Source organism: Bacillus rossius, chromosome 5, assembly GCF_032445375.1.
Source record: "Bacillus rossius redtenbacheri isolate Brsri chromosome 5, Brsri_v3, whole genome shotgun sequence".
Classification (NCBI taxonomy): Eukaryota; Metazoa; Arthropoda; class Insecta; order Phasmatodea; family Bacillidae; genus Bacillus; species Bacillus rossius.
Window position 1 is genome coordinate 78,598,487 of NC_086333.1, and position 576,716 is coordinate 79,175,202.

Genomic DNA, 576,716 nt, shown 5'->3' on the forward strand with positions numbered 1-576,716 from the left:
GTGCTGGAGCGGGTAGTTGAGCTGATGCGCCCGGAATTTCGCCCGTATTTACGCCCGATGACGCGGCGTCCGGCAGAGGAGTTCGTCCAACAGGCGCGCGTCTTAGAGCAGGACCTACGAGCTGTCAGACTGACCAGGATCCACGCCACCCTGAGCACCAAGCAGGAAGACACGACGCCCGCCGACACCAAGGCGCTGGTGCCCTACACGGCGCCCACCCGAGACCAAGCTAGGCGCGACGAACCCGGACCGAGCGGCCACGCGCAGCTGACATGGCGGAGACGGACTACCGGCGGCAGCCCACCACCTCAGTGCCACACGTGTCCACCAGGCACGTTCCATTGGCACGAGAACTGCCCGGTGAGGAACAAGTTCCGGCCTGACTTCGCGGCGCAGCAGCCGTCGGGAAACGGACGGCAGGGGGCGGCGCGCTAAGACAGCCCACCTCCCCCGCCTCACCTAACAACAACAGACCTACGGCGGCGGGGCCTCTCCTGGGTCACGTGGGAGCGGCGGAGGCCGACCTGTTGCGCATTCCGGTGGTTGTCAACGGGCGCGCAGTCCACGCGCTTGTTGACACCGCCGCCAGCCACAACTGTGTGGCGGCACGCGTGATTGGCCGTGACAACTTCGAGTACCACCCGGGCCAACTCCAGCTGGCTACCACGGGGGACGCCTGCTACACCCAGGGCGTCGCGACGCTGGAGGTGGACGTGCGGGACCAACGGTCCGTCACGACGGCGCTGGTGGTGGAGCAGTTACGTGATGACGTCATTCTGGGGCTACCCTGGCTCTACGAGCAGCACGCAGCCATCGACATCCGGGCCGGCTGCGTCCACGTCGGCACCCAGGGGCGGCGGACCATCCACGGGCTGGGTAAGCCTACTCCACCAGCAGTAAACCAGGTCAGTCTCGACGAGTTCCAGCACGGAGTTCCCCCCGAGTTTCGTGCTACCATCCAGCAGGTCCTCGATCATCAGTGTAATGTGTTTGCGTCCGCGGACCCGCTGAAACGTACCACCATAGCTGAGCATGCCATCCCGACCCATCCTCACGAGCCAATGTTTATCCCACCCGGTAGCTACGGCCACGTTGGTAAACAGACCATCCTAGACCAGGTTCAGGACATGTTGCATGACGGGATAATTGAGCCTAGCGAAAGTCCGTATAATTTCCAGGTCGTGTTGGCAGAAAAAAAAGACGGGAAACTACGCTTCTGTGTCAATTTCAAACCTATCAATAGAGTGACAATTAATGCCCCACCCCCCCTGCTGAACATAGCCGACACACTTTCAGGCCTGGGTAACGCCAAGATATTTTCTTCCCTCGACCTAAAATCTGGGTATTGGCAGGTGCCGATACGTCCGGCGGACCGACCCAAGACGGCGTTCACAGCCCCAGACGGGCGGAGATTTCAGTTTTGCGCGATGCCATTCGGCCTACAGGACGCCCCCGCTACCTTCCAAGGGATGATGACACGGGTCTTAGACAACTACTCGGGCAAGTTTGCGGCCGCGTATCTGGACGACATAATTGTTTGGTCTCAGACGTGGGAAGAACATGCGCATCATTTAGCATTAGTCTTGGAACGCCTGGCGAGCCATGGTCTGACATGCAATCGCGAAAAATGCCACCTGGGGACCACAGAACTAGATTTCCTGGGCTTAGTGGTTAACGCGGACGGAAACCGACCCACGGAAAAACAGCTGAGTGTAATTATCAACAAGGAGCCCCCACGCACGCGCAAGCAAATGCAAAAGTTCTTGGGGCTAGCTAACTGGCTGCGAGCCTTCGTCCCAGAGTTCTCGGTAGTAGCGGCGCCGATGACAGAACAGCTGTCACCCAAACGTCCGTTCAGGTGGACCGTGGAAGCCCAGAACGCTTTTGACGAGCTAAAACGCAGATTTCAACAGTGCCACTTACTCGCGCGGCTGGACTCAGGCAGACCCCTGATCGTACAAACAGACGCGAGCGAGAAGGGCATCGGGGCCATCCTGTTACAACTCGGCGACGACGGCGAGCCTCGGGTGATTGAATATGCAAGCGCCAAGTTCGGCGACGTCGAGCAGCGGTATAGCGTGAACGAGCGTGAGTGTCTAGGCGTAGTTTGGGCCCTCAGACGCTACCGCCCACACCTGGAGGGGCAGAAATTCGTACTGAGAACTGACAGCCAATGTCTCAAATGGCTGGCCACGATGCAGGGGCGACGTTCGAAGCTGACGCGTTGGGCCATGCTTCTACAGGCCTTAGATTTCGAAGTCGAGCATGTACCGGGAAAACAGAACGAACTAGCGGACGAGCTGTCGCGAGATCCGGACGTCACCGTCACAGCCTGTGACGATGCGGAGTGGGAGGAGCTTTTGCCACCACCCAGCGGGCGCATACCCAGGACCCCGCGCACCCCGACAACCCAAGCCGCATTGTGTGCCCTAAACCTTAACGTCACACCGACATTACCGCCAGGCGCGGAGCTTGATGACTTAGACGCCTACGTGCGAGCGGCCCAACTCACGGACACAGACACACAGGAGATCGTGCGCCGTTGCGGGAGCGGAGAATGTGAAGGCTACCGTGTATTGGACGGGACACTGCAGGCGCGACCTAAGGGGACAGCTGGCCAATGGCGGACGTTCGCGCCAGCCGCCACCCGCCGGGAGGTGTTTGACATGTATCACGTGAACAGGCTAGCCGGACACCCCGGCGCAGACCAGACGCGACGCGATCTGCGGGAACAGTTCTACTGGCCAGGGGTAAACAAGTTTGTACGGGACTGCGTGAGGAGATGTAAACATTGCCAGAGGCACAAGGCGCGCCGCACCGACGGGACAGCCCAGCAGGTACCCAGGCAGCCCACCGAGCCATTCCATACAGTCGCCATAGACCTAATGGGACCATATCCCCGCACGCCCCTAGGGAAAAGATTTTTGTTGGTGGTGACAGACTGCTACACGCGTTGGGTGGAGGCCTACCCCCTGGCGAACATCCGCGCCGGCACCATTGCACGCAGCCTGGAAACGGAGTTTTTTCCTAGGTGGGGGTACCCCCGGGTCCTGTTGTCGGACAATGCCACCCAATTTGTCGGGCGCCGGTGGGCGCAGCTGGGGAGAAAATGGCGGGTAATCCTACACACCACCCCCGTGTACCACCCCCGCGCGAACCCCACGGAACGACGCAACCAAGAGGTGAAGGTTCAACTGCGGTTGAGGCTCGCGGATGACCACGCCCAATGGGACACGCACATCCCGGACGTTCTGTACTGCATCCGGCGACGGGTGAACGCGGCAACCGGCGAAACACCAGCCACCATGGTCCAGGGGCGGAACCTCACCCTCCCCGGGGAATATCACGTGCGGCAACAACAAACGGACCCGGACGTAGAGAGCCCCGAAGGACGCCTGAGGCGATTGGCCGAGACGCACGATAGGGCGCGACGTAACCAGGCAGCTTACCAAGCACAACGCACACCCGAGACGACCCGCCCGCCCCCTGAACTGAAACCAGGCCAGCTGGTTTACGCGAGGCTCCACCCCCTCTCCTCCGGCCGACGCAACTTCTGCGCCGGCCTGGCGCCAAAGTGGTTTGGCCCGGTGGCGGTGGTCAAGGCGGGGCCCACGGCGGTCGTGATAAAGTTACCCTCAGGCCGGGCCGCGAAATATCACCGGGACGATGTGCGCTGGGCACAGGAGGAGACGGAGGCGGCGGACGAGGCGGAGACGGGGCAGGAAGAGACGGAGGCGGCGGACGGGGCGGAAGAGACGGAAACGAGACGTGACGGAGCAGGGACGCGGCAGGAAGAGACGGAGGCGGCGGACGAGGCGGAGACGGGGCAGGAAGAGACGGAGGCGGCGGGCGGGGCGGAAGAGACGGGAACGAGACGTGACGGAGCAGGGACGCGGCAGAGAGAGACGGAGGCGGCGGACGAGACAGACGGGAGGGCGGCCGCACAGCTGGTCACGTCCACCCCAACAGACGGGGGCGGGTTCAGAGGCTTCCCGGACCTGGGGGCGGGACAGGCGACGCCCCTCGCAGTCACAGACGTCCGGCCGAGGCGGCTGTTCGAAGACTCGGGGAGTGACGTCTCGCCTTTCAGGGGATTTCTCAGGGACACGCCCGGAGTGACGGAGGGCCAGTCGACATCCCAACCACTGATAAGGTGGCCGGAGGAAGTAGAGAGTAGGCCGGGTTCGCCGGACGAGCCATTATGGCCGCTGCATTACTCGTTGGCAGACTCCACGTTCAGGGTGACAGTAACCGAACCGCAGGAAGACGAAACACCGCGGGAAGAGAGGGGAGACCGGGCGTCACAAGACCCAGTTCCGGCTCCGCGATACACGCTACGACCCCGAGGGATCGCGAGGAAGCACAGCTGTTGTTGATAAGGGGGCAACCACGCCCACAGGCGACCCAGCGGAAACGTCGACATGACCGGCTATTCGAGGGGGGGGCAATTGACGTCAGCCGGGGCTACGCCCCATGAGCCTAGTCAGTCTCCGTTTCCTCAACATTCCTCTCCCCTTCCCCGGCATTTGTACCGCCATGTACGTAGTCGTGTGTTTGAATTGCGCGCCACGAACTACCACAAGAGGGCGCTTAGAAGCAGTGCGGCGATCCCTAAAATTGCTATGTTAATATTAATTGTAAGCCTTTTTGTTGTTTTCATCCATCTTCGTCCCAGTGCTGTGTAGTTTACTTGTGTTTCTTTAATTTAAATAAGTTACCTTAAATAACTATAGACGTTGCCCGGGCGGACCCGAACAGGCACGGACTTGGACGAGGATAGGAATGCTTTTATATGAATTATCATTAAATAAGTAAATAGTAACAAACTTTCCATTGTCAGTAATTTTTATATATTTTTAATGTTTATCTGTAATTTACTCAACTTTCGCCGGGGCACGGAGTCGTAGAATACAGTAACGGTAATTGTGTTGGCGCGAAGGGCGCCATGTTGCCACCTGCGAGCGATGAGCTCACCCCAGTCGATCTTCATCACTGACCGAGAGCAGACGCGCCAGCACCCCGGGGACTTCAACCTTTGTTCTGCACTGACCAAGTAATTCTGTCTCGTTAAGTATTTCTGAATCTCTTTCGCTCGTCATCCTCGGGGCAGCTCTCGGTCAGCGGACTGTTTAATTAATTAATTGTCTCAGTCGAGTTTCTTTCATCACCGTGTAATAAGTAAACTTTGCAGCATGGCCACGTGTGTGGACCATGCCTTCACCTAAACCGATTCGTGCCTCAGGCTTTTTAACCGTGTAATGTGTAACGTGTAACGGGCGTGTAGAGAGACGTGTTAGTGAAATTAAATCTGGAGAATAAATATAAAGTGAGTACTTATTTAATCACGTGGTGAGTGAGTCTAGGAGTGTGGCGTGCCCGACGCCTAGAGCGGGCCAGGTCTGGGTAGCTAGGATAGAAAGGGCTGGTAACTCGTCCCCACTTGGGCTACGTCACGCCCTGAGTGAGAGACTCCGCCGGGTCCACGTGCCCTTCCACGTGGTGGCGCCCACAGTTAACATCTCGAAATCACCGGCAATGCGCGATCAGCCCTCAATATAATCACGAACAATTGGTTAAAAAGCCCGCCTCAACCTGTTTGATATTATAGAAGATTTTCTCGCATGGTGGTTGGCCGGTTCTTGCACGCTCGGCTCAGGCGGAACGTGACAATTTCTCGTGCGTGCAGCCGGCGTTCATTTATAAGACCTATCACGTCAAAAAGATAGATACAATAAATAATCTACGCAATTGGTTTGCTAATAAATTTTTCAAACGTCAGAAATGCATTAAATAAACCTTTTTATACACCAGAACCCTTCAGTCTCTCTCTCTCTCTCTCTCTCTCTCTCTCTCTCTCTCTCTCTCTCTTTTGTCAATTGGAAACTTTGTTCTCTCCAATGCTGGCAACCCTGTCGGTTCTTCTGAATGACACGTTTGCTTCATTCCTGAAGAATGTTAAAAGTGTTTTTAAAAAATTACGTTGTGTTTGATGCCATTTATACTGTTACGATCGCGCTTGGCTGCAGCGCTTGGCGTCGCTGCGCTCGTTCGGCCTGTCTGCGCCCCCTTCCACCCGCATCCTCTCCCTGGTATCTCGTGCCATACTATCTCGCAACATCCTGACCGTCGCAGCGCGCACCTGCCTCAGATCGAGTTACTTAAAGAGGCCGCACTGCGGAATAAAAGGACTCAGACATGTTTATCGGCGCGTTTTGTGGGAACCCGATGCTTGTTGCGTTTATCGGCGTTCTTTGAGCAGCCGCCGCGTCCTTCGAGGACTCACGACGCGTTTCTGGGCATTTCGACGGCGAAGGTCGCGCGATATCTCGGAGACATGCCCGATTGTTCTGGACGGGAACCCAAGGGCTATATAAGGAGGTTGGGCCGACCTTCGAGGAGTTCAGTGGGGAGTTCTCCCGCGGCGGAGTTTCCGGGCGATAGTGCCGCGGGTGCGGCAGAGTGGCGAAGTCCTTGGACGAAGGTTCCAGGGCACGCAGTGAGTGAGTTCAGTGGAGTCGGGAGTTTCCGGGCGATAGAGTCGCGGGCGCGGCGGAGTCCCGAGTGAAGTGGCGAGCGAGTCGTCGTGTGGGATCTCGGCGAAGGGTGTGACGGCGGCGGCGAAGTGTGGCGACGGAGTCCCGCGGCGGAGACCCACGAGGGGTGCTGCAGTGAGAGTTGCGCCGGAAGTGCGGCCCAGCGAGGTGTGTGAAACGAATGACTGGGGAATTGACATTTCTTTAGGTGTAATTAATTATCTGCCAATTTAGAAGATTATTTGTAAGTGACAAGTAGTGGTAATAAATAAAACTGTGTGTGTGATAAAAATCTTTAATTGGGCTATCCTTTACGAACCCGCAGGAAAATCGTAACAATACACATGACCTAGCCACCGAACTATGCTAGGTATTCACATGCTATGCATATTTACTCAACTATAGTTCTATTTTCCTAGACATACATAGTTTCATGAAATCATTATTCCTACCTCATGACATAATTTGGGAGACACTTATGATTTGGTATGTATAATTTTCGTTCACAAATAAGTTTAGAAATTTTTTACACATGTGGTTCAAATATAGAAAATTATAACTTTAGAAAAATTACAATCTAACTTAACGTGTTTCTTAATAATATTTAACATTTGAATTTTCTATAAATAATGTTTTTGTTTATTATGGTTTGGCACCGTGGAATCTTCTCATCCCGAAAGAGGTTGAATTACAAACAACCTTCCACCCCTCACACACACATATATACACACGCATATATATATATATATATATATATATATATATATATATATATATATATATGTATATATATATATATATTTCGTTTTGAGCGGATATGCCCTCGATCCCTATGAAAATAAGTCCACGACGCTTGCTGTTCGCCACAGGAATGTTTTCGTTGTGGCGGTTGGCAGCGCCGTTTGCCGGCGGACGGATGCAACCGGGTTGACCTTGTCCTTGACAGCTGCAGCGCTCGGCCCTGTATCGCTCCAGTTCGGTCGCCAGACGAGAGATGGCAGCATTGCCCAGCTGGTAGACAGAAAAAATAAAACAAGACACCACCGAGACTGTTATCAGCTGCGCGTGACGTGTGTTCAACGCGCAAGGTCGCCAACAGCTGTTGTTGACAGCGTGGGCGGTATCTCAACCTCTTCCCTCCTACAGTCTATTCCGGGCTTATCTGAAGGCTTGCAACCAACCGCAGGAACACACACTGCTCGTAACTGGCAAAAAAAGACCCAGTCAAGTTGGCAACATGTCAAGAGCAGTTCCTCGACCTATGCCGGGTTTATGAACTAAGATAGAGCATAGTTTTAATTTATGCTTCAACCAGCTTCAACCAGGTGTGATTTCTACGCAGAGTCTGACGAAACAAGAAAAAACATATTTATTGAATGTTTGAAAAGACTTCTACTTGGAATTAATACGTTATCCTCTTATTTTTCGTAATGTTATGCACGAATAAAATGTTTATTGTAGAAGAAAATATGTTTTAACAGCTACTACATAAAAAGTTATAGGAAAAGATATATATTTAATTAGTAATAACATATATGCACAATATATGTAATACACGTACACGTAGTAAAAATGGGTGCGTGTACTTATGTACGCGCGTGAGAAGTTATTCTTCTTTGGCATCATTAAAAAATAGTTTTTAATTGCATGCAAATAATTAATTACAATAAAAAAATAAAAGGGCTGGAAAAAGATAGTCAACACGGTCAATAAAGTTCAGATTAAATTTGAAAACTTAAATTAATAAAATTTAGAGAATAATAAATATATATGACATAATTTGTACTAAATATTATAAGATTCTTAATTTTAAATATTAATTATTGATTATTTAATATTTTAAGAGAAAATAAATAAATTTTATAATAAATTCATTAAGTTTATTCATTTTTTAAATATTTATTATTTTCTTAATTTAATATTCACTTTTCATTTTTATCAAAAAGTTTTCATTAAATTCTTTCATTTATTTTTATAAATATTTATTATTTATTCAATTTAGTAATACATATTAAAAATTAATATTTTAATTTGATGTTCATTTTAATTTTTATCAAAAAAATTGGTTGTCTGTAAAGTCGGTTTACGGACGATAGTTTAACGTGACGTCATAACAAAACTTCATCTTTATCTTAATTCACCATATTATAATCTTGTCCCAGTGGAGATACTAAATTACTTCTAAATTTTCGCAATAAAAAATATACTAATTTGTAATTATAGAGCCATGTTTGGGCACTACAAATACTATAATTCCGAAAATCTTGTACAAAAAAAAATTCACGTGATAACGTCTTATAAATCGATGAACGCCGGCTGCACGCATGAAAAAGCATGACTCATTTTCACGTTCCACCTGAGCCGAGCGTGCAAGAACCGGCCAACCACCGTGCGAGAAAATCTTCTATAATATCTAACAGGTTAAGGCGGGCCTTTTAACTAATTGTTCGTGATTATATTTAAAATAATTATTTAAATTAAATTTGCAAAAAAAACTAAATAATATTTGAAAATTAAAAAGTATGCAATTTTTCATCAATGTTTTCTTATGACGTTATCACGTAAAATTATAGTCCGTAAACCGACTTTACAGACAATAAATAAAAAAAAAAAAAAAAACATTGCACAACCGGATTCCTGGTGAGAGGCGAAAAGCTGTCTCCAGCTTTTTAATGTCGTTCGCGTTCCCTCCCCCAAATCCACAGGAATAACAACCTGTGCCGAAGAAACTGGTTGAGCGAGCCGGTCTGTTGCTGGGAGGGACAACCTCCTCCCCCCTCCCTCACAGGTGGCCGTGTTCCTGGCGGGTCACGAGCAAGTGTGGCGAAGGTCGGGCGTTCGATCCCAGAGCAGCCTGGAGTGGCTGCAACGAACACTCGCGCACGGGAAGCCTTCATTTCACAGACGAGAGAGCCACACCCGAAGTTCCCCGAAGTTCATGCTCGCGTTTTTTTCCCGTTCTATCTCATTGTATAAACCGGTGTGGCATTAAATTTTGCGGTCGATTAGGATAGGTTAGCTGCATTATAAATACTTTAAAACATTGTGGATGGTTGGTTATATTAGGTAAGTATAGCCATGGGCGTCGCAACCGGGGGGGACGGGGGGGGTACACTTCCCCTCCCAATAATAAAAGTCTTCAATTTCGTCCCCTCCAATAATATATTGAGTTTCGTAGTTATATTAAAAATATGATTTCTGTGGTATAACCCATATGTTGCGCATGGTGCATTTAGTCCAATCGTAGTAATGTGAGCACTGTGTTTTTACAAATTTGTTCTTTGAAAATATTTTTTATAAAAAATAAATTATATATTGTAACCAAATATAATTAGAATATTTAGGAAAGAAAAATGCCTAAAAACCACCTTTTTGCACCTTCAAACCCCAAATTTTCCCGGGGGAGGACCCCCGGACCCCCCGCTTATTTCCAGGGGATGGATATTCCTCAACAACTAAATCAATTGCAGTCCCCCCCCCCCCCCCCCAAAAAAAAAAAATATATCCTTGCGACGCCCATGAGTATAGCTACATTAAAAATACTGTAAAATCATTTTATGTTTGCTTAGTAAATAACTTTTTTATATGTAGCTATCCAGGGCTAGTAAACCTTTTACATGATCTCACAGTATCTTTAATGTAGCTATACTAACCAAATCAACAGTCCACAATGTTTTAAAGTATTTATAATGTAGCTAACCTAACCTAATTGACCATTAGTTATCATGAGTTACAATGAACAAAAAAAAAACCGAAGATGCACGATCGGGCGTTTGGCTCTCTCGTCTGTGAAAAGAAGGCTTACCGAACGCGCACCGCTTTACATGAACACGAACTTGAGCCACGGCATTTGTGAATCAAATACGTCAAAGGACCAGCAACCATAGAATAGTTAACGCGTTTGTGGAATAAATATTGTGTCAGCAAAAAAGTACAATTTTGTTTCATTTCAACTTAAACAGATATACATAGTTACCTATAGTATTTATTTTTGTTTCGAAAAAGTCAAGATGTAGCTGATTTTGTTTCGTCAATGTTGCTCAATGTGTGCATTGCCATTGCAAACATGGAATCGTAGATTAACAAAAAAATAAATAAATAATCTAAAAAGGTAACAGTTCTAAACACAAAAAAATATAATTGTTTTTAAACTTCAGTTTGTTAAGATAAAATCGAGCCACTAAATGAGAACACTGTTTCATTCTTATTACTGTTAAATTACACAGCTCGCTTTTTATTCGCTTCATACCGCACCTCCAACTGGTACACACGTGGGGTATAAAGTAGCACTCGTACGATAAATACCGTCCGAAATGTGTGTGTTGTGTTCATACTCAAATGTTACGGTATATACCTTCCGTCACACCATCTATGTTCGGATTAACTTAAAATGCCGTGTTCGTACTCACTTAGCATAGGGCCATTGCCAAGATTTTGTAAGGGAGGGGGTTCTACCATTATCTTAATTTTTTATTACCTGTAATATAAATATGGTGGTTTACTTGATACTAGCTGCAACTTAATACCGTGGATCTCCTTAATGGAATAGGGATAAATATCAACAAAACTAAGATGGTCAGATTCACAAGGAGAAGAAAGGTTGCTAAGCAAATATATAGTTGGAAGGGGCAAGAGATTCAGGAAGTAGGGGAATACAAGTTCCTGGGAGTAACCCTAGAGTGACCTAGGTTACCTAGGTTGGGGAAAGCAAGTGAGGCAGGTGGAAAAGAAGGGGAGGAGAGGACTGGGGACACGATGAAGAGTAAAGAAGAAGGCGTATTCGATGTTGGTGGAGCCAATCTGGGACCCATTCCTAGGAACTGTAAAGGGTGCAACGTAGAGCTGCTAGAAGGGCGATGGGAATGTGGAGGAGGAGGGAAGGGGCGAAGGGAAGGGTGAGACGCATAGGCCATCGGTGATGATGAAGGAGCTGGGGTGGGACACACTACACAGAAGGAGGAAAGTATAGGAAGACAATTGGCGAGGGTGGTTGGGGAACTCTGGGAGATAGGTGTAAAGAGGGAGGAGGGATCATGGGTGGAAGATTCAGAGAGAGTGGAGAAGAACAGAAAGAGGAAGACAAGTATTCCTGGTGAGGACGTGGCGGGAGTGGAATGGGATTGAGGGAAAGATACTGGATGTGAGAAGAGGAAAGGACTTGAGGAAGAGGCTTCAGAAATTGGTCGAGTTGGGAGGGGGGGGGGGGGAACTCCTTGCCAACGGGCGGAAGCCCAATTGCAAGTGTAACAATCAATAGCGCAGCCGAGACTGTCTTCTAAAGGGCAGGGATGACTAATCTCAGTACGTTACGATCAAGGCAAAGACTGTTTTCCACCATAAGTGGTTTTTCACTCCAAGAGAATATTGTTCAATATTTTTTGACTATTAATGTTTTGTTTTTCCTAAATTTGGTTCAGACACAGTAATTGGGGTACGTGTACCCGAATTCGGGTACGTCTAGCAAACACTGGTGGGGAATATTTACTGTTGCGCCGACTTTGTCACGGCGACAGCCAAGTCGCATATAGCGTTCGCGACTTCAACTGTAAGTCGCAGGGCCAGGCCACAACACGTGACCGCGAAAACGTCACGTCACCTCGCTCTCTCCACGAGCAGGCCTAGGCGTGTCGCTTATCGCTAAATATATAATGAATCATGGCAATCAAATAGTAACTAATTTGGTTTCTCTGAGCATAAATCATTTCAAATTGTTTATGAAATTTTGTGTCGATCATTGTCACACAGTAAATACTAATAATTTTTGAATAACTAGATAAAAATAACATTATAATACACCATTTTTAGTTTAAAAAAAATTAAAAAATCTCAATTCTCCCAGTGCCAAGCATGAAAACACATGGTTAAATAATTTATTTTGAAAATCTCTCTCACACACACACATTGCATTTGATGTCCTTCCATAATATGCCGTTGTGAAGCTTCGGGATTACGATTTCGCTTCAGCGAGAAGGTAGCGGCGACTTTGCCCTGTGACTTTCTTGTCGCTGGTCACGGCTTGTCACAGGGACATTAGTCGCTACTCCCTTCCAAGGTTAGTAGAGAGAGGTTGTCTCGATCCCATAAGAACAATGTAGACAGCCCGACACTCCGCTCTGACGTCATCTGCAGCCCCGCCGTTCCCAGCCGTAATACTACACCTGCTGACTGACGGCTTTCTCTTATCAGCTCGGCTCGTTTCACATGTCTGATACGCAATACTTATAGTATTTCATTTATGCTTTGTTGATTACTGTTAATTATAATCGTTTTGATATGCTTTTCAAATGACAAAATGCTGTGACTGAAAACAAGGATGAATTATTATTTCAACATATTTTTAAGTGACAGTAAAACTTTTCAAAATATCAATGATGAATCCATGAATTTTTAAAAATTAATATAATTAACATGTCACTAGTAAACAAAATGGTTTATTTGTATTTATTTCTCAGCAAGATTATAATGTTTAAAATAATTGCATATCAATTTCTTAGTGTTTAATAAAAGTAGCCATAGCTCATTAAAACGTTTTGGGAATGTTTACAATATAAATAAACTGAAGTTAGATTTAAAAATAAATTTCTAACATGAATAGAGCAGTTTTTCGTGTAATCGTTTCATCCTGTTTTGCATCATACTGGAGCGTTTTCTTCACTTTTACTTCGTCAAATGAAAGAACAACAATGCGTTCGAAGTCTAGCAACGAAGAACGTGCTACATTCAAAAATTCAAACATGTTTACTAGGATACCTTTTCTCATGTCAAATGAAGATGCCCATCGTTGAAGAGTTGAAAGTCCAGGTGATGGGAAGTTAAGTTTCTGTTTTAAAAATAAATAACATCGCTTACTGAAATAACGCAAAGTGAAAACGAAAGTAATGTCACTTTGATTTTTTGAAGAAAAAAAAACACTTGAAAGAATATTCCGCATGCGGAACTCTAACGAAGAACGTTTTTTTGTTTGTTTTTATGATTTACGTTTTCTTTTTTGAGTTTTTTCATGACTTCCAAATTTAAAACTGACTTTCTTTCGGCAAGAAACAAATTTTCTTTAAGAATTTGGATTTACTTCCTAAGCATTTCAACCGAGTCATTGTTAGAACAAGACTTTGAATGCTTTAACTGACTACAAGAACAGGTTTATTCCTCACTTACATTTACATTTGAATCTACGATTAATTTACAAAACAATTTTTTTTTTGTTTTCCCTGCATTTAACTCGGTCTTCTCGGCGCACACGACTTTCCAATGTTTCTACAGGTGTTGTAATTCCAAGTTTTAATGAAGGTAGAGCATTTTGTTTAAGACGTCTTTTAGCGCATGCATTTAACAACTCAGCTTTCAAGTCGCGCTCGTAATCATCATCTGTAAAGTGATCTGAACATATGTAAGTTGTTTTTGGATTCCACTCACCATCACGTCGGCATTTCTGAACCCACACTTTCAACAGATGATCATCACATGGGAATCGATGATATTTTATATGATTTGTTTCAGGTAAAGATTTTGTTTTTACAAACTATATGTACACACAGCCACTGTACACCGCGTACCTGGCATTTTATGTTTAAATACAACTTGTTAACAGCGTTTAGCCTAATAAAACAAATTCACTTTAAATTCGTGTTCTTAACGTTTTGCCTGCTAGTTATAATTAACGAAACACCCGTGCACTTATGATATAAGCAACACCAACATTTTATAACACACGCACTCTCAATTAAACTCCTCACAACAATAACTCCCCCTGAATTACGCTGTAGTTTGACACGTTATTACGAGCAGATGTGCTTGTAATCTAAGTAACTGATAGGAGCGGACGGGCTGGCAAGCCGAGCCGGGGCTGCAAGTGACGCGATGCGCAGAACGATGCGCAAGCGATCGAGGCAACCTCTCTCTAATAACCTTGACTCCCTTCACTACCGGCAGTCACGCACGAGGCTGGAGCTGTCGCCAGGCGCTGTCGTTATCTCCGCGCCGTCGTGACCATACCACAAACAGTTCACAAGTTTGTGAACACACACGGTTACAAGTGTTCCACAGGAGCACTCCACACAACTTGTAATGGCAGCGAATTCCCAGAAGTTTACAGATTACTTACTCGTTGGCTATCGACGATTGAAGTTAATAAACTTGTAACTGACACTTCTTGTCTACTACTAATTTCATACCTACCTCTAAAGGTAGGTAGATTACATTTACAAGTTTACTAATAGGCTAAACCTCCTAGAAAAATTGTTGCGGTCTCTTTTCCTTCTATTGAGATAAAAACCAAGTACCTACACATCATAAACAAATTCATGCTGCAACCAAACAACAAATTACGTTATACAGAGTTGTGGTTAATTCTGTCGCTGTTGAATAAATTATTTAAATTTAAAGATTTTTTTTATACTTTGTAGTTCATACACAAATTAAAGCATTTTTTTAAATAGTTTTTTAAAATATAATTCTATTTAGAAATCATTTATATACAGTAAATTTCTACGTACTTTGAATGCAAATTGAAAAATTTTTCAATTGTGTCGTAAGTTCTGTTTCAAGCGGCGTGATAATGAATTGTCATTCTTATTTTGAATGTAATGTGTGCAAATTTTCGTCAAGAAGTACCAAATATCTGCCTTAAAGGGTAGGAAAGGGGTTTGGGGATGGTTTTTCGACATTCTCTTTTTTTTCTGAATCAGTTGAAGACAGATATTTCTTCCTTAATTTAAACGCAAGGTGTGCTAAATTTCATCAAAAAGTGCACTAATTCTTTTTTAGGAAGGGGGAGGGGGGGGGGGGGGGGTTAATTTTCGATCGAAATCTCACCTAGACAGTGACCTTTCTCATGTTTAAAAGGTCAAGTATGCAACATTTCATCAAGATCGGATGAATGGTTTTTGGTTTAGGAACGTATACGGAACAACAAACAAACATTTATTTTTAAGTATAAAAGATTTTTTTTATCATTTTATAAATAATAATTAAACTATACAATGTATTACAATACTGTTTTTTTATATATTTTTTTCAAAAGAAATTATTACTTTGACGGTTTATTGAAACGACCAACGAAAAAACAAAGCGAGTAAAGAGAAAAGTGGACCCGTCTTCTATTTTATTCGCTTAAACAAAGCGAGCGGCGAGTTAAAGAGATAGCGTGATTGCGTTGAGTGAGTTTATTCGCAACGAATCAATTCGCTGGCGAATAGCTAGTAATCAAGAGCGTACACAGAATTTCATTTCATTTCGTTGGGGGGGGGGGGGGGGGGGGGGGAGAGGTGAAATAAAACCTGCTGGCATGCTGTTCTGCTTTTACATTCTTTCCTTTTGTTTGGTGGGAGTGATAGATAGATTTTTAAGGATTTCCCCCTTCCCCTGCATTCGCCGCTGCTTTCTCGCCTAACAAAATCGAGGCTTTACACAACGTGGTGTAATGGGGCCGGGATTGCGCGGGGTTGTGGAACGGGGAAGGTATTCGGTTCCGGAGATAGTTCCGGCCGGCGCCGATCGATAGCAGCAGTCTCGACGCCGCGAGACATGCGCGCGCAACGCCCGGTCCCCCGCCGCTGCAGTGGAGCTCAGGGTGTGCCGCGCAACAAGATGGCCGCCAACAATGCACCAGCGGCTCAACGCTGAGCCCCCTTCCCCCTCCCCTAACCAACCCAATACTCGGAGCGCGGTCTGGCTGGAGTTTTTTTTGACGTGACAAGGTCTAATAAATCGATGAACGCCGGCTGCACGCACGAAAAAGTGTCCCGTTACGCACATTGTCTCGTTACGCTGTGTCCCGTTACGCTCATTGTACGCTTGCGCCGCATCTATCTCTCTTCCACTCGATTGAAACAACCATCGATTTGATTTTTTCGAGGCACATTAAACTTGAAATACTCCCATTAGTTTCCTACTTTTCCTATCATCGTCCTATCCTTAACAGAATAACACAGATTGGAAGAAGTTAAATAGCAAACATATATAAAAGTTATAGTTAACAAAATCTATTCGTTAAAGTAATAAACATATTTGAATTAATGAGTGCAAATAAAAGTAAATTTATCAATTAAATTGTAGATTTCATTTCACTTCTTCTTTGTATCCATACAAAATAGTGATAATTCAATAAAATTATTCAATTTTATTCATAAAAGTATGCAATCATTTCATCAATGTTTTGTTATGACGTTGTCACGTTAAACTATCGTCCGTAAACCTACTTTACAGACAAGAGACAACCAATTTTTTTCAAATGCTTGCTTTGACGGCTTTAAGCCCGGCGCGTAAGGGTTCAGACAAAAGACAATGAACCGGCTTCCAGTCTTACCATCAACGGCTTACGTTTGCAGCCCTTTAAGATGAATTATACTTTGCCATAAACATGGGCATGGCTTGCATTACAGGTGTAGTGCAGTGCCGAACCTAGCTTTGAAGTCAAAATTCATGACCTATGTCTTTCACACAATCTGATGCAGTCCACATGAAATAATCATTGATTATACCCACGGCAGTTGCATCCTGGGTCTGTACATAATACAAGAAGACAACTGCGTAAAAATGCTTGGAAAAATAGATACTAATCATGCCTTGTCTGGTCAATAAGGGCAACAGTTTTCTGTAGGATTACCAGATGTGAAGCACAACAAAAGAGGAAATATATATATGTGTGTGACATATATATTTATATGTTATATATACACACACACACACACACACACACACACAACCCACACACGCGCGCACGTAGAACTTTATTACCCGTGACCCGATTAACCAGGCACGGTTAACTGGGTCTCAAAAATTAAACATATTTTTTTTTGTGTGGGTGGGTTAATTCGTTAAATTGCACGTCTCTATGCATATAAATTTGAAAATATAATTAATATTTTTCAATGAAACTGTGTCTTGTAGGTCATTCCAAATAATTTAATTCATACATATTTTTAAAAATTAATAATTAGTTCAGAAATACTTTTACATTTATTTTGTACAAATTACTTACGAAATTTTGTCGATGCTATAACCTAATTACATTTGGATTCGAATATCCGTGATTTTCGCTTATCCGTGCTGGCCTCCCCCCCACCCCCACATTTCACCGCTTAATTAAGGTTCTACTGTACACGACACAACCAATTGTTTGATGCGTTAAGTTATGTATTATTAAGCTAAAATATAAACACGCCTAGATAGTTGAATGCAATTCCGGGAAAAAAAATTAACAAAAACTAATTCTTTCGAGATTCTACGTATTATTTATTTGACTAATCTAATACGCCCTTTACTTTTACAACAGAAAATAAATCTAAATGAAAGGAATTCCGATTATTCAGCAGTCTCACTCGAGTTTAATCTCACTCGAGGTAAATGTATAAGTAGGTTTCCCTAAGAAGAGAAATATTAAAAAGAGTAAATGGATGACGTTATTTCACAAAACATTCTTTGAATGAAAATAAAAGAGCAGAAATTCTCTTTCATTCCTTTTATATAAAAAAAAGAGGACATATATACTGATTTTTTTAGAAAAACCACCCTGACAGTTAATAAGGATTTAAAAAGAGGATAGTAGGTATGTCACGGTAAAAGAGGGCGTCTGGTAACTCAAGATTTCAGTAAATAAGGACTTTCTCAATCTGTAAGACGATTATTAAATAACTTCGCGTTATTCTTTAATTTTCAGCATTTTAACTAAATATATATATATATATATATATATATATATATATATATATATATATATTGTTTTTATACTTTGCATTCTAATGACAAAATTTATGGTTTAGGTCTAAGCGATGAAATTGAAAACCTATATTTTAATTAGCGTTGTTTTTTTTTCTTTCGTTTTAAATGTGAGAGTTGGAGAAATTCAGGATAAAATCGATACTGCCTTTTCATTTTACTGTGTTCTGTGATTATAAACTAATTTAACCACCATATTTGAACAAACTTGCACCATGAAAATAATATCTAATATATACCAAAACCGAACTAAACTAATAAAAGAAACTATGTAGAGTTATAAGCCTCTAGAGTATGACCACTAGGAACACGTTTGTTTCTGACATCGAAAAAAAAAAAAAAAAAAAAAAAAAAAAAAAAAACTCGAAATGCAGGTTTGATTATTTTATTTGTTTTCTGTTATTTAGTACTAGAAAAGTCATTCCAAAAATATGTAAATAATAATGGCTTCCCTTATGTTTAAAAACAAAGAAGCCTTCGCATATTTAAATTCAACACGTGAGATAAGCTATTAGTTCTGGAAAATCATTAAATCATTAAAAACATAACAGCTGCTTTTAATCGGTATTACAGTTTACAACTAATTGGATTATTTTCGACTACGGGGCAAGGAATTTGTAGTTCCTTAACAACTGCGTTTCTGAATCCTCTGCTTTTTTCCTGATGTGTTGTGACTGATTCGCATTCCCGATCCCTCAAAAGAGAAACAAAATCTATTTATTCATATTCTTAGCTCAACTAACACTATTCTTAAATATAGTTTTATATGAATCTTTTAAGCAACACGTAGTAATATATATATTTAACTTGAAATTGTGTACAACAAAGATACAAGCTTAAATCAATGACAAAAAAAAACACTTCAATTGGTAAGGAATCCCACAATAAATTAGAGTTTTGAATCTTTAAGCATTAAAACTAATTAACATACTTTTTCCAAACAGATTCTAAACTATACAATTACCGTCATGAATTGGAATACCATACTCAGCTATTCATATTTGGCGCCAGTAGGTATTAATGATAAAGTTTCCGTTCTCCACCCGTGGCTGTTCTGTTTGGAGTACAATGTCCCCATTTAAATTATTTAAAATGCTTATATCTGATCATTTAACTTGTAGAAAATTGATACTAAAGATGAAATAAATATTAATTTATTTTTATGCTTTTGAATAACGAGAAAGTTTGTTTATATGAGAAGTATGTAGAATTTAAGAAGTATTTCACAACTTGCGGTCAATACTCGGACCCCTCTAGGAGCTGCAAGTTTGGCGTATCACTTTAGTGCGCAAGCCCGAACAGCCTGTCGTTCTCTTTCTGTCGTGGCATCTGGAGGTGAGTGAAGTTCTCGCTTACGTTGTGAATATCCGTTTAATATTGGTGTAAAACGAGTGCATCGGTGAGTAGATATTGTTTATTTTGGTCGCACGTACATTTTGGATTGCCGATATTACAATATTTGTTCATGTGCTCAACTATTTATATATTTTTGTGTCTACTGAAGTTGTGTTTCGACATCTTGGAACCGGTCGACGAGACCGCATGCTTTGTATGTATTTCGTGTAGTATTAGCAGGTTTAGTCGTAGTCAAAGTATTGATTTCGTGTTTGTAAATTTATAATTTTACTCCCATCATGAGAATCGTTTAATAATTAAGCTTTGGTGAAATGAAGTGCAGTATTTTTTGTACCGTATTGAGTTAGTGTTCGCCATGTCCTAACATGTCTACTTAACGTGTGTACGTAGGTTTATTTACTGCTTGTACATTTTAAAGCGTTTATAATTTGGGCGTAACAAGATTTTAATTCCGTATGTTCCGAGACGCCAGCACATTGATTTGTAGGCTTGCAACGTCATACGCTCACCTTCTGTAGGTGGAAATTAAATCAATGCGAACGAATGCTTTTCTGGGTTTGAGATTTAACGTTTCTGTAACAGTATTTGATAGAAGTAATTTATGTTAATACTATATATGCTCATGCACATTGAATACAGAATATATTGTCATTTTTGGTTTTCAGCCTATCACGCTACTTTAAAAGCCTACCACAATGGGAAAGGAGAAGATTCACATTAACATTGTCGTGATCGGACACGTAGACTCCGGCAAGTCCACGACCACAGGACATTTGATCTACAAATGCGGTGGTATCGACAAAAGAACCATTGAGAAGTTCGAGAAGGAAGCCCAGGAGGTAAGTTTGTGCAACGTTGTGAAAGTAGTGGCTGCCATAAGGTTAACCTATCATTAGTTGCATGCTGTTACTCCACGTGCATTTATTAACGTTGAAAAATATTGGGAGGTGTGGGTATTTAGTTTATTACATATTGATAATTTTCTAAAAAGCTTTAGCAAAGTGTTAACAAGCTATTTTGTTTAAAAAGATGTCATTGGTATACTACTTAATTATACACAGTTATTGTAGTAGATTGTAAGACTAAATAACTAAAATTTCCTTGGCTAAGTCTAAGGTAATTTTATGGAGTAAGTGCTCTTAAATTAATTAACATTTTGAAAATGTGATTTTTGATGTCTTTAATAAGATATCCAGAATTTTATTTTTTCAAGAGTGCATACTCTTGAAAATGATCTGAAATAATGTGTAATTATTTGGGTTGGTTATATTTGTCAGCCAAGTTGACCTATTAATATACCAGCCTAGATTATTTGAAAAGTACAAAACAAAGTACCACAGCAAACTAGTAAAAAAAAAAATTTGTTGAAAGGATAAATAAAAATCAATGTTTCTTACTGACAGTTCTAATTGTGATGTTTCAAGTAGTTATTGTTCTAATGGTAACTTAATATAGTGTGCTTAGGTTAGCTGCATTAAAAATATTATATATTGGTGGATCTAACCCAACTTTTGCAGAAAAATGAGTACACAATTCCATGATGTCAATGCTGCCAATGTAGCGGGAGTGATGTTACTGCTCCTAAATTCTTAGATGAGGAATTTTGCTCAAAATATGTTCTGTTAAGGAACTCACCTATGCTGAATTTATATTACTTTCCTTACCATAATGGGATTTCCTCAAGAAACGTGTTAAACAAGCCCTTTGCATAGTTATAACTAATTGAAAAACTAACCTTCCGTAGGAAATTGCTGTTAGTACATTACCTCATAAATTTTATTCATGTAACCAAGAAAATATATTCCCTTACCTTGTAAATAAAATATTCCTAACCTAACAAGCAAAATGTGTATTAAGCACTACTGCAAATCCCGAACTTTAAATTAAAAAAAAAGATCCACTTAAACTTTAAAAATTGTCAATATTACTTTTGTATGTATTGAATTAACTTTTGAAATTTCACCATTTAATACATTCAGTGGTTAGAAATGTTATGTTCACTGGCCCATTCAATATACAGCTTTTATTTCTCTCGTGGTTATTTCTTGTTACCAGATATTAAAATTTCTTACTATCTGAATAAGTATGTAGTTTTTTAATCATTTATGTATTAAGATAATTTACATTCCTAGAAATATTTTTATTTTCACAATGCTTTTCATTCTTTTGTTACTGATATTAACATTTCTTTGTTTCTACATTTATCGTTGGCCAACTTCCATTCTTTAAATGTCCCCATCTTTCTTTTAACCAGATAAAATCATAATGCATGGTATCAAGTGAGCTTTACTGAAAATTAACGTTGGAAGCATATATTAAAGAAATCACCAGCTGTTAATGAAATTAGTTTTCTTAACTTTAAAATCTATAACTGCTCACAACTTAATTTCAAAAAATATGAACATCTTGTTTCATTTGACTTTGAATGATCCACCAAAGTTGAAAATAAATTACTTTGTTAAAAATCTAGGATTTAAGTTTTAGGCCCAGCTAAAAATTGATTTTCTACAACCAGGAAATATCTAGAATATATAACATGTAGAACATGTCCTTTCAATAGTCACCAGTATTTGTACTTAAAACATTTAAAGTAGAATTATAACCCATGCCATACCATAAGTCTTATGTTCACCAAATTATTATGTTGCTCTTTTATAAGAAAAAAAAATGGAAGTATGCAAATGTGTGTTCTGACGTAATTCAGATGTGCACCCTCCTAAGTAATTTTTAAAATAATTTATTGCAAAAAATGGATCATGCATCACCTAGTTATTGATATTTGAGTGGTGGGAGTGATTAAAATATCATGATAGTGGCTCCTCAAGAATTACAAATTGGTAAAATAGTATAACTGTAAAGTTGGCACTAAAGATGAAATAAAAATTTATTTTTCTACTATTGAATAACAAGACACTTTTTATATGAGAAGTATGTGGAATTTAAGACGTGGCATTGCCGAATTGTCTGAAAGGTCGGAATTTTTTCAATTCATGTCTAAAAAACCGGGGAAAGTCAGGGAATTGGGAATTTCAAGCTTGCAGCAACCATATTAATGCATACCTAAGATTTATTTAAAATATTTGTTGCAGAAATTAATTCTTTTTTCATTAATGGATGCCAGTTTGTGTTGTAAGGGTTGGTTCATTAAAATTTTGGGATTTTAATGCATTTCAAGATGTTTCCTCTTTTTAATTTCCTATATTGAGATAGGTTTTTTGAGTATCTAGTAGAAAGTAGTAATTTTTTTGGAACATTGAACTCTTTAAATTAAATTTTGTTAATTGGTTCTTGTAATTTTATGTTGGATGGGGCAAAAGTGTGTATTGGTTTTTGAAAGGCAATTTAAAAATCTGAAAAACTTGCAGAAATGATATTTATTTTATTGGTTCAGTATACATCCCCTTTTTTTTTATATAGTCCTGAAGCAGTGATACATGGATGGTGATTTTGGAACTCTTGGACTGCTTTTCGGCACATAGGGGTATAGCTGTGATTTCCTTCCAAGTTTGCATCTTCACTTCCAAGGTGAGGATCCAAGGTGTGAGGATGATTAAATACCTTTTCCTTGAGGTTACCCCACAGGAAGAAGTCATGCTTAAATCTGGGGCCTGCACTGACTGCATTTAAGTGTTGGTGGTTTTTACCTGTGGGGTGACCTCAAGGAAAGGTTTTCAAAAATTGTCCTCTACCTTGTAAGAACTGAAGATGAGAATTTGGGAGGGAATTGCCGCTACAATCCTCGAAATGTGCCGAAAAGTGGTTTGTTATGAAATATCCAATGTATCGCTGCTGGTAGCCACCATCTTCCTAATGTGATCTTCAGAACTGGCCGGGGGAAAAATGGGGCTGTATTCTGATTCCAATGTAACTATAACATTATTTCTGCAAGTTGCTCAGTTTTTTTAATAGCCTTTCAAAACAGATACACCTTCTGCCCCATCCTGGACATGTGCAGTCACAGAATTACAGAGGAGTGCTTGCACCATGTCGGCTTTCTCCCAGCATGGAATTTTCACATGTCGTCTTGCCAAGTTCTGCAGTGTGTGAAAATGTAAATTGCATGTCATTTTCATTGTATCTTAAGTACAAATTATTTTATTTAGTTGGGAGAAATAATGGTTGTTTAAACTATTATAAATTAAATAATATAATTTGAATTTGAGATATTAAGTAAAACTGATATTAAAAAAAGTGTTTTAAAAATTTATATTTTATCAATCATTTTAATAATTTTTTATTTAACTTAGTCTGAGAAACAATAATGGAATTAAGTTTTATTTGCACCTTTTTCAAAATTATGTTCAGATGAATTCTAAGGTCTTCTGCATTTCAGAGCAATTAGTAACCACTGTTGTCAGATATGTACTACTGCCTTATTTAATACTGGAATTTTTATTTTTATTGTGTTCACCATTAGTAATTCATGGTTGCTACAGGACTAGAAAACTGGGAAATGTCAGGAAATTAAAATGATCAGGGAATTCCAGGAAATGTCAGGGAAAATTCTACGAATTCTGGAAATTTTAAAGTTGCTTATAATTCAAACAAAGCTTTGTTTTGATGCGCTCATACCGCTACCGAACGATTCCGCTAAAAGGCTGCTGCTTAAGGCACACGGCAACTGCAACTTCTTTTTTACTTGGTCTACTTTTGTCCGTTGCAATAGGCTGTTACAACCACCCACCATAACTTCTGGCCAATCCAGACACTCGTTTGTTCACCAGCGAACCCGGCCTTCATTTGTTCGTGTTTTGATCCTTTTTAATTTGCCCTTGAGACTTAGTGTTTTGTTCCGTTCCATGCAGTGAACTACAGAACGGGCATGGCGTCGTTTATCCTTTGAAGGCTATTTGCACGTGGAATAAGATGAGTACAAAGCTTATTACGTGAATTTAAAGGTGTTGTTTCATGTGAAGTTAGTTTTTGATGCGATCATAAGAAAATAAAGTGCATTTTGATAAAGAAGCAATACCAATTCTCATTTTGTAAACTACCAAGCTGATACGAAAACACGTGGCTTTTTTGTGTGGTTATGTTTTTACATTTTTTCTAACTATTTTTTTTATTACTTTTTTTTTCAACCGTTATAATCCGTGAGTTATGTTGCGTGACACTTATATTGTGTATAAAAAAATATGCATAACTGAACATGTTTTTCCCCAGAATCATTAGTTAACATTGTAAGAATGTAAGAGTATTGCATGTTGTAGTGCTGCTATTGTAATTCTCTAAGTAGGCCTGTTATATTGCTAGGTGTGAATTTGTAATAGTTTTTGTATTTGTGTAGTAATATTTTTTTAAGAATTCATAAACAATAATTTGTTAACCTAATCTGAAAATATTAATATGTACTTTTTTTTTAGCTTAGAGATGTCGAAGAAAACTACTTTTAATGAGAATTGGCTCAAGGAGTCACAGATTCAGCATATCAAACCCTCTGCTAAAACATAAATTCTGCGTACTGCACTTTGTGCTACAAAAGTATTCAACTCAGCAATATGGGCCGAAGAGCTCTCACCAGCCATGTCGAAGGGAAAAAAAAACACATTCGCAATTCTGCCGTCAAATAACACAATAAAAAAACCTTATTTTACCTCATGTTGAAATTTTTATATTACATTTAATCATATGCACGTTAATATTTATGGTATGTACTTCATAAGAAAGTCAGGGAATTTTTCTATTAAGTTTCTGGAAAACAGGGAAAAGTCAGGGAATTCTAAGATTCTATTTCTGTAGCAACCATGTAATTGAAATTAGTTATTTTGTTTAAATTTGTTGGATTATTTTCTTAAGAAGTAATTACTATATTTTGGTGGTAGTTTCATTTCTCTATATAAGCTCACCGGACAAAAATTAGTCTTCTGGAGAAATCATTACAAGCATTATTTAATACAGCGTAACTCAATCTCTGGATTCAATTATGAAGAGAGTACAAGTTAGCGCAGGTATATCGCATCAGGTTGTCACTCTCTGAGGTTTTGATCGCGGAGTTCTAAAACAATTGTGCGTTTTGCCTGCTGTTCCAACATGACTCATATTTTCAATGGGGTTCAAGTCTGGTGATTTTGCAGGCCAATCAAGATTTGTTAAGGGGGAGGGGGGGAGTGTGTCACGTGGAGTCCAGCCTGATCATCCAGAATGTTTAAATAAACATGCTGGTTCGTGTTAGTGGGCCCAATCCATAAAGACCGCATTACATTCCATCAGTCAACTACTGTCCAGGCAATAGCCTCTTGTGAGGTGACACTCAATGTTCATTGCATGCTCTGACATCGCAGTGTTTTCTCACAGGTTGGAATTGACCTTTATTCACTGACTGCAGTGATTCCTGGCGCGTTTTGGAAGTGATTTAGTTTCACAGGCTGGTGTCCCTCTTGTCAGGATATTTTTCCAACCACAATTCTGACTGTTCCGTGGCCACGTGTAGTACATCACTGCTTGTAGACATGCTGAACAGTCCTCTGAAACACCAAACAATCCAACAAACTTCATGCACTGTATGACCATGATTGCACAATATTGTCCCTTTTGCCGCTGTCACATCGTTAACATTGATCCGTGTTGACATACACTGTCTGCTTGAGACATCAATATTTCACTGGTCGCTGCTGCCTTATGCTCACGTAGAGACAGTGCACCTATGGTTGTGCCTTCTGTAGGCTTAGTGGCAATTCTGTGTGTGCACATGTTGGCAGCCTGATATTGACTACGTGGGTTTAGTATGTAGTACTGTGTTTCAAATACTTACTTATATAGTAATTTAACTTGAGATGGATTTAAACTAGTAAATAATAAATTCAACCATTACTGTAGCTTGTTTGCTTATACTTAACAACTTTTTTTTTTTTTTTCAATTAAATGATATTTTTGAAGGGATATTGGAATTGAGTAGTTACCTACCTGTAATGTAATAAACTAATTTTAAGATCAGTAATTTTTTTGGTAAGTAGTGCAATTTTGACCATACACAATTTTGTATTTTTTTCCTACACTGGAAATAACTAAAAAAAATTTAATGTTAAAACACTTAATTGGATGCAATAGTGAACCAACTACAAATATGGTCTAAAGCTGTTTGCTTAGTGGGATAGTGAAAAATATACTTATTTTATAGCTGCATAATTTGACTTTTTTTTCTGGCTGAATTTACAAGTTTCAATCTTTTGAAGCCACACACTCAAATTAAGTTTTGGATTTTGGTTTCAGATTGCTTTTAGGTAATTCTTTCTTACTTTCCCTTTTAATGTTGTGTATGGGAAAAATATTTGATTGTTGGTAAGAGCAATGGTTTGTGCTAAGTCCCAAGAGCTCACGGACGTTGCTGTTGGTCGCAGATGGGCAAGGGCTCCTTCAAGTACGCGTGGGTGCTGGACAAGCTGAAGGCGGAGCGTGAGCGTGGTATCACCATCGACATTGCGCTGTGGAAGTTTGAGACCAGCAAGTACTACGTCACGATCATAGACGCCCCGGGACACAGGGACTTCATCAAGAACATGATCACCGGGACGTCGCAGGTGAGCCCTCTCTGACGTGATGCACGGCATTTTGTAAAATAATTCAAAACATTAGTGTTTTGACACCTATAAATTTGAACTCCTTAGATATAACTATTTTATAAACCTGCTCTAACATTTCTAGTTAGAAAGTTTGCAGTTAAAATATTTTTAATGTACATTTCTTGTACGAGGTTGGTCTGTAGTCGAAGACTGTTAAGTGAAATAGATGCTGTAGAATTAATAGTTTGTAATTACCTGAGCATGTGCCACGGATCCAGGCAGCGTGCTCACACGGGCGGTGTTGCAGGCGGACTGCGCCGTGCTGATCGTGGCGGCGGGCACGGGAGAGTTTGAGGCGGGCATCTCGAAGAACGGGCAGACGAGAGAGCACGCCCTGCTGGCCTTCACCCTGGGAGTGAAGCAGCTCATCGTCGGAGTCAACAAGATGGACTCCACGGAGCCGCCCTACAGCGAGGTGAGTTCCCGAGCTCCCGCGGCCGGCTGTCTCGCTGAACATTCGGATAATATGTAGGATAGCTCAGATATTTAAGAGATGTTACAATGTGAAAGTGCAAAAAAGTAATTTTAAAATAATATTGATTTTTAAGTTGTTGGCAGTAACTTTTTTTTTATTTCCAGTGTTATGTTGATAGTTATAAAAAAGGTCATAATTTGTTGGAAATGTATAAAGGGGTGAAATTTGTTTTATTGAGAGAAACATTTACAAAGTGCTCCATAATTTATTGCTGAACAAATAACCTTGGGGTTTTCCTATTTATACAGTATTATACCTTATCTTCTAAAGGTTTGATTTCAGATTTTCAAGGGGCCATTGAAAAAAGTATATTGTTTACTGTCTTGACCAGAGCAGAATTGGTCTTAATTTTTTAAAACTTTGACATTATTAATGTATTTGATACCAAAAAAAAATTATTTGCAGATTGAACTAAAACTGTTTTAAGTAAGAGTATTGTAGAGTGACAAGCCCATAATTGAATAGTGTAAATGCATAGTGTGTGAATGTTGCAGTCTCGCTATGAGGAGATCAAGAAGGAAGTGAGCAACTACATCAAGAAGATCGGCTACAACCCGGCGGCAGTGGCGTTCGTGCCCATCTCGGGCTGGCACGGGGACAACATGCTGGAGCACTCGGACAAGATGTCGTGGTTCAAGGGCTGGAACGTGGAGCGCAAGGAGGGCAAGGCGGAGGGCAGGACCCTGATCGAGGCCCTGGACGCCATCCTGCCGCCCAGCCGCCCCACGGAGAAGCCCCTGCGCCTGCCCCTGCAGGACGTGTACAAGATCGGCGGCATCGGCACGGTGCCCGTGGGCCGGGTGGAGACGGGCGTGCTGAAGCCCGGCATGGTGGTGACCTTCGCGCCCGCCAACATCACCACGGAGGTGAAGTCGGTGGAGATGCACCACGAGGCGCTGACGGAGGCGGTCCCCGGGGACAACGTGGGCTTCAACGTGAAGAACGTGTCGGTGAAGGAGCTGCGTCGCGGCTACGTGGCGGGCGACTCGAAGAACAACCCGCCCCGGGGAGCCCAGGACTTCCTGGCGCAGGTGATAGTGCTGAACCACCCCGGCCAGATCTCGAACGGCTACACGCCCGTGCTGGACTGCCACACGGCCCACATCGCCTGCAAGTTCGCCGAGATCAAGGAGAAGTGCGACCGCCGTACCGGCAAGACCACGGAGGAGAACCCCAAGTCCATCAAGTCGGGCGACGCGGCCATCGTGAACCTGGTCCCCAGCAAGCCCATGTGCGTGGAGTCCTTCCAGGAGTTCCCCCCGCTCGGCCGGTTTGCCGTGCGCGACATGAGGCAGACCGTGGCTGTGGGAGTCATCAAGGTGAGTGGAGCAGAGCACTGCACTAGTTAAAACTTACATGATCGGGGTTCTTGCACAAAGAAATTCCAGAAAAGTGGAGGTAATTGGGGTGTGTTCATAACCTGAAAAACTGGGGGACACATGGTAACTCAACAAAATAAATTATTTTATTCTGTTTTTTGGGTTACCAGATTTTGTTAGTTAAATTAGTTTGCGGGCATTATCTTGTGCAATCCTGGGCCGACCTGTGTATTTGTAGATGTTATGAGCAAAAACATTTGCCTCTAATTTGTCCTGTGGTACTTAAAAAACTTTTTAAAATACACTTGAATTTGTGACGCTTGTTTTTGTGGTAATAGGTGGTTAAATTTGCTTTTCTTGGGTATGTGGAGAGGTATGTTATTTTAATAAGTTTATCTTGCCAAAGATGGTGTGGTGATTGCCATGCAGTTGAACTTAGTTTTTACATACCTGAGATTACCAACTATAAGCCTAAAAGCTTGCATTATCATTTTACTTGCATAACTAGGGGCCTGTTCTTTTCGCAATCGCGATTTAACGACGATAAACGCGAAATCACCGTTAAATACAGTTTTTACGCGAAATCGCCTTAACACAGCGTTTTTACACGAAATTTTGTATTAAAACGCGAAATTTAAATACTGCTTAAAAGACTTCTCGTCAATGGTAAACAAACACCGCAACATGGCCGCCAAACATTAATCATAAATGCACTAAAAAAAAACAAAAGCTTACACACGCTCACGTTATAATGTTAAACCCAAAAATATACTGTAAACATACGCAAAACTACGGCGTTTATTTTCCTTTCCGGCATAATGCTTGGATAGATAAGACAAACAGGCGAAGTTTTAAAGCGTACGCACACCGCTCGGGGCACTGAAGTCAGCTTGGAACAGCGACACCAGATAAATACAAAAGCAAGCAGATGATTGGGCGAACGGTGTTTGGAACAGCCTTACGTGAGTGGCCATATCACGTCAGCCGGGGGCGCTGGCATATAGTTGGAACAGCGTCGTAGTATCAAGCAGATTAAATCGCGCCAAAATGCGGAAAAATGTAAACAAACATTAATTTTCGAATGGTGTGACGATGATGATTAATTGGCCAACAGTTTTTATAGATTTTGTTGGGTCGTTACAACAACGCGGAAATACCATAACGCCGAATGTCAAAATTGACCACAAAGCCAAAATAACAACTGAATGAATTTGTGTGTGTTTCTTAATGTACCTTAATGCCGAAATACCACAATCAAACCTAACCTTACCTTACTTACCTTACTTTACTTACCTTGCCTTGCCTAGTCTAGTCTAGTCTAGTCTAACCTAACCCAATTTTGTGGCAGCCCTGTAATGACATTTTTCGGCGTTGTGGTACACAGCAGTTTTCTAGCTGTCATCGTGATCAATTTGGCATTTCGGCGTTGTGGTGCGTCCTCGATTTTGTTAAAGGAATTAATAGTTTTCCAGATTAGTTTATGGGAACGAACTAATAATCAGTGTCTAAATCAAAAGTATTGTCATATAAATATATGTAATCTATTTGTTTAGGGTATTCAGTAATGAGTAGGTTCAAGTAAAATTATTTAACTTAAATAATTTTAGATTTATTTACGGTAACACAAACTTTTTTTTTTTAAGTTTTTAGCACCGCTTTTGTTTTTTTAAGTGAATTTTAGCACCACTTTTGTGTTTTAAAGTGAATTTTAACACCGCTTTTGGTAATTTTTAATGACTAAATCTGAAAATTTTATTTACCACTTTCAGGGGGCCCTATGCATAACTTTCATCTGAATACATGTTATGCATGAAGTTGATTAAATGAGTTGTAAGTGCATTTTTATATAAATAGTGGATTTCTTGCCCTTTAGATGGTTAAATATACCTAATTCTTGTAAATATGGCATCTTTGTGCATGTTTGATGATGCTTGTTTTGCCCAAATATTTTGGAAAGGCAGTCGTGAATTGCTAATTTTTCCTGGTAATATTTTACTGCAATTTAATATATATGTGGTCTATAATCACTGGACAACACACACACTAGAAATAGCGCTTGGTGTTTGTTACGAGGTACTGCACTTGAGTAGCGCGGTGGTGTGACGTGCGGACTGGGCTGTTGCAGAGCGTGACCCCGAAGGACTTGAGCTCGGGCAAGGTGACGAAGGCCGCGGAGAAGGCCCAGAAGAAGAAATAACTAGCTGTCTTGTTTGGTCCACACTCGGCGGGAGGCACGCAGCTCTCTGCCTTGCCGACTGTCATCCTCCATCTTTGCTTTTTCAACGTGAGCTGCCTCTTCTTGTTTTCCAGTTGGCTGCTGAAACCCTGTTTCCATCGCAAAGAGTTTCGCAGGAAAGGCGGGCTTGTACACACGGATCAATTTTTAGCCCCGCCCGTTTTTTATTAATTTTATTACTTGCAAATATCGCAGAGCAGAGTTTATTGAAAAAAAATCGGGAATTGCGACGAAGATAACTTTTATTTGATATTTTGTGATGAAGTGGAAGAGGAAGGAAACATTTTTATTTTTCATTCCTTTGTTTTCCATGTTCCTCATAAGTGTTAACAGTTTCAGCTTCTGTACATATTTGTGGTAACAAAAGGGCCAATAAAGAAGCTTTGAATCATGACAACGTTTATCTTTTGTTGCCTTGTAAGACTGAGCAGGTGTTCCTGGAGGCAGTTGTGTGGCCAAACTCAGGGCTCGCTTCTTCACAGATATTGTCATTTTGTTGGATTTGTGTATATTGCAGTCCGGGTGCGACAGGTTGCAAGTGGGTATGTATTTATGGTCTTTATTTGGTTTAATTCGTGGACCTATCAAATTTTGTATTAAGTACTTGGCTTTACAGTTTATTGTATTATTTTCAGTAATAAAGTTTTGAACAGAACAGGTTGATTTGAATTAACTCCATGATTGCAAGTTTTATCCACAGTTTTGAACTTGCTTGTTAGAAGTTACTTGATACTGTCTTAAGTGGACGGTGCAGAAAATTGTGGGACGAATTAGTAATTGGAAAAAAAAAATATGCAGGACAGAACACAGTGTGTAAATAGACCTTGAATAACTACGACATATTAACTAGTGATTTTTCACAATTGGTTTTTTCAGTTTGTTTCGTTATACCTGGGTTTAGGGTACACTCAAATTGTTGGCACATCACAGCAATTCTGTGTGGAATCGAAAGTTTTTTAAATGGCATGGCCAAATCCGCAGCTATTTCTGTTGTACGGTAGAACCTCTATAAGAAACTTGGGACTGATTTTGGGTGCTTGTTAGAGCTTTCTTCATGTAAAGGTGGATTCAAGGTAATTTTCTAGATATAGTTCCAGTGAATAATTTAAAATCTAAGAGGTTTTTCATATCCTGGTGTATTTTCAAATCATTCTGCAAAATGGAATAGCAAATGTGACAACTACATTCTGCTATTTAAATCCATACAAAGTTTTAGCTTCGACAAGCAAATTGGTTCTCTTGTACCATGCCTAATATAAATGGGCAAAATATATAGCCAGTATAAACATGCTCTTAGTGCTTATTGCAGTTGGATTTTATTTATGACATTTAAGTAAATTTTGGAACCAATGCGTTAGTGAAAATTATATAAGCTGGTTTAGCTTATTTATCCACTAAATATCTATTGTATTAATATTTTTTGTAAAGCCTTAACCTATCCTGGTATAATAATGATGGTTTGAAATGGAACAAGGGATTATGCAGTCTTAGTTGCCTGGCCTTTGTTTTTTGAAAATTGAATACTACTCTTGACTTGAGGCCTTCAACAAAACTGTGATATGCCATGCTGTAAGATCATGACAAGCTACTGAGGGGAAGTAATGTGTGGTCAGCATGACCCTTACTGGCTGTGGAGGCTCAGACATCTGCTGACGTCACACCTTCCCTCTGTCTTGAGGGTGTTTGCTCAGGCCACAACAAGCTAGCTTGTGCCAAGTTACCTTGTGGGGCAGAACCTCCGTGAAGAGATGTTCAGGAGCAATAACATTTGAATATGCATTTCCCCTGCCTTCATGGCCAAGCTTTGCTCAAGGAGTGCTGCAAATATAAGTGTTTGATCACATTTAAGTTGTATTAATTGAAGTAAAATATATTTAAACCACTTTCTTTTAGTATTTTTATTCTGGTTTCATTAAATTTGTTTAACTTTATTTTAGAACTATTCACAGAAACACCCTAAAATCAAAGTAAATGTTTATAAAATAATTACCAACTACTTTTTAGTTAAACAATTTCAAACAAAAACGTCAGAAATAATTGCTAATAACATTTGTCATGTTCTCTAGGGATAGAACATATGACCTCACGCTGATATGGAATTAAATTGTACGTCAATTATGAGGAAAAATAGCTAATCAGGAGACTTAAAGACTAATGGTTTTAAACTACTTAAATCAATACAATTCTAATAAGCAAATATTAAATGAAAGATTTTACCTTTACTATAATTAGTCTATCCAATTTAACCCTTTCATTCCCAAATTATTGTAAATAGAAAAAATATTCTTAGGTAAAATACGGATAAATATATATCTAGAATTACAATTATATTAAAAAAATAATTTTAATAAAATATATATACATTTTGAGGATATGGCCATATGGCAACCATTGGGAAACAGAATTTAATTTATATTTATATTTGCATTCACAAGAGAGGTTAAAAATTTATGTTGCCATATGGTATCAATGGGAATGAAAGGGTTAAATATATCCTAGCTATGTGCCCAATAAAATACTGAAACAATTCTTACAGCCCCACTGGAGATATATCCTGTCAAAATGGAAATACATCTATCACTTGCTTAGCAAGACTAATTCGTTTCAAAAATTGATTGTGTTATTTGAAATAGTGTATTCTGAAGCATAGGTTTCCATAAACAATTAGGCTAATTTATTTAGTGTATTCCAAAATTGTGCAAGAAAATACACTTCATGTAACAAATGCATTGAATAACACTCGACTATAAATATGCCACACATTTAATCTATTCGCCTCCCATCATACTTAGGACAAATATGACACCCTGTAATGGGAGATACATGGTTACGTACTTTAGTCAGTCGGCTGGCTGATTGCATGCCCAGGTGTGACCTTCAACTCATGTTGCGTACCTTTCCAAACTCCTATACTGACAGTGAAACCGATATTACTGTCTAGATAATTACATTTTAATTGTTCAAGAATGTCTTATTTGCATATAACTACCTGGTTCACACCAATCTTGTTGGGCCAAGGATTATTTTTTTCATTCATTTAATAACCTTTTCCACATGAATCATCTGTTCCGGTATCTGTCAAATATATTCCCGCTAGTACAAACAGCAGTATCAGACTTATATAAACGTTTGGTAAGAGTCCTTATTTAGTATGAATGTGTGCACAGTTGACTTGCTTAAAACTATAGTGCGACCAACATAAGCGTGGCCTTCATGACAATCTGCGTGCTGTAATACTAGTTGTCTAAAATACTTGAACACGATGCATTATGAGTGATCAAGCACGTACAGTTACCGGCAGCTGAATGGGCAGATGTTGCAATTTTTTGAGTGAATTCCCTGCCACTGGCTAGACTTAGTTCACGGCCCGGTCTGTGGCCAGGCGACAATGGTGCGGCACGGCGGCGTGTGGTCCTTTACACTCCATAGCTGCAATTTAACTGGCCTTAGCTGATGTTTGTACAACAGCTGAAGCGTAGACAGACCTGCGCGTGCATCTCTTACCCCCTTGTTTGGCTAACTGTATCCCACAGCACGTCTGTTTACAGAAGTTGAAACAGACTTTGTGTCGTGTTCGACTTTTTTTTGCCTGCAGAGATTTCACGCTAACTGAAATTTACAGACGTGCTATTCAAGGCTGGGGCAGTGAAATTCACATTGCGCTAAATGAATCTGCTTTTGCGTGTACTTAAAATACTTAATTGAAGAGATATATCAATAAATTTTTAGTTGGTCGGACCTTTGTTTACTGCTTTTAATAAGCTCCACCTAGCGACGAGCATGGCTACTATATAGAAGAAATTGTGACATCGGGCCGCTCTAGCGATTAGTTTGTCATAATTATGTTTACAGAACGCAGAGTAAAAGTAGCTTCACTTAGGACTGTATGTATGTGACAAAACATTTTAAAGACTGTAAACTTTTGGTGTGCTATGAAATATGGTCAACTCTCTAACTGTACCATCAACATTTGGACCAATTGAAAGGTTAAAATTTGAATGTCCTGGACTTTCTATCATAGACACTAAATTAGAAAGTGACCGTGCAGTTAACTTTTAAACGCCATTGGCGATATTAAACTAACTACAATAGTCACATTGTGTTTGCAATTGGTGTTAACAAATTTACTAAATAAACTAAATTTTTCTGGAAAATACATGCTGGTTAACAATTGAAACATGGGTACTTTTCCCCCCTCACCTAGTCATTGCCAGACTCGAAACCTACCCACCATCACACTACCTGAAGATTAACAACTCACCCTCTCTCTTGCTGTCCACTGGGTTTCAGGGCACCATCGTTAGACATTTGCGATAATTTTTGTGGTTAATGTTTGGATTTGCATCAAACATTTTTACAATGCTTCTTGGTGCAATCAAAATTCCAAAGAAACACATCTCCTGAAATTTGTTTATATGTTGGATATTTGGCAATAGTGCCCACCATAAGCAATGTACTTTAATCTAAGAGATGTTCTATAACAGTTTATTTTCACCATAAAAGTGGATCTTTATTTATGTCACTAGCTTATCTTAGAGGTGGGTTGTTACAGTTTTCGGTATCTGTTCCAACCTGTTTACTGTATCAGTAATGTACTAGTTACAAGTAGCTGATACTTCTGTATCAGCTAGAGCATTAGCGATCCCAGGAAGCAACAAGGTATCAGCATTCTCGTTTCAGGTTACACATCCTCCGTGCCGTAATCACCAGCGGAAAAAAGTATCGGTGTTCTTTTTCCACGCCTTTCGTAATCTGCAGCCCCCCCTTCTCATCATCATACTTCATTCCCCCCTTTTCGACGTTAAAGGAGTATTTATCACTCTCTTCCAACCTCCCCTCCCTAGTTGGTCCGCCCAAGTAACCGTCATCTGCGATCGGGTTCTGCGCACATTGGCCGTGGTGGTGTTCCAGGCGAATTCTAAACTGATACTAAAGTACTTGATACTTGAATAGTGTACTCGTTTGCAGTACCTGATACAGGTGTGTATTAGTTACAATGTATAAGGTTGATACTCTGCGACCCACCTCTAGCTTATCCTAGCAAAAGGCAAATGATCCTTCAAATTAATAGCTCAGTTTACTTTGACGTACAATAAGATTGGATTTATATATGAGATTTAATTCCCAAAAAAAATTCCATTAGACGTGTATTTAAATAGCCTGGAATTGCAATGAACTAGAATGCTGTATTGTCTGACTCAAACAGTTTTTTTTAAAGACAAAATCCATTAAAATAAATATTCTACATGCAGCCCAGCCCACATGTTAAAACGCACTAATTGAAATTTTGACAAAAAGTTTTTTTATTCCCAAAAATTTCAATTTGATTGGTCAGTGTCAGGATTGCAAGTGTTCAGAGAATTTTTTTTTTTGCTGAAACAAGGCAACTATTTAGATATACAAGGATGTATACATATGAAACATTTGACACATGCTTGCAAACATATATTTGTTAAATTATTTATAGTATATAAATGTGTACAGCATTGTGAAATACTCAACACAATTTGATTCTCTTAAATTACAATTTTAATCTTCTGAATTTACACTATTAACAATGATTGAAAGCCATAGACACACTGGTGCTTGGCAACTGTGCTGATGCAACTGGCGGGACTTGCCAACTCATCGTTCAGCACCCTACCATAGCATGCACACTACCTACAACACTTCACACTGCTTCACTCTCGCCGCATGTTGGTTACCTCATTCGGTTTTGTCAATACAATAGGAGGGCTTTTCCTTAAAATTATGATGATTCTCTTGAATATTGTTTCCTCTTCAATTTTACTTTTCTATTTTATAAATTTTGCCTAACAGCAGTAAAAAGACAAATAAATGTGCCACAGACTATATAGACCCAGAAGTGCAAAAAAAAAAAAAAAAAAAAAAATAGTTTCAGTAAATTTGGTATGATTATAATTAATTCCAAACTTTAGGCAAAATAAGAGTCCACCTTGATGTTCGAAATTTTGCAAAAATGAAATTTTGAAATCTTGTCATATGATTTGTGGTGGTTTTCATTGACTTAATCGCAAGACTACTCCTGGAACACTATTTGTTTCCACCATTTTAATTTTAATATAAGTGTATATTTAGATGTCTATAGATATGTAGTTTTTTTCTCAAATGTTAACATACAATTCACAATTGTATTGTAATTAATACAATGAACTCAACTAAGATATCAAAGTAAAGTTAACAAAATCATCAATTAAAAACAAATTTTAAATTCATTTCAATTTAAAAATTATGAATAGAATTTTTTTTCAGCAAATTACTATGGCAAAAAATTAAGCCCATTTGTTCCTTATAATATTAGGAAGAAAGAACAAATGTATTTTAATTTACAGTTCCATAGAAAAATGGTTTTGAAATGGCTTCAAGATAATAATTTTAATACTAGTTTTTTATTAGTGAATTTTAATGCAAATACGTAGACTAAGTCTGTGAAACTGTAAAACAAGTACGTATAATGATTTTTTGACAGAGCAAAGTGAAGTCCTACAATCTATAGAGGTTTTGTACGTATGTCTGTACATAAGTAACTTTTGAACAGTTGATTGGATTTTCATAAATTTGATAGGTAGGCAGGTATGGCCATTGGAAGTTTTAAGTACGAGCAAAAACATTGGAGATTTTGATGTATTTAATAAACACATTTAGCTGTATAAATCACATGGACTGATTTCTAGCTTGGAATCCAAAGAGAGTAGTTTCCACGAAGATCACGCTACTGAATGCCTCAAAGTTAAGTAAAGAAAATGAGCGAATATAAGCACACTAAAATTTAATTTTTGATATGGAACAAAAAAATATTGTGTCCATAGAGAGCTGATAGTGCATGCCTCAAAAGTCAACTAAATAATATTATAACAAGCAATTAAATGTAACTGAATTATACAAACTACTTCTAAGAAAGTATTTGTTGCATCAACTTTTCAAAAAATTGCACAATTATCTAATTTCGTATTATTTGGTTGTTAGGTTGTTGTTTACATTGTAAATAATAGTTATGGGGTTATCATGTACATATTCACCAACAACGGACCAACGCGCGGTCTCAGTTTACTAGTTACATGAGTAGTGTGCTTAAGACTGTGATAACCATGACATTTAAGTTAAACTATACCTTTAACTCTATTTATGAAGTATTCCACACCCAGTAGAAGGGGCACTAGAAAATTGTCTAGCAACAGCCCATAAGTTAATAATTACCATCACTCATGAAACTTTTCATTGCTCAAAAATAACTATCAGCTAATATGTGATGAAAATAACAAATTGAAAGAGAACTATTTGAATAAATTAACAGGAAAATGCCAGTACCCCCACGCATTGAAGTGATATTTGCCCAAGCCAGCAAATTTAAGTCCTTGCTAATTCTTGTCATAGTGCTAAAAACATAAACAGTTCTTATTTTCCATTTAAGGAGAATACAAACACCAACTAAACCAGTAGGCATAAGTTTTTGTTTGGTATTATTTAAAAATTCATAATATATTCAAACACTAAACAATTTCCTTAATCTGATGATGACCCATGTTACACTCAGATGATTAAGTTCGACAAACACCAGTGTGTGCAAGACTTGCAATACTTTCTTTTAGTAGAGTCATAGCCATATTCAACAATGATCTTTACGTAGATAACTTAAAACCAAGTACACACATTATCAGGCCAATCAAAAAATAAAATAAAAGAGACATTTCCTGCGCACCGCAAGTTCAATAATCTTACACAAAACAAAGGTAATCAGCGGTTTGTACACTATCACATCCCACGTCAACTCCATCACTTCATAAACATCAAAAACAATTCTTTGGCTCCGAGCAACCGCTTTCACAAACAAAATCAGATCACACCAGGAAACATCTTGAGTGCTACGTTAAGACACGTACCTTGTTACATCACATGAACACAGCAATGGACAGATACAAAAGAAGACCAATATGAAATCAACATTAAAAATCATTAAACTGCATAGATGTTGAACATAAATCAATTATAACTAGCAACCTAACAAATAGAATTTACATCTAGTACAAGTTTATGGTACCAACATTTTCTTTGTATTTTCTATAAATCATAGCTACCACTATACAAATGTTCATTGTTGATTCATGCCAAAATGTTGGTAGCTCTGCTTGCCTACATCAGAAGGTGAGCTCCAGAAGTGTAATATTTTAACATACACGTACTTGCAGATTGATGAAATTGTACGACGAGACAACTTGGCTATCCACGACACTGTTCTACATTGCAAATCTGTTATTAACTATTACTTAACACAATTTCTTAAAACTATTAATATACTTAAGATTTTTATGAAGGGCATGAAAAGCAGAACAAAAAGCCAAACCAAAGTCAATTATCGGTAGTACATAATATGGTAAGTGTTACAGTCCAAACACAACCATACAAATATGGAAGATAACATTTTCTTTCCTTGCAATGGCAAACAGTAAACACAAAATGGTTTGTTGTTAAATTAGTATTTTTGGGAAATAAGAAGTTATCTTAAAATAGCTATCTTGAAACACACACAAAAAAATACAGTCTCTGATGGTGAAAACAAATGCAGGTATGCACATGAATAAAAAAAGTGAAATTAGTATATATAATGCAAGTAATAAGATGAAAACAAATTAAAATATTTTAACATTAATTTTTTCTAAATAAGTATAGTATTTACTATTAACTAAAGCCAGTTTGTAAAATATTTATCAAAATATGGATCTTCACATTTGTTTTGATTTGGCTTTGCAGTCATTCGATGAAGTAAACATGTAAATAATAAGAAAGTAAAAATATATACAGTATATATATATATATATATATATATATATATATATATATATATATATATATGCAAAAGATTTCTGATTGTTTATCTTCCAATGAAGGCAAGCAAGCATGTTAGAACCTCTTTCATCCAGCTAGCCACACTCACACGCATTTACTATAATATTCAACACTGGCTAGTTGTATAAATAGTGTTCAATCATTGTCCCATTTTCTAAAACCGCACATTCGAGTCAGCGTCCATAACGCAACTATCCGTCTTGCAAACCTTGCACAACAGAATACACACAGTTAACACAAAAAAAAGTCGTTGGCTTACAATATACCAGTACTATAAGCATACGCTAATGTACAGTCCAATATCCCGCCATAAATTATTTTTACAAATATAAAACACTTTTATCCTATAGCTCACCGCTTAACAATTGTGCGACGTTAAACAGTGTCGAGTCGTGATACATAAACAGCACACTTAGTTTCTGTAGTTCTTGCATAAAGTATCTGTAGCCGCAAGATAGCTGCATAGAGCCAATGAAATGCTTTCAACTTTGTAGAAGTTTTAAAATAATATGTAATTCATACCAAAGCTCATAAAAGTAGTAGATATGTCCAAGTGATTATAATTAATGAATGGGACACATCTCGCCGGCATTGAGGTCACTCGAGACAATGTGGGGTGACGAGAACGGAGCAACGATGGAAATAATGGGTGTGAAAAATCTTTAGTCGGATCTAGTCACAAAGCACATGCGCACCGCGAGAAACCCCCTTCGTGAGCGAGAACGTTCGATCGTGCGGTAGTGCGACCGACTCTCAATCGGTGGGGTTGTGCGTCTCATCTCGGCTGCCTTTGGACGATGGCTTCCTGAAAGGTTTCCCACCGCACATTGCACATGGTAAATGTTGTCACGCTGAAATAAAAGTTTTCTTTTGTTTGTGAACATCTTTGTAGAAAACTACCGACACTTGCTGCACACCATCTTCTCTAAGCCTTTGATGAAGCCACAGCTTGGTTTGACTGACGCTCGTAACTAAGCAGAGGACACTCATTAACCATGTCACATGTGTAGTTACCGTTATGACATTTCACCAGCATCTCAGAGGAGGGACATGTCAAGTCCCAGAGATTTCATTACATCCAAGATTCCATACGCCATGTTTCATTAACGCAACACAACGAATAACGCAACACAACGAATAACGAAACAAGACAAACAATGGTGCCTCTGCACTTGATGTATCGCAACGCGTACTGAGCAATCGCCACATAACCTACAATTCTTTTCCTCAGTAGTCCCTCACGAGGTACTGCCGCATCACGCATAACACAGTTTAGAATCACAGTGCAGCTGCTAAGCTCTCGCACAGAAAGACATCGAGGAACCTTACTGAATGATAAAGTCTGGTAACAAGTTAATTTCTTAATCAAATCAATACCAATCCTACAGAAACAAAACACATGCAACCAATTTGGTTGAAATATAACCCTCGCACCATACAAGTACTTGTTGCAGTAGCTTTAAATGAACTCTAGTATTAAAAATATGTCATCTAGGCATAACTGTTTCACTTGACAATGAAGTACTTGCTGGACATATCCATCGATATCTGTAACTTTTTTTTCCTTAAGGAATACTCTCAGGAGACACGCATGTCGCCAACACAAAATGCGCAAACCCGCCTCTGACTGGCTCAGGACTCGACAGGCGTACAAGGGAGGGTGCAGAGGGCGCAACCTGCTCCGGGTGTCGTCTGGAGGGGGCGACAAAACAACAACAATAACAACAACAAAATTGGGCTCACAATATTTTTCCAAATTATATTGTTCAAAACTTGTTCACTAAATAACTTTCAACAATTAGAGTTTGTTGTTGAATTTAAATCTTGTGATTCTGCACCAAATCTGTAATCTGACTTTAGCTTTACGATTATTGTTACCGTTATGTTTCAGTAGCACTATGCAAAATAAGTTTTTTTTTCGAACTAAAATTAATCACGAGTTATCTTAGGTAATTATGAGTCAAGCCCGGCTCTCTGAATGAGCCATCTTGTAGATTGAAAACCAAGAAGCGAACGGAATCTATTCTGATGATGTCATTTCCCAATTCGCAGAGAACAAATTAAGGGGCTAAAATTTTTTAAGTGTTAATATGGTTACGATGTTAAGTCAATAAACCATAACATAACAGTTGGAACAAAGGTGTCTTATTTTTACGTAATTCAGTAATTTCAACCGATGGAAAAGGGACGAGGCGACAACAGTTTCCCAGCCTGGTACCACCTGACCTCGCTACGCCACTGTGCCACGAAATATGAATCCTGTTTGCTAACTGCCGAGCTACTGGAACTACAGACAGCACAAGTAGAGACCTCGTAGGTTGTGTGTGGTGTTCGCTGTCGTGATTTAGTAAAGTCTCCGTCGCAGAACACAGTTGCCTTCAGGACATTTCCATCGAACAAGCAATGGCTGAATGACAACACAACAAAATCTCCAGGCAATGTGTAACATTACCTATCACCTGGGACAAGATTTTATGGTTTTATGTATTGGACAATTTCATTTTTTAAAAAGAATGTCTCAGTGTTATTGTTTTAATATACTGTCTTGATTTATAAATTTAAAAAAAAAAAAAGCGTATTTTTCAACAAATATTAAACTATTATAGTGGAATAAGTATTAAGAAATATTTTAGTCTCATTTTGATTGACACCTTGTGCACTTATACAGCAAAATCATTAGTAATGAAAATATAAATAAATATTAAAGTTTTTGCATGTCTGAAACACGTGCTGTCATTTATGTAAAAACATGTTACTAATGTAAGAAATGGAAGATCAAACAATATAATACATGTTAATTTTTTCCAATCCATTTAAGTTACATATTCATTCTGGTACAAAAATAATGCTTAACTAATTACATGTTTTACTCAACACTCCAGTGCTAAATGGTGTATAACCTCGCATTTTGGTGTTATGTCTTATGTGTTGTTGTTTTGACATGCTTTGCGGTGTTACTTCAGTTTTATCCCAATTCACCATATAATCTCGTCCCTACCTACCATGAGCAAACATTCCAGTTCACAATTTGGACATCTTACCATTACAGAGTTAAAGTATGCAATATTGTGCAGATAGAAACCAGAGCTGTGCAGGTTCACTCAAAGTCACTGACAAGTCCAATCATAAACATGCTACTAATTCTGCAATACAGATTCAACTGATGCGCTGTTGAGGATTTGCAAGCTAACAAATAATAAAAGAACAAAATTACAGAACATCACCAAACAAAAATTTTCTTTGTTTGTATATGTAGATACATTGAATACGCGTAAAATCGTCGGCAATTTATGCACTGGCAGAATGACAGATTCAGTCAACATCAGGAAGTTTGGCGATTCAAACTCACACAGCTCTTAAACAATCCCAGAACAACCTTACACAACTGCTGGTTCAAGACACCCGATGCTGAACGGATAACGATGAACAATACCCAAGCACCACACGATTACTGTAATAATAATATTTTTCATGTTTATTATTAATGCCATTTTGGTGATTCCACACTTGTCATAAGAACGTGTTTTGTTCATAGGTTAAGTTAGTTCTTCACGAACAGCTCAGCAACATACATAAATCAGCAAACGTACTGTTGACAGTGCAAAATAAAAGTTAATAAAAGTTCAGGGGGCTAACACACCATTCTGCACAAAGAGATTAAGTACAGCCTACATCTGGAAGCAGTCTTTACCACAATGACGTTAACACTTTCTCAACCAACAGCCATCAATGGCTGGTTGCAGGTTTACACAGCCAGTTGATTACAAAACCGTTGGCAATACACATTACCGAGCAAAGTAAACAATGTTACCAACAATTTGTACATACGTAGACACACACACACGCACATGAATGTACTGCAATGTCCACAATACATGCCTTCATTCGGTCTTGGAATTCACACCTCACACACTAGGCAGCCTGTCAGATTCACAGTGATATTTATTCATTACATTTTATTTAATTAATTTTATTTACTCACTGCTATTTCATCTATAGAAAAAAAACTGTTTTATTCCCTTTTCAATGAATTATCATCCACAGTAAATTTAGTACGGATAAGTAGACGAACTGACTCGGCAGTAATTAAACTGATTTACAAGAAGATTCAAGAACATCCAGAAGATAATTCTAAACTGATCCCTTCCTTAGATAGAATTTCAGAAGAAATATATTTTCTTTAAAAAAAAAAATCAGGTAAAATCCATTCTTTCAAACGAAGGAAGAGAGTATGTTCTGCCAATACATCACCGAAACTCCTTAGATGGCCACATATACAGTTCAGATTTTATTACACAGAAAGAGTGAAAAATGGCGTATCACACTTTTGGAAAAAAATATACCTATATATATTTATTATTTTTTTAATTTTTGCTATGAACTTCCTAGGGAGTATTATACAAATCCTTTTTATATACTTTCCACATCAGAGCTACAGAAGGACCTCCCACAGCTACTCTGATACTTGTTTTCTCCGCCCACTCTTAACACGGCAGGCCAAACACGCTGAGGGCAGTCCGCACGGGTGGACACGAGGAATAAGCGGGCGGAAGGGGAAGATGATACGTATCACTGGGGCGAGACCAAAGAAGTTGAAAAATATAACCTTGGGCGCAGCATATTTCTTCGAGAGCTATACCTGTTCAAGATATCTTGACCACATAGTGTTTAGCGACCAAGACGTAGATGACTAATATTTTTTTAGAATAGTTAAAAGCAAATATTGAAGCAGAACAACATAGGAAACTCAAGTCTTTCAACATGGCGACGCTGGCGACACCTGACTGCAGAAATCCTAGCGGCTTTGCCTGAAGAACACACGTGAATTTTGAATTTCCGTGTTATTACAAGGGGGGAACTCGGCCCAGAATAAGAAAAAATGTAAAAATTTATATAGAAATGGACGGGTTTGGATCCCGAATACTCACGATCATCAATCACGCAAAATATCACTTTAGTAAACACATAATTTGAATAAATTATAAAATATTGTGTTATTAATACGGTAATACTAAAATTATAACGTATTTTTAAAGTTGCTATTATTTCTTTGTGTGACTATTGAAGTTTATAAAATGTATTCCAGAACCTTTTTGCTATCACAGATTTATTTGGCACACAGATTTATATGTCCACCAGTGTTCATATAAGGGAATATGTATAGGTTACTGCCGCCACACACAGACAACTTTGGCACCAACGGGCCTAAAGAATTATAACCAATTTTAACTTCAAAAATGACTTTGAGCAGTTAGCAACATCGTAAGTATTGCAACCAAACTTAGAGCAAACTTTTCCAGCCGTAACAAATAACCAGAACAAGAGAAAACTTGGAATAAAAGTACATCAAAAAAGGCTAAATAACATTGTCTCAAATGCACTTACACGCAAGTGTCTATTTTTTTTTTGACAACTTTCCTAATGTTCTACTACAAAATTTGGTTAAAGTGTAACCAAGTATGCAGTTACCACTATCTGGCTCTGCAGTTCAGTTTTGAGTAGAAACAAGATTTATGGTTTTATTTTTAAGGCAAATTTTGATTGTAAAACAAGAGATTTCAGAGTTAAGGTTTTCATTTTCATTTAATATGAACTAAGTTTATTCATAACGCTAGCACAATTTTCAACAAATACGACACTTCTTTGTTCAACGATCCTTACTTCACGAAAACAGTGTCATTTTGATTGATACACGATACACTTTTACAATACAATGATTGATTTGTCATGTCTAAGTACTGGAAATAATAAAAATAAATCAACAAGTATGTGTGTATTTGTAAAATGTTCCACTGTCATAATGTAAAAATTAGTAACTAACAGTTGCAATACAAAAAAATAAACAAAATTTTTTCATTCAATATTCATTTCGGTACTAAGTCCATGCTAAATATTCATTGAATTTGATGTATTTTTAAAAGGTTTTTTTTTATCTGAGTTGAGGTTTGATTGATATGTTGATTATTTCATGATTTTTTTTGTTGAATTTTGGTGGCCTCTGCTTAAGTGTTTCTACTTATTTACACCATTTTTTCTCTATCTGTCTTGAAAAATGTAAAGCAAGGGTTCCACTATAATATAATTTTGAAGCGTAACAAATTTACCAACCTGATTAGCGAACATTCTCTGGTGTTCTGAATTTAAAACTCTTCTGTTACGTTCATGAACGAACTCCAGATGGTTCACTACATATGTAGTTGTAGGTATTATTACGTAACAAATTCAACATTTATAAGGAAATTGCCAAATAAATATAAACACATTTCTCCCTCAATGTTTAAATAAATAAATTTGATTAGCTCATCTACTTGGCAGGTCACCTTCGTACTTCACCTTTCTGAATGGGATTTTACCTGCGTTGCAGAGGCTCACAAACATGACTATCCTGAAGTGACACAACTTCATAGTTGTGAACCACAATGGTTTTGTTTTTTAAAACATGAAATTACTGTGTATTTCAGACCTCAAGCAGTATCACAAAATATAGTTAAGGAAAACTTTGAAAATGGGAATTCTTTACGATTGTTGCATTGTATCATAAAACAAACCCTCAAAACCATGACATTTTATAACTGCACACAAATATTCAACTTTTTAATGTAACAATTCTTGAGACAATCCTTGTTTGTATTTTTTTTTTTTTAAAAAAAGAAGACATACTAGTTATTTAAACATCAAATTATGCACTGCAAATAATAACTTAACAACCTTTTTGCCAACAAATATACAGTTTACACAAGCTTCAAACCTAACCTACGTCCAATACAAAATGAGGCCAGTGTATTTCTCTCTTTAAGCCATGCATAAAAACAGAGGAATCATTGTTAAGCAAGCTCATACAATATGACATCGAAGTGTTTAAAAGCACTAGGGAAAAAATTACTTCAAATTAAAACTTATGAAACATTTCCGTTTGTCCGTCAAAAGAAAAAAAAAAGTTAAATACACCTACAACTAACAAAGTCCCGATAGCACAGAGATATATATGTATATATGGCACACACGTTCAATTCCTAATCCCACGAAACTCCGTGCTTTTCAGCACTTTAACGCCTAGTCCATTCCAAGTGAATGTGCATGGTGTTCACTTGACTTCCTAACTTAGTTTACTCGCGAAGGCAACAACTGTTCTTTCTCCGTATTGTCTTGCAATCCCAGACGTTCGCACACCACAGCTATTTTCCTGACAAATACCTAGTTATTATCTCATGTTCTATGAAGAGAGAGAGAGGAAAGCTCGGGTGAAGTTTTTCCACTGGATTAGTGCACCAACACTGCTAGCTGAGAAATAAAAATGAATTTTATAATGAAAATAACCACCATAGTTCTTGAAAATAGAAGCGTAGGACTTCCATTTAATGCTTACACATATGTGTGATATAAAGTAGCACTCAGCTCACTCACATTTTTACTCAATCACTTGTCTTAGGCTTGGACAAAGCAAAAACCCTTTTGCCAGGTAAAATGGAAAATAACATTAATACTCATAAACACTGAAAATGACTGAATGTAAGTAAACTTATTAGGCTTCTGCGAATACAGTTTTTCTCATTTGAATCGAATTTAGAATGAAATATCACAATATTAACGAATATCAAATATTTTTCTAATACAATTTTTAACTTACAGTGAAATTTTTTGCTCCACATTTCACAGGAGTCCAAGTAAAATTGATCCAAAATACAGCCAAATAAAAAATAAAGGAATACACATGAAACCATAGCAAAAAGGTGTAAAATAAAATAAATTTAAAAAAAATTTGGCAATGCATTTTGTTAAACCAGTAAGTTTTAAGTTTTGATGTTGTTTTGATGATCTGGTTACATACATAAAATATAATTATTATCATTAATTTCAAATTACAATTATGGATTATTTATTAAATATTAAAAAAAAAGTGTGAATAATGTTGCAGGGAACAAATCTAAATTTCTCACATCTTAAGCCTTACTTTTTTTTTAATAACTAACAAATAATTGTAAACAAAATATTAAATTTGAAACATTGAATGGAATATAAAATTATTCACGAATATTGAATATTTTTTTTCACATATTCGCAGATCCCTAAAACTTATTTAAAGTGTCTAGTTAGCTTCAATGAAACACAATGCTGGATTAATTTTTACCAATAGAGGAATGGGTGGCAAAAACTGGTTAACGAAAATGCAAGAGAATAATATACTGGCTATATCAATTTGCAACATTTAAAATATATATATATTTTTTGAGCAGTACGTAATTATTTTTCCTGAATTTTAGACATAAACCAATTGCGATGAAGTATTAACTGCACTGTAGCTGTCGACGCAGCTTTCAGCGACGGGAATACCACACATGCTAAAGTATGAGAAGCTGAACCCAACCGGCAGCTCTCAAACTTGACAAAAAAAATTCAAATAAGTCGTCCACACACGTCAGACGAGACGTTCTCCGAGCGAGGCCGGTAGGTGCCATCTTCCCGCTGCGCAGCCCGAGGTACAGAATGCAGACACACGGTCGTAGCGTTCGCGGCTCTCCTGCCGCCCACCTCCGCAACCACGCGACGCATCGCTCCGTCGAGTTCCAGCGTCGCAAGCGGAAAAACTGACACAACTGTTGTGACGTATTCTTAGGTATCATGGGGACGCTCGGCCCTCCCCCGTGCAAGTATACAAGTACATATCAATCTGGTTCATGAGCACGAACCCCCCTTCAGACGAACCCGCTGCGTTTGAGACTGCCACCGGCTAGTTGCAATCGTAGCCGATTGGTTTAGCACCCTGCAATTTTTTTTGCAACTACTCAGTCTTCATAAAAATTTTCCAAAGGTAAGAAAAGAAGAAATATTTTTTTTTTCCCCCGACCGATCACCTGGAAACTGCAAGTAGGAAGGGGGGACACATCGCCCGACGGAGGAGGCGAAGGTCGTCGTCACTCACGGAAACAGAAAGGTGGATGTTGGTCCGTCGGTGGTGGTGGTGGTGGTGGTGGGGGGGGGGGGGGGGCTCAGCAGCAAGGGGGGTGCCCGGCGCCGGGAGGGGGGGAGGCCCCGGCGGGGCGCGGGCCCCATCACAACACCAGCCCCTGCAGCTCCTTCAGCAGCTCGTCCTCCTTCTTGATCTTGTCGAGCTGGTTGAGCTCCAGCTGGCGGCCGGCCGCGCGCTGCTCCTTCAGGCGTGAGATCTCCATCAGCTTCTGCAGCACCCGCCGTCGACACACATCATCACCAGACAACATTCCGCGGCTTCACTTCCGGGACAAATATCGGTATTACTGCATCTGTTCATTCATAAACAGTGCACAATTTCCAACAAACAGGCCAATTACTTGTTCAACGACGCTTCATTCACCAAAACAAGTGTAATTGTGACTTGACACATGCTCCAATTTTTCAAACACAATAATTTGTAATAAGCATGTCTCTACTACCGGGAACAATAATTAATCATCAGCAAGTATTATGTGCATTTGAAAAATGTTCCCATTGTCATAATGTAAAAAAACTAGTTACCAATAACAGCTGAAATAAAACTAAAATAAAAAACATCCTATTTACCTCAGATATTTTGGTACTAATTCCATGCTAAAAAAAATACATTCATTGAATTAATGATATATATTAAAAGATTAATTTGTTTAAATTTCAGCTTGATTAAATTCTTGTTTTTTGGTTGCATTTCGGTGTTATACGGTATACCGCATGTATTGACATGCTGTTCGGTGATATTTCGGCCGTATCGCAATTCACCATTATAATCTTGTCCCTACTGAAAGTACAAAGTTGCTGGAATCCTACCCAATTTTATTTTAATATCAAGAGATCAATGTTACATGCCACCAACTGCTACCCACCACCCATTATAGTTATATGGTTGCAAGAGAAAATTGGATCAGGGCCACAGCCATCCAAGACCTAATGCAGGCGACGAAGAAACTGTTGGGAGGGGCGGAAAGATACTGTGTTACGTCCAACGTGGCCCGTATTAAAACAGGGCATTTCCACTTCTATGCAACAAACATCCAAACCCAGTTTCTTCAGCTTTGTTAACTAGAGGTTTGAACGTACTGGAATAAATTATGATAAAAATAGGTATACCGTATTTACCCGATTGCAAGACGATTCGAATGCAAGACGAAGTCAACTTTTTAACCTTTATAAACCAGAAAATAGTATATAACAAGCTATAAATAAACATTTTACATAACATGAAAAAGATAATTTTCTGTACTTACATTGTTTTATGTTTTGAAAGATCCACTCGCCTTTCAACACTATCCATTTTAGGTTCCCGCAATTTACCGCATTTGTTTATTAACGAAAATAAACAATTTTGTTTACATAGAATAACATTGTTAAAACGTATACAACACTTTGGGTTACTAAAATTGTTACAGCGCTCGCAACATAGTGGAGATATCATGTACTACAAAATTCAGCATGAGAAATGACCTGGTTTACCAACTCCCAAGTCTAGGTTTCACGTCTTCTTTCGTGCATACTTTATCTATGGCGTGAGCGCAAATAAACAAAGCATGGCGACTAGTACCGTAGATGTTTTTTATAACCTTTTTGCGTACAAATTAGCTTGAAATTGTACTGTATTTTTCATTAAATGATTATAATGTTAATAGTTATTTATTGCCTGTACCCATAAAAGTAACCATAAAAGTAATTTCACATTGTATTAGCCTAAAAATGTGGGACAAACTACCATCAAAAATCAAGGTTTTCAAATGCAAGACGAATGTGAAATTTTTTACTGTTGCCGGAAGAAAAAATAATTGTCTTGCATTCAGGTAAATACGGTAGTTTAGTTATTGACAACATTTATTTTTTAGTAAAAAATGGCCATAGTTCACGAAGGAAAAAACTGTCCAGGGTGGTGTCTCAGTGTAACTCGGATGAGAAGCTAGCGGTGCACTCACGCTCCTGATCTTCTTGATCTTCTTGTTCTTCTCCGGGTCGTCCGTGAGCTCCGCCTCCGCGACGACGGGGGGCAGCTTCACGGTGGTGACGGCGGTCATGGCATCCCCGTTCGTGACCGCCACCCCGCTCGGCGCGGAGCCCTCCTGCTCCTTCTTCGCCTTCTTCGCCTCCCGCTTCTTCTTCAGCTTCAGCGCCGCCTTCGACGGGTTGCCTGCGCCACAAGCACAGTTCCAGCCTCGAGCACGTCTGCCCACGTTCGTGCGATTGTCACGAGCTGCAAACACCCTGCAACCGAGGCTGAATCACGTGGTAAAACTAAATAATATAAACTAGAGGTTGGTCTAAACCCAATATTCTTGAACCTTGAACATTTGAATCACAAAAAAAGTACCTTGAATCACCCTTCTGATCCAAATATATGTCTCATGTTCAAGATAAGAAAAATAATTACCTAAGGTGTTTAAACATTCAAACTTTTAAATGTTAGTTTCAATACCCAAGTTTCCCAAGCAATACATGAATATTTTGTTTACATAATTACATATTAAGAATGATGATAGGACAGATACAAGAAAAATACTATTTAGACCTTGTAAACTTAGGGGTTGTCAGTGTTAGATTTTCAGTTTACTACATTTCCTTCAATATTTTTCATGTAATCTTTTTCCTCGAATCTCAAATCTTTCATATAGTATAGACTATTGATTCAAGGTTTCAACATACCCATCCCTAATATAAACTAAAAACACCACCTTAAATTTATTGACCAAATATTATGCCTGTACGTAAACAGTTTTTTAGTTCAAATTGAATATGAATACCAATATCATAAAAATTGAGCAGGAATTAGAATACCACTAAAAAAAAAAAAAAAAAATCCCTCATATCGTAACAAATACTTAGTGAAAGAAAAAGTAAAAGTGTAATGGCTTTTGGGACAATAGATAAATAATACTAAAGTGAAAGGTTGGTTAGAATAAGTTAGCTAAAATGACTATAGGTAAAAATTTGTTGAAATATTCCATTTTCGAAAGGAAAATTTAAATGATTATTTTTCATGGTAATAAAAATAAATTATTATTTATACTAACATTTATGAATTATATTTTTAGTTGTTTTAACTAAAGTGTAGGAACACAGTAGCAGCTTGAAATGTTACGGGGGTGCGGAAAAGTACCACATTGGAAAACTATCATAATGGAAGAATTCCCTCTGGCCTCCTCGAAATAGGGGGGGAAATACCATAATGGAAAACAAATATCATAAGTTAAAAAACGAGGGGGAATTCTGAAAAGGCGCTATATTTTGAGGAATGGTAATAGGATTAAGTGCAAACATAAATAAGACTAGTAGACATTGCCAGTGTTGAATTTACTACATTTACTCAAATATTTCCCCCCCCCCCCCCCCCCCCTTGAATCTGGAATCTTGCAAGTACTGCACATTTGGTGGGGTTCGGTAAATATTTTCAGAAGGTCTAAACCAGGGCCAGGGTGATGTAGTCTCACCGTCGCTGTTGGGCTTGGCGTTGCTGGGCAGCTCGTCATCATCGTGCAGCTTGAAGTTGCTCTCCTTGCCGCGCGCGCACGGCGGCCGGTACGCCTGCTTCGACGCTGCAACCACGCACACACACAGTTCATCTCTCATGTCACACCTCAGACCTCCACTGGCACCAGCAACTCAACACACCTCAGCACCTATCTTATGCTGGAGTGATTGGTTGAGCAGCGGCATGCAATTACATGGCTTATCCCGGAACTAAATTTACACACTGAGTTGACATCTAGTGAATGGTCTCTTTTGGAACAAGCAATGAGCACTCTCAATTGTTTTTATATGGCTACTCTTAATATCAGCAATGAAAATGTGACAATTGCAGAAGTCATCCCAACAGTAAATGGTATCAAGTCAGAACTAACCTGTCTGACAGAACAGAATTCAGGGCTGAAGGGGATTCAAAAAGCCATGATTAATTCAATGTGCACTCGTTTCAAAAGCATTGAAACCAACAGTAAGTTCGCCATTGCAACACTTTTAGACCCCAGGTTCAAAAAAAAACTGTATTTACAGTAGCTGATGCATGTGCTGCTGCAACTAATGATTTGAAAGCAGAGATCAGAGGATATGAATGTCAACCACCCTCAAGCACTCCATGTACTGTATCTATAGTTGAACATGAATCCAAAAAATTGAAAGGTATGCATTCAATATACTCCAGTATAATAAATAAAACCAAGACACCAGCAGCAACAACTTACCTGTGTCCAGAAACTGAGGTTGAAATGTTTTTGGCAGAGCCACTTGTACCAATATAATCAGACACTTTACAATATTGGAAGACATCACCACATTCTAGGTTATGCAAAGCTGCACAGAAATATTCTGTGGCATCAGAGCGACTTTTTAGTGCTGCTGGCTTAATCTCTACCAAGAAACGAAGTACGCTTAATCCCGAGAAACTACGTCAGCTAGTGTTTCTGAATAAAAACATCAAGTGTCTTGAAACCTGGCAAGTGATAGTAGTGCTTGAAGTGTATGCAACACATTTTTTTACCAAGCCTAATAAGAAGCATTCAAAACGGTAATTATTTTGTCATGTTTATAACATTTAAAATAATAAGGATTTTATTTTTAATATTTTTATACCCTTGTGAACAAAATTGGGCAATGCTTAAACATGTGGGCTGACAAAAAAGTATTTGTGTGTGTTTTATTATTATTGTAAGATGCACGTTAGTAAGTGTTTTGATCGTTTGATCGTACTCTGTCATTATAATATGAAATTAAAAAAATACTTTATAAGTAAAATATCCTTTCATAACACAAACATTTCTTTGGTTAGTATCGGCATCGAGTATGGGCAGTATTGGCCCATAAGAATCGCTATCGGTGGAATCGATGAAAAGTGGTATCGGCCCAGCCCTAGAGAATACCAAACAATACTTAAACTAGTTAAAACCAAAAAAAATTCCCACTGGATCACATTACTCCAACAGCCGGGGGCGAGCGCGGGCGGTCACCTTGGGGCTGGCTGGGCTGGATGCCCTCGACGGGCCGGTAGCTGACGGCGTGCTCCTTGAAGACGCCCGCGGGGTAGGTCTGCCACAGCACCTCCCACAGCTGCTCCTGCTGGTTCCAGGGCCGCTCGTACAGCAGCGTGCCCGTGTAGTGCCAGATCTTGAACCTGCGGGCGTCCCACGGCCCTCTTCAACCCTTCCCCCCGCACGCGCCACCACACTGCCATTCAGCACGTTCTCACCATCAGAAACATCAGTATGGTTTCAAAAAAAACTGTACTAAAATAAAAACAGACAGTAACAAGAAACACTAAACAAAATAGAAATGTCAGCAGCTAGGCTTCTGTGAATACTACTTTCCAAACAAAAACTTAAATTAGAATATGTAGATAATTTATTAAAAGTTAAGTATAAGAACATAAATAAGTCACTGGAGAGAAAAAGGAAAGCAAAGATGGTGAAACACTTAAAACCACAGAACAAAACACTGTCAACTGAAACAGAGGGTTATAAATAAAGAAAATGGCTGACAAAACAAAACATTAATTTTAAATATGGTTTAATCTCATATGTTTTAATAAAGTTTGATGTTTATAGTTGTTTAGTGTCTTTATAAAGACCATTTTTTGTAAATATGTTTCACATGTATTGTTTGTACTTGAAACTGTCAGTAATTTTTTTTGTGCAGTGCTGGAGTTTGGATGTGGACAAAATTTTCTCCAAACTTTCTGTATCCAACAAAAGTCAGCCAAACTTAAGATTGCCGTCCAGACAAAACTCTGTGCTGGGCACCAAAAGAATTGGTGAATTTGTTAATTTCCATCATCAGGGAACAAAAGTATTTTACAGAACGTTATATGAACACCCTGATTTTCATTATTGTTATTTTATTGAAAACTACTAGTTGAATTTGAAATCCAGCTATACTTATTTTTAACTTTTAAGTATATTAACCTCTCCAGGCAACATCGAAAAGGAAATCCCCACCGCGCATCCTGATGTCCACTTAGAACCTTACAGGATATCATGAATAATTAACTAATAGATGATTTCCCCTTCCCCATCACACCACATATCCATTATCACCTTCTCTTTCCTCATTTCCTCTGCTCTCCACACTTACTGCCGGCACACGTTTCAGGCAGTTGACGGCCGTAACAAAATTAGTGGATGTCCGATGAAAACCTTTGTGGTGGAACAACAAATACAAGGGCGTCATTGAATTTTAAATTTTAGAAATTGCCCTTAAAACAAAGTAATGAAGGGAAAAAAACTAAAAAATAAACATAAAAGTGTCAGATTGTACCTTTCAGGAGTGTTCCAAAAATGTTTTCTTATAAAAGTAGATTATTTTAAAACTTGTCACATTATTTGCTCGATTAGAATTTTTTTTATTTTTTGTTGCCGGATTTATTAGATCTGTCACATGCTGCACCAGGCTGGTGGGGCTGCCACATACAGTCCAAGCAGTGTAGCAGCCATTTAAGATGCTCCATCCGTGCCTGCTACTGTCTGAGCATAAGACCTGTGTCATTCCTCTTCAGCCTCGCAACAGTAATGGTGGAAGCTGGTACCCCTCCTACCACCAACCGGCGGGCTCAAACACCCTCCTACAAAGTCTCCTACGCCCCAAGCCATTGGACCCTGTAGGAAGTCTCCGACACTCGGCGTTGAGTCGCTGGCTGTAGGGTCTACTCCTTTCCTGTAACCGACAATCGCGGCCTGACAAAAAGGAAACGGTAAGGAGAGCACAGGGAGATGGTCTACAGATATGTGAGAGATTTGGTATTGAAGACAGAGGGGCCATTAAAATGCAAACAGGTGTTGCACAATACATACTATGTGCCCATACTCACTTCTGGAGCAGAGACTTGGACTGTAGATAAGAGAGATCCTGGGAATATTTGAGCAACAGGTATGAAGTTTGTGAGGAGTATATTGGCAGTTACGAGGCGAGACAGGATCAGGAATGAGACGGTGCAAGCAAGCATGAGTACAGGACTTGAATGTGATCATGGAAAAAAAAAAATGAATGAGATGTTATGGCCATGTCCAGAGAAATGGGAAAAGAAAGCCTGCCTAGGAAAACGAAAGGAGTTGAAATACACAGAAAGAAGGCCTAGGAGGAGGTTTGAAGAGCAGATGGTTAAAGGAGTGCAGGAGAGAGGAGAAGACCGGAATAAAGTGAAGGATGACGAATGGTGGAGTGACAAGGAGACGGAGGCATTTAACTTTGTTGATCCCACCATTGGCATGAAGCAATTTATGATGATGATAGATAATGATGGATGATTGTTGGACTTGTAAATACGTATTGTGTGTAATTTAGTGTATAGTATTTGGAACATTTGAATTTTGAACTTCCCGCGCTGCTCGCTTAGCAGCGCCAAGTTTTTTCAAGTTGGCTGCCTGCCGAGGTGGGTAGCCCTGCAGCTTCCGGCAACGAAGCAACAGTCGTTGTTGAACCATCATGGCGGTGAGTCGTGCTATCGTGCACGGCTTGCTGCCAACCGAGTTGTTCGCGAGTGCATCATCATTAATTGTGTAGTTTTTTATTTGGATTTTACAGTCTTGTACGTCTCTAGACAAAACAATGATGGGTGTGTGATGTAAAAAAAATGACACGTGTAACAAGACATTCATCTTCGATTAACAACGTGTGTTCTGTGCCAGGTGAGGACTGATGCGAGCGCACCCGTTGCCGACGCGGAGCCGCGGCCAGGTGGTGGCCGTCATGAAGTGCTCGCCGTCGGGCGACCAGTGCAGCAGCGTCGTGTCGGGGGCGTCCATCTTGGCGATCAGCTTCTTGTTGGGCATGTCCCACAGCTCCACGTTGCCGCGGATGTTCCCGAAGCCCCCGAGCAGCAGGAGTGGGCGCGCGTCAAGGAGGAACACTACACGCAACTGCACGGCAGGGCCGCAACTAGGCGGGGGCAAGCGGGGCACACGCCCCGGGCGCAAAGCTGCGGGGGGAGGCGCCGAAATCGCTTGCATTGTAATTCCTACTGCAACTGGTAACCGGCAAAAAGTTTTTTTTTAACTTGCATGCCAGGAATGTCTAATCTGATTTACAATATAACGTCTCAACATATTTAATGAACAAGTCTAGTGATTATACGGACTACTTTATGGACATGGTGGGTTCATGCATGGAAGGTACAGTAGCACAGAAACTGTTACATGTAGGTATGGAAAATGCTTAAGTAGCACCATATTTCCGTGGGAGGGCCCCCGGACCCCCCCGCTTTATTGGTGTAGTATGTGCAAAAAAAGAGGGGGGGGGGGTGCAGGAATCCATTCATGCCCCGGGTGCCAGAGACTCTAGTTGCGGCCCTGCTCCACAGCCTGCCGTCATCACACCCTGCGCGCTTCCACAGACATCGTACACAAACATTACCTCGCTACTGCCGCATTAAAGAATACTCGACTGTCATACCAGACCAATCATTCAAAGAAAAGAAGAAAAAAAAGAGCACACTCACACAGACATATCCACAAAACCAGCCATGAAAGAATGCACACAAAGACGAAAGAAGAAAAAAAAATACTTGCTGGTCTATTAGATTGTTACAGATTTCGATTATCAACTTAATGCTACTACAGGTCTAGGTTTACTTACATTCTTCACGTACAATATGAACGGGAAAAAACCAGCTTCAACACACAACGGATTATGGTGACTGACAACTTATCAACGATAGATTGATTTATAAAGAGCGATAATAATTTCTACATAAGTATAACCTACTCCTTGTATATTTGATTTGTGATGAGCTGATTACAGACTATCACAAAAAAAAAATACATAAAAAAAAAAAACTACTTTTTTATCTTGATAAATATAGTGCCGCTTAAAATATCAACAAATTTAATGATATTATAAAACGTTAGCCTGTTTAATTCTAAACTCTTTCTTTGAAGACCAGTATCCAGTACACATGCACAACCGTACTCAGGATTTGAAAGCAAACCCAATACACCGGATGAAGGCTGTCTTTACAAAAGCTTACTCCATGGTCCTCCCTCCATTGCCAGACCAAATTCACATCATTTTCGTCCTAGTTCTATTAGCAGATATAGAAAACCTGAACACTGGGACTTTGCTGATTTTAGTATTTTAGTTTGAATTGACAGGGTGGCTACAGATACTCTGCCGAAAAATTCCCTGACATTTCCCCGAAATTTCCAACTGTTAAAATACTTTGTTGTGACATAACTTAAACATTTCCCCTAGAATTTCTTTCAATGCAAATTGTATCCAAACAGTAAATTACCAACCTCATTTATTATATTGCACTTTAAATTAAATGAAAACATTACTCAACAAAAGTTTGTGTTTCTTGCTGGTGATATGACTTCTTACGGCTCGTTTACCCATGTTACTTAGACTGAATTTTGTATGGCAAAAAGTACACATGGCAGAGTATTGATCCCCGGGCGATTCTCTTAGCCAGTTCTTGAAGTCTGGATCTAAAAGCCATGAATTTCGACATGGCAACTAAGTGGTGGTTAAGTTTGAAAAAAAAAATATTAAACCATAACTCAAATGCCTGACGTTTTTTAAAACTTATATTAGATTTTACGTGTTTCAAATAGTCTTCTACTGAATTAACATTAATGCATTACTATGGTCGACGTTCATAACACAGAAGCACTCTTGATGATGAGAAATCGCAGTTATCACTCGCAAAGGCATGTCGAATGGCAAACTTGCATGATGGCACTTCAAAACAGCTAATAAATAAATAAAACCAGTTGTTTATGTTCATACTTCAGACAAAAATTCCACGATGTTATTCACGGAAAACTACATCCAACTAGTCAACATGCACGCACACAAGGCACACGCGTGCATGGCTAAGACAATTGTTTTCGAACAATCGAACTGTCCGTCCGCCATTACGTTGATGTGCTCGACACACGCTGGACGCAGCTCGACGGGAAAACTAAAATGTACATCAAGTTCTGTCCCTGCCCGAACACGCCCGAATATTCACCTTCGGCCGACCTCGGGTTTATTTTTATATATATTTATATTTCTCTGTTTATTTCAATGTAGCTATACTAACCTAACTAACCGTCCATAGTGTTTTAAAGTGTTTTAAAGTAGCTAACCTAACCGACCACTTTTAAAATTTGAATTCATTTTTCCTGCTCAAAAATAAAACAAATCCCGAGGTTGGCCGAAGGTGAATATTCGGGCGTGTTCGGGCAGGGACAGAACTTGATGTACATCTTAGGCTTCTCCAGCTCGACACGGTCCGGCTGCGGCGCAGTCAAGAAGCTGGAGGATGTCGGCACGGTCCGGTGGGCCAGCATCAAATGCAAGCACGCACCCTGAATTTTCGCGGTTTTTTTTTTAAGGGAAAAAATGTGGGAGTAAAATGGGTAGATACAATTTTAATGTGGTTGAAATAAAATAAAATGCATTAAAATAGTGTATAAAAATGAGAAATCGCAAAAATACTTTACAACAAAAAATTTCCTGCACCTTGGCCAGAATTCCCTGACATTTCCCTGTTCTCCCTGACATACTAAATTTCCCTGACTTTTCCCGGTTTTCCCGGTTTTCCCGGTCTGTAGCCACCCTGATTGAATTCAAATACCAAAATCAAAATATCCTCAAATATGAATATTAGATTCAAACAGCAAGAGTGGGAAAAATATATTATGTTACGTTATTTATGATGTATTTAAAAAGTAACTTATTTTTTACAAACACTTTATATACTGCTTCATGAAATGGCAATATATTTTATACGTTAATGGTCATAAATATAAAAAAACTGTAAAAGAATTTTTTTTGCAGCAATGACTCGGCCTATGTGTCGATAGTTATACGTTACACATGGAGCTGTGAGGTTCCAGTTTTTATTGATTTGGTCCTGGTTCGGTTTTATACCAAGAACCCTAGTTCTCGGTTCTGCCTCATAGAGCAGAAAAAAAAAATCTTAGTGCCACAATAAATATGAATTGGTTAACTGGGTCATTAAATAGTACACAAAAATATTGTTTGAGTGGAGAAAAAACTTTTTTTTCATGGAAAACTTCTGAACAAACGTGTAAAAACATACAGAAATAACCTATACTATTATTTGTTTAAACTATACGTTTTCATGATTTTATATTTTAGTCCAAGAAATAATTGTTAATGGTATGAGACAATATGGTATTATGTGATTTACATATGTTTAGCCTCATCCCTTTGTGTACATTTACCTAACTTGTTACTACATCTAGAAATGTACACATTGTGGCCTACCCGCTTGGTCAAATTCCATTTAACCATTTATATAAAATATTCGAAATTGAATGAAATGCGAATAATAAATCATCATTCTTGATGTTTGAAAACTGAATACATGCACAGGACCACCGACCACACGGCAGGTGTTAAGTAAGGGCTGGCAGGTAAAAGGATATTGTTCCCGTGTGGGTTGTAGTGGATGGCGTTGCGCGGACCCGTGCCAAATTCGAACACGGGCTCGCACTTCAAGTTGAAGAGCGTGGCCTTGGCAGGGCTGAAGCCGTACACAACGCAGAACTCCGTGCTCTTGGGACTCCAGGCGACACAGTAGATGGGCCCCTCCTTACCTGCAACCAGTCGCCTGTAACTAGCACGCTCGCACACAGTTGGCACTTCTGAGTAAGTACTCCAACGTCCCGCGTACTAAAGAGCACCAGGAAAGTCGCCACAGAGGCAAAACACATTACGTACCAGGATGCTTGGATACTGTCTTGGTTTACAAAGAGGAAACTCACACAAATAGAGAATGTAGACTATATAGTTTAGTACTAAGCAAGCATCTGATTAATACAATCACAATCCTTTCTGATTTATGCTAATAAAGCTTTACAGTAGTTTCTTCCATTTAAATGAAACATTTGGAAGTTCTTTTTGAAATACGTTATCAATGTTTTAAAGCCAAATTTCAAAATAAAAACTGACACGGAAATTGTGAAAACTTCCGATTTATTGGTTAATTACAAACACAAATATGTTAAAAATCAAACAGGGATGATAATTTCGTGCAGCTGCAACTATTTCTCATTTTATGAGATTTTTATGATGTTAGTTTTGTAGAGGTTCTTATAGAATAAACTGGAATTTGGTAAAATAAAAAAAAATAAGAACACAAATTCGATAACCCAGAAAATATGAATCACAGTGTGAAACCTTTTTTTAGCGGGATTCTATTTTTCATGCTTACTATTAGATATTCATATTCACAATAATTTTATACTCGTATTCAAATTTGATTCAAACTAAAAAAAAATTGACATTTGCACAGCCCTAGCCGATCTGCTCGCAAGCGAAAAAGTGAACGGGAGAAAAATTAGAAGAGGGTTGGAAAGGGGAAAGAGACTATGTGTACATAAACTGATAAACACCAAAATTTAAGTCGTGCTGAAAGTTTTAATTTTTTTTCAGTAATCTCGTCATTAGTAAAATTCCCCAACAAGTACATCCCACGGGTGGCCGGTTGGCCACACTGGTCGACTCACCCAGCAACACCATGGCGGTCTCGCCGCGGCACGCCAGGGCGTGCAGCGACTGCTTGCCGTAGTAGGAGGAGCCGGACTTGTCCACGTCCGTGCTGGTGAGCAGGAGCACGGCCGAGCCCACACGGTTCCAGAACATGTCCACCTTGTCCGCCTGCGCAGCCGCGTAACCAACACCGTATCCTCAGGGTTCCCTCGCCCCCGCTCACTTCTGCCCGGATCAACTAACACGCGCAGTCAAACTGTGGACTTCATCCCTTGCCGTGCAAGTTGACACCAGCGTGTCCACGAGGAAAAATTATTTCGTACCAACTTAGGCAAGAAAAAAGTACTAGATTAAAAAAAAAAAAAAGTACTAAATTATAATTTGTTAATGGTTTTATTAAACAATTTAGGAAGTTATTATGACATTGCAATGCTCGAACTTAAATATCACACCACACACACATTCCATTGTTTTTAAAAACAATTACACTTAATTAATAAAACATATTGGAGTTACTATAATATTATATTAAAGAAAAATGTACTAGATCTGTACTAGACCACTAAAAAAAGTTATAAAAGTACTAGATCTAGTACGAAAGTACTAACTGTTGACACCCCGGCTGACACTGGTATTGACAAGCAGAATGGAATGATGCGTACCACTAAGTTTACTAAGAATTTAATTGCAACCATATGCTTTATTGCACAGTAAGGTGAAATAAATTTAACACACCAAATTCGTACCATAAAGCAGGGTGAACAGAAACAGTCTACTCAAATCACCTTCAATTCTTAAATAAAAATTTTAATGATACTGATAAATAATTAACAAAGTATAAAAATGATAGTTAAAAAATTTAATATATAAAAAAGAATAATTTAAGGAACAGTCTCTATTCATCCCAGTTTATGGTACAGTAAAACACTCTTAAGAATTAATGGAAAAACCAAACAAAATGTACTTCTTAAGTAGGAAAATTGATTTCAAACAGCAAATAAAGAGTTTTTTTTCCCGTGGTTTATATAGTTGTGACCATCAGTAAATGTACAGTATTAAATTCTACATGGAATTATATTAGGTAATTCATTGTTTGGTCCAGGAAAAAAAAAAAAACAATAAAACCTTACTTATACAATCCTGTTGTATGCAATTTAGGATTACAAACTTAGCAATTATAAAGTTAGTAAAATACAGTGCAGTAGAAAATGTGATTATTTGTTGCAGGAATATTTCAATAGGCATTCATTTGAAATTATTAAGTGCTTCACCATGCTTCACTAAGTTCTGCACCCATTTCACTATAATAAACAAAGATAATTATCCATTAAAATTGTTTGCGATGTTGGAACATTTTACATCATCTCGTACAGTAATAATTATGGTTTTCAATTTTGTATAGACTAGTGACATGTACTAATTTTCTGGAACCCAAAAATAAAAATTTGAATCACAAAGAGTACCTTGAATATACACATTAAATCTTAATTAGAAATATTAATATGCCATTTACTACAACAACTTTATGTAATAACTTGGTATTTGCAAATACACTAAATGATTTTCTGATTACAAATTTTGTCAGGAGTGCCAACTTCTGACAAAGTAAATTAATATGTGTAAAAATGTTTGGTAATAAGCTTCAAGGGTTTTACTAATGAAATTAAAGATATTTCGCTTTATTTGGCTGGAAAACAATTTTCATATTTCTTTTTTTTTTAATTTGGAGTTTTTGAACTCTATTAAGGTTGAGGTAAAAAAAAAAGTCTTATTTTTAACAGAAGCATTACACACCCGACCCATTTAAGTATACCTTGGACATTGGATGGGTAGATATGTGAGATAAACTTAGACAAATTCAAGATTCACAATGTACCTGGAAAAAGCTCTTGCTGGCAATAAACGCTCCAGCTTCAAACTTCGGATACTGGAACAGTTTGCCAAACGATGGCTGTCCTGACTTGCCTGCAAAATGAAGAGTTCACAGCTGTTTCTAGTGCTCCCCTCAACATGCACCGTAAGAGAGCATCATTGTTTGTGTATCTAACTAACCTAAACCAACAAAATACAAGAATGTTAAAAATGGGAAATGGGTAGAATTTGAGTTCATGGTACTCGACCATACAAAACCTCAAATTATTTTTCATAAAACTCATTACATATTAATATTGGACACGTGAAACGAACATACAATATCATTCTATTGTTACGTAAACATTTTACAGTGAAACATTGTATTTATGTACAATAAAAACATAGTATTTAGAAAATATAGCTCAAGAAAATTTCCTGCACTAAATTTAAAAAAAAATTATAACTTGACCTATAAATACACATGTTACACTTTAAATAAGTTTATCCTGTTAATAAGTCAAAATAATAAGTACCTTGAGACATGTAATGTAACATATTTCACTACAATTTGGAAAAGTGTTTTAGATTTTATGGTTTAATTTTTAAAACAGAAGAATTAGGTATTATTGTTTTTTTTTATTTATGAAAGCTATTTCGTAGTACAGTAGAACCCCTGTCATACACTTTTCAACGGAGGGCACAAAAATGGTGTATGATGCGGGAAAGTGTATGAAAAGGGAATGGCAATAGTAATTTTTTTTTTCAATCTAGCATACAAGCAAAATGTCAGATTAAACTTAAATACATAATGTGTAAATAATTGCATTATATCAAAGATATGAATTCATAATTATATATACATATAATAAAACCACCAGAAATGTAAAATACAGTCCATAATTAAGTAAAGCTGACATGAGAAACAGTGGCCTTACAAAATGTTATGAAGTCCTTTCTTGGAGGGCAGGAAAAGTCACCAAGCCTAAATTAGAAATTAAAGAAATTAGGCTATTGTAAAAAGAAAATCAGAAATTTATGCTTGTTTGTTTCTTTTTACAAACAACTTTATGCAACAGAACAATTTTCAATAATATTTTTAACTTGAGAAACGTAAAATACAAAACACTCCGATCGTAAGAAAACAATAACAAACGGGTATATTCAGTTCAAAGATTAATGAATGCACAAAATATGAGATCCGTGCCTTGGTAAAGCGCGTGCACCATTTTCATAATCATTGCTAGTTTGCGCCACTAGTCTAGCTTGGTGCTGGCCATAGATGCTACTAGCGAAGTGCACAGTCTTCCTGATACTATCAATATCTATGGTGGGATAAAGTTATTTTCTTACGTTTGAAAATGTAAACAATGAGCGTTTTTCAAAATAAAAGCATTAAAACGTAGTTTATCAAGAGGAATATAACAAAAAAATTTGTGAATTTTGGGCTTTTACGCTTCGTAAAAACGTATGAAACGGGAAATTAATGATTTTATAAGTGTATGTTCCGGGAAAGTAAACCATTGTAAACATAGTACTTTCGGCGGGACCAAAATTAATCGGCGTATGACACGGGAAAATGTATGAAACGGGAACGTATCATCGAGGTTCTACTGTATTTACTCCACCAGTCGTTTCTTCGCATTTACGTGCGCCATTACTATTTGAGACAGGAACTTTCGGAAAAATTGTAAACGGGACATTATATCACACATTTAATGGCGTAAATGAAGAGACCCCGGACAATTTAAATGCCCTATACGGAAAATCATACCACGCGGGACCGCCGTAAGCGAGTTTTACTGTATTTTCTTCCGTAAACAGTAAAACACAGTCGCGATACTTTCCGGCCAAATAACCTGATGCTGTTGAGGCTCGAAATTTTCCGAGCCTAACAATTTTTTAGAGCCGAGCTCGAGCTTGAATTACGGTAAGTACTCGGCTCGAGCTCGATTTTTTCGAGTACTCGCAGACCTCTAGTGACAATTAAATCTTGAAATTCTCACAACAAAATCGAAGGGGGAAGGAAGAATACAGAATCTGGACCTCGGGGATCAGTCGCGTCACCTGGCACGTAGCACAGCACGTGGTAGGGGGCGCCGCCCGGCGACAGGCTGTAGTTGGCCACCCTCTGGTTCTGGATGCGGTGCGCGGGCGCCTCCAAGTCGCCGTTCTCGTACAGCAGCACGTCGCTGTTCACCAGCCGCGCGCACACCTTCTCGTCCGAGCTCCACTGCGGCTCCCTGGACGCAAGCCACCCACGACGTGTCAAGTAGGGATGTGCGAATCCTTGATTTTCAGTTCGGTTCGAATCCGAGTCGAATCCCTGGCAATATTTGAGATATGAATCCGATTCCGAATATTAAGCACAGAATAATTAAAAATAACTGATTAATTTAAAAATAATGTGTGTTTTCTTTTTTCTAACTGTAACTACTGGCAATTATTTATTACATTGAGATTGAAATGTTTATAATTATGTAAACTTAATTAATAATAAACACTTTAAAATATGAAAACCAAAACATATTCGATTCTCCAACTCAATCATAATAAACTGCACGCCACAGGGATATCTCAGTTTTATAAACATTTCAGCAAACGAAACCATTTTTTCTCCAATAAAAAGCCAAGATGTTTTTTTTCTTGTAGGTATGTAATTGTTTTTAGTTTATAGTTTGCTATACGACGAAATTTGTATTTATAGTTTAAGCTCTCGAAATTCTTTTAATGTCACTGTGTTAATTATTTAATTTACATATCTTTCTTTGATACATCATATTATAAATACTTACGTAATAGTAGCCTAATTTTATTTTGCACTGCTAGTATTTTTGAGCCGTATTAAATTAATTTATAACTTTTGTGAATATTCATAATACTGTTCGAATCCATGTACGTACAACGATTCCGGGTTTGGGTGATTGTGGATTCGATTCATACCCGAAAATATCGAGTACTCGCACATCCCTAGTGTCAAGTGTCGATATTGGAGTGTATTTCAGGGAGCGTCAGTGCTGTGTTCAGACGAGCGCGGTGACGAACGTGTCTCGGACGTGTCCCTTGTCACCACGCTCGCGAGAGTTGTCCTGCACCAACAAGCCCACCATCGGCTTCCTTACCAGCCAATCTGTCGCTTGTGGATGAAATCTTTGACGAGCTCCCCGCTCTCCGCCTTGTAGATGTGCAGGTTTGGGCCGGGCGTGGGACTGGCCGTCGTCACTGGAACAAACCCCCTCCCATCATGATCCAGTCTCACCAGGCATCAGTGGTCTCGATACTGAACAACACAGTTATAAACTTAGTGGATACTCACAATGAAAAAAAAAACTTTATTCCCTGTGTATAACAAGATTTTTGATGACCATTTTAAAGACTTTGAATACTCCTTGGAGATTGTATAAATTATACTTAATACAGTGAAACTTGAGAGGACAGAAATTTACCTACTTTGTTAATAACGAGGTTTGTAATAATTAGTGATGGGTTGAATCCCAATCTCGAGTGCCTCAAATCCACCCCTCAAATCCGAATCTGGATTACATAAGTTAAAAAAGGAATAATGTACTAGAAATAAAATTTTTTAACAAACATAAAATGCTTCTTCATAGTTCTTGTTTCTGAGATTATTAGCTACATTTTAAATTGGTATTTCCTAATGAAAAATAAAATGATATGAAAAAAATCATGCAATTCTATTCATGTTAAATGAACTTGAAACAAGTACAGCGACCGGGCTAGAATTGTTTTAAACTTAAGTCCATTCCTTGTTTTCAGATTTTGGGGAAAAAAAAAAAAAAAATTGTAGTTGATAGTTTGCAAGCAGTATGGAGAGAAAAGGTTATGTACGCAATAAAAATCACAGAAGTATTGAAATTTTGAATAAAAGTGCAGAAGTATCATGGTTCCTCTTCGGAAAGTATACCGTTATGTGTATATAACTCCAAGCTGCGAAAATAATTTACAAAATAAAATAATACTAGACATAGTCTAGTTGGAGTAAGCATTTTCTTATTTATCAAATTTAGTTCTTAAATCGCAACATAGTACGACATACTGATTTTTCGATTGTCTGAAATTGTAATACGCAGTAAGTTTTAACAAAGTATTAAGCAACAGGTAAATGCACTGCGATTTATACTGTATAAAAAATACCGCACTTGCATAAATACTTAACGATTTTAGCTAGTAAGATTGAACCAAGTTAAGTTTAACTGTTTACACCCAAACACATCAAGAACGTACACAGACACAAAACAAGAGGTGATGTGCGGCAACCTGCGGCCTGGGTATCTTAGCGAGTCCCCTGTATCGATGCCAGACAGCCACAGACAGGCACAGACAGGCACAGACAGGCATGCAGACTGGGCGGCTCGCTACCGGCAGTGGTGCACTGGTCACTGACTTCGCTGTCCGCATTAGCAACTGATCTGAGCCACATACCAATATAATGAACGTTTGTTTATATTTGTGTCAGCTCTTCTAGCCTGCCTTTATTAACGACTGTAGTTCAGCTGTTCGGAAGAAAATTAGATCAAAATATTACCGCTTAATATGTACATGTATATTAAAAGTAAAAGTCCAAAAAAAAAAAAAAATTCATATTTCATATTTGATATTATAGAAGATTTTCTCGCGCGGTGGTTGGCCGGTTCTTGCACGCTCGGCTCAGGCGGAACGTGACAATTTTTCGTGCGTGCAGCCGGCGTTCATCGATTTATAAGACGTTATCACGTCAAACAATAGAAAGCTAGTCTTTCAGTAATCGCCATAGATGTGTAACATACAACCTATTATATCACAAACAATGTATTAACACGACACGTATGTTAATAAAACACTTATAACATTGTTTTGGGAACTCTGGGGGGAAGCCTCCAACAATCTTCAAAAAATACTAGCATGGGTGTGCTTTGGCAGTGAAAACGGTAATTATTCAACATAGAAATTACATGGGGCTCAACGATCAGAATGAACAATTCCACTTCAATATTCTATTAAAACCTTTACGATGGCTCACTTCTGCTGGAGGCCGACTCCCTAGTAAACTCCTAGTGGGAAGCTGCGAACAATATGAAACCTTTGGCAAATAATACGGGAAACAATTTCTAACAACCTACTTTAAAAAGGGAGCCATTAAAATGCCCAGCGCTCGAAACAATGTAGCACAACAACCCTATATAAACAAGCAGCGTCCAGACATAAACTACAAACTAAATTGTTGGCATTAAAAATTGCTTATAAGACTAAAGAGTTTCTTTTTACCAAGCGATTAAAAAAAGTTGCACATTTCATTTAATTAATTCATAAACAACTACTACTGAATATTCGCTCTATGACGATACAAATGTCTTATATTTACTTCAAGTGCAAGTGCATCTTTGACGTATAATAATACATATATATGTTGACCAAGAAGGCGTAGCAGAATCAAATTTAGTTTTGGAGAATACGCCATACTGAGTTCCAATCAAAATGGTGGCAGCCAGCAGTTCGTTCAATTGCTCTCACCTCTCTGTGATATTAAAAATGAATTTGTTATTGCAAAGAGAAAATATGATTCTTACGTGTTTTAAACATAAATCAAAGTGTAATTTTAGTGCTACTTTTTATCCACATTTTGTTTGATTTTTTTCTTGGTGAACAGTTTTAATGTCCTAGTGATGAAGAAACTGCTGTTTACAAACTTGGCCAATGTATGCTGTTTCCTAACCACAATAACATGAGTCAATAGTATTTTGGAAGATGAATTGGTAAAATTTTGCTGTGCAATCATTAATACTATATTTGAATACTTGTTTACAATAGTATTGAGGGTATCAATTTCTGGAGTAGCATCGCATGTTTTTATGACTAGAATACAAACTAACTTTGTATCATCAGTTACTAAATACATGCAAAAACTAATTACGGGCCACGATGGAACTTCAAATATCTGATATTTCGTAAAATACAAACAATTTTAACACTGAACATCCTGATTAGTGTTGCGGGGGATTTAGCAGTTTGTAATTTATTTATTTAAATTTAAATTTTTTGTTACATGCGCACCAACAGTCCAGGGACTTTAGTGGTGGGCACGACATATACAAAATATACACAAATACATAAAGAAACAAGAAACAAAGGACAAGACATAAGGAGGAATTTACTGTAATAAGTTGTACATTTGTTCCAACCCACCCTTTGGTAACATGCAGTATGAAATTCCTATATTTAAAATTGGAGAAAACCAAATTTGGCCTGTAGAGCTCGCCTACGTGCAGCCTGACCTGACTTTCCCTTTGGCCTCAAGGATAGTTCACAACATTAAGACAACCTCTTTCCTTCATCGTTGTTCTCTGTGTGTTATTCTCTTATCCTCTCTCGCTCAAGTTAATATGCGAATTTAGATTTCTTTGAAAATTTCACATCAAAAAGTTGAACCTAGCACCTTTTAATTAGATGATTTTTAATATTACAATTTTAATTAGAAAGAAGACAATGGATCGTTTTCAATGTGCGCCATTCATAGCACCATTTTAAAAGTTTAGAGGCTGCAATCTGCCAATGTCACCAAAACAAAGACTTCACGAAAAACTGCAACCTTTAATTATTGTGCTGATAATTCGTAATGGTGTTTGTCTGTAATAAGCATTTAAAATGAAAAAGTAAATAAAAAAAATATTCTGGTACAACAGCACAAAGTACATTGGAAAATGAAGTGCTGAAATGAGTTATTCACATTAATTGGTTTAAGATTAAAAGCAGTCATCTCAGTCAGAAATAACAACTAAAAAAGAGAAAGATAATCAGGAATCTGACATTAGGGCCAAATGGTTTATATCCTAATGACAGAATTTTAACTTTAAAATTTTTTGCAATGTTTCCTTCAAACCACAAAACCCACAACAGATTATGTAACCATGCCATTGCACAACACCTGTATTCGAGATGCACTACAACTACAGACTTGGCCCTTCAAGGAGTGTCGAAAGCACATGGGGGTAAGGTCGGTACCAAAAGGCTGCTCCCAGGTCATCAGGTATGTTCCTAGCGGCGAGAACTGAAGGCAGGAGACCTTCGGCCGCGCGATGTCTGCCACAACCCGCCAGGTCGACACGGAAGCTATCTTGATCCTACCGATCAAACACACAAGTCAAACGAAGCACGCTCCTTTCGGACAGCGTCAAGTACAAGAGCATGCACAGTACAGGAGCGACGTCAACTTTTAAAAAGTAGCGAAGTACAGACACAACTGTTTCTAGTATTGGTTTCGGCCAATATTCCCAACTTTCTGGATTTCCAATATAACAGTTTTCAACCTACCATTAAAAAAAGTACAATAAATTCCTTCATTCAGGTGTCACCCATATTTACTATTTACCTGTTTATAGTTCCCTAGGCATCTTTTAACTCCAATTTTTCTGAAATTTAATGCTTTACTTGAATGTTGTGTTCATTAATTAGTCAAAGGCATAATGTGTATCGTGCCATGCACAAATTTTGTGTGATAAAATAAAAAAAAATTTCATCTGCCAAAAATCCTTTTAATAAATAATTAAGGAACTGACATTTCTAAAAAAAAAAATATTGAATTTCTGAAGACTTGCACTGTGATTATTTACAAAAAGTTAAAGGATCTGTTAAATAAATGTATCGGTAATTGGATCGGTATCAGTTTTTATCCATATCACCCATCACTACAAAAAAAGGTAATTAATTTTTAGGTGAAAGTGACCTGTAAACACTATCAAACATTTATTTTCCATACTACAGTAAATTTACTCAATTTGTAGTTAAACAGTGAAATAACAAGCAGAAAAATGACTGGTTATCATGCAATTAGAAGGAATCAGCACACACAATACGCATCACCAATGTGCAGGCAAGAGCGGATACTTTCCTTCTCCAAGAATCACAAACCAAAGTCAACAAGTACAAAGAGAGTGACAGACTACTTCTGGAGAGAATTTGTTGAAATTATGTGCTTACTGTTACTAAAATGTAAAAAAATTAAATCTTTGCCAAATAATCTTAAATCGTAATTTCTGAAGAACCGTTCGTAAAAGTGTAACTGCGAAGGAAAATTTGTAACCGTAACATCCGGAGATTTGAGTGGTAAAATATAACCAAAAATTTCTCTGGAAAAATTTCCTTTTCTTCCAATACCTACATAGATTTTCATAATTTAAGATAAGTTGATATACTAAGGTACCTAGAATCTTTCTCGTTTGTTGCCTGTAAGTGCGTATAGTGTTGAGCAATTTTTACTTTTCATACCACTTGTAAAACTTTAAAAAACTTTGAAGTAAAAGAACTAGGTATAGAAAGATGTGATGAAAACTAATCATGTTTTCAAAATGCACGATTCCTAGAAAACTAAATTTGTCCTAGCCAATACAGTTTGAACAAGTATAACTACGTGTAACACAACCACGCAAAGATTTATATCTATTACTGAACATTGAAAACCACTTTCTACTGGCTATGAGTGTGTGACGTCATGGCCCTCGCTGGCTTACGGATTTACTGCTCGCAGTTATACTAGGCTTTAATTGACCGCGAGTGTTAAGAGTACGAAGTTGCTTGGCTCGTGGGTTCTAGCTGCGTCGAAGGTGAAGATTTCACTACCATCTTCACGGTGGCCTTCGATGCGGCTCGAACCCAGAAGCCAGGCACTTTCAGACAATGGCTGCCAAAGCCTGCAATCCTTATAAATATTAAAATAATTTATTATTTCTCAATAGGTACTATATTGCAAGTGTCACACTGCCCGAATTCCGAACTTTAGTTTTTTTACTTACGAGACACCATTCAGCCAGGCGAAATATTTTCCTTGAGGGTCAAAAGCCATCGCATTGCAATTCTTGCTGTCTTCGCGGGCGAACGCCGTGACCAGATCATAGTTGGGCGGGCCTAGGTTTATGGACACTCCTGTCGACCCTCGTACTAGAAGGGAAGAAGAAAAAACTGCAAGGGTACTGTGATCAACATGTACAACCACACTACAAATGAAAAATTCCTTACAAATACAAATTTTACAAAGTTCTTTTTACAAGAAATAATTTATCATTATCATTAAAATGCAATTGATCACAGAAAATATAGTACATGTTTCTTGGCTTATCCAAAATTTAAACAATCATTAAGTCCTGTCTTAAAAAATCTGATAATCATACTATGCATACGTTAACAGAGCTTGTCCTATACAATTGAAACAAGGATACACACGTTTTCCATGATTAAAGACTTAATGAGACCAGCAATTTAATTCCATTTCCCGAATACTAATTAATCACCAGACGTCTCTGTGACATATATCTGTTTATATGGCAGGTGTAGACCCTGGGTATGAGATACCACGAACAAGGGTACAATAGGGCTTCAAGATACACGAGATCTGTCACAGGGTGCAATCGGCATGGAATGTTCAGCAACATGGCATTGTGATCACACTCGCCAGTGCATGTTTTCGTGGTTAATCTTGAACGATAATACAGTAGTTTTATTCTTTCAAGTAATAACAGAGTGACGTCAGAACACAGAATACTAGCACATGACCAAGAAATATCATTTCAGCAATAAATATCACTGTGCACAAATAGAGGAATGATAAAAATTTACATCGCGAAACATATTGATTAGGTTTTTTATTTATATAAAATATAAACTAAATCAACAAATCACTAGCAAAAATAAAATAACAACAAAAAATAAGCACATAAGATAAACATTATTAACTTAAAGTATAAGATATTAAATATTGATTTAAAAAATATTTTAATATAATAAAAATATAACTATATTAATGCTAGAGTTTTAATGGTTTTAAATGTTAATTGTTTTATGATAGAATTAAAAAAATAATAGATACATTTACTAATAATAATTCAACACATTCACACGTATCCAGTCACACATTGCTGACACCACAGCTAAACCTGATCATCGGATTCTAGCCTTTCCATGTTTTCTTAACATGGAAAGGGCATTTTGGAAGTCTGATGAACTCTGGTAGTTCGTTTCATGTGCGTGCAGTAGTCAAAGGAAAAGAACTATCTTGTGTTGGGGAATGAGCAAAGAACAATTACGCTGAGAACGGGTACCTATACCATGACATGAACCGAGGTACTGAAACTTATCAGCAAGATAGGTCGGTGCCTGTGTTGTTAATGTTTTCTGTAGTAATAAAAGGCAATGGAATTGTCATCTTTGTTATGTGTAAGTCAAGAACACTGTGCAATGAGCACTACGCCAATGGCCTTGTGAGTGTTGTGAGAGCCAACAGCACCCTCATTGGTAACAAATCATGACCACTGGATATTGGTTGGATCAGAAGAGAATCTTCTTCGCCCACTGGCTCACACTCAAGTACGTTCCGGAGGTGATTCGATCAATCACCAATAGGACCATCAAGAAGGCAGGAGGGGGCTAGTCCCCGGGGTTCTGGACACCACACCTGTTGAGTTTCCTGACTTTTTTAATGCATGGGTTTACCCTGATAAGATGAAAATCACAAGCTTCTTGCTAATAGAATTTGAAACTTTTCAAGTTATACAATATGCACACATCACGTTTACAGTATTTAGATGTATTTTTTTTAATTGTAAGGTTTGAAAAGTTGCACATTAACTTACATAAAAGGGAACGACCCTAACAAATTGATTTGCTCCCGGGCCCTTGGCTCTGATTAGTAACTGATCGTCCATCAAAGCTACAACAACTTATGATTACTCTCTATAAATTAAATCATGGGTAGTCAGCCAGGTGAAAGACTAATAAATTACAAAATGAAACAAACAAAGCTGCATCATATTGATTTCATTTTAAAACACAGAGCATGTTCTGTTGTGAGTTTACGAACCTGCCATCGGCAAATGGGAGGTCATGGGTTCAATCCCTGCCACCTGACCGAGACAACGTAATTCATATGCATTCAAGGCAGATATGACAAGTTTGTATAAAAAAAATGGTACTTGGCTCCAAGCTGTTGGTCTGCTAAGCAGGTATCATGCAGTCTGTATCATGCATACAAGTTGATCCCTTGATCCTTATGGCATGATCCTGTATACATTGATCCTGTGAGACATAATGCTTGCTGTTTTAATTTAGAACATTGAAAGATCATGGACATAACAGAAACTTGTGATTATTATTATTATGATCGTAGGGTGAAATCAAAACAAAAAGTTTGCACAAGATCGGACACACTTAAAAAAACATTTAATCCTGGACAAACTTAACCCTGAAATGTTTCTTTCATATAGTTAAAAGTTTACAGTTTATAAAGGAACTGCATTAAAAATACTAAGAAATGAATTTGTAATCTGGAAATGTTTTAGTCTATCACAAAAACAAATTTTTTTTGAAACTTCCTTTCAGCATAACTTTATACGCTTTTGAAATTTTTTTCTCCTTTAACCACTTCAAAAAAAAAAAAAAAACAATAATTATTTTCCTGCATCACCACACCATAGCTTGGAAGTAGTCTTCTCAGAATGTCACTAGGTAATTATAATTTTAAATCCTCTGTATACTGTTCACAATTCACTGCAGCTCAAAATAATTACATCAGATTTTAACTAAGAGAAAGAAGTCCTTATCACTTCTGTAACATAAGAGTCAAAACACAGAACCTAAAATAAACACAACTTTTAAACACATGTTACTGCTAAGACCGATATTCAGCAAATGTATAGAAACCTAGCTTCTGGGATATAAATTGAATAATAAGTGAGAGATTATTGGTTGGATTGGACCGGCTACAATAATAATAAGAAAAATCTTCGTTAAAATTGTAATTTAAGTATTATTAACATAGCTGGCATAACCTAACCAACATTTCACTTTATTATTATTCATCTAACGTATTTATCCTAACATTCTTCAGAACTTGCTATAAACAGGTTATAGTGCAATTATCGATAGTGAGTTATCACATATTGACACAGAATGCTGTCATACTAGTAATTCATAGCCTAGGAAAGTGACAGGTAAGATACGGTCCGCCAGACAGATCCGGTGCCCAGACTGATGTAATCTGGCACTTGAGAGAGTTCTGAATGAAAACTTAACTTGCAGTGAAATGAAATCTACAATTTAATTGATAAATTTACTTTTATTTGCACTCATTAATTCAAATATGTGTATTACTTTAACGAAAAGATTATTTTAACTATAACTTTTATACATGTTTGCTATTTATTTTCTTCCAATCTGTGTTATTCTGTTAAGGATAGGATGATGATAGGAAAAGTAGGAAACGAATGGGAGTGTTTCAAGTTTAATGTGCCTCGAAAAAGTCAAATTGATGGTTGTTCCAATCGAGTGGAAGAGAGATAGATGTGGCGCAAGCGTACAATGAGCGTAACGGGACAGTGTAATGGGACAATTTGCATTACGGGACACTTTTTTGTGCGTGCAGCCGGCATTCATCGATTTACTAGACGTTGTTACGTCAAAAGATAACGGAATGGCAACAGAGCATTCACAACATAGCCGTCTCTACCAGAGACGGCAATGCAGTGGTACGAGAGCCAGACAGATGCGTAACACGTGGAGTTACACCCACCACCCGCATCTGCCCCCATCACATCATCACATGGGCCATCCCTCAGTTCACACAATCCGAGTCTGTCGCTTGTCGCGCAGCCTTTCAATATCACATATTCTTTGCTTTTCTGAAGTCAGAAACATTGAGACATTTCCCATTTGCCATAATGACAACTAAAAAAATGTAAAGTAAATTTGTCTGGATGGTTGTTTAGGTTAGGTTAGTTACTTTTAAAATACTGTAAATTCACTTTAATTTTTTACTACGTTAATTTTGTGGGATAATGAAAGAAACATAGTTGAAATAGTGTCTACTCTAGGGCATTACTTTTACACCCAAATTTTCGGAACTATTTAAAAGCCCTAGCCCTAACTTGGTCAAGCAATTGGTCAATTTAGACACTAAATGGGGATTTTACGTACTTAAGTCAGCTTTTCAAGGAGCCACAAATTTAAACATTAATTGAATCCCATCATTAAAGGTTGTAATGATATACTAACATCAATACATCACTTCACCTACAATAGTTTTGTTCCCAGAAACAATTAGGAATTTTCAAACACTGTATTCAAGGTGGATAGAGGAAGTGATCAACAACATGATTTTTAGAATATGAATTTAATTTTTCACTCCAAAGCCTCTACTCTAGAATTTTACAGCTAATGGTAAAGTGAATGGAAGAGAGAATTAATTCTAAGGCCGGTATTCCAAGAAATGCCACACCTGTGCCCTAACCATATCCCTAGTGCACCATAGGAAATGGCCAGTCCCTTATTTTTAGGCAACGGATTTTGGTGTCCCATCGGTTGCCGTTCTGTTGCCCTAATTCTGCCCATGCGCACAGCTAACTTTTTCGTTGATTTTGTCAAGATGACTGAACCGCATCTGGCGCCATTAACTCGTAAACAATAATTTTTGTGATCATTGGAGAGCACATCAAGCATGTTGATGTGCCAAATGAAACTTAATGATAGCGAAACTAACCTGTACACTTTGTATTCTTTGTACACTTTAATTCCCATGAAAACAATTAATCACAACTTTAAAAGAACTAGCGAAAATTAAAATTACACCATTTAACTTGCACGGTAGAGCTGCTATCTGTAGGATATGTATTGTAGCAAATGTAATGACAGTTGCCAAATGTCTGCTAGAATGCATTGAAATCAGTTTCTAGCCTCGTTCAGCGCACTTTATTAAAACGGTTGCTTTTTCGCTACCTAACAAAGATTGTGTTTCGTTTGGTCACGTTCTGGAATCGGTCTGCTAGTTAGGTTACAGTTGTTTCCCAACAAGGTAGTGCATATTCGCTATCTCAACCATGTGTGTTAGAATACCGCCTGTCCTTCAGGACTGCAGCCTGCCCAATCACAGGGCAGCTGAATCTTTCCACCCGCCAATCAAAAGCCTGGCCACCGAAAGGCTGTGCCACTTGTTTGCAAGGAAGCTTTCTCAACACAGGCTTTTGAAACCTACTTAATTTATTTTCATCCAAATGTAAAAATACTATAGAAGAATAAATTTTAATATTAATGGCTATAATCTTAATAAGCATACAATTTTTAAAAGAAACAAAAATAACATATAACTTAAAATCTGGTAAATGTAATATTATAATTTATTGACAGTTTGATAAAATTGAGTTCCTCTAATCATCCATGATAGTTTTCTCAACTGCATTCCAGTATTTTAAGTAGTCTTCCAGGAGTTTACCGCTTGAAAGTTTGGGTTCAGTTTACATACTACAGTTTAAATATTGTAATATGGTGTAAATAGTTCATTAGATTAGATTAACTACAATTAAACTCTGTAAAATCGTGTGAATGGTTGGTTTGGTTAGTGACAATTAAAATACTCCACACAGTTTTACAAGACAATCAAAGCACATTACCTGAAAGCTAAAACATTTTCTTGTATTTTACATGCTGCCGCATCTAAACTAACAAATTACCTTTATCTATGAAATATCATGACAAATAGCTCCTACTACTGTTCCTTGGTGAGGCCTGGGAAAAGCTGGTACAAGCTTGAGAGGAACGTGGTAGACGAACAAGGTGTGAGCATTTAAGAGGACTTTGAAGAAAGCGTAATTTTTATGCTTAAGTGCAAGCATTGATAGCCTATTTCAAAATACGGTTGAATGAGTGAACACCAGATAGTTTGGCAGATTGGCAATGGACTAAATGAACAAACAGCCTGAAACAGATGATCATCTAAATGCTTTGTAATTTATGTGGGCAAATAAAAATATTTCCAAAACATTGGAATCAAAATACCTTATTGCATATTAACTTTTAAAACGCTACTACGAAATAAAATACAGTTTAAGTGACGCACAGTACTGCAAAATCACAGATTTACAAGTAAACAACGACAAACCCATTGTGCAAATAGGTAACTCAAAACGAAATCGTTCAAAATTCATATACTGTACTGTAGTCTGTTCAATAAATTCATGTTTAGCAACGATGATTAAAAGGTATCACGGAACAAACTATTAAGTAACCCAAATTATGTTATTCAAGACTACCAATAATTTCTACGAAATACTAAATTTCACATGAATTTTAAAAACTTGCATATTTTTACCAATAAAATCTAATCAGATATTATTGTTAAAGGTACAAAAATATCACATGAGCACGTGTCAATACTGTTGCCGACAGTAGAATATTAGACACGTATGGAATAATGGATACGGGATTATATAAGCTACTAGGCTACAACCAATTACAAAACAATAATATTCAAGCGTTTTGTATATTAAGAATAATATTAATGTGCATAATCATACTCCAGCGACCATTGTGTAAGTAAATATATGGAAAAAGACATATGCTCACCCGCAACAACAGGAACGTTGGACGCCATCTTTTTTACATGGAGCAAGGGGTGATTACAGAGTATACAAAGATTGATTGATTGAATGATTATTTGTTTGATTGAATGATTGATTGATACACTTGCAGATGGGTTTCCACCTGTGTCAAGGAGTCCCCCCCCCCCCCCTTTCTCAACCCCAATTTCTAAAACCTCTTCCACAAGTCCTTTCCCTTCTCACATTCAGTATCTTTCCCTCAATCCCATTCCTCTTCAATCTCGTCCTCACCAAGAAAACTTGATTTCCTCTTTCGATTATTCTCACTCTCTCTGAATCTTCCACCCCTGATCAAGTCTTCCTCTATACGCCCCTTTGTTCAACCTTTCTCCAGCATCCCCCAGAAACCCTCGCCACTCATCAACTCCATATAAACTTCACATGTCTCTCTACTTTCCTCCTTCTGTGTGTCGTCGTCCCTCCGAAAGTCATAAAAGCCCGGCCTCCACCCGCTAGTATTAAACCCCGCTAACGGAACGCACCTCTAGCCCATGTCACGTGAGTCAAGCCAGCTGTCGACACCGGTGAGTGCCTTCACAGATTACGTCCATATGCCAACACCACCAAACAGTTGACGCCGACCACCGGTGCTCCCTCTGGTTCGCACAGGCCGTTATGTCACAACACTTACTCTTAAGTGCGCTGGACACGCCCGAGCGTGATGTCCGCAGAGTGTGTAAAAGTGCGCCGCGACAGACACCATTGCGACGTCAGCGACAGGCCAGGTGTGGCAATGCGCCTAATTCATTATATAATTATTCTGTCAAATTAAAACAACTAAATTAATAACAATTTAAAAGGGGATTCATATAAGGGAAATTATATCTAATTGTCTTATAAGCATATATTGTGTAACTTGTCCTTAAGTCCAAAACTGGCCGGGTCGGTTTTCCCGCGTTCCACATGGTTAGGCGCGAGGCCGCAGGGCGGTCTCGCGCTCAGTTACCGTCGGGAGCTCACAGGGGTCGGTCGCTCCGCGAACGTCGGGCCATCAACTTTCGCGCTTCATCTACATATCAGCAATAGTGTAAGTTTTATAAATCCTTTATCAGCTAGGCGCCGACGTCAGTGCCGGAGCGACTGATTTTAAGTAAAGTTCTGTTCCTCGGGAGACGGCCCGTGCCGGATGCTGAACCTACCCCGCAGACCAGATGTGGTGCAGGGGTTTTTTAGATTTATGCGGCCGGATTAGGTCCTGGACCGAAAATTGGACCAGGTACGCACGGAGAGATTATTAAAAAAGAGGTTTTAAGAAATGACTATATTTACCAGAAGTGAACTCGGTATGGACAAAGGATGATGTCTCTCCGTGGGACGTGCGTCCACCCCGGTCCACGAGTCGCGCTGTACTGGCGTCATGTCATGGCGCCCGGCCGAGGCTCGGTGGCCCTCGCGCCAGGGTTGACCTCATTACGTTAGTTTCTGATATGATATGTTAATAATAGAATTTAAGGGCGTTAAATTCTTACGTTAATTATTAAAGCTGAATCAAGGTCATTCGTCCCTTCTACAAATTGAAGTTATTATGTTAGAAATTATTTCATTTAAATTTTATGTCACACCAGCGACTGTTCGTCTCTTGCCAGATTGCTCTGGTGGGGGTAATAACGTAACACGAGGAATGAATAATTATGTAATATGGTCTAATTAACTAATTCAGGCAGAAGGCCGCTAGGGGAACACTCACACACATATCGACGTATCACACACGTGAGTGCCCGGGCACTCCTACGTCGCACTTTCGTCAACCGACTTTAAATTAATACGTAATACTGTTTAATAATCAGTGTTTGTTTTTATAACGTGGTTGGTTGAAATGACAGTCTGTTTATTTGGGTGGGGCCGGGTTCTACCTTGGTTGCTGGTGGCTCGCCTGACTCGGGTGGGCCATGGCTAGGGGCGCGTTCCGTTAGCGGGGTTGAATACTGGCGGTTGCAGGTCGGGCTTTAGGGTGGCCTTCGGTCGGACGACGTCACACGCAACAGATGGCGCTGGCGAGGCATAACGGCCTGAAGGAGCCGGGGAGACACTTGGGTCGACGTCAAAGCTATCTACAGTTCATCATGGGAGTGGCCGTTAATCCACCCAAACACTTTGTCGACCCACAAACCAATGTAGGGATCTTGTTTGCAAGTGCAACAATGTAACACCCATTTAATACGTAATTAATTATCAGTGCGAGTGTATGTAGTGCCAACATATTTTTTGTCCAGTGTAACTGTGTAACTTGTGTCCCCATCCACACTATGTGAGATGCGAGATTAAAAAACCAGCATCTAAATACCGTTTCTTTATTTCGCAAATGCCTCCTGAACAATTAGGAAACAGTCCTTGTCGTCGCCTGGCCGACTAGCCCCTGGATGATAGTATTTTGCCGGCTACTCAGTGTTCGGTAGAGAGGGGTTCGGGCCACGTGGCCAAGGGACTTAGTCACCAGGATAACAATTGATACACTCGAAGACAGTTTCCAGGTTCTTTATATACGGTAAATCAAACCCTTTACAAGGGGCTGCCGCGTTTCCACCTGTGACTGATTCTGTAGGGCGAAGACCAGTTCCGCGCACTGATACTGTATGGGAAAAATACGTGACGTCCCGTTCGTGATGAGCAATACCCGCGTCGCTAAGACTCGAACTCTATATGACTCGCCCCATAAGCTGAACGACTGACCAGACAACACGGTGCCCGAGGGGGCCTGTAAATTACCGTACAAACAATGGCGAAAACCAGTCCGCAAAAAGAACTCCGCGACTCGTAAACCACCGGAGAAAACACACTCGCGAGAGAAGTGACTGACTGCAAGCCACGACTGAATGACGAGGTGACACACTCGCCTAAATGACAACACGACTGTAAGGTAGGAATTACTTCCTCTCGGCAAGGCCTGAACTCCAGCGAGACACCGCGCCCGTTCTCACCGTCTTGGAGAGATCTCGCAGACACGTCCGCTGTCTCCAGCGCCCAGCTGCCGACTGCTTGCCTCACCGCCTCGCGCGACCGAGCGCCCGCGTCCCTCCCCTCCCTGCGAGCCCGCGGAACACGCTGATTGATCACAGACGGAAGCCACGGCTTTGGCGCCTGGTGAACAATCACAACTTATTGCACATGACACTTCAAATAATAAAATTAACACTTTACAGTAAAGGATGTTAATAAATATTTACAATAATTCGTCCCGTCCGGTTATTAAGTATTTACATTAATTTTCCACTGTCATGTGAACCTCTCTTCCCTCCCCTGCCCTAGCCGCACAGCACTATCGTCGCACACGCAACACAGGGCAGGAGAAGGCGTTGGCGTGGCATAACGGGCTGTGAGAGCTGGGTCGACGTCATCCTCTATACTTTTTAGGGCCAGTGTGTATTAGAAGCAGGGACTCCCTCCCACCATCAACAGCCATCGATCCTAGTGGAACACACAGGGGCAAAAACCCACGACCACCTCGGTTAATCCTCGAATTAACCTGACGCCCACCGGAGATTTCCTTTAGAGCCACTGAAATCCACTAGGACCGCCCCGGGTCTCGATCCCGAGATCGCGGATGACGGCAACAGTGTGAATAAACTGAAGAATTATAGTTCAGGATAGGCTGAGAATATTTACCTTAGTTCCTTTCTTGTTGTGACGCAACGATTCGGAGCTAATGAATTGACACTAAACTCGTACCGTATGTACATCGCGGTTTCGGCGCGAAATGGCTGGCTGCCCCACGCAGGGCTCCAACCTTGATGAGTTCACGATCGTGACTGCCCAGCTATGTTGCCGTCGTCCGGGGTCTCGGGCTCGTGTCCCGGTGCGGCTCCTAGTGGGAATGGCTGTTGTCGATGTAGTGTTTCCGGATGGGCGCCAGACTAGCTCTGTTTCTAGTCGATAGGTGGGTCGTGGGGTCGATTGCCCCTGCGTGGCCCACTAGGACCGTCGGCGGTGTTGCGTGGGATGTAAGGAATTACCTACTTGGTGGTGTTTGGAAGTCGTATGGCTACTTGATTAGGCGCTGAAGTAATGCAACAAATGACGTGCGTCGTTTATTCATGCGACTGTGGGTTTGGTGTAATTCCGTTGATTACACACCACGTCGTACAGAGGGTGACATCACACAATACATAAGTTACACAATTACACAAAGTTATTCTAAAAAGTTACGTAATGAAGGCGTGGCACAAGTTTACTGAAATGTTACGTGGTGGCGCGTCGGACAAGTTTACTCAAGGATGTTCTAGGTTTAAGGCGTCGCACAAAATTACTAAAATGTTACGTATTAGCGTGGCACTAGGCGGTTCTGAGCCTGGTTACACAAAAGAGGGGAGAGGGCGATTGGAGGCAGCCAATCCCGTATATCAATGTCTCGAGGCGGTGTTCGCGTCCACTGTAGTGGAGCGCGGACCACAGCGAAATGCGTCCAAGTTCCCTTACGGGGTGGTGTCAGCGCCGAGGCGACTGGTTTTAGTTCAAGTTCTCTGGTTCGGGAGGCGGCCCGTGCCGTATACTGAAACTACCCCGCAGACCAAGTGTGGTGCAGGGGTTTTTAATGTTTATGCGGCCGGATTAAGTCCTGGACCGAAAATTTGGACCGGGTATGCACGGAGAGATTAATAAAAAGAGTTTTCGAGGAAGTGACTATAATTACCAGAAGTGAGTTCAATGCAGACAATGGATGATGTCTCTCCGTGGGACGTGCGTCCGCCCCTGTCCACGAGTCGCGCTGTACTTGCGTGATGTCATGGCGTCCGGCCGAGGCTCGGTGTCCCTCGCGCCGGGGTTGACCTCTTTACGTTATTTTGCAATTTAACACGTTAATAAGAGATTTTAAGGGCGCTTAATTCCTACATTAATTATTAAGGCTAAATTAACATTACTCATCCCTTTTACAATTTAGAGTTAGTATGTTTACGAATCATATCTTTTAAACTATACGTCACACCAGAGACTGTTCGTATCTTGCCGGACTGCTCCGGTGGGGGTAATAACGACAATACAAGGGGTTAATAATTATGTCATATGAAATACTTAACTAATATATGTAGAAGGCCGCCAGGGGAACACTCACACACGTATCGACACATTTTCACACATGAGTGCCCGGGCACTCCTACGTCGCACTTTCATTAAGCGAACGTTTAACTTATACGTAATGTTGTTTATATTTTGTGTGCGTTTTATCAAAGTGGTCGACTGTAACGTCGGGCTGTTTATTGTGGGGCTGGGTTCTACCTTGTCTGCTGGTGGCTCGCCTGACTCGGGTGGGCCATGGCTAGGGGCGCGTTCCGTTAGCGGGGCCGAATACTGGCGGTTGCAGGTCGGGCTTTAGGGTGGCCTTCGGTCGGACGACGTCAATGTGGAGAAGGGAGGGCTCAAAGATGTTGTTAGTAGGTTCTTCAACAACAGGAGCAGCCACCAAGCTTAGTGAGCCATGCTGGGGCCGACGACCCACACCAACCCTTAGGTTAGACTTCCGATCTAACTTGGAGCCCTCCTGAACCAATCTCATATTAAAATTGTTACAAATTACTTCAGTATCATTAAGTTCAACCCGGTTATCAGTCACGGGAACACCGGGCGGTAGAAATTCGTTTGGGTGCTTGGTAAATGCCTAATTTATAACAATGCCTTAATAATTATCCGAATTTATTAGTTAAGTTTAAATTTTGTATCTGGAATGTGTTTAAAATATTTGGTAAGTCAGAAGTTGACGTCGTCTGGCCGACGACCACCCCAGAGCCCGATCTGCACCCGCCAGTATACGCTCCCGCTAACGGAACACCCCTGGCCATGGCCCACCCGAGTCAGGCGACCCGAACAGCAATTAAAGACAAAGCCGCGGAAACCTGAGTAGACAAGAGAAGAACCGTACCCATTCCTCCTGAAACATTAAATGAGGATTTTAGCGACAATAAAATCTCTTCCAGACACACCCGTTTGGAGTCTAGCGTAATGAGGTCACGCCTGGCGCGAGAGAGGCCGAGCCTCCCTCGGACGCCATGCCAGTTCGGCAGTTCAGCGCAGCTCATGGACCGGGGCGGACCTACGTCCCACGGAGAGGCAACATCCTTTGTCTACATTGAAAGTAACGTCCGGTAAATATAGTCACTAATTAACAAAACCCCCTTTATTACTTAACCTCTCCGTGAGTACCCGGTCCCTTTTTTCGGTCCAGGACCTAATCCGGCCGCATCAACTTAAGGACACCCCGCACCACACTTGGTCAACGGGGCTGATCTTCAGCATACGGCACGGGCCGTCTCCCGCAACGTACAGAACTTTATTTAAGGTCACGCGCACGGCGCTGACCACAAACCCGCAAGGGAACTTGGACAAACTTAATTGCGGTGCGTGTTTCACCACAGTGGGCACAACACCCGCGCCGAGACATTTGCATACGGGATTGGCCGTCTCCAATCGCCCGCCCCCTTAATTCAGTGTATTTTTGTATCCCGTATTTTGTACTGCTAACTTACGTTACCCGAGTAACGAGTGCCACGTAACTTGTGCGCGCCCCCTTAATCCAGTGTATTTTTGTATCCCGTGTTTTGTATTGCTAACTTACGTTACCCGAGTAACGAGTGCCACGTAACTTGTGCGCACCCCCTTAATTCAGTGTATTTTTGTATCCCGTATTTTGTATTGCTAACTTACGTTACCCGAGTAACGAGTGCCACGTAACCTGTACGCGCCCCCTTAATTCAGCGTATTTTGTGTCCCGCCTTTGTGTTACGAAATTACGTTACCTGCGTACCCAGTGAGACGTCTGAGACATAACAGCATCCGAGGCCACGTAACGCGGAACACAAACAATACGGCGCCACGGAATAACAAGTAACAACCCCCCGGGGACCTCTGTAGAGTGTTGTATTGTGTACGACTCGCTCCTCTGAATAAAAGGTACGACACCACCACCTCAACTCCACGTCTCTTATTTAAAATCATCTCACGCAACACCGCCGCCGGCCCTAGTGGGCCACGCAGGGGCACATACATCCACGACCCCAAATTCACGACTAGAAACGAGCTAGTCTGGCGCCCACCCGGACAACACAGATCAAGAACCGCCTTTTCCCACTAGGAGCCACACCGGGACTCGAGCCCGAGACCCCGGACGATGGCAAAGTGTAGCTAGTGGTTGCCAGACCTATTTAGATGACAATGCTAGTTACAGAGTTAAGTGAGCTGGAGAAGGTTCAGGATAGAACAAATTGTTGGTTTATGGATATTAAAGAAGTGATTGGTAAGAAGGGGAAATGCATAGACCATCTTAAATTTTTAAGGTTGAGGGCGTACGGTGTTATGGAGAAATTATCGGTACTAAATAGTGGGCGCCACCACGTGAGTGGGCACGTGGACCCGGCTGGAGACTCTAACCCAGGGCGTTACGTGGCCCGTGTGCGGCGAGATATTTGGCCCTCTAGATATTAAATGCGCCGCTCTCGACCCTACCTAAGCCCGCTCTCAGCGTCGGGCACGCTTCTACCACGCAGTGGGCTCTCAGGGCGTCCCACACGCCGCCGACCAGGTTGGGGTCCCACGTGGTCCATCCGAACACAGAGACACGTAACACAGTTAATTGGTTTATTTTACTCACGATTTATTTCCGTACACGTTCCTTCACTGGTATAACTGTGAAAATGCCCGAGGTACGAATCGGCTTAGAGGAGGCTGACCACACACGTGGTCGTCTCAAGGCAGCGACACGACCGCCCTCGGCTGGCGGGAGAGAACGACTGGGATGAGATCATGGTTTGCAGGTGGCAAGATGGCGCCCTTCGCGCCGAACACAATTACCGTTACAACACTCCACGATTCCGTGCCCCGGCGAAAGTTAAGTAAATAATAGATTACATTAATAATTATATAAAAATTACTGGCAATTTAAAATACATTAATGTTTACGTAGTTATTAAGAATTATTCTAAAACATTTCTACCCTCGCCCAAGTCCGTGCCTATTCGGGTCCGCCTGGGCAACGTCTATAGTTTTATAATTAATTGTAATATTTAAACTGGAGAAACACATGATTACACTGCAACAAGACACTGGGGCCAAAGAATAAAAGAAAAAAGGTTTCAATATTAATTAGCATACTTAGGGGTGCGGCGCACTGCATCTAGGCGCCCTCTTGCCGGGCTGGAGACACACGCACACATGCACGCACGAGCGGGAGGTTTGAATAGAGACGGTGGCTGGGCGGTGTCATATCGGGCTCAAAGGGGCCGCAGGCCCGGACGACGTCAAGGTGTTGGTGTAGCAAGTATTACTTGGTGGAAATATTAGTAAAAATGCTTGAAGTGATTAATTGAGAGTGGCTGGGGGCAGATGGGAACTAGGGTGCTCAGAGGTGCGTATAGAGGTCAGAGAGATTATGGTTGGAAGTTTTCTGATTGATTTGTGTTGGACAGAAAGATAGAGCACACCTTCTTAGTTTGACAGGAAAGGAGTGGAATTTACTAAGAAATGCTAGAGGTGACAGATGAAAGGGATTTGAGAAGACAACAAATACAGTGAAAGGATGAGAGTGTTAAAAGGGTTGACTGTCTTGGTGAGGGGTGGAAGGAAAAGTCAAATTTTTGAGTATAATTCAAATAAATTTATTGAATATTCATGAAATAAAGATGCCATCAATAAATACCTTACTGTATCTTTAGAGTTTTGAGAATTTGCTATAGGTTAACTGAGATGCTAAAGTTGACGCCGTCCCCGCTACCTCTGATTATTTAGACGTGATTTTGTTAGGTTCGTGTTCTCAGGGAAAGTTCGGCCTTGTGGCTAGAGGTAGGGGTCCACGCAGTAGGGCCCCCCGAGCTGTTGAGGCCACTCGGGATGCCTGAATAATAACACAAAACTTCTTCAGATAGTTGGTGAATTTAATACAGCACAGCCCAATACATGGTGCTGCCCGTTCTGGCCGTAACGGTTTGCCCGACGCGACTAGTCACACGCGCAGCTCACTTCCTCAGTGGCGGCTCACGATTCTTATGCGCGTGAGGGGCAGACTCGTATACGTGACGCGAAAGTTACAAAAGACACTCTGACATGGCACACGATATTTTGAAGCACAATACACTACACTAATACCTAGCTCTGGATAAACTGGGCTAGCAACACGTAGGCCCGTGTCTCCGGCGACTCTACGTGGTGTCTAGGTGTGTCCCAGGGACTGAATCGTTATTAAGTTTGGTGGCGCACTGCCGTACGACGGTGATACATAAGCCCTGACATGACGAATTACACTTAGGCGAACAACTATTCCACTAATACATTACACTTGATAAACTGGGCTAGCAGCACGTAGGCCCGTGTCTCCGGCGACTCTACGTGGTGTCTAGGTATGTCCCAGGGACTGAATCGTTATTAAATTTGATGGCACGTGTCGCCTGCTGGCTGCCCCGTGTGGGCCAAAACTAAGTAGCCTGTAGGCTAGGTTGGGCGTGAAGCGCCGACGTAAAACCACATACTCTCCCCACAGTACTTACGTATGACGTAGAACACTCATCTAGGAGCACTGATTGAATTAAGTTAAATACCTCATGGTAAATTTAGGCCGACCGCGGAACTGTACAAAAGGTTGAAAAGAAATTACACTATTGAAAACTACATGTCGGTAACTGCAAAGGTTGAAGGTTCCGCGTTGCGCGCAGGCTGCCGGCCTGGGTGAGCTCTTGAAGGACACTGCCTGTGTCGCCGCGCGCGACCCCCCTCCCCCTCCAGCCATCCCGCGGAAACGTGTGAATTTCGCGGGAAACTGAACCGGCCAGGTTCGGGACAAATCGCACGGTGAAACATGGTTTTGCAAAGACTGAATTATTAATTAATGAAAAATAATGTTTAATAAAATCCTGTGGAACAACATAATTATAACAATTTGTTGTAGTGCGGCGGAAGGATATGCCACACCCGGCCGGATCCTTCCGCCGGCGCAGCACTCGTTGCACGGCGATCGCCTCAACGCACGCACTTCACTTAGCTGCGCGCACGGGCGCGTTCGGTGCACACGCTTCTAGGAGACGTTGATGAGGCATAGCGGTCTATGCGACATAGAGGAGCATTGGCGGTCGGCGTCAAAGTTTACTTAGAATAAGGAAAACAACTTTATTTTCTCTTTTAAATAGTTCTAGTTGTCCACTCGACTCTCTAATACCGATTTATAAAAATAAAAACATTGTTATAATCAGGCTATAATTTACATTTGTTTCTATAGTTATAAATTAATTTTATTATTAAATTTAATATTTACACTGGCTTTGCTTTTATTTAAATTTTATGTTTCATAGTAGATATTTCCCTTTTTATTTATATTTTTCAGTTTATTTGCCGCTTATTTAATTCCAGTGGCGAATGTTTCAGAGAGAATGAAATATGATTATATCCTCTTTGCATTACTTTCCTGCGTCGTTGATCGGCGTGTTCTTTGTTCAACCAAGAGAAAGCCGTAGGTTGTTTGTATATTTTTTGTGATAGCTTTTGATGAAATTAATTTTTCTTTAAGTGAGTTGTTTGTTACGTATTCACGTGTCAGAAGTATTATTTTGCTAGGTGTGTTTTTTTCGTTCCAGGTCAAGTCTTAATTCGTCTGTCAACAGAAAAAATAAGGCAAGATTAATTGTAGGCTTGTTTGATTTGATGTAGTTTGCTGTGTTATTTATTTAAAAATCAAATAGTTTTACAATTTAATGTTTATAAGTAGTAATTACATCAGCCAAGAATATTGGTGCGTGGTAACTGATGTGTCGTAACGGTTAACGGAAGTTGTGGCGTCGTTTAGGCGGCACGTAGAAGCCATGTCGAATATTTGGACCACGTGCTGCGTTAGATTGATGCTAATTGAAGCAAAGTTTTGCTTTTCAAACCTCATTCCTTCAGTAAATTTACCTTTTTCATAAATGTTAAAATACAAGGAAAACCTTTTTATAGACATTGTGTTGCAGGTGTTGATTACTTGTGAATGTGCTAATTTGGGCGGGAAGTTGCAAATCGAGATTAGAGGCTACGTTTGCGATTACCCGTAATTTTCTTCTAGATTTGGAGCAATTATTATTTTAAAAAAATTCTGAAAATTATATTTTTTAAGTTCCTCTCCTTGTATTTGATGATACTGTTGAAGGGCACTGTGATATTTAAAGTTGTTTTCTTATAGTTTTGAATAGATGGTTTGGTTAGGTACATGCAAAATACTGGTTTCGTTGGTTACATTAAAATACTTTTTTTCTGGTTATTTGTCAGAATTTTTAGTTTTAAACATTTGAAATATTTCAGATGTTATTGTAGGACACAGTTTTTAGGAAGTGTATATAGATCCTGATACCAATATAATAATATTGGCTGTATCCGAATACTGGCCTAATGGATCCCTTAGCTAAGGGATCCACTAAAAGTGCATCGTAGTGGACGCGGCCATCGTTGTGTTGAATCCGAATTCTCACAAGGGATGCCGATGCATCCCTTCACGCATCCACTAATTCGAGATTTCTAGGGATGCGACACTCGCATCCACTAACGCGTCCCTACATCCATTAGCTTCGGAATCGGGTTTTATTTTGTTTGTGTATAATATTACTTCAGATTTTCAGCATAATATTTGTTTAAAACATTATAAGCGAAAGTGATAACTTAAACAGAGACAAATGAAGACGTTAATAAATATAATAAAAATACGAATTTAAACTTAAAGGATAATTCAAAACTCTTAAGTATTTTTAAAGTTTACAATTTATAAAATGTATTTTATTTGGATCGCTAACATCTATAACATACACGTTACATTATTTTTTAATTGGTAGGTATTTATTATTTACGTTTTGCTGAATATTCGTAGATATTCCTACACAAAATGGCTGCGTGAACATTAGTACGACTGACAGTCAACAGGTGGTGCTAGTAGTAAAAGTATTCGGATACTATCCATCCATTAGAAATGCGTCCTCTACATTGTGGCTGCATTTGCTAAGGGATGTAGGGATGTGTGTGCTAAGGACGCATTCCTTTGTATTCGGATACAGCCATTGATGATTTACCAACATGGTGCCCCTGACTTTATTACCACCTTACATTCTTCTGTGACTAACTCAGGAATGTGGGTGTTTTGGGCAGGGAACATTCTTATAGTACATGATACCGTAAATGTATTCTGTATACTAATGTTCTTTTCTCAACTTTTTTTTTTGAAAACGAAGCATATTAATATTCCTAATCCAAAACGCCTTTTCCGGCACTTTTACCATACAAACGTAGATGTAATTTCTTCAGCATAGTCTTGTTGTCGACTTTGGTAAATATTTACTTGGGCGGTATTTCCGAAAAAAAATGTTAAAAATCTGAAAATACCTTTATTTTATGCTCTTCAACTTCCTCTTTTCATTAAAATCGGCGGAGATTAGAAATTCCAAATACTTTAGGAGATATCGAATTTTTAAATTTCTTCATATGTAGTTGAGCGGTATTTGCGAAAAAAAATGTTAAAAATCCGAAAATACCTTTATTATATGCTCTTCAAATTCCTCTTTTCATTAAAAGCGGTGGAGATTAGAAATTCCAAATACTTTAGGAGATATTGAATTTTTAAATTTCAGCACAAAACCAGTGCATTCCTGTGGCGTGCGTGCACCATTGTTTCTTGTTTACGTACGAGTATCTATTTTTTTTTTATTGGATAATGATGTCATGTGATTGTTCGTGATAGGCCAGAATTCAAATGAACTAATACGTGATTATTTAGTTCAATTATTGTTTAAAACGGTGTATAATTACCGCCTCCAACTTAGGTGAGTTTTTAACATTTCTAATTTTAAAGTCTTATTTGTTATTTTGATATTGTTGCGCAAGTAATAAGTAACAAAAAAATTTACGTGAGTTGTAACTGTACATCCTTTGTTACGGGTTTGTTAGGTAAGGTCAGTTACATTATAAATAATTTAAAACTAAAGAATAATTAAAATTAATTCACATTATTTTTAATATCACCTTAGTTTGAAAGTATTTATAATGTAACTGACCTGACCTAATCGACCATTTTAGTTTACTGTTCACCGTCTGTCCGGGTTTGTTTGGTCAGGTCAGTTACATTATAAATATTTTAAAACTAAACAGCCATTAAAATTAATTCACAAAATAATTTTTAATGTCGGCTTAGTTTGAAAGTATTAATAATGTAACTGACCTGACCTAATCAACCATTTTATTAATTACGCATTCACGATTCACGTATTCACGAACACCCGGCAAAATAACAAAAATGGCGCCGCTCGAATGGTTCCACAGGTCTTGTATTGCAAAATTAAAAAATTCGATATCTCCTAAAGTATTTGGAATTTCTTATCTCCGCCGCTTTTAATGAAAAGAGGAAGTTGAAGAGCATATGATAAAGGTATTTCCGGATTTTTAACATTTATTTTCGCAAATACCGCTCAACTACATATGATGAAATTTAAAAATTCGATATCTCCTAAAGTATTTGGAATTTCTTACCTCCGCCGCTTTGAATGAAAAGAGGAAGTTGAAGAGCATAAAATAAAGGTATTTTCGGATTTTTAACATTTTTTTTCGGAAATACAGCCCAAGTAAATATTTACCTCGACTTTGATATCTCTACCATATGGCTACGTAAACGTATATATATATTTATGTTGACCAACCTTCACCAGAACTTTTGCTTTGTTTTTTCCCTTCATTGATTTCAAAACTAACTCTGAAAAAAAAAAAGCATTTCTTTACATTACCTGCTTTTTTGATTCACCTAACCATACAAACAATTTTTACCTAAAATCGCAAATTAAATGCTCAACACACCTCTCATCTAACTCTTTAAAAGAAATGCATTTAAAACACTTCATATCACAAACATTTTAAAAGCCATTAAAAACCACTTTCCTTTCTTGGCTTTATAGCAATAATTGTCTACTGTCAATATTTCCTGTGGTTATTTCCACTTTTATCCAACAAATTTGTTTTACCTACTTATTATTGTGTAAATATTTTATCACTTCATTAAAATCTTTAATTCTACTTATTTACTGAGGTAAATATGTAGTGTACGGGTTGGCGCCAAAAAAAATCGTACAAATCTGAAATAACTTTCATTATATGCTCTTTTACGTCCTCTTTTCATAACTGCATGCGGAGATAAGAAATTCCAATTACTTTTGGAGATATTGCCGTTCTTATTTTGCAATACAAGACCTATGTAATCATTCGAACGTAGCCATTTTATATTTTTCCGTGTGCGCCTGAATGCCTAAATAACAGAAATTTTCAGTTAGGTAAGCTTAGTTACATTATAAATACTTAAAATTAAACGCAAATTAAAAATAATATCAATTTATTTTACTAGTTGTATAGTTTTAAGTATTTATGATGTAACTGACCTGAACTAACAAAACGGGACAAAGGTAGATTAGGTCAGGTCAGCTACATTATAAATACTTTGAAACTGAACGGACATTAAAAATAATAAAATTAATTTTAATGGTTGTTTAGTTTTAAAGTATTTATAATGTAGCTGACCTAACCTAACAAACCGGAACAAAGGATTAACAGTAGGAACGAACGAAAAAATTTGAAACCTTAAAAACTCACCTAAGTTAAAGGCGGCCTATTGGTTCATTTGAATATTGAACTATCACGTGACAACATTATCCAAAAAAAAAAAATAATAAATTGATACTCGTAAACAAAAAACAATGGTGATAGCCGTGTGAATGTGCAGGTATAGTGATTAAAATTTAAAAATTTGATATCTCCAAAAGTAATTGGAATTTCTTATCTCCGCAGGCTGTAATGAAAAGAGGATGTAAAAGAGCATATAATAAAAGTTATTTCAGATTTTTATAAAAAAAAATTTTACAATAATTGAAATTTAAAAATTCTATATCTCCAAAAGTAATTGGAATTTCTTATCTCCGCAGGCGGTTATGAAAAGAGGACGTAAAAGAGCATATAATGAAAGTTATTTCAGATTTGTACAATTTTTTTTGGCGCTAACCCGTACACTACATATTTACCTTTACTTATTCTTCATTCCACAATAGCTCCATATCTCATACTATCATTCGTCTTTTTTTTCTTCACGGCGCTACTTTGGATTTCGCCATTGCTGATATTACTTACTATATATTGCTTTGTTCAGCAATACAGTTTATGATTGGCCAACTTCCATAATGTCATCATACATTTCTCTACTTTATTTCTGGTATTGTATTTTGAACTTGACCCAGGTTTTTTTTAAATATTTATTTCTAACATTTTAATTATACAGTTTGGTTATAACTTGTAAGGAATAGTTACCTTATTGTCTCCAAAATAAATAATTTATTGAAATTAGTTTTACTTAATAGTCATCAGTGCACGACTTGGGGAAAAGTTGGAAGTTGGACAACATTCTGCGTGTGTACTATTCTCCAATTAAGAGCTATCTGCTTCGATACGTTCAGCTTCTATGCCTGTGTGCTATTCACATCTGTCGGGAACTTTGTACAATGAGTCTGTGCTGTGTCGACTGTCTGCTGACTGATTTGGAATCTGTTTGGTATTGGTTAACCTGCATGTCCTGTGACTGCTGATCTTCAGCATTTTAGCAGACCTGAGCCATTATGGTGGGTTTTGATTAATTTTAAGTCTGTCTGTGGTATTGATGGATAGAGCATGCTATTGGTAGTCTAGTGAAATGAGTTATTAACCAATCAGATGACGGCATCAGTTGGTGAATTATTTAATAGGTTTAATTTGTGAATTTTGTAATAGAGAAAAATTCCTTAATATTTTGCAGAATGACCACAACGTAACGCAACAGCAATTCTTGTGTTGTGAACATACAGTTTTTACCCGCATGTCAATAAAAAATAAATTATTTTATATAAAATGTATCTTGCTGTTCAATACGCACCAAATGTAGGACAGTCATCAATGTTTGCAGGTTTATTTAATAAAAATATGTTTTAGAATAATTTGTTAAATGAAAATATAACATTCAGTTGTAAAAATCACTGAGTAAACATATTTAAGATATTTCACAGATAAATTTAGTAAACAAAACTTTAAAAACACAAGTTTAATATAATTATGAATGCACCAGCTTAACAGTCTTTACAAAACAAAATTCTGACATATTTCATTAACGCCGTACTAGTGATGTGGATGAAATGGAAAATATTTCTGATTGAAAATTCTGACATGTCCCCTATTTTTGTCGGCTGACATCAAAGATTTGTTGAGATTGATTGGTGAGAAATTTTCGTGTGAACACAGTTGCACTATTGAGAGTCCAGCATTACTTTTTTTTAATTTGAACATTATTCAGGGTGTCTACTGACCCTGGAAAACCTGGAAAAATCAGGGAATATTGTAATCAGGGAATAATCAGGGAAAAATCAGAGAATTTTGTTAAAAATCAGGGAATTTTTGTTTGGTAGGTTGTAGTTGTCAATACGTTTTTTGTTTATTGATCTGCTTGCATTGACGTAGCATCAAGTGTATCGCGTCCCATTATTTTATTTTTGGATGGAAAATAACGAACAGTTCCCACGTCCATTTTCTTTTATTTACCATCGAATTCGGAAGTGGCGTTATCACGTGATACAAACTGGTTCAAGCTGGTCTGTTATCCTGCTGATGTACGTACTGCAGCATGTGCTTCCCACGTTCGGATTATACCGACAGGTGCATTTAATTTTAAGTATCTATGGATGCCCTCAACGTAAACTGGGCATTTTTGTTAGCTTTGAAAATACATATCACAGACACTTTTGGTGAAGATTCGCCATCGTTGCTAGAAATTGGTAGCTGTGGACTTCATACGGTCCATGGTGCTTTCAAAACTGGAATTTCTGCTATACAATTGGATGTTGTTAGTTTTTTCAGGCACAGTTACTATTTGTTTATGCATGTACCTGCAAGGAGGGCAGATTACATTAGAATAACTGGATCAGAGCTTTTTTCCAAGAAATTTTGTGCAATCAGATGGAATACTGCAGTTGCTGAGCGTGCCATGAAAACTTTACCCCACCTAAAGAAATTTGTTAGTGAAGTTTCTATTTCATCTGTGTCTTTCAGTGTAGTGAAAAGTGCTCTTGAAGATAATCTTCTAGAAGTAAAATTGACATTCTTCTACTCTGGCATCAGAGCTGGAATTGTTTCTCACAATGTTCCAAAGTGAAGCACCCATGGCACCTTTTCTCTATGATTCACTGGTAGACATTTTATTAGCTTTGACAGGAAAGTTTTTAAAACCAGAGGTACTGAAGAGCTTTAGGGAGAAATGCAATGTATCTCAATTGGATGTAGATAACCAGGAAAATCTATTGACTGCTAACAATATCAAGTTGGGTTATGCAATATGCCATGCCATCAAGAAAGAGAAAGTACCATTAAAGTCTGTCCTGTTACTGAAAAATGATGTTAGGACTTGTCTAAACGTTATGGTAAAAAAACTCAAGACAAAAGTCCCCTGAAGTTCAAACTTACCAAGGGAATTTCCTGCTTATGTCCGTCTGTGGCTTTAAATTCGGGTGTGAGGAAACAGCGTGTGAATTACAGTTTAGAATGTTGTCTTCAAAACAAGTGGCTATAAGGACAAGAAGCTGGTAACATTGAGTGATCATATCAGTTGGTATGTTCCTCGCAAGATTCTGAAGCACTGTTCTCGTCTTTTTCTTGAGAAGACTGGCGCTTTGATCACTTGTGGATGCTCATCCTTAAGGCACATACAGTAGCTGCCAAAACAGGCCTTCTAAAGTTTGTGAGTATGATGTTGGTACTTTCCAATGGAAATGCATCATTGGAAAGAGGATTTTCAGTGAATTCTAATCTGCTGACTGAAAACTTGCAGGAAGAAATACTGAACGCACTAAGACAGATGTACGACTTTGTTCAACGTTCTGGAGGTGTAGAGCATGTTGATATCACCAAGTCCATGTTACAGTATGTAAGAAATGCTAGTTGTAAGGAAGCCCTGCAAACAAAACAAAAAGAAAAGGAAGCTACAGACAAGAAGAAGGCAGAAAAAGAAGAGTTGAAGAGGAGATCAAGGCATTGCAGTTGAAGAAGGCTCGAGTGTTGGATTTGGCTCGTTCTGAAGCAAGTGCAATAGACGCAAAAGTTGAGTCACTACGAAATTGATGGGAGCTTCCTTTTACTTATGTTTTTGCTAAAGTAAGTGTGTGAAATATTTGTAGCAGCATGTTTTATTTGCCATCAATTGAGTCACTTTGGCCACGTTTGGAAGAAGGTATTTTTTTTTAATAATTTAAGTGAGTTGAAATATTTTGAAACCCGTCAATGTACTGTTATGCAGTTTTTTCAGTTTTGTGGAATGTCGTAATTGTGTTACAGAAAACCTGGAAAAATTCAGTTTTAGACCTGGAAAACCTGGAAAAATCAGGGAATTTCATTTACTAGATCTAGTAGACACCCTGATTATTGTATCATGAGCAGTGAATAAGATTAATAGATACTTTAAAATAAGCAGGATTTTGGAGTATTTTTTAATGTGTTACTGTTTCTTAAATTTGTAATGGTAATTTCCTAAGTTAACAGAGTTACCTGCAATGGAAAAAAAATTCCGAAAATGTTATTTTTGAGTACTATAGGCAGTCCTTCATTTTACTCTAAAACAGCGTTGTCTAATTCTTACTGAATTCTGAGAAACTCGTAGGTGGACATGACCAGATAGTGAAGAAAAATTTTAGTTTTAAAGCTATTAAAGATGAGAAAATATTATTGATTGTAAAATTAATAACACTGTAACAAATATATTACAGGGAACGTAATATCTTAACATCAATAGGTATTTAAGTTTCCAATTTGCTGAAAAAAAACAATTCTCCCAGACTTCATATAATTTTCCATTAACAAGTTTCCTAAAACAACACACAATCTATGTCAAATGCAGAGGGTTTTTGACGTACTAAATTAAAAGAGCAAGCAGCATGTACAACAGGATCATGCCATAAGGTCAAATGGACAGGATCTGCATATAACTATAAAAGTACAACTATTGGTGAACACTCACCTATGTCAGAGACGGATACATCTTATTTGATGTGGGCAGAAAATCTATACGTTCAATGTACTTAATAAATTCGCCAAACATACCAAGGGACATTCTGTCTCGCATCACGTCAAACTCCCATAAACACCACCTGTGCTTACATCAGAATATACAACAGTACAAAACCATTCAATTCTCTAAGAACAATTATAAATTTTTGATCCCAGCAACTTGAAGCTTTCATTCAGCAATCAGCACACCAAATAACATGTGAAAACGGGAATTAAATGTGACTATTCTTGCCTCTAACCCACTGCATGAGTCTAAATATATTTCTTAAAATATAAACAACTAAAATCTTCAATAATTGAAATTATTGTAAAATTTTAAATTAATTCTAATGAATATCACCTAAGGTAACCTCTTTTTATAATTGCAATTCTGTACATAACTATAAAACTACATTCATTATTAATAAATTACCACACTTGACACAACTACTAGCAAAACAAAACAAAAAAAACACCAAGTTAAAATGGTGCTAATGAAGTACGTATTTGAATCATTTGAACTGTAAACCTTTTGTAGATGATTGAAATCTGACATCTTGCATGCCTGTTGCAACACATTTACCACCGTGGTTAGTTAGAACTGATATATAACATTTCAAATGTCTGTTTTAGATTAAATATAGGTAAGAGACATGCAAAATTCGCGGGTTCATTTCGCGATGGGCTAGCATCAAAACAATAATACCTTCGTACTGCTTCTGCGATTGGCCCCTCATTTTATCCCGGGAACTGTGAGCCAATGGGCAACACTAAACCAAGAAAGTGCCGAATTACGGACAGCCCCTAGTTGAGACGTCTCACGCGTCAGTGGCCAATGAACAGGTGTCATTTCCGCGAGTATGTAAAGGACTGAGGTCTATCCTAAGAGGTCAATGAATCCGCGAATTTTGCAGGTCTCTAAATGTAGGCTATTATCTAGATGTTTTGTTTTTCGAAAGACCTGAAGCGTATCACTGTGGTTAATCGGGGTCACGTAGAATCGTTAGTGTATCCCAAGCTGAACATTGGGGGTCACGTAGAATCGCTGGTGTGTCCCGCCGGGAGACGTGACGGCGCGGCGGGGGGTTGCAGATGGCGGACGACTTTGACGCGGAGGACGCGGTGGACGACTTGGACGACGTGGAGGAGGACGAGAACATGGAGGAGCTGGACGCGCAGGAGGAGGAGGAGGGGGGCGAGGGCCTGGAGCTGGTGGCGCCCGGCGAGGCGGGGGGCGGAGTGCCCAAGGCGAAGCGCATCACCACGCGCTACATGACCAAGTACGAGCGGGCGCGGGTGCTGGGGACGCGGGCGCTGCAGATCGCCATGTGCGCGCCCGTCATGGTGGAGCTGGAGGGCGAGACGGACCCGCTGCAGATCGCCATGAAGGAGCTGAAGCAGCGCAAGATCCCCATCATCATCCGGCGCTACCTGCCCGACAACAGCTACGAGGACTGGGGCATCGACGAGCTCATCATCGTGGACCACTGAGGCCGGCCCCGTCTTCTCCGCCCTTCCCGTCCATTCATGTGGGCTTGTAAGATATACACGGTACTGAAACATGCTTAATCTAACATAATAATATACATACTTGTCATGAACACCATTAAACTGGACTTTGTCATATGAATATCTCATGGACTTGGTGGGTTTTCCTTGTACGCCCACGATATGTATTAATGTTTTATTATTATCCGCTCACGTAATCACAAGAGGGGTTCCTACCCCCTCCCCTCAAAAAAAAAACTATCATTGCAGAATCATAAAACACTGTTTTCATGATGATGTTAGTTTTTAAATAAGAATCGAAATATATATTAGCTTGGAGTATGAATCAACAAAATTTTGTACTCGGCCCATCCATAATTATAACTTATTTTCATTACTTAGTATTTTACTTCAATTAAGTTGCCTGTATGAATACCAAATTTTGTTTGGGTATTGTACTGTGCAGAAATGTTTTTAATCATCTAGACCAACATAAAGTAATGGTTCGTCATAAATAAAAAATTAATCTTCATTTTTTTTCCCTTCCAGAAACCATAGCATTTTATGTAGTTTCCGCAGTGTATAAACTTTTGAATCTAAATTGACTTTCTTTGGTAACATAATATCACCCTGTTTGGATGTGTTAATAAATACTGGCAATATCAATGTATGCTCATAATATTAATATTTTTTGCAGTAACAATTTATGTATATTATGTGGTAAAGTCTTGAAGTATGATTTCTTGGCTATGTAAACATGTAAAGCTGTTTAGTAGGTTATTTACTGTATATTTGTGTATGTCACCAAGAATTTTGTGTATTTATTTTGACAAACAAATTTTAATTATTAAAATATTTTCGTTTCAGTTATATAATCTTTTCTTGCAGCTCCATGTAATCATTCATTGTTGAAATCAACTTAGCATTGCCATTGAAGGTTTTTTTTCTTTCTGAAATTGATTTTTTTATTGCTCCAATTTGGATGTTGATATTAGTGCTCACAGATATATTCAGTGATGTGCACTGGTTTTTGTGACATTGAGGCTGTTTGTGGAGTGGGTGCGGAAGTATGTGCGTGGAATATGTATTGCATTATAAATAGGTAGGTGCCAGATGGATCTGTTCACACTGTCGGGCTTTCTCAAAAGGATTGTAAAGATACTGTCAGATGAGGTCCTAATGCAGTTTGCCCCCTCCTCCCAAAAGGCTCATGGCTCACTTTAATTTAATGCACATAACTTTATTGTTTAAGGTGTCACCGCACACACACACACACACACGCTGAATAAACACTTAAAAAAAAACTATTTGGACTAAAAGAATGGTCATTTGCTATTAGAATGTCCGCATGTGGACAGTGTGAATACTGTCTATGAGCAATTAGAACAGTGTCTTTAATCTTACGAATGTCAGTACAGGGGTGATATGGATCTCTTACATTGTCCATTCTGGGACAATCTTTTTTGTACTCTTCATGTTGATGTCGATTGATTGTAGATTTGAAAATATAGCTGTGCCTTTTTTGAAGTGAGAAATTTTTAAAGTGACATCGTAGCTATGATATTCAAATGTGTTATGGCATTATTATATGTGTTAGATTGCATGATGATTTTTTTCTAAAAGAATTGCTGCTGTATTACTGTATATACTCAAATGGAGGAAGAGGTTTTTATTTATGAAAACTGCTCTCAAAAACTTAGGTTGGCCTGGAATCATGCACCAAGAATAATCCAAGTTGACTTTAACATTAAAAAAATCAAACTAGGGTAAATTTATTTGACCATCCATAAAATGACTTCAAAATAATTTCTTAAGTTGAATTACCATGCATCTTGATTTTTATTTAGAGTATTGCAGTAAAATCAATTTTTGAATGCATGTAATTTTTTTCTCTCTCATATACTGAGAAAAGATGTAGACAGAATTTTTTTTGTTACAAGATAACCAACGTACATAGGAAAACAAATATGGCCACTGAATCAGGATGTGTTTAATTAATTCTAACAGCCTACAAATTAAAAAAAGAAGTGAAGCATGCTAAGGAACACACCCTTTGAATATTTATTCCTCAGGTTGGTGTGCTTGTTCTAGCTTCAAAATATACTCCTTCATAAATTAAATGTTAACCTCATTTGTATGACAGATAAATGCAAAACAGAATTCAATATTGTACCATTATCTGCCTGTTACTTTTTTTTTCTGTCGAAAAAATGAAACACTTGCATCTCGGGTTCCAAAACAAAAAAAGAAACTCTTGATAGTGTTACAATATCAAAAGTGTACATTATGCCAAAGAACAGGGTGGTAGTATAGGTTCTGCGAGAATATTGTGGGGTTGCAAAGAATGTATAAAAATGAGCAGCTGAATGAAAATGATTTAGTGAAAGTGATTATGTAGATAAACGACAAATTATTTTTCAGAGGACAAGACTTTAAAATTAGGTATCAACCTCATACCGAAGTTGGCCTTATTCAGGTTGATGCTGTATGTGTGTTGTAATGGGGTTAGTTTTTGAATGCAAATCCAAGCTGGAAGAAAGTGTTCCACGTGGAGTGTTGTTCCGATTTGAAGAAGGCCGTGTGCGGCGGAGACGCGCCTGGGTCCCAGTGCTGTTCCCGGGACACCTGCAGCGACGCGTGCCGTGAGAAAGGAACATCAGAAGGCACCTAGTGTGTTCAACTGGGTGTCTTCGGTTCTTCCTGCCTCACGGTGCCCGTGGTCCTTGCTGCGCGCCGATGCACGGACAGTTCGTGGAGCACGCACTGCAGTTGGTCACGGACGTTTAGATATTGGTGTGGACTCTGTTCTTTTACTATCCATTACGGTGCGTAATAAACAGTATCTTGAAAAATTCTTTTCTCAAAGTTATGTACAGCCTTGTTCTCATAGCAAATTCTCATAATGCCTAGAACATTTCTGGTTGACAAATTGAGTTACGAATTGTAGTGCAGTGAAATTTCTTAAATCTGCGAGTTGTGGCCCACAGACGTGTTTGATTTACGATTTTGCCGGGTCAACTCTATTGGACGAAATATACAGACGAGTGTTGGTCTTCAGAAAATTGTTATGGAAATGTAACCCGCTATAAAATCTGAAACACTAGACTGAAATGAAACTACAGTAGAGATAAACTCAAGAGCTAACTAAAAATGCAGGCAGCGCAGTAATGCAGTCTGGTAGCCAAAATCGAAACACCCAGAAGCCACTCAAAACAATCTGAACTCATAACTGTGAGACCTATTTTTTTTGTCTGTCTCTCTCTCTCTAATATGAAAAGTTTGGCAGAAAATGGCTTTATCGAACCTGTCCTGGAACCGAGGACTCCAAAAGTGCGTGTGCCTCATTGATTCAATTCCTTTTTGCTAGATGCGTCATCTGCGTTGGACTGTAGCCTCTTCACGGTGTGCCGCGTGGTAAGGAACATCTGAAAGCATCTAGTTGTTATGTACCTAGTTGGTTCAGCTGTTCCTGCCAGGCTCCACGGCCATTCTCGACGGACGACAGCATCGCTGCTTCCAGTACTGCACATCTGTTGTAACTGTGGTGCGCATGATGGTGTACGTGTGTAATTGTAATGTGTCTGGGAAAATTCTGATGACGGATTGTGGTAATCAGCAGATATTGAGTACTTCCCTGATATGCAGTGTTTGTAACTGCTGAGTTTTTTATCATCCCGCTGGCTTGCAATGTTTTGTGTTAGTCTGCTGATTAATAATGTACAGTGAAACATAGAATTCAGTCTTAGTCTATGCCTACATTCAAGGAAATTTGTCCCATTACATGTATGTTTATAGTACAAAAATACATATAATCCTTGTTACGTTATTAGCTGTCAAAGTTTTATTTTTTATGTTACAATGTAGTTTTTATAAGGAGAAATAAATGAAGTACAGAACAATTCTTTCAGAAAAAATTATTTAATTTCACCTAGTATTTCATTATTCTCAAAATGGTGAGGAAGTTTCTTGACTGCAGAATATATTAGTAATTTTGTCAAACTACTTGAACTATATATTCTAATGATAATTGTAAACACCATCCAGCTTATGCAGCTAACAAATTTTTTCTGAATGTATTTTACACAAACATATTTTTTTCTAGCCTAGATATAGCTGCAGCTAGCCCATGTGAACATACATTTGAAGTAGATGTCTATTGCTTTTAGTGTTCTCGTGTAAAGACCTAATGTAAAGTGTAAAGACTTAATGAGTTAGTATTTCCACGTTAAAGTTGTTTTATCATGTTATATTTACTTTTTAATTTGGAAGAAAGCACAGTTAACAAAAGTGTTTTCACATTATTTTAATTTGACATACAGTTTATGAAAAAATGAAGTATTCCTGGGAAGGAAATGGGTGTGCTAGAAGTAAAACTAAACAATTGAATGATAAAAGAAAATATTCATTTATTAATTCATCGATAAAAATTAACAATTGTACACAATAACGTACAAAAGCAATTGGAAGTGTCTGTAGTAGTGATGAAACGAATATCCGGTAACTATCCGAGATGTGGCGTAGCCAACCTAAATTTACAGTCGGGCAGAATACCGGATAATAAGCAAATATCCGGCCGTATACCGGATTAAAAAAATATATAAAACTTGGTTTCTTTATTTAATCTACATAGCAAATATAATCACCATATTTTCATTTTACAACAAAAATAAATAGTACTCGTACTGCTCTAAGGGCAAATTACGGTTAATGAATATCAATTTCTCTGCATTAAGAGGCAACAAACAGTTTCGCTTTTCTTCATGGACACAGCCAGCTTCAGAAAAAAGTCTTTCACTATACACGCTGCTGTAGGTTGCTTGGCAATTTATAGCAGGATATACTTGTTCTAGGAGTCTGGTGAATCATTCTTTCTACTATGGATGATGGCTCATTGTCTAGTGCAATCATTTCTGCTATTGATTAATGGTACCTCTTGGCTTTTGCGTCATTAACGTCCCAAAGCAATTTACTTTCGAATGGTTTTTATAGTCAAATTGCTTTTTTGCAGATCCTGAAGACGAACTTGTCTCTGGGATGGCTAAAGGCATTGTAGTGGCACAACAGCAGCTGGATCTGTATTCAGTGCACGGAATTCATCTAGATGTTTTGTTTTTATGTGATTTTTCATGGTAGTAGTACCTAGAAAAAATGGGATACCAATAACAAAACTGCTACAAACGTGCCTTAAGGAAAGTAATAAAAAAATCAAAAATTTGGAGTAAATGATTTTTTATTATCTGGGTGAGTCAAAAGTTTATTCAAAAACTATGTTTTATATGAAAGCATTTAAAATTCACACCAATAACGATAAGAAAATATTCTTGAATTATACTTTTTTATATTTTGTGGTTACCTGACATGAAGTAATTAAAAACAAAAGAAAAAGATAAGCTTGTTTTTTTTCTACTACCTGTTTTTTTTTTTCCTTCATCGCCACGAGAAATTTTAACATTGCGTAACAAACAGCAAACTTCAATTGTCACTGTTTATTTCTAATTATTCCCATAAAGGCGAACTTTTATTTACAGATGTCATTTTTTCGTCACTAAATCTGTTTAGAATTAAATTAAAAAATAGTTTTAAAATGTTTTTTTTTATTTAGACTGTCAGGTTTGGTAAAAGTTTTGATGAAAATGGTATCATTGCAACTTGTTTGTTGTGCAATTTTGTATATCTTATCAGACAGCCCAGCAAAGACAGGAAAGAAAATGTTTTAGTAATGAAAATCTCGGGGAAATTGGCTGAAGGAAGTGTGACATCTATTATTTTAAGTTGAGGATATTTGCAATATTTAATTAAAATTACCTATAAGAAATTTGGGGACAACAGTTTTTTTTTTCTTTTCATGTAGAATTTTATTGTTATTTAAATGAGAACTTGATATCCATACAAAAGACTGCCACACAAGACTGACTACACAGCAAAGACAACCTACTTCCAAAACTCAACTTCATATTTAAAAAGAGAAACTAAAATTAACCCATGTAATGATACAAACCTTTTACTGAAAAGCTCAGAGATTGAAGTAAGTTATTCTGTGTAAGAACAGACACTGATGATAACAGGCCATTTTCTTTAATTTGACCAAAATAATTTCAATAAAATTTTAGTTTCACTTTGAATTTCACTATCTGTATCACTTTAATTCACATTGAATGGTTCCGTTTTGTCTTTCACAGGCTAATTGAAATCAAGCTCTGAACTTTATTGATTGTTTCACAGTGTGGAAATAATTTTGAATTTATTCATTTTGCAAAAAAAATCTGTTTATAGTTTAAAAATAAGAGAAGTGTCAAGGTTGTACTATTTTAAAATCATTTCACAGTATGTATATTCAAAGTTACGCGATTAAAAATATTTTGCCGCATAGGTTACGCAAATAAATTCTTTTCACCGAAAGTATTCTGTTCAATTTTATATATATTATATATAGGTTGGTTTTAATAGTAGGGTTATTTATTTGGTACAGTCATTAATTCCTATCAACTGTTCACGGCTTGATATTGTGACATCAGGTATACTTGCTTTAGTCGCACCTTTTTTTTATTTTTCTATCAAATTAAAAAATTTGTACGTTTTTGGAACCCAGCGATAGAAAAATATGATAATGTACAGGCTAGTGTTTCTACCAACGAACAACCCAACCATATGCCCCTTCAGGAGGATAGAGAGAGCACTATTAACAAATCCTTAAACTGTACCCGTTTGGTAATATTTCTAAGGGTCTGTTAACATTAATTTGCAGTTGCACAATATATGTATAGCAGAGTTAAGATTCTACTAAGTACATGTAGTTAAAATTATTTGGTTCATTTAACCTGTACATTAAATGGGAGAAAGAGAGTCAAATTATTCCTTATAAATGTTAATACTTTTATGTTCATTGGGTGTTGTATACTTCAATCATTTAACAGAAAAAGCAGAATTCTTAACATAGTATTTCAGAATTTTCCCAACAACATGTTTTCAAGATATTTGAAAAGATGCTTAGTTATGTGCAATGTTCGTAGTGTGTTCATGTTTCAAATATACTTCATAAGTTAATATTGGTTTTACATTAAGTTATTTTTTGATTTTGTAATTATATTTTATGGTGACTATTCTTAAATGAAAAGGATTTTTCTGTAGTATTTGTTTTGAATATGTATAAATTAATAATTTATTACATTCCTCGTATTGAATTTGTTGGTTACTGCGCAGAATAATACGACATCGAGAAATGGTTGTTAAAAATGTAATATTATTCATGTGTGTGTGGCCCTCAGATTATTTGGAAAAAGTATATCACTTGCCTTCGAAAAGAGCGAACTTGGTCGTCGCTGCTGTAAAAGATCTGCAATAGACCTGGCAGTTGTGTTTAGCACTTGCTAAATGTGGTGAGGAGGTTAGTTTGAGGATTGCTGGAAAAAAATTTGATTAAGACAAATCATTGAAATGAGACCACAATTTTTTTCTTCTTTTTAATATCTTTTAGCAAACTGTTAAAATATACTGGTTCTAACATTAAGTTCACTCCACATTTCATATTAAAATGATATGCAGTATGAAATACACCAAAATAACAGACAATATGCTATTGAGAATTTTTCTCAGTAACTTTTCTACATTTATGCATTTTACATGGATACATTAACAACTCTTTGGGTTTTAGCAGGAGACAGTGCACTTAACTATCACCACTAAGTGTTGGCGATTATCATTTCACATTGCCCCTAGTAGAGAAATTGCATCTTCAGTAAACCCTTATTCAGTTCATAACTTTGAAAGTGGAAAGTGTGTGTTTGCAAATTTCTGACAGGTAATAATGATTTATATATAATATATATAAAGTCATTTCATAACAGTTATGGCAGTTAATTGGTGTTTTGTTAGATGTCATATTGTCAAGTGAAATTAAATTCATACATTTTAATTTCTGTAGTTAAATACAGAACAAGCTATTAGGTGTGTGTTGGGGATGGTTTTGGTTCTGAAAATGCCACCAAAAATACTGAGAACTTAAAAACCAGAATACATTTATTGTAAAAAAAAAATTCTTTATTTTCTTTTGTACTTAACATGTTGATTTTTTTAATCATGGTTATGATTTAAGGGTTATTTCTGAAATCTTAACGAGTACTTCCCTTGCATTTATTGTTCTGTACCTAGTATTTTCTACAGATAATTAGTGTAACATAATTGGATTGTAAAAAGTGGCGCAAGTAATGATGTCCACATCTAATGAACAACATTTTAAGGGAAATGATTTAATTTTCCTTATGTAATCATATCAAATGGACTTAAGTGCTCTTTTGGTGAAACAATTGTTGGTCGAATATACTTTTCTTGGGTATCTTTCCTTTTCAGAATATGTCTACTGTTAAAATAAATTTATTTTTGATTTTGAAAACTTTTCTACTTTGTGCTAGAGATGACAGAACACATTAGTGAGCCTCATGGTCCTAAATGTTTATTATGACCCCCTCTCTATTACGACGTTCCCGGTAACCATGAGGTGTTGTAACAATGGGGTTTTACGTATTAGTTTTCTGTGCAACCATCAGAGTTAAATTAAACAAATTCTGTGTTAGTTGTTTGTGTGGCAGTTTGTTTGAGGTCAGTGCATCGGATTACTAGTTAATGATTGTAATTAGTTGCTCCAGTTTTGTCCTTTTACATTTAAATTAGGGATGGGGCGACCGAATCCAATATTCGCCGAATCCGCCGAATCCTAGGGATTCGAAGGTTCGGCGGGTCTGATATAGGATTCGTCAAAGGATTCGGTTTTTACTATTTACGGGAAAAAAATACAGTAAAACTCGCTTACGAGGTCCCGCATGGTAGGTTTTTCCGTATAAAGCGTTTAATTTGCCCGAGGTCTCGTCATTTACGCCATTAAATGTGTGATATAATGTCCGTTAAAATGTTTTCTGAAACTTCTTGTCTCAAATAATGGCACACGTAAATATGAAGAAAAGACAAATGAACAACATACGAAGAAATATGGATGATGTACCATAACTACAGTACAAACCCAATAGTTATTTTAAGATAATTACCATAAAAAGAACTAAAGATTCTTTGTAGAATACCATAATTACTACAGAAGCATGATAGCTACCATATTTGCACTATAGTTACCGCAACAACTGAGATGTATATTTACCGTGATAGTAATGTATTATTTATTTATGACATATTAAATTAAAGAACATTGTTTAAAAAAAAGATGATGTTATTCTTTGATATGTACGGTTGGCACATGTTGCTAAGAAATAATGCGATCTGAAAGAATGCAGTACTACTACGAAAAGTGAAAATGGTACTCGTGGATTTTTAGGTTATGGCAGTCTCTTTCGTTTTTCAGTAATATCGGCCGAAAATTAACGAGCGTACTGTATCGGAAGTCGGCAGAAATGCCGATTCAACTAAATATTGGCAAAATCGGCTTCTTCAATACAGCTCTACATTTAATGACATGAGTAAACATACTTCAGACTTCAGGATATTGAAAAAGACTTTAATTTCCATGTAGGTTTATTGTGTGTATGTTTTTTTTGCAAGTGTAAATTGAATGAAGTAAAATGTTTTTATTTTTATTACTTTCAATTGATTAAACTTTAATGACCAGTTACAGATATGTATTTATGACACTAATTTTGAGGTTAAGCAATTTTACTAAAGCATTCCAGCCACGCAGGTTGCCAGCGAGAGACGCTTCTCTTCTGCTGGAAACACTATCTCCAATCGTAGAGCTAATTTAACTCATGAACGTGCAGAACAAATTATTGTTCTGAATGATAGATTAAAGAACAGAATTTAATACTGTGTGACAATCTCTCTCAGAATTATTGTGCTGAAAAGTGGAAATGTTGAAACAATGTGAATGTACTTTTCAAACAACATGATTTTTGGTGCTAAGTTTGTTGAAGCTCAGTAAGGACTCCAGAAAAATTGACAAGGGTGATATTTTTCCAAAGATATGTTACATTTACACAAACATATACTTGGTTATGTTAGTTGGATGATATCAGTTACTAATGAACCAATGGAAACAGGTAAGATTCAATGAAAAAAAAAGTTATTTTTTTTCTAGCAGTGCAAAATGTAAACACACTCTGTAAATAGTTACCCAAAATTAATAAGCCCACTTCATTTTAATACTTTATTCAAACATGATATTAAGTTTAAGATAAAAATAATTTCCCAAAAGTGTAACTGTACCACAAAAGCTCGAGCTCGGCTCGAAGTAAAATTCTTAGGCTCGCAGTCCTCTAGCTTATTTATAGAAAAAATCCTAACCGCTAATCTGTACTAAAACTGAAATTTCTCAAGAAAAAATTGTTGTCTTTATATACACTTATACCAGAAATGTACCAATCTACATGTGATAAAGTCAAGGGACTTTTAGTGCAATCAGAATACATCTCACTTACATTAGATATGTGGACATCATCTATTAAAAGATTCGGGTTTGGGTTCGAGATTCGGCAATTCCAGTCGAGGATTCGAGTTAGGATTCGGATTCGAGGAAATCAGGATTCGCCCCATCCCTAATTTAAATATATCAATAAAAATAATTATCAAGGCTACCATTGTTGCTTGTGACTTGTTTGTGATTGACATAACAAATCTTATCTTTCAAACTTTCATTTCATACATCCTAACTCTAGTGATGACATTGATTTGATTTTTATTAAAATTTAAATTGGTTTACACCCGATGCACATATACATTCGTGTTGTTTTTGTTGTGTTTATTTATGCCATGCTGAATAGTTTGCCTTTCGTAATTTTTCTCTACGGAATATGTTTTATATGTTTTAAATGTATAATAAAAAATTGTGGTTTGCAGTGAAAGGTAGCTTGACATGGGGTAATAAGAGGTGTGTATCAGCTACATTTAGTTATTTGTGCAAGATGTACCTCAAGTCTCCCTCGGCTGACAAAACAACCCTCCCTTGACTTGTGTGAAAACACGGCCCGTGCACAATAGCACAATGTGGTATCTGCAGCATGGTGTAATCCCCACTTACTGTTGTTACATGTAGGATACGCTGTGGTATAGCCTCAGTAAGCAATTTGTCTGTGGTTGCACGAATATCCCAGAATCTCAGAACTCTGAATTCTTTTTAGTAATATATATAAAAACACACTTTCTAAACAATCTCGTTTAGTTAGAATTGTTGTATAAAATAATATTCAAGTGCTAGTACATTTCTTGTAACTTGTAACCAATTATGTGACACATCATAAGCGATGGTGGTGGCAAAGTTTTTGAAAGGGTAAAAATGCTATGCAATTTAAAACTTGTATCTTTAAATTTGCTGAACAAGCTTTGACTGTTAGTTTTTGTTTGGTGGCTCGATAAGGCTCCACTGTGAATGTGCCATAGGGGATATAAGGCCCCTAATAGACTGAGCATGTTAAACATGGCGGATTCATGCTGTCAGACGGCGCAAAGTAAACAAGCTATTTACCAGCCTGTATACAAGTTATATGTGACTGTTAATTATGCAATAAGCATGGATATCACTAGGGACTTATTTCGGGTGGTGAGAGGGCATATGAATTCGAATAAATAAGAAAGGAGCTTTATAGCTTGCGTAAATATACTGCCTACTAATCAATAATCTGAAATAGAATATTGTAACAATTAGAAATACATAATTTAGGAAATTATATAATACAATATCAAATGCTAACCATGAACAACCATGTTACTTATTCGTTATTCCTAATGAATATGTGGACTATGTGACTACATTACAATTGATAGTAGGACATGTAACTTATATAAAAAATTGCCATTGGATTTACTGGCTATGCAGTTGATTACTTGTGGTTATTTGCAAAGCACATTGCATCATTGTGAAAGTATGGTGACCAAACTTTAAAATGAACTGGGCTGGATGCATCCACCAACAATTTTCTTTTCTACAGTTTTCTCAGTCGAGTTCACATTGCAGTGTTTTGATCGTCCGTGTATTTTTTACATCTCGGCGGGTCACCCCGGGACATGTGTCTGTCAAGTTTTCTAAACTCTTCTATTACAGGCCTAACTTAACGTCTTACAAATAATCCAGGAAAGTTGGGAATTTTGTAGCTCTAGATTGGCAGACACCATGATTATAATCTGTGAATATCTTTAAAAAAAAAATGGTGATAAAGAATAGCAAATGCAAGGGAAGTATGTATCTTGTTAGGATTTCATAAAGAACCCTTAAATTATGATACTGATGATAAAATGGGGGGGGGGGGGGGGGGGGGGGGATGTGGTCAACATAGTGTGTGAGACCATGCCTTAATGTATAAAACATTCATGTATGTCGAGTGATGTGTGTGATGGCTACTTACAGTTTAGCAGCTCAAGATGTGCTAAGGCATGTCAGTAATAGTTGATGGTGTTAGCAAAGGCGTAAGTTATGATGAGTTTTATATTTTTCAAAATGGATCCTGTTCCAAGGTTTGCAGAATTTTGTTTCACGATACAAGATGATAGCTCATCTACAGGTAGTTGGTTAACATAAAGACTTTTTTATTTATAATTTTCATGTATATATTGTACACTAAATTAACATATATTTAAATAAAACTATCTTCGTGTGTGCAAAGCATCACATAAAAACTTTATCTTTAACAGCGAACTAGTTAGGTTACTTAAACTATTTAAAAGTTGATTACACTTAATGTGTAGATTGAATTGTCTTTGGTAAGTTGTAATAAATGCTCATGAATTTGATAAAACTTCATTTTCTATCCATAAACATGAGAAGTTTAAGAACTTGAAATGTCAAATCACTGAGGGTAAATGTCATTCGCAGTTCCTTGTCCTAGTCTTATAAAGGGATTAGTGTGAGTTAATTGATTTGTGGACATTTCAGTTAGCTTGTTAGTTTTCTTTGCTGGAATATCTGACAAAAAAAAATCTTGATTTCCTTCAGAATGGTTAAAATATGTAGCTTTGATTTCCACTGCTAACATAGTATTTCTTTTTTTAACTAAACACCCTTTTAATATCAAATTCAGCTATAGACATGGCAATAGTGCCTCTGGAATTGTATTCCCCTAGTTTAGTTGCCAAAAATGTTGCAAGCTAAGTTTTGTTATGTGTATGCATTTTATAGCCCATAGCAGATTTAATACAGACAAATGCAGCTAAGGAATAGGTGATCATGTAGATGTTCTTAGTCGCCCATTGGTTAAGTTCTGGTTATTTGCTATGAAGTCCTTTAAGAACACATTTATTTTCAGACTAGATGAGATCCAATGCGTCAGTAAAATGTGTTCTGGTGTGGATTGTACTGGCAATAAGGCATATGTATATAAAGAGTACTCAATAGTCAAAAGAGAAATGTAAAATTACATTTGAAATGAACACAGACTGGTGTTCAGCCCATTAGTCTTTACAGATTCTGTGTGTTATATATGTTTACAGGCGTATTTTCTTTTGCAAATCTGTAAGTGTTGGTTGGAGTCTAGTGTCAACTCGCATGATAGAGAAGGCACAGTGTTGGTGCTCATATTGTGTCATTAGGAGTTTATTTCCAGGTTGTGGTTGCATCTGGTGTCTGTAAAATAATAGTGTTTAATGTGTCTTGATCATTAACTTTTAATGGATTATTTCTGTGCATTCAATAGACTGTGTCGTTGATGCTACTAAACGCATTCTGCCAAACAAAAAAAAACTTAACTGAATCATATTTGTGTCATTAAGTTGCTGTCAGAGATAACACTTTGATAGAACTTTATAAACAACATTTAAAAGGAGATTGCTATGTACATGATTAATTGCTAAATATGTTAACACACGTTTTCAGGAATATCATAACAGGCATCGCAAGTTGCTCTGAAATACAAAATGTTTTTCTTTTCTTTTAGACTTGACTCACATGTAAATGTTTTACAAATGCTAGAGAATTACTCGATAATTGAATGTTGAGTCTGTTATATATAAAATGCACTAATGTGCAAGGCACAACATGCATTTTATCCTTGAATGCACCCAGGTGCATGTATTTCACACAGTTCATGTAAATGTCTTCTCACAAAAATTAAAAGAAATAGTCTCAACCATTCTCAAATAACAGTGAACAAACATTAAGTCATTGAGTTAGAAAAAAAAAGGTTCTTAAAAATGCTCGTCTAATAACTTGCACACTGAAGTGTTAACAACTCACACAAAACTAATACTTCGCTTTTCCTCAAAAATTGTCACCAATTATTTCTTGTGTCTCTGAGGTTTTCAGCACTGTCATCAAGTGTGTAGCACGTATCCGAACAAAGACATGCGTGTATCATGGATCGTCACACGGAGCAGTCGTCGCTGTCTGCTGCATAGTCCGCATAGTCTTCATCTTCCACGTCGAAGTCCGTGACTTTGAAACTTGGGCTTTTCCAGGTTCCATTAACCATGACGGCTTTCACCGCAGGGTGGTTGTTGTTGGTAACAATGTTGTCTAGGTTGGGGGAGAGGACGTCTTCGCCTTCCGTGTCATCTTCGTACATCCTGCAACAAATAACTGTTGTGTTTTCAACCGAGCATAATGCTTGTGACTTGTGAGCCTGCAGTTAAAAACTGTAGCTGCCCGTGACAATAATTGCAAAAAATAATTTTTTATGCATGTTTATGAAGGCTAAACTGTCTTTATAAGAGGACTCTAACCCAGTTGTTCTCATACTTTCTTTTTAAGTTGGGGTGCATTTTAAATGCTACAAATAATTGTTGGCATGCCAGTTCTATTTTTTGAGAAATATATTATAATAATTAATTTGAATATTACAGATATATACTGATACAGTACCATACCAAACCGAATCACTGTTGGGGCAAAACCTGAGGAAGTGTTCACATAACACATAATTATACATAATAATGATGTAACATAAGAGCAGTATATCAGTAATGAAGAGGTACAGTAGGGTATTTATTTTTTTCATCTAGACCCACATTTCTCTGGAATACCACAGGGCGCGCTCCAGCCTGTAACAAAGCTATATCTGTCGTAATTGTTCCCAAGAAAAACAGGCTCAAATGCAACAACTCAGTTCTTACAGCTTTTAAAACAGCCAACCAGGGCCCCATGAGCTGTGTGTGTGTACAGGAGTGAAGACCACAGATAGGGGAAAAAGGGGGGGGGGGGGGGGGGGGGGGGGGGGGGGGCGCTTTACACTTGCATGGTTGTCAGTTTTCCATATGTGACGTCATGTCTGAACGATTAACCGAAGTAACTGAGCAGTTGTGTCCGGCAAGACCTCCAGTATTTGAACTGAGTCCTGGACCTCAGTTCCCTCCGGCCAGCTGACAATTCAGTCCCGATAGTTGCATCTGTGAACTCTCAGATCCCTTCCCGAACTGCGGGATCTGGAATGAAATTTAAAAAAAGCTACCTGTTACGATGTTATGGTGGAAAAGGTAAAAGTAATTGAACCACATGGAAATCGTTAAGTGGTAAAAAAAACTGCAACAGTGTCTCAACCTTCCGGAGAACTGATGCAACTAATGGAAGAACCGGTGGACCTCGATGAAAGACTGAGCTATGGATACAAATGCTCCGTTCAGTTTACTTTTCCAATCACGATTCAGTTAAACTGCTGTCAGAATTAATTGCACTTCAGAAGAAAGAAAGAATTGATTTAATGTCCTTATGTATACATGGCAGACAAGTTAAAATGATTTAAAAATTTGGATCCTGGCCCGAAAGAAAGATGTTTCAAGAAAACTAAAATAGTGCAATGTAAAACTTGTAGCAGGTTGAATAATTCTTACATATTTTGTTCAGCTGCAGTGAAGTTTGAAGTCTGCATGCAAAGCATTTTGATGTCAATAGTGATGATCATTTACAAGGCAGACAATGCAGCATTGACATGGGCAGTGGAGCAAATGTGACCATTACTAACAAGGTCCTAAGAGAAAGAAGAGAAGTTTGGGCACTTGCTACAAAAAAATGGGGGAAAAGCATGAGATGGTGCAGGAATTGAAATGTTTCGAAGATGAATATCAGTCTTGAAATATATGAGTAAGAAGACCTCACATTAGCCAAAGGCGGGTACTGATCAGGTTTGAAGTAAAGTTGTTGCAAACGAAACCAATACTAGTAGTTAGTGCAATATGATAAAAATAGAGCCCACAATACGTCTGGATGTATAAGAAAGCATCATGTGTGTAAATAAGGCAAAAATGCACAACTGTGACAAACTTCTGTGGTGAGCTGCTAAGCTTAAAGCTTAAAAGCCTAGGCAGCCAGTTTTTGAGTAGTCAGTAAATTTTTTTTAATGATCAGGTTACTGAAAAATATTAGACTTATTTTAATTTGTACCAGTTCTGTATACATATTCATTCTTCCGCCTTTTACAACTAAATTATTATATGAGGCATTGTTCATGTCCTGGGGTTATGCTAACCCTTAAAATTTTACTATAATAATTTGAATACCTACATAAAAACATTTGCAAACACGCAACTTTATTGAAATGTGAGAAATACTGAATCTTGCCACTATTAGAGTGACATGCTACAAGTCCACTTGTTTTATTCATGCAATTTATTAAATACTGTCAAATTAATGATATGGATATTGTCAGCTGGGAGGTAAGTACTTGCTCAATTATAATATGTTTTAGTAATACAATCAGTATATATACTAGACCATTTAATGAGAGCACACATTAACAGGCTAAATAAATACTTGCATTATTAAATAAATACATTAATTAATCACATTATTTTTTGTGTACAATTTTTTAAGGGAAAATGTATTAAATATACTTAAAATATATATAAAATATAAATGTAGTTTTAGTGTTATATAGAAATTTAAATACATTGCTCATTATTTAATGTAAAAACTGAAGCCAGAAAGAGTTTAATTTCTAACAGAAGCATTGATGGAGTCAGTAGAGGTAACATTAAATAATACACGCTATACACATAACTTTACCAATATATTAATGTGCACACTGCTGGTTTATGTGCCTTTGTATCAAGTATGTAGATATTTTTTTTCCTCTATGGACATACGCCAGTGAAAAGAGCATATCGGGAGGTCGGAGTTAAATTCACGCTCTTTCAGGAGGGAAGAGGGTCTATGGTGCTACACAATAGTAAAATAACAGTTTGTTTAGTTATAAATTTCAAACAATACAATTTATTACATGGCATGTAACAGTAAAAGCAGCGTAAGCTAATGTTATGATGATGAAATGTGTCCATTTCTTAATGAGTTTCTTTCAAAGTGTTCAAAACAGTTACCAATTTATAAATTAATACCTACTTCAGAAATTTGTAGTTATATATATTTTCTATTTTACTTTATTTTTACCTGTCTATACACCATTGGCCACTGAAGAAAAAAATAAAATTTTACAATGCAGTTACTTAGAGTATAAGAGATTATATTTTTAAAAAAAATCTGTTTCACATGTGAAACTGTCCTCAAAACCAATTAGAAAACTTTCTGATTATTCTGACAACTACTCTGCACCCATAAAATGGGAGAGCATTTTATATAGCAGCATGCAAAATAACAATCATATCTTTTTTGTTTAAAGGAAATAAAAATTGTAATTTTCAATTTTTTGTTAAATATACTACAATCAGAACACAACAATTAAATAGGCAGCCTAATTAGTGTTAGACAAACAAAACATGTATGGCCATGACTTTTCAAAAATGCAGTGGGTAGTTCAGTTTTTTAAAGTTTGTAAATGCTTGTACAAGTTATTGTTAGCATATATCAGAAATTTTTATTTAGTTTGAAATTAATTTTTGTTCCAATTAAGAGAAAAATTTATAAAGTTAAAATATTCTTATGCAGAGTTAAGTATTGAATAAACTAGTGGCAGACAACTTCCACTATTTTGCGGATGCTTATTCTGTCAGTGTATTGGTTGATTCTCAGGTGTATTACTGATTATTATGTTAACGTACCCGAAGTAGCGAGCACAATATTCATGATGCACATTCTATGCAACAAAAGATGCAAGCCAAACGAAGCCAAGCAAGGCAGCACTCGCACACACAACGGGACTGGCACACACAGAACGGCGAAGGTGGTACTTACTGGCCCGCTCCAAGGGGCTACATGTCATCCACCAGCCTGTGAACAGCACGCACCAATCACAACCACCCACACCACGAACCACTCATCTCAGTGTCTGCAGCAGGGGGGAGGGGGGGGGGGGGGTGGCTAGGTCTCCTCGCAAGTGGTCTGAATTTACTTCAATTAGCTATACAAAAGTTTTTACAAAATGTATTTCTAAATGTCTGTTAGAAACACTGATAGTTATGGAGTAAATACAATCATTATGTCATTAACTAAATTAAAGTTTTAGTTCAAAGGTTCTCAAGTAATGATTATTGTTTTGTTTAGTATTATTGCTCTTACAAAAAAAGTTTTAGCACTACTATAAATATTTTGTAGTAGAAAGCCGGAACACTGATAATGATCAACTCAAGGTCCAACTCAAATATTCAGAGCTACGGAAACCCTTTAAAAAGAAAAAAAGGAGCAGTGAAACTACCAAAAGGTAGGTATGTTATGAAGAGTACTTTATTTGGTGCAACTAAAAACAAGTTTTATAACTTTGTCAGGTATTCCAAGACACAAAAATAAGGTTTTAGGCACTGAATATGCTAGACCTATAACTTAACTTAATTCCTAATGCAAATTGCTGCTCCCAAACCCTTGGATAAAAGTCACTGCCGGTGCCTTAATTTTATGGAACATATTTTGGTGTCCCATTCATTACAAATCTGAGCCCAAATTACTGTGCACACCCAGAGCTCACTTTTTGGTGATTTTTTTTTTTATTTGTCCGTGTGGGATAGCTGATATATATCATACAGGTATACATATAAGCTTTTGTGAACATCGCGATCAAGCATATCAGTGAGCAACTGAAACTTTGGAGTGAAACTATCCTGGAATACATTTTGTACACTTAAATGGACATAACAAGAAATAATCTTAATATTACTTGAGAAAATTAGCTTTACAACTTAGAAACCCAAAGTTACTACACAACTGCTGTGTCTGAAGTAGAGTTGTAAAGTGCACATTACCTGGGATAAAACATATGGATGTGAGCACATTTAAAATCCATCCCTGGGAAATTTTTAAAACCTTTTTAGGGCAAGTCCTCAACGAAGAGGTTCCCAGAAATTGTCCGTTAAACAAAATGTTCATCCATAAAATCACATTTACTCATGGAGAACATTGTTAATGTCCCAGGTTATGTTCCTAGAACTTCCAAAGATGCCTAACATTTGATGTAAAAACTTTATGGCCGGAATTACAACGGTTGTCGCTACCCCCCTACGCTCCCCGTGCATCTTCCTGCCTCGGCGCCGTTGTGTATCGCTAAGTGGCCCCACAAAGTAGCGAGAATGGATGCTGCCCTACTGGACTGTTCGGGAGTCGGGTCGGCCCAGGATGACGCGACTCGTCACAACTGCTCTCGTCGGTTCGAGAAGGGCGTCTAAGACTACTTAAGCAGCGACGCTGGCCTCTGCGGCAGTTACGGTGACAGAGTTCCATGGTGAGTTCTGCGAGGAGTGAGGCGAAGTGTGCCGCGTGAGTTCAGCGACAGTGTGGTGAGAGTTCCGAAGTGGATTCCGAGTAAAGGGAAGTGCGACATCGGCGAAGACGGTGAGGGATTCCCCCCTGAGAGTGGTGCAACGCGGAGGTCGATTGGATCATGAGAGTGCGGCGACTGAGTGGCGCGAGACTGTGTGTGTGGACAGGCGCGAGGTAATAGGCGAACCACTGTCAAGCCTAGCTCCAGTGAGGAGTGCGAACTGTGGAACTTGGCAGACATTGAGTGACTTCCGAATAAACAATTTTAAGTACAATTATTTATTATTAATGTAAATATTAGTAATTAATAAAACTGTAATAAGACTCATTTGGACTATCCCTTACGAACCCAATTCTTCCCACATTGGTTGTAACTTTATATATAGAAATAGTTTACTTTTTTATGTCCTCTATGATGTGAAAAATATATATAAAAAAATTGTATTGTTATTAATTTTAGTATTAAAAAGGTATAACTTCTATCACACGTGCATTACACCCAGATTTATTCTGTCTTTATTTAATTTTTTTTTTTGTTTTGATCATCAATCAGAATTAAAAGACTTTCCATCAGCTGTAAACCAGGTAATGAGGTTTTTCGTAAACAAGAAAATGTAGAGTCGAGTCATGTCAAGTAAAGTGCTTGTTCCACGTTACGCAACTGTGTCTAGCCTCGCGCAAGGCTCGTTTAATAAACCAGCTGGTGATCTGTAACCTTAATGGGAAGCTGTTCGGACACATTCAGGAATAAAACTCGCGAGTTAGGTTACAACTGTGGCCCAGCAGAATGTGCTAATCCAAATGTCTTTGCATACCAAAATGTGTTTCTTGAAACATAATTTTCTCATGTAATTTTATCACTGATGACAATGTAAGGTTATTATTTTACAATTTAAAAAAAAGCATAACCTGAACATCCACATCTGCTGGTGAAAGTCAACGCTGCTTGATCCTGATCTAAGCCAATTGTGTATAGTAATAATTATAATAATACACTTTATGACTTTAAGTGTTCCCATTTCACATTTCCGTTAGAGACAGTGTGTCAGTCGAATCTAGGGTCCTATCCCATCTCTTAACTTCTTGTCGGATCATTTTGAAGGCTTCATGTCTACCTGTATGGTACCAATTAGTGAAATATTTAATTTTAGCATGAGGAATATTTATGTACCTCAGAGCAAAACAAGCCTTAAGGTGGACTCTAAATGATCTGTTGCATATGTCAAAAAGCAAAGCAATTCACATTGCTCCACACATCCATCGAATACTTTATTTTATTTTGATGCTACCCACAGACTAGAAGGCTTAAATAGTGGTGAAAATTTCTCTTGTAGAAGAAGAATATATGATGATCATGCTAGATAGGCACTTATAAATCATTAAACTCAAATTTTTATTGCAGTTCCGTGTGTTGTTCAATTTTTGTGTCAAACACCAAACTCAAAAATGTGTCCAAATGTAAGTTAGATACATTTAATGGAAGTAATTAAATAAACTTCAAAACCGTGTAGATAATAAAGGTTGCAGGCAATACATTGCTAACATTTTGGAGGTTATAATTTACTCTGCTGTCCATCGAAAGTTAAGGCTTGGGAAGATTTTGCCGGATGAAATTATTACTGCGAGTCCAGCTTTAGTGCAAATATTTATTTGATTGCAGGTTATGCGTTTAAAGTTACTTTATTATTGAACAATAACTTAATAACTCACTTAAAAATTGTTCTGAATATATTGGCAAGACCAGCCAATGTCTGAAAAATTTATCTAAACTAATATAAGTCCAGTTCCGTACCTGTGGCTGCACAAGGAATTAACCATGAGTAGAAACCGGAAAAATTCGCAAATTCATTTCGCGATAGGCTAAAATACAATTAGTTATACCTGTGCTGCCTCTGCTATTGGCTTACAACTCAACTGAATGACTGGGCCAATGAGAAACACCCGACCAAAGCTTTATCAAATCTCAGGCTGCTACGTTGGGACGTCTCACAAGACAGCAGCCAATGAGTGGGTGGCATTTGACCGAGTGTATGTAGAACTATGGAGTTCATCCTGCAGGTCATTGAACCCGCCAATTTTTCCCGTCCCTAACCATAAGTTCCTTCTTGCTGGTCATACGCATGTGGAAGATGATGGAAAACATGAGCTGCACCTGAACACTAGTCTAACGGGATCTACTAGAAGTGCATCGCGGTGGACGCGGCCTTCTTTGCGTTGCTTCATAATCCTCGAAAGGGATGCAGCTGCATCCTTACATGCATTAGCTTCGGAATCTTGTTTTATTTTGTTTGTAAATAACATTACTTAAGTTTACCGGAACAAGATTTGTTTAAAACATTGATTTTTCAAATAGACCTAATGTTAATAAAATAATGTTAATGTTAATAAAATAATTTACATGGTTATTTAATGCTCATTTTCAGTATTTTTAACATTTCAAAATTAATAATTTTTTTACTTTGTTCGCTAACATTTTTAAAATTGGTCTTTGTTATTTATTTACGTTTTGCTGAATATTCTTAGAAATCTCAACTCAAAATGGCTACGTGCACGTTGGTACGACCAACTGCCAACAGGTGGTGCTAGCAGTTAAAGTATTCGGATACTATCCATCCATTAGAAATGTGTCCTTTACATTGTGGCTGCATTTGCTAAGAAATGCATCCCTATGTATTCTAATACAGCTAGTGTCTAGAGCAGTTTCTTTAACTTGCGTGTAAAGTTGCCCAATTGTGACAGGTTCATGTGGTTCTGCGGAAAATGTATTACGTGGAACTTCAAGCTTGCATGAGGCACACGCACACTAAACTTACTGCCAAGAACTAAGCTAGTCATTAGCAGCTTGGTGCTACCATATTTCTCGACTACCAAGGTAGGTCATACTTTCCTAGTGATTTGTGTAGCCTGTAGCAAGGGAGAATATATATTTTTTTGTAAGAAGCTATTGTTAATGTACAATGAGCCTGCGTATTGCTATAGAGTGACTCACTCATCCTAAGTTTGCAGTGGCACTTAACTGGGCATTTACTCTTTACAATGTACAGTTCTGCCGTAAGTGTTGTCCTTGTTTGTGTGTGCTCTGTTGCCAGATATACACCACAGAGCACAATACGTTTAGACACAACTTTAAAGTATTTTATCTTTGAAAGATTTGTGCAATGGGAGTGCATGACTTGATCTAAGCTTTTGGACATACGCCATTGCTAAGCACATTTATGTCTGTAGAAGAAAACTACAAAAAACACAAATTAAGCAAAAAATTGCTGTTGTCAACAGGATATAAACACCACATAATATTCCATAACAGCAATATGGTCAACAAACAAAAAAAAAAAAAAAAAAAAATGGACTAACAGAACGAAAAAAAAAAAAAAAAAAAAACAAACACAAATGATGACGACAAAAATATTGAACCCAAAAAAATTCAGCACAACAGTTGAAACGAGACAAAAACACAACAAAACTTTTGTGTTTTTTGTAGTTTTCTTCTACAGACATACATGTGCTTAGCAATGGCGTATGTCCAAAAGCTTACATCAAGTTTAAAGTATTTACAGAAATTTTTAAATGTACACTAAACACTGTATTTTATAAAGGAAAATATGGATTGAGAATTTTTGAAATTTCTTTTTATTGTTGCATTTCCGTGAGAGCATCATCTGATTAATTTAAATTTTTACTTCAAAGGAGACAAAACTAAAAGTTACAAATTTGAGCATAGGACATAATTTAATGGAATGCCTTGTTATTGATATTTACCTACAGCTACAAATAGTTTCTCCTGTGAAATAATTATTTGTGTTTAGTATAATCAGGAAAGTCATAAAATAGGTTTTAAAAATATCAAAACATATAACTATAAATAGTATACAAAACAACATATTTAATGTTAGGGGTAGTATCAGTCTGGCAACAATGGGGGTTGTTCACTGTATTGCAATCTTAGCATGAGGCAGACCACACAAGTTACACATTACTAACTGCTAAAGCTTTCTTTTGGCGATGGAGATAAATAGAGTTTACTACTTTGCTGGAAGAGAAATATACCAACTGTTTCTTTTTCTATCCAGCACAGTTCCAAATTCAAAACAAATCCCCCCTTCCATGCTTATAAAAGTTACAGGCATCAATGTTCCCCTCGTCCGTGCTAGGATGCAGCCTCCCTCTCAGTCACGGCGGTCTAGTCCTAGCCTCTCACTCAACATGTTCCCAGAAAATGACACTGTGGACTACCAAGTTTGTGCTGCTACTTCCATGCCCAAGACCAACTGATTAATATCTGATACGAGGACAAAAAAATAATTTTGCACATGAGTCCATGCACGAAAGAGGGGAAACTTTGCTTTTTAGGTATAGAGAGAAATTATTTTCATTTTCGATCAAAATGAATGATAATTATTAGAGACCTGTAAAGTTCGCGATTTCAAATCCCTAAAGGATAGACTCCACGATTCTCTACGCACTCGTACAAATTACATCTGCTGATTGGTTACCGACTCGTAACACTTGTTGACTGGAATGATCGTGATTCGCTAATTCTTCTGTTAAAGATTTTTCATTGGCCCAGAGTCCTTCAGATAAACTGTGGCCCAATCACTGAAGCAAAATAATGTCAAAAGTATTTGGACTCTATCCTATCGCGAAACGAATCCGTTAATTTTACAGGTCTCTAATAATTATAAACTCGATTGCACAAAACAATAACTCTTTTCCACACGAATAAATATTTTCTAGATACTTTAAATAAAATAAAAGAAATATGGCAGCGTCAAATATCAGCCGTTACGAAAACTAGGGTGCAGACAAACTCAAGCAGTGTTACGAGAACTCCGTAGTATCACTTGCGTTACTTCTACCTCTCCCCTTCCGGCTGTTACAACTAGCATATAGCATGCTCGGCTATGTACCTATCCCCCCCACCTTTTCTTGCCATCTTCCCATTCGACCGCTAGTGCATGCGTTGGAGTGGCGTCACCGCTGATGCACTGTCCTGCTCTACCGGTTCCCCCACCACATACCTAGCTATTCCCCTCGTGTGATCGGAATTTACGTAACGCTCAAAAATTGTTGCTCCCTCAGCAAAGAAATTTCACTTCAAAAAATTATTTTAAAATTTTCAAACTGAAAAGTTCCTCATTTCAAGCATGCTAAAAAAAATGTAATTTAATTTTTATTTTTATTTTCTAGCAACAGAACTGGAAATAGACTATTCTGGCTGTGCAGTCAAATTTAAGTGTAACACAACATGCCAGAGTTAGTTTAACAACTATAGTTCTAAATGCCGTACAGTTTGTTCTAAACATTGCCATATTTTTTTCATAGTACATTATCTATTTTGGTGATATTTTTTTTATCATACAGTTTATTAGATTAAAGTTATAATTTTTTCTTTATTTTTAACTATACATTTCATTTTCACTTAACAAGCAAATAAAAAATAACTTGGTGCCAATTGCTTGCTTGCGAAAAGTTAGGCACAACTTTGTGTTCTTTTTTTGATGAGAGGTCACAGTATATGTATGTGCTTCCAGAATTACATTTTGCTGGGCATGTATTTATCCACTTAGCTTAATAAATAATTAAACTTTGTCTAGTTGAGAAACACATACTAGGACTAACAACCATGTAAAGTAGGGCTGTAGCGGTTTGTGGAGGGGAGGTGAGACATTGGTGACAAAGTAAGGGTAACAGGAGGGGGACATTGGTGACAAGGGAGGGACATTGGTGACAAAGTAAGGGTGACAAGAGGGGGGGACATTGGTGACAAAGTAAGGGTGACAAGAGGGGGGGACATTGGTGACAAAGTAAGGGTGATAGGAGGGGGGGGGGACATTGGTTACAAAGTAAGGGTAACAGGAGGGGGGACATTGGTGACAAAGTAAGGGTGATAGGAAGGGGGGACATTGGTGACAAAGTAAGGGTGATAGGAGGGGGGGGACATTGGTTACAAAGTAAGGGTAACAGGAGGGGGGAAATTGGTGACAAAGTAAGGGTGACAGGAGGGGGGACATTGGTGACAAAGTAAGGGTGATAGGAAGGGGGACATTGGTGACAAAGTAAGGGTAACAGGAGGGGGACATTGGTGACAAAGTAAGGGTGACAAGAGGGGGGGACATTGGTGACAAAGTAAGGGTGATAGGAGGGGGGGGACATTGGTTACAAAGTAAGGGTAACAGGAGGGGGGACATTGGTGACAAAGTAAGGGTGATAGGAAGGGGGGACATTGGTGACAAAGTAAGGGTGATAGGAGGGGGGGGGACATTGGTTACAAAGTAAGGGTAACAGGAGGGGGGAAATTGGTGACAAAGTAAGGGTGATAGGAAGGGGGACATTGGTGACAAAGTAAGGGTAACAGGAGGGGGACATTGGTGACAAAGTAAGGGTGACAAGAGGGGGGGACATTGGTGACAAAGTAAGGGTGATAGGAGGGGGGGGACATTGGTTACAAAGTAAGGGTAACAGGAGGGGGGACATTGGTGACAATGTAAGGGTGATAGGAAGGGGGACATTGGTGACAAAGTAAGGGTAACAGGAGGGGGACATTGGTGACAAAGTAAGGGTGACAAGGGGGGACATTGGTGACGAAGTAAGGGTGACAGGAGGGGGGACATTGGTAACAAAGGGGACATTGGTGACAAAGGGGACATTGGTGACAAAGTAAGGGTGACAGGAGGGGGGGACATTGGTGACAAAGGGTGACAGGAGGGGGGGACATTGGTAACTAACAAAGGGGACATTGGTGACAAAGGGTGACAGGAGGGGGGACATTGGTAACAAAGTATGGGTGACAAGAGGGGGGACATTGGTGACAAAGTAAGAGTGACGAATGCGACAAGCTGCAAGACCCAAGTCCCACACCCACAGCAGGCGACATGGGGTTGGCTCGGTTACACAACGCACCAAGGGAACCCAGAGTCCGGGACATGAGGGCGACAACCAACACCGCACAACACCGCAACCTGCGAGCATCGCGTCCCCAGGAGCCAGCTGTCCGCAGCAGCGCCCTGCCCTCCCTATCGTGTACTAGCGCTCGTCGCGCTCGCTAGCTGTACACTACGTTTCCATTCCTTGGGACCTGTGCTACCATATTGAGAAGCACCCAATCAGGAGTCGCTGTGTGAGATCAGTATCTCTCTCTTTAAACAGGTTTATTCTGTTGTAAGAAGATAGAGAACCTCTGAAACTACAAATTCATTAACATTGAGGAAGAAAAATTAAAACATGTTTTCTTTAATTTCAATAGCTAGTGTTTTGTGAAAACTTTAGAGGGTAAAATCTGAGTTATTATAACCAAATACAATAGAGATTTATATTAGACAGCTCTATGCCAACAACACAGGTGAGTGTGTGAAAAATAATCTAATGGCAAGAAATTTGACTACACAATATTTGATAGATAAAGCGTTAAATTATATATTATCTGGTGTTAAATTACTAACTTTTTTTGTAAGAAATTTGAAGCACTGGAGATTTATTTCCCCCCCCCCCCCCCTTCTCTTACCAACCATACTTAAATTTGTATAATTTTTAAGTAAGTTTCTCTAAGAGATAAGAAAGTTATTTTCGTTGTCATAATGTTAATACCATAAGTCTTAAACAGCTATATTATTCATACTAGGCATACCATCTGCCATCTATCGAACTGATGTGAAAACGCCAGGTTTTCATACAAAAATCTTGGAGCTGTCTGGTATTAGTCTCTTAGTGTATAACTAGCAATGAGCTTGAACCTGGTAAATGTGGATGACGATTTTAAATAAGTGCTCTTATTTATGCACCTCTTCCATGTCGCATTATAATTAATTCTATGAGCTCATTTCAACGTAGAAGTTACAGTCCAGGTTATAGGTATGCTTCCTTCACAGGTTTTAACCAAAGAAGCTTGACAGATTCATGTTAGCCTGAACTCTTGCACAGTGTGATTCAATTCACAGAGAAGAGTATCTTCTTTATTAACTAACCTGTACATTTCATTTTTGTAGCTGGATGCATTGGGATTAAAAATTATGGGAATAAAAAAATTGTTCTTGTCGATATCAAACAGTTCAAAAGAAACCAATTTACAATCAAACATTCTTCGCTTGGTGGTTTTATATTTCTGGAAACTTTGTAAGTTAGCTGCCATTCAGGGCATTCTTTACATTTAATTCGCAGCATTAGCCAAAACCATGGGTAGTTGTATAAACAGGCCGGTCTGAACACCTCGGAAACAGAAATCAAAATAGAAGTTTCCTGTAATTTTTTTTCTTTATTTCTCATTTTTAGGCACCTTTGAACTAAAAAAATTTTTTACAAAAACTCTTACACAAGTAAAATACAAATTTAGATTTGTCGTAGTCTTGGGGCGTGAGATGAATAGTAGTAGCCCCAGAGTTGACAAAATCCTGCTTATGCATTTTTACAAACTTACAAGATTTCTTATTTTATTGTACGTCACTACACGTGGTTATTTAAAAAAGTACAAAGATGTAGTTATTCTGACGGGTGAGTACGTAACACCACGGAGGACATGGAGACGCTCGGTGCGGACAGCTGGCCGGGGCGTGCGGACAGCTGGCCGGGGCGTGCGGGGGACGCGGCGGTACTTAACTGAGCGACGGGACTACCGCGGCGGGGCGGCGGGGGCCATCAGGTGCAGGGCGGAGAGAACGCAGACGAGGAAAGAGATGAGAAGCAAAGGTGGGACGTTGGGGACCCGGGAGAGGAGCGCCCAGAACAGGGCCCCGCGCGACGGGCGTCTCGGCGGGCGCCCGCTGCAACGCAAACAAGGCCACTGCTAGACTGCCCGCCAGCTACAGAGCAACGCAACACAACCTTTCAAGGAAAAAATAAATCTGTGGTGAGCAGCAGATAAAAGCAATTTATGATTGCAATGCTGTGATAAAAAAAAAGGGAAAAAACTGCACTTTTGTGCATTCTCTATCTTTATTCGAGCTGCACTGTATTTAGTTTCCTAAATTCTACGAGTTCCTTCGTGTCATACATTCGTTGGTACATGTTGTTTGGCAAATACTGGTTGCAAAGAGAAATCCCCGCAAAAGACACTCAAAAATTGTTTATCTAAAATATGTTTCACACAAGAAAAAAAAAGGTGAGCACTCGCGACATTCTACATGCATGCGCAGTATGGAAGTGGGGTAAGCCACTGTTGCACAGATGTTACTGCATTTGGTAGTAAAATTCACTAAATGATGCACGCAATTTCAATATTACCAGTGAAGCAAATGAAAGTCATTATTCATACTTTTTTTTCAATGCGTCTCTGAATACAGAAAATACCAATTGGGTTAAAAAAAATAAAAAAAAAAGATTTTTTTTTGTTGCTGTTGTTCCTTGTCCTGAGATCAGCCCAGAGCGCTCACACTTGCTGGCCAGGATCATCAGTCCGTATAGTCACGCACGCAAGTGAGCCTTCCTGCCGACCCATCTGCCATCGTGTCTAGTGCATGCGTGTGTGCGTGGACGGCAAGCGTGGTGGGATGTGCCAGTCACGTACAGGCGTGCAGTGCATGATCAAACAAATGGTATTTCAGTGGACAGAGCTCTTACCAGTTCATGTAGTTGTTGCATGACAGAAATGTTTGCGCTCCCACTTCTCTATTGTGTGTGTGGCGGACAGAATAAGTTAAAATGTACCTATGAGAGGTGATCGTCATCATCTGGTGTGATCCTAGTTCAGCAATTATGACCGGGAATTTTTTTGTGGATATTTCTTAGGAAAGTGAACAGAAGGTGGAAAAATTGAATCAAAAGATTACTGAGGTCCGCTTGCATGGTGAGGCGAGTAAAATCTAAGCTAAAATTTGCAGATTAATCAAATGCATAAATTCAACAAACATACGGTGTGCAGAGCTTCAGAAACAAAACCACACAATTTTAAAACTGTTAAAGGTATCCGAAGGTGTCTGTTTACGAAAATTTTTGAAGAATATACTGAGGGCAGATGAGTAGTTCTGTTTGCGAATTTCATTTTTTAACTATTTTTATAAGAATGAAAATGGGTAAAATGTGTGTTTTCAGAATATTTTCAGGCATGAAACATCTGCTCCAGAATCTTGAAAGCACTCAAGGGACTTGCATCACACGTTTATTTTCATTTCCCCGCCATCTAATGTTACGGCTATCACTGAAAACTTACAGTTTCCCTATGCACAATGAAGAGACTGCGCATCAGTCCAGAGCCTTGCGCTTAGAGGAGATATACAGCGTTAGAAGCACTAATCTCTCCTCACTAGTACCAATATACTCCTGACAAAAGCCACCTCTAATTCCTCAAGTCATAATTGTACAATTGTACATGCAGATAATCCCATTATTAATTTATTCTCTTTTAGTGTTATAAAATCTATAAATATATTTATTCTCCATCAAATTTTGTCGTTTTTGATTTTATGAATCTTTATAAGTTTGATTTAATGACTGGTGTTTTTGTGTAAGTGTCCGTTGTATTTTTGTGTCCTTTGTGTATTTAAATTTAACATTGTTTTGTTCCTTGTGTGTTTCGCACACCCTTGCAGTTTCTTCAAGGAGTGTTGGTGTGCCTGTGACAGTTGTAAATAAATAATGTTAAAATATATTTTTTTCCTATAATATACTTCAGGATAAAGAAATAGATTTAAAAGTTGTAACCAACAAAATGTCCACTACAAAAGGAGAACACTGTCGGAAGAAAGAACTGCTGGAGGTTACCGTTACAACGGTTGTCGTAAGCATGGTGACTAGACTCTATGATATGTTGGGAGACTGCATGCTAGCTGTGATTGTGGCAGGTGGGAGTACGTGTGGACCGCGAGTGTGGAAGGTTGGCAGGTCTCACGCCTCGCAAGCATTGCACAACTCACATGTCGTCCTGCTGGTCTGCTCCGCCCTCCTCCGCCACCAGCAGCTCGTACTCCTCCGCCGCGAACCGGTCCCAATCGGACAGCTGCAACACACACACCCCCCTGCCTGCAGTCCCCACGACACTTGTTCAGGTAGATGAAGATGTTCCTGCTGTTAGCACAAGTTTAATACTCAACATGCTCAGACACACACTGATACAAAACTGATAATATTTACAAGTACCAAGAAAACTTATTCAAACAAATTGTGATAAGTAACTCTCCTTAATACAAAGCACAAATTATCCCGTACTGGTCTGAATATTGGAGTTTTGCTAATTTTAGCATTTAAAAATCACATGTCAGCATAAAATTGTGCAACCTCAAAAGAATTAGAAAAGGTCACAATGATATACACGTGCACCATTGGAATTTACAGTAGACTCCTGATTATCCGGTTTGCGGGTTAACTGTACCCTATTTCACTTCCTTAAAACATAAAAATAATTTTTGACACTATGTTTGTGATTAATTCACGAAACAGAGCATTTTACCTATGCTGTGATTCAAGATGAAAAATGCTGTCAAACATAGTGCATACATAGCTGGTGAGTGTTAGTATGCATCATGAACTTCGACACTGCTTTAGTAAATTATGAGCGCACAGCTGTAAGCCAAGTGCGCTTGTGTTCCATGTGCCCTTGTGAACCGCACTCTGGTCATTTTAATGGCATTGGTTTATGTCATAGAACAATACCTGTTGACAGTTCTCCGAATAAGCATCACAAATGCTTTAATGCAAATTTTTGGCCTCAGATGGATACTATACGTACATGTGAACATATGTGCAAGTGCTCAGGGTTGTCACGAGGGAGTGACAAGAGGGACTTGGGTTTTTCCCAACAGGTCGACAACTTCAGTCTACTGTTAATAGAATTGATTAAGGAACCTCACAAGTCATGCGATACCCACAGATCACATTTCCAGCTATGGCCACAGTTATGTTTACTGGCTTTAAGTTTTTTTGAAGTGAAAACTTCTATAAAAAGGTTTGGATAGGGAGTAAATTCATGTTAAGTCGTCATCGACATGGTCACATTACGTGTTAATTTTTTTATATTTCAAGGATAAAACTTAATTTATTCTATTTTTAAAGATACAAGTTTTTAATTTTATCTTTATTTTCCCAGGAAATTTGAAGGTTACTGTGTGGTAAATATTGCGAGTATTGGATATTTTTTAGTAGGTAGTTAAGTTGAGGTTACGTTTTTTCTTTTGTTTATTTATTTACGATGTGCATTTCTTCAAATGTCAGGTTATTGATTTACTAGAGATAATGTTGATTATTTGTAGATTTAAGTTAATAATTTTTTTATTCTTTCAATGAAAAAAAAACTTCATTTCTTCTAGTTTAAAAGATATTATTGGTAGGGGCAAAAACTTATGGGTTCGCATCACCGACATGCTGGTGATATACATAATACCAAAATCATTTTCTTGCGTACATTTGACGTAGAAATGATTTAATATTACACATTTAAAAACAAAATTTTAAGTTTTCACTTCTGTCGACAGTCCCCATGACTGACTTTATATTTTTTAAAAATTGTAGGGTTTAAAAAGTCGTACAGTAAATAACTAAGATACTTATTTGCCGCCAGAGCCCTGGTTTCTCCTGATGGCCTTGCAAATATCCACGCACACGCCTGAACAACGGTACGAGTCCCGGTGACGCGTGCGCGGCGTCGGCTCACCTCCTGCCCGTCCGTGTCATGGTCGCGCTGGGACGCGAACGGGTCGCGCTGCTCGTGGTCCAGGTACTTCTCCAGGTTGAAGAAGGTGTCGAAGAAGATGGGCGTCATCTTGCAGCGCTTCAGGTCGCTCAGCGATATCTTGCCCGGGACCACGGGGCGGATCATGTCCAGCATCTGCCGACAGCCACGTCGTTGTCAGGGGCGGGGTTCACAAGGGTCACAACCCCTGCTTTCCAGGATCAATTCTGACACCCAATGACTAGGGACCGGAAAAATTTGCGGGTTCAATGACCTCCAGGATGAACTCCATAGTTCTGTGTACACTCTGTCAAATGCCACCCACTCATTGGCTGCTGTATTGTGAGACGTCCCAACGAAGCAGCCTGTGATTCGATAAATCTTTGGTCGGGTGTTTCTCATTGGCCCAGCGTCATCCAGGTGAGTTGTGAGCCAATGGCAGAGGCAGCACTGAGGTATAACTATTTGTATTTTAGCCTATCGCGAAATGAATTCGCGAATATTTCCGGTCTCTACCAATGACATTCTCACTAATTGACACCAGCAACAAGGTTAACTAGTGTAAGGTGACTCAGCACCCCTCCCTGTGAACATTTTTTTTATTGTAAGCTTGCCTTATTTTTTTTCTGGACAGTTGATATGTTGTAGATACATATTATTTGTTTGTAATTACTTACATTATTAGAAAGATGAATTTTTTTAAAAGTCATACTTCTTTAAGTGCGTTATAGAAAAATTGATGTGAATTTTTACAATGCGCCTGCACACCGTGCAACAAAATTTTCACAGGAAAATGGCGGACCCAGGACGTGTCTGAACATAAACCCTTATATAGTTACTTTAATAAAAATTAGCGGACATACCAAACGTATTGTTATGCCAAATGAAACTTTATGGTAGTGAAACTACCCTAGAATATATTTGGTAAACTACAATAGTCACAGTAAAGAGTAATTTTAAGTTTAAAAACACCCAAGCCTACTGATATTACAATAATTATAATACATATTTTCCTTACAATCTTCTGTGAGGACATGTAGTGCAGCGGTTATACTTATAATGTGTGGTTAGTTAATTAAAGGACCGTGGTTCAAAATTCAGCAGTGGAAATTTTTTTTTTTTTTTTTTAAATTACAGATTAATGGATTATATAAATTAGGCTTTAAGCAAATATATAGGAATACATTTTGTTTATCGTATTACTATAATTTAATCAAATAAATAGCTCAGTCCACTGAACTGATTATTTCATACTAGATAAGCTCAAAGAAATATTGAATTAATTATGTTTGTTGGGAAATAAATTTCCATGAATTCATATACTATACGTAATATAAATAAAACTTTATAATAGTAGTACTTGATAATTTTAGTCATCTAATGTGTGCAGAAAATATGTAGCATTATCATTTTAATGAATTTGAACAAGGTGGGCAGTATCTGAATAAAATTCTTAGTCAAAAATCAGGTCGAACCTGGTTTTAGTATTTTTCCAAGTCATTTTATTTTTTATCGGAGAAGTTTCATTTTATAGCATAACCTTTCGCTCTGCAAACATCATGTTTCGATAGCTGATGTAGCTGCTTCGGCAGCGAATTCTAGCGGAAGGATGCGGAACCACGTGTGAGTCACGTTCAGAAACTTAGTGACTGATATTGAATACTGGTCCATCTACTTAAAGGCATTTATTTACTGTGAATATTAGAGACTACACTTTAGTGAAAGTTGTTATCAATAAAGTTTTTAAATAAAGAATGGAATCAAACATCAGGTGTGCATCCCATAGCATGTAGACCACAAATATAGTTAGTTATTCACATGGTCATGTTACAAGTTAGTCTGAGTCTCACTTAATTATCAAGAAAACAAGGACTACCTCATCTCTATTTTTTTACTCTATGAATATAGGATTTTTACTTACCTACTGAGATTGTCCAAGCTAATCAGACACAGATAAGATAGTTTCTTAAAGTCATTTCAGTCAAATCCTGAATTTTTATTTCACAAACTCTAGTTTTTTTTTTGTTTGTAACATCTAAAAATTAAAATTTTTAAACTGGTAAATAATACATACTTCCATTTTTTAATATTGCTCAAAAAATTATTATAAATAACTAGAGACCTGCAAAATTCGCGGATTCATTCGGTGATAGGCTAGAATTCAAACACATATTCCTGTTAGATAATTTTGCTATTGGCTTACTGTTCATCTGGACGAATCTCAACCAGTTATAAACCCTCAACCAACGAAGGATCGAATCACAGACGAACCAGCTGAGACGACTTACAAGTCGGCAGCCAACGAACTTGCGTTATTTGCCCGAGTGTACTGGGGTATGTGCAGTCTATGCTGAAGGCCATCGAAACCATGAATTTTGCAGGTCTCTATCAATAACACGTGTTCACTCTTCCGCAAGACGTCGGCGCAACTGGGCGGTCACCTGGCACAAGCAGTCCTCGAAGGGCAGCGTCTCGATGCCGATGGCCTCCATCCTCTGGAGCTGCTCCTCGTAGAAGTACTCCAGCTCGTACATGGACAGGTAGCCGTCCCCGTCCAGGTCCATGCACCTGCGGCCCGACACAACCCCATCACCCCTTCCCCTTCCAGAACAGCACTGCCGCCGCCGCCGCCGATTCATCACGTTGCCATCCGGGGCAGTAGGCCTGGGCGAGGCCAGAAACCGAAGTTTCTACAACTCGCCGAGTGCATGGTAATCCAGGTGCACCCCACACTTGTGAAGAATCATTTGAATCGACGGCGGGGGTGCGTGTCTTGTGGGATAGGTTTGGCACACGGGCCTGTGTGTGTGCTGGTAGGTTGTGTAATGCTACACAAGTTACGTGTACCTAATTCGGCGGGGGAGTGAAGCTCCCCACCAGTTAGATCGGCAAACTGGCGTGATGTAGTGTCGTGTTGGTGTGCATTAGAGGCTTGTCTGTGACTGCCAACGCAAAAAAAAAAAAAACAACAAAGGCAGCGTGTCCTCAGTCCGCTGGCTGCCCCAAGTCGTCGCTCCGCCCCGACTGGGTGCAATGTGCCAGTGCACACGTGACGTGATTGCAGTACAATGTACCAGCAGGGATTTACAACAACACAGTGAAACTTCCATCAACAATCACTTGTTTAACCGTCAGTTTATGTAATCCAGCATTGCCTAAATACAAGTTTATCAACAAACGACACTTTTTAAAATAGTTTTAGTAGTTCATACGTATGCACAGTACTACTCATAAGTATTTAGTAAACTTGAATACAATATGTATGAAGCATTTATACTTATAAAGGATTTCATTTTCATCCCAAGCTTGCAGTGAAACATGATAATGTGCACACATATTACAACATTTCTGTCAACCGTCTAATCAGGTTGTCTGTCAAGCCGTGGTCCAGGCAGTGACGGTTAATCAAAGTTTTACTGTAAATCAGTTAGCACAGTTTTTTTCCCCCAACCTTGTAACGAGTTTGGGAAAGCTATAATTCTTGTAATATCATCGAGTGTGAAAGTAGCTTGCGAACAAATCAACTCTAAAAGTTAGGCATTAATACAGGAAAATAGAAACAGAAATAAAAAAAGAAAATTAAAAGAGAATTGACACTCTTTTGTAAAGGCTCATTTACACGAAGGAACAAAAAAGGGGGTGTGTGGCCGCCACCCGCATCAGAAGTGAAACTTCAGCGAGAGAGGGACAGGAAGTTGATAGAGTACACAAATATTTGAAATATGTGCACAAGTGTGCAAGCTTACAGGCGAATATGAAGGTGCACGAGTGTCTAAGGGGGACGCACCACAACGACGAAATGCCAAATTGACCACAACGCAGACAGCTAGAAAACTGCTGGTTCCACAACGCCAAATTACCACAATGCCGAAATACACTAACACCGAAAAATGTCATTGCAGAACTGCCACAAAGGTTAGGTTAGGTTAGACTAGTTTAGGTTAGGCTAGGCTAGGTTAAGTTAGGTTAGGTTAGGTTATATTACGCTAGGTTAGGTTTGATTGTGGATTGATTTCGGCGTTGTGGTACACAGCAGTTTTCTAGCTGTCGGCGTTGTGATCAATTTTGACATTCTGCGTTATGGTATTTCTGCATTGTGGTAACAACCCGTGTCTAAGTATGTATGTGCGCAAGTATATCATTGAGCACGGCAAGTAATTTGATGGATAGTATAAATTACACAAATGTGCGTTGCACAGTTTGTAACCCTCTGATGACATTGCCTCGCCTTACAAACAAACCGTAAGCACGGGTGGACGTTGCCACTAACGGACAGTAGGCTAACGTGGCGAGGAGCGAGGGACACCCACCGGAACCAGTATTCTATGGCAGTGGGGTGCTGCTTGTCCTCCTCGGACAGCAGGAACCACACGAACTCCGTGTAGCTCATCTTGTCGGGGTGCTGGCGCGAGCCGCGCGTCACCGCCCCTGAGAAGATGCGGTCAATGATGCGCGTGGACAGAGCTGCAAACACACCGCACCGCCCCCTAGAGCATGGTGTTCCGACCGCCAGCCGTGGCGGACTCCATCACTTCATCGCTGCATACAATATTGTTAGGGACCGGAAAAATTTGTGGGTTCAATGACCTCCAGGATGCGTACACTCGGTCAAATGCCACCCACTCATTGGCTGCTGTCTTGTGAGACATTCCAACGTAGCAGCCTGTGATTTGATAAACCTTTGGTCGGGTGTTTCTCATTGGCCCAGCGTCATCCAGGTGAGTTGTGAGCCAATAGCAGAGGCAGCACTGAGGTATAACGATTTGTATTTTAGCCTATCGTGAAATGAACCCGCAAATTTTTCCAGTCTCTAAATATTGTGTGCAAATATTCCATATAAATTATCAACAAAATCTTTATTAAACACTAGAGTAAAAAAAAATTATTTATTTTTACTTTAGAAGTTCTGAAATATATGAAACCCAGATGTATGAAAAATATGTATTGAGCAGCCAATTCAAGCAATTTATTATTAGTATGCTATGGTCAAAAATTATTGGGGAAAAGCTGCACTCAAGTGCGTTGTACCAGGTTTAGTTTCCTGAATACTATGTATTTTACGTGCAGCATTCCTTTCATTTTTTGGTACTTATTGGTTAGGTACATCTCGTTTGGACTGCTTTACACATTTGTAAAAGTAAATATGTAAAAAATTAAAAACTGTTAAAAAAAAGTACCCATAAAGTTACAGTGGGAAAGTTCTCTGCACAAAATCTTGCAAACGGGAGAAGAAACTGTTATAATTTGCAGGAGTGAAGACGCATCCAGCCACTCACATCCCAGCAATGCATCAAGAGGCTCTTCCGTGGGAGTATGTCTACAATAAAATTCAATAACGATTTGTGTTTGGTCATTTGTGTAGTGCAGATTGTACCTCAGCTATCGCCACAGGCAGATGACTACATCGTAACTGGGGCGAACCACATGAGGTGAAGCCGCGATAGGTCACCGTTGCCTTCTGCATCAACAAGGCAAATGGACAACATAGCACCCAGTCATGGATTTAGGAAGGAAATGAGAAATCCCTGAGGTGGCTGGGACTCGAACCCAGGACACATGGCTAGAGACACCTGTATTTTGCGAATACATTTTGTGTCAAGGTATTTCACAAAATACTGTAGCTTTTCTCCTGTGGGTTATTGGCTGAGGTCGTTGAGAGGTGTCGTCCCGCTCTTGACCAATGAGAACATGGTCACCGTACTACTGCACCCTCGCAATTTGCCATGACTCTTAGAAAAAGCTACAGTGTTTCGTGAAATACCTTGACATGAAATGAAATCTTGCGAAATACAGGTGTCCCTACACATGGCTTATCAGCCAGGAGTTGTAGCCTCAGAGCCAACAGGTCTGACATTCAAACACAAGCACTGCAACTGAGGGACAGGGAGACACGTCTCCCCCACTAATTAGATGTTTCACTTTGAACCACACCTCCCCTCCCGTCTCTCCACACACAGACACACAGACACACACACACACACACACACACACACACACACAATAGTTCACCCAAAAACTTTATTTAACTAAACTATATCTAAAGTTGGATAAACGTCCTAATTTAACAAAATGTGTGGTGTAAATGATGATACATGTTAAAATTTAAAAAGTGTCTGTGTACGATAAGCTTTTTAGGCAAATAAAGAAGAGGCGAGATCTAGAGGTAAGATCTAGCCACAGCGCTATCAGCAAGGGAGGGACAGTGTAAGCGAGTGACATGAGTTTGTCTAAGCACGTCGTCACCGCGACTTCAGCCGGTCACGTTGATTTTTGGGAAAAAATATCAAAATAATAAAATCAAAATAATAATTAAAAATTATAATTCAAAAATAAATAAATAATAATAAATTCAAAATAATAATTTATTTTTTATTTATAATTACAGATAAGTTTCTAAGATAAGCAAGTATAGTTTAAATTAAAATAATAATTAACTTTAAAATTCAATTCAATTTAAAGTTTCAGCTGAATTTTTATGTTAATGGAAAGGAATCGTTAATCAAAAGACGATGGCGTAGATAAATCAAAATTATGGTAAGTTAAAATATTAACCACTTTTATTATAGTAGTTTAAAAGCTTCAAACAAAAAAGTCTGATAATTTGTTAGTAACAACTTTAAATAGTTGACATCCTCCAATAAAATTGATAATCTAAAATATGCAACCTCTCGTCACCAAAGGAATCTAAAAGACTTTTATTTCCGAAATTTTCAGCAACCGGCCAACATGAAGACCATTTTCAATGGTTTGTTGCAAAAAAAAAAAAAAAAAAAAAAAATTTCCGTTTAAATACTAGTTTATTGCATTAGTTCCATATACTATAAACAAATTGATACCATAAGGGCAAATTCAACACCTTTTTTTTGTCGCCAGAAAAACATAAATCACTAAATGACTTGTACAGTTTAGCGAGATTATCGCATGAAACACAAAATGCAAAAAAAAATTAAAAAAAAAAAAAAAAAATTGGTTGTCTCTAAAGTCGGCTTACGGACGATAGTTTAACGTGACGTCATAACAAAACATTGATGAAATGATTCCATACTTTTATGAATAAATTTGAATAATTTTTATTGAATTATCACTATTTTGTATGGATACAAAGAAGGAACGAAATGAAATCTACAATTTAATTGATAAATTTACTTTTTTTCGCACTCATTAATTCAAATATGTTTATTACTTTAACGAAGAGATATTTTAACTATAACTTTTATACATGTTTGTTTTTTAACTTCTTCCAATCTGTGTTATTGTGTTAAGGATGGGACGATGATAGGAAAAGTAGGAGACGAATGGGAGTGTTTCAAGTTTGATGTGCCTCGAAAAAGTCAAATCGATGGTCGTTCCAATCGAGTGGAAGAGAGATAGATGCGGCGAAAGCGTACAACGAGCGTAACGGGACACAGCATAACGGGACAATGTGCGTAACGGGAACACTTTCGTGCGTGCAGCCGGCGTTGATCGATTTATTAGACGTTGTCACGTCAAAAATGAGAAGGAACCAACGAACTCGAGGGCAGGGGGTCGACCGGGCTCACCGTGGTCGCTGTGGCGCTGCAGGTCCGCCCGGTCGATGAAGAGGTCGTGGTCGCGGTCCAGCTCCCAGAACTTGCAGTAGATGACGTAGAAGTGCTCGTAGCTGAAGTAGGCCGTCACCTGGTTGATGTCCTCCTCCTGCTCCAAGAGCTGCACCACGCGCATCAGGTTGGAGCGCCTCACCTCCGGCACCGTGACGCGCCCGCTCCACGACCGGTTCACGCAGTAGAAGATGCGCGCAATCACCTGCGCACGCGCACGCACGCTCGTCTCGACCTCGCTAGACTGTGCACCAGGTGGCTAGGTCGAGGCTACATCTCGAGAACAATACTGGGAGACTGCCCTTTCGAGGCCCATTCTTCGGGAACAAAATGTTGAGTGGATATGTAAGGACAGGTACATCAAGTTCCAGATCAAAATCTCTGGAACCGTAACTGATATCGCTGAGACCCCCATGTCGAGCTTTCGATGGCAACTGCAAGATGACGCTCCGCATCGCGAAACAACGGTGTTCCTGATGTTCTCGTGGCAGGAGATACTCTTCAGTATGGGGGTAGTGAATCTGGGAAGGAAATTTTCCACACGTGGAAAAATTAAAATAACCTATACCTGCATACCCGGGAACTTTAGCCCACCAGCCACGTGTCCTGACCACTTGATCAAACAATTAGAAGTTTTTACACCCCCACTCTGTCCTATTTAAAGAAAAACTCAGGAATTTGAGTTAGGCATCAGGATTTCCAATATTACATATAGAAAAAACTAAACTACTACCTAAGGTACTGCCGTAGTAATGAAGTGGCATGAGTCAGTTAAATGATGCAAATAACTGTATCTGCTTCAACTTACAGTTGATTGCACCATCGCATTAAAATAAAAATTTCTGGCTTTTTTTTAAACACCTATTTATAATTATTAATAATGCCCCTTCTGCTGCACATCAATCAATCATCATTGACGTTAGCCTTGAATCTCTGTGTCAATCACACAAACTCTTGAAACTGTTAACAAACAAGTAAGCCAATCATTTAGCCAAATCTTAATTTTTGTTGGAAATTTTTATTTCATAAATTTCATACCAGAGTGATTGCATTACACCTTATTTCCTAGCATTCATTCCAAAAGATGAAAAACAGAGGGGTAATTTTCCTCCGTTCATTGGCTTCCGACTGGTGAGAGATATCAACATGGTAACCTGTGGTTTGGGTATTCTTTAGTTAAGGAGTTTCTCATTGGCCAAGAGTATTCCCTATAAACTGCATGCCAATATTGGAAGCAGCACAGAGGTTCAAAAGTCACTTCATATGTGAATCTAAGTTACTGTTCAGGCTCCAGTCACAACTTGCGGAGGTCTAAACCAGGGTCGGCAGAGCACAGCTCGCAAGCTGATCTTTGTATAGGATTTTACGGCTCTACAATTCACTGTCCTACCACGGCACAAAAAAAAAGCCGAACAATATCAAAAGGCACAATCACAACTCACGTTGCCAGTCTCAGCTAAGCTTTCGAAAATGATGCTCTGTCCACGTGCATCATCGATCGCATCTTCTCTGGGGCTGTGACGCGCGGCTCGCGCCAGCACCCCGACAAGATGAGCTACACGGAGTTCGTGTGGTTCCTGCTGTCCGAGGAGGACAAGCAGCACCCCACTGCCATAGAGTACTGGTTCCGGTGGGTGTCCCTCGCTCCTCGCCACGCTAGCCTACTGTCTGTTACCCTACTGTCCGTTAACCAACTAAGTAATAAATTTTACAAAGCCCAGGTGCTTTTATTATTTTAATAATTAATTACAATAATTTAGGTTTTCTTGTTTTATCAGTAGAGCTCCTCTAATGACTACTATAATTTTTTTTTTACATTGACATGTTTTTTTCTTTCTTAAGTACATGCCTTTATTTTAAGACTTGACATTTGTAAATAAAATAATTTTATTTTATCTCTTTTCTTCATCTTAAAATTCCACGTAGACACAGAGAAAATGCAAGTTGCAGTCTTTATAAAAAAATTGGAGAATCCGTTTACTCAATGTTTGGCTCCTCTCACTCGGGTGTCACGTGCGAGAACAGGGAGCGGCGGAAGCGGAGAGCTCACCGTGTGCACGTATCGCGAGTGGAACTCCGTGGCCTCCTTGAGGAAGGTGAGGCCCGGGTGGGTGTCCACCACGTCCTGCACCAGCGGCATCAGGTCGTCCGGCAGCAGGTGGTCGCGCTGGCCCCTGGTCAGCACGCGCACGAACCTGGACGCCTGGTCGTGGCACGAGCCCAGCACCCTGCCCGCACACACGCGCACGTCTCCGTCTCCGCGCTGCTGCCCCGTCTCTCACACACAGGGGCGCAAAGGGGAGGGGGGGGGCAATATACCTTTTTATAAAGAATCATCCATCCCCCCTATTGAAGCGGGGGGGTCCGGGGCTCCGGGGGTCTTCCCCCGGGAAAATTTGTATTTCAAGGTGGAAAATGGTGCTGTTTAAGCAGTTTTATTACCTATCTAAAAATTGATTACACAGCACTTTCTTTGCCCCCGTTTGCCCCCATTTCAAGGTTTCAGAGGGGGGGCAAAATGCCCTTGCCCCCCCCCCCCCTGTTGTTTCGCCCCTGCGTCACACATCAGCTACAGCTCCGGGATCCAGGGAGACTCCGTAGGGAGGAGGGGCTGTCACACAAGGGAAGGACGCAGTTGCACAACATTACGTTAAGTGAGTCGGAAATAGGCTTGGGAGTATTTACAAATCTGTTGGTCTCAAATGCTGGACTTTTAATAGTTTGGTATAACAACTTTTGATGAAACGTGGATTTGAGTATTTTTAAGTTGTAAATATACCCTGCAAAATGAAATTAAAAATTAAAACGTGGACTCAGATCAGACTATCGCCCCTAGCACCTCCACTCTGGAACCATGCTTGTTACAAAGTAGTGTCTCAGTTTTTTTATTTATTTTATTTTAAACTTTCCGTTCTAGCCTCACTGACAGACACTCAACCAGGGTATTTAGCAAAACCCACGAATAAGATCACCCTGCTTCTCCAGGTCTCTTATCATTTTTTCTTTGAGCAAAACATGCACTATTTCTACAGAAAAAAAAATTTTTTTTTGAGCTTCTTTCGATGACAAAGTTGTGACAAACATTTTTACACAGTAACAAAAAAGTCTGGATAGTATGACATGTACAAAATTATGTTTCGCACATTGTGAAGAACAGCAGCACCACAGTTTGAATTCAGTTTCATGGGCCATAAAGTAAGAGTTAGTGACAGAAAATGAAACACTGGTTAACCATATTATTTGTAATATTTTGTACCCATGTAATCCTTGATTCTTCCAGGAATTTAAAATTACCTGACTATTCCAGGGTTTTCCTGAGGCAAGACACCCTTTTTAGGATTCTAAACTTCAAGAAATAATAAATAAATGTGACAAATAGGTATTCATTCTTGAACTTCTAAAGCAATATGGAGATGTATCAAGCACTTTATCAAGGAATTTGGACAATTTCTATTAATTTCGGAGAAAATGGACAGTGTAATTAATGTTCGACACAGAGCCAAGAAAAAGGAAAAGAAAATACCCACTCTCTACCTACCACCTTCACACTGGGTAATGGGAATGAGGGAAAGGAAAAGAAGAGAAAAAAAAAAGGGGGGGGGGGGGGAACTTGCACCTTTTACCCGCACTAGTCTTGTAGATACTGTTAAATGCTGCGAAATGGTCCCCAACAACGAATCAAGCCTTGCTGAGGTTAACCAATTGCAATCTCCAACACACTGGGATAATAATCCAGGCCTCTTAAGTCTTAACCCAATAGTTTGGCCTCCTTACCACTGGACAAATTAAATGGGACACAGAAGTGTTATAAATTAAAATAATCATTTATAAAGTGTAATTTATGATTTTGATTCCCATTATACAGACATTAAAATTAAGGCTTGGTCTCACGGGGTACTTTTATTTAAGGTCTACTTCAAAAATTTCAACTCGATACCTCCCTTCCGATATTTGTTCTGTTAAAAATATTTTCAACATATGTCCACTTAGTGTAATATCATGAGCGTATGAACGCACGCGCCTCTTCACAGTTATCAAAACTTGTGCGACTCCCACCCATGACATTACATGCGAGGGAGGTATTGGATTTAATTTGTAAAATCATCCCCTAAAAAAAGTAATGAAAGATGGCGTAGCGTCTGTGACGATAAACACATATAATTAAAGAAAATTCTAATGATGGCAAAGAATTGCTGTATAACTTCCTGGAAACTGGTACCAATATAGTTTAATACAAACTTTCTCCAGAAGTCCAGGAAGGTGCTGGCCTCGACGTATCCCAGCTTCTCCCCTCCAGCCGCGGTGAAGAGTGGGATCTTCCAGTACAGCGGGCACTCACAGGCCTGCCAACAGACACCATTGTCGCTGCTACCAACTCGCAAGCCCACACACATCCACGAGAAATGTATCCTGAAAATAAAGTGGTTTTTTATTATAGCCACAATCCATGTATAATCCTCCATTACCTGTATTATTATTTTTATTTGGTCTTAACAACAACAATCCAAATTAATACTATAAATCAAAAATTTACAAACTACATTTTACATTTATAGACCATCTAAGGATTTATAGGAGCTAGAAGGAACATTTCAGACACAAAATTCACAAGTGACTGCTTAAATCACAAAATATATTGCGACTATTTGATTGAAAATACTGGTTTCAAAGTTCCGACATCCAATAGATGCTTTCATCCTTGTTATGTACTATGAGTAAAAATAATGATATTCTATTATAGATAAGTAATTAATTTTAACAGAATTAGTATTTTTCCAATAGTATAAAAAGAAGCTAGTCTTCATACTTTTAAGGCTTATATTAACCTACCTTAGTCTCTAATCTGTTCCTATAAATTATAAATGTTAATACAACAATGTATTTGCTTATATCATATTTTATTTTATATTACATTTCTATATCCTATGATATATTATCAATGAATTTTTCTCTCTATTGTCCTAAATATTCTCTTATCTGTTAATATACATGCTTTACCTATTACTTAATGTTGAAAGTCCTTATTGTCCTTTTCTATGTTTTTTTTTAATTTTTTTAATTTTAATTTTTGTGAAGTTTGTTATTTGTTTGTTATTATTTTTGTATTTGTTTTTATTTATGTATGGTGTCTACCACTTTGGCCATCTACTGTTGGCAGACTTGTCACAACCCTAAGTAAATAAATAAAATAATTTTAAAGCTAACATGTGATTAAGCTCAATAATTTATCTTAAGAAATGGTACTCAAACTTAAATAAATCACATTAACATAAAAAAATGGATAGTGATCTACAATTTAATGATACATTTCACATGACGGCCCTGACGTGCATGGATGTAGCAATGGAACATCCCAGCATATTCTGAAGTGGTTTAAAAAAAAAAATATTTAACACCAAAATCAGGATGGCCGGACCGGAATTCGAACCAGGGGCCCTGGAACGCAAGTCCAGTGTCTAAACACAGCGCCACCTTGATCCATACTTCAAGTTTCGTTACATCTGATCAGTGGCGGCTCTAGACTTCACGAGGCCCTGGCAACAGCCACTAGACTCCAGGCCTGCTCTCAAGCATGTGACGTCATCAAGAGCTGCTGCTAGGCAGTGCTGCATGAACCTTTTGCTATGTTTCACAGTCAACTTCTCATCCTTCTGTCCCACTGATCAGGCAGCACATATCGCATTGGAGCAGTTTGTCAATTATAACCAAACTGATTATGAGAAGTGATTTAACACCTGGATGACTAATGCCGTAATTTATCGAAGAGGAAATCATCGACACTCATAATCTCATCTTGTCTGTACTAGTTTCAGTTCAATATCATAAGAGCAGATTTTAAATGTTTAATAGTTTTGAAACCAAACTTTTTAAAGATTCGAAAAACACCTGACTTTTAAGCTAATCATGAAACCCACATGATGGCTTTTACTTTGGTGAAAGGAAATATGGTTTTATAACCACATAGCAAGTTCATGGTTTGTTTCTTACCTACTGCTCGGTAGATTTGTATATATGTTTTTTCATTTCATTAAACCAAAATTACCCTGCAAACACCCCTAAAGGGTGGAATTAAAAAAAATGTAAAAATTAAGTTGGTAATTATTGTATATTTAATGTTTGTAACCAATTACCAAAATTTTGCTTGATTAGCTGCATGGCTATAATTAATTACTGTAACAACATATTATCCTTCTTTCATTATTTAAGGGTTGGAATTTCATAATTACATACCTAATGTCTGTGCTTAAGATAGCAAAAGTTCCTACTAACAATTCAATTTCCTTAGAAATCCATTCAGTACTATTTAGGTCATGCAAAAAAAAAAGTGACGAACAGAAATTTTTTTTTTTAAACTTTAGGTTGTTAATAAATACCTAATGTAAAAAAAAATTCCTAAACCTTTTAGCATTATTTTATTATTTTTATGCAATATACATACTTATTCCTACAAACAGTTTTACTATCAGTTTAGATTAAAAAAATGCAACACATATTTAGAATGTTAGAGAATGCCACCTCTTGGAATCTTATAATCTCCTGATATCACAATGGCACACACAGTAATATTTTGACCAATTAAACAACTTCAGGTTCTGATATTCTCAGGCTATATTCACTGGTCAGTAGTAATATTCCAATAGTAGTGCCAAGAGGTTAGGATCAGAGAGGAGGTGAACATCACAAACTTTTAAGTGGCTAGCGAGTGTTTTGTCGATGACACAAGCGAATAAAAACACGTTCACTCACTCACCAGAGAGTCACACAGGGGTTTTTACCAAACAGTGTCTAATATCTCGGCATGGTGCGCGGTAAGCCTGTCTCACTCTATGCCTACTTTCACTCTACGAAAAGGACACACATTGGTCCATCCCAACGACCCGCCATGATCCAAAATATATAAGCACTGATTCGGCATAGACATGCGATGCAAAACTATCGCACAAGAACAAACTTAACGATAATAGGCTAGTGATTTTACCTAAAAATCTATAAAAAAAAATATAAAAAAATCAGCTAACGTGAATTGTGAACAATAACATGATATGTATTTTGTTAAAGTTATAAAATTTAACAATTGTATTCTGATGTGGTGACTATGTTGATGAGCTAGTTAAACACATACTGCCAATGGCGGACTCTGGAAGAAGAATAAGTGAGGGGGTGTTGGGTGGGGGGGAGGTGTTTGCTGGGCTGTTTTCCAAAATGAGTTACTCCTGCTCTTGAAGTGCGCCAGAACCAAGGTTAGTAGAGGGAGGTTGCCTCGGTCCCGTAAGCGCTGTGTAGCCAGCCGGCCGAGGGTGGGTGACGTCACTAGCAGTCCCGCAGCTGCCGGCCTGCCCGTTATCTGTCTGCCGCGTCCGGCCACAGCAGCAAGTGTCGCGTCTTCAATTAAACTCATAGATCGAACACGTTGTTAACACTATTACAACGACCCTTCCATAATTGTTCCATTATATTTATACTCGGTCTAATACTGATATGGCTGCCATTATTATAAATATTATCCCCCCCCCCCAAAAAAAACGCAATAAAGTAAGTTAACACGCGAAAAACAGATTCCATTATTATGATAAGCACAAAAATTATTATGTACATAGAAAACCATTCCACATCACTGATGATTGTGAGTACCTTGCAAGAAATACACAAAAAAAAAAAAAAAACAAGCATATGTGGAAACAATAAAATATCTCGGTACTCACCAAGCATTGCAACCGTTGCATATTTGGTTAGCTCATTGATCGTCCGTAGTTTCCGATGTCGGATTATTTCTTTACTCTTGGAAAATAAAAAAATAAAATAAAAAAAAATCATTTAGCATTAAGTTTTTGAGAGATTGCTTTAACACACGTGTAACTTAAAAAAATTGTTTAGTTGATAATGCACCATATAAATAAAAATTCGGTCATCCTGATCAAAACTAGACCTAATAAAATATTCCGAATGTCACTTTAGAAGTCAGCTATTTAATGCAGCATACAAATTCAGGTCTTAAATGCCTAAGTACTTCATGTAACAATTCTTTTGTATTTTTTAATTTTTTTCCTCCCGTCGTCTGACATGGCACTAGAAGTTCTCTTGGTAGATTTTCGGGATTCTTCTGAAAGACACTTCATTCTTATGAATTTTCTTTGAAGAACAAAGGCTCTGATAATTTTCTTTGGAATATTATTTAAGGAAGGAGCAATCTTATCCACCAATTTCGTCACGACGCCTGGGCCTTTTAGAAGTTCTTTACCATGATAATTTTGGAATTCACACTCAAGCTGCTTTGCTTGACGTAACCATAGTTCAGACGGTATACACAATCCCCCATAAGACAGATGATTGACCCACGATGATTCAGTTGGTATTAGAGTATTCGCCTCATTGCTACTTTCTAAGTAGGAGAACTCTGATTTGAGTTTTTTTGCCACCCAACCACAAAGGTATTCAAAAGCATTTTCTTCTAAATCGGTAGAAAATTTAAATTCTGTTTGTGTTGTAATGATATCATCCGCAGTTACGTTTCCTTCAGACTTGCCTTCTTCTTTAAGAAAATTTGTTTTTGATTTTTCAGTTTCACTTACTGAATCAAAAAGACCGCTAAGTTTAAGCACTTTGCTTGCCACAAATTCCGTGTCATCTGAAGCAGCGGTCGTATTTGTGTTCGTCCGTAGCACACCTTGGTTTTTTCCTAAAATTATCATCCTCAGGCGGTATAGTGCATCTAAAGGCGTGGGATGATCGTTTAATCCTCCACGGGTGCGAATCTGCGAAAACAAATTTTCAATAATGTCTTGATTAATACGATGGGTCAATATGTAACTAATACTATGTGTCAGTTTTAGATCTCTGTAAAGAAGCTGTAATGATTTCGTAGACACAATGACACCTTTCTGGAAAAGTTGCATAGTTTTTTTCCCGCAGCAACACAATTTACTTATTGTTTCAATCATTTTGTTTAAAATTTCGTCTTGAGCAGTTAATTCTTGGCCGTATGCTTTTCGGGATGGTTCGCCAATATTACGGGGTATATAACAGTTCATGGTGTCAAACCATTGGTCACACAGGAGAATAAAGTCTGCAGTTGCTTGTGCCACATTCTTGTCCATTCCGGGCATTTTAGTTTTCAAAGCGATAGCAGTGGTTCGTGACAATAATTCACTTGCTTTCCTTACATTCTGCCGCTGCGTTTTTTCCACCGATATATGTGTCTTTGTTAGTTTGTGGCATATTTTGAGATCTGAGGATTCTTCTGCATTTATAAGGGCTTCGACTGGTCCTTTATTAATGTGTATGTTACCAGGTAAATTGAACCCTGTATCCAAAAACCAATTCCTGATGAGTTTCAAAAGATGTGGCGGATCAGCAAACACATAAATTTTCTCGGTTTCTGCACTAGGGTGGTTAAAAAATGTCTTGTCTGTACTTATTCCCATTTCCTTCCATAGGCCTACATTTCCTCCCCCAAGATCACTTACTATGGCTTTCACCACGTATCCTGCACCACGAAGCTTATCAATAATTGACAGAAGAATATCTTTCGTCATTTTTGTGTCAAAATTTATGTAAAGTGGCTGCTTCCATTTAGAAAACAAGCCTCTAGCCATTACAACTTGCATGTATGAAAAAGGTCCGACAACTTCATCTTTTTTCACATCGTATTCCAGAGTTCTCTTTACTTTAACTTCGTCAAATTGCAGGACTGCTATGCGTTCTTTATCAATCAGTTTTGATCCGGCAACTTCAAGATACTGAAACATGTGCTGAAGTAGGCCCTCACGCATTTCCAAAGATGATGCCCACCTCTGAAGCGTGGATATACCTGGCAAAGGGATATTCATTTTTTTCTTCAGAAAAAGATAGCAACGTTTACTTAGGTACCTTAATGTGAACGCCAAAGATATTTCTTCATTAGTCCACCTCACATGTTTCCTTATTCCAAGAAGCAACCCTATTTGATTTTTCGTAAACAATGACGACAGCACTTGGAAACATTTTTTTGATTCTTTAGAATCTTTTACATTCTTTCTCTTCAGGTTATTATTTTCTTTCTTTAATTTTTTAATATTTTTGGCGTCTGAGAGAAGTTTATTTTCTAATAGTAATATTTTATGTTTCAGAATTTCATTTTCTTTTTTTAGATTTTCTTCTTTATTTTCTACCTTATTTCTAGCACTGAGGCTGCTAGATTCAATTACACTTATTTCTTGCGGTTCTTTTATCAGCTCTGTTGCAATTTTTTTGTTTTGTCTTGAATTGTACCGAGAATTACGTTCTACAGAATTTGTATCCTCCCGGTGAATATGATCCTTAGACAACAATTTTACAGATGGTACAGCAGATTTCTTCAAAACTTTCTTCGGTTCAGTTTTTAACAGTTCAGCCTGTAGATCTCTTTCATAGTCCTCGACCATAAAATGATCTGAACAAACATAAGACGTATCAGGATTGAATTTATCTTGTCGTTTGCAGCGTTGCACCCATTGGCTTTTGAACACAATTTCTTTTGGAAATCTGTGGTATATGACGTTTTTTGATTTTTCACAACGATTTTTACAAACAGCTACAGCACACCCAGTCCCGGGCATTTTACCACACAGCAAACTAGTATTGAAGCTGCATTAATGTTATAAAATATTCGTTCAAACGCCGAACACTGCACAAGTTGACGTTTATCAGGCTAGGAAATAAAACTCTAAACACACACGCGAGGTACACATAAAGTAGCTGAATTCGTCGTGCACATGAAGATGAAACTAGAAGTACGCGTGTCATGAGATCGCCTCTATGACAGTGTGTCCAGTTTTGTCGGGACGGAAAGATAAATTTGTGAAAGCGCGCGCGTCTTGACTGGGGGACGGGACGGGAGCAAGGACGAGGCGGTGGACTGCACGTGACGTCACTTCGCTGCCTGCGCAGAAAGATGCGCGCGCGTCTGAGGCAACCTCCCCTTCTACTATCCTTGCGCCAGAACAGCCCGGGTATATACACTGGAGGGTAGCTCGGCCTGGCGGCGAGCAGGGCTGTCGCCTCTCAACGGGAGACGAGGACGGCTCGTCCGACTAATGGCGGCGATCCATTCTCGTTACTTGGCGAGGGGAGGAGGGGGAGGGTCGCGACGGCCAATTGAGCCCGAGGGGGCGTGGGCAGCTGTCCGCTGACCCGGGGCGGATCTCGAGTCAGCTGCTAGACGGGTCGTTACCACAACGCCGACAGCTAGAAAACTGCTGTGGACCACCACGCCGAAATAACAACTGAATGAATTTGTGTGTGTGTTTCTTAATAGAACCTTAACGCCGAAATACCACAATCAAACCTAACCTTACATAACCTAACCTAGCGTAATATAACCTAACCTAACTTAACCTAGCATATCCTAGCCTAACCTAACCTAGTCTAACCTAACCTAGTCTAACCTAACTTAGTCTAACCTAACCTAACCTTTGTGGCAGTCCTGCAATGACATTTTTCGGCGTTGTGGTATTTCGGCGTTGTGGTGCGTCCCCCTGCTAGACGCGGGAGAGCAGCGCCCCTACCCGACCCTGCTCGCCGTCTCTACTGCGGGGTGTGGCCGAGGCACCAGACAACCCTGCAGCAGCCGCGCCTGGCCGCTGACATGCGTGGCGGCATATAGACGCGCGAGTCAGCCTGCGGACTGCAGTCCCAGAGACACTCAGCGGTGCCGGCGCTACTGACTGCCGCCTTCAGGCCCAGCTTCGCTCTGCACCAGCTCCACCAAGACTCCTCGTGACATCATCACATTCGACAAGCCAGAGACTGGCCTTGGAAATTTTTACAAATTCGTAGTCTCAAATACCGTACTGAACCTTAAAGAGGATAGGAAAGAATCGGACCGACTTGACAGACTTTAATGGGATTTGTTTCATCAGCTACATATTTTCATTACGGAGTCTTGAACAGTTGTATATAGGTATGGTTTTTATTAAACTGCAAACAGATTTTCATGAAATAAAGGCTAGAAACCAATATATAAAAATTGGCTGTAAAATTATTAAAATCACATTAAAAAAATCTCTATATTAACAAAATTGTAACTTTAAATGAAATGACAACTTTTGTAACTACGTTCCATGAAAGAAAACGTTAAAATATGGATTTAATTATTTAAGTATACATACATATACTCTTAAAATAAATAAACAATAATTTGAACTATCAACCACCCCCGTTTCTCTCTCTCTCTCTCTCTCTCTCTCTCTCTCTCTCTCTCTCTGGACCCACACCTGTCATTCGCCTAGCAGGGTTATTGCAGTTACATGCCATAAGTTTGGTTTTAGGGCAATTCACTACCTATAAAAGTAAATTTTGTTCCCAAATAAATGCTAAAAATTATGTGACATTTTTATGAATACAAGCATGTATACATATGATTTATTTTAATTTTTTACTGACTATCGCGTTGAAGTCGCTCCCTACAAGTTGATTGGATATAATGCGGTAATGCATATCACTTATCGCATCGGAGACACGTGACTGGTTCCAACTCTCAGATCTCGGATCGGTAACTTTTACCTCGTCCATCTTGGGTTTTGCAAAAAAAAAAAAAAAAATAATAATAATTCTTGTGATTCCTATTTCGAAATATGTATCATGATTGTTGTCACGACAAAGTATAAATAACATATTTCCAAGCTTTTCCACGCTGTAACTGTATGGTAATAGTAAATAGTCTCCAGCATGGTAACTGCCCATACACTCGGTCCTGATTGCTGACTTCAGCAAGGGGGTGAAGATAGTACCAGTGATTTCTACAGCCAGAAAATTAAATAATACGTATATACGGCAAGTTTAGGCCAATAAGAGAAATATATATATATATATATATATATATATATATATATATATATACACACACACACACACACACACACACACAATGATATTTTATAATCCGCCACAAGGAGAGACAGCAACTGAAAGACGCCAAATTGGTTTGTATTTTATAGAATAATTACCTGTATGTCTATTAATTTTGAAATTTTGCCTTCGTTAATGCATAGAGTATATTTAAGTGTATTACCTGGAGTTCACAGTGAATGGCTGTTACAAAATATTTCCCTCTGTAAAATCAGTATATTTTTTTTAATGACTACAACAGTAATAACACTGCCAGTAGATACTACATAAATTATTTTGAATATCTTATGATTTGACGAAAGAAATATTTTAATATTATAAGTTAAAAAGAGGGTTTAAGTCCCGAAAAAATTTGTTGGAAACAATATGGATTCTTTCTGCTCCTGATGTGGCCCCAGAATTTGCAGGGCCTATGACCACTTACTTTTGCGGACATTTTGGAGAGGGGCTTTATCATACACCTCTCCGCACCACACACAGGTAAGGCAGACATTTTGAAAAATAAAATCTTTTCAGCGCCGTTTGTAAGTCAACCCGGACCTCAAATTTCGACGATGGTCATTCTAAATTATTTGTGTGTTTAGAATGTAAAAAAAAAAAATTAAAAAAAAAAAACGATCAGTGTAGCGTAATTAAGTTCAAATAATTATGTTTAGGTTATGTAGGGAATGGTATTCTACAGTTTAATGACCACCGTTTTACATTACTTAGCGATGCAGCAATGGAAGGGCCGGCGCGATTGAATCTCGAGAGAACGTACTTGCCGACATTAGCGCGGCATGTCGAATAGCTGTTAGTGACGTGCTGCCGACACAACAATGGACCACAGCGCCGGTGAAACAATGGGTGACGGGTGTGGGCGCAGCAGCGAGCTGGGAGAGGTTGGCAGCAGTGTCGTCGGAGCCGGCACACGCTGGCCACGTGCTTCTGAGACGCGCGACCATGGAGTCGGCTCGGGGTAGATAGCGCACGCGAGCTGCACGGCGACAGTTGTGTGGTCCCGAAATTAGATCGGGCATCTAATCCACAAATACTCACAAAAAAAATTAATAATAAACCTACGGAGGGTAAACAGGCGTCTTTTTTTTTTTTTTTTGGAATGGGCGTCGTTTTTTAACAATGTGTCGTAACTCCGTCTCAGACGCGACAGGAAATGTAGACAGTAGCTTTCATCTTGCTTTGAACGTCACACATGTGCAAACTTGCATCAAAAGTGCTAAAATTATGCTACAAGAAGACCTTGAAGATAGCCGCAACAAGTCGTGCCGAAACGTCAGTCACATCACCGTCAACATGGACGCGGCTTCCACGCAGATGCCAAGAAGAAGAAGTAGTTCATAATAATTGGTGTTTAGGATTATTTATTTCTTTGGGAAGTACTTCAAATCGTAATAATACTGTTCACAGGCAATATTTTATGACTACATAGTAAAATAAGAATCATAAACCTTATTATAGTTAGAGTAGGGGCAGGAAATTTTCGCAAAAAATCTGAACGCTTAATAGACTGCAAAAAGGTGTACCCGCACCAGTGGTTTCTTACTTGTGATTGGCGGCCGTCTGCGAGAGAAGGCATTGCCATATTTGACCAAACCACTCAGGACGCGTTTGCTTCCGCACTGAGTTACTGCGATTGGTTATAAAACGATCGACATAAATCGGGGGGAAAAAAAACTCACTCAATCACGAAACACAGATTGTACTACAGTGTTTTAACGTTCAACTGGTCTCGGAATCTTTTCGCGAAATATGCATGCCCCTAAGTTAGAGCCATGATCATTTCACTTTAGGCTAGACTCAACTCCCTTATCGTGATAAAGCCTTTTTGGAGTGCTCATTGGTCGATAACAACTTCTTTGCGAGTAACACGTGATTGGGAAACCACTTCTCCTCCTTGTTTACAACCTTGTTTAAAGCCAAGGGCGTGGTAAGAGCGCCGTAGAAAAAATCATTAACGCGAAGAAAATGTATACCTATGCACGAGGAATGTCCGTAATGTAAGTACCGTTCGGACATTAACGTGAGGAAAAGGTTTTATGGGCAGTTTAAGTTTACTACATATCTACTTCAAATTTTTCACATAGTCAAAACTCACTTCCAAGCACTTTTCGTACTGGTGCACGAGTTTCTTTAACCCCTCTGCATAGAATTACCCCCGCCTGGAAATTAAACGAGTTGACAATCGTAATTTTGTAATTTTTGCTGTAATTGTTGACCCACATTTTTAATAAATCAAGCCATTTTCGTTTCAAATTGACGCCTTTTTCGTTAAAAAAAAAAACGGTAGCCATCATTTTTCGACTCTAGTACGGAGATCGCTTGAATTTTTTCCGGAGATAATTATTTGACAGAGAAAATTGCCATTTTCTGTCAAATACTATCCCAGAAACTCTATTATCAAATACAGTATGTTCATAAAAGAATGTCCCAGTTATAACAATTAATAGTATCAACTGTAAGCATTGTAGGGAGTTGGTTCAAGGTAGAGACCGGAAAAATTCGCGGGTTCATTTCGCGATAGGCTAAAATACAAATATTTATACCTCAGTGCTGCCTCTGCTTTTGGGTCACAACTCACCTGGATGACTCTGGGCCAATGAGAAACACCCGACCAAAGCTTTATCGAATCACAGGCTGCTATGCTGGAACATCTACATCTCACAAGACAGCAGCCAATGAGTGGGTGGCATTTGACCGAATGTACGTAGAGCTGTGGAGTTCATCCTAGAGGATGATTAGATAAATGGATGCGCGAGTACTGCTTTGTTGTTTTCTCGCTTAAGCGCGAAATAATGGCTCTTTCCCAAATCAGTATACGGTGAACTGTAAACTTTATTTGGCGACAGGATGGAGCCCCTCCCTATTAGAATATCTTCGTACGAGAGTGGTTGAACGTCGAAGTCCCTGACCGTTGGATTGGTCGTAATGGTCGAGACGACAAAGGTCTTTTTTCGCTGGCCTCCACGTTCACCTGACATAACTCCGTGCAATATTTTTTTTTGACGTGATAGCGTCTTATAAATCGATGAACGTCGGCTGCACGCACGAAATTTTGTCACGTTCCGCCTGAGCCGAGCGTGCAAGAACCGGTCAACCACCGCGCGAGAAAATCTTTAATAATATCAAACAGGTTAAGGCGGGCTTTTTAACTAATTTTTCGTGATTATATTTAAACAAATTATTTTTATTAAATTTGCAAGAACTGTAAATAATATTTAAAAATTAAAAAAGTATGCAATTTTTCATCAATGTTTTCTTATAACGTTATCACCAAAAATTATAGTCCGTAAACCGACTTTACAGACAACCCCCACCCCCCTTTTTTCCCCCTCCTCTGGCACTTTATAAATGATCGTGTCTACGTCCCGCCGTTACCTAATTATTTACCAGAGTTGAGACACAGAATTGAAGAGGTTATTTATTGCTTCCATTACTCCGGACGTGTTAACCGAAGTGTGGGAAAAAATTGGACTTCAGGTTGATGCGCAAATTAAATACTTAAAAAAAAAAAAAAAGGCTAGGTTAGTTGACCTTCAATTTGATGTATGATTTGTTGTAAATAGCCTAAAATAAAATAAAAAATTAATACACCATTGAGGGGCATTCTTTTATGGACAGCCTGTATATATTTGACAGTGTGACAGGACCTGCAGTGTAGGAGTGGTAGGAGAGTAGGAGGGTAGGAGGGTAGGAGGGTAAGAGGGTAGGAGGGTAGGAGAGTAGGAGGGGAAGGAGGGGTAGAAGGGTAGGAGAGTGGGAGGGGTAGGAGGGGGTAGGAGAGGTTTTTTTTTCCTAACCTAAGTTAAAACTATGTGTGTAAGGGAGGGGTCTAGGTAGGGAAGACTCTAAGTGCGTCTCAGGGCAAGCCCTATACGCTCTAAACATGCGGGTTTTTAACCATGCTGAGAAGGTCACGTGCATCATGTGCTAGGAGGGGATTGGCCAGCCATGGCAGTCGTTTTCGCCATGACTAACTCCCCTCACTCTTAATTCTAGACTAAAACTAGATAAGTTGGGCCCAGGTAAAACCTCCATAGACAGAGGGAAAACCCTGGGCACATACATGCGGGATGCAAAGGTCATGCATTATTACAAGCAGGTGGATTACAGGAATAGAAGGATGGTCCTGGAAGAAGAGTGGGGCGTGGTAGAAGTTCTACTATGCAAGGGGTGGGGCACTTAGACTTTTAGTCCGCATCGGTTTGGTCAGGTCTGGTCTTTTGGGGGCGGCTTATGCCGTTTCCCGTCGTGCTGCCAGTTAGCACTCATTGTGGCTGTGTAATATGATCGTGTAAGTGGGGCGGTCGCGAACAGTGGCGTCGGACTAGACTCCAGAGTGGTGACAGAGCTTCAAGTCGACCTGTCGCCAGTAAAAGGCTGTCGGTCAGTTAAAGAAATTGCCACCATCTGCCATTGAAAAGTCCTAGCTGCAGTACTACGCTGTGTGAGCTGCGGTCGCGAGCAGGGCATCGAGCCAGACTCCAGAATGGTGACATAGCTTCAGGTCGACCTGTTGCCAGCAAAAGGCAGTCGGTCAGTTAGAGAAATTGCCACCTTCTGTCATTGAATAGGAGGGTAGGAGAGTAGGAGAGTAGGAGGGGAAGGAGGGGTAGAAGGGTAGGAGAGTGGGAGGGGAAGGAGGGGGTAGGAGAGGTGGATCGAGGGGAGGGGGGAGTTTAGGGGGTAGGATGGGTATTTTTTTTTCCTAACCTAAGTTAAAACTAAGTGTGTAAGGGAGGGGTCTAGGTAGGGAAGACTCTAAGTGCGTCTCAGGGCAAGCCCTATACGCTCTAAACATGCGGGTTTTTAAGGATATGAGGTGGTAGGGGGTAGGGGATATGGGGCTAGGTTGGGAGGGGTATGAGAGGTAGGGGTAGGGGTGATTTGGGATGGGAGGGGGTAGGAGAGGCGTGATCGAGGGGAGGGGGGAGTTTAGGGGGTAGGATGGGTAGAATGGATAAGAGGTGGTAGGGGCTAGGTTTGAAGAGGTATGAGGAGTAGAGGTAGAAGTAGTGGTGGGATGGGAGGGGGTAGGAGGGCGGCAGGAAAGGAGAGATCGAGGGGAGGGGGTAGGATGGGTAGAATGTATATGAGGTGGTAGGGGCTAGGTTGGGAGGGGTATGAGGGGTAGTGGTAGGGGAGGGATGGGAGGGGGTTGGAGAGGAGAGATCGTGGGGAGGGGGGAGTTTAGGGGGTAGGATGGGTAGAATGGATATGAGGTGGTAGGGGCTAGGTTGGGAGGGGTATGAGGGGTAGTGGTAGGGGAGGGATGGGAGGGGGTTGGAGAGGAGAGATCGTGGGGAGGGGGGAGTTTAGGGGGTAGGATGGGTAGAATGTATATGAGGTGGTAGGGGCTAGGTTGGGAGGGGTAGGGGTGGGGTACCTTGGCGACGAGGCCGAACTGGTCGCGCGGCGCCTGCTGGCTCGGGAACTGCTGGAACACGGCGGACACGCGCTCCAGCGACGCCTCCAGCAGCGCCTCCGAGCACGGCTTGCCCTGCGGGAAGTGGAACCTGCAACAATGGCGCGTGCCCGAATCACAATCTCCACAAGTCAACCTGTATTCACAATACAAACACTGCATTTCAGCCAATGGTTTGGGCGTCTAACCAATATGGCTGCCAGACATTACCCGAAGAAAAAAAAATAGTGAGCGAGTCTTTCAGCACTCGCCAGAGATGTGTAACGTCTAACCTCGGTAACGAGCAAATTCAGGTGATCCAATGTTGCAAATAAAATTATAATACGAAAATAGGACGCCAAATTTAATTTAGAATTCTTTAAAAATAAAGCCGAGCGTGATAATGTTTACGAAAATGATTCATTTTAGGGATAACGATAAAAATGGTACATATTTTTCGAACCTATATATATATGATTTTGTTTAACAAGATGGCACTACTGATATCTCAGAGCTAGCCGAACAACAGGAATTCCCAACGCGTTGCACGTAACTGCCTCAACGCTGAACCTGCGACATTTCGCCCTAGACCGGCATTATCATCGCCTGCATTTTTGAGGTTATACTTCTTTAGGCGCGAAAAGTGTAACGTTCTAGAATCCAAGATGGCGGATGTAACGAAAATTGAAACAATTAAATTAATTAATTAATATTTTTTCGGTATTTTTGGTCAAAAATGAAAGAATTTCAAGATTACGGCGAAGGTCATGGCCTTGGTGACTTAGGGAACAAAACGTTTTTAGTAATTTGCAATATTTTAAAGGCAAAAGTCTTTTGAAGCATTCTGAATTTTTCATTTTTTATTTTTTGTGGAATAAAAACGAAACATTTTCCTTAAAAACGGGAAACTTTCCCTTGAAATTGGGATTTTTTTTTTTAATTTGGAGGAATTTGGATTAATTTTAAGACTAAAAATGGCCTCCATGACGACAGAAGTCGGTCGGTCATTGACCACATTCCGACTCCACCGCCAGTAACCCTTTTTATATACTACTGCGGCGATAAATTTTAAGTATTTTTCAAACTTTAAGTTGCAGTCCGATAGATACATTGAAACAAAATTAACCTGTACAATTTAAAACAAATATTAACACTAAGTATATGTATGTATATATCTTTTTTTTTCTTCTTAAACAATAGAAATCCGTCTGTAAATACTTCCTACAAACAAACCTTAACCTTATTGAACTGAGTAAACACTTAAAATTTCCAGTAAAAATTTAATCAAAAAATTAATTTTTTTCCAACATGCATCGAATATATATAGGCTAACAATTTCTTGTGTCTCTACAGTATGACGAACACTGCGCTATCTCTACCAACGTTAACTAAGGCTTGTGAAAATTGTAATACGTATTACGAAGGGACATAAATATTTCCGTTCCTATAAACTTCCAATCAACATCCACGAAATTACTCGTACAAAATGTCGTATACCAAAACATAAGATGTTCAGGCGTCATAAAAAAAGCTTCACGCGGTTACCATGTAACTTTATTATAATTAGGGACCGGGAAAATTCGCGGGTTCAATGACCTCCAGGATGAACTCCATAGTTCAACATACACTCGGTCAAATGCCACCCACTCATTGGCTGCTGTCTTGTGAGACATCCCAACGTAGCAGCCTGTGATTTGATAAAGCTTTGGTCGGATGTTTCTCATTGGCCCAGAGTCATTCAGGTGAGTTGTAATAGTTGCAATAGCAGAGGCAACACTGAGGTATAACTATTTGTATTTTAGCCTATCGCGAAATGAATTCGCGAATTTTTCCGGTCTCTAATTATTATTATTGGTCTTGACTTTTCGGTGCCAGAGGTATTTCTAAGAGACGAAAACTCTCTTCCTCGCAATTGGCAGTCGTCTGCAACTGAAACATAGCTATGCTTCGCTTCCGCGCTGGATGGCTGTGACTATAGAGACCGGAAAAATTCGCGAATTCATTTTGCGATAGGCTAAAATACAAATAGTTATACCTCAGTGCTGCCTCTGCTATTGGCCCACAACTCACCTGGATGACTCTGGGCCAATGAGAAACACCCGACCAAAGCTTTATCGAATCACAGGCTGCTACGTTGGGACGTCTCACAAGACAGCAGCCAATGAGTGGGTGATATTTGACCGAGTGTACGTATAACTATGGAGTTCATCCTGGAGGTCATTGAACCCGCTAATTTTTCCGGTCCCTAGCTGTGACTGGTGTGCCGACAGTGTGTGCGTGCCTGAGAGGAACTCAGCCAATCACGACACGGACGATGCTGGCGCGAGGAACGTGGGGCGAGTGAGCGTGTGATTGTGTACACTGCACAGTCCCTCCCGACCGTGCAATCATACCGCCGCGCCCAAGACGGAGCAGTTCTCACGCAGCTCGCGGCGGCGGAACGAGTGTACCAGGCTCGTCTCCCACGCGGCGTCGGGCGTGCGCGTGTGAACACAGCCGCACCGCGCACGGCCAGTCCAGCTACCAGCTGAAGTCGGGAAGCCTTCATTTCACAGACGAGAGTGACACACCCGAGGTTCATGCTCGCTTTTTTTTCCCGTTCTATCTCATTGTATAAACCGGTGTGGCATTAAATTTTGCGGTCGATTAGGATAGGTTAGCTACATTATAAATACTTTAAAACATTGTGGATGGTTGGTTATATTAGGTAAGTATAGCTACATTAAAAATACTGTAAAATCATTTTATGGTTGCTTAGCAAATAACTTTTTAATATGTAACTATCCAGCCAGGGCTAGGAAACTGTTTACATGATTTCACAGTATCTTTAATGTAGCTATCCTAACCAAATCAACCGTCCACAATGTTTTAAAGTATTTATAATGTAGCTAACCTAACCTTTTACAATGAACTAAAAAAACCGAAGATGCACGATCGGTCGTTTGGCTCTCTCGTCTGTGAAAAGAAGCTTCCCGCTGAAGTCTTCCCCGCGCACGATCAGTCTTGTGATTGCTGTTGCTGTTGGATGCAAGGGCGTATATCCCCCGGGTTGGGGGGGGGGGGGTCAAAGGGGCCCGGGCCCTTCACTGGAATTAAGAAGTCCTTCACTGAGGGAATCCGCATTCGCTTTCAAAATGGTGAATGTGAAAACGGGGTTGATAGATGTAAACGTTAAAACTATGTTTCATGGAAAACTTCCTGTACATTTTAAGTTTTCTGCGTTATTGTATTCAAATAGGCTATAATATGCTGCAGTATACATCCTGCATATTTAAAATTTAAAAAAAAAGCCAGTCATGGGGACTGTCAACAGAAGTGAAAACTTAAAACAATGTTTTTAAATGTGTAATATCTAATATGACATCATTTCTACGTCAAATGTACGTAAGAAAATTATTTTGGTATTATATCAGTAAGATGTCAGCATGACATAATTTATCCTTAGATAATTTTTTAGTAACAACAGATGTCAGTGGTATGTCAAAATTACATAAAAATTCATTACCTAGCTATGACTTACCAGTGATGTCAGACCTAGGTCATGTATTCACGTGGTCAAATTAACTTCACTTACTGCTACTACAGCATGTCGGTGATGCGAACTCACAAGATTTTACCCATCCAAAAAAGAGTCCAACACGCACACGATACAGTCGAGTATATACAATGTATTAGTGTCTATATGCGTATACATGTACACAGGCCGCTGCGATTCGCCAGTCTGGCGCAACACGTCACTAGCATGTCGGTGACGCGAACCCATAAGTTTTTCCCCTACCAAAAATCGCTCAACGCGCTTAAAAAAGTTTTCACTTAAAAAAAAAGTAACCGTTGAAATAATTTCATCTGCACGTATTCGCATTGACGTGCACGGTTTCCAATAGAACAGACTTGTAACATTCGTCCAATCTGAGTAAACCCAAGTATACCCAAGCATTATAAATAATCTGGACACTCAAGCCCCCCCCCCCTTCCCAGGGGCCCGTGCTTACCGTTGGCCCTCCCTCTATGTCTCAAGAATTTGACTGCGGGTTCCATTATTGCCTCACCGTCCTCCGGATGAACTGCAGGGCAGCCGCAGAAGCAGAACAACGACAACGTGTTTGAAACACCATGAAACCGCAAAATTGTACGGTCCCTATGCAATGTTATTTCCTTTCAAAATCTCTTTAATGTTCGAGATGCCTTATCGAAGCAATTTCTGCAATATTAAACGATAGAGATATTTTTATGGTATAAAAACTGCTGGAACCAATGACATATCTCTCCTCCTTAAATAGTTTATATTTCCTAGTCGTTGACAGGTCATACAACAGACTTGTAAATATTGTTTACGCTCTTTGCACTCGTCTTTGAGGCTTATCGCAGTTCTCGTCTGTGGAGAGAGTTGGCACCCGTCTCACAGAGAGGAAGAGTAGTCAGAGGTCACAGTTTCAACCCAGTGCAGTTAGACAAGTGCTCTGACTTTAGTGCTGTGTATTCCAACAAGCGAAACTTCCGTTTTGAACCAACGAACTTCATGAAGACACGGCGATATCCAAGTTTTGTAACTTCAATAACGTCACCGCAACTTTTCCCTGGGCGCACAGTTGACAATTCGGGGGTGTCTGAGCCCACTAGGGCGCAGTCCCTAGCCAGAGCGAAGAGAGACTACTTAGGCACGAGGCAGAGTGGCGCTGTTGGAGCAGATACGCGACCGGTGTCCTGGCAGAATTCACATCAAGTGAACTAATTACTTCGAAGGTAAGCCATGCCAAGGGCTCCTCTACCACCTGGAATTAGAAAACCCTCTCATAGGAACGCCGTTGTAACTGTGGAATGGGTATGATAAACGTATCAACAACAACAAAAATTATCAAAATTGCATGTTATAAATTTTACGCTCATTGTATGCAGACACGCCTAGTGTTTTTGAACTTAAAGGTTTACACTGCGTACATTTCAGATTAATGTTGTATGTTATGTCACGTTAGTTAAGACACGTTTTTGCCACGGATTTATTGGGTAGCAAAGTATACTTGAAGCTCATATGCAGCTGATTCACGTAGATGATTGGGCTCTTGACGTAAAAATGTGAATTTGCTATCGACCACTGAGCGTTCTGAAAAGGCTTGATTAAATGTTTAGGTAATAAGTCTAGACTGGAGTGAAATGTGTCTGCGAAATAAAGTGGCTCTAGTTATAGGCATTCTTAAGAATTAATGTATTTTGCAACCAATTGCTATCGGTTAATGAAGTCAGTTTTTTGATACGCCACGGAGTAGTCTGAACCAACAACAATCCAGCAGAAATTGAACTGACCAATCACATTCAAGTCATTCAAGACAACGATGTACTTTCCCAAGACAACGACCAATGAACAAACGAGAATGGCTAGAGAAAAAACCCCGGGAAAAACGAACTATTGAATACTTGTCGGTTTTTATACGTTTATAACTCTCGTACGTAAGAAGGACTTATACTGCTCGCATGCAAGTGTGACGTAACATCTAACCTTTACGTCCAGTCTGTAGCTCGGCACTCCAAACTAACACACAGTCGGACGACAGGTATGCATTAGCAGTATTATTGCAGTTTTAAGTCATTTACAAAAAATGAATTCACTATAAACGCCAATGACTTTACAGGGGAAAATATTTCTAGCAATGGTTAGGTTTTATTAGCATGTACCAGCAATGAATAACACGAAGTTGGATTATTTACTTAATTATATTACTACCATTAATTTTAAAATACAAGCTACAAATACCTTGTAATCAATTGAACAGAATGTTTTTTTTTTAATATTTCAGGAGTGAACATAAGATTATTTACATATAAAATAAATTACATTGTATGTTTAATACTCGAAAGCAAATGTTAAAAGTAGCAAACAGTCCTTGCTTCATCGGTCTTCATGAACTACCCGTGATGGTAAGTAACATCATGTCACTGTCTTTGTGTAAGATTATGTAGAACATGGAGGCTTACTCTCTGTATGTTCGGTAAATATTTTCCCCTGGCGCTGATAAGATAATTGTGGCGGTCAAAGTAGCAGATAAGCGTGTTGCGAGGAAATGTGACCGAAAGGTCTGTTTTACTTTTCACATCCCTAGCAAGAGGCGCGGTGGTAGAGCAATAGCGGCTCCAGGAAGACCTATCTGGCAGGGCTTTCACACACAGGAGGATGCAGTTAATAATCATGACTAGGGACACCTGTATTTCGCGATTTCATTTCATGTCATGGTATTTCACAAAACACTGTAGCTTTTTCTAAGACTCATGGCAAGTTGTGAGGGTGCAGCAGTACGGTGACCACATTCTCATTGGCCCCGTCAAGAGCAGGGCGACACCTCTCACCGACCTCAGCCAATAACCACAGGAGAAAAGCTACAGTATATTGTGAAATACCTTGACACGAAATGTATTCGCGAAATACAGGTGTCCCTAATCATGACTTTGCCCTTGGGATATTCACAAAATATATGGTCTCAATTACTGAAATTTAGTATTTTCGTACAAAATTTGTTTGAAAGAAGAGTTTAGCACATTAACGAAAGTATTTAAGTTAACATTAATATTCCCTACAAATAAATAAGTAAAATTTGGGCTCGGAAGTGGGCTGTCGCCCCCCCTGCGCCCTTCCCCTGGAGCCGCGCTTGTGGTCGAGGGGTAAGAACACTCGCCTCCCACCAAGGCGACCGGGGTTCGAATCACGGCGAGGTAAGAACACGGGTCGTGGGTTGTGGGTTTCCTCGGGGTACTCCCGCTGCTCCGCACCTCACACACTCCGGGGACGCACCACAACGCCGAAATATCACAACGCCGAAATACCAAATTGACCACAACGCCGAAATACACTAACGCCGAAAAATGTCATTGCAGGACTGCCACAAAGGTTAGGTTAGGTTAGACTAGGTTAGGTTAGACTAAGTTAGGTTAGACTAGGTTAGGTTAGACTAGGTTAGGTTAGGTTAGGCTAGGCTAGGATAGGCTAGGTTAAGTTAGGTTATATTACGCTAGGTTAGGTTAGGTTAGGTAAGGTTTGGTTTGATTGTGGTATTTCGGCGTTAAGGTACATTTAAGAAACACACACAAATTCATTCATTTGTTATTTCGGCGTTGTGGTACACAGCAGTTTTCTAGCTGTCGGCGTTGTGGTCAATTTTGACATTCGGCGTTATGGTATTTCGGCGTTGTGGTAACGACCCACACACTCCACAAGCTGTTCCCTCCATGCAGACCCCGCCGGCGGGAAACTACATGTAGACCTTCATCTATTCATATTCCTAGCATATATGCTACCATCGCATGAATTCGCAACTGAAAGTGTGCAGAAAGTACAGCCTAATTGCTTCCTCGTTAAAATGAAAACTCTCTACACAACTGCTTTTCTGCGGTTGTAAAGGGAGACTTAACTTTAGTTTCCGCTGAGTCACGGGAACATCAGCTATCTTCTATTCGTCTTCCTTATAATAAGAAGTTGTTAGGGAAAGCTGCATTGGTTGTTTGTTCCGTCTGATAACTATTTTTTGTGTCCTTGATCGGCCTTGTATCGCTTTTTTTCCTGTATAGATAACTCTTTGATATCTTCGAGATTACACAGCCATCTTTTTTGTCTGCGTTATCGCACGGTCTTTCTTTCTATTGACCCGCAATCATTGTGTGACGCGCTCCGGGGGGGAAGGGGGGGGTGGACTTCCAGAGCCAATGGTAATCCTCTCAACATGTCACACAGTTAAGACACTGAAAGCATTCAGGAGCGATACTGCTCGCTTCACTCGCCAACAAGATGGCCGAGCATATTTCGCGAAAAGATTCCGAGATCAGTTGAACGTTAAAACACTGTAGCATCATCTGTGTTTCGTGATTGAGTGAGTTTTTTTCCCCCCCGATTTATGTCGATCGTTTTATAACCAATCACAGTAACTCAGTGCGGAAGCAAACGCGTCCTGAGTGGCTTGGTCAAATATGGCAATGACATCTCTCGAAGACGGCCGCCAATCACAAGTAAGAACTCGTGGGTGCGGGTACACCTTTTTGCAGTCGATTAAGGTTCAGATTTTTTCGCGAAAATTTCCTGCCCCTAGCGATCAGTGGCCCAATCAGCAGCCAGCCAGGTGGGCGGACACGACCAGCGCGGGACCTCCCACGGCGTGGAGCAGCCAATCAGACGCCACGGTCGCGCTGACGATCACTCGCAAAGCAATCAGGCACCCCCATTTCGCTTCTGCGAGGTCATTTGTTCTGTTTCCCGGACTATGCTGTTGTTTTGTTCGATATGTAAGGGCAGGGCGGATTGATTCATTGGCCTATCAAACACACTACATAGTCCTCTGTAAACTCAGGCAAATAAATGTTCCCTGGCTGTTGAATTGAAGGACATATTAACAGGGTATCGTGTGATTCTATGCTTCTTGGGTTAAGTGTCTCTCATAACTCATTCCGCTAGGTAAACTGTGAGAATTGGCATCTGCAGAACACACTGATTAGCACACATAGTGCTGAGAGCATCAGAAAAAAATCGACACGGTTTGAAAACTATCTAGATATTACGATAAATAATTAAGAATACGCTGAGGTCAGATTGATTAGACCTAATTTCTGATTAATTGTTTAAAACTGTATTTTTAGAAATGTGAAAAAATATAATAGGCGTGTGTTCAGATTAATTATTTTAAACCATTTAACGTCCGGTACAGATTTTTCGGTGCATTCAAGGGCCTTGCTAAAAAAAAAAAAAAAAAACCGGTAGTATATATTCATTACTAGAGACCTGCAAAATTCGCGGATTCATTCGGTGATAGGCTAGAATTCAAACACATATACCTCTTAGATAATATTTCTATTGGCTTACTGTTCATCTGGACGAATCTCAACCAGTTATAAACCCTCAACCAAAGAAGGATCGAATAACAGACAAACCAGCTGAGACGACTTACAAGTTGGCAGCCAATGAACTTGCGTTATATGCCCGAGTGTACAGGGGGTATGTAAAGTCTATCCTGAAGGCCATTGAAACCGCGAATTTTGCAGGTCTCTATACATACTCCGCCATATAATGTTAAGGTTACCACAAGACACAGTATTGCGCTCAGAGGCGATGCCGCGCTGGAAGCACTAGTTGCTGGACAGGCACTCACCTGGGAATGTGCACATTCCTGTTGGCCTTGACGTGTCTCTGGAGAGTGGTGCTGGGCGGCAGGCGCCCGGGACCCTGGTTCTCCTTGTCGCGGGAGTACGTCTGCAACACAGGAGCGCCGCCGTCAACCCCGGCACTCGCCCTCCACAACCAACACCACCACCACTGCTCGACAACCACCGCTGCTCGACAACCACCGCTGCTCGACAACCACCACTGCTCGACAACCACCGCTGCTCGACAACCACCACTGCTCGACAACCACCGCTGCTCGACAACCACCGCTGCTCGACAACCACCACTGCTCGACAACCACCGCTGCTCGACAACCACCGCTGCTCGACAACCACCGCTGCTCGACAACCACCGCTGCTCGACAACCACCACTGCTCGACAACCACCGCTGCTCGACAACCACCACTGCTCGACAACCATAGGTAGAGACCGGAAAAATTCGCGGATTCATTTCGCGATAGGCTAAAATACAAATAGTTATACCTCAGTGCTGCCTCTGCCATTGGCTCACAACTCACCTGGATGACTCTGGGCCAATGAGAAAAACTCAACTAAAGCAGCATCAAATCACAGGCTGCTACGTTGGGACTTCTCACAAGACAGCAGCCAATGAGTGGGTAACATTTGACTGAGTGTACGAAGAAATATGGAATTCATGCTAGAGGTCATTGAACCCGCGAATTTTTCCAGTCCCTAACCATAGGCGTAATTCGGGGGTAGCAAAGGATCGCACTTGCCACCCCAGAATTGTCCAACCCAGTATTTGGCCACCCCATTTTGAAGTAAAATTATCAATCATTTACAAACAATTGTAAAATAAAATGTTACCAAGTCAAAAGAGAAATAACTTATAACATATAACTTATAACTAGAGACCCGAAAAATTCGCGGGTTCAATGACCTTCAGGATAGACTCCAATATCCTCTTCACACTCGGGTAAATGCCAACTGTTCATTGGCTGCTGACTTGTGAGTCGTCTCGACTGGGTGGCCTGTGATTCGACACTTCTATGAGTGAGGGTCTCTAATTGGCCCTCAGCCCTCCAGATTACCAGTGAACCAATGACAGAAGCAGCACTAAGGTATAATAATTTTAATTTTAGCATAACACGAAATGAATCCGCGAATTTTTCAGGTCTCTACTAATAACATGTCACTTATAACATAAAAATAGCTTGTGCTGACGACATTGAGTAAAGTTCAAGAAAGCTTTGTTTTTGGTTTGATGTTTGCTTAATTTTTACTTTCATGATAAAAGATTAGACAGAGCACTCAATCTTCAATCAATTACAAACGGGCATACTCTTGAGTTGTGTGTAAATGATATCTACTTCACACATGATTTGGCTATTAATTAAAGTAATTAACAATTAATATTTTGAGGTAACTATATAATGTTAGCAATTATTTTGTGATTTGTGGTGAAAATAGTCTGAAAAAGCTTAAAACACTAACAATTTAAACCTAGTTTTTTTTCTAATTTCCCGGGGGATGACAATTTACCCCCCCCCCCCCCCTTATTCCCTTCCCCTCCCCCCGAGGTGCAGTCCCACTCGCAGTCCACAATGATCTTAGATCAGCGCTCGCAACACAATGGCGCGACAATGGCGCGACAGACTAGGTGGTCCAACCACGATTAAAACCAGATTGTAAACCGAGATCACGCTTGGACTCAGACGGTGCAAATGGCCATTAGCAGAGACCTGAAAAATTCGCGGGTTCAATGACCTACAGGATGAACTCCATATTTCTACGTACACTCGGTCAAATGCCACCCACTCATTGGCTGCTGTCTTGTGAGACATCCCAACGTAGCAGCCTGTGATTCGATAAAGCTTTGGTTGGGTGTTTCTCATTGACCCAGAGTCGTCCAGGTGAGTTGTGAGCCAATAGCAGAGGCAGCACTGAGGTATAACTATATGAATTTTAGGCTGTCGTGAAATGAATCCGCAAATTTTTCCGGTCTCTAGTTATAAGCCGTGACGCGATTCAGATATTTTTTCCCCCCTCGTTTTGGGACACGGTTAAGCAAGGACTGTCTGTTGTCCATCGGCAAAGAGTCGTGTAGGGGCGCGTAACATTGTTCAAGGAGCAAGCTCAAAACTTGACAGAAACTGGCAGCTGTTTCAGGATGGTCTGCTGTTCTATTAACGTCTGGTTGACAATGGGGCCACGGGAGACGGGAACATACAGACCGATTTCAGGGAAATCAGGGAAGTAATCGACAGTGGGCACGGCCTACTGTCAGGAACCATCACAGGAAGCACCATGGAAAACCCAAGTCAGGATGGGTGTCCAAAGTTTTACCGTTGCTTTTGGAATTTTGCGAATACTACGCCAACAGACAGGGACTCCCGAGACGACAGGAACTGCCGAGATAGGCAGACACACCTGTATTTCACGAAAACCTTTTTTTGTCCAGATAGCTATCCTAACACAGTGCCTTTATCTTCATTATTGCGGTTGATAAGAGTAATGTTTAACATGAAGTGGCTATTAGCAGTTACTAGAGACCGGAAATATTCGCGAATTCATTTCGCCATAGGCTAAAATACAAATAGTAATACCTCAATGCTGCCTCTGCTATTAGCTCACAACTCACCTGGAAGACTCTGGGCCAATGAGAAACACCCAACCAAAGCTTTGTCGAAACACAGGCTGCTACGTTGGGATGTCTCACAATACAGCAGCCAATGAGTGGGTGACATTTGACCGAGTGTACGCAGAACTATGGAGTTCATCCTGCAGGTCATTGAACCCGCGAATTTTTCCGGTCTCTAGCAGTTACACATTTAAGACAAGATATAGTACATTGAGTATGAGGAGGATTTACAGTTGATAATGCAACATTAAATCAATTTTCACTTTACATTTCTTAATACCATTTGTAATTCTACCAATAGTTAATAATTGGGCGGCAGGCATTTTTCGCGAAACATTCTGAACCCCTATTAGACTACAACAAGTTACACACGCATCCACGGTTTCTTCCTTGTGATTGGCGGCCGTCTGCGAGAGAAGTCGCTGCCTTGTTTGACCGAGCCAATCAGGACGCGTTTGCTTCCGCACTGAATCACTGTGATTGGTGTTCTGACAGTAGATACGTAGCTGAAAGAAACACACCCAATCACGAAACACAGACGATACTACAGTGTTTTAACATTCAGCTCGGCTCGGGTGAAACAAGGCAACGGCTCTTCTCTCGGACGGTCGCCAATCACGCGAGGAAGTTTCCGTCTGTTGTGGGTATACCTTGTTGCAGTCTAATGGGTATTCTATTCTTTCCGCGAAAAATGCCTGCCCCTGCCAATCACGACGCACGGACGGCGCCTCTGAAGCTGGCCTGGAAGTATCTCCGCGAGACCCCTACAGCCAGGAAGTCGGCGAGCGCCGGGCGCCGTCGAATAACCCGAGCCAGATGGCGACTCAGAAATAGCCTGCTGCCCCCCCTCTTCCCATGCAATCCCCCTCCTCACTCCCCAACACCCAACCCCACTGCCGTCTACTCGTCAATGTCGGTCCCTTCTCCACTGCAGGCGGCACCGACACGCGCCTGGCTATAGTGCGCCTATCGCCCACCGGGGCACACACGCGGTGCGCACAGCTTCAAGAAAAAACAACGCGAATTCAAAACAACTTGAGATATCCGAGTGGGGTCTGCTTACGGAAAGCATTTAAGAGTTCGCTGAAGGCCGATAAGTACTTTTGATTGCGGCTAAAGTTTTAACTGTACTTTTATAAGAGTTAAAATGGCTAGAGCGCATGTTTTCAGAGTAATTTTTAGGCGTAAAACAACCGGAACAGATTCTTGAAAGCACTTAAGGGACTTGCATTACACCTTTATCTTCATTTCTCGGGCATATGCTGTTACTGCCACCGCTGAAATTTCACAGCAATCCAGTGACGACGAAAATACTGCGCGCCAGTTCAGAGCCTTGCGCTTAGAGGCGATACCGCGCTAGAAATACCAGAGAGCGTCGCGCTTATCATCCCGCCTCACTAACACACGTATACATCCCTGACGAGGCGGGCTCCTTAACTACGGCGAATTCATTTCGCGATAGGCTAAAATACTAATAGTTATACCTCAGTGCTGCCTCTGCTATTGGCTTACAACTCACCTGAATGCCTCTGGGCCAATGAGAAACACCCGACCAAAGCTTTATCAAATCACAGGCTGCTGCGTTGGGACGTCTCACAAGACAGCAGCCAATGAGTGGGTGGCATTTGACCGAGTGTACGTAGAACTATGGAGTTCATCCTGCAGGTCATTGAACCCGCGAATTTTTCCGGTCCCTACTTCTTACTGAGATCTCAGTTGGTACCCCTGAGTTTGAAGCTGTTTTTGGAAAGGAACCCTCTGAATTTTGGTTGCAGTTTGTCTGCACCCAGCCAGTAGCCTCTCTATGACTTGCGATGTCACAAGATGTTACGTCCACGTGTTAACAACAGGTAGGGTTAGGTGTTTTCTCTCAATGTTCTTAATGTTTTCGCAATGTAGAAATTTAAACATGAAACGTCTCGTGACCAAACACACGTTGGTTTGGACTACCTCGTGGTGTGTCAAAACATGGCGGTGGTCTGGTTGGAGTGTAGCGTGAATGTGCAATGTTGCCGGGTCTCCTGCGGCAAGGGGCCGAAATGAATTACTCAGTTTATAAGAAGGAAGCCCTTGCATGTGTCTGGGGGTGTGAAAAATTCGCGGACTTTTTGGAAGCAGGTGAATTTTTATTGCGTACTGGCAACCAAGCTTTGACTTGGCTGTGACGGAGGTATGACGCGCAACGAGACGAGATGACTTATAAGTAGAGACCTGAAAAATTCACGGGTTCATTTCGTGTTATGCTAAAATTCAAATAATTATACCTTAGTGCTGCTTCTGTCATTGGTTCTGAGGGCCAATTAGACACCCTCACTCATAGAAGTGTCGAATCACAGGCCACCCAGTCGAGAAGACTCACAAGTCAGCAGCCAATGAACAGTTGACATTTTCTCGAGTGTGTGGAAGATATTGGAGTCTATCCTGGAGGTCATTGAACAAGCGAATTTTTCCGGTCTCTACTTATAAGCTGAATGATAAAGTTCTAATGAAGACGCACTATTTAAGCAAAGCTAGTGATAGATTTTCTAGTAAATTGGCTTTGAAATATAAAGGCCCTTATAGAATAGTGCGGTTTCTGACTCCTGCTACATTGTTATTGAAAGATATTGTGAAGGATGTTTATGTTAAAGCTCGTGTTGATAACACGAAGTTACACCAGGAAGAGTCGCATTAAGGTTTAACGTCTTGTCACGTCATCTCCCGTGGTGGCGTGTCACGTGACCAGGACACCGCGAAGACCGCTACCGGCCAAGGCTCGCTAACCAGAGAGAAGCACTCGAGATCACAACCGTTAGTTCCGGGGCCAGGGGAGAAAGTCAACAAACGGTCCCGGCACATTATCATCTCGCTGTTCCCCCATCGCCCAGAACACACGGGCCGGAACAATTAATGTCCTCCGACTAAACGGCCAGCGACGCGACTGAAGTGTTACACGGCGCAGGGGTCGACCAGACATGTCGATAGCGGAGACACGGCCTCAGCCATTCAATTAGTGGCATGTGTTTTCATCTATATAAAAAAAATCATCTGAACGCTCATTGGAATGCAGTAAGGTTTCTTGGTTGTGATTGGCCACTGCCTAACGGCTGCGAGTGGTGTGGGGTAGAACCACACACGCGGTGTGCTGGAAGGAGGAACGGCTCACGCCGCAGGTAGACAAGAAGACAAGGCGTGTTCGCGCGAGGTGCGGACAGGAAGCCGCCTCATAGCGACTTCCGGCCGGCGGTAAGTCACGAGACGCGCGAGTGCAACAGCCTTCCCCCCCAACCCCCTCCCGGGGCGCTGGCCTCGGGCCGTGACTCAGCTGCTCTGAGCGGCGGCGCGGGTCGCAACAACCCCGGCCTTCATCACACATTCCATAACTAGAGCCGCGACTGTCTCTTGAGCACACATGCATCTGCCTCACGCTGGTTGCTCGACTACCAAGCTCTTGCAAAAGGCCCCGAACCGGCTAGCAACAAGAACAAAAGCGAACGTTGAAAGAGCAAACGGATCTTGACGTGACGCCAAACGAATCCGCCAAGTCTCCCGGTCTCCATGCGCGACTCGAGCCAGACGAGATGAAGACAAGGGATCGTCCGCCGTGTCGGGCGACAGTGTCGTGTTGTTGCCGGCGGCTGCGGCCGGCCTCTCCTCCTCCTGGAGATGACGTCAGCACACGTGGGCCGCACGTGCGGCGGGGGAGGGGTCGCCGACACCGCAGCACCACAGTACCCTGCACCTAGCACCCCAGCACCACAGTACCCTGCACCTAGAACCATTTTTCAGCTCTACGGCGTGTATCCGGCAGCAGAGCACACCGAGGCAAGTGCGGCGCTAATGGCATACACGGCGCACTGCGAAGAGAAGGTAGACGCGCCCTGCGACGGGAAGATGGCGCAGACGGCGAGCGCGTGACGACAGATACCTTATCCCGCGATAACAGCGGCTTGTTGCCTCGCGGGGCACAAGGTCGACACCCGGGAACACGGCCCCGCCGCCAGACAAGGGCTGCAGAGTGATTACGGGCAAGAGGTTTCCGCGAGAAAGAAACTCTGAACGCTCATTGCTAGGGACCGGAAAAATTCCCGGTTTCAATGACCTCTTAGGATAGACTCCACGTTCCTCCATGTACTTATGCACATTAAACTTGCTGATTGGCTACTAATCCGTGACACCTGTCAACTGGCATGCTTGTGATTCGCTGTTTTTTTTTTTTTTTGTATTCTTCATTGGCTTTGGGTCATTCAGGTAAACTGTGGTCCGATCATTGAAGCAGCATGAAAATGAACTAGTTTGGATTCTAGCCTATCGCGAAATGAATCAGCGCATTTTTCCGGTCTCTACTCATTACTAGGGACCGGAAAAATTCGCGGGTTCAATGACCTGCAGGATGAACTCCATAGTTGTACGTACACTCGGTCAAATCCCACCCACTCATTGGCTGCTGTCTTGTGAGACGTCCCAACGTAGCAGCCTGTGATTTGATAAAGCTTTGGTCGGGTGTTTCTCATTGGCCCAGAGTCATTCAGGTGAGTTGTAAGCCAATAGCAGAGGCAGCATTGAGGTATAACTATTTGTTTTTTTAGCCTATCGCGAAATAAATTCGCAAATTTTTCCGGTCTCTAGTCATTACTAGGGGCAGGTATTTATCGTGAAAAAAAATCTGAACGCCTATTAGACTGTAACAAGGTATATCCGCACCAGCTGTTTCTTCCTTGTGATTGGCGGCCGTCTGCGAGAGAAGTAGTTGCCTTGTTTGACCGAGCCACTAAGGACGAAATTTCTTTCGCTCTGAATTATTACTGTGATTGGTGATGTAACAGTAGACATGCACCTGAAATAAACTCACCCGATCACGAAACAAAGACGATACTACAGTGTTTTAACTTTCAGCTACTCGCGGAATGCTTTCGCGAAATATGCATGTCTATACTCTTTACCTCCACGGTTTTCTGTCTACTCGGCCAACGGCTGCCGGCTGGTGAGACGTCACAACTTGGTAACCTGTGATTCGCTAATTATTTGGTTGTTTCTCACTGCCCAGTATTCCCTACAAACAGAATGCAAATAGCGGAAGAATCTTAGAGCTATAAACAGATGAATTTTATCCTATCGCAAAATGAATCCCTAAATATTAACGGTACCTAGTAATAAGTAGGGCCATGCATTTTTCGCGAAAAAATTTCGAGGGTAGCTGAAATTTAAAGCACTATAGTATTTTCTGTGGTTCATGATTGTGAGAGTGTCATTCCGGTACATGAACATTGTTACAACACCAATTACGAATTACAGTAATTCACTGCGGAAGCAAACTATTCCTGAATTGCTTTGTCAAAAAAGGCAACGACTTCTCTCGCAGACGGCCGCCAATCACAAGGAAGAAACCGCTGGTGCGGGTACCTTTACCTTGTTGCTGTCTAATAGGCGTTCAGAATTTTTTTTATCGCGAAAAATGCCTGCATCTAGCCATGATTATTTCACTCCAGGCTAGAATCATCTCGCTTATACGTGGTAAAGACTTTTTGGAATGCTCACTGGTCGATAACAATGCCACATCCTTTGGCGGGTCACAATGATTGGGTAACCACTTCTCCTGTTTTACAACTGGCTCTGGGTCTTCAAGGGGCGTGTCGGGAACAATGCAGCCTAATCACCAACGTGAAGCAGATGCATATGTGCTTCAAGTATACTTTCCTGCCCAATGAAACAAAGGCGTGTCGTAACACGCAGCCAGGCTCGAAACATTTTCGCGGCAAAAAAAGCACATGCCTAGAGACACTGATATTTAGGGGATTCCTTTGGCCGTAAAGTAGACTGCAAGCATGTATATATAGAGACCGGAAAATTTCGCGGGTTCATTTCATGATATGCTATAATCCAAACAACTGTATCTTTATATTGCTTCTGTGATTGACTCACAGTTTATCTGAAGGACTTTGAACCAGTGAAAAACCTTCAACCAATAAAAGTATCGAACCGCAAGCGTCCCATTTGACAGGTGTCACGAGCCAATAGCCAATGAGCAGGTGGCATTTGCCCGAGTGTGTGTAGAGGATTGTGGAGTCTAACCTAGAGGTCATTGAAAACGCGAATTTTTCCAGTATCTAGGTATGTATATATTTTCACATTACTTTGATAATTAGATCACAATTCACTCGACAATCCTCTCTACGACTTTGGACTACTCAACTACCAGCCAGCAATACCGTGGCTAAACCACATCGACCCATTCAAAAGAAGAATTTCTGCAGTAATAAATCAGCCACTATAGTCTGTCTCATGCCTAGACTGCAGTACAGAACAGATGGTGCCCACCGATACCAACCAGCTTGTGAACAATAATTATTTTTTGTTACACCATCATTAGTTACAATTAGGGACACCTGTATTTCGCGATTTCATTTCATGTCAAGGTATTTCACTAAACACTGTAGCTTTTTCTAAGAGTCATGGCAAGTTGTGAGGGTGCAGCAGTACGGTGACCACATTCTCATTGGCCCCGTCAAGAGCGGGACGACACCTCTCACCGACCTCAGCCAATAACCACAGGAGAAAAGCTACAGTATTTTGAGAAAAAACCTTGACACGAAATGTATTCGCGAAATACAAGTGTCCTAGTTATAATTAGGGGCATCCAGATTTCACGAAAAGATTTCGAGACAAGATGAAAGTTACAACACTGTAGCATCGTCTGTGTTTCGTGATTGGTTGAGTTTCTCCCAGGTACATATAGATAGAGACAGGAAAAATTCGCGAATTCATTTCGCGATAGGGTAAAATACAAATCGTTATACCTTAACGCTGCCTCTGCTATTGGCTCACAACTCACCTGGATGACTCTGGGCCAATGAGAAACACCCGAACAAAGCTTTATCGAATCACAGGCTGCTACGTTTGGGACGCCTCACAAGACAGCAGCAAATGAGTGGGTAGCATTTGACCGAGTGTACGTAGAACTATGGAGTTCATCCTGCAGGTCATTGAACCCGCGAATTTTTCCGGTCCCCAGTTATAGCTTCAAACAGATGTAGCGCCAGCAGCTGCTCGCTGCTATATGAAAGTCGTTGACCGTGTATTCGATGACACCTCGTACACGGTACTGCGGACTCGAGCCCGACACGGAATGAATCCGCGGAAGGTTGGCGCGACTGAGCGTGGCCCTGGCCGTGGGCGAGGCTGGTCGCCGCCGACAGCCGTGGGCTGGGCTCCGCCCCACGCTCCGCCCCACGCTCCGCCCCACGTCGCGATGCGTGTGCTACAGTCGGCATCACGCTCGGACTGTAGTGCGCCGTCGCCACATCTACCGCCCGGCTTCTGGACATTACGTTCTTATTTTGTTTACTCCCGTTTGTGCATCGTTTCCACATCTACCGCCCGGCTTCTGAACATTACGTTCTTATTTTGTTTACCCCCGTTTGTGCGCCGTTGCCACGTCTACCACCCGGCTTCTGAACATTACGTTCTTATTTTGTTTACCCTCGTTTGTGCGCCGGTGCCACATCTACCGCCTGGCTTCTGAACATTACGTTCTTATTTTGTTTACTCCCGTTTGTGCATCGTTTCCACATCTACCGCCCGGCTTCTGAACATTACGTTCTTATTTTGTTTACCCCCGTTTGTACGCCGTTGCCACGTCTACCACCCGGCTTCTGAACATTACGTTCTTATTTTGTTTACACCCGTTTGTGCGCCGTTGCCACGTCCAACGCCTGGCTTCTAAAATTTACGTTATTATTTTGTTTACCCTCGTTTGAGCACCGTTGCCACATCTACCACTGGGCTTCTGAAAATTACGTTCTTATTTTGTTTACCATCGATTGTGCACCGTTGCCACATCTACCGCCTGGCTTCTGAACATTAAGTTCTTAATTTTTTTACCATCGTTTATCACAATATATTTTTTAAATATTTTTTCTATCTGTAAGGTTTCTTGATTTTGTCTAGGACCATAAAATAGTGTCTACTAACAGAATTATTAGAGTTGTCATTCTGACAGAAAAAATAATTAAATGCTATTCACCAATTATTAGAGACCCAGAAATTTCGCGGATTCGTCTGGCCTCAGGGTAGAATTCAAAGTAATGGGTGTTGCGCAAAACATGCTTGTTTTCCCATTGGTTTAGTTCTTGGCGAGAACATTTCTATCCTCGCTTACTTCTCTCCTAGCTGGGCATCGTTGGCTCAAAGGGGCGTGTCAAAATAACTGCGGTCCAATCATGAACACAGTGCGAGAGTGTGAAAGTTTGCATTCTGACTTGCGAATAAATGAATGCGCTTAATTTCCGTATCCCTGCCAATGATTACTTCACAGGATAAACTATTTGTAACCATCGGTAACTATTAACAACAAGGCATTAAATGAACGCATTTGTTACGCTGAAAAGAGCAAACAATATTAAATTTTATACCAAAATTAATTGAAACCAACATGGCGCATTTCAATTACGTCTGTTTATAAATTTAAAATATATATATAATCAGCTGATGGCCTTGATGAAATAAAACAGGAAAATTATTTCCACAATTCGCACTCCTAACTTTACTTTACAAATTACCAATTTTCATATACATAAAAAAAAACATTTTTCTCGTTACACTACAAAGTTTCTAAAACCTTTAAGCTTTATTGCATTCATCTGGCTACAGAACACACCTAAACAAGGACAGCGCTAATTACAGGAATCTTACATTAGAGAGAGAGAGAGAGAGAGAGAGAGAGATAATTAATGCACGCTGCAATCAAAGGATGAGACGTGCTAATAGGTAGAGGCAGGAAAAATTCGCGAATTCATTCGGTGATAGGCTAGAATTCAAACACATATACCTCTTTGATAATTTTGCTATTGGCTTACTGTTCATCTAGACGAATCTCAACCAGTTATAAACCCTCAACCAAAGAAGGATCGAATGACAGACAAACCAGCTGAGACGACTTACAAGTCGGCAACCAATGAACTTGCGTTTTTTGCCCGAGTGTACAGGAGTATGTGCAGTATATCCTGAAGGCCATCGAAAACGCGAATTATGCAGGTCTCTACCAATGAGAAACACCCAACCAAAGCTTTATCGAATCACAGGTTGCTACGTTGGGATGTCTCACAAGACAGCAGCCAATGAGTGGGTGGCATTTGACCGAGTGTACGCAGAACTATGGAGTTCATCCAGGAGGTCATTGAACCCGCGAATTTTTCCGGTACCTATAACCATTGCTAGTTTGCACCGATTTTTTTTTTGGTAAGGTGGGGGGGGGGGGGGGGGGGGAGGAATTACTTGCACGGCTTATACGGCAACAATTTTTAATCGAGAAACTTTACACTATCTAAATAATATTTGCTAGCTTAGCCAGTTAATTGCTTCAATTACCCACATTTTCAAATGACTTGCTAAGTTAACAAAGTAAATTTTTACAGTACGACTAGTAAAATTTACCCGATTAAAAAAAAATTTCCTCAGAAATCTTCCAATTAATTATTTTCGCTAAAATTATAGCATGTCTGAATTCATTTCGAATTTTTTAATAATAGAAGAGTTATTTATTATTGTGTAGCAAACATTTTTAGTCACAGAATCTAATAATTTGGTGCATTATGGCGATTTTAAAACTTTTGAAGAAAAAAATTCATTTACTCAAAAACTACAAATTTTTATGATTTTTTTTTTTAATTCAAGCCGTAATTTACTTGCCTATCTACTGTTCACGGCTTTACGTGGAGTTATTGGTAGGGGCATACATATTACGCGAAAAGATTCCGAGTCCAGTTGAACGTTAAAACACTGTAGCATCATCTGTGTTTCGTGATTGGGTGTTTTTTTTTCCCCCGATTTATGTCGATCGTTTTATAACCAATCACAGTAACTCAGTGCGGAAGTAAACGCGTCCTGAGTGGTTTGGTCAAATATGGCAATGACTTCGCTCGCAGACGGCCGCCAATCACAAGTAAGAAAGAACTCGTTGGTGTGGGTACACCTTTTTGCAGTCTATTAAGCGTTCATATTTTTTCGCGAAAATTTCCTGCCCTAGTTATGGGTAGGGACCGGAAAAATTCGCGTGTTCAATGACCTGCAGGATGAACTCCATAGTTCTACATACACTCGGTCAAATGCCACCCACTCATTGGCTGCTGTCTTGTGAGACGTCCCATCGTAGCAGCCTGTGATTTGATATAGCTTTGGTCGGGTGTTTCTCATTGGCCCAGCGTCATCCAGGTGAGGTGTGAGCCAATAGCAGAGGCAGCACTGAGGTATAACTATTTGTATTTTAGCCTATTGTGAAATGAATTCGCGAATTTTTCCGTTCCCTAGTTATGGGACAGCCATATGCTTATATACATAATTACACACACACAGCTTCTTCCTTATAATTAACGGCCGTCTGCAAGAAAAGCCATTGCCTTATTTCGCCGGGCCATTCAGGACCGTTCGCTTCCGCACCAAATAACTGTAATTCTGTGACGACAGTAGACATGTAATTACCTGAAAGAAACTGAACCGATCACGAAACACAGACGATGCTACAGCGTTCTAACACGCAGCTCGTCTCTAAAGATTTTAGAAAGAAAGAAAAGTCGCACAAATTAGTAGGCACAATCAATTTTCGCGAAAAAATATCTGAACGCTTAATAGACTGCAAAAAGGTGTACCCGCACCAGTGGTTTCTTACTTGTGATTGGCGGTCGTCTGCGAGAGCCATTGCCGTGTTTGACCGAACCACTCAGGACGTGTTTGCTTCCGCACTGAATTTCTGTGATTGGTTATAAATCGATCGACATAAATCAGAAGAAAAAAAACACCGAATCACGAAACAGACGATGCTACAGTGTTTTAACTTTCAACTGGTCTCGGAATATTTCCGCGAAATACGCATGCCCCTACAAATTAGTTACAGAAATTTTCCAAGCCCTACCAATTAAATTGCAATGCGCCAGACGTCCCCAGGGACAGCTCGAGGTTACGTAACATCACCTTCGGAAACAGAACACGGCTGTTTCATTTGCATTCAGTAATTACTGCAGCGCATAACTTTTTAACTAAAAAAAAAAAAAACTTTCCAGCTGATAGCTACATCGGGAGGGTCTAGTTTTAAATGGGATTTTCCGCGGTGATCAATATATTCCGATAAATAAGGACGGGAAAAATTCACGAATTCTAATTCCTATATGCACACCTCTAAGATGCTTCCGCTATTGGCACATACATTATAGGTAGAGACCTGAAAAATTCGCGCATTCATTTCACGACAGGCTAGAATCCAAAGAGTTTGCATTTTTGCTGCTTCGGTGATTGGACCACAGTATATCTGAAGGACTTTGGGCCTATGAAACAATGTAAACAAAAGAAGTAGCGAATCACGAGCATCCCAGCTAACAGGTGCTACGAGTCAGTAACCAATGAGCAGATGCAATTATCCCGAGTGCATAGAGGATCATGGAGTCCATCCTAGAGGTCATTGAAATCACGAATTGTTCTGGTCTCTACTTATAGGGAATACTTCTGGCCAATGAGAAACCCTCAACTAAATAATCATTGAATCACAGGCAACCCAGCAGAAACGTCTCACCAGTCGGCAGCCAATGAGCATGTGACATTTGCCCAAGTGTAAAGAGGACTGTGGAGTCTATCCTGGAGGTCAGTGAGAACGCGAATTTTTCCGGTCTCTACCGATAACTAGAGCCACGGAAATTTCGCGGATTCATTTAGTCGTAAGCTAGAATGCAAACCTCCACACTGTCGCACTGTGTTCATGATTGGACCGCAGTTATCTGGACACGCCCCTCTACGACCGTGAGCCAATGATGTCCAGCTAGGAAAGAAGTAAGCGAATCAGGTAGTGCCAAATAACAAGGCTAAAAATGTTCTCGCTAAGAAATCAACCAATGGGAAAGTAAACATGGGTCGAGCACACCTATAACTTTGAATTCTATCCTGAGGCCAGAGGAATCCGCGAAATTTCCGGGACTCTACCGATAACGTAATCATCTAAGTAAAAACAATGTTATAGAACGACAGCTGAATGTAACCCAATAAAGTTAATATTTTTCTTTAATTGTTTGAACTAGAACGACACTGTTGTGAGTCAGTCACTACCACTGTTACCTAACGAAGTGAAAAGTTGATGATTACGCAACTGTAGACCCGAACAGTAGCTGTTTCCTGTGACTGTGACGACTTTTCAAGTCGATAGTTGATAGTTTTTTTTTCTCCGTTTGTTTAAGGGGGTATTTTCCTAATTTTTTTCCTAATAAAATTAAGTTTTCCCAAAACACTGAAATACTCATTTCTATGGTTTTGGGAAAAGATAATTTTTTATTTATTTAATTAATGATACACAGTTCATATAATGATTTTATGCTGTGAGCACATACTAGGACTGATAAAAAAAATTCCTTATAGTTCATAAAAATTAAATACTGAATTATTAGTAGTAAAACAATAAAAAATTAAAAAGGCTACGTTTATGTTATGAATTTGTTTAAAATCATGTGCAAAAACACGAAATAATAGAAGCAATACAGTTTAAGACACATCCCCTTAAGCCACACTTCAATACACAGCGCTACTTAGGCGCAATTGAGTGACGTGGATGTTTCAACTGCATTATGAACAAGCGAAGAACGCTTCATGAAGTTATATGGTTCTTTAAAGCAAACGAGTTCTGATCATCATTATCTGACCTTTCCTCCTCAACGGTATTGCCCAAGCAAGGTAAATGCTCACCATTAATAACCTCCCCCTGTATATTTCTTATTTTCCCTAAGCTGGATAAACCCCTTCGTATAAAAACCCGTTAACATGAAACCTACAAGTAAGTAAAGTGACATGGAATATATATATATATATATATATATATATATATATATATATATATATAGCGGGCAAATAAATTTCGGGAAATGGTTTCGAGACTGACTAATTGTATGTTAAAACACTGTAGAATCGTCTGTGTTTCGTGATTGGTCCGGTTTCTTTCAGGCGCCTGTTCACTGTCGGCGCACCAATCACAGCCCCTCAATGCGAAAGCAAACGCGGTCTGAATGGCCCGGCAAAATAAGCGATGGATTCTCTTGCAGACGGTCGTCAATCACAAAGAAGAAACCGCTGGTGTGGGCATACCTTTATTGCAGTCTAACGAGAGTTCAGGTTTTTTTTTATTGCGAGAAATACGTGCACAATATCACTATATCTATCGCGCATAAAGGTACCTTACGAGAGCATATAAGTCCTAGAGCACGTTCAATGGGCATTCCTCAGATCCAATGGCAAGCAGCAAACGATGATAGGACTGAATTATTGAGATGTAACCTCTTCCATGCTCCTCTAAAGTCAGCACACAAAAACAAATGACAAGGGACTGGAAAAACTCCTGGATTCACTGACCTCCAGGATAGACTCCACAGTCCTCTGCACACTCGGGCAAATGACACCTGCTCATTGGTTGGCGACTGGTGAGACGTCTCAACTGGCTAACTTGTGATTCGATACTTCCACGTTTGAGGGTTTCTCATTGGACAGGAGTGCTCGTTAGCTGTGAGCCAATAGTAGAAGCAACACAAAGGTATATGACTGAGCAGAAGTTGGCTCCATCCACCGCACGGGACAGACAGCTTGGGACAACAACAGCATAAGTCATTCAGCGCAACTACGGCAATTTACAACCGAGTTTTTATATTTTTACAATACAAAGTGCAAACATAACGATAGAGCAGTTACATGGCGACCTTCATACATGTGTGCACTATCAATAAAAATTAAATTTAGAGTGCGAACCATCGTACAGTTGGTCCCAGGCGCCCTGAAGGCCTCCAAAGTGTTTCTTTCATGAATAGAGACCTGTAAAATTCGCGGATTTATTTCGCGATATGATAGAGTCCAAATAATTTTGACATTATTTTGCTTCAGTGATTGGGCCACAGTTTATCCGAAGTACTCTGAGCCAATGAAAAATCTTTAAAAAAAGAATTAGCGAATCACGATCATTCCAGTCAACAGGTGTTAGTCGGTAACCAATCAGCAGATGTAATTTGCACGAGTGCATAGAGGATCATGGAGTCTATCCTTTAGGAATTTGAAATCGCGAATTTAACAGGTCTATATTCATTAAGTATTGCACAAACATTTTTTTCCTGGCCACTTTGGCCATTGGTACTGATAGAGCTGGTACATAGGCTTTTGTTGTCCCAAGCTTTCTGTCCCGTGCGACCGGATACAGCCGGAGTATAGAACCAAATTCAGCTCAGTAAGGTGTGAGTATTTTGGATGTTAGCATATCGTGACATTAATATGCGAAAATACCCGGTCTCTCAACACGACACCTGCGCTAACTGGTAGATGCCAATGAAGCAGTGTCTGCGCTAAACTGTGCCGTGCCCTGAGGCATTTCCTTCCGAGGGGCCCTCATATTTTGGAGAAGAGGCCGGAAAAATTCGCGAATTAATTTCGCGATAGGCTAAAATACAAATAGTTATACCTCAGTGCTGCCTCTGCTATTGGCTCACAACTCACCTGGGTGACTCTGGGCCAATGAGAAACACCCGACCAAAACTTTATCAAATCACAGGCTGCTACGTTGGGATGTCTCACAAGACAGCAGCCAATGAGTGGGTGGCATTTGACCGAGTGTACGTAGAACTATAGAGTTCATCCTGGAGGTCATTGAACCCGCGGATTTTTCCGGTCCCTACCTACCGGGGGTCTTGGAAGGAGGGGGAAAAAAAGGTGGGATCAGGGATCTTCCCCTGGGAATAATTAAACTTAACTCAATAAAACCTTTTTAACCCAACTAGGGACCTAAATCTCGAAAATGTTTTTATTTTATTTTCTAATAAAATTTTAATGAGAAATATAACAAATGCATAGCGGCGTGTATTTTACGCGAAATGATTTCGAGACCAGCGTTGTATTAAAACACTGTAACAACGTCTGCGTATCGTGATTGGTTGTGCTTTAGATTCTGGACACAAATTACAGCCAGTCAGTGTGGACACCAAAATATTCTGACTGGCCCGTTTAAAAAGGACAATCGCTTCTCTTTTCTCTTGCAGACGGCAGCTAATTATCACTGGAAAACACATCTTATTGTAGTCTAATGGGCAGTAAGATCATTTTGCGTTAAAGACATGACCCTTTGGTATACATATCTAAATGTTATCCTAACCCGAAATGCATCCGTAGGGGCTGAAATTTTTCACGAAAAAAAAAATAAACTGGATATCCACTAGACTGCAACAAGGTATACCCACAACAGCGGTTTCTTCATTGTAATTGGCGACCGTCTGAGAAAAGAGCCGTTGCCTTATTTCACCGGGCCACTACGGGACGCGTTTGCTAACGTAATGAGCTATTGTGATTGGTGTTCTGACAGTAGACACGTAATTGAAAGAATTTTTTATTGTTGTTGTTAATAGCACAGAGGCTAACATAATTACATAAAAATGAAACATTGGTTTCATACATCAAATACTGACAACATTATAACATCGTATACATAGGTACAAATTCACCTTGGTATACATATATACACCATCCGACTTATAAGTTGGTATTCAAGTCATTGCTGTCTTTTGCATAACAAATAGTTTCGTGTTTCCTGAACATTTTTAAATGTGGACATTCTCTAATGTAAACTGGCAAATTGTTGTATTCCTGGAGACCTTTAGCATAGATTTACTGTTGAGCTGAAGCATTCCTCCTATATTGCAAATGGAACTTATTGCAATTACGTGTGGCATAATAATGTACATTTGAATTTTTTTCCAAACTATTGCTTAAATATTTTGGCAAGACTCCAATATTAATCTTAAATATAAAAAAATACACCCAATCACAGACGATACTACAGTGTTCTGAATTTCAACTAGTCTCGCAATCTTTTCGCATGCCCCAATGCATCCGGCTGGTAAGCGGAGGCGATGTTAGATGTACCTTGTTGTAGGAGCGGGGCAGTCGCTGCGGGGGAGGGCTGTACGGGAACCTGGGGCCGTCGGCCTCCGAGCCGTGCTCCTGCCGGCGCTGCGCGAACACGCGGCACGCGTAGCACCACAGCCGCTCCTTCGCCATGGCATGGCGTCCCGCCCCCGGGGGGCGGCGGGGGCCGGCGCCGCTACACACCGCGGCACCGCGCCTCGCTCATGCCGGTCCGACCCGCGCGTCGCTACTGCCGCCGGCACCGCCGCGCGCAACATGGCCGCCCGCCGCCCGGCGCCGCCAACCTCGGCGTGCCGCGCCGCCACATTTCCCCCGCGCCGCCCGTGCATAGAGCAGCGACCACGTAGACGCGCGTCGCTACTGCCGCGCGCAACATGGCCGCCCGCCGCCCGGCGCCGCCAACCTCGGCGTGCCGCGCCGCCACATTTCCCCCGCGCCGCCCGTGCATAGAGCAGCGACCACGTAGACGCGCGTCGCTACTGCCGCGCGCAACATGGCCGCCCGCCGCCCGGCGCCGCCAACCTCGGCGTGCCGCGCCGCCACATTTCCCCCGCGCCGCCCGTGCATAGAGCAGCGACCACGTAGACGCGCGTCGCTACTGCCGCGCGCAACATGGCCGCCCGCCGCCCGGCGCCGCCAACCTCGGCGTGCCGCGCCGCCACATTTCCCCCGCGCCGCCCGTGCATAGAGCAGCGACCACGTAGACGCGCGTCGCTACTGCCGCGCGCAACATGGCCGCCCGCCGCCCGGCGCCGCCAACCTCGGCGAGCCGCGCCGCCACATTTCCCCCGCGCCGCCCGTGCATAGAGCAGCGACCACGTAGACGCGCGTCGCTACTGCCGCGCGCAACATGGCCGCCCGCCGCCCGGCGCCGCCAACCTCGGCGAGCCGCGCCGCCACATTTCCCCCGCGCCGCCCGTGCATAGAGCAGCGACCACGTAGACGCGCGTCGCTACTGCCGCGCGCAACATGGCCGCCCGCCGCCCGGCGCCGCCAACCTCGGCGTGCCGCGCCGCCACATTTCCCCCGCGCCGCCCGTGCATAGAGCAGCGACCACGTAGACGCGCGTCGCTACTGCCGCGCGCAACATGGCCGCCCGCCGCCCGGCGCCGCCAACCTCGGCGAGCCGCGCCGCCACATTTCCCCCGCGCCGCCCGTGCATAGAGCAGCGACCACGTAGACGCGCGTCGCTACTGCCGCGCGCAACATGGCCGCCCGCCGCCCGGCGCCGCCAACCTCGGCGTGCCGCGCCGCCACATTTCCCCCGCGCCGCCCGTGCATAGAGCAGCGACCACGTAGACGCGCGTCGCTACTGCCGCGCGCAACATGGCCGCCCGCCGCCCGGCGCCGCCAACCTCGGCGTGCCGCGCCGCCACATTTCCCCCGCGCCGCCCGTGCATTAAGCAGCGACCACGTAGACGCGCGTCGCTACTGCCGCGCGCAACATGGCCGCCCGCCGCCCGGCGCCGCCAACCTCGGCGTGCCGCGCCGCCACATTTCCCCCGCGCCGCCCGTGCATAGAGCAGCGACCACGTAGACGCGCGTCGCTACTGCCGCGCGCAACATGGCCGCCCGCCGCCCGGCGCCGCCAACCTCGGCGAGCCGCGCCGCCCGTGCATAGAGCAGCGACCACGTAGACGCGCGTCGCTACTGCCGCGCGCAACATGGCCGCCCGCCGCCCGGCGCCGCCAACCTCGGCGTGCCGCGCCGCCACATTTCCCCCGCGCCGCCCGTGCATAGAGCAGCGACCACGTAGACGCGCGTCGCTACTGCCGCGCGCAACATGGCCGCCCGCCGCCCGGCGCCGCCAACCTCGGCGTGCCGCGCCGCCACATTTCCCCCGCGCCGCCCGTGCATAGAGCAGCGACCACGTAGACGCGCGTCGCTACTGCCGCGCGCAACATGGCCGCCCGCCGCCCGGCGCCGCCAACCTCGGCGTGCCGCGCCGCCACATTTCCCCCGCGCCGCCCGTGCATAGAGCAGCGACCACGTAGACGCGCGTCGCTACTGCCGCGCGCAACATGGCCGCCCGCCGCCCGGCGCCGCCAACCTCGGCGAGCCGCGCCGCCCGTGCATAGAGCAGCGACCACGTAGACGCGCGTCGCTACTGCCGCGCGCAACATGGCCGCCCGCCGCCCGGCGCCGCCAACCTCGGCGTGCCGCGCCGCCACTTTTCCCCCGCGCCGCCCGTGCATAGAGCAGCGACCACGTAGACGCGCGTCGCTACTGCCGCGCGCAACATGGCCGCCCGCCGCCCGGCGCCGCCAACCTCGGCGTGCCGCGCCGCCACATTTCCCCCGCGCCGCCCGTGCATAGAGCAGCGACCACGTAGACGCGCGTCTCTCAGGCCCGTTCTACGACGGAACATTACACTGTGGCGTTTGCGGCTTCAACAATGGACGGAAACGTAACAAACGGCAACCAATAAGTAGGGACATGCGTATTTCGCGAAAAGATTCAGTGACTAGCTGAAAGTTAAATCACTGTACCATCATCTTTGTTTCGTGATTGGGTGAGTTTATTTTTGGTTCATTTTCGTGATTGGGTGAGTTTATTTTTGGTTCATGTCTATTGTTAGAACACCAATCACAGATTACTTTAACTCGTCCTGAGTGGCTCGGTCAAACAAGGCAACTACTCTCGCAGACGGCCGCCAATCACAAGGAAGAAACCGCTGGTGCGGGTATACCTTGTTGCAGTCTAATAGGCGTTCAGATTTTTTCCACGGAAAATACCTGCCTCTAATAAGATTGCATTTAAAACATATTATGCTTCGAAATTTACATATATAACAAAAATAAACCATACAGTAATGATAGAACACTATATAGTTTTGTACTTGAAACAATGCCCGTGAGGAACCCTCGACCAAAGCATTCAGTGTAGACTCGCACACAACCCAGCTGTCCGACTGTACAGAGAACTGTGCAGTATATCCTGAAGCTGATTGAACCCGTGAATGTGTACCATTAGACACGGTGGTCAGATTGTCAGGCCTCGGAGCACCAGGCTGGTGTCTGCAGCTCTGGCGCGAGAAACCCCCGTCTCACTCGACTGGCCAATGAGAAAAGTGCCGCGTGATAGGCCTTGAAGACAAATTACGACAATTTAACAATACTCCTACCATCATACGAGTGACATTTGTTTATTTAAGCATATGCGTCCTTCAAACCGATAGCGTAGGATGCGTATGGCGTACATGTCACATTAAAAAAATACATTAAATAATTAAATATAATGATCATAATTTCAAATGTAAAAAAGACAAATATAAACCACTGATATTTAGAGACCTGAAAAATTCGCGGATGCATTTCGTGAAATGCTACAATTCAAATAATTATACCTTAGTGCTGCTTCTGCCATTGGTTCACTGTTAATCTGGAGTAATGAGGGCCAATTAGAGACCCTCACTCGTAGAAGTGTCGAATCACAGGCTGACCAGTGGAGACGACTCACAAGTCAGCAGCCAATGAACAGTTGGCATTTGCCCGAGTGTGTAGAGGATAGTGGAGTCTACCCTGGAGGTCATTTAACCCGCGAATTTTTCCGGTCTCTTCTGATATTACATTCTTTTTTTTTTGTACAATAGTACAAAAAACACATTAAATACTGTCAAAACACATCAAATTTATTTTTAAGCCCAGTAGCTATATTTGTTGAAGTGTAAAAGCATGCATATCCCTGAAACTTCACAAAAGTGAATACACAGGCTATACACGAGGGTCGCAGACGCAGATAGGCACTAGAAGGGAAGTCTGGTTGTACCTCGAAGTTATAGGGTAACCTGTATGCGGTGCTATAGTGACCACGACTGTGGTCAGGATTTCATTTTTGCATTTTTCTTCTTGGCATTTAATATCATAGATTATGTTTAACCTGCAAAAAAAACTATAAAAATATATATATTACTAATAATAATAATAATCTAAGTCGCACAACGTGAATGTAGCGAAAAAAAATTTCCGCTTAAGCATATGAGTAAAGGAAATTAGTTACGCGGGATTTTTCAGGCCGATTGAAACCGACGAGGGATTTATCCACAGAAACCTGTTACCTCCAGGCTAGACTGCAGAGTGCTCTGTACACTCGGGGAAATGTCATTGCTCATTGGCTGCCGACTGGAGAGATGTCTCAACTTGGTTGGCCAATAGTAGGTATTCCCTACTAACTATGTGCCAATAGCGGAAGCAGCTTGGATATTTACTTACTCGAATGTTATGGTATCACTAGGGACCGGAATAATTCGCGAGTTCATTTCGCGATAGGCTAAAATACAAATAGTTATACCTCAATGCAGCCTCTGTTATTGGCTCACAACACACCTGAATGAGTCTGGGCCAATGAGAAACACCCGACCAAAGCTTTATCAAATCACAGGCTGCTACGTTGGGATGTCTCACAAGACAGCAGCCAATGAGTGGGTGGCATTTGACCGAGTGTATGTAGAACTATGGAGTTCATCCTGCAGGTCATTGAACCCGCGAATTTTTCCAGTCCCTACCAATCACAGTAACTCATTGCGGAAGCAAACGCGTCCTGAGTGGTTCGGTCAAACAAGGCAACGACTTCTCTCGCAGACGACCGCCAATCACAAGTAAGAAACCGCTGGTGCGGACACCTTTTTGCAGTCTATTAAGCGTTCAGATATTTTTTCGCGAAAAATACCTGCCCCTACCAATAACTCTAGGAAATGGCTACACTGTTATTGGTGAAATACCTCGACACGAAATGTATTCGCGAAATACAGGTGTCCCTAACTATTGTGCATCGGCAGGTTGGAAAACATGGAGCACACGACCTACTGCTGCAGTTACCGTTATTTCCTCCAACTGTGCTCCCAGCTCGAGAATACAGTTCACGTGGCACAGGGTGTCCACAAGGAAATAAATAATATTTCGTACCAACTTAGGCGAGAAAAAGTACTAGATTTGAAAGAAAAGGACTAAATTATAATTTGTTATTTTTAACAATTTAGGAAGTCATCATGCCATTGCAACGCTCTAACTTAAATATCACACCACACACACATTCATTCCTTAGTTTTTTTTAAAAATAATCACGCTTAATAATAAAACATATTGGAGTTACTGTAATATTATTATATTAATGAAAAAAAGTACTAGATCTGAGCGTAAATGTACTAGACCACTAAAAAGCTTATAAAAGCACTAGATCTAGTACGAAAGCACTAACTGTGGACACCCTGCTCCCAGCTCGAGAACACAGCTCACATGGCAGGAGGGTGAGCAAGGCGCGCGCAGACTGCTGATAAGCCCGGCGCAGATACCGGTTATCATTTCGTCGTTACGTCACAGCGCGTGCTGCACCTAAGCCGTGTACTCGGCTGGGAATACGAGCGGTTTCGTAATCAACCTTAAGAATATGCATATCATGACCGCAAACTGCATGTTTGTACTTTATAGATATTACTAGAGACATGAAAAATTCGCGAATTCATTTCGCGATAGGCTAAAATACAAATAGTTATACATCAGTGCTGCCTCTGCTATTGGCTTACAACTCACCTGAATGCCTCTGGGCCAATGAGAAACACCCGACCAAAGCTTTAGCTGTGATTGGTAAACGAGTACCTGAAATAAACCCAGTTCGACCACGAAACAGGCAGTTCTACAAAGTTTCAACACTCAGCTGGTCTGGAAATCTTTTCGCGTGAATTACACGACCCTAACGGATTCGTTTCGCGATAGGATAAAATTCAAATGTGTATACCTCAAACTTAAGTCCGCTATTGGTAGGGACTGGCAAAATTCAGGGGTTCAATGACCTGCAGGATGCACTCCATAGTTCTACATACACTCGGTCAAATGTTACTTACTCATTGGCTGCTGTCTTGTGAGACATCCCAACGTAGCAGCCTGTGATTTGATAAAGCTTTGGTCGGGTGTTTCTCATTGGCCCAGAGTCATTCAGGTGAGTTGTAAGCCAACAGCAGAGGCAGCACTGAGGTTTAAATGAATTCGCTAATTTTTCCGGTCTCTAGCTATTGGCTCACTGTTTACATAGCAAATACGTCTGGCCAATGAGAAGCCCTCGACTAGAGACTTAACAAATCATGTAGGGACCGGAACAATTCGCGGGTTCAATGACCTGTAGGATGAACTCCATAGTTCTGAGTACACTCGGTCAAATGTCACCCACTCATTGGCTGCTGTCTTGTGAGACATCCCAACGTAGCAGCCTGTGATTTGATAAAGCTTTGGTCGGGTGTTTCTCATTGGCCCAGAGTCATTCAGGTGAGTTGTAAGCCAACAGCAGAGGCAGCACTGAGGTTTAAATGAATTCGCGAATTTTTCCGGTCTCTAGCTATTGGCTCACTGTTTACATAGCAAATACGTCTGGCCAATGAGAAGCCCTCGACTAGAGACTTAACAAATCATGTAGCGACCGGAACAATTCGCGGGTTCAATGACCTGCAGGATGAACTCCATAGTTCTGAGTACACTCGGTCAAATGTCACCCACTCATTGGCTGTTGTCTTGTGAGACATCCCAACGTAGCAGCCTGTGATTCGATAAAGCTTTGGTCGGGTGTTTCTTATTGTCCCAGAGCCATCCAGGTGAGTTGCGAGCCAATAGCAGAGGCAGCACTGAGGTATAACTATTTGTATTTAGGCTATCGCGAAATGGATTCGCGAATTTTTCCGGTCTCTAATCATAGGCTGTATGTCAGTGGTCGGTGTGCCGACAGAAGACGCGTGCCTGAAAGGAACCAGCGAAGACACGACTCCACGGCGCGACTGCGGCCTCTAACCGGGCCACGTGACCAGGCAGGATGATGGGGGAGGCGAGGTGGGGGTCGGCTGCCGCGTGGTCACGAATGTGAGCGGCGAGCAGACATGTGCTCTGTCCGCGCGGCGCCCCCAAGGCGATCTACCGTCTCGCCCCCGCACCGTGTGTCTGGTCACTAGTCTGTCTCTCGCCTGGTGCAGAGTCCCTACCTGGCGATCGCTTGCCCGACCAGTTTAGATTATATTTTTGACGTGACAACGTCTAATAAATCGATGAACGCCGGCTGCACGCCAGAAAAAAGTTTCCCGTTACGCACATTGTCCCGTTACGCTCATTGTACGCTTGCGCCGCATCTATCTCTCTTCCACTCGATTGGAACAACCATCGATTTGACTTTTTCGAGGCACATTAAACTTGAAACACTCCCATTCGTTTCCTACTTTTCCTATCATCGTCCTATCCTTAAAAGAATAACACAGATTGGAAGAAGTCAAATAGCAAACATGTATAAAAGTTATAGTGAAAATAATCTCTCCGTTAAAGTAATAAACATATTGGAATCAATGAGTGCGAATAAAAGAAAATTAATCAATTAAATTGTAGATTTCATTTCACTCCTTCTTTGTATCCATACAAAATAGTTATAATTCAATAAATATGATTCATTTTTTTTTCATAAAAGTACGCAATCATTTAATCAATGTTTGGTTATGACGTTGTCACGTTTAACTATCGTCCGTAAACCGACTTCACAGACAACCAGTTTTTATTTAAGAACATAAAGTATTCTCACAGTTTCAATAATTCGAACAAAAAACAATTCAATGCCAAACAAAATTATTATTTCACACGACCAAATATTTGTAGCAGTCGGTCACTATTATTAACACGGCATTAAATTAAATCATGTGCTATGCTCAAAAGAACGGGGAAAAAATTAAAAGTATTAAAAAGTGTATACAAAAAAAGATGGCAACTTTCATTTGCAAATCCTAAAAAAATAAAATAAAAAAAAAATAAAAAAAATAAAAAAAAAAATAAAAAAATTATCAGACTAGGAGAAGCACCTGGCGTATGTATATGTATTTATGTATTGAACAGAAAAGAGGCAGCGACGGTATGACAGTATCGAATGGCCACTGCATTAACCATTTGCTTTAGAGACAGGCAGCCAACTTCAAACATTTCAACTTCCTGCCTAGAGCCAAACTTGTTTTACCGGGAAAAATGGCCTCAACTAATTCCAACCAATAGAAACGAGTCTTAACTTCTCGTCAACACTGTTGCAGCTTTGGTAAACTGAGTGAACTTACGTTCGTGCGATCGGCGAAACTAGGTTCGAGGGTCACAATGGCACAACTGGCGATAAGACGTCCTCTATCTTCCTCCCTGACTCAAACCACGCACCCAGACTAGAGCTAAACGCTTTCCGTGACAGCAGGACGAAAGTTACAAGTGCGTATATCACTAGAGACAGGAAAAATACGCAGGTTCGCTTACCTACAGGATAGACTCAACAATCCTATTTCTACTCGGGCAAATGTCACTTATTCATTAGCTGCTGACTCATAAGACTTCTCAACTGGGTAACTTTTGATTAGGTACCTCATTAGTTGAAGGCTTCTCATTGGTCCAAATACCTCCAGATTAACTGTTAACCAAAAGCACAAGCATTTAAAATATATACGTATTTTATTTTAGCCTATCACGAAATGAATCCGCGAATTTTTCCGGTCTCTATATATCACTAATAGTGTAATAGAATTCGTTAGAAACCTTTCAAGTTGTTCGATACGCGCAGATCGTCTTCACAGTTATGGCCGGAAATGTTTTCGGTCTTAGGATATTTTTTTTCACACTTGAAAAAAAAAGGGGGGGGGGGAATTGGGTTTAAAAGTTGCACATTAAATAACAGTTAAGGGGTCCGGCAAAATGTTTTTGTCCCGAGCCCTTGGGTTAGCCCGATAACCCTGACGGATTGCAAACATTTGAGGGTCCAACGACATCCAGGTTAGACTCCAAAGTCGTCTGTATACTCGGCCAAATGTCTCAGGTTCATTGGCTGCCGACTGGTGAGACGTCTCAACTGAGTATGCCATTATTCGATAATTATTTGACCGAGGGTTTCTTATTGGCCAGAAGTATTCCGTATAAACTGTGGGCCAAGAGCGGAATTAGCTTTGAAGTAGTCATATTTGAATTTTATCCTATTGCGAAATTAATCCGGTCTCTCGATTAGTGAATGATTTCTACAAATTACTCCTTGAGGAAATTAAAATCCGGATCAGTGGAAAATATTTTTGAAGTGACGTCTAATAAATCGATGAACGCCGGGTGCACGCACGAAAAGGTGTCCCGTAACGCACATTGTCCCGTTTACGCTGTGTCCCGTTACGCTCATTGTACGCTTGCGCCGCATCTATCTCTCTTCCACTCAATTAGAACAACCATCGATTTTACTTTTTCGAGGCACATTAAACTTGAAACACTCCCATTCGTTTCCTACTTTTCCTATCATCGTCCTATCCTTAACAGAATAACACAGATTGGGAGAAGTTAAATAGCAAACATGTATAAAGGTTATAGTTAAAATAATCTCTTCGTTAAAGTAATAAACATATTTGAATTAATGAGTGCAAATAAAAGTAAATTTATCAATTAATTTGTAGATTTCATTTCACTCCTTCTTTGTATCCATACAAAATAGTGATAATTCAAAAAAAAATGATTCTATTTTATTCATAAAAGTATGCAATCATTTCATCAATGTTTTGTTATGACGTTGTCACGTTAAACTATCGTCCGTAAACCGACTTTACAGACAACCAATTTTTTTTATCCTGACCTAATTCAAACTAAGTGTATTTTGTAGGAGGGTCTCGGTTAGGGACCTAGGTCGTCTCAGGCCGAAGCCTATACGTCTAGTCATGCTGGGAATTAGCCGTGCAGGGAAGAACGGTATCTGAAAGACGGAGAATTAAAGAAAAAAAAAGCATGGCTTCCCCGAACTTGCAGTCTTTACGAAGCTGACCTTAGAGGTTAGAGAGAAGTAAACAGCCCGTCCAGAAGTGCGCCGATCTCGTATCGCGGTTAAAATAATTAAACGCCCACCTTGTCCCACCGCCCGCCTTCTCGACCTCGAGCAGCGCCAGGCGCGCGCCTGGCGGCCGAGCGGCGAGACAGCTAGTTGCGCATCTCGCCGACAGGTCGCGACACTGCGCGCTCAGCGGCGCTGCCACGCGTGCGATAACTCTCGTGAGCTACCGAGACTTTACGTGCACGAGGATTACGGCAAAGTGCGTCAATCTCCGTCTACAATCCACGTGACTTACAAAAAAAAAATGACTTCTGAATCTTTAACATAGATTCACTAAGTGTAAAGGTAAGGCCAATTATTGTCTGTAAAGACGGTTTACGGACGATAGTTTAACGCGACAACGTCATAACAAAACATTGATGAAATAATTGCATACTTTTATGAATAAAATGATAATTTCGAAAATTTTCTTGTATTTTATCAAGAGCATTATCTGATAATGTTCAATTTTTATTTCTGTGGAGACGTAACATAAAGACGCCATCTTAGATCCAAACATTTTAGTTAACGATATATTTATCCTTTAATATTAAAATTTTCGCTCTGATTGCACATATATTATCATTTAGTGTAATGCCATGTTGTTTATAGTAAACTACTGCTTCAAAAGTTTATTAATTTAACGAAGAGATTATATTTACTATAACTTTTATACATGTTTGCTATTTAACTTCTTCCAATCTGTGTTATTCTGTTAAGGATAGGACGATGATAGGAAAAGTAGGAAACGAATGGGAGTGTTTCAAGTTTAATATGCCTCGAAAAAGTCAAATCGATGGTTATTCCAATCGAGTGGAAGAGAGATAGATGCGGCGCAAGCGTACAATGGGCGTAACGGGACACAGCGTAACGGGACACTTTTTCGTGCGTGCAGCCGGCGTTCATCAATTTATTAGACGTTGTCACGTCAAAAAAAAAAAGCATTATAAACTCACTTACGGATATCATTGCTATTTGAGTTGCTGGAATCATAATATATTGTGTTACAGATTTATAAATTGAATTTAATACAACGAAAGACAGATCAACTAGGCAGAAAAATTTGAATGCTTGTTAAGCCGGGATTACAATAGTTCGTCGCTTCCTACCGTTATCCGTCCGTCAATCACGTGACCTGCAGCCAATAAGATGGCCCGAAACATTTCATCCGTCTGGCCGTCAAAAAGTTTGGAAACATTTTTGACAGACGGACGTATGCAATTATTAACCTCAAAAATTCTGCAAGGTTTTTGCGTGTCTAATTTTATTATATTAGAAGGTTTTGAATTTTGCTTAATTGTTTAGCTGCTTTAATTAGTTATAGGTAGAGACCGGAAAATTTCGCGAATTCATTTCGCGATAGGCTAAAATACAAATAGTTATACCTGAGTGCTGCCTCTGCTATTGACTTACAACTCACCTGAATGACTCTGGGCCAATGAGAAACACCCGACCAAAACTTTATCAAATCACAGGCTGCTACGTTGGGATGTCTCACAAGACAGCAGCCAATGAGTGGGTGACATTTGACCGAGTGTACGTAGAACTATGGAGTTCATCCTGCAGGTCATTGAACCCGGGAATTTTTCCTGTCCCTAGTTATAGGTGCTTAGCTTACATGATTGTCAAACTAAGCTAATTATAAACAAGATAAATTTGCTCTAATGTTAAAGTATTCTCAACAGTTGGCATATATATATATATATATATATATATATATATATATATATACACATATATATATATATATATATATATATACACACACACACACACACACACACATACACATACAGCAGAGGTTGATGGACTATTTCATATCTGGCCTTATATTTAAAACTTAATTGTTTGTGTGTATGTGTGTGTGTGTGTATAGATATATATTTTAACGCTGCCAACTGTTGAGAATACTTTAACATTAGAGCAAATTTATCTTGTTTATAATTAGCTTAGATTGACAATCATGTAAGCTATGCACCTATAACTAATTAAAGCAGCTAAACAATTAAGCAAAATTCAAAACCTTTTAATATAATAAAATTAGACACGCAAAAACCTTGCAGATTTTTTGAGGTTAATAATTGCATACGTCCGTCTGTCAAAAATGTATCCAAACTTTTGACGGCCAGGCGGATGACATTTTTCGGGCCATCTTATTGGCTGCAGGTCACGTGATTGACGGACGGATAACGTTAGGAAGCGACGAACTATTGTAATCCCAGCTTAACAAGCATTCAAATTTTCCTTATTTGTGCAAAGTTTCTTTACTTGTTTCTTTTACGATTGACAAGATAATTTTTTCCCGCGCTAGGCCGGTCAATAAAAACGCGGTTGCTGCAATGCATGTACCACGTCACTCTATTGAAACAAAAAGTCCCGTAAAAATACTTTTTTTTTTCCTAAACAACGGAATCAGAATAAGCTACAGTGCTTTCACAAATATTTTGGCATCTTGGCACGTGACATTTTTAGTGTTTGCAGCTTCCGATTGGTGAAATAAAGGTGACGCGACGGTTAGGATTTCCAGCCTGTTTGAGAACTGGATGTATTGCCTTCCCACCTCCATACGGCGGGAGGCAATGGGAAACCACCGCACAATAACCCTGCCAAGCCAATGGAAGGTGTGTCATGGCTTCCAAACAGCGGCTTTTCCTAGAACCACTAGGCTCATAAATGTGCAACAGGACTCATAACTAGAGACCCGTGAATTTCGCGGATTCATTTCGTGTTATGCTAAAATTCAAACAATTATACCTTAGTGCTGCTTCTGTCATTAGTTCTCTGTTAATCTGGATGACTGAGGGCCAATTAGAGATCCTCACTCATAGAAATGTCGAATCACAGGCCACCCAGTCGAGACGACTCACAAGTCAACAGCCAATGAACAGTTGGCATTTGCCCGAGTTTGTAGAGGATAGTGGAGTCTATCCTGGAGGTCATTGAATCCGCGAAATTCACGGGTCTCTACTCATAACCATCACGAGTTTCTGCGCAATCGTATTCGAACAATTATGCTACATCATTCACGTTAATATATGGCAACAAAAAAAAAAGAATGCCAACAGTTATATATTTTATAGTCACCTAAATCATTGACTCACGAGTTTTTTTGACACGCTCTAGGAGGCTAACCAGAAGACAATTTTTTGACGTGACGTCTAATAAATCGATGAACGCCGGCTGCACGCACGAAAAAGTGTCCCGTTACGCACATTGTCCTGTTACGCTAATTGTACGCTTGCGCCCCATCTATCTATCTCATCCACTCGATTGGAACAACCATCGCTTTGACTTTTTCGAGGCACATTAAACTTGAAACACTCCCATTCGTTTCCTACTTTTCCTATCATCGTCCTATCCTTAACAGAATAACACAGATTGGAAGAAGTTAAATAACAAACATGCTGTATAAAAGTTATAGTTGAAATAATCTCTTCGTTAAAGTAATAAACATATTTGAATTAATGAGTACGAATAAAAGTAAATTTATCAATTAAATTGTAGATTTCATTTCACCCCTTTTTTGTATCCATACAAAATAGTGATAATTCAATAAAAATGATTCAATAATTTTATTCATAAAAGTATGCAATCATTTCATCAATGTTTTGTTATGACGTTGTCACGTTAAACTATCGTCCGTAAACCGACTTTACAGACAACCAATTTTTTTCGTTACTTTCACACCTCTACAGCTGGATCAGCGACGACGCGTGGCGGGCAGAAGCGCGGCACCGAGCCCCAAGGCCATGCAACGGCGCGCCTCATTGGCGGGGAACAATGCCAGGAAGCGTGCTTCTTCCCACTCCCCCCCGGGTCAATCACTGGCCTCGGTAGCCGTCCGTCGCCCTCCGACACTACCAATCATGTTGGACGACACCGCGGGGGAGAGACTCTTCATTGCCGAGACTGAGATCTAGTTTTTTTGAAGTAGTTTTGGGCCCACTCGCTAGGTAGCAGCATTCATAATATATCTACATTGACTATGAGAATTAATGCTGGCTTATCAGTAGGGCCATGAAAATTTCGCTAAAAGATCCCGAGAGTAGCTGGAAGTTAAAACACTGTAGCATCGTCTGTGTTTCGTGATTGGGTGAGTTACTTTGAGGTGCATGTCGATTGTTACAACAACCAATCAGACTAATTCAGTGTGGAAGCAAACTCGTCCTGAGTGGCTCGTTCAAACAAGGCAACGACTTCTCTCGCGGACGGCCGCCAATCACAAGGAAGAAACCGCTGGTGTGGGTATACCTTGTTGCAGTCTAGTAGGCGTTCAGATTTTTTCGCGAAAATTTCCTGCCCCTACTCATCAAACACAATAACTTGTGAAAATTAATTCTCTTTATTTTAGTTGCCACCTATTTTGTGGTGGCGCATACCAGAAATTTTGCAATTTCAACTCATAACGGGAGGCGGGCATTAAAAAAAAAAATAGAAAAAAAAATAGGTTGTATGTAAAATCGGTTTACGGACGATAGTTTAACGTGACAACGTCATAACAAGGAGCAGGCATTTTTCGCGAAAAGATCTGAACACTTATTAGACTGCAACAAGGTATGCCCGCACCTGTGGTTACTTCCTTGTGATTGGCGGTCGTCTGCGAGAGACGTCGTTGCCTTGTTTGACCGAGCCACTCAGGACACGTTTGTTTCCGCACTGAATCACTGTGATTGGTGTTGTTACAATCGATATGTACCTGGGAGAAATTCACCCAATTACGAAACACAGTCGGTGACTGCTACAGTGTTTTAACTTACATCTAGTCTCGAAATCTTTTCGCGAAATCTGCATGCCCCTAGTCATAACAAAACATTGATGAAATGATTGTATACTTTTATGAATAAAATTGAATCATTTTTATTGAATTATCACTATTTTGTATGGATACAAAGAATGAGTGAAATGAAATTTACAATTTAATTGATAAATTTACTTTTAATTGCACTCATTAATTAAATTATGTTTATTACTTTAACGAAGAGATTATTTTAACTATAACTTTTGTACATGTTTGCTATTTAACTTCTTCCAATCTGTGTTATTCTGTTAAGGATAGGACGAAGATAGGAAAAGTAGGAAACGAATGGGAGTGTTTCAAGTTTAATGTGCCTCGAAAAAGTCAAATCGATGGTTGTTCCAATCGAGTGGAAGAGAGATAGATGCGGCGCAAGCGTATAATGAGTGTAACGGGACACAGCGTAACGGAACAATGTGCGTAACGGGACACTTTTTCGTGCGTGCAGCCGGCGTTCATCGATTTATGAGATGTTGTCACATCAAAAAATATAAAAAATAAATTTAAATAATTATTTTGGACTAAGCCACTGCTAGTTTGTACAACCCAAAGAACAACATTTGGTTCCTCCGTCTGTCTCTGTGTTGTCCAAAGTTTTTGTTTGTATTTACTGTTTTTTTGTTGCAACTGTCTCGTCGTCAGTCCACAGAGTTTGTCTGTGCTGTGTCATTGTTGTGAAAAAAATTCCTCCCACAGAATTCTGTGCTGAATCTACATTGGCTGATTTCAACCATGTATATTTCTGTATTTTATTTTCATAGAGCCCCGTTTGTGACTCGGGATTATTTTTTCAGTTTACAATAACAATTCTGCATCTTCATGCAATAGTTGAAAATGACTGGATATTCAGCCAAGTCATATTTGCCAGAAAGAGGATGTAGAAAGCGACGTTGCATTATGAAGTCCTATTTTGATAAAGCGGAATTTGAAATTCGCTGGCATATGTCAGGCCACTAGGTTCGCTGCAGTTCAAATTCGCTAATTATTCAAACTATATTTCTGCTGTACGTTATTACAGGTGAAACCCCTTTCGGAATTTCACCTCAAATATTAATTTTTAATAAACATTAAACGTAACTATATATATTTTTTCCTAACCTAACTAAAACTAAGTGTGTTTGGGAAGGTTACGGGTTAGGGAGAGAGACTAAGTGAGTCTCAGGCCGAAGCCCATACGCTCTAAGCATGCAGGGTGTTAGCCATGCAGGAGGGGTAGCATGCATCATGTGCTAGGAGGGGGATATGCCAGCCATGGCAGCGATTGGCGCCATGACTAACTCCCCTCACTGATTATTCTAGATTAAAACTAGATAAGTTAAGCCCAGGTAAAAACCTGCATAGACACAGGGAAAACCCTACTAAGCAAGGGGCTGGAACTTGGACATTTCTGTCAGCATATGTTTTTGGGCGTTACTGGTTATAACGCAGATCCCATCGCATTTTTAAAGAAAAAATCAGAAAGCACAAAGAAGTTGCATTTAAGGAATTTTTTTTAAATTCAGAACGCTCCATTTTCGTTAACAATGACCACTTTAAGGGCAAACAAACGTCACCTTTGCCAGGCAACCGGATAGTTGATGTTCCCAACATGCAACATGGTGGTTATGATGGGAAGCTTATGATGTACATTCTGTATTGCACAGACCCGAACAAGCCCGAATATTTACCTTCAGCCAACTTCGTCAGTTTTTTTTATTACTTTACAAAATGTGGATGGTTGGTTATGTTAGGTTAGTATAGCTACATTAAAAATACTGTAAAATCTTTTTAATGGTTGTTTAGGAATTTCTAATTTAATATGTAGCTATCGTGACCTAACAAACCATTCACACAATCTCCCAATTTTTTTAAACATAATTAACCTCTTATCTCCACAAAATGTGTTAATTAAAGGAAATTTTGTAGCACTAAATAAAAGTATTGCCGATTTTTTTCATTTTTTTTAAGGAAGGGGACTAGTCAAGATTATTACCCCTTTTTTTTTTTTTTTCCTAGCCTAAGATAATTCTAAGTGTGTAGGGGAGGGTCCAGGTTAGGGGAGGACCTAAGTGTGTCTCAGGCCGAAGCCTATACACTCTACCATGCGGGTTTTTAACCATGCAGGACAAGGGCGCGTGCATCGTGTGCTATTGGGGTTTACTGGCCAGCCATGGCTGCAATTGGCGCCATGACTGACGCCCCATTGGTCGCCTAGCTTAAAAGCTAGCTAATGTGACCCAGGGTCAACATCAATAATCAGTTCGTTTACGTATCCATAAATTCAAACTATGCCTTCAACCTAAAATCCTCCTCGTGTTAATATTTTGAGTCTACAAAAAAAATTTCCCGACGTTGGCCGAAGGTAGATATTCGGGCTTGTTCGGGTCTTTGCAATACAGAATGTACATCATAGGCTTCCCGGTTATGATATCCATTCATCGTCACTAAAGCTAGCTCTGGCATCTAGCGGTCGGTCTGGGCGGCGCGCAGACTGCAGCGCTCCTGCCGACACCTCGCGAAACTACCAGCCAGTCTACAGCCATTGAATATATATAACTTATAGAAGTCGCGAGGGGATAGGATTTATTATTCCAATTTTCGGATCCAAAACTGTGGTAGTTGTTAGCTCCGCCGCTAGACAGCTCTTCTTTCCACAAGAGGGTACTCGTAGTTACCAGCTTCCACGCCAGAGCGCTGTAGCGTCGCTTTTTTCAAGGTCATGCGCGTAATTCTCTGTCTCACTCTATCGAGAGGCGGTGCCTTTTGTTGAAATCCGAGCGCTTAGATACGGACGGGCGCAACTGAATTGGAGGAGTACGGCCACCGAAAAAAAAAGTGCGGTTAAAAGATGCCAACATCAAAATTTAAGTTTTAATTATAAGAAAACTACAGAAATTTCTTAAACGTAATAACGTAAATAAAAAAATAAAAAAATACTGACATTCGTAGTTCAGAATTTATAAAATGTTGTGTTAACGGAGTGGCGCATTGAGTAAAATGGCTAAACATAATTTGGAATAATTCTTGACAACGTTGAATGATTTTGGTAGCTATGAAACAACTATGGCTGCGATGACTGTTCAAACGCGTGCACGTAATGTTATTAGTAACTGAAACTAATGGTATGATGTCATACTTTGTGGCTATGCAGTTTATAATTTTTTTAACATAAGATGAAGCATTTTTACATAATGTTTTGGTTGTTTCGTAATTCAAAATAAATAATCTTAAACGTTATAAGGTGAATATTGCCAACATAGATCTGAAAAGTTAACGATTTACTATGTTAAGTTGCTTATAAATAACGCACATTTCCCGGATCTCCAAAGAAAATAAGAGTTTTTGTTATAGCATTTAGTTGCCACTCTTTATATTCCTTGTTTTGAGGTTAGATACACAAGTTATGCTCGTAAAAACGATGCGCAAGTATTTTGAATACAAATATATTTTCTTTTAATAACCGAAAGGTTAATATTATTTCCATGAAATATAATACAATTATTTAAACACAGACAACATATAAGAGCTATTTTTTGTTTATTATTCCATCTGGCGTGATAAATATTATATTTTAAAAACAGTTTGTGGATTTTTAATATAAAATAAATATTTATTTATGACATCAATTTAAGTTGTTCAAAAAATTCACTTTGGTATGAATTTAACCAAATTCATGTTATTCAGGGCAGAAAATTAGAAACTACCAAAAAAGATTATCTACATTGCTGTTTTGTGTAAATCTGTGCACGGACTTAGTAGGTGATATATTTATAATTCCTCATTTTAGCAACCCATTTTAACACAAGAGAAAAAGGATTTTATACTAACAATTATTATGTTAAACCATTAATTAGCAGGAAACATGTATGAATAATCTATTTAAATTTGCATTTGAACAGTGAATATTATTTTGCAATAATAAATATATTTTATCATCGTATATTACGGATGAAAAGTTTGTATTTCCATCTAATCAGAATAATTATGACACAGTTAATTAAATTGCTTTACAAGTTTTTATTCACATGAAAATCATTAAAAATTGGTTGGGAAGTTATATAAATATACAAAAACAAATCATTATACATACAATTTTATATCTTAGTGGATTTAAATTAATGGTGTCCCAGTGTCTACTGCGAAGAAAAAAATCTTGCGAAAGGTTTCCTCGTAATTGAAATTCGTCAAAAAAAATCTCTCATTTTTGGTGACATTTCTGACAAGTGGTACGATGAAATTTCAGACTGGTAAATGAATGTTGTGAAGCAATAAACAAAATATCACATTCGTGAACTATAAATGTATAGTTGTTTTTATAGTAAAAGTATATCTAATAACCCGTGGCTTTGCTCACGTAATTTCCGGGTATTGCTGATATTCTACCATTTTAAGAAAAGTATGTATTAAATTCCAAAGATTTTTGAAGAATTATACACAAAGAACTGTCACGTATAGAACATATTTAATAAATAAAAATATTTTTACGATTTATTTTTAGTTGGTTTAGCGTAAGCCTATTTTAACTTTTATTTAAAATTAAGTACCTACCTTATTTTCTATCTCCCGGTTTAGTGACTTTGAGAATATATTTTTCCTTGATGAAATCTTAACTCTTTTCCATCTGACGAAGAAGCCAATTAAAATATAAACTAAGAATCGCGCACTTATTGTATGTTAAGACTGCCATCGTTTTAAATTACTGTAATTTTTTTAGTTATAGACATGCTTAGGATAATAACATAATATGCTTTATTACGCATACATTTCAGTATTCATGAAACCAATGCATTTTTATTTGAAATGTAGAGCAGTTACCAAATTTCTTATCTCGCATATTGATTTTTTGGTATGGCTAGTATTACTTAAACTAAATTTTTGAATTTTCACTGATGTACTCTTTTCCCTTTTCTATGTGATTTAGAAAATATAGCAATATACGTAAACCAATTAAACCAAAATCATCCTTAATTTTTATTTCCGAAAAAAAGTTAAATACAAAAAAATTTAATATGCGTATTTTATTATTGAATTTATATATATCTTGCCACTGACTTAGTGGGTTCCATTTTTTTATTTTTAAAAATAATATCTACCCCTTTTACTACTTAATAGATTACGTTGAATAAGAGAAGGTTGTTTAAGGTATGTTGATTTTCCTTGCCAATATCTAAAAGTAAATTTGTACAAACGCGAAATATAGTTTAAATAAGTATTTTACTTTTAAAATAAAACCATATTTTGAACGGAACACTGACTATTGGCCCAATACAGTTTTAATAGCTAATTTTCACTTCACTCGGGTACAGAATCCCATCATTCAGTGATTTCCGTGGCTAGCTTCTTTTGGGATTTCATCATTCTCAAACGACGGTAAGGGAAGCTCCTCTTCAAGGTCGCCTAACGATACTGATAAGACCTGCCGGGTAATTTGAATCGTTGGTCTTGGATTTTCGAAGGGGGTTTGGGGAGGGGGGGGGGGGGGTGAAGGATGATGTCACGACTGGGCTGGTTAACCTAGTTCTGCCAAATACCACCAGGGGCGTATACGGCCGATACCCAGCGATGAAAGCGATCGCAGCGGCGGAGCTTGGAACTACAACAATTCTTCTGAGAAACCGGACAGAAAATTTAACCTGGGCTCGCGACTTCTATACATTATATATATTCAATGCTACAGCCCAGTTCCACTCCTCACTCGACGCTTCTCTTCTGATCCCACGTCTATTTCAGAGCCGAATTATTTTTAGGAAAGTCTGGCTGCTCGCTACGAGGCGGCGACGCACCCTGCTCGAGCAGCAGTTGGGGTTTGAAGGACCGTTAGAAACACGTCCCTTATCATTACGGAACACCAGTTAAGGTTCGGTCTCTGTGTTGATTTCTTTGCCGTGACACGTCTAATAAATCGATGGGAAAAAAGTGTCCCGTTACGCTCATTGTACGCTTGCGCCGCATCTATCTCTCTTCCACTCGATTGGAACAACCATCGATTTGACTTTTTCGAGGCCCATCAAACTTGAAACACTCCCATTCGTTTCCTACTTTTCCTATCATCGTCCTATCCTTAACAGAAAAACACAGATTGGAAGAAGTTAAATAGCAAACATGTATAAAAGTTATAGTTAAAATAATCTCTTCGTTAGAGTAATAAACATATTTGAATTAATGAGTGCAAATAAAAGTAAATTCATCAATTAAATTGTAGATTTCATTTCACTCCTTTGTATCCATACAAAATAGTGATAATTCAATAAAAATGATTCAATTTTATTTATAAAAGTATGCAATCATTTCATCATTGTTTTGTCATGACGTCACGTTAAACTATCGTCCGTAAACCGACTTTACAGACAATCAATTTTTTTGACGTGAATACGTCTTTAAAATTGCTTACATAGTGGGAGGCAATTAAAAAAAACTAATGATAACAAAATCGGGGGCTACAGTTTGGTGTTGCAGCTACTTATCTATCATCTCCATACAGAATTAAATTACACCACTGAACAGCTAAAGGATCAAAGAAGTTACGCTGAGGACTGTGACGCATCACACGCGGTGGAGGGGGAAGCGCCGCCCTTTTGAGGTCATTTTGCTGCGTTTCGATATTTCCATTTATTCGTGTAACTTTTGACTCGGAGAAGCTACGACGTTCCTTTGAGTTTCAATCGTCAGTTCTCGTCAAAACCTATCGAGTACATATATAAAACATTACTGTAAAATAGTTACAGTGATTATATATGGTGATTAAAAAAATAGCGTATTTTATATTTGCATAGAAAATATGACCTGTTACGTACACGCATTCACGTACAACACACGACCGTGTCCATGAGACACTTCGCTTTTTCATCATTACTTTTATTTAAGGACTATTTCTAAAAAATTTAACTCAATACATCCTTTTCATTTGTGGCAGAACAATAAATGCAAGGGAGGCATGGAAATTAAATTTTATAAATAACTAATACAAATAATAATGACGAAATTATCTTTGAAAGATTTGTGCAATGGGAGTGCATGACTTGTTGTACGCTTTTGGACATACGCCATTGATAAGCTTAGCAATGGCGTATGTCCAAAAGCGTACATCAAGTCAATAATCACGAAAGAACAAAAAACAAATCAACACGGCGTATGAAACCAAATCTTAAGTAAAAATTGTTGAAGCTCTGGATTGCAGCAAGTAGAAAGGCGGAGCAAAGTACCTGAGCTATGTTGTGAGGGGAGGGGGAGAATCAAGGGGGAGGGGGAATGGAGGGTTGGAGGGGAAGGCTCTTTTATCACTGTGTGTGTTAGCTGCAGTCCAGTTGCTGCGTTATCTGCGAACAAGGTGATAGTAAGTCGATGACTCTGCCTGTCGCTACATACACCAACATGATCAAATCCCCGGGATCGCCTTACTTGATTCTCGAAAATGTTTATTAACTTGAAAAACTAAATTAATTATGCTCTCCAGACTATATCCATGAATTGAAAACATATTTTGCAAACAATTCATTTTTAAAAGAATTTTAATTCACATATTACATAATTAATAGATTTATTTACATTCATTAAAAAAAATTATGTTACCAAAATTCGACGCACTAGCTCGTGACTTCAAAAGAAGGCTATTTAATACAATTTATTTAAACATAAATATATCTTTTACATTTTTACATTCGAAATAACATTAAGTGAAAAATTGTTTTTCACATAGTCTCGATTCGATTTTTTAAAAATCTTCCGAACCGCGACGAAAAATCACGTCTTACTAATATATAGTTTTCTACACTGGGAATAAAAAGATGAAAAAAATTAAATATTTTTACTTGTAGACATAGATGAATCTACTTTTAAAATTAGAGTAACTACGCTACAAACCAATTTTTCACCTTCTTGCTGAAGAAAAAGTGATAGCCAAACTCCCTTCCCAATTCTGTAAAGAACAAAATAATGTCGGAAAGAAAATATGATCGCACCAACGCGACGACACATTATCAACTTCGTATTCTCGGTCTCACATAGTATTTAGTTACACAATATAATTTACAAACACGGCATATTACTACTTCCAGGCACTTATTACATATTTAGCGTTTGATTTTCCTGCATGCCATTTTTGACGTGACAACGTCTAATAAATCGATGAACGCCGGCTGCACGCACGAAAAAGGATGACTCATTGTCCCGGTACGTTCATTGTCCCGTTACGCTCGTACGCTTGCGCCACATCTATCTCTCTCCCACTTGATTGGAACAACCATCGATTTGACTTTTTCGAGACCATTAAACTTGAAACACTCCCATTCGTTTCCTACTTTTCCTATCATCGTCCTATCCTTAACAGAATAACACAGATTGGAAGAAATTAAATAGCAAACCTGTATAAAAGTTATAGTTAAAATAATCTCTTCGTTAAAGTAATAAACATATTTGAATTAATGAGTGCAAATAAAAGAAAATTTATCAATTATATTGCAGATTTCATTTCACTCCTTCATTGTATCCATACAAAATAATGATAATTCAATAAAAATGATTCAATTTTATTCATAAAAGTATGCAATAATTTCATCAATGTTTTGTTATGACGTTGTAACGTTAATCTATCGTCCGTATACCGACTTTACAGACAAACAATTTTTAAAACGACTTTAATGTTGTACAATACAGATGAATATTTGTACTCAAATGAAATGTAATCCCGTTCCGTTACTTACAGACGGTTTACGCGTAGTGCAGATTTCTCAGCCGTTGCTTGCAGCAGCGGACCACAGGTGGATTCAGACTTGAGGCTTATTCAGTCACGTTGGAAGTCCACCCGAGTTCACATAAGATCGAAGGAGTCCGGGTGGCATGGATGAACTGCGTGGCTGTTATGCTCGATGTGTCAGTGAAGCGTACAGCTGGAATTAATTTCTAGCCTAAGTTCGTTACTTGATGAGGTATTCAGGCTGTCAAAGAAGGTTCAGAAGATGGCTGCATTGAATGTTCGATGAGAACTACTTTCAAAAAGCGTTGGTAAGTAGCGGCGACTGGCGAAACGATAGTTTAATGTGACGTCATAACAAAACATTGATGAAATGATTGCATACTTTTATGAATAAAATTCAATCATTTTTATTGAATTATCACTATTTTGTATGGATACAAAAAAGTGAAATTAAATCTACAATTTAATTGATAAATTTACTTCTATTTGCACTCATTAATTCAAATATGTTTATTACTTTAATGAAGAGATTATTTTAACTATAATTTTTATACATGTTTCCTATTTAACTTCTTCCAATCTGTGTTATTCTGTTAAGGATAGGACGATGATAGGAAAAGTAGGAAACGAATGGGAGTGAATCAAGTTTAATGTGCCTCGAAAAAGTCTAATCGATGGTTGTTCCAATCGAGTGGAAGAGAGATAGATGCGGCGCAAGCGTACAATGAGCGTAAAGGGACAATGTGTGTAACGGGACAATATGCGTAACGGGACACTTTTTCGTGCGTGCAGCTGGCGTTCATCGATTTATTAGACGTTGTCACGTCAAAAAAAGATCTGTTTTGAGGGAAGATTTTAAGACATTTCATAGAAAAATAAATTAATTGAAAAGCGGCTCGTATTCAATATGGCGTTGGCTACAGCTTCAGTCCAGAGAAACGCTTCTTAAAATCAATATTTCCTTCTGACTTGGAATGCCTGTTTTACAGCACTGGCTTCTTGGGACTAGATGTTCTTCTCTGCGGCCGGTTGTCCGGAGGCCGGCCAGAAAGTCCGAGACGTGGTCGATAGGCGGCGACACCAGGAAGCCCCAGAAGTCTCCAAGACCCCGGCGACTCCGCCGTCAAGAACAGGGAGGGATGGCAAACATTACACGCTTTAGTTGTTTCAAAAGTTTTCAAGGGGGACGCACTACAACGCCGAAATACCACAACGCCGAAATGCCAAATTGACCACAACGCAAACAGCTAGAAAACTGCTGTGTACCACAACGCCGAAAAAATGTCATTGCAAAACTGCCACAAAAGTTAGGTTAGGTTAGGCTAGGCTAGGTTAAGTTAGGTTAGGTTATATTACGCTAGGTTAGGTTTAGTTAAGGTTAGGTTTGATTGTGGTATTTCGGCATTTAAGAAACACACACAAATTCATTCAGTTATTTCGGCGTTGTGGTACACAGCAGTTTTATAGCTGTCGGCGTTGGTCAATTTTGATATTCGGCGTTATGGTATTTCGGCGCTGTGGTATAACGACCCGTTTTCAAGGCATGGTCCTCACATTCGATTACGGGCCCTGAACCCAGGATTGGAGACGCCACCCCCCCCCCCCCCCCCCCCAATTTTACAGTCACGTGCTACATTATAATTGCATGGTTATTTCTTACCTAAACATTTTGGACGTGATAACGTCTTATAAATCGATGAACGCTGGCTGCACGCACGATAAAGCAACACTCATTGTCACGTTCCGCCTGAGCCGAGCGTGCAAGAACCGGCCAACCACCGTGCGAGAAAATCTTCTATAATATCAAACAGGTTAAGGCGGGCATTTTAAAACTAATTGTTCGTGATTATATTTAAACAAATTATTTAAATTAAATTTTCAAAAAACTGTAAATAATATTTGAAAATTAAAAAGTATGTAAATTTTCATCAATGTTTTCTTATGACGTTATCACGTAAAATTATCGTCCGTAAACCGACTTTACAGACAACCCCCTTTATTTAGAATGTTATTTAACATGAAAATACTGGGTATAATTATGGTTACTATTTTATAAGACCAAACTAAACTTTATTTAAAAAATTATTTACAGCGAGTATGTTTATTTATTTCACACACTGAGATAAAAAATAAACAGGGCTGGGCCCTGGACCCAGGGGACCACTTAGCCCCCCCCCCCCCCCTTGTGGGGGGCCATGTTTCAAGGACATATAGATTTTCCAACTTATAATACTTAAATTTTGCCTTCCTTAAGGCAGACATTTCACATTCAGGGATTATTACAGACCATAATATACTGTCTAGTATTACTACAATAAATTGTAGTCATTATCAATATGGGTAGTTCCTTTACCGAAATTCGTTTTTAAACGGTTTTTTTTTAAGAAGAGTGAAAATGACTAAAACGTGCGTTTGCAGGAAAACTTTTAGGCATGAAACTCCCGGTACAGATTCTTGAAAACACTCACGGAACTGGCACTACACCTTCACCTTGATTTCTCCGACGTGTATAATGTCATGGTTACCGTTCATATCTCACAGTTGCCCCATGAAACAACCTTGTGCTTAGAGGCGATACCGCGCAAGAGTAACCTGCGAGCTTCGCCCTGGTCATCCCACCTCACTATCACAAATATACTCATGACAAAGCGGGATCCTTGATGACCGTGGCTCGCTTGAAAATAGTTTAACTCTACTAAACATTACCGCACCAACATTGGGAAACGTCTGAAGTTTTGGCAGATAGGCGAAGCAAAAACAGCGTGAAATCTGAACAACGTACACAGCAGCTAGCACAGTTAATAATGATAATAAATATTAGTAAATAAATAAGAAACTAAGATAAACCACACGTCGAGTCAAATATCGACGATCTTACAGCACAAACATTCAAACAAAAATCAAAAAGTTGAAAATTTGTGCTTGTCTTGTAGCTACTGCCGTCTACCAGCTTGTTATTTATGTCGAATCGTGTGGTTTCCGTTTAAGTCCCAATATAAATAACACGTTCAAGATTACAAGAATGCTTCAAGCACACGTGTCAAGTGTCGTGGAATGCTAGCGGACACGTCCAAGTTTAAGGTAAGCTAACTGTCTAATCTGAAGTAGCTTGGCTTCTCGGTTGTAGCCGTGTCCTTGGCGAATAATTCACAGACGTTTCGGTCGACATTGCAGTCGCCATCATCAGGGAGCAGTTACCTACTGAGGTTCTTACCAGTTTCCCTGCCTTTATATACTCTCGCCTGAGGGAAAGGTGCTTCCTGATTGGCTGCTGCTGTGGGCCAATCAGAACCTTCCTTTCTTCTGGTTGGCCGGGCTATTTTGCCAATCAGGGGCGATCTGTCTGATGTTGGATGTGGAGCTATGTTTTGAGAATTTCTAAAGAGTGGGTTCCATATTTTGCTTACAATATCTGTCTGCGAGCATTATCCGTCTAATCATCGAAAAATAATTTAACTACAGCAAGTATACATCTAGAAAATGCGGGAAGGCCATAGCTAATACAGAAAATTATTTTTTGTAGATTTTTGTGACCCCCAAGATATTAAGACTATATTATGTGTCGTAATCTTGAAAGCCGGAATAAATTAAGAATTATTAATTCGAATAGCGAACAGTTACAGAAAATAATAATAATTTTTAAACAGGTAATTGATTTTAAAAAAGAATCGAAAGCATCTTGTCAACAGCTGATACCACAGAAGTGTCCATGAAAAAAAAAAAACTGACGACACAAGGAAAACATAAGAAAAACAAAAACCACTTCCGGCACATTTTGTCCGTGCGGAAAGAGCAGACGGGATTCCGGGACCTGCCACGTGATCAATAAAACAGGCTGGTGCGTTTCTTCCTTGTAAGGAGGCGGCACGAATATATGGCGGCCGTCTGGGGAAATATCACATCCAAACAGACTGCTACCGGCAGCCTCGCTTAGTCTCTTTATATGACTGACCGAGGTTTTCGCTCGCGTAAATAACAACCTATACACAGGAATTTATTATTTATTTGCACACACCCGTCTGGATAGAGTCAAGAATATATTAATACTTAAACCCCTCCCCCCATCACAATCGATTCGTAACTTTAAGGGCAGGTCACAATAAAAACTGTAATTTAGAACATCAAAATACTTTCAGAAACATCAAAAATAAGCTTTTAAGACATGTGATTATTTTTTTAACACAGCGTGCCAAATTAATCAGTATATCAATTTTATTTTGTTTAATGTATATATATTTAACCAAATGAGTTTTTTTACTATTGTTTAATGTTACTGCTGAACAAGAGTGTTTTCAGTTGCATCTGATTAAAAAATGCAACACAAACAGCATTGACTAACATTGTTAATAGAGGAAACATTTGCTCTCCTGGAGCATTTTTAATTTAAAAAAAGAACGTACTTAGATGGTTTTAAATTAATAAAGTTAAGAAGAATTTCAAGAACCCTTTAATGATTTAAGTCTCTATTGAAATATATATATAATAATTAATTGATTAATTTTTTACTTAGAGTTTACTATGATAAAACTATTATTATTAGGAAAAAATCAGCTTATTCACCACTAACAAAAGAAAAGAGAGTTCAAGGAGCAGTGAAACATAAAGCGCAAGTGTGAAAGTTGCTTAGCTGCCAAAGTCCAAAACAAAATAACAAAAATTACAAAAAAAAAAGTTTTTTCTTGTGACTTCTATAACATGTTAATTAAGGATTTTTGAAGGACCCGTGGTGAAAATTTAGGGGCATTTCAAGGCCTTGAAAAAATATAAATTAAATTAAGGACTTTTTAATGAAATAAAGTAGGCATGCCTCTGTGTATAAATGTTAAGGCGCCCGACTAATCAGTTGTGTATAAGTTGGTAACATCATATGGCCTAGAAAAGAATTAAAGGTGTAATGCAAGTCCCTTAAGGCCCCCGCCTACCTGGACACGCATAAGGAACGCAGAGCTTCAGGAAAATCAACGCGATTTAAAAACTACTCGAGATATCCGAGTGGGGTCTGCTTACGAAAAGCATTTAAGAGTTCGCTGAGGGCCGAAAAGTACTTTCGATTTCGGATTAAGTTTTTAAACTGTATTTTTAGAAGAGTCAAAATGGCTAAAACGCGTGTTTTCAGAGTAATTTTTAGACGTGAAACAACCGGTACAGATTCTTGAAAGAACTTAAGGGACTTGAATTACACCTTTATTTTCATTTCTTCACCATATAATTTAACGGTCACCGCTCAACTTTCACAGTTGTCCTGTGACGACGAGAAGACTGCGCGCCAGTCCAGAGGAGACACCGCGCTAGAAGCACCAGCGAGCGTCGCGCTTATCATCCCGCCTCACAAACACACATACATCCCTGATTAGGCGGACCCCTTAAATGCTTTCAAGAATCTGTACCGATTGTTTTATAGCTAAAATTACTCTGAAAAACGCTTTTTAGACATTTCAACTCGTCTAAAAATAGTATAAAATATTAATACGGAAAAAAAACTACTAATCGGCCCACAGCGAATACTTAAATGCTTATTGTAAACAGAAACCACACAAACATCTAAAGTATTTTTGAAATCGCTGGGATTTCCCCGAAGCTCTGCGCAACATTCAAGTGCTCGGGTAGGCTGAGCCTTTAAAAACTCCATCAGAAAGACTAGATCTGGAACGGATACGCGCGGGAAGTATGTATCTCAGCGAAAACAACAGCGCGTACAACCAAACACGTGGGCGCATGACATCACACGGCTAAGCGAGCGACCTTCATGAGAGGCTGTATGCCCACGGGGCCACGCACTGAACGCACACGGCTCCGCGAGCGACCTTGAGGAGCGGCAGTCTGTCCACGGGCCAGGCACGTGTCGCACATATCTCCGCGAAGTAGGGAAGAACATACCACCACCTTACGGCAACGTCCGCAACGTTTCAAATTATCGAAGGAAAAAAAAAACCATAGGTATGGATCCCGCCGGGAATGATTTCGAATTATTTTTTTTTTTATTTGATTGCTGGTCACATTGGGTCTTATTAGAATCCCGAATACCGGGCAAAAATTTATGAATATGTAAAAACTCGGCCTGTTTGTGCCGGAGGACAGTAACAGTTCTCAGTTCCCGAAACGTCGCAAATGTTTCGTCTTGGGAAATCCTGCTGTTTTCGTCTCTGTGTTATCGCAGTGTTGTCCACACACTAGAAAACGTTTTTTTTTTTGTACGTTACAAGGAAAATTTTTGAAAATCCAGTTGCCGATGACATCTCTTGTAAAACTACCAGGCATAACTTTGTAAAATTGAAAATTATACAAAGCTCTGCCTTGCAGATTTACAAGTAATATTTTTGGCAAATGAGTTTCCAAAGAATTTCTTCGTAAATGTTATAAACAATATTTTACAGTGCATTAACTGTTTAGTATCAGTGTTGGGTTCGTCTGTCAATGCCGTTTTTTTTGTCTCTATTCTCTTTTCTTGTTGCAACTGTCTCGTCGTCAGCCCGCTGTGCTCGTCCGAGTTGTAAATAATTTTTGTTCCGATTAGTTCCTTCCTTGTAATTCTCTGTCCTCTTAAGTACGTTTAACTTATGACATCAGCTGATTTTGTTTTTTATTCTGTGTATTTGCGCATTCGTCATTTTGGTCCGTTATTGTGTTTTTTTTTTGACGTGACGTCTAATAAATCGATGGACGCCATCTGCACGCACGAAAAAGTGTCCCGTAACGCACATCGTCCCGTTACGCTGTTTCCCGTTACGCTCATTGTACGCTTGCGCCGCATCTATCTCTCTTCCACTTGATTGGAACAACCATCGATTTGACTTTTTCGAGGCACATTAAACTTGAAACACTCCCATTCGTTTCCTACTTTTCCTATCATCGTCCTATCCTTAACAGATTAACACAGATTGGAAGAAGTTAAATAGCAAACATGTATAAAAGTCATAGTTAAAATAATCCCTTCGTTAAAGTAATGAACATATTTGAATTAATGAATGCAAATAAAAGTAAATTTATCAATTAAATTGTAGATTTCATTTCACTCCTTCTTTGTATCCATACAAAATAGTGATAATTCAATAAAAAATATTCAATTTTATTCATAAAAGTATGCAATCATTTCATCAATATTTTGTTATGACGTTGTCACGTTAAACTATCGTCCGTAAACCGACTTAACAGACAACCAATTTTTTTCTTCAGGAGGTTCAGTACAGCAGCAATTGCGTGTATTCGAAAATAACTTTAGAATCCATGTTCCCCATCTCAAGAAGCACTGGAAGAAGCCACCAGGACTGGCACTCGGCGCGCCGTGGAGGGGTCGAGGCCCCTTCTAGTCGGGGAGGGGGGGGGAGGTGGGGGGGCTGTACAAACCACGCACAGTGGCCAGTGACGTCAGCTGGCGGGCGACCAACTGGAGCACAGCCTCGCAACACGCGCCTGCAACATGGCGCTAGCTTCCCGGCTATACCGCGAGAAGGCGCCGGCCGCACGGAGCAAGGAACACAGACTCGCGCCCCGAGCTATAACTGACGCCCTCATTGCATTTTTGAAATCAGCGAATCGTGCGGTATTCATCGGCAACGTAAGCAAATGTTGGCCAACTTGATTTTTTTTTGATGTGATAACGTCTTATAAATAGAGACCGGAAAAATTCGCGGGTTCAATGACCTTTAGGATGAACTCCATAGTTCTACGTACACTCGGACAAATGTCACCCACTCATTGGCTGCTGTCTTGTGAGACGTCCCAAACGTAGCAGCCTGTGATTCGATAAAGCTTTGGATGGGTGTTTCTCATTGGCCCAGCGTCATCAAGGTGAGTTGTGAGCAAATAGCAAAGGCAGCACTGAGGCAAAACTATTTATATGTTAGCCTATCGCGAAATGAATTCGCGAAAATTTTCGGTCTCTACTTATAAATCGATGAACGCCGGCTGCACGCACGAAAAAGCAAAAAAAAAAAAAAAAAAAAAGCAAAAAAAAACTCATTGCACTACACACCACAAAATTAGTGACTACCTAAATAGAGTGAATTTTTATTGGTTTGTTTGCCTGATAATAGCTTATACATTACTTCTCCTGATAAATTAATGTAGTTATGTCAGCAATGTATTATGAAGACTACTATCTAGCGGACGGGCCCATAACTACTTCAAAAAGCTAGGTCTCAGTCTCGGTAATTAGAGTTTGTCCCCCGTGGACTTACCCGCGGAATGTCTCCGTGTCCCGGCGCTGTGTTCACTGGCCAGGGCACTGAGAGGGGGGGGGGGGCAGTGGCTGGGATGCAGTGGGCGGCTGGAAGCGGGTCAAAGAGGTCGCTGACCCTGGAGGGGCGCCGCCTGTGTCCCAGGCCCTCACGGGCTGGCTGTCTCCTACAACCAGGCCAATCACTTGGCGACCAAGTTGTTTAGGCCCGCACACCTCACGAATAGGGACCGGAAAAATTCTCGGGTTGAATGACCTCCAGGATGAACTCCATAGTTCTGCGTACACTCGGTCAAATATCACCCACTCATTGGCTGTTGTCTTGTGAGACGTCCCAACGTAGCAGCCTGTGATTCGATAAAGCTTTGGTTGGGTGTTTCTCATTGGCCCAGCGTCATCCAGGTGAGTTGTGAGCCAATAGCACAGGCAGCACTGAGGTATAACTATTTTTTTTTATTTTAGCCTATCGTGAAATGGTTTCGGGAATTTTTCCGGTCTCTACTCATGAAGACATCAAAACTCCACCAGGCAACTGATCCCGCGTTAGGGTTTAATCCTGGTTAGGAGAAAAATATGGTTCTTTAACATGCCCGACACTGTTACCAGTGCCCAACATGGGTTCTGAGAACCGGGAACTAGATTCGCCATTTCCAATCGCGGCATGTTACTGGTGAGCGCACGGCTAGGTCGAGAGGTTGAGGAGACCCATCCCAACTTCGGCCCCACCGACTCCGCCGTAAACCCCCAGACCACCTGCAGAGATGGCCCCCTCTGTGGAATCTGAGAAGCACCGTCACGGAACCATACCTCTAACATCCCTGGGACCCCTCGGTCTCCCAGTTGCACTCGGCGACCAGTAAATAATTCGCGTTTTCTCAGTTACCTCTACGACGGACTCTGCAGTCATCTCTGCACGCACGCTCTCTGGTGGAGTGAAAGAAAACCGCTGGCACGGACATAACACATTGCATTCTAGACAGCGTTCGTGGTATTTCCCCCCTTCCCCCTTTCCCACCTCCGCGCGAAAAAAAAAAGCCCCTCGCTAGACATTGTTCGATATGAACGGTCGCATCCTTTGGCGGGTTACACGTGATTACTAAAGACTGGAAAAATTCGCGAGTTCAGTGACCTTCAGGATAGACTTCACTATCCTCTGCCTACTTGGAAAAACGGCGCCTGTTCATTGGGTGCGGAATTTTGAGGCGTCTCAAGTGGGTAACTTGTGATTGTATACTTCTTTGACTGATGGTCTCTAATTGGCCAAGAGTCCTAGTGAACCAATAGCAGAAGTAGCACAACGGTATAATTATTTGAATTTTAGCATATCACAAAATGAACCCGCAAATTTTTCCGGTCTCTAGTGATTACAGAGACCCGGACATCTCGCAAATTCAAAGACTTGTGTCTGCTCTACCAGCGTTTGTTCGCTTTTCACCCCAGCCACTGGTCATTGCCGAAGCCCTAATACCCTCCCGATCAAATCAAAGTGAGTGATCCCTAACAGTTCTGTTTTAAATAATAATCTCAGGAATTAATCCGAAACGAACTGGAATGTTACTCCCCACCCCACCCTATTAGAGCGCATATGTGGGAGGGGAACGAGAGAACGCCGGCCGTATGGTCGGAATAATCTGGCTGATGATTTTTTCGGTTAAACTGAGTCTCTTAACACCTTCCTGGCAAAGGATGGGGGGGGGGGGGGGGAGAGTAACACCTTGACAGCTCTGTCGTAATATTACTTGCTCTGTAATTAATTAAAATGATATGTAATCCACTCCCAATCTACCCTTATAGGACGTACATATGGGAGGATTTGATGTAAGCTTTTGAACATACGCCATTGCTAAGCACATGTAAAATGTATGTCTGTAGGCAACCCCTTACTTAGTCGCACCTGTGTTTTCGTACCATGTGCGTCTCTGCCTGAGGACGGGATCAGATAACAGTTCCCGAAACGTCGCTTGTTTCTGTTTTGGAAAACTATTTTGTTTGTTTCGTCTTTTTCGTTTTGTCGTGTTTTTGTCTCGTTTCAACTGTTGTGCTGAATTATTTTTGTGTTCAATATTTTTGTGCTGTCATCATTTGTGGTTCTTTCTTTCTCTTAGTCCATTTTTCTTTGTTTTTTCTTTGTTTGTTGACCATATTCATGTTATGGAATATTATGTGGTGTTTATATCCTGTTGACTACAGCAATTTTTTTGCTTAATTTGTGTTTTTGTCTTTTGGTTTTTTTTTATAGTTTTCTTCTACAGATATACATGTGCTTAGCAATGGCTAGAGACCCGGAAATTTCGCGGATTCATTTAGTTGCAAGCTAGAATGCAAACCTTCACACTCTCGCACTGTGTACATGATTGGACCGCAGTTATCTGGACACGCCCCTCTACGACCGTGAGCCAATGATGCCCAGCTAGGAGAGAAGTAAGCGAATCAGGTAGTGGCAACTAACAAGGATAAAATTTTTCTCGCTAAGAAATCAACCAATGGGAAAGTAAACATTGGTCGAGCACACCTATAACTTTGAATTCTATCCTGAGGCCAGAATAATCCGCGAAATTTCGGAGTTTCTAGCAATGGCGTATGTCCAAAAGCTTACATCAAGTCATGCACTCCCATCGCACAAATCTTTCAGAGATGATATTATATGGGAGGATGCCGACCACAAGGTTGGAACAGAGCTGGCCGATGTCTCCTCTCCTCGCCGGGCATGGTCGTGGCAGAGGAAGACCGCCGAGCCAGGCCTAATGGGTCACGAGCCCGCCTCCCCCCTGCGACGACACATGCATCCTGCTGGGCCGCGCTATTTCCAGTGGCGCTGACCGCCTGCCAACTGCGAGCTGCTCCCCCCCACTGCTGGCGCGCCTAGCCGCCGGGACGGTCCGCGCACATTCTACGTTCACGTACAGTGGCTAGAGACCTGCAAATTTCGCGGTTTCGGTGGCCTTCAGGATAGACTGCACATACCCCTCATGTACACTCGGGCAAATAACGCAAGTTCATTGGCTGCCGACTTGGAAGTCGTCTCAGCTCGGTTTGTCTGTCATTCGATCCTTCTTTGGTTGAGGGTTTGTAACTAGAGCCACGGAATTTTCGTGCATTCGTTTAGTCGCAAGCTAGAACGCAAACCTCCACACTGTCGCACTGTGTTCATGATTGGACCGCAGTTATCTGCACACGCCCCTCTACGACCGTGAGCCAATGATGCCCAGCTAGGAGAGAAGTAGGCGAATCAGGTAGTGCCAAATAACAAGGATAAAAATGTTCTCGCTAAGAAATCAACCAATGGGAAAGTAAACATGGGTCGAGCACACCTATAACTTTGAATTCTATCCTGAGCCCAGAGGAATCCGCGAAATTTCCGGGACTCTATTTATAACTAGAGACCGGAAAAATTCGCGGATTCATTTCGTGATAGGCTGAAATTCAAACATGTGTACAATTCTGCTTGTTCTGCTATTGGCTCGCAGTTTAACTGGAGCTCTCTTGGCCAATGAGAGACTACAGACCAAAGAAGCGTCGAGTCACAAGCTACCCAGTGGAGACGCCTCACAATTTAGTACCCAATGAACACGCGTGTTTACTTGAGAAATGCAGAGGATAATGGAGGCTATCCTAGAGGTCATTGAATCCGCGAATTTTCCTAGTTCCTATTTATAACTGGTTGAGATTCGTCCAGATGAACAGTAAGCCAATATCAAAATCATCTAAGAGGTATATGTGTTTGAATTCTAGCCTATCACCGAATGAATCCGCGAATTTTCCAGGTCTCTCTAACAACGGCTCTTCGGAAGAGAAATCAAGAGGGGTGAAGAAGGACTTGCTCGCCTTCCTTAGACGCTCAAGGTCAAGCCGGCGATGTTATTGATCGAGGTTCAGCCGCGATATTCACACCCAGTGGACATCCGTAGCGCGTCTCATCATTACATTGCGGTGCGCATTTAAATGGGCATTTACTCTCTCTCTCTTTCCAATGCAGGATTACAGCCACCAGCTCTGTCCTTGTTTCGATGTGCTCTGTTGCCGTATCTACACAGATGAGCGCAGTGGCGGATCCAAGGGGGGGCACCAGGGGCGAGTGCCCCCCCCCCCCAAAAACCAATTGTCTGCTACATTAATATTGCCGACAAAAAGATTGTTTCTGAAACCAATAACATATTTTAATATAATTAATGAATTTCTTGTAGAATCATAAAATCTGGTGGTTGGATGTTATGTGTAGTGTGAGTAGATTAAATACAAATTTAGTAATTTTAAGACATTTTTTTCTCTGGCTATTCTGATCTCCTAGAGTGCCCCCCTTCGAGGTGAACCTCTGGATCCGCCACTGGATGAGCGAAACCGTCTTAGAACCACACTCTGTTCGCGGGGTTCCGGGGCACTGGGGCAGCGCGGCGGGACAAGCACCGCCGACCTGACTCGCAGAACCGATCCACAGAACGTGTCAGAAAACACATTCACCTGCCAGCCCTGCACGAGGATTTTTTTTAAAAAGGGGGGGGGGGTTGCTTGTAAAGTCGGTTTACGGACGATACTTTATAGGGACTGGAAAAATTCGCGGTTTCAATGACCTCTAGGATAGACTCCACGTTCCTCCATGTAATTATGCAAATTACACTTGCTGATTGGCTACTAATCCGTGACACCTGTCAACTTGCATGCTTGTGATTCGCTGTTCTTTTTTTTTTTTTTTTTTTGGTTGAGTATTCTTCATTGGCTTAGGGTCATTCAGGTAAACTGTGGTCCGATCACTGAAGCAGCATGAAGTTGGAAGTTTGGATTCTAGCCTATCGTGAAATGAATCCACGAAATTTTCCGGTCTCTAATAATTTTACGTGATAACACCATAAGAAAACATTGATGAAAAATTGCATACCTTTTTTAAATTTCAAATATTATTACAGTTTTTTTTTGCAAAATTTAATTTAAATAATTTGTTTAAATATAACCACGAACAATTAGTTTATAAAACCCAACTTAACCTGTTTGATATTATAGAAGTTTTTCTCGCACTGTGGTTGGCCGGTTATTGCACGCTCAGCTCAGGCGGAACGTGACACTTTTTCGTGCGTGCGTGCAACTAATTTCAATGCAGTCTAGCGGACTTTTGGCAAACCGTCGATACATTCGCTATGCTATAAGTCCTGAAGATAGCAGCACTGTCGGGTGTATTAAATGGTGAAATTTTAATTTTTCTCGATTACTTTTTTAAATTTGAAATTATTTGTTTTTTTATGACTATTAAAGAGTACAAAATGTATTCCCCGATAGTTTCGCTATCATTAGAGACCGGAAAAATTCGCGAGTTCAATGACCTCTAGGATGGACTCCATGATCCTCTATGCACTCGGGAGAATTGCATCTGCTCATTGGTTACCGACTCGCGGCACCTGTTAACTGGGATGCTCGTTATTAGATACTTCTTTTGTTTACATTTTTTCAGTGGCCCAAAGTCCTTCAGATATACTGTGGCCCAATCACCGAAGCAGCAAAAATGCTAACTTTTTGGATTCTAGCCTACCGTGAAATGAACGCGCGAATTTTTCAGGTCTCTAGCTATCATTAAAGTTTCATTCGGCACACCAACACTCTTGTTGCATCCCCCTTTCCCCCCCCCCCTATATGATCACAAAAATTGACTACATACGAGTTAATGGCGCCAGATGCGGTTCAGTCGTATGGACGAAATCAAACGCAGAAGTGAGCTGTACGCATGCGCGTAATTTGGGCAACAGAACTCCAACGGATAGGACACCAGTATCTGTTACCCAAAAATAAGGTACTGGCCGTGTCCTATCGGGGACTGGGAATACGGTTAGGGAACAGGTGCAGCATGTCCAACACCTGAAGCCTTATTTTTATGTCTGGGAATTCCGGCCTAAGGCCCTTTCTACAATGGCACGTAACCAAGCACGGCTCCAGAAGGGAGGCGGTGGGGGCGATAGCTCCTCCTGAGACCAATTTTATTGATTAGTGTATTTTCATGTTTACTTAAATATTTAATTTCATATGTTAAACTTTTATCTCATCAAAAGTTTCATGGAGCTACTAAGGTTCCGTATTTGAAACCTGTAATTTGTAAATAATATTCCAATATCTGACCACTTTCATTTTTTTGCAACTACGACCTTTCTTTGTGCGATAGCCCCTCCCGAAAAGTCATCCTGAAGCCGCCATTGCAACCGGAGATGGAACACTTCACCATCGCATCTACTGCTTCTACAATGCACGGAAACCTAACAAATATTAATTTAAATAAAAATATATAATGCTTCGAAATCAACACGGGAAGAATTTACATATACAATATAAATAAACCACAAAGAAATAATAGAACACTATGTACTTATTCTTGTACTTGAAACTATTTTTAACGTATTTGGAACACAAACAAACATGGCTACCACCGCAGCCAAGTACTCGGCTTCTATTGGTCGCACGGAGCGAGGTAAACGGAGGATCTCAGCACTGCCGAGCTGACCGTACGTATCCGTTGTAGAACCTCTGCTCCGGGATATTTAAATAAATAAGAATAAATGGCCTGAACCGAAATAAAAATGTATTATTTCATGTAAAAACAGTTCCTTTCGTAAGTTAGTTTATTATATATTCTTGTTGAGTTCTGTTGGTTGTATGAGCCACGTGATGAGCCAGTCGGCGTATTCTCTCTACTTGTACACCTCTACACATACAAGGCAGTGCCATTGAGCCTAAGGTCCTGGAGCTTCCCTGTTGTGTCCCCCCCCCCCCCCCCCACAAGGTTAACCTAACCGACTGAGGTGGATATGGCAGAACACCAAGCACAAATTTCACCTACACAGTCAAAGCATGTAACTTCTTATCAACTTATTTAACGTAAACAATGATTAAGGTTAGGAAATGTTACCATATTAGTCGACGACACAAAATTTTGTTCTATAAATTTAATTAAAATATATGTAAATAAATCAGCAATAGATTTAAATGTTTGAAACAAGAACATTATATATATATATATATATATATATATAATGCTATGGGTAGGGACCGGAAAAATTCGCGGGTTTAATGACCTGCAGGATGAACTCCATAGTTCTACGTACACTCGGTCAAACGCCACCCACTCATTGGCTGCTGTCTTGTGAGACGTCCCAAACGTAGCAGCCTGTGATTTGATAAAGCTTTGGTCAGGTGTTTCTCATTGGCCCAGAGTCATTCAGGTGAGTTGTAAGCCAATAGCAGAGGCAGCACTGAGGTATAACTATTTGTATTTTAGCATATCGCGAAATGAATTCGCGAATTTTTCCGGTCTCTAGCTATGGGCGAAACAAAATGATGTTTTATGAAGAAAAAAAATTGTTTGAACAACAAGCACAATGAACTATTTCGAGGTTGCTTGCCCTAGACATCACTGATCCGAACCACGGCTCCCTAGTATCACGGGTTATATAACATAATCCACACCACATGTTGGATCGTGTTAGTGTAATGCGCTGTGTTTCGGTAGGGCGTGGAGGAAACTGCAGTCTCTACGAGTTCTCGTGATAGTCCGCAGGCGACGTATCGATACGCGCAGGCGATGTATCGATACGCTCAGGTGACGTCTCGATACGCGCTGCGCTACTTCCTGAGCAGGTAGGGGGGGGGGGGGCGCCATTGAATAGGAAGTCAAGACAGTCAGCTATTCACCGTATACTCTTCTACCTCAAATGATTGAAAGGATTGTTCATTACATGACGTACTTATTTCAGGGCGAATCACGTTCTTCCTATACTGCGAAACTATGTGTTTCCTAATTGGTTAAGTAATTGCACAACGAACTACTAGTTCAGCAGATAAGAACCAGTAAGCAGAGCTAGGATTACTTCACGGATTCATTATTGGTCAACAAAGCACTCTTGAAATACATATTCATCTGCTTTGCATTGATGATTGGACTACAGTGCTCTTGGAAAATAGCCAGTTGTGTAAACGTGACCCACCCAAAGAATGCTGCCTTGTTATCGACCAATGAAAAAGTACAGAATATTCATAGGAAAGTTGAGTTTAACCTGGAGTGAAACAAATTCGCAAAATAATCGTGGCTGTACAATTAATAAAAATACTAATTGCAATTATGGACAAAGTATACCTATTGAAGCTTATCAAACAGATTTTCTGGCGGTATACCGTATGCCCATAAAAGAATGCCCCAGTTATAAAATTTAATTGTACCAACTGTAATAATTGTGAAGTGTTGGTTAAAAGTCACAATTAAAGTTAACGCAAACAGTTTCTGATAAGCGCATGCGCGAGGACTTCTTTGTTGTTTTGTCGCTTGCAGCGCAAAATAATTGGCTCTTTCCCAAAATAGTAGAGGGTGAATTTAAAAAAACTTTATTTGGCAACAGGATGGATCCCCTCCCCATTGGAATCTCTTTGTACGAGAGTGGTTGAACGTCCAAGTCACTGACCGTTGTATTTGACGAAATGGCAGAGATGACAGAGCTCTTTTTCGCTGGCCTCCGCGTTCACCTGGCATAACGCCATGCGATTCTTTTTCTTTATTCATTTTTTTCTTTTATAAAAGATCGTGTCTACGTTCAACCGCTACCTAATGATTTGCCAGAGTTGAGACACAGAGTTGAATAGGTTATTGCATCCATTACTCCAGACGTATTAACCAAAGGTTGGGGGGGGGGGGGGGGGGGGGGTGAATTGGACTTTTAGACTGTTGGATAAGTGCCGTACAACTAAACTGAACTAAACTGAACTAAAATTAAGTTAGTTTACCTTCAATTTGATGCATGATTGTAGAGACCTGCAAAATTCGCGGTTTCGATGGCCTTCAGTATAGACTGCACATAACCCTGTACACTCGGGCAAATAACGCAAGTTCATTGGCTGCCGACTTGTAAGTCGTCACAGCTGGTTTGTCTGTGATTCGATCCTTCTTTGGTTGAGGGTTTATAACTGGTTGAGATTCGTCCAGATGAACAGTAAGCCAATAGCAAAATTATCCAAGAGGTATATGTGTTTGAATTCTAGCCTATCACCGAATGAATCCGCGAATTTTGCAGGTCTCTACCGATTGGTTGTAAATAGTCCAGATTAAACAGATGCTGGGAGGAGGCGGGACACGGGACAGAGCGGGCGAGGCCTACCTGGGGCTTGGCCGCGGCGGAGGCGCCCAGGCTGCGCCGCTTGTCCAGCAGCTCCGTGGGGCACTTCTCGAAGATGAGCACGCGCTCCGCCACGGAGCCGCGCGTCAGGAACGGCCGCACGGGGTTGGCCCCCGCCCCCTGCAGGTGCTGGCGCTGCAGGCTGGTCAGCTCCGGGCGCGGCACGGTGCGGCCCGCCTCCGGCTCCTTCCTGCGCGTCCTGGCGGGGGTCTTCCTGCCGCGCTCGTCCGCGATGATGACCCCGGTCTTGAGCGCGTCGATGAGGCGTCGCTCCTCGCGCGCCACCTCGTCCAGGCACTCGGCGCTGTTGCGCGCCGCCTTGCCGCCCGCCAGCCGGTTCTTGAGCGGCCACGTGGCCGTGGGCTGCGGGATGCGCGACGGCTGGCGCGCGAGCTGGATGGAGGGCGGCGGCGAGCGGCGCCGGGCCGCCAGGCGCGCCTTGTCCTCCGACACGAAGGTGCTGACGAGGCGCTCCAGGTTGTCGGCGTCCAAGGTCAGGTCGAGGGGCGCGCGGGGCTTGAGCGCCGGGGCGAAGCGCTCCGCGGCTGCGGCGCCGCCGTGGCACTTGAGGATCTCGGCGGGCGCGAGGCCGCGCGCCTTCCACGTCTGGTAGATGGCCTCGGCGTGGTCCGAGATCTGCTGCGCGATGGCGGCGATGTCGTCCTCGGGCCGCGCGCGCCGGCCCCCGGCGGCCGCCGCCATGGGCTTGAGCTGCGGGTGGTGGCGCAGCAGGTAGCGCGCGGCGGCGGGCGACAGCGGCGGCTCGGGGTCCAGCACCAGCTCCGCCAGGTGCGGGCGGTCGCGCAGCGGCACCACGGTCACCGGGATGGCGTAGCCGAAGTGCACGGCGCGGCAGTCGACGCGCTGGGCGCGGCCCTCGTTGACGAGGCAGGCGTTGAGGTCGGGGCAGTGCACGGCGCGCGCGGGCCGCGGGTCCACCACGGCGGGCAGGTAGCGCGTCACGGAGGCCGCCAGACGCTGCTGCGGCGGGGCGGCGCTCATGGCGCCATGGCCGGTCTCCGGGGGCCCGCGTCTGTCCCGCCGCAAGCCGCCTGCGGACAGAAATAACACCCCTCACACCCCTCCGGCCTGCCCCGCTCACACACACACCGCCACCTTCCTAGCTATACCAACTGTACAAGTAGGGACACCTGTATTTCGCGAATACATTTCGTGTCTAGGTACATCGCAAAACACCGTAGTTTTTTTTTTCTTGTAGTTGTTGGCTGTGGTCGGCGAGAGGTGTTTTTTCCCGCACTTGACGGGGCCAATGGGAATGTGGATACCGTACTGCTGCACGCACACGATTCGCCATTACTCTAAGAAAAAGCTACAGTGTTTTTGAGACATACCTTGACACTAAATGTATTCGCGAAATACAGGTGTCCCCATGTATAATCAGAAGTAGAAGAAATCTTTATTATTACTGTAGACTAGGGGCACGGAAATTTCGTGATTTTCAATGACGTCTACGATAGACTCCACAGTCCTCTGTATACTCGGGCAAATATCTCCAGTTTCATTGGCTGCCGACTGGTGAAACGGGTAACTTATGATTCGATACTTCTTTAGTTGCCGAATTCTCACGGGTCATGAGTATTCCCTATGAACTGTGTGCAAACAGCGAAATTAGCATATCGCAAAATATTTCCAGTCCCTATTTGTGGAACAATATTTATTTCCATCATTTAACACCACAGAGTAAGTAGTTGATTTTTGTATCACTGTGTGTATTATCAGGACTCTGTGTCAACCAGTTTTAATATTGCAGGAAAAAGGACGGAAGAGGAGTGATTAATGTCGATTGCACTTTAGGTCCATATCACATCGATATTGGATTTTTCACAATACGCATAGGAATATGATGCATTGTTTGGCAACATATATTGGCGCAAAGGTTTAACGATAAATCAACTTTTTTCAATAATGTTCGTATCTAAAAATTCCAACAGTTGAATTAGAAATGTTTCCATTTCCAAAATAAGAGTTAAAAATATATTAAAGGACAAAGTAAAAAATTAATCACAGGAAAAAAAACACACAAACCTGGTTACGAGCAAAAATGATTTTTTTCAATAGAGATTGGAAAATGGCAAAATTTTGCATACAAATTTAAAAACACGATTGAGTTAAGTCCATAACGAGCACAATTTTTGAATTTTGAATTTTTTTTTTTGCCATTTCCCCGAAGTACACGTGTTATTTACGTGCAGATAGCGAAAGGGAAATTTTCCGGAATAATTTTGCGGCAGAGCAAAACATTCAGCCATAACATTTGCACGTTCGTGCTATTACTTCAATTTGGGTCACAATTTGTATGACTCTAACTGTGAGATCTTTGAGCCAATCAATGACAGACCTACAACAGATACAGCCACGATTGTTACGTGGAGTCATCAGGTAGGAAAGTAAACTTGAAGCACATATACATCTACTGGACTGCAGAGCTCTTGACGATCCTGAGCCAGTTATAAACAAATAGATCCTGGAAAAAATTCGAAAGTTCAATGACATACAGAATAGACTCAATAATTCTCTGGATACTCGGGCAAATTTCACGTGTTCATTGGCTGCTGATTTGTAAGACTTCTCAACTGAGTAACTTTTGATTCCGTACTTCATTAATTGAAGGCTTCTTATTAGCTGAAATACCTCCAGATTAACTGTTAGCCAATAGTAGAAGCAGTTAAAAGATATAAGTATTTAAAACGTTGCGTATCGCGAAATAAATAAAATAATTTTTCCGGTCTCTATAAAACAAGGAGAAGAAATGTTTACATCATCAAGTGTAACCCACCAAAGGATATGACCTTGTTACCGACCAATGAACTCTCTAAAATGGCTTGATTACACACACAAGGCAAGTTAAGTCTGTCCTTGAGTGAAGTAATCGTGGTCTTTGTATGGGAAAGATTTTCATTTTCCAAGGTTGGGTGTCGATACAAGCTGGATGCGTAGCGCACAGCACGTGCGCAAGTGCACGTGCCGTGTCGCCAACATGGCGGAGGTCCTGAAACACGCTGTGGGCGAGGAGACTTGGCAACGTCGCCAGCGCCAGTGCACCTGTTCCCGACGGACAGTTGGCAACATCGCTCGACCTCCACGTCCAGACACAAGACAGGCCGTGTCACAGGGAGGGAGAAAAATTCCAGTTCTTAGTGCAGGCATTTCTTCCTAAATTTAGAATTAAAAAAACATTCACGGGTGCAAAGGCCTGAAGGTTTGAATTCGAATTCCTCTTGCACTCGAGTTGGTCAACGTCAAAGGTAGGTAGGAACCTTAAAAATTTGCGGATTCATTTCGCGATAGAATAAAATTCAATTATGTCTACCTTTAGTCTTAAGATGCTTTCACTATTGGCAAACAGTTTATAGGGAATACTATGAACCAATGAGAAACCTTAAACTAAAAATAGGTGCCGGATCACAGGCTGCACAGTCGAAACGTCTCACTAGTCGGCAGCCAATGAACAGGAGACATTTGCCCGAGTGTACACAGGACTGTGGAGTCTACCCTGGAGGTCAGAGTAAACGTGAATTTCTCCGGTCTCCAGCGGTAGAGGCGTACATTTTTTCGCGAAAATAGTTCGAGACCAGCTGTGTGTTAAAACACTGTATGTAGTCTCGTCTGTGTTTCGTGTTTGATGAAAGTTTCTTTCAAGTGCGTTAACGTCGGTTGCATCCATTTGGTGCAGAAATGAACGCGTCCTGAATGCTTCCCTTCAAACAAGGCAAAAGGCTTCTCTTATTGACGGCCGCCAGTTAGAAAAGGGAGGGGGAATTACCTGCCGCTGCCAATGTTTATTTGACGCGTTTGCGTCCGCGAACCAGATGCGAATCAGGCCACAATAGTTAGAGACCGGAAAAATTCGCGGGTTCAATGACCTCCAGGATGGACTCCAATATCCTCTGCACACTCGGGTAAATGCCAACTGTTCATTGGCTGCTGACTTGTGAGTCGTCTCGACTGGGTGGCCTGTGATTCGACACTTCTTTGAGCGAGGGTCTCTAATTGGCCCTCATTACTCCAGATTAACAGTGAACCAATTGCAGAAGCAGCACTAAGGTATAATTATTTGAATAGTAGCACAACACGAAATGAACCCGCGAATTTTTCAGGTATCTAACAACAGTGTTTTCACATATACAGCGAAAACCAGTGCCAAACCAAACAGTTTCGTCGTCGCCGAACTGGGCAGCTAACATTGTGGCTCGGCTGGCTAACGAGGTCGACGACAACGAAGGAACGCAGCGCGACTGTAGGCGTGGCGCTCACGAGAATAACCCTGTGTTGTGGTTGGCGGCGGCGGGCGGACAAGATGGAGTCCTGGGGGCGGAGCGGGAGGCAGGGAGTATTGCAGGGCGCGAATCTGCCCGTCATCCCTGTGTTCATGCAGGTTCTACCTGGGCTCAACTCATCTATTGGGACCGGAAAATATTCGCGGGTTCAAAGACCTCCAGGATTAACTCCCATAGTTCTACGTACACTCGGTCAAATACCACCCACTCATTGGCTGCTGTCTTGTGAGACGTCCCAACGTAGCAGCCTGTGATTCGATAAAGCTTCGGTCGGGTGTTTCTCATTGGCCCAGCGTCATCCAGGTGAGTTGTGAGCCAACAGCAGAGGCAGCACTGAGGTATAACTATTTGGATTTTAGCCTATCGCGAAAATGAATTCGCGAATTTTTCCGGTCTCTACGCTATCGCGAATATTTCCGGGCGATGTTCGTGACATCCCCCGCGCGGGGGAGATGCAATCGATATGCGGCGAGGAGGGCGGCCTCGATATCGGGCAACCTGCACCCCTCGCGCCGTGGATGGGGCCGTCCCGAGGGTCCCAGTTCACGACCCACGACTGTTCCTCGGATACCTCTGGGTTCAGTGACGTCTAGGACATACTCCACACAGAGACGCGGCCAAGGGTCCGGATCATCCCTTCCGGAATTTAAAAAGAAAAACAATTGGTTGTCTGTAAAGTCGGTTTACGGACGATAGTTTAACGTGACAACGTCATAACAAAACATCGATGAAATGATTGCATACTTTTATGAATAAAATTGAGTCATTTTTATTGGATTATCACTATTTTGTATGGATACAAAGAAGGAGTGAAATGAAATCTACAATTTAATTGATAAATTTACTTTTATTTGCACTCATTAATTCAAATATGTTTATTACTTTAACGAAGAGGTTATTTTAACAATAACTTTTATACATGTTTGCTATTTAACTTTTTTTCCAATCTGTGTTATTCTGTTAAGGATAGGCCGATGATAGGAAAAGTAGGAAACGAATGGGAGTGTTTCAAGTTTAATGTGCCTCGAAAAAGTCAAATCGATGGTTGTTTCAATCGAGTGGAAGAGAGATAGATGTGGCGCAAGCGTACAATGAGCGTAACGGGACAATGTGCGTTACGGGACACTTTTTCGTGCGTGCAGCCGGTGTTCATCGATTTATTAGACGTTGTCACGTCAATAACAGTAATTTAGCTACATAAGGTTACAAAGATATCATTTTGGAAATATTATTGTAATCCAACTTTATTGGACACAACATAATTGAAGGTGGATGTTGGATGCGATCGTCCAATCAGAATCGTGCCTAGCGAAAACGGAAGTGTCGTCCATTTCCGTCTCAAAGATTCTTTAAAATGGCGAAGGGCACGCGGCCGATTAAAGAGGTTACAAAAGCTAAATAACTTAAAAATAATGCTAATGGAATGTCTAATGCAAAAAACATTTTTATGCGAAAAAATTAAATAACGTTTCTTTAACTTTGAAAAGACTCTGAAAATTTATATCATTATATAACGAATATTATTGTGAGTTAAATTTATTCGTGTACATAACATATAAAAATGCACAAATATAATAACAATTTAAAGCACTGATATGGATTATTTAATTTCAAAATCAAGAAAATTCTGAAAAGTTTGAAATGGCTCAGACCGAAAATAAATGTTGATAGTGTGACATGATTTAATGCGGATTTGAGGTTATCTGTCCAATGGAGAAAATTGGAAGCAATATTTTCCGTCCAATACTTCCCCTCCAACTCTCTTGTCAAATGTACCGGAGACAAATAGTTAGGGACCGGAAAAATTCGCGGGTTCAATGAACTGCAGGACTAAATCCATAGTTCTACATACACTAGGTCAAATGCCACCCACTCATTGGCTGCTGTCTTGTGAGACATCCCAACGTAGTAGCCTGTGATTTGATAAAGCTTTGGTCGGGTGTTTCTCATTGGCCCGGAGTCATTCAGGTGAGTTGTAAGCCAATAGCAGAGGCAGCACTGAGGTATAACTATTTGTATTTTAGCCTATCGCGAAATGAATTCGCGAAATTTTCCGGTCTCTACTAATAGTACAGGTCCGTCAGGGTGCACGTGTCAAGCGCAGTGCAGTCCAATCAGCGTGAAGCAGTTGTCAATGCGCTTCAAGTCTAAACTACGCCCGAAGAATCCGCGAAATAACCCTGCACAGAAAAATATTTCCTTTACTTTTAAAAATTAAAGAATACTTCGGAAACCACTCACCAAGGTACAGTTTGAAATACTAGGATAAAGATATTGTCACTTTGTACAACACATCGCATATATGAAATACTTTTTTTTCGAGATGATACTATGTATTCATTACGAAATTTAAACGAATCATCTTATGTTTTAATTGATGTTTTATTTGAGCATAACCTATTTTTAAACCGTGGACAATATAATCGAATATTCAACAATTTGACTGTATTTTGTTCTGTTATGCTTACCAATTTGCGCAGTTAATACTAAAGCTATTCAGGAAACGGTTTACAAATAGCCTAACTTTAACTATTGGAGGTACTGAGACAACACAAAGCATGTATGTCCGGCTAAGAATACGAACCCAGTATTACTGCGAACACCGTTTTGTAGTGATACATTAGTTTTAGTGTAAATGTGGAAATGTCTGTAATTTTACATGCATATTTCTGTTCCATTTACAAAAAAAAAATACAGTGTAGCTGCACTTACTTCACGTTTTTTAATGTTTACCAATCTTCTCACATCACTGTGGTCTGTACACTTACGTTCAGTAAAACGAGTATTCTTAATTTTCAGTGATAGTAAAAGTAACGGTACTATTCGCGTAAAAATAGAACGTTCATTAGACTGCAATAAGGCAACTGCCAGGCAATTCAGGACTTATCTGCTTCCACACTGAAGGGCTGTGGTTTGTGTGCCGTCAGTAGCCTATTAGAAACTCAACCTATCACATAACTGGCAATGCTACAGTACGTTCCGCAAAAAAAAAATACTTTCACTTATGTTGTTAAAGTTTTAGGAAGATGAGTGCAGAACTTGAAGGCATAGCGATTTGCATCAATTCTTTTCGAAGGCGATGACTATAACAAAAATACAAATTAATTAATAAAACGGCAAATAATTAAAAATAAGAACCAACAGTCGAAAATTATAAACATAAATAATTTTAAAACAATTTCTCTATGAAGGTGCTCAAGAAATAAAGTCAACGAGCATGTCGTAACAGCAGGTAACAAAAGTACAAACATAAAGAAAATAATAAACAAAAATATAGATATAGTAGATATAGAATTTTTTTTAGAAATATTTTTGTCGTCACTCTTCAGTATTGTAAGTAATCATTACTAGTTTATTACTCTCTATAACTGTCCCATACGTTTGTGTTTTAAGGTATGCGGAAAACACACATGCATGATAAAATGTATTTTAAGGCATCGTATGAAAAAAAAATCATCAAACTTATATACTTACATATGTTATTGTAGAGCCATACGTACATGTGAAAAATAGTGAATATACAGATATTATTAATTTTTATAAAGGCATTTTCGAAGTTGATCTTCAGCACTTATGCAATTTTTATACATACAAAGTTTTAAATATTAATGAGGCAGTTCCCCTCCAATGGTATAAATCATTTCAAGCTAACATTGTTTCATTCCCACCTCTTGTAGAAATGATTGTACGGTATTCAGCCTGAAAGCGAGTTGAAACAATTTCGAGGTTTGGATCAGCATGTGTTGTATCTAACGTCCAGTAGCACTCTGAAGTGATGATTCTATTATACCAACCGTCCAGCTCAAAACACTTACAAGGCATATTAAGCTAAGAATTCGATTGAGGATAGGCCGATGATAGGAAAAGTAGGAAACGAATGGGAGTGTTTCAAGTTTAATGTGCCTCGAAAAAGTCAAATCGATGGTTGTTTCAATCGAGTGGAAGAGAGATAGATGTGGCGCAAGCGTACAATGAGCGTAACGGGACAATGTGCGTTACGGGACACTTTTTCGTGCGTGCAGCCGGTGTTCATCGATTTATTAGACGTTGTCACGTCAATAACAGTAATTTAGCTACATAAGGTTACAAAGATATCATTTTGGAAATATTATTGTAATCCAACTTTATTGGACACAACATAATTGAAGGTGGATGTTGGATGCGATCGTCCAATCAGAATCGTGCCTAGCGAAAACGGAAGTGTCGTCCATTTCCGTCTCAAAGATTCTTTAAAATGGCGAAGGGCACGCGGCCGATTAAAGAGGTTACAAAAGCTAAATAACTTAAAAATAATGCTAATGGAATGTCTAATGCAAAAAACATTTTTATGCGAAAAAATTAAATAACGTTTCTTTAACTTTGAAAAGACTCTGAAAATTTATATCATTATATAACGAATATTATTGTGAGTTAAATTTATTCGTGTACATAACATATAAAAATGCACAAATATAATAACAATTTAAAGCACTGATATGGATTATTTAATTTCAAAATCAAGAAAATTCTGAAAAGTTTGAAATGGCTCAGACCGAAAATAAATGTTGATAGTGTGACATGATTTAATGCGGATTTGAGGTTATCTGTCCAATGGAGAAAATTGGAAGCAATATTTTCCGTCCAATACTTCCCCTCCAACTCTCTTGTCAAATGTACCGGAGACAAATAGTTAGGGACCGGAAAAATTCGCGGGTTCAATGAACTGCAGGACTAAATCCATAGTTCTACATACACTAGGTCAAATGCCACCCACTCATTGGCTGCTGTCTTGTGAGACATCCCAACGTAGTAGCCTGTGATTTGATAAAGCTTTGGTCGGGTGTTTCTCATTGGCCCGGAGTCATTCAGGTGAGTTGTAAGCCAATAGCAGAGGCAGCACTGAGGTATAACTATTTGTATTTTAGCCTATCGCGAAATGAATTCGCGAAATTTTCCGGTCTCTACTAATAGTACAGGTCCGTCAGGGTGCACGTGTCAAGCGCAGTGCAGTCCAATCAGCGTGAAGCAGTTGTCAATGCGCTTCAAGTCTAAACTACGCCCGAAGAATCCGCGAAATAACCCTGCACAGAAAAATATTTCCTTTACTTTTAAAAATTAAAGAATACTTCGGAAACCACTCACCAAGGTACAGTTTGAAATACTAGGATAAAGATATTGTCACTTTGTACAACACATCGCATATATGAAATACTTTTTTTTCGAGATGATACTATGTATTCATTACGAAATTTAAACGAATCATCTTATGTTTTAATTGATGTTTTATTTGAGCATAACCTATTTTTAAACCGTGGACAATATAATCGAATATTCAACAATTTGACTGTATTTTGTTCTGTTATGCTTACCAATTTGCGCAGTTAATACTAAAGCTATTCAGGAAACGGTTTACAAATAGCCTAACTTTAACTATTGGAGGTACTGAGACAACACAAAGCATGTATGTCCGGCTAAGAATACGAACCCAGTATTACTGCGAACACCGTTTTGTAGTGATACATTAGTTTTAGTGTAAATGTGGAAATGTCTGTAATTTTACATGCATATTTCTGTTCCATTTACAAAAAAAAAATACAGTGTAGCTGCACTTACTTCACGTTTTTTAATGTTTACCAATCTTCTCACATCACTGTGGTCTGTACACTTACGTTCAGTAAAACGAGTATTCTTAATTTTCAGTGATAGTAAAAGTAACGGTACTATTCGCGTAAAAATAGAACGTTCATTAGACTGCAATAAGGCAACTGCCAGGCAATTCAGGACTTATCTGCTTCCACACTGAAGGGCTGTGGTTTGTGTGCCGTCAGTAGCCTATTAGAAACTCAACCTATCACATAACTGGCAATGCTACAGTACGTTCCGCAAAAAAAAAATACTTTCACTTATGTTGTTAAAGTTTTAGGAAGATGAGTGCAGAACTTGAAGGCATAGCGATTTGCATCAATTCTTTTCGAAGGCGATGACTATAACAAAAATACAAATTAATTAATAAAACGGCAAATAATTAAAAATAAGAACCAACAGTCGAAAATTATAAACATAAATAATTTTAAAACAATTTCTCTATGAAGGTGCTCAAGAAATAAAGTCAACGAGCATGTCGTAACAGCAGGTAACAAAAGTACAAACATAAAGAAAATAATAAACAAAAATATAGATATAGTAGATATAGAATTTTTTTTAGAAATATTTTTGTCGTCACTCTTCAGTATTGTAAGTAATCATTACTAGTTTATTACTCTCTATAACTGTCCCATACGTTTGTGTTTTAAGGTATGCGGAAAACACACATGCATGATAAAATGTATTTTAAGGCATCGTATGAAAAAAAAATCATCAAACTTATATACTTACATATGTTATTGTAGAGCCATACGTACATGTGAAAAATAGTGAATATACAGATATTATTAATTTTTATAAAGGCATTTTCGAAGTTGATCTTCAGCACTTATGCAATTTTTATACATACAAAGTTTTAAATATTAATGAGGCAGTTCCCCTCCAATGGTATAAATCATTTCAAGCTAACATTGTTTCATTCCCACCTCTTGTAGAAATGATTGTACGGTATTCAGCCTGAAAGCGAGTTGAAACAATTTCGAGGTTTGGATCAGCATGTGTTGTATCTAACGTCCAGTAGCACTCTGAAGTGATGATTCTATTATACCAACCGTCCAGCTCAAAACACTTACAAGGCATATTAAGCTAAGAATTCGATTGAGCATGGTGGCCAGTACCTTCTTATCTCCTCAACTCAACTCATACTGCTGCTTAATGAACTGTTCCTGAATAACCTAGTATCACCGATGAAATTCCCGACAAAATGGTGAATTGTTGGTTGGAGCGCTTCCGTGAGATGCCATCTTCTTTGAATTCGAAGCCCGACAGAATCTTCACACTCGAGAGCTGGATGATGTCCACCACTGGTTCGAGGCCTCCCAGAGCATATCGGTACTGACAATTAAGGCACCCGCCTAGTGTAAATGAGGCTGGATAGAGTGCGACGCTCGCTGGTGCTTCGAAGCGCAGTACGGCCTCTAAGCGCAAGGCTCTGAACAGGCGCGCATTATAAGGCGAACAAATAAAAATAAAGATGTAATGTAAGTCCCTCGAGTGTTTTCAATAATCTGTACCGAGTACAGACCATGCATATTTCGCAAAAATATTCCGCGACTAGCTGAAAGTTAGTATCGACTTGAGTCTCGTGGTTGGTAGAGTTTATTTCAGTTCCATGTCGATTGTTACGACAGCAACAACGGTGGTTGGGTGCGGGAGCAAACGCGTTCCGAGTGGCCCGGTCAAATAAGGCAAAGACCTCTCTCGCAGACGGCCGCCAATCACAAGTAAGAGACAGCTGGTGCGGGTACACCTTGCTGCAGTCTGGTGAGGGGTTCAGGTTTATTCGAGAAGAATGCCTGCCCCATCTCAATCCACCCTTGAGGATGTCACGTGGCATCAGGATGTCCCTCGACAGCCCAGTGCCTCTGCAGGAACACGGGTCCTGGGGCCGCAGGCGATGCAGACCCCCGCTGAAGGCAGCGAGGAGGCGGTTCGCGTGGCGGTGCGCGTGAGGCCCGCCGCCACGGGGAGCCCCTGCGTGCTGGTGGACCAGCACCGCCGCCCCGGGGAGGTGCGCGTCGTCGGCCCTCGCCCCAAGAACTTCACTTTCGACCTGGCGCTCGGGCCCGGCTGCAGCCAGCGCGACGTCTTCGAGGAGGTGGCGCGCCCCATCGTGGACCGCGTGCTGAGCGGCACCAACGGCACGGTGCTCGCCTACGGCCAGACCGGCTCCGGCAAGACCTACACCATGGACGGCATCCCGGGCGACCGCGACCTGTGGGGCGTCAACCTCAACGCCTTCGAGCACCTGTTCCGGACCATCGACCAGGCGCTGGCCGAGGACAACGGGTGAGCCACTCTGTGGATGTCTGACCACCGGACGCATTGAAAAGACCAGTTCTGGCAAGACCTACACCGTGGACATATCTCCTGTGCAAGCATAATGTACGCCTGCATGACTTGTTCGATGCCCCATTGGGCGAGGATTATCTCAGCCAAGTAACAAAAAAATACTTCAGTGACCTCCACAGAATGATCCGTACAAAGAGTATTCCAAACCATACTTTATTTTATATCAGTTCTGTGTGTAGCAGTAACTGTTTGCAGTGCCTAGTTTTGTCCTTAACCATACGATTTTTTTAAGAGCACTATAGTAGATGGATTTTAAGAATAAGCAAAACGGTCCTGGATGAATAACATAAAGTAGTGTGTCCCCTGATGGATAAGTGATAACATTTTATCTAGTGGATGAGTGTACAATAAAATTGAGTATGGATAGAAATTACAGAGCATATTCATGTTGCTGGTTATTCAGAATCCTCGAAAGGTACTGGACAAGAAAACAATTTTTTGTGGACAGTTGTTCAGCGCCATCGATCAGGAATTGTGTGGATAATATAATGTACATATTTTGTGTATATATATTGTTTATCTAGGTATTGGGCCAAAGAGGATAACACGAAAATATCAAGAGTCGAGTAAATACTCAGCACTATCGATTAAGTATTGGATAGGTGCCCAAATTTATCCTTCTAGCATTGGTTGAGGAAGATGCCACTCATTATATTTTGAGGAGCGCTCAGTTACTCTCCTGTATAAACTGACAGCAGGGAATAAATCCATAATTTAGAGCTACATTTTTATATCGGTTAAGAGGCATATAATTTGTATCACATATACAGTTCAATGATACTTTTAGAAGAAATATATGTTTTGCTTGTTACCGATCTATAACGTCTATGGCGATGATGCACAGTGCAGGAAGAAACACTGACTTCTCCCTACAGGACCACATTCAAAGTGTTCGCGTCCTACATGGAGATCTACAACGAGAAAGTGTACGACCTCCTCGGCGACGACTCGAGGGCGCCGCTGCGCGTCATGGAGGACTCTGCACACGGCGTGTGTGTCAAGGACCGGACGGCGTACGTGGTGAAGTCCGTGGATGACCTCCGACAGGTGGCAGCGGCAGGGGTCAAGCGGCGGGTCGTCGCGACCACGCTGATGAACGACCGGAGCTCCCGTTCTCACGCCATCTTGCAGGTCAGCTGGTCTGCAGTTACCAGCTGTTTGTCTGTGGTTCCTAGCCGATGGTCATTGCAGAAGCTCTAATACCTTCCCGATCAAAAAGAGGGATTGATCCCTAACAGTTTTGTTTAAATTATTATTGCTCTGGATTGTATAAACGAACTGGAAATTTCTCCCACCCTACCCTGATACGGCGCATATGTGGGAGGGGACTGTGAGAATGCCGGCCATAGGTCGGAACAATCTGTTTGTCTGTGGCTAGCGAGCAAGCAGAAGGAGATAAAAGGAACTGGATCCACGCTAAAACTCACACAACCCTAACAAAACCCTATCTCAAATATTTCCCTCCATCTTCTTTGCATTCCGTTATGCATTATCACCCATGTGATTTACAGTTTTCAACGGATGGACATGAAAAGAATCTGTTTCAAGATGTACTTTATGATGATGATGTCGAGATGATATCCCTGGTTCCTCGTGAGGCAAGGTTCTATCCTCAAGTTATCTGGTGAAATGTCGGTATAAAGATACTACTCCACTGAAAAACGATAAAGGACATTTTTAAGCCTAATTGTATATAACAGAGAGGTATAAATATATATATTTTTTAAATGGTCCGATGTCACAAACAACACATTGAAATAAGCATCAACTATTAAAAAAAAAGTTTTTAATAGACACAGATAGGTGGGTGATATTTTATATTTTTCTGATTGTTGCTTACATGCACTTTAAGCAATGATTAAGTAAGTGTGTTATACCTAAGTGTAAATTAGTTTTCCAAAGGTCTCCTAAGAAAAGTGAAACAAGAGCGGATGTGCAGGTGAGGGTGAAGCGGCGGGAGAACAACGTGACGAGGAACGGAGTGCTGAACCTCGTGGACCTGGCAGGGTCGGAGCGCCAGCGCCGCACGGGCGCCGTGGGCCGCCAGCTGTACGAGTCGTCCAAGATCAACTGGTCGCTGACGACGCTCGGCAAGGTGATATCGGCCCTGCTGGAGGGCAGCGCGCACGTGCCGTACCGCGAGTCCAAGCTGACGCAGGTGCTGCGGGACTCCTTGGGCGGCAGCGCCGTCACCACGGTAGTGGCGCACGTGTCGCCGCTGGCGGCGGACCGCGAGGAGACCCTGTGGACCCTGGGCTACGTGGACCGTGCCAAGAGGGTGCGCAACTGCGTGCGGGTGAACGAGAGCCCGCGAGACCTGGCCATCGAGCGCTGCCTCGCCGAGGTCGAGGCGCTGAGGAGCGAGCTGCTGCAGCGAGGCGTGTCGCTCGACGTCCAGCCATCGGCGAAGGTGACCCTCGCCGTACTGCTCACAGCAGCTGTCCAGTCTAATACCAAGCGAGTTTCCTTCACCAGAAAGAAGCCATTTATAAGTAAAGTGCAACCTACTCCAATAAACAGACAAATATTTCCACAACTAAAGATTATCCACAATTTGTACTGACCCTATCCTTTCATGACATTCTCCACCAACAAGCTACCAAAAAAAATATATTTCTTCTACTGTGTGATTGGTCTATCGTTAATCCTACACTTCTTAATAAACTTCGATCAAATATTGTAAACTTTTGACACGCGCCACTTGCAGATGTTCAAGACAGAGAGAAAGAGCGTGTTAACCGATGGGCGGTTGACGACTTCTCGAGCACACGCTGGACTTCGAGTTGGTCTCTAGCACATGCAGGACTGTGAGGTGGTCTCTAGCACACGCAGGACTGTGAGGTAGTCTCTAGCACACGCAGGACTGTGAGGTGGTCTCTAGCACACACAGGACTGTGAAGTGGTCTCTAGCACACGCAGGACTGTGAATTGGTCTCTAGCACACGCAGGACTGTTAGGTGGTCTCTAGCACACGCAGTACTGTGAGGTGGTCTCTGGCACATGCAGGACTGTGAGGTGGTCTCTGGCACACGCAGGACTGTGAGGTGGTCTCTGGCACACGCAGGACTGTGAGGTGGTCTCTGGCACACGCAGGACTGTGAGGTGGTCTCTAGCGAACGCAGGACTGTGAGGTGGTCTCTAGCACATGCATGACTGTGAGGTGGTCTCTAGCACACGCAGTACTGTGAGGTGGTCTCTGGCACATGCAGGACTGTGAGGTGGTCTCTGGCACACGCAGGACTGTGAGGTGGTCTCTAGCGAACGCAGGACTGTGAGGTGGTCTCTAGCACACGCATGACTGTGAGGTGGTCTCTAGCACACGCAGTACTGTGAGGTGGTCTCTGGCACATGCAGGACTGTGAGGTGGTCTCTAGCACACGCAGGACTGTGAGGTGGTCTCTAGCACACGCAGGACTGTGAGGTGGTCTCTGGCACAAGCAGGACTGTGAGGTGGTCTCTGGCACACGCAGGACTGTGAGGTGGTCTCTAGCACACGCAGGACTCTGAGGTGGTCTCTGGCACAAGCAGGACTGTGAGGTGGTCTCTGGCACACGCAGGACTGTGAGGTGGTCTCTAGCACACGCAGGACTCTGAGGTGGTCTCTGGCACACACAGGACTGTGAGGTGGTCTCTGGCACACGCAGGACTGTGAGGTGGTCTCTAGCGCACGCAGGACTGTGTGGCGGCACAGGGCGAGGACCCGGAGGAGCTGCGACGGCTGCAGCTGGCGGTGGCCGAGCAGAGGCTGCAGGCGGAGGCGGGCGATCTGGAGCGCGGGTTGCTGCGGGAGCGACTGCGGGCGCTGCAGCAGGGCGTGGTGACGGCGGACGGCGAGAACCTGGTGGACCGGTGCGCGCGCCAGGAGCTCCAGCTGCAGGAGGTGACCGCAGCGGTGGAGGCGGCGCGACGCGACAAGGCAGAGGCGGAGGAGCAGCTCCGACTGCTGGAAGCAGAGGTGGCCGGCCTGGAGAGCCCTCGCCGCTACCTCGAGGAGGAAGCCCGCACGAAGGACCGAGAGATCGCCAAGGTTAGTTGTGCTTCACACTACTTGAAGAAATGTTTTACGCCACCCACTTTCTTTTCTAAATCCCATTTTCACATGCCGAGTTGGTTATTTCATTTTATTTTTTTATTTTTTTCCAGTTAATTTGTATCCATACCTCTGTTGTATTTTTTGTTTCATCACAAATTTTACCACAAGATACTTGCTAAATATCTTTTACGAGGTGTAAAATATTATGCAAGTACTCAAATTTACGTTGTTTTTTTTTTTTTTACAAATTTCTAGCTTTATAGTACGATGTAAGATCAAAAAATACGATGAATAATTTTATTACGAACAAAGTAACAAAGCTTACATCAAATTTTAATCTTATCTACTTCAAAATACTCTCCTTGGCTAGCAATGCACACATATCGACAAATTGATTGCATGATTGGAATAATTTCTGCATGTGGACAGACAGGCAGAAAAATCACAGATAAGAAGCGAATTGTGGCATGGCATTTTGTCATGATGAAGGTGGAAGCCATTAATCCATTTTTATGGTCTCCGTTTCGCAAACCGATCGTAATGTTAATGCATTGTTCTAAATCAATTATTTGAGATTCGGAAAATTCACGCATTCATTAAGACGCAAGTTACAATACAAACCTACACACTCTTACTCTGTGGACATGATTGGATCGCAGTTATTTGGACACGCCCCTCTACGATCGTGAGCCAACAATGCCCAGATAGGAGAGAAGTAAGCGAATCAGGTAGTGCCAATTAACAAGGATAAATATATTTCTGATAAGAAATCAAATAATGGGAAAGTAAACACCTATGAGTTTGAATTCTACCCTGAGGCCAGACGATTTCGCGAAATGTCCGGGTATCTCTCCCCGATGGGCGTCAGACACGGTAAACATAACTTCACTCGTCCGCTCTGGAAGCCAACTGACAAGTCACAACTTGTTCAAGTATGACACTGACTATCTTAATGGATCAGACTAAAGGTGTTATTACTTCAAACAATGTAGCATAGTAGTATATAAATGTATGTCAGAGCCCCTGGAGTCGGAGTGAGGAGCTGGAGTCGATGTCAACCATCTTGGGTTATGATGTCACGGTGGCCATATTAGATGATGGTCACCTTGAACGTTGACCTTGACCTTCAAAATCTGTCCAAAATTGCCACACAATTACTCAAAATTTGCAAAAAAATCGCTATAATTCGCCAAAATTTCCAGTTTTCAGGAAAACATTACGCTTGAAAATCTCAAAACATTAGAAAACACAATTACCTGTTTCGAGGGAAAAATTCTCGATTTGAGGGAAAATGTCTGTTTTAGTCCCCAAAAAATGTCAGAGGCCACATGTCCTCAAAGAGGCTGAAATTCCTCATCTACAAGCCTTCAATAAACCTCTTAGAACATTTGACCTAGACCATTAGGATGCCATGGTAACCATTTTGAATTGTGACGTCACCATTGCAATCATGATTATGGTCGCCATCTTGAAAATCTGTAATTATTATCGGAAAAAATAGGGAAAAATTTTAAATTAATAAAAATGTGATTAAAAAATTGAATACAACATTCCATCATATTGAATTATGACATTACATCCATCATCTTGAAATTCCGTAATTATTATCATAATAATTTGGGGAAAAAATTAAATACCATTTTATAAAAATTTAATTTGAAAAAACGCACATCATGGAGTTTGCAGTTCGAACCTGGTGAGAGAAAAAGATGGCGTTGGATTGTTCCTCGATGGGAGCCACTGACAGACTGAGAAGGGTGTCGTGTGCCGACGGCAGGAGGAGGTAGAAACTGCTGAAGACACTTCGGCCCAGGCCTGGGCGGAGGGTACCATCTCTGTGGGTCTGACTCTGATAAGGAAGGGTGTCGTGTGCCGACGGCAGGAGGAGGTGTTGCTGAAGAGACTCGCGGCCAAGCTGGACAGCCTGAGGCGGAAGAAGTGCCGCGAGGAGAACCGCCTGAGGTACGAGATGGAGCAGACAGAGAAGCAGGTGCGGTGGTGCGACCTCATCATCGGGGCCTGCATCCCGGACTGCTACCTGGACCTCATCTACGACAGCATGAGCTGGGACCAGGCGACAGAGGAGTGGATCTTGCCCCACGCGAACCTCTGCGGCAGGCCGGGCAGCAGGTGACTAGCGACTTGGCTGGCTATCTCCTAGGGGTTGAAACACATGCGTGAAGTGACACAGTCGCTCTTCCTACTACCAAACCCCATCTTCGACTTACCAGGTTAAATTGGGTAAGGTTACATTTAATAATGTTCGCTGGCTTTCACGGCCATTTCCTGAAGTAGCTTGGCTTCTGGGTTGTAGCCGTGTCCTTGGCGGATAATTCACCTACGTTTCGGTCGACATTGCAGTCGCCATCATCAGCGAGCAGTTACCTACTGACTGCTCCCTGACGATGGCGACTGCACGCTGGATGTCGTGTCCGAGCGCGTGGTGTCATGTGGTCACGTGGTCGCAGGGGTGCGCCGAGCGGCCGGCTGCTGGGACGACGAGCCACGACCCTGGACGCGGCGTGCAGCCCGCGGCGGACCAGCGCGGCGTCACGCGGCGTCTACAGGTCCTACCAGCGGGCTCCCCCGCACCCCTCTCCGCCGCTCAGACTGCCCCACCTCCCGGACCAGTGAAGCACTCCGCTCCTCCTACTCATCCGCGGGGCAGATGTACTCCTCGCCGGCTCATTAAACAACCAGAGCACTCCAACTGTCTTGTCACTGCAGCTACTGCATCCTGGGAGGGATGTGTGTACTGCCCGTACAGGACACTTTACGTTTACAATTATCAAACCCAGCCCACAGTCAAGCTTTTGCAAGCGAAAGCGCCCCCCCCCCCCCCCTCAGTGAGGGACCACAATTCCCCCCCCCCCCTTTTTTTTCCCTACCGGATCTACGCCCATGAATAACTGGGTTAGGATTCTTACCAGGGGAATTTATGCTCTGTGTTAGCCCCTTACCTCCAACAGTAAAGTCATTTGCAAACCGTTCCCTGAATAGTTCCCGCGCACATTGACAAGCTTAATATAAAAAATATATATCTATAAAGTCCAATTGTTGAATATTAGATTCATATTTTCCATGATTAATTAAAGTGAAACATAAAAAATAATAAAAAACAAATTATGCGCCAATTTCGTAAGAATGAAAACTTCCAACAACGTATGCCAAAAATACCACTGCCATGTCATGTACAAATTTTCAATATTTTTCTTGTAGTACCTATTCCAAATTATTTCTTGGCAGCTGGTTTCCAAAAGAATAATTTTTGTAAAAGTACTGAAAATGTGTTTCTGTGTGGAGCGAAAGTGGCAGGTGCCGACTATTGGCACACTGTCGCAAGTTAAAGTGAATATGAGGACTTTTCAAGGAAGTACGTGTCAATTCGTCATACAGAGAACCACCTACAATGACACTAGCAACTTGTAGCAAAGACTGTATTCCATCTGCAAGAGTAGTATTACTAAAGTAATACAGCAAAGAAGGTTTCGTGTTTTTCACTAACGTAAACAGTATAAAAAAGGGAAAGAATTGACTGAGAACCCCCAAAGCTGCACTAGTGTTTCACTGGATAGAATTTGCTAAGCAAGTGCGAATTGAAGGAGATGTTAAACTTCTAAACGATGAAAGGATCCTCGGACCACACAAACTATCGAGTTCAGGCTACACACAGCGTGGCTGCAGCGGGGGATTTGTTTGAAGAAATACTTGTTTGGGTGCGTTGCGTGAAAATTATGACAGCGAAATTTCACGATGCACGTGCACCACGCAACAAAAATTAACACGATGAAAAAAAGGGGTGACATACAAAATAAAAATTTATGTATGTGCTTTTAACTCATATATTTTACTCGTTGATTTTGAAAAACTGGACCATATAATTAAAATATATTAATTTACTGTAAATATTAGTGATTTAGACACGTGTTTATATTAATATTGAATACTGAATTTATTTTTTTAATTAAATTCAGTTGAATTTGCAATTTACCAACCTATTTATAATATCACTCCAGTCCTTTTATTATTTTATTTCTATTGTTTGCGTGCAAAATTAAAGTTAGTTTTTTTTTATTATGCCAAATAGTTATAACTTCTAACGCGCGTGCCTAAGTAGCTACACACACTTTTTTTTTAAATTAAATCTCTTTCATGGAAGAGTAGCCATACATAGAGACCGGAAAAAGTTGACGAATTCATTCCGCGATACGTTAAAATTAAAACACTTGTATCTTCGAACTGATTCTGCTATTTGGTAACAGTTAATCTGGTGGTATTTGGACCAATGAGAAGCCTTCAACTAACGTAGTATCGAATCAAACGTTACCCAGTTGAGAAGTCATACGAGTCAGCAGCCAAAGAACGGGTATCACCGAGGATCGCCGATTCAATCCTGTATGTAGGTCACTGAACCTAAGTATTTTTCCGGTCTCTAGCCACGCAATAATAATTTCAAAAGAATTAACAGTAGTTTGTGAGGAATAGTTACAAAATTTCCTCTAGCTACGGCTTCTTGGTTCTTGTTTTATTTTATTTTCACTCCTGTAGGGAGCAGTCACGCTGAATAAACTATTCCTAGGGGCAGGCCATTTTCGCGAAAAAATTCTGAACGCTTAATAGACTGCAAAGAAAAAGTGTACCCGCACCAGCGGTTTCTTACCTGTGATTGGCCGCCGTCTGCGAGAGAAGTCATTGCTAGAGAACGGAAAAATTCCCGGATTCATTCGGCGATAGGCTAGAAGTCAAATACATATATATTTTAGATTATTTTGCTATTGGTAGAGACCCGGAAATTTCGTGGATTCTTCTGGCCTCAGGATAGAATTCAAAGTTATAGGTGTGCTCGACCCATGTTTACTTTCCTATTGGTTGATTTCTTAGCGAGAACATTTTTATCCTTGTTAATTGCCACTACCTGATTCGCTTACTTCTCTCCTAGCTGGACATCGTTGGCTCACGGTCGTAGAGGGGCGTGTCCAGATAACTGCGGTCCAATCATGTACACAGTGCGAGAGTGTGAAGGTTTGCATTCTAACTTGCGACTAAATGAATCCGCGAAATTTCCGGGTCTCTAGCTATTGGCTTACTGTTCATATGTACGAATATCAACCAATTATAACCCCTCAACCAGGGGCGCAACAACAGGGGGGGAAGGGTATTTTGCCCCCCCCCCCTCTGAAACCTTGAAGTGGGGGCAAACGGGGGCAAATGAAGTGCTGTGTAATCAATTTTTAGATAATAAAACTGCTTAAATAGCACCATTTTCCACCTTGAAATACAAATTTTCCCGGGGGAGAACCCCCGGGCCCCCCGCTTCAATAGGGGGGATCGATGATTCTTTATAAAAAGGTATATTGCCCCCCCCTTTGGAAATTTAGTTCTTGCGCCCCTGCCCTCAACCAAAGAAGGATCGAATCAGACAAACCAGCTGAGACGACTCACAAGTCAGCAGCCAATGAACTGGCGTTATTTGCCCAAGTGTACAGGGGACTGTGCACTCTATCCTGAAGGCTATTGAAACCGCGAATTTTTCCGGTCCTTAGCCATTGATAGGGCCATGCATATTTCGCGAAAAGATTCTGAGACTAGTTATAAGTTAAAACACTGTAGCATCGTCTGTGTTTCGTGATTGGGTGAGTTTATTCCAGGCGCATGTCCAATGTCACAGCACCAATCACAGAAATTCAGTGCGGAAGCAAACGCGTCCTGAGTGGCCCGGTCAAAAAAGGCCACGACTCCTCTCGCAAATGGACGCCAATCACAAGGAAGAAACCTCTGGCGTGGGTACATCTTTTTTCAGTCTAATAGTCGTTCAGATTTATTCACGAAAAATGCCTGCCCATATTCATTGCCATATTTGACCGAAATACTTAGGACGCGTTTGCTTACGCACTGAATTGCTGTGATTGGTTATGAAACGAATGACATTATTCGAAAAAAATATTACCCAATCACGAAACACAGATGATGCTACAGTGTTTTAACTTTCAACTGGTCTCGGAATCTTTTCGCGCAATATGCATACCCGTAAATATCCCACGTCCTCTCGAGCAGCAACGAAGTACATGACCAAGCCTTCTTGCAACTCTCATTGGGCAATACAAGGTTGCATCCTTTAGGTGACTGTAAATACTGACGGTTGAAGCTGACCTAGCAGTGAGTGTCATGCTCAGACTGGCAGTGCGAAGTGTTGGACGCACACGGAAGCGTTAGTTGGGTTGATGTGTTAAGTAATGGGAAGCCTTCATTTCACAGACGAGAGAGCCACACCCGAAGTTCCCCGAAGTTCATGCTCGCTTTTTCTTTTTCCCGTTCTATCTCATTGTATAAACCGGTATGACATTAAATTTTGCGGACGATTAGGATAGGTTAGCTACATTATAAATACTTTAAAACATTGTGGATGGTTGGTTATATTAGGTAAGTAGGTATAACTACATTAAAAATACTTTAAAATAATATTATGGTTGCTTAGCAAATAACTTTTTAATATGTAGCTATCCAGGACCAGGAAACCGTTTACATGATTTCACAGTATCTTTTATGTAGCTATCCTAACCAAATCAACCGTCCACAATGTTTTAAAGTATTTATAATGTAGCTAACCTAACCTTTTGCAATGAACAAAAAAAAAACCGAAGATGCACGATCGAGCGTTTGGCTCTCTCGTCTGTGAAAAAAAGGCTTCCCGTATGTAATAGGCTCCAAACAATTTATTCCCCTTCCTGATTTAAGTATAGGCTGGCTGGCAGTCTGGCGGGAAACGAAACAAAGTCGCCCCCCAAACCCAATGCGGACATAAAGTCCAAGTGCCCAAACCCCCGCCTGGTAGGCTCTTTCTACTCCAACTGTTCTTCCTGAACCATCCCTCTGCTTCCCGTAGCCAACCTGCTTGCATAACGCATGAATTTTGCATCCCGCATGTAAGGGCCCAAGGTTTTCCCTGTGTCTATGCAGGGTTTACAGGGGCCTAACTTATCTAATTTCAGTCTAGAATCGTCAGTGAGGGGCGTTAGTCATGGCGCCAATCGCTGCCATGGCTGGCCAATTCCCCTCCTAGCACATGATGCATGCTACCTTCCTGCATGGCTCAAACCCAACATGAGTAGAGCGTATATGCTTCGGCCTGAGACGCACTTAGTCTCCTCCCTAACCCGGACCCCTCCCAAACACACTTAGTTTTTAGTTAGGTTAGGAAAAAAATTCCTTTGGCGAGTTACAGGTGTTTGGGTAGCACTTCATTTCCTTGTTTGTCCCTGGCTCAGGGGCGTGTCAAGAGCAGTGCAGTCAACAACATCCACGCGAAGCAGATGCATATGTGCTTCACGTCTACTTTGCTCTACCCAACGAATCCGCTAAATCGTTGTGTATCTATAGAGACCGAAAAAATTCACGAATTCATTTCGCGATAGGCTAAAATACAATTAGTTATACCTCAATGCTGCCTCTGCTATTGGATTACAACTCACCTGAATGACTCAGGGCCAATGAGAAAAACCCGACCAAAGCTTTATCAAATCACAGGCTGCTACGTTGGGATATCTCACAAGACAGCAGCCAATGAGTGGGTGGCATTGGAGTTCATCCTGCATGTCATTGAACCCCTGATTTTTTCCGGTCCCTATGTATCTATTAACCTATTCTAGAGAATCCCCAGTCCTTAATAGTGCAGCAACATCGTTCTCATTGGCCTAGAGGCTAGCAAAACGGGACAACGCTGTCTCTGACTGTAACCGAGCAAAGAAAGAAACTTTACAAACAAAAATGCCAGGATTCTGTTTAAACAGAGTGTTTCGTGAATTTTAGCTGAGAATTTTCAACGGTGCGCCGGACAGGGCCGGATTTACTGCCTGTGGGCCCCCAGGCTGAGTCTGTGGTGCGGGCCCTCTCTAGGGGGAAGTATTGAGTATCCCCTTCCAGTGCCTCTTGCCTGGGTCTGGGTGGGTAGTTTAATTTAATTGACCTACAAAACTCATATTTTTTTTATCAATTTTCTATTTTGAAAACATTTGTTTATTATTAAAGTAGACAATTTAACCAAACAGTATTTAGAGGTTAAGGAATTAAGTGACACCAAAACCAATGAAAATAATAGAAAATTATTTATGCAGAAGAGTTTAGTTCGGGGCAATTAATCCACACAAAACAACTGGACACTATGTCGACGCCTATTTTAAGAATATAAGAAGATCCACATCGTGTCGTGTGGTGCGGGCCCATAGGCTACAGCCTGGATAGCCTGCGCGTACATACGGCCCTGGCGCCGGACGTGCTAGAGCGTGTATAGGGATGTCAAGCCTAGCCTGGCCTGTCCACGGCCACTCCGCTTCTGTCGTCTCGACTGCTCTGTGCCTGACCCAGATGCCTGCCGCACCACACACACACACACACACACACACACACAGAGTCCGCGCCGTTCTATCTCACGTACCTGTCCACCTTGGTTCTATCCTAACCACACCAATTACACTAATTTCCTTGCGCTGGGCCAATTACGCTGAACAATGCAGTCTCCAAGTCGGAGCCGCGTAGGTCGAAATTAACCTTTAACGATGGCTTTCTGAGCCACAACCGGTGTTACACGTGGTTTAGTCGCGATCAGGAGCCGAGCTAGCGGGGGACCCGCGGCCCGTTGCAAAACATGGCAGTAAAACGATCGAATTAAGAGCGAATCACTGGGAAAAAATAATTTGTTACCCCAAAGGCTGTGCGGCCCTGCCAAGACATTTTACATTCAAGGTAAATATCTAGCTTCGCGGCTTTTCAACAGAAAAAAAATGTAAACATATTCTAATATTGTTAACACTACAGACGGTCATTTATTTTTAACATGAAAAGAATGTTTCGAAAAAAAAACGCACTAGTTTCTGAGAAGGTTCCCGTTTATAGGTCACATAAGCAGCCCTAGCAATGACTAGGTCAATATTTTTTTTTTTTTTTTTAGCGAAAAGAATTCCAGACCATTACTGTGTGTTAAAACTTTGAAGCCTTGTGTGTGTGTCTCGTGGTTGGCTGGATTAAATTCTAGGTGCATGTCTCTTGTCAGCTCGCCAATCACAGCCATTCGGCGCGGGAAGCCCGCCTACCTGGGACACATACGGTGTGCAGAGCTTCAGGAAAAACAACGCGATTTCAAAACTACTCAAGATATCGGAGTGGGGCCTATTTACGAATAGCATTTAAGAGTTCGCTGAGGACCGAAAAGTAGTTTTAATTTCGGATTAAGTTTTTAAACTGTATTTTTAGAAGCATTAAAATGCCTAAAACGCGTGTTTTCAGAGTAATTTTTAGGCATAAAAGAATCAGTACAGATACTTGAAACCACTTAAGGGGCTTGCATAACACCTTTATCTTCATTTCTTCGCCATATAATGTTATGGTCACCGCTCAAATTTCACAGTTATCCTGTGACGACGAGACGAATGCGCGCCAGTTCAGAGACTTGCGCTTAGAGGCTATACCGCGCTGGAAGCACCAGCGAGCGTCGCACTTATCATCCCGCCTCACTAACACACATACACCTCTGACGAGGCGGGCCCCTTATTGGCCCGGCCCGAACAGGGCGGTGTCTTCTGCAGGCGGCCGCCGATCACAAGGGAACAGTCGCTAGCGCGGGGCATACCTGGAGACAGGAAAAATTCGCGAATTCATTTCGCGATAGGCTAAAATACAAATAATTATACCTCAGTGCTGCCTCTGCTATTGGCTCGCAACTCACCTGGATGACTCTGGGCCAATGAGAAACACCCGACCAAAGCTTTATCGAATCACAGCCTGCTACGTTGGGATTTCTCACAAGACAGCAGCCAATGAGTGGGTGGCATTTGACCGAGTGTATGTAGAACTATGGAGTTCATCCTGGAGGTCATTGAACCCACGAATTTTTCCTGTCTCTACCGATGTCCGAATCTACTGTAGTCACCAGAGCGCACGTAGTTAATATAGAGCGCTAAAATATATTTTTCTCTCTCGATTGTTTATGTTCATTATTTTCATGCTTTGTAAATATGTACGGAGCTAAATTTCGAATATTTAGCTAACGTGTGAAATTTCTGGGAGTTCAGTAATTTTTTAATTTTATTTTGTAAGGCAAAGGTAAATGCTATTACTATACATTACTCCTCCTAATAAATTAATGTAGTTATGTCAGCAATATATTATGAAAACTACTATCTAGCGGACTTAAAAAAACTATGTCTCAGTCTCGGTAATTAGTAGAGTCCCGGAAATTTCACGGATTCCTCTGGCCTCAGGATAGAATTCAAAGTTATAGGTGTGATCGACCCATGTTTACTTTCCCATTGGTTGATTTCTTAGCGAGAACATATGTATCCTTCTTACTTGGCACTACCTGATTCGCTTACTTCTCTCCTAGCTGGGCATCATTGGCTCACGGTCGTAGAGGGGCGTGTCCAAACAACTGCGGTCCAATCATGAACACAGTGCCACAGTGTGGAGGTTTGCATTCTAGCTTGCGACTAAATGAATCCGCGTAATTTCCGTGACTCTAGTAACTAGAGTTTCTCCCCCGTGAGCAGTGCGGACGAGGCGGCTCGAGTGAAGCATGCCGCCGTAATAGCGCGCCGCGCCGTGGAATGCGCGCGCAGGGCGGATGTCGAAACACGCCGCTCATCTGGGCAGGGGGGGGGGAGGAGGGAGAGTAAACAAACATCATGGAGAAGGGGGGGGGGGGGAGGTAGCCGCGCGGCATGCCGGGAACGGCGGGCTGGTCAGTGCCGCCCACAAAAACAAGGAATATAAAGAGCGGCAACTCAGTGCTATAAACTAACGCTCATATTCTCTTTGGAAATCCCGGGAACTCTTGTGCGGGATTTAGAGGCAACCTAACAACCAGAAAAATCGTTAATATTTCGAAAGTAAATGTTGGCAACCTTGATTTTTTTGTGTGTGTTTGTGTGTGTGGTCGTTCGTTGCTGGTAATATTAACCGTATCATGTACAAGATGGAATCCCCCCCCCCCCCCGTCAACACGGAGCAGCTATGTTAAAGTTCAACACCAACACGTCGACAACCACAAAGGGGTTAACGGCCTGGCGGTGTTTTTGTTCCCTGTGCCGGCTCGTGATCGCAGTCGCCATGGGCTCATTAGGAAAGGTCACGTATTTTTAGCCCGGCTTGTTTCCACGCTGGGTTCAGGAGGGTTGGAAGTGATGGAAGAGGGGTGAGGGGGTGAGAAGCCTGGTGCGAACCGCCCGCCCTCGGCTGAGCCAGCGTGACGTCACGAGGGCTCGTTATTAAAGTCTCCGCCTGTGGTTTACTGCGTCAACGACGGCACGTGCTGATGTCAGTATTTTTTTTAGGAGGTGGATTGGGGGGAGGGGGGGGGGGCGGGGCGCCTCTGTTGCAGATGGTTAGGGACCGGAAAAATTCGCGGATTCAATGACCTGCAGGATAAACTCCATAGTTCTACATACACTCAGTGAAATGCCACCCACTCATTGGCTGCTGTCTTGTGAGACGTCACAACGTAGCAGCCTGTCATTCGATAAAGTTTTGGTCGGGTGTTTCTCAATGGCCCAGCGTCATCCAGGTGAAATTTGAGCCAATAGCAGAGGCAGCACTGAGGTATAACTATTTGTATTTTAGCCTATCGCGGAATGAATTCGCGAATTTTTCCGGTCCCTACGCAATATGCCACTTCGTTAATACACCATTCCATGAATTCTGAACTAAGAATGCTCGTAATTTTTTTTTTTTTTTTTTTTTTTTTTTTAAAGAAATGTCTCGTGTTTTTTCCTCATGTTTAGAGACCTGCAAAATTCGCGGATTCATTGATTTCTAGGATAGACTCCACAGTCCTTTAAATACTCGCGGAAATGACACCTGTTCATTGGCTACTGACGCGTGAGACGTCTCAACTAGGCTGTCCGCAATTCGGCACTTTCTTGGTTTAGTGTTTCCCATTGCCTCACAGTTCCCCGGATAAAATGTGGGCCAATCGCAGAAGCGGTACGAAGGTATAGTTGTTTTGATGCTAGCCTATCGCGAAATGAATCCGCGAATTTTGCACGTCTCTACTCATGTTTAAAACTTAATTTGTTGATGTTGGCACTGCTCGAGCGCACAGATATTCCGGCCGTGCAGTTGCGCCCCCTGCGCCAGCTGCCCGACGCGCAGTTGCGAGCTCCAGGCCGGCGGTGACGTCACTGGTATTCCTCTCGGCTCTCCCACCCCGCCCCTCACCCCTGACCACTCCTTAACAGCGGCTCATCGAGACCCTTCTGACTTCTGACCGCCTTCGGCACACGTGAACAAGGGGGAGGGGGAAGCCTTCTTTTCACAGACGAGAGAGCCAAACAACCGATCGTGCATCTACCGTTGTTTTTTTGGTTCATTGTAAATAAATATACAACTCATGATAACTAATGGTTAGAGACCTGTAAAATTCGCGGATTCATTTCGCAATAGGATAAAGCCCAAATACTTTTGACATTATTTTGCTTCAGTGATTGGGCCACAGTTTATCTGAAGGACTCTGGGCCAATGAAAAATCTTTAACAGAAGAATTAGCGAATCACGATCATTCCAGTCAACAGGTAATACGAGTCGGTAACCAATCAGCAGATGTAATTTGCACGAGTGCATAGAGAATCGTGGAGTCTATCCTTTAGGGATTTGAAATCGCGAATTTTACAGGTCTCTACTAATGGTCAATTAGGTTAGGTTAGCTACATTATAAATACTTTAAAACATTGTGGACGGTTGATTTGGTTAGGATAGCTACATTAAAGATACTGTGAAATCATGTAAACGGTTTCCCCCAAATAAATACACCTTTTGTGGTACGGATAAAAAAAGCGAGCATGAACTTCGGGGAACTTCGGGTGCGGCTCTCTCGTCTGTGAAATGAAGGCTTCCCCACCAGGGGGAGGGGGAGAGACAGAGAGACAGGGAGGTGTTGTCAATGTCACGAGAGAGCTGCGCAGTAGTCGCATAGTAGCGCCACAGTAGCGCCACAGTAGTGCCACAGTAGCGCAAAATGGCCTCAGGCAACACCTATTAATGGAATAAAAAAACGCGTGGTAAAGAATTCGAGATCGTCTTTCATACACTCCAGTGATGGAGAAATTAGGGAATCGTCAAGCCACATTAAAAAAAAATACTTTACAATGGTGTGCACAGTCGATATTGTTAGTAGCGTGAACGGTTAGTTAGGTTAGGTTAGCTACATTAAAAAATACTATAAAATTATAAGGGCGTTTGGTTAAGTTCAAGTTAGCTACATCTGAAACCGGTAATTCTTAACCAACCATTAAAATTATTTTACAGTATTTATTTTTTTAATAAACTAACTTAACCAACTATTCTCACGTAATCAGTAAAGCCACGGAATTTTCGCGCATTAATTTAGTCGCAAGCTAGAATGCAAACCTCCACACTGTCGCACTGTGTTCATGATTGGACCGCAGTTATCTGGACACGCCCCTCTACGACCGTGAGCCAATGATGCCCAGCTATGAGAGAAGTAAGCGAATCAGGTAGTGCCAAATAACAAGGATAAAAAAGTTCTCGCTTAGAAATCAACCAATGGGAAAGTAAACATGGGTCGAGCACACCTATAACTTGAAATTCTATCCTGAGGCCAGAGGAATCCGCGAAATTTCCGGGACTCTAGTAATCAGTAATCACAAATTTGCAATATTTACACCAAACCTTAAAACGGTAAACTACTATCATTTTGGAGGTTTTTTTTTAATTACCGAATTACCGAATTTTTTGTGAATAAATCTGTACGCCTATAAGACTGCAAAAAGTTATACGCACACCAGCTGTTTCTTCCCCGTGATTGGCGGACGTCTGCGAGAGAAGTCGTTGCCTTATTTGACCGAGCCATTCAGGACGTGTTTGCTTCCGCACTGAATCACTGTGATTGGTGTTGTCTTGATTGATATGTTCCTGGGAGAAACTCACCCAATCACGAGACACAGACGACGCTACAGTGTTTTAACTTTCAGCTAGTCTCGGAATCTTTTCGCGAAATATGCATGCCCCTACCGATGTTTTAACCAATCAACACAAAACCTCTAACCAAATACCCAGTGAATGGAATTTAAAATTCAAATCGTCGAAGTGTTTATTTAAGATAAACAGAGAGAGAGAGCGAGCGAGAGAGAAAGAGAAAACCGTAGAGTAAACAACGAACACGCACGAACGCGGCCTCGGAATGGAACGCTATGAATCTGAAGGTTTATCGTCTACGCAAGATTTACTCTTAAATAGTGTGCTGTTACTAGTTTCAGAATGCACAGAAAGTAATGACTTATTTTAATGATATTATTATTTATAAAAACTTATTATATTGACAGTTATTATTATTATTATGAAATTTTATTATTTAATTTGTATATTGTTCGCCCGCAAAAGTTATTAAAAATATATTCTTATTAATTGGGTATATCTACGAGAGCTATGCTCTATGTAATGGGGAAGACATATATGGACCGGCAATTAGATATACCCCTCTAAGGACCAATTGAACAAAACGTATAAACTGTGTTATTATGCGTGTCATATACGAAGGATGTGGCATTGTTGGAAATTCTGTTTTTAAATTTAATTCAGTTTTGTGTTTGCAACTTTGTTAATACCTTTTGTTTACAAGATGTGATTTTGTAAATTTCGTTAACGGCATTCCGCCCCGGCCAATCAGAGGCCAAGTTTCAAGTAAAAGGCGTCTGGAACGTTTCTATTTGAGAAAGAGTTATGTAAGAGATGGCGTCCCAGTGAGATGCAAGGGCGCGGAGCCTGTCAAAAATTCAAAAGAAAAAAAAGATATTAGCTATTTCAGACCATCCACAACAAAGGATGAGTTTTTTTCGTCGTGTTGTTAAATGTTTACTAGTTTGTTAGGGCATATTCTGACGAATATGTACCCAGGAGTGATTAGTTTATGTAAGTAAAAACCCTCCATACCATGTGAAACAGCGCCATACTAAAGTTGTTATAGCGACGTACTAATTGAAAGAACATTGAGTTTAAATTATATTATCAACATTTTAAAAGACTTTAAATAACCAAAAACAGTAAAGATTATTGTAATTGTAAACTATCTAATTTATCAATTTTAACCCAGAGGTGAAACGAGAGAGATAGTTTTGTGTTCTACCGATCGTAAAACTGAGCTAAAGCCTAGGTACACGAACTCTACAATGAACTGAAATTGTTATTTAAATACTTGATTTTGTGGATTGCTAACTCGTTGATCACGCAAAAGTGCAACATAATATTACGTATTTTTGAATGGACCTAAATGAACTGTTGTATCGTAATCATGTGTGCGACGTAAATATCCAGATGATTAACGAACATGATAGTCATTCCACAACCCAGTTCAGTAATTTATTGATAATAAATTTTATTTAAATATTTTATTTAAAATTTTTGCAATTAATCAAGTTTCAACGTATGTTAATTTTCCTTAACAATTTCCCGAGATATGAATGAATCTGTCATATTAACCTATGTTTTGTGTTGTGTCTAATACTCATTTGTGTTAAGTGGGTTAGGCCCTTGTGCAGCAATAGGCGCCGATGTAATAAATTGCCACACATGTAATTAAATATTACACATAATTACCAGAACCTGAATAATATCTGTGTTGTTTGACCTACCCTTATACACTATTACAAATTATATATATATATATATATATATATATATCAATATCGGCAGAAAGTAATAGTAACCAACAGTCAAACCTATCTAGCATAATAATATTAGAAAGTAGCTGAGTGGGGGAAGAGCACAGCACAATAGTTTTAATTTAGTTAAGTTAGCTTTAATCGCTGCCATGGCTGGCCAATCCCCTCCTAGCTAACGATGCATGCGACCCTCTCCCTGCGTGGCTAAACCCCAGAATGACCAGGCGTATAGACGCACCTAGGTCCCTCCCTAATCCAGACTCCTACAAATACACTTTGTTTTAGTTGGGTTAGGAAAAAAATAAACTAATTGCAGCCTCGCCGAAGAGACTGAAGATCACGGTCGCCATAGATGACGGTATATAGAGACCTACAGGATTCTAGGGGCATGCAGATTTCGCGAAAAGATTTGGAGACTAGCTGAAAGTTAAAACATTGTAGCATTGTCTGTGTTCCGTTATTGGGTGAGTTTCTTCCAAGTACATGTCGATTGTAACATCACCAATCACAGTAATTCAGTGCGGAAGCAAACACGTCTTGAATGGCTCGGCCAAATAAGGCAACGACTTCTCTCGCAGACGGACGCCAATCACAAGGAAGAAACCGCTGATGCGGGTATACCTTGTTGCGGTCTAATAGGTGTGCAGATCTTTTCGCGAAAAATGCCTGCCCCTACTTATAGCAGATAAATATTAATGTTGGATGGACTTAAATACCCTTGGCACGTAACTTAACCACGGCGACATAACTTAGGACAGGAAAAATTCGCGAAGTCATTTTGCGATAGGATAAAGTTTAAATATCTATACCTCTAAGCTTATTCCGCTATTGACATGGCACACAGCTTAATAGAAAATTATTCTGGGCAACGAGAAACCCTCAACTATAGAAGTACCGAATCACCAGGTTGAGACGTCTCACCAGTCGGCAGCCAATGAACAGGAGACATTTGCCCGAGTGTACAGAGGACTGGGGAGTCTATCCTGGAGGTAAATGAAAACGCGAATTTTTTTTTCCGGTCCTTACAAACATCGACATAAAGCAGATGTACAAGTATTATTTGTTATTAAATATATCCGCAAAATATTTGTGGCTCTAGATAAACAGGATTTATAAATTTTAACGATTTTGATATTTTTGGTTACCACTTTTTGTTTGAAGGTTCGCTCTATTTATTTCAGCCTGACGGAACACCGTGTGTCGCTCTGTCTGCAGATTAATCAGTTGGCGTCTGTCCGGGTGATATTTATACACTTCGTCGGAAGTCTCGATTGAGATACGACTCTTCGCAGACGTGGGGCATGTTCCTACAGACGGAAGCTGCTTTTTTCAATCTCACAAGCGTGGAAACGCTTGACTTTGCAAGATGTCTTACGATCATTTCGGTAAGAGTATAAAGTGAAAAGGAGTGTAGCTACGTTTTACGGCGTTTTTGGCAACATTTATATTAGTAACAGCTAGAGTCCTGAAAAATTCGCGCATTCATTTCACGATAGACTAGAATCCAAAAAGTTTGCATTTTTGCTGCTTCGGTGATTGGGCTAGAGTATATCTGAAGGACTTTGGGCCAATGAAAAAAATGTAAACAAAGGAAGTAGCGAATCACGAGAAACCCAGTTAACAGGAGTCACGAGTCAGTAACCAATGAGCAGATGTAATTCGCCCGAGTGCATAGAGGATCATGGAGTCAATGACCTGTAGGATGAACTCCATAGTTCTACGTACACTCGGTCAAATATCACCCCCTTATTGGCTGCTGTCTTGTCAGACGTCCCAACGTAGCAGCCTGTGATTCGATAAAGCTTTGGTCGGGTGTTTCTCATTGGCCCAGCGTCATCCAGGTGAGTTGTGAACCAATAGCAGATGCAGCACTGAGGTATAACTATTTGTATTTTAGCCTATCGCGAAATGGATTCGCGACTTTTTCCGGTCTCTAGTGATCGGTGTTGTTACAATCTATATGTACCTAGGAGAAACTCAACCGATCACGAAACACAGACGATGCTACAGTGTTGTAACTTTCATGTAGTCTCGAAATATTTTCGCGACATCTGCGTGCCCCTACCTGCGTGAAGCCACGGATGTTGCCGCTCCCCACAAACACACGTGGCTGTGTCGCGGCGGGATTCGCGTCAGGGCACGAGAACAGGCTGCGCGAACAGCCGGCTCCAGCACAAAGACGCCCGCCACGTCACGCATCTCTAACGTCAATTACAACAGTTGACACGAGGACCTACAATAAGGGGGAACCCCCCTCAAGTAAGAAGCTGTCACCGGAAAAAAAACCGGTTTTATTTCCGGCATGAAAACATTGTTTATCAGTGCGTACATGACACTGTGAACTTTAGCCTGACATTAAATGAATCCGCGATATTTCCGGGTCTCCAAGTCTTTAGCAGGGACCCCGAAAAATTCGAGAACAATCTAATTAAACTAGTGGTTCACCGTTTATAACTTTATAGGCAGAGACCTGTAAAATTCGCGATTTCAAATCACTAAAGGATAGACTCCATGATCCTCTATGCACTCGTGCAAATTACATCTGTTGATTGGCTACCGACTCGTAACACCTGTTGACTGGAATGATCGTGATTCGCTAATTATTCTGTTAAAGATTTTTCATTGGCTCAGAATCCTTCAGATAAACTGTGGCCCAATAACTGAAGCAAAATAATTTCAAAAGTATTTGGACTCTATCCTATCGCGAAATGAATCCGCGAATTTTACAGGTCTCTATGGTAAAATGAGAAGCTACAAATTTGAGACGTTTCACCTGTCGGCAGCCAATGAGCAGGTGATATTTGCCCGAGTGTACAGAGGACTGTGGAGTCTATCCTGGAGTTCATTGAATTCTTCCGTGCCCTACGTATACATGATGGAGGTATACCTTGCCGGGCACTGAATCAGGGAGATGGTCGAGGCTCTAGTTAGGCTACTTATTGGTAGGGGCAGGCATTTTTCGCGAAAAGATCTGAACACATATTAGACTGTAACAAGGTATACCCGCACCTGTGGTTAATTCCTTATGATTGGCGGCCGTCTGCGAGAGTAGTCGTTGCCTTGTTTGACCGAGCCACTCAAGACGCGTTTGCTTACGCACTGAGTCACTAGAGACCTGCCAAATTTGCGGTTTCAATGGCCTTCAGGATAGACTGCACATACCCCTGTACACTCGGACAAATAACGCAAGTTCATTGGCTGCCGACTTTTTAAGTCGTCTCAGCTGGTTTGTCTGTGATTCGATCCTTCTTTGGTTGAGGGTTTATAACTGGTTGAGATTCGTCCAGATGAACAGTAAGCCAATAGCAAAATTATCTAAGAGGTATATGTGTTTGTATTCTAATCTATCACCGAATGAGTCCGCGAATTTTGCAGGTCTCTAAAATCACCTGTGATCGGTGTTGTTACAATCTATATCAACCTGGGAGAAATTCACCCAATCACGAAACACAGACGGTGCTGCAGTGTTTTAACTTTCATCTAGTCTTGAAATCTTTTCGCGAAATCTGCATGCCCCTGCCTATTGTAAATACGAGGTAAGACCGGCTTGTTTGAAGAGGAAGTACTCGGCGGTTTGGAGCGTGCTGTGAAGTGTGTGTAGTTGCTTCCCTGCTCGCCCAGACTGGGGGAGGCGTGTTGGCGCGGTTCCACACCTCCCCCCCCCCCCCAGGCACCGTGCCAGAGCCGCGTGCCAGCACTCCCCCCCCCCCCCCCAGGCACGGGCACGCCCGCGCAGTCGACCCTAACACCGCGTGCCCTGGTTCTCACCTCCACGCGTGACCGTGCCACGTGGAAGCTCAGTTGCCGACTGCACCACTTGTAACAACTGCAAGTTAGAGCTTCGTGAAATTGCAAATGGTTAAGAGACCGGGAAAAAATTCGCGAATTCATTTCGCGATAGGCAAAAATACAAATAGTTATACCTCAGCGCTGCCTCTGCCATTGGCTCGCAACTCACCTGGATGACGCTGGGCCGATGAGAAACACCCGACCTAAGGCTTTATCGAATCGCAGGCTGCTACGTTGGGACGTCTCACAAGACAGCAGCCAATGAGTGGGTGGCATTTGACCGAGTGTACGTAGAACTATGGAGTTCATCCTGGAGGTTTTTGAACCCGCGAATATTTCCGGTCTCTATTCATAAGCGAAGACAGAATAAAACAATTATAGCAACTCAGCTACATAAGGTTGCAGAGAGGTTATTTAGTGGGCTACAGTAACGACACTGGCTCGCTCTACTCACGCCTCTAGCGCCAGACACCGAACTGGCGCGCAGTCTTCGAGTCGGTGCCGCTCCTCTGCGTGACTTACAGCGGTAACCCTACATGTTTTTATCGTGGAACATTTAAGATGAAGGCTTCCATCACTTCACGTTACCACTTTAAAATTTGTCGTATCTAAAAACACCAGCATTAGACTTTTCACTGTTCAAACAAAATTGGTAGTCTGTAAAGTCGGTTTACGGACGATAGTTTAACGTCACAACGTCATAACAAAACATTGATGAAATGATAGTTTACTTTTATGAATAAAATTGAATCATTTTTATTTTAATAATAAAAGAATAAATACTTGGAATTATACTAGTAATCAGATTATTAAAATGCACGAATAATTAAACTTTATTGGCCGAAATTGTTGTTGTAATAAGCAATGAAAACCACATTAACTTTTCACATCACTTTATAAACAGTCGAGTGGAAGAGAGACAGATGCGGCGCAGACATATGAGCGTAACGGGACACAGCGTAACGGAACAATGTGCGTAACGGGGCACTTTTTCGTGCGTGCAGCCGGCGTTCATCGATTTATTAGACGTTGTAACGTCAAATAAAAAACAAACACGTTTAAACGAAACCACGGAACTACGCTTGTACAGATAAGTGAAGTGGTTTTTTTTAAGTGCTGTTTGTGATCAGACAACTTGTTTTAACAAAATGTCGAGGGGTTTTGTAAGCTGCGCGCCCTGAGGACAGGCAAGCCCGCCGCGCGCTCCGGTACTGCGGGTGGCCGGCTTCGCAGGCGCCGAGTCGCGCGCTATCATGTTCCATGTTCTCTCTCTCTGTCACTGTCTCTGTTCTCCACTTTCAGTTCCATCTTCTGCTCTTCAAGAGCCCGCATGGGATGCCTACAGTCCGGTGATAAGGTCGACATTCCTCACGTTATCGCGGACACACTCGGCCTCAAGAGCCAGATGAAGTCGTTCGGGAAAGTGCGTTTTACATAGGAATTCACAGCGGTTGCCGTACACATATCATTAATAATAAAAAAAAGAGTATATATTTTTTTTACATTTCAAGCTAGATTTTTTTCTCCGACATTTACTGGTAACGGAGAAATTCATATACTTGGGTAACTGTCACTTGTTCTCTGACTGCCGAGTGGTTAAGACATCTCAACTTGGTAGCCTGAGGTTCGAATTCCTTAGTTGAGGGTTTCTCATTGGCTGTACACTGTGCGCCAATAGCCGAGTTTTATCCTTACGCGAAATGAACCCGTGAATTTCCCCGGTCCCTAGTGGTAAGCTGTTCAATGGCTGACTCTTTGATGAAACTCCATCATCCTTCTTTGCCTTGGACTACACGTCTATCAGGGGGGGGGGGGGGGGAAGACGAACATACGTTATGGTGAAACAAACCGCGAAATCATAGAATATCTAACCATAGAAATCTCACCCAAACTTGTTTAAAATAAATTTTTTTTCAAGTGTAACATCTTTAGAGCCGTTCAAAGTACGTCTAAGCTATTACTCATCAGTAGGGACCGGAAAAATTAGCGGGTTCAATGACCTCCAGGATGAACTCCATAGTTCTACGTACACTCGGTCAAATGCCACCCACTCATTGGCTGCTGTCTTGTGAGACATCCCAACGTAGCAGCCTGTGATTCGATATAGCCTTTGAATATATATATACATTATAGAAGTCGCCAGCCCAGGTTAAAATTTCTAATACGGTTTTGAGGTAGTTGGTTAATTCACCGCCGCAATCGCCACCATCTCTAGGGCATCGACTTGTGGTGGTCCCTAGCGGACAAGTGTCGAACTCTTCAAAAACCCCTTCCCCCTCCCGCTGAACGACCTTGAGCTGCAGTGAATGAAGGATGAGGGGTACGGGGAATGACAGCGGGCGACAGTGCTGCGCTCTAACGTGTAAATAACAACTAAGACGACACAGAGCGTTACGGCAGCGCACTGCAGCGGTGAAGTTCCCAAGCTGCTCATCATACGCTTCTGAAAAACGTAGAGTAAATCCTATCCACTCGCGACTTCTATACAGTATATATATTCAAAGATATAGCTTTGGTCGGGTGTTTCTCATCGGCCCAGAGTCATCCAGGTGAGTTGTGAGCCAATAGCAGAGGCAGCACTGAGGTATGACTATTTGTATTTTAGCCTATCGCGAAATGAAATTCGCGAATTTTTTCCGGTCTCTACGTCATCGGGAGGCTGGCGATCCCTGGAGCGCCGGTCCGCTGCTGCGGGTGTGTGGTTGTGTGTGGTTGTGTGGTTGCTGGCAGCGCTTCCTGCCGGCGGGGAGACGCCCCCCAGTGTGGAGGTCGCCTCTGGCCGCGGCGCTATCCCCTGGGACCGGCCCCCGCACTGCTTCTCTGCCCGGTCCGCAACCATTTACCCCCTCTCCCTGTTCTCTCACTCTCTAAGTCGGTGGTCGTCTCTCGGGGCGTGCGCATCTCTCTCGCGGGCTGTTGGCTGGGAGTTCCCTGCGACCTATTGGGTAACCGAAGGCTGGCAGTGCGTGTTGGTTTTGTGTGCGTGCTGGGGGCGGCCTAGCAGCGCCAACTGCTACCGACCGCGTCCCGCGGGTGGCGGATACGGGAGCCCAGCCCGAGAGTTGCAATCTCGCTGGGGTGGCTGCGAATAACCAATAGCAGTCCGCGGACCAATGGCCGGCCTGTGGAGTCGTTATTACGGCTGTCGGTGTGAAAGGTAGCCTGAATGCAGCTCGGCGCGTGGCAGGAAGCAGCTTTGTCGGCGAAGGCCCGCAGGGGAGCTCGATGTGCTGCAAAAATGCGAAGTGTAGACGAACTGCGGGCTGGAACTTGCGGAGCTGTGAACTGCTGCGCGCGCAACGGAATTGAAATGCATCGGAACTCTGAAGGAAGACATCAGGAACCTTCAGCTGGGGCTGCTGTAGGTGTGGCAGCAGTAGCCTCGAGCGGCGCGACCTTAAACCGTCTCGGGGATTTTGGGTGGCGAGGTTGGTTCCCTCCCCCCACCCTGGCTTGAAAAGTACTGCTGTTGACCTGAAGAAGGAAGATGAAGATGGCGCAACGTCAGGCTGCCTTTCGCTCCGAGAGCCAGCAGTTCGAGCCGGTTTACTGGCTCGTCTGCCCGCTTCTGTCTTAACTGTGGCTGCCTGGGCAGCTGTGGCTGGGCTGACGTGAAGTCGCCCGCCCCTGGGGGCGCATGCGCCCCTGGCTAATAATAACCCAGGAGCTCCCAACTTTAAATGCGGGCCGCAAGGCCCAAGCACCCAACTCCACCAAGGTTGATTTTCAGCCCCTCCAACTCTTCTTACCTGGACCCTTCTTCCTCTTGTCCAGTAGTTACCTGCTTGCTTAATGCATGTTAATTGATTCCCGCATGAACCGGCCCAGGGTTTTCCCTGTGTCTATGCAGGTTTTACCTGGGTCACACTTAGCTAGCTTTTAAGCTAGGCGACCAATGGGGCGTCAGTCATGGCGCCAATCGCAGCCATGGCTGGCCAGTAAACCCCAATAAGCACATGATGCACGCGCCCTTGTCCTGCATGGTTAAAAACCCGCATGGTAGAGTGTATAGGCTTCGGCCTGAGACACACTTAGGTCCTCCCCTAACCTGGACCCTCCCCTACACACTTAGAATTAACTTAGGCTAGGAAAAAAAAAAAATCTCTCTCTCTCTCGCGCCAATGAACGACGGGAAGCCTTCTTTTCACAGACGAGAGAGCCAAACGCGCGATCGTGCATCTTCAGGTTTTTTTTTTTGGTTCATTGTAAATAAATATGGCGGTGTTGATAAAAGGATACTGATGGTCAATTAGGTTAGGTTAGCTACATTATGAATACTTTAAAACATTGGGGACGGTTGATTTGGTTAGGATAGCTACATTAAAAGATACGGAGAAAAAAAAAAGCACGAACTTCGGGGAACTTCGGGTTTTGGCATTCTCGTCTGCGAAAAGAAGGCTTCCCATGAACGACTTCTGCCGCCAGAGCTGTCCTTGTTTCGGTGTTCTCTGTGGACGGGCTTACGCCGTAGAGCTCAGCAGTTGTAGACACGACTTTCAAAGGTTTTCTTTTTGCGTATCTGAAACATTTACAACGAGAATATTGGAAATATTGGAAATACTTTTTCTTGTTTCATTTCCACAAGAGCATCATCTGAATGCATTAAATATTTTTACTTCTAATTAAACGTAACTGAAAAGACGCCATCTTGGTTTAAACTCCTTTTTTATTTCAACAAATTATTCTATATAATTTAATATTAAATTTTTTGCTTTAATTCCTTATGTTAGGTAATAATAATAGGGACCGAATGCTTTAGGCAGTTTATCCGGTAAAATAATAATCGAAGTTTAGAATTTAATTATTATTTTCTTTCCAAATAACTACCAATGCAATAATACAGTCAATCGAAAATATTTAAAAGTTTTACAAAACTAAACAAAAGGTAAAATATTTAAAAAAATATTTATAGGTACATATTAATAACAATAATGAAAAAAATAAGATTTTCAAAGTTAAAAATCCGGGTAGTGTCAATAAATTAACAGTGGGGGCCATTTTCTCTGCACTGGAAAGGCAGAAAAAGTACTGATCACGCTTAAAGTGATTTAAAGCCATTTAACTACAAAAGTTCATGATTTGTGAACGTGTCTGATTACGAATAGTTTTTAAGAGCCACTAAACTTGTCTTTCGTCTTCAGGACTCCACCTACCCGTGCAACACACACGGTGTGCAGAACTTATTCAAGGAAGAAAGAAAAAACCAACACTATTTGGAAGCTGCTCAAGATATCCCTGTGGGTCTGTTTACAAAAAAGCATTTGAGTACATGCTGTGGGCGAATGAGTTCTTCTGTTTCCCGAATTCGTGGCCGGCGAAAAAGAGCTCTGTCGTCTCTACCATTACGACCAATACAACGGTCAGTGACTTGTACGTTCAACCACTCTCGTACAAAGAGATTCCAATGGGGAAGGGCTCCATCATGTTGCAAAATAAAGTTTACAGGTTCACGCTCCACTAATTGGGGAAAGATCCGATCTTTCGCATTGCAAGCGAGAAAACAACAAAGAAAAACTCGCACATGCGCTTATATAAAACTGTTTGAGCTACTCTTTGATTGCGACCTTGAGCCAACACTTTACAACGCTCAGTAAATTTCATAAATATGGGACATTATTTTATGGACGTAATGTATAAGTAGAGACCTGCAAAATTCGCGGATTCATTCGGTGATAGGGTAGAATTCAAACACATATACCTCTTAGATAATTTTGCTATTGGTTTGCGATAGGATAGAGTCCAAATACTTTTGACATTATTTTGCTTCAGTGATTGGGCCACAGTTTATCTGAAGGACTCTGGGCCAATGAAAAATCTTTAAAACAGAAGAATTAGCGAATCACGATCATTCCAGTCAACAGGTGTTAAGAGTCGGTAACCAATCAGCAGATGTAATTTGCACGAGTGCATAGAGGATCATGGAGTCTATCCTTTAGGGATTTGAAATCGCGAATTTTACAGGTCTCTAGCTATTGGCCTACTGTTCATCTTGGCGAATCTCAACCAATTATAAACCCTCAACCAAAGAAGGATCGAATCGCAGACAAACCAGCTGAGACAACTTACAAGTCAACAACCAATGAACTTGCGTTATTTGCTAAGTGTACAGGAGAATGTGCAGTCTATCCTGAAGGCCATCGAAACCGCGAATTTTGCTGGTCTCTATGTATAAGGAACTCTTATGCAAATTTTCATGTTTCTAGACACTGGTTCTGTGCTTTGTCTGTCATGTAAGTCAGTGTTGAAGTTTTATTAAGTAGATTACAGAGCATTGCTTTGGCAACTGGTTCCGAGCGAATCTTTTGTAAAGGTGTGTGAGAGTTTTCAACCGCAATGCGGCCGTTATCGAACCCGGCCGGAAGGGGTGATGAGTTTTGTCAGAAGGGGGGGAGGAGGGGGATTGGTGGTCGCTTCTTCGCCGGCCAATCACCGGCGAGATTACGGCCTTACCCGCGGGGCTGTTAACCCAATTAGCTGCCAAAATGGGCAGGAATCGACGGCGCGGCACCATCGGCGCTTTGAGACCATCGAGGTATGGATCTCAGTCGCAGCTCTGTAGTCCGGCAGCTCGGACCCCGGCCCTGCCGGATTATCGTACTCCAATACAGTTTCACTAAAAAGCCTTTAATTTACAGTTAAATAAATTATCAAAGGAAGTTGTAATAAGCTCCTACACACATTTTTTTTCGCCCCGTAAAAGTAACAGAAATTTTCACGTAAAATTAAAAATATTTGCAAATTTGTACATTTACATGAGAACAACTGTACCATTATAAATTCGTGTTTGCAGTAATACTGGGTTCGGATTCTTGCCCGGGAATTTATGCTTTGTGCTGTGCCAGTACCTATACATTAGTTAAAGTAATTTGTAAACTTTTCCCTGACTAGCTTTGCAGGGTTAACCGCGCATATTTATAAGAATAATAAAACAAAATAAATACAATATTTTTTTTTAATATTCGATTTTCTTTTCAATGGGTTGACAATTTTATGCTTGCATAGCATAACGTACATCAAAAATTTAAATCTTACGCCAATTTTTGTAAGCGCACAAGAAATATTCAATATTGTTTTTCCAAAAACATATATGCAAAAATAACCATAGGAATGCATTGTACAAATTTACAATTTTTTCCCTTGTAGTAAAAGTAAAAAAAATTTTTTTTCGTAAGTAGATACTTTTTCTTGACTTCTTGACCATTCCTTCAAATTCCTTTCTTTTTCACTTTCTTGACCAATTCCTTCAATTTGTTTTTAATTTTTTGCTTTCTTGACCATTCCTTCAATTTTTAATTCTTTTTTTTTCTTTTTTTAACATTCCTTCAATTTCCCTACTTTTTCACTTTCTTAACTATTCCTTCTATTTTTTAAATTTTTTTTTTAACTTTTATGACCATTCCTTCGATTTCCCTACTTTTTCACTTTCTTGACCATTCCTTCAATTCTTTATTTTTTTATTTTTTTACTTTCTTGACCATTCCTTAAACTTCCATCTCGACCGTCGCTTCTCCGGCCTGCTCGCTGCTGCGCGGACAGCGGACAGCGGACGGCGGACAGCGGACAGCGGACAGCGAACGGGAAGCGCGCGGCGTGGGCGGGGTCAGGGGCTCCCACGCCGGCCAATCACGGCCCACGCCCGCACAGCCGTCAGCGCCTCGAGGTCGCCCGCGGCCGCCACCAGGGCCCGTGTCTGCTCTCTTGCACACGCACTTCACAACCAACAATCCGCCTTCGGCATTTCAGATCACATCTTCTTCCAAGAAACAATGTCGTATTTCGACTTTCGCTTTTGATCTATTTTGTATAAACACACACCTACGTGCTATACACAGGGACCGGAAAAATTAGCGGGTTCAATGACCTCCAGGATGAACTCCATAGTTCTACATACACTCGGTCAAATGCCACCCACTCATTGGCTGCTGTCTTGTGAGACGTCCCGACGTAGCAGCCTGTGATTCGATAAAGCTTTGGTCGGGTGTTTCTCATTAGCCCAGCGTCATCCAGGTGAGTTGTGAGCCAATAGCAGAGGCAGCCCTGAGGTATAACTATTTGTATTTTAGCCTATCGCGAAATGAATTCGCGAATATTTCCGGTCTCTAGTTATATATCAATAATATACTTGAACGTTCAAATTGATGAATTTAGTACCAGTAAATGAACGAAGATAACGATAAATTTACGAAGATCCCTGAAAAATTTGCGATTAAATTCCTTCGTGAATTAAGGTGAAGATTTTTAACCGGAGACAGTGTAGGCACCGGAAACATTCGCAGGTTATGGAGACGCATAAATGTCGTGGAGTATTTTGGTCAGCAGTCAGACTGCAAACATCTAGATACCTTAGCATTGCTTTTTTGATAGGTAGGGGCAGGCATATTACGCGAAAAGATCTGAACACCCATTGGACTGCAATACTGTATGCCTGCGCCACTTGTTTCTTCCTTGCAGTTGTCGGCCGTCTGCAAGAGAAGATATGGCTAGAGACAGGAAAAATTCGCGGATTCATTTCTTGATAGGCTGAAATTCAAACATGTGTACAATTCTACTGGTTCTGCTATCGGCTCGCGGTTTAACTGGAGCTCTCTGGGCCAATGAGAGACTATCGACCAAAGAAGCGTCGAATCACATGCTACCCAGTGGAGACGCCTCACAATTTAGTACCCAATGAACACGCGTGTTTACTTGAGAAATGCAGAGGATAATGGAGGCTATCCTAGAGGTCATTGAATCCGCGAATTTTTCCGGTCCCTAGATATGGCCTTGTTTGACCGAGCCACTCAGGATGCGCTTGCTCCCGCACTGCATTGCTGTGATTGGTGATCTAACAGTAGACATTCACTTGAAAGAAACTCAGCCAGTCACGAAACACAGAACATGCTACAGTGTTTTGACTCTCGGCTAACCTCAAAATCCTTTCGCGAAAAAGACATGCTTCAGCATAGCTTCAAGAAAAAGAACACGCGATTTGAAAACAGTTACAGATATCCGAGTGGAGTCTGCTTACGAAAACCATTCCAGAGTACGTAGAGACCGTATCATTAGTTCTTTTTTTCCGGATTTCGTTTTAAAACTGTAGTTTTAGGAGAGTGAAAGTTGCTAAAACACATGTTTAGAGACCTGCAAAATTCGCGGATTCATTCGGTGATAGGCTAGAATTCAAACACATATACCTCTTAGATAATTTTGCTATTGGCTTACTGTTCATCTGGACGAATCTGAACCAGTTATAAACCCTCAACCAAAGAAGGATCGAATCACAGACAAACCAGCTGAGACGACTTATAAGTCGTCAGCCAATGAACTTGCGTTATTTGCCCGAGTGTACACGGGTATGTGCAGTCTATACTGAAGACCATCGAAACCGCGAATTTTGCAGGTCTCTACACATGTTTTTAGAACACTCCCGGTACAGATTCTTTAAAGCACTCAACAGACTTGCAATACACCTTCACATTCATTTCTCCACCTGCTAATATTATTGTTAACTCTCGACGACGAGAAGACTGCTTTTCAATCCACAGCTTTGCGCTTAGAGGCGATACCGCGCTAGAAGCACCAGCGAGCTTCACCCTTATCATCCCGCCTCACTGACACAAATACACCCCTGACTAGACGAACCCTTTAATGAAGGCCCGGATCATAATTGTTGATATGGGGGAACAAATCAAGTAATAGTTCACTTCTGACATTCTCGAAACATAGGGACGGGAAAAATTCGCATTTTCAATGGCCTCCAGGATAGACTCCACAGTCCTCTGTATACTCGAGCTAATGTCACCTGTTCATTGGCTGCCGACTGGTGTGAAGTCTCAAATTGATGGCCTGTGATTTGACCTTCTTTAGTTGCGGGTTTCTCATTGGCCAGACGTACTTCCTATGAACTGTAAGCCAAAAGCGAAAGCAGCTTCAGGTGTACACGTTTGAATTATATCCTATCACGAAACGAATCCGTGAATTTTTCCGGTGCCTACTTTTAGGTACACGTCGAACGTAGGCACACAAATCACTGTCACTCAGGGCGAAAGCAAACGAGTCCTGAATGACGCGGACAAATAGGGCTTTACTTGCGAACGGCCGCCAATCAGAAGGCAGAAGAAACTGCTGGCCCGGGCACACTTTGAGGTCTAATGAGCGTTGAGATTATGGTACACGGTACAACAAGACTCTACAGTGGTACGAGTACCACGAAACTGGTACGCCCGACAATCCTGAACCTGTCTCAAGGCCGCCTCTGAATAAAAAAACAAACACGTAGAATAAGAAGAGAGACGAGGTGGCCCGCGAAGAGACGGGATGGTTAGAAACAGGCACAATGACGTAGGGCCTAAGTCCCTGGAAACAAAGTAGTTCCCTTAAAAGGCGCGGTCGCCGGCAAGTATAGATGGCAGCACTCGCAACTAGTCCCATCTCACGGCGCCGGCGCCCCTCCACTTCGTGTTCCACAGAGCGAGTAGTTCAGCTGCGAGTTCATACGTTAGAGCTGAAGAACTTTTTATTGAAAGTAATAGGTAGAGACCTGTAAAATTCGCGATATCAAATCCCTAAAGTATAGACTCCAAGATCCTCTATGCACTCGTGCAAATTACATCTGCTGATTGGTTACCGACTCGTAACACCTGTTGACTGGAATTATGTTGATTCGCTAATTCTTCTGTTAAAGATTTTACATTGGCCTAGATTCCTTCTGATAAACTGTGGCCCAATCACTGAAGCAAAATAATGTCAAAAGTATTTGGACTCTATCCTATCGCGAAATGAATCCGCGAATTTTTCAGGTCTCTAGTAATAGGTAAATAACTTAACGTTCTTTAAATGACGCACCTGTGTTTTCGTACCATGTGCGTCTCTACCTGAGGACGGGAGCAGATAGCAGTTCCCGAAACGTCGCTTGTTTCTGTTTTAGAAAACTGTTGTGTTTGTTTCGTCTTTTCGTTTTCTCGTGTTTTTGTCTCGTTTTGACTGTTGTACTGAATTTTTTTGGGTTTAATATTTTTGTGCTGTCATAATTTGTAGGTTTTTTTTTTCGTTATAATCTGTTTTTGGAAAACTATTATGTTTGTTTAGTCTTTTCGTTTGCTGTGTTTTTTGTCTCGTTTCAACTGTTGTACTGAATATTTTGGGTTCGGTATTTTTGTGCTGTCATCATTTGTGGGATTTTTTTCTTTCTGTTAGTCCACATTTCTTTGTTTTCTTTGTTTGTTGACCATATTCCTGTTGTGGAGTATTGTGTGGTGTTTATATCCTGACAACAGCAATTTTTTGCTTAATTTGTGTTTTTCTTTTAGTAGTTTTCTTCTACAAACATACATGTGCTTAGCAATGGCTAGGGACCGGAAAAATTCGCGGGTTCAATGACCTGTAGGATGAACTCCATAGTTCTACGTACACTCGGTCAAATGTCACCCACTCATTGGCTGCTGTCTTGTAAGACGTCCCAACGTAGCAGCCTGTGATTCGATAAAGCTTTGGTCGTGTGTTTCTCATTGGCCCAGAGTCATCCAGGTGAGTTGTGAGCCAATAGCAGAGTCAGCACTGAGGTATAACTATTTGTATTTTAGCCTATCGCGAAATGAATTCGCGAATTTTTCCGGTCTCTAGCAATGGCGTATATGTCCAAAAGCTTACATCAAGTCATGCACTCCCATTGCACAAATCTTTCAAAGATAATATCAAAACAACAGAGTCTGGGCTGTGATAAAAGCCGTTTCTTAATAAAACGGAAAACACCCCTGCAAAAAAAGTTCCCATTTGACAGGAAATTTCCTGCTCAAATTTACCAAAAAATATGTCTTAATTTTTTGTGTACATTCCCGGGATAATTAACTATTTTGACGTGACAACGTCTAATAAATCGATAAACGCCGGCTGCACGCACGAAAAAGTGTCCCGTAACGCACATTGTCCCGTTACGCTGTGTCCCGTTACGCTCATTGTACGCTTTGCCCCGCATCTATCTCTCTTCCACTCGATTGGAACAACCATCGATTTGACTTTTTCGAGGCACATTAAACTTGAAACACTCCCATTCCTTTCCTACTTTTCCTATCATCGTCCTATCCTTAACAGAATAACACATATTGGAAGAAGTTAAATAGCACACATGTATAAAAGTTATTGTTAAAATAATCTCTTCGTTAAAGTTAAAGTAATATCATATTTGAATTAATGAGTACAAATAAAAGTAAATTCATCAATTAAATTGTAGATTTCATTTCACTCCTTCTTTGTATCCATACACACAAAATAGTGATAATTCAATAAAAATGATTCAATTTTATTCATAAAAGTATGCAATCATTTCATCAATGTTTTGTTATGACGTTGTCACGTTAAACTATCGTCCGTAAACCACTTAACAGACAACCAATTTTTTTTTTATTAAACGAATGAAACTGCAAAAATACCCGGTAAAGATGGCTGGACACGGGAGTCGGAAGCTGAATTGGTCATTTCGTTTTATTGACGTTGCCACACGGAGCGAGGCTGTTGGAGTCCACGCCGAGGTCGACCGTAATGGATACGGGAAACGGTTTGGTTCTGCTTATCTCAGTCTAGCGTCTAGACACTCGGCAGTAATACCATCCCCCTGAGAGGCGGGTCAAGCGTTCAAATGTTGGCAGCAGAAAATACCTTCGATCACGCAGACAAAGGCTGGAAGTATATGCGTCAAAAAAAATTTTATGCCTCTTTACAAGGTAAATTTAGTTATATTATTAACATAAAAATTGTTCTTGAGACTATACTATACTATATATAGAGACCGGAAAAATTCGCGAATTCAATTCGCGATAGGCTAAAATACAAATAGTTATACCTCAGTGCTGCCTCTGCTATTGGCTCACAACTCACCTCGATGTCTCTGGGCCAATGAGAAACACCCAACCTAAGACTTTATCGAATCACAGGCTGCTACGTTGGGATGTCTCACAAGACAGCAGCCATTGAGTGGGTCACATTTGACCGAGTGTACGTAGAACTATGGAGTTCATCCTACAGGTCATTTAACCTGCGAATTTTTCCGGTCCCTAGTAATGAGTCTCCGCAGAGCAGCAACTTACATTATTTTTTACACTTTCAAGAATACAGCTAACGTGTTGGAAGAAATCTGCTACATCAAGTTAGGAAGTCAATATTTCACGTTTTGTTTTGCCTGGGCATCAATCCAGAAGAAGAAAAAAATTGGTTGTCTGTAAAGTCGGTTTACGGACGATAGTTTAACGTGACGTCATAACAAAACATTGATGAAATGATTGCATACTTTTATGAATAAAATTGAATCATTTTTATTGAATTATCACTATTTCGTATGGATACAAAGAAGGAGTGAAATGAAATCTACAATTTAATTGATCAATTTACTTTTATTTGAACTCATTAATTCAAATATGTTTATTACTTTAACGAAGAGATTATTTTAACTATAACTTTTATACATGTTTGCTATTTAACTTCTTCCAATCTTTGTTATTCTGTTAAGGATAGGACGATGATAGGAAAAGTAGGAAACGAATGGGAGTGTTTCAAGTTTAATGTGTCTCGAAAAAGTCAAATCGATGGTTGTTCCAATCGACTGGAAGAGAGATAGATGCGGCGCAAGCGAACAATGAGCGTAACGGGACACTGCGTAACGGGACAATGTGCGTAACTGGACACTTTTTCGCGCGTGCAGCCAGCGTTCAAAGATATTATTAAACGTTGTCACGTCAAAAAATATTCACCGTAACAAAAAAAAGCACAAAAGAAAAACTATTCGAACACTTTACACCAGACACTTGATCATCCGAAGAATATTACACAGAAACTAAGGTGAAACTAAGTCTCAAGATGGTTTACCCTGAAAATGAAACTATTGTGTATCGTTAGAGTCCCGGAAATTTCGCGGATTCCTCTGGCCTCAGGATAGAATTCAAAGTTATAGGTGTGCTCGACCCATGTTTACTTTCCCATTGGTTGATTTCTTAGCGAGAACATTTTTATCCTTGTTATTTGGCACTACCTGATTCGCTTACTTCTCTCCTAGCTGGACATCGTTGGCTCACGGTCGTAGAGGGGCGTGTCCAGATAACTGCGGTCCAATCATGAACACAGTGAGACAGTGTGGAAGTTTGCATTCTAGCTTGCGACTAAATGAATGCGCGAAAATTCCGTGGCTCTATTTATCGTAAAAGATTTGCTTCAGCAGCTAAGTTACAAGGTAGGATGAACGAGGATGAAAATACATAATGTAGTTTCTGCATACTTCCGTATTTTTCACAAAAATTAAGAAAACAAAATTGTATTGGATGATTGTCAGAGGTGCCCAGTGTGGTTTTATGTAAAATGCATAGGAAAAAGAAATAATATAAAATACATCGGTAATTTTTGGAATTGTTCATAAGGAAATAAAAAAATTTAAGCAATAAACATTAACATTAAGATGGTGGAGTAATTAAGATTAAGGTGTGATGAAAAACCCTTGAGTGATTACATAATTTTTTACCGGGAGTCCATGTCTAAAATTTACTCTAAAAACAAGCGTTTTAGCCATCTTCAGTTTTCTGAAAATACAGTTTAAAAACAAAATACGGAAACCGAACTACTTACTCATTTTCCCTTAGCGATTTCTTAAATGCTTTTTTCGTAAATAGACATCTATTGGTATGGACACCTGTATTTCGCGAATACATTTCGTGTCAAGGTAATTCACAAAATACTGTAGCTTTTCTCCTGTGGTTATTGGCTGAGGTCGGTGAGAGGTGTCGTCCCGCTCTTGACGGGGCCAATGAGAATGTGGTCACCGTACTGCTGCACCCTCACAACTTACCATGACTAGCGACCCGCAAAATTCGCGGTTTCGATGGCCTTCAGGATAGACTGCACATACCCCTGTACACTCGGGCAAATAACGCAAGTTCATTGGCTGCCGAATTGTAAGTCGTCTCAGCTGATTTGTCTATGATTCGATCCTTCTTTGGTTGAGGGTTTATAACTGGTTGAGATTCGTCCAGATGAACAGTAAGACATTAGCAAAATTATCTAAGAGGTATATGTGTTTTAATTCTAGCCTATCACCGAATGAATCCGAGAATTTTGCAGGTCTCTAGCCATGCCTCTTAGAAAAAGCTACAGTCTTTTGTGAAATACCTTGACATGAAATGAAATCGCGAAATACAAGTGTTCCTACCTATTGGTAGGGGCCAGGCATTTTTCGCGAAAAAAAATCTGATCACCTATTAGACTGCAACAAGTTATACATGAACCACCTGTTTCTTCCTTGTGATTGGCGGCCGTCTGCGACAGAAGTCGTCCACTTATTTGACCAAGCCACTCAGCTAGCGTTTGATTCCGAACTGAGTTACTGTAATTGGTAGACACCTGCAAAATTCGCGGATTCATTTTGCGATAGGCTAGAATCCAAATACGTTTGCACCTTTTGCTGTTTCAGTAATTTGGCCACGGTTTACCTGAAGGACTCTGAGCCAGTGAAAAACTTTCATCGATAGAAGTATCGAATCACTGAACATCCCAGTTAACACGACTTATACGTAGGGACCGGAAAAATTCGCGGGTTCAATTACCTCCAGGTTGAACTCCATAGTTCTACTTACACTCGGTAAAATATCACCCACTCATTGGCTGCTGTCTTGTGAGACGTCCCAACGTAGAAGCCTGCGATTCGATAAAGCTTTGGTCGGGTTTTTCTCCTTGGCCCAGAGTCATTTAGGTGAATTGTAAGCCAATAGCAGAGGCAGCACTGAGGTATAACTATTTGTATTTTAGCCAATCGCGAAATGAATTCGCGAATTTTTCCGGTCTCTAGCCATGAGTATTCCCTATTAATAGGGACCGGAAAAATTCGCGAGTTCAATGACCTCTAGGATGAACTCCATAGTTCTGCGTACACTCGGTCAAATATCACCCAATCATTGGCTGCTGTCTTGTGAGACGTCCCAACGTAGCAGCCTGTGATTCGATAAACCTTTGGTTGGGTGTTTCTCATTGGCCCAAAGTCATCCAGGTGAGTTGTGAGCCAATAGCAGAGGCAGCACTGAGGTATAACTATTTGTATTTTAGCCTATCGCGAAATGAATTCGCGAATTTTTCCGGTCTCTACCTATTAAATGTGATCCAATAGTGTAATTAGCTTAGGCCCGTTCTACAATGGCACGCAGACGGAGACGCATCCGCACGCATTAGCTCGGCAGTGCTGGTCTCTTCCGTGCGACCAATAGAAGTCGAGCGCTTGTTCCAAATACGTTGTTAAATATTGTTTCGAGCACAAGAATATCTAGTGTTATAATACTACTTAGTCGTTTATTTTTATTATTATATATGTACATTCTGTCGGTGCTATGATCTCAAATAATTATATATATTTTTAAAATTAAATTATTATGTCCTAACCTTGAAATGCCGTGACATTGACTGCCATTTGCTACGTTTCCGTGCATCGTAGAAGCAGCAGGCGCGACAGTGATATGTTACGGGTAGAGACCGGAAAAATTCGCGAATTCATTTCGCCAATGAGTGGGTGACATTTGACCGAGTGTACGCAGAACTATGGAGTTCATCCTGGAGGTCATCGAACCCGCGAATTTTTTCGATCTCTAGTTACGGGATATCCGTCTCCATTGTAGAACGGGCCTTAGAGGAGGTACATATTAATGTCATCACGTGGCGAGATATATCGCCACTGCGCATCTCTCGCAGGATGTAAATGCGACTCACCAGTTTCTCACTCAACACCTCTAATGGTTATCTAATCTCTAGTTAAGCCAGTGTAATCGTACACACATCTTAAACTTCAGACAGTCGAGAAAAAGCGCGCGGGGCAGGAGGGGAAGGGGACAGAAGCAATAGCTCCTCCCGTAACAGAACATTATTGTTGGTTATATTTATGTCTACTTTTATACTTAAAATTCTCGTGCTAAGCATTTCTTTCATCAAAATTTGTATGAAACTATTAAAGGTAAGACACCGTGAATTTGTAAATATTCCAAGACCAATCTCTGATTCATTTAACGTCGTGTTTTTCAACAGCAATCCATAATTTCGTAAAGTCTTTATGAAGCCGTCCTTGACACGAGGTGGCTAACATTTTTTTTATCTTCCTGTTTGACAATTCAAACGTATGTAAAATCAAGAAATTGTTAGAATTTCCAGTTTACAAGTGAGATGTGTCCTCTGACAAAAAAATATATATTTTTTTAATTCTTTGCTTAAGTATTTTAACTACGCTTGTATTTGCATAGCTTGTGACTTCCTTTGATATGACATTCCATTTTTTGAACGTAGGCCAGACTTTCCAAACACTCGGCGTACTGTTCTGTATGTGTGCGGAACTTTGGCAATATCTTTGACCAGTTTTATTTGCATCCAATTTCTCTCTGATTCTTCAAAAACGGGACGCAATTGTCCCACCTATTTCGGAAAGGCCACAACTGGACCACATTTTTTTTTTTTTTTTTGCTAGGCCGAATTTTCCTGGGCGCAATTAATTGTATTGCACCCAAGAATTTAATCCATGTCAGAACAACTCTTTCCTTTCCTTATCTGTGTGCTCCCTAGAGCCTAATGACTAGGGATCGGAAAAATTCGCGGGTTCAATGACCTGTAGGATGAACTCCATAGTTCTACATTCACTCGGTCAAATGCCACCCACTCATTGGCTGCTGTCTTGTAAGACATCCCATCAAAGTAGCAGCCTGTTATTTGATAAAGCTTTGGTCGGATGTTTCTCATGGGCCCAGAGTCATTCAGGAGAGTTGTAAGCCAATAGCAGAGGCAGCACTGAGGTATAACTAGCCTATTTGTATTTTAGCCTATCGCGAAATGAATTCGCGAATTTTTCCGGTCTCTACATATATATGAAATTGTAGCTACTGAACATTTTTCATCTTGCGTAGTTTATAAACAAGGCAAAAGTCCGCCATGACACACGGTTTTAACATGTCTAATAACCAGACAGCTTCAGTGCGCAGTGTCTATGGCAGCGGTTCCCAAAGGTGTTCCGCAGCATAGTCACGTGGTTCCGTGAGTCAGGACGAATGTCATACAAGGCAGGCACAATTACTGTCAAATAACTTCCTTTGAAGGAGCTGGGGTTCCGCCAAAAAGAAAAGTCGACCATGGTGTCCCCTGGCCGAAAAAAAAAATGGTTGTCTGTAAAGTCGGTTTACGGACGATAGTTTAACGTGACGTCATAACAAAACATTGATGAAATGATTGCATACTTTTATGAATAAAATTGAATCATTTTTATTGAATTATCACTATTTTGTATGGATACAAAGAAGGAGTGAAATGAAATCTACAATTTAATTGATCAATATACTTTTATTTGCACTCATTAATTCAAATATGTTTAATATATTAACGAAGAGATTATTTTAACTATAACTTTGATACATGTTTGCTACTTAACTTCTTCCAATCTGTGTTATTCTGTTCGATGATAGGAAAAGTAGGAAACGAATGGGAGTGTTTCAAGTTTAATGTGCCTCGAAAAAGTCAAATCAATGGTTGTTCCAATCGAGTGGAAGATAGATGCGGCGCAAGCGTACAATGAGCGTAACGGGACACAGCGCAACGGGACACTTTTTCGTGCGTGCAGCCGGTGTTCAACGATTTATAAGACGTTGTCATGTCAAAAACGTTTGTACTTTTACAAAAGATTCCTTTGGACACCAATTGCCAAGAAATAGTTTGTAATATTACAAGAAATATATTGTAACTTTGTAGAACACTAGGCTATGGTTATTTTTGCATATACGATATACGATTTTCGATAAAATAGTGAGTGTTTCTTACAAAAATTGGCGCACAATTTCACATGTTTAATTGATGTTTCATTCAAGCATAATTTTTCAAACCACGGAAAAGATAATCGAATATTCAACAATTTGACTTTGTTTTGTTTTAGTATGCTTATTAATTTACGCAGTTAATACTGGAAAGCTATTCAGGGAACGGTTTACAAATAACTTTAACTATTGGTACAGACCTGAAAAATTCGCGGATTCACATTGTGAAACGCTACAATTTAAATAATTATACCTTAGTGCTGCTTCCGACATTGTTTCACTGTTAATCTGGAGTAATGAGGGCCAATTAGAGACCCTCACTCATAGAAGTGTCGAATCACAGGCCACCCAGTCGAGACGACTCACAAGTCAGCAGCCAATGAACAGTTGGCATTTGCCCGAGTGTGTAGAGGATAGTGGAGTCTATCCTGGAGGTCACTGAACCCGCGAATTTTGCCGGTCTCTAACTATTGGACGTACTGGGGTAACACAAAGCATAAATTCCCGGGTAAGAATCCGAACACAGTATTGCTGCGAACACTATACAGTTGTTTTCACGTAAATGTAAAATTTTACAAATATCTGTAATTTTACACGAATATTTCTGTTTAACTTACAAAATATAATTACAGTATAGTTTGACTGGCGAACGACACATGTTACGAACCTGTCTGGTCCATTAAGAACGCACTTTACCATTTTTTTTTAGAATGCACACGATAAGACTGAAAATAAATAATTCGTGCTGAGACTGGAATTATTTCTTCCAGCCGTGGTTTGCCTGAAACAAAAATAATTGAGCTCCGTGAACAATTTACATCGTAAATTTGTGGTTCATCCCGTCGCTTATATTGCACCGATGTATTTCCCAGAGGCGTTTCGTGTAAATGTCACTTCGTGAACTTCAGGCACATATCTACACAGTTTCCCTCCCCCCCCCCCCCTCATTTTTAACGGTTGTTTTCGCGGCTACGTAAAAAGGAGCGAAATGTCAACAACTCCGCAAAGGTCTGCCTCACGTCGCATCGGCCTGGCCACAGCTCGCTGTTTCGAAATATTGGAGATAAAAAAACCGTAAGGTTATTTTGTTTAAATTAAAGGGTTTAAAACAAAGTCACCGGTAGAGATCATAATTTTTTTTGCACCGAAATTAATAATCACAAAAATATTCGAATTCTTCTCGCAGTTGACAGCTGCCAAGAAGTACAGTAAACTCCCTATTATCCGCTGGCGGATGATCCGCGGTGCGCATTATCCGCGCATGCTAAGAAAAAATACAGCAAATATGTAAATCTGTATTTTATCACAAGTGAGCAAATTTTAACTCTCCTGACGAGTGTATTGTGTGCAGTATACAGTAAAACGTCACAGGCCTCTCGGAACTCACACAGTAGGTTGGCATGCGTAATTATTCAGAAAAATACAAAAATTTTAGCATAATTAAAAAAAAATTACTGTTAATTGTAACGTTTACTGTACATACATTGTTAGATTTTTAAGTTGAAATTAATGTTTCCTTTTTTGTTTCCCATTTTCGGCTCTTTGCGGATTGTCCGCGATTTTCACTATCCGCGGTGGCCCTGCCACTTAATTTCGCGGTTAATCGGGAGTGTACTGTATTTTTGAACGCGGCGTCAAGTGTTCAAAGAACCACACACGCTACGGTATCAGAAACAGATTCGTTCCCACTGGCCACTGCAGGCGCGAGGCCAACTCCCCTCGCAGGAACGACAGAAACAAATGTTGCGAAGCTTAAGACAAGTGAATTTATTTTTTATTTGTTACATTCCTGTCCACAATTGCGTAACATCTGAGGTGAGTACAACGCGGAAAAAGAGACATTCTTAGAGGGAACCACACATAACTTAGAAACACACAACTTAGAAGTCATACCTCAGAAACAAGTAACTTAAAACACGCAACGCAGAACCACACAACTTAGAAACGTCATAACTCAGAAACACACAACTTAGAACTGACATAACTTAGAAACACATAACTTAGAAACACGCAACGCAGAACCACACAACTTAGAAACGTCATAACTTAGAACAGGCATAACTTAGAAGATTCTATCTTGTGTGTTTCTAAATTATGTATTTCTAAGTTGTGTGTTTCTAAGTTGTGACAGCACCCCATTCTTGGAGATCCGGATTTTTCGTGGATTTCGTTTGGTGTCAGGCTTACCAACTTTCGCTTTTACATTGGCTAATTTCTTAGCGAGAACTTTTTTTCCCTTCAAATTAACCGGTAATAATACCGAATTTTCAACGAAGGATTCACCTCAAATAAACAAAAGAGTTTTTCGTAATTATTGACAACTGGATCTTCGTAGAAATTACAACGTATTTTGACTTCACAGATTTATTTTACAGTGTTTTGATGGTATGTCAAAATTATTTTTCTGGATTCATGTTTGAAGTACGTGAACTTAGAACCCATAAGTAGGGCCATGCAGATTTCGCGAAAAGATTTCGAGACTAGATGAAAGTTAAAACACTTTAGCATCGCTTGTGTTTCGTGATTGGGTGAGTTTCTCCCAGGAACATATCAATCGTGACAACACCAATCACAGTGATTCAGTGCGGAAGCAAACGCGTCCTGAGTGGCCCGGTCAAATAAGGCAACGACTTCTCTCGCAGACGGCCGCCAATCACAAGGAAGAAACCACAGGTGTGAGTGTGCCTTGTTTCAGTCTAATAAGTGTTCAGATCTTTTCGCGAAAAATACCTGCCCCTAACCATAAGTTTACGAAGATCCCTGGATAATTTGTAACCAACGTTTCTCTCTCATTTAAGGTTAAAATGTTTAACAGTACACCTCGACACCACGAGAAATTCCTCGCGTCTCTTCGTCCGCGGGGCCTGGACCTTTGCTCGCACAACATGCACTACAGAGCGACTCACTGCACTACAGAGCGACTCACTATTAGTTCGCAGTACAGAGTAGGTACATGGCGCGCACTGTTGCCACATTAATTACGTCTATTAGTTGCCTCACACTAATTAATCATATAACTAGAGACCGGAAAAAATCGCGAATTCATTTCGCGATAGGCTAAAATACAAATAGTTATACCTCAGTGCTGCCTCTGCTATTGGCTCACAACTCACCTGGATGACTCTGGGCCAATGAGAAACACCCGACCAAAGCTTTATCGAATCACAGGCTGCTACGTTGGGATGTCTCACAAGACAGCAGCCAATAAGTGTGTGGCATTTGACTGAGTGTATGTAGAACTATGGAGTTCATCCTGCAGGTCATTGAACCCGCGAATTTTTCCAGTCCCTACGTATGGCTTATGCACACTATTTGGACGCCATTGAAAATTACATTAAGTTTTAGAATTTTATTAATACGAATGCTTCTCGATCGTTTTAAGACCATAAAATAGTTTATGTTGATAGTATCGTTACACTTGTAGTCATTCTGAAAACACCTACCAACTAACTAAACATCAATAATTTCACACGAGAAACTATTTGTGTCTCAATTAAATGGTTTTGTTTGAGGCTTAGCAGCCGGTTACCATTTATTTCAGGCATTCCATTCAGTCACGTACTAAGCTCGAACAAAGCCAAAATTTTAATATTAATTTGTAAAAAAAAAAATGTTGGCAAAGACATTTGAAACCAAGGTGGTAACTTTCTCTCTCGTAAGAAGTAAAAATTATTATATTATGCCTTTGACGAAACAGCAAGAATATCCATTTTATCCCCCCCTCCATCCCTCATTTAACATTTTCTTTTTACAGCATTTAATAATTCATAATTTTTTCCTCAAAAAAATGTTTTACTACCTTACAAAAAAAATTGTCATTTTTCTTAAACATAATTCATGCTCTATTGCTCTATAGCTAGATACACGGACATTTCGGGGAAGCCTACGATGTACATTCTATATTGCACAGACCCGAATACTCACGTTGGCAAGCCTTCTTTTCACAGACGAGAGAGCCAAACCCGAAGTTCCCCGAAGTTCATGCTCGCTTTTTTGTTTACATGATTTCACAGTATCTTTAATGTAGCTATCCTAACCAAATCAACCGTCCACAATGTTTTAAAGTATTTATAATGCAGATGACCTAACCTAATTGACCATTAGTTATCATGAATTGTATATTTATTCATTTAGGCCTACAATGAACAAAAAAAAAAACAACCGAAGATGCACGATCGGGCGTTTGGCTCTCTCGTCTGTTGAAAGAAGGCTTGCCAACGTGAGTATTCGGGTCTGTGCAATACAGAATGTACATCGTAGGCTTCCCGACATTTCGCGAATATGTCTGGTCTCAAGGTAGAATTCAAGGTGTGTATGACTTTGAATTCTACCCTGAATTGTTCGTGTTCCCACTTCTACCCAGCCACGTAAACTCCCGGGATCAGAGCGCTTGTTTCGCTTCTGTGCCTTTGCCTTCTCCTCGCGCGACAGGGCATGAGGAGGGGGGGGGGGGGGGGGCAGAAAACAGGTCTGTGGGGCAGGGGAGCGGAGACGCCAGGAGGCGGTCTGACCGGCACACAATGGTCGCACGTGAGGTGACTGAGGCAACAGCAGGTCCACAAGGTGAATGCGGATAGAGCCATTGCCATTCCACGGTACGCATCCACTCCCCGCATTGGGCGCCAATGAAAAACAACAACAACAAGTGCGTTGCGTAGCCAAAACAGCTCAGCTCTCGATGTACGGTATTTGGTAGCAGTAATTACGTGAATGGAACGGGAAGTCGATTGGAACGGAAATGTGTAAACACGGTGCTGCCATCTGTGAAAGTCTCTGAAATCACGAAAATATGGCGGACACGCGTGATTCATCTTCATAGGCTATATTAACTTTCGCGAACTACTAGGCGTATTGGTATACTTACTATCCTTTAATACCTTATGCTTAGGGACCGGAAAAATTCGCGGGTTCAATGACCTGCAGGATGAACTCCATAGCATTGCAATGTAGAGATAGCGCAGCATTCATCATGCTGCAGAGACACAAGAAATTGTTAGCCTACATATATTCCACGCCATGTTGAATCAGCTCAATAAGGTTAAGTTTGGTTTTTAGGAAGCATTTACAGACTGATTTCGGTCGTTTAATCAATAAACAAATATACAGACATAAACTTAGTGGCATAATATGTTTTTTAAAATGTTTCAAGTTAATTTTGCTTTAATGTATCTATTGTGCTACAAGTTTTAGTTTCAAAAAGTCTTAAAAGATATCGTCGCGTTCGTAATGCTTTAGAAAACTAATAAAACGTTTACTAAATTTGACGCCATGTTTGTTCCAACAAAATTTTCCTAGTTAATAAATTATAGCTATTTTTAAAGTTGCTTTTATATTTTCTTATCACTACTCAAGTCTACAAAATTTATTCCAGGATAGTTTCACTACCATAAAGTTTACATTGATAGGTACACCAATTGCGATTTTCGCGACAGATAATATATACCGGTGCATGTTGCCACAAGTGAGTCCGCCATCTTGGCGACTTCGACTCGTGGCTTAAGTATAACAGTTTCTGCATGTGTGCTCATCGGACTTTCAACATGTTAAATTTCCGTTTATGAACCGCGCGCTTATTTCATCGCATTTCTGGTACATAATAAAATTTCACCACCCAAACGCTCAAAAAAGAAGTATAACCTCAAAAAATTGGTTGTCCGTAAAGTCGGTTTAAGGACGATAGTTTAACGTGACGTCATAACAAAACATTGATAAATTATTGCATAGGCCTACTTTTATGAATAAAATTGAATCATTTTTATTTTAATAATAAAAGAATAAATACTTGAAATTATACTAGTAATCAGATTTTTAAAATGCAAGAATAATTAACCTTTATTGCCGAAATTGTTGTAATAAGCAATGAAAACCACATTAGCTTTTCACTTCACTTTATAAACAGTCGACGAAACAGTTCACGTGTAGATGACTTGTAATTAATCTTAAAAACTGGCGTTTAGCTATAAAGTTTAAATAAAATTATGAACAAGTTTTCATATAAATAAACTGTAATCAAATCTCTATCATCAATTATATGAATCACCATAATTTTTTAGTCAATTGTAACATAACCTATTATTACTGCACTCGCCGACAGCGTAACGGAACAATGAGCGTAACGGGACACAGCGTAATGGAACAATGATCGTAACGGGACACAGCGTAACGGAACAATGCGTGTAACGGGACAAAGCGTAACGGAACAGTGAGCGTAATGGGACACAGCGTAACGGAACAATGTGCGTAACGGGACACTTTTTCGTGCGTGCAGCCGGCGTTCATCGATTTATTAGACGTTGTCACGTCAAAAACGCAGGCGATGATTACCCCGGTCTAGGGGGAGATACCGCTGGTGTAGCGTCGAGGCAGTTACGAGCGACGCGTTCGGTTCTTCTGTTTCCTTTGCACCACCCAAAATAACATGCTGCCTTCCCAAGGCCTAGAAAAGGGGGGGGGGGGGGGTGGGGGGGGGAATGTCTCCTTCCTGCGTCCGCCGAACAGCACGTTCACTCTTGAAGCCTGCTACCCCGTGCCGGGGCGAGCAGCCCACGTCCGTCCCTACCCGGACAGCCAGTTGCAATCATTCTGTTTGAACCCCAGCTGACTTTGACTTCACCATGGATAGTCGCGTAGACACGGTAGAGACGCAAAACTAAAATTAAACACTTGATTAGTACGGCCATGCAGATTTCGCGAAAAGATTTAGAGGCCAGCTGAAAGTGAAAACACTGTAGCGTCGTTGTTTCGTGATTGGGTGAGTTTCTTCCAGGTACATGTCGATTGTAACAACACCAATCACAGTGATTCAGTGCGGAAGCAAACGCGTATTGAATGGCTCGGCCAAATAAGGCAACTACTTCTCTCGCAGACGGCCGCCAATCACAAGGAAGAAACCGCTGGTGCGGGTATACTTTGTTGCAGTCTAATAGGTGTGCAGATCTTTTCGCGAAATATGCCTGCCCCTGTTGATTAGGTGTAGAGACCGGAATAATTCGCGAGTTCATTTCGCGATAGGCTAAAATACAAATAGATATACCTCAGTGCTGCCTCTGCTATTGGCTCAAACTCACCTGGATGACGCTGGGCCAATGAGAAACACCCGACCAAAGCTTTATCGAATCACAGGCTGCTACGTTGGGACGTCTCACAAGACAGCAGCCAATGAGTGGGTGGCATTTGACCGAGTGTACGCAGAACTATGGAGTTCATCCTGCGGGTCATTGAACCCGCGAATTTTTCCTGTCCCTAATAATAACACACGTAATACTGCCACTTCTGGTGTTTCACTCTTCACCCCGACTCTACGAAGAAGACTGGTCACACCTTAACCAGGGAACCTACGTAAAAAAAATACTGGTACCGAGTTCACACTTTGTTGAACGTGACCTTACAAGAATCAACTCGGAATGTTAACACTTGTTTGTGCTACAAGAGGTATCACTCGCAAGTATTCCTTGTACGCGTCAACACACCTCCCTGAGGGCGAAACGCCCGGCGGGGGTTTCACGAAGATTCAGCTCTATGGAACTAACGAGAAGTGTTCGTTTATATCAGGTTCAGGGCCGCACGCAAAAGGAAGGCAAGGTCTACGAGATGTGATCAAAAAATACGGTGAATAGTTTTATTACGAACAAAGTAATAAGTAGGGACCGGAAATATTCGCGGGTTCAATGACCTCCAGGATGAACTCCATAGTTCTACGTACACTTGGTCAAATATCACCCACTCGTTGGCTGCTGTCTTGTGAGACGTCCCAACGTAGCAGTCTGTGATTAGATAAAGCTTTGGTCGGGTGTTTCTCATTGGCCCAGAGGTATTCAGGTGAGTTGTGAGCCAGCAGCAGAGGCAGCACTGAGGTATAACTATTTGTATTTTAGCCTATCGCGAAATTAATTCGCGAATTTTTCCGGTCTCTAGGTATGTGTCCACTGTCGCACAGGAACCGCAGACATTCCACGCGGAAGCGAACGAGTCCTGAATGGACCGGCCGAGTAAGGCAATGACTTCTTTTGGGGCCGGCCGCCAATCACGAGGAAGAAACAGCTGGCGAGGCAAGCCTCCCTGCAATAATAAGCGTTTGGATATATTTCGCGTAAAATACCTGTCCCTGAATAAGAGTGAAAATAAGCTATATGTTGTAGTTCAGGAAGTCTTTTCGCAAAACATTCTCCCGATAAGCCACCGGGTCCCAAGTTGAAAAAATAATTGTTTCAAATATGGACAAAGAGTATTGGAACCTGTCAAACAGCTAGATTTTCCACGGTAAATTATTATAATTATCCCTATACTTACGTGTGGAATATATACCACGGCACGTGGAGTAAAATGCTTGTTCGTAACTGTGGTTTTTTTTCTTCCGGTGGTTTTCTACTGGCCGAGAACTTGGAAACAGTTTATCCAAATTCCAGAAGCAACAGTTCCCTGCCGTAAAGTCGTCGAACACGTCTAAATATTTTGCTGTTCGGAAGCTTCTCGGCTGCGGCGTCGCAGTCCGGTCGGAAAGTTACGACAGCGCCGTCCGGGGCTCGTAGCTCTGCCGTCCCTAGGCCAGCCCCACGATACCCATTTCCTTAGCAGTTATCATACCCATTTCCTTAGCTGTTCTCATACCCATTTCCTTAGCTGTTCTCATACCCATTTCCTTAGCTGTTCTCATACCCATTTCCTTAGCTGTTTTCATACCCATTTCCTTAGCTGTTCTCATACCCATTTCCTTAGCTGTTCTCATACCCATTTCCTTAGCTGTTCTCATACCCATTTCCTTAGCTGTTTTCATACCCATTTCCTTAGCTGTTCTCATACCCATTTCCTTAGCTGTTCTCATACCCATTTCCTTAGCTGTTCTCATACCCATTTCCTTAGCTGTTTTCATACCCATTTCCTTAGCTGTTCTCATACCCATTTCCTTAGCTGTTCTCATACCCATTTACTTAGCTGTTCTTATACCCATTTCCTTAGCTGTTCTCATACCCATTTCCTTAGCTGTTTTCATACCCATTTCCTTAGCTGTTCTCATACCCATTTCCTTAGCTGTTCTCATACCCATTTCCTTAGCTGTTCTCATACCCATTTCCTTAGCTGTTCTCATACCCATTTCCTTAGCTGTTCTCATACCCATTACCCATTTACTTAGCTGTTCTCATACCCATTTCCTTAGCTGTTCTCATACCCATTTCCTTAGCTGTTCTCATATCCATTTCCTTAGCTGTTCTCATACCCATTTCCTTAGCTGTTTTCATACCCATTTCCTTAGCTGTTCTCATACCCATTTCCTTAGCTGTTCTCATACCCATTTCCTTAGCTGTTCTCATACCCATTTCCTTAGCTGTTCTCATACCCATTTCCTTAGCTGTTCTCATACCCATTTCCTTAGCTGTTTTCATACCCATTTCCTTAGCTGTTCTCATACCCATTTCCTTAGCTGTTCTCATACCCATTTCCTTAGCTGTTCTCATACCCATTTCCTTAGCTGTTCTCATACCCATTACCCATTTCCTTAGCTGTTCTCATACCCATTTCCTTAGCTGTTCTCATATCCATTTCCTTAGCTGTTCTAATACCCATTTCCTTAGCTGTTCTCATACCCATTTCCTTAGCTGTTCTCATACCCATTTCCTTAGCTGTTCTCATACCCATTTCTTTAGCTGTTCTCATACCCATTACCCATTTCCTTAGCTGTTCTCATACCCATTTCCTTAGCTGTTCTCATATCCATTTCCTTAGCTGTTCTCATACCCATTTCCTTAGCTGTTCTCATACCCATTTCCTTAGCTGTTCTCATACCCATTACCCATTTCCTTAGCTGTTCTCATACCCATTTCCTTAGCTGTTCTCATATCCATTTCCTTAGCTGTTCTCATACCCATTTCCTTAGCTGTTCTCATACCCATTTCCTTAGCTGTTCTCATACCCATTTCCTTAGCTGTTCTCATACCCATTTCCTTAGCTGTTCTCATACCCATTTCCTTAGCTGTTCTCATACCCATTTCCTTAGCTGTTCTCATACCCATTTCCTTAGCTGTTTTCATGCCCATTTCCTTAGCTGTTCTCATACCCATTTCCTTAGCTGTTCTCATACCCATTTCCTTAGCTGTTCTCATACCCATTTCCTTAGCTGTTCTCATACCCATTCCCCATTTCCTTAGCTGTTCTCATACCCATTTCCTTAGCTGTTCTCATATCCATTTCCTTAGCTGTTCTCATACCCATTTCCTTAGCTGTTGTAACCCTTCTTCCTCCTTAATTGGAAGAGGGGTTGCGTCCCCGACTCACTCTGGGCGCGAAGGGAAAAAATAAATATTAAAACCAGGCATAAAAAGCTAAACAATATAAATTCCCCACACCACTGCCCAGGGGTCAGGCCAAAAAATTCAAAGGATATAATAGTAGAGTAACCATTAAACAAACAAGAGGCAAGACTTTGGACGTATGTTATTAAAAAATAGAAATTTGCAAAAATAATTTTTACTATACATAACCATACAAGCTTAGTTACAAAAGCTGACGTTAATAATGGCAGCATCTTATCCCCATTTGCGATACTAACAATAACCTTTAAAAAATCGTAAAAATATAAATACTGATAACAACAAGTATAAAAATATATAAGGGCGTGAGGCGTGGCCACTATAAAATATCAAAATTTACTGACTGCCCTAATACCAAAAATCAAACAAGACAATCAATACAAATATATAAAAAATCTACAAAAATAATACTGAAGTACAAACAATTTATTTAAATAAAGTTCTTAAACTCTCAATCAACGGTTTAGTCTCTCTTCAGATGTTCGTTGCTAAAGACTTGCCAAAAAAAAAAACAAAGTTAATATCCTAGGCGTGCGCTGGCTTCCTGACCTTCCTCACCAACTCCAGAGTCTAATGCCACGCCGGGCCATAGGTACGAATTCACAAAGACGTGAACGATGATCAAAAAAAAATTATCTTATTTTTAAGGGAAATGTAGCAAAAACTCTTCACGTAACATAACCATGTTACCACAGAAGTATTTATCATCAGCTTCAAACAAAGTCTTACTTCTTTATTAACTTGCCAATGATTTTATAAAAACGTAGAATGGCCGCACCAACCAACATCAGGCTGCGCATGTAGTCCAATACCGATCGCATACATTTAATAATACTGCACAAGCTGATATATTAGCTAAATGCCAACTTTACGTATGCAAATTCCGATGACAAAGTCTCAAAAACAAATTGCAAAATGTTCGTTTCTTCCAAACTTATACTTTTATTGCAACTACAGGCAAACGGGCGACCTTTTTAAAAAATCCCACACTGGAACAACGTGTGAAACAAATGGGCCTCTTCACCAAACTGGCTAATAAAAAGTTCCGTCCAAATAAAATTTAGTATGGGAAAATACACAGTTCACTAGGTTTGCCAAAAACCAGTGCAGCACCACGAGGGTAAAAATCAAAATCGCGGCCTCTCTTTACCTTGATTTCTTCTGTACCACAGGGCAATCCATTTGCCCTGTCACCCATCGTGGAGCCTCCATCCCAATACTCTTCGTCGCCCGTTGCCGTCCGGCACACCAGTCCGCGCCGTCACATGGCTCTCACCCTCGACGGTCGCTCGGCACCAACTCCCAGCTGATTTTTTCTTCCCGGCAAGCCGAATGTCTGACGTCATCAGCCAACCGCCGGGCGCTCGCCAAGTGGTATTTACGTGAAACACAATCGATGTTCTTAAACTCATAATCGATAGCTACCAAACGGCGTATAACTAATTAACAGAAATAAATATAATTAAAAAAATGTACAGATAAATTAACATTAATTAAAAAAGGCGTAAAAATACGTGAAATAAAAAACCATATAAAACTAGAGACCAGCAACAAAAATAAATTACAAGTAAAAATGTGGCCCTGCCGGCCACAACCTCCGCCTTGAACAAAAAAAAAATTTAAACAGCAAAGAAAATTTTAAAAATAACCACAACTACAAATTATAAAAAAAAAAACATACCAGAGTAAGTTCCAAATAAAATAAAAATAAAAATATTTAGCCATATTCACCCTAAAAGGGTCATCCACATTCATTTTAGGAACTCCGCCTTACAAACATTTTCAAATGACTAACATGGGCCTTTTTTACCTTATTATTTCTTTCAACTTCTTCCAACAAGACAGTAACCGGCCCTAAAATCTTTACAATCTTATACGGTCCATCATACTTATTCTCTAACTTAGAGCTCTGATACCCTACTTTGTCACTCAAAACAAATTGCCTGCATAGCACTTCATCACCAATTTTAAATACATTATCCACTCGCCCCTTATTATAAAACTTACTCATTTTCTTTCTAACCTTTTGCAGATTTTCGGCTGCTTCTTCCCACATTTTTTCCAACAAACGGGGGCTTCGGGTTTCCAAAAGGGCTGGACGCAAACCCCAACAATTTAGTAAAGGATGGGGTACATTTCTTCCCAAAAAAATTTCCGATGGTGTGAATTTAGTACCACTGTGTATGGTCATGTTAAAAGCTAAATTTAATACGTGGATAACACTGTCCCACTTCCGTTGGTTACGTTGATGAAAAATCGTGAGGGCCACTTTGACATTTTTATTCACCCTTTCAACCAAATTAGGGTTGGGATAATAGGGGCTGGTAGTAATATGTTTTATACCCCAATCTAAACACATCACTTCAAAACACTTACTCTTAAAATATGTAGCATTATCTGATACTACTTGCTCCGGGCTACCAAACAAACCCCACACTTTAGTTTCTAAAGCCTTAATAATATTCTCGCTTTTCATATTACGCAAAGGCAAAAAAAAACAAAATTTAGAAAAACCATCTACCGCTATAAGTAAGCAATTATTCCCCCCTAATGATCTAGGTAGGGGCCCAAAAATGTCCAAATAAACCCTTTCCCAAGGTCTAGTCAGAGCTTCAACAGAGTATTTACCTATCTTACTATGTCTAGATTGCTTAGCGCGCTGGCAATCTTCACAGCTTAAAACATGATCTTTTACGTCTTTTTTCAAACCTGGCCAAAAAAATTCTTTAGAGATTTTATCTATAGTTTTTTCGATTCCGCCATGCGCGCCTATATTAGAATCATGGTAATACCGCATTATCATTTTCCTTACCCCCTTAGGAACAAAAACTTTATGTTCTCCATCTTTCATCCAACACAAAAGCCCGTCTTTCATTCCTAAGTCTATAGTAGTATCCTGTCCCAAACGCGTTATTAAATCTTTAGTCTCAGGATCCTCTTTTTGTATTTCGCGCAAATCAATAAATCCTTGAGGGAATTCCCTCAGGATGTTACATTCTTCCTTGTCTTCAGTTCTCATTTCGTCTTTACACTGAAACTCATGTTCATCAAACATGCGCGATAAGGCATCGGCCACTACATTATCCTGTCCTTTCATATGTTTGAGGTCAAAACGAAAACGCGTCAACCGCATGATCCACCGCCCTATTTTCCCTAGTTGCCGCGGGTGGGAAAAAAGCCATGTCAAAGCCTGGTTGTCAGTCCATAATTCAAATTTCTCATGTTCAAGAAAACTCTCAAATCTCTCCAACGCAAATATGCACGCTAATGCTTCCTTCTCATATACACTGTATTTTAACTCGTGCTTATTTAGGGATTTACTAGCATACATAACCGGTTTTAAACCTCCCTCACGTTCTTGCAACAAAACCGCCCCCAGACCTACTCCCGAAGCGTCCACTTGCACAATAAATTTTTGCTCAAAATCCGGAAGTATTAAAATGGGGGGTTGAGCTATGGCTTTCTTTAAATTCCTAAAGGCCTGTTCTTCCTCTTCCCCCCATACAAACTTAACATCTTTCCTTTTCAAATTATTTAAAGGCGCGCATAGGTTAGCGTAATTCGGTATAAAACGGGAAAAATAACCAAGCATTCCTAAAAAGCGCATCACTCCCTTAACATTACGGGGGGCCGGGAAATTAACTATGGGGTTTATCTTATCTTGGTCCATGACCAATTCACCTTCTCGGATTATGTATCCTAAAAATTTTATCTCGCTACGGGCCCAAACTATTTTTTCCGGATTTACGGTAAAGCCGGCTCCCTTTAGTTTCTCAAGTACTTTTCTTATATGTTCTATATGTTCTTCAAAACTATTTGAAAAAACACAAATATCATCCAAGAAACTTATTACAAATTTATACTGATATTCTTGTAATATGTGCCCTAAAATTCGTGACAAACATTGGGCCCCAAAATTCACCCCAAAAGGCACTCTAGTCCATTCAAAGTGCCCCCAAGGAGTGACAAACCCGGTAAATTTCTGACTACTTGCTTCTAATTCACATTGATGAAACGCCGAGTTCAAATCAAGCACCGTAAAAAACTTGGCTTTTCCCAAATATTGCAAAACAATTTCAACTTTAGGCATGGGAAACGGATCTAGTTTTACCCTGTCATTAAGGAGGCGATAGTCAAGGACCAAACGATATTTGCCCTTATTTTTCTTATCTACTAAAAAGGCAGGTGAGGCAAAATTGGATTTAGAAGGGACTATTACCTTATTATCAAGTAAATCATTAATAATTTCTCGAAAGGCTTTCATTTTAGGCGGGGCACATTGATACGGCACACATTTAATAGGGGTTTCATCTACCAGCACGATCTTGTATGGCATTAGCGTACATTTGCCAATTTTAGTAGTGATAACATCCTTATATTCCTCGCTTAATTGCTGTATCTGCAATTTTTCCTTCTCATCCAACCTTTGCTCTAACCCTTCGATACCACCACAAACCACCTTTCTTTTTTTTTTATTCTCCCACAATTTTATCTTAATTTTATCATTAAAATCGAACCTCATTACTTTCTCGCCGCACACTATTATAGCCTTACTATCATTTAAAAAATCCATTCCCAAAACTACTTCATGGATCAAATCGGGCATTACCCAGAATTCACGTGTCCAAGATAAATGTTCCAATTTAAAATGTAAAAATACTTTTACCTTTACCTGAACCTTTTGCCCGTCCGCCATGGCCACATTAATGCCTTGACTACTTACGATCTTAGTTTTCAAAAATTTATGATCGCGCACCAAATTACTCAAAAATTTCTGCTGGATGAAACTACAACTAGCCCCCGTATCAAGTAAAGCTTCTATCTCACGATCATACAACCAAACTTTGACACATAAACCTCTTTTTGCCTGAATGACCGCCAAACTATGCTTATTGTTAAATCGATATTTCTTAACTTCCTTACGGAAATTACATTTCCCGCTATTATGACCATCTTTATTACAAAAACCACAAACTAATTTTTTCTTGCGATTACATTTTTTTATCAAATGGTCCATGCTGCTACACCTAAAACATGTCTTGTGTCTTTCCTGCTCCGGTTTCTTTTTAAAGCAAAATTTTTCTAAATGACCATATTTGCCACAAAAACCACAAACAAATTTATTAACCTCCGAAACCGAGCAATCCTTAGCAAAATGCCCTACCTTATTACACTTAAAACAAGTCTTATCAATTATTTCATTACCCGGCGTTTTAAAACAAACCGGTTTAAAATTGATTTTGCCTTTACACTTATCGAATTCACATTTAGCGTAAAAAATATTATCTACCTGGATAGCCCAAGTGTTGAGTTCCTCCACACTATTAGGTCTGCCAATAAATGCGCATTCGTGTCTGATGGCAGGATTTAGATTTTCCAAAATAATAGCTACAAAACGGTGATCATCTAACTGCAGACCAAATACATTAACGTGATTTCTAATATCCTGTATAAATTCTAAGGTGCTTTCATTTTCCCGTTGAAAACGGAAAATCAATTCCTTAATTAGATCGTCCTTCACCCTCTTAGGGCACAAATATTCCCACAAATTCTCTTTCACTACCGACCATCCAACAGACTTATTTATACCTGACGTAATCACGTCTCTAGCGATCCCGCTACATTTAGTCGAAATACACCTTAACAATTCTTGCTCATTTTGTAAACAACAATTAGTTTTCAAACTATCTACTCCCAAGCAAAACTTTATTAAATCTCTTGGCCCACCGGAACATAAAGATGGCAACCTATCCAGTTCTTTGAAAAGTAATTTACTTTGCATAGCAGTATTCAATGAATTTACTTGGCTGATCTCCGAATTCTCCACATTTTCCTCAACAGGTTTTTTCCTCCCTTCTTTAATGTGGGTACTTAATTTCCTGCGTAAGGTATCAATGTCATCCTCCAGACCACTCTCTACTCCCGCTGCTTGCAAATTAGCGTAAACCTGTTCTTTGGGAAGTTTATAAATCCAAGAAACTGCCATTATTAAAAAAATCAAAAAGGTCAGCAAAATCGCAAAAGTCCAAAGTCTCTGCCTAGCAGAGTGGCGCAGGTTGTAACCCTTCTTCCTCCTTAATTGGAAGAGGGGTTGCGTCCCCGACTCACTCTGGGCGCGAAGGGAAAAAATAAATATTAAAACCAGGCATAAAAAGCTAAACAATATAAATTCCCCACACCACTGCCCAGGGGTCAGGCCAAAAAATTCAAAGGATATAATAGTAGAGTAACCATTAAACAAACAAGAGGCAAGACTTTGGACGTATGTTATTAAAAAATAGAAATTTGCAAAAATAATTTTTACTATACATAACCATACAAGCTTAGTTACAAAAGCTGACGTTAATAATGGCAGCATCTTATCCCCATTTGCGATACTAACAATAACCTTTAAAAAATCGTAAAAATATAAATACTGATAACAACAAGTATAAAAATATATAAGGGCGTGAGGCGTGGCCACTATAAAATATCAAAATTTACTGACTGCCCTAATACCAAAAATCAAACAAGACAATCAATACAAATATATAAAAAATCTACAAAAATAATACTGAAGTACAAACAATTTATTTAAATAAAGTTCTTAAACTCTCAATCAACGGTTTAGTCTCTCTTCAGATGTTCGTTGCTAAAGACTTGCCAAAAAAAAAAACAAAGTTAATATCCTAGGCGTGCGCTGGCTTCCTGACCTTCCTCACCAACTCCAGAGTCTAATGCCACGCCGGGCCATAGGTACGAATTCACAAAGACGTGAACGATGATCAAAAAAAAATTATCTTATTTTTAAGGGAAATGTAGCAAAAACTCTTCACGTAACATAACCATGTTACCACAGAAGTATTTATCATCAGCTTCAAACAAAGTCTTACTTCTTTATTAACTTGCCAATGATTTTATAAAAACGTAGAATGGCCGCACCAACCAACATCAGGCTGCGCATGTAGTCCAATACCGATCGCATACATTTAATAATACTGCACAAGCTGATATATTAGCTAAATGCCAACTTTACGTATGCAAATTCCGATGACAAAGTCTCAAAAACAAATTGCAAAATGTTCGTTTCTTCCAAACTTATACTTTTATTGCAACTACAGGCAAACGGGCGACCTTTTTAAAAAATCCCACACTGGAACAACGTGTGAAACAAATGGGCCTCTTCACCAAACTGGCTAATAAAAAGTTCCGTCCAAATAAAATTTAGTATGGGAAAATACACAGTTCACTAGGTTTGCCAAAAACCAGTGCAGCACCACGAGGGTAAAAATCAAAATCGCGGCCTCTCTTTACCTTGATTTCTTCTGTACCACAGGGCAATCCATTTGCCCTGTCACCCATCGTGGAGCCTCCATCCCAATACTCTTCGTCGCCCGTTGCCGTCCGGCACACCAGTCCGCGCCGTCACATGGCTCTCACCCTCGACGGTCGCTCGGCACCAACTCCCAGCTGATTTTTTCTTCCCGGCAAGCCGAATGTCTGACGTCATCAGCCAACCGCCGGGCGCTCGCCAAGTGGTATTTACGTGAAACACAATCGATGTTCTTAAACTCATAATCGATAGCTACCAAACGGCGTATAACTAATTAACAGAAATAAATATAATTAAAAAAATGTACAGATAAATTAACATTAATTAAAAAAGGCGTAAAAATACGTGAAATAAAAAACCATATAAAACTAGAGACCAGCAACAAAAATAAATTACAAGTAAAAATGTGGCCCTGCCGGCCACACTGTTCTCATACCCATTTCCTTAGCTGTTTTCATGCCCATTTCCTTAGCTGTTCTCATACCCATTTCCTTAGCTGTTCTCATACCCATTTCCTTAGCTGTTTTATACTATTTCCTTAGCTGTTTTCATACCATTTCCGTAGCAGTTTTCATACCCATTTTCTGTTAGCACGCCTGCTCTCGTGAAGGTAACATTCCAGTGCCCTTCCAAGGGGTCTGGTTCTGGGTATTAAAAGTATTTATACCCGAAGTCTTAGCCAAAACCGTAATAGAACGTGTTCTATTTTTCTTACTCCCACGAGACGAAGTAGTCAAGATGGCGGACCCGCGTGAAGCAACATACGCCCGTTCATATAGTCTCTTTCGTACACATTAGGAGACGTAACAAACGTAATGGTATGCCAAATGAAACTATATGATGGTAAAACTACTCTGGAATATATTAGGTTGACCAAAATAAAAATAGAAAGAAGTGATCGCAAGTTAAAAAATACGTAATAACACAACATTACAGTGTTAATAACTAGCTCCCCCCCCCCCCCCCAAAAAAAAAAACCAATCACCCCATTTTCCTGGGACGAGTTCGAGTTACGAGCGAAATTTTCGTTCTGGAGTAATGAGCATGATACTATTTAACACTCAATATCGGACACTCGGCCTGTTAGCATGGAGAAACATAGAAAAACATGGACACTAGCCCTGCCCTGAGAGAGTTGTATAGAACTTTGCTTGAAAAGTAGAGGGAAATTACTTAATTACTAATGACTAGGATAAATGGCATGGTATGTGTAGGAATTCTGAACAAAAAAAACTTACTGTAATTTGTTTTTAACTATTCATAAAATCGTTGACAATGCTTAATGGAAACAGTAATACCTGAAAAATAAAAATCACTTCTGATGATAACTGTCTCTAATGGTCTCGCTTACGTCGACAAATTATATAAAGGAAATGTATAAAACAACATGTTATTACGTCACGCGTGAGTGCGTAAACCATGTTCAATATCAGTGTCAAAATATTGCTAAAGGCAAGCTGTGCATGCAGAAGAACGTATTTATCTCTCAATTCAGACCTACCTTTAAGAAAACGGAATTGTGATGATAGCCTTTATCAGAAAAATGACAATTTAATACACTGTGATCATGTTGCCAAGAAGGCGTGTGTGTTACGTGTGTTACGAACACGAAAACACAACCCAACACACGGCCCAACCACTTTGGTTGAGTACAATAGTAACACTACTTTAACTCTAACACTATAGAAAAATTAAAACGACGGTGGCTAAATACCTTCACTGCTCCTATAGTTAAGGCCGGATCCAAAATGATGGTCAGGGAGGCCAATTTTTTTAAAAATATAATTTCAGTACATTTAGTATTTAAATATTTAGTACATTTTATTTGCAGCTCAAAAACGCCCTGTTATCTATTATAGCACTGCAGAAAATAATAATAAAATGTAAGGTTTTCGTTGTTTTTTTTTTTTTTTTTTTTTTTACTATTGCACGCACATCCTTGCGTGGCTGAACAGTGATTTTCCGTTTAATATCTAAACCAGTGAGCCCTGCGGGAAAACCTGTAAATGCGGTCTCTCGGGTCGTTACCACAACGCCGAAATACCATAACGCCGAATGTCAAAATTGACCACTACGCCGACAGCTAGAAAACTGCTGTGTACCACAACGCCGAAATAACAACTGAATGAATTTGTGTGTGTTTCTTAAATGTACCTTAACGCCGGAATACCACAATCAAACCTAACCTTACCTAACCTAACCTATAGCGTAATATAACCTAACCTAACTTAACCTAGCCTATACTAGCCTAGCCTAACCTAGCCTAACCTAACCTTTGTGGCAGTTATGCAATGACAATTTTCGGCGTTAGTGTATTTCGGCGTTGTAGTAATTCGGCGTTGTGGTCAATTTCACAATTTGGCTTTCGGCGTTGTGGTATTTCGGCGTTGTGGTGCGCCACGCGCTCTCTCTAGTCTCCGGCATGCTAAGGTTCGCCACATTCTATATAACACGTCACTGATCGATCCGGCCGCATTCAGATTTTTTTTTTGTGTGGATTCGGGCGTTTGTTGCCAAGACGCGGCATTGCGCTGCCCGAGTTTTTAGTTCGTTCAATTGTTTTTTTTTTTGTTTTTTTTTTTTTTTTTTAAATAGTTCCGAACCACGGATGCATCAGGAATAAAATCGTATGTAGCACTAATGTGTATAATTGATTGCTACAGAGCAGATTATAAATACATTTTCTTAAATATCTTTGAAATAATTAAGGTTTATTCAGTGACCATATTTCAACTGTTTCAAATTTCGATAATCCGGCAGGGCAGTGGTCCCGAATGAGCCGTATGCAAGAGCTGCGTTTATTACAGTAATGACGTAATAAAAAACAAAAATTGGTTGTCTGTAAAGTCGGTTTACGGACGATAGTTTAACGTGACGTCATAACAAAACATTGATGAAATGATTGCATACTTTTATGAATAAAATTGAATCATTTTTATTGAGTTATAACTATTTTGTATGGATACAAAGGAGTGAAATGATATCTACAATTTAATTGATAAATTTACTTTTATTTGCACTTATTAATTAAAATATGTTTATTACTTTAACGCAGAGATTATTTTAACTATAACTTTTATACATGTTTGCTATTTAACTTCTTCCAATCTGTGTTATTCTGTTAAGGATAGGACGATGACAGGAAAAGTAGGAAACGAATGGGAGTGTTTGAAGTTTAATGTGCCTCGAAAACGTCAAATCGATGGTTGTTCCAATCGAGTGGAAGAGAGATAGATGCGGCGCAAGCGTACAATGAGCGTAACGGAACACAGCGTAACGGGACAATGTGCGTTTCGGGACACTTTTTCGTGCGTGCAGCCGGCGTTCATCGATTTATTAGACGTCACGTCAAAAATGACGAGATATCAGTGCAGACTGCGTGAGAAGCCGTCACTACGGCTACTGCCGTAGCCCCATTGTGGCGAAGAATAGGTACGTGGGCGATTAAAGAGGTTATAAAAGTGAAATAAATATAATAATGATAAAACGAATGTCGTGTGCGAAATAATTTTTATGCGTAAAAAAAGAAATCGTGTTTCTATAACTTTAAAAATCACTGTACATTTATTTTTATTATGTAGCGAAGATTATTGTGAGTTAAATTGATATATGTTTAAAAGATTCATAAATTCAAAATAGTATAAGTTCAATATTCCCGTTATTATTTGTAATGCGTTATTTAATTTCAATATGAGATTAAAAATTGACAAGTTTGGAATAGCTCATACCAAAAATAGACCTTGATAGTGAGACATGATTTGAAAAATATTTTTGAGGTTCGTTATCTGTCCAAAATTTATTTGATGTAGAAAATTAGGAGCCATTTTCCGTCCAATACTACCCCTCAAGCTCTATTGTCAAATGCAGTTGGAGACAAGTATTTGACACTTTCACGGGGCCTTTAGCGTCAGTAGTAAGGTAAGATTATTGACGTGACGTCTAATAAATCGATGAACGCCGGCTGCACGCACGAAAAAGGATTACACATTGTCCCGTTACGCACATTGTCCCGTTATGCTGTGTCCCGTTACGCTCATTATACACTTGCGCCCCATCTATCTCTCTTCCACTCGATTGGAACAACCATCGATTTGACTTTTTCGAGGCACATTAAACTTGAAACACTCCCATTCGTTTCCTTCTTTTCCTAAAATAGTCCTATCCTTAACAGAATAACACAGATTGGAAGAAGTTAAATAGCAAACATGTATAAAAGTTATAGTTAAAATAATCTCTTCGTTAAAGTAATAAACATATTTGAATTAATGAGTGCAAATAAAAGTAAATTTATCAATTAAATTGTAGATTTCATTTCACTCATTCTTTGTATCCATACAAAATAGTGATAATTCAATAAAAATGATTCAATTTTATTCATAAAAGTATGCAATCATTTCATCAATGTTTTGTTATGACGTTGTCACGTTAAACTATCGTCCGTAAACCGACTTTACAGACAATCAATTTTTTTAATACACGTGTTTCGAATTTTAAATTATTGTTTCAACTCCCTCGCTAATGAAAAAGGCCGGCCGACGCGGCGGGGTACCGACTCCCACGCGCGGCTGCTGATTGGCGAACCGGCCGCTCCCCGCGCGCGGAGCCCCGCACAAGTCCGCGCCGCCCTCCCCCGCGGCGAACCCGCTCCCAGCATCCGCGCTCGGCCCCGCCGCCCATCGATCCGAGGCCATCTCCCCGCGCTAGTTCATCCGCGCGACGGGAGATGTCGCCGACGGAAATAGCTCCACCCCGACCTGACGTGCACGAACGCTTCTTTGCGATTGGGCGTACACTAAGACGAGCGTATTTAATTTTATCTGGCAGAGAAGATAAGTAAAATTATTACGATTCTGTACGTAAAAATATTTTTGTGATCAGTAAAGAAAAATATATATATGTATTTTTTTTTTTCACATTAAAACATACTAAATAGGCTACGATTAACTGTTGTCAAGTAAAACGAGTAGGTCTACCTACCGCAGAAGTAATGAAGTCAAAATGCACATCGATATGCATCTTGAGTTTTTTTTTTAAATATACTTAAACTTAAGTTACACCAAAACCACGATGTGACGTAAGATCTTAGATAGTTTCGTTTAGGTTCGTTCACTTACAAGCAGGAGCATACGCATGTGTAGGATGAACTCGTCCTCCCCATTCCTACAAACTCACGAAATCTTAAAAAATCGATCATCCCATCCAACAAATGAAAAGAATGTTAAACCAAATAATGGGCAAAGGGTCCTTCCTATCGCCTCACCAATAATGATATTATACGTACGCTCACGACAGCGACTAATGATAGTTATGCAACTGATAATATGAGATGTCTCGTGAAACAAACAACACATGACATCACGAACCAGCAGATAGGGAATGCTTGGAACATCCGCCCACGTGAGGATGGTTTACGTTTCGCGGGGCACGGAACACGGGAGACGGGTTGTCCAAGTTCCCAGTTCCACGCGACGCTGTTCCGTCACAATTACAACTAATTAGCGCCGCGAAGTGACAGCGACGTACCTCCAACTCCGGATGAGCTCAGCGTGTCTGCCGGGGTCCACGGGCAGACATCTGCGCGCGCCCAGATCGCGAGATCACGCACTCACGCGCACCAGCGACGCCCGCGCGCGCGCGGAACGAACACACGGGCACGTTCGTTCCGCCGCGGGACGTACGCGCTCACACGTGCAGGGTCAACACGTCGGTGGCAGACTGCCTCTCGGCCGCCAGCGACGTCGCAGCGCGCAGGTCGCGCGCGCCCGGACCGCCAGCGCGATCCTGCGGCCGCAGCGGGAACTACCTCAAGCGCGCCCGGCCTCCAACTGGCGGTACGCGAGCCATATTCGGCTCGTTCAAATTAGATTTGTCACGGCTCTAGTGACTTGTATCTCCTTGCAGTAATTATAATAAAAACTAATTATTTTCTTCTTCTGTCCATCCCGTAATTTATTGACGATCAGTAAATTACGATTTATCAAAAGAACTGTTATAATCATCTGATCTGCTGATATAAAGAATGTCACATGCGATTTTTATAGTTATCTGCTTACTACTTAACAGAACCACAATTATTTTCAAGAAATTACTATTTGTAAATTTATTAATTATGGCATGGATTTAAAACAATTTGTTTTTTTACTTATTACAACTTGACCTTTGACATGCGCTTAATTAACGGCTAGTTGCTATCAAATATTGTAGGACGACAAACAGTGCCGCAAATAGGGGGGGGGGGGGGGGGGGGGGGGCATACGGCCCGGACGCAAAGCTGTGGGGGCGCCGAAATCGCTTGCATTGTAATTGCTACTACAACTGGTAACTGGTAAAAAGGTTTTTAACTTGCATGCCAGGAATGTCTAATCTGATTTACAATATAACGTCTCAACATATTTAATGAACAAGTCTAGTGATTATACGGACTACTTTATGGACATAGTGGGTTCATGCATGGAAGTTACAGTAACACAGAAACTGTTACATGTAGGTATGGAAAATGCTTAAATAGCACCATTTATCCGTGGGAGGGCCCCCGGACCGCAAAAAAAAATCGCCCGCTTTATTGGTGTGGTATGTGCAAAAAACGAGGGGTTGGGGGGCGCAGGAATCCATGCATGCCCTGGGTGCCAGAGACTCTAGTTGCGGCCCTGACGACAAATAAACATTATTTCAAATACTTTATTTTCTCGCGAAGACGATTTATATAAGACTTGAAGAATAAATAGTTTAGCAAAACATGTAGCTGTTTTAGGCGAACATGAGACCCAAACTATTCAGCTACGTTTTCATTAGCCAAATCAACTTCAGAACGAATTTCTTTCGCATATAAGTCAGAAACGAGGGAAATGCTGTAAACATGAATGACGCTATAAAATCTTAGCTATTCGATTTTCTCACGATAGATCGCTACTTCTAAGCCTGCATGTGTATACTTATTTTACTCCAATATTCATTACTTAAGGGTGTTCAAGGGAGTCGGACATGTCATTAAAGGCAATGTTATGTGAGATATTAGTCATATATATGTAACAAGTATGTGTTAAGAGCATGTTTAATAACATTTCGAAACCAAAACTACTTCTATTAAACTTTTTAATTTAAGTTTTAATGTCCAAAATACATTCATACATATCGATATACTTATATTTCTTTTTAGTAATGTTTAAAGATATATTTATTGTAAATTTTTTCAACATTATCCTCTGAAGATTTAATTTGGTTAGAGCCAGAAGATTATTTTTTTTATTCTATTAAGAATTATGGTCATTTGAACAGAAAAAAAAATGGTTGCAGTTTACTTAGAAAATGAAATTATAATAGGGGTATAATTGAATCATATTACCAGAGGATACAGCCATGTCTGTTCACTTTACGCTGATACATGATTTGTATATATACGATGAAAAATACAGCTGTGGTGTAAGAATACATGGAGACGTGTGTCGCTCTCGCGCGAGTAACCGACTTCGTGTTTCGTTCCTGCGCAACCTTCGTCCCCGCGTGTCCGTCCACTGGCGCTCGTGGTGGCATTGCTTGGAACTACGTCCGGGAGCTCCCACCAGCCGCACCGCGCTACTGCGCGTTCGTCAAACACTACTATCGCGCGCATTCTGTGTTTTCTTTAGTGAAGTGCATTTGTTAGTCGTTGAAAATATTCTTCCGTGCGCCATGCCGAGGTCTAAACCACCTCCGAGCGGCTCTCACAAAAAAAAAAAAAAAAAAAAGCAAGAAAGCAAGGATCAAAAGGAATTTTTGGCTGGAGAAAAAAAGCTAAGGATACCGAATCTGAAAAACTTTCACATATTTTCATTGCGTGTATTTAGTTGTGTCTATTGGTATATCCTTTGACAATGTGTAGTTTTAAATGTATGTGTGCATTCCCACACACTATACTCATTATTTTTTATTTTCAGAAATATATAATCACCTACATCCAGCCCACAGTGGGGCTGTACACAATTTCTCTTTCAGTCGCCTCTACTTGGACCCTTGTGTCCTATTCCTTTGGTACCGCCCTCATGAAGTGATATCGGGACCTTGTCTCCGGGTTTGAACCTTTCGGCAGAAATTAACTTTTATCTACCTTTAAAATTCTAGCAGGAAAATGTCATAAACAATTATTAGATTTGTGACCTTGTAAACAGCGTCATGTAATGGTGGACTGTATCTGCTTTCGTGTGATTCTTCAGATGTTAAAGATTATTCATTCATTTTGCTTTCAAAAATTGCTTGCTTTAATTTTAAGTATACAGTGTAATTTCTTAAGTTTTAATTTCACAAGGAAGGTTATTTATGATCGTATTATATTTTTTGTGTTTGGAGTTATTTTAGGTATTGAGTTGATCGGGAGATTGAAATGTATTCAAAGTTTATAGTATTTCTTTTATTCTTAATTAACTGCACATATTATTTAAGTAAATGTAGGTGTGGGTTTTAAGTATAGTAAAAGGTTTCAATAACTATGACTTAATAAGTTTTTATTAAATAAAAATATAAATTAAGTATGAGACTTGTTTTATTGACGAAATGTAACATTGCAAAACCCAGCAGGTCTTTTAGTTTTTTAAGGTATACTAATATGTTTTATGTTATACAGAAGATTTGCTGATCATGTCAATCAAGGTCATGTTAATTAATATTTGCTTTACATTTTTACTTAAAATGTGAATTTACACTATTTACTAAATTTTTCGTATTTGGTTAGGAGAATGTTTATGGATAAATATTTTACAACATACAATTTAAATGAATTTTTTTTTATGTGAAACGGCCCTCGTGTCGAAATGTGCCGAAATACCTAATTTCCGGCACATATGGATTTGTGTTATATTAGCGATGTTATAAAAGCTATGTGTCGTTTCTGCAATGTTGGTGCATTTGCTAGTGAAAGAATAGACGACAGGCAGGTGTGCACCGCGACTAGCCGGCGCTAAGACATTCTGAGGCCTACTGCATGTATTGTTATGATGGGCAGTTGAACCAGTGAACTCTGGGGACACACACGGGGAGACAGTAATTTCATCCATATTTTGTAACAACCAATGTATTTGTGTATGAAAAGTGTTTTGTCTCTCCATTTTCTCCCTCTGTGATTGGAGGAGTTGCGCCATCTTCCTCAATTTTAAATTTAAATTAATATACTAATCATTTTAATTGGTTGTGCTAAAAAAATAACTGAAATAATTTTTTTCACATATTTAAAAATTGCGTTCTCTGTTTTGCAAATATTGTTTGATGTTTTTCTGCGATCTAATTATTTCAGGTTTCATTGCCAGTGGCCATTGTACTTTGTTGATGGTGTTTCCAGGATTTGGTATTTTATATGTTATTTTTGATGAATACTACCAGACAGCAAACAAGACAAAACACTAAGATGTGTTCATTATATTTGTTATTAATTTATACACTGATGATAAGAGTATTTTGTTTTATGATTAAAATTTGATATAGATTATATTTTTAGTTTTTTTTTTGTCTATTCAGTTGGAATGAATTTTGTGTGTTTAATTTTTTGATGAACGTTAACAGTCTTATGATTTATTTTGAGAATTATTTTACTGGCTCTCGTCCTTGAATACTTAACCATCAGTTCTCCTAGCTTGGATTAAGCTCTCAGTTATTCTTGAAATGTCATTTTAAAAATAAATAATACTTAGTTCTTTATCTGAATTCTGGTCAAATGAGTAACTTTCCGAGTGAATTGGTAATAATCATTACGATTTAAAAGGCACTTGAATTTAAGAATAGTTCTACTGAAGTAGTTCTAATATTTATCTATACGACTGTAACACTGCTTGGTCTGAATCGTTATTAGTTTAAAAAAAATTGTGTTGTACAATTAGGGATATCATATAATTTGACAAAGTACTTATAGTTAAGAAAATAAATTAATATTAAATTGCTAAAAACAGAAACACTCATTAAAAATCGTGCCAAAATCGTTTACATGAATCAGCCTACATAAATTTCGGGGAATACCTATATATTTTTCTAGTTTTCATTTGCTAGAAATAATATATATATATATATATATATATATATATATATATAATTTCGATTTTGTTTATTACTTTAGTCAGAGGAGACGTCAGACGATTTCCATAGTTTCAACAACGTGTGTATACACATAGTCTACATACATACATACATATACATACTTCAACAGAAAAATCGTAAATTTACAGAAATTTACCTAATTGTTATAATAATTTGTCAGTATATTCACGGAAATTTCAAGATAAATATTTACCAATATTTTCCATAATATAACAGGATTTTTTTTAAACAGCATACCTAAACCATAGTCGATCATCATTATATACTTTATCAACTTATATATATAATTTATAGACATGGGGCTTGTAGCTGATTATTTAGTGGGAAAATGCACGAGTTTGTGTGTTTTTCCATGATGAGGCTTCTACAACAATGGTACAATGGCCGATTGCCATCACGATGCTGCTATAACAATGGACGATGGCCTGGCTTGGTGGTGAATTTAGACGATTTTTTTATTGCGACGTCAAGAATAAGAAAAAATTCAACTTTTTGGAATTTTTCCGCCGGTCACGGGACGAGATCTATTTCGTGTGAAAATTTCGAGTTTCTAGCGTTTCGGGAAGTGGGTTAGAATGTTTATAGGTCAGTTCAGTGAGTCGCACAAGGGGTTGGGTTGTAAATATATTTGGATTAAAAAATTAATGCATATAGGCCATACAAATTTTAAAGTATTAGCGTCACACCGCTCACCGAGTCTCAAACCAACGCAGGTTCTGCTCATCGCCGGAATTCGGTTACGTCTTCTGCTTTGTTTCAGAACAAAAGGGATAACAGTAAAAATATTTCCATTGTATAAATATTTGTCAACAAAATCTGAATCAAATCATAGCTACCTTATGCTTGCAGGTTCCGTGATGTGTGTAATGTAGACAGTGCTAAGAGTTTTCTGTTGAGATAAATCAAGAAAGTGTTAATAATTTGATAAAGAAATAACATAATGGTGATCTGAGTAATTTAAGTATTGAATCAATTTTATTTCTTCTTATATAATGGAACGGTTTTATCTACCATGTCTTTTCAGATAAATACGCCAGTCTTAAAAGAAATAGGCACTGCATATGCATTGTGTCTTTGAGTTATAAAATGCAATACCTTATACCAAAATATTTTAGAACTATAAAATTTGTTTCCGCAATCATTGTTCAATCTAGAAACTGTGCCGTTAATTAGTAATTTCGACACGATATATTTTAAATTTTTATTATGATTTTAAATTTTTTTGTGTGGAAATTTTATTTGCTCTACTTCAGTGTGATTTTACTTTGTTAGTCTGGTGTACTCCTCTGAGTTAAACTTTGTCTCAGTGCTCTGAAGCCCCTTTCCCATCGGCGTATCGGATATTTTGCTGGCCTAATCCCTGACTGGCAGACAGCTTACCATTTCCCCCGCCTTCAGTCACGCCTCAAGCCTGTAATATCATTTCTCTTCGTGACCCTAACTGCATAGGCAAGCCTGTAGCCTGCAGGCGACCAGTTCTCAGAGACGAGCTGAGATTGGCCTTTTTCATCACGTATTAGTGTTAAGTTCGCTCCTCTGCAGGCACGACGAGACGTAGATTCCCAGCAGCGTTGCATTTTACCCTCACCCCCCCCCCCTTCACAGTTCCAAGTAAGACCAATGACCGGTCGTAACCCCCTGGTCAACCGTGACCGTCCTCAAGGTCTTCTCGCAAAAAACGAGTGCGCCAAAACTGATCGCAAGAGCTACCTAGCGACCAAGTCGCGAACTTCTCCGCTAGCCTACCCTCTAGGGCGCCAGAGAGCAGCACCTGCTTTCCCTTGAGTTATATGGACGCCGTGGGCGAGTCGATTGTTTTCAACTCAGACCCCTCCGACAGAGTTCTCTACTGTCGCCCAGTGATGCCAACGTCAAAACTCCTGCCAGAGTTTTTTTTTTCGCCCGCATTCGGGCAAGTTCGGAATCTTTCGGCGGCCCAGACCCCCCTCCACCTGTAAGAGCCGGCGCCTCCTTTTTAATTACGAGACGCGGTTTGCCGCGACACAGATCAGCGCGCGTCACGTTTGCAGACAGATCTCCAGCGAGCTCAGAAGACTCTGGAAGACTTCATCCGACCGCTAGCGACTATGTAATCGTCCTAGATAAGGGATGCTATCCCTCAACTAAATTCAAGTAGATTAGTCTGTCTGCATAGTGTTAGTAATTTTTTTGTTTTGAAATTTTCCCTTTAAATTTTTTTTAACTATGAAGAAATCATCCGCGCCCAGCCGCGCAAATCGCGAGCTACGGACCATGGCTGACTCCGCGATGGCAGCTTGAAGGCAACTCCCCTGTTTTGGTGAGTGATAATTCGCGACCTCCCCTACCTCCCCTCAGATTTTTCCGGGCATTTCTTGCCCCATGTACTGTCTGTATTCAAGTCCTAATCAGTCTTGATTTGGCTTGTTACAGTCAGGGGTTCGACCTCCCAGCGATGCACTTATTCAGCTAGATTCGAGCTCCAGCAACTACTGGTGGACGAATTGTCCATCAGTATGTTTTTCGCCAGTCCGAGATCCACCCATTAGAAGAAGCGGCTTTCTTCCATTCTACAGTTCGGCATTTTTAACTCCACACCTGGAAGACTCGGGTGATATGGTTTCTATTTCTATTCACCCCCTTTTTAAAGACAAACCAGCGATAAGTGACTATCCACTTAATCCACTGATATGGTAAACTAATCAGCGACAAATTTAATGTAGTAGAACCTTGCAAGTTGTAATAATGTATCAATACAATGTACTTTGTTTTAAATAATCGCGGGCCGGCCCCTTTTCGTTTTTCTTTTGTTTTTTTTTTAAATCTTTGAAACTTGTTAAAACCTTTTGTATGTAAAGTAATGGAAACAAGATAATTCATCAGGGCAAATAAAACAGGGAAACTATAGATCAAGTTAATTGTGTAGTTTTTATTTATTGATTTTAACGATCCACCAACTTCCCCCTTGCTTGTTACAGGAAGTTCCTAAATTTTGTTTGTTCACCACCTCGTGCCGCCTCTGGTAAATCAATTTATTTAACTTATTTTTTTTTATCCAGCAAGTTTCCAAGGCTCGTTTTAATTAATTCAAAATAATTCAATTTTGAGGCACGAGGGGCGTAACAACTTGGTAGCAGAGCATGGTTTCCGGTTTTATATGCATACCTGAATAATATAAGCAAAAAAAAATTTTTAATTAATTTTTTTTGATGATAGCAATTTTGTAATAATATTGTAAACTCATCGCTGGTACACCCTGTAGTTATATTGAGTTAAAATTTTAAAATTTATCTTGAGTTAAATTTCCGCGTGGACTTAGGCTAGCGCGTAGCGCGCGAGACGTCCTTCAGCCAGCCAGCTGTCCTCTCTCCACCGCGCGTCCACAGACGTGCTGTTGACAAGGCCGTAGACATCCCCTCCTCCCCTACACCCCGGGCGACCGGCGGTGTTATCTTATCTCGTTCGTGTCTGAGGCTCGCGCGGACACACACACACACACACACCTTGTTCCCGCAAGTCCCGGAGGTCGCTTACCTCAGAGAGACGCCAACAGACGTACCAACTCATTCGTCTGCCGGCAGCAATAGTTAGTTTTTTTTATTAGCTAATCGTGTGTTTAGAAGTTAAATATTTAAAAAAAAACTTTTGTATTCTGGGCACATACTTCCGACCCGTCGGAGCAACTAAGATATTATTAAGCTAAGTTAAATTAAGAGAGTCTTGTGTAGAATTTAAGGTACTGTTTCAACCATAGTTTTAAGTCTTTGTTGGTAATTTCCTTTGACCAATCAACGTAAATTTTTGTATATGTTTTGCTGTCCTCGTAAGACTGGACCAAGGTCCACCTACGAAAGGGACACAATGCTCACGCCGGAGTATCTCCTCCGTGACGAGCTGGAGTACGAACTCCGATTTCGAGGTTTGTCAAGCCTCGGTGACGTGGCCACGCTCCGGAAAAGATTCCGAGCTGCGTGTGCCGAAGAAATTCAACCACAAGTCACTAATCTCGCTGACTTGGACTCTTTGGAGGAATTTAACTGTGTTTGTAGTAAATTTCAGGAACTCCACAGTTACACTAATTCTGTACGAGACGAGACAAATAGAAACAACATCTTACGTGCGCTAACTCGCTTGAGTCATATTGGCACGAGATTTACCAACCTCACAATAGTAGCCACCAATAAATTAAATGGGATCTACCAAAAGGAGATCGAGAAATGTAGGCAACAGATTCCTGGTCTAAATTTGCAATTGCGGAGCAAACTAGCCGCAATCGACCAAAGAATACTTGAACCCGTAGAGGCAGTGGCAGGAGAAGTAACTGACAGTCAAGTACAGGAACCCCCAAAACAAATGCACACTGGAGGCAGCCCAGTCCCTACCCCACCTCTTTTACCCTCCCCACCGCCCTCACCCCCCGTGACATCACGTCGCCGGGCATTGACTTCGACATTCACACCATCTCATTTTCCATCTGCGACTGTCATGGCGACTGGTACTCACCCGAGCACCAATGTCACCTTCGCCTATCCTATGCATTCGCTCTCAGCTCATCCTGTTTACATGCCCCAACCCATATACCTACCCTCCACCTCACCCGCCATTTTCAACCCCTATCATGAATTCCGGTCAGCCTTCTCATCCCTCCATACCTCTCCGGAAGCCCTTCCCACCTCCTCGGCCAGTGGAAGGTCAGTTTCGCCACTGACAGCCTTTCCTTCCACCCTGGCAGCTACGCTACCACCACCAGCCCCTGTGCACCCTGGTGGCAGGATAGAATCACAACTTCCTTACCCCAGCCCCGCCACCACATACCTGCCATTGGGCCCGCAGGTATACCAACTTCAAAACCAATCTCAACCTCCACCAGTCACACCTCAAGCCTCTAATCTAGCTCCGAACCCAGTACCTGTGGTTCCTACCTTCAATCAGACAACTGGAGGTAGTTTTTATGCTAAGATACCAAATCCCGTTGAAAGACTGCTGGCTAATTTGAAGGAAACCACAGGGTTGGAGCCCAGGAGCCTAATCGACTTCCTAAAGAATTTGTTCAAAATCAAACAAAAGGCAAACCTTCCAGACAGGGAACTCCTAGAAGTTATTTTCCCCTTTACACAACCACCCTTGAGCGAGCGAGTGACGCTCGCCATTGAGCAAAATTATTCTTTTGACCAATTTCATGAGGACGTTATAAATTATTTTATTCCAGCCCGTTTGATGACCAACATCAGACTGGAGTGGTACAATAGGCTACAGCAAAGGAATGAGGCCCTACCTAACTTCATAGCAGACATCAAACTAGCTGCGAAAATTCTTCGGTTGCGAGTACCTGAGAGTGAGATAGTCTCAAACATCCTTGATGGAATTAATCCGCAGGAACGATCGAGGGCAGTTTTCCAGTCTCGACCGCAAAACTTTGCCGAGCTAGACCGCCTGTGTATCTCGAACACGAACGTGGAATACGCTGACCACCAGCGAAATCGAGAATCAAATTCCTACACTCACAACAACGCACGGGCGGAAACAGAAAACAAACAACAATTTCCCAATAAACATTTTTCGCAACAAAAGCACAAATCAGAACACGTCGCTAGGCCCCAGTACAAAGACGAGAGCATACCAGTTTGTAGGTACTGCAAAAAGTCTGGGCACTACATTGAGCAGTGTCGTGCAAGAAACTATCGGCCAAATTCTAACTATTCTCAGAATCCAAAAAACATGTAAACCGCTGGCCAGAAAGAATTTTTTCTGAGCCAGCCACCCAAACAACCATTAGGAATTTTTCCCTTCACCAAGGCCCTAATAAAAATTACGAACAAAAACTTCAACAAAACACCGCTTCCCCACACAGAGGAAAAAACAAAAGAAGAAAACAGAAACAAAGGCGAGCTAAGAAAAACAAAGCCCGCCAAAACAAGCAAACGGAAAACTGTAACACGTTTAGGCCTATGTGCAGACAATGTAATTGTCCGCGAACCACGGACAAAAGAACATGTCATAATATTCTAGCTAATATACCCACAGTTTTTCCCTACGCCAACACAATAATTGGAAAACAAGAAGTTCCAGGCCTAATAGATACCGGATCCGTGCGATCATTCGTGTCAGGCCAGCTATTCAAGAAATTACAACAAGACCGTATGACTCAAAAGGTAGAGCCAATAAAAATAAAGTGTTTTACAGCTGCTGAACAGCCTTTGAAGGTAAATCGTATTGTTATTGTTAAAGTAAAAATCGATTTGTTTTCTTGGTCTTTCCCATTCTTAGTAGCAGATGATTTGGCCACAGATTTAATTTTTGGTTCCGATTTTATTGCAAAAACAGGCATGATAATTGATTTGAAAGCACGAAGAGTTCACTTTAAATTTAACAACCAAGTTTTTGTTTCTTTTGTGTCACCTGACGCAAAATGTCAGAGCAAAGTAAATGCCATTCACACAGAGGCTAAAGGTGATAATAACATTTCACTAACCCATCTTAACTTTGAACAGAAACAAGAAATAGAGAAGTTATGCCGTAACTTTCCCGACGTTTTGAGTGAAAAATTAGGGCGTACCCATCTCACCCAATATGAAATTAAGCTTTTGGACAAAACCCCAGTTAGGTGTCACCCTTACCAATTATTAGGACCTAAAATGCAGATAATGCGGGATCACATACAAAATTTATTGGACAAAGATGTTATCGAACCTTCCACTTCCAGTTTCGCCTCCCCGGCATTTTTAGTACCCAAGGACCAAGGCCAAGGTCACCGCATTGTGGTCGATTTCCGCCGCGTAAATCGGCAAATTGAAGTAGAGATGACGCCATTACCAGACCTAAATTCGGCATGTCACTGGTTTAGTAAAGCCAAATTTTTCAGTGTCTTTGACCTAAATTCGGCCTATCATCAAATACCACTAACACCAGAGTCAAAACACGTCACAAGTTTCTGCGTTCCGTGGAATCTGTATCAATACAATGTAGTACCCTTTGGCCTTCTAGACCAAATTTTCGGCGATCTGAAATTCAAATTTGTTTTTAATTATCTTGATGATGTCGTTGTTTATTCAGAATCTTTCGAAGAGCATATGGCTCATTTGCAAGAAGTCCTTAAGCGACTATGTAAATCCGGCCTCACTGTTAATACAAAGAAGGTGAAATTTGCAGTGCAGGAAATTTCTTTCCTCGGACACCTGATTTCAAGTCGAGGAGTAACCATTGACCCTAATCGCACACAAGCGATAAAGGATTTCCAATCCCCTAAAGATGCTAAGGGCATTTCCAGGTTTATTGGCATGGCAAATTTTTACGCCAAATTCATACCTAATTTTGCTGAGCATGCAGCACCACTGAATGCTCTACGTAAGAAAAATTCCGTTTTCAATTGGGGTCCAGAACAGGACAAAGCTTTTGATTTTCTAAAACATGCAATAGCTAGCCCTCCAGTACTTAGAATGGCTGATTTCAGTAAACCTTTCATTTTGCAAACCGATGCATCCAGTGTGGCCATTGGGGCCGTGTTGTCACAAGAATTCGATGGCTGCAGGCAACCTATAGCTTTCGCCTCCCGCACCCTAACACACCAGGAGAGGAAAGCCTCCTCGGTATACGAACTTGAGTGCCTTGCCGTAGTTTTCGGCATAGATAAGTTCCGGCCCTATTTGGAACACAAAGAATTCCTACTAGAAACCGACAACCAGGCCCTTGCTTGGCTTCTAGCCCATCCGAAGCAACTAGGTAAATTAGGTCGGTGGATTGTAAAAATTGCTTCTCTCAAATTCAGCATCCAACATATTCGTGGTTCACAGAACATCGTGGCAGATACTCTTTCTCGAATGTTCGAGAATCCTTCCAACTCCGAGATTCAGGAAAACAATCCTATGGCCTGCCACGCATTGCTCACAGATTTTCCGCTAGCCTTTTCGGATTTACGATCCCATCAAAATTCGGACCCGCAACTGTCTGACATAATTGCGCAAATAAACTCAGGTTCACCCCCAAAATACCACAAACTATCTAAGGGAATTCTTTATTTAAGAACTCAGCAATGTAAGAATTTTAAAATAGCCTTACCTCAAAATCTCAGGGACATGATTTTTCAATATTATCACTCATCACCTTTAGGCGCACATTTAGGCATTTTCAAAACTATTGAAAACATCCGCAAGCATTTCATCTGGGACGGAATGCATAAAGACATAACCCAGAGGGTCAAATTATGCAAGTTGTGCAATTTGAGCAAACCTGCCCAGAAAACACAATTCGGATTTTTGAGTTCCGATGTGGCCGAAAGGCCCATGCAAAAACTTTTCATTGATTTTGTGGGACCCTTCCCAAGGTCAAAAGACGGAAATTCGATGCTTCTAGTATGCGTAGATGCATTCTCAAAATTTGTGTGGCTAATCCCTGTTAGAAGAGCCACGGCCGAAATCACCATTCGAGCCCTCCAAAATTATATTTTCAAAATATCCGGGGTACCTTCCATTATTGTTTCCGATAATGCCACAAACTTTAAATCGACTCAGTTCAAAAACATGTGTTTTTCACACGGGACTCAGCATGTGACCACGACTCCCTACTACCCCCAGACTTCACATGCGGAGCGTTTCAACCGAAACCTCCGGTCTGCCTTAATAGCATTCCATGCGAACTCGCAGGATAGGTGGGATTCCAATCTCGTGTGGTTGCAAATGGCTTTCAATTCCGCCAGACATGAAAGTCACAAAACAACACCGTTTGAACTCATGTTTACATACCAGCCCAACACCCCACTCTCTAATCAATGGACTTTAAAAGAGTTACTGCCAGACGACCCCAGGAACATTAAGGAAGTCTGGAGTAGAGCTCGTAAAAACCTGAACTTGGCCCACGAGGCAAGCAGGCAAAAATATAACAAAAAACGCTATCCCAATCCCTACAGAGTAGGAGATTTAGTGTTGTGCAGAGCACACACACTCAGCAAGGCGATCGACAAGAGGTCAGCCAAGCTTTCATATCGTTGGAATGGCCCCTGGCAGATCCAGCGATACCTCACGCCAGTCACGGTCGCGTTAGCCGACCCCAGCTCCGGCGAATATCGCGCGCGCGCACACATTTCTCAGTTGAAGAAAGTACACCCCAACCTAAAATGAGGGCACTCTTCACTGTGTTTCTTTATACAAGGAACAGCGTTCCTACTACGGCATGCCATACTCAACCAACGTGTTGATGTAAAAAAAAAAAAAAAAAAAACCTAGGTCATAATCATAAGTAAAATAAAAAATTCATGGTACTAGTTTATAAGAAATTTAAGTTAAGAAGTGTTACACTAAGTTGTCTAGTTTAAAGGGGCGCCCCTAATTCAATAAGTTATCTGTAAGTTTTAGCCTTTATTTAAACACGTAAGAATTGTTAGCCATTGTAAGTAGTTTACTACAGTAGATCCTGGTACAGGGTAAGTTTCTGGAACCCAGGTTTTTGGTGGCTCAAGGGGGCCACCCTGACTCCGTCTTTCAGGGGGGAAGTATGTGCCGTTAATTAGTAATTTCGACACGATATATTTTAAATTTTTATTATGATTTTAAATTTTTTTGTGTGGAAATTTTATTTGCTCTACTTCAGTGTGATTTTACTTTGTTAGTCTGGTGTACTCCTCTGAGTTAAACTTTGTCTCAGTGCTCTGAAGCCCCTTTCCCATCGGCGTATCGGATATTTTGCTGGCCTAATCCCTGACTGGCAGACAGCTTACCATTTCCCCCGCCTTCAGTCACGCCTCAAGCCTGTAATATCATTTCTCTTCGTGACCCTAACTGCATAGGCAAGCCTGTAGCCTGCAGGCGACCAGTTCTCAGAGACGAGCTGAGATTGGCCTTTTTCATCACGTATTAGTGTTAAGTTCGCTCCTCTGCAGGCACGACGGGACGTAGATTCCCAGCAGCGTTGCATTTTACCCTCACCCCCCCCTTCTCAGTTCCAAGTAAGACCAATGACCGGTCGTAACCCCCTGGTCAACCGTGACCGTCCTCAAGGTCTTCTCGCAAAAAACGAGTGCGCCAAAACTGATCGCAAGAGCTACCTAGCGACCAAGTCGCGAACTTCTCCGCTAGCCTACCCTCTAGGGCGCCAGAGAGCAGCACCTGCTTTCCCTTGAGTTATATGGACGCCGTGGGCGAGTCGATTGTTTTCAACTCAGACCCCTCCGACAGAGTTCTCTACTGTCGCCCAGTGATGCCAACGTCAAAACTCCTGCCAGAGTTTTTTTTTTCGCCCGCATTCGGGCAAGTTCGGAATCTTTCGGCGGCCCAGACCCCCCTCCACCTGTAAGAGCCGGCGCCTCCTTTTTAATTACGAGACGCGGTTTGCCGCGACACAGATCAGCGCGCGTCACGTTTGCAGACAGATCTCCAGCGAGCTCAGAAGACTCTGGAAGACTTCATCCGACCGCTAGCGACTATGTAATCGTCCTAGATAAGGGATGCTATCCCTCAACTAAATTCAAGTAGATTAGTCTGTCTGCATAGTGTTAGTAATTTTTTTGTTTTGAAATTTTCCCTTTAAATTTTTTTTAACTATGAAGAAATCATCCGCGCCCAGCCGCGCAAATCGCGAGCTACGGACCATGGCTGACTCCGCGATGGCAGCTTGAAGGCAACTCCCCTGTTTTGGTGAGTGATAATTCGCGACCTCCCCTACCTCCCCTCAGATTTTTCCGGGCATTTCTTGCCCCATGTACTGTCTGTATTCAAGTCCTAATCAGTCTTGATTTGGCTTGTTACAGTCAGGGGTTCGACCTCCCAGCGATGCACTTATTCAGCTAGATTCGAGCTCCAGCAACTACTGGTGGACGAATTGTCCATCAGTATGTTTTTCGCCAGTCCGAGATCCACCCATTAGAAGAAGCGGCTTTCTTCCATTCTACAGTTCGGCATTTTTAACTCCACACCTGGAAGACTCGGGTGATATGGTTTCTATTTCTATTCACCCCCTTTTTAAAGACAAACCAGCGATAAGTGACTATCCACTTAATCCACTGATATGGTAAACTAATCAGCGACAAATTTAATGTAGTAGAACCTTGCAAGTTGTAATAATGTATCAATACAATGTACTTTGTTTTAAATAATCGCGGGCCGGCCCCTTTTCGTTTTTTTTTTTTTTTTTTTTTTTAAATCTTTGAAACTTGTTAAAACCTTTTGTATGTAAAGTAATGGAAACAAGATAATTCATCAGGGCAAATAAAACAGGGAAACTATAGATCAAGTTAATCGTGTAGTTTTTATTTATTGATTTTAACGATCCACCAACTTCCCCCTTGCTTGTTACAGGAAGTTCCTAAATTTTGTTTGTTCACCACCTCGTGCCGCCTCTGGTAAATCAATTTATTTAACTTATTTTTTTTTATCCAGCAAGTTTCCAAGGCTCGTTTTAATTAATTCAAAATAATTCAATTTTGAGGCACGAGGGGCGTAACAAAACATATTGATATACTTTAACGTTGAATACAGACAAAAAGCTAAGAGAGTTTACACCTATATAAGTATAGCTGAGTACATGTGATAGATATATATAAGTATCGGCATGTGTATGAAGCAACAAGAAAGATAATCGAGAAAGGATATTAAATGGCAGCCATATTATTCGCTGTGAAAGTACGCCGTTGCTTAGCATGAACACGCGAAGCTATGCTCCGTGCTGGCACAAAAAGCCTGGCGGACACCAGGCGAATACGACCCGGCGAGGAGTGAGTTCTGGTTGTGATATCCCAGCTGTTTCTTCCGCCCCCTCCATCCTACCTTTGAATATATATACTGTAAAGAAGCACCAGCCAAGGTTAAAATTTCTAATACGGTTTGAGGTAGTTGGTTAATTCACCGCCGCAATCGCCACCATCTCTAGGGCATCGACTTGTGGTGGTCCCTAGCGGACAAGTGTCGAACTCTTCAAACACCCCTTTCCCCTCCCGTTGAACGACCTTGAGCTGCAGTGAATGATGGGTGGGGGGTGCGGGGGAATGACAGCGGGCGACAGTGCTGCGCTCTAACGTGTAAATAACAACCTAAGACGATACAGGGCGTTACGGCAGCGCACTGCAGCGGTGAAGTTCCCAAGCTGCACATCATACGCTCCTGAAAAACGTAAGAGTAAATCCTATCCACTCGCGACTTCTATACAGTATATATATTCAAAGATCCTACCTGCTGCCAGCCTACAAACGGTTAGCTAAACCCCCGCTTGGAGCGACAGGGGCGACATTCTTACGCGCATCGACCTCCCGCTGTTCAGGAGCCGAGTGACACAACCTCCCACTTCGAAGGCCCTCAGGCGACTGAGCGCTCAGCGGTGAGACCCAGACTCTTATACAGTGCTATTAGGGTGTTTAGAGATCAGTTTTTATGCTATTTTGAGTGATGTATCAGTTTGAAGTCATTCGGAAGTGGGGACGTTTTTTTGGACCACTGGAACACCCTTAAGGAACCGAGCAGACAATGAAAGCTGGTATCTGAATACATATTAGGTCTCCCATAGATTTAACCGATAAGATCGAAGATCCAGAGATCCCCAGATATCCCAATACAATATTGAACTTCCCACCTATCTTCTCTATCCCATTCCTTTTCAGAGTTTACTATGGTGGTGTCAGAACCTCGAACCACTACAGTACGGGGTCAAGACTGATTTTAGAATCCATACATACATACACACTTACACACACATATATGTATATATATAAATAATATGTTATGGGTAATGCCAGCCAGCGTTCGGCAGACCTAGGTGTACACGGGTAAACGTCGAACTCAAATTTATTTGAGTGAATATTCGGACTATAGTCAACAAACTTGGATAATTCTAAGTTAAGTTAACCCGGGATGAACTTAGGTTGACTTATTTTAGCATTATTCGTAACACACATATACACTGTATTAATGATACATTAAATAAATTATTAATTTCCGATCAGTCTGCAATCTAATTCGAGACCTCCGGCACTGACTGAGTGGTAGGGGGAGGAGAGTGAGGGGGGGGGGGAGGGCCGGGTAGTGGTAGGAGAGGGGGGGGGGGGGGGGGGGCTGAGCATACTCAGAGCGAGAAATCTCGCTCCTACATTCTTCGCAGGACGGCTCTGTTGAGCCACAGCGATGAAGAAAAGAAATCCTCGGGAACCAGGCACTCGTTAATAAGTATTTTCCTTTGTTTATCGCGAGGGGCGTTATTACTAATGAATTATAAATAAAATTTCGTGCCCGGGGCCACACTACAAAATATTAGAGACCGGAATAATTCGTCGTCCATTGTAGTCCGGCCTCCACTAGGTACCGGTCGGCCGGGCAAGCGCGCATCGCCTCCCACTACCTGAATGAAGGCTGTGATCAGACAGGAGGGATCTCGCAGCCCGCCCTCTGCGCGCTCCTTTGTTCCCGCACGCCAGACCTGAGCGCCAGCGTCAGAATAACAATAACAAAAAAAAATTGTAAAGAGGGGTTAAGCCCGAGAATTGGGCAAGGCCCAATGTGCAGGGCGTTAAATGGATGCAAAAAATATGTATTGGACAGGTAAAACCTACTTAATGGCCCCCCGCCCACCCGGAGACACGTACGGTGTGCAGAAGAGCTCCAGAAAAGAAACTACGCTATTTGGAAACAGCTCGCGATACCAGACAATCATCTGCTCACGAAGAGCACTTGAGAATGCGCTGAGGGTGGATGAGTAATTCTGAGTCAGAAGAACCAGTGGGTGTCGCACTTATCATCCCGCCTCGCTGATGACACACCTATGACTGGTCGGGGCCCCTGGAACTTCATAAATGCAAAAACCAAAACATTTCTGAGTTCAATTCAAAATCATTTGCATGGACGTGGGGCAGTTTGCAGAAGTTGATTTAACATCAACGTAAATATTACACAGTTACGAATGCGACAGACCAGACCGCAATGCCAGGTTCGGAGCTGGCTGGCAGCCCCGCACGGTCACTGACGTCACGCGCCATCAATTGACGTAAGGAATTACAAGCGTGCCTGGCCGGATGCCCACCCGTACCCCCCCCCCCCCCCCCCCCCGTCCTTCCGCTCCCCGCGGATTGTCATGGCTCGGCGCTGCTATCTACCGTTGAGCGGCCTTGGAAATTCCGCGGCTACGTCGACTAGTTTGCAGAGTGAAAATTGAAAACTATATTAACTAAACGGCTCCGATAAAAGCGACAAAAATACTTCAATGACTAGTGAATGTTATTAAAATAACTGTGAAGTATCCCTTTAACTTTGTGGATTACAAGCAACGCTTTTGCGAATTTTTCCGTTTTCCACGCGACTCCTGTTTCCAATTCACGAAATCATTGCAATGTCCGAGAGGTGAAGACGTTGCACGTCAGTAGTTGTGACCTGGGTCACTCTTGCCCGCTAGCCGTTGGGCGAAATGCGTCAGCGAGGCGGGATGATAAGCGCGATGCTCGCTGGTGCTTCTAGCGCGGTGTCTCCTCTGGACTGGCGCGCAGTCTTCTCGTCGTGCACAGGATAACTGTGAGATCTGAGCGGTGACCGTAACATTATATGGCCGATAAATGAAGATAAAGGTGTAATGCAAGTCCCTTAAGTGCTTTTAATAATCTGTATCTGTGGTTTTACGCCTAAAAAATTACTCTGAAAATATGCGTTTTAGCAATTTTAAGTGTTCTAAAAATACAGTTTGAAAACTTAATCCGAAATCAAAAAGTACTTTTTTGGCCCTCAGCGAACTCTTAAACGCTTTTCGTAAGCAGACCCCAACTCGGATATCTCGAGTAGTTTTGAAATCGCGTTGTTTTTTTCTCCTGAAGCTCTGCGCACCGCGTGTGTGTGTGTGTGTGTGTGTGTGTGTCCGGGTGGGCGGGGGCCTTAAAAGGAAGAACGTAGCGCGGAGTCGCGAGAGTGTGTGACGGCTCGCGTCAAATGGGCCACGTTGGAGCGAGTCCGCACGCGCTGAATCAGTTAGTTTCAGTTGCGCTGCTGAGACGGGGGGAGACGTTCCACAGGTGAGTGAATCTTTGCGGTCACGCCACAGCGCGTTTAAGCTAACGGGAAGCCTACGATTCACTCGTCTTTCTGAACATACCCGAATACTCACGTTGGCAAGCCTTTTTTTTTCACAGACGAGAGAGCCAAGCCCGAAGTTCCCCGAAGTTCATGCTCTCTTTTTTTTTTTTTTTTTTTCGTTCTATCTCATTGTATAAACCGGTGTGGCATTAAATTTTGCGGTCGATTAGGATAGGTTAGCTACATTATAAATACTTTAAAACATTGTGGATGGTTGGTATAGCTGCATTAAAAATACTGCAAAATCATTTTATGGTTGCTTAGCAAATAACTTTTTAATATGTAGCTATCCAGGGCTAGGAAACCGTTTACATGATTTCACAGTATCTTTAATGTAGCTATCCTAACCAAATCAACCGTCTACAATGTTTTAAAGTAGGTATTTATAATGTAGCTAACCTAACCTAATTGACCATTAGTTATCATGAGTTACAATGAACAAAAAAAAAAAACCGAAGATGCACGATCGGGCGTTTGGCTCTCTCGTTTGTTGAAAGAAGGCTTGCCAACGTGAGTATTCGGGTATGTCCAGAAGGATGAGTGAATCGTAGGCTTCCCACAGTGCGTTTAAGCTAACACTAACGCGTTCCAATCATTCTCTCTCTTTTTTTTTTCTGACGTGAAAACTTCTTTAGCCGCGTTGAGCTTTTTTTTTTTGTAGGGGGCAAAACTTAAAGGGTTCCGACATGCTAGTGACGTGTTGCGCCAGACTGGCGAATCGCAGCGGCCTGTGTACATGTATACTCATATATACACTAATACATCGTATATACTCGACTGTATCATGTGCGTGTTGGACTCTGTTTGTATGGGTAAAATCTTGTGAGCTCGCATCACCGACATGCTGTAGTAGCAGTAAGTGAAGTTAAAATTGATTGCGTTGAGCGATTTTCTTTTGTTCAGTTATTTACGAAGTGAATGTTTATTTTATTTGTGAGTTAAGTTCATAGATTTTTTAATGTTAAAACTTAATTTATTCTAATTCGAAGTTATTTTTGGTACGTGCAAAACTTACGGGTTCGCGTCACCGACATGCTAGTGACGTTTATATATATACATACACACACACACAGATATGGATATATAGAACGCTCCACACTCGACGGCCAAAGACGAAAATTACTCGCTAACGCGTGAAAAAATAGAAAAAGAGAACAAACGGTTTCGTCTCACTCGCACTCTCTAGTAAAGACAGATAGGTCCGAGCATAGCCGAAGACCCTTCGTTTGTGTTCAGTTCACACGTACGCTCGCATGCACACTAGCCCCACTTTTACAATTACGCTTTACTACTTTCTCTCCAATATTTCTCGCTCATGTTTGCAAATACGAAGATGGACCTGAGAACCTTTTTTTATGTATTTTTTAAATTCTCCGCAACATTTGTTTGAAACGTTTTTCGCTTAAACGCCTAAATTAGGAGAAAAACTGAGTCGAACCAATTTTTAACAACCCTTTTCTCTAAAAACTTCACGTCCGATTAAAAATAATAATAATAACACCATTCGATTCAGCATCCTCAAATTACCCTTATTTCAAGTTTTCAGGTCTGCTGGTGAAAAGTGCTTACTTTGCCTCTTGTTGACTGGCCTACGCTCGCGTAATGGAGGAGCCTTAAATTCCAACGACCCTCCGCGGTGCATTGCTGAACAAACTGCAAGTCTCTCGCGCAGTTTCGCTGTGGGAATAGCGCCTTACAAATTAAAATTTCCTTCTGGTTTAGAGACACTGAACTATTTTTAAGTTTACTATAACAAAAATTAAAGTAAATACATACTCAGTATTAAATAATACAACAAACATGTGTATAAAACTAATTATTTAATTTGGTAAAATAATCGAGATGAATTTTAATTAATAATGAAAAGCAATAAATAATTTATTAAATGTTATTATTTATAATGTAATAATTTATAATATGCACAAATTAAACGTACATACAGTAACATACACTTGAAAAAGTTTATAAACACTATTTCTATCACTAATATTCACAATAAATTAAGATTTTTTTTTATTTTCGTACACGTGAGGTCCACCGTCTTCCTGTGAAAATTTTCTTTGCAGGTGCGCAAGAATCGTAAAAATTCACTCACTTTTTTTTCATAACGCGCCTAAAGAATAACAACTTCAAAAGATCAAGCACCATTTGACTAGTTCCCCCCCCCCCCTTTTTTTCCATTTAAGAGTAACTCAAAATCACTTTTTTTATGACCAAACTTCGTCAATACTAGCGATAACTACACTACTAAAAATTAAAAAAAAAATAGTTGTCTGTAAAGTTGGTTTACGATAGTTTAACGTGACAACGTCATAACAAAACATTGATGAAATGATTGCATACTTTTATTAATAAAATTGAATAATTTTTATTTTAATAATAAAAGAATAAATACTTGAAATTATACTAGTAATCAGATTTTTAAAATGCAAGAATAATTAACCTTTATTGCCGAAATTGTTGTTGTAATAAGCAATGAAAACCACATTAACTTTTCACTTCACTTTATAAACAGTCGACGTAACAGTTCACGTGTAGATGTAAGTTGTGTGCTGCCGCTGTCTTTCTTCTCCTCGGAAGCATAGGCCAATCGAGTGGAAGAGCGATAGATGCGGCGCAAGCGTACAATGAGCGTAATGGTACACAGCGTAACGGAACACTTTTTCGTTCGTGCAGCCGGCGCGGCGTTCGTCGATTTATTAGACGTTGTCACGTCAAAAATAGTTTAGACTGTATCGGTACGAAGCCGCAAATTTTTTAACGTGAGTACGTCGTGTAAATGGGAAGTTCAAAACTAGGCAAGGTGACGTCCGCCATTTTGGCTTTCAGAGTCTGCACCGGTGAATATCACAAGCTGTCCTTTCTTTAATCGCCGTTTCTTGCAATTACGATCGTATATATTCGCTGTGTGCCCCGACATTGTAATTTTTGGTACAATTTATTTCGTAATTTATTTTCTCACAGTTTTACCAATAAATTTTATTTTTAACCTTTCAAGCGTGGTTTGTGTTCTAATAACTCTTTATGCTGCTGGCCCCTAGTTGTGGTAGCCACTGTAATAAAACCTCCTTGCTCTATAGTATATGGTGTTCAACTCTCTCTAATTATTAGTGTGTTCTCACGGGGTTCTTGGCGCCTACCCTCTTCGCAGTAAATATCAGGAACGCTGCTACTGGATGGTCTGCCCAGACTGATAGTCCAGCTAGCACGTCACTGCCCTGTGTTACTGACCAGAGAGTAATTATAAAAAGAAAATTTGGTATTGTTGTGTGACTAGTAGAAATTTGCATATAAATGAAATAATAATAACTGAAAAACATATGATTTTAATGGGTTCTTGAATATGGGTGTGAAGTTACTGTTAACCTGTGATTAAGCGAGAACAACCAAGGTGTCAAACCTAGGTGTCGGTAATTGGATGCAAATGACGTCACTGGAACACATTGAATACCATGCCGGGTCTAGCTATACGTTGTCGGAGGCTTGAGGCTCTCTTCACAGGACCTCCAGGTGGTCTGCTGCTACACTGGAACACTGGATGCTGTAAGCTGTAATTAGCGAACTACAGAAGGTCTGAGGTAGCCGGGTATCTGCTGAAGACTCGACTTCCCTCTCGTCCTAGAAAGTCTGGTTTAATCTGGATCGGTCTCACCAATCGTCGTGGCCGATCGCACCTGGCGCTGACCTCAGTTGTCTGGAACCACTACGGGACGAAAACGGGACCGACGCGGAAGTTGGCACTCGAAGTCGCCGATACTCCCTATCTAGGACTTATTTAGTCCAGATACAATTCTCTCAACTCGTAGAGCGGAGAATTCTAAGTAGGACACGATCGCGGATGACGCGAATCTTCTATTTCTCGGGCGGCAACCAAGGCTTTGGTTCGCCCCAGCCCGAGAAACGTCTTCCCGCTGCAAGATGGCGATGGCGTCTCCCTTCTTCCTCCTTATAACTATTTACTTTTAGTCCCTAGCAACCAAGGAGCTATAGCTATCAGCAAACCGAATAGACTGCATAGTGAAATAAAAACTTGGATGTTAGAGTGTAAGAGTATCGAACTAAGACCAAATGAATAAAGTTTCCAAAGAATAATTCTTAGAAGACCCTGAAGTTGAAAGTGTGTTGTCTATGACAATAAGATGTGTTATATCTGTTATAACTTGGTTGTCCTCTTTACAATCAAAACAATTAAATACATAATATTCGCTCATGAAATATACAATTAATGTTATAATAATAAAAATAATAATCATATAACTGTAAACAGTTGTACTGGTTACAGTGTAGTTCTTTATTTTTATGTGCAAAATTTATTTTATCTCGTTCAGTTTGGCTAACGCGTGTGTCAAATATCAGCTGTCAAATTATATGAGGCAACCGGACACGATCGTTCTAGAAACTTGCCTAATACTCGTGCAGACTTATAAGTATACCAAATCTGTTTATAATGGCGCATGAAAAGCCATGAATCGCTCTCTCTCTCTCTCTCTCTCTCTCTCTATGTCAAGCCCGGTTTATTTTTATAATGTTTAAAAATCCATCGTTATATTTTATTTTAACTTTGAGACTGGTATCCCGATTTATATAAGACGTGGTATTGAAGTCTAAAAAGCGAATTTTGCCGAATGTGATGTTTATGCTACAGGCCTTACCTAACCTACCGCTAACCACATAAAAACAACAAAAAAATCCGCCTCTTTCGTTTTTTTTCGTAACGGTTTTCCCCGTAAAAAAACTCTTCTCTCGTCCAGATCACATTCTAAAACAAATCGTGAGGCAAATATTTTACTGAACCATCATACGAAAGCTTTTTTGAACATATTAACCTAAATAAGTGTATATACAACGATATTTAACTAAATGAAATACAAAATGACTTTCATTGTATTTTAGCGCGAACATCAAATACTTTTCCTAATTTATATCTATAGAAGTATTGGTTTTAACGTTTAATTATTTATTTCTAGTTAAGTTAGTTTTTTAGCACTTATAATTTATATATATATTTGCCCTTTTAGCTAAGTAAATTTTTATGTTAAGTTATAATTTTTTTTATATGTAGCGATTTATCTGGAAACATGCTAAGAAAAGGAAGTAACTGTTAAGTTGGCAATACCTCACGTGATCCGAAAGCTACGAAAACTTTGTGGTTTGTTACAAATCGTGTTGTAGGGTATTTAGTATGCTTAAAAATATTATTTACATAAAATTTTAGCTTGAGATTTTTAATACTCATATATTACTTGGCTACCTGAGTTATAGGCACGAGTTATTATAAAAGAAGGGGGGTTTGAACTATTTTCGTGCCGTGTGCGCTGACGTCAATTTGGTCACGTGTGTTCACGTGTGCTTCCGGAGAAGCCTAAGATATACATCAAGTTCCGTCCCTGCCCGAACACGCCCGAATATTCACCTTCGGCCAACCTCGGGATTTGTTTTATTTTTGCGCAGGAAAAATGAATTCAAATATTAAAAGTGGTCGGTTAGGTTAGCTACATTAAAACACTTTAAAACACTATGGACGGTTAGTTAGGTTAGTATAGCTACATTAAAATAAACAGAGAAATATAAATGAACCCGACGTTGGCCGAAGGTGAATATTCGGGCGTGTTCGGGCAGGGACAGAACTTGATGTACATCTTAGGCTACAAGAGTCTAGAGGCAGCACCGCTACTTCCTGCAACTGGCTGCAAATGCCGCACCGCTCACGCTCGTTCCGCAACGGGAAGCCTTTTCACTGACGAGAGAGCAAAACGTCCGATCGTGCATTTTCGTTTTTTTTTTTTTTTTTTTTGTTCATCGTAAATAAATATGGAGGTGTTGATAAAAGGAAAGACCATAAACAAGGCAATGGTATTTATTTGTAATTGTTTTTAGAGGAAAATACCTAATTGAAGAAACTTACTTCGTGGATTTATATATTTTTCATACCGTATAAATTCTAGGAAGTCTTTGTCTTCCACAAATATTCTCGGGGCGCCCCACATTCCCTTGCAATTTTACGCAACTTGTAATTTTCAAGTGAGGACATGATAACTAATAGTCAATTAGGTTAGGTTAGCTACATTATAAATACTTTAAAACATTGTGGACGGTTGATTTGGTTAGGATTGCTACATTAAAGATACTGTGAAATCATGCAAACGGTTTCCTAGCGCTGGATAGCTACATATTAAAAAGTTATTCGCTAAGAAACCATAAAATGATTTTACAGTATTTTTAATGTAACCAACCATACACTAAACAGTCTATGGTGGCTTTTTTTTATACTGGAGAGAAAAAACGCGCGCGTAAAAATAAAAAAATAAAAACATCCAGGGGGTAGGCGCTCCCGATCGGCCAACATCGGAAAGGCTCGGCATTTGCAGCCAGTTGCAGGAAGTAGCGGTGCTGCCGCTAGACTCTTGTCTTAGGCTTGCCGTGCTTTCGTACGTTGGCGTGTTGGTGGGGCGGGAGGGCGGAGGGTGAAGTTGACAGATAGCCAATGGCCGCCGTGGATGACGCGTTCGCTGCTTCGCGATTATAAGTGTGCGTTACGTTTCGGGATGGCAAACTGGACGGTTTTTTTTTACCCCGAAGTGACGAGCCTTCAGAATCGGCGAGAGCGTTGACTTGCGTCCTACAGAACTGGGTGCAGTTGGTGCTACATCAGTGTTCTTGCTGCCCTGGCAAGCAAACACCCGGAAGAAGAAAACTTCTAGAAGCCACGGACTCGAAAGTAAGTGTTGGCCGGCCATTTCATATACAACCCCCCCCCCCTAGTGCTTTGCCTGATCGTGTCTGTTCCGAAGTATTTGTGATTTCACAAGTACACTGAAGAGAAAATCGACACGGTTTTTTTGTCTTGGTTTCGCTACGCCGTCGTGGAGTGTATTTAAAATTCCCCCCGGAAATGGACTTGAACGTAATGATCAGCAAAGAAAAGCCGCCATTTTCCGGACCTGTTTAACGGTATTTTTTTTAAATAAACATTTTCTTTTGCACACGCGAAAGTTCAAATGACTTGATTTAAAAAAAAAAAATCATGTATTTGTCTCCGCCTGGGCGTAATTAATTAATTCTTAATGTCTAGTATTTTAACAGGTTGCCGTAATGCTTGGTGTTTTTTTTTTATATTTTCTGTAGTCATATTTTAGACGCAAGTTTATAATGTGTTTAAGTCTTATTAAAAAGTGTGTGTTTCAGAACTATTCAAGGCCATTTGCATTTTTTTTGCTGTAAGAGAAGTTATTTGTTTTATAGTAAATGTTAAAAATATAATTTTGAATTTTTTAAAATGCTGTTGCTTATCCGTACACCCAATTTTGTCTGCTGAGATTTTTTAACATAAATATCGATTTCACGTATAGGTTTGCTGGCACCCTAGAAGACTCTAGAGATAATTTTTTTATTTGTGCGGCAGTTAGAAAAAAATCGGTTGATGTGTGCGACGCCATTGCGTAATGTAGATTCCCTCAAAGCGCTGCAGATTTTAGCACTGCCTCAGAGAAAGGGCAATGGTAAAAGAAGGTTTTCTTTACATTATCCTTGAGTTAAATACGAATAAATTAAATTTAAATAACGTCCTATGTACTAAGCATGATTTGCCTACACATTCTGGATGCAAGCCATACAAATATCCTGCTTCCGTCAACAAAAAACGTATTTGGAATGATTAAATGTGCTGAGACACTTCGCGTGTCTCATGTGATTATGTTTAGTGTTTATTATGTTTAATTATAATTTTAACGTAATTTTTTGAAGTAATGTTTTAATATTTATTTTTATATACGTCTTTACTAGTTTTAGTTAATATTTAATCAAGTACTGTGGTTTACCGTGCGGCCATTGACCCCCTGCTGAATGGACTTGTCCACCCATGAGAGAGGGGGAAATTAGCGGAGGGAGTTGGCTGACGTCACGGCAGTGTGACGTATGCGGCGAGCGAACTTTTTTGGACACTTGGCAGTCGAAGTCGAGAGAAGCTTGCGGGCGGGTCAGTTGTGAATATGAGATCCCAGGGTAACCCCGTGCTCGGGGGTTGGGACGCGACCCACACTTCGGTATGAACGGTTAACTATGGATACTGCTTCGCGGATTTATCGTTGCCGCGGCCCGCATCAGCTGCATTATATTTTGGATAACCTGTAATTTACGGCAACGTAGTTCGCATCAACGATTTTTAACTTTTTCGCAAGTCGCGAGTGTAATTCCACCACGCCCCGAAGTGCGTCGACCGGCGCCATTTGACTGTGCAACATGGTCGTCTACGCCCAGTCTACAGCCCGGGTACCCGAGGCGCTACAGTTTGGTAAATGTCTACGGCACGGCGAGCACCAATGTAAGTAAAACTTTAATTTTATTAATGGTGAAAGAAGAGGTTGTTTTTGGGACGGTAGCCAAGATTTCGTGTGGACTCTCCCTCCCCTCCCTCGCGCGGTGATGGACAGACTTACTCATGCGATGGCAAGGTTGTTTGTGCCGCAGCTAACGTGATCGCTACGGCCGGGCGTCACGTATAGCATTTGTAAATTTTATGTCGTTTTTCACAAATTTTTTTTTTTTACTTGTCTGTATTCTAATTTAGCGGGAATAAATTTAAATGTTTGCATATAATGTAATTGTTTTGGACGCTGCAATAACCTACTGCACACCCAATCAAACTTGTAATTTAGTTTTGCGTCTCTACTGCGTTTACGCAAGTGACCTTGGTAAAGTCAAGGTTAGCGGGGTTAAAAATAATGCTTGTAACTCGCGGTGCAGGTAGAGATGGACGTGGGATGTTTGCCCCCGCACGGGGTAATTTCTTACACCCCACAGTGCATTACTCAATAACGTTCTATTACTGAAGCAGTTTTAGATGAAAATTTGGATCAGAGGTAGGCCGTAATCTGGATTTAAGTAAAGGCTATGATATCGTTACGAAATTTCACTCCTAAGGGGCAAGTAATTATAAACATAAAGGGGCGTGGTCATAATTATTTCATAACATTCAATTCCTTTTAGGCTATCTTGGAAATTTGCTATTTTGTGAATCAAGGCGTAGGTACTCTTCATCTCTTTATAAGACAAGAATTCATTGAATTACAAATATGACATTTCATTTACAAAGATAACCCATGTTAGCCCAGGCCACAAAAAAAAAGTTACAACACTCATTACTCGCCAGACATGTGTAACATCTAACCTTGGTTAACGAGCCAATTCATATGTTCTCACGTTGAAAATAAACTTATAATATGAAACAATTACTCAAAATTTAATTCTTTAATTTTATGCCGAGTGTGGTAAAAATGTAAAAGCCATTTCCCCGTTTTAAAACTTGACTATAATTACTGTTAACAAGATGATAATAACCTTACCTAACTGAAACGAACCTAATCCCAACCACCCAACCCAGTTTATGTTAGGTAAATATATATTTTTTATATTCCTACAGTTTTTCTCAAAGTCAATACATCTGATGCGCTTCGGGTGGTTTCGTAACAGCTACGATGCTGTTATTCCGCACGGTGTGAGCAAGTGTGTAGTGGATTCATTGTGGTATTCAATTCCGTGCGAAAATTTACTCACATACCACCAAGGACGGGGAGAAAAAAATTATTAAAAATAGCGCAACTACAGAAAGCACAGTAGTTTTCCTGAAAAAAAAAAAGACCATTACGTAAGACATAAGTAATAAAAACATGCAAATTAATGTCAATCGAAAAAAAAAAAATCTGACTTGCGTCAAAAAACAGAATAAAAATAAATGTATGTTTAATTGTAGGTTATTGTGTCAATCTTGGTAATAAACATAAAAACATATTCATACGTGGGTCCGACCTATTTTCAAGATTTATGAGACTTCCCGGCAGAAAAAACGCCCTGATTACGCATTTCCGATCATTTCACTGCCGTTCCATTCACGAGACTACTTCTACCGAATGCCGTATACCGAGAGCTGAAATGTTTACACATCAAATTCGAAAGCAAAAAAATTGGTTGTCTGTAAAGTCGGTTTACGGACGATAGTTTAACGTGACGTCATAACAAAACATTGATGAAATGATTGCATACTTTTATGAATAAAATTGAATCATTTTTATTGAATTATCACTATTTTGTATGGATACAAAGAAGGAGTGAAATTAAATCCACAATTTAATTGATAAATTTACTTTTATTTGCACTCATTAATTCAAATATGTTTATTACTTTAACAAAAAGATTATTTTAACTATAACTTTTATACATGTTTGCTATTTAACTTCTTCCAATCTGTGTTATTCTGTTAAGAATAGGACGATGTTAGGAAAAGTAGGAAACGAATGGGAGTGTTTCAAGTTTAATGTGCCTCGATAAATCAAATCGATGGTTGTTCCAATAGAGTGGAAGAGAGATAGATGCGGCGCAAGCGTACAATGAGCGTAACGGGACACTTTTTCGTGCGTGCAGCCGGCGTTCATCGATTTATTAGACGTCACGTCAAAAAAAATTAGCCTACTGTAAATGTTTACGTTAGCATTATTGAATTCCGTAACAAGACGAACATAAATGTTTTACTTTACTCGGTACAAGACGAATATATATATATATATATAAATAAGTATATTTTTTTTTTTACTTTTCCCGGATTCTATATGGCGAGGATAAAGCGAGTATCAGGTGTTATCATAGATACAGACGTGCATATATGATGCTGAGAGCAACAGAACGCCGCATAAATGAACATAAATCAAACGCAGTCAATTATGGGTACCACAGCGAATTATTAATTAAATTAAAATAAAATAAAAATAAAATTAAAATTAAAATAAAATTAAAATTAATATAAAATAAAAATTAAATAAAAATTAAAATAAAATAAAAATTTAAAGTAAAATAAAATTAAAATTAAAATAAAACATTTTTATTTAAAAAAAAATTTGCAGCAACGCTGTCGCCAAACTACAGGCGTAGAGAGAGTGAGTGAGTGAATCCCATGCATGAGTGGTGGGGGTAAGTACCTGCGTACGCAGAGCATGTTCGCGAAGCATGACCTCACGAGAAGCAATGCAGTGGAAGCATTTAGCTGGGGGCTTTGTTCTACGAGGACGCATGGCACGCAGCGTGTCCGGCGACACGTCTGGACGCATGTACGCACTCGTGAAACGCAAAGACCCCCGAACAGCTAAAACATGCGAGTAGCCGCGCTTCCGTGTAACCATCGCCGAGCGATTCATGCGCTCTACGCTTGTCACGCCCATGCAAGGTCCTGGTGCATGTGTGAGTGTGTGAATATCGACTGCATGAATGCTCAACTTTTTAAAGAAAGATTCACATAGTTGATTACGCGACGCGCGACGTCACACGATGCGAGTGCGCTGACGCACGTTGTCTTGCGTATTTTTTAGTTAAATATACGTAAAAAGGAAGAAATTTAAGTGTTGTATATGTTTTTTTTTTTTTTTTTTTTTACATTTTCGGTGGTACCCAACGTTGTCGGTTTAGACTTACGTTTAAATATTCTTTTTTAAAAAAATAAAGTTAAGTACAATTCAAAGGGAATATTATGTATATTATGCTTAACTACACTAATAGTTAACTTAAAAAATATGTCTTATTTTACTTATTTGAAAAATTGGGTTGTTTACCCTCTCTAGAAGACGGACTACGGACTGACTTAAATTTTTTTTTGTTTGGTAAAATAAAAATGATTTAAAATTCTTGGTAGTGTAGTACTGTAGCAGGAAATATATCCTTTAAAATGTGTCCTACACTCGGGTATCCTGCGAAACTTCGCGTCACACTCGATGCAGAAGGGGTGAAGTGTCGTGAAATTCTCTCAACGAGTATGTCGACGAAACAAGCGGTGAAAGGGTGTGAAAAAAAAAATAATAATTGCGCTGTCATGGCGCGGGATTGAATAGATTCCGGTGGGTGGTCCAATTTATCTCCCCTCGATGGTATTCATCCATTTCGGTCTCCGTCTCGTGTCTCAACGTCTCGCGACGCGTCTTGATACTTCTCCGACAGGCTGTATCCTTAGAAGCGGAGTCTGTAGGCATGGTCCTCTGGCATATCTTCACCTCCGACCAGCAGCCGTCGTCCTAGCTGTTTCACTGTGGACACACTTATTATAAAAAAAAATGGAAGTAAAACCGTTTGATGTGTAATACTTCAGCTCGCCTTACACGGCATTTTGTGGGAATAATTTACTGAACGTAAAGAAAAATACGTACCCACGGTACTGCTTTCTGTGGCTGGCGGCGCGAACTGAAAGTTCACAAAGCCAAAGGTAAACTTCATTTCATTAACTGTTTGATGAATTTTTAACAAGATAGGGGCGGTATTTTTTATGAAATTCCTTGTAGAAAATCAGGTTCTTAGCCGTGATTTATTATTTATTTTTTTTCTTTTATAGGAACCTTTTTATTATACAGTTTAATCTTTTCGTTCTGAAAATCGAATGATTGAATAGTGAGGTAGCTGCTCCTGCAACGAATTCTAGCGGCGGGTGCGGAAACTACGTGTGATCAGCGTCAATGAATGTAGTTGGAAAAAATAAATTGGCGTGAATTTATCAGGCTCGACATTATTTTGAAGAATTCTACGTTAAATTTCGTTTACGAGTTTAGATTTATATAGTGTTTTTGCAACATGTGAACACATGAATTTGCTTGTTACCAAGGTTAGATGTTACACATTTCTGAGGAGAACTGAAAAAAACTCTCTCCCCTTTTTTTTTTTTTTTAGATTTAATCTTTTACTATTACACCAACAATTCTCTCGTGATTAATGGCTTTCTAGAAGTGTTATGGATTTAGTTTATAGCATATTTTATTTCGATTAGTCTAACCATTACTGCAAGGGGTTTAAAAATTACTGGGTAGAATTTAAAATATATATATATATATATAACTCCATTAGTAGGTACACTATCAAATTCGTTCAAATTGTTTGTAAATCTTATAATTTTTTATTTAAAACTTTTGTCTGAAAATTAAAAAAAAATACGAACCATTGTTCCAGGGTGGTTAAAAAATAAAGTTGTAGAATTTTAAAAAAAGTCATAAATTACTTACCGTGTACACTGTTAAATCCGTTCTGTTTAATTGTAAAACCTTAAATTATCTACAGTTTTCGTCTGAAATATTTTTTATGTGACCAATCAATGTTACTAGGTGTAGAATAAACAAGGGTTGGAGAAAAAAAAATCGTAACTCCCTTCGTAGACACAACATTGAATTCGTTCAGATATTTTGTAGAGAACAGTTAAAAAAAAAAAGTTGAATACAAAGTTAGGCATAGAACTGTGGAGTGTACATTTTCTCTTTCTTTACTACCTGATGACTGACTTATTTAATTTGGTTACGTTTGTATAAAACTGCTGATAAAAAATTTATTTATATGTTTCTGTGAAAGTGTAACTCGTTGGAAAATTTTCCGATTTAGCAGAAGCTTTTCCGGTGAGTTACAGTAAAAATATTTCCACAAATAATTTTTTTTTAACTGTTATCTCTAGTTGTAAGTCAGATGGAGGCGATGTCCTCCGAAAGTAGATCTACGATAGAACAAACGGGGCGGGGGCACCTTCAGGCACAGACACACATCGCTAAGGGGCTCCGAGCACGAATCAGGTTATAGGATTGAACATTACATCACAGCTGGATACCTCCCCCTCCCCCCCCCCCCCCCTTGCTCGACCCTGACACGAGCCACTCTCTCCGGAGAATGATCGAATTACATCGAAGCTTTGAGTATATATACTGTATAGAAGTCGCGAGTGGATAGGATTTACTCTACGTTTTTCAGGAGCGTATGATGATAAGCTTGGGAACTACCACCGCTGCAGGGCGCTGCCGTAACGCCCTGTATCGTCTTAGGTTGTTGTTTACACGTTAGAGCGCAGCACTGTCGCCCGCTGTCATTCCCCGTACCCCCCACCCACTGCAGCTCAAGGTCGTTCAACGGGAGGGGGAAGGGGTGTATGAAGAGTTCGACACTTGTCCGCTAGGGACCACCACAAGTCGATGCCCTAGAGATGGTGGCGATTGCGGCGGTGAATTAACCAACTACCTCAAAACCGTATTAGAAAATTTTTAACCTGGGCTGGCGACTTCTATACAGTATATATATTCAAAGGTCGAAGCTGCTGAGATCTATGGAACAGGTGGAGGGGTGAAGGTGAATGAAGGTGTTGGAGGGGGGGGGGGGGTAAGGGAGCGTGAGAGGGTGCACGATGAAGTTATAAAGAAATCATAAACGATGCAACGCGGGTCCGTAGCGATGTGACCTTCGGCATGAACCTTCTTGTCCCGACGAGGCCCGACGAGGTACTATCTCCCCTCTTCCCATAGGCCGAGCCCACTCCACGATGAATAAAAGCATAACGACAAGTTGTTTCGGGCCGAAGCCCGGCCTAGCCTCAACAACCTCCACCTCCTGGGACTGAACCTGTCAGGGTGTTCCCAGGAGCACTAACTTTTCTTCTTTTCCTCCGGATGTCACCGGATGTACGATGGCATCTGGATGTTTGGCCTTTTGATGTTAACATATGCCGTGATTCGGATGGTTTTATACCATTTCTTTAGCCTCAACCAGAAAACAACTTAAACCTTTCTGTTTGAGCCGCCGTGCCCGCAGCCAGAATATAGCTTTGTCCAGTTGGTTATGAATCCTTGGCAATTGCATCAATGCTTTGTTAAAACACGACGGCTGTTGGTAAAAACACTACTGTCACTCCGCGTGGGGAGTAACATGACGACAATGATTTCCCTTCAAGCCGGGGTGGGGGGGTTCAGGGCATTAAGGCAACCTTGCTCACGGGCTACTTGGTCTCTTGTCTCACCACGCAGTCGCATGAATGAGCCGTCACCACGTGGCGCCCCTAATGCCACCTCTCGGTTGCCCGTGTGAACGAATAAGCCTCAAGAGGGGAAGTAGTTCGACCACGGCCATCACCAGCCTATTGGAACAAACGTTCCACTTTAAAAATAGCACACGTGCAGAAATTCTGAGCGTATCTGGTTTTGTACTTTAAAATGCAGCATCCACATCAACAACAAAAAATGAGACAAAACAATTTGCTCTCACACCTTATCACCCGCAAACCTTCCCTCGTGACATCCTGTTGAAGTAAGGCACCGGAAGTGGCGTGTGGGCAGCCGAGTCGCAGGAACATGCGCACGAAGCAAGGAACAATGTTGTTAGGAACACTAACCGCATTACGTTTAATGTAAATTTATTTATTTTTTCACTGCGTAACAACCAAAAACATTACTACCATAAAAATGATTTATCTTTTGTTACCTACAAATATTACAATCATGCATAGCAGCAAATTTATTAGTGCTGAAAATTTTAACGTCAGTTTCTATTGCAGAAAAAAAATTATTGCACATGAGCACATGCTTATTTAATTGATAAAAAAATAATTTAATTTCAGCATAAATTATCCCAAAGTATATAATATTTTGCCGTTCTAATCAAAACGCCACTACGTTAATACACAATTCCATAAATTCTTACCTAAGGATGTTCGTAAATATTATTATTTTTTATTTATGTTATTACTTTTAAGAATTGTTTTATGTTTCCCTCAAATTCGAAACTTAAATTTCGATGTTGGTATTTCTCAACCGCGCAGTTCCTTTGGTGGTCATGTTCCGCCCGTGCAGTTGCGTTGTGTATGTTGTGTTTGTGTTTATTATTTTGTTTTTGTTGTTAGTGTTGTGTGTTTTGTGTTGTTTTTGTTTTTCATGTGTTGTTTTTGTTTTTCATGTGTTGTTTAGTTTGTGTGTGTTATTTTGTGTGTGTTGTTTTGTGTGTGTTGTTTTGTGTGTGTTTTGTGTGTTGTGTGTAGTGTGGTGAGGATAAGGTGCAGTGAGTTTTGATGTGTTTGTGTTTTATGTTGTATGTTTGGTGTTTTATCTTATGTTTTTGTGTTATGCGTTTTGTGTGTTGTGTGTTCTAGGTGTTGTTGTGGTGAGTGTTTTGTGTGTTGTGTGTGAGTTTTGTGGTGAAAGGAATGTGGTGTGATGTGTGCGGAGTGTGATGTGATATTGTGGTGTGCGGAGTGTGGTGTAATATTGTGTTGTTTGGTGTGATGTGGTGTGTGGTGTTTGTTGTAGTGTGTATTGTTTGGTGTGTGATGTTTGTTGTGGTATTAGATGTGGTGTTGGTGTTTGATGTGTTGTGTGGTAAGGTATGTGGTGTCTCGTGTGTGTTTTGCGTTTTATGTTTTGTGTTGTGAATTTGGTGTCTTTTGTGTTTGGTGGTTTATGTTTTTATGTTATGCGTTTTGTGTTTTGTGTGTCTTGTGTGTTTTAGGTGTAGTTGTGGTGTGTGTTTTGTGTGTTGTGGTGAGTTTTGTGGTGAATGGAAAGTGGTGTGATGTGTGCGGAGTGTGGTGTGATATTATGGTGTGTGGAGTGTGGTGTGATATTGTGTTTGGTGTTTTTTTTGTGTTTCGTGTTGTGTGTTTTGCATTTTATATGTTTTGAGTTGTGTGTTTTATGTTTTGTGTTGTGTTTTTGTGTTTTGTGTTGTGTGTTTTATGTTTTGTGTTGTGTTGTGTTTTGTGTTGTGTTTTGTGTTGTTTTGTGTTTGGTGTTGTAAGTTTTTTGTGTTTTGTGGTTTTTTTGTGTTATTGAGTTTTGTGTGTTGTGTGTGAGTTTTGTAGTGAATGAAATGTAGTGTGATTTTGTGTGCGGAGTGTGGTGTGATATTGTAGTATGCGGAATGTGGTGTGATATTGTGCTGTGGTGTGTGTTGTGTGGTGTGATGTGATGTTTGTTGAGGTGTGTGTTGTTAGATGTGGTGTGGGTGTTTGAAGTATGGTATGGTGTGTAAAGTATGTCGTGTTTTGTATGTTTTTATGTTGTGTGATGTATGGTATTTTTGTTAGATGTGGTGTGTGATGTGTGTGATGTGTGTGGTGTGGTAAGGAATGTGGTGTGTGTTGTGTATGGCGTGGTAAGGTATGTGCTGTCTTGTGTGTGGTATGGTATGTGGTATGGTATGTGGTGTCTTGTGTGTGGTTTGTGGTATGGTATGTGGTGTCTTGTGTGTGGTTTGTGGTGTGTGGTCTGTGGTCTGTGGTGTGTGGTCTGTGGTGTGTGGTTTGTGCGTTTTATGTTGTGCGTTTTGTGTTGTGTGGTGAGTGGTGTGTGTTGTGTGGTGTGTGGTGTGTGGTGTGTGGTGTGTGGTGTGTGGTGTGTGGTGTGTTTTGTGTTTTGTGTTTTGTGTTTTGTGTTTTGTGTTTTGTGTTGTGTGTTGTGTGTTTTGTATGGTGTGTTTTGTGTGGTGTGTTTTGTGTGGTGTGTTTTGTGTGGTGTGTTTTGTGTGGTGTGTGTCTTATGTATTAGTGTCTTATGTGTTTGTGTCTTATGTGTTTGTGTCTTATGTGTTTGTGTCTTATGTGTTTGTGTCTTATGTGTTTGTGTCTTATGTGTTTGATGTGTTTTGTGTTTGATGTGTTTTGTGTTTGATGTGTTTTGTGTTTGATGTGTTTTGTGTTTGATGTGTTTTGTGTTGTATGTGTTTTGTGTTGTATGTGTTTTGTGTGTTGGTGTTTTGTGTGTTGGTGTTTTGTGTGTTGGTGTTTTGTGTGTTGGTGTTTTGTGTGTTGGTGTTTTGTGTGTTGGTGTTTTGTGTGTTGGTGTTTTGTGTGTTGGTGTTTTGTGTGTTGGTGTTTTGTGTGTTGGTGTTTTGTGTGTTGGTGTTTTGTGTGTTGGTGTTTTGTGTGTTGGTGTTTTGTGTAGTGTGCTGGGGTGTAAGTAGTGAATTTGGTGTGTGGTGTGGTGAGTGTTTTGTGGTGTGATTTGGTGTGTGGTTTGTGGACTGATGTTTGATGTGGTGTATGGTGTTTGCTGTGCTGTTGGATGTGGTGTGTGATTTGTTTTGTGGGTGTTTTTTGTGTTTCGTGTTGTGTGTTTTGCGTTTCGTGTTGTGTGTTTTGTGTGGTGTGTTTTACATTTTAGTGTTTTGTGTGTTGGTGTTTTGTGTGTTGGTGTTTTGTGTGTTGGTGTTTTGTGTGTTGGTGTTTTGTGTGTTGGTGTTTTGTGTTGTCTGTTGTGTAGTGTGCTGGGGTGTAAGTAGTGAATTTGGTGTGTGGTGTGGTGAGTGTTTTGTGGTGTGATTTGGTGTGTGGTGTGTGGACTGATGTTTGATGTGGTGTGTGGTGTTTGCTGTGCTGCTGGATGTGGTGTGTGATGTGGTGTGTGATTTGTTTTGTGGGTGTTTTTTGTGTTTCGTGTTGTGTGTTTTGCGTTTCGTGTTGTGTGTTTTGTGTGGTGTGTTTTACATTTTAGTGTTTTATCTGTTGTGTGATTTATCTGTTGTGTGATTTATATGTTGTGTGATTTGTGTGTTGTTTGTTTTTTGTGTTGTGTGTTTTTGTGTTGTGTTTTTTATGTGTTGTGTGTGGTGTTTGCTGTGCTGTGGATGTGGTGTGTGATTTGTTTTGTGGGTGTGTTTTGTGTTCCGTGTTGTGTGTTTTGCGTTCCGTGTTGTGTGTTTTGCGTTTCGTGTTGTGTGTTTTGTGTGGTGTGTTTTACATTTTAGTATTTTGTGTGTTGTGTGTTTAATGTGTTGTGTGTTTTTGTGAAGTTTATTTTTGCTGTGTGATTTAAGTGTCGTGTGTTTTATGTGCTATGTGTTTTATCTGTTGTGTGTTTTATGTGGTGTGTGTTTTATGTGGTGTGTGTTTTATGTGTTGTATTTTATGTGTTTGGTGTTTTATGTGTTCTATGTTGTATGTGTTTTAAGTTGAATGTGTTTTATTTTTTATGTGTTTTGTGTTTTGGTGTTTTTAATGTTGTGTAATGCGTTTTGTGTTGTCTGTTTAGTGTGGTGGGTTTATGAAGTAAGTTTTGGTGTGTGGTGTGGTGAATGTTTTGTTTTGTGATGTGGTGTGTGGTGTGTGGACTTATGTGTGATGTGGTGTGTGGTGTTTTCTGCGGTAATAGATTTGGTGTGTATTTGTGTTGAGTATTGAATGGTGTGTGTTTGGTGTTTCATGTTGTGTGTTTTGTGTTGTGTTTAGCATTTTATGAGTTTTGTGTGATGTGTTTTATGTTTTGTGTGTTTTTTGTGTTGTGTTTTTTGTGTTGTGTTTTTTGTGTTGTGTGTTTCATGTTTTTGTGTTGTATGTGTTTTTGAGTTGTATGTGTTTTTAGTTGTATGTGTTTTGTGGGTTGGTGTTTCTAGTGTTGTGTAATGTTTTGTGTTTTATGTTTTTTTTTGTGTTTGTGTTTTATGTATTTGTGATTAAATGTGTTTTGTGATTATGAGTTTTTGTTTTTGCTGTGTGTATTGTGTTTTATGTGTTTTGGTTTTTAGTTTTATGTGTTTTGAGTTTTATGTGTTTGTGTTCTAAGTGTTTGTTTTTATGTGTTACTGTTTTATGTGTTTGTATTTTATGTGTTATATGTCTTTATGTATTTTGTGATTTATGTATTTGTTTTATAAGTGTTTTGTGTTGTATCTGTTTGGTGTTTCGTGTTGTGTTTTTGTTTGTGTTTGTTTCAATTTTATGTGTTTGAGTGTAGTGTTTTTTTATATTTTGTGTGTTTTTGGGTGGTGTTTTATGTGTTTAATGCATTGTGTGTTTTGTGTTGTGTTTTGTATATGTTTAATGTTTTTGTGGGTTGGTGTTTTTAGTGTTGTGTACTGTGTTTTGTGTTTTATGTTTTTGTGTTATGTGTTTGTGATTTATGTGTTTTGTGTTTAATGTGCTGTGTGTTTTGTGTTTTTGTTTTATGTGTTTTGAGTTTATGTGTTTGTGTTTTATGCATTACTGTTTTATGTGTTAATGTTTATGTGTTTGTGTAATATGTTTTTTTGTGATTTCTGTATTTGTTTTATATGTGTTTTGTTATATATGTGTTTTGTTTTGTATCTGTTTGATGAGTACATGTTTTTTGGATGTGTTTTATGTGTTGTGTGTGTTGTTTAAATTTTTGTGTAATGTGTTTTGTGTGGTCTGTTGTGTAGTGTGGTGGGGTGTATGTAGTGAATTTGGTGTGTGGTGTGGTGAGTGTTTTGTGGTGAGGAAGTGCATGGTGTGTGGGCTGATGTATGATGTGGTGTGTGGTGTTTTCTGTGGTGTGTGTGTTGCATTATATGTGTTTTGTATTGTTTGTTTTATGTGTTGTGTATTTTATGTGTTTTTGTTTAATTGTTTTGTGTTTTGTGTTTAATGTTTTGGTGTTTTTAGTTTTGTGTTGCTTTTTGTGTTTTGTGTGTTTTTGTTTTATGTGTTTGTGTTTTATGTGTTTTGTATTGTATGTGTTTTGTATTGTATGTGTTTTGTATTGTATGCATTTAGTGTTGTATGTGTTTTATGTTTTATGTGTTGATGTTTTAGTTTTGTGTAATGATGTTTTGTGTTTTATGTGTTAGTGTTTTATGTGTTAGTGTTTTATGTGTTATATGTTTTAAGTGTTATATGTTTTAAGTGTTATATGTTTTATGTGTTATATGTTTTATGTTGTAAGTGTTTTGTGTGGTAAGTGTTTTGTGTGGTAAGTGTTTTGTGTGGTAAGTGTTTTGTGTTGTATGTGTTTTATGTTGTATGTGTATGCGTTTGGGGTTTTTAGTGTTGTGTAATGTAGTTTTGTGTTTTATGTGTTAGTGTTTTATGTGTTAGTGTTTTATGTGTTAATGTTTTATGTGTTAATGTTTTATGTGTTAATGTTTTATGTGTTAATGTTTTATGTGTTTGTGTTTTATGTTGTTTGTTTAATGTGTTATATGTTTTATGTGTTTTGTGATTTATGTATTTGTTTTGTGTTGTTTGTGTTATGTGTTGTATATTTTTTATGTTATTATGTGTTTATTTTTACGTGTTTATTGGTATGTGTTTATTTCTATGAGTTTTGTGTGTTGGTGTTTTTTAGTTTTGTGTAATGTGTTTTGTGTTGTTGGTTGTGTAGTGTGGTGGGGTGGATGTAGTGAATTTGGTGTGTGGTGTGATGAGTGTTTTGTGGTGTAATGTGGTGTGTAGTGTGTAGAATGATGTGTTAAGTGTGTGGTGTTTGCTGTGTTGTTGGATGTGGAGTGTGATTTGGTGTGTGTTTTGATTTGTGTGTTTTGTGTTATGTGTGTATGTTTTGTGTTGTATGTTTTAAGTGTTGTGTTTTTTGCAATTTATGTTTTTTATGTGTTGTTTGTTTTATGTTTTGTATGTTTTATGTGTTATGTGATTAAGTGTTCTGTGTTTTATGTTTTGTGTTTTATGTTTTGTGTGTTTTATGTATTGTGTTTTATGTATTGTGTTTTATGTATTGTGTTTTATGTTTTGTGTGTTTTATGTTTTGTGTGTTTTATGTTTTGTGTGTTTTATGTTTTGTGTGTTTTATGTTTTGTGTGTTTTATGTTTTGTGTGTTTTATGTTTTGTGTTATATGTGTTGTGTGTTTTATAAGTTGTGTTTTTATGTGTTGTATGTTTTATGTGTTGTGTGTTTAATGTGTGTTGTGTTTATTGTGATTAATTGTTTGTGATTTATTTGTTTTGTTATTTAGGTGTTTTGTTATTTATGTGTTTTGTTATTTGTGTTTTGTGTTGTATGTGTTTTGTTTTGTATGTGTTTTGATTTGTATGTGTTTTGTGTTGTATGTATTTTGTGTTGAATGTGTTTTGTGTTGTATGTGTTTTGTGTTGAATGTGTTTTGTAATTTATGTGTTTTGTGTTGTATGTGTTTTGTGATTATGTGTTTTGTGATTATGTGTTTTGTGACTATGTGATTGTGATTTATGTGTTTGTGTTTTAGGTGTTTTGTGTTGTATGTGTTTTGTGTTTTATATGTTGTGTTTTATGGGTTAGGTGTTGTGCATTTTATGTTGTGTGTTTTATGTTGTGTGTTTTATGTGTTGCATGTTTTATGCATTGTGTGTAATATGTGTTGTATGTTGATGTTTTAAGTGTTATGTTGATTTGGGTTTTTTGTGGTCTGATGTGTAGTTGTGTAGGGGTGTATGTAGTGAATTTGGTGTTTGGTGTGGTGATTGTTTCGTGGTGTGATGTGGTGTTGGATGATGTGTGTGATGTATGTGTGTTTGTTTTGTGGTGTGTGTTTGGTGTTTAGTGTTGTGTGTTTTGTATTTTATGTGTTTATGTGGTGTTCTTATGTGTTGTGAAATATGCGTTGTGTTTTTTATGTTTTTTGTAGGTTGATGTTTTAAGTGTTGGGTAATGTGTTATGTGTTTTTTGTGTTTTTGTTTTATGTTTTTGTGATTTAATGTGTTTTGTTATTTATGTGCTGTGTGTTTTTGGTTTATGTGTTTTTGTTTTATGTGTTTTGAATTTTATGTGTTTGTGTTCTATGTTTTTGTGTTTTATGTGGTATGTGTTTTATGTTGTATGTGTTTTATGTAGTTTGTGTGTTGCTGTTTTTAGTGTTGTAATGCATTTTGTGTTGTCTTTTGCTTAGTGTGGTGGGGTGTATTTAGTGACTTAGGTGTGTGCGGGTGAGTGTTTTGTGGTGTGATGTGTGTGGTGTGTGGACGGATGTATGATGTGGTGTGTGGTTTTTTCTGTGGTTTTTGATTTGTTGTGTGTTTTTTGTTTCGTGATGTGTGTTTTTTGTTTCGTGATGTGTGTTTTGCATTTTGTGTGTTGTGTGTTTTATGTGTTTTGTTTTATGTGTTGTGTGTTTTATGTGTTGTGTTTTATGTGTTGTATGTTTAGTTTTTAGTGTTGTGTTGTTTATGTATTTATTTTTCTGTTGTGTAGTGTGGTGGGGTGTATGTAATGAATTTAGGGTGTGGTGAGTTTTGTGGTGTGTGGATTTTGTATGATGTGGTGTATTTTGTGGTGTATGGTGTTGGATTTGGTGTATTTTATGGTGTATGGTGTTGGATGTGGGGTGTGATGTGGGTTGTTTTGTTTTGTGTGTTTTGTGGTATGTGTTTCGTATTGTGTGTTTTGAGTTTCGTGTAGTGTGTTTTGTGTTGTGTGATTTTGTATGTGTTTTGTGTATGTGTTTTTGTGTTGAGTGTTTATGTGTTGTGTGTTTATGTGTTGTGTGTTTATGTGTTGTGTGTTTATGTGTTGTGTGTTTATGTGTTGTGTGTTTTTTATGTGTTGTGTGTTTTATGTGTTTGTGTTCTATATTTTGTGGTTTTTGTTTTATGTTGTATATGTTTTTCTATGTGTTTTATGTTGTTTGTGTGTTGGTGTTTTTAGTGTTGTAATGCATTATGTGTTGTCTTTTGCGTAGTGTGGTGGGGTGTATTTAGTGAATTCGGTGTGTGCGGGTGAGTGTTTTGTGGTGTTATGTGTGTGGTGTGTGGACTGATGTATGATGTGGTGTGTGGTTTTTGCTGTGGTGTTTGATTTTTTTTGTGTTGTGTGTTTTGTGATGTGTTGTGTGTTTTATGTGTTGTGTGTTTTATGTGTTGTGTGTTTTATGTGTTGTGTGTTTTATGTGTTGTGTGTTTTAAGTGTTGTGTGTTTTATGTGTTGTGTTTTTAATGTATTGTCATGATTTATGTTGTGTTATTTATGTGTTTGGTGTATTATGTGTTGTGTGTTTTATGTGTCTTTGTTTAATTATTCTGTGTTTTATGTGTTTTATGTAATATGTGTTGGTGTTTTTATTGTGTGATGCGTTTTTTATGTGTTTGTGTTTTTAATTTAGTGTAATGTGTTTTTTAGTTTGTGTTTAATGATTTTGTGTTTTATGTGTTTGTGTTTTATGTGTTTGTGATTTATGTTTTTTTGTGATTTTTTTGTATGTTTTATGTGTTGTATATGTTTTGTGTTGTATGTGCTTTGTGTTGTACATGTTTTGTGTTGTACATGTTTTGTGTTGTACATGTTTTGTGTTGTATGTGATTTGTGTGTATGTGTTATGTGTTGTATGTGTTATGTGTTGTATGTGTTATGTGTTGTATGTGTTATGTGTTGTATGTGTTATGTGTTGTATGTGTTTTATGTTGTATGTGTTTTATGTTGTATGTGTTTTATGTTGTATGTGTTTTATGTTGTATGTGTTTTGTGTGTTGGTGTATTTAATGTTGTGTAATGCATTTATGTTGTCTTTTGCGTAGTGTGGTGGGGAGTATTTAGTGAATTTGGTGTGTGGTGCTCTGAGTGTTTTGTGGTATGATGTGGTCTGTGGTGTAAGGACTGATGCTTGGTATGGTGTGTGGTTTTTGCTGTGGTGTTGGATATGGTGTGTAATGTGCTGGAGTTTTGGTTTGTGTGTTTTGTGTTACGTGTGTGTGTTATGTGTGTTTTTTGTTTAATTGTTCTATGTTTTACTGTGTTTTATGTATTATGTGTTGGTGTTTTTAGTGTTGTGTAATGTGTTTTATGTTTATGCTGTTTTGTTATTTTTGTGTTTCTATGTGTTTGTGTATTATGAATTGTGTATTATGTGTTTGTGTATTATGTGTTATTTCTTTTATGTGTTTGTGTAATATGTTTTTTGTGATTTCTGTATTTGTTTTATATGTGTTTTGTTATATATGTGTTTTGTTTTGTATCTGTTTGATGAGTACATGTTTTTTGGATGTGTTTTATGTGTTGTGTGTGTTGTTTAAATTTTTGTGTAATGTGTTTTGTGTGGTCTGTTGTGTAGTGTGGTGGGGTGTATGTAGTGAATTTGGTGTGTGGTGTGGTGAGTGTTTTGTGGTGAGGAAGTGCATGGTGTGTGGGCTGATGTATGATGTGGTGTGTGGTGTTTTCTGTGGTGTGTGTGTTGCATTATATGTGTTTTGTATTGTTTGTTTTATGTGTTGTGTATTTTATGTGTTTTTGTTTAATTGTTTTGTGTTTTGTGTTTAATGTTTTGGTGTTTTTAGTTTTGTGTTGCTTTTTGTGTTTTGTGTGTTTTTGTTTTATGTGTTTGTGTTTTATGTGTTTTGTATTGTATGTGTTTTGTATTGTATGTGTTTTGTATTGTATGCATTTAGTGTTGTATGTGTTTTATGTTTTGATGTTTTAGTTTTGTGTAATGATGTTTTGTGTTTTATGTGTTAGTGTTTTATGTGTTAGTGTTTTATGTGTTAGTGTTTTATGTGTTAATGTTTTATGTGTTTGTGTTTAATGTTGTTTGTTTAATGTGTTATATGTTTTATGTGTTTTGTGATTTATGTATTTGTTTTGTGTTGTTTGTGTTATGTGTTGTATATTTTTTATGTTATTATGTGTTTATTTTTACGTGTTTATTGGTATGTGTTTATTTCTATGAGTTTTGTGTGTTGGTGTTTTTTAGTTTTGTGTAATGTGTTTTGTGTTGTTGGTTGTGTAGTGTGGTGGGGTGGATGTAGTGAATTTGGTGTGTGGTGTGATGAGTGTTTTGTGGTGTAATGTGGTGTGTAGTGTGTAGAATGATGTGTTAAGTGTGTGGTGTTTGCTGTGTTGTTGGATGTGGAGTGTGATTTGGTGTGTGTTTTGATTTGTGTGTTTTGTGTTATGTGTGTATGTTTTGTGTTGTATGTTTTAAGTGTTGTGTTTTTTGCAATTTATGTTTTTTATGTGTTTGTTTTATGTTTTGTATGTTTTATGTGTTATGTGATTAAGTGTTCTGTGTTTTATGTTTTGTGTTTTATGTTTTGTGTGTTTTATGTATTGTGTTTTATGTATTGTGTTTTATGTTTTGTGTGTTTTATGTTTTGTGTGTTTTATGTTTTGTGTTATATGTGTTGTGTGTTTTATAAGTTGTGTTTTTATGTGTTGTATGTTTTATGTGTTGTGTGTTTAATGTGTGTTGTGTTTATTGTGATTAATTGTTTGTGATTTATTTGTTTTGTTATTTAGGTGTTTTGTTATTTATGCGTTTTGTTATTTGTGTTTTGTGTTGTATGTGTTTTGTGTTGAATGTGTTTTGTAATTTATGTGTTTTGTGTTGTATGTGTTTTGTGATTATGTGTTTTGTGATTATGTGTTTTGTGACTATGTGATTGTGATTTATGTGTTTGTGTTTTAGGTGTTTTGTGTTGTATGTGTTTTGTGTTTTATATGTTGTGTTTTATGGGTTAGGTGTTGTGCATTTTATGTTGTGTGTTTTATGTTGTGTGTTTTATGTGTTGCATGTTTTATGCATTGTGTGTAATATGTGTTGTATGTTGATGTTTTAAGTGTTATGTTGATTTGGGTTTTTTTTGGTCTGATGTGTAGTTGTGTAGGGGTGTATGTAGTGAATTTGGTGTTTGGTGTGGTGATTGTTTCGTGGTGTGATGTGGTGTTGGATGATGTGTGTGATGTATGTGTGTTTGTTTTGTGTTTTGTGGTGTGTGTTTGGTGTTTAGTGTTGTGTGTTTTGTATTTTATGTGTTTATGTGGTGTTCTTATGTGTTGTGAAATATGCGTTGTGTTTTTTATGTTTTTTGTAGGTTGATGTTTTAAGTGTTGGGTAATGTGTTATGTGTTTTTTGTGTTTTTGTTTTATGTTTTTGTGATTTAATGTGTTTTGTTATTTATGTGCTGTGTGTTTTTGGTTTATGTGTTTTTGTTTTATGTGTTTTGAATTTTATGTGTTTGTGTTCTATGTTTTTGTGTTTTATGTGGTATGTGTTTTATGTTGTATGTGTTTTATGTAGTTTGTGTGTTGCTGTTTTTAGTGTTGTAATGCATTTTGTGTTGTCTTTTGCTTAGTGTGGTGGGGTGTATTTAGTGACTTAGGTGTGTGCGGGTGAGTGTTTTGTGGTGTGATGTGTGTGGTGTGTGGACTGATGTATGATGTGGTGTGTGGTTTTTTCTGTGGTTTTTGATTTGTTGTGTGTTTTTTGTTTCGTGATGTGTGTTTTGCATTTTGTGTGTTGTGTGTTTTATGTGTTTTGTTTTATGTGTTGTGTGTTTTATGTGTTGTGTTTTATGTGTTGTATGTTTAGTTTTTAGTGTTGTGTTGTTTATGTATTTATTTTTCTGTTGTGTAGTGTGGTGGGGTGTATGTAATGAATTTAGGGTGTGGTGAGTTTTGTGGTGTGTGGATTTTGTATGATGTGGTGTATTTTGTGGTGTATGGTGTTGGATTTGGTGTATTTTATGGTGTATGGTGTTGGATGTGGGGTGTGATGTGGGTTGTTTTGTTTTGTGTGTTTTGTGGTATGTGTTTCGTATTGTGTGTTTTGAGTTTCGTGTAGTGTGTTTTGTGTTGTGTGATTTTGTATGTGTTTTGTGTATGTGTTTTTGTGTTGTGTGTTTATGTGTTGTGTGTTTATGTGTTGTGTGTTTTATGTGTTGTGTGTTTTATGTGTTTGTGTTCTATATTTTGTGGTTTATGTTTTATGTTGTATATGTTTTTCTATGTGTTTTATGTTGTTTGTGTGTTGGTGTTTTTAGTGTTGTAATGCATTATGTGTTGTCTTTTGCGTAGTGTGGTGGGGTGTATTTAGTGAATTAGGTGTGTGCGGGTGAGTGTTTTGTGGTGTTATGTGTGTGGTGTGTGGACTGATGTATGATGTGGTGTGTGGTTTTTGCTGTGGTGTTTGATTTTTTTTTTGTGTTGTGTGTTTTGTGATGTGTTGTGTGTTTTATGTGTTGTGTGTTTTATGTGTTGTGTGTTTTATGGGTTGTGTGTTATGTGTGTTGTGTGTTATGTGTGTTGTGTGTTTTGTGTTGTGTGTTGTATGTGTTGTGTGTTTTGTGTGTTGTGTGTTTTATGTGTTGTGTGTTTTTGTGTTGTGTTTTTATGTGGTATATGTGTTGTGTGTTTTAAGTGTCACGTATTTTAAGTTATGTGTGTTTTAAGTGTTGTGTGTTTTATGTGTTGTGTTTTTAATGTATTGTCATGATTTATGTTGTGTTATTTATGTGTTTGGTGTATTATGTGTTGTGTGTTTTATGTGTCTTTGTTTAATTATTCTGTGTTTTATGTAATATGTGTTGGTGTTTTTATTGTTGTGTGATGCGTTTTTTATGTGTTTGTGTTTTTAATTTAGTGTAATGTGTTTTTTAGTTTGTGTTTAATGATTTTGTGTTTTATGTGTTTGTGTTTTATGTGTTTGTGATTTATGTTTTTTTGTGATTTTTTTGTATGTTTTATGTGTTGTATATGTTTTGTGTTGTATGTGCTTTGTGTTGTACATGTTTTGTGTTGTACATGTTTTGTGTTGTATGTGATTTGTGTGTATGTGATTTGTGTTGTATGTGTTATGTGTTGTATGTGTTATGTGTTGTATGTGTTATGTGTTGTATGTGTTATGTGTTGTATGTGTTATGTGTTGTATGTGTTATGTGTTGTATGTGTTATGTGTTGTATGTGTTATGTGTTGTATGTGTTTTATGTTGTATGTGTTTTATGTTGTATGTGTTTTATGTTGTATGTGTTTTATGTTGTATGTGTTTTGTGTGTTGGTGTATTTAATGTTGTGTAATGCATTTATGTTGTCTTTTGCGTAGTGTGGTGGGGAGTATTTAGTGAATTTGGTGTGTGGTGCTCTGAGTGTTTTGTGGTATGATGTGGTCTGTGGTGTAAGGACTGATGCTTGGTATGGTGTGTGGTTTTTGCTGTGGTGTTGGTTATGGTGTGTAATGTGCTGGAGTTTTGGTTTGTGTGTTTTGTGTTACGTGTGTGTGTTTTGTGTGTTTTTTGTTTAATTGTTCTATGTTTTACTGTGTTTTATGTATTATGTGTTGGTGTTTTTAGTGTTGTTTTATGTGTTTTATGTTTATGCTGTTTTGTTATTTTTGTGTTTCTATGTGTTTGTGTATTATGAATTGTGTATTATGTGTTTGTGTATTATGTGTTATTTGTTTTATGTGTTTGTGTTGTATGTGTTTTGTGTAGTATTTTTATGTTGTGTGAGTTTTATGTGTTTTGTGTGTTTGTGTTTTTATTTTTGTGTAATGTGTTTTGTGTTGTCTGTTGTGTCTTGTGTAGTGTGTAGTGAATTTGGTGTGTGGTGTGTTGAGTGTTTAAGGTGTGATGTGTGTAGTGTGTGGACTGATGTGTAAAGTGTGTGGTGTTTGCTGTGGTGTTTGATGTGGTGTGTGTGTTTTGGTTTGTGTGTTTTGAGTTACATGTTTGTGTTTTGTGTTTGTTTTCTGGTGTGTGTTTTGCATTTTGTGTTTTATGTGCTGTGTGTTTTAAGTTTTTTAAATGTTATGTGTTTTAAGTGTTGTTTGTTTAAGTGTCTTTTTTAACTGTTCTGTGATTTGTGTTGTATGTGCTTTATGTTTTAGTTTTGTGTAATGCGTTTTGTGTTTTGTGTGTTTGGTTTTTTATGTGTTTAGTTTTATGTGTTTGTGATTTATGTGTTTGTGTTTTATGTTTATATGTTTTATGTGTTAAATTTTGTTATGTGTTTTGTGTTATAATTGTTTTGTGTTGTAATTGTTTTGTGTTGTATGTGTTTTATGTTGTATGTGTTTTATGTTGTATGTGTTTTGTGTGTTGGTGGTTTTAGTGTTGTGTAATGGGTTCTGTGTTTTCTGTTGTGTAGTGTGGTGGGGTATATGTAGTGAATTTGGTGTGTGGTGTGGTGTGGTGAGTGTTTTGTGTTGGGATGTGGTTTGTGGACTGATGCTTGGTATGGTGTGTGGTGTTTGCTGTGCTGTTGGATGTGGTGTTTGATGTGGCGTGTGTTTGGTGTTATGTGTTTTGTGTTTCGTGTTGTGTGTTTAGTGTTGTGTGTTTTACATTTTAGTGTTTTGTGTGTTATGTGTTATATGTGTTGTGTGTTGTTTGTGTTGTGTGTTTTAGGTGTTGTTGTGATGTGCGTTTTGTGTGTGTTGTGATGAATGGAATGTGGTGTGATGTGTGTTGTGTGGTGTGAATTTGTAGTGTGCGGAGTGTGGTGTGATATTGTGTTGTGAGGTGTGTATTTTGTGGTGTGTATTTTGTTTTCGTGTATATTGTTTTTGCATTTTATATGTTTTGTGTTGTGTGTTTAATGTGTTTGGTGTTTTTTGTGTTTCGTGATTTGTTTTATGTATAATGAGTTTTCTGTTGTGATTTTGAGTTTTGTGTTGCGTGTGTTTTTTGTTGTTTTGTGTGTGTTATTGTGATGGGTTTTGCATTTTGTGTTTTATGTGTTGTGTGTTTTATGTGTTGTGTGATTTATGTGTTGTGTGTTTTGATTTGTGTTTTATGTATTGTGTGTGTTATGTGTTGTGTGTATTATGTGTTGTGTGTATTGTGCTGTATGTAGTATGTGTTTTATGTGTTTTGTTATTTATGTGTGTTGTATGTGTTTTGTGTTGTGTGGTGTGTTTAGTGTTGTGTTTTTGTGGTTTTTTTCTGAAGTGTTTTATTTTGGATTTGTGTTATGTGTTTTAAGTGTTGTTTGTTTTATGTGTTGTATGTTTTATGAGTTGCATGTTTTATGTGTTGTTTTTTATGTGTTGTGTGTTGGTGTTTTTAGTGTTATGTTGATATGAGTATTGTTTTGTCTGATGTGTAGTGTGTGGGGTGTATGTAGTGAATTTGGTGTGGGGTGTGGTGAGTGTTTGGTGTTGTGATGTGGTGTGGGGACTGATGTATAATGTGATGTTTGGTCTTTGCTGTGGTGTTGGATGTGGCGTGTGTTTGGCGTTTTGTGTTGTTTGTTTTGTGTTATGTGTTTTGTAAATTGTGTTTGTATGTTTTGTGTGTTATTTGTGTTGTGTTTTATGTGTGTTTTGTGTGTTTTTGTTTAATTGTTCTGTTTTTATGTTATACTGTGTTTTATGTATTATGTGTTGGTGTTTCTAGTGTTGTGTATTGTGTTTATTGTCTTTTGTTTTTATTGTCTTTAATGTTTTTTGTGTGTTTGTGATTTGTGTTTTGTGTTGTATTTGGTTTGTGTTGTATGTTTTTTATGTTGTATGTGTTTATATGTATGTTTTATGTGTTTTGTGTGTTTTTGTTTTTATTATTGTGTGTTGTGTTTCACGTTGACGTTGTGTAGTGTGGTGGGGAGTGTGGTGAATTTGGTGTGTGGTGTGGTGAGTGTTTTGTGGTGTAATGTGGTGTGTAGTGTGTGAACTGATGTGTTGAGTGTGTGGTGTTTGCTGTGGTGTTGAATGTGGTGTATGATGTGGTGTGTGTTTTGGTTTGTGGGTTTTGTGTTATTTTTGTATGTTTTGTGTTTGTTTTCTGGTGTGTGTTTTGCATTTTATGTGTTTTATGTTTGTGTGTTGGTGTTTTTAGTGTTGTAATGTGTTGTGTGTTATGTGTTTTGTGTGTTAAGTGTTTTGTGTGTTTTGTGTTGTGTGTTGTGTGTTTTATGTTTTGTGTTTTTTTTTGTGTTGTGTGTTTTTTGTTGTGTGTTTTATGTGTTGTGTGTTTTTGTGCTGTGTTTTATGTGGTATATGTGTTGTGTGTTTTAAGTGTTGTCTGTTTTAAGTTTTGTGTGTTTAATGTATTGTGTTGATTTATGTTGTGTTATTTATGTGTTTGGTGTATTATGTGTTGTGTGTTTTATGTGTCTTATTTAATTATTCTGTGTTTTATGTGTTTTATGTAATATGTGTTGTTTTTATTGTTGTGTAATGCGTTTATGTGTTTTATGTGTTTGTATTTTTAATTTTGTGTAATATGTTTTTTATGTTTGTGTTTAATGATATTGTGTTTTATGTGTTTGTGTTTTATGTGTTTGTGATTTATGTGTTTGTGATTTATGTGTTTGTGATTTATGTGTTTGTGATTTATGTGTTTGTGATTTATGTGTTTGTGATTTATGTGTTTTGTGATTTATGTTATTTTGTGATTTGTTTTTTGTGTTGTATGTGTTTTATTTTGTATGTTTTATGTGTTTTATATGTTTTGTGTTGTATGTGCTTTGTGTTGTATGTGCTTTGTGTTGTACATGTTTTGTGTTGTACATGTTTTGTGTTGTACATGTTTTGTGTTGTACATGTTTTGTGTTGTACATGTTTTGTGTTGTATGTGTTTTGTGTTGTATGTGTTTTATGTTGTATGTGTTTTATGTTGTATGTGTTTTATGTTGTATGTGTTTTATGTTGTATGTGTTTTATGTTGTATGTGTTTTATGTTGTATGTGTTTTATGTTGTATGTGTTTTATGTTGTATGTGTTTATGTTGTATGTGTTTATGTTGTATGTGTTTATGTTGTATGTGTTTATGTTGTATGTGTTTTATTTTGTATGTGTTTTATTTTGTATGTGTTTTATGTTGTATGTGTTTTATGTTGTATGTGTTTTATGTTGTATGTGTTTTATGTTGTATGTGTTTTATGTTGTATGTGTTTTATGTTGTATGTGTTTTATGTTGTATGTGTTTTATGTTGTATGTGTTTTATGTTGTATGTGTTTTATGTTGTATGTGTTTTATGTTGTATGTGTTTTATGTTGTATGTGTTTTATGTTGTATGTGTTTTATGTTGTATGTGTTTTATGTTGTATGTGTTTTATGTTGTATGTGTTTTATGTTGTATGTGTTTTATGTTGTATGTGTTTTATGTTGTATGTGTTTTATGTTGTATGTGTTTTATGTTGTATGTGTTTTATGTTGTATGTGTTTTATGTTGTATGTGTTTTATGTTGTATGTGTTTTATGTTGTATGTGTTTTATGTTGTATGTGTTTTATGTTGTATGTGTTTTATGTTGTATGTGTTTTATGTTGTATGTGTTTTATGTTGTATGTGTTTTATGTTGTATGTGTTTTATGTTGTATGTGTTTTATGTTGTATGTGTTTTATGTTGTATGTGTTTTATGTTGTATGTGTTTTATGTTGTATGTGTTTTATGTTGTATGTGTTTTATGTTGTATGTGTTTTATGTTGTATGTGTTTTATGTTGTATGTGTTTTATGTTGTATGTGTTTTATGTTGTATGTGTTTTATGTTGTATGTGTTTTATGTTGTATGTGTTTTATGTTGTATGTGTTTTGTGTGTTGGTGTATTTAATGTTGTGTAATGCATTTTGTATTGTCTTTTGCGTAGTGTGGTGGGAAGTATTTAGTGAATTTGGTGTGTGGTGCTCTGAGTGTTTAGTTGTATGATGTGGTCTGTGGTGTGTGGACTGATGCTTGGTATGGTGTGTGGTTTTTGCTGTGGTGTTGGATGTGGTGTGTAATGTGGTGGAGTTTTGGTTTGTGTGTTTTGTATTACGTGTGTGTGTTTTGTGTGTTTTTTGTTTAATTGTTCTATGTTTTACTGTGTTTTATGTATTATGTGTTGGTGTTTTTAGTGTTAAGTAATGCGTTTTATGTTTATGTTGTTTTGTTACTTTTGTGTTTTTATGTGTTTGTGTTTGTTTTATGTGTTTTTGTTTTTGGTGTAATTTGTTTTATGTGTTTGTGTTTTGTGTTGTATGTGTTTGTGATTTATGTCTTTTGTGTTGTATTTGTTTTGTGTTGTATTTTTATGTTGTGTGAGTTTTATGTGTTTTGTGTGTTTGTGTTTTTATTTTTGTGTAATGTGTTTTGTGTTGTCTGTTGTGTCGTGTGGTGTGTGTAGTGAATTTGGTGTTTGGTGTGTTGAGTGTTTAAGGTGTGATGTAGTGTGTAGTGTGTGGACTGATGTGTTAAGTGTGTGGTGTTTGCTGTGGTGTTTGATGTGGTGTGTGTTTTGGTTTGTGTGTTTTGCGTTACATGTGTGTGTTTTGTGTTTGTTTTCTGGTGTGTGTTTTGCATTTTATGTGTTTTATGTGCTGTGTGTTTTATGTTTTTATGTGCTGTGTGTTTTATGTTTTTTATGTGTTAAGTTTTATGTGTTGTGTTTTATGTGTTGTGTGTTTAAGTGTTTTTTGTTTAACTGTTCTGAGATTTGTGTTGTATGTGCTTTATGTTTTAGTTTTGTGTAATGCGTTGTGTTTTGTGTGATTGGTTTTTTATGTGTTTAGTTTTATGTGTTTGTGATTTATATGTTTGTGTTTTATGTTTATATGTTTTATGTGTTAAATTTTTTTATGTGATATGTGTTGTATATGTTTTGTGTTGTATGTGTTTTGTGTTGTAATTGTTTTGTGTTGTAATTGTTTTGTGTTGTAATTGTTTTGTGTTGTAATTGTTTTGTGTTGTAATTGTTTTGTGTTGTATGTGTTTTATGTTGTATGTGTTTTGTGTGTTGGTGGTTTTAGTGTTATGTAATGTGTATTGTGTTTTCTGTTGTGTAGTGTGGTGGGTTATATGTAGTGAATTTGGTGTGTGGTGTGGTGAGCGCTTTGTGTTGGGAGGTGGTTTGTGGACTGATGCTTGGTATGGTGTGTGGTGTTTGCTGTGCTGTTGGATGTGGTGTGTGATGTGGCGTGTGTTTGGTGTTATGTGTTTTGTGTTTCAAGTTGTGTGTTTAGTGGTGTGTGTTTTAGATTTTAGTGTTTTGTGTGTTGTTGTGATGTGCGTTTTGTGTGTGTTGTGGTGAATGGAATGTGGTATGATGTGTGTTGTGTGAATTTGTAGTGTGCGGAGTGTGGTGTGATATTGTGTTGTGAGGTGTGTATTTTGTGGTGTGTATTTTGTTTTCGTGTATATTGTTTTTGCATTTTATGTTTTGTGTTGTGTGTTTTATGTGTTTGGTGTTTTTTGTGTTTCGTGATTTGTTTTATGTATGAGTTTTCTGTTGTGGTTTTGAGTTTTGTGTTGCGTGTGTTTTTTGTTCTGTTGTGTGTGGTTTGTGGTGTGTATTTTGTGATGTGTTTTGCATTTTGTGTTTTATGTATTGTGTGTTTTATGTATTGTGTGTTTTATGTGTTGTGTGTTTTATGTGTTGTGTGTTTTATGTGTTGTGTGTTTTATGTGTTGTGTGTTTTATGTGTTGTGTGTTTCGATTTGTTTTTTTATGTATTGTGTGTATTATGTATTGTGTGTATTATGTGTTGTGTGTATTATGTGTTGTGTGTATTATGTGCTGTGTGTATTATGTGTTTTATTTTTATGTGTTTTATGTTTAATGTGTTTTATGTTTAATGTGTATTATGTTTAATGTGTTTTATGTTTAATGTTTTTTTGTTTAATGTGTTTTATGTTTAATGTGTTTTATGTTTAATGTGTTTTATGTTTAATGTGTTTTATGTTAAAAGTGTTTTATGTTAAAAGTGTTTTATGTTAAAAGTGTTTTATGTTTAATGTGTTTTATATGTGTTTGTTTTATATGTGTTTGTTTTATATGTGTTTGTTTTATATGTGTTTGTATTATATGTGTTTGTATTATATGTGTTTGTATTATATGTGTTTTATGTGTTTTGTTATTTATGTGTGTTGTATGTGTTTTGTGTTGTGTGGTGTGTTTAGTGTTGTGTTTTTGTGGTGTGTTTTTTCTGAAGTGTTTTGTATTTTGGATTTGTGTTATGTGTTTTAAGTGTTGTTAGTTTTATGTGTTGTGTGTTTTATGAGTTGCATGTTTTATGTGTTGTGTGTTGGTGTTTTTAGTGTTATGTTGATATGAGTATTGTTTTGTCTGATGTGTAGTGTGTGGGGTGTATGTAGTGAATTTGGTGTGGGGTGTGGTGAGTGTTTGGTGTTGTGATGTGGTGTGGGGACTGATGTATAATGTGATGTGTGGTCTTTGCTGTGGTTTTGGATGTGGTGTGTGTTTGTTTTGTGTATTGTGGCGTGTGTTTGGCGTTTTGTGTTGTTTGTTTTGTGTTATGTGTTCTGTGAATCGTGTTTGTATGTTTTATGTGTTATTTGAGTTGTGTTTTATGTGTGTTTTGTGTGTTTTTAATTGTTCTGTTTTTTATGTTTTACTGTGTTTTATGTATTATGTGTTGGTGTTTCTAGTGTTGTGTATTGTGTTTTGTGTTTATTGTCTTTTGTTTTTATTGTCTTTAATGTTTTTTGTGTGTTATGTGTTTGTGTTTAATGTATTATATGTTTTTATGTGTTTGTGATTTATGTGTTTTGTGTTGTATTTGGTTTGTATTGTATGTTTTTTATGTTGTATGTGTTTATTTGTATGTGTTTTGTGTGTTTTTGTTTTTATTATTGTGTGTTGTGTTTCACGTTGTCGTTCTGTAGTGTGGTGGGGAGTGTGGTGAATTTGGTGTGTGGTGTGGTGAGTGTTTTGTGGTCTAATGTGGTGTGTAGTGTGTGACTGATGTGTTGAGTGTTGGGTGTTTGCTGTGGTGTTGGATGTGGTGTTTTATATGGTGTGTGTTTTGGTTTGTGGGTTTTGTGTTATTTTTGTGTGTTTTGTGTTTGTTTTTTGGTGTGTGTTTTGCATTTTATGTGTTATATGTTGTTTGTGTGTTGGTGTTTTTAGTGTTGTAATGTGTTGTGTGTTATGGGTTTTGTGTGTTTTGTGTTGTGTGTTTTATGTTTTGTGTGTTTTGTGTGGTGTGTGTTTTGTGTGGTGTGTGTTTTGTGTGGTGTGTGTTTTGTCGGTTTTTGTGTTGTGTGTTTTATGTGTTGTGTGTTTTTGTGCTGTGTTTTTATGTGGTATATGTGTTGTGTGTTTTTAGTGTTGTGTTTTTTAAGTTTTGTGTGTTTTAAGTTTTGATTGTGTTTAAAGTATTGTGTGTTTTGTGTGTTGTGTGTTTAATGTATTGTGTTGATTTATGTTGTGTTATTTATGTGTTTGGTGTATTATGTGTTGTGTGTACTATGTGTTTTTGTTTAATTGTTCTGTGTTTTGTGTTTTATGTAATATGTGTTGGTGTTTTTATTGTTGTGTGATGCATTTTTGTGTGTTATGTGTTTGTATTTTTAATTTTGTGTAATATGATTTTTTATGTTTGTGTTTAATGATTTTGTGTAATGTGTTTGTGTTTTATGTGTTTGTGATTTATGTGTTTGTGATCTATGTGTTTTGTGATTTATGTTATTTTGTGATTTGTTTTTTGTGTTGTATGTTTTTTTTGTATTTTTTATGTTTTGTATATGTTTTGTGTTGTATGTGCTTTGTGTTGTATGTGCTTTGTGTTGTATGTGCTTTGTGTTGTATGTGCTTTGTGTTGTACGTGCTTTGTGTTGTACATGTTTTGTGTTGTACGTGTTTTGTGTTGTACATGTTTTGTGTTGTATGTGATTTGTGTTGTATGTGATTTGTGTTGTATGTGTTATGTGTTGTATGTGTTATGTGTTGTATGTGTTATGTGTTGTATGTGTTATGTGTTGTATGTGTTTTATGTTGTATGTGTTTTATGTTGTATGTGTTTTATGTTGTATGTGTTTTATGTTGTATGTGTTTTGTGTGTTGGTGTATTTAATGTTGTGTAATGCATTTTGTGTTGTCTTTTGCGTAGTGTGGTGGGGAGTATTTAGTGAATTTGGTGTGTGGTGCTCTGAGTGTTTTGTGGTATGATGTGGTCTGTGGTGTGTGGACTGATGCTTGGTATGGTGTGTGGTTTTTGCTGTAGTGTTGGATGTGGTGTGTAATGTGGTGGAGTTTTGGTTTGTGTGTTTTGTGTTACGTGTGTGTGTTTTGTGTGTTTTTTGTTTAATTGTTCTATGTTTTACTGTGTTTTATGTATTATGTGTTGGTGTTTTTAGTGTTGTTTTATGTGTTTTATGTTTATGCTGTTTTGTTATTTTTGTGCTTTTATGTGTTTGTGTTTGTTTTATATGTTGTGTTTTATGTGTAATTTGTTTTATGTGTTTGTGTTTTGTGTTGTATGTGTTTGTGATTTATGTCTTTTGTGTTGTATGTGTTTTGTGTTGTATTTTTATGTGTGTGTTTTTTATGTGTTTTGTGTGTTTGTGTTTTATGTTTTCATGTGTTGTGTGTTTAAGTGTTTTTTGTTTAACTGTTCTGTGATTTGTGTTGTATGTGCTTTATGTTTTAGTTTTGTGTAATGTGTTTTGTGTTGTCTGTTGTGTCGTGTGGTGTGTGTAGTGAATTTGGTGTGTGGTGTGTTGAGTGTTTAAGGTGTGATGTTGTGTGTAGTGTGTGGACTGATGTGTTAAGTGTGTGGTGTTTGCTGTGGTGTTTGATGTGGTGTGTGTGTTTTGGTTTGTGTGTTTTGCGTTACATGTGTGTGTTTTGTGTTTGTTTTCTGGTGTGTGTTTTGCATTTTATGTGTTTTATGTGCTGTGTGTTTTATGTTTTCATGTGTTGTGTGTTTAAGTGTTTTTTGTTTAACTGTTCTGTGATTTGTGTTGTATGTGCTTTATGTTTTAGTTTTGTGTAATGCGTTTTGTGTTTTGTGTGTTTGGTTTTTTATGTGTTTAGTTTTATGTGTTTGTGATTTATGTGTTTGTGTTTTATGTTTATATGTTTTATGTGTTAAATTTTTTATGTGATATGTGTTGTATATGTTTTGTGTTATAATTGTTTTGTGTTGTAATTGTTTTGTGTTGTATGTGTTTTATGTTGTATGTGTTTTATGTTGTATGTGTTTTATGTTGTATGTGTTTTGTGTGTTGGTGGTTTTAGTGTTGTGTAATGGGTTCTGTGTTTTCTGTTGTGTAGTGTGGTGGGGTATATGTAGTGAATTTGGTGTGTGGTGTGGTGTGGTGAGTGTTTTGTGTTGGGATGTGGTTTGTGGACTGATGCTTGGTATGGTGTGTGGTGTTTGCTGTGCTGTTGGATGTGGTGTTTGATGTGGCGTGTGTTTGGTGTTATGTGTTTTGTGTTTCGTGTTGTGTGTTTAGTGTTGTGTGTTTTACATTTTAGTGTTTTGTGTGTTATGTGTTATATGTGTTGTGTGTTGTTTGTGTTGTGTGTTTTAGGTGTTGTTGTGATGTGCGTTTTGTGTGTGTTGTGATGAATGGAATGTGGTGTGATGTGTGTTGTGTGGTGTGAATTTGTAGTGTGCGGAGTGTGGTGTGATATTGTGTTGTGAGGTGTGTATTTTGTGGTGTGTATTTTGTTTTCGTGTATATTGTTTTTGCATTTTATATGTTTTGTGTTGTGTGTTTAATGTGTTTGGTGTTTTTTGTGTTTCGTGATTTGTTTTATGTATAATGAGTTTTCTGTTGTGATTTTGAGTTTTGTGTTGCGTGTGTTTTTTGTTGTTTTGTGTGTGTTTTTTGTTCTGTTGTGTGTGGTTTGTGGTGTGTATTTTGTGATGTGTTTTGCATTTTCGTTTTATGTGTTGTGTGTTTTATGTGTTGTGTGTTCGATTTGTGTTTTTATGTATTGTGTGTATTATGTATTGTGTGTATTATGTATTGTGTGTATTATGTGTTGTGTGTATTATGTGTTGTGTGTATTATGTGTTGTGTATATTATGTGTTGTGTGTATTGTGTGTTGTGTGTATTGTGTTGTATGTTTTATGTGTTTTATGTTTTATGTGTTTTATGTTTTATGTGTTTATGTTTAATGTGTTTATGTTTAATGTGTTTATGTTTAATGTGTTTATGTTTAATGTGTTTTATGTTTAATGTGTTTTATGTTTAATGTGTTTTATGTTTAATGTGTTTTATGTTTAATGTGTTTTATGTTTAATGTGTTTTATGTTTAATGTGTTTTATGTTTAATGTGTTTTATGTTTAATGTGTTTTATGTTTAAAGTGTTTTACATGTGTTTGTTTTATATGTGTTTGTATTATATGTGTTTTATATGTTTTGTTATTTATGTGTGTTGTATGTATTTTGTGTTGTGTGGTGTGTTTAGTGTTGTGTTTTTGTGGTGTGTTTTTTTCTGAAGTGTTTTGTATTTTGGATTTGTGTTATGTGTTTTAAGTGTTGTTAGTTTTATGTGTTGTGTGTTTTATGAGTTGCATGTTTTATGTGTTGTGTTTTTATGTGTTGTGTGTTGGTGTTTTTAGTGTTATGTTGATATGAGTATTGTTTTGTCTGATGTGTAGTGTGTGGGGTGTATGTAGTGAATTTGGTGTGGGGTGTGGTGAGTGTTTGGTGTTGTGATGTGGTGTGGGGACTGATGTATAATGTGATGTTTGGTCTTTGCTGTGGTGTTGGATGTGGTGTTGGATGTGGTGTGTGTTTGTTTTGTGTTGTGGCGTGTGTTTGGCGTTTTGTGTTGTTTGTTTTGTGTTATGTGTTTTGTGAATTGTGTTTGTATGTTTTGTGTGTTATTTGTGTTGTGTTTTATGTGTGTTTTGAGTGTTTTTTGTTTAATTGTTCTTTTTTTTATGTTTTACTGTGTTTTATGTATTATGTGTTGGTGTTTCTAGTGTTGTGTATTGTGTTTTGTGTTTATTGTCTTTTGTTTTTATTGTCTTTAATGTTTTTTGTGTGTTATGTGTTTGTGTTTAATGTATTATATGTTTTTGTGTTTGTGATTTATGTGTTTTGTGTTGTATTTGGTTTGTATTGTATGTTTTTTATGTTGTATGTGTTTATTTGTATGTGTTTTATGTGTTTTGTGTGTTTTTGTTTTTATTATTGTGTGTTGTGTTTCACGTTGTCGTTGTGTAGTGTGGTGGGGAGTGTGGTGAATTTGGTGTGTGGTGTGGTGAGTGTTTTGTGGTGTAATGTGGTGTGTAGTGTGTGACTGATGTGTTGAGTGTTGGGTGTTTGCTGTGGTGTTAGATGTGGTGTTTTATATGGTGTGTGTTTTGGTTTGTGAGTTTTGTGTTATTTTTGTGTGTTTTGTGTTTGTTTTCTGGTGTGTGTTTTGCATTTTATGTGTTTCATGTGTTGTGTGTTTTGTGTTGTGTGTTTAATGTGTTTTGTATTGTATGTGTTTTGTTTTGTATGTGTTTAGTGTTGTATGTGTTAAGTGTTGTGTGTGTTTTATGTGTTCGTGTTTTAGTTTAGTGTAATGATGTTTTGTGTTTTATTGGTTAGTGTTTTTATGTGTTTGTGTTCTATATTTTAAGTTTTATGTGTTTTATGTTGTATATGTTTTTCTATGTGTTTTATGTTGTTTGTGTGTTGGTGTTTTTAGTGTTGTAATGTGTTGTGTGTTTTGTGTTGTGTGTTTTATGTGTTGTGTGTTTTGTGTGTTTTATGTGTTGTGTGTTTTTGTGCTGTGTTTTTATGTGGTATATGTGTTGTGTGTTTTAAGTGTTGTGTGTTTTAAGTGTTGTTTGTTTTAAGTGTTGTGTGTTTAAGTGTTGTGTGTTTTATGTGTTTTTGTTTAATTGTTCTGTGTTTTGTGTGTATTATGTAATATGTGTTGTTGTTTTTATTGTTGTGTGATGCATTTTTTGTGTTTTATGTGTTTGTGGTTTTAATTTTGTGTAATGTGTTTTTTTATGTTTGTGTTTAATGATTTTGTTTTATGTGTTTTTTTATGTGTTTGTGATTTATGTGTTTTGTGATTTATGTTTTGTGTTGTATGTGTTTTGTTTCGTATGTTTTATTGTGTTGTATATGTTTTGTGTTGTATGTCCTTTGTGTTGTATGTGCTTTGTGTTGTATGTGCTTTGTGTTGTATGTGCTTTGTGTTGTATGTGCTTTGTGTTGTATGTGCTTTGTGTTGTATGTGCTTTGTGTTGTATGTGCTTTGTGTTGTATGTGCTTTGTGTTGTATGTGCTTTGTGTTGTATGTGCTTTGTGTTGTATGTGCTTTGTGTTGTATGTGCTTTGTGTTGTATGTGCTTTGTGTTGTATGTGCTTTGTGTTGTATGTGCTTTGTGTTGTATGTGCTTTGTGTTGTATGTGTTTTGTGTTGTATGTGTTTTGTGTTGTATGTGCTTTGTGTTGTATGTGTTTTGTGTTGTATGTGTTTTGGGTTGTATGTGTTATGTGTTATGTGTTATGTGTTGTATGTGTTTTATGTGTTTTATGTTGTATGTGTTTTATGTGTTTTATGTTGTATGTGTTTTATGTGTTTTATGTTGTATGTGTTTTATGTTGTATGTGTTTTATGTTGTATGTGTTTTGTGTGTTGGTGTATTTAATGTTGTGTAATGCATTTTGTGTTGTCTTTTGCGTAGTGTGGTGGGGAGTATTTAGTGAATTTGGTGTGTGGTGCTCTGAGTGTTTTGTGGTATGATGTGGTCTGTGGTGTGTGGACTGATGCTTGGTATGGTGTGTGGTTTTTGCTGTGGTGTTGGATATGGTGTGTAATGTGGTGGAGTTTTGGTATGTGTGTTTTGTGTGTTTTTTGTTTAATTGTTCTGTTTTTATGTTTTACTGTGTTTTATGTATTATGTGTTGGTGTTTCTAGTGTTGTGTATTGTATTTTGTGTTTATTGTCTTTTGTTTTTATTGTCTTTAATGTTTTTTGTGTGTTATGTGTTTGTGTTTAATGTATTATATGTTTTTATGTGTTTGTGATTTATGTGTTTTGTGTTGTATTTGGTTTGTGTTGTATGTTTTTTATGTTGTATGTGTTTATTTGTATGTGTTTTATGTGTTTTGTGTGTTTTTGTTTTTATTATTGTGTGTTGTGTTTCACGTTGTCGTTGTGTAGTGTGGTGGGGAGTGTGGTGAATTTGGTGTGTGGTGAGTGTTTTGTGGTGTAATGTGGTGTGTAGTGTGTGAACTGATGTTATGAGTGTGTGGTGTTGGATGTGGTGTTTGATGTGGTGTGTGTTTTGGTTTGTGGGTTTTGTGTTATTTTTGTGTGTTTTGTGTTTGTTTTCTGGTGTGTGTTTTGCATTTTATGTGTTTTATGTGTTGTGTGTTTTATGTGTTGTGTGTTTTATGTGTTGTGTGTTTTATGTGTTGTGTGTTTTATGTGTTTTGTTTTTTATGTGTTGTGTATATAAGTGTTTTTTGTTTATTTGTTCTGTGATTTGTGTTGTATGTGCTTTATGTTTTAGTGTTTTTAGTGTTGTGTAATGCGTTTTGTTTTGTGTGTTTTGTTTTTTATGTGTTTATGTTTTGTCTGTTTGTGATTTATGTTTTTGCGTTTTATGTTTTATATGTTTTTATGTGTAAAATGTTTAATGTGATTTGTGTTATATATGTTTTGTGTTGGTGCTTTTAGTGTTATGTTGATTTGCATTTTGTGTTGTCTGTTGTGTAGTTTGTTGGGGTGTTTGTAGTGAATTTGGTGTGTGGTGTGGTGAGTGTTTTGTGGTGTGTGGACTGATGTGTGATGTGGTGTGTGGTTTTTGATGTGTTGTGTGTTTTAAGTGTTTTGTGTTTTTTGTGGTTTATGTTTTGGTGTTTTAGTGTTGTGAAATGTGTTTTGTGTTGTCTGTTGTGTAGTGTGGTGGGGTGTATGTAGTGAGTTTTGGTGTGTTGTGTGGTGAATGTTATGTGGTGTGTGGACTTATGTGGTTTGTGGTGTGTGGTGTGAGGAGTGATGTGTGATGTGGTGTTAGATGTGGTGTGTGTATTGTGGTGTGTGTTTTGTGTTTCGTGTTGTGTGTTTTGTGTTTCGTGTTGTGTGTTTTGCATTTTATGTGTTTTGTGTTGTGTGTTGTGTGATTTATAGGTTTGTGTTTAATGTGTTGTGTGATTTATGTGTTTTGTAATTTATGTGTTGTGTGATTTATGTGTTGTGTGTTTTATGTGTTGTGTGTTTGGTGTTTTTTGTGTCAAGTGTTTTGTGTGTGTTGTGTGTTTTGTTTTGTGTTTTTGGTGTTTTGTGGTTTATGTTTTTGTTATGCGTTTTGTGTTTTGTGTGTGTCGTTTTGTGTGTTTGTGTGTATGTTTTGCGGTGAATGGAATGTGGTGTTTGTTGTGTGGAGTGTGTTGTGTGTAGTGGTGTGTTGATTGGGGTGTGTTGAGTGGGGTATGTTGAGTTGATTGTGTTGTGTGGAATGTGGTGTTATGTGGTGTGTGTTTTGTGGTGAATGGAATGTGGTGTTTGTTAAGTTGTGGATGGTGTGTTTTGTGTGTGTTTATTGTGTTGTTTGTAGTGTGTTTTTTGTGTAGTTTGTATTGTGTTTTGTTTTTTAGGTGTTTTATTGTTGTAGTGTGTTTTTTGTTGTGAATTTTATTTTTTTTGTGTTTTTTGTGTTATTTGTTTTGTTTCATATTGTTTTTGTTTTGTGTTTTTGTTTAATGCATTTTGTGTGTTGTGTTTTGTGTTTTGTGTGTTATGTGTGTTTTGTGTTTTTTGTATTTTGTGATGTGTGTTTTGTGTTAAGTGTGTCATGTGTGTTTTTTTATGTTGTGTGGTTTGTGTTGTGTGTTGTGTAGTATATGTTGTGAGTAGTGAGTTGTGATGTGTCCTGTGGTGTGCTTTTGGTGTTTTTTGTGTGTGTTCGGTTTTTGTTTATAATTTATGTTATGTGTTTTTGTGTTGTGTGTGTTATGTTTTTTGTATGTGATGTGTGTTTTGTTGGTTTTTGAAATTTTTTTTTGTGTGTGTTATGCTTTGTGTCATGTGTTTTTATATGGTTTCTGTTGTGTGTTGTGTAGTATGTGTTGTATGGTGTGGTGTGTGTAGTGTATTTTGGTGTGTGATGTGGTGTGTTTTGTGGTTTGTGCTTGTGTGTTTTGTGTTTTGTGTTATATGTTTTTTTTGTTTTGAGTTGTGTGCGTTATGTATTTTGCATTGAAATTTGTTTCTTGTTTAGAGTTTTTGTGTTATGTGTGTTTTTTGTGTTGTGTTGATTGTGTTTTGTGTTTGAGGTGTTGTGTGTTTTGCTGTTTGTTTTGTGGTGTCTGTTTTGTGTTGTGTTTTGTGGTGTCTGTTTTGTTATGATTGTGTTTTGTGTTGTGGTGTGTGTGTGTTTTGCATGTTGTGGTGTGTGTATTTTATGTATTGTTTTGTCTGTGTTTGTTTTATTTTTTTTTTTGTGTATTGTGATATGTGTTTTATGTATTTTGAGTTATGGGTTTTGTGTTTTCTGTGTGTTTTAGGTTATTTGTGTTGTACGTTTTAGTTGTTTGTTTGGTTGTGTGTTGTGTGTTTTAGTTGTTGTTTGTGATGTGTGTTTTGTGTTGTGTTTGGTGTGTGTGTGTTTGACGCTCCTTTGATGTTCGAAGGCGTTCGTAACAACTGCCAAAACTCATCCCATAATTAATGGGATGTGGAATACCCGTTAAGTTAAGTCTACCTACTGATCTAATACAAAATGTATTTGTGACTGGTATATCCATACGAACATTAAAAAAATATTTACTAAGGACTACTGAACTTATTTCAAAGTGCTTAAATTTTTTTACTGGATTTTTTTATTAAAACTACGTAACTATCATTTTTGTGCAAATGCATAGAATGGTTTTGATGTAATACGTTTAACCGTTTAAAATTTATTATATTAATGCCATTAATAAGTTCAACAGTTTACAAAAGAAAAGCTCGAGACTCTATGTGAAAATTCATAGAATAACATTTCCTAGCTTCCTATGAACAGAACCGACCTTACAGTGAATGGCATAAGAATTTAAAATAGTTTTAATTTATTGAAAGCTGCGTTGCGTTATTGCTAGAGACAGGAAGATATAGCGGTTTCCTCTCGCGATAGGCTGAAATTCAAATACATATATGTACTACTTATGCTTAGAGACCTGAAAAATTCGCGGGTTCAATGCCCTGTAGGATGAACTCCACAGTTCTACGTACACTCGGTCTAATGTCACCCACTCATTGGCTGCTGTCGTGTGAGACGTCCCAGCGTAGCAGCCTGTGATTCGATAAAGCTTTGGTTGGGCGTTTCTCATTGGCCCAGAGTCATCCAGGTGAATTGTTAGCCAATAGCAGAGGCCGCACTGAGGTAAAACTATTTGTATATTAGCCTATCGCGAAATGAATTCGCGAATTTTTCCGGTCTCTACTTATGCTGCTTCTGCTGTTGGCTCACAGTTAATCTGGAGGTCACTGATCCAATTACAAACACTAAACAAAAGAAGCAACCAATCACAAGCTACCCTGTTGACGTCTCACAAGTCGGCAGCCAATGAACGGTGGTATTTGCCACCGTGTCTACAGAGGTCTTAAAGAGTCTTTCCCAGAGGACACTGGACCGACGAATCTTTCCGGTCCCCAGCTATTGCACCTTGCGTAGTTCATAAACAGGTACTCTAAAATGAGGTTGTTCAATAGTTTGCATCTTACGTTCTTGCGTAGTTTATAAGCCAGGTCTAAGGCCCGTCATATATGTGACACGTAAACGGAGATGGACCCTTGCGGATTAACTCGGCAGTGCTGAGCTCTCCCGTTTACGTCTAGAAGCCGATTACTTGGCTGCAGCTCTTCCGTTTACGTTGCTACGTGCGACCAACAGAAGCCTACTACTTGGCTGCGGTGGTAGCCCTGTTTGTTCGTTTTCTAAATGGGTTTTTAAAAAAATTGTTTTCCAGTACAAGGACGCCCAAAGCGAAGGGGGGAGAGAACTCCCGCGCGCCCGTGCAGCAGAGGAGAGACTGCGGCGTGGTTCGGCCGGCCGCCGCCAGGATGCGCGCGTGTCGCTCCGCGGAGCGTGACAGACGGGCGGGCCCAACTGACGTAACGTGACGTGACGTGCGTGGACTAGCGATGAGGAGCGTGCTGCGCAGTAGAGACCTATGTGGCTCCATCCAGGGGCGTAGCCAGGGGGGTGTGGGGTTTAGGGGTTCAACCCCCCCCCCCTAGCACCAAATCTTTAATTAATTTCTTGTTCACCACTCAAACAAATTTCATATTAAAATTAATAAAAAATTTACCATTACAATATTTAAATTTAAGAACCGAAAACTGCTAAAATAGCACTATTTTACACCTTAAAATCCAAATTCTCCCGGGGGAGGACCTGCGGACCCCCCGTTTTAATACGGAGGGGGGATGCTTCTTAACACCCCCCATACACAAATCCTGGCTACGCCACTGGCTCCATCCATCGAAATAGTCAATCGAAATTGTCACTCGCCAAAACAAACATTGAAAAACACACACGTCACAGATGGACACGATTTTCACAGTCCTGAAATCAGGGATTGATATCTGAACGCCTATTAGACTGAAACAAGGTATATACCCCGCTACCAGCGGTTTTTGCCAAGATCCCTAGCTGGTAATAGTTGTTTGCTCACCCTTGGTGGATGGTTTTTTTTTTTCAAAATTTTGTTTATTTCTTCCTTTGCGTAGTATGAAAAGTGAAAATATTATAAAAGCTTTGGAAAGTAAGGTGTGGAGCATGTTTGGTAGCCCGGGACAGATTGTGTCGGACAATGCCACTTATTTTACTAGTAAAAATTTTTAAGTCATATGCCTCCATTGGGGTATCAAACATATCACTACCAGTCCTTATTACCCGAATCCTAATTTAGTGGAAAGAATGAACAAAAATATCAAGATCGGTCTTACTATTTTTCTACAACGCAATCATCGTTTTAAGTGGGATAGTATCATCCATATTTTAAATTTGGCTTTCAATATGACTGTGTAATTTACGCCGTCAGAAATATTTTTGGGGAGAAACGTACCGCATCCTTTACTTAACTGCTGGGGTTTGCATCCGAAATGTTTGAGTACTCAAAGTCCTCGTCTGCAGGAAAAAATGTGGGGTGAAGCAGCTGATAATTTGCAAAAAAGCTAAAAATAAAATAAGTATATATTATAACAAAGGACGGGTGAATGATGAATTTAAGATAGGAGATGAAGTTTTATGTAAGCAATTTGTACTAAGTAATAAAGCTATGTACAAAACTGCGAAGTTAGAATATGATTATGATGGACCTTTCAAGATCATAAAGTTTTTGGGACCTGTAACCGCTCTGTTGCAAGACGTCGAAAGGCCTAATAAGATTTAAAAAAGGGGCCCATTTAAGCCACATAAAGAAATTTGTAAGGCGGGACCTAAATTCCTGATTTATTTTTGAGTACGTCTTGTTGGATCGAAGTGTCCAAGTTAATTTATCGATCCTAACTGTTGGACTACACCATTTCAATTTTTGCTAATATCATGTTTTTGGACTGATGTACTAAAATTTGGATTTTTTTTTGTCTTAGCTTTTAAGATTTACCTGCTAATATGCAGTTATTTGTAGTGCTATCTAGTCATATCTTCTATGTGCTTTGTGATGTTAAGGTTTTCTAATCTTTTATATTTTTCTTAATCTTAACGTTTCCTATTTGCATATTTTTTTCTAGGTATCTTTTGAGCTAAGCAAAACATATTTTTAGTTACTAAATTTGTAAACGTAATGTTTGTCTCACTTATCAATTTGGCGTTTATCTTTAGCTAATTTATCTACCAAAGTTTTTTTTGTTAGGGGTTGTTGTGGCCACCAGGCCACAATTATTATTTATATTTTATTTTGGCTATTCTGATTTTTCTCAATTATTTCAATTTTAAATTACCGTTTTAATCTTTAAAACTAAGTCGCAGTATTTTTAATTGTTTAATTTTTATGAATAATTCTTTTATTTATTATTCATTGTTTTGGTTTGATTCAGTTTCTTTAATACTGTACATTGATATTGGTTCTATGGCCGGCTACTGGGCGCGGTATCGTCGCTTTCCGGTCTGACGTCACCAGCCCCATAGTGCGGGAGTGGGGAGTGAGCTGTGAGCCTCGGGGAGCGATGGACTGCGAGTCGCCGCCGACGCACGTGCGGTGGAATTACGCCGCGGGCAGAGGTGTATAATGCTTAGACACAGCGCCAGGCAGTCCGTGCCTGGGTTGGCATGGATGGGGCCGTACCTCCAGCTGGTACGGAAGGAAGTGCCTCGCAAGAGAATACTTCGATAAGGTAAAGAGGCGACACGCAGTATTGTTCGGATTTGGCGCAAAAACTAAATTTTGGAAGCACTATTACAGTTCACGTGCGTGTGTTAATTAACTGTGTCTGTGCTATCGACTCCAAATAACTTGTCTCTTAATATAACATTATTTAAATTTCTAAATATTTTTTTTGTTAGCTATTTTAATAATAAACATCTGCTTTCGTAAGGAGCGTACGGAATTATTTTGCCACCGCCAAGCCATCATAATGCAATCCAGCGCATTTAGTGTGAGTGAAACCAGAAATCTAAGTTTCTACACTAAGCATCACAAAAATCGCACCTATTGAAAACTCATATTAAAAGTTTAAAAGGCGATTAAATCAACTTGAAAAATAAATAAATGATATGTATTTTTGTTTATCAGTGTTTAAAAATGGGGCTGAGGTCTGGACTTCACGCCAGTCGCCAGCCACTGCATATCAGGGGTCCCAACCTCTTTCAGATAATTCCTTACAATTAATGCGGTGCGGGAACTAGCCGTGAAAAATAATTGAGGACCTTACACGCTTTTCCCTTTTTTAACCGACTTCAAAAAAGAAGGTTCTCAATTCGTCTGTATTTTTTTATGTTTGTTACCTACCTCAAAACTTTCGTCTGGGTGAACCGATTTTGATGATTCTTTTTTTACTGGAAATTATGTACTTCAAGGGTAGTTTGATGAAAGTTTGGTTAGTTCTGATTATGGGATCCATGACAAAGTAACGGAACTCTTCAATTCTTAGGAGCAAATTAATGATAGGTACTCGGCCCAATCTTTTATAGGCTATCCGGATATTTTTGTCACCTACCGTAACATTGATCAAGCTGAGACGGTTTGCACGTTGCTCTTCTGTCTCTTTGGATAGACGTTTGTGTATCACGCTGAGTCAGTGGGCACGTTGCTCCTCCGTCTCATTCGATAGACAGTCGTTGATCAAGCCGAGACGGTGACTACGTTTATCGATATTTTCCCTGTTCAAAACTTTTTCATGTAAAGCCACATTTTCGAAAGTATATTTTTGCGCTTTTCGCAAGTCTCTTTTGAAATCGTCCTCGAGGTAGATATCCTCCGTTGAGATAGGCGTTTCTCCCTGACTTCGTTTGTTTCATTTAAACGGCGCAGTCTCATAAGAGCAGCACGTTTAGTAGGTCTACCCATATTCAGACAAATTAGTTTGTGTACTGGACTTCAGATTCATTCACTAAAAATAAAAAATAAACACCAATTTAAAAAAAAACAATTCCAAAACAAATTAATATGCACTAAAAAGTAAAAAAAATAATTACGTATTCTTCTACAACTTAATAATCAACAAACTTTTTCTACTCATCAATATGTAGGTCCGATCTATGTGTTTCCCATGCAAGAACCAAGAAGGTAGGTATAATGTAGTTACAATAACTGTTATTTTTGGAGTCGGTGTCAGCCAAGGAAAGCCTACAATATACCTAGCAATAATTATACGAGAATACTTAAAGAAATATATTTTTTTTACAAATTAACTTTTATACGAACGACAATATACTGTGAGTACTGTGACAGAATACCAATACCTAATTAAAACCATTTACAAATTAACTTTTATACAATACTAGCTGCCCGACCCGGCTTCGCACGGCTATACTAATGGAAAAAAATTAAGCCACATCTCCCATTCACAGTAATGGTAAATAAAAAAAATTCAGTGAAAATTTATTACAAAGCTGTATAATGTACCGGAGATAAAATGAATAGCACAGATGGTTTCCCGACTCGTGCACGCAACGTACAACTGATTTACCCGTACTTCGCTACGGCAGTCTACAGGCAGATCACTCTTGCGCCGCTCATTATACATGCCCCTCCTTGTGGGTACGCCACTGCCGCGCGATGCCCGTTGCCATAGAGACGCAGAAGGCATGAACAATGTAAAATCCTGTTCTCATGCAGACAAAGTACCCACTGTTGCCTGGTTTTAACCACCCATGGGATCTAATTTTCGGAAAATGTCATCCTGCGTAACATAAGGTACATTACTGTGAAGTTTAAAGTACCCGCCAAAATTTCAACGGTGATGAGAACTGCACTAACAATGAAATAGTCGTTGCCATAGAGACGAATGAAGCATCAACAAAGCAACAGCCATTGCCATGGTGATTTCCTACCAAAAACTGTAAATTTTGATATATTACGCCCACGAAACTCCCCTTGGGATCGGATTTCCGCAGAATCCGTTCTTAGTGAGCGTCTACATCACAAAATGAGTAACTATGCTAAATTTCAAGTCAATCAGGTGTATAGTTTTAGAGATCTCGTGATGAGTGAGTCAGTGAGTGGTATTTTATCCCCTTGGGGGTAGAATTAATCAAAATCCTTTCTTAGCGGATGCCTACGTCATAACATCTACCTGCATGCCAAATTTCATCCCGATCCGTCCAGTGGTTTGGGCTGTGCGTTGATAGATCACTATGTCAGTCAGTCAGTCACCTTTGAGTTATATATATTTAGATACTGTGACAATATCTGCGACCTTGAAACGACCTAAATAATGCCTAATTAAACCAAACAAACCAACTTTAATAAGACACTATGCTGAGACATAATCTAGCACACGGTGATTCGTAAATATAGCCAATATTAAACACAAGGACTTACCGTAAGAAGGACGTTGTGCGGACCCTTTTGATACTCTTTGAGGTATAGTAGTAGAAATAGGCCTCACTCGTGTGTGACACTTTATTAGGTAGAGCTTTCTCCGTGTAAAAATATGCTTAGGTAACATTCAGTTGACATGTGTTAGGAAAAATATGCCACAGTTAAGGATTGGCTTAAAGGACCTAGACATATATACACTTGAGTAGGTGAATCAGAAATATCATATAACCAACACACAATTGAAATTTTAACTTATTTATTTAAAAGAAATGTCTCAAGTTTACCCTTAATATGAATACTTATTTGTTAGCCTCAAATCTCCTAACTGTTATTGGCACCGCAGAACACATAAAATTACCAACTGACTGGAGTGACGATGCACACATTTCATTACCAAGCAAAAGTCTTTGGTTCGGGTTCGACGATATATTACACAGTTTCATTCATGAATTAGGGTTCTTAATTATTATTACCTCGGCTATATAAAGTTCAAATATGTCGGTAGAGCTCTGAGCCCCTTGTTCGTCAGACCTCTGAGTTATGATGATTGTGTGTAAAAATAAAATAAATTATATCAAAAATAAATAGTTTCTCGTAGACAAATTACTTAAATTCAAATTCTCAATGTTTATTTTTCATTAAGGCCGCGATGTGAAGATGTGTATGGGAGGTACGTGGTGACTAACACTGAATTGGAGTAACAGACTCTTACAGTTCTTTACTCACGTATATATCACTCCTAAGTTCTTTATCTTTTTAGACAAAGCCTTACAAATGCACGTTTACATCCTAAAAATGCATAATTATCATCCTTATTCCAGGATGCCTACAACTTTCTAGCTATTTCGTAGGATATATTTCCGTCGACGTCACGAAGCAGTTCTAGCTTAAGCTGGTCATTACATTCTTCTTCAACATTCTTAAACTAAGTCAGTTAACAATGAGTAACGTATTTCAAATAGCGGCTCGTGATTGGCCGAAAACCAAAACTAATGAAATCCGCGCGCAACAATAGCGCGAAACACAAAATCTCTCATAAAATTTAAATAAACTAATACTGAAATAACAATTTACATTAAATAATAACGGCGTCAACTTAACCGTTTACCGTTTCAAACTCATTGCCTACTTAGAGGGGTCTCTGTAATTGTTCATTTTTAAACGTCTATTCAGTCTATAGAACAATATTCACATAGATATACACTTTAAAATAATTACCGTTTTCAAATAAATAAAATATCTGACAGAGTATACAAATTAATAAACATAAATAATTCCTTAATCTGGGCGAAAACATTAAATGTTACGGTACAACGGTGTAGGTAGGTATGTGTTGAGTTAGATTTAAAGTGCGACACCGACTCCAAAAATAACAATAAATGTAACTACATTATACCTACCTTCTTGCGTGGTAAACACAAAGATCGTGCCTACATATCGATGAGTAGAAAAAGTTAGTTGATTATTAAGTTGTGGAAGAATACGCAATTATTATTTTTTTACTTTTTAGTGCATTTTAATTTGTTTTGGAATTTTTTTTTTAAATCGTTTTTTTGTTGTTAAAATTGGTGTTTATTTTTTTGGCGAACGCCCATATCCCGCTACGCCATTTTCGCGTGGAGAGGGAGTATATATCCTCACTCTCCTACACTGAGTAGAGCCATAAACTAATAACAAATATTGCTAATAACTAATTAACTAATAAACACAAATGCGATGCCAACATTTTAATGTTTCCCGCGCTAACAACGCTCGGCAACATTGTCAGCCAATGCTTCTAAATTAAAATTTCTGTCGTAAGGATATAATTATTGCAATATCAAAAGCATTTTATTAGTTTATTCAATAGCTTATTTTATTAATATTTACCTGATTTTATATTATTTACTATTCTATAGTAAATTTGTCGTCTATGGTTGGTACTGTACTGACCTGTTCCATGATTGGATACTTGCCGTGCCGGCTTGTTGACATTACAAAAAACGAGGTGGTTTCTGCTGTGTTCTACCTTGTTGACGTCACAAGGGACAAAATGTTTTGAAATATGCCTTTTTATATCGTAACGACTCATTCATGAACAGTTAAGACCATTAATTTTTTTCCTTTTGTATCGCATCTTCAAAAAATAATTCGAAACCTTGTTGTTCTGCGCTTTTGCGATAAAATTTCTAAAAATATGATTAGCACTTTGAATTCTTTTTAAAAATTAAAAATTGGTTAAATACTTGCGCATTATCAATGAGAAAGTATTAGCTTGTATTCCTTGCGTTAATATTCATCTTAAATTGTTAAATAGTTGTACCAAGTAATAAAACAATGCAAGGTTTTTTTTTTTAAAGATCTCTCTTTCGAGTATTTGAAATGTAACTCAATCTACAATTCATTTTCCAAATGTGTGTTTTTAAATAATTTCTTGTGTGCTTTGGTCTTCAGGTTTCAGTATTTTTGGAGGATGGCAGTGCAGAATTGCTGCCCGGTTTTGCAAAACGAAACCATTAAGTCATCCCAAATGCATTCTAGGAGCAAGACTGCAAGAAGGAGACACAAACTCAAGGCATCATGGGACTCCACATTCCCTATATCGAGTAAGCAAAAATATATTTCACAGTATACTAGAAATGTCTTCACAGTTCAAATTTGTGTGGTGATTAAGTGTTGTGACCTGCGTGACGATGTAGTCAAGTTCGTTGATGTAAACAAACATCTTGTGTTTCCCCATATTCCAAGTCAGTGCCTGAACTGTTCTAAGGTCATTTGTTGAGTCACCGCCTAAGGACTCATCAGTTGATAGTAGTGCCCAATATCATTCCAGCAGCATTTGGGACAGCCTCACCAAGACAATCGGCAACAAAAATGTGTTAACATTAATGTAGGTAGTTACTGAACAAGGCAATATTATGTCAAAATGTTTGACTTTGGTAATTATTTATCAGAGGGGCAAATGCATCCTAAAAAGAAGTCATGAATAGTTTTACTAATTGATAGATTATCTTATCAATTCTGTAAAACGTCATCATGATATTTCTGGTAGTTTACGGTCACTTCACAATTTCAACGGTTGGTTAAGTGAGCTACGTTAATTACGCATACATTACATACTAGGTAAATGCTTGTTGATAATGTAGCCGACCTTACTAAAGGAACCTTTCTCTTTTGCAATAATCAGCAACACATGCAAAATGTATACCTAACCTCATAAACACACATTAATGAAATTTAACAATCACCAATACTACGAAATACAAAGAAAAATTTAAATAACTCACATTTGCAACTACTACTTGCAGCCATTTTGCAACATGCAAATATCTTGTCTCGTGGATTTAACAAGGTAGAAATCATATCCTTCTACATACATGCTACTGGAAAATAATTCTGTCTCAGGTAATGAAATTACGGAATTACTAGCTGATACACCCGTGCTTCGCTACGGCAGTCCATAGGCAGAACATACTTGCACGCTCATTATACATGTCCCTACTCATGGGTGCCACTGCTGCTCCTCGAGAGAAAAAAATCAGATTGTTGCTGTGGAGATGCAGAAGGCATCAAAAATGCAATAGCCATTGCCTTGGATACAAAAAAAAAGCATGAACAATGCAATAGCAAAATACTGATGATGTATTTTTGTGAGACATTAAAACACACAACAAAACACAGTAACAAAACAAATAGTCAAAATTCATTATAAATATTAACTAATCCAAAAATCCAACCCGAACCGCAAGCAACCGATGCAATGGCCGTTGCTATGGAGACGTAGAAGGTATCAACAATGCAAAAACCCGCTACCATGGATACAACGTTCCAGATCCATCCCGCCCGAGTTAAATCAATTATCAAAAAAACTACTTATTAAAATATAAACAAAATAAAAATGATTACATCTCTAGTATTGTTTTCTAACTTCAATGTAAACACTTGTCCGTAAATGTCATTGGTTATATTTTTCTTTGCTTATGTATTTGTTTTTTTTTCTGTTCTTAATAGTGCAATCCTTTGTTCGTCACATGTATTTGATGGTTTTTTGTTCAGTAGTGACTGTCCTGTCTGTCCTGTGTGTGTCCATCCGATTAAAAAATAAATAAAAAAAATGGGTGAATGGCCCTCCTGATGGTCACTCGGGAGGTTGTGACGGCACGTGTGCCCAGAGCCGCCGTGGCTGCTCTCGGCGCTGGTGGTGAGCGTGTGCGCGGCGGCGTGCTACGCCAACTCCCTGGGCGGCCAGTTCGTGTTCGACGACTCCGAGGCGGTGGTGAACAACGAGGACCTGCGCCCCGGGACGCCCGCCTGGAACCTACTGCGCAACGACTTCTGGGGGACACCCCTCAGGCACAACCACAGCCACAAGTCGTACCGCCCCCTCACCGTGCTGTCCTTCAGGTGGGCGTTCCTCTCGTCCTTGTTCCAGTCTGCCGTGTCGCCGGACACGCCCAGACACGCCCAGACACAACTTTATAATGTAATGAAAATATTTTAAAAGTAATTAAAATTTATTTTTGACGTGACAATGTCTAATAAATCAATGAATGCCGGCTGCACGCACCAAAAAGTGTCCCGTTACACACATTGTCCCATTTCGCTGTGTGCCGTTCTGCTCATTTTATGCTTGCGCCGCATCTATCTCTCTTCCACTCGATTGGAACAACCATCGATTTGACTTTTTCGAGGCACATTAAACTTGAAACACTCCCATTCGTTTCCTACTTTTCCTATCATCGTCCTGTCCTTAACAGAATAACACAGATTGGAAGAAGTTAAATAGCAAACATGTATAAAAGTTATAGTTAAAATAATCTGTTCGTTAAAGTAATAAACATATTTGAATTAATGAGTGCAAATAATAGTAAATTTATCAATTAAATTGTAGATTTCATTTCACTCCTTCTTTGTATCCATAGAAAATAGTGATAATTCAATAAAAATGATTCAATTTTATTCATAAAAGTATGCAATAATTTCATCAATGTTTTGTTATGACGTTGTCACGTTAAACTATCGTCCGTAAACAGATTTTACAGACAACCAATTTTTTTAAAGGGAGATTTGGAATGAGAATTTTCAAAATAATATTTTTAACTAATCCAAAAATCCAACCCGAACCGCAAGCAACCGATGCATTGGCTGGTGCTATGGAGACGTAGAAGGTGTCAACAATGCAAAAGACTATGCATAATTTGGTAGTATTCAAATATTACTTCTAAGGAAACGGAACTGAAAGCAGCCATCTTGATCTCAACCGTTTTAGTCATACAGTTTATTTTTATATCTATAAATATTAAATATTTCAGCTCTTTATTTACCATTGGACATAATTAACGGAATGCCCTGTTAGTGACACTTACCAACTGCTACGTATAGTTCCTCCTGTGAAATAATAATTGGTGTTTAGAATGAATAGTTTTTCATTCACAGTTTTTAGAACATTAATAATACTATGAAAAGATTGAATTTGACAGTCTTTAAAAAAATTTTTAAAAACCAGTAAAATTTAAAAAAAATATTTTAAAACTTGTAATTATTGATAGCACACAAAAATAAAAATTTTAATGTTAATATTTCGGGAAATATCAATCTGGTAACAGTAGTACTGCAATCTGTGTGTGTGGTTAATGCATGTTTCCGAACAAGAAAATAAAACTAAAACATATTTACAATTTTTTTTCCCTGAAATGATACAAACTGAAAATAAAATTTGAAAACACCTTTTTAAAGAAGTTCCTGAAACTATTTGCGTGCAAACAACAAATCAGCAACAAACGTTCCTTATAAATGAGCTGTTACGTCGTGGAATTGTGGTTAATAGTGTAATTTCCCTTCAGTTATAAAATTATGGTGACTACCAGTTTTACGAATGTATTTGTGTAAAAATAAACTGTAATGGGTCTTTAGTTATGTACTGTTAACAAGTACAGTGAAAGTAACAAAAAAGGTTAGCTTGTTGGAACGCAGTCGGGTAAATTGTTTTCATGAAACTTGTTCACAAAAGTGTTAGATGTTAAAATTATTTTATTCATGCCATAAATATGTTAGTTTCCCAAGAAAAGTATTACTGGGAAAATTTTTCAGTAATTTACTGGAAAAATTTTCAGCAAAAGCAGAAAATTTTCAGTTATATTTTTACAGAAATACACAAACAAGTTTTATCAATTTTTTTCATGCAAACAGAACCAACAAAATTTACATTTTGTCTTTCTTTACAACTTAGTGGCTCACTTAACATTTGAGAGTTGTATAGGAACAAAAGTGGTTGTTTAAACAACACCATACCATTCTGCAGAAAATAAATTATTGTATAATATACATCAACCTATCTTAATCTCATCAGTAATGGAAAGAAAGGACAATTTTGCAGAAAATAATGAGGTTATATTTTTCCATGAATTTTCCCATTCACATCTATAATCATGGATGATACAGTAGAGCACCCCTCAACCGTAATTCCCACAAATGGAACTCCCGATATCCGGAAATAATTTTCCAAAAAAAAAAAAATTAAAACATTTCCGCACTGGAACGAGGCTTTTTTTCTTTTGCCTGACTGTATATATGCCTTGTAGGCGCGAGCACGCACATCTGTCAGACAGCTAATTATAGACAGTCTTTCCCGCGCATTGCGTAAATACACCGCTGGTTTTCGCGTCGGACGTGAATTACTATAAAAATGTTTATGCTGTAGGTAAGTAGTTTTATTGTTTCACTATGTCAAGCAAACTGAAAATTCCGGCCGGCCCGAGAGTATGTACGCTGACTCCCACTACACATGCTGACACACGTGATAGCCAGTAACATTTACTTCCAACGTGTGATGTTTTCAGTTTGTAGACAATAATTTAGTGTACAAATATGTATTATGTACATATTTATACGTTAATATATGGTTAAATAGTCTACATTTACCCGTATTTCTCTATCTGTGTTTTTAAACAATATTTTTGAAGTGTTATTCTTGTGTATATGAAATGTAAACTGTGCGTGGCAGTGACTATACACTCTCCAGGAAGTGTGAATCACTAGCACGTCAACACAGAAGTAACACAACCCTGCAGCTGTAGTCCTACTACCTCCCCCGAACCCTCTTCTACATCCTCTTCGCTCACTCACGCACCCACCCACAGAGATAAGAAACACGTGCCTGCCAGCTTGCTTGAATGAAGGTCATTCAACCGGCCCGGAGGCCGGCCCTACCGCAACTCCCCTTACCCGGAATTTTCCCATAACCGGAATAGACCTCCCCCCAATGATTCCGGTTGAGGGGTGCTCTACTGTACTACCCTCTTTTATCACTTAATCGTCGCACCTATATTTTAGGCCGTCAAAATTTGGATAAAAAAAATTGGTTGTCTGTAAAGTCTGTTTACGGACAGTATTTTAACGTTACGTCATAACAAAACATTGATGAAATGATTGCATACTTTTATGAATAAAATTGAATCATTTTTATTTTAATAATAAAACTTTAAATACTTGAAATTATACTAATAATCAGATTTTTTAAATGCAAGAATAATTAACCTTTATTGCCGAAATTGTTGTTGTAATAAGCAATGAAAACCACATTAACTTTTCACTTCACTTTATAAACAGTCAACGAAACAGTTCACGTGTAGATGTAAGTTGTGTGCTGCCGCTGTCTTTCTTCTCCTCGGACGCATAGGCCAATTGAGTGGAAGAGAGATAGATGCAGCGCAAGTGTACAATGAGCGTAACGGGACACAGCGTAACGGAACAATGAACATGATGGGACACAGCGTAAAAAAAAGGAAACAGGACACATCGAAACAGAACAATGTGCGTAACGGGACACTTTTTTGTGCGTGCAGCCGGCGTTCGTCGCTTTATTAGACGTCACGTCAAAAACATCTCACGTAAACATCGCATGTTGTTTTTGGTCACGCTATTAGATGCAGAGTGCTTTGTGTAGGTATCTTTTCCGTATAAAATGATGTATTTTAAAGTAAAAATCTAAAATTTAATTCGGTCATTACCATTTACTTATTTAATTAACGGAAATACGAAGTTGTCTGACGTGTAAATTTTCTTTTAAAGATGATGTTAAACGATATTTCCTTTATCTGAACGTCTGCGTCACCGCGGTGTACCGCCAGCGCTAGTAGGCGTCTTTCATGTTTGGTTATGTTGCTTCCCATATAGAGCGCACACACGTAGTCGAATATCGATATCTCGCAGATTGCATGCAACGCGCGCTCTCTGTCGAGTGCCGAGTTAACTACAATTGATAGCCCGCACTCTTTTGTTGTAAGTGTATACTAACTATGACGGTAGTTACGCGTTAGTTCACGTCACTTAGGTATTCAAGTGGCTTGCGTTCGGGTCACACATTTTGTTTTTCTATTTAAAGTTGATGAAAGGTTTTTGTTTAATGAATTATTAATATAAATTGTTTGGCGTGCTCTTGTATACTCCACCTTTTTTTTTTTTTTTTTTTTAAATAAATGTACTTTCCATGAATTGGTTTTTTTTTATGAATAACTTTACCTAACAAAATATATTTTTTTTTCCGCATAATCGTCGCACCAGTACTTTTCAAACTTGATTTTAGAATAAAATGTGCGACGACTATGTGAGAAAACACGGTAGTAGGGCCTGTCACTCCCCCATCATCCCTCGTGCGCCCCTGGCCGCAGGTGGAACTACTGGACGAGCGACGGGCTGCAGCCGTGGGGGTTCCACCTCACGAACGTGGCGCTGCACTGCGCGGTGTCCGTGCTCTCGCTGCTGGTCTACGACCGTCTGTTCGGCTGTCGAAGCCCGCGCGCGTCGCTTCTCGCGGCCCTGCTGTTCGCGGTGCACCCCGTGCACTCGGAGGCGGTGAGTGTCTCCTGGGACCCAGAACTTATTAAACTCAAGCTGTAAAAACCAGTTCAAAAAAATTTTTTTGGCATGAAACTGAGGGAAATAATGATGACGAACCCGGATAAAATAATTACTTAGTCTTTCGTGATTACCTCAGCAGAGATAAGGTTGGAAAGTACAAGTACATTTCGTGGGCAAGAAAATAAATGGCCAGAGGAAACTAATTAAAATAAAAAATAAAAGTAGGTCACGACGCGGGAAAAAAAAATCAAAGCCACATTAACCCCTATCGGGGTTCGGCTGCTAGCTCGTTCCGGGTTCCTTCCAGCCGAAACTGCATCTATGGATATTTGGTTGGTATTTTAAGGAATAGCATATAGCTATATAGGGGCAAAATTTGCAACAAAACAACATGCAGCATAAATGCGTGTTTCTGTACATCCTAGCGGATGCATCCGTGCTCCGCTACGGCAGTCTACAGGCAGAACACTCTCGCAGTGCTCATGATACACGCCCCTCCTTGTGGATACGCCACTGTGGGGCCTAGTGTGGAAATAATAAACTTAATTGAATTTTGAAAATCAACTTACAAAACAAAAACAAAAAAAAATATTGTGAGAACTAAGATATAATGGAAGAAATGTAAACTAAAGATGCCATCGTGGATTATACAATTTTTTAAAATCCTTCAAATTAATATTTATTTAACAGGTAATGTGTTAATACAATGGCAAGGATGATCTCGGAGAGAATGGATTAATAGTGAATAAAGTGTAAACAATGTAATAGTCATTGCCTGGAGATAGCGAAAGTATATACAATGCAATGGTTGTTTCCATGGAGATTATCAGGCAAATGTGGTCGGAATCGCTAAGAAAATTAATAAATAAAAAAGACTAAAGGATTCAAATGGAGCCCTTTCTTTCCCTCCCTGGAGAATCCATGATCCACGTACCAAAATTCATGGCTCTAGACCTTAAAGTCTCCACGCTACTTGAATGACAGAGACAGCAAACTTGACCCACTCATATGCCACAACACAGCATGATGGTGGAGACAAAGCTATGAGCGAACGTCCTCAGGCAGCTTATAGCAGTGCTCTCTTACTTAGTCTCGCAACCAAGAACACAGTTATAATGGTAATGGAATCTTTGTCTTCGTTTCCTGGTTACAAATCACTTCTTGTTATTCTCAGAGAAATTCTGTATTCACCTGCAATTTTCCAGAAATGTGTGCCGTGTGTTTGTGTGTGAATAATTGCTCACAATTCTCCAGGGTGGGTGCAAGAAACAAAGAAGTTAAAATTTTTTTTTTGATTTTACTTTAAAGAATTCCTCACTTCAAAGTATATATTTTCAGATTATTACTAGATTTTCACATGTATCAATATGTAGTTAACTTTAAAGTACCTGTACTTTCAAATATGTTAAATCAAGATCTTTAATCATTGTCATCAAATTGTATGTATTAATATTTTTAAATAATGTCAGTGTTTCCAACTGGCACTTGAAATATCCATGCAAAACCGGTGGAACTATGTCGCGTGAAACCATAATTACAAATTTTATTACAAACCTTAGTTTGCGCAGCTGTGTGAAATTTTTTTTCATGAAACTCCATTTACATATACAGTACACTCCCGATTATCCGCAAAATTAAGTGGCAGGACCACCGCGGATAGTGAAAATCTTGGATAATCCGCAAAAGAGCCGAAAATAGGAAACAAAAAAGGAAACATTAATTTCAACTTAAAAATCTAAAAATTTATGTACAGTAAAAGTTACAATTAACAGTAAAAATTATTAAATTATGCTAAAATCTTAGTATTTTACTGAATAATTAACATACAATACATTTCAGTGATGTAAATATAAAAGTTCTCGGTACTTACTTCGTAACAAGGATACAGTACATATGTTTTTCTGTATTTAGAGACTTCATTAGACATTAAAAAAGCACAACTCTTTAAATTTACAACTTTTTGAAAAAATCACTTACTTTTGTTTCTTACTCTGGAAACATGTTTTCTTAATTCTTGATTGAATTTCTGCAACATAAGTTTTTCAGCCAACTGCGCATCAACGTCTTGTTCCTCTAATTAGTGAAGCAGTCCGACGATGTGTTGCAAAGCCGCTTCGTGAGTCATCTGCGCCTTCGCACTGGGCTCGCCTGTGGTGTTTTACTGTATACTGCACACAATACACTCGTCAGAGAGAGTTCAAAGTTGCTGACTTGTAATAAAATACAGATTTACAGATGTAGCTTGCTGTATTTTTTCGTAGCATGCGCGGATAATCCACACCGCGGATCATCCGCCCGCGGATAATAGGGAGTTTACTGTATTTTTATTTTTGAATTGACTGGTTTCGTTAAATTAGAGTTTCACGTTTCACAAAATCTGTTTCATTGAAGGAGTTTCTCGAGTGTGTGGCCCGCCTGTGTGTGAACACCGGGAGCTGCTGTGTGTGTGCCCAGGTGGCGGGCGTGGTGGGGCGCGCGGACCTGCTCTGCTCGCTGTTCTACTTCGTGTCATTCCTGCTGTACTGCCGCGCGGTGAGCGCCGCGCGGGGGCTGGCGCAGGCCGGCCTGGTGGCGGCCAGCGTGGCCGGAGCGCTCGCCGCCATGCTGTGCAAGGAGCCGGGCATCACCGTCATCGTGAGTGATCGCCAGCCGCGCCTCCTGGGGGGCGGGACCGCGTGGTGGATCGCTGTGAATCGAAACAACACCGCGGAGCATGCTAGTTCAACACGCAACACAGAAATGCGGGTTGACACACCATTCGGCACCGGTACACTATCAGCGATTTGACGAAACCTAACTCAAGTTACAAAAAAAATTTTGTCTTTATTATGGGGTGAATTCATTGAATGTACGTAATTTATGCAGCATGAATGTTGTACCAAAAATGTATTAACTAAATAGGTTGGAAAAAATTAATATTACTTTATTCGATCTTACATAACTTATTAAAAAAAATTTTGTTTCATTAATAAACAGAAAATTTTTCAAACGCACGAAAATTTGCAGATGCATTTTCATTTTTGCCTCGTGTATAACCGCTCCCTGAGTGTGCTTTCTGAGATCACTGTGATAACACTTCTTGCGTGTTAAATTTTATTTAACTTAAATGTTATGATCTTGAATGCTAAGTTAATTGCAGAAACTTGTTACCTTAGATCATTACTGCCTGCAGAGATACGCATGTATTTATGCCTTTGTCTATCATGTGCTTAACTTGTATGTAGTTTTGTGATGTTTGTATTTCTCAAATTTTTAGTCTGAATTGTCACACAAGTTATCTTGTTAAAACAAACCAAAAATATGTTTATTCTATAAATAATATTATTTAGGCACTATCATGTTTGGATATTTTTCACACAAAATATGTTTATGTGTCATGAAACCCAAATTCTTTGATAATAAGTTTTTAGTTAGTGTCTGCTATGAACAAAGGAGATTGCAGCGTACCGTGTGAGGACTTTCAAATCAAAAGTAAACCGAGATGGAAAACCTTCGTATGGGTTAACCGGCAACTGCCTAAAATTTGAGCTTTCATACCACTAAGGTGCGGTACACCAGATTGCTGGGGTTTGCTAGTGCTTACAAAAACCTCTTGCTGACTGCAGCCTACTTGTTGCCTGAAATACAATGCGATGGTATAGATTTATCGTGAGAGGTCGAGAAATTTCTGCCGATTCATTTCACGACAGGCATCGTCGATTGGCCCTCGGTTCATGCGGAGTTGTCTCCACCAATAGCAAACCCGCTACTGGTGAAGTGACGAATCACGAGAAAGCTACTCGAGGATCTCAAAACTACAGCAGCAAATGAACATATGCCTTTTTAAGTATACATGAAGGTAAATGAATCTGCGATTTTTCCCAGTTCATATTTATATGTAAAAGGCTTTAAGCCAGGACAGTCTGCAAAATACCGCAATATTTTCATGCTTACGGTTAGAATAAAATTGTTTACCTGGAGTTGATTTATTTTTCAGGTGGATCACAGACGCTACACAAATTAACTGTTGGAACCTAATTGGTTCAGTTCGGTTTGGATAGAGCGTCCTCGCCAGACGCGAAAGAAATGTTTGAGGCACAAAGAAAGTTCGTCAAAGTTCACAAGCAGTCGCACATTCCCGAGCTAAATCACCATGTCTAGCCAACAGCGTACTTTGCATGTCTACATCCTTCCTCGGCGCGACAGCCCCTCTTGTGAGGGCGGGTGTCACGGTTGCAGGGGCTGTGCAGCTCGTACGACGTGGCGGTGGTGTCGCGACTGGGGCCCCGCGACCTGCTGGCCCGCGTGTCCCGGACGGAGCCCCCGGGGGGCTCGCCGGCCCCCTCCTCCTGCAGCTCCGGCTCGGGGGGCGACGGCCCTCGCCGCAAGGCGGCTCCCCGCCCCCTGCCCCGCCCCCTGCTGTGGCGGCACGCCGCGCTTGCCGCCGCCGCCGCGCTCATGCTCGCGCTGCGCTGGTGGGTCATGGGCTCCGCCCCGCCCGCCTTCCACCGGGTCGACAACCCGGCTTCCTTCGCCGACAGCTTCTTCACCAGGGTAACTCGCTGGCCTGCCTCTCGGTGCCGGTCGGCTTAGTTACATGTAGCTAGAGACCGGAAAAATTCACGAATTCATTTCCCGATAGGCTAAAATACAAATAGTTATACCTCAGTGCTGCCTCTGCCATTGGCTCACGACTCACCTGGATGACGCTGGGCCAATGAGAAACACCCGACCAAAGCTTTATACGAATCACAGGCTGCTACGTTGGGACGTCTCACAAGACAGCAGCCAATGAGTGGGTGGCATTTGACCGAGTGTACGCAGAACTATGGAGTTCATCCTGGAGGTAATTGAACCCGCGAATTTTTCCGATCCCTACATATAGCACCATAGCTTTGGTCTTGCAGAGTATCAATGGGTGATTTGTGTCGACTTAAAAATGGGAAACTATCTCTTCAAACAGCAAAGTGGCCACGCCTATCAGGGTTCTCACAGGAGAGGAAAGTTATGATTTTATTAATAATATGCACAAAATCTAAAATCCCTCATTATAATATTGTTTCAACCAGAAATTATCTTGCATTGGACACATTTTTTTATTTTATTTTATTTTTAGGTCCTCATTCCACCCACAAATAAAACTTGTTGTTTCAGTTCCATTGAAAATCTTAGGTATTGTTAAAAAAAACCAATATGTTGCTGTCAAACCATTCGCAGGTTTATATACTTTTTTACCTCCATTTTCAGGCTTTCTACTCTGGTTACGCTCTGTTTTTTTTCTGTTGGAGTCGGGAATTTTTGATGGACAAGTTTGAGTGGAAACCCTGGGAATAATTTGAATAATTTTCTGGGAGTAATTTGAAAATTTTTAATTAAAACTGAATAATTTAATATTCATGCAAAAATATAGAATCAAATAATTTTTCAGATGATTTGTTATCAATAGCTACAGAATATGGTACTCAGGCACAAAATTTTAAATGAAAAGAGATTAACATGAATGAAACTAAAGACAATTGTTTTCTGCATCCTTTTACATACATTCTTTTTATATGCAAGAAATAATATGCTATTATGTTTTTTATAGTGTGTTCAGAAATTGCTGGCTATAAATTTAACGGGTGACAGGGAATGCCAAAAATAGCCTTTTTTGTTAGGGAAGATATGTCAGGAAATGCACTCTTGCAAATTTGCGAAAAGTAGCCCACAAATTTGTATTTCAGGCGACAAGTAGGCCGCAGACGTTTAAGAATTTGTTGTAAGCACCAGCGACCCCAGCATTCAGATGTACCGCATCTTAGTGGTATGAAATTATTATTTTAAGGTGGTCGCTGGTCAAGCGGTAAGAAGGTTTTTTTTTTGTACTTTTTTTTTAAGTCACCGTGGTCAATGTTCACTGCTTCTGCTGCATATCCTTTTGCCTGTCTGTGCACCGCGAACATATTTACCATATCTGCAAATGTTACGTCTGCAGTGCTTTTGCTTTTTGTCAAACCTATAATCACAGCTCTGTACTAGACAATCAACACTGCTCTAATCATCCAAAGCCAAAGCCAAACTTGTAAACGTACCGCAACCAACCATCCACTGTGCTGTGTACGACTGCAGGCTGCTAGTGCATGTGGCAGACTCTAAACCTCTACACTGCACGTCATCGCTCTGCTTCCGCCACAGCCAGAGTTGCGCGTTACCGTTCACGCCTGTAACTCTGCAGTGTTTCGTTTCAGGACATATGTTCCTTAAACAAAACTAGTTTGTTTTGGCATTCCCTGCTACTCATTAAATTTATTCCCGGCAATTTCCAAACACTTTGTATTTTTTTTTTTAATTTCCTTGTATTTTGCAGTAACTTTTTCTTGGCTGCTAGTAAATAATTGTGAAATCAAAGTTTTAAGGATTGTTTTGAAAAAAAATATTTTATGTTTATGAATGATTTGATGTGTTCACTCCAAAATTTAATTCAATTTTTAAAACAACTTGCAGAAGCCTACTTTAAACCCTGATTCGTCGTCATCTTCCTTGGCTCCACACCCACCACACGCAGGGTCATACGTGGGGTTGGGGGGGGGGGGGATATAGCCCTCCTCGAAATCCAAAAAAAAATTCTATTTTTCCCATCAACAAATGGAAAGAAGCAGGAAAAGTGGTTCTTTTGCCTTTCCTTCTTCCAAAAAAAAAAATTATGCATACGCTCGTGACCTCCAGGTGCTGACGTACAACTACGTGTACGCGCTGAACGCGTGGCTCCTGGTGTGCCCCGAGTGGCTGTGCTTCGACTGGTCCATGGGCTGCGTGCCGCTGCTGTCGGCGCGGGACCCGCGCGTGCTGGGCGCGGGGGCCCTGTGGCTTGTGCTGGGCGCTCTGCTGTGGAGCCTGCTCACCCTGCCCCCGGGGGACCACCAGAGGTGCGCTGGCGTCGGGGCGAACGCCGTGGAACCGAGCACAGTTGACCGTGTGCATAGCCTGAGTACACAGACTCCTGTCCTTTTCCTATCCCTGCGCATGAACCCCCTTCTTCCCTGAATAGCTGAGCAAAGTTTACAACAAGTTTAGGTAAAATTCTGCGTCGTCGCTTTTCCGGAAGTTAATAAATAATAACATTACAAAAGTAATTTCTTCAAACACTAGAGATTTTCCTGTGTTTACCCTGAAAACAGCGTTTTAATTTTCTACTGGTTTCTGAGAAATCGCCGTTTGAAGCTTACATTGCAATACCTGTGCATTGATGTGGCCACCGCTATTGTGTTTTCGCTCAGCAACTTTATTCTGTGGCTCTCGACATACAAATATGTGTGCATATTTTGCATTTGAATTTTGTGACGCAGTAGAAGGTAAATAGAAATTATAAATAAAAATGTGTTAATCCCTACTGTGCATTCAAACCGAAGCATCAACCCTTGACAGGGATTTTTTTAGTAGTATAAAGGCACAAAGCGTCGACTTGTTACATGCGGTAGCACGTAACTTGATGTACAAAAAGGAATTATTATGTTTAATACACATACGTATTGACAATTACTTTTATACTTCAGGTTAAGTGCTATGTCATGCATTAAGTCGGTGCTTCACGCCTGCATACTGCTAACAAAAATGTGTGTCAAGTATTGACGTTTGGGTTTTGATGCACAGAATAGAATTAAGAAACGCTGTTTTCAGGGTAACTAGAAGAACACCTTTAGGATTCGAAAAGTATTTTCAGTATTTTATTGTTCATTTACAGAAAAGCCGCAACATAAGAATTTTACCCAAGTTAAACATTCTGACTGTAATTTTATTTTTTATTTTTGCCTTGTCAAATCATCGTTATTACTGTAGTTCGCATACGTACAAAACAACAAAATTTAGCCTATTGGTGGTGCAAGACACCTGTGCGCACGTCTATAACCGTAAGTAAAACGAGGGTCTGTGTGGCTGCTTTCTGTGAGAAAGTTAAATGGTTTAAAATTGCGTAGGGATGTCTTAGCGTGTTCGGTCAGTGGGCCGAGGTGGCGTGGGGATGAGACTGGACTTGCGATCCTGGTTCAGAAATCCTGATTTCGGTTTTCCATTGTTTTCCAAAATCACTGCAAGCAAACGCTGGGATGATTCCTCACTACGACAGATTATTTTCAGACTTCCTTTTTCCTTTAGTAAGTTTTGTCTGTCTCTAATGACCTCGTTGTCACTGAGACGTCAAAAATAACCTCTTCAACGCCATTTTAAGATCTGTACAATACCATACACCATACAATAAATACAATATGTAGTTCTTTATTTTCAGAGAGCAGTAGCTGTTGTGTTTCTCATTGCGTGTCGCCCCACGCATCTCTCTGTAAGAGAAGTGCTGCACTTTGCTGACGGACTGCAGATGGTTGCAAGAATGTGCACGGGATGAGGATGCTGGGCTGGGTAGTCGTGTAGTGCTACAGGGGAGTGCCGCGGTGGTGTCGCCAGGAGACTGACGATGGCCGTAGCGCTCACGCTGGTCCCCTTCCTGCCGGCCACCAACCTGCTGTTCCGGGTGGGCTTCGTGATCGCGGAGCGCGTGCTGTACCTGCCGTCGGCCGGCTTCTGCATGCTGGTGGTGCTGGGCTGCTGCCGGGTGGCAGCTGCCTTCCCCCGTGCCAGACACGTGAGCACGCCCCTCTCTCTCTCTCTTCCTTCACTCCGCTCCTGCCATTCAGAGTCCCACTTAGAGGTGGCTTGCAGAGTATCAATCTGTTACTTTGTAACCGATACACGCCTGTATCAAGTACTGCAAACGAGTACACTATTCAAGTATCAAGTACTTTAGTATCAGTTTAGAATTCGCCTGGAACAACACCACGGCCAATGTGCGCAGAACCCGATCGCAGGTGACGGTCACTTGGGCGGAGCTTGTGAAAGGGGAGGGAGCGGCACGACGAATAAGGGATAAAGAAGGGAAATAATGTAGGGGAGGGGGAGCCTAAGATGTACATCAAGTTCTGTCCCTGCCCGAACACGCCCGAATATTCATGTTCGTCCAACCTCGGGTTTATTTATATATATTTATATTTCTCTGTTTATTTTAATGTAGCTATACTAACCTAACTAACTGTCCATAGTGTTCTAAAGTGTTTTAATGTAGCTAACCTAACCGACCACTTTTAATATTTGAATTCATTTTTCCTGCGCAAAAATAAAACAAATCCCGAGGTTGGCCGAAGGTAAATATTCGGGCGTGTTCGGGCAGGGACAGAGCTTGATGTACATCTTAGGCTTCTCATCAAAGTACGCTCAGTGCCCAGTGCGTGCTCCTTGCAAAGATTGAAGACTCAGATTACGAAAGGCGTAGAAAGAGAACACCGATACCTTTTTTCGTCTACAAAGAATGTAGAATGAGAAAACTGATACCTTTTTACGACTACGAAGAATGTAGAATGAGAAAACTGATACCTTTTTACGACTACGAAGAATGTAGAATGAGAAAACTGATACCTTTTTACGACTACGAAGAATGTAGAATGAGAAAACTGATACCTGTTTACGAAGAACGTGGAAAGAGAAAACTGATACCTTTTTACGCTGGTGATGACAGCACGGAGGATGTGTAACCTGTAACGAGAATGCTGATATCTTGTTGCTTCTTGGTACCGCTACTACTGTAGCTGATACAGTACATTACTCTACTGTATCAGTAACTGGTGGGAACAGATACAGAAAATTGTTGTAACAACCCACCTCTAGTCCCACTCGTGATTGTTGCGCTAGTCTGCGACGAGTCGAGTCGTGGCACTGACCTGCCCTGCTGGCAGTCGGGAAGCTGCGAGGACGCTCGGGCGTGTGTGCAGGCGGTGGGGGCGTGCTACCTGCTGCTGCTGCTGGTGCTGGGCGCGCGCGCGGCCTGGCGCAGCGCGGAGTGGCGCAGCGAGGCCTCGCTGTTCGCCAGCGCGCTGGCCGTGTGCCCCCTCAACGCCAAGGTGCACTACAACGTGGCCAAGAACGCGGCGGACGCCGGCAACAGGAGCTACGCGGTCCGGGAGTACGAGACCGCCCTGAGGTGACGCCCCCGCGTTCCGCCCCTGTCTGTGGCCCGAACCGGTCCTACTGATGTTTCCTGAAGTTGCTTCATGTGTACACTGTGCCACGGCCGGCTTCTTCCGTAATAACCCCGCAATGCTGTCGTGTGTTTACATTGTAGTGTCCCGCTAATTCTGTCCTGATCAACGTAAGTCCAGATTAAATGGAATTCATCTTACTTTCTACAAGTTTTATTTGTGTAAAACTTAAAGATTTTTTTTTATTCACAATTACAAATTTTCTTACAGTTAAATTGTAGTTTTAATACTACTCTATTATTATACCTAAGTTTTTAACTTATGAATTTAGTATTTGAAATATCAAAATACAAATCTTTTACATCGGGTTAACGTGATGTCCGGACGAGCGGGGTTTGGACTGTCAGGACTCTACGGTTATTATTTTGTTTTTATGTTGGGGGGGGGGGGGGGGGGGGGTGAAGCAGGTGGCCTGGCTAATATTAGGTGGATGGTGATATTTGTAACTGTATAAATGGAAGTGGTGAAAAATATTCTCTAATAATGTTTGGGAAATTGTTTATTTGTAAGAATTATTTAAAATGCAATCTGACGCTATTAAGAAGAATAATCACTGTTCCTACATTAGAAAATAAATTCCAGCTGCGTGATGTAAAGACAAAAAATTTTAAATTTACAAAACCAGCGAAAGCATGGAGAAAAAAAATAAAAGGGAGAAATACATAACTTATGAATTACTATTCTCACAGATATCTGTAGATATCTTCCATTTCTGTGTATTGATGAAAATATTCCCTTATAATAACCTCTTTTTTCAAGCCTTTCACCATATCTTTACTTAATACACCATCAATACAAAAATCATTTTTAATAAGTCCATAGAAACCTACACTGCACAGAGAGTGTAAGTAACATGAAGCAAAATCAAAAAATGAGTACCGTGTTTTATCGCATAATCGTCATGCTCGCATAATCTTCGCACTGTTATTTTAGGGCGTCAAAATTTGGAAAGAAAAAAAAATTGTGCCTAAAAAGTCACACTTTTTAGTCCTGCTGGTAGGTTCAAAGTGCTTTGTGAGGTAGTAAACATGACCTTGCCAAAGATCACAGGACAAAGCATGTTCAACATCAATCGGTTTTCAAGTTGCTATGAGGCAGTGTGGTAGTTATAATAGGAAAATACAGTACCTAATTACAATTAAAGTAAAACGAGTTTAAGATGTACCCTCACAACACGATTTCCCGTCCGTTCCAGTCAAATGTTCGGTCTCACCTTTTTTCCTCCATAAAATGTAAGTTATGTTTTCCCATGTAAAATGTTGCCCATTAACTTTTTTCCCATATAAAATGATGTATTTTAAAGTTGAAATCCATTATTCATTAAGATGTTACCACTTAATTATTTAATGAACAGAAATATGAAAACTTTTTCAAATGTTTTTGCCTACAGCTTTTTTTCGCCATTGTATAGTGAGTATAACAATGTAGGCAGCACTAGTTGACATCAGGCATGTTTGGCTACATTGATGCCTGTATAGATTGTGCTCTCTGTTTCATCCCGAGCAAAATACATTTGATAACCTGGCCCGCACTCTTTCGTGTTTAGTGTGTACTACGACTATAGCCATGGGTACAATACCTTAGTACCATTCAATTTCGGGTCATGGTTTTCGTTTTTCTGTTTTTGTTGCATGACTAATTAATATGAATTGTTGGGCGTGCTTTTTGTAAACTCTGCATTTTGATTAAACGTGTTTTCCTTGCATCGTGTTTTGTTTCGTTAAAAAACTGAATAATAAAAAGACTTTTCTCACAAAAGTCTCACCCCTACTTTTCAAACTCGATTCGAGCAGGAAGTTTGTGATGGTTATTTATTTATTTATTTATTTATTTATTTATTTATTTATTTATTTATTTATTTATTTATTTATTTATTTATTTATTTATTTATTTATTTATTTAAATTTGTTACATGCCCATTGACAGTCTTGAGACTTCAGAGGTGGGCATGTCACAAAACAAGTAAAAACAAACACTATCACAATAAATAGAGACAGCACAGAATATTCACAGAACATGAAAACAGAAAAGACATAAATAACTAAAGGACAAGACAACATGACACATTGCTTAGCGAAATATTAATTACATAAATTATATAACCTCAGTGAATACATTTACCATACACAAAATATACAGAAAAAATGGATAGTACAAAATGTAACATGTGGCTAGAGGACAGGTTAAGAGGATAAATTTTTTAAGTTCATTCTCTCAACTTGTCCTCTAGTCACATGTTATCGGAGGGAACACGGCACGAGGGCCGTGCGTAGTGCTGAAGGCGTGGCGCTGGTGCGTGCCCCCAGGCTGAACCCGGAGTACGACCAGGCCATGAACAACCTCGCCAACATCCTGCGGGACGAGCGACGGCTGCCCGAGGCGGAGCGCCTGCTGAGGAGAGCCGTGGAGCTGAGGTGCCTGCGACTGTAACCTCACTGCAGATTTACCCACTTCCCAAATAATCATTATAATCATACCATTTTTTTTATTATCTTTGAAAGATTTGTGCAATGGGAGTGCATGACTTGATGTAGGCTTTTGGACGTACGCCATTGCTTAGCACATGTATGTCTGTAGAAGAAAACTACAAAAAAACACAAATGACAAAAAACACAAATTAAGCAAAAAATTGCTGCGTACGTCCAAAAAAAAAACTGTTGTGTTTGTTTCGTCTTTTCGTTTGGTCGTGTTTTTGTCTCATTTTGACTGTTGTGCTGAATTTTTTTGGGTTCAATATTTTTGTGCTGTCATAATTTGTGGGTTTTTTTTTCCATTTCTCTTTGGTTTTTGGAAAACTATTGTGTTTGTTTCGTCTTTTCGTTTTGCTGTGTTTTTGCCTCGTTTAAACTGTTGTGCTGATTTTTTGGGTTCAGTATTTTTGTGCTGTCATCATTTGTGGGTTTTTTTTCGTTCTGTTAGTCCATTTTTCTTTGTTTTTCTTTGTTTGTTGACCGTATTCCTGTTGTGGAGTATTGTGTGGCATTAAATCCTGACAACAGCAATTTTTTGCTTAGTTTGTGTTTTTTGTCATTTGTGTATTTTTGTAGTTTTCTTCTACAGACATACATGTGCTAAGCAATGGCGTACGTCCAAAAAAAACTGTTGTGTTTGTTTCGTCTTTTCGTTTGGTCGTGTTTTTGTCTCATTTTGACTGTTGTGCTGAATTTTTTTGGGTTCAATATTTTTGTGCTGTCATAATTTGTGGGTTTTTTTTTTTCGTTTCTCTTTTGTTTTTGGAAAACTTTTTTTTTTTTTGTCTTTTCATTTTGCTGTGTTTTTGCCTCGTTTAAACTGTTGTGCTGATTTTTTGGGTTCGGTATTTTTGTGCTGTCATCATTTGTGGGTTTTTTTTCGTTCTGTTAGTCCATTTTTCTTTGTTTTTCTTTGTTTGTTGATCATATTCCTGTTGTGGAGTATTGTGTGGCATTAAATCCTGACAACAGCAATTTTTTGCTTAATTTGTGTTTTGTCATTTGTGTTTTTTTGTAGTTTTCTTCTACAGACATACATGTGCTAAGCAATGGCGTACGTCCAAAAGCCTACATCAAGTCATACAATTTTTTTTGTTTATTTTATTTATTTATGATCAGCGACCGGCAACAGTTGAAGCCTTTAAGAGGCAGGCATTCGCAAATAATACAATAAAATACTCGGACAAACAATACACTAATACAAGCAAAGAACAAGGATAATAATAGGACTAAGACAAAAGTCAATCTTTTGCATGACAAAAGTTACATGTCTGTGTGCTATTTGAAAAAAAAAAAATGTTGTTTGTTGTTACTTCACGTGTATGCACACGTGTGTGTGTGTATATATAAAATTATAATTTTATTCAAACAATTACGTACTAAAAGTACAATATGTTGGGGAACTGTAAGAGAACATGTAGGGTTAAAAACACGAATAGAGCTAGTAAACTTTTGTGTTGTCAGTGTTTAATTTCATTTTTACTGTAATTTTCTTCAAAATAGTTATCTCTTAATCTTAATCTGGAATGTTTCAACTGCTAGAGATGTGATGGTATCCGAAGGCCGGTACGTCCTCAAGTTGCCGCAGCGGTCAGCGAGCTGAAGGGTGCGTTGCAGGCCGGTCTTCGCAGCGGCGTGGATGAACCTGGGGATAGTGCTGTCGAACATGCGGAGGTTTCGGGAGGCGGAGGAGAGCTACGCCACGGCCCTGCGGCACCGCCGGAACTACCCGGACTGCCTCTACAACCTCGGCAACCTGGTGAGCGCTTGTCTTCCCCTCCCCGCAGTCCTCGTCCCGGCCCAGCCCTGGCAGTCGGCTGCGAGCACGAAGCTGCCTCCCTAGCAGTCTCGCACCTCTGTTGTCTTGCGGGTCCCGGCGCCTAAGACTCTGTTAGGCTCAGCCTCACACGCCATCTTGATACTTGTTGATGTGATAACGTCTTATAAATCGATGAGTGCCGGCTGCACACACGAAAAAAATTGTCTCGTTGTCACGTTCTGCCTGAGCCAAGCGTGAAAGAACCGGACGACCACCGTGCGAGAAAATCTTCCATAATATCAAACAGGTTAAAGGCGGGCTTTGTAAAAGCAGCAATTTAAAAAATTTGATTTATTTGTCCAATTTGGTCATTTCAAATTAACAATTTATTGACATTGATTTGATTTCAGTTTATTTCTATAGCTAATTGTTTGTGATTATATTTAAACAAATTATTTAAATTAAATTTTGCGAAAACTGTAAATAATATTTGAAAATTAAAAAGTATGCAATTTTTCATTAATGTTTTCTTATGACGTCATCACGTAAAATTATCGTCCGTAAACCGACTTTACAGACAACCCCCTTTTTTTTTGTTAGAAACTTGTAACTCGATACTTCCCATCACATATTTTCAACAAATATTCACTTAAGTGTATTATCATGGGTGTAAAAAGGCACATAAGTCTTTGTAATTGTCATCACGTGCGTGACCTTTCACTCCCGTCATGTTACACGAAGCGAATATGTTATGAAAATATTGGTTGCATAGCAACAATTGCAAGGGAGGTATCAAGTTATAATTTCAGACGTAGACCTTAACTAAAAGTAATGATGAAAAACTGAAAAAAAAAAAATGCAACAACATGGCGAGTCAGAGCAAGTGGTAGTTGTGTGGTCGGCCATAAACTCTGGGCCAGGTTGTATTCCGGGTTCCTCGCATTGGGCGGAACATGGCGAACATTACCATGGCGTTGAGTCTGCATTCTCCAATCTTTTTTTGGATCACGACACCCTGAAAATGCAGTGTTGAAATCAGCACCTCACTAGATATGGTTTTTTTTTAAACCTCATTATTTTTTTTTATACTGTGCAAAAGATTTGAAGAACTGTTGTAATGAAGATAAAACAATTTTTTTATACCACATTAGCAGACACTATAATTTTTTTTTAACTGAATAGTTGTTATATATATTTTTTTACCAATAACCATTGAGGCAGAAATACACAGGCTGTTCTTGTGCTGCGACACATTGGCCGTGTCTAGCCCTGATCGATCCGTTCGTAACTGCCTGACGTACGATGGACTCGTAGCGGAGCGTGAGCAGGTTGAAGGACGTGGGTCGCCGCGTGTCGTGTCGGCAGTACCTGGAGCAGCGGAGGTACGACGACGCGCTGCTGGCGTGGACGAACGCCACGGCCCTGAAGCCAACCCACACGGTGGCCTGGAACAACATGGTCATCATGCTGGACAACATTGGTGAGCTCGCCGCAGTCACGCGCTTGGGTGGCGCCCATTGCTGCTTTGTTTGGATATGATCCTTATATCGTTATATTTATTTTATTTATTTATAATTGTAACATGCCAACTAACAGGACAAAGCCTTTAATGGTAGGCACACAGTTAGACACAAATACACTCACAATAATAAACATAAATGAAAAACACAAAACAATACAATATAAAAACAAAACACACATAACAAAGACAATAAAACAAAATTCAAATGTTACAAATTAGACAACACAGAACTAAAACACACATGATCATTAAGAACTAAAGAAAAAATTTAAAGTCTTTATCTAATTTATTAATGTTGGTTATTAGCCTAAAGATAAGATTATTGTTTCTGTTAACTGTACATAAAGTGGAATTAAACGACTATTAAAAGGAGGTACTCTTAAACCGGTGTTATAAAGTATATGTATATTATACTAGATTTTTAATTTTACAATTTTTTCCCCAACACCATAAAACAGTGTCCTTTGGTAGTATTGTTACACGTTTAAACATTCCAATAGAAAAAAAATAATTCTAATACTAGTGTTATTTAACAGGTGAAATTATTTGTAGCAGGCGGTCACTATTAACAACAAGGCATTCCTTTAATTATGTCATATGGTCAAATAGAGCCAAATGTTTTAATTTTAAAAGATATAAAAATATTGTTTGAAAAAAAAATTAAATCCAAGAAACTGCCTTTCAGTTACTTCTCCTTAGAAGTAAGAATTTAGTATTATCAGATGGTGCACTTGATGAAATACAACAAGAAAATGAATTTCCGAAATCTCACTCCAAATTCGCCTTTTAAAAATAAAATTCCTTAAGCACATTTAAAAAATTTTTAATACATTAAAATGTTGTGTCTAAAACTTTTTTGCTCTTTGGGTATATGTGGCAATAGAGCATACCGAAACAAGGAAGTGATAGCAGATATTGTGCACTAGAAAAAGAGAGTAAATGTACATTAAACCGCACGCTTCAATCTAAGGATGAGACATGCAATAGCACTCTCGCACTCCCATATATGCCGTGCAGAAGCAAGAGACAGAGAGAGCGCCGGAGCAGTGAAGCAATCAAAAGATAGAGAGAAACTCAGTCCGTCAAAATGGGTATATGTGTTTATGTATGCATGCTGTAAGTTATACTTTGGCATCATTAACAGATCACTATTATAATAAAAAGGAATAGATGGCACAGAATTCAACAAATTAGAGAGAACCAGCAAAGTTTTATAGATCATTGATGTTATTTATGTTTATGTTCTAACACCATTTTTTCTGCTAATAAATTATTTGTAAACCTGAAGAAAACCAAACGGCAGGAACTGTGTTTGCTGCTTTATATATTAAAAAAGTAAGTACTATTAGTTGTAGCTTAAGTTCAATATTTAAAGAAGTTTTCAATTTGTTTGTTACATGGACTATTTTTCATTCGTTTGAAAATAAATCACAGAATATATAATATATTTTTTCTCTTCAATGCACTTAAAGAAGTATAATTTCTAAAAAGTGCCACTACTCTGCAGTCTTAGTAAATTAAATTTTTATTTCTCTTGCCAAGGTTTGTATCAGTAAAATCACAGTTCTCATTTATAGTACGTAGTCGAAAAGTTTACGGGTTGAGGCTTCGGGAAGAATGTGTTATCTTGTTTTACTTAGCTTTACTCTCGGTCGAATAGCGTTTTTATTTTGGTGTGGCAAGCGACTGCCCGAACCTTGGCAGCTGGCCACTGCCACAGACCTTCGACCACGTATCGCTAGGGACAAGGTCATATGGCGAATTGCGATCAAAACGAATTAACACAGAAAAGCGACTGTCAATACAACGTGTGACACACACATGCAAGTTAATACACCATAAAGCAACGAAATTCAACTAAAAATCATGAAATTAATTATCATTAGGGGCATGCAGATTTCGCGAAAATATTTAGGGACTAGATGAAAGTTAAAACACTGTAGCATCGTCTGTGTTTCGTGATTGGGTGAGTTCCTCCCAGGTACATATTGATTGCAACCAACACCAATCACAGTGATTCAGTGCGGAAGTAAATGCGTCCTGAGTGGCTCGGTCAAATAAGGCAACGACTTCTCTCGCAGACGGCCGCCAATCACAAGGAAGAAACCACAGGTGCGGGTATATCTTGTTGCAGTCTAATAAGTGTTCAGATCTTTTCGCGAAAAATGCCTGCCCCTAATGATCATTTATAATCAAAAATTAACTCAAATCACAAAAACCCAATCTTTTAAAAATTAAATACAATAAATGTAATTTGTTTAGAAGAATGTTTGTACCAAAATGTATGTACTAAAAAAAATTGGAAAAGAACTTTACCTTTTTTTTTATGTACATTTTGAAGAAATACTACCTATTGTAGCGGTTACCATGTTGCGACTTCCGAAAATTGTTTATATAGTTTTTTTTGTTTCATGGTCCATGGACCCCAAAACCATTATAAATTTATTTTTATTGTTCTCAATAGTTTATATATATATATATATATATATATATATATATATATATATATATATATATATATATATATATATATATATATGCTTATTAAAAATTATATTGTAAAAGTGCAATACATATATTTTTTTTGTATATTTCGTGTTGTCTGTAGTTATTGGTGTTTATTGTAGTGTTGTATTTTTCGTGTCTGTTGTTGTGTTTGTGTATTTGTTATCACCGCCAGTATATGGTACTCTTCCTTCGTGTGTTGGCCATGTGTTGTTCTTACCTGCTACGGTACCACCGGGGATGGGAGTCCATATGTTTGCGGTGATAACCTTATGTATGTCCGTGTATAATTAATTATCGTGCCCACCACCCAAGTCTAACGACTGTCAGTGGGGCATGTCACAATTTTAAATAAACACATAAATAAGTAAAAATTATAGGTATATTGGTCATTCATTGCGTCATATTTGTTTGATAACCTAATTACTCACTGATGAAAAAGAAAATCATGAAAAATGAGATCAGTAACATTCTTGTCTCTATCAACGTTTATGACTTGAAAAGGTCTTGCCAAAATGAAGTCCGTCGGGGTCTCTAGGCGGCGGCGATTCCACGATGTTGACAGAGTAGGGCAGCACGGCGGCCTGCCTCGGTGAGGTCCCAGTAGATCTGCCTTCTGTTGACTTGGAGCATGGCCCTTTTATACTCGCTGCTCTCCTACCCAGGCTGGAACAGAATGGTCTTGTACGTTTGGGGGAATGACGGCTGACTTCCTTTCCCGGCGGATCGGCGCGCCAACGATGACGCCCGACCGCTTCCGAAGAAGTTGCGCGGGCGGCCTCCGCAGACCGTCAGGGGCACTGTCGGTTCTGAGTGTGTACGACGGCACACGTGTTAGAAAGCGGGGTGGTGCGGTGGACCGGCAGGGCGCGGGGAGCAGGCGGAGCTGGTGGCCCAGCGAGCCCTGGAGCGCCTGCCCGCTGAGCCGTCGCTGCACTTCAACCTGGCCAACGTGCTGGGCAAGTCGGGCCGCTTCGCCGAGGCGGAGAGGCACTTCGCCGAGGCGGTGGCCGCCGACCCCCGCAACCCCGTCTACCACACCAACCTGGGTGAGTGACCCTCCTTACCACTCCCGGGTTCTTCGCAGTGCTCCATCTGGCCCAGCCATTCATTCTTATGTCGTCGACCATAGGCATACCCGCGGGGGGGGGGGTGTTTGGGGTTCACCCCCCCCCCCTCCCAAGAAAAGTTTTGGCGACCCTTCCCGTCTCAACGGCAACTCCGGAGAGGACATTTTCTTGCTTAAGGAGATTAAAATCCCTATCTGAGGAACACCACATCTCAGGGGACAGACTGAATGGAGATTGGCCTTGCTGAACGTCCACACTACAACATTCACATCGACCCGGAGAATGTGGTTACTGAATTTGCCACAAAAAAAAAAAAAAAAAAAAAAAAAAACTGTAAAAAGTTTGTAAGCTTAAAAAAGTTTATAACAATTATTTTTTGGTGTTTATGAAGTTTTTCTTAAAAATCAGAAAGGCCCCCTCCCCCCCCCCCCCTCCCGAAAACAAATCCTGGATACGCCTATGTCGTCAACTCTTGTCTCTAATGACCCAGATATTTCTTGATATTTCTAGATATTTCTGATTCATAACCCACAGTTAACTGTTCCTGTGACAACTCCTTTTTTTTCTTTATTTTGTTTTAGGTTAAGTGTTAAATCTTGATTGTTGTTCCCCTGTATGAAACGTAGTTTTCAGTGTAACTATAAAGGGAAAAAGCAGTTTTTGTACATGATACAGTACAGACATTCCTTGGAATCGCTAAGTATTCTTACACACTATACAATGGTTTGGTTGAACGATGATGGATGATATGTTGTGTCTAGATTTTTTTTCAATACAAATGATTTTAGACTCGTTTGCCAAAAAAAATATACACGTCTGTGTTCGGCATGCAGGGATGTGTGGGAAAATGGAGCGGTAATCAGCAGCAGTCTGAGAGAACGACATTTGTTATGCAGTGGATATGTCAGATGTCACAAAGTGGGATCTGTTGTTACAATATTTTTCAATGCGAGTGAAAGAAGCGGGGTCACTTTAGGCCCCATCAGCCTTGTGCAAGTCAGCAACCTGATTGTGCGGCTTCCACACCGTCTGTCAGCAGGATTACACATTTGTCAGTAGGGGCATCTGTGTTTGGCAGAGATATTTGACAATTCTGTGTACTTCTACAAACACTGTTCACTTTTTTTACTCTCACTGGACCAATTAGAACATGGTCACTATGCTACTGCATGACTGTGATTCACCAGAATTAGCTATAACATTGTGATCATTGCTGTACCAACCAAACCATTAAGAAATGGCTACAATTTTTCAAGAAATATCATGTCACGTGTGTCCGCGTAGTATTCAACGCAAAGACTTGTTTGGTTCTAGTAGGAGCTGAAATTACTTTTGTATTGTTTCAAGCATCTTGAGAGAGTACTGCTGTACTGTCGATTGTGCTAAGCTGGTTGAGGGGAATTACTCCAGCCATCTTTGATATTTAAAGGCCAAGTATGCATTTGTGTCTGTTAAAAGAGTTCTCGTGGGGACATGCCATCTTCGTTTAGCTACTTTATGGAATCATTTGTAGCCTGGTGTATTTTCATTATGACATTTTTAGTTACCTGCGTGGAATAATCTGTTATTGTTAGGGACCGGAAAAATTAGCGGGTTCAATGACCTCCAGGATGAACTCCATAGTTCTGCGTACACTCGGTCAAATGCCACCCACCCATTGGCTGCTGTCTTGTGAGACGTTCCAGCGTAGCAGCCTGTGACTCGATAAAGCTTTGGTCGTGTGTTTCCCATTGGCCCAGAGTCATCCAGGTGAGTTGTGAACCAATAGCAGAGGCAGCACTGAGTTACGATTTGTATTTTAGCCTATCGCGAAAATGAATTCGCGAATTTTTCCGGTCTCTAGTTATTGTCTACGAAAAAATAAATTTTGTAGCCTGTTTAATGAATGCCAGTCTGTAGTGGTATGTGGAGCTGGTGATCACGTGTGTAGACGTGAATGGCGAGTGCAGTGACGTGCGACACGCTCGGTAATCGGGGGCGGGGGTTGGCGTGCGTGCAGGCGTGCTGTACCACCGCTGGAAGAAGTACGCGCGCGCGGAGCGGCACTACCGGCGCGCGCTCGAGCTCAGCCCGCAGCTGCAGAGCGCGCTCGAGAACATGGCGCTGCTGCAGCGCACGCTGGCGAGGGCCGGCACGCACCCGGCGCGCGGCTAGCCCGGCACGGCACGGCACGGCACGGCACGGCACGGCACGGCACGGCACGGCACGGCACGGCACGGCACGGCGCGGCACTGCCGGCGCGCGCTCGAGCTCAGTCTCCTCTCTCCTTCCAGTGCACGATGTCTGCCGTTTCAGTTTGCCCTGTGGCCAGGTACAACCCACAGAGCACAGATGTTTTTGGACAAACTTTGTAATCAATGAAAATTTTTCAAAAATTTAAAAGGAAAATTTTGAATAAGAATCTAGGAGTTGTATTTTATCAAGAACATAGTCTGATAATATTCAATTTTCACTTTTAAGATAACGTAACTGAAATATGCGATCTTGGATCTAACAATTTTTTCTATCAAATATTTTTTATATAATTTAATATTAAAAAAATTTAAGTCTGTTTATTAATAATCTGACTGCTACAAATAGTTTAGGAGTGATATTTTTTTTTTATTTCAGTATGTATGCAACTCTAATAATACTGACAAAAGACACTATTTGTGTTCTTATAAAATTCAACAAATAGTAAAATAGAAAAATTCTTAAAACTTAAATTAAGTATTGATTACGTACAAAATAAGAATTTTTACTGTTAAGAAGCTGGGTATTAGGTATCAGTCTGGCAACACTGCACTGCAACTAAGCGTGATACAGACTATAGCCTCATGCAGTTATACTTGTAAGCTTGCGTGCCCCATGCGTAGCCAGCCTTCATCTTTGCACTGGCTTCTTCGCTCAATGCGAGTTCCTTAACCCCAGTGTGGGCGCGCCACACCAAGCAATACAGAGACACTCTAGGATAGAATCCACAATCCCCCACATGCTGGGGCAAAACTTCCGTTACATTGAAATGTTGTGTGGCCTGCCCGTGATTCAGTACTTTTTCTTTTTGTCTTATGGCCAGTTGCACCATCTGAGTTCCGGTGTGATCTCGTTCATAAACATGTTTGATCATGGTTCAACCACATTTATGCTGAGATGAACAGACAGTTGAGGCGGTTCGTGGATAATGATCTCCAATCAACACAGTGCAAGCAGGAATTTATATGGAATTTATCGAGGTTATTATTGTAACCAGGCATAATAATTAGAGAATTATTACTAAAATCTGGCTTGGTATAAATTTACAACCACATTCTACATGTAATACGCCCATATTTTGTGTGTTTGTAAGACTCATTATTTTAGTATTTCTAATGCTTTAATAAGGCTTTTTATTTTGTTACAATTACTTTCATATTAAATATAGGCTTTTTCATATAGCAAAACCGATTCATACACCATGCCATTTTGTTTTGCAATAGCTTTTAATTATCGGTTTGTGTTTTTCAATTGTAGTCAAAAATCTGAAGCGGTACTGCAGTGCCCACATGAGCTTCCATTATGTGGCGACGTCAGCCATTTGCTCGCCATGTCGCAGTCAATTGTAGCGACTTCATATCGTTCTAGTGCACCAATAGAAATGATTCCTAACATTTTTCGACACTGCTGCTATCTCTTGCCACAGATTGAAAACGTATGAGTTTTGGCTGACCCGAGCGAAGGTTGTGTAGTCCCTGAATGTGTTGGCACAATGTTCAGAGGAGTGATGTAATGATCATTCTTGGGTGAAGAATGGTGCAACTGGCCAATAGAGTCTTTTACGTGATCTATGGGCCAGTCGTAGAAGCAGGCCAAAACTAAAATTATTAGGAAGTTTTGAAATGAGGCCTCAATATTTCTCAGTTCCTGGCAGTTCTTTCCACATCTTGCTGTGTGAAGTGGTCCATAGAGCACTGACTGCTATCAGTCATGGCAGAAGGATGATATGAATCACAAGCAATAAATTATTATTATTAATCATAGGGACACTGATGTTTAAAATTTTACCTAACACACAAAATAAATGCAATGTAAGTTTTATTAAAAGTCTGGTGAATTAGCGTGATCAAAAGATACATTGTATGATTTGTGTGCATTGCAATCATTGTATTTTTTGCGAAGACTGATTACAAAAGTACTTATATCTAAACGTGAGTCATCTTAACTGAATGTTAACATGAAACTGTCGGGTACTTGTGTGAGGCAAACCTTGTAGTAACTTCCAGTAATTATCCATTTTGATTTATGGAAGTATCAGATTTTGTGTTTGTTTCCTGGATTCAGCTTACACAAATACTTATTTATGTATTATACATAGTAGTAATACTGAATTACGTATTTCTCATATCTGTTACTTACCATAACAATGTTAGCACTGTACTTTTTCAATTTTATGCTATTCTTGAATGTGAAATTTTTTACAAACTTGTATTTGAAAGCTGTACTATCAACATGATGTTAGTTGGCCAGTTGGGAAAATGCTAAAATGGTATATCTATAGTAGATATATGTAAGTAAATGATGGGAACCTGAATATAATGTGACCCAATACTTTTTGATTATAAGTTTATGAATAAGACTTTATGGATTGTAAATTGCAATTCAAGTACAACGCTCTTGAAAATTAATTAAATTATTAGTTTATTCCATTTTTACTAGACCCCTTCTGGTGCCACTTTCATCAGTTGAGTGATTTTCATGGTCTCTTTTGAAACACCAGGCAGCAGCTAGAGAAAAAAAAAAATATATATATATTTTTTATGATTGTAGTCCAAATGGCTATTCAGAAAGCAAAGATTGTGTTGATAGCAGCTGCAGTGAAGAGACACAGAAAGAACCCAGTGGCACTCCATGTACCCCCTCTCCTCCATCCTGCATCTCTCATCTGTCAGTCGGTGCAGAGGTGCAGAAGCCTCGGACTAAAGTGACATGAGTGATGCAGTTTACATACAGGCAGATCATGGGCGTCGCAACCGGGGGGGACGGGGGGGGACACGTCACCCCCCAATAATAAAAGTATTTTTTTCTGTGTGTTTGGTTTTTGAAGTTTCCTGTCTAATATATATTTTTAAATGGTTGTGAATGTAAATAGTTTACTTAAAAGGCAATGGTTGTGTATGAAATTAGCTTTAAGGTAACGAAAGCATTTTAATAAGTAGGTACTATTTTTGTTTGTTTGTTTGTTTGTTTGAGGAAATGTTAATGGCAACAAAATGTTGGTCTGCATCCTACTTAAAATGGACCATTTTGGTTTTGGTTAAAGTTTCGCAGAATACAGTTAAAGTGAACTGAAAACACAGTGGAAAAATTAGGAAAATACAAACCTAAACCACTGTATAAATCTCAGGACCTCTGAATTCCTGTGCTACAGTTATTCATAGGGACAACAGAGCACAGTATTTATACAAGAAAATTATGCACGTTTAAAAGTACTTGGTGTGTAAATTTTCATTCAGTGCTGTCATTTTCAAATTGTTTATCTTTGATGACTTAAGATTCTTTTTGACAGGAACAATGTCTTTCTTGTATTGTCTGTAAATCTACAGTGATTCGTGTTTGATGGATGAACGGTATGGTGAGGGGAGGGGGAAGGCTGGGAAAGTGAGGTTGCATTGACCGAGACCCGAAGTGGACTTCACTTGTGCTCGGACTACCGTCCCCGGCCCATCAGCCTCACAAGACCCAGCCACTCTGCTGCTATCTGCTTATTGCCGGCCGAAGGTCTGAACGCAGGCCATCACACACTGGGGCAGTACACCTATCCCTCACTCAGCACGGCTTCAGATTGTGCGAATTCATTCAGCGCGATTTTAATTTTACTGCCTCAGTCTCAAATGGCACATCTGTAAACTTCAGTTAGCACGAAATCTCGGCAGGCAAAAAAAAAAAGTCCAGCACGACGCCACGAAGTCTGTTTCAACTTCTGTGAGCATGTGCTGTAGACACATTTAGCCAAACAAGGGGGGAAGAGAATCGCGCGCAGGTCTGTCAACGTTATCGGCTGTTGTACAAACATCAGCTGTGGCAAGCTAAAGTGCGGCTATGGTGTGTAAAGGACCAAATGTTTTTTTACGTCCGCGCGTATGCCGCCATACCGTACCGTACCGTACCGTACCGTACCGTACCGTACCGTACCGTACCGTACCGTACCGTACCGTACCGTACCGTACCGTACCGTTGTCGCCTGGCCACAGACCAGGCAGTGAACTCAGTCTAGCCAGTGGCAGGGAATTCACTCAAAAAAATGTAACGTGTGCCCATTCAGCTGCCGGTAACTGTACATGCTTGATCACTCATAATACATCGTGTTCAAGTATTTGAGACAAAACTGGAAGTATTACGGTGCGCAGACTGTCAGGCCACGCTTATGTTGGTCACACTATAGTTTTAAGCAAGTCAATTGTGCGCACAATCGTACTAAATAAGGACTCTTACCAATATAAGTCTGATGCTGTTGGTTGTACTAACGGGAATATATTTGACATTAGATACCGGAACAGAAATGAACATATGATTCACGTGGAAAAGGTTGTTAAATGAATGTTACATTGAAAAAAAAAATCATTGGCCTGATAGGATTGGTGTGAACCAGGTGGTGATACGCGAATAAGCGCTTTAATTTTTGAAAAATTAAAATGTAGTTATCCGGACAGTAATCTCGGTTTCACTGTCAGTAAAGGTTGGTTTGGAAAGGTACGCGACGTGAGTTGAAGGTCACGCCCGGGTGGGCAAGTCAGCCAGCCGACTGACGATAAAGTACATAACCACGTATCTCCCGTTACGTGGTGTCGTATTTGTCATACAAAGTGCGATGGGAGGCATATAAAGATAAATGGTGTGACATATTCATAGTTGAGTGTTATTCAATGCATTTTTATTACGTAATGTATATTTTCCGACACAATTTTTGAACACATTAAATAAATTAGCTTTCCTATTTACGGAAACTAATGCTTCTGAATACGCGATTTCGAATAACACGTGCATTTTTAGGAATGAATTAGTTGTGCTAAGTGAGGGATAGGTGTACCACAGTAGTGGTTGTGCGGTACAGGGGTAAAACACTCGCGTCATTTTCGGCAGTGTCGACACACTTGAACGACTGCACCTGGACTAGACTGCAGGGAACTCAGATTGAAAGGTTGCCCTAAACAGCGAAGATCGAATGGGAACTGAACAGAAACAAAAGGCGCCAATAAAAATGGTAGAAAATGTCTATAAGTAATGTCACGTACCAGTCTTGATAATCATTTTATACTTATTCACACACTATTCTGAAGTTCTTTTGGGATTACACTTAAATCCATACAGTTTAGAATATTTAACAAATACATAATTCAAAACTTACAAAACATATATCATTTCCAGAAAAAAAATTTGTTGGGTTGTAGGAAAACTTTATATGAACAAAAGCTATTTAAAAACAATACCTATCTTTAATTGCTGGTAACAGCTACACACAAACATTTCATCACAAAATACTGATGACAAGAATATTAAGGCAGTTGTTCACAAAGCAAATGTGTAAAGAAGTAAGGAATGTGTGATGATAAATGATAGACGGAGGACAGAAGATGCTGGGAACGGGAGGAAGTAAGTCGCGGTGCCAAGATTCATGAGTACATAAACAATGTGGTCAAAAGAGGCATACATGAGGTAGTTTAGACACTGCTATTAGGTTTCCAGCTAAGCTTTTCCCATGGCTGAAAGTGCTTAAAAGTGTGGGTCTGAACATGCGAGCAGTTGGAGAAGAGAGGCACAACACGGCAGGTCGTGTGATTTGCCAATAAAATCAATCACGACTTATGCTGTGTATAACGACACTGTACGAAGACATTAACTGTGGCAATACAAAAAAGAGTGTTCTTAAAGTTTACCAGTCACCAAATAAATAATGAAACTCTTTTAGTACCCTTTGATATCAAAGAATCTTTCAATGTTTACTTAAGGTAAGTGGAATCTGCAAGACATTAGGTAACTGTGTGGGATGAATGCAGACGGGAGCACTGTGTTTGAGTTATGAAACAACTATGTTATAGGGGTTGCTAGATAAATAAATAAATGTAAACTAGGATTTAAGATAGAAAGAATGGATTCTCAGAATTGTCAGAAGTAACTTTTAACTGGAGACTATTTTCCTGTGCTTTTAAAGTGTATTTAGTCAGAATTACTATAAAACTTTTGACAACATAGAACATACTAATTAGTGCATAAGAGGCGGGCATTTTTACCAGCATAAAATTTGTTGGTGAGCTGTTGTATACATTACGCTTTTATTTACATTCCATTATTTAATGAATTTGTATTTGTAAAACTAATATTTGATGTAATTTTATAAATGTTGCATTTGGTTTTTATTTGTTTTATGTCATGACAAGGCAAATTAATTATGTTATGTACTTAATGTGTGTGTGGAAACCATACAGTAATAATTTTTGATTCTCATAATTTGCACAGAAGTTTCACACCCCTACCATCTCCCCATAAGTGGAGGTTTGTTCGGTGGAGTTATTGAACATTAGAGAATGAAATTACTTTTCCTATACTAATATGATACTTTAATGATTTTGCATAGTTATTACAACATAAGATAGTGCATTGTAATTCTTTTAATTGGTTGTGTATGGAATTAAGGTGGCTCTGCAAGATTTTGAAATGTTTATACATGTACAGTAATCATAGCTATGTTTTGGCTACAGACATTTTTCAAAAGTTTCGAAAGTGTTCTACAGTGATGTACACAAATATCTGTGACTTTGATAAAATACTTTGAACTCTGTTAGTTGCATGTATTTATCTGTTAATAGGTATTACGTAGGGAGTATGAGAGTATATTATTTACAGAGTTTAATACAATAACGTAACAGTTTTATATAAGTATGTAACTTCATTTTGTAACTGTCAGGTGCTATATTAATTTGTGGTTACTTGGTAAACACTTATTAAAGTTAAGGGGGATTATTTGTTTTAATCCTTATTTTAATTTGGTGAATAGGGAGTGGTGAAACTGATGAAGTATAATATTGTTTTTTAACTATTAATCGTAAGTATTAACATTGAGGGTGAAAATTAAATAGTGACTTATTGTGATATTTTGCATTCAATATTTTAAGTTTGGATGCTGGCGTTTCAAAATACTTAAGATATCTATCCATTGACCATTGGTCAATTATGTGAAATTGTTTGAAACATAAATATGTGCTTTTTAAGGAAGTACTTGCAGTTTTATGGTATGCATATACAGTAATACATTAATACAAACCTGATTAACATAAAACTTGTTACTACAAAATATTTTCATACTCCTTTGAAATAGAGTTGGAGATTCAGTTGATTTTTTTTTATACAAAATATCATATGTATATTTAATAGAACCAAGATTTTTGTTCCATGAGAAAATAATTGAATAACTTGTATGATATTAAAGAATAGTGAATGCCATTACTTAAAGAACATAAACACATTTTCACAGTGTCTGTTTATTTCTTTATAATAATCATGCAGGAGTGTGTTTAAAAAAAAATCTCATTGTCAGAAAGTGACAGACTTATGATCCCTTCTGGTTTGTATTGATGAGGTTTGATTGTAAAACTGAAAGAAAACTAATTGTGTATTTCACATATAAAAATGTCACACTTTGTTTGTCTTTTAACTTTTAACCTGTTAAGACTACCAGTGATTGAATTTGTTGTATGAAGTATGTAGCTTGTTGGAATGTACATATGTATTACTGTATATCATTTGACGTGAACACTTCCTCAAAGTTGAGTTCCTTTTGGCATTAAGAGCTTAAACATTTCATAGGCTGAAAAATACACTTGCTAGCTAAAGTTTTGCATAATAGCTAGTGGTGGGTCAAATCCCAAAGAGAACTTGGAATGTACCCCTTAAATCCTAATATAGGTGAGAAGGGTTCAAAATAAAATAATGTACAAGAAACAAAAAATATTAACTATCGTGTTGAAATATTTAATCCTTTTAGATGGTTTATTCATGAACTAAGTTTTCAGAATCAATATATGTATGTATATAATTGCATGTTAAAAGTACAATATCTTAGAGAATGGTAACAGGTTAGATATTGATGTGGTCGAGGGAATCGTTAGTGGACATTTTAAGGAAATTACTGGGTGCCACTTGTTTTAAGGGCACGGATCTGGCGGAGACTAACCCCGCATGATGACTCTTTTCACCCTCAACACATTTCCCAAGACTACCAGAACTTGGCCCACTTCTAGCATCGGGAACACTATAGAAAATACTCACGTAGGCTCTTTCGGCGTCCCGCATGTCACTATGCAGTAACATGTACACGGGTGGTTAGGCGTAGATGAAAACATGAGGCGTGCGGTATTGCAATGATTTTATTACACGGCACTGCGTCTCAAGCACCTCTTACAATAACTGCAATTAACAAAAAAAAATACAGCTGTGTAACACCTCATGGCACGACTGGTCGATTTGAAGTCCAAGTCACCTCATGGTCGCGTAACGGCAGAGTTCCGATTGAAGGATTTCTAAATAATTAAGTAATACAGCTGCGTCCCCGAGGTAAGCTCTGAGGATGATTTATTACATGTTTTGAAAGAAAGTTACAAACAGAAAGACGAAGATCAGTTAAACGCAAAAGGTGAAGTCTCCAGAGTGCCGAGAGCGTCTTACCTCGGGTGGCGACGAGAAGCGACTGGGCCGAGCTCCGGCCGCTGAGGTGGCTCATCGGCACTTTGGCACCAAGCGGAATAAGTCTTTGTATCATTTGTAGTTGTGCCGCTGACGTACTTGGGCTAAACAAGATAATACCTTAAAAATTAATCTTTGACCATTTCAGCCTCAGGAACATTTAATAAAAAGTTAAATAAATTAAACTTTTAATGGCCTTCGGCAGTCCGAGTCTCTTGCGGCGAAGCGGTAACATAAAATAATAAACTTGCAGAATGTTTAAGGAATTCTGAAACAACATAAGCACTTACGAACAAGCCAGAAGGGTGTGCAATACTAATTACTAATTAATAAACTCTGATTGGATTGCGCCGTCTTGCGGTAGCTAGTTCGTGACGTGCTGACACGCGCATGTCGTCGGCAGGAGGTGGGAGGGGCGGCGACACATCACGCTCAGTGGGGCGAGTCCCGGACGACGTCTCGTGAATAAACATCGGGGGTTATCATTGATGAATATTTTAATTTTCTTTATTTCCTTTAATAGTATTTTTCAAATCTATTTCCTTGAATATTGGATCTTTATGTACGAAGGATCTGATGGTATTTGAGGACTTTATTGTCCCATCACGGCCATCACTAATAAGCATATCCAAGGGTTTTTTCCCCTGAATCCTTGGTGAGTGAGGATCAGACTGGACACTGCAGTGGGGCGGTGGGTATAGTCGTCCACCCCGCCCCCACTTCCTCAACTGCGTTCTCACTGCTTCGCACTTCACCCGTCTCTCTTACCTTAGTGTCAGTGGAACCTTAAACACTGAGGAGTTGATTCTTTGTGCGTTCATTTGTTCACTTTGAGGATGGGCACAGGGGAAACAAGCGAAGGTTACAAAGAGAATGGTTCATTGTAGACAGTGGCACAGTCAGACTAGTGGGAGGTCCCTCCCCCATCTTACCTTACCCATCCTGTACAACTCTTTAGTTACTGGTTGGTAAGGCCGCGGACATGCCGGGTTATAAGTTTTGCCAGATCATCATAGTTATAACTGCAATGCCAAAGGGAAATTAGTATACAGTGCATTAGTACATATTTAAAACCTGTTGCATTACACTGCTCCTTAGAAAGAAAAAAAATTCCTGGTAAGTATTTCTGCATCTGTGATTTAGATCTATTCTTCGAAAAATTATTACTGGAATGTACCCACTAGAAAACAACAAATAAGGTACAGAAGTGAAAACCAACGGTCACGATAAAGTCTTGAGCCAACAAAAAACTCTTGCAGCGCAGGAGTGAGACCTAGACAGCTGGAATTCACCCGGAAAAATCTAAACATGAGTGGTTTTGAATGGTACCATAGAATGCTGTTTTTCGCATTCATGGTGTGCCCCAGATCGTAATAAGTCAACCCTCGATATCGTTATGCAAAACTTTTGTTGAAGCATGTTTTGCAGTAGACTTAAAGCTCTTATGTCAACCTGAGCAGTGGTGCTTGTCATTGAAAATTGGGGTTTACTGCTGAAATATTTTTATTTTCTATTGTTAGAAGAATTTAACATGGGGCTAAATGTTATATTTTGTAGGTATTTTGTTTGAACATTAAATGATAATTTTATGTGTATTGAAATAAGTTTTTCCAGATTTTTATAGCAAGTGTTTATTTTGTAATGAAATTAGTATTAATATGTTCCTAAAACTTTTAACTGTTTTAAAAGAATTTATACATATTTGTTTTTCTAACTAATAGAAATTTTCTGATGTATAAAAATATATGAGTGGTGTCATTGTGTTACATAAGTCTTTTTGAATTGTGTAACTAATGGTAATATCTTGATACTTATATTAAAATGTTTTACAAGTGTTATAATGTGTATTCAGTAAAAGCACGAAAACCATGACAGCGAAATTCTCTATTTCCAAGACTTTCAGCTAGTAGTGTTTCTTTAGTTAATATATAGTCTTAAAAATGCTTGGCCATCTTGAGTAAATTCTAATCAGTTTTTATTGTTTTTGAGAACACCTGTCACATTTCCCCTTTATGTTGTGTGTATGAAGTGAAGTCAAAATTACCATATTTACCCGCAGAAGAGTCGCCCCTTTCGTATTGGTTGCACCTTCAATTTTGGGCAAAAAAATCTAACATTTTCACGGTAAGAGTCGCCCTCGAATATGAGTCGTGCCATAAAACTATCTCCAGTAGAATACAAATTAAGTCTTTGTGGTCAGTGTCATTGCTGTTGTAAGAAATGGCACTGATGTCTTTCGTCTTTCCCCTCTTCATCCTTTACAACCCTTACTTCCCCCCTCCCCCTTAATCATTGCACTATCTAACAAAAAATATAAAAGAAAGAATGCTATTTTTTTATACACATGTTTCCCTTCCCTGTCTTCCCCAAGAGACAAAAGACTGCAGGCTATTTCCTTGTCCTTTTTTTTTTGTCAGTTTCTCCAATAAAAACAAGCACGTCCTTTACAGCAGTTTTGTCTCGTGAATGAAATGTTGCAGTAGAAAGCGTAGGAAATCTCATGCAAAAAACGGTGTTCGGACACAGTTGCGTCACAATATAACCTGTCGAGGTAGACGTGATAATTGTGTACGTTGCCAGTCCACAACGTGAGAGTGAGTGAGAGCCATAAACACCGCTGTGGTCACACACACGCACTCTTTCCCTCTGTATGGCTGGTTTATTTTTAGATTCCCCCTCTTGCGGGGGAGCTTCACAGCTTGGCAGCAGATAACAGGACTCATTCAGCATTCCATCAGATTTGCTCCTACAGAAAACTTTTTATGTAAAGAAATGTAGGCTTATACCCCTTCACTTAATTTGTTTACTTTTACATAGATTTCATCAGAGACATTAAGAAAATACAGTTTTGAATAAAGACAATACATATTTTTTGTTTCATTTTTATTTACAACCAAAATATTTTCCAGGACTGTAACACATTGCATGGTCAATTTCTTGTTTGCAACACACGTCCTATCAGTACTTAAACCGAACAGACTCTTCTGATTGATTTCTGTGCAATTTTTGAACAAAAAAACAATGCAGTTTTCGTAAATGTTTTAATGATTGCAGGTTTTCCAACACTGCAGTCTTCACAACCACCACTGTCACTGTCACTTCAAAGACAATACAACATGAATGCTACCCACATAAGGAAAATTTCCAGTTCCTATTCTAACCATTTCATTGGTCAAGCTAGCAAAATTTTTAATAAAAAAATATAAGTCCTTCCATAGACATTTTTAGATATTTCTCTTAGGGGCCCACTAATTCTTGTTAATGAAAATCTGTGCGTATCAGGAGCGTACGCAGAATTACATTTTGCGTGGTCGGTCGGGGGAGGGGAGGGGACAGAACCACTTTGCTCGCTGTGCTTTTAAATTATTTCCAGTTTTGTTGGGAATGATTGATATTTCAGGATTTTGGGGGGAGGGGGTTATATCATCAACTATAAGGGTGATGCATATAAGTTTATAGTTTGTAACAATGTATTTATTCAAAGACATTGGGGTATAAACAGTGTGGGACATTTTTTTTTTTTACAAAGTTTTGCTTTTCCCCTCCCCGTCCCCTGCAAAAAAAAAGGGTTTGTGCCCAAAATGAAACTGCAGACATTTATAAATTTCTAAATCAACACTTCAAACAGGTTTATAACTGTTCACACATGGGGTCTTTCTTAATTTACTGTTGTATTAATATTCAATTTCACTCAATGGTCTGAATACAGACACAAATGTTATAAAATAGGGACATTTCTTTTTAAATTACTCAGCAACTTGGTCAGTATACACCCTTGTTGCAAACTGTTTCTAGACCGGTCACACTGATGGTCGTCGATTCACTCTCGTTGCCGTTTAGAGCATGGGTGAGGGGAAATGACGTGTGCTTTATGTCTACAACCAGCATGTACTTGCCCAGATGTTGGTTGCCTGTGTACAAAACTCCAAAAAGTTTATTTTTCGTATATTGTCCATTTCTGTCCACATCTAACATTTTTGCGGGGAGCTTGTATTATTGTAGGAAAAATTCACAGCTCCAGCCAGACATCGTGAACGTTGTCATTTGATCTGTTGGGTTGATCCAGAGCTTCTGTTTAGTTAGTCGCAGGTCCTGGGTTCAGTTCCAGAACATGGTGTGGCATTTTCCACTGTTGGAACATTTACTGCCCCGTGTCACTTCAGCCCAGTACTGAAGATGGTAAAATACAACCATTGCACAATCATCTTGCCTAGTCTGTTGTAGTCACGCCTCGGCCGTTTCCCCGTGGCAGTGGCTGGGATTCCAATCCATTCCTGTGCTGTTCAGTGAAGAAGACACAAATGTCCATGATCATTGGGGCTAGATCGTGCGACGTTTAGCCATGGCCCACCCTGGAGGCACGCAGGCATGGATCTACTGGGATAATCTGAGGTTAGCCTGTGCGCAGTTCTGGAGCTGGAGTAAAGGTCTAAAGTGTTCAGCATTCGAATAGCACAGTTTCGTGATAGTTACGATTTATAATGATATCAAATTTAAAAAAAGGCAGCTAGAATACTAATCTCAAGTGAAAAATAAACGGGTACTTGTAGATAGCAAACAATGGGAAGTAGAATTTCTTTTCAAAGGCATGTGGTTTTGACATTTTACTGATTTTACCATTTGCTGGCACCATGTTGTGCATAGTGCGTGGCAAGTAGAGACACTCACATGATTGACTTGTTCGCCGCGCAAGGAAACCACTCTGGAAGATAACCAATGGAGGATGGCTGTCGAAGGTCTTATCTCGCAGATTCGGGAAGTGATAAAATGAAGACATTGCCCTCCGTTACGGCGATCTTGGGCATTTGGGAAGAGTGCGAGCAGATGACGGCCTTCCAGGTCTCGGACAGGAACAGGTTCTGCACGATCTGCGACCACTGCGACCACTCGCAGATGGGGTTCCCCAAGAGGACGAGGTAGTCGAGCGAGGGCATGGTGAACCAGTGGTCGATCAGCGTGATGTTCCTCCAGTCGAGCCGAGCGTCGGCCCTCGGGAAGCTCACGTTGAGCAGGAAGAGGTGCGGTGTGCCGGAGAAGTGCCGGCCCGTCAGCCCCTGCAGAGCGTTGCCCCCCACTCCCAGGGACATCAGCTGGTCCAGGTTTGCGAGCAGGTCTCGCGGGAGCCCCCGCAAGCTCGTGTTGGTCAGCTCCAGGGTCTGCAGCGACGAGGGGAAGCGAAACCCCGTGGCCTCGGAGCCCGTCAGCGGGTTGTTGTCCAGGTAAAGGGTCAGCAGGGACTCCAAGTCGAGAACCAGATCATCCGGTCGAATGAAGTTGTCGTTCAGGTACAGATGTCTCAAACTATTTCCCGAGGGTAAAACTTGAGAGTCGAAAGATGTTAATTTGTTGAAATGTAGCGAAAGGAATGTGAGGAGACCCAAGTTTTGGAATGCACCTTCTTCCAGAAAGTACAATTGGTTATTATGCAGGAAGAGCTTTTCTAAATAAATTACATTCTGAAACACATGTTTGTTAATGCTAGTTAGGAGGTTGTGGTTCAGATACAAATGTATCAGGTTGACGGTGCTGGTAAATGTTTCATTATCAATTTTGTCCATACAGTTATGTGCTAAATTCAGGTTTTGAAGGCTTAGGTTGTGAATGGACACACTCCCATCTGTCGGAAGGCTTGCTTTGTAACCTAGTTCTGGTTTTTTCTGCATGGAAGAAATATCAATGATTTGTTCATGTTCATGTTTCAAAAGATCCTGTAAATTTCTTTTTGCAGAATAATTTAAACTGTCATGTGTATCCATGTTGGTGTAATCTTGTTCAAAAGATGAATAATCAGATGTTCCTATCATATTATTTTCTAAATTTAGCAATAACAACACAGGTAAATAAGATAAACATTTGTAGTCTAAGGATATTAAGAGATTATTACTTAAATCTATTACATTTAATTTTTTTAAAGACATAAACAATGTAGGATGAATGTAAACTAATTTATTATGGGATACATTTAAGTAATTTAATTGTGTTGTTATGAATAATTCACTATGAAGAAAATTAATTTCATTCTTTGAAAGATCTATTAATATTAAATTTGTTAAGTTCTTGAAAACGTGTCTTTCTATGTCCTTTATCTGATTTGACCTCAGCATTAAGTATTTAACCTCTGTGATTGTATTGAATGAGTAATTTGATACAATTGACATAAAACTATTTTGTATATTTAATTCAGTAATTGCAAAGGATTGCAGGAAGAATTCAAAGTTAATTTTAAATCCAGTGATTGTGACCGACTGAAGCGAGCTAAGATTTTCAAAGTGTGTCGCGTGGAGGGTCTTCTCGTCTGAGAGGCAGCCACAGGTGTCACGCAGAGACAGGTACTTCAGACTGTGTTTGTTGTTGAAGGTTTCAGCATGGAATATTGTTAGGTTCACAAAGTCAACAGATAATCCCTGTAATTTAAGCAAGGTCGTAAACACGTCTGGGGAATATGAAGATATCATGTTCCCATTCAACATGAGGTATTCAAGGTATTCCAACTCTTTGAAAAGGGATGCGTTGAGAGAAGTCAGGTAATTATTATTTATCCTAAGCAAGATCAGATTCTTCAATGCATGAAACACAGTTCCTGGTAGATGCTGCAAGCTGTTGAAAGATAAGTCTAAAGCTTCGAGTTCATAAGAATTGACAAAATAATTTGGTTCAATAATCATTATGTTGTTATGAGACAATAAAGAACAAGATGTGGAGGGTTTCATACTTGGTAAACTAGACAAAGACAAATACGTACAATCCATTGCGGATTCACAATAAAAACTATATCGAAAACGCATAAATTTCTGACCTAAATTTACTTTCTTGGTGTACACACAAGGATCATTATCTGAAACATTTGGACTCTCGTAATCTTCCATCTTATGTTCAGGTGTAATGTCATCTTCCTGTAAGTATGCTAAAGAATCTTCATGTGTAGAATTTCTTATTGAAGACATTTTGGAACCTGTGCCTTCACTGAGAGTTGGATAACATTTATGACACACCACATTTATACGCATGTCTGGATTGAAAACTGACATCAATTGTTGAGTGTAATATTCGCATGCAGGAGTGTCGACAATGCTGAGTTTTTTTAAAAATTGTAGCTGGAAGATTTCATTAAATAATGTAAGATTCCTCCAGTCCAATGCAGTGTGATCCAACGTCAGCATGACAATGTAGCGCTCTTGCTTGACGAACGAAACAGGTAGAAAAAGTCTTGCGTTGCCAGCTAAGTTTATAATTGCAAACTCTAAAGAATGTGAATCTCTGGTTGTGCTAAATTTAACTTCAGTAATGTTGTTGAATGCAAAATTAATGACATGAAAGAGTTTTTCCTCCGAACCACCCGCTTCAATAAAATCTAAAACGAAGCATGGCAGATCTGAAGTCGTACCTGTACATATTTTTGCCTCTGGAACGAGGAGAATATCATCTTGAAGATAGTAAATATCGGCCGGTATGTGACTTAAGTACACAGATTCTAAACTGTTGTAAGACATGTTGACGAAAACCATTCTAACTAGTTCTTGGAAAACATACCTTGATAGTTTACTGATGAAATTGTGACTCAAATCGACACTCATCAAGTCTTTCGAATTTGCAAAAAATGTTGGAGCAAGGTGCTTCAAATAATTGTTCGAGGCATTAAAATACCGCAGGTTGGTCAGATTTCGAAGTAAGTGCTCATGGACATAAATCAGGCAGTTTTCATCAACCCTCAGTTTCTCCAAATTTCGCAACTCTCCGAACGTGCACGAGTCAAGTTGCCAAATAGAATTGTTATTCAAGTGCAGAACCTGCAAGCTGGACAGTTCTTTGAAAACGTCGCAGTGCAAGCTGGACAGCGCGTTGCCTTCCAGGTTGAGGTACAGTAGGTCGGTCAAGTTCCACAGCACTTCCGGGTGCAGGGAGCGGATCGCGTTCCTCGACACATCGAGTTCCAGCAAGAGAGAGTTGTCGGAGAAGGTGTGCTGCTGCAAGGACGTGAGCCGGTTGTCGCCGAGGTACAGGAAGTGCAGCCCCGTCATGCCGAGGAGAGCGCGGGGGGAGATGCTGCCAACACGACTGTGCGAGAGGTCCAGGTATGAGGCGTGCGGGAGCCGAGTGCAGCCGAGGCAGTCGCCCGCCCGGAACTGGTCGTCGAGGTGGGAGAAGTGACTGCCGCTCAGGTCGAGGCCCCGGGTGTCACGGGGCAGGGCGGGCACCCGGTCGAGACCGCGGCCGCTGCAGTCGGCCACCACGAGGTCCCCGGCGTACTGCCGCCACGAGCAGTCCTCGGCCGCTCCCACCGCCATCGCGGCGAGGCACAGCAGGGCCCCCACGCTCCCTGCAACCAGACCGCGAGTACGAGTGTACTTAGTACATGTAACTACCCTGAGTATACCATGGTTCCGCACACTCCGTAATCCGGCTGCTCACGTCAGGTTGTTTCTGGTGGTTTCCGGCTGTTGCTTTGGCGATCAGGTCTGCGCTACCAGCACTTCTGGTTTGCTCAGAGTTATTCGTTACTTCAAGTTTTCATTTCAGTGCAGTGTTTCCAATTTTGTAGGTTACATTTCACGGGTAAATTTCCAAAATGATTTTTTTTCTTCCTAAAACATGTTTTAAATAATTACCATCGTACTACATATTTTTTTAAATTTTTTTTTTTTGTTTTCCCATTAAGACTATACTGACAGATAATCCAGCATGTCCGTGGCCCCAAATGAGCAGGAGTAAAGACCTTTCACTGTAGCAAATTACAATTACCTTCTAATCATAGTTATTACCATTTATACAGTAAACTGTCCAGCCTGTAGGCTGAGTGGTCGGGAGTTCTGGCTGCTGAGCCGAGCAACCCAGGTCAAGGATTTATCACTTGTGGGTGGTTTCATTGCTGGGTCCATGACCGGGTGATGTGCTGTACTTCACTGCCACACTGCAGAAGGCAGTGGTGCTCCATCAGGGAATCATCTCGCCTGGTATGCGTGTCACACAGTGGTCATCTCCCGGTAGGGATAGTTGAGGATCCCAACCCGTTCCGGGGCAGACCCACCCACCACCATCATAATCATCACAATTCAGTAGAGTCTCAATTGACCTGGCTCTATATTATCTGTATTTGCCTTTACCTGCAAACACTGTTTAACCATTTACTTGAGGACATAGAAAATGATCTAACCATTGTCGAAATATTAAAAATAATTCACCTGAAAGATGTAGTTTACTGCTTGAGCGAATCATGGCGTGTCGTGAAAGAATCTACATCAAAGAAAAGCTGCAAAAACATCTCGAAAAACGATACCACTGGGTCGACTGAAAACCAAGACAATGTTACTGTATCCGTGTTATCCGAGAAATTGCTTATCCAAAGCCGCAGCTGTCCACACTGACTCGGTTAATTGAGGCACTATTGTATTGACGTAAGTAAGGATTTACATGGTATGTTTGTAGTGGTGTCTGTAGTATGTATTTATTACCATGGGCGCCACCATGTGGACCCGGTGGAGACTTTTTCGTGGGCACGAACATCGTCCGTGTGAGAACGAGACTCAAGATCTGGCTTGCTCTTGATGTCCCACACACCTCGCCGTCCATACGTAGTTATACGTAGTCGAACAGATAGACATTTTATTATTGCGGCAGGAGTAGACGGATGGTTACACAAGATAAAACTTTAGCAGATAAACGGCCCTGCGGCATGAAAATTATTTACATCAAGTCCAAACCCCCCACGTGCTTGGACAAAGTCTTTTGCGTTTGTTTCCGAATCCCCTTAAATTGATTACTATTTAATTAGTTGAGCAGTCAGCCCCCTGAGGTGGACTCAGAGGAGGAAAGAGAGCAAGTACCCAGCATGATGAAGATCGGTAGAGATCACAAAGTTAAAAATCCTCTGAGTGTGAGAGGCGACCCACCTCGGGTTAAGGGTTGTTAGCGACTGGGCTGAGGGCTGCACCCAACGGCAGCAGCTCGGCATCTGTGCACCTTACAAAAGATTGTTAAATGTATCCACAATCATGCTATCAGCAAAAAAAAAGCGTGGCTACGTAAATGCCCTCGGCCAAATATTACATGAACTCTCGTAATAAATATCCAATCATATATTAATTATCAGGATTCAGCTGTCCTCTACTACACTTAAGGTGTGCTTATGTAATTTTTCTTATTAAGTTGATGCACTGCAGTTAATTAGTTGTGGGCACAGAAATTACAGGAATTATTGTTTTATTCAAACAGTCTACACTTAACCCTTTCCTGCCTAGAAATCTAAAAAAAATTGAATTTTGTAATTTTTATTTCATTTTTATATTTAAGTAGGCATAAAAGGAGACCATAATTTTTTTCCAAATTTTTTTATTTATATTTAATATATTTTTTAATGATGGGACTTTTAAGTCCTGAAAGGCATTTATCATATGTCAAGCTCAACGAACAAAAAAAAAAGGGCGCTCCAGACTGGTGCAGTGCTGCCGTATTAGTGCTGCAACCTCTCGGCTGTCAATCGAACTTCTTCGACAACTGGCAGAGCGGAGCTATACAGGGACCCGAGGTCCCGACAGGCGGCATGTGGTTTCAAACATGCACACACTATTTCTATGGGGCTTCAAACATTGTGGGACTCACAAGTCCCGCCAGGCAGCGAAGGGTTAAAGCCGGTTTGTACACCAAGCAGTATGCCTCTCATTCAAACTTGACATGTATGTTTCATGTATTTAATAACATTAATACATATGTACTTACAACTGGTTTTAACGAAATCATTAAACAATAGACTTAAGAACAAAGCATTACAATCAAAAATAACCAAAATATAAAATGTACAGTTTTCTGTAAATGGAGTTCTAAAAGATTACTATTTCCTGGGATTTTTGAGTGACAATTTTTCTAAATTAAATTTAAAAGAAAACTTAACTCATAAAAAATACTGGACCCCTCCACAAAATCCTGGAAATGTCTAGGGACACACGAGCCTGGTTCTTGGGCAACTGATAAACAACGAATAAACAAGGGTACCTAACTGATAAACATGGGTATATCCAAAATTCATAAACTCTTGTATGCCTTAAAGTGGTGTGGTGTGGTGCATTGAGTGATATTGTCAACGTTTGAAATCATGCTTCAAACCAAGAATTATTTAATATTTACTATAACCTGTACTTCGATGTTTTAATGATTTAATGTATTAAGAAATGAATTCCATCTTTGGTTGATTGAAAAAAAATAATTAGTAAAATAGTAATCTCTAAAGAACCTTTTTTTTTTTTTAAATAAATGTATGATTGGTACTTTTAGTTCAACAAATATTTTTTTCTTAGTTTATGAAATAGGTATTTTAAGGCACTTAAAATTTGGGCGTAATGGTTTTAAAATGTAAACTTTAGTGTAAGAAGTTGTTTTATCATAAATATGAATTTCCTATGCTCTTCATAATTGTTATAATTTTAACATACAAATTTAAAAGTGAAGCTAGTAAGTATTATTTGATAATTTACTCACTCAAATTTTTTATCATTATAAATTAACTTCATACACAATTACTTTTCAGCCTAATTTTTTTTTATCACTCAACAATGTGGATATGTTAATTTACTATCCTAATAACACTGCTTGCCTAAAAATTATCGGCCTCTTTAATTTGGTTATCAATAACGTAACAATTTTAACTTAGTTGCTTTTGAAACTATATTTTTATTCTACGTTGTTATAGAACGTTACCTTGTCTTGGGAGTTGCATTACTGTTGCGAACAAATTCTGTTCGAGACTCAATAAAACGAGTGATCAGCTTCTCTCTGCATGCAGCTATTTAACATACATATTATGTTAAGCAGCAAACATAGAGACCATACTTAGGAAACTGAAAAATCAACTTCCATTCATAATTTCACAAATATTTTTTTCATATAGTCACAGTTATATAAGTATTAAACACAGCAGACATTAACTTAACGCTTACATTTGCGAATGCACACTTTCACCATAACTTTCATAAGGCAGCTCTAGTGGCAGACTTACTTTTATCATTTTAGGTTTAACGAGTTTCCGTGCTTATCTTCAGTGGTTTGTTATGGTTATCAACCACAGATGTTTACAGGATGTTCGCAGTTATTTGGAAAGTAAGGAAGTGGTGGCAAGCACACAAAATCACAGACTCACGGCCAACGATAAGGCTTGACCAACTATTGTTAACTCCGAGGTCTGTTCCCTTTGTTTCTTGTCTGACGACAGTCCCAGCGTCAACTGCCTCTCGGACACCTCTTCCACAGTTAAAAAACAATAAATACAAATTGAAATATATAATAAAATTCGGTTGTAGCTAGATGCTTATTATAAGGATAAAATTATATGGTGAATAGCGATAAAAACAATAACACCATAAAGCATGTCAAACACCTCAGGACAGCGAAATGCAAGTTATTACACAATATAGCACATAAATGCAAGTTGTGTCATGGAATTAACAATTAAGTAGCATTTAACCAAAACTTAATTTATATCGTAAATTTAAATTCATAGGTGGTCTCTGTTTCCGGACCAAAAATTGTATCAAAGTGTATGGATCAGAAAAATTAATTTAATTTGTTAATTGTGCATTTTTAAAATCAAATTTAAATCATAAATGCTCACTAATTTATTTGTATTGTTCTGAATGTATGTTTTAGAACAATTTACTAAAAATAATTTTACTATATAAATGCACCATATAGTTTACCCTTATTTTAATGGCGTGAGAATTTACCTAACAGCTTTTATAAAAATAGAATCATTAAACACCAAATCCTCAGTTATAAAAATGAAATTACTAAAAATAAAACCATAAACTCTTGCCTTATCAATAAGCACCAATAGACCTTCAAGGGTCATTCATATTGGCTTTTATCACAAAACTGCAAACAAAATCAGCTAATGGAAAACATTTCTAATGTATGTACTGGCGACTACTTTAAAGGAATATGACAAATTATGAGCAACTAGGTTTTACCCAAATGGTTTGGCGCTCTCTATCATCTTGGACACCCCTTTTCAGGGGCCTGAATGCGTGACTACTTTTACCCTGCATTTCCTGTGTAGAACACTATTTACTTAAAAACTGCTCACATTACCCTGCAGTAGGAACAACAATAGTTTGAGTGTTTTTCCCCTTGTTTTGCAGGACTGTAGAAACAAGCGAGTCCATATACCCTCAGCTCGTAACATTACAAATACGTACACACACGTTACACAAACTCTGCATGTGGGAACCATATGCAGTTGCTGTAGCAAAAGGAAGAACAGGAGTTTAATTTCATGAGGTACATTTTTAGCGAACGACTTACTTGAAGTCTGATTACATTGCAACTAACACTTTTTGACTGCTGGGTGCTGAAGTTTCGTTGATGATGAACAACTTTAGGTATGATGCAAGTAACAGATGCCAAATCTCTTGTTCCTGGAGGCTCTACGATCTGTCTTCGTCTGGGCAGCAGACACCAGCGAAACTAAGAGGCAGGAGAAAAAAAACTAATTAATAATTACAGATATTTATTTCATGCATATAGGTATATACATAATTTACTGATGCAAATGACTAAAATGTGTATCACTCTGTATTGTGGTCAGCTATGTATGGTGTATGGTAGAGATGATTTGAGAATGTATTTGCATCTCTTCTAAGTTATGTTAAAGGTAATGTAATTTTTTGTTGTTTCTAATTAGATTTCTCTGATTTCCATTAATCATTTGAGTCTGTGTTTGATCTATATTGAGTGGTACGTACAAGTATATTTAACTAAAACTGTCTTTAAAAAAAACCTTTATCTCATTTGTTCATAGGCCTACAGTATTAATGGGAGCATTGAAGCAAACTTAAAACAAATATGAAAATTATCTTTGCACAACTATTCGGCCGAAAATATAATAATACCTACTATGAAAAATATTCAAATAAAAGAATAACATCTTTACAGTTCCTAAAATACACACACAATGAAAAAAAAAGAAAGAAAAAAAAACATTTGCAAAGTTTTTACACACTTTTCCAGAACTTTCCACATTTTCACTCAAACTTATTTTTTGCTCACTAGACACTATAGCTCTTCAAAAAAAAATACGTAAAAGATGCCAGGTTTATCAAGTTAGTTAGTTCGTAGAATAAAATTCCACAAAGCTCGTAATATTGTAGGTAGTCTAAGTTTTTAACATTTCGTAATGTAGGCATGCATGAGCAAAAATCATAGAGAGTTGCTCTGGTGCTTTCATTAACCCCGCATAACTGTCACATGACACTGCCCCACTGATACGCAGTACATACTGTGACCACACAGGCTCTTAAAGCCTGGAAAGTTATTTTCACTGCAGAAATAATTATGTTCAAAGGTATATAACGTGACTATGAACAACTGCAACAAAATGTAAAGTTATGTTTTGTAATGTCTTAACTAGTATTACCAGGTTTATGTACTACACAAAAAACATCTTCATCTTGGAGAGGTTTAAAAGTTAATTATCAAAGCCAAGACCTTATTTCAAACTCTGATGCTGAAATTCTTGTGGAAAATGCCTTGTCCTTAAGGCTGCCAGGCTGTCCCAAATGCACGCTGGCATGCCGACCCCTTCTCGTGGCACACTGCAACCCCTCTCAACCCCTTAACCCACACTCCTCGCTTCCCGGCTGTGCTCACCGCGCCTCGTGCTCGCACGGCGAGAACACACAAGTTTACGTGTCGGCAAGCGTGCAAGCAATCTTCCACCAAATTTATTTTAAAAACAAAACATAGTAAAAAATTAAAAATTTTAACCCGCTAATATAAAGTTACCAGGGAGACTGGTAACACTTTTTATTCACGTGGAATAGAACGAAAACAGTTTCCGTTGCACCGCGCCCAAGTCTGAAGTAAAACTGTTGTTCCAAATCGGTGTCACTCATTTTTAGAAGGCACTAGAAACAAATATGGTGAACCAAATAACTCCTGCGAGTTAACAATTGCACTGAAGGCGTATCGCGTGTTCACCTGCCGCCCTTCAAGTCCCGCGTCCCAGGTCTCGTTACATAGCTCCCAAGCCTGGTGGCCTGAAGAGGTCATGTCTCGTTCGGAAATAAAGTCTGTGCGTAGGGCATTGAGGAATGCGCGCCTCCAGTTTGCGGGAGCGCATCATTAGTCGTGTACCGAACTGCTCCCTGAAATGTTATGACGTCGGTACCGAGGAATGTGTGTTCGAACATACGTCATTACTCGCGCAGATGTTTCACGACAGTTTGGCGGTGGTATACTGGTGACTGTCTGCGACTGCTATCAGAAATATTTCGACAGAAATATTAAACATAGTTTTCCACAATTTTCAGAGTTAAAGTTTTGTTCCCTATTGTAATTGTATGAAATGTTAACACCTTTTAAACAAATTACGAGTTCTCTTGGAGGCTTTAAATCCCCGAAACTATCAAAGTAAACAGCTGTTTTTACCGCGTTTCGCGTATGCTGTCCAGTGAGTACTACCACTGTTACTTTTACCATCTAAGTTAACGATTGAAGATTCCCTAACGTTCTGTTTTGATGGAAGCCCGTCTGTGGTACCTGCCGATGCGGCAGAAGTGGCGCAGGTAGCGGGCCAGGTCCGGGGCGATGACGGGCCGCACGCAGTGGGGCAGGTGGCGGCAGTGACCGCTGCCGCTCTCCGGGGTGCGGCACTCCTGGAACGGCACGTCCTGCTGCGCACGGCACGGCCGCATGCGCAAGAGCACGCCAGTGCCACCGGAGTGCACTCACAGTGCAGACCAAGTGTCAGCACAAGGGTGAGGTTCCTGAGGTCCGGACCTCCCTTCCAGGGGTCGGGCCACAAGTGAAGACGGCCACTTGGCTGCAGCTTAAGCCCGCCGCACACGGTACAATATTCCTTAAAATATCGTAAGCTAGGAGTTGTACTGGCTCTAACACTAGTTTCTTCACTCGAATTCAAACTGGATACTAGCAGCTGTACGAGCTGGGCTACTGGTTTTGCGTAATAGACTGCGTCCTATTTTCGTTGCTTGCTGTGTTCCAATATTTAAGGAGTGGCCAATCAGAACTCACGAAAACAGCACGAGGGGTTGTTTACACTTTTAAGAGCGCATGTCGTGATAAACATGGACTGAAATAAGTGGAATAGTGACCAACTCCTCGTTTTAATAAATGCATACAAAGAAGAGCCTTGTTTGTATGCTGTAAAAAAATGTGAATTATCATAATAAAAATTTGTTGTGGAGAATATTCTCTTAACAAAACTAGTAAGGCAGCTAGAATCGTGTGCAGCAGAAACTTGTAGCGCACCTAGTGTTTCAGCTTGTAGCCTACACAGTACAGAAACCAGTAAGCATTCTAGTAAGCAAACTGGTAGAAAATATTGTACCGTGTGCGGTGGGCTTTACAGCGAGATCCTTAGCTGGCTACAATAATGGGTACTTACGTATTAACGCCGCCGCAGCTACAGATTTGGCTGTCAGAATAAATTGTGCTGCCATCTGCAATGTTTTCAATAATATTATCAAGAACGGTGGAGACAGTTCTATTAGGAACAGTGACAACAAACGAATTCCTACTAGTTTCTGAGAAATCCCAGTTTTTAGCTCACATTTCAATATCTGTGCATTGCCGCTGCCACTGCTATTAATGATTGTTTACCCACACAGGTTTTGTGTTTATTTTTTAATGAACTTTACTCAAAAAGTTGTGAATGGTCAATTAGGTAAGGTTAGCTACATTAAAACAAACTTTCAAACGTTGTGGACGGTTGGTTGGGTTAGTATAGCTACAGTGAAAATATTATAAAATATTTCATATGGTTGCTTAGGAATTACGAATTTATGATGTAGTTATCCTGACCTAATCAACCGTTCACATGATTTCACACGCATTAGCGCAACTTATGCTGCGGTGGTGTTAATACGTAAGTACCCAATAATGTACAGCCGGACATGCCTCTTACACAGAAGCAGCAGGAACTGTGATCACAAGTAGTCTCTGTTTAATGCCAGTTTGCACTTGTGCTACTGTAAGCATGTGTCATTCATACAAACTTTACACAAATGTTTCATGTATTTAATAACATATTGACGCCGACCGTCAATGCTCCTCTATGTCGCATAGACCGCTATGCCTCATCAACGTCTCGCAAAAGCGTGTGCACCGAACGCGCTCGTGCGCGCAGCAAAGTGTAGTTCGTGCGACGAGGCGAACGCCATGCAACGAGTGCTGCGCCGGCGGAAAGATCCAGCCGGGTGTGGCATATCCCTCCGCCGCACTACAACAAATTAATTTATGTATTTTTTTTCACAGGTTTTATTAAACATTATTTTTCATCAATTAATATTTCAGTCCCTGCAAAATCATGTTTTACTGTGCGATTTGTCCCGAACCTGACCGGTTCAGTTTCCCCCGAAATTCACACGTTTCCGCGGGAGGGCTGGCGGGGGAGGGGGGTCGCGTGCGGCGACACAGTCAGTGTAGTGATGGGCAGAACGGATCTTTTGACCGAATCGGTTCTTTTGGATCAGTTCCGTGAGATGATTCGTTCAGAACGATTCGTTCATCTCGGTCAATTCGTTCTTTTCTGTGTATGGGATCTGGCTCTTTTATCAGGTGTCGTAACTCGTTCATCCTTTAGAGTATTACGTACGTGTTTTTGTATTTGAATTTGAACATTGCTTTCCGTAGCCAGTGAATCACAGTTGCGTATATGAAACAAGATTATTTATATTTTATTAGTTTTTAAGTTACAAATATTAATATATATGCTATTTACACTCTAGTGACAGTAAAGTGTTTACATGTAGACCAACACATTTAGAGAAAAAAGACAAAAATTTAATACTACTGCAATTCAGTATGAAGAGAAACAAATGAAGTACATTAATTAACCCAAAAATGGTAAGTGTGAACATTTGTAGTTACTTTCCCTGTTATTTTTTAATTCATACGGTTTTTTTTTGTTTTTTTAGTTTTTTATTTCCAAATTTGTGTATGTGAATGTGAAAAAGCAATTTTAAACCACTACTTAACAGTTGACATTTTCAGGTATAGATACTTTTCATGTTACCCTATTTTATTTGATCAGTTATCGTTTGCTCTTGTGAACATGCGCACGCTGTGATTACTAATTCTTCAGACTCCTGACGTCATGAATCATTTTACGAACGAATCAGACCGGGCGCGTGGCCGGTTCTCTCATCTCGTTCTCTCGTTCTCTCCGCGTTTTCGTTCTTCCGAATCTTTCAAGGTACCGGCTCTCAAAGAGCCGGTTCTTTACATCGTGAACGAATCGCAAGATTTCGTTCTCTCAAAGATTCGTTCTTTTTGAACGAATCGTTAACGAACGACCCATCACTAAGTCAGTGTCCTTCAGGAGCTCCGACGGGCTGGCAGCCTGCGCGCAACGCGGAACCATCAACCTTTGCTTTCACCAACATGTAGTTTTCAATAGTGTAATATTTTCTTAAACTTTTACGTACAGTTCCGTGGTCGGCCTCAATCTACCATGAGGTATTTAACTTAATTAAATCAGTGATCCAAGATGAGTGTTCTACGTAATACATAAGTACTGTGGGAAGTTTACGAGACTTTACGTCGGCGCTTCACGCCTAACTTAGCTACCAGCTACTTAGTTTTAGCTCGCACGGGGCAGCCAGCAGGCGACACGTGCCATCGAACGTACTAACGAATCAGTCTCTGGGACACATCTAGGTATCACGTAGAGTCGCCGGAGACACGGGCCTACGTGCCACTAGCCCAGTTTATTAAGTGTTATGTAGTAGTGAAATATTTGTTCGTCAAAGTGTAATCTGTCATGTTAGAGTTTAGGTATCACCGCTGCACGGCATCATGCCGCCAAATGTACTAACGAATCAGTCCCTGGGACACATCTAGGTATCACGTAGAGTCGCCGGAGACACAGGCTTACGTGCCACTAGCCCAGTTTATTAAGTGTTAGGTAGTAGTGAAGTGTATTGTTCGTCAAGAGATCGTTCGTCATGTTAGAGTGTATTTTTGTAACTGTCGCATCACGTGTACAAGTCCGCCCCTCACGCGCATTAAAATCGTGAGCCGCCACTGAGGAAGTGGGCTGCGCGTGTGACTAGTCGCGTCGGGCAAACCGTTACGGCCAGAACGGGCAGCACCATGTATTGGGCTGTGCTGTATTAAATTCACCAAATATCGTCAGAAACTTTGTGTTATTATTCAGGGGTCCCGAGTGGCCATAACAGCTCGGGGGGCCCTACTGCATTAACCCCTACCTCTAGCCACAAGGCCGGACCTCCCTGAGATCACGAACCCGAGCAAAAATCACGTCTAAATAGTCAGAGGTAGCGGGGACGGCGTCAATATATACCTATATTTATTTTTATATTTTTGAATTGGTTTAACAAATTCATCAAACAATTGAATTAATAATAATTCAAAACAAAAACTTAAAAATGTACAGTTTTCGTTTCTCAAGCATAATAATTAATTAAATTTATATGTGTAAACATTGAAATTCTACTGTTCCATGAGATTTTAGTGTGTCAGTCAATTATCTTTTAAAATTGAACTGTAAAAAAACTTACTCATAAAAAACCAATTAGTGGTAACACTGGACCTCCTTCACGGAATCCTGGCTATGCCACTGGAGGGGCGGGTAGGGGAGGGGAATGCATGACATGGGGCGTGGCCAAGGAGGTAGAGAAATCTCCTTGGGCACTGAATTTTTCTTCGATAGCCATTACACGTCCGTTTGATTATTATATTTCCTGTATTTAACTCCACTTATTCTGTACCGTAATGGTTTTCACAATCATCGTCATTACAGTGATAAATGATTTTTAGAATGAAATAGTGCGTAATTGGCAATATTTGTGTCTGCAGGGCTGTGCCTACTGTTTAGCTTGGCCGATTTGTTCATAGCAACGTGTTCACTTAGAACTGTAGATTTCAGCTCGCAAGACTTTGGCTTACACTTTAGTCGAAACAAGTACATACCTACCTGAAGAAAAACATACATTTGCAAAGAAACTAGCAACTTTATGTTCATGTGTCCAATTACAGGTACTAGCCCATAAGGACGTCTTTAAGGGGTGGTGCAGGAAGTACCAGCTCTCTCTTCACGAATAAAATTGAACTTTCTAGTTAGTTCAACAAAAAAAAAAATTTGAAACAAAACCTTTACTATTGTAAAAATGTAACTTCAAGGTTAAAAAATTTGCATGGATAACTTAACTGGAAAATAAAAATGTAATTGTTTATAAGTGGGCAAGTGATTGGAGCAATAACTTTTATAATAACTCAACTAATGTAGAGCAGGAAATATCTACAATAAATATTTTGTGCCTTTGCCTTGAATTGGTTTAAATTTGCACGGCCTGCCCACGTGTTCTTGTGTTTCTGTCCATTTTTCACTTTGTATGAAATTAGACCATCAATCAGTTGGTGTTTCGACAGGTAACTATCTGCCTTCAATGCCACAGCAAGCAATAGTGTCCATTACCCATCACAAAAGCCTGTAATGAAGAGTAGTTTCATATTTCAAGGTCAGTTAATGGTTATTTACATTGCTTTAAACGTTTAGACTTACGCTTAATGGTTGAATAGTAATTAGTTTCTAATCTAATGCACTGTTGTTTACATGGGTTTTATTTTTTTATTGGTAAATCATAGTTTTGTTCTAATTATATTTCACATAAGTATCTACAGTTTTTCCAGTACGAAATCGTAGAAACACTTTTGTATGCATTCATTAAAAAAAATTTGATTTAATTAATAATCTATTAGTGACTTTAATGAGAGCTATTCACTTATTCTTAGTATTTTCTTAAACTGTTTATTAATAATATTTTTAGTTTTAATGTTTTAATTAATAGTAAGAGTGATAAATAGTATTTTTATGTGGTTAGGTGCTAAGGCTTGGTCCCACAGGATGAGTTGGTTACTTAATTTTCTTGTCGATTTTATTAATTAACGGAGGTTTCCTCTAAATTTATTCCAATAGCTCTGTTGTATTAGCAGTTAGCTCACTAATTTACTAACTAGATATTTACTAAATGTTATCTTCGAGCCGTGAAAGGTCACCCAGGACACAGACGAGAATTTTTATTTGATAATTTTTAGTAAATATCCGATGAGAAAATGTAAGACGAAACGTAACACTTAGGTGCACTATCGTAACAAATTTACAGTAAAAACCTTCAAATAATAGCACAGCAGAGTACCAATTAAGCAATTACCGAGTTAAGAGTGTATCGCGGCAACCTCGGATAAGCGAAATCTCAGACAACACCAGTATAATTCAAAAATCTTGGTTTTCAATTGGCCCGGTGGTCTCATTTTCAGGTGTGACAGTTTTTCCCACGTTCTGTTCAGTGTAAATCATTTCATGTAACTTCACGATTCGCTTGACCATGAACTGAATTAATTAGGCTAATTTTATTTAGTAATGTTTGCAGGCTTTCACGGCCATTGTATGAGGTAGCTAGGTGTCTGGGTTGTAGCCGCCTCCTCGGCGAATAATTCACCAACAATTTTATTTAGGTCCTCGAGTAAATGTTTCAACAGTTTTTGCCAGGAATGGCTTCTTAGGTGGAGGTGGACTCGAATTAAAAAAAGGAACCTGGGTTCCTTGTTGTGCAATCATTAGTTTTTGATTATATTTATTTAATTTTTATTATTTTTGATTTTATTTTTGATTTTATTTTTATTTTTGGTTTTAGTATTAATTTTAATTAATTTTTTTTATTATAGTTTATTTGTACTGTTAAGGTTTTTTTTTTTTTTAAGTATAATTTGTTTTTTACCTTTTGTATCAGGGTATATTTAATTTATTTTTCTCCAAGATGAAGGGAACCTGGGTCAGTTGAAGCTCGACTGTGACCAGTTAATTATCAAAGCAGAGATATTACTTCAAACTTTGATGCTGAAATTCTTGTGGAAAATGCGTGAGGGACCGAGCCTCGGCCGGTCGAGCGAACGAGTAGATAAGGAGCCGCGCGTTACCTCGGCCGCGCCCAGCTCCAGCACCTCGACCGTGCCGTTGTCGCCAGTGGGCAGCGCCACGTGGGAGCCGTCCGTGACGAGCGCCAGCCACTGCAGGTCCTCCAGCGAGCAGCCCTCGGCCCCCGCTGCGCACAGACACCCCACACGCCCGCGTCACCACGCCGTGCTCTGCCGACCAGCATCCGCTCCAACCCGGCGCGCTCTCGGCTGACTTCACGTGTTTTGTCTGCTCTACCCAGCTGCAGGAACCAGGGTGTCGAGGAGAGCAACTGTGCGGGAGGGGGTGGGGGCAGATCCCCGGGGCCCGGTTCAGTTCTGAGATACATATTTTTTTAACGCATGAGTAGGGCCATGTGATTTTCGCGAAAAGATTTTCCGACCAGCTGTGTGCTAAAACTATATAGCATTTTCTGTGTCTCGTGGTTGGCTGGGTATATTCCAGGTGCATGTCTACTGTCGGCGCACCAATCACAGCCACCCGGTGCGGAAGCCAAACTCGTCCTGAATGGCCCGGCCAGACAGGGCGATGGCTTCTCTCGCAGACGGCCACCAATCACAAGGGAACAATGGCATACCTTGTTGCAGTCTAACGAGCGAGCAGATTATTTCGCGAAAAACGCATGCCCCTATGCATGAGTTTACACTTAGAGTAGGACGAAATCATAAGAATTCCTACGGAATTCGGTTCGAAACCTTACAAGTTAAGCGAAACACGGCAGGTGGAAACCCAGGGAATGAACTTCCAGCGAGTGATGGTAATACAGTCATTCACAAACTGTAGTTTACGAGTTTGTGCATGAGCTTTTGCAGGTAGCCGATAACATCTAGCATACGTCTGGGAACGGTATTTGATGCACAACAGAAAATGAATTTCTTACACGACAGAACTTCGATAAATTTTGCCGTAAGTAAAAAAAATAGTGATGTAAAAATGCAAAAACTCAAAATAACTCTAAGTTGAGCTTCAATGTTAATAGTGACTTTTTTTACCGTATGAATATAAAATTAATTTTTTTTTTTAAATGAATATACAAAAGAATAAAAGTGGCAGGATGGTACTAATCTGTAGGACAAAACAAGAAACACCACAGACTAGAAAACCAACAGAGTATGTAGCAATCAAACAAATTAAAGAAACAAACAAAAAAAGCATAAAAAACTTGGTGGGTTTCGGTTTCGCAACACAGCTTTGAAAGGCACTCTGCTGCTCAGTAGTCTCTTGTTTCCTCCTCTATTGGTTCGACCCTTCAGCAGGCCTCGGAGGAAAACTAAGGTTCCGGTGGCATATCACTTTGTCGTCCCCGTCTATAATAATTTTTGTACACCTTTCAAAACCACACAATAAAAAAAATGGGGGAGGGGGGCGGGGATATGGTCTGTAAAGTCAGTTTACGGACAATAATTTTACGTGATAACGTCAGAAAACATTGATGAAAAATTGCATATTTTTTAATTTTCAAATATTATTTACAGTTTTTGCAAATTTAATTTAAATAATTTGTTTAAATATAATCACGAACAATAATTAGTTAAAAAGCCCGCCTTAACCTGTTTGATATTGTAGAAGATTTTCTCGCACGGTGGTTGACCGGTTCTTGCACGCTCGGCTCAGGCGGAACGTGACAATTTTTTGTGCGTGCAGCCGGCGTTCATCGATTTATAAGATGTTATCACGTCAAAAATTTCAGAGAATTAATAACGTATATGTACTACATATTGGCAACATTGCGTGCATTACATTGATGGAGACTATGAACTGTGTGTTTTGGGGGAAAAGATTTTATGGTCAATTTGACAGATTATGTATAGTTTTGTTAAATACATAGCCTATTATTTTTAGGCTAATATCAAATTTAATAAACTTGATAAACAGTTGCCTACAATCTACGTTTTGTACTCTTCACAACAGAAATGTTTTAATTTCTAGATTAATTTTCATCTTAGTACGTAAATAAGATAAAAACTAATTGTTTTATACCCCTAAAAACTTAGTTTCAAATAATCAATATTATTCTTATTCTTATGTTCTGTATTTCAAACAGTCTCGAAAAACTTTCATAATTATTTCCGTAATAATCCGCATATAAATTTTATTTTGAATGGTTATGTTTTATTCTATGCTACTTTAAGTATTACTTGTAATTGTGACTGTTTGTTTGTCTTAGTATTTCTGTTATTTTAGTTGAGTTTTTTTTTGTGTCAATATTGTGGTCAATGCACGTATGTGGTAAAAGCTGCCTGCGGAATCTGGCCAACTGCGGTGGTGCCTACCTGTGGTGGTGCTTCCGTTCAGGTGGCGCCTGCCTGCTCTCGGTGTCTACCAGGCGGTAGAGCCCACACTCGCTGTGACTACAGTGTCTTTGTAGTTGGTATGTATGTGTCATGCCTAGAGCCACGGAATTTTCGCGAATTTATTTAGTCGCAAGCTAGAATGCAAACCTCCACAATGTCGCACTATGTTCATGATTGGACCGCAGTTATTTGGACACGCCCCTCTACGACCGTGAGCCAAAGATGTCCAGCTAGGAGAGAGTAAGCGAATCAGGTAGTGCCAAATAACAAGGATAAAAATGTTCTCGCTAAGAAATCAACCAATGGGAAAGTAAACATGGGTCGAGCATACCTATAACTTTGAATTCTATCCTGAGGCCAGAGGAATACGCGAAATTTCCGGGACTCTAGTCATGCCCATCATGAAAGTCCCTGACTGCTTGTGTGCATGTGCCAAATAAAATAAATATTTTTGTTTAATATATTTATGTTATCTTGCGAGGTTGAGTGATGGATAGGGAAAGAAATATTCGGTTGGACAGAAAAAAACAAGGAACACTCAGGAGAAACATCTAGAGTAAGAGTGATCCCACACTCTTAACTCGAGATGATTTTCCCTGAATGTTCCTCGTTTTTCACGTTCCCCGACGTAGGAACATCCGACTCTGACACCGCTAGGAAACCCGAGGCGTCAGCTACGCCCCAGCAAGCGGAACCACTCGGGCAGATCGCCACGAGGCTCGGTGTGGGATCACCTTGGTTCCAGCTGGCAAGTCCGCCCGGCTCGTCGTCGTCTGCTCCAGGGGCCTCCGCGAGGGGCGCCACCAGCGGCCAGCCCGCGCCCGCCTTGCTGGCCCCTGCACCGCGACACAGACTGCACTCGCGTGACTGGGCCGCGAGGGAAGCCACCAAACATAACTTACAGCGGTAATCACTTTCAAACTATTTATACCCACCGATATCCATGCACCCATCCCATCGTTTTATTAGCGCCCCAATACCAGCTGCGTGGTGGCTATCCCCAGTGGATTAGCCAGGATTTGTGTATGGGGTGTGTTAAGAAGCATGGCCCCCCCGTATTAAAGCGGGGGGTCCGGGGGTCCTCCCCCGGGAAAATTTGGATTTTAAGATGTAAAATAATGCTATTTTAGCAGTTTTCTGTATTAAATTTAAATATTGTAATGGTAAAAATTTTATTAATTTTAATATGAAATTTGTTTGAGTGATGAATAATAAATTAATTAAAGATTTGGTGCTAAGGGGGGAGGGGGTTTAAAACCCTAACCCCCCCCCCCCCTGGCTACGCCCCTGGCTATCCCAGTCACATTCGGACAAACTGCTATACTGCGGTACAATCATCGAGCACCATCGCCATTTTGAAACACATGACACATGTCTTTGAATGCTATGCAATGTGAAATGAATATCATAAAGATGTCTGCTGCTGCCATACATAAACATTCTAGGTAAGTACCGGCCACTGCTTTTAGATATAATAATAATATAAAAATTTTTAAGTGACTAACATCATGACTATCCTTCGTATTAGCATTGCTTGTTCATGTTTAACAACACTGGTGGTTCTTGTAGCCAAGCCGAGAATCTGCTTTCACAACTGCATATCTCTCCATACGTCGAAGCTAACACAGCAGTGAGTCTTACTGACCTGTAGTCATGCATTGAATTATTCTTTTTTTTTCCCTTATTTTATAGGTACAATTTTCAATTTAAGGTGATTACGTATTTCTCACAACCATTGATGCGAGGACCCATTCTCTTAACCTACTAAACTTTATTTGCAGGAGCTATTTAAATTAAATAAATGTTTATTTTGAGTTTTTTTCAACTACTTAGAATATTATTACATTTAATGTTATTTTATTTCATTATAATCTCTTGTATGTATTTGGTAATTTTCTTATTTGTCTTTTTTTGTAGTTTGTCTTGTCTTGTTTCTGTGTATGTAGAGCCAAACTAACACCCACGCTTATACTTCATGGATGCAATTTAGTTCGCAAAGTAGAGACAAGGGGTGACGTAAGCTGTACAGAGGCTTCTCTACACAGAAGATACAGCTGCAGAAGACACCAACAGATGGTTGTCTGTAACGATGGAAAACGTCGGGAAGATGACACTGGGCATTAAATACTGATGTGAGGTGGGGGAGGAAACTGGTACCTAACTGTTTCGAGGAGTGTAGCTACACACTATCTCAAAAACTATCAGTATTTAAAATAGAAAATTACAAAACAATTTTTCTTTCAAAATATATTAGATATTACTGTAAAGTATGTATCTACAGCTTGCTCAGTTAGGTAACATAAGGAATGGAATTGGCAGAGGTCTCTAGTAAAGTACTATTCCAGCATTTTCCTGGAGTTATTTTGAGAAACTATTCAAAACCATAATCTGGATGTCCGCTTGGGATTCAAACCCGAGCCCTCTGGACTGTAAGTCCAGTTATTCCCACAGCACCACTCTGTTGGTTAGGAACAGGATTTCTTAGTGTCTAACCACAAGTGTCATATTTACGTTAGATGTTGCTCAAATTAGTTTATTTTTGCTTCTCCTCTAAAAGCAAAAACCAAGAAGTACTGGTCCAGAACACTGTATTCACATTTGGCAGAACATCATTTTGTTACAAAAATCCTGATTTCATTAAAATAATTCCGAGAAAATGCTAAGATGGTTTCTACCCAAGTTGTCTTTATTTGTATTGCTCTATGACACTATGACTGCTTCTCTCACAACCTCACAACTGACGAGTTGCATACAAAAAACTGAGTAATAGTAATAATAAATATATTTATGATGAGTTAACTGTCATGATATAGGCATGCAGATACAAATTATTATATGCACTGCATTGCTAATTCTGATTCCAATGTCTAAAGAATGGGTACACTTTATGAATGAAGTGTTGCCTCAGAGGAACTTCCACAATTGTTCTGATAGAAGGACTTGGACGTCACATAAGAACCCTAGGCAATGCGCGTCATCAAAACCCACAGCCCTTCCCTGTTGCACAGCAGAGTGAAACACCGTCGTGAGCGCGTGCTTCATGCGACAAGAATGTACGAGAGTACCATTGCTGCGAAGTTACTGCTGCTGCCGTACCTTGGAAGTGAATCTGAAGTGGTTCGACACGTACGACCTCGTTTGGCTTCGTGATCACCATCGATGTTAACGGCGTGACAAAGGAGTACTGAAAGCAAAAGAAGAACGTAATATTAGTAGCTCGTTGAATATTTCTCAAAGTAAACTATATTTTCTGGATAGTTTTAGTTGCAAGCAGAGACCGATTTCATTCTAAAAGTGCTACGTACCATAAAGATAAAATGTAAAACATTAAAAATTGAATCTATCTGTATCTATCTAACCTGTAATGTTGGACATGAAAACTATTGGTTGCGAATATATATGATTACCTTTAGTAAATAACTATCTTGAATGCAAAACTGTGTTGAATGTAGAGTGACCATATGTGAAGGATCAGCTTAGAATACAATTTGGACTTGAATACATTATATTGTGTCCTTCCTCCTGTCCTTGTGTCCTTCCACTCCCGAACCCGACATCAACAAACTCAACCGAATGACCTCACAAGCACCATCTTGCTGACGACCCGCAGGGCCACCAACCTCTCCACTGCACATGTCCTACACGACACATTACATGCTTATTGGTGACTGATGTGGCGCCCGGAGGAACGGGCTGGTACCTTGAGGGCGAGCCGCAAGGCCGTCCTCTTGCGGTCGAGGTCGTGTCTGCGCTCGGCGCCGCGGTCGAGCAGCTGCCGCACGGTGAGGTACGCCCACAGGCGCTCCGTGAGGCCCGGCTTGAAGCCGCGCCAGGGGTCGGCCGCCTCCATCCCCGACAGGCCCACCTCGCCAGGGCCGTCTGCCCCGCGGAACGAGACCCTGCCGGTGACCTCCGCCCCCGGCCGCGCCAGCCGCCCGGCCACCACCAGCTCCGAGCCGCGGAACAGGTGGGGGAAGTGCGTCTCCGTCAGCGACCGCCGCGCCACCTGTCGGCGCCGTCACACGCCACACACCTCCCAACCACAATGTCACTTTAAATACTGTTTCCTGCTAACTGAAATAATTCAGACGTGCTATCCAAGACTCGGGCAGTAAAATTAACATTGCGCCAAATGAATTCACGCAATTTGAAGACATGCTATGTGAGGAATTGGTGTAATCGTAATCTAAATTCAATGCCGGTTTGCACACTTGTTACTTTAAGCACATCTCTCAAACAAATTTGACATACGTGTTTCACGTTTACGTATTTACTTATGATTTGTTTTAAACAAAATCATCCAACAACTGATGTTTGTTTACTATTCTCAGAGATTTTTGTGGGACAAACAATTTCCTTTTGAAATGTAACTGTAAAGGAGAACTAAGTCTCGCGGCTACTCCTCCGCGAAGTGCGGGCCGAGGGCCGCCTACCGCGTCCTCGAGGTAGTGGAAGGTGACGTTGGCGAGCAGCGGCGAGGATATCTGCCCGTAGAAGTCCTGCAGCTGCAGCGAGGCGTCGGCCGCCTCGTAGACCTTGCGCGCGAAGCCCGCGTTGCGCAGCGACAGCGTCCTCAGGAAGCCCGCGTCCACGTCCTCGCCGAAGCCCAGGGCGAAGAGGGACGCTCGCGGGCGGCGGTTCAGCCGGCGCGTGACGAGCTTGGCGATGTTGGCGGCGTCGGTGCGGCCGCGCGTCGGCCGGCCGTCCGTCAGCAGGACCAGCATGCTCTCCGGCCGCGGCCCGTCCCGCCTCTTCCACGTTCTTCTGCCGAGACGAGCAAGTTTAAAAGCTTTTTGCAGGGCATCATTTAAGTTAGTTGCTAAAACACACAGACACACACACAATTCAATCACTTTTCCATGGGTGCAGTTGGCAAGAAATTACTAAAAACCCACTTAAATATAGTTCAAATCAAGTTACAAATGGGTACTTAAAAATTATGAGCTGATGGGAGTGCAGTACTAGGTACAAACAAATGTGATGTATCAGTTTATATCAGCAAGCTTACATTAAAGGAATAAATTACACTTGCAATAGCATGTTTAGCAAGTAAGCTACCAATGACATGCTTAAACGTGGTCAGAAGTAGGACATCTCCAGAATGGTCGTAACACTGGCAATAATCAGTTACAAGACTGCACCTGTTTTTGTACGTAACCACTAGTTTTATATTTTTCCAATAACCAGTTTAAATTTTAATGTGAATATTAGATGAAAAAGTAATTTAACTACAAATATTCAAGCATGTTTGTTGAATTCATGCATATTTGTTGAATTAACTCTAAAAGAAGTTATTTATAAACAAATTGAGTCATCACCCAAGATTTTTGGAGCCTACTATGCATAGATGTCTTGTCATTAATTCTCTACATAGATGTGATGTAAACCATTAACTTGCCTTTATCTCTGTTCAAAGAAAATTTACCCAGCAGGTATTTATGTGTATAAATTTGGAATGTAGAAATAAGGTAATACAAAGTGCATTATCAATCAAAGACTCCAATTTATTTTTATAATCCATTTAGTCCACAAATTTTGTTTAAAAAAAAATACATCATTAAATTTTGGTGTTAAACAATAATATTTTTGGGTATTTTGGTTTGAGTTTTGTTTAAAGACAGTTTTATTTCATGGCTTATAAGTAGAGACAAGATATTTCAGGTTATTGTTTTTATTTTTATACATTGTCTTTATTCATAAAACTAGCGTACTATTTAACAAACATGAAACTAAAATATTTCTTAACTAGCGACTCTCTCCAACTTCACACGTCTGCAATCTACGAGTGTGGTGTCATTTACATTTAATAAGTACCTACTTACAGGCATCAAGTACTCATTTTACCAAAAAAAAAAAAAAGTCCTATTTTGATTGATATATGAAGCACTTATACAATAAAATAATTTGTAATAAAAATGTCAATGGAATTACTCAGAAAAATAAAAAAAAAAAAGGTCTGCATGTTTTGTGTTTGAATAATGGGCCAACGTCAAAAATGTAAAAACTGGTTGTTAATAAGAGATGAAACAAAATAATATTAACTTTTTCCAATCCATCTAGTTTGTACATTTTGGTACAAAATTCTAGTTGAATAAATTACATTCAATGAATTTACCACAATGAAAGATATAATCATTGTAATTTGAGTTAAATTTTGCACATTGATAATTTCTTTCATGTCGTTAGTTACATTTAGATGCTAAATGAAGAAATAACTTTCATTTCAGTATTATATGCTACGCTGTGTTATTTCGGTTTTACCGCAATTCAACTCATAAACTTGTCCCTACTTAAGAGGCATTTTGGTGTTACATGGTGTAGGTATTAACTAACATTATTTGTGTATTGACTCATGTGTCAGTGGTACAATAGAGTCTCGATTAACTGAGCTGCAACATCGGATAGGGAAATTCTTGGATAACACGGACATAATAAGAGAGTACACTTGGTTTTCATTTGGCGCGGCAATATCATTTTACGTTCTGATGTTTTTCCAGATTTTCTTCCGTGTTGATTCTTTTACGTCACTCCAGGATTTGGCCCATTTAGGTTTTTTTTTTTTTTTTACGCTTTCAACAACAGTTGGATCATTTTCTAGGTCCTCAAGCAAATGTTTCAAAAGTTTTTGTTGGCAATGGCTCAAATAATACATAATATTGGTTAATCGACGCTTTGTTAATGCAGACTCTACTGTATTTAGTTTTAGTCACAAAATGTGATAGAGAGGTGCAGTGGTGTAGCCAGGATTTGTGTATGGGCGGGTGTTAAGAAGCATGCCCCCCCCCCCCCCCCCTGTATTAAAGCGGGGCATCCGGGGGTCCTCCCCTGGGAAAATTCGGATTTTAAGGTGTAAAATAGTACTATTTTAGCAGTTTTCAGTTCTTAAATTTAAATATTGTAATGGTAAAAATTTTATTAATTTTAATATGAAATTTGAGTGATGAATAAGAAATTAATTAAGAATTTGATGCTAAGGGGGGGGTTTGAACCCCTAACCCCCCCCCCCTGGCTACACCCCTGGAGAGGAGACGGGCAGGGGAGAAGGGCGAGGAGGAGGACTGCCCTCACAGCCGTGCGGCTCCAGGATGTAGAGGTACTCGATGGCCTGGGACACCAGCTGGGCCGTGGCGGGCACCACCATGTCTGCCGCCAGCTTGCGCCCGCCCCTGTAGTAGTCGCTGGGCCTCCGCAGGGGCACCGCCAGCTCCCGGGGACTCCACACCTGCCACAGCACCGTCAGCCCAGGGAAACCCTAGCAAAACCTCGCAGGTTAATACAAAGAGGTAATGTTTCCTATGCCTCGTGTCACGACCATGCAAGGGAGCCAGAGGCTGGGCGCACACGATGCAATGTGACGCAGAGCGACACCCCACAATGCACGTGGGTAGCTAACAGTCTTGTTGTGACAGCTTAACGCCATCTCCTTGCGACAGTTAACGCCTTCTCATTAGAGCTACCTCAAGCTCCTCGCGCCAGCTTTACACCGTCTTCTCGTTACACTACTTCTTCCCAAATTCTTGAAATCAAATTGTTGTCCGGACACTCCTTGAAAGATGGATAATATAAAAAAAAAATATTTCCTGCACTAATAAAATCTGCGTCTAGCTTCATACCGAGGAAAAATCAATTAAAATACTTTACAAGTGCATATTTACTCAAATCAAAGTAACATTAAAAAAACAGTTTCCAACTGGTCAGCTACAAACACCTTTCTTGATAAATGTTTCATACTCGCACATGCACAGAACACTGCAGCCATCAGACAGTCTGCTCACGATGAAGTTGAAGCAGTTATTCGATGTTGTCGCCTCGTATCTGATCGCGACAGTTTTGTGGCATCGTGCCGCGTCTGATTCTGTGTTCACTGCTTTTATATAAATACATGGAGGAAGTCAACTACTGTTAGACAAACTGTCGCATCGAGTCGTACCTAATTCTGTGTGTACCCAACCAAAGACATTGTATAATTAAAGACACTGTAGCAATATCTGTATGGACTGTATTTAAGTCACACAGACTGTTTGCACACGCATCAAGGCTTGCCAACATCAGTGATGCTAAACTGCAAATCACCTGTTTGGCTATATAGTCCAATTTTTTTTAAACTACTTATCCCAATTTGTTGGCATGTCAAGGTATAAATGATGTCTCCCAAACCTTCTGTACCTTGTTACATCACAGATTTACTAACAGGCTCTGGTCTGTAAAGTGCCGCGAGGAAATTAATTAAATTTTCATGCAGACAACTACAACTGTAGTGATAATCACACCAGTTTGCAAGTGCTGACTTCAAGAAGTAGCCAGAGCTAAGTCCTGTGCCACGTCAAGCCAAAGTGCTGACTTCAAGAAGTAGCCAGAGCTAAGTCCTGTGCCACGTCAAGCCAAAGTGCTGACTTCAAGAAGTAGCCAGGGCTAAGTCCTATGCCACGTCAAGCCAAAGTGCTGACTTCAAGAAGTAGCCAGAGCTAAGTCCTATGCCACGTCAAGCCAAAGTGCTGACTTCAAGAAGTAGCCAGAGCTAAGTCCTATGCCACGTCAAGCCAAAGTGCTGACTTCAAGAAGTAGCCAGGGCTAAGTCCTATGCCACGTCAAGCCAAAGTGCTGACTTCAAGAAGTAGCCAGAGCTAAGTCCTATGCCACGTCAAGCCAAAGTGCTGACTTCAAGAAGTAGCCAGAGCTAAGTCCTATGCCACGTCAAGCCAAAGTGCTGACTTCAAGAAGTAGCCAGGGCTAAGTCCTATGCCACGTCAAGCCAAAGTGCTGACTTCAAGAAGTAGCCAGAGCTAAGTCCTATGCACGGAAGCCTTGATTGCGAGCGGTACGAGGACGAGATGCCTGACCTTGGCCCGGGAGGCGAAGAGCACGAGGCTGAAGGAGTCGCCCTTGTTGAGGTTGCGCAGGATGGTGCGCATGGCGTCCTTCACCTGGTCCAGCTTCGCGCCCTCCATGGAGCGGCTGCAGTCCAGCACGAACACCACGTGCTTGCGCAGCAGGCCCGCGCCGCTGGGCGAGAAGAAGTGCGCGAAGTAGCCGTCGCTCGCCTGCAACCCACCGGAGCGAGCGCCATGGGTGCCGACCCTCTCCCGGGTCAGGGGAGCCGATACACCTCATCATGCTGGGTTTCAGACATGCAGAGAGGGTAGCATACTGTAAAACGGAGTGAGTAAAAACATCTAGTTGAATAGAAACGGTCCATTCAGAGAACCATAAAAACCCAATTCTTCAATATAAATCACTAGTGGCATGCATTTTTCGCGAATAAATCTGAACGCCTATTAGACTGCAACAAGGTATACGCGCATCAGCAGTTTTTCCTTGTGATTGGCGGCCGTCTGCGGGAGAAGTAGTTGCCTTATTTGGCTGAGCCACTCAGGACGCATTTTTTTCCGCAATGAATTACTGTGATTGGTGTTTTAACAATCGGCATCTACCTGAAAGAATCTCACCCAATCATGAAACACTGACGATGCTACAGTGTTTTAACTTTCAGCTAGTCTCGGAATCTTTTCGCGAAATATGCATGGCCCTTTCTCGTAATAGGTAATGTTGGAAAATGACTAGAAAAAAATCTATTTTTAAATTAATGATTTTATTTGTAAAGACTTTTTGAGCAAATGTTTCTATTCACCCCCGTTGTTTCTATTAACCCCGTATTATGGTATATTGTGCGCTTTGTTTGGGGATTGGCCAGCAATGGCAGCAATGGATGCCGTGAGTTAGCTCCCCCCCTCTCGTAGATCTAGACTTCAACTAGTTAAGTTGGGCCCAGGTAAAACCTGCGTAGACACTGGGAAAACCCTGGTCTCATTCACGCGGGGTTGAATATTGCAAGCATGAAGCAGGCAGGTTAAATACAGGACAAGAAGGATGGTCCGGAAGAAGAAAGTGCGGGCCAAAGTCACCAGTTCACAAATGCAGCTTCCTGTCCGAGGAGCGTACGAAACTAACATTCAACACAATGTTAATGATAGGTTTAAGCACTACTAGTGCCGTTAGTTCGCAGGCCACTGCAAGCTTCACTAAGACGACGGAGAATGAAAGTATGTTGCCCGATTTATCTATATAACCATGGTCTGGTTTTATACCAGTGGTGCATGCACCCTTGGTGGAGAGCGGATTCATTTGTTGCCCAATGTCTGACAGTCAGCATGTGTGCTTGAAACTGTGGGAAGGAAAATGGCGTTGAGCGGATATTAATAATACTTATCATAAGTTAAATTACGTCAATCGTGAACTGGCGCATCGGGTCTCGCTTCAATAGAGCGGCAGATCGTATTTCGCCGGTAAAAGGCTGTTGGCACTTAAAGAAATGATCATATCCGTCATTGCAATTCCGCTCTCTCACCTGACGAGAACCCGACCGCGCGACTGTGTGAGATCACGCGATTGGCCTATATGCATAAACAACACATGGCTAACAGGCCTCTTGAAGCGTGCCAGGGCTTACAGTCAGAGATGAGAAAAGGATACAGAGGAAGCATTAGCCATCCGACGTGAAGCCGATCTCCCCCTCCCTTTGTTTCTTTTTCCTTCTGATTTTCACTAACTAATGTGGCGGATGTTCATTTATATTTGTATCAGCTGTTCTAGCCTGCTTTTATTAATGAATGTAGTTAAGCTGTTCAGAAGACAATTATATCAAAATATTACTGGTTATAATTTTTATATACTAAAAATCCAAAACTAATCTTCATAATGCAAATGTAATGATATGAGTTGTCTTTTTCTCCAATTTAACCCCTAATACAGGTACAGCAGATACATTTTTTGTAAACAAATGACCACCATATTGGCAAGTGTAGTATACTAAATTCCTTTTTCTCTTTTGGCTTAACTACTCCCATCTATAATCGGACTTTATGCTCCATCTATATATTTTCATATCTCTGGTACGAGTGGCGGCCTATGAAAGTGGAGACCTCGGGCTTGGCTGTTGCCATCTCACTCACTATCTACCATTTATTGCCAACATATTCTACAAGTATCTGTCACCAGCAATCTCCACCCTTATATAACTTACTCATTAGCTCATACACATCAATAATTTGAGAGCTTTTGAAACGACTAGAAACTGGAGTCAGGAATCAACTTACGTGGCATACAGAGCGCAGGGAAGACAACTCCTCTGAAACTGCTACCGGCGGGATTTGAACCCACGAACCTGAATCACATTCATCTGTACCTGTATTCTCCCACCATGCGTTTGAAATTGCCCTCAGCATAATATATCACAGCACAGACGAACACAGCGGACTGACAATGATGAGACAGTTGCAACAAGAAGAGTGAATACAGGCAAAGAACAACTTGGACATAACAGCAACAGAGGAACCCAATGTCGACAGCTTGTTTTTCCATGTATTTGTGTATTAATATTTATTTATTTATTTTTTTTGGCGTGATGTCTAATAAATTGATGAATGCCGGCTGCACGCATGAAAAAGTGTCCTGTTACGCACATTGTCTCGTTACGCACATTTTCCCGTTACACTGTGTCCCATTACGCTCATTGTACGCTTGTGCCGCATCTATCTCTCTCTCTTCCACTCAATTGGAACAACTATCGATTTGACTTTTTCGAGGCACATTAAACTTGAAACACTCCTATTCGTTTCCTACTTTTCTTATCATAGTCCTATCTTAACAGATTGGAAGAAGTTAAATAGCAAACATGTATAAAAGTTATAGTTAAAATAATCTCTTCGTTAAAGTAATAAACATATTTGAATTAATGAGTGCAAATGAAAGTAAATTTATCAATTGAATTGTAGATTTCATTATTTCACTCCTTCTTTGTATCCATACAAAATAGCGATAATTCAATTTAAAATGATTCAATTTTATTCGTAAGAGTATGCAATCATTTCATCAATGTTTTGTTATGACGTCACGTTAAACTATCGTCCGTGAACCGACTTCACAGACAACCAATTTTTAAATTTTTTGTGTGGTTTCTCCACGAGCCACTGTTAAAACCAGCAGTGGCGCACGTCCGGAAGAAGCCCCGCGGAGGCAGGCCACGCACCAGTATCTGCTCCTGGTGGGAGATGCGCTCCACGTCGTACAAGAGCACCAGCTGTCCTCGCACGCCCGCCCCGCGCAGCGCCGCCTGCTCCTGCGGCGAGGCCTGCCACTGCACCAGCGCCGAGTTGTCGTTCGTGAACTCCAGCCGCACCTGCGGGTCGCTGTCTGCAACAGCGGCACCTTCCGGACGTCAGTACAGTTCTGACGGGAACACCGAGCGTGAACATGTGAAACGTGGGAAAGGGGTCGTCCATTAATCACGTGACTTTTTTTTAGCAAATTTTAAACCCCCCTCCCCTCTCCCCTGATTTGTGGTGAGGTTTTAGACTTACCTGCCCCCCCCCCCCCCCCCCCCAAAATAAATCATGTGTATTTTTTTGGTACAAAATATTTTTTTTAAAAAATTTCAGAATATCATCATTAAATATAGTTATAATCTAAATTTAATTCTGGAAAATTAAGGACAGTGATAAAAATGTCCAGACACACATTAAGGTTGCAGGTATTATTCTCAGTGGCATAAAAAAAATAAAGGAAAGGTTTATATGTGACTTACGCATGTATTCGGCGCCAAAATCACAGTCTTGCTGGCGACTGGCGAGCCGAGCCGGGTGGTTCATGTTGCGGCGGGCGGGGATATTGTTGCCTGGCCATGGCGAGTCGAGGTCACGTGTCGCTTTTCGGTTTAGTAGAAATCGGGCGAAAAAATAAATACACGTGATATCTCGCTACACCCCGCCTCCCCCCTTATGATATTTCGTGATTTTTTCCGACCCCCTCCCCCCCTTTCGAGCCTCACGTGATTAATGAACGATCCCAAATGTAACCTGATAGAAAATGGCAACACTGTACTAAAATAAAAACAGACAGAACAACTTTTATATATATATATATATATACACACACACACACACACATACACACACACACATATAATGATCCCCCATATCTCACCACTACACAAGTTCTTTTGGCCTTTCCGGCAAGCAGGTTGGTAGCTAAGCGTGGTTGGAGTATAGGTGTGTATCAGGGCAAGCCCTATACACTTTAGTCAAAGATCATTGTTGTAAAATGGTGGCATGCATCACAGCTGTTATAGCAACTGTAGCCATGGGCAGTGGCGTAGCCAGGATTTGTGTATGGGGGGTGTTAAGAAGCATAACCCCCCCCCCCCCCCTGTATTAAAGCGGGAGGTCCAGGTGTCCTCCCCCGTGAAAATTTGGATTTTAAGGTGTAAAATAGTGCTATTTTAACAGTTTTCGGTTCTTAAATTAAAATATTGTAATGGTAAAAATTTTATTAATTTTAATATGAAATTTGTTTGAGTGATGAATAAGAAATTAATTAAAGATTTAGTGCTAAGGGGGAAGGGGGTTGAACCCCTAAACCCCCCCCCCCCTGGCTTCGCCCCCTGGCCATGGGCACATCCCGAAGTAGGAAGAGTCAGAAACAGTATCTAATAGTAGGTGCCGACTGCCATTTTGGATTGTGATGTCACAATGGCCATATTGGGTGATCTTGACCTTTGACCTTGACACTGACCCTGATAGCAATATTAGAGGCCCTTGACCCCGGCCACCATCTTGGATTCCCCTATTTGGATTCTGACATTTTTAATTCCACCATTTTTAATACTGTACTGCCATTTTGAAATTTGATTTCATTTCCACCATTTTGCCACAAATCGGGGCATGGTTCACTATTGAAATCTACCATATGATGCCAATAATGGCAGGTCTGTTTGTACACGTAGTAGTGTAAAATTTATAAAATAAATTTTATTTGTAAAAAGTGTTGTTTTATTTTTTGAACCTGGAAGCTAGACTTTTATGGTAAAATTTTAAAATGAAGTGTTATTGAATTAAATATGTTGAGCCATTTTAAAGTTTTGAATCGACCAATGATCCAAGCAAGGACGGAAATTGATAGAATCAATTAGTATGCTAATAGGTACATTTTAAAATTAATTTTAGAAAATATTCCTGATATGGTTAATAATTATAGATTTTCAAGATGTCAGCCAAGATGATTGGCTAGATGATGGACGCTATTATATCTGACTGTCTTATGATAGATAGTTTCTTTAATGGGTAAAAAAAAAACAATATGATAGTAGCGCACTCTAGCAGATGTAAAAAAGATGGCGGATCCAATATGGCTGCATACTAGTGCATATTTTGGAATCAAATCTAGAACCTAAATTGATTAAGTAATTAATATTAAAGAAATAAATTTTTAATATATTTTTTTTAATTTCCTTCTAATTTTTAAGTTAAAATTTAAAGATTTTTAATTTACGGTTAAGATCATGACCTTAGATGGTGCTTTTTGAGGATAACAGCCCTACTTTGAGAAACATAGCTCCACTCTAAAGAAAATTTCCCCTATATGAGGAAAAATGACCCCTCTGGATTTTTGAGGGGGGAAAATGGAAACATTTCCTCTGAAACAGGCATTTTTCCTGTGAAAAAGGAAAATTTTTAGTCCTTTTGAGAATTTCAGTCATTTTTAAGGATTTTTGAGACAAATTTGAACACCATAATGACCACCGTGATGTCAAAATCCAATATGACAGCCAGTTCCTCGGCCAGAAGCCTGTTGTCGGACCTCATATTCTCTACTATTCATTACATTTAACATACTATAGGTTGATTGAACACCACCACCCCCCCCCAACCCAAAAAAAAAAAACTTTTTTCCCAAAGGTGATCAATTCCCAATGAAATAATGCTCATATTTTATGATTGGGAAACAATTGATTAACTGATAAGTGATAACCATTGACAATGGCACTCTGCAAGAAAAGTCACAAAACAAATTGTTACCTATTTAATAAAATAACATTGTACTGTACAAATTACACAAGTTTGCGTGTGAGCTGAATGCTGTTGGAATCCCGAGCAGACATAATTTCAAATCACCTGTTAATGGGGCATCTTCGATCTGATTGGTGACCCTTAGTGGTGGTACTTTCACGTACGTTATGCTGGTCGATTCTACAATTTGAATCCCCACAGACAAATCTTGAACAATCTGAAAAGAAAAAAAAAACTTCAAAATAAATGAAATACAATTTATACTGTACAACATATTTGTACCATATTTTACTAAAAAAAAAAGTAAGCATATATTTTTTAAATAAAAATAATTATAGAAAAATGTTACCAAAAAGTCAGGTAATTTCCTGATGGGTTCAATGGAGGAAATATGGCAGACATTGGAAGTGGTTATCTTGAGATACATGCATTCCATCATTGCTTCATTGTGAGGTTTCAATTTAATTCACCCTTAAGAGGATGGCATACCGCTTCAGAGTCCTTCATTACGTCACGTCCCACCCTCAAGTCCGGCCCCTTTCCTTCTCCTATATCTCCTATATCTCCTATATCTCCTATATCTCCTATATCTCCTATATCTCCTATACACCAACATTAGGGCCACAGTGGCAGAGTGGATCAAATCACTCGCCTCGCGCGGAGGTGAGCCGTCGTGTTCCATTACCGGGCGTTCAAGCCCCCAGTTCTGGCTAGTGGACACAACGGAGGCCGTTGCAGTCGGCATTTGTCCCCTTATTCCCGTCGCCGCTCCACCTCACCCCTCGCCTGCCCATGCGCCTTCAGCGACCTCGATGTTCGTTAAGGCCCATAACACAGTCACAAGAAAACGTAACAAACGGCAGTCAATGAGACTGAATTTCACGGTAGCAAAATTTTTTGTTTTCAATTGAAAAAAAATGTAACCGAGTCTTCCAGTACTCTCCAGTGATGTGTAACATCTAAACTCAGTAACGAGCAAATGCATGTGTTTTTATGTTGCATGCACACATATAATACGAAACTTGAACACAAAATGTAACGTAGAATTAGTTAAAATAATGCATGAGCGTGATATACATACGCAAAAAGGGTTAACATACATTTTTTGTTGCGAATCACACGTAGATTCCCCACCCGCTGATAGAATTCGCTGCCGGAGCAGCTACGTTGATTAGCAAAAGGAAATATTAAAATATTAGAAACCGCTCTGATAAAAGTGAAAATGACTTTAAAAAAAATACTAAACTTTGACTTTGGACCTGATTTTCGACAAGGAATTTTATTAAAATACTACCCATCTTTTTAAAATTCATTAAACCGTTAATACTATAAATTTTTCTTTTGACATCGTAAACTTTGGTTCATGACATCCGCCACAGATGTTAGCACCGTTGTTACACATTTCCGTCCCGTTACTTCTGTCACATTCACGAAATTACTCCCACAAAATGTTGTACTCTGAAAGCTAAAATGTATCACACAAAAAAAATTGTGATCCGAGAACAAAACACGATAAGGATATACTTAAAATATATAAATAAACCACAAAGTAATGATAGCATTTTAGATAGTCTTGTACATGAAACAGTTTTTTCCTATTTGAAGAGTAAACAATCATGGCTACCACCACTGCCAATACTCGCCTTCTATTGGTTGCACGGAGTAACGTAATCAGAAGAGCTGACCATTGCCGGGCTAATCCGTAAGGGTCTGTCTTCGCATGCGTGCCATTGTAGGTACTCAGTTTCATGAGATCCGCCTCCGTTTAGGCAATCCCACTCCGTTTACACGTCAATGTAGAACGGTCCCAATTCATGCATTCTTTACTTGAGACCCTATCACTTCATGTTGTATTTTATTAACAGACAACTCAAACAGCTCCGTGTTTCTTTCAAAGTTTTGATCTAAACGCATATAATCGTACATATGACCCACAATGCCCTAAGCCAGTGATAAACATTAAGTTGCTGAGCTGCAGATTTCCAAGTGGAAAAATTAAGCAAATGCATAACTTCTAACACAAAGGGCACCAAATGAAATATTAACAATTGTTTATATTAATGAATAAATTAAAGAATAAATTAATTACTAAGACAATAACATCTCTTCAACTTCAGGGTCATTATAGATGATTACCCTGAAAATTATTCAACTATAATTATTGTTTTCAATGTAAATATTCGCTTGATTGTACGATTCACTTAAATATTCACGAAATATGCACATTTACTCCCACTCATAACTCTAAAACATTTTGTTAAACATGAAATTGTTAAGTTTGTGAAATAAATATAAAAGAGACTTGATGATCTGTAAACTGAATTGTTCCTAACAAGGATCTGTAACAGGACCTCCGGTGTTGTTGGCAATGGCGGCTTCAGGAAGACCTCTCGGACAGGGCTCTCACACACAGGAGGATGCAGTCCATAATCATGGCATTGCCCTTGGGATATTCACTAAAAATATGCTCTCAAATACTGAAATTTAGTATTTTCGTACAAATTTTGATTGAAAGAAGAGTTTAGCACATTAACGAAAGTATTTAAGTTAACATTAATATTCCCTACAAAAGAAATAAGAAGTAAAATTTGGGCTCGGAAGGGGCTGTCCGCCCCCTGCGCCCTTCCTCTGGAGCCGCGCTTGTCGACGGTGTGCTGCAGTACTGGAACGCAGTGCAGGCTAGCTCGCTGCAACGTCGCTGGAGGCAGTGAGGCGGTCCTCACCTGACCGGGGTCGATGTTGACGGCGTGTGCGTAGCCGAACCTGCGTCTCGCCAGCAGCTCCTCGTAGCGCAGGCTGAGGTTGGCCTTGCTCGCCGGCTGCAGGTTCACGGACACAGTGAAGCGCTGCGAGTCCCGCGGGCTGCAAGCAACTCCAGGGATGCCTACTCGGGGGTTTTCCCCCCAAATTTAGGGAGAAATTTAGGGGGTACATTTATTTAGGGGGATTCTTTAGGGGGATTTTTTTAGCGGGTACATTTTTTGGAGTGCGTGAAATTAAAGTGTATATCTTGAAAACAAAGATGAAAAGCAACACAAGTGGCGCTGGTGGCTGAATTTCGCACTACGACCAACAACAAAACTTGCCGGTCAAGAGAATTCCGTTTTTACTTTTACCGTTCAACGTTTTCACGTTGTAAGTTGTCTGGTTGAGGTTGTGTCCGTTAGTTTGTTGTGAACTCGCGAGTTTTATTGGATTGCAAAGTAAATCGTTATTGTTTTTTTTTTGTGGTGCCAAGGAATAAATAAAAAAGTATAATAATTAATTACTCGTGTTCAAATCTTTTCCAGAATGCAAAAATATACTAAATGTTGGGAGACCGATCCAGAACTTCAAGGTTAGTAAACATGTATTCTTTAAACAGAAATTTAATTTGTAAATATATAAAATTGTAGATAGGTACTGAATGTTATTTTTCAAAATTATTATGCTCTGGGCAGAAATATAAGAAAATGTAAGGTTCAAGAAAAAAATAATTTTATCTCTCAGAGTGTACAATGAAAACTTTAGGGGTTTTTAATCGAAATCTAGGGGGATTTGAAGTTGGTCCTAGGGGGAGCACTCATTAGGAGTTGGCATCACTGATCAGCTCACCAGCCACTCGTCAGGAGGTCGCGTGCTGGCCCTCACGAACAAGTTTCACGTCCTGCTGTTTTTCCTTCAGCCTTATTACTTCTGAGAAGTGTTCATGGTATTTTAGTTTCAATTGGCTGCTAAATCTCACCCGAGTGCTTAATCAAAACATGTCATTGCTAAATATTTTTATCAAACAACTATTTATTGTTGTATCTATACTGTTTAACTCTATGAGAAACATTAGATTAGATGAGTATAATAAAAGTTACTTGGACTATGATTTTTATGAAGAAAAAAAAAATTATTACTACAAAGAAAATTATTAAGGTGCGGTCTCATACGGCATGTTTGTTATTTTATTTATTTGTGGTCACTATTGTTAGATATTTTTTCCTGTAAATTTATCACAATTGCTCTCTTTTATTCTATGTTACGTCTTAAATTTTCAAAATGTAATCTAACAGTGGTTAAAAGTCACGTAAGCCTTCGTAATAAATTGAGATCACTCGCGTGACCGTTTGGAGCTCAAAAATATTATGGCGAGCGTCTCAGCACTCACAGAGCAACCCTGGGCTCGGTAGTGCGGGTCGAGAAGGCACCAGGCCGGCATGCGATCCACAGAGGTTTGTCAACAGCTCCTCGGAAAGGTCTTTTTTTTTTTTTCTAACCTAAATTAAAACTATGAGTGTGCGAAAGAGGTCTGGGTAGGGAAGACTCTAAGTACGTCTCAGGCCGAAGCCTATACGCTCTAATCATGCAAGAAGGTAGTATGCATCATGTGCTAGGAGGGGATTGGCCAGCCATGACAACGTTTTAGCCATGACTAACTCCCCTCACTGACTATTCTAGACTAAAACTAGATAAGTTGGGCCCAGGTAAAACCTGCATAGACACAGGGAAAACCCTGGGCACTGACATGCGGGATGCAAACATCTCATGCATTAATAAGAAGCAAGCAGGTTGGTTACAGGAAACAGAAGGATGGTTCTGGAAGAAGAGTTGGACAGAGTAGAAAGACTACTAAGCAAAAGGGCGGGAGCTTGGACATTGTTGACACGTCGGAGCCGTACCTCTGCGTGACGTGTGCTGAAGCCGTGCCGTCCTGCACGGCCTTCTTGTACTGGCTCTCTGCCACGCCCTTCTCTTCCACGCGACCTTCGTACGTCCTGCCGCCCTGCTCCCTGCAAGCACAACCTCGTCCTGAGGCACCAGGCACGACACTTGCACCAACACAGAGAAGCACGTCGATACACCCTACAACACGTAGATGCGAGTTACAACACCGTATACCTTGCCTACGTCTCGCGGACTCCTACATGCTGGTTACAATTTTACTCAATCTGAAAGCTACTGAACCGCCGAATTAAAAGTCTGAGCTCTCCTGGGCTTAAATAGTATAGCCTCAGGCCTAGTGCGCCTGCGCAGAGCTCAGCCGGGAGGGGAAGCGAGAAAGAAGAGAGAGAGAGACGACGAGGCCCTGCAAGAGAGAGAGAGAGAGAGAGTAGACGGAGTGATGGAAACCGGTGGCCGCGCCAAGACGTCATCGGCGATGTGGATGAAGTACACTTCAATGGAAGTTAGATCATGAAACTAAGCGGTATTTACCCAACATAAATAAAGTATTTTTTTAATGCTTGAAATTCAAGGGATCTCATTGTTGATTTAATACAATTCCTTGGACTGTTTTGCAGTGTATGTCGGATTTTTTTTTTTTCCATGACGTAATTCCTGCCACGGAATTCTTGTGCTGACTGATATTTCAATTTGAATGTGTTCGTTCGTCTGTGTTGTCGACGTCGTGTTGTCCATGATACCCGTTCAGGTTCATCGGTGGATTCATCTGTTTGACAGCAGCTGATTTAGGCTTGTTCTCTGTGGGTTTATGTTTTCATTTTTGTTTCTTAATTTGTGTTCTTGAATTATTCCCAAGACAAACAGTGAAAAGCTGCAATGTCTTATTCCCAATAGATTGTTTTAATTCAAAATTCCCCACTGCATGAGTAATTTAAAGAACGTAATGTCATTGTTTCCATACAAAGTTGGTACGAAATGCATACCTATATCAGAAAAATTAATTTTCCATCCCTTATTGAATTACTTTTGAACTACAAATGCTCGAAGATTTATTTAAATTCTTAACGTAGGTATCTGTTTTGACAAACTTACTAAAAAATATTTTATTGTAAACATGAAGAATGTCAGCAGAATGTTTTGGATGAATAGGTATTACAAAACAGAATTCACAAAATCAAAAAATAAAACAAAATTATCTGTTTTAAAAAATTGAAATTGGACTTAAAATTATAATAATCAGGGATACTGAGGAAGCAATTAGCCATGGCATATTGCATGGCTCCAGCCCAACATCCACCTGCGGTGATCTCGGAATACCATTGAAACCATAGATCAGGATGGATGGGCTGTGATTCGAACCCAGGTCCTCTCTGATTGCGAGTGCGACATTTTACAGTTGTGCCAACTGGCCATGTAGATCCACGAGTTTGATTTAAAACATTATTTTGCACATATGCCATTGCTGGGTTACACTGTATGTCACAGAGTAAACTTGAAGAATGAAAAATGAAAAATCGATACAGAAACATACAAATAGCCTACTATATAAAAAAGGAAGGGGGGGGGGGGGGGGGGGCTAATCTCAAATGTTAAATGTATAGACAATGTAGAGAATTCTGTGGTAGGAATAAGTCACAACAATATCACAGCACAGACGAACACAGTAAGGCTTCCTAGGACGAAACAATTCCGATGTTTCGGGAACCGAGATCTGTTTCCATCTTCAGGCACAACCAGATAATGTCGTAATGATGAGTGTAGTAGCACACACTGACATCTAGAACCAGTTTCTGAAAATTTTACATAGTAAACAGGAGCATGCTTGGGTCAACTTTAAACAGACCTTTACTTAGCTGTAATGTGTACATAACTTATATAAAATAATTTAAATGAAACTTATATACTTACAATAACTTAAATTTATTACTAAGAATTTACATACATATGGCACGTAAAACTAAAATAAACTCTGTCAATAACTTTCTCAAGAATTTTAAAAAGATAAGTTTCTAAAAAAGGGTTACCCATATTTATAAGTGTGTGCTTATTGGTCTATGGTTTTTGATCAAAGGCGAAACTACTTAAACTTTATGAGCAGGCAGGAAAACTTCTTAATTGGCAACTTTAAAAAGCGTTCTCAAAAGAGTTTCAGTAACCTACACCACAGTGAACACTCACATTGTGAAGCCAGATATGAATGCAGTCTCGGGCAGCACGACGTTAAAGAAAATCTCCTGGGAGATGTTGGCAGGGTTGGCTATCCTGCTAGAGACCGTAGTGATGGCGTATCGGAGTTGGATGTGTGACGTTATGTGCAGGCTGTAGATTTCCGGAAGCAACTGAAACAATTTCCGGTCGGTTACGATGTAGCACAAGAATCAAACAAACTGTTTTATGTACTGATGTACTTAACTACTTGGAAATAACTTGTCTCCTTAATACTGCTACGTAAATTATAGAAGTCTAGTAAACACAATATGGAGCAAAAAAAAACTTTCTTATTTAGTAGTCAGTTACAATCAAACTGTTTCGGATATTCGCGTGGGCATATTCTTACATCAATAATAAAGTATCTGTGTATAATATGGAAAGCCAATGTATGAAAGTGAATTTAACTCTGGTTCAATTTCATCACCCCGCACATGAAAATAAGATTTTATTTATTTTACTAACACAGTAATTTAGTACTAAATGTGCAGAGTGTTAAGAGTTTGAAAGCCAAGATATTTACTAAAGCTATAAAAAAATTTGTATCACAGTTACAAAACATTATTTTAATTGAATTTTCTTTAATACGGCAACATAACACGGTCCGTACTTACATATAAAATAAAATTTAATTATAAAAATGTAATTATAAAAAAATTATCGTTATCCGATATTATTTTACTTGAAACAATATTCAAGGCCTTTAAACCGTTAACAAATATGGCTATCACGGCGGCAAAACACTCAGCTCCTATTCGCCGCACGGGGTCACGTAAACGGAAGAGTTGGACACTGCCAAGCTAATCCGTACGGGTCTAAAATCCGCAACGTGAGATACCGGTACTTCGTACGTGGTTTACATAACGGCCTCTAGACAATGGGGAAGCCTTCTTTTCACAGACGAGAGAGCCACACCCGAAGTTCCTGCTCACTTTTTTTTCCGTACCACAACAGGTGTATTTATTTGGGATGTAGCTTACTTATACGTCATACGCCGTACTATCTAATTGTATAATATACCGGTGTGGCATTAAATTTTGCGGTTGATTAGGAAAGGTTAGCTACATTCTAATAAATACTTTAAAACATTGTGGATGATTGGTTATATTAGGTAGGCTAAGTATAGCTACATTAAAAATACTGTAAAATCATTTTATGGTTGCTTAGCAAAAAACTTTTTAATATGTAGCTATCCAGCGCTAGGAGAAACCGTTTACATGATTTCACTGTATCTTTAATGTAGCTATCCTAACCAAATCAACCGTACAAAATGTTTTAAAGTATTTATAATGTAGCTAACCTAACCTAATTGACCATTAGTTATCATGATTTGTCCAAAATAAACATTCACGGACACAACGGCAAACAAAAAATATGGCATCGGCCGCACCAATGCACAGATTGCACATTACAATGAACCCAAAAAAAAAAAAACCGAAGTACGATCGGGCGTTTGGCTATCTCGTCTGTGAAAAGGCTTCCCTAGACAATGACTCACCGGCCGCTCGCGAAAGCCGCGCATGCGCAGTACCTGCTGGGGAGCGTCCTGCCCCTCGTCCACAATGACGTAGTCGGCCGAGCTGTCCACGTCCGGCCACGTGTCGCCGTCCATCTGCAGCCTCCAGTCCTGCGAGTCCTGGGAGTCCTGGGAGTCCTGGGAGTCCTGCGACCTGGAGCAGTCAGCCAGTCCCTTCAGCAGGGACACGGTAAAGTGTGTCCCAGTGTCAATTAGACATTATAACAGTTTTACAACTGATCATACATCAAATTGAAGGTAAACGAACCCATTTTTTGACGTGAAAACGTCTAATAAATCAATGAACGCCGGCTGCACGCACGAAAAAGTGTCCCGTTGCGCTCATTGTTCCGTTACGCTGTGTCCCGTTGCGCTCATTGTTCCGTTACGCTGTGTCCCGTTACACACATTGTTCCGTTAAGCTGTGTCCCGTTGCGCTCATTGTACGCTTGCGCCGCATCTATCTCTCTTCCACTCGACTGTTTATGAAGTGAAGTGAAAAGTTAATGTGGTTTTCATTGCTTATTACAACAACAATTTCGGCAATAAAGGTTAATTATTCTTGCATTTTAAAAATCTGATTACTAGTATAATTTCAAGTATTTATTCTTTTATTATTGAAATAAAAATGATTCAATTTTATTCATAAAGTATGTAATCATTTCATCAAGTTTTATGACGTTGTCACATTAAACTATCGTCCGTAAACCGACTTTACAGACAATCGTCCGGAGTAATGGAAGCAAATAGCCTCTTCAATTCTGCGTCTCAACTCTGGCAATGCATTAGGTAGCGGTGGAACGTAGACACGATCTTCAATAAAGCCCTAAAGGGAAAAAAATTATCGCATGTCGTTCATAGGCGTGCGCAGGACTTCAGTAGTGGTGGTGCCAGATTACACAACAGCCCTATCATTCACGGACCTCGAGCCTAAAGCGGGGTGTCCGGGGGTCCTCTCCCGAAAAAATTTGGTTTTTAAGCGCAGAATGGTGCTATTTAAGGTGTTTCCGAACAAAAACATTAAATACACATATGTAAAAATTTTAACATTTTTTATGACAAATTATGGCTTTGAACGTTATAATCGCCAGGAAAACTACTAAACTATTTACAGTTTTAAGCTTTTTTGAGCCATAAAGTAAATTGCACAAATTGTTTGCACGGAATTCATGCTGGTGGCTTTGAAAAACCGTACTTACATGTTTTCTGAAGACGCCCAATTAAATGCTAGAAAAAACATTCTCAAATGTTAAGTTTTAAAATCAACAAATCAAGGGAGTTTTTTTAACATACCTGAGTAGGGAGAGTAAGCCGTTACTGGGACCGATGTAAACATAGAAATGTAAACACTGGCCCCAGTACCAGCCTGGGGGCCGCCATCTTGTCACGTGGGGGGCCGCCATTGTTGTTGACATTGGTTACCAGGGCGCGCCAGTGTCGCAGCCACTGGGGACCGCCATTGTTGTTGACATTGGTTACCAGGGCGCGCCGGTAGGCCGCCATCTTAGTTCAGCCTTTAGTTACCGGAGCGCGCCACCGTCGCTCCGAAGGCGGGAATTGTATACAAAAAAACCTGGGCGCTGGGTGGATTCGATCCCGGGGACGCACCAACATCGTGGTTAGGAGACGGACGCCTTGACCACTAGACCACGGGACCATATGAAGTATGGACAAATAAATAACGAACATATGCTTAAAAGAAGCTATGCCTAAAAGAAACTATGTCTTTAAAAGCAATACTAGCTATGCGTAAAATTCGAAAAAAATATATGTCAATAAACCCCCACCCCAAGTATGCCTAACCGCCATATTTTAAAAAAGTATGCCTATAGACCCCACCACCCCACAATCGCCGCCATGTTTAAATATTAAAAATATGCCTATAGACCCCCACCACTCCACAACCGCCATATTAAAATATGCTTAACCCGCCATGTTGTATTCGAAAATAAATAAAATACCGCTATGTTTAAATTACGAAAAATAAATATGTCTATAAACCCACACACACCCACACCCCAAGTATGCCTAAAACACACAACCCCACACTAGTTATGTCTAAATCGCTATGCTTAAACCGCCATGCTTAAAAGCCCCGCCACTCCACAACCGCCGCCACGTTGAATGCTTAAAACAAATGACGCCATGATGTATGCTTAAAGCAAACCCCCCACCATTATGCTTAACCGCCATGTCTTAAAAAAACATGCCTATAGACCCCCACCACTCCACAACCGCCATATTGTTACAAAAAAATATGCTTAAAAGAAGATATGTTTAAATTTCGAAAAAAAAATAAAATTACGCTATGCTTAAATAATACAGTCATTATAGCTATGTCTATAAACCCCGCCACAAAAAGTATGCTTAATCGCCATATTTAAAGTTCGAAAAGAAATAAAATATCGCTATGTTTAAATTTGGAAAAGTATGCATAAGCCGCCAAAGTTAATTTCCAACAACCATAATTAAATTTAAAAAAGAAATGCTTAAAAGCCCCGCAATACCAGCTATGACTAAAACAAACATAACCTCAAAATCCCGCGCAGAGAGAGCGAGATGTTGCCTGCTGGAGCGTCACTCGTAAACTGCGCAACTATAATCCCCACATCATATTATAAGCATAATAATGTCTTTAAAAACAACAGTGTGTGTGCAACACGCCAAGTAATAAGCATAGTTACTATTACGTCGAGTAAAATAAGCATAGTTAAAAGTTTTAATAATACTAAGCATATTTAAATTTAATAATATTTTTACAAGCCAATGTGTTAAGCATTATAAACGCCGTGCTGGAAGCGTGCGCCGGCGACCAGGAACGTGTTTACCTGCTGGGTGAGAGTGAAAGTGTTTACCACAGAGAAACAAGGTCAGGCCATCGCTGCGTACAGGAAAGGAGCAAGCACAAGGAATATACAGAGGTGGAAAAAGAAATAATGTAGACAACACACAGGTAAAAAAGAATGCTGGTTTTATTTAACTTTATGTATAAAACATGTGGCGGACAACTCCAACGCCCTCGGCGCGCGGTCGAGCCATCGCTGCGGCCTTCACGTTCCCGCGGTGGCTGTGGCCCACCCTCCTCCGTAAAGAACAGCTCGGCTAGCTCTCTCGGTATAAGGGCTGACATATCAGCACATGTTACAGCCATCTCGTGTTGGGGAGATCTGCAGAACAATACATACACAGTAACTACAGCATACCCCAAGCGTGTAAAGAGAGAAAATAAAAATGGGGTGAAATGAATTACGTTAAGAATTGGAAATAGAAAATATGTTAACATTTCTTTTTTTAAATAAAATACGTCAAGAATTGTATAAATTACTTGTGTAAATTAAATTATATAAACATGTGTAGATAAAAAATTACGTAAGAATTGTAAAAAAAAAATTACATCAACCTTTGTAAAATTAAATTACATGTTTAAAACAAAATACGTTAAGACCATTCTAACTTTAAAAAATATTATATAAATTACGTTAAAATCATGTGTGTATAAAATACGTTAAAATCATTCTAGCTTTAAAATATTATGTTAACATTTGTAAAATAAAATTACTTGTGTAAAAGAGATAACTTTTTCTAAAGAGAAAAATAAATTACTTGTGTATTGTGACATACCAATAGGTTATTCTCCACGTGCAATGGAGGGAGGATCGGAGCGCTAGGCCACCCCATCACTCGGAGACGACAGCATAGCTGAACGTAACACTAGGAAAGGGCTAATCATGGTCCGGGGAAAGGCGTAGGTCCTTATGTCCCCAAGGTAGAGTGCTGACACCGTCTTCAGAAAGCCAACGCTTATCATCTCCTGAAGACAATGCTACCTTGGTCACACGCTCCGTAAACACAGTGTGGCCTCGCGATCGGAAATGGTGTTGGGTCGCGAGAACTCGTGAATTTTGAAGCAAGCATTCCAGGTATTGAGGAAACAGGAGTGAACGCAGTGCGCTGGCCTTGACTCCCTTCGCCTTACGCGTAGAAGAACCGTCCTCCATCTTAAACGCGTAAAGCTTCGGGCGAAGACCAACAAACTCCGTGATGACATTGCCAGCGGCCTCATCCTTCATCACCCCCGTTACACCCTTATTAACCAAGGGGAAGCGTTGCTCATTACCTGGAGCATAATTTGAAGTATCGAAACGGGAAGCTAAATCGGGGCGAATCGAATCGTAAATGTCGTCACACACAACGTGGTAAATTAACGAATCCGTATCCGTGTACAGGAGATGCAGAGACTGTGGAGGGAATTTCATTTGCATGTAATTATAGTGAAAATCGTAGAGAACTAATTTTGATAAATCTAAAATGGCGACACCTGTGTACAAGGGTTTATCAAAGGTAATCGTCCCTTTAAGCATCTCTATGAGGACTAAACTCTCATCGATGATTCGCCGAGCCTTGAATGTCGGACGACCAATCAGCTCAGCCGCCCCATAAATGGAATCATATCGTGAAACAATGCGTATATCCTTATGCTTTCGCGTATTTTCTAAACTTTTTCCGTAAACCGAGTTCGACAGTAATTTAAAAAACGATTTCTCAAAGGGGTTTGCAGCCTGGGCACGACGCTCAGCATTAAAGGCTATATAGTCCCTCATCCAGGCCGCCTGCGCAAACCGCAGCACGCGGTGAACCTGGCCGATGACCGCCCCATACTGAACGTAGTGCCGCAGTGTTTTGGCATGAACAATATATTTAGTACGCGGCGCGAGAGTTAACAGTAATTTACTCATACGCCCGTTTGGCGGTACGCCATTCACAGGGGCCAGAGGCAGATCTGATAGGCGATCGTGACAATCATCGGGAAAGGTCAAATCTACTTCCGCGAAAAATGATGTATCACCATCGATGTCAATGGTGTTGAAATCCCAACTCGTATACTCATCCCTGGGAACCCATTGGAAATTACCCACAGGAAGCTTATCCAACATTGTGTGAGCATACAGTGCGTTAACATCGAAATAACAGATGTATGAAGACGGAAGGCTCGGGTCGTGACTGGACATGTACACATTGTTAGCTTTCGCATGACGTCGACTTACGTTTGTAATACCTCCACGAACGGCAGACTCTAGGAAGAGGTATATGTCCGGATCGGTCACAAGTTCAAGACGCACACCGGTTTTAATTAAAAGTGCATCCCATGCGAGCGAGGGAGCGGTTATGTAATGTGCGGGATCAAGCGAATAATGCTGTAGGCAAACGAAACGGAAAGATTCGAATATGTCGGCCAGCAAACAAGTATCCACCTTAAGATAACTAAGTGCGTACTCTTTCAGTGTGGCACAATGGAATACGTCCCAAGCCTTTTGAGCGTGAGTATAGTCCAGATCACTCACGTCCGTGCCACTCATTACGTTATGGAACGCATCCTTTGGTGGTAGCGAGGCAGTCTGCAAATGTCCACTAGACTTAACAAAGTCATAGGGAAACACACCTTTACGCGTAGCTAACTGAAACTGTGCGTCATCTGGAAACATTGAACGGGTGAGTTTCAACTGATCCGGCGTGAGATTGCCAGCGAGAGTTTCCAGAGATGAATTTAAAAAGTTGAGTGAATCAATAAATCTAAGACGCACAGCGCGCACGCCTCCTTGCGCATTACCTGAGACGGGTATGTATTTAGTAATACATTTGTAACTCTCTAGAGTTACGCCTAATACTTTGACCTCGCCGGGATTCTCCACAACAAAGGAGCCGTCCGGCTGTGCAATCCGCCGCGAAACTAAATGCTTCATTAAAAAGTGGGCATCATAATTTTGCAAATTATGGAATACCGCGACAAGCTGTTTCTTTTGCATCCTGAAAGCCAGGTTGCATTTCGAATGGGCATAACCACGTATTTCACCAGTCAAATGGCAGTGATCGAGCACCTTCTGCCCAGCCAATACCTTCTTACAGATATGGCAATGTGTTTGACTCGCAAGCCTTGCAGAGGCGGCTGGAGTCGGCGTCTTAATAGGAATGGTCTTTGAATAAATATCACATACCCACTTTGTCATTGAAATTAATTCGGCGACCATTTCAGCAATACAATTATCACCCTCGAATTGCACATACCTGGTCAAAGAGCTATCGTACCCACACACTAACAAAATGCTGCATGCGTATGGTACATGTTCGTTTACCCGTGCGGTATTAGATGTCTCATCACCGGGTAAACAGGTGGATATCGGCTTAAGGTATGACTCGGTGTCACAGTACGCAATAAAGCCGAGGCGATCCTGTTTTGCAATATTCGTAAACTGTAAATATTTGTTCTCCTCTGTAGGGAAACAGGAACGCACTGCTTGATGCTGGCTGCAGAGAATAGTGTGTGAAGTTAACATGTCTTCACTTGTAAAGTATTGAAGACAGCGCTCGCAAATCCATTTCTTATGAGTAGACCTTGACAGTTGGGAATTTAATAATCTGGACAGACTCTTAATTGTTACAAAGTGTAGGTGCTCTGCCGCGCCACTAGAACGAATCGCTAAAATATTTACATGCCTCTCTCTTCGCTCAGAGGATACGCGAAGAGGCTGGATAGAGGATACAGATTTGCCACTAAAACATTCATCAACAATACTCCCCTTACTGTCTACGCAAGCATAAACGTTAACGGAAATATTATTGTTCCTCTCGAATGTCTTAATCTGATGGAGAGTGGACGGGAAACTCAAACCAGACGTATTGAAAGCCACAAGTGGATCCGGATACGAACTGGCTCGGCTAACATTGCCTTCCGCCGGTATCACACCTGCCATAACGGCATACAGAAAGCAATGCTGCTCGGGACATTCAATATTGACACAAGCCTTCCTATTGGATAAAAACGTCGGTAATTTCGTGTGCGGCGCGCCAACGGTGAAAGCCCTATAGCTTGAAACATGTACATCCATGTTAATCAATCGCTGTAGAGCCCACCCACTGCCACGAGCAGCGAATTCGCTAACGTTCCTATTGACTTCCGGAATGAATACAGAATCATAGATTTCCCCTACCTCATCAGAGAGCATTACCGCGGCTGAATGGGTTGTAAAATGAAATGTCTCACTCTCGCCTCCCTCCACAGATTCCTTAACAAACGAAGCCGAGAGTGAAATGTAGACTTTAAAAGGGCGTACCAAGACGGAAGTTAAGGCCAGAAAGGGAACCCTACATCTCTGTAGAAACCGGTCCAAATCGGGATCAATAGACTCAACATCATTTCCGATCCGAAAGTCCACTATCCGGTTAGCAAAAGCAGAGTCCAAGATAACACTCTCCAGGGGAGGCAAGTCGCCAGCTTCACGCGGCTCCACCCCGGACGCCCGCGCGCTGTCGCGAGTGCCCGACGTGGAAGCCTCACTGGGACGGGGTCGCTTCGCCTCGGGGGGAGTAGACATGGCGAGGAGGGGATAGACGGGAAGTTACGTTCAGCGGTACAAATAATGTTCTGGAAACATACAATAAACATTTGTTAATATTAAAGGAAAGGGTCTTGAGCGAAGCCCAAGCTACGTGAGCGCAAACTATGTGTCGCTGTAAACATGACTGTGAACATGTTACTCTGCGCGCGCCATAAACGCGACTGAGCGCACTCCCCTCCGCTCCGTGTTGTCATGACAACGAGCCTTTCCCCGCCCCGTGGTCGGGGAGGGGAGCTCGCCCCGCAGTCGGGGAGAGGAGTCCGCCCAGCCGGCAGTCGGGGAGGGGAGTCCGCCCAGCCCAGCCAGCGGGCGGGACCGTGTAGAGACGTAGAATTAACACTAGCGGAGGAGACTTACCTCACGTAGCATGCGCCGACATCAAATGCAAGCATTCACCTCCCGACGGCGGTATTTATACATGCCCAGATCGGTCAGTCTGGGTTGGACACACTTTCACCACACGTACGTCACACGAACGTTTTCCGTCTTAAGACAAAATTTAGTGTGAACACATTAGTTGTTTGCAAGGTCATTGCAAGGTCACGGGTAAACACATTAGTGTGGTTTGCAAGGTCATTGCAAGGTCACGAGTAAACACATTAGTGTGGTTTGCAAGGTCAAGTTTTTAAAATAATATTTATGTGGTTTGCATGGTTACCAGTGAACACATTAGTGAGGTTGTCAGGGTCAAGTAGAAAGAAAAATACATCGAGACATTTTTTTATGTTTTTAATAGCCCACACCCGTTGGAATAGAGTTACAAACTTGTTACATTGAAAACAATTTACGTATAAAGATATTACACCGAAGACAATAATACGTATAAACAATTTTTATGTATAAACAATTTTACGTATAAAGATATTACACTGAAGACAATGTTGACGTATAAAATAATACAAAACGTGAAAACAACTTTTATGTATAAACAATTTTACGTATAAAGTTATTACATTGAAATCAATACTACGTATAAAATAATACAAAACGTGAAAACAATTTACGTATAAAGATATTACATTGAAGACGTGTTTACGTTGAAATGATATTACACGCAAATTAAAAAAAAATCACTGAAATCAATTTACGTATAAATTAAAAGTTACATTGAAAACAATTGAACGCATAAATGGTATTACGCATAAAATAAATTATATTTTCTTTAAAAGGTCTGTAAGTACTTTGCGCAGTGCGGTTCTGGCAATGTCTAACACTCTTTCGTCACTGCTCACCGCTGGACCCAGGTCGCCCTCATCGAGGCCCCGCGCTCTGCGAGCGGAAGGGCGGCGTCGGCGTCTCGGCGCTACCGGCGGCGGCGGTGAAGTCTGGCTGCAGGCGGGCAATGGCGGCTGCGTCTCGAAGGCGTGTGCGTAGACCTCTTCCCTTGTTGCGGGTAGAGTTGTATCGGTGCGTAGCATACTAACGCAGCACTCGCCGGAGCCGGGGCAGGGAATCACTTCTAGAGACAGGTCTTCCGGTCTTGGGTTGTGTATATGTTTCGAGTGCACGGTAGAGTCACATTCTTCCGTAACATGTCTCAACGCGCCCTGACTCCACTCGCTATACTCTACACTGCTTACGCTTGGAGTTACATCTGGATACGTGTTCCGGGGATTAAAGCTAGCCATCTTTACACCGTCACTGTTTCTGCACGACTGTTCACGCACGGACCTGCGTGTCTATTTAAAACAATATTTACCAGATGAATAATTAAATGTATTATGCAATCACGGCATTCGGAACAGTTCATTGCATGATCTGTTACTTGGGTATTTAGATACGAAGACATTGGGATGTTGTTTACTCTGGACCACCGAGCTATATTTATACCGACATCTCACCGCTTGCGGTGACCTTGAAGCCTACCCCTCCTCTGACATTTCCGCCTTATCATTGCTCTCGGCAATGTTTTCAACCATCCATGCTCTGAGCAGCGCTGCGTTGTGGCGCGACGATACCGGTCTTGTGCCTCTGCGGTTGTTGCTGTACGTTTTATCTAATAATTTTAATGATGGGCAGCCATATTCACTTTGAACGTTCACTATGCGCACATGTTTGCGACAATGTTTAGCTAGCCAACGTTTCTGTTCGGCTCCGGCGACCATTATAGTTCCACTCAGGTGTGCCGTCAATATGTTTGGCAGGCTTGTGTAGGGAAATATTCCGTCTTCCCATTTCAGATTGTGGAAGGTGTTGGTGAGCCACGTGTTTGTTTGTTGATGTTTGCTAATTAAATGTTCCCACACAAATGGTGGTTGAAACGAGCGCGTAATCACGTTCCCTTCCGCGTCTGCGATGCTAACTTCCTTAACGATAAACCCGTGCTGTGAGAAGAAGCCTTGGAGGTTAACACACTTCGCCATGGCGGCTGAGACACGACTGAACATACATCGCGTTTAGCTCATTGTTTTAATACTTTGATCCCTCGGGTTGTACGATACTAATCTATCGTGTAGAATAATTGCGTATGCCCAGTGGCGTAGCCAGGATTAGCGTATGGGGGGTGTTAAGAAGCATGCCCCCCCCCCTTCCCACCGTATTAAAGCGGGGGGTCCGGGGGTCCTCCCCCGGGAAAATTTGGATTTTAAGGTGTAAAATAGTGCTATTTTAGCAGTTTTCGGTACTTAAATTTAAATATTGTAATGGTAAAAATTTTATTAATTTTAATATGAAATTTTGTTTGAGTGATGAATAAGAAATTAATTAAAGATTTGGTGCTAAGGGGGGGGGGGGGGGGGTTTGAACCCCTAAAACCCCCCTCTGGCTACGCCCCTGCGTATGCCTGTGTTAGCGGCGGTATATTGTTTGCTGCGGTAATGTCTATTTTACAATCTATGACGGTTGAGGTCAGTTTTTCGTTTTGACGTGACACGTCGAATACAAAGAGAGGGGCCTTATCTTTAAATCCCTCCGGGTCAAGTAGAGGCGTATTTAGTCTACCGTAGTAGCTCGCTTGAAAGTCCGAGTACATGTTATATGCAAGTAGGTAGTATCCATTCGTAAAGTTTATTGCTAGGTCCGAATATGGATACGCCTCGGAATTAAGATAGACCTTGATATTTTGTAAATTACAATGGTCGAATTTAGATTTGTTTGCGGCTAGAACATTATGCCTGCCGGTTTGAAATGCCACTATTATATAACGAGGGCGTTCGCTGGAGAAACTAGATTTTACAGCCCAACTGACGCTCTGTGATGGTGGTAAACTCGGGTAAACTTCTACTCCCCACGATCTGAAAGCCATATCTATGTCGCGGCCTTTTTCAATCATTTTCAACAGCCGTGTGCGCTGGGCGGGGCTTACCGTTACATGCGGAACAAGCCAGTCGATAGATTGCAAACTTAATGTCACTTGCTGTGGCTGATCGCTTGTGTCCATTATAGCGTTAATATAACTGTTTGCGGTGATTATAACGAGCGTTTGTTTACAATTTATTAATATTTGTTTATAGTCTTCTGCAAAGCCTAGCAACTGGTTCAACGGAACGCATATTTCAAACTCGCCTTGCGCTGTAAGTGGTAAACTGTAGTCGCCGTCCGGACACCATCCCGCCATCTTATTTACGGATTTTTCATCACGCGTGCGCGATAAATAGTTTTTCACAGTTGTCACAATTCCAACTTCACGTACCTCGTCGATTGTCACGCCGTTAAGTTCGAATGATATTCGATTTATCATATGCAGTATACCATTGTTTACGATTTTTGCATTGTCTGGTTTCTGCCCGTTTGGTTTCGTGAATGCACCGCGAATTCGTAGAAACGATTTAGCAATGTGCGTATACACGTCAGAGTTTTGTATTGCTATAACTATCTCGGAGCTTGGCTCGTACGGTCCCGCAATGTATGGTTTGTACGTGTGCATTTCACATTTTGAGACTGCATCGTCAAACTGCGGTGATTGTTGCACATCGAGTATACTATATTCCATTTGGAAATACTTTGAAACCTAATTTTTCTAGGAATCTCACGTTGGCAGGTGTTAACCGCTTGATGTTTGCTTTCGTACTGGCTCTATGCTTGCTCACCCCCGCCCCTTTATGCAAACCAAAGTATCTTACGCCCATACTTTTTTCAAATGTAAGCGTAGTGTAATCACCTCATTTCTAAAGTTGATTAATTTACCGTTCTGGTCTACCACTCTAATAACCAACTCTCGTATTTGTTGCACGGTAACCGGACTGTAAATGAGTGTTTGAGGCGTATCACTGAGCTTATATCCTGGAGGAACGTTCGGGGAAAATTCGTGTATCGTACTGTTTGGTTTTCCATTAAGGAAGCTGTGGCCAATAATATTCGCCGTGATTCTAATCACGTTTACCGGCATCACGTTTACGGGCTGGGTCGACTCGTGAATTTTATTCGCCTCGTAGACTTCCGGTTCGAATCCAAGCATCGGGGCTAGGGAACAGTCGCCGGTGCAGTCGATTTGTGCATTGCTGTGCAATACGCATTGTAGAGTGTTTGGATTACCTTTCAACGAAAACATTACGTCTGTGGGTAGGTGTTGTTTAATATACGTTTCAATGTCTAAGACTTCGTAGGAACCTATAGGTAATTTAATTTCTCGCATCATCTCTTCGTTCTTCAGCTTGTACCTAAACATCCGGTTGTTTTCGTCCACGTTCGGGATGGAATTGTATACGGTAAAATCCACGAGAGCGAGCTGCCATAACCCATCACTTACGTCGATCGGTGGGAAGTGTGTTGAACACAGTTCCGACGTGTTTCCACTTAGTATTAGCGTGATGGACATGTTCTTTCGAAGCCGGTTCTCTTATATACCGAGATGAGAAACTTTATGCACAAGTGTCCGCAGTTGAATGAGTTTAACTTTTGCTGTCTATCGTAATTATATGTTATTTTGCAGCCTCTCAGGTATCGCTGCATTTCTAAAGGGGGCGGCAGGTCTCCAAAACTATCATAATACCGAGCCGTACGACCGGTCTTGGCATACGCTACCCAATGCGTTCCGGGCCCCTTACTCGTATCTAAATTAATAATACCGCTCTCGTTGTGATATGGTTTTGTGGGTAATTTATCCTTCATAAACACGTTTCTAAAATGTGGAATTTTTAATTTCCTAATTGCTGTCTTTATGTCTGCGGTGGTAAGGGCTCGCTTTGGCAGGTTACTCAGTATCCTCATTTCCTTTTCCCGCCCCTCTTCCTTCTTCTTCTCCGCTTGACCCCTCCCCCTGACTTTGGGTAGGGACGCAGGTATAGGCCCGAACCGTTTTTTGCAAGCGCCCGCATTTTACTATTGTGCTGTGCGTTGTTTACGGTCTTGGCTATACCCGCCGCTCCGCCAATCAGACTGCCTAGCGCTGCCAGCGCTGGGAAAATGAAAGGTAGCAGCCCGCCTTTTTTCGCGCGGTTTTTCTTTGTTGAAACACCGCCGCCAATCTTACGTTTTACTCTCATTATCTTATTGACTCCCCACGCTGCAATCTTTTCACCGAATTTCGTTGCGGGGTTCTTTGCTATTTGTGCGGCTTTGTTCGCTAATATACCGTCGGCTATATGTCTGTCACTTAGGTTATTACTTTTAGAATAGCTAATATCGTGGAGACGACACGCCTCGTCAAGGGAGTTGACTCCTGTATCTCCGCGTGCTAGCCTCTTGGCGAGTTTCGTTCCCGGACCGCAGTAATTATATCCTGGCAGATGTACTTCTACTGGCAGCTTGTTAATAACAGAGTTTATTATTCCTCCACCTCTTTGTACCTTCTTTCGTGTACAACGCATAACACTATACTGATTAGAGTTGGTATAAGTACGCTGTTTTTATAGTTTTTTGTTTAGTTGCGTAATGGAAGTAGTGCCACAGCGTGAGTCGCTGCCTGTGCGGATTACACAGGCTGATGAAGCCAGTGCTCGCGAGTCGCGGCATGGTTCTTTATTACCGTCGACAATAAGATGTTTAATTGTCGGTCCGTCCGAATGCGGAAAAACGTGTGTCCTACTCAGTTTACTCGAGGAACCGAACGGTCTTCGGTTCGAGAATGTGTATCTATATTCAAAATCGCTGCACCAACCAAAGTATAAACGGCTGGCTACGGTTCTTAGAGCGGTGGAAGGTTTGGAATTTTTCCCGTATACGGAAAATGCTGATGTGGTACCTCCTAGCGAGGCTGGGGCCAATTCAGTGTTTGTGTTTGACGATATAATGTGTGAGAAACAAGGAATCATACAGCAGTATTTTTCTATGGGTCGACACGCACATGTTGATTGTTTTTACCTAGGTCAAACTTATGGCAGAATACCTAAACATTTGCTTCGTGATAATGCGAATGTTATCGTGCTTTTCCGCATGGATATGCTTAATTTGCGACATGCCTACGATGATCATGTAAACAGTGATATGGAGTTTCGCGCGTTTAAGGATATGTGCTTCTTGTGTTGGAAAAATGAACATGGTTTTCTTGTTATCGTAAAGGATTATCCTTTACTTAATGGCAGGTATCGTTGTGGTTTTGATCATTTTATTGTTGCGAGTCATTGAAGGATGTCCTACAGCGTATCAAAGTTTGGAGGTGGTCCTCTGAAACGTCAGCTTGACTCGTGTATATCTCGCGATCTTGATGGGAATTGCGATTTGGGCGGAAAACGTTTAAAGCGTGTGGGTATGCCAAAGGATGCTGGGGATGGCGCGAGTAAACAATATATCGACTCTGTCGCGAGTGTAATCACTCGCACGGTGACGGAGGAGCTGTTGCGTCGGTTTACGGAGCTCAATTCATCGTTAGTCAATGTACGGGATGTGCAGGTTGGTATTATCGAGTTTTTACGTAATATGGAGTTGAAGGAGCAGCGGTCTGTGGACCAAATCAATTCTCGTCTGTCGGTACTGCCAACAAAGTTGGGTGATATGTATGTTACTTTGTTGGAGAATAAACTCGATCTATTTGAGAATACGATTATAGAAAAGGTAAACGGTATCTTGGCGGAACTGATATTGAAACTTACCGCTAGTGGTGCTGACATTTCGCAACGTGTTTCTCAATTGGCTCGTACTATTGGTGTTGTTAAGAATGGTGTTGATGGATTGGTTTCTGCATCGACTGTGAGGACTGTTGCTAAGCGGCCCACACCTCCGAGACCGCCTCCTAAAACTTAGACATTTTGTATATAAAAAGGCTTTATGCTGTATGGTTATCTTCAGTCATGTCTGCCGAGGCAAACGCATTAGATCATGTCATACGGAACATACGTGCCAAATATATTTTGGCTAAGCGAGCGCGAATGGAGAGGGATGCGATTAATCAGGAAATGTTCAAGTCTGTTAATTCGCGTTTGGATAGTCTTGGACAGTCGTTTGTGATCCCGCAACGTGATATTGTTCCGAAACAAGAGTCTTCAGATGTGAAGCCGGAACCGGTAATGAGTGATGGTTATGATTCTGACACTAGTATACGTCGCAATGTTATGAATGATTCATTGGGTGAATTACAGTCTTACTTACGGAGCTACAACCTTCGCTCGGGTGATGGGACCTACGGTCTCTATAAACGCAACAACCATTGGTTCTTAGGGGATACGGAAGTATTTTTTCACGATAATAATTTACTTCGCGTCAACGAAGAATTGATACAGCCTGCTCCCGGCTTATTCGAATTATTGTTCCGCCGAGTGCCGCACACCTACTCCGATTCTGCCTTAAAACAATACGGACATTTACTAGATATTACAAATGCTTATTATAAAAAAAATGATCCTACGACAAAACGATATAAAAGCGAAACGCATACAAAGTTTGATATCATTAAAGGATTGTTTCCGAATATTGACTCATCTCAGCGAGGAAGTGGCTTGTTACAAAAAACATTGGATTTGCAACGCACAAAGCAATTTATCTATTGGGACAACCCGAACCAACTTATTGCTCGCCTCAGATTACTAATGGCCTCGCAAGCTGCTGGCCATACCGGACATAGCAACGAGGTGATATCTATTCTTGAAGAGTTGAAGGAAGCTGGATATATCATAAAATGAGTGTCGCACAACGTGGGATTTCTAATGAATTGCATCGCGGAGTTCGCAGAATTTTTCCTCGTAGACGTGTGTTGACATATGGGCTTCGCGATTTATTACAGATTGATTTGGTGGAGATGATTCCGTACAGCAGGATAAATAGCGGTTTCAAGTACATCCTTACTGCTATAGATGTCTATAGCAAACGTGCATATGCGGTTCCAGTTAAACGAAAGACGGGAATATTAGTCACCGCGGCCATGAAGAGTATTTTAAATGAGGCGGGAAGTTTTAAGAATATTCAAAGCGACGCTGGAGCGGAATTTTACAATAAACATTTTCAAGCCTTAATGCAAAAGTACGCAATTAATCACTACTCTAGTTATAGCGAAGTCAAGGCGTCTGTTGTAGAACGTTTTAATAGGACTTTAAAGGATATGCTTTACCGTGAGTTCTCGGCACAAGGAAATTATAAGTGGCTTACACTTTTACCGAAATTACTTTCTGTCTACAATAATAGGTTCCACCGCACTATAGGCATGGCTCCGAATGCTGTGAGGGATAACTCTTTGCTACAAACAGTTTACAGGTATGTTAAGAAAATAGATTCTAGACGGTTAAAGGCTCGCGTGGGTTCGTACGTACGTATATCAAAACACAAGACAGTGTTTGAGAAGGGATTCAAACCCAGGTGGTCGCACGAAGTTTTCAGAGTGGTCAGAGTTATGAATAATTTTCCACGTGTGTTTCATTTGAGTGATTTGGACGGTAATGAAATTAAAGGCGGATTTTATGGTCCTGAGATTCAGGTAACTGCGTACCCCGATACTTATTTAGTGAATAAAATTCATAAAAAGTGTGGCAACCGTTTCCTAGTGTCGTGGAAAGGTTTTCCCGTTTCCGTAAAGACTTGGGTTAATTACCGTGATGTTATCCGGTAGGTTTGTGGGTCGCACGTCTTTTGTTTTTCGGCCTCGCCGTCGGTGTCCGGCATAACACCTTACCGCCTGGAGCGTTCGCGGGCGAGATCTGTAGTGGAGATTTCATTTCCCCCCTCCGGCCACGCGCCTCTTCGGTCACCACTTTTTTGTCAACAAGTCATCTGCAGTCACCTTCCCCCCTCCGGCCACGCGCCTCATCGGTAAACATTTTCCCTAGCGGCGTTTTGTCAACAAGTCATCAGCAGACGCATCGCGGCCCCCGGTGTGAGAACATGCTTCCCTACACGACATTTATTTTGTTACATGTCGCCGGGGTAGGCGGGGTGTGTTCCGGTGTTGTTTTTTCTGGGTCTTCGCCCCTTATTTTAAATATGTTTATTACTTAACGCTAAGGCGCTAACTCATTGACCTGTAAAAATATTATTAAATTTAAATATGCTTAGTATTATTAAAACTTTTAACTATGCTTATTTTACTCGACGTAATAGTAACTATGCTTATTACTTGGCGTGTTGCACACACACTGTTGTTTTTAAAGACATTATTATGCTTATAATATGATGTGGGGATTATAGTTGCGCAGTTTACGAGTGACGCTCCAGCAGGCAACATCTCGCTCTCTCTGCGCGGGATTTTGAGGTTATGTTTGTTTTAGTCATAGCTGGTATTGCGGGGCTTTTAAGCATTTCTTTTTTAAATTTAATTATGGTTGTTGGAAATTAACTTTGGCGGCTTATGCATACTTTTCCAAATTTAAACATAGCGATATTTTATTTCTTTTCGAACTTTAAATATGGCGATTAAGCATACTTTTTGTGGCGGGGTTTATAGACATAGCTATAATGACTGTATTATTTAAGCATAGCGTAATTTTATTTTTTTTTCGAAATTTAAACATATCTTCTTTTAAGCATATTTTTTTGTAACAATATGGCGGTTGTGGAGTGGTGGGGGTCTATAGGCATGTTTTTTTAAGACATGGCGGTTAAGCATAATGGTGGGGGGTTTGCTTTAAGCATACATCATGGCGTCATTTGTTTTAAGCATTCAACGTGGCGGCGGTTGTGGAGTGGCGGGGCTTTTAAGCATGGCGGTTTAAGCATAGCGATTTAGACATAACTAGTGTGGGGTTGTGTGTTTTAGGCATACTTGGGGTGTGGGTGTGTGTGGGTTTATAGACATATTTATTTTTCGTAATTTAAACATAGCGGTATTTTATTTATTTTCGAATACAACATGGCGGGTTAAGCATATTTTAATATGGCGGTTGTGGAGTGGTGGGGGTCTATAGGCATATTTTTAATATTTAAACATGGCGGCGATTGTGGGGTGGTGGGGTCTATAGGCATACTTTTTTAAAATATGGCGGTTAGGCATACTTGGGGTGGGGGTTTATTGACATATATTTTTTTCGAATTTTACGCATAGCTAGTATTGCTTTTAAAGACATAGTTTCTTTTAGGCATAGCTTCTTTTAAGCATATGTTCGTTATTTATTTGTCCATACTTCATATGGTCCCGTGGTCTAGTGGTCAAGGCGTCCGTCTCCTAACCACGATGTTGGTGCGTCCCCGGGATCGAATCCACCCAGCGCCCAGGTTTTTTTGTATACAATTCCCGCCTTCGGAGCGACGGTGGCGCGCTCCGGTAACTAAAGGCTGAACTAAGATGGCGGCCTACCGGCGCGCCCTGGTAACCAATGTCAACAACAATGGCGGTCCCCAGTGGCTGCGACACTGGCGCGCCCTGGTAACCAATGTCAACAACAATGGCGGCCCCCCACGTGACAAGATGGCGGCCCCCAGGCTGGTACTGGGGCCAGTGTTTACATTTCTATGTTTACATCGGTCCCAGTAACGGCTTACTCTCCCTACTTACCTGAAATATATTAAAAATTAAAAATACACAAATAAGAGTGGGCAAATGTTTTAACTTTTGGAATACAACAACAATGTTTTGTCGGCGACTGCATATAAGTCATCGAGTATAATGTATTTTAAGTAGTAGTATATGTTTAGGTACAATATTGTTCAAAATTTCTTTTGAAAACAAGTTTACAAGTCCAGAACTAAAAATAAAAAAACCTTAGGGAAATCTGCTGAACATAATACTCTGTGTTACTAAAGGGCCATTCGTCCATGAAACGGAACAATATTTTTAAATTCGTCAAATTGTGTTTGCACAAGCAGCCAGTTTTTGCTCCACAAATGGAATCATCAGGTTTTTCAAGCGTTCCTGGTGCATTGTAGACCTAAGCTTTGATTTTATGATAGTAAGCTTTGAAAAAGTTATTTCGCTTGTACAGCTAGTTACAGGCATTGTTGCAAATGTATTCATTACTGCACTGAAGCTTTTGTAGGTTGAACTTCGCTGAAACTTTGACAGCCAATCAATCCAGTCAGAAACAGTTTTAGGTGGAAAGTCGGTGTCCATATCTCTCTTTGTCTTCAAAAGCTTCACTTCTGCTTCTATTTCCGTAGCATTCACTCTGAACTGTTTTGAGAGAACTTCAAAGTCACTACTTTCACACTTGTAAGGACCCAAATTTAACCCCATTAGTTTTCCTGTGGCAGAGATCACTTTCTTGGTTTCTTGTGCAAACCTAGAGTTGATACCTTGAACTAGACTGTCCAAAACCGGATGAAATGTAAACAGTTTCAAATCATCGTTTTTGGTTTCTGTTGTATCAGTTAGTCTATGGCGAGTGTGTAAGGAGGAGGTTGTCTTGTACTGAATGTAAACAAGTTGAAATACAAGATTATACAGAAGAATGTACGGCTGTATTAAATAGCAATTAGTTTAGACGAACCCACACAACCTGGTGTCAGATGTGGGGTCTCGCGTGTTCGCCGGTAGAAGATTGTGATGGAAAAAAAAACCTGAAGTGTAACTTGCGCCCGAGATGATAAACGTCAACATGGCAGACGGCGGCGAGGAAAAAAAAAGTTGCGAATCATCACTAGTAATTGGGAAACAGCTTAAACCACCGGGGCCTCTGGATTTTACTGACCCTAACGCCTGGTTCAAGTGGAAAGTCCGATTCGATCGTTATCTAAATCTCAGTGGTCAGAACAAATGCAAGGATGAAGAGAAGATCGACTTATTAATGTATGTGTTAGGGGAGAAAGCGGATGAAGTGATAGTCACGTTCGAGAAACCAACGAGTGGGTGGACTTACAAAGAATTAGTGCAGGCCTTTGATAGACACTTCAAGCCTCGAGTAAATATAATTTTTGAAAGATTCAAGTTCAACTCGCGAATTCAACAAAAAGGGGAAACTGCGGAACAGTTCATTACGGCCCTGCATAACCTCGCCGATCACTGTGATTACGGCCCCTTGAAAGACGAGCTTATTCGCGACAGAATAGTGGTCGGGATGCAAGACGTCTCGCTAAGTGAAAAAATGCAGCTCCAGTGTACCCTGACCTTGCAAGATGCCATTAATATGTGCCGCCAGGGAGAGTTGCAAACATCACAGTCACAGCAGTTGCGTGGAAATCAAGAGCAGATAAATTACATACAGAAGAAGGGACCTTCCAGTAAATCAGACACAGGTCAGAATCGTAGGTTCAGTGCCCGTTTTGAGTCAAAAAATCTACGTCGAAGCTTCGATTCCGGGGAACATCAGGGAAGTGGTCAATCATCTATGCAGAACACTGGAAGTTGTGGGAAGTGTGGACGGACGCACAGCAGAAATAACTGTCCTGCCCAGAACATTACATGCTACACGTGTGAACGCCAAGGGCATTTTGCTAGGATGTGCAGGACCAAGAAAAATCTTCATCACATCTGTGAACTCTCGGATCCAGATGGAGAACCAGACTATGTGATAGGAGTTATAAGGGACACTCAACAATCTAACCCATTTAAAGTACACCTACAAGTGGTGGAGCTGGAAAGATCGGTGGAATTTTTGATTGATACGGGAGCCGATGTCACCTGCATGCCAAGCGAGATGATGGACCCAAAAGACTTACAACAAGGAACCAACATTAGTAATGTATGCGGGCCAGATGGGCGTAGTCTGGATGTAGTCGGTTACAGGAATCTCACATTGCAGTATCGAGGGCGTAGGCAATTAGTTAAAGTGTATTTTATTGGAAAATTGCTCCATCCGTTATTGGGTAAACATGCCATTCAAGCATTAGACGTGGTTCAAGTGGTTCACCGAGTGAATGTAGAAGCAGAGTTTCCAAATCTATTCTCTGGTCTAGGTAAATGGGAAAGTGACATGAAAATTCACCTTCAACCAGAAGCTAAACCGTACGCATTGACAAGTCCAAGAATGGTGCCCCTGCCGTTGTTAAAGAAAGTGAAACAGGAACTAGAGAGGATGGTCCGACTGGACGTTATCACACCAGTGGAGGTTCCGACCGAGTACTGCGCTCCTATGGTGGTAACCGCCAAAGGCGATGGAGTAAGGATTTGTGGTGACTTCACTAAACTAAACAGGTACGTCCACCGACCAGTGTTCCCTATTCCAAAGATCCACTATACCTTGGCACAACTGAAAGGGGCTAAGATCTTCAGCAAATTGGATGCTAACTCTGGATTTTACCAGGTGCCCCTGAGTAAGGAAAGTCAACCCTTAACAACATTCATCACACCATTTGGGCGGTTTATGTATAAAAGGCTCCCATTTGGGTTGAACTGTGCACCTGAGTATTTCAGTTCAAAAATAGCACAAGTACTTGAAGGTATCCCTAATGTGGTATATCACGTTGATGATGTACTGGTGTTCGGGGACACGGTTGAAGACCATGACAGAACATTGCGCCAGGTATTGGAAAGGTACAGTGCAACGGGCATTACTATAAACACAGAAAAAAGTGTGTTTGGAGTGAGTAAAGTTACCTTTTTAGGTCATGAAATATCAGCTGAAGGTATTAGGGTGGAGCCCAGTAGAATACAAGCCATTGAAAAATTTGCAGCACCTGAGGGTAAGCAAGCACTGTTGCGGTTTTTGGGAATGGTCAACTTTGTGGGTAGGTTCATCCCAAATCGTTCCGAAGTATTGCAACCACTGACCGATCTGCTGAAGGAGGGTCAGCCATTTGTTTGGGGTAGGCATCAACAGGCAGCGTTCATGAAAGCAAAAGACCTTATTACTCAATCACCTTGCTTATCACACTTTGACGCGGAGAAGGAGCTTATTGTGAGTGCTGACAGCTCATCATTTGGGCTAGGATTTGCACTGTTCCAGCAAAACACAGACGGAACACGAGATACTGTCTGTTATGGCTCGAGAGTTTTATCTAAAGTTGAATGTCGGTATGCTCAAATTGAGAAAGAGGCACTAGCGCTGACGTGGGCATGTGAAAAACTACAAGAATACATACTAGGCCAGCAAAATGTTACCCTAGAGACAGATCATAAACCACTCATACAGATTTTGATGTCCAAAAGTATTGATGAGCTTTCTCCACGACTTCAACGGTTTAGAATAAGACTCATGAAATACAACTATGTGGTTGTGTATACACCAGGGAAGCAGTTAGTAGTAGCGGACTGCCTGTCCAGAAGTCCGTGGCAGGAGGTGAACGTTGAGGACGAGTTGTTGACAGACACGCAGGCACAGATCAATATGATTATTAATCACCTGTCAGTGGCTCAGACTATAATGGACCAGATAAAACAAAACCAACAACAGGACTCAGTGTGCATCAAGTTAAGACAGTATACAAAAGGCCAGTGGCCAAGGAAAAATCAAGTTCCGGTTGAGCTCCAACCATACTATCAGTATCGATGGGATATATCAGTGGGTAAAGGTTTTCTGTTGAAGGGTAGTAGATTAATTATTCCAGAGAAACTGCAAACTTATGTTTTACAGCAACTACACAAAGGTCATCTAGGTATAACACGATGTAGGGCCCGAGCTCAGGAATCAGTCTGGTGGTTGGGGCTAAGCACGCAGTTACAAAATCTCATCCAGACATGCCCAGTTTGTGTGGAAAACCGGGCTAATGGAGTAGAGCCTTTTGTGGCAGAAAAGGTTCCTGACTACCCTTGGCAAAAAGTAGGGGTCGATTTGCTGAAATGTCAAGGGAAGTGGTACCTGGTGGTTGCAGACTATTATTCAAAGTACTTTGAGCTAACCGAGTTGAACAAGTTAACTGAAGCAGTTGTTGTGCAGGAGTGCAAAAACATCTTTTCTCGATTCGGCATCCCAGAGATAGTGAGGACTGACAATGGTCCTCAATTCAAAAGTGCATTTTTGCAGTTTGGTCAGTCATATGGTTTTCAGCACGTCACCAGTAGTCCCCTGTACAGCCAATCTAATGGGTGTGCGGAGGCAGCAGTAAAGACTGCAAAAAGACTTCTGACGAAAGGAGGGGACATTTACGAGGCCTTACTAGCTCATCGCAGCACACCTTTGGCTGGGGGCATGTCGCCCCTGGAAATTATGCTAGGGCGAAAGGTCCGAACATCAGTACCGTCGTTGAACTTACACAATGATACAGTCTTCAAGGGAGTGAAGAACCACTTACAAAAAGAAAAGGAATACCAACGGCAGTGGTACAACCGGCGACACAGGACACGGGACCTGGCCCCCTTACAAAATAAGGACAGGGTATGGGTAATAGACAAAAAAAAATATGGAGTGGTGGTGAGCACACCCGCAGAGCTACGAGTTCCCAGAGCATACGTCGTGGAAGCAGAAGGAGGCAGGTACAGACGTAACAGATGTCATCTGGTTCCCGCCCCTCTGAAGTGGCCACGAGACAGACCAGGGTGCCAAAGTAGCGACTACGAAGAAACTGTATCAGGAGGAGATAGTCTAGGAACCAGTGAAGTTGTCAGTGGACCTAATAGTAGGCATGGGCAAATGGGAAAAGAAGTGGCAACAGATAGTGTCCAGGCAGGAGAGCCAGCCGTGAGCCAGGAATCGGGGGGACTGGAGTCTGACGATGAACCGGAATGGTTGGGCTGGGACAATCGATCCCAGCAGAATGTCGGGGTAAATGTACCGAATTCGAGAAAATCTAGTAGAGTAAAGACCACTCCCGGGTGGATGAAAGACTATTACTAAACTGGGGGGAAACCAGAACAGTACAATGGTGAATGCAATAATGTAGCAGGTATTAGACGAACATAGGTTATATTGTGAAAGGAAGAACTGGGGACTCTCAGCTGTGGGGTGTACATAGTAGTGTGAACTTGACTAGTACGTTAGCATGTAGCAGTGATAGGAATGTATAGTAGTAGGTGAAAGGTAACTGGTGTTTCTGTATAAGGGTTACCTAGTCAAGAGTATTAGTAGACTGTGAAACTTAACAAAAAGGGAAAGATGTTGTATCAGTTAGTCTATGGCGAGTGTGTAAGGAGGAGGTTGTCTTGTACTGAATGTAAACAAGTTGAAATACAAGATTATACAGAAGAATGTACGGCTGTATTAAATAGCAATTAGTTTAGACGAACCCACACAACAGTTTCTGCGTAGAAGGCAGTAGTAGAGCACGAACTGACAATGCCTTCTAAGATGACTGAGACTTTTCTTTTTCGAACTGTAGGGTTTGAACATCCAGTAAGTTAGACATTTCCTTAGTTTTGGTGAAAATGTCCTCAAATTCTTCTTCGTTGTTTCTCATTTCTACCAAGGCAAGAGCCAGGCTTTCAACATCTTCAACTGCTTGACAAAGGTCTATTTTAGGATTTTGCAGGGCTTTGCTCACTTTCACCACAAGCCCATATCTGTAACTCGACACGATTGGAAAACATATATATATATATATTTTTGAAATAATAAAGTTTTTTGTAAGTATGCATTATTTCTGCTTGTAAAAAACAAAATAACGTTAACCCTAATGGTGGTGCCAAGGCACCTGTGGCACCTACCGTGCGCACGCCTATGATGTCGTTACGTCAGGTGAACGTGGAGGCCAGTGGAAAAGAGCTCTGTCGTCTCGACCGTTACGACCAATCCAACGGTCAGGGACTTTGACGTCCCGCTACTCTTGTACAAACAAAACTTAAGTTGAATTGAAATTACAGATTTCCTCTCAGGAAATTTTATTATACTTTCAACTCTAGTTATTTCCATCCCTTACAGTAATGGTTGGTCACATAAATTTTTAACTTAGACATTAGTTTAACACCAAATTTAGAAAGTTATAGGCTAATAAATAAAAAATTATTCAATAGTGTACATTGTACGGAATTTTTTTTGTAATCCGTTTTTTTTCCCAACCTCATGCAGTAATAGTTCGTCTTATCATAAATTATTTCAGACCAAATTTTTGGATAATTGTTAGATGATTTACAATTAATGTTATAGATTCTATAGTTTACCTAACATGGATTTTTTTTTTTGTTTTTAACCTTTGTTTTCTTCCATCCTTTGCAACAATGGTTAGTGCATCAAAAATTGTTTCAGGCAAAAGTTCTGTATAAAAATTTTTATAAGATTACAAACAATATGAACGGGTTTTTTTTTTTTTTTTTTTACCTACTAAGGGAGTTATGAATTTGTTTTTGTCATTCAATTCCCTTTTTTCACCCCTTGCAGTATAATTAATAAGTCCTATAAGAAATTATTTCAGACGAAAGTTGTAGATAATATTTTAAGGTTTCACAATAAAAAAAAACGGATTTAATAGTGTACATGATACATAAATTATCATTTTTTTTAATTTTCACATTTTTGCCCTCAACCTCTTGCAGGAATGGTTAGTCTTACCAAAATTGTTCCAGACAAAAGTTTTAAATTAAAATTAAAATACTTAAACAATTTTAACGGATTTGATGGTGTGCTTACTAAAGGAGTCGTTTTTTTTAATCCCTGTTTATTCCACTCTTTGCAGCAATGGTTGGTTGTATCAAAAAAACAAAATGGCAAAAATTTTAGATTATATTTTGAAGGTTTACAAACAATTTGAACGAAATAAATAGCATTGTTCCTTATTGCGTATCCAGTTTATATCAAAGCTTATTAAACATATTTTCTAAATCAAATATATACTTGAATTACAGTTTTGCATCACAAACACATTGAATTAATTATTTTATTTTAAATTTTAATTTAAAATACAATTGGCTACGTCACACGGAACAACTTCTCTCGGATATAATGTTGCTTAGTGTGTACTCAGTTTATTCCAAAGCTTTATAATGCGTATTTTCTAAATTTGAAAATAAAATAATACTTTGGTGACTGTACAGATTCAAATTGCACACACATGCAATTGCTTACTTTAATTATAATGTTTTATAAGTTAAAATGCGATTGGGTACGTTACACGAAAAAATTGCTTCTGGGAAATATGGCCCCTAAAGCTTTATACATATTTTAAAACTTAAATTTTTTTTCCCGTAATTATACAGCTTTGCGTTACAAACACATCCAAGAACGTTCTTTGTTTTGAAACGCAACTGGATACGCGGTAAGGAAATTACACCGGGTTCCGTCTCGGCCACGTAACGGTGCCGCAGTGTAGGTTGGAAGGGTAGCCCTCGAGGTTAGTAGACTGCTATTAGTAGTCTACTAACCTTGGGTAGCCCTGCCCCGGGGGCGGCGCGGAGGCAGGCTACTCACGTCAGCCGCGGTCCCGCCGCCAGCAGCAGCAGCGCGACTACCCGCAGCTCCATGGCGGCTGCGACTGGCCGCCAGGCCGCGCTACTTGCACCGCCCCGACCCGGCTTCCCCTACCCCCTCCACCCTCCACCCTCACCCGCCCGGCAGCTGCAGCTGCAGCTGGCCTGACGTGGTCTGCACTTGCGGCGGTCCAGCCCGCCTTCTGCCTTCTGTATGCCAGCGGAAATACGTGGTCATCTCTGGATGCATGCATGCACTAAGCAGAAAAAACTTTGAAACACACAGAAAACACAGTTTTGGCCAAGGGCGGATCCAGAAAGAGGCTCAGGGAATAATTTTGTAGTTTTTATTTAGTTGTGTGCATTTGATTTCTGGTTCAAATTCTTCCTATTATTTATAGCAATGCAGTCTAGTGGATGTTGCCAGGCCTTACGAAGTCTAGAGCCGCCACTTGCTGCCCTATGCACGACTAGAAGGCTGCGTGCCAGTTCAGAGGCGACACCGCGCTAGAAGCAGCTAGAAGCAGCAGTGAGCGTCACACTTACCATCCCGCCTCGCTGATACCAATAGGTACACGCCTGATTAGACGGGCTTCTAGCTTGGGCCCTCGCGCCATGCTGATTCCAAACCACCAGGTATTTACTGATGTTATTCGTGAGCTGTAAACTATCAACAAACAGGTTGTGAAGACATACTTGTTGCCGTTATTAAACTTAGCAAATATATAGTTGAAAATTCTGTGACGAAACACAAAATGCAAGATAGATATGATAAATTTACGGGATTAGCCTTATAAATTAACTAATGACAAATAGCATGAGAAAGAGCCTTAATACCAGATGATTACACCATTAGACAATCTCGGAGTGATGTTATGCCTTGTCAAACCAACAGTGAGTATGGTTGTTTAAAAATAGGTAGGTCCTATTATAATAAACAATCACTATAGGTAGGTACCCAAGATGGAAGGGCATGTTCCCCCTTTAGAAGTCGATGAAGCTCACAAATAATGTCCCCGCTGCAGGACTTCCCAAATTTTTAAACATAGCCAAAGTTTGTTGAGATAGAGGGAAAAAGGGACAGCAGGCTACAAGGGTCATACTGCAGTATTTTTTCTTGACTAGTGTTTTAACTGTTTTAATCAAATAACTAAGCAAAAGTTTCTGTTTGAATGTTTTTTGAAGCGCAGTGTAGGAAAACTTAAGCACAAATAAATCTGAATCAACCTAAACCTCTCTTCACTGTTTTTTTTCAGTAGCTAAGATGCAATTTGATCACCAGTCGCAGATAGTTTTTTTTTTTTTATCGCAAAGTTACATGACTTTGTGTACCAAATTCTTCATACCCAGTTTAGTCTTATTCACTATCCAAAGAAAAAAAAAATTAAAACCCCACAAAAAGGCAAGTGCAATGGCTCTTAAATGCTGTTTGTAACCAAGCACCTTTCAGATATCTTCAGAGGCTTGCAGAAGCTCAGGAGCAGGTGTGTATTCATAACTTACTCAAGATTTAGACCCAGAACATTGCAGTCCACAGATCTATGTGTAGCACTATTTTGCTGCATGTTCTTACACATTAAGGGGCCCGCCTCGTCAGAGGTGTATGTGTGTAAAGGCCGGTCCACACGCAACGTTTTGTACACAGTTTTGACTGCGCAGGTAAAACTGTGCAAAAAAAAATTGTAGTTTAGCCGTGTCCACACAACACAGTTTGCAGCCAAGTTTTATCCTATCAGATCCGAGAAGCCCTTACTTTGGCCAATTCTTTCCGGGATACCGACCTCAAAGAGTTAATGTTTTTTTTTTTTTTTTTTTTTTGTGATTTTATCTCTTTTAGTTGCGGTGTCAACCTCTTTGTATTTTTGCACAAGTACTTCATACTCTTGACTTTTTTTTGTCCCTATCGCTATATTCTTTTGATTTAACCCGCCACAAACACGGAAAGGACTTGTACAGACCAATGAACTCTGTTAGAAATTCACGTGAACACTGTCGAAAATCGGTCATCGTTGAACATATGACACTGTGACTTGATGTAGGCTTTTGGACATACACCATTGCTAAGCACATGTATGTCTGTAGAAGAAAACTACAAAAAACACAAATTAAGCAAAAAAATTGCTGTTGTCAGGATATAAACACCACAACAGGAATATGGTCAACAAACAAAGGAAAAACAAAGAAAAATGGACTAACAGAACGAAAAAACCCCACAAATGATGACAGCACAAAAATACCGAACCCAAAAAATTCAGCACAACAGTTGAAACGAGACAAAAACACAGCAAAACAAAAAGACGAAAACAAACACAATAGTTTTCCAAAAAAACAAAGAGAACGAAAAAACCCCCACAAATGATGACAGCACAAAAATATTGAACCCAAAAAAATTCAGCACAACAGTCAAAACGAGACAAAACACGACAAAACGAAAAAACGAAAAGACGAAACCAACACAACAGTTTTCTTAAACAGAAACAAGCGACGTTTAGGGAACTGCTATCTGCTCCCGTCCTCAGGCAGAGACGCACATGGTACGAAAATACAGGTGCGACTGAGTCAATCACTCAGTTTTTTGTTTGTATTTGTTTGTGTTTTATTTTTTGTAGTTTTCTTCTACAGACATACATGTGCTTAGCAATGGCGTATGTCCAAAAGCCTACATCAAGTCATGCACTCCCATTGCACAAATCTTTCAAAGATAATATATGACACTGTTCCGACACAAATACCGAGGATGAACTGAGCCCCGTGTACGGAGAAGACGGAGGAAGTGTCCACACGCTACGACAAGTCTGTGCAGGTCGACTAAACTGCGCGGACATAAATGAGTCTTGGCCACAGTTTTCCTTCTCCGTGTTCTGTCTCCGCGCAGTTCACAAAACTGCGCAGTTTTCCTGTCTACACGCTACGTCTTGTCTACAACGATGTGACCTGCACAAGTAATCGTTGCTGAAAACGTTGCGTGTGGACCGGCCTTTGGCGAGGCGGGATGATAAGCGCGACGGTCGCTGGTGCTTCTAGCGCGGTATCGCCTCTGAATGCAAGGTTGTGAATTGGCGCGCAGTCTTCTCGTCCATAGAACTGTGAAATTTGAGCGGTGACCGTAACATTACATGGCTTAGAAATGAAGATAAAGGTGTAATGCACGTCCCTTAAGTGCTTTCAAGAATCTGTACAAATAGTTTTATTCCTAAAAATTAAACCTGAAAACACACCGTTTAGCCATTTTAACTCTCCAAAAAATACAGTTTAAAAAATTAAAATCTGAAATCAAAAATGATTTTGTGCCTTCAGAGTATTCTTAAATGTTTTTCGTAAATTGGCCCCACTCGGATATCTTGAGTAGTTTTTAAATTGCTTTGTTTTTCCCTGTAGTTCTGCGCACCGTATGTGCGCCTGGGCAGACGGCGTCCGTAAGCATAACAAAAGAATACACTCCTCCCTGTCTCCATGGCAACGCAGTAGCTGACCGCCAAGGTCATTTCAGCAAACATCTTCCCGTTCCTTGTTTCGGGTCTAGTCTTGTTAATTAGTGCAGCAATTATGGGAATATTCCGACGTCATTAAATAAATTAATGTTTACGTCCTTGAACTTCTATTAGCCTAGTTCCCCCCCCCCCCCCCCCCCCCCCCAACACATTTTGGAGGATGAATTGTGTCACTGGGTTAACTGAAGGCGTTATGCACTTTCTTGTACTCAAGGACACGGCAGGGGCTATAAATTAATGCCAAGGGAGTCAACAATAACAAAAAAAAAACTTAAAGAACTAAAAAAAAAAATTACATTTTTGTAGTCCAGACTAAACCATGTTTAATCAAAATTTACCATTAATAACCGATTCTCCAGTTACAATGAATGTCAACAGTGGGATTTAATGACCTGGCCTGGTTACTATCTTGCTAGCGATTACGGCAGATCAGGGCAGAATTATAATTGATTCAGTAAAAAGAATAAATAATAAGTTCAGCTCGGACGAAAATCAATGGCAAAATACACACTGTAAATATGCATTCATTAAAAAAAAAAGTATAATTTTTCACTCAGTAATAGTCTGTTTCAATGATGATCATTATTGCTTTCAATCAAGCAAGATATAAAACCTTAGGTACCAACCTGTAATGTTAGGTCCTCTTCTCTGATACTTTATGTTTACGTAGGTAGTCTTGAATTTTTACATACATTTCTCCCTAGGGTGTGCTTAACCTATTGCTACTAGGCATACAAAAATGCATTTACAAACAAACTGTAAAAATAATTTTAAAACTTGTAGTTTATGTGGTGAATTTGTAAAGTAATATTTCTGTAAATCTGCTAGTTTTTTTTATTAAATTTTGTGCATTATCTCAATTTCTCCAAGTTGTATTTTTTTGGATTCTTGATAATTTAAAACTTTTATTAAGATATTTATGAAAATGAGGTTAAAATTGCTTGAAATGCATGAACTACCCACAGCAATAACACAAGGAAAATCTTACATTGTGTATCCATGACACAACATAAGGTTTTTTTGATTATGAACTCATGTAAGGTTAGCAGATAACATGTACCAAGTAGGTATATTGTGTCAAAATTAAATATGGAAAACATATATATATATATATATATATATATATATATATATATATATATATATATATATATATAACCTTAACATATGGATGAGAGATGGCTTAAATCAAAACATTGAAGGGGATGACTCATCTGGTAGTTTGTGATTGAGGGTGGGATTCACTATTAGAGATTAAGAAATGTTATCTATCTGAAGTACTGTATCAATTTTTCAAGGGCCAAATATTTTGAAACTAATCTGAAGGCCAAACACACATGAATTAATATTACATTTTTCATTTCTTTATCACATGTCACATTTTATTGTATTAGTCACTGTAGAGAACATATTGATATGTTCTCTACAGTGACTAATACAATAAAATGTGGCATGTGATAAAGAAATGAAAAATGAGTCTTTCAAAAATATTAACAAATATTAAAAGAAATCATTAAATATAAATGAGAATAATTACTGAACAAAATATAAATACCTTTAATGTAAATAATATTTTTGTGTATTTCTGTGAGGATACTTTGGCTTCAAAAACACTTTCCGCTGAAAACTTTATTCTACATGTATGCAACCAAAGACGGTTAATAATTGACAGAATATTTGATAATACTTCTTTGTTTGAAATTCTTTAGGCAAGCCGTACGAAACAATGTCGTGACCAGGTACCACATCTTGAGTTTCTCAGTTTATCAAGTGAAATATTAAACATATAATTTTTGTTCAGATAGTAATTTAATGGGATAAAGATGCAACACACAAACTAATAGCTCGGAATATTTACAATTTAATTTTTTAGTAGTAAATGTAATGTTCTAAATTTATAGTTACCTCCCTCAGGCAAGGTTAGGTCAATGTGGAACACACACTACTTCATGCTGGTAAAACTCCAAAGTTAAAATATTTTGTCTTCATTAAACTATCTCAATTTGCCCATTTTAATTTGCAATTGGTAAAAATAGCTCTATAATCAGTTATTTTATATTTACCTTATATTGTTACACTTATATGAAGGCAAACAAATTGTTTCCAGGTAAAATTATTTATTTTTCATTAATTATTATTTGTGGAAAATTTATTTTGTAACAGCATTTACAAAAGTTAAGTCGTTCTGATTAAGAATTTTTGGAATTGTGATATCAGGTGTTAAAACACAATAAATATAAAAATATGACACAGAGACTTTTTATAATATATTAAAGCAAATATTACAAGATTTATAACTGTACAATATACATTCATGATTTACAAACTAACTGTACACTATATTATAGCACTGTTAACTAGCACATTCTGGAAGCAGGGTACATCAGTAATAATTCATGTACAATAGTTATCTAGAAACTTTTTAACTTACACTGAGAAAATGATGAAAGGTATAGTTTAAAATTGTATATCATAAATTTTCTGAATAACTTATGAACAATAAGGGTTAGCGTTCATTACATTATACTTTCAGTAAATGATTAAATGTTTATATATCAATAGCTATAAAAACAATGTTACAAATTTAATTAAAAATTTATTTTTACATAAATACTTGGAATGTTTAAATGATACTAAAAAAAATTAATATAAACTTTAATTAGCTTCAGGAGCATATGCAAGGAGGGAATTTGGGGGGTATTCCGCCCCCCCCCCTCCCTGAAATCCTAAAAAAATCTATCATTCCCAGCAACAAAAGGAAAAATTTTGTAAAGCAAACAGTGGGAAAAGTAGTTTTATTACCCTCCCCCCTAATAAAAAAAATTAAATTCTATGTATGCTCCTGATTAATATAACAAACAAGTGTTCAAAATACTATAAAATGTTTTACCCTTAATTAATTTATGGATAAGGAAGAACAGATGGCTGCACTTTACTTGCAATTAGGAACGGATAATTACGATGATATTAGGTGCATGACTAAAAATTAAAAATTATTGCAATCAAGAATGAAAAAAAAAAAACAAAGACACGATAACAGCACACATCGTCGGTAGCGATGGTGATTCGTGGCGAGAGCGTTTTGTTCCACAGTTATCTTCAGAACTGTATCGCTTCTCCCGGCTGGCGGAATTCCGAGGTTTCGAACGTGCCTTACCCAGGCCCAGATGGTTTCCTCATGTCCAGCCCTGCGTGGAAGTTCAGTACCACGACATATTGAACCACAGCTTTTCTGTGCTAAATCCAATCCTTTGGTAAACAACACACATGTAAAAAGAAGACAAATCATTTACATTATGCATGTGCATACAATAGGAGAACAGTAACTTTCAAACAAAACAGATGTGAAGACTTTTTACTTGTTTGCAGATGCAGGCGGTCACTTTCAAAAGCATTTCAAATTGTTCTCGATCGAATTGGCACAGTAATTATAATCTAGTGAAATTTGGAAGCTACACATACAATATTAGATCTTTACGGATGGAAAAATTAGTAGTGGCACTTGATTTACCAGTGTTAATATTTTTATGAAATTTTTTTTTTTTTCAGAACTCATTTTGATGTACATGTTTGTTTTTAAATAAACATCTTTCACTTTGATTAGAAACCACAAAATTTTCAGCAGAACCTTCTTCAACATCAGTCTTTCAGACAATTTCTATGGTTTACGTAACACAAGAAAAATATTAATCATGAAAATAAATGCACACTTAAAAAACTATTCCATTAATCTAATTATTCTAATTTTAACAGCTCAGATTCTGTAAATGATTATGTAATTATTAAGTAACAGTAATGCTAATTGAGTTTTAATGAAATCACCACAAATATTATTTGACAGATTCATAAAAAAATGATATTTTTTCTCTATGTCCAGCATATAGCTTGAACTAAAGCAATAAGATTGACTCTTATGTCTGATGTTCTTGGTGAAGCACTGATTAATACTTTTTTTTCCCCCTATCTGTATGGTTAAAAACACATGCTGGCCAAAACAATACAGTAATATTTTTAATAAGAAATAACTTTCACTTTTTTTTCAAAACAAAATATTTTGTGACAATTTTAATAAATGCAAAGGTGACACAACAAAATTTTTACAGAACATGCTCAAGCAATTAAATCAAAATAAGTTTTTCTTTAAGCTTTCATTTTATTGTACAATAAAATATGTAAAGAGACCACCAAATATTGATTTTCAGTGTAAATGCAAGACTATAAAAGCCAAGATATCAAAAACACACCCTAGCACAGTGAAAGTTCTTACATATGCACTTTTGGGATAATGCATATTGGATTAGTGGTTTTGCCAGATTGCTGAACGCCAATAATTTTAATACGAATAGCAAGTGATAAAAGTGAAATATGAAATTTAACCTGCTATAAAACAAGGAAACACTGTCCTGAAATGAAAACAGACGGTAACGATAAAATCGAAGCTAACTAAAAATGCCGGCAGCGAGGTAATGCAACCTGTAGGCCAAGGTGAACAAACGGAATACACCCGGAATACATGGGCGACTCGACTCATTCAGATTGCAGAATGGGCCGAGCCACAGATAAGTCATGTTAAAAACCTTCACGGTAACATTTTGACGAACACCGCTTGCTCTAGGCTCGTGCACTATGTATCTGATTATAACATTGGTCAGTGAATAAAAATAAAGCATCACGAGGGAATAAAAATGATTGAAAATAGCAAACCACTGTGGTTCGTAAGTAGACAAAGAAACCATACATCAACCAACATAGTTGGTTTCAAAAATGAAAATTAGGTCTGGTCACGCCAGCTCTAAACGCACGGAGCGCTAAAGGAACCACTGATCCGCGCATCGCAACCCTCTTCCCCTCTGTGGGGTTTGACACAGTTAACCTAACATTTTGTAGTTAAATATTAAAGATGTCATATCTACATTGCTGTGGACATAATATTTCATAATATTTCATAGCCTTTTTCACTATCAAAATAATAAAGTATGTCCATAAAAGAATGTACCAGCTATAAATTTTAATAGTATCAACTGTAAGCATTGTAGAGTGTTGGTTCAAGGTCATAATCAAAGAGTAGCTCAAACAAGTTTTAGATAAGCGCATGCGTGAGTACTGCTTTGTTATTTTCTCGCTTGCAGCACCAATTACGCAAAATGTCGACTCCTGAGCGTAAAGCATTTTCTGTTCTGCAATTTGCTGAAAGTGAATCTGTTAGTTTCATTTGTACGATAGCGGGTGAACGTCGAAGTTCCTGACCGCTGGTTTGGTCGTAATGGTCAAGTCGAAGGAGCTCTTTTTCGCTGGCCTCCAAGTTCACCTGACATAACGTCATTCTATTTTTCCTTTGGGGCTTTATAAAAGATCATGTCTACGTTCCACCGCTACCTAATGATTTGCCAGAGTTGAGACACAGAATTGAAGAGGTTATTGCTTCCATTACTCCAGACTTGTTAACCAAAGTATCGGAAGAATTGTACTTTAGGTCGGATGTGTGCCATATAACTAAAGGTGCACATATTGAACATTTGTAACAAAACTAAGTAATATACTTTTAATTCGAAGTATGATTTGTTGTAAATAATATAAATTAATCTGTTATAATATATCATTGAAACTGGGACTTTTTTTTATGGACATGATGTATATGTTGAAAAACATAAAATGAAACTGCCATTGGAAATTACAATGGCTCTTACATGATATTTCATTTGTAATGAAACATCTTTAATATATCTTGAATGGTTAGTAAATGGCACATTAACACCCGGCTCTCTGAACGCTATACAGCCAGATGGCTGCCTTAAGGCGTCTTTACGTAAAATTACTAAATAAATATAAAATCTTAAATAATACTCTAAATATGTAAAGGCATTGAAATGTTTATGAAAAACCAGACACAGTATAGTAAAATAATCAAGGAACAATTTTTTACATATTAAAATATATACTTCATTCTTTGCCAAAAAAAAACTTTGTAAGTTTCCTCGTCTTTGCAACTGAACACTCAATTGTTTGTATCATTCTGCACAAATGCAATAATGTTTGGAACGTTGCATGTTAACTTGAAATTTAATCAATCACAAATTTATTCAAAACAAAACTATCTAAGTTCTCCAGAAAATCTGAGCTACCTACATTACAATGGGAAAATTAATGAATCAAAAATTCATAGTGTTCCATCACTTCAAATTATTGCACATTTTTTAAATTAATAAAAATTATTTAACATCAATTTTTTTATATAAAGTGACTAATAATAAAATGTTATTTCATGCGATCACACACAGTACTTTAAAGAAACTTTTAAAGCAAGTGTGTTTCAGCAGTATTGGGTAACATTAAGAACAGTGCATATGCACCTAGTGGTTTCCTGAAGGTAAAAAACACAACAACAAAAAATTCTTAATGATAGCAGAAAAGTTTGAAAAAGGATACCGCATACACCTGGACAACTAATACTACTAGACATGACACTTACACCTGTTGCTGCATATTCTTCGAAAAACTGGTTAAAATTTGGCACTTCAAGCATTTGATGTAAACAGTTTGCAAATGACAGTCTGCTAATTGAACTACGTCCGAGACCCACGCCTCGGGCATCACGAACGCTTCGTAGCAGAGATCAGCAGAGAGCTGAAGGATGACGGGAGTTGCCGCTCACAGAAGCCGACCGGACGATGCACGCTCACACGCGCGGCAGCACCGCGGCCCGAGTCCTAGCGCCCTAGCGGACCGGGCACGGTGTCGACGGAGCGGGACGCCGCGCGCGGCTTCAAGAGTTCATGACCGTGGAGCGGCGCGAGTAGCCGCGCCGCGTGACCGCCGCGCCCTGCGCCTCGCACTCGCGCCGCACACGGTCGATGATGTCCGCCACCAGCTTCTCCTCCTTCTCGCGCTGGGACCGGTACTCGTCGTCGCGCGCCGCCGCGTCCGAGCCGCGCGTCCGGCGCGTCTGGCGCGGCGGCTCCGGCTCGAGCGGGGGCAGCGGCTCGTCCTCGGCCTCCTCGCAGTCCCGCTCCGCGCCCTCCGCGTGCCGGTTGGCCACGTGGCCCGCGTAGCCCTTGCGCGACTTGAAGAACACGTTGCAGCGGTGGCACTTGTAGAGGCTGGCGGGCGGCTGGAAGGTGGCCGCCACGTGGAACTTGTACTTGTGGCGGTACCAGTGGGTGCGGGTGGGCAGCACCTCGCCGCACCACTTGCACACCACGCTGCCGTCGTCGCGCACCAGGTACTCGAGCAGCTCCTGCCGCGCGCGCCCCAAGAGGTCGTCCGGGTCGGCGTCCTCGCACTCGGCCACCAGCAGGTCGCCCGCCTCGCGGCTCAGGAAGTGCACGCCGGGCGCCACCAGCCCCAGCTTGCCGTCCTCCGGTCCGCACAGCTCCAGCGTGATGGAGGGCTGCTCCTCCACCAGCACGCTCGAGAAGCTGCCGTCTGGAACACAGCGCATACCGGCCCGGTGCTCACAGCCGTCATCCCCCTGCACGGCCCGTACGCTGCACCTCGTCGTCAAGTAGGTACTCTAACTCATATAGCACCACCGCTACCAATTCCGATAATGGGAACTTTCATTCGACCTTAAATCGAGGAACTGCTTTTCTTGACGTGCTGTCAACCTGACAGGAGCATACCAGGAGATGTTCTCTTCCATTCCCAGTTCGCAGGGAGTGATGTTCAGATCAGCAGAATGGACTGAAATTGAAAACTACTTGAACAGGAACATGGAATGAAGACAGAAAGTAAACTGCATCCCTGGCAGTCACGGGTAGAGACGACTTATTTCACATCTGGAACGCAATTTGCTTTTATAGAGGAAAATGGTCACATTTGTCTCAACTAAGGACTTCTGTTCTCCATGAGCAACATATAACAAAACACTTTATGGCACAAAGAAGCTTCACCGAGCAACAGGGTTGGCTGATTTAAACCACAGTTTGAACAAAGTGTTTTTTTTAAACCAAATTGTTTTCTTAAAGAAAATGTATTTTTTAAATAGAATATCTTAATAAATTTTAATGAAAGGTGTAATTCCATTCTAATAACAATAGTTTGCTAATTAATGTTCCTTGTGATTTATAAGAAAAAATTATCATATACTAATCAAGATATTATTTAAATTAACTGAATAAGTTTTAATTTATAGCCAGCTAATTACTCCTCTAAAATTAAATGAATTAGTAAATTGTAGTCAAAAGTGTAAAAAAAAAGGAAATAAATAAATGTATTTTTTTTTTAACTACTATTTGGTGGGAAATCCTCATGTGGGAAAATACCCTTTCTGTGGTTAAGGCCCAGTCAGATTTGCTGGACTTCAATCAGTTCTTTGATGTTATAACTTTTCTGGTTCAACAAGAGCAGCAGAAAGTGGAATGTTGTATGGCTTTCATTAGAACATGCTGAGAACCAAAATAATGTAATAAAAAAGGGGGTTGTCTGTTAAGTCAGTTTACGGACGATAATTTTACGTGATAACGTGAGTGGAAGAGAGATAGATGTGTCACAAGCCGAACGCGTAGGCCAATCGTGCCTCTATATCGCTTGTTCTGCGCTCTCGCACGCTCGGCTCATGCGGAACGTGACAATGAGTCATGCTTTTTCGTGCGTGCAGCCGGCGTTCATCGATTTATAAGACGATATCACGTCAAAAAACCTGGTTTTGAACAAAAAAAAGTTTGTTTTCCAACCCTGCTGAGCGCACTCTACAACTTCAGTAACACGTTCCACTGCATAGATTACTTTGAAATACAGAAGCGAATATAAAATTTGTATGGCGATTAAAATTCTCAGGCTAATGTAAATATTTTATGGGTTACACCTTTAAGCCAGCAGTAAACTAGTATGTAGTTACACAATGCCACATGTTATGGACTGTTTAACATTGTCTTGGCCACCGAGAATTGTCGAGAGAGCACAGTATTTTCTTTCGTCCGTATCAATCTACTGGTTCCACGTGGTCATGAGCAAAGTTGACCAAGTATACCTAGCACTGTAGCAAGCATGTCCCATGCCCAAGCTCATTGTTAATGTAAATGCTCCCTTCTCATTTCTCGCGAACCAAAACCGAGAGACAACAGGACACAAAGGCAGGTTCAGGTGAGCAGGGCAAACATTTGTTTAGTTCTCGGTGAAGAATATGGACATTCAAGTAAAAAAAAAAAAAGAAATTAAAATGAAATGTAATTTGAAGTGCTAGTTAACACCTTTTTGATTTAAATTGAGTTTACTTGATATCAAAGATTTTATTACTTCACATAAAACATTTTCACCAGTACTACATGTTTAGCATTTATTAAACTAACCAGAGATTAATTTTTTTACGAAAGACATCAATATTCGCTGAGTTAAATTAGCAAAACCTTAGTCTGAATTTAAGTTCCAGGTTAGCTTTTAAGTTTATTTAAAAAAAAAATTTTAGAGAAAGACCCCTGAAACCTCTTTTCATCGGATGGTTATTCCATCCCACAAGCCCCCTGGTAAGGCCCCTCTTGAGAACATCACATCCCCGCAAATTCTAGGACCGCCACCTTACTGTGTATTTCATCACAAAGTCATGAACCACATCAGACTTACCTCGGGGGCCTTCACAGAACATCGGAAATGTGCTGTGCCCTCGTGTTAGGAACACTAATCAATGTCTCTCTCGATGAGAATGCAAAACGAAGCACCCAAGTTTCTTGAACGTAACTAGTGTTACAAAACTGACAGAACAGAAGCACTTACAGGCTGGTACAAAAGAAATGAACAGATAGGGAGGAGGGATAAAGGAAGAAATACACTCATGGACACACACACACACACACACACACACAATTAAAAACTATAAGAAACAAAACTATGTAATTAAAATTATATCCTCTATACTCTCGACAAAGGCAACAATGTTGTCCCAAAATGAGTGATTTTTTTATTAAGGTTTTTTTTTGCATATTAATGACTGTACTGCTGTTAAACAAAGAGATAAAACACTTCAGCAAGAATGTTAAGTTTACGAGTGTCACTGGTTGGACCAGCTTCGGGCAGACAGACGGCAAACTGCAAGTTGATGGCTTATGGGTCTTTACTGGGGAACCTAACAGCCGGGAGGCTAAGTGAAGGAAATAAACCAGAAATACATAACACTGATTAAAAAATGAAATGGAAATAAATTCAACCAAATATTGTAGGACAATATGGGAAACTCTTTGACAATTAGCATTGGTGAAGCACGAGACACGCTACTGCATCGCTTTTAAGCCTTTATATTCCACTCCATGCTTCTAGATACCACTATTGTAACTAGCCTCGCACACTTAAAACACACATTGTACCAAAACGTAAGTACACTCCATGCCGTTAAGGTTCGTGAACATCACTTGTCTCGCGTATTTCTTACCAGTTTCACCATATTGTCCCTAGTACAATAGTTGATCCGACCCTGAGCCCAAAAGGTGGTCTGGCCTTCTTCATGAACTAGCTCCCAGGGTCTTGAATCTGGTATTGCAGCACGAGTCAAGAAACTAACTCACTGTCGAGTGCTGCTGCACTTAAGCAGGTCGACATTGGTACCCGTGTAAGTTGGATAAAATAAACACCCTTGGGAAAGTAATAGTCCATACAGCCTCGACGATAGCATTTGTTTGCAGTTAAATTCTTGTATTTCAGTTTTGCAAAAAAAAATAAAAAAATATTTAGGAAGAGAACAAGTAACTTACATATTATTAAACGTGGTAAATGTGAATGACGTGTGGAGATACCATTCATTTACACATATATTTTACCATGACAACAAAACTTCATTTTGGGAAGCAAAAGTTTAAAACTTGGTATAATTATGTAAAAACAAATAAATGTGTACAAAGTTTTTTTTTATTTAAAAATATGGTTATAATATACTTTACAAAAAACAAGGCTTTATTTTATAAATAAATTTGTTTTATTTAAAAAGTACTATACAAATCAACTTCCATACCATAGTAGAGTAAAATTACATTAGGGAATGATGCAATTACAAAAACATTTAACAGATATTACACATACAGGTTTTCAAACTTAAAATTTTCTTTACAGCAAAGACAAAAGAATGCCACTTTTTTTCCCCTTCGAATGACAGTCGCTCAGACAGTTACATAGGTGTTTGCTAATGATACGGGTTTTTGACAACAGGAATATTGGGTTACGATGGAAGCTTCGCGGGTCTTGGACCTCACATCCCAGCCGTCATTTGTCCATCTTTACAAAATGGAAAAAATGCTCCTTGCATACGTTCAACTAAGTTCTTATCTGTATCTTTGGCTACACAAAACAAAAAGGCTACGCGAAGGTCCTAGGCAAGTGTGAAAGGACAGTTTGCACCCCGACCAACACAAAGGCACTTTGATGAATACACTACTGTTGCAGTACACTCGCTCAATCACGAGCCACTATTCCGACAGCTCGGAGATTTGCGCGTGCGCTACCGTGCAGAACGTTCGTGTGTCTCTCCAAGCATAAGCATTTTTTTATCCCTCGACACCTGCTTCCCCCTTTCCCCTCCCGTGACCACAGCGCGTGAAGGTGCTATAGTCCGTTGTCAGATTGATACTACCTGGCTTGCTAACATTTAGTCTTTTTTTATATACTACTGTTAATTATACGTATTAAATTTCTTTTTAGTATTACTACCTGTTGACTTTCCTAAAACCACACATAAAATAGCGTCTGACAGTATTATTACAGTCAGTCATAGTCATTCTGACCGAAAAAATAATTAAATTCTTAAATGAAATAATATTTAAGTGGAGAAACTATTTGTAGCAGATGGTCAATATTAATAACGAGGCATCTCATTAATTATATGCTACAGTCAAATAGTGCCAAAATTTTTAAAATTAAATGGTATAAAAAAAATTTGTTGGCAAAAACAGTTGAAATCAAGATCATCTTTCAATGTCTACACAGAAATTAAATATGAATATTGTCAGATGATAATCTTGATGGAATACAACAACAAATTGTATTTCCTAGAATCTTATGCCAAATTATACTTTACAAAATAATGTTTGACATATTAAAAAAATTTTTCATTACATTATAAAGTTGTCACTAAAACTTTTGCGCTTCTGGCAACAGAGCACACCGAAAAAGGACAATGCTAATGGCAGAGAGAGAGGCAGAGAGAGAGACAGAGAGACAGTGAGAGAGAGAGAAATACCCATTTAAATTCACAGTGCAATCCAAGGATGAGAGACACTATAGCATTCATAACAAAAAACGGAACTAACTGAACTTAAAAAAAAAACTTAATTTTACTTTAAGTCAGCCAAAAAGTTTGAAAGAAGTTTGCAAATTTGGAAACCACCCGTTTATTTAACAAGCATGCATATATAAAGCCAGACAGCTAAAACTCGGAGCCATTTAAAATGATTACGCCTCTAAATAAATTCAGAAAAGGTACTAGTACGTATATGTTGGAACATCAAAATTCCAGTTGCTTCACTATCATGGTATTCTCTTCGTGAACTATAAACTAACCCATAACATGGATTCAAATTATGCCAGGTGCCAAACTGTGTCAATACAACATATTCAGAGATTCTCATTTGCCCAAGGGCACGAGTTATTTTGAACGGTGTTAATACCTGAACGTCTGGAATAAATTTCAAAACTTCAAAAATGAAGAGGCTCATGAACTACCGTTACATGAAAGACATGGTGGAAACAAATAGGTACTGATATTTTTTGTCAATCTTTTCACTTTATCTGTCACTGGCAATAATTCGTGTTTTATTAGTGCACGCAATACTCAAACTTAGTAAAAAAAAAACTAAGATATAAGTTTCCAACTATTGTTAACTAAAAAAGTATATAATTTACAAACTGTTGTGACATCCAATTTCTGATAGCTCTAGTACAGCACTTTTTTTTTAAAGATTTGAACAATGTCGGCGACTGTATACTTAGCAAACCCTGCGTAATGTATACTTCCCGCTTGCCGTCGTAAGAAGCAAGGGGACGGCGTGATTTTCGAAGAGTAAGTACCCCAACGGAACAGCCGTGCGTACCAAGCCGCAACTAAACTAAAAAAACTTCACAAATACTATTTTTGGAAAAAAAAATTGCAAAACTTTAATTGCTATTCAGACTCACTCTTTACAAATTTTAAAAAAGAAATCTCGTGCAACGTGCAATTTACTCATCTACTCATGGGTGCATGATGGAAGCAAGTTGCCACACACTTACTGACGTTGTGCAAGGAAATAATACATTTTAAAAATAACAGAACCTTCATTGCCGCAAAGAGAATTCACGACACGTCACACACACATGTTGTTACTACACAAGGTTACATATGTTACAACTTTATTTCCCCCAGGTACAACTTCACAAATAACAAGGCAAAACTTACATTATTTTTTAAAAATAGAGTTTTACTTTTAAAAATTGAAGCAGGTTCTTTTATTTATAAAGACTTTTTTTTATTAAAATAGTATATTTGCTATAATATAAGCTCCTATTACAATGCCTTAAAACTAAGGCCACGTTTTATTGTGAAAATTGCACAGTTCTTAAGTCTAAGATAAAGCTCAATCAAATATATATAATTTAACAAAAAATATATTCTAACAAAATGAAGATAACTTAAAAAGATTGTAACTGTGGTATCAAGCATAAAACATAAAGCAATTTTTACAACATTAACGAAGTAATAAATTTTTTTTAGTAAGGAATGCAACTCCTTCAGTCTTTGCAACTTTCTACATAAACTTAAAGAAAACCAATGATTTGGCAGACTTGTAAACCTGCACCAGATTAAGTAACAAGAATGAAACAAACAAAAAAAACAGCAGATTTAATAACCCACAATGACAAGTGATATTATATGGCAATGATGTAAACAGTAATTTTACGACTCCAGAATTCTATTTTTAGTTTTTTTTCAGACTTGGAAGGTCACATTCACACCTTCCAAATTTAAGAAACAAAAAAAAAACATAGATAAAGACCATTAACAACCCACAGAAAATATAAGATTCTTAACTATTCCTATTGCTGTCACTGCAAACAGGCACGCGTTCCTCGGTTATTGCTTGATCCAGAGTACATCACATGAAAGAACACTGGCCAATTAATTACATAAACCCCTTTGCTTGAAACAGTAAAATACAATCAACATCCTCCTTCAAACGCAACAAAAATGCCTTCTCCGCAACACACTTACTTTGGGCCAAAACTACCTTTCCTTCCCTGGTTTTACTCAAGTCTGCAATTTTAAATGCATGGAAAAAATTATAATAATAATAATGTTGCAAGCAAAAAGACAGCCTCTGATAAAGATTTACATAAAATCCAAAACCCCAAAGACATAACATTAAACTAAAAGTTAAATACGTGGTTTATACAGTAAATAATATACAATTTATTGTTAGTTATTAACAGAACTCTACATGCTACTAAAACAGTTAATGATTGCACATTCAATTAGTTTATAATCTAAGACTATAAACTAAAAAACAAACAGTATTTAATTATCAGTAGATACAAATAAGAACAATCTATGAGTAGAAAAAGATTGTGTGCGTGGTATTTTCACTGGCCTCTGGAAAGAATTTTTTTCTACCACAAACGGCACCAGAAGAGAAGGTCCTATCAAGAACTAACTACATGCCAGGATTACCAAGATACCCTACTAATGTCATTGACGAAGAACGACGGCAAATAGACGAGAAAGCGCCAACACGGAATATGAGTAACACACGCGCGCTTTATTGCTCAGTGTAGTCCCGCTTTCTGGCGTACCCTATCCTGCCTCAAAGAGCTTTTCCCTGAATCACGACAGCCACTCACTCACATTATGGCCGTACAAGCATCATGAGAAACATCTAATAACTCATTTGACACCACTCAAACAATCACTGCTAAATTATTAAGACACAAAAACAGTTGAATAAAAATTTTTTTGAAAATAAACTATATTGTTCTTTAACACCAGAAAATACATTCATAAATATTTTTAACATTTTTTTTTTTATGAAAATGTCTCTCTCAGTTAACTGAAACGAATAATAAACTATACCAATAGCTAATTAATGTATGTGTATATAAATATAAAATGAATATTCTGTTTGTGTTCCATAACCATTCATCCGGTTGCGATGAAATATTGCACACTTGATGTTTGAAACACGAGGAAGGTACTGCCTAGATGAGGCTGCAATAAAACCCACCCTTAAAGGTGGTATGCGAGTAGAATCTGTTAATTACCAGTAAGTATTTTATGACCAATCTACTTTTCTAGGGTCAAAATAATAATATTAACAACAGACTATCGGGTAAACTCACGCAGTAAAACTTTTTTTGAAACTCAACCGATATTCAGCTCTTGGCAGACACCAGGTATCAGAGGCATCGAAAAAATATACACAAAACTGAGAGTTTTCATTTAATACTTGCTATGTTTATTTGCCACAAATTTAATATTTTTATCTTTACTAAATTACTTTCAATACAATTTTAAAGGAAAAAATTAATAACTTAGGCATTGTTTACCTACAAGTAAATATAAATAAGGTTGTTTATCTAATAAATCAGTGATGCACAATCTTCAATAAACTTGCTTTGAATCTAGATTTGTAAAAAAAAAAAGTTATTCTCATACATATTTTGAAAAATTATGTTTCAATTATTTATTCATATAGTGTGGCCAGTAATTGTAAATGTTGATCGTAGTATATGGTATCTACGTTGGTACAAGAGTATTGCAGTGGTATAGTATCAGAAACTGATATCGGAAAAGGAGGTATCAGAAGCGCCCTAGTTAAAAAAAAAAATTAAAAATATTTACTATGTCTGCCATCTTGCGGAAAATCAATGTTTGACCCCACCAGGAATCAAGCATGTTCTACTGTATTAAACTAGCAGACCGCAAATGGTCTACCATAATTAAAAGTACTGAATCAACTAGTGTTTTCTCTTAACTACTTGTGAGAACATTTTCATAAAAACAAACTTCTCCCAATAAATCATTTGGAACGAAAATCTTTTGGAGTTAAACAAAAAAAAAAAAAGGCCTATACAAAGCAGAGATTGTTTAGCCAAGCACTCCTGTAAATCACACAACAATCTCAGCGCAAACACAACAAAAAAACTAGATAATTAACTGATACAAACTGTTAGATCAGTTTTTAAAAAAATGTGGCTATCTTGAACAGCTTCAAGTTTTATCCACCATGAAGTAAAATTCCCAAACAAGTCTAAACACTTTCCACGTATAAGCATACTGCAACTTCTTTCAATTAAAAATTATTAAAAATATGCTTTCACTAAAATTTTGAACGTGTATATATACTCCTTTGGTAAAAAATAAATAAAATTACAGAATCTAAATAGCAATTATTTAGTCTAAGCAACATTACACATAAATCAATTTCTTTTGTTCCCAATCTATTCAAAAAACCACATTTTTTTCACATCACTGCTCGGACTTTATAAGTCTCTTAAAATATATATTAATAGACTATGTAAATACTTTCTTTAAAATCACTTTAGAATTTTTACATTATTTTAGCCTGCGGTGCAGTTTCAAATAGTAAATCCTTTAAAAGGATTGTCTCTATAGAAAAAAAAAAAAAATATTTTGTTTTCAAAATAAGAATTAACATATCTAACATTCAAATAAATTTAACATACTCGCTGAAAACTACTATTCCACAAACATTACAGCATCACATTCGGTTTCCTCTTACGTATCACTGTTACCAACCCCACAGCTCACTTAAAGCTGGAAAATTTCTAGCCCTGCACTAACCTATATCATCTCGACTAAAATGCCTTTCAGATGACTGCAGCAGAACTAAGCCTAATGTGCTCAAGTCATCAAACTCTCCATTCCATCTCATGCACGCACACCATTCACTTAATTCAATTGTGAACACTTTTGACCCAGCAAACAGTTGAGTTAAATACAAAAATAGTCTCAGGGGGCGGGAAGTATTATGAGGTCACCCACAAAAATCCAAATAAACTACAACTTCAACTTGTGGATTTCAATTTGCGTGCTGCAGAAACAAACACGTTGAGAGCGATAACTACCATAGCACAATCCAACAACATTTCTCGATGATTTACATCAAGTTCAGCACCAAGATGATGAAACACCTCAACAACAGTAAAACATCATCTACTCCGTGAAGCAACTAGCACTGAGCGACATGAAGTTGACATCCAACATGCAACATGAAACGTGCATTTTATTTTAAATGACATGCCGAGGTACAAATCACTAGGCTGACTAGTTTAAACATGTCAAGACCGGGATGTTTTCTATATGAATTCTGACTAATCACTACGAAATCACATCACAGCAGACCTAAAAAAAACTCACAGTTCAGGTATTCAACAATGAAATAACTAATGTTAAATATCTCGTATGGATCTGAAATTATATATTTCAAAGTGAGAAATCCTTGAAACGCAGGTAACTTGTAATGAGGTTTCACCGAGTTCTAAAGAAAATCTTAACAATTTTATGTGAATGTTATATGCAACCTATTTTTTTTTAGTAAAATAATTTGTACAATATTTAACTTGTTTAAATACAATCACACTGTTGCTAACAAAGATATTCTAGTTTAACAGCTAAAATGTGTATATTTTGAGTCAGTTATTTGAAGGTCGTGGTCAATAACATCGAGAATATCTCTGATCAAGCCAAAACCAGTGTGAACACTGCTTATGTTCAACTTCAAACTAGATGTCGCACAGCACTCCAAACAACTAATCTGCACTAAGACCAACTTTTTAGATGCAACAACTAATTACCTTTAAAAACGGTGCATAAACACAGATAGTGTCTGTGTAACATTAAACATAATAAACTTTACAGTCAGTCACAGTAACAGTACGCCTCTCAGGAAAAAAAGCAATGATAAAATGTCAACTGTAAAATACAACTATCAAGACAGTCAAAAAGGCAACCAACGTGAAAAACTGCGCCATTTCAAAGTCTCAACAACATGATATTAAATTACATAGTTATAAAAACTAACAACTGGGTATTTCAGTGAATAGTAATAAATGCAGCTAAGCAAATGGTATGTATGTAATATTGCAAAATCTAGAAATTAAAAGACTTCTGAGGGTGGCAATTACTCATAAATGAATTACCAAGAATAATAATTTTCCTTTTCAATAATAAAAATCAACAAAAAAAAATATTTTCAAATTTCAACTGCTAAATAAACATTTTTCTCACGAAACATTAACAATTGAATCAGATCATCAATTAAAAATGATGTGTCGTATGTTAAAAAGCAAACATTAAAATAACTTTAATGTTCATTATACTGAAAAAGGCCCACAAAATTTTCATTCCACACCTGTTTGTTTGAACACCTTACGATGATAACTCACTATAAAATACACTGCTTCAAAACTGACTGCTGAACATTCAAAGAATACAAATTATAACACCTAGAATAAAATACTCTGTAAAAGCTCCCAGTTACAAAAGTTTTACTGTATAGTAAAATCAATTTACTTTTCATTTGATGTATGAACTCGATTTAACTTTTTAGTGTGAATTCCAGGTAAAACAAAATAAAATAAAATTCAGTCCCTTCAGGAACACTGATTTTCTGGTGTTCAAAAACTCATTTCAAGAGAAAGGAGGGACATATTCAAAGTAAAACAGATTTATTTAAAGGTGCAAGGAACTAGATGTGCTCATATCCTCTCCCCCCCAAACAAAAAAAAAAAAACCTCCAGGCTCATAGTTACCTACAATACCTAATTCAATAAGTAAGGAGTTCAACATCTTCACTGAATTAATTAAAAAGACAGTGATTTCATGGTTCTTTGGTAATATCTCTGAAAGATATTAATTTAATATTTTCTCTCTCACTTCACCACCTCCAAGCTGCAAGTGCTGCAATGAAACGCAACCCTCCCCTCCTCCCTTAATTATCACCTGAACTATTAAATTCTCACCCGAACACACCCACCAACAATAACAATAAACATAATTATTATTATTATTATTTTCTACGAGCCAGCACAGGAGATGATAGCTCCTGGTATCATTCCGCAACCAATGTTGATTGATTTGCCATTGCGAACCTCAGTCTTTTTTTTAATTTTGGAAAAAAAAAAAACTTCCGAAACATAAGTACCAATTAATTACTTAAAGGACAGAGCATTGTACTGACGGGGGAGAGGAAATATCCAGACCGACGTAACAAATATAAACAGGTTGAAGCAGAGGTGGACATGGGCTAGGGCGGCAGGAAGAAGCCGAGGGGGAACACGCAGTCCTTGGGCATGAAGCAGTCGTGGACGGTCTTCATGTGGTTCTTCATCTTGTCCGGGCGGGAGAACTCCTTGGCGCACACGGGGCACGGGAACACCTTCCTCTGGTGGCCCTCGTGGTAGAGGAAGGCGTGCCGCTGGAAGCTGTACTTGTTCTTGAAGGTCTTCTGAACGTCCGCCTTGGCGCACTCCGTGCACTGGTACACGCCCTCGGAGATGGAGGCGTAGCGGAACAGGTTGAGGCCGCGCACGCTCATCTCGGTCAGCTGCTCGGCCGGGTCCTGGCTGGCGGAGGTGGCGCGCCGCCGGACCCTTCTCTTCACCGGGGGACGAGCGGGGGGCGGAGCGGCGACGCCCTTGGCGTCCCCGCTACCACCCCCTCCACCCGCGCTCGGGCCCCCGCTGGAGTTTTCCTGCGGCTGGGACTCCGGCTTGGGAGCCAGCGGCGGATCTGCAACAGGGCGCGCGCGTCAGCCCGGCGAACAAACACTTTACTCACTTATTTATTAATATTGCAAAATGCCCACCAACAGCCGAGGGCTTCAGCGGTGGGCACGGCTCATATGTACAAGCACAACATATAAACAATACAAACAAACAAAGTTTAAAATTTAACTATGAAAAATAAAATCAAAATATAAAACGCATAATAATAAATACAATACATAGACATTATAATGAAATTACTAATTGCAGGCTTATGTAAAAAAAATACATTAATAGCTACACTTTTACAAATTAAGATTATCAATTTTATTGAAATTAGAAATGAGTTGAAAAATTATATCATTCTTTTTATGGTATGTACATAGGGTGGATGTTAAACGGCAGTTAAATTGGGGAATTCTAATGCCAGTATTATCACGAATGAACTTACAATTCAATTTTGAACAGTAACAGTTTATGAACAGTTTCATTACAAGACTGACTGACTTGACTTACATCGTGAATTATCATCGCTAATATTGTTTTTTTTAACCACATATGAAGTTTGCACCAGATAATAACCACCCAACAAACAAACACCTGACACACCCAGATATTAAGAGAATTTTTACTTGTCACGTAAGTTACCTACACAGGGTGTATTAACATTTACACACGGGAATAGTTAACAATGCAATTAATAACGATACACAATATCAGCTTTGTAAAGATGTTGGTACAAAACTATTCAGGGTAATTTACTGTTCTTCATTCCAAGTCAAAACATGACTTCATGAATACAAAATTTAAAAAAAAAAAAAAAAAAAAAAAAAAATTCTTTTTAAAATTAGTAATACAATTATTGTAAAAAAAAAACAGTAATTTAAATGTTCTGTGTAGCACAAACATGCACATTAAAAAAAAGGTTTAACAACACTCAGCACACTGACATGCAGTACCGGCACAACATAAGTGCACGTGTTGTATGCGACTTTGCGAGCAAGCATGACAAAAGCATTCTCAAATACACGCTGTGAATTACACTACTAGTGACCACTCACACACCTACTGAAAAAAAAATAATAATAATTTTAAACTCATTTTGACCTTAACAAAGTTGTGAATGTCAAATGATTCTTTGAAAAAAATTGATCAGTAGATTTCTTGAAATGGCTTTCTGTTAAATATCACAATAACAATCCACAAGTAATAATACTAAAAACTATGATATTGTAGCTCCTCCCAGTTGATTCAAAGCAGTTATCTAAGATGCACATACTTCAGCTACACAGATGCAATACCATTAAGATTTCAATAGCTGAGCAGGAAAACATAACATCTGACTCAAAAAGTTAGATCAAACATCTAATAACTTACAACCTTCCAGGAAACTGAAGCAAGCTTAAAGCAATTAGCAAGTTAGTAAACATCACTCACATCTAACATTTACTCCCTCTCTCACTTGCACTACTACTACTGCTCTTTCACTCTCTAACACAGCATTCTCCCCTTTAACCCTATTTCATCTTCACTCTCCTAATCACACACTCAAATCACTCTTCCTAACTTCAAGTTAGAAGGGAATATCTTAATTTAGCTTTGTATCTACCACCAAAAACTATGCCATAATCAAGGTGTCTACAAATAGTGGACCAATTTCAGGACTTTGAAAAGACCGTTAAAACAGATTTTTTTTAAAAATTACATATGTATCAGTGTAGTTAAAAAACCAAAATACAAAAAATATACCAATATTTGCAGGAACATGCCGATTCTTAATTTCGAAGGAAGTGATGCTTCAAAAACAACTTGCGGCTAGCAAACGGCTGCTGGAAATCAAATTTTCAAGACTTCCAGAAACACAAATGTTTATTTCATTACTTTTCATGACTTTTAACCTAAGACAACCTGATAGTACAGTTCCTTTACCTGGCTGAAAGATTCCTGCATTTGTACAGCAATACAACTTTGCGAACCGGATTGTCCATAGAATTTTATGAGTCAAATATTGAAATAAAATACAAAAACTATTATCCCTAATAATGTAATGTGAGAAATACCATCTTCTTAACAGAGATCAACTATTCAAAAACAAAAATTATAGCTATTCTAAAGGCACAAAATTTCAATTCAAATGTTTTTCTTTTAAACTATTTTATTTATTTTTAACACTCTCTTTTTTTACTGCTTCTTATTACTGTGCATCAAATTCTTTCCACGTTTTCTTCACATGCCACGCAGGCTAACACGGTGGTTGTTCAAGACCTACCCAACATACGGATTCATTCGACAACATCCATAGTATCTGCAGATACAGTCTTCAGTTTCTATACTAACAATGTCAGTTAAATGGATTCATAGTACGTATTGAAAATGTATGCAAATGTAGGCAAAACTTTACTTTTACCAGCAAGTGATGACACATGGCAGATGACTATAAATTATTAGCAGTCACATGTAAAAACATTATAAGGTAATGTTTTCTATCACAAATATATGGGAAAAATTTAACATAGTTTGAAATTAATACAGAACCAAGCAGCAAAAGACAGTTTTACATTTAACATACTCAAATATTTATATTTCAGAATTTCATCTCAGTATTGGTTAAAATCCAGAGTGATGCTGAAATCACAATAGCGCAATGGCTGCGAAGCAAAGATTTCTAACCAATCAAGTACGACACACTTGTAGTATCCCCCTGCTCTTACTCTTCACGACACGTACAACATGGAATCTTGGACCTTCTTCATAACAATAGCACATTACGATGACTTGTCCGATAAAAGTTTGTCACAAATAAATCCTATAATGTAAGTTAAATTTTTTTTTCACACCTACTCTCAAAACCAACATTGAAAAAATGAAATAAAACCCCATTAATGTGACCAGATCCTCCAACCTGCCCCAACAGCGTCCCTGCAGCGTCAACAAAGTTGTCCACCACGCCCTGGGCAATGGGTATTCTCGACAACACTTCATCGCTCCTTCCTTCTACCACCGAATTGCCTTTTTTTTTCTGCAGTTGCTGACATATTTCTATATTTTGGTTCTTTTGGGCTAACTCTTTTATCTAAAGAGTGTGTGAATTTAAAATTTATTTTATGTTCAAGTGAAATAAAAATAAATTTTTTATGATCAAGTGTAAAATTTTACTTGAGTTTTGATATGCTGTTTGCACACATGATTGTTTCTTATTGCCACTGTCTGTTTCCCAGAGGCACTGACTAAACATATTTCATTGTTAAAAATAAAAATATTTTATTTCAATCATTAATTTAGTACAGGAGTACTTTTCTGTATATATTTTTAAACAGCAAACAAGCCAAGCAAAATTGCTTGCATTTTTATGCCATCTATTATGGTTAGTGCTTAACAGAAGATTATATAAGTATTAATGTACTATAAGAATACCAAACTAACAAGAAAAATTGCTTGTAACTAAAGGCTAAAGTAATATTTACAATCATTTGTGTGTGTGACTTTGCAGTTGATCAAATTTTAACAACTTTATACAATGTTTGCCAGTACAAGCAAGCTTCTAGTTTCTATATACAAAAATTCAATTTTAAGTGCATGCTGTAAACTGCCAATTATCTGCGCTAATCACGGAGAGCAATCTCGCATATAATACAAACTCACTGATAATCCACTACTTAATGAACATACCATGTTTACACCAAATACATTCAAAACCACTTTTTTTATATTAATTATGGCTACTGAATGGCTTCTTATGAAAACAAACAATTTATTAATGAAAACATTAATTTACTTACATACAGCAAGTTTTCCATCCACACATACTTTATATGAGAACATACAACCTCTCTCATAAAGGACACAAGTAACAATTATGTAGTCGAGTTTAAAATTTAGTGCGTAGCTAGCGATAAGTTCATTTACAAGAGATTGTTTTAACAAATTTGTTTGATCTGTTTGTTCAAATTTTTATTTATTCTGTCAGTCACCTGTCTTTAGAATAAACCAGTATCACATAAGGGCACATTCAACGTCTTGTTGCAAAACACAAAGCCCAGTCACCAAGTGACAACCAAGACTTCTAACAAGAATATTTGTTAAATTTCCAGGATGTGGAGGCTTGGTGTACACAATGCGAAGCATGCTCGGCTAAAAGAGGCCACAACACCGGAGTAGTGGGAAAATGAGGGCATACAATGTAGGGGCCCCCTTTGAGAGGATAGCCATCGACATCGCTGGACCATTTCCATAGACATCATAATTTTAAAATGACTGACTGTTTATGTTAAGCATTTAATTTTTTTATAAATTTTAAGATTTTTGACGTGATAAGGTCTAATAAATCGATGAAAGCCGGCTGCACGCACGAAAAAGTGTCCCGTTACACACAATGTCCAGTTTCGCTGTGTCACGTTACGCTCATTTTATATTGCTCTTTGCTAACCTGAACCTCCTAGCATTGCGACCGAGTCCGTGGCGTAATTCTGTTTTCATGCATTTAAATGTAACATTTTCATTGCTCTTTGCTAACCCGTTCCTCCTAGCATTGCTGCAGAGTCCGTGGCGAAAATATATTATTTTTGACTGCATTTTGGTGTTGGGTAAGCCATTTTCCTTCACATCATCCTTGAAACACTCCGATTCGTTTCCTACTTTTCCTATCATCGTCCTATTCTTAACAGAATAACACAGATTGAAAGAAGGTAAATACCAAACATGTATAAAAGTTATAGTTAAAATAATCTCATCGTTAAAGTAATAAACATATTTGAATTAATGAGTGCAAATAAAAGTAAGTTTATCAAGTAAATTGTAGATTTCATTTCACTCCTTCTTTGTATCCATACAAAATAGTGATAATTCAATAAAAATGATTCAATTTTATTCATAAAAGTATGCAATCATTTCATCAATGTTTTGTTATGACGTTGTCACGTTAAACTATCATCCGTAAACCGACTTTACAGACAACCAATTTTTCCCCAATTTTTTCTGATAACAACTTCAGATTTTCAAGATGGCAGACATCATGACAATTTAAAAATGTCAGAATATTGTTTTTATAAATTTAAACTTTTTTCTTTAAATTATATCTTATAATTTATGGATTTTCAAGATTGTGACCAAAACAAATATTACGTCACCACAATTCAAAATGGTGGTCTCCAGCAGACAAGATGATGGACATGACGTTGGCGACGGGGAATTTAAGCTGCTTTGGGTATTTTTCGGGGATTTTTTTTATAGGAAAAGGTTTTTTGAGGCTTTTAGAATCTCTCTTTCGAAAAGAGATATCCTATAAATAAAACAATATTATAGGAGGGCAAAATTTCAGACAGTATATTCCAAAACATGACTAAACACATTCCCCAATTATCGTTGACGAGTGCTGCCATCTTCATGTAGAGATCGGAAACTTTTCAGACAACCCTCGTAAGTAGTGCTGCAGTGTTACACGAGTCCCTTAACTTCCCTTATTAATTTTTATCAATAAGTTTTCCAAACCAAGGCACATCAATTAGTGGTCAAGGCAATGCCAACTAGAAAACCTTTTTTGGAACTTTTCATCTAGAATTTTTGACCACAGCGGTCTAGCCCATCACAATAACAAAATGAACTTTGTACATGTGCCAAGGACAGAGTTTCCCTCAGTTTGTACTGTGTCTCAAAAGTAACCATGGGTATTAATATCAGTGATAAATAATCTTTGTTTCATGAGACATTTCTGTACCATTTAAAAGAAAATAGTTAGGAAGCAGCTAACTTTGTTATTGTGATTTTTTTGTGTGAATAACCTGGAATAGTGGTAAGGGATATATTAGGAGAGACTATTTCCATCATAAATCATTTATGATAATTTTTTTAACTTAAATAATTTTTCAATGCCCAGTAAATTACTTCAAGTGTTTTCATGTATGTACGTAACAGTCAGGCCAATTAGAGCTAGCTGGAGGTTTGGACTATTCCAAGTTATCTATCGGCAGGAACCTCTAACTGAACGTGTCTAACCCATAAGATTAGTCTTAAGGTTAAAAGAAAATATAACAAGTTTTTTTACGACAATAAACATTACTTTATGACGCAAAAAAATAAAAACTTTTTTGGTGTAGGTCAATACTTTGTAGTTGGTGACATGGATGGAAAGCATAGCAGGGAAGTTCAGCTGTCACCCCTTAATATTAAGCTAAGCATTGTCATTGAAACTTTTCCATTCAAAGAACAAGTAACTGAAATGGTTTCTATTAACCATTGAAAACACCTCAGTGAGTAAAAGACTCGGCAGAATTCAAAGTTCCACAAGATAGAAATTTGCAGTCGTGGGGAGGGGATGGAATTAAAGAAACACGAGGCAGTGCCAGCGAGAGGACAGGCATGCCTCTTCCCAAACTGACTGGAGCACACATGAAGGAGGCACATGCGGCACCCAATTAAATGAAATACGGTAAACACAGACCTTTTTTAACAAAATAAGTCCTTAAGGAACAAATTTTATAACTGTGACACAACTCCAACTGCAAAGATACTGCAAAATAAAAAAAATATATATTCATCTAATTGTAAAAACACATTTCTACAGTCTGGTTTAAAGTATAGATAAATAATACTTAAGGGTTCCGCCTACCAGGGCACACATACGGTGTGCAGAGCTTCAGGAAAAACAATACGATTTCAAAACTACTGAAGATATCCGAGTGGGGTCTGTTTACGAGAAGCATTTAAGAGTTCGGCGAGGGCCGAAAAGTACTTTTGATATCGAATTAAGTTTTTAAACTGTATTTTTAGAAGAGTTAAAATGGCTAAAATGCTTTTTTTCAGTGTAATTTTTTAACATAAAAAAAACAGTACAGATTCTTGAAAGCACTTAAGGGACTTGCATTACTCCTTTATCTTCATTTCTCGGCTATATAACGTTACAGTCACAGCTCAAATTTCACAGTTGCCCTCTGACGACGAGAAGACTGCGTGCCAGTCCAGAGGCGGTACCGCACTAGAAATACCACCGAGCATCGCACTTATCATCCCGCCTCACTAACACACATACACCTCTGATGAGGCGGGCCATGTGAAGAATATGATAAAACTTTAATAAGAAAGTTTAAGTTAAAAATGTATTTAAAACCATTCTATTTAGACAAGTTACAACACATGCAAGAAATTAAGTTATTTTTGTTCAATTATCTTAGTAGGTTTAACAACATAACTTAAACTATCCTCCAATTAGAGACTTTTTTTAATTTAAGTGTACCTTAATCACACAAGAAAATGATATTCACCTTTACATCAAATTATGTTAAGTAATGTATGAACTTGGAAATTAGTCCATGGTTGATAGTATGAATTCTGTGTTAACGTGTCAAGTCATACTACGGTGGGAAACAGGTTGCAATTTTTTTTTCCTCATTTTATTCTGCTAGGCACTATGTTAAAAATCACTAGCTCACATAATACCTTAAAGTTATTTTTTTCTGACACTGGTGCTGGAAAACTTAAAAATTGTGTAAAAAATTCAAATTGTGAGTTTTTGCCACTATTGGGATGTTAACAAAATAATTGTATGTAACATTTTTGACGTGACAACGTCTAATAAATCTATGAACGCCAGCTGCACGCACGAAAAAGTGTCCTGTTACGCACATTGTTCCATTACGCTGTGTCCCGTTGCGCTCATTGTACGCTTGTGCCGCATCTTATCTCTCTTCAACTCGACTATTTATAAAGTGAAGTGAAAAGTTAATGTGGTTTTCATTGCTTATTACAACAACAATTTCAGCAATAAAGGTTAATTATTCTCGTATTTTAAAAATCTGCTTACTAGTACAATTTCAAGTATTTATTATTATTAAAATAAAAATGATTCAATTTTATTCATAAAGAATGCAATCATTTCATCAATGTTTTGTCATGGCGTCACGTTAAACTATCGTCCGTAAATCAACATTACAGACAACCAATTTTTTTTTTTACAGAAGTTGGAGGCCAAAGTCTTTTTTTACAGAAGTAGTTAAAACCTAGGGGTTCAGAAGAAAATGGGTAAGTTCCAGAATTAGTCAAGACCTGGAGGTCAATAAAAAAACAGGCAAGTTCCAGAAGTTAGTTAAGACCTGGAGGTCCAGAAGAAACTGGCAAGTTCCAGAAGTAGTTAAGACCGGTAGTCCAAGACTAATTAGTAGCACCTCATAATTGAAACGAATACATTTGGAAAATTCTTACAGTGAGAGGACCGGTAAATTATTTTCAGTAAGTACTAGTGTAAATAGTCAAGATTTTTTGTTGATTACACCGGAATATTAGTACAATTTGAGTAGTGTGCTTTTAGTAGTTTCTTTGTAGTACATTTGTTTTTTCTACTGATACCAAGCGAGTTTCATGCAGTCCGGGCAGATTATTCTTTTGGAGAGTTCATTCAGTTTTGATGTGTAAGTTTAGTTCATGTTTATCTGAGAATACCATAAGTGTTATACTACATTTGAAATATGTTATACCTAAATATTTTTAGTTAGTTTAGGTTGGTTTTGCGATTTTACTGCTGGATGGAGCAGTGGACTTCCTGAAGTATAACCATGTTATTAGTGAATATTGATTATGTCTATACGGAGGTGCCTTAATGTATTGTACCCCCTACTGCTTCAAGTTTCTTGCAACAATATAATAAAATCAAAACCCATAGAATGTATGATCTGTATCTTTGTCATCAACTATCTACACTTATAGTAAAAAAAGTTGTTTTTAAACCACAAAGTACCATAAAAACTATGCAATTTATTCATTTATACAGGAACTAGAACTAAATTAATCCAGACCAGTAGGTAATTCACCAATATTTCATTAGTCACTTATTAACTACAAATGTAATAATTATGTTAGTATAATAAAAATTAAATTGTGATTAATCATTGAAAACTGTCCAAAATAATCCCCTCCCTTTTTTTTTGTAATAATTAAATGGGAATTAAGACTGGGAGGGTGAAAAATTATTTTTAAAAATGTTTCAAAAGTATTCAAATAATAATACTATATTGTAACTACAAAATGTGTTTGAAAGGTTTTTATGGGAAGACTATTCCAGATATTCATGAGACTACACAGCCTACAAACTTTAACCCCAGATCAAAATAATTACAAGAAAAAGAAGATTTTGGCCAACTGAGATGTCTATACAAGTGACTGCATCATTATGATGTTACGCCGGACTCTAAGGGCCTAGATTGAGCCGAGGCTTCACTTGAGTACGTTTCAGGGCCAAAGGGGAATGGAAGAGGAAATAATAGAAACAATAGTACGCAGGTGTACGAAACAATAGTACGCGTTTGTACAAAAAGTGCTGCGGCATAACACTGCTGAATTTGCCTAAAAACTTGGGTAAAGGGCGCAAGGGAAAATTTTACTGTATCCTGGGAATAGCCCTGAAACTGCAATAAATTGGGGTGACGGCGGGTTCGACAGTACATTGGATGTGCAAGAACAAAACTGGTTTAACGCGAGACACAGCTAGCAACATGAAGCTGGCTGCCGACAGGCAAATGGATTAAACTCTTCAGGCCAAAAGGAATTCAGGAATAAAAATACAAAATCTCTAAAAAACTAACATTCCTTTTTTTTATAAATAAATAAAAAAATTTAAATTTAAATGTAACATCAAACTAACTAAAAGTGGCACAGCACCACTACAGCTATTATAAGTAAAATATCTAAACTAGCACTTTCTATTCACTACTTTTCCTCTTCAAATAATTTGTTTACATTAGGAGCATAATACAGAAAAACTAAGTTTGAAAAAAAAGTTTGCGACCAAAACTAACACCGTGTTATCAGCAAGTTGTTTTTTTTTACCATAAAGAGAATTTAAGTATCGTTAAAAATAGATAAGAACTGTCAGCACACTGATAAGGCTTAACACAAGCCTGTAAAACAACCTACAATTTGAGTGTGAAAGTTGACAAGATTGTTACGAAATAAAATATAAAACAAAAGCAGCACCCAACCCGAGAATTTGTTAAGTTCAAAATGAGGCCAAGAGAGAAGGAAACTTGCTAAGATCTGAAAGAAAACATTTAGCCAAATTAGCCCTGAAATGCCATGACATGTTTTTCTGGTATCTAGGAGATAAAACCGTGACCAACCGGATGCACGCCAACCTCACCCCCCCCCCCCCCCTTCACAACCACATATCCGCGAGCTCCTGCAATTCACAACAAAAAGAAAGGGTCTCCTCACGCATCACACAGAGGCAAAAACACTGCCCCTTTCATCGGAGATAGCATGTGTGTTGTGCTTAATATAGTCTGTCATTATCATTTCCAATTTCACCTAGAGGATAAGTTTTAAGTTTCTGTGACCAGGCAATAGCAACAGATGGAAACAAATTGTGTCCAACTGCTGATCCTGTTAACATACGACTCTTCATCCCAACCGGAGAGATTGATATTTTCCTCTTCCAACCAGATGCCTTTTCTGAGGGAGATAAGTGCGCTAATACCAATAAAGAAAATCCTTAAACTTTGGTGAAGATTTATATTTTCGACCATGGTTCGAACTGAAAAAAATTGGTTGCACACCCTTATAGCACAACAGTGCGACATATATTTGGTAATACTGCAAGAGTAAGAAAAATTTACGGTATAACAACCTTGACCAAGTTGGATTATTGTTGTAGATGTCCATGTATACACCATATTACCAACGTAAAATTTTACAAACCCAAAACACACTTTTTAAAATTTTTTTTAGAATAGAAAAAATCCCGCCAGTGTGATTTTTTCATTAACCATAACATCATTTGTCATTAACCACAACTGCAGTCATGTCAGAATGCTAACACAAGCAATCGCAAATACCCTTAGTCATGCAAGGAGGGGTCACGACTATAGACACCAGACATCACTAGAGCTCATACGTCAGTACAACGGAAGTGCCATGCACCACTAAATCATAAAATAAAACTTTCTAAGCTGCATACCCCCCAAAAAAAAATTTACAATACAAGGATGTCAGGGTAGAGTAGGATAGACGACAAACCAAATAATACAAAAGAAAGAAAAACTACAAAATTCATTAAAGGAACAAACTTTTATTGAATCAGAAAGAATAAATATTGACTACATTGATTAAATAACTGCATTCATGTCTCAGCATTATGTTACCATTGTCTCATATAAAGTGCTACATCCAATAATTCCTTGAAATTTTAAGTCATGATCCCAACTGATTTAAGACTCCAGTATGCACAAAACAACCGTAACATAATACACAGCGACAACTTGTACAACAGAAAGCTACATAAATATTTTTAGCTGACAAACCAAGGAAAAAAAAAATTAAATGTGTAAATGAACGATCGGCAAGCATGGGAACAAATTTATTTCCGAGCATGCGAAGTTCGACTTTTACGCTACGGTACAAGCCGACGGTGCTCCCATACTTCCTGATGGCTCCAAAACAAAGCTGTGCTACATTTCATACATACATAGCAGCAACATCAACTTAATAAAAATGTAGAAAGAAAAACGTGACAACAGACTATCAGAAATAGAAAAGTTTTAGTTACCTTCTCCATAAGAGAACCGAGCGGTTCTCAGGCATTCTCGCTCTTCGGCAACACATATCTTGGCAAGTTAGTAGAAGGCTCGAGAAGAGACGGGAGTGTTAGTCGCTGGGGACGTGATGGTACAGGGCCGGATTAATGCTCGTTATGTACACACCAAGCGTCACTATGTTTATATTACATCAGTCGTTCTTTTTTTCACAGCACCAAAAGTTTACATGACAGCCGCATAGCTGCCGATAAATAACCCATTAATTATGATTTCCACTATAGATAATAACACCATCATATTATTAACATCTAACAAATCTCACCTAGTAAAATCTTTCAAATTTTCTAATAAAAACCTTTGTACTACATAAACAACAAAAGCATTTTTTCCCACCCTTAAATATATAATGCATTTAACACCATATAAAATAACCTCAAGTGTAAATATATTATACAAAGCCAACAACATTAATTAATAATAATTTTTTTTTAAACACACATGTGATGCCTCAACAAAAAAAATTCACTAACGCTGAAAAGCAAACCTCCACAAAGGTCACAGACAAACAACAATTTGAAGACAAGGAACAATTAAAAAAACTACGCATCAACATAACATTATAAATACCTGAAAAAATGGTAATAATATAACAGAGGATGAGTACCGGTGTGTTATTTGTGTGCAAGACCATTGTTGAGGATGGAATATCTGCAGTATTGCAATGATCCCAAGTACAATTAGCTTCGTTCAACACCAAGCCGATTCCTAAGTGCGTATTACAACTGATTAGGTAATTAGTCACCTTCGCCTCGGCTTGAAGGTGATGCTGACACACACACACAAAATGGCAAAAAGGTTCCATCAACATTTTGTAAGTTATGCATTTTAGTTTCAGCTCATTCCAAGTTCAGAGCTGCCAACCTCAAATCACACCCATCAGTAATGGCAATTAGGTATATGAAAAAAGTACGCGTAAATCATGCACGATAAATTTTTCCTGGGGCATTATAACACACTCACAAGATAAAACAACGACAATAATATGCAAAAGAAAAAGAAAAATATGAATACAATGCAAATTAATACATAAAAAAATCTATTTGAACAATACAATCATCTGAATATGTAAGAAATATTAATAATTTTACTGGATATTTTGAATCTTCAATTCAATGTATTCAAAGTTAAACTTTAAAACAACTGTCTTTTTATTTGCTTCTTTTATCCTGGTTCGATAAGAAATGTCATGTAAACAAACAAGACAAACACAAGGACTTGTAAACAATAACTGCGTTCGTTACTTTCGTTTCTTCAGATGTAGCGAAAAAACGAAAATATAGATTTATTGCTAGTCACGGCTTTAAAATGTTCTGCATGTTTCTTTGATTCAATATGCCGTCTACAGTCATCCCTTTCACCATGTGCAATCGAAAAGTCACACGCGCATACATTACAAAACCGTGGCGTTCCAAACATTTGAAAACGACAATCATGGCCATTCTTTTGAATATTTAAGTGGAAAGTTCTGAAGTCTTGCGTGTTTTTTCCCACAGATGCACATTATTCTGTCACACGCTTCATTTCTACAACCGGCACTGAAGAACACAACACTATCGAAAAAAATAAAAAAATTTTCACGTCTGTAGACACGACAAAAACCGGACAAAAACACTATGATGAAAAAAATGGCTTTCAAGAAATAAATTAATACAACACAGGTTAGCCAAAGTACCGTACAAAAATTATCGTGATGTAAGTAGCCTTCAAACGATAAGTCCGAGGATATGTACTAGTTGTATCGTACAACGGACGTAATACCATCCCATTATTATTTGAAAACACGAGAATTAATTTACTTATTTCGACAGTACATCGTACATGCGCACACTTACTAGTTCCGTTATTTGAGCAACCAACCGAAGTATTCAAACAGCGTTCACGAAACACGCACAGCAGAAACGTAAATTTTTCCGTTACCATGCAGCACAAAGCCTCGTTTCCGTAATAAACTAGCGATGTTCCGTAATTCCGTAATTCGGGGTTAAAATCCGTAATAATTACGGAAAATCCGTAATGGTTGGCAGCTCTGCAAGTTAATGTTTGCATTTGTTCAGGACACTGGAATATCATCAAGTAACATGAACACACCACGCATACGCAGTCTGTTTGGAAACTACAAGTGGCAATTAGAATGTGTGTAAATGCCAGAACAGCTGTAATGACAGATACATCTTTGTGCACCTTAAGCCCTATCAAAATTTAGTTAAGTTAGACTTAGACAGACAAGACTACTTCGTGCTAATCAATTTGAAAATTACAGATTCTTTTATGTAACTACGTAAATACACACTAAAAACAATAAATAATATTAAGTTTATCTGTGAAATAAAATGTTTAGTTTTACAAACATTTCCATCTCATGCTCAGGTGTAAAATAAGCTGCTGATTTTAATTATTTCAAAATGTTTTTATTACCTTTATCATGGAAAAAAATTAACTTACAAAATAGGAATCTACTCAACTCTTACGTTATCATTCACGAGGCCATTACGACAAAGCTCACCACAAAAAAAAAAAAAACATTTTTGGCACGAGCATACACAAAGTAACATTTACAATACCATACACTCTGGTCCACACAGTATAAGAAGTCATAAAAATATACACGCTGCAAGATAATCGTGTAGACATGCTTGTGGGATGCACCCATAACATGGCTACCAATCACAACTTTGCTAATGTGTATAAGTATCGCTGTCATGTACAAGTGCAGCCAACTTTAACACAAGTGAGTGCAAGGTGTAGTCAGGAAAACAAAACAATTAAGATAGCTGCTTCTCTCTCTTCACCCCACCGAATTGGAAAAAAAAACAGCAACATCCTTTACCGCAGTCCTTGCGCTTTTTACAATAATGAACCCTTGACTACAGAGTGGCCGATTTCCTGTTTTGAATTCCACTGAATAACCATTTTCAAAGACAGCCGATGCAGGTCAAGTTACTGAAATGCACACAGATATTTTACTATTTAGATGTCATTTGTCTATGATTCAGCATAGATCAGAGTTCATTCAAATATAGTACATATATAAATTAAATAAAAATATTACCAAGTAAATCTTTTTGCTGATTGTTAAACTGCAATCTTGTTAAAACATTAACCTTTATAAATTCACGCATATGTGTGCAGTTAGTTTATGCTAAGGTACACTTAAGTACACAAACAGCTAATCCAATGGAAACCAGAAACCATCCTGCAACTCAAGGGCTGGTTTGTAATTTGAGTGATTTTTATTAATGAAATATTAAGTAAACTGGAAATCTTCCCTAAAAGGATTTTCACTTTAAAAAAAAAACACCTAGTAATGCCCAATGTATAGTGTGCAGCCAGTGCATTTTCATTGGCCTGATGCAATTAAATGGGTGATTTAATGTTAAAATGTGAACTTATTTCAACAGTCACACAGCTAATGAAAAAAAAAACACATAAGGGGATGTTTTTAGCGACTTATTGAAGGCAAAAAAGCATTATCACAGAGTGAATGATGTTTTAAATAGACTTGCATGAGGTCTCAATTCAATAGCTTCCAAACAAGTAGTTAAACAATTTTTCAATGAGAGAGAAATTTTATTGCGGCAGGCAGATGTCCGAAGAGTAAAATCATAGGTGTGAAACAAAATTAAAATGCTTAGCTGTGCGTGACTCGGTGTAATGAATAAAACTAATTAAAGATAGCAGGATGTGCAGTTTCGCACTTCATTGGGTGTTATATCACAACTGTCGTTTCCAAATTTGTTTTGTTTCACATATTGCGGAGTAGCGAAAATTCAACCCCTCAGTGCTGAATGGTTATGACTACATTTGTTGATCACCCAAGCAATAAATAACACATGCAGTGACTTGTCTACACTTTCAGCTATACCTTACGTACTTAAAATACTGCAAATTCAAAAAACGTGTTCCTTTTTAGCTTCGTAACAGGAAAGTCAATCCTACAATTCATCAAACTAATGCCTAGATTACATAACACCTAATCACTGGCTGACTCGCTGGCCTGTAATTGGTTTGCTGAGAGAATTCAAATATCATATCTCACTACATAAAGAAAGCACAGGTTTTTTTTATCTAGGTGATCAGTTTATAAATATACAAACACTCAAATTTGTGTAAAATCTGGCTGCTTTTGTATACCGAACAGAAAAAAAAAAAATACAGACTTCTTACACTCAATGGCTTGTACAAGCAGAAAATATAAGCAAATTCTTGATGCATGTGTCTGAAACTGCAAATGAAGAAGCAGTATGTCATACAGCAATATCACATAATAGACATATAAATAACTACGTTACTAAAATAATAACAGAGATAAAGCAATAAATATATATTTCCGTAGTTTTTCAAACATTAACATTTGATAAATAAAATCTGTAAAAAAAATTCTAAACAGTGTAACTATTTACAAACTGCACAATAACCATAGTTATGATGTATTTGGATTGCACATGGTGACTAAGTAACATTCAAAACAACACTTTAAAAATAATTTTGACTTTGAAAAAAAAAATGCTGGTAGACAAATTCAAAATTAATCTACAGTAGACTTTAATAAATGTGTGATAACTGCGACAAGAATACCAGCACTCACTCCAACCTGTTTCACTATGTAAAACATATTCTGTAAGAATATAAATTATTCTGCTCCTTGTCTAAAATGGCACTTTATGGCAAGAAAAAATCATGAACGCTGTCAACAAAAAACTCAAATCACAGTTAACTACTCCTTTCGAGATCACAAATTTCAAAACATTACAATCAGGCATCATTTTCACATGACATTATCTAACTGCACAGTTTTAACATAAGGCACTTCATTTCATTCATTCATATATATATATATATATATATATATATATATATATATATATATATATATATATATATACACATACACACATACATACAAGAAAAGTTATATTCTACACAGGTAATAAATTCCATATAAAGTTGACAAGTAAACAATTCAAGGCATCGTTTAATGTTCTCAAAACATTGTAATATTGTTAAGAACTTAGGAATATCATTCTAGGCAATAAATTGTACTAGCACTAAAAAATGGTATAAAAGTATAATTCAAGGCTTTATGTTAGTAAAGCATTACAATCAAGGCATTTATTACTGGTGAAGGCATCGAATTTCCAAGGCATCGTGTTTACGTTCAAGGCATCGCACGAGCAAAGACATTGTCATGGCACCAGTCAGCGAGGCTAAACTGGGGTGTTAGCAGCCGTACAAACATGAACTAGGAACTTTGGGCAGATAAAAGAGAGTTCACTTTGTCAAACCAGAAAGATAACAACAGCAGCGATGCAGTGCAATAACAATTCCATGAAGACAAATCAAGAGTCAAAAGCCAACATTCGACCACAATGCAGTCCACATTACAAAACAAAACACACGTTCGAAAAACACCCAGTCATGAATGCAAATCTATTTAGTAGCCTAAGTAGCAAGGCTTTCAACAAATGAAGCACGGTTTGGTTTCCTCATTCTGAACTAAACACTGGACGTTCTATGTCGTAGTTGTTCCGAACTCTGCCACTGAAGCAATAACCGTAACCAGTCAAATGTTTCTTCGTAACTGGTGAAGATTTTGCCGGTATGAACTCATGGCAGTTACACAACGCCACACCGGTGGCCCAAGCGCTTCGAGGTTTCACTGACAAATCACATTCCAACTTCAATCCCAGTTACAATTTATACTTTTGGACTAAAGACACAGACGTGGCTTTACAGGATGGAAAAATAACTCTCAGATGGAAAATGAAAACATTTATAGTACCCGAATTTCCAAACTTTGTTTTTTTTTTATATCACAGACAAAAATGTGTTAATTTGAATTACGGATTCACGAGCTTCGAGGAAGTGACATGGTGTTTATGGAAGCCGGACCCTATTGGACCGTCGACCCGGCAAGTTCAGAATAACATAGTCTGGGGAGGAAAGGAATCAGTCCTATCAAAAACAATCATTTCCCAGTTAAAAAAAAAAAAAATTTCATTTTGATACCACACTGCCACTCAACTCCTGGACACAATTGTAATCCTCAACTATTTTGAAGGTGGAAACTCCTGCAACATGCATACTTGAGTGCACTCGTATCCTACACAACACAGCTGCCCTTTACGGTGAACAACATAAGCAACCATTTTTAAAAAAAAGCTGCCACACGCAACATACATTTGTATGAAAACCCTAAATAATAAACCATAAAATTATTCCAGAATAAAGTATCTTTACTGATCACTGCCAAACGTGTACTGGACTTAAGGAAACGATGGCAGTGTGTCAAATAACCAGCCCTTTCGCTCAAATTCCTTCGAACACATTAATCCGTAAGGAATACAGTCAAACCTCATTAATACAAACCTGAAGGGACCGTAATTTTGTCCCTTTGCAATAACAAGGTTTAGTACTACCCCAACCATTAAAAAATTTTATCACAAATTTTATATAATTTTTATATCTAATTCAAATAAACTTAAAACTTTCACACAATTTTATACTGCACCAAATTTACTTTTTTTTAAAAGATTGTTAAATACAATTTTAGGATGACTACACCCATGCATCGAAAAAATATTTTCTCCTGTATCACATTTAAAGGGATTTAAGACAGAAGAATAAAGCAAAGGAATAGATTATTACCCACAAATGTGGAAGAATAAAATTTCCCAGCTCTTTCCCCCAACCTAAAATGAAACAAAGTAATGATATCAGTACCTATTTTTTTGGATGAGAATTCACGTTGTTTCTTTACATTATTCAGGGATATAGGTATTAACCATCCTTGGAACAAAAATACCATACTTTTGTATTAAACAAATTACTTAGCACAATAACTCCTATGTAATTTCTAGGGACTGTGAAAACACTTTGTATTAATGAGAGTTTTATATTAACAGGATTGCTATGAATGAGACTTCACTGCAGATCCATATACCTACGCATGCACCGTCATGATTAATTTTTTTAAGGAACATGAACTTGTTAGTTCTTTGATTTCAGCGAAAATACTTCACTTGTGCTCTAATCACACTGGCCTCATTAAGCATGCTCAAAGCAGCAATGAACAGTAATTTAATCATTCAGCAATGTGGAATACAGATAATGCACAGACGACCTACAAATGCAGCACACCACCACATACTGTCATATATAACTCTCTGGTGTCACTGCTAAGCCCAATAGTTTGACTATGAATACGTAGGCTATTTGGATCACTGTCTGAAGACTAACCACTTAATTCATGCATGATGCCAAAAAATTCGTTCTCACCCATCACACATGTGAAAGTGTGTTGTTACAAGAAGAAAGAAATTCAACTACTTCGAAAACCACTCCAAAAATAATTTGGAAAGCCATAGAAGAAATGCACTGACATGTAAATATAACAAAAAACTTTTTTTAGCAAATCTCACTAGCACCACACACAAAATTGTTTAAGGAACATTTCAACACATCTCGCAAGTTAAAATATAAATTCTTCAACAACAAAAAACAAACAACGCTGCCTTAAAATGCCTCAGGTATTTAGAGCCCAAAGCTCCAACAGCAACCATGGTGCCACCAGAATCAAAGCAACATTTTATTAACATATAAATATAATATATTTTTAAAGCTACCCCTCAAATAAACATAAAACAATAGAACCCTTATTATACAACACCTGATCAAACATTTTGCTTAATTCTGGGCAATTTCCTTAAAACTTAACAGTGAAGTTTTAAATATTTCTTCAATGCAACATCATCTTTAAAATAGACTGGTTAAGTGTAGAATTAAATAACTGAAATTTTTTGAACATAAGCCATTACAAAAAAATTCCATAAAATGCTGGGATTTCTAAACCAGCAAACAAAGCTATGTAATTATGTTATATCTAACAATTTTCATTCACTGTTAACCCTCAAAAATTCAACAGTTTAAGAAAATACACACAAAATAAGGGTTTCACGGTTTTCTCCAAGATAGTATATAGGTTTTTTTTTTTTTTTACTTTCTGTCAATATGTGACTACAAAAATATTCAACCCCAATGACTACCATTCAACAAACATACTCAAAAATTATGCACTACTTCTCTAGACTCAACAAATGTCACTCAAAACAAACACGGCAAACACGGTCCAGTCAGAACACGGTCCGTGCCAAGCGCGGCTCAAGACAGGCAAAGTGAACGGCAGAGAGGCTGGCTTTCAAGGGGAGAACACAAAGATAGGTCAGAATCTTTCAAGCAGGCCAAATTTTAAACATGTTTTTTTTAACCACAAATTATTTAACCCCCAGAAGTTTTCAGAAATTAAGTTCCATAGACATAAAAGGTTAAGAAGGCTTGTAACCTTTTGTAGGATATTCAGCGAGCAAACAAACTGTAGAAAAACTAAGTAAAACATCTAATTTTGCACACTAAACAAAAAAAAAACTTATCAAAATTCCTGACATGAAAAAGGAACATTTGTTCACATTTTAACTGGACCGAATCATCAACAATTATAAATACAAATATTAAATTGAAAATTAAATATTACTAAGGTAACTAAAATTTTCAAGCATGGTTAGTTCACGAGTTCAGAGTTCATAGTTTTATTACTTAATCATCTTAATGCCCAAGGTACGATATCAAAACAAGGTACGATACCACTTATGTAATCTGCTCTGAAGTTTCTCCCACAGACAACTACCTGATGCAGGATCATCCTGGATGGTTCTATCCTCATTAACACTACATTTTCAAGCAAAATTCCTTCCAGACTAGAATACTATTTACGAGATAAATTCCAGATTGAAGGCCCTTTCTTCAGCTTAGACTTTCAAAAATAATTTTATGAATTCCCGATTTTTTTTTACCATGGAAACACTTGTATGACTTGGTCGTACACTCTCTCTCTCGAGTTTCGGGGCCGGAACAAGCTTTAGCATCCATGCCTCGGGGCGAAGTCACCACACGATTCCAAGGTTTATAACCACGGACAACTTTAGTAGAAGCAAGACTCCTTGATTTTGCATAGCTGGTGCTGCACAATGTGGTCAAATGACACCTACTGGCTGTGAAACAAGTCAAACTCGTAGCTGGTCCTAATTTTTCATATCTGCTACAAGAGTTCAGACAAGTGGACACACTTTATTCACCAATGAGTATGCTCCACTGTAAAAACGTAAGTGTAACAATTTCTGAACTAATGCACGGCTGAATACCACTCAGGCATGGCAAGAAATGAATGTAGATTTATCCATATTCATAATTTGACAGCCAAATATGTTCCCAATTTTTAATAAAATGTTTATTTGGTTACGTTCTACTATTTTTTTCTTACTCCTCCTGCATTACTCATTTGTCAGTGTCTCAGATGGCAATAAAGCTCTGATTCAGTGTTATTTTTCAAGTCAAAATAATACCTAAATGGCAGGGAAAAATATACAAACTATAATTTTTGGGATCAAAAGTTCGAAAAATATTAATACAGTAAAACTTTTCAACAAAGAATAAAGCAGTGTTCTGAGTCTATATACCATGTAAAATGTGATGTCAGGACAAAATAATCTAAATTCAATAGTACAATTTTGGTAATTCAGAAAAGCCTACGAATGGGATAAAAAAATTAAATATTAAGCACCAATTCCTAGTTCTATATTAACATATTTCAGAAATATTTTTTCCCTAAACTGCTGTATATAACTGGTAAACCGACAAATCTAATCACAATCTCTAGGCTGAACCAAAAAAAAGCAGCCTTCTGGGTTTAATAGTCTACAGTAAATTTCCAGAAGATCTGAAAACTTTCGAATTGCTTTTCTTATGGCCAAGAAGACATTACAATGATTGTACTAACTTTTAATTCAGAACATGTGTCAGGTCGAATTTTGTGCATGTTTGATAAAAATTAGTCATAAGCAGAGGCGAATCCAGAGTGAGCACAAAGGCATGTGACAAAACCATCCCCCCCTCCCCATGTCAAGGGTAAAAGATGCAATGGAATAAAATTTCTTAAGTAAATTTTGGGCTGTTTATCACAGATGGTTGTAGGTCTGGATGTAATCTCTAGGATCAGTTATTAGTATCTAGATATTACGTCTAGTTCCACCAATTTAATCGGAGAGAGGGGGTACTCAGACTGTTCCAGGGGTCCGCAGGGAAGGAACAAGGGGAGCGTTCACGGTGCCTGCGAGCCTGGCGCGACCTAGTGCAGCGCCTTCAAGTGGGTCATCATGTTGTCGCGCCGCGTGAACTCCTTGCCGCACAGCGGGCAGGCGAACACCTGCCTCACGGGCCCGTGCGTCGTCAGGTAGTGGCGGCAGAAGTTGCTGATGTGCGTGTAGGTCTTGCTGCAGATCTTGCAGCGGAACACGTTGTCGGCCTCGCGGGTGCAGAACTGCCGCACCGACTTGTCGGAGGGCGAGCCCGGCTCCTCGTCAGACAGCACCGAGTCGAGCCCCGACTGGAGCAGCTCCTCCGCCACCAGCCCGAAGCCCCCCGCCGCCAGCAGCCGGCCGGCGTCCCACGAGTTCTGCTTCTCGTTCCTCATCGCGACCACGCGGTTCCTCCCGGACGGGCCCCTTTCCCCGACGCCATTCCGCGCTCCTTCCCGCACCGGGGCCTCCGCGTCCGACGCCGGCTCCTCGCCGCTGCGCACGTCGGCCGTGCTCGACGACGGAGATAACGTTATCAGCTCGTTCTCGTCCTCCGGGAGCGACGAGTCGTACTCGCTCTGCTGCTCTTCCGACTTCACTGCGAACAGCAAAACCGCCAATAACTCTCAAATCACGACAAAAAAAAAAAAGAAATTCGAAATAATTTCAAACTAGTAAAGTAAACGGTAGAGCAAAACCTCTGCTTAATGGTGTTAACACAAGACTTGAATAATGACACCCGTAAATCCGTTCAGTTTGTCCTTAGTCACATAACCACTAGGCACTACATGTAAATAAACAAAATAAATGTCCAGCCTCAAGCAGAAGTTTCACTCTATGGGTACGATTAAATAACTATATAAACATTCACTTAAGAAAACATACTTCACAAACTACGTATTTGATTAACTTACCTGCCACAATTTAATCAGATTACATCTTATACGCAAACATCTTCTTGCAATTCTTCACAACACAAAAAAAAAAAAAGAAACACTAAAAATTTTTCCCGCTTTGCTTATTACACACGTCTGCGCAGCAGTTATGTGAAATTTATTCCATATATTCGCAAATATTTTGACTGAACACTAAACACGTATCCCAGAAATAATGGAAGAATTAAATATCTTCATAATACTCGTATTATCCACTAAGCAGAGGTGTTAAACTACACTGTCAACAACTCTTAAAATTAAAGTGAGTCACTGCAATGTATGACATCTTCAATGTTAAAACTCACATAATGCACCACACAGCTGTTTTATACGGTTATCCATAAACCAAATGTTAACAATTACTTACGTATAGACTTAAAATTTTGTGAGATTATCTTCTCAAACATCAATCCCACACCCTGACAAATGTGTTTGTCAAGCTATGAACAAATGTAGTCAAGAAAATTGAAAACATATAGCAGTATCAGCACTTTCAAACTATCTATTCTCCGTTCACTCTTACCTGAGTTTTGGAATAAACAAAGCCTCTTGTAAACAAACATTTTCATTGGCTGCCGGCCGCCGCGCACATTATTGGTGCGCAAGAAATAGTCCCTTGGTTACGTACCATTTGTAAGTATTTTTACACTGCCCTTTTTTATAACAATTGTTGTTATATAGCATTATAGTGTTTCACCATTAATATCCAATACAGTTTAATGTGTCAGCAAGTATTTACTTACAATTATTTAGCAGACACCGTGTGTACAGTGTACAGTTAATGCCCGGCGCAACAGTTATATTTCGGATTCGCGCGCGCTCGGTTAGTTATGGTTGACGCCGGACCGAGTTTTGTAAAGCACGGAACGGGATAGCCTTTGAAAAGTGCACAGAAAACTATTGTGTTGAATGTTCTTAAAACATTTTCAGACAAATATCCGGATTGTCGTGTGAACGATATCGCGAGTTTAACTGCGGAATTTACGGGTGTTTCGAAGAGCAGTGTTCTTCGTGCAAGGAAAGAATTACAGGACACTGGGACATTAACAACTCCCGGGAAGAAAAGGATACGTGAGTATCCTGTTATCAAAACTTGTGATGATTTTGTGAAGACGACTATTAGGCGTAAAGTGCATAGTTTTTTCTTCGCAAATGAACCACTTACGCTGAACAAAGTGCTACGGTGTGTTTACGACAACCCTGAACTTCCTACTTTCAGATGAACAACATTTTATAAGCTGTTAAAACTTATCAGTTTTCAGTATGTAAAGAGAAGCAAAATAAATGTTATAATTGATAGGGACAACATTTCACTATGGCGAAGAAATTATTTAAGCAAAATATACTAGTTAGATGAAACGTGGGTGAATGAAGGGCATGCTACAAACAAGGTTTGAAAAAACATTGCCAAAATTAGAACAGAACAGTGTTGTTGTTATGGACAGTGCGTCCTATCACAGTGTAAAGTGTGATCGTGTGCCAAATAATTCGTGGAGAAAACAAAATATTATCGAGTGGTTACAGTCAAAAAATATATCCATCAGTGCAACGTCTGTGAAAGTGGAGTTGTTGAATTTAGTTCATACAGTACGTTCATCTTTTACTGCATATGTGATTGACAACATCGCAGAGAAAGCGGGGCACACTCGCCGTATCATTGCAACTTGAATCCAATCGAACTCGTGTGGAGTCAGATTAAAGGTTACGTGGCACGTAATGACAGAACATTCAAGCTAAGCAAGGTACGTGATTTGGTAGCCACAGCTTTGTCTCAGATTACTCCAGAGAAATGGAACGACTGTATTCGGCACGTAATGAAAGAAGAGGAAAGAATGTGGGAATTGGATGGTATCAGTGATATTGTCGTTGACAGTGTTATAGTTCCTCTCGGTGACAGTGACGACAGTAGTGACGAAGATAGGGGTGGTAGGTCTGATTCAAGTCTGGAAGGGATAGCACCACTGCCAGATAGATTAGGTGAGTACCAAATCGTAACACTATCATATTGCTATTTTATCGATTATTAAAAAAATAAACATTGTTTGCTTTTGTGTCCTGAACGGTAACGGCATCATTTTCCTGTTATATTACTTCTCCATTATTTTATTAGCACCGACTGTACTGAAGTGTGTGTGTTGCAACTAGTGCTTGGCGCGCCAGATGAATTCAGCCTATCACTTGCTGACGCGGCGCAGTGATACAGCTAAGAGTGAACGGAGAATAATTGATATTATAGAAGGGTTTGGTTACATAGTCATTTCAAACAGCAGATCCGATTTACAAAATAAGTGCCTGATCAAATATCACTTCACCAACTTTCCTGAACAAAACCACCCACATAGCACATTTATCCTACATTTACAATCTGTCTAATCTGTTAAAACTGAACTCTCTTGGTTATGTACACAATAGTTAACAAAAAAATTACTTCTTTTGAATCATTCTTTGCTAACTAAAATAAAAATCATTTTGACTAAAAAAATAGACTGTTTCAGGTTAAATAATCATAATATTTTTATAAACTTAAATTCTAAAAGACTTACACTACATATGAGAATAAAGCTAGCTGTTTAAATTCCTCACAAATATATAAAGAAGTTGACAACAAAATTATGAATATATAATGACTACGTATCCACTCACTGAACTTGAAATCCCCAACCATTAACACACAACCATTTTTTGTTGACCGATCAAGAAAGTTATTCTGTTAACTACTGTTTCCTTCCTCCATTATTATACTAAGGTAAGTAGTAAAACTTGATTTCCAGCCATTTTTTGTGTAGTTAGGTCAAATCTAACTTTAAAGATTTGTTTTAGTTTACAAGTATAAATTATTAAAACCTTTAATGTGGGTCTCAGTACTGTAAGAATTTGTAAGCAAAATATATATAAGTTCTCAAATTTTAAATTCTTTAATCTGGTACCATTACAGTATTTGTGCTGGTGTCTATTTAATTACTACACATTGATAATTTGTGACAATATCTGAATCATTTATTTGTACGTACCAGCTTTAAATAATCTTGTTGTTAACTCTATTAATAGTTAAAACCTACACCATAAGTATGTACAACAGAAAAGCTAACATATAAATTTAATTCTACGGGAGATAAAGCTTGTGATAATTTCCAATTTCAACCAAAAAATATTCAAAAAGTCCATAGACCTCAAGACTTTGTTTTATTTTACATTTTTAACTTTTAACACAAAACGTTTTACTGGCTTAAACTTTGACCTTCATTAAAAATAAACTTGGAACATTCCTTCATGCAACATTCTGCATGCTCCTATATCTGGCAGGAAACCAGATTCTCAAAGGATTATAAATAGTAATGGCCCAAATTCCAATTTTCTTGAATATGAATCTCAAATTTTAACCCCTAATAGTACCTCAAATGCACCCCTCGAATATGATCTAGATGTCATGGGTCAACAATAAATTAATTCACAAGAAATAAAAATGTCAACTATGGTGTTGAAACATTCAAACCTTTAAACATTTGTCACAAACTTAAGTTTCCAGAATCAATCCATATTTAAATTCATTTTATATAACTACTTGTTAAATTACAATACTGTATCTTTGTGAATGGTTACAGGATAGGTATGAAGAATAAATTGAACTAGTTAATTAGAAGGTTCTGTATTAATTTTATTTTTTTAATTTATTTTATTTCCTCTAAAAAAAAATTTCAAATCTGTTTCCTTTAATATCTAACCTTTCGATAACTGAAGATTTGATGGAATTTAAGGGATTTAATTAGCCCATTATATCTGTAATTATAAAACAAGATGTGTACAAAAAAAGGTTGAACCCATTTCAGGACTAATTCAGGATCTTTTATTAGTAAAGTATTCTACAACATTTTTATACCTCAGGATAATTATCATGTACTGTAAGAAAAATTACACATAATACGAAATAGATTTACTATTCGCAGTAAAGTTTAGCTAAAACATTTTCAGAGAATTTCCATAGATTTAATTGGATGGTCTCAAACTAGGCATGTGCGAAGCTTCGATAGTACAAACGAATTCAAAGTTTTTTTAATATTCGATAACACTTCGAAACGATATGAACTATTCGCATTAAATGAAGCTTCGTATCATTCACGTCTTTACGTCGCACGTACAATTTTTTTTCTGTTAACTTTGGAAGATCGACCTCTTGCATAAGTGTGACTTCATAATCGATTAATCTAAAGAGTTACATAACATATTGCAGCTTATTAATTTCATCTAACGAAATTATAAATGTATAAAGGCGCAGAGGGATCATCACAATCTAGAGAAATACCGTCAAAAGGAAAAAACGTAGTGCAATATGGAATTTTTTTTCACAGATGTTGGTGATTGTTCCGCACAATTCGATAAATGCAAACGATTGTTCAAATGCCCGCGTGGTAGGTTATGTTACAAAGATAATTGTATTGTTTTGATAAATTTGTAGGTCGTACACAGCGATATAAAATATTATATGCGTGGTAATAACTGTTCTCCGATTGTAATGCAATATCCAGCAGTAAAAAAGACAAAGTAAAACGCAATTATGTCACTTTGCGACCACTCTTGAAATGTATTTATTTTCGTTCGTTTTCTTATGCCTTCAAACTAATAACGTTTCATGTTGACTACTTTTAGACATGATTTTCGTCGTTAACTTCGTTTGACGCCATGATGAAGCCATGATGAAGTAATTTGCTATAAAAGAGTATTAATGTTTGTGAAATAGATTGATATTGTTTAGATAGCGAATTTGGAAATTTTATTATCTTTCTACAATACCGAATTTCCCCCAAAACACGTATCGCAATTATCGCTAGTTTTAAATTTTTTTGTGTAGTATTTTGATGTGGATGAAAAAATTGCAAATATTATTAGACTTTAGTGATCTGTGAAATTACTAATTATTCTAATTTTGGTGTTTTTCTAATACGGTTAGAGCTAATCAAAAAAAAAATACAGAAAATGGTATTTTTGAGTAGACTACTATTTGTCTTAAAAACCACAATAAGTATTTTTAATGTTGCTAACCTAATCTAACAATCAATGGATGCCAACTGACAGTATTTTAATTTGTAGCTAAGCTTACCTAACCAATGGTTCCAGCATTTAAATAATAGGGCCTATTTTATATGTAGTTAACACCCTAACCACCCATTCAAATGATTTAGAATAACTTAAATGTAGCTAAGCTAGCCTAGCCTAGCCTAGCCTAACCTAACCTAACCTAATCAACTGTTAAAACTAGAAACAATTGATTAACAACTTGAAATACTGCAATGCAGTTTACCAGAGTCATCAAATAAAATGAGAGAAACTCAAAAATAAAATTTCTATAAAGTTGTTTTTCAGAAGAATAACTATTTTAGAGTATTGCACTATTTTTGATTGCCATCTGAGGGCAGTTTCGTTATTACAGATGATTTCCATTTAAAACATGAGAACAGTTGAATGCCCTGTGTTTAAATATTTAAAATATCACTTTCTATTTTAAAAACACATCTAGTACATTTTATATGTTATCCTGATTGTACAAAATAAATCATTTTCTCAAGAAAATGAGTAAGACATAAAAAAAAAAAATATTTCTTGGACGGACTACGACGACACTCCTGAACCATTTGGGGGCCAAACACACTGTGTTGTACAAGGAGCTATTGAAAGATAAAGAAAAAATTCAGAAACTTCTGCAAAGAAAAAACCACAATTTCTACAGTCTACTTTATCGAATATGTTCAGAAGTACGCAGAAGATGTCACCAACCGATCCTAAAGTACAAAGTATTACAAAACAAAATGCCAAAATGTTGGCAACATAACTTTTGCCTTATGAGTTTGTAGAAGGGCGTGGGTTTCAAGATTTAATGGGACACAAACATGTTGCACCTACATATACAGTACCATGCAAAACTACTTTCTCTGAACATTACATCGCAGCACTTTATTAGAAAGAAAGAAAGAAAGAAAGAAAGAAAGAAAAAACCTCAAGGAAATGCTTGTACAAGATTTACATCTGATAGCTGGACTTCGTGTTCATCGGACAGTTACATCAGACTTACCTGCAATTATCTCCGACCCGACTTTACTTCTGTGTCATTTACAATGAGCAACACTGTTGTAAATGAATCCCATACAAGTGTTCATGTGGCTGCTACCCTACAAAATGTTCTCATTGACTGGAGAATCGACCCAGCAGTGTCGCCTATACCACTATTCTGTATCACTGACGATGCTCATAATTCCAGACAGGATTCTGCATAATTATTTAGAGATGGTTCAAGATAATGTTTTGCTCATACCCTTCAAATTTCAATTGAAAACAGCAAGAATGATTGCCCAGGTACAACCACACTTCTTAGTAAGGCCAGGAGTATAGTTGGTCATTACCGAAGAAGCACTCATGCTAGGAAGCACTCCAGGAGCAGTTGAATATGCCTAAACTAGAGGTAATTCAGCATGTTGATACACATTGGTGCTCAGAGTACCAAATGTTCAAGATACTGCTGGAAATGAAACCTGCTCTTGTTCCCGACCACGTGAACTCTAGTGATACAGACATGCTGATCGCAGTGGAATGGAAACTTGCTGAGAACTTTGTTCAAGTTTTACAACCACTTGCAGAGGCGACAGAAGAAATGAGTGGTAACAGTTACCCAACATTGTCTATTATCATTCCAGTACTTCACTGTCTTCTTTGTAACCTCGAATCGCACATCGCTGCCAAAAAAGATGGAGTGACACTTGCAAGAGCATTGCATAAAAACGTAAGTCGAGATCCCAGATTTAAAGGTGTTCTTCTATCAAGAATGGAATCACAAGTCATTCTTTTGTCGGAAATTAAAAGTATAAAAACGGATTCCATTAATGCAGTTAAAGAAGTTCAATCTAACATTTCTAACTCTGCACCAATGTCTTCTTTATGGCCTTATGGGCTATCTTCGACAGTATTCCAACGCAAGACAATAAAGATTATGATGAAGGAGAAGAAAAGGTACGACAGTACTTAAAAGAACCCCGCATCAGCAGACATGAAAATCCATTGTAATGGTGGAAAAATTAAGGCACAAAGTACCGATATTTATCCTAAGTAGCGCAAAAGTATCTGGAGGTTCCTGCTCCACAAGTAAATTCAGAGCGTCTCTTTTCAGCAGCTGGGAATGTTGTTTCAGCACGAAGAGAAAACTTGCTTCCTCAGCATGTAGAGCAATTGGTGTTTTTACATGCCAACTTAAAATAAAAGCTAAACTGCTGAGATGCTATAACTAGAACCTAGTGTTTAAATGTTTTATATACTAAAAGATTTAAGTGGGGTTTTGTGTGTATATTTTTAAATAGTTTTTGTTTTTTGTTCTTGCCCCAAATGGACATGGGAGTTCAATAATTTTTCCCGGTTTAGTATAAAGTTAATTATACTTAAAGAATGGACATTTTTTGAAGGCCCAAAAGAACAGTACTTAAATTTATGTTGAGTTTATAAAACTATAATTAAATTTTACATATAAGAATTTTTTTTTTCAAAATAGTTGGTTTCGTGTTGAAGCGTTAGGATCGCCGCTTCTTTCAAACTCCGCGCGTCTGCGCGGGCGGCGGCTCGTCGTCCCCTTCTTCCTTCCCCCTCCTAGTGTATGCCTGCTTGCTTCTCGCCTCCCCTCTCCTCCTCCGTTCGGCGCATGCGCGCTGCGCGGCACATATGTTATAAAAGCAGACGTTTTCAATTTATTCGGTCTTGTTCTCCTAGTATTAACTAGCTTGCCTGACCTCATTTAGAGCTCGAGTGGTTGTTAGCCAGCATGTAGTCAGTCAGTTAGACTTTAACTTTGTACGACGTGCGCGACCTCGGGGGAAAGAAAATGTAAGTTGGAGTGAGGCGGTGGCCCTTGCCATAATGTAAACGTTTCTTGAATTTTGTGTGTTTTGTCTAAATTCCCTTTCGATCTCCACCTGGAAAATTACTTTTGGAAATCATGTAAATTAATTTAATTTAACTTCACTTGTTTGTAACTGTTCTCCCCTGAGTCGTCGACGTATGTAAAACGTAACGTAAGATAATGTAACTTACTTTTTGTAACACACGTAATCCACATAAGGCAGTGGGTTTTCCCTGCGTTTTGACAATCTTGTAATTTGGCCGTTTCAATGCGTCTACCGCGCATGTTTTGTACCACGATGCGCCGGCGTAAAATCTCACCTTTTTTGTAGCCTTGATAATGACACATTCTCTTTTGCTGTGTGTGTTAAGCACTTGGTTTATTTGTTACGTAAATGATTACCTTGTTATTTATTTTTGTTAAGTTTTATTAAAACTTTATTATTGTTTCAAACTTGTTGTGTTACAAATACCAGTTCGCAATCCTTGCCATGCTATGGCGTCCCACCCCGTCCTTATGCCTGTAGGCATTACAATGTTTTTAAATAAAACAGATTAAAACTGCAGTTTTTTTATGTGGGACACTTTATTAATAGGTTTGGGAAGTTGAGATAAAAAAAATGCAACTATTCGCATTCGATTCGACTTCGCACAAATAGTTACTATTCGCTTCGCAATTTGATTCGCAACGAAAATTTAACATTCGCACATGCCTATCTCAAACTATTTATATTTAATATATTTAAAATGCAACTATAAACTCAAAGGAGGACTATCATTACAAGTGCCAGCTTGCAAACAGCCGATGGAATGATAACTTAAGTGACGTCCAATGCAGTTATTGTTTAAGCCTTACACAATTTATTTCTCTGGATTTAATGTTTCCAGTCTGTGACCGGGTCAGACAAGTAAAATACCTACATCTTCCTCTGTCCTTCAACCATCCCTCATGCTTCGCTTTATTCCAGTCTTCTCCTGAGAGGGGACGACTGAAACTTGATCACAATATTAAATTTGATAAAAATAAAAATCAGTCAAGTTTCAAATGATTTTAATAATTACCGGAAACATTCACAACTTAAACTAAATTTACTTAATTTACATTAAAAACCCATGGAAACCATAAAAAAAAATAATTTTCAACATAATTAGCTTAGGGTACAGTAGATATTCAAAATAAACTATCCAACAGCTATAAAAAAAAAGGTAGTGCTTGAGGCACAAATGCATTATGTTTATTAAGCTATCTCCTGGGTGTAATAAGACATGCTTACATTCGTAAAATACTCTGAATATATTATTTACATGTTCAGCAGCAAAATATTTTTAAATCGCTCTAAGTATTTCCTAGTAGCAGTTTGCATAAATGTAGTACAGACATTAGAAAACAAAAAAAAAACAAAAAAAAAAAGATGGAAATTATAAAAAAATATTTGGCCACATGGCTGCCTTTAAGCAGAAGACAAGACTTTTCATTAATGCCACCATTAAGTCAAAAATTTGAGCAATTTTAATTGCTTTTGCTATGTTTAATCTGGCTTCTTTCGAGGCCTGTCTCTTAATGCCTGTAATACCTTCATTGTGCACGGTCGCTTAGAAGGCAGCTCATCACATTTTCCTAGGAGTAAACTGTGAATTATTGTTTCTGTTCACAACAGTAACTTATTCTAGAGAAATTCAAGATGAAACAGTTATACGACAGGAGGACCAGCTGAACTCAGGGAGCGTCACCAGTCGCAGAAAGAACGAACCAGGAAGCACCTACTTCGTAAAGGCCTCGCACGTAATGGAGACTGAATAGAGTTGTTTCTAGGGGTGTGCAGGTACCCGAAATTTTCGATTTCGGTTCGGTTCCATGAATACCCGAACTCGCCCCGATTAATTTTAATGAACCCTGCCATAAACAATGAAAACAATGTCTAATGGCACTGCAAGTTGGTAACATAATAGAACTACCAGCATTATTTTACAGTAAACAATGAATAAATAGTATCACTCACAGTAATGAGGTAAAAAACCGACTTTGTGAATCTTAAATTTAAATCATGCTTCCGTGAACCATTTTGAATGCACACCAAGTGGTATGTCATATTGTCAATAACAAGACTTATTCCAGTTTCCAACTGACTACAAAGGCAAGTTAATGGATAAAATCACGTATATCTGAGTACGATCGAGGGGCAGCTCCATGGTACCACGACTACACTGCCCCACACCGGCCTTTTTCATGCTCATTTCCCTTGTTTCGCTAGTTTTCTGTCTCAAGCATGCAGTCATGAGAAAAAGGGAGTATTCAATTGTTATTAGCACGTCATTTAAAATGCCGGTCAATATAAATCAGATTTCAATTGAGTTTTCATAATTTCTTTCTATAAAAAATTTCAAAAATTTTATTGTCTCGTGTATTGACACGACTTCCCCGGAAATCTTATAAGTATTTTCAAAAAAAAAACAACTCAAGTACAATTTTTGAAAAAAAAAATCATAATTTCTTGTTACAAATGAGCAAACCATTCCCTGAAATTTAAGTTCAAGTTTGGTTTGAAAAAAAAAAATGTTTTTTTAAATAGTTTATCCTTCAAATATTTTTTTGAGGGGGAAGGCTCCAAAATATTAGAGCCCCGCAAAAGTAAATGGCTCAGGGACCCCCCAAAGTCTAGGGCCACCACTAGTACAATGAGTGTACCGTAAAAAGATTTGTACTCCTCATTAATTTTTTTGTTTTTTTGTACGTCTCTAGGAATATATTACTAAGGTTTTACTGTTGTCTACACTTTGCAGGTGGGCTTTCCATTATTAGTGGAGTGTGCATTGTTAATCTTTGTAAAAAATATTTTTTTTCCATTTTATAGTATAATACATGAAAAACACTGAGCTACAAACCATAGAAAACATAAAGAGCATGTAGTTTGTCAATAATAGAAGCTCAAATCTGAAAAACCAGTAAATAACACTAGCAAATCTTGTGCTTCTATCTAGAGTAAAATAAAAAAATAATCGGCTGGCAAGTGTGCTGCTGCCAAGTAACGAATTACCCAAACTCAATTACTGCCCTACTGTTTCCTTGATAAAATTATATACTTTTTTTTTACCATGCAGAGCATGTGATAGGTCAATAGGCTCTTTTTTTTAAACGCTTGTTGAACATAGTGTGGCTTTTCTATTCATTGTATTGGTTCATTAAAAAAAAAATTTTTATCTAGAAACTTAGTACACCGACCTTAAATATTATTTTCTGCTTCAATTTAAATTTTATATTACCTCAGCATTTCAGCTCTGTATGAATTGAATAGGTATGTTCTCCACACACCTGTAAAACTTATTATTGTAAATCATGTTCATTCCAGCTAGTCGTCAACAGCAAACAACATTTTAAAGCATTTCCGGTTGCACTTTAGTGTATATGTATATACACACATTTTACACTAAATTTCTTGAGAATATTAAGTATTTAATAAGCACTAAACATACAAATAAACTCCCATTTTGAAAGAAAATACATTTGCAGGATCTACAAAATTACAGGAATTTTTTTTTTTTACAATTAGAAAAAAAACTGTTACAAAATACCTTAACACACAAACTTTTTTTTTAAAAAAAACATTACACATAATATCTTACAATCTACACAGGAAAAAAATTACAGCAAAAATGTACACTCGTACAAAATAGAAAAAAAAGTGTATTTCGTGAAAATGAAAACATGGTGGAGGAACACCGCACACAAAACCACAGATGGTATCCCGGGTGCTTGCGCCGAGCTGCGAGAGTGGTCAGGGCAAGCAAGCCCTCAGCACACACGACACACGACACACAAGGCACTCTGCGACGCGGAGGGGCTTACCTTGAGAAAACTGTTCTGAATCTGTCGTCCCACTTTGTCTGCCGAAACCTTCGCCCGGGTCTGCAACGAACAGCAACATTGCATATCAAGTCGGTGAAGTTGTTTCGTGCGAAAAATTTGTTATTTTCGTCATGCAAATATTTCTTTTCATCGTAAAATGTGGTGTGTTTAATAACGAAAAAAATTAATCCACAAATTTTAATTCGTGAATTATTTTATTCATACCAGAAAATCTTCAAATTAAGCAGTCTTAACTTTGAGAGGAACTTTAGTACTTTTTCAGCACCCAGAAAATTTCTTCAAGAGTTTATGCACATAACAGTTGGACCAATTGAGCTAGCCGGAGGTCGGACTTGATATAACAGTTATATTACCCAATGAGTCTGATATACTAGCCATACTTCAACAAGTGACAGTTTGTTAACAGCAGAGTGGCAAAAGTTCTCAGACTGCAGGATAATCTGCAATCAGGAACGTTATTGTTAAGTGTAAATCAAGAAGACACAGTTTGCAACCACTGAAAAATGTACCTAAATTTAAAAAGAATACTTTGTTTGTAACTTTAGAGTTTTTTTAGTGTTTATAAACGGACGACTTGAAATGGGGTGGAACCAAGCCGTTCGACACAATGTAAACAAACGGCCAAATATAATGAAATAAGCTATGTTGAAAGAGTTTTCGTGGACAAAATCATTAATGATTTGAATTCATTCGAAATGGTTTAAGGAGTTAGCTTTGTCGAGGACTTGGGAAGCGAGAGGCTTTAAAAAGGCATAACGTTTTCATGTTTCCACGTATTATAACGATGTGTGGACAGCTTCACGCGGTAAGGACGTGTTTGTGAAAGCCTGTAGCTATCCAAGTCAAAACCTTTTCTATCGTTAAAGTAAACGAAAAGGCTGGATCTATTTATTGACAAGACGTCTAATAAATCGATGAACGCCGGCTGCACACACGAAAAAGTGTCCCGTTACGCACATTGTTCCATTACGCACATTGTTCCGTTACGCTGTGTCCCGTTACGCTCATTGTACGCTTGCGCCGCATCTATCTCTCTTCCACTCGACTGGCCTATGCGTCCGAGGAGAAGAAAGACAGCGGCAGCACACAACTTACATCTACACGTGAACTGTTTCGTCGACTGTTTATAAAGTGAAGTGAAAAGTTAATGTGATTTTCATTGCTTATTGCAACAATAATTTCGGCAATAAAGGATAATTATTCTTGCAATTTAAAAATCTCATTACTAGTATAATTTCAACTATTTATTCTTTTATTATTAAAATAAAAATGATTCAATTTTATTCATGAAAATGCAATCATTTCATCAATGTTTTGTTATGACGTTGTCACGTTAAACTATCGTCCGTAAACCGACTTTACAGACAACCAATTTTTTTTTTGTGTAGAGGAAAAACCTAATGGTTTCGAAATCCCTCAAGCATACTATATGTTATAGCCTGAGACAGAGTTTTGATTTTCTTCTTGTCTGGAAGGGGTTGAAGTGTTTGTGTTTGTTGATTATATGGAAACTATTGGCTGATAACAAAAAAAAAATACTCAACTGCAAAATAAATCACCAGTATATATTTTAGAAAACCCTTATTCCTTCTGAAATAAGATTGTATTTTAAAATTAAAGCGGAAATCGTATTTAAAATGGTTTGTGAATTCCTGTCCCACATAGGTATTTGAATGTAATTTTCTACTCGTGTATCTTGGATTCAAGTATTTCCTTCTTCACTTATATAGCATTTTTTGATAACTCAAAGATGTTGCCTGCTCTAATTTTGTTTACTGAGAAGCGCATGTTACTCAAAATATATATTATTTTTTACCCACTGTCCATTGTGAATTCGCAGGCACTCGCATAATTTGATATGGTAATTCAAGAGCAACTGCCTTTCTATGGGGGGAAAAAAAATAATACAAAAGTAGGAATATTTGAGTTCTTATAATGTTCTTTGATTTTCCCCAAAAAAAAACTGTGTTTCGAAATTCCTACTGGATTTTGAAATACTTAGTAATGTGGAGGGCAATAAAGTCCAGGGAAATGGTGAGGTAAAACCACTAAAAATGAGAAAAATATTGGAAAATAATGCAATAGTTAAAGTAGTCGTAACGAACACAGAAATATCATTTTCTCACTTATTTCTAGTTTTACGGAAAAGCCGCTACCATCCATAATTTCCACTCTTGGCCGCGCTGCAGGTGTTGATGTGTTCAATTTTTACGATCTAGCTGTGTTTTTGTAGGGCTTATGCTCTGTATAGATATAGGATGTAGAAAAATGAATACCTACAAACCTTGCTAACTTATCTGCTCCACTGGATTTGTTCACTGCCGAGTTTTGTTATATCTAATTAGATAGTAGGCACACATGCAACTGCACGAATGTGGCAAGCCCTTTATGCTGCCTGTATAAACACATGGTTATAATCTTTAATTTGCATTGATTTAAATGTTAATAGCCCGTAAAAACATTAAAACGTTTTTGTTTAGTAAATACCTAGTTCTTGGACATGAGCACTTTTCTTATCATGTTCTAAGCCTACTTACATTTGATCTGTAACAAAGTTTTCTGCGTGGGGGGATTTAGTTTTGTAGGCAATGTGAAATTTAAAGTACAGTAGAACCCCTGTCATACACTTTTCAACGGAGGGCACAAAAATGGTGTATGATGCGGGAAAGTGTATGAAAAGGGAATGGCAATAATAATTTTTTTTTTCAATCTAGAATACCAGCGCAATGTCAGATTAAACTTAAATACATAATTTGTAAATAATTGCATTATATTAATGAAAGATATGAATTCATAATTATATATACATATAATAAAACCACCATAAATGTAAAATAGTCCATAATCAAGTAAAGCAGTTCTTTCTTGGAGGGGGGGAAAAGTCACCAAGCCTAAATTAGAAATTTAAAAAAATTAGGCTATTGTAAAAAAAAATCAGAAATTTTTGCTTGTTTGTTTCATTTTACATCAACTTCATGCAACATAACATTTTTCAATAAAATTTTAAATTGAGAAACGTAAAATACAAAACAATCCGATCGTAAGAAAACAATAACAAACGGGTATATTCAGTTCAAAGATTAATGAATGCACAAAATATGAGAGCCGTGCCTTGGTAAAGCGCGTGCACCATTTTCATAATCATTGCTAGTTTGCGCCACTATTCTCGCTTGGTGCTGGCCATAGATGCTACTAGCGAAGTGCACAGTCTTCCTGATACTATCCATATCTATGGTGCGATAAAGTTATTTTCTTACGTTTGCAAAGGCAAACAATTACCGATTTTCAAAATAAAAGCATTAAAATGTATTTTATCAGGAGGAATACAACAAAAAAAATTGTGAATTTAGGACTTTTCCGCTTCGTAAAAACGTATGAAACGGGAAATTATTGATTTTATAAGTGTATGTTCCGGGAAAGTAAACCATTGTAAATATAGTACTTTCGGTGGGACCAAAATTAATTAGCGTATGACACGGGAAAATGTATGAAACAGGAACGTATCATCGAGGTTCTACTGTACTGGGAATGGTATTTATTCTTCTTTAAGAATTTAACGTAACAATGAAATTTTCTGTAATCTACAGCGACAAAGTTTTAGAGCACACACAAACACACACATGTGCAATTGCCACTGCAAACTTTAATATGCATTATCAAGACATTTGTTTTTTAAGGTGTGAATTTCTATTTAAGGCTTAAAACATGAACTCTTACAATGAGGTACAAAAAAAAATTGTACCATTATTTGAACGCTTGAACGGGAAAATATGAAATGCTTCCTTGCGGCCATATGTAGCATTAGGCAGCGTCTGCTTGCATTAATTCCCATAGTTCCTCCCCTCTCCTCGTGGGTCTTATGACATAACTTGTAATTGATTTGAACTAAAAAACAAAACTATATTACCAGAAGCCTAGTAACGAGTCAACTAAAATAACCAAATGCAGTTTCTCTTTAATTCTGGTTTTACATTAAATTCCTTTCTACCATTTTACAAAATATAATGTGCGAAAACGTTTAATGTTGTTTATTTAGCCTCCATGCAGCAAGAGACATGACAGTTTTCCAATTAATACCTGCAAATACTGTACCAGGAAAAATAATCGAGGGCATCATACCAGAAGGGCGTATCAACACTTTTTGCAATATTGAGATAAATTTAATATAACCCAATTAGGTTCATAAACACTTATTCAGAGCTTCTGAAAAACATAACCATGAATCGAATGATAATACCATTTTATATAGACAAAGGAAGGGAAAAACAGCCAAACTTTAAATGACTCCCCTGTAAACTTGCATTTTCGTTGATACGCCCTTTTGGTATGATGCCCTCATAATCCTTCGAAATGAAAAGTTTGTCAAAGTCAGATTGTGAGCAAGCCAAAAATAAGAGATCACACTGTTATCCTTAATTTACAATTTTTTATAATTATTATTAAATACTATAGACTTAGTATTACTAATTCAGATTTTTAAAAACTCCACACAGCATAAAAGTTTGACATATGTTTTAATGTTGTAGATTTCAAAAATGTACTCTAAATATTGTGTCCTGTTAGATAATAAATTTATTGATTTTTTTTAAATTATTATTATTTAAGGGATGATTATAAACTTTTAACTCATACCTCCCTTGCAATTGCTGTATGTCACAGATATTTTTAACAAATATTGACTTAGTGTAATATTATGGGTATTAAGAGTTGAACAGGTGGTGATTATTATACAGACTTACACACCTTTTTACACTCATGTTAAACTAAGTGAATATTTGTTGAACAATTTCTGGCAGAACAAATGCAAGAAAGGTATTGATTTAAAATTTTAGAAATAGACTTTAAATAAAAGTAATGACAAAAATACAAACATGGCAATACTAGGATGGCTAACAAACCTGACATTTCCAGATTTGGAAAAAAAATATCTACTGACCAATGTTATTAGTAAGTCATACAGCACACTCAAAATTCAAATTCGAAATTGTGACATGTAGGCATTACACACTTTTCTAATGCCACAGGAAAATACTAATTATTTTACTGCACTACTATCAATATCACTTAAGTCTGTATGGGTGGTCCAAGTGATGATGTACTTACAAGCAGAAAAGAATGGGAGAAAAACCTTTCATAATACTTAGATACAGGTTTGAAAGAGAGTAGAAAGGATGTGAAGTAGATGAAGAATTAATTTTTTTTTTTATATTTGGAGTGGTTTTTTAAAATTAATTTAAAAATAACAATTTTTCATGTTTCTAAAAACAAAAACATTCAGTAACGAACGGGTGATGTTAGAAAGCTCAAATTGGTCCCATTTTAAAGATTTTTTAATGGGCTTTCATATGACATACAACTTGATAGGGGTTGCTCCATTAAAAAATACCAAAAAATATGTTTGAAAACTACAAATTTGGTTTATTCAAAAAGTGACAATTTTAAAAAACTTCCTAAATCATTTTGGAATTGTAATGGATTCATGAGATATGAGGCATAAATCTAGGGTATACGTTAAATGACAGTATCAATTTTTGTTTATTTAATTACTTTTAACCACTCCAAAGTGTGAATATTGATGTTTTAAATACTCAAATACAAAGACATTTATAAAATTTAACATTTAACTATTAATTAGGCTGCTAACCAGTGTTTTTAAACTGGAGGAAGGGGGGGAAAAAAGCACAAGAGAAGCGATTACTTATCAGTTAGGTATGTGAAGTGTGATGAACTAAATAACACCAGTCACAAGGGACAAAAGTGATGGAATCTGCAAGCAGAGAGAGTAGTTCTTTAAACCAAGCTGACTGGATGCAAATTAATAAAATTCCTCAGCTTGAAGGGAAGTTAGACAGATATGGTGAATTATGTTTCCTGACAAACTCACTTTACTTTGAAAGATATATCCGTGGTAATGTGAAGTGGCTCCCTCTAGCAAGCCCCTCCCTAGATAACACTCCCATGCACATGTATGTCATCACCTCCACTCGGAGGCTCAGTCCTGGGTTTACACAGTTAGTACTTTCCTACTAGATCTAGTACCTGTCTAGTACATTTACGCTCAGATATGTAGTCCTTTTTTTTTTAATATAATAACATTACAGTAATTACAATATTTTTATTTTTATTATTAAGCATAATTATTTTTAACAGTGGCGTAGCCAGGATTTGTGTTAAGAAGCATGGCCCCCCTTATTAAAGCGTCCGAGGGTTCTACCCCAGGAAAATTTAAATTTTAAGGTGTAAAATAGTGCTATTAAAGCAGTTTTCGGTTCTTAAATTTAAATATTGAACCCCTAAACCACCCCCCCCCCCCCCCCCTGGCTAAGCCCCTGATTTTTAAAAACCATGGAATGTATGTGTGTGTGGTGTGATATTTAAGTTAGAGAATTGCAATTTCATAATAACTTCCTAAATTGTTAAAACCATAACAAATTATAATTTAGTACTTTTTTTTTCAAATCTAGTACTTTTTTCTCACCTAAGTTGGTATGAAATATTTTTTTCCTTGTGGACACCCTGGCTCAGTCTGCTGCTAGCATTTGTCCCAAGTGACCAGTTTCTTGAAGTGGTTAACAATGCAAGTGTATCATTTTGAAGGGTACCACAAAACGGCCACCTTGAGGCATTAAGAACCCACCCTTACAGACTAGACCTACCACCTTTCAAAAATGAAAAATCGGGAGATTTTTTTAACAGATTCTTTTGTTAAATATTGATTTGGTGTAAATTACTTACCAAATGTATATTTATTATTTAATTTTTACCCGCGTGGTTGGCAAAAGTGAACGGCAGGTTATGTTACAAAATAAATGCAGTGAACAAACATTCTGCACGTGTTACAGTTTCGTTTTGTCTTTATTTACACAAAAAGCCAATTTTCTTTTTTTTTTTTCCACGCATACGGCATTGTCATTGTGCTTCTTAGTGTTCACATGTTCTACATCACACTTCCCGCCTTGAGATACTGAAAAATCGCACCTAAACAGTTTACAATAACCGAATGTTGCACCTTTCTTTGACTCAACAATTGAAAGAAATTCACACGAAAATGCATTCTTAAATACAGCATCATATTTCTTTGATATTTTCTTGAATGGCAACTAGAGTTTCAATCAACACGACGTCCGACAATCGGCCACCTTCTACTTCTGAGTTTCGACCAAACGATTATCCACAAGCCAATAGTATCGATATATCGATTATGTCGATTCTCGCAAGCCAAAATTGCAACCTACGGAACTCGTAGTTTTTTAGAGCTTCCAAAAAGAAAAATCGGGAGATATCAGAGAAAATCGGGAAAGCGTGAGATAACCTCAAAAATTGGGAGACTCCCGCCAAAATCAGGAGGGTTGGCAGGTCTGCAGACCCTGCCGAACTGAACGTGCGGAGAGCGGCCTACAGTCGCAAGCATAGTCACCTTGTGAAGACGGTCCCGGTGTCGGCTCCAGCTCATCTTTGATTTTCTTTGCCGGAGGTTGTGAACATTCCTGCAACACCAGACACAAGACTCAGCACTCGGCGGAGCGCCTGCTCTGCACGACACACAATCCAACAGCACGCACCGCACTCAGCAATACACGTTCACCATGTGGTGCTGCAATAGGGTCCTTTAACTTGACATGCAGATAAATCTCAAAGAAGAAATTTTTACAGCAGTATTACATACTATACTATAGAGGGTTTATCTGTAGAAATTTCACTTTTTTAAACTTCGTTCTAACAAAGATATATGTCGAAATTGGATATTTTTTGACATTTTCAGATTTGAAAGCCTGTTAACTTTTAAAAGAAGCAAATTTCAAGAAAGAAATTGTTTGTAATTACAGTTCATTAAGGTAGCTACACATTGCCACAAAAGTAATGGTGGGAACAGATTTCTTTTGGGAACAATATGTCTTCGAAAACTAAAAATTTGTAAAGTCAAACTTCTAGTTTTTTTCTTTTCTATTTGGGATGCAATTATCCTTTAATGTGTACTGGAGATCATAAAGAATGTATCTTCCTAGTAATAAAAGTTTACGTAAGCCCTTACAAAACTCATAAATCAGCTTATTTTGTAGAACCAAAATGGCAGTAATTTTCTCGCATCGCAGCTTTCTTGTAAATAAAATTAGGAAATTACCTTTTTTGAGCAATAAAGACAAACCTCTATTTACAAAGTAAACATTATGTACTTAATTCCTACTGGTTTCTGACAAATTACAGTTTGTGAGACACATTAGATAGCCTATGAAGTGAAGCGGCCATCACCAGGGGCGTAGCCCGGGGGGGGGGGGGGGGGGGGGGGAAGGTTTAAGGGTTCAACCCCCCCCCCCCCCCCTTAGCACCAAATCTTTAATTAATTTCTTATTCATCACTCAAACAAATTTCATATTAAAATTAATAAAAATTTTACCATTACAATATTTAAATTTAAGTACCGAAAACTGCTAAAATAGCACTTTTTTATACCTTAAAATCCAAATTTTCCCGGGGGGAGGACCCCCGGACCCCCCGCTTTAATATAGTAATATGGGGGGGGGGGGGGGGCATGCTTCTTAACACCCCCTCCCCTCCATACACAAATCCTGGCTACGCCACTGGCCATCACCAAGTTGTGCTTTTATTGCGTGCGTTGTTGATCCTGTGGCTTTTCATAAATAAGAATGTGTATATTTTTAATTTCGATATTGCAACGTAATGTAACGTAAATAAAAATTTTAAGAAAATACATGATTCCCTATTGTGGATCCAAACCCAAGCGTCAACCCTTGACAGGGATTTTTTTTAGCAGTGTGGAGGCGCTGCATTTGTCTACCTCCAGATATTTTTGCTAATTATTCTGAAAAAAGGCAATGCGATATTTTAAGTAATTTACCAGTAGTTAATAGTGTTAACAGTTGGTTAGAGTACTCATTTAAAATACTAAAAAGTTAAGCGATAATTCTGTTAGTTTTAGGTCAGCTACATTAACTAAATTTATTCCTTATGTATGAAATATGTTTTATTAATGTAGCTGGCTTAACCCTACTTTTTCATTCTAAAACAAGTACCATTATTAGAGACCTGCAAAATTTGTGGTTTCGATGGCCTTCAGGATAGACTGCACATACAGGGGTATGTGTACATACACTCTGGCAAATAACGCAAGTTCATTGGCTGCCAATTTGTAAGTCGTCTCAGCTGGTTTGTCTGTGATTCGATCCTTCTTTGGTTGAGGGTTTATAACAGGTTGAGATTCATCCAGATGCAGTAAGCCAATAGAAAAATCATCTACAAGGTATATGTGTTTGAATTCTAGCCTATCACCGAATGAATCCGCGAATTTTGCAGGTCTAACCATTATGTGTGCAAAACCAACCACAACATATATTTCAACACCACTAAGTATAATGCAATTTTACAGAACATCAAATTCAACAAGAACATCATATTATTCTATAAAAGGAAAGTAATTTTGCCTCACCTAAAAAAAAAATGTTTCCTTGTCCTTCAACAAAATCGTTGAAAAAAACTTTTTAAAAACTATTTTTATTCTGATGCACTCATCTTGTCACTATTACAGAATGCTGCCTAAAATCGTATGAAATCCATAATATATATTTTTTTCAAATTGTTTTAACCACTTAAATAAATGTTTGTTAGTAAGAGAAGTAAAAAAAAAGGTGCATTTTTCAAGGGCAAGTATTCCTACTGCAGTTACTAAAACTGGTTGGTGTTTTAATACTCTGAATCAAATAATTATAAAGTAGTCATCTTTCAAGACTCTAAAATCCAATGGATAGCTCAGGAATTCCACAAGTAAAAGATACACTTTTTTTCCGGCATAGCCTTCACATATGTAAAAAAACTTTTCTGTGTGTGAAAATGGATTATCTGGTTCAAGAAAAATAAACATACCTTCTGTTGAGTGTCTGCCTGGTCAGAGGACGGTTCCGTTGCCAATGCCGCTGTGTCGTTTCCGATCTCTCCGTCCGGAGGGCGTCCACCCGAGGCTCCCGACTGTTGGAAATCTACGGACATCCTGACTTCCAGCATCTCCGGCGAGCCCTGGGTCACGACGGGGTCCGGCACCTTGGGCGTCCGCGCAGAGCCCTCCGCATCCCCGTTCCCCGAGACCTTCTGGGTGGGCGTGCCATCCACGGGCGCAGGTGCAGCCGTCGCCGTCGCCGTCGCCGCGGCCGGGGGCTGGGCCCCCGCCGCCCCGCCACTGCTGCCCGACAGCTTGCGAGGCCGGCCCCGCTTCCTCTTGGGCGCGGTGAGGGCAGAGCCCAGGAGCGGGGTCGCAGAGGGCATGGGGAGGTTGCGCCTGTGCGAGGGGATGGGGTGTATGCGGTGCAGGTGGGGAGGGGGCGGGGGCGTGTGCGTGGTCACCACCGGTGGAGGCACGGCGGAAAGGAGGGACGAGGCTATCGAGGGGAGGTCGTACTTCTCTTCGTTCACCTCCGTCAGTCCCTTTATCCTGAGCGACTCGGCCACCTTGAGGAACGCGGTGAGCCGCTCCTGGTCGACGCTCACCTCCCCCCGGTACATGAAGTCGAGCAGGCTCTTCATGTCGCAGTACGGCACGTCCTTCAGGATCACTATGGGGTGCTTGTCGGGGTGGCCCACGAACAGGGCCTGGAAGTATGGGCTGCACGCCGACAGCACCATCTTGTGGGCCTTGAGGAGTCGGCCCTCCACGGCGAGGGTGACATCCACGAAGGACTCATCGTGCAGCAACTGGTCGAAAACTGTTAGGAGATTGGACTGGTGGTTGTTCCACCGTAGACAAAACCTCTGCGATGAAAGCGCCGACGTCATCATCAACGTCGAAAGCCGTTAACAGTAATTCCACTCATCATTAGAATCCCTGCGCAAAACAAATATTTCAAAAAATTATTAATTATAGACATGACTAACACGAAAATTGTGTGGCACAAAAAAATCACTGGTAGAATCTCACAGGTGGCACCCTGCATCATGCTGCAATACAACACACATCACCTGCTACACACTTCAGCTGAAATTATAAACAATATAAACCTTGCCAAAGTTTTCGAAAAGAAATTAATAACAAATCTCTGCTCACCTATTCCACGTCCAGCCCAGCCCTTCCGCCATGTTACTCTTTATCACTCTCTTTACCCCACCCCTCCCACTTCTCTGAAACGTTTTACGCAACCCTTTTTCTCCCTGGCCTAGATGATTTTCCACTTCGAATAAAATCGATCGCTTACGTTCTATAAATAATTCCAACACTTCTACTCTAAAATAATACAACCAAAACATTTTTCTGTGGATCCTTGTACTTTCCTACATCTCTGCTTCCATAAATTGCCAAATAATATTGATTTTACATCGGGGTAAAGTGATGTCGACGACCCTACTGCGTATTTTCAATCCAACTAATCCAATATTAAATCAATATTAAGCAATGCCATGTCAAAATCGGAAATCAAATACTGTATTTTAAAAACAGTTTATTTTAAAATAATATATAAATACCTGTGCATTTTAGCACCCCTTGCATGGACGAGGGTAAAAAATCCTTGCGAGGATCGAAAAACTTCACGTTGCTTCAAGACGCCATGTCAGCAAGTATCCACCAGTAGTATCTAAAACCCGGAGCGCTCCAATCGTAGCGCGTGGACGGAAAAAGAAACGTATTCAGAAGATTTTCCGTTTCATCCGACACTAAAAAAAAAGTTTCTAAACGAGCACTTTTCAAAATAATCAAGTGTAACCGAAAAAATAGCACTAAATTCAATTATCTTGTTTCACTTTTGCCATTATAACATTTTAAGTAAGCGACAGGATAGTAATGAACATTTTTCATGTCACTTCAGAACACAGCACAAACTTAACAAAACGAATGCGCTTAAAAATTCACTACTAGAAAATAATTTTAAAAGCGCGCCACAGGAAAACGGCAGCAAATAAAAAAAATAGCCTGTGGTTTTAATAAACCGCTAAATTAAAAAAAAAAGTGTGAGCCACTTGTTGGAATCGAAAAATAAAAATGTTCGTGCGGCAGGCGCGAGGGATGCGCCGTCGCGGTGAACGGAGAGAAAATAACGAAACGTCGTTCCACGGCCTTGAGGCTTAAAATGGGGCGGGGGCTGGGCTTAGAGAGGGGGCGAGAGCCTCCACGTGTACAAGTCTGGCTAGGGCAGCTCCCAGCGAGCGTGGGGTGCTTGACCCTTAACTACCGCCGGCAACACCACATACGTGCGTGCCCGCCTGTGTGTGTGTGTGACCGTGTAGTCGAAGGGGGTTAGGCGTCAACCCCGCAGCGCTACGCTATACCCCAGGCGGCTCCCAACTTGAAACCCGCTCTCTCGCGTTGCACCATGTTTGCCTCCACTCCCTGTTGCTCGAGCAGATAAACCGAGCAAATCGAAGTGATAACGCACACTACAGATAACTTCCCTGCGCTGGATGGGTTCTTTCAAAGCAAATTCAAAAACACTGTTCTACCCGCAGAATGAAAATATGTTATACGTGCACAAACAGAAAAATGAACAAAATATACTTAAAAACTATTTTATTTTAACTTTTTTTTCCCCATTAAGTGACGTAGGGATGTTTTAAAAGTTTCAACAAGCATTTTCCGACCAATGGCAAATCCAAAAGCTCGTGGGTGTAACAAGGGAGCTCGCATACAAAAACAAATGGTTTTTCAATGTTTTAATTTTTTTTTTTAGTAAACGTAATTTCATTCAAGTTAAATTTGCAATCAGGACCCTCAGTCCCTCAACAGTTTCCAACATTAACAAAAAAAATATTTAACCGTGGGAGATATTAACTTAAAACAATTTTCACAATAAAATTTTTTTCAAGATCGGTATTTGATAGTAGTTAACTTTTTTTAAGCAAAGAACATGCTATAAAAGATTATATGACACTGTTTTTCCGGTGAGTAACTGCCGGTAGTATTGTCACAGTTTTAGGGTAAATGTACCTCAAATAATAATACAGTATATTATGCAACTCAGATTTTTCTCAGGGAACCATTATCGTCGTTACATATGCCATTCATTTCTTCAGTAACCTGCTGTGCCTTCTCGAGTTTTTTTTTTTTTTTTGTTTTTTTGTTTTTTTAAGTAGAAGTAGCCTGATTACGAAGAATATTACGAACATAATTTTGAATCAATCAACAAATTTCTATCAGCATTTCTCCCTGTCCAATCACAGTAACAACAGGGAAAATCGTAGCTTCGTAAATTTCAGTGCATACGTCAGAGTCATTATTAACTCGTAAGGCTTTATAACGCTATGAAAATAACTTTAAAAGTTCTTAGATTTTATAGTCACTATAGAATAGTTTAACAGATTTCTCACCGGCCAAGCCGTTATAGTTCATCACCTTGCTGTCCTTCAGAAATATGTTTCTTTTTTTTCCTCCTCAGGTGATTCTACCACCCCAATTTGGATTCGCCCTAAAAGACCCCGGGCCATTGTAGCTCTCGGCAAGCGCGTCGCCAGGGATGGGGGGTAGGGGGGCAGTTGCCCCCCCCCCTCCCTAGTGCCCAAGAGACTCAAAAAATGTAGCCAAATGCAAAAAAAAAATACATATTTTTCCCACAACTTGCCCCCCCCCCCCCCCCTTTCCCTAGGCCATCGGCTGGCCATCGTCTGGCAACGCCCTTGGCTCTCGGTTTTACAAATTCCGAGTGTTTCGTTTAAAGAAGAATAATGGCACGTTCTTTGAATGGTTCTTGCAATGTGGAAGATTGATTTAAGATGGTTTTTGAAGTTATACTTCTTTAGACGCGTTATGAAAAAAGATGACTGAATATTTATGAGGCACGCGCACAATGCAACGAAATTTCACAGGATAAAAAAAATGGCTGCATACAAATTAAAATTATATTTGTGCTTTTAAATCTTAAATACTTGAGCGATTGATAATGAATACTGGTCCATATTATTAAAAAAAAAAAAAAAAAAAAAAAAAACAGGGACGTAACTAGACTAGTTTCCACCCGGGGCAAAGAATTCCTTTTTCACCTTTCCCCCCCCCCCCCCTTCTTTTTTTTGAAACCAACCAATCCAAAACCTTTCCCGACAACACCTCATGTCGCCACCACACACAAATTCCACTACACTATTCCCAAATATTTTTGATTCAAGTTAGATGGTAAAAAAAAAATTATAATCATTTGCAGTCATTTCATTTTTAAGTGCTTTGCAAGTGGGTTAGTATGCGAAAAATACTAGTTTTTAAATATTTTACGATCTACATGTATATATCTTTCACTAAAAATAAATCAGTTCCTCTGCCTTCCGACATCTTTTTTTTTTTTTTGTGTGTTCTAACACGACGATATTCAAGTAACTTATAAAAGTATAAATCACTTTGCAAGTTTTAAATATTAGTACTTTTGTGTTATTTTATAAATTTGTTATAAATTTATTACAAATTTGTTATTTATAATGCCAATTTGTAATTTGTTTTTATAATGTAAAAATTCATTATTTGTTCTAAATAAATTGTAAAATAATTGTATAGACATGTCCAATACGGTGATGTGCAAAACATGTATTTACTGGACAAAATAAAATAAAAACGGCCCCCCCCCCCCCCCCCCCCAACCGGAAAACAAATACGGCATCCGGGGAACAACCTCCTCTGATTACGTCCCTGTTAAACATAAGTGAACATAAGTGATATAAATTGTATTTATAAACTTTTTCAAGCGTATACTTCTTTAGGCGCGTTATGAAAAAAGGAAAAGAATGAATTTTTACAATGCGCGCGCAGCATGCAAAAAAAATGACAGGATGTCAAAAAAGGATATTTACAAATAAATATTATATGTGTGTTTTTAAAATTATATTCTTTAGTGATTGTTATTGAATATTCGTCCATATATTCAAAAACATTTATTCATTATGAATATTAATGATAAATATTGTGTTTACAAACTTTTTCAAGTGTATTAGTGAGGTTTTGTTCTGTATAATTTATTTGCATTTTAAGTTATAAATTACTATATTTCTTATAAAAATAAATCATTATAATTTAAACTTAGAATAAACATTCAGCATATTTAATGATTTTAATTATTAATTAAAATTTATATTAATTTTGACTAAATTAAGCGTTCATTTTTATACGTGTTTATATTAATATTTAATAATATGTAATTATTATTTTTAATTTGATTGAATTTATACTTTACCATCGGTATTGATAATGCAATCCTTTTATTAATTAATTTCTTTTAATTATTTGCATGCAAAATTAAAGTTAGTTTTTTTTTTATTTCGTCAAGTAAGTATAACTTCTAACGCGCGCACATAAGAACATGCACCCGTTTTTTTTACATGCGTCATTGCTGGTTTCACTGTATGTCATAATAACCCTCGATAACGGACAAAAAAATGAATATGCAAACAAATAGACAACAAACCAAAATCAGCCGATTTCAAAAGTCAAAAACATAGACGTGGAAGGAATTAGTCAGATAAATATCGTAACACAGAAAGATACAGTGGGATATGAACGACGAGAAAATTACAAGAACAGTTGATGAAGACAAAAAAAAATTGTTGTCTATAAAGTCGGTTTACGGACTATAGTTTAATGTGACGTCATAACAAAACATTGATGAAATGATTGCATACTTTATGAATAAAATTGAATCATTTTTATTTTAATAATAAAGAATAAATACTTGAAATTATACTAGTTATCAGATTTTTAAAATGCAACAATAATTAACCTTTATTGGCGAAATTGTTGTAATAAGCAATGAAAACCACATTAACTTTTCACTTCACTTTATAAACAGTCGAGTGGAAGAGAGATAGATGCGGCGCAAGCGTACCATGAGCGTAACGGGACACAGCGTAACGGGACAATGTGCGTAACGGGACACTTTTTCCGTGCGTGCAGCCGGTGTTCATCAATTTATTAGACGTTGTCACGTCAAAAAAAAGTTCTACTTTGGACATCACTGAGGCAAACGGACGAACACAAAGATGATCTAAACAGATAATATGGACAACACATCGTATTATCTGTTTAGTATCACCGTTGTGTTCGTTCGTTTGCCTCAGTGTTGTCCAAAGGAGTTTTTTGTCTTTATCAACTGTTCTTGTTGTATTGTCTCGTTTTTTAGGCCATGTCTGAGCTGTAATATATGTCTAAATCCTTCCACTGGATTTCCTGTGCTGTCTATGTTTTTAACTTTTGACATTGTCTGTTTTTTTGGTTTGTTCTATGTGTGTTTGCGTACTGATCTTTTATTTAATCCGTAATTGGTGTTTCCTATGACAAACACTGTGACCAGCAATGGCGCATGTACAAAAAAAGCCGTCTTAAATCAAGAATAATGGCGTTCAACACTAGCGACAGCCAGTGCGCAGTTTAGCATTCCTCGAGTTTGCGTTGGACTGCAGAGCCTACCGTGGCAGTTAAATATATCGCCAAATGGCAGGGTATCTCCAGAAATAGTTTCTATTCCCGGCGGCGACAATCAATAACCATATTATCAACACTGGTTAAGTGAGCGTCAGACACGCACTCGAGTTTACACGCCGTACATTTGCTTGTAATTTTCTTGCCATTTCATGTGTACACGGGAAGGTTAATGTGGTCGCTGGAGCATTATTCTGCTACTATAGGTCCTGTTCAATATATTGTGGTGAAAACATAATTTTGTAGTAGGTACCTATGCAAAGACTTTTGAACAATTTTTTTACGTGACAACGTCTAATAAATCGATGAACGCCGGCTGCACGCACGAAAAAGTGTCCCGTTACGATGTGTCCCATTACACACATTGTTCCGTTATGATGTGTCCCGTTACGCTCATTCTACGCTTGCGCCGCATCTATCTCTCTTCCATTCGACTGTTTATAAAGTGAAGTGAAAAGTTAATGTGGTTTTGATAGCTTATTACAACAATAATTTCGGCAATAAAGGTTAATTATTCTTGCATTTCAAAAATATGATTACTAGTATAATTTCAAGTATTTATTCTTTTATTATTAAAATAAAAATGATTCAATTTTATTCATAAAAGTATGCAATCATTTCATCAATGTTTTGTTATGACGCTGTCACGTTAAACTATCGTCCGTAAACCAACTTTACAGACAACCAATTTTTTTTCTTTTTTCGAATATATATATATATATATATATATATATATATATATATATATATATATATATATATAGAACGCTTGACTGCGGTAAGGCATGATGTATACGCCAGCGGTTTCTTCATTGTTGATTGGCGACCGTCTGCAAGAGAAGCCATTTCTTGTTTGGCCGGGCCATTCAGGACGTGTTTTATTTGCACACTGAACGGCCAGCGACTGATCAGGAGTTCTGACCGCCCGAGGCTAATTATGAGGACGCGCCCCCGCCAGGTGTGTGTGTTACGGTCGGCCTACAGAGTAGTATATTAGCTTTGACTTTGTCTACTAGTGTGAACATTTTAACATGGTTCATACTACATATAAAAGTTTTCAGATCGATCTGCAAGCGAAACTAACGTTGTTCCTTTAATCTCCACGACATTCGCTCGACCACCGACCGATTCGAGTGACAAGTCAGTGTTTGTTTTACGCGCGCTTTTTAAAATTTCAAAATTTATTGTTAAAATCAGGGGGAGTCCCAAGCTTTTTCAGGTTCACAGCGCATTTAGTTTTAGTGTTTTGTCTCGGTCTAGTTGAAATATGTAGGGTAGATGCTAGATTAATAGTGCATGCGAAGACGATTTCAGCGCCGCCACTCCCCCCCCCCCCCCCCCCACCGATCCACGCGACCTAGGCTGCAGCCTAATTAGCCTAAGGGTTGATCAGGCCCTGTGAACGGCTGTGATCTGTGAGCACATGAAACTCAACCGTACACGAAACAAGAGATGATGCTATCGGTTTCAAGACATAGATGGTCTCGAAAACCTTTCGCTAAGAATACTGCCTACGAGCAGCGGACATTTTCCGGGTACATACGCACACGACTAATTGATAGGGACCGGAGGTGCGCCAGCATACGGAGGTTTGTGATGCAAGTAGTGCCCGACCCTTTACTACGAGTGCACGGTAATGCGATTAGTAGCGGCGTCTCACTACCCCCCTTCTCCTTCTCCCGCGCTTTTTTCCTTTGAGACTGGCTCTGGAAGGTTCTGTACATCCCCAGAGCCCCTTCTGCGTGAAGTGGCGTGACCAGGACGCCATTGTTCTGGGAGCTTCGAGTGTCAAGTAGGGGATTGTGACGGCACGATAGTCCGAAGGGCTACGAGACCTTCCAGGCCGGGACCTGGCAGGTATGTACACGGTGCGAGGACAGATCCGGGTCACAGTCTGCACCCCATAAAAAAAGAATTTTTGTACTTTTTTATACAATTTAGCACTCTTTGCATTTCAATTAATGGGAAAATTAATGTCCTCAACTGATTCAGAAAAAAGGTAAATGTTTAAAAACCACCCCCATTTTCACCCTTTAAGGCAGAAATTTGGTACTTCTTGATGCACATTTGGACACATGACATTCAAAATAAGATTAATATGAATGTTCAACATACAGAATGCCCGAAAAGTCTTTCCCTGTCACACAAATTTATAACTTAGGCTAGACGTACTATAAAAATATGAAAGTGGTGTCAAAACGTTAGGTCCCAACTCAAGGTTTTTTTTTTTGTTATAGTTTCGCACTATGTTAGCAGTGTCTGAGGTGTGGTGCCCAGGAGCCCTTGGTGAGCGATAGTGGACGACGAGAGGCGGACTCAGTGTGCGAAGACACGTGCATCGGGGACCGAAGCATGCGTGTATTGTGCATATGTGCGGCGGACCAGCAAGTAGTGCGAGGCAGTGTGTTGGCACAGAGGTGCGCGGTAAGAGACCAGCAGTAGGCAGAGCCACTGTCGCGCCGTGCTCCAGTGGGGAGAGTAAAAAATTGAACTTACAAATGTGCCATTAATTTGATAGATACGTAGTTGTAAATTAACTTATAGTGTAACTATTAATTAATTTCTGTTTTGGAAAACTATTGTTTGTTTCGTCTTTTCGTTTTGTCGTGTTTTTGTCTCGTTTCAACTGTTGTGCTGAATTTTTTTTTTTTTGGGCGGGGGGGGGGGTTCAATATTTTTGTGCTGTCATCATTTGTGACTTTTATTTCGTTCTCTTCTATTTTGGCAAACTATTGTGTTTGTTTCGTCTTTTCGTTTTGTCGTGTTTTTGTCCCGTCTCAACTGTTGTGCTGAATATTTTTTTTGGGTTCAATATTTTTGTGCTGTCATCATTTGTGTTTTTTTTTTAGTTCTCTTACTCCATTTTTCTTTGTTTTTCTTTGTTTGTTGACCATATGCCTGTCATGGAATATTATGTGGTGTTTATATCCTGTTAACAACAGCAATTTTTTGCTCAATTTGTGTTTTTGTCTTTTGGGTTTTTTTGTTTTCTTCCACAAAAAAAGTGCTTAGCAATGGCGTATGTCCAAAAGCTTACATCAAGTCAATAAATAACATTGTACTCAATTAATTAAGCTATCATTTCTGGGCCTATTTTCTCACTCGCTAACGTAATAAGATGTCCAGAGATAACCCATTACCCTCCCTATTTTTTCCCTTAAATATATTTTCATTTCTTCATTGGTATGTCACTGCTTTATGGCGCAGCTTTGACTGAACGCTAGAGCGACAACATGAGAGTCGGTCGTATTTTGAACGCCCTGCAAGAGCATCGATTTGTGTGGATAGCGATATGGAAGTTGGGGTGAGATTCAATAAATAAATGATAACACACTTGAGTACACAGACAGATTATAATATTAAGTTCAGTTAATGGCTGTTTCTGGTAGTGCTCGCTGTTTCAGAGGTCGCTGAAGGATTATTGGTAGAGGGACTACCACTTCGCGGTGTTTCTGGCTACCGGACTAGACCCCACAGTCCTGCACATACTCAGTAGAGCTCATCTGTTCAGAGGTTTATGATTGAATAGGACGCCATATTCCTCTTTGATTCGAACCACCCGGTGGTCAGATGTACAGACATTTCAAAGTGGACTGTAAAAAATTCAAACCTTTGCATTGCTTTAATGATTGGACTACAGTTATTTCGACACTTCCCTCCACGAATGTGGACCAGTTATCTCCTAGCTAGCATTACAGGGAGAAAATAAGTTATTGTAGCCCACAAATAATTGCAATAATCCTTATTAAATAATCTACACGTATCTAATTTTCTTATTCTGTCTTCGATTGTTTCTTTAAACGTGGCAGGGAGCTCCGGACCCACGGACCAATCTGGCCACGGGCCTGCGACGAAGCCGTTGGAGAACTTCTGTCCACAGTGACGTCATCGATGCTCGGAGGAAGTTGGTACCTCTGATGGTCACCGACGATGAAGTCTCCCATGTTAACCTCACTGCGGCCATCGAGGTTTCCTCCGCAGGCGACTCTGAGCTCGTCGAAGCTGCTACCTCCTAGATCTCTAGGTTGTCGGCGTAGCTATCACCCTCTATAAGGATTACAATATTCTTTCCAAATAAAACTCTATGTAACCTTACGTAGCTAAGTTGCTGTCATGTTCTTATTCTGTGATCAAAATTTTTTTTTTGACGTAAACACGTCTTTAAAAATTGCTTCCATAGTGGGAGGCAATTTAAAAAAAGGAATGATAAAATCGGGGGATACGGTTTGGTGTTGCAGCTACATATCTATCATCTCAATCCAAAAATTAATTACACCACCGGGCAGCTAAAGGATCAAAGAATCCATTAAGCTAAGTGAGGACTGTGACGCATCGCGCGCGGTGGAGGAGAGAAGCGCCGCCATTTTGAGGTCGTTTCGCTGCGTTTCGAGATTTTCATTTAGCATAACTTTCGACTCGGAGAAGCTACGACGTTTGTTTGAGTTTCAATCGTCATCTCTCGTCAAAAATCTATCAATTGCGTGTATAAAACATTAGTGAATGTATATGGTGCTAAATAAAATAAAAAATTGCGTATTTTCTATTTTGTATAGAAAATATTACCTGTTGCGCACACGTATTCACGTGCAACACACGGCCGTGTCCGTGACACAGCCACAACCCATTTTTGACGTGACAACGTCTAATAAATCGATGAACGCCGGCTGCACGCACGAAAAAGGTAGACTCATTGTCCCGTTACGCACACTGTCCAGTTACGCACATTGTCCCGTTACGCACATTGTCCCGTTACGCACATTGCCCCGTTATGCACGTTGTCCCGTTACGCACATTGTCCCGTTACACGCATTGTCCCGTTACACGCATTGTACCGTTACGCTCACTGTACGCTTGCGCCGCATCTATCTGTCTTCCACTCGATTGGAACAACCATCGACTTGACTTTTTCGAGGTACATTAAACTTGAAACACTCCCATTCGTTTCCTACTTTTCCTATCATCGTCCTATCCTTAACAGAATAACAAAGATTGGAAGAAGTTAAATAGCAAACATGTATAAAAGTTATAGTTAAAATAATCTCTACGTTAAAGTAATAAACATATTTGAATTAATGAGTGCAAATAAAAGTAAATTTATCAATTAAATTGTAGATTTAATTTCACTCCTTCTTTGTATCCATACAAAATAGTGATAATTGAATAAAAATGATTCAATTTTATTCATAAAAGTGTGCAACCATTCCATCAATGTTTTGTTAAGACGTTGTCACGTTAAACTATCGTCCGTAAACCGACTTTACAGACAACCAATTTTTTTTTTTAAATTTCAATCCTGGAAGGGAGTTGTCCGGACCCCCCGACTGTGGCGCTACGCCCCTGGCGCGGGAGGAAGTGGCGAGCCCCGCCATTGTGCGCGCCCCCTCCCTCCCCCCTCCCAGGGCCTTGCCCTCGGGGGGGTCAGGGGTCAGGCGTCAGGGGTCGCGCTGTGACCAGGCGCCGAGGTGGCCACTCCCTCGCGAGGAGCCGCACTGCTGCCAACCTGACGGCTGCACGACTGGAATCAGCAGTGTGCCTAATACGCGACTCTTTGTCACACGGGCGTCTCTAAGGCGTGGGGGTCATGGGGGGGGGGGTCACGTCCCCCCTCCCCGGCAAATATTTTCAAGTACATCCAGTAGTTTAATTATACTATTTTCATGTTGATAAAACACATGTATTTACAATGATGATATATAGCCTAGTGGAACAGGTGTCAAATAATAATATACATTAAAAGCATAGTTTGAAAATAGACATTTTATACTTAACTCGACGGAGGTACTAGCATTTAAATAAATAAATTTCTTTTATGTCCCCCCCCCCCCAAACTTTATGACTCTGTGTATACAACTGAGTCAGCTGGTGCGTTAAGAATCGACAGAAATGGTTAAAAATTCTAGAGGTGCGGAAGTTTCGCGAAATCCATTTGGTCGCAAACTAGAATAAAAATATTCGTGTTCTCGCACTGTGTTCGCGATTGGACCGCTGGTGTTGGGACACGCCCCTCCACGACCCTGAGCCACGATGCCCAGCTAGGAGAGAAGTAGGCTAAGTGAAACAGGTAGTGCCGATTAAAAAAAAAATAAAAGATCTCGCTTAGAAATCAGCCAACGGAAAACCAAAATTAAAATTTTGGATTTTAGCCTCACGGCTCACGCCAAACGAATTCGCGAAATTTCCTGGTCTCTAGTTACATATTATATTTTCCCGTAGAATAATGGGAAAACACCAACAGAGTACAGTACAGTGTATTGTTGGCGCGAAATAATTTATTTTTGGGCAAAGACGATTATGATATAGTAGGAAAGGAGTGGGAAATATGAAATTATTAGCATCATGTCAAGGAACAATAACATATTTAGAAGAAAAATGCATGAAATAAAATAACTCAGATCGGAATCGTTATTTTGTTTTATGATTTCGGAATTGTATTATTCTGTTTTTTTCTGGATAAATTTTGCTTTTATACTGGTCTATAAAAATGTATTCACAATCATAAATATAATTTTTTAACTGTACAGTCATTTTAAGTTGTCTCGGAATAGATTATATTAGTATTACATTATAAACGTACTAATATAATATTGTTACGAACGTTGGCAGGGCTGCGGCGCGCTGGTGCAGCGCTAGCTGGCTGACAGGTGGCCACTGCAACATGACACGTGCTGCGCGCACCTGGGTCGCCACTTCCTCCCTCCTTCCCCCGCTGCCGCGCGGCGCTGATAGCTAAGACACCTGACACCTCACAGCTGCAGAGTTACGCGAGCCGCCGACTCGTGTTTCGAGAGATTTCTGCCGTCGGGTCGGCGCGGAATGACGCGACTGGCCCCAGCCACGCTTGTGTATTCTAGAAATGGCGTCTGTGATATATAAGACTAGGACGCCGGCCTCAGGAGCAGTTCAGTGAAGTCGGGAGCTTTCCCGCGGCGGAGTTTCCAGGGCGATAGAGTGGCGAAGTCCCTGGACGGAGGTTCCAGGGCGAAGAGTTCAGTTCCGGGCGATAGTGTCGCGGGCGCGGCGGAGTCCCGAGCGAAGTTCCGAGCGAGGCGTCGAGTGGGATCTCGGCGAAGGCAAGTGCGACGGCGGCGGCGGAGTGCGGCGACGGAGTCCTGCGACGGAGGTCCACGAGGGGTGCTGCGGCGAGAGTTGCGCCAGAGGTGCGGCCCAGCGAGGTGTGCGGTGTGTAAAAACGAGTGCCTGAGGAAGCAACATTTTTAAGTACAATTGATTAATTGGCATTTTTAGATTATTTGCTAGTAATATAAATAGTGGCAATGAATAAAACTGTGTGTGTAATAAAATCTTTAATTGGGCTATCCTTTACGAACCCTGCAGATCGTAACAATATAATATTATATTAATTTGTATAAAATCATCGTTGATTCATAAGTATTTATTTGTATCTATAGTCATATGACGAGGATAGCAAGTTACACTAGAAATAATGGCCGCAAGATTTATTTTTTTACTAAAATCATTATGTATCGTAGTTAATAACGAAATGCTGTTAAGAAAACTTAAGAGAACCATTACAGTCTTGGTCGTAAACAGACGTTTGAATAGTTTCTCCGATAATAAGTCGTAATTTACAAAGAATAATGATCGAGAAACCGTGAAATAAGGATTGATAAACGTTGTCAAGTTTCAGAAGATAAAACTATGTTTATTGAAATAAGTATTTTTGAACCAGATATACTCTTCCGTAGAGTATGCGAGTGTTGGCAACATTGCCGCGAATCACTCGTGGTCGTCGGACGTCAGTGCTGCGAGATACACGTCCTCCTGACGTCCCACGTCGGGAACTGACATCGCGGAACTTCGGACCAGGCATCGACGCACGGACCTGGTCATTCTCCACTCAGATCTGCAGTCGAGAGACTTCGAAGCTGGGGTCCACGCATCTCGCGTCTAGAGCAGCGCTGCAAGGAGGACTGAGCATCGCAAGTGCTTGACGAGCATCACCAAGTACTTGACGAGCATCACCAAGGAGTTGACGAGCATCCAGGGCCGAACTGCTACCAACACAAGTGAAGTCTGAACATCGCCACATGTGCTGTAACCATGTTTTAACTATTTTGACTCGAAACCCCTCCGTCACCTTCTGTTGTGTAGAGGCGGACAGACACACAGCGCCCAGTTCTGAATCCGAAAGGAGATTTCCCAAACGTCCACACGTGGGAGTTTTTTTTTTTTTACTCGACAGGGAACTCGAGCCCATGATCTCGGGCTCGAAACGGTAAGTGCCGCTGGTGCCAACACACCGGCCTGTCACAAACTTGCCATTGACTCGGACAGCTCCGAGCGGACGGCACGATACTACAGCCGTGTCCTACCCGGGTGTCGAACCACGGACTCCCCGCGCTGAAGGAGCCGGCGTGCGTCCGAGACACGACTCTGCGGTCGAGTGTAGCTCTGTCCGGGTCTCACACAACAAGCATTCATTCCTCGCGGCTGGGGGGGTTGACGGTCGCGGCGTCTCCCCTGGACTGGCGCGCGGTGCAAGGGATGTGAGCGGCAACCACAACAGTAGACGGCGGAGAAATGAAGATAAAGGTGTAATGCAAGTTCCCCTCAGTGCTTTTAACATTCTCAACCGGGAATTAAAAAAGAAAGAAGTACGGAAACAGAATTACCCACCCGCCCTCGGCATAACATCAAAGACATTGAGCAAAAAAAAGGATCCAAAAAAAAACAATACGAAAGTTTTTTTTTTAATTTTTCTTTTATACAAATCATGTTTTAAATAATTCCTTATAGAAACTGTATGTATGCTATTTAGATTAGGCAAAAGAGCACAGAATGCTGGAATGTCTAGTTGTAAATAACCAAATCTGTAATGTGAAAAATTTGTGGCAATGAAAAACCTATTGAATTTAAATTTGAAACCCGCCCTCGCCTATTCTTCGTGAAACAGACGACACCCCCTCCCCCCCCCCCCCCCCCCCCCCTTCCCAGCAAGGCCGGAGGAGCGGCGTGTTTCCCGAAGAGCAGGAGCCGGGGGCGATGTGGGGAATCCGGTTCCGTTCGGTCGGGGGTGGTTTTCCCCGTGTCTGGCGCCTGGTTTCTCCGCCCGGGTTCCCGGGAAAGTGCCGCCGTGCGGTCGCCACGGTAGCTTCCTCGCGGCGCGTGTCTGCAGGCCGGGCTGAGGGACGCACCACAACGCCGAATTACCACAACGCCGAACGTACAATAACGCCGAAAACCATAACGCCGAATGCCAAATTGACCGCAACGCCGACAGCTAGAAAACTGCTGTGTACCACTACGCCGAACGTACAATAACGCCGAAAACCATAACGCCGAATGCCAAATTGACCGCAACGCCGACAGCTAGAAAACTGCTGTGTACCACTACGCCGAACGTACAATAACGCCGAAAACCATAACGCCGAATGCCAAATTGACCGCAACGCCGACAGCTAGAAAACTGCTGTGTACCACTACGCCGAACGTACAATAACGCCGAAAACCATAACGCCGAATGCCAAATTGACCGCAACGCCGACAGCTAGAAAACTGCTGTGTACCACAACGCCGAATTACCACAACGCCGAAATACATTAACCCCGAAAAATGTCATTGCAGGATTGCCACAAAGGTTAGGTTATGTAAGGTTAGCATACAAATTCATTCAGTTGTTTTTCATTTTGCTCCTGTGCCCCTCCCCTCCCCCCTTCCCACAGCAACATTTTTCGGCGTTACTGTATTTCGGCGTTGTGGTACACAGCAGTTTTCTAGCTGTCGGCGTTGCGGTCAATTTGGTATTCGGCGTTATGGTATTCGGCGTTATGGTATTCGGCGTTATTCTACGTTCGGCGTTGTGGTATTTCGGCGTTGTGGTATTTCGGCGTTGTGGTATTTCGGCGTTGTGGTAACGACCCCCGGGCTGTCGCGACTAGGGACGAGAGTTGATGCTTCTGTTTCGGAAGAAAACCACGTTTAAAAAAAACAGGAGAGTTCTTTGTTATTGTTTTATTCTTAGAAAAGATTTTTAAAACGTAAAGATAGTGTAATTATTATTCAACAAATATGACACTAAGATATTATTTACAATACTGATTTCAACAAAATAGCACAATTTTTAACTGATAACATGATGCACTTTTGCAATAAAATATATAGTTTGCAATAATCATGTTTAGGGCAAAAATATTCAAGATAAAACCATCCGTGCATGTGCTTGTGTGTTTTGAAAATGTAACGACGTCAGAAATAATATAAAAATGAGTTATTAATAAGAGATGGAAAAAATGTTTCCACCTAATTTAGATAATATATCTTGGTTCAAACTTTATGCTAAATAATTTTTATTCATTGTATTAAAAAAAATTAAATAGCTTTCAATTTTTCTATTAAAGTTGAACAAATAACCGCAAATCATTTGACCTTTTCAAAAGTTATCTTTGGCCTGAGAAATCTCAAATTTATACATTTTAAAATTAAATAATGCATTAAAGTGCTGGATAGGATTTTTGAAAACTGTATGATTTCTGATTTTTTTTTTTTACTTTTAGACATTTTTAAATTGAACTTAAATTAATACTCTTTTAATAATAAAATTAATTGTCAGTGATTTTTAAAAGTTATAGACACATCATTTATATTTACATGTAAAATTAAAATTTATTTGCATACAACATTCTTACTAACATTATTTTAGATATTTCACTTTTATAACCTCTTTAATCAGCCACGTGCCCTTCGCCATTTTAAAGATTTGTTGCAACGAAAATGGACGCCATTTACGTTTCCACTGGGCATGATTGTGATTGCCTGATTCCGTCCAACATGCAACATATTTTAGATACCTTCTTCTATTTGCAAAATATTTGATGGAAACGCAATTCATCCAACTTGCCAAACAATCATGGCTGGACTTGTGAAGTTTTCGTTGACGTCACAACCCTCAAACAATATTATCTGACAAAACATATTGGAAGGTGTTCGAAGCGAAATTTTGACAGTGACGATGAGATACAAGTGTGCACACGAGACGCAAATGTGCATACGAGGGGGTTAGGTTAGGCTAGGTTAGGTTAGGCTAGGCTAGGACAGGCTAGGTTAAGTTAGGTTATATTACGCTAGGTTAGGTTAGGTTAAGTAAGGTTAGGTTTGATTGTGGTATTTCGGCGTTAAGGTACATTTAAGAAACACACACAAATTCATTCAGTTGTTATTTCGGCGTTGTGGTACACAGCAGTTTTCTAGCTGTGGGCGTTGTGGTAAATTTTGAAATTCGGCGTTATGGTATTTCGGCGTTGTAGTAATTCGGCGTTGTGGTACACACCCCGCAAGTGCAGGGCCGGCGCGTCCATATAGGCGAACTAGGCAACCGCTTAGGGCGCCAAGTAGCTGGCGGCGGCGCAGCAGGACACATAACAGCTGATATAATATGTTTAACGATTATTGAAACTAGATGAAAATGGATTTTTGTAACAGTTTGGAATGTTTATAATGATATAAGTGATTATTTAAAGTCCACGGTGACCTGTTTATGATTTGTAATAAGTAAAACAGTAAAAAAAAAAAAAAAAAAAAACACTCAAGTCTGCTTACATTTGATTGTTGACAAAATCTTAGGCTTACGTGATGTATTTTGAGGCAAGGAAAATTGTTTTGGGGTGTCCGGCGGGGAGGGGGGGGGGGAGAGAGAGAGAGAGAGCATTAAGGTTTTTCGCCTAGGGCGCCAATTTACCTTGCACCGGCCCTGCGCAAGTGTGCGTACGAGATGCAAGTGTGCACATGTGTTGATGTTTGGTAAGTTACGTCTCCTTCTCTAAACCACGCTGACAGCTGCATACTCTCAACACCAGAGTATCCCCGTGTGGCGACGAGTGAAGGCATTCAGCTACACCTGATTCATAAATGTTTGGTAAGTTACTTGACAACATTGAGAGAGAAATACAGCTGCGTTACTTTGCCACTTCATTAATAAATGGATAGAGACCGGAAAAATTCGCGGGTTCAATGACCTCCAGGATAGACTCCACTGCACTCTACACACCCGGGCAAATACCAACTGTTCATTGGCTGCTGACTTGTGAGTCGTCTCGACTGGTTGACCTGTGGTTCGACACTTCTATGAGTGAGGGTCTCTAATTGGTCCTCATCACTCCATATTAACAGTGAACCAATGACAGAAGCAGCACTAAGGTATAATTATTTGAATTGTAGCATTTCACGAAATGAATCCGCGAATTTGTCAGGTCTCTATAAATGGATTAACGTCACGTAACTGTCATATAGGGCCAGGCAATTTTCGAGAAAAAGAATCTGATCGCCCATTAGGCTGCAGTAAGGCATGACCGCGCCAGCGGATTCTTCCTTGTGACTGGCGGCCGTCTGCGAGAGAAGACATTGCCTTATTAGGCCGGGGCATTCGCGAAGTGATTGCTTCAGCACTGCGCTCCTGGGAGAAACTCTACCGACCACGAAACACAGGCGATGCTACAGTTTTTTGACACACGGGTGGTCCTCTAAACCATTTCACGAAAAAATTGGTTGTCTGTAAAGTCGGTTTACGGACGATAGTTTAACGTGACGTCATAACAAAACATTGATGAAATGATTGCATACTTTCATGAATAAAATTGAATCATTTTTATTTTAATAATAAAAGAAAACAAATACTTAAAATTATACAAGTAATCAGATTTTTAAAATGCAAGAATAATTAACCTTTATTGCCGAAATTGTTGTTGTAATAAGCAATGAAAACCACATTAACTTTTCACTTCACTTTATAAACAGTCGACGAAACAGTTCACGTGTAGATGACTTGGAATTAATTTTAAAAAACTGGCGTTTAGCTATAAAATTAAAATATAATTATGAACAAGTTTTCGTATAAATAAACTGTAATCAAATATCTATCATCAATTATATGAATCACCATAGTATTTTAGTCAATTGTAACATAACCTATTATTTCTGCACTCGCCGACAGGGTAACGGAACACAGCGTAACGGGACACAGCGTAACGGGACAATGAGCGTAACGGGACACTTTTTCGTGCGTGCAGCCGGCGTTAATCGATTTATTAGACGTTGTCACGTCAAAAAAAAAACGTGGTTTCGGCTATGGCATGTTTACTAAAAACTCCACCGTTGTACTTTCACACTGTTATTAGTATTGAAGTAGCTTGGCTTCTGGGTTGTAGCCGTGTCCTTGGCGAATAATTCACCGACGTTTCTGGTCGACATTGCAGCCAGGGAGCAGTTACCAGTTACCTCAGTAGGTAACTGCTCCCTGATGATGGCGACTGCAATGTCGACCGAAACGTTGGTGAATTATTCGCCAAGGACACGGCTACAACCCAGAAGCCTAGCTACTTCAGAAAATGGCCGCGAAAGCCTGCGAACATTATTGTTATTAGTATTTCTCACTTTTAAAAATAAAACAATCGCATGTTTAGGAGTTAAAATATACGAACAGTCGTCAAGACTGTTGCCACGTACGTACGTGTGAGTGTATTCGCAGGATGGAGAACACAAGAATTTGTTCGTTACCGAGGTCGGATGTTTGCACGTCATTGGCGAAGTGGCGAGTAGAGCTGTAGCAAACCGTATGTATTCGGTACTGAGTAACGGGTTCGCCGTCTAGTACCGAGTAACAAAACGTTACACACGGCTGCATTTCGTTACTCGCATTTTTCCTATGTTTTACGCATGCGCGCGCTTATTCGGTGAATTAAAAAACGTACGTTACAAAGAACGATGTTTGTTTATTAAGTAAAGTATAATTTGGAAATTCGTCGTCCAGGTTTTTTACTGTTTATTAAAGGTATTGTGTGTGTAGACAAAGTTTGAGATTGGAATAGAAACAACGTAAGAAAGTATTTTTTACCAATTATAAATATGTATGTTTTTTTTATTATCACGTATTTTCACGTTTTTTTGTTCTTATCTTAAAAAGAGATATTATAATAAAGCCGCTCTAATGAGATTTAATTGTTTGTTGGTTAACAAAAGCTGTTAATCATCAAAAATATTGTTAATTGTTTATATTCGATTTATTATTATTTACGCGACGTCATACTGTACGCGTGCGCAATACGACTCGATTCGTTGCTGTAACATAACATAGCATGTTATGAGGTATCAGAAGTAACGAGCAACGTAACGATAAGATAGTAACGAGTACTAATTGTTATAGTAACGAATACATACGGGTACGCTTTTTTTTCGTTACTTTTACACCTCTACGTGACGAGTGCTGAACGGGGACGCACCACAACGCCGAAATACCACAACGCCGAACGTACAATAACGCCGAATATCAAAATTGATCACAACGCCGACAGCTAGAAAAATTCTGTGTACCACAACGCCGAATTACCACAACGCCGAAATACATTAAGGCCGAAAAATGTCATTGCAGGACTGCCACAAAGGTTACGTTAGGTAAGGTTAGCACACAAATTCATTCAGTTGGTTTTCATTTCGCTCCTGTGGCCTCCCCCTTCCCCACAAAATGATTTTTCGGCGTTGTGGTAATTCGGCGTTGTGGTACACAGCAGTTTTCTAGCTGTCGGCGTTGTGGTCAACTTTTCATTCTGCGTTATGGTATTCGGCGTTATTGTACGTTCGGCGTTGTGGTATTCGGCGTTATTGTACGTTCGGCGTTGTGGTATTCGGCGTTATTGTACGTTCGGCGTTGTGGTATTTCGGCGTTGTGGTAACGACCCGTGCTGAACGTGTTTCCAACGATCATTATGCCCTTCGGGAAAGATCGGCAACTCAATGTTTAACTCTGTGTCCGAAGTTTCCGCCGCCGATCGCAGCGCGCTCGTACAGTCCCAGCGGCAAGGTACGTAACTATTTCCAAATGCGCGCGAAATTTGAATAGCTTTCGCCTCACTTTTTCTGTTGCCATAAATTTGCTATTGATGTGTGTATAATTTTCGAATGAGAAAAAAGTATATCAATCAATACAGGAAAAAAACCTTAATTTTATTAACTGCAGGTTTAGGAAAATTACATTTTTGAATAAGTATATTATGTATGTGGGCTAGTTATTTTCTCAAATTATTTCATATTCAAATAATGTATTTTTTTTTAAGTACGGATTCTAGAGCATCATAACCTATCAACATGAATATTTCAGGTTAAAATTTAAAAAAAAAAAAAAAAAAACATTGGTATGCATGAAAGCCATTTAAGGATCTAGTCAAATATTGTATTAGGACAATATGGTAAACATTAGGCAATTAGCATTGGCGAAGCGCAAGACAAGTGACTGCAGCACCTCTGGTGACATGGAGTGAAGAATGCCCAGCATAATTCAAATTTACATACATCTTAATGGCAACTTGGTTAGATTTTTAACTTTTGTTTTTACAAGAAATTACAAGTAAACAAACACATTAAACACTGTTATTTATGAATTCACGTTACCAGGCAATGTTGAAAGGTATGTATCAAAGACAGATATGTTTAAACATATGCAAAATGTTATCAAAATAACTGAACAAGTAGTAGTGTCCAATCGGATATCCGTTTTATTTTTCAAGGACGCTGGAACATTTAATTTTAGCAATGGAAGACGGTTTTAAGAATGAATCTTAACTTCTCAGCTGGAAATAGCCTTAATTTTAAATAAAAAATCATTAATCATTAAGTAAACAACTTATAACGTATATAAATTAGGCGTGGAAGACTGAAGATGAATGTGTGATGTAAAAGTTGGGGGAATAGTTACAAGAAGATAGTGGGAGGCTATAGACGTCCATACAAACTAGAAGTGTGAAAAGTTATTGGTTTTTTTCAAGAATGATCTGGGCATTAATAAGGAATATGAGCTTGGCAAAAGTTTCGTATTGCGCATCCAAGTTTATCCCTTGATCCTAATGGCATTATCTTGAATACATTGATCCTGTGGAACATGATGTTTTAATTTAGTACATTGAAATATCCCAAATAAAATAACAACTGTGACAAGGAATTATGATTGTATTATCAGATAAAATAATAATTTGAAATTTTTTTTTACTTTGTAACTTTGTATTGTAATAATTTTTGTTACGTCCAAGATCATTCGACGTACGGTAGGTACTATATTAAAACAGCAAGCATAATGTATCACAGGATCAATCATAAAGGCATAATGTATCACAGGATCAATCATAAAGAATTATGCCATCATGATCAAGGGATCATGATCAAGGGATGAACTTGGATACGTGATACGGAACAATTACCAACTACACACGTTTTACTAAAACACCATTTCAAAATTTGGTGATTAAGCTCATTAAATCATAAAACCACAAGAGGAGAACATAATTAATGCCTAGTACATACAATTATGAATAACACATGTCTCAACAATGAGAACCTTAAACACACTCGTTTGTACCCTGGGAACACACTAAAAACATGAAAAAAATTTTTTGAGACATTTAAAATTGTTTTTATTTCACGTAACATAGTATACATTCTAAACAGAATTTTAAACTTAAAAATAATTTTGATTTTGTGCTTGACATACCTACTAATAATAAGTCATTAATTACATACACAAATAATCTTTGATTGTCTCTCTATAAATGTTAAGGTAAAGCTTAAAAAGTGCATACTAAAGTATTTTTAGGTAAACATATATGTTAACATCAGCACAAAGCTGGTTCAAACTATAGTGCCACGTGTACGATGATTACATTATTTTGGATAATTGAGCATGCAAAACTACAGGAAATAAGCTGTACTAAATTTTTTCTTTACAAAACCAATGCATGCATTATGGATGATTTATTTTCCAAATATTGACCATTTTCCTTCCTTGATTGTTTCTTTTTTGATAGGCTACACTAGGTTCCCAAGGGACCCTAAATTAAGTGTCCCATAAGCCTAGATAAGAGCTACCTATGGTAGATGATCTTTTAATTTTATAACTTAATGTAATGTAAGAAATGAGTGCACAAAAATTATAATTAAGCTAGTTAAAAAAACTTCTAACTTTATATACAGCCTATCTGTCCACTGTAACACGATAACATTATGAAACACAAGTTATAAATGTATTTTAAATTAACAGAATTATACACAG

General features: G+C 39.5%; 9 protein-coding genes and 1 long non-coding RNA gene across 35 annotated transcripts; 4 read left to right on the forward strand and 6 right to left on the reverse strand.

Annotated features, from left to right (window-relative positions):
• Window positions 1-6,814: 6,814 nt before the first annotated feature.
• Window positions 6,815-9,975, reverse strand: LOC134532072 (uncharacterized). Its single transcript, XR_010075123.1, has 2 exons — window positions 9,249-9,975; window positions 6,815-7,544 (listed from the first exon to the last, which is right to left on the reverse strand). It is a non-coding gene; the product is annotated as an uncharacterized LOC134532072 (long non-coding RNA).
• A 9,479-nt stretch (window positions 9,976-19,454) lies between these two features.
• LOC134532074 (elongation factor 1-alpha) lies at window positions 19,455-31,587 on the forward strand. Of its 3 annotated transcripts, none has more exons than XM_063368268.1 (6): window positions 19,455-19,583; window positions 20,270-20,443; window positions 26,942-27,121; window positions 27,411-27,578; window positions 28,133-28,957; window positions 31,083-31,587. In XM_063368268.1, the coding sequence occupies exons 2-6, from the start codon at window positions 20,300-20,302 to the stop codon at window positions 31,152-31,154; spliced, it is 1,389 nt and encodes a 462-aa protein (XP_063224338.1). In that variant the 5' UTR covers window positions 19,455-19,583; window positions 20,270-20,299; the 3' UTR covers window positions 31,155-31,587. The 3 variants fall into 3 exon arrangements, with proteins under 3 accessions (XP_063224338.1, XP_063224339.1, XP_063224337.1); XM_063368269.1 differs by having other exon boundaries at window positions 19,522-19,647; XM_063368267.1 differs by having other exon boundaries at window positions 19,554-19,797.
• A 5,036-nt stretch (window positions 31,588-36,623) lies between these two features.
• On the reverse strand, window positions 36,624-78,754 carry LOC134532073 (eukaryotic translation initiation factor 2A). The gene is made up of 13 exons (XM_063368266.1): window positions 78,702-78,754; window positions 72,110-72,254; window positions 70,323-70,441; window positions 66,446-66,545; window positions 65,391-65,566; window positions 63,349-63,437; window positions 61,490-61,640; window positions 60,407-60,577; window positions 56,679-56,853; window positions 53,987-54,150; window positions 52,475-52,579; window positions 50,966-51,177; window positions 36,624-49,234 (listed from the first exon to the last, which is right to left on the reverse strand). The coding sequence occupies exons 1-13, from the start codon at window positions 78,727-78,729 to the stop codon at window positions 49,109-49,111; spliced, it is 1,761 nt and encodes a 586-aa protein (XP_063224336.1). The 5' UTR covers window positions 78,730-78,754; the 3' UTR covers window positions 36,624-49,108.
• Window positions 78,755-89,074: 10,320 nt separating this feature from the next.
• LOC134532076 (DNA-directed RNA polymerases I, II, and III subunit RPABC2) lies at window positions 89,075-100,111 on the forward strand. Of its 2 annotated transcripts, XM_063368274.1 has the most exons (3): window positions 89,075-89,156; window positions 89,281-89,317; window positions 98,846-100,111. In XM_063368274.1, exons 1-3 carry the CDS (start codon window positions 89,077-89,079, stop codon window positions 99,242-99,244), a joined length of 516 nt encoding a protein of 171 aa, XP_063224344.1. In that variant the 5' UTR covers window positions 89,075-89,076; the 3' UTR covers window positions 99,245-100,111. The 2 variants fall into 2 exon arrangements, with proteins under 2 accessions (XP_063224344.1, XP_063224345.1); XM_063368275.1 differs by lacking the exon at window positions 89,281-89,317 and having other exon boundaries at window positions 89,085-89,156.
• An 11,365-nt stretch (window positions 100,112-111,476) lies between these two features.
• On the reverse strand, window positions 111,477-303,338 carry LOC134532075 (serine/threonine-protein phosphatase 2A regulatory subunit B'' subunit beta-like). Of its 3 annotated transcripts, none has more exons than XM_063368272.1 (13): window positions 303,162-303,338; window positions 225,464-226,533; window positions 166,356-166,456; window positions 157,216-157,345; window positions 143,208-143,311; window positions 141,019-141,196; window positions 138,930-139,173; window positions 135,699-135,852; window positions 133,830-133,956; window positions 131,371-131,544; window positions 129,638-129,720; window positions 127,387-127,549; window positions 113,644-113,728 (listed from the first exon to the last, which is right to left on the reverse strand). In XM_063368272.1, exons 2-12 carry the CDS (start codon window positions 226,481-226,483, stop codon window positions 127,399-127,401), a joined length of 2,466 nt encoding a protein of 821 aa, XP_063224342.1. In that variant the 5' UTR covers window positions 226,484-226,533; window positions 303,162-303,338; the 3' UTR covers window positions 113,644-113,728; window positions 127,387-127,398. The 3 variants fall into 3 exon arrangements, with proteins under 3 accessions (XP_063224340.1, XP_063224342.1, XP_063224343.1); XM_063368273.1 differs by lacking the exon at window positions 127,387-127,549 and adding an exon at window positions 117,282-117,317 and having other exon boundaries at window positions 113,650-113,728; XM_063368270.1 differs by lacking the exon at window positions 127,387-127,549 and having other exon boundaries at window positions 111,477-113,728.
• Window positions 235,917-244,493, forward strand: LOC134532393 (kinesin-like protein KIF3A). 2 transcript variants are annotated; one of them, XM_063368831.1, is made up of 7 exons: window positions 235,917-235,992; window positions 237,296-237,690; window positions 238,629-238,884; window positions 239,693-240,163; window positions 241,445-241,780; window positions 243,669-243,916; window positions 244,255-244,493. In XM_063368831.1, exons 2-7 carry the CDS (start codon window positions 237,299-237,301, stop codon window positions 244,418-244,420), a joined length of 1,869 nt encoding a protein of 622 aa, XP_063224901.1. In that variant the 5' UTR covers window positions 235,917-235,992; window positions 237,296-237,298; the 3' UTR covers window positions 244,421-244,493. The 2 variants fall into 2 exon arrangements, with proteins under 2 accessions (XP_063224901.1, XP_063224902.1); XM_063368832.1 differs by having other exon boundaries at window positions 235,920-235,992; window positions 237,273-237,690.
• A 25,889-nt stretch (window positions 303,339-329,227) lies between the features above and the next one.
• On the forward strand, window positions 329,228-414,290 carry LOC134532079 (protein O-mannosyl-transferase TMTC4-like). Of its 8 annotated transcripts, none has more exons than XM_063368296.1 (14): window positions 329,228-329,420; window positions 375,992-376,143; window positions 377,710-377,941; window positions 382,207-382,390; window positions 384,851-385,030; window positions 386,615-386,929; window positions 389,081-389,280; window positions 390,809-390,986; window positions 392,167-392,375; window positions 394,740-394,847; window positions 396,522-396,663; window positions 397,978-398,143; window positions 401,557-401,739; window positions 403,760-414,290. In XM_063368296.1, the coding sequence occupies exons 2-14, from the start codon at window positions 376,011-376,013 to the stop codon at window positions 403,912-403,914; spliced, it is 2,385 nt and encodes a 794-aa protein (XP_063224366.1). In that variant the 5' UTR covers window positions 329,228-329,420; window positions 375,992-376,010; the 3' UTR covers window positions 403,915-414,290. The 8 variants fall into 8 exon arrangements, with proteins under 8 accessions (XP_063224366.1, XP_063224363.1, XP_063224361.1 ...); XM_063368293.1 differs by lacking the exon at window positions 329,228-329,420 and adding an exon at window positions 330,420-331,022; XM_063368291.1 differs by lacking the exon at window positions 329,228-329,420 and adding an exon at window positions 370,663-370,910.
• Window positions 414,291-415,318: 1,028 nt separating this feature from the next.
• On the reverse strand, window positions 415,319-425,834 carry LOC134532077 (uncharacterized). Of its 5 annotated transcripts, XM_063368278.1 has the most exons (3): window positions 424,141-424,218; window positions 420,862-421,034; window positions 415,319-420,769 (listed from the first exon to the last, which is right to left on the reverse strand). In XM_063368278.1, exon 3 carries the CDS (start codon window positions 420,735-420,737, stop codon window positions 417,192-417,194), a length of 3,546 nt encoding a protein of 1,181 aa, XP_063224348.1. In that variant the 5' UTR covers window positions 420,738-420,769; window positions 420,862-421,034; window positions 424,141-424,218; the 3' UTR covers window positions 415,319-417,191. The 5 variants fall into 5 exon arrangements, with proteins under 5 accessions (XP_063224348.1, XP_063224350.1, XP_063224351.1 ...); XM_063368280.1 differs by lacking the exons at window positions 420,862-421,034; window positions 424,141-424,218 and adding an exon at window positions 425,767-425,834; XM_063368281.1 differs by lacking the exons at window positions 420,862-421,034; window positions 424,141-424,218 and adding an exon at window positions 425,740-425,809.
• LOC134532078 (inter-alpha-trypsin inhibitor heavy chain H4-like) lies at window positions 425,778-485,803 on the reverse strand. 7 transcript variants are annotated; one of them, XM_063368286.1, is made up of 16 exons: window positions 485,744-485,796; window positions 459,886-460,057; window positions 458,358-458,518; window positions 456,176-456,286; window positions 454,253-454,391; window positions 451,635-451,746; window positions 448,715-448,878; window positions 445,530-445,730; window positions 443,758-443,911; window positions 441,123-441,508; window positions 440,390-440,695; window positions 439,786-439,873; window positions 437,424-437,525; window positions 434,398-434,522; window positions 427,975-428,108; window positions 425,778-425,901 (listed from the first exon to the last, which is right to left on the reverse strand). In XM_063368286.1, the coding sequence occupies exons 1-16, from the start codon at window positions 485,794-485,796 to the stop codon at window positions 425,862-425,864; spliced, it is 2,448 nt and encodes an 815-aa protein (XP_063224356.1). In that variant the 3' UTR covers window positions 425,778-425,861. The 7 variants fall into 7 exon arrangements, with proteins under 7 accessions (XP_063224356.1, XP_063224352.1, XP_063224355.1 ...); XM_063368282.1 differs by having other exon boundaries at window positions 425,792-425,901; window positions 427,979-428,108; window positions 485,744-485,803; XM_063368285.1 differs by having other exon boundaries at window positions 425,792-425,901; window positions 427,979-428,108; window positions 459,919-460,057.
• Window positions 485,804-505,164: 19,361 nt separating this feature from the next.
• On the reverse strand, window positions 505,165-555,116 carry LOC134532080 (protein tramtrack, alpha isoform-like). 3 transcript variants are annotated; one of them, XM_063368302.1, is made up of 5 exons: window positions 554,749-555,056; window positions 553,162-554,113; window positions 550,700-550,769; window positions 543,262-543,321; window positions 505,165-508,932 (listed from the first exon to the last, which is right to left on the reverse strand). In XM_063368302.1, the coding sequence occupies exons 2-5, from the start codon at window positions 554,065-554,067 to the stop codon at window positions 508,448-508,450; spliced, it is 1,521 nt and encodes a 506-aa protein (XP_063224372.1). In that variant the 5' UTR covers window positions 554,068-554,113; window positions 554,749-555,056; the 3' UTR covers window positions 505,165-508,447. The 3 variants fall into 3 exon arrangements, with proteins under 3 accessions (XP_063224372.1, XP_063224369.1, XP_063224370.1); XM_063368299.1 differs by lacking the exon at window positions 505,165-508,932 and adding an exon at window positions 525,375-531,208 and having other exon boundaries at window positions 554,749-555,116; XM_063368300.1 differs by lacking the exons at window positions 505,165-508,932; window positions 554,749-555,056 and adding exons at window positions 525,375-531,208; window positions 554,333-554,388.
• Window positions 555,117-576,716: the final 21,600 nt, after the last annotated feature.

What these genes read in the sequence shown, in the direction of transcription:
- LOC134532074 (XM_063368268.1), top strand. Translation starts at nt 20,300, where the DNA reads ATGGGAAAGGAGAAGATTCACATTAACATTGTCGTGATCGGACACGTA. An exon ending in TCGAGAAGGAAGCCCAGGAG is followed by an intron (nt 20,444 to 26,941) that starts GTAAGTTTGTGC and finishes TGTTGGTCGCAG; the next exon opens with ATGGGCAAGGGCTCCTTCAA. An exon ending in CGGAGCCGCCCTACAGCGAG is followed by an intron (nt 27,579 to 28,132) that starts GTGAGTTCCCGA and finishes TGAATGTTGCAG; the next exon opens with TCTCGCTATGAGGAGATCAA.
- LOC134532073 (XM_063368266.1), bottom strand. Translation starts at nt 78,729, where the DNA reads ATGGCGTCCAACGTTCCTGTTGTTGCGG. An exon ending in GACCTGGGAGCAGCCTTTTG is followed by an intron (nt 66,546 to 70,322) that starts GTACCGACCTTA and finishes GGTTTGTTCCAG; the next exon opens with TGACGACGGCCAGTCCCACG. An exon ending in CCAGCCCAGCCAGCCCCAAG is followed by an intron (nt 52,580 to 53,986) that starts GTGACCGCCCGC and finishes GCGTGGTTGCAG; the next exon opens with CGTCGAAGCAGGCGTACCGG.
- LOC134532076 (XM_063368274.1), top strand. Translation starts at nt 89,077, where the DNA reads ATGAAATATGATTATATCCTCTTTGCATTACTTTCCTGCGTCGTTGAT. An exon ending in TGTTCAACCAAGAGAAAGCC is followed by an intron (nt 89,157 to 89,280) that starts GTAGGTTGTTTG and finishes TTTTCGTTCCAG; the next exon opens with GTCAAGTCTTAATTCGTCTG. An exon ending in CTGTCAACAGAAAAAATAAG is followed by an intron (nt 89,318 to 98,845) that starts GCAAGATTAATT and finishes GGGGGGTTGCAG; the next exon opens with ATGGCGGACGACTTTGACGC.
- LOC134532075 (XM_063368270.1), bottom strand. Translation starts at nt 226,483, where the DNA reads ATGAGCGCCGCCCCGCCGCAGCAGCGTCTGGCGGCCTCCGTGACGCGC. An exon ending in ACTCGCGATACGTGCACACG is followed by an intron (nt 139,174 to 141,018) that starts GTGAGCTCTCCG and finishes GCGCGTGCGCAG; the next exon opens with GTGATTGCGCGCATCTTCTA. An exon ending in GCAGACCAGCAGGACGACAT is followed by an intron (nt 113,729 to 129,637) that starts GTGAGTTGTGCA and finishes TATTTGTTGCAG; the next exon opens with GATGTACGAAGATGACACGG.
- LOC134532393 (XM_063368831.1), top strand. Translation starts at nt 237,299, where the DNA reads ATGCAGACCCCCGCTGAAGGCAGCGAGGAGGCGGTTCGCGTGGCGGTG. An exon ending in AGGACCGAGAGATCGCCAAG is followed by an intron (nt 241,781 to 243,668) that starts GTTAGTTGTGCT and finishes TGCCGACGGCAG; the next exon opens with GAGGAGGTGTTGCTGAAGAG. An exon ending in TGCGGCAGGCCGGGCAGCAG is followed by an intron (nt 243,917 to 244,254) that starts GTGACTAGCGAC and finishes ACGTGGTCGCAG; the next exon opens with GGGTGCGCCGAGCGGCCGGC.
- LOC134532079 (XM_063368291.1), top strand. Translation starts at nt 370,846, where the DNA reads ATGGATGGGGCCGTACCTCCAGCTGGTACGGAAGGAAGTGCCTCGCAA. An exon ending in CCTTCCCCCGTGCCAGACAC is followed by an intron (nt 390,987 to 392,166) that starts GTGAGCACGCCC and finishes GCGTGTGTGCAG; the next exon opens with GCGGTGGGGGCGTGCTACCT. An exon ending in GAGTACGAGACCGCCCTGAG is followed by an intron (nt 392,376 to 394,739) that starts GTGACGCCCCCG and finishes GCGTGCCCCCAG; the next exon opens with GCTGAACCCGGAGTACGACC.
- LOC134532077 (XM_063368276.1), bottom strand. Translation starts at nt 424,413, where the DNA reads ATGAAAGTTATGGTGAAAGTGTGCATTCGCAAAT. An exon ending in GAAAGTGTGCATTCGCAAAT is followed by an intron (nt 420,770 to 424,379) that starts GTAAGCGTTAAG and finishes GTCTGGTTGCAG; the next exon opens with GGAGCGTGGGGGCCCTGCTG.
- LOC134532078 (XM_063368282.1), bottom strand. Translation starts at nt 485,796, where the DNA reads ATGGAGCTGCGGGTAGTCGCGCTGCTGCTGCTGGCGGCGGGACCGCGG. An exon ending in CCTTGCGGCTCGCCCTCAAG is followed by an intron (nt 439,874 to 440,389) that starts GTACCAGCCCGT and finishes TTTTGCTTTCAG; the next exon opens with TACTCCTTTGTCACGCCGTT. An exon ending in ACTTCAGATTCACTTCCAAG is followed by an intron (nt 437,526 to 439,785) that starts GTACGGCAGCAG and finishes GTCGCGGTGCAG; the next exon opens with GGGCCAGCAAGGCGGGCGCG.
- LOC134532080 (XM_063368299.1), bottom strand. Translation starts at nt 554,067, where the DNA reads ATGATGACGTCGGCGCTTTCATCGCAGAGGTTTTGTCTACGGTGGAAC. An exon ending in AGGCAGACACTCAACAGAAG is followed by an intron (nt 550,770 to 553,161) that starts GTATGTTTATTT and finishes CTGGTGTTGCAG; the next exon opens with GAATGTTCACAACCTCCGGC. An exon ending in TTCAGAACAGTTTTCTCAAG is followed by an intron (nt 531,209 to 543,261) that starts GTAAGCCCCTCC and finishes TGCTGTTCGCAG; the next exon opens with TGAAGTCGGAAGAGCAGCAG.